The sequence below is a fragment of the Jaculus jaculus genome, chromosome 6 (genome assembly GCF_020740685.1).
Source record: "Jaculus jaculus isolate mJacJac1 chromosome 6, mJacJac1.mat.Y.cur, whole genome shotgun sequence".
Lineage (NCBI taxonomy): Eukaryota > Metazoa > Chordata > Mammalia > Rodentia > Dipodidae > Jaculus > Jaculus jaculus.
The window spans coordinates 141,679,571-142,197,070 of NC_059107.1; the positions used below are offsets into that span (position 1 = coordinate 141,679,571).

The following is a 517,500-nucleotide window of genomic DNA, read 5'->3' on the forward strand; positions in this document are numbered from 1 at the left end:
TCCTTCCATTAATCTGCTTCTGGTCAAGTATCTTGTTCAGCAAGAAAAAGTAACTGCTACGGGACCCTTATAGCCACATGCTACCAGCTTTTTAAGAGTTGTATTATTAGTGTAAAGGGGTTTCTGCATGCAATCTCTGTATGACTGGGCTTGGAATTCCTTGAGGGAGACTATGATTAGTCCAGCTGACAATAAGACACAGTTGTCACAGTCTTATTTATGAATGTAGTTTCCAAGCAGGGAAGAATAGGCAAACTTGAAGCTACTGTGTCTTGGACAGGGTGGTAGACAGCCAGCCATCAGTTACCGCCCAGTGTCCTCAGTGCTGTGCTGGGTGAGGCACAGAGCTATGTGGGGTACATAAGGCCTATCTGGAACTTCTTTTTTTATTTTTTATTTTTATGTTTTTGGTCTTTAGAGGTATCGTCTCCCTCTAGCTCAGGCTAACCTATGTAGTCTCAGGGTGGCCCCAAACTCACAGTGATCTTCCTACCTCTGCCTCCTGAGGGCTGGGATTAAAGGCGTGCACCACTATGCCCGGCTACTTCTTCTTCTTTAAAAAAAAAAATACATATATATATATGGCAGAGAAAGAGAGAGGGAGAGACAGAGAGAGAGAGAGAGAGAGAGAGAGCGAGCACAAGTGAGCGAACGCCAGGGCCTCCAGCCACTGCAAATGAACTCCAGATGCATGCGCCCCCTTGTGCATCTGGCTAACATGGGTCCTGGGGAATCAAACCTGGGTCCTTTGGCTTTGCAGGCAAATGCCTTAACAGCTAAGCCATGCTTCCAGTCCTAGTAATTTCTTTTTTAATTAAAAAAATTAAATACTTTATTTTTTATTTATTTATTTGAGTGAAAGATGTTGGGAGTGGTGGGGAGAACATTAGAGAATGGGTGTGCCAGGGTCTCTAGACATGGCAAACTCTAGATGCATGTGCCACCTTATACATGTGGCTTACATGGGTCATGGGGAATTGAGCCTAGGTCCTTAGACTTTGCGGACAAGCGCTTTAACTGCTAAGCCATCTATCTAGCCCAACTTCTTTTTTTTTTTTTTAATTATTTATTTGTGAGGAGAGATAGGGTTAGAAAGGGAGGGAGAGAGATAAGGAGAGAGGGATGGAGAGAACGGGTGCACCAGAGCCTCTTGCCATTGCAAATGAAGTCTAGACCCATGTGCCCCTTGGCGCATCTAGCTTTACATGGGTAATGGGGAATTGAACCTGGTCCAGCAGGCTTTTGCAAACAAGCACCTTTAACTGCTAAGCCATCTCCCCAGCCCCTAACAACTTCTTTCATGTTTCTTTTTTTCTCAGTGTTTCCACTCCGCTTGTGTGTTGCAGAATCTTTTTCTTAGAGAAGGAAACAATGTGGCCCCTGGTGACACACCTCCTGGTGTTGCCACCAAAGAATGAATCTTTGCCCAGCTTTAGTTACGGAAATCTCAAGGAATGATCCTAATTGCTTGATTTTAGGTCTGAGTCCATCCCTCAACCAACACTATTTGCAGAGGTAGGACAGCATAGAAATGAATTCCACACTAAAGCTGCATGATAGTTAAATGACATATGAAAATGACCATCAAGGGCTTCAGATCAGCAGGTCTGTACTAGTTACCTATTGCTGCATAGTTAATCCCCACATTTAATGGCTCAAACAGTAATAAACAGTTATGACCTCACATCATTTCTGTGGTTTGACTTAGATGGGTAATTCAAATTCTGAATGTGTCATGAAGTCACAGCCCAAGATGTTCAATGGGCTTGCACTCATGCCAAGGCCTGACTGGAGCTGAAGGGTCTGATCCCAGCAGGGCGCATTCTCCTAAGTGCACTCACTCTGGGTCTCTCTATGGGCAGCTTGTGTCCTCATGACAGCTTGTGGCTGCCTTTTCCAAGAGTCATCAACCCAAGGGAGTACAAGATGGAACCTCTAGTGTCTTTAAAATAGCTTTGCCACAAAAAGTCACACACTATCGTTCCTGCCATAGCCTTTTCCATATGCATATCCACCTTATTAAATCCGGGAGGGGTTGGTGCAAGGATGTGTCCATCCTGGAGGCTAGCTATCATATCCCTCAAAACATGCCACGTAGAAATGGAATGTTCAAAGTTGTTGCATTATTATTATTATTATTTTAAAATACTTATTTATTTATTGAATCATGAGAGAAAAAGAGGGAGAGAGAGAGAGAATGGGCGCACCAGGGCCTCCAGCCACTGCAAACGAACTCCAGACGCATGTGCCCCCTTGTGCATCTGGCTTATGTGGGTCCTGGGGAATCGAACCGAGGTCCTCTGGCTTTGCAGGCAAACACCTTAATCGCTAAGCCATCTCTCCAGTCCTGTTGTTGCATTATTAAGGGGCTTCACCATCAGGCCAGTTTGAGAAATGATGTGTTAAACAGGTTCTTTTTCTTCACTCTTTCCCTAGGGTTTGGAACACTGAAATCGACTTGAACTACTGAAAGAGGGAAAATGTAAATAGGTGCAGCAGAATCTCTTTCTCACTCTCCATCATTCCCACTAGTGGACCCTTCTCTCCCACCCATCTTCACCTTTTCCTCTCTAAAACATATCAGAGGTCAGCGTGTCCCCTGTTAAACGTGCAAGTTTCTGGCACAACAATCCATTTTCATTTGGAGTTGGTTCTGTTGATTTTGGGCCCTGCATATCATGGCATTGTAGACGTGATTAAAAAGTGAAGAACATGTTTTCTCATGAAGTGCCTGCCTGAATCTGAGAGGTCTGTGAGAGTTTTACTAAGCTCTCTATGTTTGCAATGGTGTCTGATGATGGCCCATGAAGTGTTCCATCTTGTTTGAAGTAGGAAACCATTCATTCATAAACGTTCAGGTGGTCCATCCTGTTTGAAGTCAGATTTCATTCATTCATGAATGGTCAGGTGGTCCATCCTGTTTGAAGTCAGGAATCATTCATTCATGAACATTCAGGTGGTCCATCCTGTTTGAATTCAGAAATCACTCAACCATGAACGTTCAGGTGGCTCCTTTAGGATATATTTGTGGATGGAAACATGAGGTACAGGCTAGTAACATCTTGTACTTTGAGTTTTTGCCAACAAATATTGAATTTTCCACTTTGGGCTCCTTGCCATTCTTCTCTTATCTTGGAGCTTTTTTTGGTTATTAATGCTTCAGTTATTTTCTATGGCAACAGCTCAATTTATTTGAAGTGTTTTATTACAATTCTGTGAGCTGCTAGCACATCTTGAATTATTTGACTTGTGTAAACACTGAGGAGGTATGCATGTGAAAGATCCTACACCATATGTGCTTATGGAAATGTGCTGACTGATGGGTCTTTTGCAAGTACAGCATCTGTTCTTATGAATCTTTTATAATATTTTGTATGAAGCCTCTGTAATAATTGCTCTCCATTTGCTGATGAGTTTTTTCATTAAAGGTGGTTTCTCCTATATGGAAATCCATAAGAAAATTAAAATAATGTAAAAAAAAAAAAAACAAAATAAAGGTGTTGGAGAGATAGCTTAGTGGTTAATGCACTTGCCTATGAAGACTAAGGACCCATGTTCAGCTCTCCAGATCCCACATAAGCCAGAAGCACAAGGTGGTGAATGTGTCTGGAGTTTGATTGGAGGCCCTGGCATGCCAATTCTCTCTCTCTCTCTCATAAAAAATTATTTAAAAAAAATAAAATACTGTAAAAATATAAAAAGTAATCGTATGCTTGGAAATGCCCCACGCAGATGATTGATGGCGCTCCTAGTAGTCACGAGTTATCAAACAATAAAGTTAGTGTCAGGTGTGAGATAGCCCCATGTGAGTTACTATGGATATGGTGGGGTATTTCCCTGTAGTCAGGGAAGCCTCCAAGGACTCCAAAACTGACTCTTGGTTGCCCACCAGAACTGAATGGTAAGACCCTAGTGTAGTTACTTTCATGTTTCTGGGATGAACAGATAAACCAGGTACAGTTTAGAGGAGGCAGAGATTTATTTCAAGCTTACCGATATGGGGGAAGTTCCATAGATGGCAGAAGAAGCTGACTCCCTTTCAGAGAGCCAAGCAAAGAGAAAAACTGAAGCAAGCAAAACACTACCACCACCACCACCCCACACACACCTCCCCAAAAAGCAGCAAGCACAAACTGGCAGCAAACAGCAGGGACCCCACCAGAGCTCAGACTGTCCTACATAACTTTGGGCTACAAATCAGAACAACCCCAAGCACATCTTAGGGTTGGACCCCAAGAACCAGCCCCCAGTGACACCTCCTCCAGCCAGGTGTCTGGAGACCCAAGTTATAAGTTTAATCTTAATAAAACAACAGAGTCTATGGGGGGGCATGCATTCCAACTGCTGCAGAACTTATTGCTGAAGACACTGTACCTCTTGTTGCAGGATATGGAGAAATCAAGCTGGAACTAAGGCAGAATATTCCTTTCTACTGGCTAGTTTTCCTTGTGCTGGAAGGTGCTAGTCAGGCTGCTGGCAGAGAAAAATCATCAACAGTATCACCCAGCTATAAATCCTGCATGCTACAGTTCTGATCCACCAAGCAAGATGTGCCACACATCATGGGGCCAGTTAACGTTCTGTTATGGACAGGGGAGGGGCTTGAGAGGAGCTAAGGACAGTTGATAGTTGCTGAGGAGGGGGAGTCCCTCTCTTCTGGGGAGAAGCCAATAGTAAGTGGTAGGAAGAAGAAGGGGTTCAGCGCGACTGAGGGGATAAAGGAGTGAAATGTGGTATGGCTGGATCAAAACGCGTGTGTGTGTGTGTGTGTGTGTGTGTGTGTGTGTGTGTGTAAATATAAAAAACCAATTTTAAAAGATAGTTTCAGGCTGGAGAGATGGCTTAGTGGTTAAGCGCTTGCCTGTGAAGACTAAGGACCCCGGTTCAAGGCTCGGTTCTCCAGGTCCCACGTTAGCCAGATGCACAAGGGGGCGCACGCGTCTGGAGTTCGTTTGCAGAGGCTGGAAGCCCTGGCGCGCCCATTCTCTCTCTCTCCCCCTCCATCTGTCTTTCTCTCTGTGTCTGTCGCTCTCAAATAAATAAATTAAAAAATTAAAAAAAAAAAAGATAGTTTCTCTAATATTTTTGATAAATGATAATGTTTAATATTGGATAGCAAATAAGCACCTAAATTACAATAGAAATGACCACTACAATCAATAAGAATATCAGCCCTGAGTTCTTTAGTTTTCATTAGAGAGCTGGGAGTGTAGGCTACTGATGACCTCTGCCCTAGCGTGTATGAGTCCTTGGGTTCCATCCAGGGAAAAAGGAGAAAAAGCTGAAGTGGGTGCTTTTCTTCAGAGTTAGACTTACTAAATATTATCTCAAGGGCTGGGGGATGGTCCTTAGCAAAGCCAAAGGACCCCGGTTCGATTCCCCAGGACCCATGTTACCCAGATGCACAAGGGGGCACACGCATCTGGAGTTCGTTTGCAGAGGCTGGAGGCCCTGGTGTGCCCATTCTCTCCCACCCTCTCTCCCTCCCTCTCTCTCTCTCTCTCTCTCTCTGCCTTTCTCTTTCTGTCCGTCACTCTCAAATAAATGAATAAAAATTTAAAAGAAAAACAACTTTTTTAAAAAGTGGAGAACAATAGAGCAAGACACACATGCACACACAAACACAAATGTGTAGCACCAAAAAAGTTTCAACTTAATAAAAAAAATTAATTTAAATTTTTTAGGGTTATTAGTTGTGAGCAGCATTGTGACTGGGGTAGGGGTGGGGGGTAACAATGCCTTTGAATAATCCCTCCCAATCTGTGGCTCTTACATTCTTTCTGCCCCCTCATCAAGCTTTCCTGAGGTGTGTTTTAATTCTACTTTAGTGTTGAGCTCTCAGCAGCTTCTGAATTTCTGCTTTGGTGCGTGTTGAGTATCCTCAGTGTCTGTCTCCGTCACCCTGGCGCAGGTTGTCAGTCTCAGAGTGGAAGCAGCGCTCTTGCTCATCTCATCACTTCCCCTGTGGTTTCAGCTGGGCCCTGGCTGCTGTGCAAAGGGTGGTTCACCTGCTGACAGGGAGTCAGCAGTCCTTGTCCTCGTGATAGATTTTTGGTTGTCCTTGGTTCTTGCTGCTTTCTAAAAAAGAAAAACATTCTCAGATGGAGAGTGAAATTTTTAAAAAGCCAAAACAAAAGATAGGCAAGAGACAGAAAACAGTATGTTGACACAAGACTGTAACCCAGCATTTGGGAGGTGGAAGCAGGAGAATCAGGAATTCAAAGTCATAGCATGCTACTCAGTGAGTTCCAGGCTAGCCAGGGCTACATAGCAAGATCCTACCTCAAAAAACTAAAAATAAGAGCTGGGCAAGATGGCACAAGCCTTTAATCCCAGCACTGGGGAGACTGAGGCAAGAGACTCACAGTAAGTTCGAGGCCACCCTGAGACTACATAGTAAATTCCAGGTTAGCCTGGAATAGAGAAAGATGCTACCTCAAAAAATCAAAACAAAAACTAAAAACAAAAAATAATAATTAATCATTTCAGTCTTAGATATTTCACTTTATTGTATTAAGGTTGTAGACTTCTATATAAATTCAGAAAAATTATTCAAAATACTTCATTATTGATACAACAAAGATTAAAAGATTATATTTTCAGGGATAGAGAGATGGCCTAGTAGTTAAGCCTGAACACCCACCTTAGGAAAAGAAATGTTGCTTTTTTTTTTTTTTTTGAGACAAGGTCTTGCTATGTATCCCAGGCTGACCTCAAACTTGCAATCCTCCTGCCTTAGCCTCCTTCCTGAGTGCTAGAATCGCAGGCCTGTGTCATGATGCCTGGCTATTAAAATTTTGCTTACACATGTGCGTCTGAAATTTAAGGGGGAAAATGTCCTGAATCAACAGGTCTGTTTAAGAAAAAAACATCACCTTCTAACCCCATCTGGATGACTTCCACAGCTTAAATCCTAGTTTCAGACATTTTGAAACTTCCTCTCACTCTCCTTTTACATAAGCTCCTTTGAGCCCTCTTCAGTTTATAAAATGGTTTAAAACACAAAATCAAAACCACAAGTAATCTCTTTCTCCTCTCTTTCTCCTCCCTCCCTCTCTCTCTCTCTCTCTCTCTCTCCTTTTCCCCAGGGCCCTTCTAATAATCTGATTTATCTTCAAGAACTTTGGCACCTGCTAGGGGATCCCCCTTCTCTCTGGGCTTGCTTGTCAAGAAACACCAAGCACTCCCTCCTAAGTTACTCTAGGCAGGGACGCCATCCAGGCAGCAGGAGCACACTCTGGACCAAAGCCACCGCGGAAGGCTGCCAGCAGTACCGCTCCCCTCCTCGCCCCTCCCACACGGACTATGTGAACCTAGACCACATCTCTAATCTGGACTGGGAGCCAACTCTCCAGCCCAGAGCACACCAACACTCCAGACTACACACCCAGGCTCTTCCAACCTAAGATGCCCTACCAAACCTGAGAGTTAAAGTCTCTAAGGCAGCAGTAAGAAGGTAAGAGCCAAAGGAAGGGTAGGACTCCTTACAGTGTGCTCCTTCAGACACAAAATGGCCTGCACGACCTCGCAGTGCCTGACACTACCTACACAAGACCATCATAACAGGAGGAAAAGATGACGACATCAAAATAAAAGAGAGACTGGCAGGGGAGGATATGATGGAGAGTGGAGTTGTGAAGGGGAAAGAGGAGAGGGGAAGGAATTACCACATCTACAATTATGGAAATTGTCAATAAAAAAAAAGATATTTTTTAAAAAAGCCTCTAAGGCTAAGTGAGACGGTGCACACCTATAATCCCAGCACTCAGGAAGCAGAGGTAGGAGGATCGCAGTGAGTTTGAGGCCACCCTGAGACTACAGAGTGAATTCTAGATCAGCATGGGCTAGAGGAAGACCCTAACATGAAAAAAAAAAAAAAATAACAACTCTGAGATAACTGCATGGACTCTTTCTCCAATGTGCACATACAAAAAATATGTTTTCTTTTTATTTCTTTATTTAAGAGAAAGAGAAAGAGGCAGACAGAAAGAGAGAATGGGTGTGCCAGGGCCTCGAGCCACTGCAAATGAACTCCACACTCATGCACCCCCTTGTGCCTCTAGCTTACATGGGTCCTGGAGAATCAAACCAGAGTCCTTAGGCTTTGCAGGCAAATGCCTTAACTGCTAAGCCATTTCCCCAGCAATTTTTTTTTTCTTGTTTTGGTTTTTTTGAGGTAGGGTCTCGCTCTAGCCCAGACTGATCTGGAATTCACTATGTAGTCTCAGGGTGGCCTTGAGCTCACAGTATATGTGTTTTTAAAGACAAGATCTCACACTGTAGCCCAGTCTTACCTGGAACTCACTATGAAATACAGTCTGACTTCAAACCCATGGCCACCCTCCTGACTTGGCTTCCCAAGAGCTGGGATTCTAGGCATGTGCCACCACAGTCTGTTTAACTATTTCACTTTGTTCCTTCTCTAGCAAGGAAACAATTCTGGGCTATTGAGATTTAAAATAATTGAAGCTGGGGAGATAGCTCAGTTGGTAAGGTGCTTGCCTTTCAAGCATGAGGACATGAGTTCAATACCCAGAACCCTTAATTTGACGTAGAAACCATTGAGGTATGTTCTCCTCATCTTCTATAACCAAAACAAAGGACAGACGATGGACTGAAGAAGCAGGAATATGGTAACAGAATTCACAAGCTGAGTTTAAGAAAAAAAGAGTTAGGGGCTGGAGAGATGGGTTAGTGGTTAAGCGCTTGCCTGTGAAGCCTAATGACCCCAGTTCAAGGCTCGATTCCCCAGGACCCACGTTAGCCAGTGCACAAGGGGTCACATGCATCTGGAGTTCGTTGGCAGTGGCTGGAGGCCCTGACGCACCCATTCTCTCTCTCTCTCCCTTTCTCTCTCTCTCTCTCTTCCTCTTTCTCTGTCTGTCACTCTTAAATAAAAATAAACAAAAAAAATTTTTAAGAATTAGGTTAGATCTAGCATTCCTAATTTTGTGTCATTGATATATCATATCCACTATCTGTACATAGGTACACATGAATACTCACACCTAGCATAGATTTTGCATATCTGTAAACAAAAACAGAATCATGCACACTGTGCATTAGCTTGCTTTTCTTCCTGATCTTATTTTCATTTCTGGCAATTTCATGTATGCACATAGCATGTCAATCTTACTTGCCTCCCATTACTCTCTTTTATCCCTCCTCTCCAACTCAAGCCCTTCTTCCTAAACAAGCTTGTTCCCACTTTCATGACTTTGTTGTTTTGTTTTGTGTTTTATGGCACTGAATTAAAGTTGCTTGCCTGGGACCGGAGAGATGGCTCAACAGTTAAGGCACTTGCCTTCAGAGCCTAACAATCCAAGTTCAATTCCCCAGTTCCCAAATAAAGTCAGAAGCACAAGAGTGGTGCATGTATCTGGAGTCTGTTTGCAGTGGCTGTAGGCCCTGGAGTGCCCATTGTCTCTGGCTGTCTCTCTTCTATCTTTCTTTCTCTGCTTACAAGTAAATAAATTATATAGAGAGATATACAGATATAGATATATAGATATAGATATTTTTTTTAAGTTGCTTGCCTGGCCATGGCTGAGAAGTTATTTACTGGAATGTGGGCAAATTACCAGTGACTATAGCCTGCTTTTCTTATTTACATCTATATCTGGAATATCATTCATTTACATGGACCATAATTTCAATAGCAGGCTGGCATTTGTTCAGCCCACCTTACTCTACCATCTGAAGACAGACTGCATTTTCCAGAGGCCTCCAAAATATGTTCTGGGGCTGAAGCGATGACTCAGTTGGTAACGCACTTGCCACATAAGCATAGGGAGCTGAGTTTGGATCCCCAGCACCCACATAAATGCCTGGTGGGCATGGTGGCCTGCCTATAATCCTAGTGCTTGGGAGGCAGATCCTCAGGACAAGCTGACTAGCTACAACAGCCACATCAGCAAGTTCTGAGTTCAAATGAGAAAACCTGCCTCAATAAATAAGGTGGAGAGTGGATGAGGAAAGCACCCAATGTCAACATCTACTCTCCATGTGCCTGAGGATCCACATACATGTGCATCTACACTTATGTAAACATGCGTACACATACATGCACATCATGTACACATACTCATGCAAAAAAAGTATTTCCTATGCTATAAATTCTTCTGCAATGTGACCTTCCATCAAGAAGTAAAGGGTCGGGAGCGGAGCGGGGACCTGGGCCGCGCCGTCGGTCCTCGCGGGGTGTCTGCGAGCCGGGCCGGGGCGGGGGCGGCGGCGGGAAGCCCCCTCCCCGGGTCCGGGGGGAGCGCTCCCGGGCGGGGAACCATGCATCAGAAGCTGCTCAAGAGCGCGCACTACATCGAGCTGGGCAGCTACCAGGACTGGCCGGTGCTGGTGCCCCGCGGCATCCGCCTCTACACCTACGAGCAGATTCCCGTGTCCCTCAAAGACAACCCGTACATCACGGACGGCTACCGGGCCTACCTGCCTTCCAGGCTCTGCATCAAAAGCTTGTTTATTTTATCTAACGAGACAGTAAACATCTGGAGTCATTTGCTGGGTTTCTTTCTCTTCTTCACCCTGGGAATCTATGACATGACCTCCGTGTTACCCTCAGCAAGTGCATCCAGAGAAGATTTTGTAATTTGTTCTATTTGTCTTTTCTGCTTCCAGGTCTGTACGCTCTGTTCAGTGGGTTATCACCTTTTTTCCTGCCACCGGTCAGAAAAAACGTGTCGAAGATGGATGGCATTAGATTATGCAGGAATTTCTATTGGAATTTTGGGCTGCTATGTCTCAGGAGTATTTTATGCATTTTATTGTAATAATTATTGGCACCAGGTGTACTTGATCACCGTGCTGGCTATGATCTTGGCGGTGTTCTTTGCGCAGATTCATCCCAGTTACCTCACACAGCAGTGGCAGAGGCTCCCTTCAGTCATCTTCTGTTCTGTTTCGGGATATGGTGTCATCCCTACTCTACACTGGGTCTGGCTCAATGGGGGAATCAGTGCTCCTATTGTACAGGATTTTGCACCACGTGTAGTTGTGATGTATGTGATCGCTCTTCTTGCTTTCCTGTTCTACATTTCCAAAGTTCCAGAACGGTACTTCCCAGGACAGCTAAACTACCTCGGATCAAGCCACCAGATATGGCACATCCTTGCAGTGGTGATGTTGTATTGGTGGCATCAGTCAACTGTGTATGTTATGCAGTACAGGCACAGCAAGCCTTGTCCTGACTATGTTTCACATTTGTGAGTTCAGGTATGGCCACCTGGTGAAGTCAGTTGTTAAGCAATATACAATGGGGAATTGTAGACCCTACTATTTTCAAGGTTCCCATTATTTTCTCCTTTTTCCTCTTGTTTAATGTATAATAATGCTTTATAAGAGTGGAAAAATATACTTGGGGATCTGCAGTCATAACTGCTGTACAACCCTTAAAACTGAGCTGTCTATACAGAGAGCTGAAATTAGATGGTGATCATAAAAGCATGTAGATGGCAACAAGGACTGTGGCCAGTGTAGAAGAAGGATTGATTTTGCTTAACACCAGCTTCATTTTCTTAGGAAGGGCTGGAGTCATCCTGTATGATTACTTCAATAGAAGATATTTTCATTGTCATAAATTTAAGTGTCTAATAAAGGCAAGGGTAGTTTACAAGATAATGAGAAACTGGCACTTAAATTATTTCCTTTAGCTACAGGTTCCCTTTTCCTTAGCAACATTGCTTTTTTTTTTTTTTTTTTTTTTGCCAGGACAAAACTTAAGTCTTTTAAGAGTATTGAGAAGAGGAAAGAAACATACATTGATGTTTTATAATAGATAATTGAGTGAGAAACTAAGGATGTGACTAAGCAACAAATTCTGTGCTCTAATAACCAAGCACCAGCCACCTAAGCCTTCCAGATATTTAATTCCATATTATAACTGAATTCCTGAGAATGGATTTTGATCCCAAAATTCCAGAATTACTTTCATGTCTAATTTGTAGTCCTACATTTCTTGATGATGGGGTCCCAACTGTATGGGTGCTACTCTCAAGGCCACAGGATCAGATGGACCTGTTCTTGAACCGGAACTGAACCTTACGCCTTAGATCTCATGCATTATCCCACTGATGGTGATATGATTCACCTGTGCTCCAGTCCTGTTTATACGTGTATTAGCATTTCCATACATATAGTATGTATCAACACTATAAAATTCAGATCTGAAACATTAAGCTTGTGTTTATAGTAATAGATCTCACTGCCCTATCACAATGTAACTTTCTTCTTTGGTCTCTTCATGTGCATAAATAAAACCTTTTACAGCATTCATAAAAAAAAAAAAGAAGTAAAGGGTCGGGCTGGAGAGATGGCTTAGCGGTTAAGTGCTTGCCTGTGAAGCCTAAGGACCCCAGTTTGAGGCTTGATTCCCCAGGACCCACGTTAACCAGATGCACAAGGGGGCGCACGCATCTGGAGTTCGTTTGCAGTGGCTGGAGGCCCTGGCACGCCCATTCTCTCTCTCTCTCTCTCTCTCTCTCTCTCTCTCTGTTCCTCTCAAATAAATAAATAAAAATAAACAGAAAAAATTGAAAAAAAAAAAAAGTAAAGGGTCAGAAGAGATGGCTCATCAGTTAAGGCACTTGGCTGCAAAGTCTAACAACCCAAGTTTGATTCCCTAGTACCCACATGAAGCCAGATGCACATGCACAAAGAGTGACGCATGCATCTGGAATGCAGTTCCTGTGACTGGAGGCCCTGGCGCGCCAATCTCCCTGTAGCCAGGCATGGTGGCACACACCTTTAATCCCTGCACTTGGGAGACAGAAGTGGGAGGCTCTCTGTGAGTTCAAGGCCACCCTAAGACTACATAGTGAATTCCAGGTCACCCTGGGCTAAAGCAAGACCCTACCTTGAAAAAACAAAATTTTTAAAAAGTAAATAAATTTGCATATATATGCAAAAGATTCAGGTGCTTAAGTGAGTCCATGAAAAGGTGTTCAACGTGAAAGAATTGCCAGGTGTAGTGGTGGGTGCAACCTTTTAATCCCAGCACTCAGGAGGCAGAGGTCAGAGGATCACAGTGAGTTTGAGGCCACCCTGAGACTACAGACTGAGTTCCAGGTCCAGGTCAGCCTGTGTTAGAGTGAAACCCTCCCTTAGGGGAAACAAAAAACCAGGCATGATGGTGCACGCCTTTAATCCCAGCACTAGGGAGACAGAGGTAGGAGGATCACCATGAGTTCAAGGCCACTCTGAGACTACATAGAGAATACCATGTCAGACTGGTGACCTGATCATATTACTATGCTATGCCCAAAGTGCCCATTTCATAATTTCTGAGGCTAGGTTGGAAAAGGCCACACAGCTTCCTGTCTGGTACACATGAATTATTGGCTGCCTGGATACTTTCCTTAGAATCCATTTGCCATGCTATAAAAAAACAAAACAAAACCTCAAAGCCAGGCGTGGTGGGGCACGCCTTTAATCCCAGCACTCAGGAGGTAGAGGTAGGAGAATCTCCATGAGTTCAAGGCCACCCTGAGACTCCGTAGTGAATTCCAGGTCAGCCTGGGCTAGAGTGAAACCTTGAAAAAAAAAAACAATCACACATATAGATGCCTTAGGTGACACCCAGTGAACCTAGACCTCAAATCTAGCCAGCCCAGACGTCTTACACGGAGGTACAGAAGTGACTCCAGTTCCTTCCTTTGAGTCACCCATAGCTACTTATTTCCCCCAGCTAGGACCCCACATATCATAGAATAAAAACCAGCCATTGGCCCATCAGATTCCTTGCCCACAGAATCTGAGAACAAAATAAACCTGTTGCTATTTTTACCCCACAGGGTTTATGGTGATTTATTCAACAGCAACTGGAAACCAAACCACATGACCAAGAGCTTCCAGGGAAAACTCAAATACTATTGTGACCAGAATGAATTAGCAAAGTAAATCCTCTACAAGCAACTGATGCAGTACAATTAATGTCAGGCTTCAATTTATTCTTTTAATTATCTGCACCCCTTCATCCTTTTTTTAATATATATATTTTTTATTGGCAAGTTCTATACTTACAGACAACAAACCAAGGCATTTCTCTCCCCTTTTTCCTTCATAAGTCTGCTCTCCATCATATCCCCTCCCTCTCTCCATTATTCTCTGTTTTAATTTGATGTCATCATCTTTTTCTCCTATTTTGAGGGTCTTGTGTAGGTATTGCTAGGCACTGTGAGGTCTTGGATATTGAGGCCAAATTCTGTCTGGACAGCTGTATGCAGTGAGTGGCACCCTTCCTTTGGCTCTTACATTCTTTCCGCCACCTCTTCCATAATGGACCCTGAGCCTTGGAGGGTGTGGGATGTTTCAGTGCTGGCCACTCCTCCATCCCTTCTTCTCAACACTATGTTGCCTTTTGGAACATCCCAGTGGTCATTGCCATCTGAAAAGAGAAGCTTCTCTAACCAGAACTGAGAGTAGCATTAATATATGAGTATGAAGTATAGTGCTTTCAGGGCAATTTGGTGAGAGTAATATCTCCTTCATCCTTTTCATCAACGTATGGCTTCCCCATGTGTAACCAGTGTATATTACAGATTAGACATGTTACTACCCACTGACACACTAAACACTTCACTTAATGTATAAACTCTGCAAGAATGTGAAAAAAAAACAGGTATTTGTAGTTCTGATTAAAATGTTACATCCTGAGTTCTATGGGGACTGTACCACTTGAGTTTTTAGTCTCACATTAACAGAACTGTTAGCTAGTTTAAAAAGAAACAAAATGTATTAAGGTCTGCTAGCTCAGGAAAATTCTGGGAGGGTTAGCTATAAGCTTAATGGCTTAACAACCAGAAACATGTGACATGAGGACCACAGTGAAGACTCCAGAGTGACAGCTGCTGAGGACCTTGCTGGAGTGTCCGTGATCACCACATCCTAGTGAGACCCAGGCTTGGGCTGGAGAGATCCCTTAGCGGTAAGGTGCTTGACTGTGAAGCCTAAGAGCCCAGGTTTGACTCCCCAGAACCCACATAAGCCAGATGCACAAGACGGTGCACGCACCTGCAGTTTGACTGCAGTGGCTAGAGGCCCTGTGCATGTGTCTTTGTGTGCACATTTATGTGGGTGGGTGTATGTGTGTTTATGTGTATGATAGCAGCCCACAGCAGACATATAGAAGTCAGGGAATAATCTCCAATGTCAGCCCTTATCTCCCACCTTGTATGAAGCAAGGTCTCTTGCTGTTCAGTGCCACGTATGCCAAGCTTCCAGGGATCCTCCTGTCCCTACCACCCATGTACCTATAAGTGGGCTGAGATTACATTCATGCTACCACATGCAGACATACATGGGTTCTGAGAATCCAAACTCAGGTCACCATGCTTGTGCAACAAGCTATGTTTCCCCCTGAGCTATTGCCCTAACCCAGAGGGGCCAGACGTGATTTGACTTCAGTTTTGTTCTGCTTAAAAGAATAAAGTGTAAGGCTAGAGAGATAGTTTGGTGGCCAAGGAACTTGCTTGCACAACCTAACAACCTGAGTTCAGTTCCGCAGTACCCATGTAAAGCCAGATACACAAAGTGGATCATGCATCTGGAGTCTGTTTACAGATGCATCTGGAGTCTGTTTACAGCAGCTGGAGTCTGTGGTGTGCCCATTCTCTCTGTCTCCTCTCTCTCTCTCTCTCTCTCTCTCTCTCCTCTCTCTCTCTGCTTGCAAATAAATAAAATTGTTTTGTTTTGTTTTGTTTTGTTTTGTTTTGTTTTGTTTTGTTTTGTTTTGTTTTGTTTTGTTTTGAGGTAGGGTCTCAATCTAGAACAGGCTGGCTTTGAATTCACTCTGTAGTCTCATGGCAATCTTCCTACCTCTGCCTTCAGAGTGCTGGGATTAGAGTGTGAGCCACCACGCCCGGCTCAATAATTTTTTTTTTAAGTGAATAAAGTTTATTTCAAAATAAGAGGAAAAGAAAGCAGAGAGAACAGACTTCCCTGGGAGGAGGGGATTCCAATGCTGAAAAATCTACCTGCCCCAGTGGGACGTGGACTTTTATTGGGTCGGGGGGAAGCCAGCACATCCAGTGACTCCAGCCTTTTACCCTCATTTTTTTTTTCAATTTGGTGTGCGTCCTCTTCACACTGCCAGCATCTTCTGTACATAATTACCACATTCGGAGAACTCGCCACATTATGGGACTCACCCTCAAATCAGAGAGAATTCCTCAGCCTTTCTTGCAGCCAACTGTCAACATGGGACATAGGCTCCCCTGGTAGGTCACACGCACATGAAAATCCAATCTGCAAAGACCACAGAGAAACAGGCCACTGGTCTGCAGAGGCGCTGTTCTAGCCCGGGTCTTAAGAGAACAGGGTAGTCAAGGACTCTCCAGCAAGGTCCTCAGCAGCTGTCACTCTGGAGTCTTCACTGTGGTCCTCATGTCACATGTTTCTGGTTGTCAAGCCATCAAGCCTGTCTCTGACCCTCCAAAAGTTTTCCTGAGCTTTTAGACTGTGGTGGTTTGATTCAGATGTCCCCCATAAACTTGGGTGTTCTGGGCTGGAGAGATGGCTTAGCGGTTAAGCGCTTGCCTGTGAAGCCTAAGGACCCCGGTTCGAGGCTCGGTTCCCCAGGTCCCACGTTAGCCAGATGCACAAGGGGGCGCACGCGTCTGGAGTTCGTTTGCAGAGGCTGGAAGCCCTGGCGCGCCCATTCTCTCTCTCTCCCTCTATCTGTCTTTCTCTCTGTGTCTGTCTCTCTCTCAAATTAATTAATTAATTAATTAATTTTTTAAAAAAAAAACTTGGGTGTCCTGAATGCTAAATTTCCCAACTGATGGAGATTTAGGAATCAACGCCTCCTGGAGGCAGTGTATTGTTCGGGGCAGGCTTATGGGTGTCATAGTCAGATGCCCCTTGCTAGTGCTTGGCACACTCTCCTGCTGCTATTGTCCACCTTATGCTGGCCAGAGGGTGATGTCCGCCCTCTGTGTCTTTGTTTTTCCTGTCATCAGGGAGCTTCCCCCAAAACCTGTAAGCCAAAAAACCTCTTTCCCTGCCCCCCGACAAGCTGCTCTTTCTGCCAGCAATGTGAACCTGACTGCTACACAGACTTTAATAAATTTTGTTTCTACATAAACTAGCTAAAAGTTCTGTTATGTAAGACTCAGAGCTTGAGGGTCACAGTCCCTACAGAACGGCGGACGCCGCGTTTCAAACAGAACTACAAATACCCGTTTCTTCTTCACAAGCCACAGTCAATTTTATTATTAATGATTTATTTTAAAATGAACACAGCTTTTTCTGAGTCTTCTAATAATTTATCAAAGGCATCAGGACAAGCCATCCTCAGCTGTGTAGAAAAATCCAGTTTTTCACCAGCTGAGTTCTTTCATAAGTAGAAATCCTAAAAAACCTTCGAATACATTTTCCCCTTTGTGTATTCTTTCTCTGCCCCTTTTGTGATTAATATTAATGTGACATAGCTGGTTCTCACTATGAACTTCATCAAATTCTTATTCATTATCTTTATTCCTAAATCCAAGCCCTGATACTATTGCAAATTCTGGTCATTTATTTTATTCTAACAAAATATCCTTGTTTCCTACCTCTGTTCTATTGAAAGACTGACCACTGTGCCTTCTGTGACATAATGTAATTGTAGGATGTTGAGAATACTTGTCTTTTTAATGTGAGAGAGAGAGAGAATTGGCATGCCAGGGCCTCCAGCCACTGCAAACTCCAGATGTGTGCACCCCTTGTACATATGAGCAACCTCGTACGCTGGGTCACTATGCATTTGGCTTAGGTGGAACCTGGAGAGTCACACATGAGTCCTTAGGCTTCGCAGGTAAGTGCCCTAACCACTAAGCAATCTCTCCATCCCCAAACATTTTATCTTCCCGTTAAGGGATACTTTATCAGATTCCTGATTTTTTTTTTTAAAAAAAAAGTTTATTTGTTTTCAAGGAGAGGGTGAGGAAGAGAAAATGGGCATGTCAGGGCCTCTAGCAGCTGCATATGTGCCACTTTATGCACCTGGCTTTACATGGGTACTGGGGAATCAAACCCAGGTTTTTAGGCTTTGCAGGCAAATGCCTTAACTGCTGAGCCATCTCTCTAGTCAAAATTCCTGATATTTCAAAGACTGTTTACCATGAAATTTTTTGTTTGTTTGTTTTTGAGGTAGGGTCTTACTTCAGACAATGTTGACCTGAATTTGCTTTCTAGTCCCAGGTTGGCCTTGAACTTACAGCAGTCCTCCTACCTCAGTCTCCCTAATGCAGGGATTAAAGGTGTGTATCACCATGCTCGGCTATTTTATTTTTATTATTATTATTCTTGCAAGGAGAGAGACAGAGAGAATGGGCATGCCAGGCCCTCTTGCCACTATAAACAAACTCCAGATGCCTCATGACTTTGTGCATCTGGCTTCATATGAGTATTGGAGAATTATTGAACCTAGGCCATCAGGTTTTGCATGCAAGCACTTTTAACCACTGAGCAATCTCTCCAACCCATACATTGTTTATTTTTGACAAGTGAGTGGTCAGCCCAACTACTTTTGAGCATCAGGCTCTCAAAAGATAAGTTGAGCAGACGGGTGTGGTGGTGCATGCCATATATATATATATATCCTATCTATATATATGGCCTAGCTGGAGTTGAACTTGTGATCCTCCTGCTACAGCCTCCAGAGTGCTTGGATTACAAGTGCATCACCATGGCCAACAAGGCATCTCTTTTTTCCTTCTGCTTGTTTGGTTTCTAGTATTTATGCTACAGACTCTTCTCTCATGACTGAGAATTCTTAATTCTTGGTTGTCTGGTTTTTGTTTTGTTTTGTTTTGTTGTTTGTTTGTTTGAGGTAGGGTCTTACTGTAGCCCAGGCTGACCTGGAATAATTCACTGTGTAGTCTCAGGGTGGCCACTCACAGTGATCCTCCTACCCTCTCCCTCCCTAGTGCTGGGATTAAACGTGTGCACCACCATGCCCAGCTGGTTGTCTGTTCTTGATTAAGGCTGGGAACCTAAGAGACAGTGTCCAGTTCTGATTATATAAAGCTTATTTACAATGGGAACCTTGCGGGGTGTGCTGTGAACGAGTAACCCTTATCTCCATGTCAGTATCTTCAGTTCTTTCTTCGTAAGCTGTTTAGAGGACGAGGGAAGTGTCCCAATTTCCTGTGTGGAGCATGTAGGTACAATTGCCAGTATTTTGAAGTCAAGTGAGGAAACAGGTTTCAGTGAATATGAAGTTATTTAAGACTTCTGATTTCAATATAGTATCTATGACCTCAACTGTCCTCCAGTTCAGTGAATAAACTGACTAAACCCTCAGTGTTAAAGACACTCCCTTACAAAGCCTTATGGCCCTGGGTTTGATTCACCAGTACCCACATAAAGCCAGATACGTAAAGTAACACACGCATCTGGAGTTCTTTGGAATGGCAAGAGATCCTGGCACGCCCATTCTCTCTCCCTCCCTCCCTCTCTCTCTTTCTCTCTCTCCTTGAAAATTAACTAATTTTAAAAATCAAGGAGGGGCTGGAGAGATGGCTTAGTGGTTAAGTGCTTGCCTGTGAAGCCTAAGGACGCCAGTTCGAGGCTCGATTCCCCAGGACCCACATTAGCCAGATGCACATGCATTTGCAGTGGCTGGAGGCCCTGGCATGCCCATTCTCTCTCTCTCTCTCTGCTTGTCACTCTCAAATAAATAAAATAACAAAAAAATTTAAAAAAAAAAGAGTGAGGCTAGAGAGGTGATGGTCAGTGGTTCAAGATGCTTGTTTGCAAAGCCTGACAGCCTGGGTTCAAGTCCCCAGTACCCAGATGCACAGAGTGGCGCATAAATCTAGAGTTCCATTGCAGTGGCATGAATCCCTGGCATGCCCATTCTCTCCCTATTTCTGCTTACAAATCAAAAAATAATTTTTGTTTTGTTTTGTTTTTTGGTTTTTCAAGGTCGGGTCTCACTCTAGCCCAGGCTGACCTCGAATTAACTATGTAGTCTCAGGGTAGCTTCAAACTCATGGCAATCCTCCTACCTCTGCCTCCCAAGTACTAGGATTAAAGGCGTTTGCACCACACCTGGCACAAGTAAAAATATTTTTTAATAAAAAAATATTTTAATAAATAAAAATATTTTTAAAGAGCTAGGCATGGTGACACATGCCTTTAAGCCCAGCACTCGGTAGGCAGAGGTAGGAGGATCACCATGATTTCAAGGCCAACGTGAGACTACATAGTTAATTCCAGGTCAGCCTGGGCCAGAGTGAGACCCGACCTCAAAAAAACAAAAAAACATAACCAAAAATTTTTTAGAACAGAAGCACAGATGTTCTTCTTCATGTCTAGTTATTTGTTTATTTATTTTTTTTTTTTTTAGAGAGAGTGAGAGAGAGAGAGTTGGTGCACCAGGGCCTCAACCACCACAATCGAACCCGATGCTTGCGCCACCTAGTGGCCATTTGCCACCTTGTGCTTGCCTTATCTTTGTGCATCTGACTTACATGGGATCTGGAGAGTCTAACATGGGTTTTAAAAAAAAGTTTCCCTATACCCAGATTTCAATTCTTTCATTGATTCTTCTTTTACTTTCAAGTTCCCAGTTTCCCATATAAATCTTGGTCTGTATGAAATTTATGTATTTATTTACTTACACATTTATTTTCAGTGGTAGGTATTCAACCCAGACCCTTGTGCGCACCAAAGTGGTCTACTACTGTGCTACATCCCTAGCCTTCTATCATGAACTTATTTTGGCACAATGCTTTAAATTTGTTTATGAAACATTTTATATATATATATATATATATATATATATATATATATATATACACTTTTTTTGAGGCAAAGCCAATGGATTACCTTTTCTTATGCAAGAGTGAGAGAGTAAGAGAGACACGGAGAGTAAGAGAGAGAGAATTGGCACGCCAGGGCCTCCAGCCACTGCAAACGAGTTCCAGATGCATGAGCCACTTTGTGCATCTGGCTTTATGTGGGTCCTGTCAATCAAACTCTGGCTGTTAGCCTTTGTAGGTAAGCCTTCTCTCGAGGCCAGGAAAACATTTTTTTTATATTTTTTTATTTAAGAAAGAGAGCCACTGCAAATGAACTCCAGACATATGCGCCACCTTGTGCATCTGGCTTGTGTGGGTCCTGGGAGAGTTGAACCTGGGTCCTTTGGCTTTGCAGGCAAGTGCCTTAAGCCATGTCTCCAGCCCCAGGGAAAGCTTTTTTTTTTTTTTTTTTTTTTCGGTTTTTCAAGGTACAGTCTCACTCTAGCCCAGGCTGACCTGGAATTCACTATGGAGTCTCAGGGTGGCCTTGAACTCACGGCAATCCTCCTACCTCTGCCTCCCAAGTGCTGGGATTAAAGATGTGTGCACCACACCTGGCAGAGAAAGCGTTTTTTTTTTTTTAATTAATTTATTTATTTATTTATTTGAGAGCAACAGACACAGAGAGAAAGACAGATAGAGGGAGAGAGAGAGAATGGGCACACCAGGGCTTCCAGCCTCTGCAAACGAACTCCAGACGCATGCGCCCCCTTGTGCTTCTGGCTAACATGGGACCTGGGGAACCGAGCCTCGAACCAGGGTCCTTAGGCTTCACAGGCAAGCGCTTAACTGCTAAGCCATCTCTCCAGCCCAGGGAAAGCATTTTTAAGCATGATATAAAATATGTTTTTTTTAAATTCTGCTTAATAACGACACCATAAGCAAACCCAAATGACACAAAAAAACTGGGAACAGCTATTTGAATGTCTACAAATTGATAAGAAAAAAAAAAAACAATAATTCACTCCAAAAAAAATAGGCAAAGAATATAAATAGTTCTCAAGATAAATTCCCAATGACTTTTAAACATACGAAAATATGTTCACTGTTCTGCACAATAAGGGCAATGCAAATGAAGCTACCATACTGGCACAGATAAAAAAAATTAGATAACACCATGTGGCTGAAGGTTAGAGAAACAGATGCTTACACATATTGCTGGTGGGAGTGGAAGCTGGCTGAGTCCCGGGGAGAATGACGGGATTCATCAGGGTCTCAAGGGCGAGTGTTGGCAGGCACCATGAGTCGCAAACCCCAAATCCTTCCTTCATGTTGGTTGCTAACAGAATCCAGTTGCTCAGGCGGCAGTGAGCCAAGTCTCAAGCAATGAATTTACATATTGGTTTTATTAATACCTATTAAGCACTTACTGTGTGCGAGGCACTGTTCCAACTCTGAGAATGTACCAGTGAAGGACACCAATCCTCCAGCCTTCCACGACAGTGCAGCACCTCCTGGCTGAGGTGCCAGAGCTAAAGGGCAACAGTGGTGTTTTGATGTATACCTCAGACAACAAGGGGCAACATATTTTCAACCCAACTTGAGACACTTTTTCAAAATTTTTATTTATAAATTTATGAGAAAGAGAAACAGAACGCAGACAGAGAGAGAAAGAATGGGCATGCCACAGCCTCAGACCATTGCAAATGAACCCTAGACACATCTGCCACCTTGTGCATCTGGCTCTAAGTGGGTACTGGGGAATCGAACCTGGGTCCTTATGCTTTATAAACAAGCACCTTAACCACTGAGCCATCTCTCCAGCCCCAAATTGAGACACTTTTTAAATTTATATATTTATGTGGGTTTAGGGGCTTGCCACTGCAAACAAACATCGGACACATGTGCCACTTTGCGTCCTGCTTTACATGGATGCTTGGGACTTGGACCCTGGCCCAGGAGATTTTATACACAAGTGCCATTCTCCCCAGTCCCCAGTTTGAGAAGTTTTTGTTTATTTGTTTCAGGTAGAACCTCACTCTAGTCCAGGCCAACCTTGAATTCATTATGTAATCCAGGGCTGGCCTTGATCCCACAACAATCCTCCTACCTCTGCCTCCCAAGTGCTAGGACTAAAGGTATTTGCCACTACTCCTTGCTTGAAATACTTGTGAGAGTGAATTGAATGCTGCTGTATTACACACTGGCACAGCAGAGACAAACTAGGATGAGTGCAGACACACTGGAAAATAAGGCCACCCTTTATAACCCTAAAATTATGATCATGTTAACGTATCTTTGTTGCTATTCTAAGCAACACCTTTCCATTTTAACCCTACCCCACCAGGAAACCCTGAAAGAAAACCAGGACCTAAACTAGATCTGGAGAAAATATATATGACAGACAAACATGGAAAGATGTTCAACCTTTTTTAAAATGAGTGAAATTTGTGGCACACGCCTTTAATCCCAGCACTCAGGAGGCAGAGATAGGAAGATAGTCATGAGTTCAAGGCCACCCTGAGACTACATAGTGACTTCCAGGTCAGCCTGGGCTAGAGCAAGACCCTACCATGAAATCCCGCCACCCCTCCCCCCCAAAAAAATGAGGAAAATTGGAATGAGGGCAATAATAAAATCCAAATCCTTGGAAGGATTTGAAAGACAGGAAGGATGCGGTCAGAACGCTTTTCAAAGCATGTGCAAGTTTGATTTGAAATTGTAATTCAGTAGACAATTCTCTGGGTATACCTCCTAACATAAAATTATTAAAACAAGGGAAAAACAGATTATACTATTAGATTTCAGTTCTTTAAAACAGACAATACACAATTTTAAAAAGCATGAAAAAATATTACAGTCATTATCCACTGACTTTTGCTTAATTATCACATTCTCAGTCTCCTTATAATCAAATAGCAGGCTAATGAAGCAGGGATACTCCCTCCAGAATTTTTCTGGAAAGGCTTTCTTCCTAAAGAGAGAAATTCAGAGGGAAAGTTTGCTGGAGATGTCTTCTCACTCTCGCTCCGGGCAGTGGCTATGATGCCTGTGACAGATAACTTACAGCCAGAAAGCCACACTCATGGAAAGGAAAAATCAACGGGCTGAAGGTTGAAAAGAAGAAAGAGAAGAACCCAGATGGATCCTTGAAGACCTTGTTGAGCTACCAGGCCAACACTGACTTCGCTTGAGAGAGCTGTTGGCTATGAGTCAGGAATGGGAGCACCTATAAACTTTTAAAATCTCATTTCTATATACATAAGTCATTTACTAAAATAAAATTACAGCACCAAGATATTATCGTCAAACACAAAAGATTTTGCCTGTATTTTTCAGTAGAAATATAATTTTTCAAAAATATAGTTTAATGAGGGCTGGAGAGATGGCTTAGCGGTTAAGCGCTTGCCTGTGAACCCTAAGGACCTCGGTTGGAGGTTCGATTCCCCAGGACCCACATTAGCCAGATGCACAAGGGGGCGCACGCTTCTGGAGTTCGTTTGTGGTGGCTGGACGCCCTGGCGCGCCCACTCTCTCTCCTTCCTTCTCTCTGTCTCTCTCAAATAAATAAAAATAAACAAGCAAAAATATATATACAGTTTAATGAAACCAGGCATGGTGGCACACGCCTTTAATCCCAGCACTCAGGAGGCAGAGGTAGGAAGATTGCCAAAAGTTCAAGGCCACCCAGAAACTACATAGTAAATTCCAGGTCAGCCTGGGGTAGAGTTAGACCCTGCGAGACCCTGCCTTGAAAAAACAAACAAACAAACAAAAAAGACAACGAAGTATGCATTGTAGGCAAAAAAAGGGGCTTTCAGTAGATCACCTCTCAAATTATATTGGCAAAACTCAGTTACAGAAATCATCGGCAATCAAGCGAAACCTAGCTTGACTCAGTTCACCTAATTAATTCGCAAATAATCCAAAACATTGCTTTTGTATTTACAGAACAAATCTTGACTTTCTTAGTTCAAGAATCTAGAAACCTTTGCCAAGTTTTTTGAGAAATGACGATTTATTTACTATTTGACTTTTTTCCCATCGCTGAGAATAAAGGCTACAGCGATGGACACGCCAGGCCAACCGCGCCACCACCGTCCAGCACGCTCGACGCCTGGAATTATTTGAAATATTTGCAGCCCGGGTGCTGATTTTAATTCTGCTTTAAATAGGTCTCTATACTTGTAAGTTCTGAGTAGGTTTGCCTGTTGGTGAGTGGGTTCTCCCTCTGAGATTGCAGAGGTTCTCTTCCCCGGGGGTCCCTGGGGGAGCACGGTGTGAAGACTGTGATCGCCCTCGCTCTTTGTCTGGTAATTCTTGGGTGGGACACCAGAGGGCGCAAGGAAGGCCGGCTCTTGTTTTTCTTTAAATCTCAAATCCCAGGCCGCGCGGAGAACAAAAGACCCGGGGACACAGGAGCTCTGAGACAAAGGGACACGGAAAAAGGCTGCGGTCTCTCCCGGAGTCCCCACTCCCTCCTCTAGTTCCTGCTGGAAGGAACTAGAAAACAACAGCCTAAACTGCGAAATAAGGAAATCTTCCCTTGACAAGGAAAACCAGAGCACAACGAAATAAGTCAGCCTAGGGCTAAGAAAGTGCATTTGAGCTATTTGCTCTGTCTAATACTAGCAGGTTTCATGTAATTTATGTTGTTTCCTGATTTCAGTAACGATACATGCATGTGTTAGAAAACTTAGAAGTTAAGAGAAAATTTTAAAGACTAAAGATCAACACGTTAGGACTTGCATATTTTTACCTATTATTTCCCAGCCTCCGTATTTTTATGCATGCTAGGTCGGGACGGCGTGCAAAGTGCAGTTGCATGCTATGTTTTGCTAGGGCGTTTTTCTCAATTAGTACATCATCGGCTTCATTTTACTGATAAATTCTCTCTCCTTTTCTCCCTCTCTCCCTCTTTCCCTCTCTCCCTCCCCCCCCCCCTTTCTCTCTCTTAACTATAAAGCTGGATTTTTTGTTTGTGTTTCTTTAGGTTTCCCAGGCAAGTGCCTTAGCGCCTAAGCCATCTCTCCGGCCCCTGATAACTTCTGATATCTGCACTTCGCTACGAGTCACTCTTGCTGCCTGTGGCTTTATTCCCCAGCCAGCAGCAACTTGCAGGCTTTATCTAATGTGTGCATCGGAGGCAGCATTAGAAGCAGGGCTTTGTACCTTGCTTTGCTTTCGGAAGAGGAAACGAGGTAAAGAGCAAAGAAAAGAAGTGGAAATTATTCCACCCCGCCATCCCAAAGAACCAGGATGAACTTGTCCTTGGGAGCAGCCTGACAGCTCCCCGCTCTGGTGTGCTTGCCTCGGGACTGGGACTGAGCGCATCAGCACAACTACTAGGCCAAACTGGTAAGCATGCAATCCGCAAGATGAAGATTAAAAAAATAAAATAACTTTTAAAAACCAAGTGGCCAGAGAGATGACTTAGTGAGTAAGGCACTTGCCTGCAAAAGCCTAAGGACCCAGGTTTGATTCCCTAATACCCAAGGAAGACAGATGCACAAAGTGGCACATGTGTCTGGAGTTTGTTTGCAGTGGCCGGGGCCCTGGGGGGCGGAGGGAGGGCATTCTCTCTATCTGCCTGTTTCTCTCTCCCTCCCTCCCTCTCTCAAATAATAAATAAATAATCAAAATCAAAGACCTTGAGGTGTGGGCCAAAGACCAGTGGGAACCTTAACTCAAGGAACCCTAGCCTAGCCTAGAGGCTGACCACCACAAAATGATTCTAATCTGTAATGCACCTACATCTTCTCCCTCCTTCCCCCCTCCCCCACATACCCACATTATTACAGCCACAGATGCGGTAAATGTGGTAATTTTCTCTGACGGAAGGATTTAGTTAAATCACTGGGTTTGTCCAGGGTTCTGTTTTGTTTTAGGCAGGGTCTCGCCCTAGCCCAGGCTGCTCTGGAACGCTGTAGCCCTGGCTGGCCTCAAACGCGTGGTGATCCTCCTACCTCTGCCTCCCAAATGCTGGGATTAAAGCCCTGCACCACCCCAACCTGGCTTTCAGATTTTTAGCAGCGCGGGATGAGGAAACGTGAGAAGCTTCCTGGATGGCCTGGGCTCCTTTACTTGCCATTTCCAAATCCCCACGTGCTCTTTCACAAGCTCTAAGCCTTTGCGTTAGTGCTTCCCTTGTCTCTGAACACTGAAAAACAACAACAAAAAGTGTTTCCCCTTTCTCCTTCAATGTTTGATAGCCTTTGGAGGCCCAGCTGGAAACCACCCCAGTACTTCCTCGTCTGTGAATCCAGATGATGCACAAACTTGCACCTGTTCATTCCTGCGCCTCATTATCCCTGTGTCAAAGGGAGAGAATTAGAAAACCAAATTCGTAGTACTGTACTAAGGTTTACATCGTTAATATTATGTAAAGCACTTAAAACACAGACTTGCATGTAACAGGCTGTCAATAGCGTGAGCAATGCCTCCCTCATAGACCTTAGCAAATGTGCTGTTACTACCAGTTAAACAGGCCCTCTCCCAGCTGGGCGTGGTGGTGCACACCTTTAATCCCAGCCCAGGCAGAGGTGGGAGGATCACCGAGAGTTCGAGGCCACCCTGAGACTACATAGTAAATTCCAGGTCAGCCTGAGATAGAGTGAGACCACACCTCAAAGAAAAAAAAAAGATGTTATCTCCCCCATGAAACTTGAAGGCAAGAAGTGAGTTTTTTTCTTTTTCTTTCTTTTTTTTTTTTTTTGCTTGCAAGGAGGTGGGAGGGGAATGGGCACATCAGAGTCTCTTGTCACTGAAAACAAACTCCAGACACATGTGCCACTTTATGCATCTGGCTTTATGGGTACTAGAGAATCAAACCCAAGCCATCAGGCTTTGCAAGCAAGCGCCTTGAACCACTGAGCCACCTCTCCAGCCCCTTAATCTTTTTTGGGGGGGCAGCCAACGCATAGCTTCATGACTGGCACAAATGATTATCAATAAATTTGGGGGCTGGGGAGATGGCGGCTCAGCGTTTCAAGGTTCTTGGCAAAGCCTGCGGCCCAGGTTTCAATTCCCTGGTAACCATATAAAGCTGAGGGAGAAATAGGTGAAAGCTAGTTTCTTTCAGGCAGGCACTACGGGGCAGAAACCCAAAGAGTGAAAAGGAGAGGCTCCTCTGTCCCTCTGCACAAAACTGAGACTTGGATTTGAGGCTCTTTCCAAGGTGACTGCCAGGGACACACGAACCAGGACCGTCCCTCTTCTTCAGCTCTGCCTCTCTGGACAGCCCCCTCCTCTGAACCCACAAACCAACCACACCTTGAAGCCCCTTGAGTCCACCAATCAGGTCTCTGCTTACACACCTGAGGCTGAAGACAAGGATCGCCCTGATTGGGCGTTTATAAAAGAGGTCACCCTCCTAGCCCAACTCTCTCTTTTCCTCCATAGCTCATCCACTGTCTTCTCTTCCTTTTGCCACGTGATCTGGCCTGAATATCCACTGGCGTCTGTCCCTTTCTCGCACTATGGCTGGAAAGTGGAGGAGGGAGGATACTTAACTAAACTTGGATATTTTTCTTCCCTCCTATCTATGTCATGCTTTGGGAGGGTACCATCTCTCACTTGATCATATGCAACATTTTAATCTTCGACCTCTGAGTTCACCACTATTTCTTAATCCTTTCTGGTCTGTTATTGGAAAGGGCACCTATGTTCTACCTCCCACATGTGTGTGGAACTGCCCCAACTTTTCTAGAAATCAATTTCCCCTAAATAAACCTCAAAAATTATGATTTTTTCCCTAAATAAATTCAATAATTACTAATTTATCCTTTTCAAGTCCATATTTGTCAATAAAGACCCCAAATTGGGGGTTTACAAGTTTGCAAGAACCCCCTCCTGAACCCCAAAAATCCTGCATCGAAGGCAGATGCAGCTTGTGTCTTGAGTTTGCTTGCAGCAGTAAGAGGCCCTGATATTGTCCATTTATTTTCTCTGTCTCTCCTCCCCCTCCAGTAAATAAATGAATTTAAAAAAATTATTAGCCAGACATGATGGGACATGCCTTTAATCCCAACACTAAGGAGACAGATGTCGAAGGAATGGGGTGAGTTAGAGGCCAACCTGAGACTACATGGTTAGCCTGGACTAGAGTGAGACTGTACCTTAAAAGAAAAAAACAAAATGAGGGGTTTGAGAGATGGCTCAGTGGTTAGGCACTTGCTTGCAAAGCCCAATGACCTAAGTTGAATCCCCCAATACCCATGTAAAGCCAGACACACAAAGTGGCACATATATCTGGTATCTGGAGTTCATCAGCAGTGGCTAAAGGTACTAGTGTGCTCTCTCGCTCTCTCTGTCTCTCTCTCTCTCTCTTTCTCCACTTGTGAATAAATTTTTAAAGAGGAGGAGGGCTGGAGAGTTGGGTTCATTTCCCCAGTACCCATTTAAAGGCAGATGCACAAAATGGTGCGTCCAGCTAGAGCTCATTTGCAGTGGCAAGAGGCCCCAGTGTGCCCATTCCCTCTTCTGTCTCATTCATTCTGTCTTTCTTTGCTTTCAAATAAGTAAGTAAAGGAAAGGGAGAATTCTGGCTGAGTACCAGCAATCATCACATGTGCTGAATGTGACCGGCTACTTCCACCAAGCCTTCCCCACAATGATAGACTGTTAGCTGGAACCATAAGCTGAAATAAGCCCCTTTCTCCTTTAAACTGAAGTGTCAGGCATTTTTTTCCCCCAAAAAGGTGACAATGACTAATGCACTTCCCACAGTCTATGTAGCCTGGCTGGTCTCGAACATAAAATCCTTCTGCTTCAGCCTCCCCAAGTGTTAGGATGGCAGGCATGCACCATCCTACCCAGCTCAATGATGATTTTTTTAAAAAAGTGGAAGCTGCGGAGATGGCTCAGTGGTTAAAGGTGCTTGCTTGCAAAACCTACTGGCCCTGGTTCAGTTCCCCAGCACCCATATAAAGCCAGGTGCACAAAGTGGAACATGGACGTGAAGCTCGTTTATAGCAGCAAAAGACCCTGATGCACCCACACTCATTCTCTTGCTCTCTTGCCTTTCTCTTTCTCTCTCAAGTAAATAAACACAGGTTTTTTTTAATATTTATTTATTCATTTGTAAGCAGAGAGAGAAGAGAGACAGACAGAATGGGCAGAGCAGGGCCTCCAGCCAGTGAGAAGGAACTGTAGATGCATGTGCCACCTTGTGCATGTGTCTATATGTGGATGCTGGGGAATCAAACCTGGATCCTTTGGCTTTGCAGCCATCCTCTATTTGCCCTACCTCGAAAAACCAAAAAAAAAAAAGAAAGAAAGAAAAGAAAAAGAAACGTGAAGCTGGGCATGGTGGTGCAGGACTTTAATCCCAGTACTAGCACTCGGGAGACAGAGATAGGGCGATCATTGTGAGTTCAAGGTCAGCCTGGGCTAAAATGAGAGTGTACCTCAAAATAAACAACAAAAAAAAATTAAAAATCACCTTGAAATAAAACAGTGACCCTATCACCTGGCTGTCTGTTGAGAAGATGAAACGTGAACCGTTTTGCAAGCTGTAATAAGCTATGCAAACAGTGGCCTAGGCAGAGCAAGAGGCTTCCAGTAACATCGATGGGCTGTTTCCCTCTGCAGAGTGAGTTCAGTTCCTTCTGGCTTATTCGCAACCTTAACTTTCTCCCAGTGCTGACAGTGAGGAATCTCTGAACTCCCTCACCCTGTTCAAGTTAATAACCCTCTCTTCTCCTTTCCATTTTAGGACGGTGGACAGCAGGTGCTGAGTTCTCTGCTCCCTCATCTCCGCTGACTCAGGCTGTGGCTTAGTTTCCTCAGGGTGTGTGTATGTGTTTGAAAGATAAGGAGAGAGAATATGAATACTGATTACTGAGTCAGCTAGAGCAGAAATCTCCATCTCTCTCTCAATCTCTCTCTCTCTCTCTCTCTCTCTCTCTCTCTCTCTCTGTGTGTGTGTGTGTGTGTGTGTGTGTGTGTGTGTGTGTGTGTGTTTGAAAGATAGAGAGACTATGAATACTGATTAAACTGAGTCAGCTTTGCCTGAACTCGGGAAAGTTCTTTATATGGAACCGGGCAAACAGGTGATTCAGGAGACTGGGTTCCTGCTTGCCTGCTAGCTGGGGGAGCAAGTCCTTCAATCTTACCCAGAAAGGACACACTTACCCTAGTTACCACAGGACCCTTTAGGCCCCACAAGAGTTATTAAAGAGTGAGAAGTGGAACAATGTGTGTGTGTGGAGGGGAGTGTATGTATGTTTTGTATTTTTGTTCATTTAGGTGGTTTATTTTTTCAATCTTGTTTTGTGGCGGGCTTTGGGGGATTTTTGTTTGTTTTTGAGCTTTTTGGTATAGCGAGAGGTAAAAGAAAAAGACCAAAACAATGCCAAAGTTGCCATTTGTTTCTGTTTGCATTTCATCGGATGAAAAATACCATGTATGGAGCCTGGCGTGGTGGCGCACGCCTTTAATCCCAGCAGTCGCAAAACAGAGTTAGGAGTATCGCGGTGAGTTCGAGGCCACCTTGAGACTACATGGTGAATTCCAGGTCATCCTGGGCCAGAGTGAGACCCTACCTGCGGGGGGAGGGGACATGTATGGCCTGGTCTTCGCAAAGCCTTTTGGCCTGAATTCAATTTCCCAGTACCATGGTAAAGCCAGGTGCGTAAAAGTGGCGCATGTGTCTGGAGTTTGCAGTGACAAGAGGGCCTGGTGCGCCCATAGTCATTCTCTCTCTCATGTTTTCTCAAATAAATAAATTACAAAACTAAAAATATATATACTTAAAAGAAAAAATAACGTAATCTATGATGCATTAAAAAGACATCAACTCTTAGCACACTGCAAGAAAGACCTTTAAGACACGCACTTAGCGTTCTGTGACGCATCGTTTCACCCAGCTCACCTGTGGCTGAACAAATGCACTTAAGAGTTACACGTGTGCACGGGCGCGGGGGGCTCGCTGCCTTCGAGAAGGGCCTGATGCTGCTGGCGAAAGGCCCAGCGTGACCCCAGTGCTCCCCGTCGCTTGCACGTTCAGGACCCGCCGTCGCCAGGGCCATCGCTGACTCGCGCTGTTTGAATGGAGTGCAAGTGGATCGTGAGGAAGGTCAACGCAGCTCGAGCCCGCCCGTGCCCCGAGGCGCGAGTCCGCCGCGGGAAACGGCGGCGGCCACGGCCCGCCGGGTGCGGGGCTGCAACCTGGTCACGCCGCAGTCGTCGGGACTTCACTCGCGCCAGCCGCCCAAGTCACCGGCGAGGCGTCGAGGGCCCCGGGGAGCTGCTTGCACTCGAGTCCCCGGTGCTAAAATGGGAGGCGAATCCCCAGATAGATTAACAAGAAGGCAGCCATTCCAAGACACCCATCCCCCCACCCACCCAGGCGGATGGCTGCTGGACATTGGAAGAATCATATGACATCCTTTAAGAGACACCTGGGAACAGAAGGAGGCACAGCTCCTCGTTAGTATAGTGGTTAGTATCCCCGCCTGTCACGCGGGAGACCGGGGTTCAATTCCCCGACGGGGAGGTTGGAGTTTTTATTACCCTGGCACTGATATTAAGCTTGTGTAGCTCGTGGGTTTCCCTTCACAATCCTGCCGGGGAACGTTTTGCAAGCGCGCAAGCACGTTTTCTCTAAGCGCTCGCTTTCACGCGTGCGCTCGCCCGGCGGGAGCAGCCGCCTGGGGGAAACGCTGTATCTCGTGGGCGGCGCGCATTGGACAGCGGCCTGCGCGTGCGCAGAGGCGCCCCGCCAGCCCGAGCGGGGTCAGGGGCTGGGCGCGCAGCCCGTTTGGGCGGGGAGAGCGCGGGAGACTCCGCCCCCTAACGGCGGGGCGGGGCGAGAGCGGAAACGGCTCGGGTACAACGAGGAAGGAGCGGTTTCCTGCCACCCTGGGGACCCATCGGGTGGGAAGGCGTCGTCTCCCGCCTCCGGGCCAGCGGAGAGCTGGCTGTCAGAAGCTGAGTCCCGGAGGAAGCAGTCTCCGCCTCTGCCAGACACTGAGCGAGGAGCCGTGAGCGGAGCAAGGGGGCGGGTGTGGCCGCCATGTTATCGGAGTCCTAAGAAACCGCGAGAGCCACAGCCCAGCAGGACCTCGTGGCGCAACGGTAGCGCGTCTGACTCCAGATCAGAAGGCTGCGTGTTCGAATCACGTCGGGGTCATGTCTCTTTTGCTTCCACTTCAACTGTCGCTGTACACCTAACCTCGATGTGTTCCCGCCATTTTTTTCCTAAAATGATTTTTGTCTTTAAAACAAAACAAAAGTCCTCATTCTAAAGCTGTACTCCCTGAAAAATGAGGTTTACCGTATATGAAGGCGCACTAAGGCTGTTTGTGGACTTACAAAGTCAGAGTTTTGGTCATTAATACGCATAGTGCATTGAGAGTGGACAGTGCCGTGCGTTAGACTTATGAACCCACTGTGTCGCTGCAGTTACACAGTATATAATGGTTTTAGGCTGTTTGCCCTTTGAAAAAACGTATAATAGAGTACAAAATTCATAAAGTTAAATGAATTATTTTGAGCAGAAGGAAACGGTTTTATTTTAACCCACCAAATGCCAACTGTTGGATTAAGTGCACACAAGTAGCATCAACAGTTTGGAGTGAAAACGTAAACTCTGCCTTGGGTCATGTGAGCACATTACAAATTGATACTAACAGTTCTGTCTACATCACAAAAATAAGAAGTCAAATGATCTCATGCTTGGTCCGAGCTAAAATCAAAGAACTACTGTGACAGATGCATTACCATCCAAAGGCAAGGAAGGCAGGTAGCTTCCATTAGAGATTGAATTATCTCTGAAATTTGGCCACTTAAACCTTAGCACGCCAAACCCCCAGTACCTGTGACTATTGGAGACTGGACATTTAAAGAGATGATTAAGGAAAAACAAGGCCAATAGGTTAAATCCTAATCCAATCTGACTGGTGTGCCATATTTAAAAGAGAAAATTTGGTCACACATCAAGGATGTGTGCCCATAGAGGAAAGGTCATGCGAATCAATATGCAACAAGAAAGGTAAGGTTTCAAAAGCATCCAATGCTAGTATGATGAAAATGAAAAGAAAGGTTAACAAGAGGCAGATCGTAAGGAACCTGTTGTACCTTCTCACTAATTGATTCTGGAAGTAACACGGAAGTGTAACTCATGACTTTGACAAGATTATAACATAGAAAAACAAAGAGAAAAAAAAGAGAACTATTTACTAATGATTTTGACAAGATTACAACATAAAAAAAATAGTGGCCTAGAATTTTCCTGTACTGAACCCTGAGAACAAGTTAAGAGTACACATTTTGAGGCCCACCCCAGACTTAACACAGACTCAGGAACTTCTGGGGTGAGAAACAAGCCACCAGCTTTTCAACACATTGTTATGTAAAGGATGTAAAGTTTAAGAACCTCTCTCTGTATCAGAGGAGACTGAAGGGCCTACTTACTTCACAGGTTAAGAGGATCAAATCAAATATGCTGCTGCCTGTGGCTGTTTGACCTAGGTGTCCCCCATATACTTAGGTGCTCTGAATATAAGTAGGTCCCCAGCTGGTGGCCATCTGGAAATTGGAGCCTCCTGGAGGAAGGAGGTGTGGTGTTGTAGGTGGGTTGATGGGTGTTATAGCCATCTTCTGCTTGCCAGTGTTTGGCACACAGCTGCTATTTTCTACCTGATATTAGTCAGGAGATGGATGCCCAGCCTCTGCTCATGCCACATTTTCCCCTGCCATCATGGACGTTTCCCCTCAAGTCTGTAAGCCAAAATTAACCCTTTCCTCCCTGTGGTCGTTTGAAGTTCCCCAGTAGAATCAAAAAGCTTGTCCGTAGCCTGGCAGGAGAAGGTATCACTGGGGAGGCTCTGATTCCCAGCCCACAGTATGAGGAGTCAGTTTTGCCAGAGTCCCTGCTGCTTGCTGGGCTCCCTGCTGTTTGGCTGACGATTTTGCTGTAGCGTGTGGTGCTGGCTGCATGGTGGTGTATCTCAGCTTGGATCTGTGAAAGGGGCCAGCTTCCACCATCAACAGAACTTCCACTGTATCTGTAAGCTTCAAATAAATCCCCTCTGCCCATAAACTGCCTGGTTTGGAAGTTCATCCCAGCAACGTGGATCTGACTACAACACTCACCTAAGCTGTTTCTGCTTGGATGTTTGTCCCAGTAACGAGGAGCTGACTGCGACCCTACCTAAGCTGTAAAGCAGTATGTCTGTCTACAAGGAGCTGACTGCAACCCTACCTAAGCTGTAAAGCAGTATGTGTGTCTCCATTAACACTGTCACTGACCTTCCATAAGTCTCAAGCTCCTTTCCCAAAGATGTACCTGTGTCATCTCTTAGAATGGCCAATCTGATGACTGTCTAGACTCTGAAACAATCTAAAGTCCAACATTTCATTTTGAATAATTTTTAGTTATTTATTTGCAAGCAGGAAGACAGAATGGACATGCCAAGACCTTCAGCCACTGCAAATAACTCCAGATGCATGTACCACTTTACACATCTGGCTTTACCTGGGTACTGGGGAATTGAATGCAGGTTGTTACGTTTTGCAGGCAAATGCCTTAACTGCTGAGCCATCTCTTCAGGCCCCAACACTTCATTTCAACCTAATCTGTGTTCATTATATAGGGATGATGTGTGGAAAGAAAGTGGAGTAGACATGCCCATGCATGAATCTTCAACTCTTGGCACTTAATAGCTTTATGTCTTTGCTCTATTTTACTAAAAATGTTCTGATTTTTACCAGAATATTTGTCAACTAATACAGAATACTTTGAGCATGTATTTGAGATTATTTTATTTGTTTGTTTGTTTATTTATTATCTAAGAGAGATAGAGAGAGGCAGACAGAGAGATGGAAAGAGAGAGAATGGGTGCGCCAGTGCCTCCAGCCACTGCAAATGAATTCCAGATGTGTGTGTCTCCTTGTGCATCTGGCTTATGTGGGTCCTGGGGAATCAAACCTGGATCCTTTGGTTTTTCTTTTTTAAGTTTACTTACCTATTTGCAAGCAGAGACAGAGATAGAGAAGAGAGACAGAAAGAATGGGTACGCCAGGGCCTCCGGCCACTGCAAACCAACTGCACATGCATGTGCCACTTTATGCATCTGGTTTCATGTGGGGACTGTAGAATCAAATCCTGGTCGCTAGGCTTTGCAGGCCAACCTAGGATGTCAAGAATGTGGCTTTTCCATTCTGCATGCAGTTCAATGGAAGAAACAGAAGTCACCAGTGAAGATACTCAACAGTGGACACTGCAAGCCTTATATTTGGCCAAATGAGCCAACGGGTGCAATAGTGGCATGTCTGTCATGGTGGAAATCAACTGCCCTCTAATTGGACGGGAGGCCTGCTCCATAGGAGGAAATACATCCCTGATACTGAAAACTTAAAACAGGGGTAGTCATGAGCCCTAGGGGTGTAACATCTGCTGATGTCTGGATAAATGTATATACTATGCTTATCAAACTGCCCAGTAAGCACTTCTTTTAACGTTCATATATAATGCTACTCTCACTTTTGGTAGAGAACCTTCTCTTTTCAGATGGCAGTGACCTTGGGATGACTCAGAAGGTATCATGGTGCTGGAAAGAAGTGACAGGAGTGCTCAGTACAGCAATATCTCTATCACACCTTCCAAGGTTCAGGGTCCATTGCGGAAGAGATGGCAGAAAGAATGTAAGAGCCAAAGCTCCCCTCAGACACAAAATGGCCTGGATATCCATGGCCTCACAGTGCCTGACACTACCTACACAAGACCATCATAATAGGAAGAAAAGCTCATGACATCAAAATAAAAAAGAGGCTGATTGAGAGGGGAAGGGGATAAGATGGAGTTTCAAAGAGGAAAGTGGGGGAAGGGAGGGCATTACCATGGGATATTTTTTATAATCATGGAAGTTGTTAATTTAAAAAAATTGAAAAGAAAAAAGAACAAACAAATAAATAATAAAACATATAACCACAGTTTTTAAAAAATGTGGCTTTTGGGCTGGAGAGATGGCTTAGCAGTTAAGGTGCTTGCCTGAGAAGCCCAAGGACCCATGAAAGCCAGATGCACAAAGTAGCACATGCATCTGAATTCTTTTGCAGTGGCTGAAGGCCCTGGTGCACCCATTCTCTTCTCTTGCTCTCTCTCAATAAATAAATAATTTAAGAAAAATAATATGGCTTCTTTTGTTTGTTTTGTTTTTTGGAGATAGGTTCACTCTATCCTGGCTGACCTGGAATTCACTATGTAGTCTCAGGGTGGCTTTGAACTCATGGTAAGCCTTCTACCTCTGCCTCCCAAGTGCCGGGATTAAAGGCATGCACCACCATGCCCAGCTTGAATATGGCTTTTATGACAATGTAGTTTTTTTTTAAATATTTTTTTGGTTTGTTTATTTATTTGAGAGTGACAGAGAGAGAGGCAAAGAGAGAGGCAGAGAGAGAGAGAGGAGAGAGAGAGAATGGGCTCGCTAGAGCTTCCAGCCACTTCAAATGAACTCCAGATGCGTGCGCCCCCTTGTGCATCTGGCTAACATGGGTCCTGGGGAATTGAGCCTCGAACCGGGGTCTTTAAGCTTCACAGGCAAGCGCTTAACCGCTAAGCCATCTCTCCAGCTCAGACAATGTAGGTTTTTAAAATATTATTTATTTGACAGACAGAAAGAGGCAGAAAGAATGGGCACACCAGGGCCTCCAGCCATTGCAAAGGAACTCCAGAAGCATACACCACCTGTGCAGCTGGCATACAGGACTCCTGGGGAATTGAACCTGAATCCTTAGACTTCACAGGCAAGTACCTAAACTGCTGTGGTGGTTTGGTTCAGGTGTCCCCCATAAACTTAGGTGTTCTGAATGCTAGGTTCCCAGCCAATGGAGATTTGAGAATTAACACCTCCTGGAAGGAGTGTATTGCTGTGGGTGGGCTTATGGGTGTTATAGCCAGTTTCCCTAAGTCAGTATTTGGCACACTCTCCTGTTGCTATAGTCCACCTTATGTTGGCCAGGGGGTGATGTCCACCCTCTGCTTATGCCATCATTTTTTCTGCCATCATGGAGCTTCCCCCTTGAGCCTATAAGCCAAAATAAACCTCTTTTTTTTCCAACAAGTTGCTCTTGGTTGGGTGATTTCTACCAGTATTGTGAACCTAACTGCAACAACCACTAAACCATCTCTCAAGCCCATGGTGTGGTGTTTTAACATATAACTATCATAAGGAATTTGTTATGATTTGAATCTGGAACTCCCCACCCACCCCCCTCCCACACACAGGATCATATTTTGAGCACTTAGTTCCTAGCTTGTGATTTTTTTTTTTTTTCTTTTTGGATTTTCGAGGGTAGGGTTTCACTCTAGCCCAGGCTGACCTGGAATTGGTCTCAGGCTTTCCTTTAAATTCATTGAAATCCTCCTACCTCTGCCTCCCAATTGCTGGGAATAAGGCATGCCCTACCACTGGCTTTTTTTGGGGTGCTTTTTAAGGTAGGGTCTCTCTCTAGCCCAGGTTGACCTGGAATTCACTATGTACTCTCAGCCTAGCCTCTAACTCACAGACATCCTCCTGCCTCTGCCTCCCAAGTGCTGGAATTAAAGTCATGCACCACCATGCCTGGCTTGTGGTGATGTTTGAAGGCTGTGGAGTCTCTCTCTGATAGCTGGTCTGCTACCATGTGAGAGGAGCCTCTGCCACATGCACCTGCCACCATGAACTGTGCAATGCCCTTCTCTGCCTTGATGGGCTGAAATCCCTCTGAAACTGAGCCAAATAAAACTTTCCTCCTTTGTTCTGTCAGGTATTTGGTCACAGAAGTGCAAAAGTAAATAATAGGGCACTTAACCAGTTCCTTTTTATATATTTATAAGCAGAGAGAGAGAGATAATGGGCACAACAGAGCATCCTGCTGCAAACAAACTCCAGATGCATGTTCCACTGTGAATTGATTCTGGGTCTTTAGACGTCGCAGGCAAGTGTCTTAACCACTGGGTCTTTAGGCTTTGCAGGTGTCTTAACCACTGAATAATCTCTCCAGCCTTTCCCAGTTTTTTTTTTTTAATTTTTTATTTATTTATTTGAGAGCGACAGACACAGAGAGAAAGACAGATAGAGGGGGAGAGAGAGAATGGGCGCGCCAGGGCTTCCAGCCTCTGCAAACAAACTCCAGACGTGTGCGCCCCCTTGTGCATCTGGCTAACGTGGGACCTGGGGAACCGAGCCTTGAACCGGGGTCCTTAGGCTTCACAGGCAAGCGCTTAACCGCTAAGCCATCTCTCCAGCCCCCCAGTTTTTTTTTTAAATGTCTTTATTTGACAGAGAGAGGGAGAGAGAGAGAGAGAGAGAAGGAGAATATGAATGCACCAGGGCCTCTTATTGTTACAAATGAACTCCAGAGACATGTACCACTTTGTGCATCTGGTTTTACATGGGTACTGAGGAATTAAATCCCCTCTAGTAGGCTTTGCAAACAAGCATTTTTAACCACTGAGCAATCTCCCTAGCCCTGTTTTTTTTTTTAATTAATTTATTTATTTGAGAGCAACAGACACAGAGAGAAAGACAGATAGAGGGAGAGAGAGAGAGAATGGGCACGCCAGGGCTTCCAGCCACTGCAAACGAACTCCAGACGCGTGCGCCCCCTTGTGCATCTGGCTAACGTGGGACCTGGGGAACCGAGCCTCGAACCGGGGTCCTTAGGCTTCATAGGCAAGCACTTAACCGCTAAGCCATCTCTCCAGCCCTCCCTAGCCCTGTTTTTAAGATTTTCATTAAATGTCAGCTTGACGAGACCTAGAATGACCTGTAAAGAATTATCGGGATTTGGTAAGCCTCTGGGCTTGTCTGTGATTGATTAGGTTATGAGGTGGGAAGACTCAACAGTGAGCAGCACCCTTCTATAGGCTGGGGTCCTGGACTAGATAAAAGGAGAGAGCTGGCTGAGCAGCAGCATTCATTGCTCTCTGTTTCCTCACTGTGGACTGAATGTGACTAGCCGCCTCAAGCTTCTGCTACCATGACTTCCCCACCATGATGGACTGTGACCTCAAATGTAAGCTAAAATAAACCTTTTCTCCCTTGAACTGATTTTGGCAGGTATTTTGTCCCAGCAATGAGAAGATAACTAATACAATTTTTAATATCAGACTGTCATGATTTTTAAAAATTTTTCAACTTTATTTTTATTTATTTATTTGAGAGAGAGAGAGAAAGAGGCAGAGAGAGGGAGAGAGGATGGGCGCACCAGGGCCTTCAGCCCCTGCAAACAAACTCCAGACACATATACCACCTTGTGCATCTGGCTTACGTGGGTCCTGGGGAATCAAACCAAGGTCCTTTGGTTCTGCAGGCAAATGCCTTAACTGCTAAGCCATCTCTCTAACCCCACACTGTCGTCATTTTAATGTAACTTATTTTATGTGATATCTTTTTAAGATTTTTAAATTTTTCTTTATTTTATTTATGAGAGAGAGAAAATGGGCAAGGCAGGGCCTTCAACCACTGCAAATGAACTCGTGACGCATGTGCCACCTTGTGCATCTGTCTTATGTGGGTCCTCAGGAATCCAACCTGGGTCCTCTGGCTTCATAGGCAAGTGCCTAAGCCATTTTTCCAGCCCTTATTTATTTATTTATGGTTTTTCTTTCTTTCTTTTTTTTTTTTTTTTTTTGGTTTTTCAAGGTATGGTCTCACTTTAGCCCAGGCTGATCTGGAATTCACTATGGAGTCTCAGGGTGGCTTTGAACTCCTACCTCTGCCTCCTGAGTGCTGGGATTAAAGGTGTGCGCCACCACATCGGGCTTTATTTATGGTTTTTCAAGGTAGGGTCTTACTCCAGCCCAGGCTGACCTGGAATTCACTACATAGTCTCAGGATGTCCTCGAACACACAGTGATTCTCCTACCTCTGTGCTGGGATTAAAGGTGTGTGCCACCACACCTGGCCCAATTGTATCTTTAAATTTACAACTAGATTCATGGAAAACAGTTAAAAGGGTGTTTTTGTTTGTTTGTTTTTAATCAGTTGCATGTTACTATCACAGGAAAGGTAGCAAGTTATTCAAGTTCTTTAAAACAAGCTGAGCATGTTGTCACACGCCTTTAATCCCAACACTAAGGAGGCAAGGTAAGAGGAACTCTGTGAGTTGGAGGCCAGCCTGAGACTACATAGTGAATTCTAGGTCAGCCTGGGCTAGAGTGACACTATACTTAAAAAAAAAAAAACCAGAGCACTCAGGAGGCAGAGATAGGAGGATTGCCAAGTTCAAGGCCACCCTGAGACTACATAGTGAATTACAGGGCCAGAGTGAAACAAGCAAGCAAGCTAGCTAGGGCTGGGCAGATGGCTCAGTGGCTAACCAGCTTGACTCAGCCATAAATTCATATCACCAGTGCCCACATTAAATCCATCTGTGCTGGTTCCCACCTGTTCTCCCAGCACAGGAGAGGTGGAGACAGGAATAATCCCTTGGACTGGCTGCTAGTCTACCAAAATTTGTGAATTCCAGGTTCAATGAAACCCTGCCTCAAAACTGAGAAGATGGTTCAGTGGTTAAAGGCATTTGTTTGCAAAGCCTGCTGGCCTGGGTTCAATTCCCTGCACAAAATGGCACAAGCGCCTGGAGTTCACTTGCAGTTACAAAAAGCCCTGGTACACCCAACTCATTCTTCCTCTGTTGTGCATTCTCTCTCTCTCTCTGCTTGTAAATAAATGAAATTTATTTTATTTTATTTTTTGTGGTTTTCACAGGTAGGGTCTCACTCTGGCCCAGGCTGACCTAGAATTTGTTTTGTAATCTGAGGATGGCCTTGAACCCATAGTAATCCTCCTACCTCTGCCTCCCAAGTGCTGGGAATGTGCCACCACACCTGGCCTTTTAATTAACTAATTGATTTATTTACTGAAGAGAGAGGGGCACAGGCATATAGAGAAAATGGGCACACCAGAGCCTCCAGCCACTGCAAACAAATTCCACACACGTGCTCCACGTTGTGCATCTAGCTTATTTGGATTATGGAGAACTGAACCTGGGTCCTTAGGTTTTCCAAATGCCATAACCACTAAGCAATCTCTCTAGCCTGAAGATAATTTTTTTGGACTTTTTTAGGTTGGGTTTCACTGTAGCCCAGGTTGACCCAGAAATCTCTGTGTAGTCTCAGGATGGCCTTAAACTCACAGCAATCCTCCTACCTCTGCCTCCCAAGTGCTGGGATTAAAGGCATGTGTTACCACACCCAGCTAAATAAAATTATTTTTTACAAATAATGGGGTGCAGTGGCACACATTTTCTAAGTCTAGTACTTTTTTCAATTTACAATATAAATTTTTTTTAAGGTTCTAAACAAAAATAAAATACCAAGTCTTTTTGTAGTTGTTCAGTCTTGCTGTGTAGCTCAGACTGGCCTCAAATTTGCTGTTCTTCTGCCTCACTCTTGAATGCTGGGGTTTCAGATTCTGTGTGAATTCACTTGTTGAATGTTGGACATAGCGCTGTTATTGTTGTTTTGTTTTGTTTTTCGAGGTAGGGAATTCCAGGACAGCCTGGGCTAGAGCAAGACCATACATCAAAAGAAACAAAAACGCTTCTTAGTTTGCATAACTGAGCTTGATGCTGTTGCTTTAATATATGTAAACTCTGAGATTTTTAGAAAATAAATACAATAAAATTGTTTCTAGGGCTGGAGAGATGGTTTAGCGGTTAAGGCGCTTACCTGGAAAGCCAAAGGACCCAAGTTTGATACCCCAGAACCCACTTAAAGCCAGATGCATGAGGTGGCACATGTGTCTGTTTAAAATTTAAAAAAAAAAAAAAAACCGCTTCTAGGAGCCGATTGTGGTGGTGCATGTCTTTAATCCTACCACTTGATATAGAATGATCAGTGAGTTCGAGGCCACCCAGACGACATAGTGAATTTCAGGTCAGCCTGAGCTAGGAGACCCTACCTCCAACTACTCCCCCACACAGCAAAAAAGTCTCTAGGAAAATTATTTCTTTTATTTATTTGAGAGTGACAGAGAAAGAGGCAGAGAGAGAGAGAGAATGGGCGCGCCAGGGCCTCCGGCCACTGCAAACCGAACTCCAGACGCGTGCGCCCTCTTGTGCATCTGGCTAATGTGGGTTCTGGGGAATCGAGCCTCGAACCCGGGTCCTTAGTCTTCACAGGTAAGCGCTTAACCGCTAAGCCATCTCTCCAGCCCGGAAAATTATTTTTATTTAGTTTTTTGGTTTTTCTCAAGGTAGGGTCTTCACTGTAGCCTAGGCTGACCTGGCACTCATTCTGTAGTCCCAGGCTGCCCTCAAACTCACAGCGATCCTTCTACCTTTGCTTCCTGAGTGCTGGAATTAAAGGTGTGCACCACCAGGCCATACTTGTTTGCATATATTGTGTATGAAATAACGTGGGTTTTTTTGATGATTTTTATCTATTTTGTTCTTTTGTCTTTGTTTTGTTTTTTTGTTTCTCGAGGTAGGCTTTCACTCTACTCCAGGCTGACCTAGAATTCACTCTGTAGTCTCAGGGTGGCCTCTTAACTCATAGCAATCTTCCTACCTCTGCCTCCAGAGTGCTGGGATTACAGGCATGTGCCACCACACTCGGCTGTTTTTCTTTTTACGTGATCATACTTTACATATATGTACATGTGTGAAATGTACTTTGTGTCAATGACATTTGTGTCAGGACAGTGTTTCCAGGAAGGCATCTTAATTGTAGCGTATTCCTGAGGCTCTACCAGGTTCTCTGACTTGAGTCAGTATACATGACTTTGATGAGGGTTCCCGGCCACATGACGTTCTCCGAAATTAAAAACCTAGCATGCACCCCCTTTTCACTCATTTTAGTTGAACATGAAAAGTTTCTTTAAAAAAAAAAAATTGCATTTCGTTTTGTTCTATCACCAAACACTAGGTTTGACTTCCGTGGAGCTCTAAGCCAGAGATGGCTCTCAACCAAAAAAAAAAAAAGCACGGATTTAAGCCCCAAGAACACTGTTCACAGTAAAACGCAATCCACGGATTTATTTTAATCCCCAAGTAAAAACAACTATGCCCACGCTTGGAAACGTCCCAGCCTGTGGGGTGGACTAAGAACGGGGATGGGAGACGTTAAGGCGGCGGGTAGGCCACAAATTCAAACACGTCCGGTGGCCGCGGGTCGGGCTTCTCCTCCTGCGACTCAGAACAAAAGACGCGCAGGCGGGCCGAGGCGGGAGAGCGGGCTTCCCGCGCTCCGCACGGGGCCGGCCGCCCGGCCGAGCAGCACGCCCGCCCCTCCGAGGCGAGCCCCGCGGCGGCAGTGTGGGGGAAAAGAAGGCAGCGGGCCCTTTCCGAGGGGCCTCTGCCGGCCGGGGATGGACGGGGAAGGAAACGTGGAAGCCGCCGGTCCCGCGGGCCGAGGGCGGAGGGACAGGACGCAGGCCCGGCGGCGCGGCTCCCGCCCGAGCGCCTTTTAAACTGCGCTTCGACCACCTCCCGCTCGGCGCCGCGGCTAATGGAACCCGCGCGAGCCGGGCGGCCAATCAGCGCCGCGCTTCCTCCCGCCGCCCACCAATGGCGGCGCGCGTCCTTGGGGCGTGAGCGACCCAGGCTGCTGGGGCCCCCCCCCCACCAGCCCGTGTGTAAGTGTGTGTATGTGTGTGCGCGCGCACGCGTGTGTGTGTGTGCGTGTGTGTCGGGGCTGGTCGCGGGCGCCCCGCTCGGCCGCACTTGCTCGGGTCGTCCCGCTCCCGGGGCTTTGTGTGCGCGTGCGGACGAGTCCCCCGCGCGGGGCCCGCGGCAGGCAGGCAGGCAGGCGCGCGGCGGGCTTCGCGTCTCCTCCTCCTCCTCTCTTCCCCCGGAGCTAACGTCGGCGGCGAGAGCCGGGGCGCTCGGCCGAGAAGATGCCGGAGTTCCTGGAAGACCCCTCGGTGCTGACGAAAGACAAGTTGAAGAGTGAGTTGGTGGCCAACAATGTGACGCTGCCGGCCGGCGAGCAGCGCAAGGACGTGTACGTGCAGCTCTACCTGCAGCACCTGACGGCGCGCAACCGGCCGCCGCTCGCCGCCGGCGCCGCCACCAACAACAACAGCAAGGGGCCGCCCGACTTCTCGAGCGACGAGGAGCGCGAGCCCACGCCGGTGCTCGGCTCCGGGGCCGCCGCGGGCCGCGGACGCGCCTCGGCCGGCAGGGTAAGCTCGCTCCGAGGGCCCGCACGCACGCAAGCACGCACACACGCACGCACGCACGCCCGCCCGGGGGACACCCCGCCGCCGCCGCCACCGTCGACCGCGGGACGGTCCCCGCGGAGGGCGGCCGCGCGCGGCTGAAGTTACGGCGTCGCGCTCACGGGCCGCCGGGGGCGCGGGCGGGCGGACGGGCGGCCATCCCGGGGGTCCCGAGTCGGGGGACTCGCGGGCCCGGACGGTGGCCGGGAGGGCCGAGCAGGCCTCCCCGAGGGTCTCCTGCCCACCCCCTCCCCCAAAAAACGCCATCGGTTAAGTTGGAGAGCTTTCCCGCTTTACTCCCCGAAACCACTTGGGTCCTAGAGCGCTCCCTGGAGGGCGATTTGTGACGTACCGAATTTCCAGCCAAAATTTGAAATGAAGCGGTTCCCGCCTTTTCATATACGCATACATATTTTTTCTCTCCCCCTCCCCCGTAGGGAGGGCTTTCTGAACCGTTAACCTCCTCCTGTGTTCTACTCCTTTTCCACCAACGAGCTACCCCCTCCTTTTTTTTTTTTTTTATTTAGCTCTATTGTATATGGAAACGGATGATTTAAATACACATTCGAAAATGTTAGTTAAGGATTTGGGTTGGTGGATTTTTTTGTTGTTGTTGTTGTTCCTGTTTTGGGGGTCTCATCCCCCCCGTTTTAAATTTTGCTCGAGGAAGGAAAGATTTGGAAACAAGAAAAGTGTTTCACGATTCTGATGAATCAGTATTACAATTTGAAATGCCTGATATGCCTTTCAGTCTGAGATTGGCCCCTGCAAATGCTTATTGGGTTGCTTTTTCTGTGGGTAAATTTAAAATGTGATTTTGTTCTTTTGCTTTTAATTACCAGATTTCAAAATAGAATATACTTAAAACTATTAACTGGTGTAACGTAAGATTTTTGCATGTGAGAGACAGTGTAGTCATTGGGGTTGTTACTACATGCTACTAGAATTGAAAATTGCTTCTTTTCTGTTTTGGAGCTGGGAGTTTAAGCCAGGGCCTCCCTTATGCTAAGTATGCACTACCACTAGGTCACAAGTCCAGCGTTGCATCTTTGTGGAAGTTTTACAACTCTTCAGTTACTTATCTTTACATTTTCTTGGCGGGAGAGAGGGGAGAACTACACCGGGTTTGGTACATGTCTTCAATTCCAGCACTCAGGAGGCTGACGCGTTAGGATCTATGTGAGTTTAAGGCATTTAGGTCTAAGACTGGGCTAGAGTGAAAACTTGTCTTGGGTTAACCAAAAAAAATAAAAAACTAATGTGCTTCCCTGGTTGCCCTAATGGAGATGAAAAAAAAAGGTGTAATAGACACTTGTGCATTCATTGAGAAACTTAGCCTGGGATTTAGGGAGATTGAACATGTCTTAAGTTTGGTACATGGGAGAATCTAATATTTGTCCAATAAGTAAAAGATAGTGGTGCACATCTGTAACTGAGGTGGAGGCAGGAGGATCAGGAGTTCAAAACCATCTTTTTTTTTTTTTTTTTTTAAGTTTTTCGAGGTAGGGTCTTGCTCTAGCCCAGGCTGACCTGGAATTCACTATGGAGTCTCAGGCTGGCCTCAACTCATGGCAGTCCTACCTCTGCCTGCTGAGTGCTGGGGTTAAAAGCTGCACCACCACACCTGGCTCAAAACCATCTTTAAGGTACATGAGACCCTATCTTAAAAATCATAAATAAGCCAGGCGTGGTGGTGTATGCCTTTAATGCCAGCACTCTACAGTCTGGAGGCAGAGGTACAAGGATCACTATGAGTTTGAGGCCAGCCTGGGACTGCAGGTTAGTCTGGGCTAGATGAAGTCTCTACCTCGTAAAGGAAAAACAAAAACAAATAAATAACTAGTCACACTATAGTTTGTAATTTCTCCCTTTTGTGATTCTTTTTAATAACATGCCATTTTTAATTATACAAAGCAGTGGATTTCATTGGGACTTTTTTTTTTTTCTGAGGTAGAGTCTCACTCTAGCAAACTGTCTTGATTCATGTACCACTTTGCATCTGGCAGGATGCTGGGTACCAAATCCCAGGCTGGCAAGCCTTGCAAGCAGCGTCTTTAATCACTGAGCCATCTTCCCCAGCTCTCATTAGGACCTTTTGTGGTTGTTTTTTAGTATTTTATTTATTTATTTATTTATTTATTAGAGAAAGAGGCATATAGAGAGAATGGGTGCATCTGAGCCTCCAGCTACTACAAATGAACTCCAGACACCTGCAGCACCTTATGCATCTGGCTTGTATGAGTACTGGGTACTTAGGCTTTGCAGGCAAGTGCCTTGACCACTAAGCCATCTCTCTAGCACCCTTGTTTTACTTTTTAAGGAAGGGTCTCCCTTTAGCACAGGCTGACCTTGAACTCAGTGATCCTCGTACCTCTGCCTCCCTAGTGCTGGAATTAAAGGTGTGCGCTGCCATGCTTGGCTTTAAATTCTTTATTTGAGAGAGAGACTGGGTGCCCCAGGGCCTCCCACTCACCACTTGGTACATTTGGCTTCACATAGGTACTGAGGAATTGAACTCAGGCCATCAGGCTTTGCAAGGAAGTCTCTTTAACCACTTAGCCATCTCCATCCCAAAATAAAGATGAAGTGCTGGGTGTTGTGGCATGTGTTTTTAATCCCAGCATTCAGGATGTTAAAGTAGGATTGCTGTGAGTTTGAGGCCAGCCTGAGACTGTGTAGTGAATTCCAGGTCAGCCTGGGCTAGATCAAGACCCTACCTTGAAAAACCAAAAATAAAAATGAAGTCCTTAAACAGCTGGAGACGTGCTTCATGGAGGTAGAAGGTTCAAGAGTTCTAGGCCCAGGCTGGGCACACAGCTTTAATCTCAGGCCATGGTAGAAGGATCACTGAGTTTAAGCCCATCCCTCATGAGACTACATAATGAGAATTGCAGGTCAGCCTGGGCTAGAGCAAGACCCTACCTCAAAAGAGAGAGAGAGAGAGAGAGTTCTAGGCCCATCTGAGACCCTCTCTTGAAAATGGAAGACCTTGAACAGTGAAGATTGATTGTCCGTGTCATGGTCAGCTTTACGTCACTGGGATGAACCTCCAGACCAGGCACGGTTTATGGGAGGAAAGGATTTATTGGAGCTACAGATCAGAGGAAGTTCCATACCGGTGGAAAAAGCTGGCCCCCTTTCACCAATCCATGGAGAGAGAAACCAGCACCACAAGCAAGCACACTGTGGGAACCCCAGGCAGAAATAACTTGAAAATCCAAGTTACAACTTCAATAAAACATTTGCATTTTAGGGGGACATAAAGTCAAAGTCCCTGTTACCACTGCCCAGCTTTTTAATAGAAAATTCAGGAATAATCTAATAACCATTTGATCAGATTCAGAATTGATTGCATGAGTTTTCATGAAATGCAAGGCCTCAGTAATTGACAGCTGTTACTTCGTGTGGCTTCTGACTGCCGGCCATCAGAAAGGGTCTTAGGTGAAAGTGATATGTATGTTCAGAAGTTACAGCACACTATGCAGACTTACCAGTTAGCCTTGGACCTCATTTTCCATAGTATATTGTATCTTACAGGATTTTTAGAATTTTTTAATGTTTTATTTTTATTTATGAGAGAGACGCATGTCTCCCACCTTGTGCATCTGGCTTACATGGGTCCTGGGGAATCGAACCATGGTCCTTTGACTTTGCAGGCAGTGCCTTAACTGCTAAGCCATTTCTCCAGCCCTAGAATTCTTTTTATTTATTTATTTATTTTTATCTTTTTGGATTTTTGAGGTAGGGTCTCACTCTGGTCCAGGCTGACCTGGAATTAACTCTGTCATCTCAGGGTGGCCTTGAACTCATGGCAATCCTCCTACCTCTGCCTCCCAAGTGCTGGGATTAAAGGCGTGTGCCACCATGCCTGGCAGCCCTAGAATTCTTTTTATGTGTTTGCAAGCTGAGGAGGGAGAATAAGAATGGGTGCTCCAGGGCCCTTGCTGCTGAAAATGCACTCTAGACATATGCACTACTTTGTACATCTGGCTTTACTTGGGTGTTCGGGAACAAATCCGGGCTGACAGGCTTTGCAAAGCAGGTGGCTTTAACTGCTGAACCATCTCCCCAACCCAAAGTTTCAGAATTCTTTTTTGTTTTTGTTTGCCTCATTCTAGCCCAGATTGATTTGGAACTCACTCTGTAGTCCTAGGCTCGCCTCGAACTCAGTGATCCTCCTACCTCTTGGATTAAAGGTGTGGACCACCATGTCCAGCTAAATTTGTAGAATTCTTTTTTAAAATTTTTGTTTATTTATTTATTTGAGAGTGACAGAGAAAGAGGGAGAGTGAGAGAGAGAATGGGCGCACTAGGACTTCCAGTCACTGCAAACGAACTCTAGATGTGTGCATCCCCTTGTGCATCTGGCTAACGTGGGTCCTGGGGAATCAAGCCTGGAACCGGGGTCCTTAGGCTTCACAGGCAAGCGCTTAACCGCTAAGCAATCTCTCCAGCCCTAAATTTGTAGAATTCTTTATGATTTTATTTATTTATTTGAGAAAGAGAAGGAAGTAGAGAGAATGGGCATACCAGGCCTCTAGCTACTGCTAATGAACTCTGCACCCATGAGTATCTTGTGCATTGAGCTTTATATAGGTACTGGGAAATGGAAGCTGGGTCCTTTGGCTTTGCCAGCAAGCATATTAACTGCTAGGCCATCTCTCTACCCCCTAGAGTTCTTAAGTTAATACAAATCATACATCTAGAATGTGCATGGGTGCCCAGCAGAATCTGTTTTACAATAGTAGTATCTGGATGGAGTAGATCATGCCTCTCATACCAGTACTCAGGAGGCTGAAGCAGGGGGATTATTAAAGAGTTTAAGGCCAACTTGTGAGACCGTGTCTCAAAAAGAGAAGAAGGGCTGGAGAGATGGCTTAGCGGTTGAGGCACTTGCCTGCAAAGCCAAATGAAGTTGGGTTAAATTGATAAATATTATGAGTAACTTCTTTTTTGTTGTTGTTACTGTTTTTTTTGAGGCAGGGTCTCACTCTAGCCCAAGATGACCTGGAATTCACAGTATAGTTTCAGGGTGGCCTTGAACTTGTGGCAATTCTCCTAGCTCTCTGCTTCCCAAGTACTAGGATTGAAGGTGTATACCACCATACCCCGCTGGGCTTCTTTTTTGTTTCATGTTGATATTTGTGATAAAAATATGATAGTGCTCTTGCTTTTTCTGGTATTAACTTACATGTGATATCCAAATTCCCTTAGTTTCAGGTTAAAAATGAAGTTGTGGGGGGGTGGGGGGAGCCTGGAGAGAGGGCTTAGCAGTTAAGGCACTAAAATCCGAGGTTCAATTCCCCAGTACCTTTGTAAACCAGATGCACAAGGTGGTACATGCATTTGGGTTTTGTTTGCAATGGCTGGAGACCCTGATGTACTCATTCTTTCTTTCTGTCTCCCTCCCTCCCTCCCTTCTTCCCTCTTTCTTTCTCAAATAAGTTAAAAAAAAAAAAAGTTAAAACAAAAAAAGGGTTGGGGGCTGGAAAGATGGCTTAGGAGTTAAGGTGCTTGCCTGCAAAGCCTAAGAACCTAGGTTTGATTTCCCAGGACCCACGTAAGCCAGATGCACAAGGTGGCACTTGTATCTAAACTTCGTTTGCAGTGGCTGGAGGCCCTGAAGCACCCATTCTATCTCTCTCTTCCTCTTCCTTTCTCTCTCCCTCCTCCTCTGACAAATAAATAAATAAAATAAAACATTTTTTAAGAATACAGGGCTGGGGCTGGAGAGATGGCCTAGTGGTTAAGTGCTTGCCTGTGAAGCCTAAGGACCCGGGTTCGAGGCTCGGTTCCCCAGGTCCCACATTAGCCAGATGCACAAGGGGGCGCACGCATCTGGAGTTTGTTTGCAGAGGCTGGAAGCCCTGACGCTCCCATTCTCTCTCTTTCTCTATCTGTCTTTCTCTCTGTGTCTGTCGCTCTCAAATAAATAAATAAATAAAAATGAACAAAAAATATTAAAAAAAAAATACAGGGCTGGAAAGATGGCTTAGTGGTTAAGGTACATGTCTATGAAGCCTAAGGGCCCAGGTACTATTCCCCAGGACCCACGTAAGCCAGTGGTATGCAGTGGCACATGCGTCTGGAGTTCCTTTACAGCAGCTGAAGGCCCTGGTATGGTCATTCTTTATCTGTGCCTCTCTCTCAGGCCCAGGGCTGGAAAGATGAGTCAACAGTTACAGCAATTGCCTACAAAGCTTATATCTGGGTTTGGTTCCTCAGTACCCACATAAAGCCAGATGCACAGAGTGGCGCATATGTCTAAAGTTCATTTGCAATGATTAGAGGCTCTGGTGCACCCATTCTTTGTTGCTCTTCTCTCCTCCTTGTGAATAAAAAAGTCTAAAAAAAACTAGGGTTTGAGCCGGACGTGGTGGCATACGCTTTTAATTCCAGCACTCGGGAGGTAGAGATAGGAGGATTGCCATGAGTTTCGAAGCCACCCTGAGACTACATAGTGAATTCCAGATCAGCCTGGGCTGGAGAGAGAGCTCAATGGTTAAGGCTCTTGCCAGCAAAGCCAAAGGACCCATGTTCAGTTACCTAGTACTCACATAAAGCCAGATGCTGCCGGATGTTGTGGGTTACACCTTTAATCCCAGCACCCGGAAGGCAGAGATAGAAGGATTGCCGAGGGTTCAAGGCCACCCTGAGACCATAGTGAATTCCAGGTCAGCCTGAGCTAGAGTGAGACCCTACCTCGAAAAATCAAAAAAGAAAAATAATTACAAGGGCTGGAGAGATGGTTTCATGATTAAGCCACTTGCCTGCGAAGCCTAAGGAGCCATGTTTCACTCTCCAGGTTCCATATAAGCCAGACACACATGGTGATGCAAGCACTCAAAATGGGGCACACATCTGGAGTTCAGTTGCAGTGGCTGGAGGCCCTGGTGCACCATTTCTCTCACTCATTTAAAAAAAAAAAAGTAGTTACAAAGGGCTGGAAAGGTGGCTCAACAGGTAAAGGCACATGCTTGAAAAGCCTGATGGCCTGGGTTCAAGTCCCCAATGCCCATGTTAAAGGCAGATGAACAAGGTGGCCCATGCATCTGCAGTTTGTTTGCAGTGGCAGGAGGCCCTGGTGCACCTATTCTTTCTCTCTTTCTGTCCCTCTCTGTGTCTGCAAATAAATAAGAATAGTTTTTTAGGGCTGGAGAGATGGTTTAGCAGTTAACATGCTTGCCTGCAAAGCCAAAGGACCCAGTTTCAGTTTCCCACTACCCACATAAAGCCAGATGTACAAGGTGGCACATGAGTTTGGAGTTAGTTTGCAGTGGCTGGAGGCTCTGGCATGCCCATTCTCTCTCTCTCTCTCTGTCAAATGAATAAATAAAATATTTTTTAAAATTACTTATTGATTGATTTATATGAGAGAGGGAGAGTGAACTGGCATGCCAGGGCCTCCAGCCACTGCAAACCAACTTCAGATGCATGTGCCCCCTTCTGCATCTAGCTAATGTGGGTACTGGGGAATCGAACCTGGGTTCTTTGTCTTTGCAGACAAATGCCCTTAACCCTAAGCCATCCCTCCAGCCCAATAAATAATTTTTTTGTTTTGTTTTGTTTTTGTTTTTCGAGGTAGGGTCTCACTCTGGCTCAGGCTGACCTGGAATTCACTATGTAGTCTCAGGGTGGCTCAAACTCAAGGCAATTCTCCTATCTCTGCCTCCCAAGTGCTGGGATTAAAGGCGTGCGCCACCACACCCGGCTCCAATAAATAATTTTTTTAAAAAGAGTATTTTTTTTTATAAAAGTAACAAGGGAGGCTAGAGAGTTGGTTCAGCAATTAAAGTAGTTTGCTTGCAAAGTTTGACAGCCTGGGTACCACCCACCAAAAGCCAGATGCACAAAGTGATGCATGCATTCAGAGCTTATTTATAGTGGCAGGAGGCACTGGGGTACTCATTATAAATAATAAATATATTAATTTTTTTTGAGGTAGGGTCTCACTCTAGCCCAGACTGACCTGGAATTCACTATGGAGTCTCAGGGTGGCCTTGAACTCATGGCAGTCCTCCTACCTCTGCCTCCTGAGTGCTGAGATTAAATAAAGATATGCAACCTGCTCGGTTTAAAAATATATATATATTTTAGGGCTAGAGGGATGGCTTAGTGGTTAAGGCGCATGCTTTTATTCCCAGCACTAGGGAGGCAGAGGTATTCACAATGAGTTTGAGGCTACTCTGAGGCTACATAGTGAATTCCAGGTCAGCCTGATTAGAGTGAAACCTTACAGCAAAAAAACAACAACAGAAAAAAACAACCTGTGGGTGCAGAGATGGTTTAGAGATTAAAGTACTTGCCTTCAAAGCCTGCAGCAACCGAAGGCCCTGGCATGTCCATATTTGCTTTTGTGTTCTTTTTTAATTTGGTGGGGGAGGGATTTCCAAGGTAAAGTCTCACTCTAGCCCAGGCTGGCCTCAAACTCACAGAAATATTCCCGTGCTGGGATTAAACATGCCTGTCTGCCCACCCACCCTTCCTCCTTCCCTATGAGGAGAGAGAGAGAGAGAGAGAGAGAGAGAGAGAGAGAGAGTGTGTGTGTCAGTGTAACAGGGCTCTTGACACTGCAAACAGACCCCAGACGCATGTAACCTCTTGTGTATCTGGTTTACGTGGGTCCTAGGGAATCAAACCTGGGTCTTTTGGCTTTGCAGGCAAATGCCTTAACTGCTAAGCCATCTCTCCAGCCCACTTCAGCATCTTTTTTTGTTGTTGTTGTTTTGTTTTGTTTTTTTGAGGTAGGGTTTCACTCTAGCCCAGGCTGACCTGGAATTCACTGTGTAGTCTCAGGGTGGCCTCGAACTCATGGCAATCCTCCTACCTCCACCTCCCGAGTGCTGGGATTAAAGGCGTGCGCCACCACACCTGGCTCCACTTCTACATTCTTGATGCTAATCACTAACTGCTTAGATGAACAATTAAATGACTTCTTGCTTATAGTTTTAGGATCAAACCCAAGCAAGGCCTTACACATACTAGGCAAATACTCTGCCACTAACCTACATTTCACAGCCCCTCAATAGACTATTTTTACAGCAATGCTGTTAACATTAAATTACTTGTATTATGTTTGCACAGTCTGATTACAGTTAAATGTAGAAATAACTTCAAATGAGTTTTAATCAAGTTGCTGTGCCCTAGTGTAACTATAAATCAATTTTTAGGTATATTTGCATGTTTATATAGAATCAGTGTCATGTGAATGAAGATTTTGTAATTTGTATAGAGATGATAACTGGACTTTATTTACAGAAAGCCACAAAGAAAACTGATAAGCCCAGACTAGAAGATAAAGATGATCTAGATGTAACAGAACTCTCAAATGAAGACCTTCTGGATCAGCTTGTGAAATATGGAGTGAATCCTGGTCCTATTGTGGGTAGGTTGATAAATATCAAATACCTTCTCTTTTGGGAGGGAGGGGAGCTAATTTTTGAGGTAGGTCTTGCTCTACCTCAGGCTGGCCTCTTAACTCAGTGATCCTCCTACCTCTGCCTCCAGTGCTAGGATTAAAGATACATGGCACACCCAGCTTCAAATACCCTTTCTGTGGTGGTGGGGAGGAGACTTAAATTATTTTCTCCTCTTGCCTAATAATTAGAATTTGTTTTGTTTGTTTTGTTTTTTCAAGGTCAGGTCTTGTTCTAGCCCAAAGTGACCTGGAATTCACTATGTAGTCTCAGGCTGGCCTTGAACTGAATGTGATCCTCCCACCTCTCCCTCCCAAGTACTGGGATTAAAGAGGTGTGCCACCATGTCCCACAGAATTTGGGTTTTAAGGGGCTAGTCTGTTATTAGTCATTTATGACTAACCAAAACTTTAGTTTCTTTGACTCTAAGTGAAGGAGATAATTTAAAATTAGATGATTATAGTAAATGGTCTATTAAAATAGCAACCTATTATTGATGCATTTTTATCTGGTGCTCAGATCATATAGTACAATTATATGGGTCTTATGGCCTCTTGCCACTACATACAAACTCCATCCATATACACGTGCCACTTTGTGTGTATGGTTTTATGTGGGTACTGGGGAATGGGACCTGCCTTACAAGCAAGAGCCTTCAACCGCGGAGCCACCTCACTAGCCCAAGAGCACTATGTATTTTTTAAAATTGTTTATTTATCTATTAGAGAGAGGAAGAGGCAGAAAAAGAATGGTCATGCTGAGGCCTGCAGCCACTGCAAATAAACTCCAGATGCATGACCTTGTGCATCTGACTTACATGGGTCCCTAGACTTCGCAAGCAAGCACCTCAACCACTAAGCCATATCTCTAGCCCCATTATGGTTTTGTTTGTTTTTTGTTTTTGTGTTTTTGTATGTGGATGTGTTCACATGGTCAATGTCTTCCTTAGTTGCTCTCCACTCAGTTTTTTAAAATTTTTTTTGTTCATTTTTATTTATTTATTTATTTGAGAGCAACAGACAGACACAGAGAGAGAATGGCATGCCAAGGCCTCCAGCCACTGCAAATGAACTCCAGACGCATGTGCCCCCTTGTGCTTCTGGCTAACATGGGTCCCGGGGTATCGAGCCTTGAACCGGGGTCCTTAGGCTTCCCAGGCAAGTGCTCATTCTTTGACACAGGCTCTTGCTGAACCAAGAGCTCACTGATAGGCTAGACTAGCTAACCAGTAAGCTCTAGGGGTCCTCCTGTCTCTAGGCTTCCTGTCTCTGGAATTATAGATGTACAATGCTGTGCCCAACATGTTACGTGGGTGCTGGGAATCTGAATTCCAGTCCTAATGCTTTAGTGGTAGGCACTTTTACACACTAAGCCCTGTCCTCAGCCCTATACTATGTATTATTTTGTAAGCACTTTAGGAAAGGAAAAGGTGCAAGTAAAGTAAGCTTATAATGTTGCTTGAAGTAGTTTCATGCTGGTACTAAGGGAAGTTTTCTTAATACAGGCACAACCAGGAAGCTCTATGAGAAAAAGCTGTTGAAGCTGAGGGAACAAGGAACAGACTCACGGTCTTCTACTCCTCTACCAACAATTTCTTCTTCAGCAGAAAATACAAGGCACAATGGAAGTAATGACTCTGACAGATACAGTGACAATGAAGAAGGTAAAATTTTAGAGTGATGTTAATCAAATAAGTCATTCTGATTTTTTTCCAGACTCTTAAGATATAATGACCATGAAGAAGGTAAATTTTAAAACAATATTGGCAAGATATATATTCTGTTACCTAAAATTGCCATTTAACTCTTTGGTTTCAAATCTCAGTTTTATAAAGATAAAGTTCCTTCTATTGTTCTGTTCTGTTCCCATTATCACATCCAAAAGAGATCACATTCATTTGATGTTTATCTTCTTAATTCATTCATCCAATGCATGCCATTGTTTAGTACTTTTAAAAATTCTATAGAAATGATATCCCAGGCCAGGCATGGTGGCGCATGCCTTTAATCCCAGCACTCTGGGAAGTAGAGGTAGGAGGATTGCCATGAGTTTGAGGCCACCCTGAGACTACATAGTGAATTCCAGGTCAGCCTGGGCTAGAGTGAGACCCCTACCTCAAAAAATTAAAAAAAAAAAAAAAAAAAATCCCAAGTCTTATTTGTGTCTTTTTATTCCATGTTATATTTTTTTAGATCTAATTCTGTCCTGTGTGTATGTTTGTTCCTTGTAATTAATGCAGCATGTTGGCATTTGAATATGATGATTTTTTTGTGTTTTCTATTGATAGGCATATAAATTGTTTGTACTTTTTGCTAGATAAACTTTAAAACAAGTATTTTGATAATATTTATATGTATTTGAGAACATTTGACTATGATTTTAACTTTTTGAGAGTAGGATATCTTTTTCTAATTATTATTAATGCAAGTTGATATTTATAAACTTATAATTTATGATTTGTTAAGTTTATGAATATTTAATTTGAACAAAATTGCTTATATCACTATATAAGCTGCCTTCCAAGGCACAGTCTACCAGATTGGTTGCTGAGACTATGAACTGTAGAGTCCTTTCCTTCAACAGCACTATTTTAGCAAGGAGGCAAAGAATAAATTAAGCTCAACACAAGTAATACTTAAACTTCCTGCCTCTTTTGCCTCTACAGGAAAGAAGAAAGAACACAAGAAAGTGAAGTCCACTAGGGATTTTGTTCCTTTTTCTGGACTTCCAGCTACTCCCTCTGGTGGATTTTTTCAGGGTATTTCTTTTCCTGAAATCTCCACCCGTCCTCCTCTGGGCAGGACTGAACTACAGGCAGCTAAGAAAGCTCATTCTTCTAAGGGAGACCCACCTAGGGAGCCTCTTGTTGGCACAACCTTGCCTGGCAAGGGACAGATGCGGAAGTTAGCCTCTTCCAAGTGTAGCCATGATAGATGCTTAGAGAAAAGTTCTTCGTCATCTCAGCATGAACTCACTGCTATGTTGGTCTCTGCTGCAGCTTCTCCTTCACTGATTAAAGAAACCACTACTACTTACTGTAAAGATGTAGTAGAAAATATTTACCGTGGAGGGAAAGGTAGAATTCAACCATCATCTGCTGAGGGGTCCAATATTTCAGGTGAATCAGTTCTCTCAACTGAAAGAGAAGTACTAGAAGAGTCAAAGAGATCACATGTAATTTCTCCACCACTTGCTCAGGCCATCAGAGATTATGTCAATTCTCTGTTAGTCCAGGGTGGGGTAGGAAGTTTGCCGGGGACTTCTAATTCTCTGCCCACACTGGATATAGAAAACATATGCAAGAGAATTGACCACTCCAGTTTTCAAGAATCTGAATCCCTATCTCCTTCCCAGAAAATCCCTAAACTCTGTGAGAAGTCAGTAAAGAAAAGGGATTCAGGTTCCTCTGTGGCATTCCAGGATATACCTGGATCTGAGCAAATGTCTTCTCTTGCTAAAGCTGTTGTCTCTCAGTCACTCAGTACCTTAGGGATAGAAATGTTTAAGCAGTCACCGCATGGTAAAACAGATGCTTCAGAATTATCTTTTCCCTTCCATGAATCTATTTTAAAAGTGGTTGAAGAGGAGTGGCAGCAGATTGACGGGCAGCTGCCTTCATTGGCATGCAAGTATCCAGTTTCTTCCAGAGAGGCAGCACGGATATTACCAGTTCCCAAAGTAGATGATGAAATCCTAGGGCTGATTTCGGAAGCCACTACTGCTGGTGCCTCTGCTGATTCTTGTGATCAGCACTTGGACTTAGCTCTCTGTAGATCTTATGAAGCTGCAGCATCAGCGTTGCAGATTGCAACCCACACTGCCTTTGTAGCTAAGGCTATGCAGGCCAACATTAGTCAGGCTGCACAAATTCTTAGCTCAGATCCTAGTCATGCACACCAGGCACTTGAGATTCTGAGCAAAACATATGATGCAGCTTCCTATCTTTGTGATGCTGCATTTGATGAAGTGAAGACGGCTGCCCATACCATGAGATCTTCAACTCTCGGTCGCCGTTACCTCTGGTTGAAGGGTTGCAAAATTAATCCCACTTCTAAGAATAAGCTGACTGTTGCTCCCTTTAAAGGTGGAACATTATTTGGAGGAGAAGTAGCTAAAGTCATTAAAAAGCGTGGAAATAAACACTAATAAAGCTAAGAATAAAGACATGCTTTTGAGATCTTTTTAGTCTTCAGAATGGACTGATTTCAAGGCATACACTTCCACTCATCAAGTTATAACATAAAAGGAGTTTCCTATATAGAGCCTAGGGTTTTGTTTTTTTAAGCTTTCCACAGAGAAAGCTTAGTGCAATTTACACTCAATAGATCACATATTTGTTGCATGGAGAGTATGCTGCTTTCTATTTTACTTGCACTTTTGCAACTCTTCAAAATTAAAAATTCCAGCAATTAAAATATAGGCCTAGAATAGAATCAAACATTATTCAGAATAACTGCCTTAATTATTTTTTATATTCATAGCTAAGTATCTTTACTTTCTAGACATGTCTACACTTTTGTTCTTCCTTTTGTTTGTTTAATTTGGTCTTCAACATCCTTCATAATACTCTAGATCAATATAATTCAAGTGCCAGTCCACAAACTGTTACTGACAAGATAAGCATGCCCAGGAGTTTCTAGCCTAGGGGAATGGGACTGCAGCTCAGTTAAAAAAGCATGTGCTCACAGTATATCATGACCTCGCTTTAGTTCCCAGCACCAAAAAAAGAGAGAGAGCTGGAGAGAGAGCTTAGTAGTTTAGGCATTTGCCTATGAAGCCAAAGGGCCTGGGTTCAGTTCCCCAGGACCCATATAAGCACAAGGGGCACATGTGTCTGGAGTTCATTTGCATTGGCTAGAGGCCCTAGTATGCCCATGGGGGGATTTTTTTTTTAAAAAAAAAAAAAGAAAGATATAAACATAGAGGTATATTTTAGACAAGATTTGTTTTTAAACTTTTATTGCTAGAAAAAGCAATGTATAGTTCATTATAGTGGAAGTGCCTTGTCCCTGCAGCCAAGTGGACCACACTCAGAACACTGTCCTGGTATAGTGCAATCTCACTCACCACCACTATTTTGTCATTTGAATAAGACATTAAAGATTGGGCTTATTTTTCCTTTTAAATTTATCTAAAGTGTGTTGTGTATTCCATGGGTGATTAAACTTAAGAGTCTGGATGCTGAAAGTAAATTTAAGTTACCTTTTTAAAGCCTTAAGAAATCTTATTACATCCCAGTGTCTGTATAAAGTAATGTATAATCCTGTTTATTTGTATGACTGTAAGGTAAGATAGCCTGACTATAGAGGCATCGTGGAAGACAGTAGTCTTAAGAATAACAAGATACGGTCCCTGAGTATATGTCTACCATTACCATGTTCTTAGACTACACATTCCATCTTTGCAACTTTCTGGGAATAATTTGTTATTTGTCTTTTCCATTGTACATGTATACATGTACCTACTAAGTGCTATGTGACTTTTAAAAATGTATTCCTGTAGAATGCATCTACAAAATCAATAAAGTTGTTAAATTTGAACAGTTTTGTGTGGTCTCCAGAAACATGTTGTATGTGTGCGTTATTCTTGGAGTTTCAACAAGTTGAATATTTGTGGATGAACATCCCTATTCCATTTCATCATTGAAACTCACTTGACATTCCAGTGATAGTATTGAAAAATATTTTCATTGTTGAATGGCTTTTCCACTGTTTGAAGACTGTTTTTAATTGGTTGTTGGAATCTGCTTTGTGAATAGGTTCTTTATAATTCAGATTTGGAATTAACAAAGAATAAAAGCATATTTTATAATTCTAAAGGTTGTATTAAACAGATACTGATAGATGCAGATCCATTCATAGAAGTGTTGGGAGATGGGCATAGAATTGATGGCTAAGGCTTTAAGATTCAAGACACATTTGAATTAGTTTTGTAAAAATCACGCTCTGTGGGGGGAAACTCGGGAGTACTTTTTTTGTTTGTTTTTCGAGGTAGGGTCTCACTCTAGCTCAAGCTGACCTGGAATTCACTATATAGTCTCAGGGTAGCCTCAAACTCATTATCATCATCCTACTTCTGCCTCCCAAGTGCTGGGATTAAAGGCATGCGCCACCACATCCCACTTGGAAGTACGTTCTTCACTGACAAGCAGTATTAGCTGGAAAGTTGGCAAGACACAACTATCTTCACAACTAGCTTGAGCACTTTATAGCATAGCTACATTGAGGTTATGGAAAATTAAGCTTTAAGAATTAACTATATTCTCAGTTCTTTGGTAGTAAATTTTTAGCAGTAAAAATTTTAGCATTAACAGCGACTTGGTAGTTTTACTTCACTTTGGTAAGTGGCCACAAAAATGAGGATGTTAATTTTTGTTTTGTTTTGAGGCAGGGTCTTAACTATGTGGTCCAGACTGGCCTTGAGCTCAAGATGTTCCTGACTTGGTCTCCCAGGTGCTGGCATTGCAGTTGTACATCACCAGCACAGCTGGCAGGAAGTTAATTTTTGTACCTATTTTTAAAATTCTATGTCTTTTAAGTTGTGATAAAATTAAGACTGGATAAGAATTGAAATACTGCTTTCTCTAAAAAGAAATATGTATCTTTGTGTGGTTGGGTCAGTGACTCACAGTGATGTGAAGTCATAGTAGTGGTCCTTTTCAAAGAAGTAGTACTGCTGTGAGGAAAGAGAAGTGACTTATGAGAGGTTGTGGGCATTTTTGTTTTGAGGTGGTTTTTTTGTTTGTTTTGTGAATGAGAGTCTCACCTCAGTTGTTTTTACACTTTTTTTTGTAACTACATTAAAAAAAGAGTTTTTATAATTATTTATTTTGGTGCTAAGGATTAAACTCGGGGCCTCTATTACCAGCTACCTCCCCTAGTCAAGGAGAGACTTAACCTTGATGTGTTACATGAACATTGCTAGTTAATATTTATTGTTGTTAGAGAAGTAATGCCATATAGGCTTTTCACTTGCAAAATTCTCTAGCTTTTCTCCTTCCATGAGCTAGATTTTAATAAGCCAATCTTGCTATATAGCAGTAATGTACTGTGTGGATAAGGCAGTAGCTGGCAGTAGCCACTTCTCTCGTTGAAGGTGGTTTTATAGAGCAGACTGACTTCACTTTCATGTAAAAAGTTATTAGTCTGGAGCTTAGGGGAAAAAAAGGAAAGAAAAGGAGTAGTCAGATTAAACAATGGAGAAATTGAAATGAGGTTGTCTCTTTTTTTATGAAAACAGTTCTGTTCTGTTGAGGTTATATTAATAATAAACATCTGTGTATTCTTGTACCTAAAACCAGGGTTCCAAAATAATGTCAGGAAGACACAGTTTATATGTTTGAGAGAATAATGGTTTGTCCAATGTTATTTCCAGACTCCAAAATTGAGCTCAAGCTTGAGAAGAGAGAACCACTCAAGGGCAGAGCAAAGACACCAGTAACACTCAAGCAAAGAAGAAGTGAGCACAATCAGGTACCTTGACTTTTATGATCATTTTACAGGCATAAGGCATCTGATCACACTCATCTGTCTTGTGTTTTGACCTTTGGTTAACAGTTGGTACCCAGATTCCAATCCAGTAAACTTAATTTCATTGTTAAATGGCACTGGACATCGATACTTTGTGGAATCTGTCAGTAGCATAGACTGCTTTCTATTTTACTTGCAAGTGTTTGAGAAACATGTCATTTATGTTTATTCTGTGTTAAGTGTGGTTCAAGTTTTCGTCATACTGCCTCATGCCCTTTTTATTTTGGTTTCAGGTTTTCCTGGGTAGGGTCTCACTTTAGCTCAGGGTGGCCTCAAACGCAAAGGTGATCCTCCTACCTCTGCCTCCTGAGTGCTGGGATTAAAGGTGTGTGCCACCATAATCGGCTTCCCTTTTTGTTTTTTTGGTAGGATCTCACTCTACCCCAGGCTGATCTTACTGTGTAGTCTCAGGGTGGCCTTGAACTCATGGCGATCCTCCTACCTCTGCCTCCCAGTGCTGGGTGAAAGACCACTACACCCAGCTTTACTCCCTGGATTGAACCCAGTGTTTCATGTGTTCTAGGCAAGTGCTCTACTGCTATACTTCCTTTTTAGAGAAGTAGTTCAAAAGGTAGAAATGCACTTTTTTTTCATTTATTAAGAAAAATTTTAACGTATTGATTTTTGAAGAAATACATTCACATACAATATATACACACACATATATGTTGATCATATTCACCCCATTACCTTCCTTGTCCCTTACCATTCTTTTCTTCTGACTAGTCCTCCTACTTTAATGTCTCTTTTATGACTGAGTTTAATCAGGGTGTGTGCATAAGCATAGGTGTAGGATTATTTAATGGACAATTTACCAGTGACTATTCCACTGAAGAAAATCTCACCCCTCTTCCACTCCTGTTCTATCTTCTGTCACTATTCTCTTTCTTTCTTCATGACAAAATGTCTGAGTTAAACAATTTAAAAGAGAAAATGAGCCAGGCGTGGTGGTGCACGCCTTTAATCCCAGCACTTGGGAGGTAGAGGTAGGAGGATTGCCATGAGTTTGAGGCCACCCTGAGACTCCATAGTGAATTCCAGGTCAGCCTGGGCTAGAGTGAGACCCTGCCTTGAAAAATCAAGAAACCAAAAAAAAAAAAAGAGAGAGAGAGAGAGAGAGAGAAAATAACTCCTTTGCCCCACAGTCTTACAGATTTCAGTCCAGGGACACTTGGCTCCACCACTGTGGGCCTGCAGTGAGGCAGGAAGCTGAGGTGCAGGCACAAAGAAGAGCAAAGCTGCTGGCCTCACAGCAGTCGGGGAGGAGGCCAGGAAGACATCAAGAGCATGTGCCAATGATCCTCTTGAGAAATGCACTTTTTAAAAATATTTTTATTAGAGAGCAAGAGAGAATGGGCACACCAGAGCCTTGAGCCACTGTAAATGAACTCCAGATGGATGCGCCACCATTTGCATCTAGGTTACATGGGTTCTGGGGAGTTAAACCTGGTCCTTATGTTTTGCAGGCAAGCGCCTTAACCAGTAAGCCATCTCTCAGCCCAACAATGTACTTTTTATTTATTTATTTGTTTGAGAGAGAAAATGGGCATGCCAGGACCTTCATTCAGCTGCTGCAAACACTCCAGATGCATGTGTCCCCTTGTCAAAGGAGAGTGTAAATACAGGAGTTGGCAAACAGAATTGTACAATACTGACTAGTTACCGATTTTACCAGTTTCATTTCATCTTCACCCATATCCTCTACCTTTTTACTTTTTTTAAAAATTTTTTTGTTTATTTTATTTATTTGAGAGTGACAGAGAGAGAGAGAGAGAGGGAGAGAGAGAGAGAAAGAATGGGCGTGCCAGGGCCTCCAGCCGCTGAAAATGAACTCCAGACGTGTGTGCCCCCTTGTGCCTCTGGCTAATGTGGGTCCTGGGGAATCAAGCCTCGAACCGGGGTCCTTAGGTTTCACAGGCAAGTGCTTAACCACTAAGCCATTTCTCCAGCCCCCTTTTTACTTTTTTGATGCATGGTCTCACTCTAGCCCAGGCTGGCTTCATATTCATGGCAGTCTTACTTCAACTTCCCAAGTGTTGGAATTCTAGGCATGAGCTTACCGTGCCAGGCTTTTTCCAATTTATTAAACTGCTTTTGATTTTGTTATTTTGCCTTTGCTAGAGTTCATTAAAACATCTCGATAGGGCTGGAGAGATGGCTTAGCGGTTAAGCGCTTGCCTGTGAAGCCTAAGGACCCCGGTTCGAGGCTCGGTTCTCCAGGTCCCACGTTAGCCAGATGCACAAGGGGCGCACGCGTCTGGAGTTCGTTTGCAGAGGCTGGAAGCCCTGGCGCGCCCATTCTCTCTCTCTCCCTCTATCTGTCTTTCTCTCTGTGTCTGTCACTCTCAGATAAATAAATAAATAAATGAACAAAAAAAATAAAAAAATAAAAAAAAATAAAAAGCATCTCGATATATTTCGGTTGTTCATATGTCAGTATCTTAGCATTTATCTGTATTAATGTTTAATATCATTTGAATGTGCTATTTAAGTTGCAATGTTTGTCCCACCCAATAAAAGTAAGTAATTATTTCAAATCTGGATTTAAATTCCCCCAGTCTTACAAATGTCTATTTTATGATTACACTGTATGAATCATAGTCCACATACCATGTTTAATTCTCCATCTACTTGGTGAGAAAACCATCACGACAGTACTTTCTGTCATTCAGTCTGCCCTTCTATACCCTGTACATCTTGTAAATGGGGCTAAATCTGTAGCATGCCAGTGCTGTAAGACTTTCAATGATGATAGAAATGTCTTATGTCTGCTATTAGAATAGCCTCTGGCTATTGAGCAGTGAGAATGTGGCTGGTGGCTACCCTTGATCAGCACAGATCTAAGGGGTTGGTTTGGATTTGGACCCAGTGATTTTGGTGATAAATGACCCCATAGCCTTCAGGCAGCACCTGAATGTCTTCAGTGATGCTTAATTAGCAAAAGTTCAAATGTGGAAAGATCCATCCTTCTGCTTAAAAATTTCCTGCTGCCTTTTTTTAAATGAATTTATTTATTTGAGAGAGAATGGGCGTGCTAGGTTCTCTAGCCACTGCAAACAAATCCCAGATGCATCCCATGCACCACCTTGTGCATCTGGCTTTACATGGATACTGGGGAATTGAACTTCCATAGTTAAGCGTTGCAGGCAAGTACCTGAAGTGCAAAGCCATCTCTCCAGCCCGATGCATTTTGTTTCATATTGTGGTTTTTACATATTAGATTTATGGCCAATTGCATCCTCCCATTGTCCCTCTGAAGATCAAGCCCAGGGCTCCATGGAACATGCTAGATAAACACTCTACCACTGAATTTACATGGAGATAAGATCTCTCTTACTTCTCTCTCCCTCCTGAAAGAAGAGTATGTCATGAATACATGATATTTATAAATGCAAGATGTGTAACTTCTGTGCATTATGTTTGAATCTCTTAGATTGAGAGATTATGTCCTTTTAGTTCTTTCAGTGATATATATATTTTTTTTTATTTTATTTTATTTATTTATTTATTTTGAGGTAGGGTCTCACTGTAGCCTAGGCTGACCTGGAATTCACTGTGTAGTCTCACTCTACCCCAGGCTGATCTTACTGTGTAGGGTGGCCTCAAACTCCTGGCGATCCTCCTACCTCTGTCTCCTGAGTGCTAGGATTAAAGGCGTGTGCCACCACACCTGGCTTGTCCTTCAATGATACTTATTTAAGTAGCACATTGTATATGTTTCACAACAGTACTCATAAAGCTGCTACATGCAGTTGGGTTTTGTGTCGTATTATGCTATACAGTTACAATATTATGTTTAAAGTCGTGAATGAATATTTGCTTCTTGTCTTGGGCAATAATGTTCTGCTAGAGTTTTTTGTTGTTGTTTTTTCAAGGTGGTTCTCACTGTAGCTCAGGCTGACCTGGAATTCACTCAGTAGTCTCAGGGTGGCCTTGAACTAACTCATGACAATCCTCCTACCTCTGCCTCCCAAGTGTTGGGATTAAAGGTGTTTTGTTTCTTTATAGGATTGATTTTTTTTTTTCTGTTATGTTTTCTTTTTTCTAAATTTATATTTATTTTGCAGGTGGTAGTGCCAGGCTCTCTTGCTGTTGCAAATTCCAGCTGCTTGCATCACTTTTTGCTTCTGACTTTATGTGGGTGGCTAGGGAATTGAACTCAGGCTGGCAAGCTTTGCAAGCAAGCACCTTTAATCACTGAGCCATCTCCCTAGCCCCTAATTTTTTGTTTTGTTCTGTTTTTGTTTTTGCAGATAGTCTATCACTAGCCCAGGCTGACCTGGAACTCACTCTGTAGTTCAAGGCTGGCCTCACACTCACACTGATCCCCTACTTCTGGGATTAGTGGCGTGTACCACTACTCCCGGCTATATTTCATTTATTCGTTTATTTACTAGCAGAGAGAGTGAAAGAATGAGGGGAATGGTCACACCAGGGCCTCTTGCTACTACAAACCAACTTCATCACATGCACCGCTTTGTGCATCTGGCTTTAGGTGGGTACTGGGGAATCAAATCCAGGCCATCAGGCTTTGTAAGCAAGTGCCTTTAACCACTGACCTATCTCCATCCAGCTCTTGGTTTGTCTCTTACTCTTGGGGCAAATCAGAAATATCTTTAGAGTATCTTAATGAGATTGGGTAAGGTGGCATACACCTTTAATCCCAGCACTCAGGAGGCAGAGGTAGGAGGATTGCTGTGAGTTCAAAGCCAACCTGGGATTACAGAGTAAGTGCCAGGTCAGCCTGGACTATAGTGAAACCCTACCTTGGGAAAAAAGATCTAAATCTGGATGAACAGTATTGTTTCCGAATTCTTATTTTGGCCTCAAAGCATAATAATCACATTAATTTTGCAAAACCAGTGAGGTAATCTTTTTAAATAATTGTTTGGCTCAGCTTACTAAATAAGTGTGCCATTGTCAATTTTTATTTATATTATCAAAATCAGTTGCTGGATGAGGTGTTTATCTGCATTTGCAGCCACATCCCAGTAGGCAGAGGCAGGAGAATTGTGAGTTCAAGGTCAGAGCTGGGGTTACAGATAGGTGATAACATGCCTGGCACATATTTTCTAAAGCTCCTAGTGGATGATTCTGTCACCAGAATTGAGAACCATAGACAGAAATTGCTGTTTTCTTCCATTCGCATAACCAGGAATTGGGTGGTTAATAAGTACTTGTTATATTAGGTAGATTGTTCACATTAATTTTACATTCAGTAGACTCTTCCCAATTAATAGCAGAATAGTGAACCCTGAAGATCAGATTGTGAGTTAAAGCAAAACTCTTAATAATGTCTTTGCAAATGTAGATAAACAAAATCAGATTCAGGAGACTCGGTACAGCCATGGAGTTTCCATAGTAGTGCCTCAAGCCAAATGGGCTTGTCATCACTGGATAAGAGAAAAGTATGTCTTCAAATTTTAAAGCCACTGACTTGGACATAAACTGTCATTCATCTAGATAAACTATTAACTTAAAACCAAGTGCAGTGTAAGCCATTGAGGAATGACTGGATTGAAGGAGGTTAGCTTCGGTGCTGGTGATTGAAGGTAGCACATTGTATTGGCCAGATTAGCATCCTACCCAAGCCATGTCCACAGTCCTAAAACACTGTTTGGGGTTTTTTATTTTTATTTTTCTATTTATTTATTTGAGAGTGAAAGAGAGAGAGAGGGAGGGAGAATGGGAGTGCCAGGGCCTCTGGAAATGAACTCTAGATGCATGCGCCACCTTGTGCATCTGGCTACGTGGGTCCTGGGGAATCAAACCTTGAACCAGGGTCCTTAGGCTTCACAGGCAAGTGCTTAATCGCTAAGCCATCTCTCCAGCCTGAATTTTTGTTTTGTTTTGTTTGAGCTTTAGGGTTTTTTTGTTTCTTTTTGTTTGTTTGGTTTGGTTTTTTCCAGGTAGGGTCTCATTCTAGTCCAGGCTGACCTGGAATTCAATATTTAGTCTCAGGGTGGCCTTGAACTCACAGTGATCTTAGAGACTTGTGCCACCAGCCACCATGTATGAACTTCTGTCATCTTTTTTGTTGGTTTGGTTTTTTGTTTTTGTTTTTTGAGGTAAGGTTTCACTCTAGCTCAGGCTGGCCTGGCATTCACGCTAGTCTCAGGGTGGCCTGGAACTCAAGGCAATCCTCCTACCTCTGCCCGGCTGTTTGTTTCTTTATGGGGGGAGGTTTTCATTTCATAGTCCATGTCCTCAAATTTGTGGCAATCCTACCTCACTCAACCTCCTGTGTTAACGTGGGTTTAATAGGTGTGAGCTGCTGTGTTTACCCACTAAAGAATTTTTTAAATGAGAATAATTCAGTTGATTTTTTTTTCCCCCTGGGAAAAATTAACCTGGGACTGGAAAGCAACAGTTGTCTGTCATGGTTACATTTCTCTTTCTTCAGTGAGGCAAGAATAGAACTATATAGCTTGGTGGTGGTATATTAAGAGGCTCACATATTTATGAAATGATGGTCACTAGGTTTTTCTTGATGCCTTATTTTGGTTCAGTTTAGAAAGAAGAGACAACTAAGAAGTTGCAAGTTGGGAACAGATGAATTGATTTACAATTCAAACTGATAAAGAGGAGGTGCAGATGCAGTTCTAGGGCCAGATAGCAGTGAGAGTCACGGGAGGAGCAGGAATAATGGAGCTCCTTTCTCTTTCACTTTATTAATTTGTGCCCTACTGTTGGATTCTTTATTTATCTATACCTGTTATAAATTAGAGAGAGAGAAAGGCGGGGGGGAGGGAGAGAGAGAATGTATTTGCTACCTAGTACATCTGGCTTATATGAGTCCTGGGGAATGGAACCGAGGTCCTTTGGCTTTGCAGGCAAATGCCTTAACCACTAAGCCATCTCTCCAGCCCTACTGTTGGATTCTTTAGTGTAATTTACTATCTTGCTTTCTGGCGATTACAAGTCAGTACACTTAGAACTATTTTGGAGGGCATAGCCCTGTTTCTAAATGTTGGCTTTAGAGAGTTTTGGACTTGGCATGCTAATATGGTCACTGTGAAGGTGTTGGATGTTAGAAGATGACTTTTTAACATGTCGATGCTTGATTAGAGCTATTCTCAAGCTGGAGTGACTGAGACTGAGTGGACAAGTGGATCTTCAAAAGGCGGACCTCTGCAGGCATTGACTAGGGAATCCACCAGAGGGTCGAGAAGAACTCCCAGGAAAAGGGTGATGCAAGGCTTACTGCTTAGAACTGGGTTTTCAGCTTGGTAGGGTTTTAGTGATTATTTTACATTTATTGTTTTCATTTTGTTTTCAAACTAACAGGTGGACACTTCACAACAGTTTCGTATAGATGGTGCAGTAATTTCAGAGAGTACTCCCATAGCTGAAACTATAATGGCTTCAAGCAACAAATCCTTAGTAAATATGTTTCATAAATTATACAAGTGGTATTATTTGTAATTTACCCATTAATTAGAAATGGGGAGGTGGTAAACTTTGACAAATCTCATGTTTACATTATATTTTTAACTGATTTTTTCCAAATAATTCTGGATTTTGGAATTTTTCATTGTAGCTACTTTATAAAATAAGCTTAATTCATTTCACAAGAATTCTAAGTACTATAAAAATAATGCTTACCAAATACTTGGATTATAAGGCTTCACATATGAAGCACTGAATGTGTTTCTGGGCTCTGTTGCCTAAATTTTATTAAGGGAAAGTCAACTGTTACAGAGATGGATTATCTTTTTCTTTTCTTTGCATTTTAAGTGTTTTGCTATGTTTGGATAATTCTGAGTCTGAATAATTTGAATCTTGGCAGGTTGTCAATAGGTTGACTGGAAATTTCAAGCATGCAGCTCCCATTCTGCCAATCTCTGAATTCTCAGACATACCCAGAAGAACACCAAAGAAACCATTGACCAGAGCTGAAGTAAATGAATACAATTTAGAGCAATGCTATCATGATCTTTCAGACTTTTTTATTTTTAAGTGGGAGGGAACAGAACTTTCTTTATTGGGTGATGTGCGTGTTTTTTTTATATATGCATATGAGTTTAAAGACAAGTTTATTAGTGAAAATGGAAATTAAAATAGCATGACATGCTAACAATGCTATCCACTTGCTGCTGTGTTCCACTCAAGTTCCAGTTTTCAAGAGACTGATCACTTGTGTGCTGTTTATAATGCGCTCTGTCGTGGATCAGAAAAAAATGCTCCCTGGGGAGGGAGGCTCCACTTCCTTTGGTGGAAGGTCGAATGATAAAGTAGCTTTGTATGATGCTTGAATCCACTAACTCCTATAACTGAGCTTGAAGTACTGACTGCATGGTGCAGGGAATCTTACGAGTCTTTATCAAAGGGTATGAAATACTGTTTTGATCTCAGCATAAAAACAAACTGAAAATTCTTTTATGGGAAGGAGTAAGTTGTCTAGTTTAAAATACATACTAAAATTTGTTAAGATCCATGTTAATTAGTTACCTTATTTTTAATCATTTATTTTACCAAAGAGTACATAATAGGAAGAAATAGTTCACTCAGTGTTTTATTAATGAAAATCATGGAAACGGGGAATTTACATTGCTGTACAATATTGCTGGGTTTTCCCTGCTACTTATTTGAATGTCTGGCAGTGTTCCTCTGAATAACTACATCAAGATACCCTCAATGACAAAATTTGAAGAGAGTCTTGGAAAGTCACGACTACAAATTTAGAAACAACAGTCATAAAAGCTAGAATAGATTAGAGGGCATTTATTTGGTTTATAAAATGTCTATTTTTAAATGTTTTTATTTAGTACTAAGTTTTAACTTGGGCTTGTTTCTTTCTTTGTATTTTATTAGGTGGGAGAAAAAATAGAGGAAAGAAGAGTGGAAAGGGACATTCTTAAGGAAATGTTCCCCTACGAAGCATCTACACCAACAGGAATTAGGTACTGGGATACACTGGACCAAATACAGTTCGTCACAAAGTTGTGCTCTGTTCTTAGAACTATACAGACTATCCCTCTCACCCCCTGCAGTCTCCAGTTCATGTTTTTGAAAACCGAACCATTCAAAATAATTGTGCCAGGCTGAAGTGTTATATAAATTAACATTTTGCCTATTTTCTTTTGTGGGGAAGGTGTTTTAGTGGTACCCGGGAACAAACCCAGGACCTCATGCAATGTAAGCTAGCTCTCTCCTACTGAGCTACATTTATAGTTCCCCTGCCCCCCAGGGTTTTCGAGACGTGTAGGATCTCACTCTAGCTGAGGCTGACCTGGAATTCACTATGTATTCTCAGGGTGACCTCGAACTCTCAGTGATCCTCCTACCTTTGCCTCCCAAGTGCTGGGATTAAAGGTGTGCACCACCACGCCCAGCTCATGTCCCAGTATTTTTAAATCAAAATAAATCTAGTAAGAAATGAATCAGAGCCGGGCGTGGTGGCGCATGCCTTTAATCCCAGCACTCGGGAGGCAGAGGTAGGAGGATTGCCATGAGTTCGAGGCCACCCTGAGACTCCATAGTGAATTCCAGGTCAGCCTGGGCTATAGTGAGACCCTACCTCGAAAAATCAAAAAAAAAAAAAAATGAATCAGTTTTTGCAAATTATTTGTTTATGGTTCTAGGAATAGAGCCAAAGGCCTGTGCATGCATGTGCATCTAGTTGACAAGATTCTGTTTAAAAAAACTGTTACTGGTTTTGTTTTGAGACAGTCCTCAATAGCCCAGGATGACCTTGAGCTCCACCCCTCCCCCAGGGTAGGGTCTCTCTCTGGTCCAGGCTGACCTGGAACTAACTATATAGTTTCAGGGTGATCTCGAACTCTTGGAGAGCCTCTTACCTCTGCCTCCTGAGTGCTGGGATTAAAGGCATGTGCCAGCATGCCCAGCTGACCTTGAACCCTTCTTTTTTTTTTTTTTTTTTTTAAATGAGTGTGCCAGGGTCTCTAGCCAATGCATCTGGCTTATGTGGGTACTGGAGAATTGAACCTGAGTCCTTTGGCTTTGCAGGCAGGCGCCTTAACCACTAAGCCATCTCTCTTGCCCTTGAACTCCTTTTTTAAAAAATATTTTACTTCTATTTATTAGAGAGAATGGGCACACCAAGGCTTCTAGCCACTGCAAATGAACTCCAGATGTATGCACATCCCTTGTGCATCTGGCTTACATGGGTCCTGGGGAATTGAACTGAGGTCCTTTGGCTTTGCAGGCAAACGCCTGAAGCACTAAGCCCTCTCTCCAGCCCACACCTTGAACTCTTGATCCTTGTTGTTCCACTTCCCACCTGCTGGGCTTATAATTCTATGCCACAATACTTGGCTTGAATTCTTCCTTAGCTGAAAAATTCACAACCAAAACTATCTTGTTTTTCTTCTTTCCTCTTGAATTTATTGCCTTTGAAAGCCTTTAAGGCTTATCTATAAACTTTTAAGATACCAGTGTAGCTGGTTTGTATTATGCATGGTGTGGAATTTAATCCCAGCATTTGGGAGGCTGAGGTATAAGGAGCACTATTTGAGCCCAGCCTGGGCTAGATTAAGAAGACCCTGCCTCAAAAAAAGAAAAAAAAAAAGTAGTAGGCCAGATGGGGTGGCTCATACCTTTAATCCCAGCGTTTTGAAGGAAGAGGAGGAGGATCACTGTGAGTTCAAGGTCAGCCTGGGCTAGAGTGAGGAAATCCAGGGAAGGTGGCTCACACCTATAATCCTAGCATACTCCAGAAGCTGAGGTAGGAGCTGGCCATGATTCATTCCCAACCTGGGCTAATGAGTAAGTTCTGGGTCAGCCTGCATTAAAGTGAGACCCTGTCTCAAAAAAAAAGAAAAGGAAGGGGGGGGGAGGGTATTACCATGGGATTTTTTTTTTATAATCATGGAAGTTCTTAATAAAAAAAATTTTTTTGAAAAAAATTAAAAATAAATAAACCCCACAAAAAAAAAAAAAAGAAGAAAAGGAAGGAGGAGGAGATATAGTCAGGGGTGTAGCTCAGTGCTGTTGAGAGACTATTAATCTAGCATGCTAAGGCATTGGGTTCAATCCTCAACACCACCAAAGGGAGGAAAATATAGAAAAAAATATAAAGGTTAACTGACCCCCACTGCTTTATGTGTCTGCCATTTTCTACTGCTACCTCATGCTTAGAATTAGAAGTAGCATTGACATGTTACCTAGGTCATGATTTTTCTCTAAACAGATTTTTCTCTTTCATTTTCAATAGCGCTAGCTGCCGCAGACCAATCAAAGGTGCCGCGGGCCGGCCGTTAGAACTCAGTGATTTCAGGATGGAGGAATCTTTCTCATCAAAATACGTTCCTAAGTATGTTCCCTTGGCAGATGTGAAATCAGAAAAGACAAAAAAGGGACGGTCCATTCCCATGTGGATCAAAGTTTTGCTATTTGTTGTGGTAGCAGTTTTTTTGTTTTTGGTCTATCAAGCTATGGAAACCAACCAAGGAAATCCCTTCTCTAATTTTCTTCGTGATGACTCTAAAATATCCAACTGAGTGATAGCACTGGCACATTCAACTCGATCTCCTGTCTTTAATAACTGTATAGAAAACGTTTGTGTCCTTGTTGACTGAAGAAGTAAAAATGTGGTTTCACCTCAATAAAACTAGTGTTTCATTGCAAAGCAGAAAAGATACATAAGTGTTTTGTGTAAGCATTTGGACTTTGGACTAGTGGGAGATCACGCTGGGCCGTGTCAATCATCTTTTTTAGCTCTGGAACTTTTTGTAGGCTTTATTTTTTTAATGTGGGCATCTTATTTCACTTTTGGGGAAAATATATTGTTTTGTGTATTTGGAAAACAAGGGCAAAACATGATAGTATAATGTGAAGCTATACATTTAAATACTTGGAATTCTTACAAAGAAGATTTTAAGACTAATTCTCTGCTGAATAAAAATGTTAACAGATGTGAACAGTGGAAGTCAGTAAGAGAAGGTTACTTAGTGTACCTTCGTAACTGCCCCAGAATTTGATGGCATGTATATGAGACATACAGCAATAATAATTCTTCTGTAACTTTTATTAATAGTAATATTGCTCTAAGCTGTCCTACTTATTTTCTAAAAGGTCTTTCATGTCATGAAACTCCTACTTCATGAGACCCATCTAAATACAGTTGGTTTTTAGCAGGGGTCATTTAGGGCAACATAGATGCTTGTTTTAGAGAGCAGTTCACAGGCTGCACATGCTTTCAAAAGCTGTTAGCTATAAGACTATATTTGGAATTTTATACTTTTTATTTACAGCAAAACATTTATTTTGTCAATCCCGTTTATTACCAAAATATTTTTTTAGATTAAGTGTTGATTGTATTTGTTTAGAAGCTTTAAACTGCTCTTGCGACCCATTTAGATCCATTGTTCTACTTACTGTCTCCTATCCTTCTATTACCAAAAGCTGATTTTGCCAAGTTCTTTGTTTTTTTTAACCTTTATTTCCTGATATAATCTGATTTAAAAGTACATAAATATTTGCTTTCAAATTATATCTAAGAAGCAATTAATACTTCACGTTGTAATCATTGAATATGAGGTGGGCATTATGATTTTTGTATACTCTTAAAATAATTAACTCTGTTCTTATAGCTGTCTTTTGTTTTTTTAAACTGAAATTTACCTCATGTACGACTTGGCTAGGTAAAGTTGTAGTTATTTGAGATTTCACTAGAATCAAGTAAAACATAAAAATCTTTAACTTAATCCCCCAAAAAGCAAACAAAGCAGCCAGGAATGATGGCACATGCCTTTAATCCCTGCACTTGGAAGGCAGAGGTAGGAGGATCTCTGTGAATTTGAAGCCAGTTTGGGACTACAGAGGGAGTTGCAGGTCAGCCTGGACTATAGTGAGTGAGACCCTACCTTGAGGGAAAAAAAAAACAAACTGAATCATTAAATTGCAACTTTACAGTCAGTCACTGGCCATAAAACACACTAAAAAACCTAAATTATTTTTAATAACACCCAAAATGAAAGGGTAATTTTTTTAAAAAGGAGGCTGAAGGTATATATTTAAACCAGCAACAATTTTTATTTGAATTAATTATATTCTACTGTTTAGCTTTCAGATATTTTGTAGACATTTTAAATTAATTGTTGCTATTGAGACCAGGAACACATGTTGTTCTGGTCTCCCGGGGCACATGGGAAACTCTGATCGAGATTTGCAGCACTTGCCTGTCTGAGTAGACGTGTCTCTTGGAAATGAGCCACAAGGGCCATGCTTGACTCAGTTTTCCCACCATAAGGTAATAGCTATTTTATCTTACTTCCTTTGTTTTCAAACTTCTCATATGCTTTCAGTCCTTTGTTTATGACTAGAATTTGTGAAGAGCCCCATTTACTGTTTAAAAATATGGGGCAATAAATCAGACTTACGGTGTATGTAAGGGCAGTTCAAGTATGGTCCAGAGTAGCAAACACAGGGCCAGGTAAAACATGTAAGAATTTTTGAAAAACATGTACTTGGTCTTTGTCTGTGTCTGTTTTATTTCACTAGAGTAAATGTGTCCTTGATGTAAATGTAAGCATTTCTTCCTGATTAAGTCGTAGATGTAGTCTTTACAGTATAACTCAACAATAAAGTCATTAACCTAGTTTTGTTGTTGCAATAAATGATTTTCAGATTGTACACATTTTAAGCTCTCTGACATTTCTCGTGTGATATTTATTTATGATTGAGCTTTAGCTCCCATTTTAGTCTTTGCTGTTTGACTTCATTTCACTGGTCATCAGGTCTTCATTTGTCCCTTAAAAATAAGCAGTATCTAGTCATGATTAGAGATGGCATTAGGCAGCCCTCACGGGTTCCTCCCACTCCCTTCTCTATACACAGTGACTTTTTCCTAGTTGCATGTCCTTCCACTTCCACCCTTAGGTAGAGTCATTAGTACTTAGATGTACCACTGAGGATTGGTACAGTCCAGTCTTGCTTTGAGACTAAGCCAAGGTATCATTGTGGTATACGTCGGGAGCTGTGTTCATGAGTGTGCTGTCAAGTCTTCGTCACCTGTGTGTCCCTCAGTGGTGCTTTTATCTAAATTGGTTATTCTCAGTCCATACATTGTAATTATTAGAAAGCACACATGAGGGTTGCTGCAAACAAATTCCAGACACATACAACACTTTTTGTATATGTGGGTGCTAGCGAATCAAATCTGGGCTGACAGGCTATACAAGCAAGTGCCTGCCATCTCCCTAACCCACACTTGTAGTTTTAATCTTTTCTCTATGATCATTTGTCTTAAGCCTTTCTTAATTTTGTTAATTCATTTTTCTATTTATGGTTTCCATCTTTTTGCAAAGTCTTGTCTTTTGGTCTCATTCTTTGTCATCTTGTAAAACATATTCTTTTTCCTTTATTAGCAATATAATCTTAGCAGGATAAAGATGTGGTCTGTCCGGCAACTTAAAATTAGCCATCACTGAAAGCTTTTCTATGTTAAGAAATCATTATGGTTTGTTGCTACTGTTTTGTTACTTAATTTTGCTGTGCTGGGGATCAAACTCAGGCCTCTTGCATGCCTGTAAGGCAGGTGCTGTACTCCTGAGCACAGCCCCAGCTGTACACACGGGAGCTTTGAGTGTAGAGGTCCTCATGTGATTCTATTAGATTCTCATTGAATCATGCTTACAACAAAATTTTGCCATTTTCATGAAATACTTAATTTAGGCCAGTCGTGGTAGTGCACGTCTTTAATCCCAGCACTCAGGAGGCAGAGGTAGGAGGATTGCTATGAGTCAGAGGCCACTCTGAGACTACAGAGTGAATTCCAGGTCAGCCTGGGCTAGAAAGCAAGACCCTACCTTGGATTGGGGGGCAGAAAGAAATGTTTAATTTAGGAGCTGGGGAGATGGCTCAGTGGTAAGAACAGGAGGACCTGAGTGAGATTCCCCAGCCCTAATATAAACCTCTGGGCAATTCACATATTCCTATAACCTGAGTATGGAAGTATGTGAGGACAGGAATGCTGGCCTCCCTGATTAACCTGTACGTCTGAAAAACATGGAGCTCCAGGCCCAGTGAGAGACTGTCTCAGGAAATCAAGGCATAAGAGTGATATAAGAGGCCACCTGATGCCTTCCTCTAGCCTCCACGTGACGCACATGTATCTGCACACACACCAACAGATTACATCATGCTCCTCTATACTAAGTGTAATTGACAGGGTATAGTGGGTTTTTCACATGTGGAGGCCTGAGGTCTATGTCCAGTGTCTTCCACAGTTCTACACTGCTTTGAAATAGGGTTTTGCACTGAACCTAGAGCCCAGGATTTGGCTAGATCAGCTAACGAGCAAATCCTGGGGATCCAAAGCAAGTCTTCATGCTTGCATGGCAAGTATTTACCCACTAAGCCCTCATCCCCCATCCCTTTAAGTGCAGCTTTAGAAATAGTCTTGAGTTTGTGTTGAGGCATTCTTTAGGGAAGTTTTTTTTTTTTTAATGGACTGATACACAGGTTTATTATCAGTCTATTCTTGCTAGTTGTTCCTTATATTGACGAGTTAGTAATGACCCTGTAATAAAACCCAGTGTGTCAAAATAATGTGGAACAGGGCTGGAGAGATGGCTCAATGGTTAAGGTGCTTGCCTGCAAAGCCTAAAAACCTGAGTTCCCCAACACCCACCCACCCACATAAAACCAGATGTACAGAGAGGCATCTGGAGTTTGGAGCATGTGGGGACCCTGGAGTACCCATTCTCTCTGTCTCTTTTACCTCTCTCTACTTGCAAATAAGTTTAAAAAAAAATTATTATTATTTTTTTTTTTTTTTTTTGATTTTTCGAGGTAAGGTCTCACTCCAGCTCAGGCTGACCTGGAATTCACTATGTAGTTTCAGGGCGGCCTCAAACTCTCAGCAATCCTCCTACCTCTGCCTCCGGAGTGCTGGGATTAAAGACATGTGCCACCATGCCCGGCTTAAGTAAAATATATTTTAAAAGAGCTGGAGAGATGGCTTAGCAGTTAAGACACTTGCCAGCAAAACCAAAGAACCCAGGTTTGATTCCCCAGTACCCATGTAAATCCAGAGGCACAAGATGGTACACACATCTGGAGTTCATTTACAGTGGCTAGATATTCTGGCATGCCTATTTTCTTTTCTTCCCCCCTTCTCTTGCAGCTAAAATATTTAAAACAACAATGTGGTGGTGTTGCATGCATCTGGAGTTCCTTTGCAGTGGCTAGAGGCCCTATCACACCCATTCTCTCTTTCAAATAAAACAATTAAAACTTAAAAATAAAACAATGTGGAATAAACCAGAGCTTGTTAAGAAAAATCAGTTCTAGCCAAATGGTTTTGTACTAGACCACTGTTAACTTACTGTCCAAAAGTTAAGACATTTGTCTTGTACCTGAATAACTTGGGAAAGAAAGGCATACCTGTTTTATTCAGTCTGATAACAAGTGCCATTTGTTAGTTTATGGGACACTGTTATTTCTTTTGGGGGGGGGTTGATTTTTTTGAGGTAAGGTCTCACTCTAGTTCAGGCTGTCCTGGAATTCTCTCTGTAGTCTCAGGGTGGCCTGGAACTCATGGTAATTCTACTTCTGCCTCCCGAGTGCTGGGATTAAAGGCATGCGCCACCACGCCTGGCAACACTGTTGTTTCTTGATCAAGATGTCTTGATAGGTAGGTGTTACTTAATGGCCATGAATCATGTGCTGCCTGGGCTTTTTGTTAAATACAGCTCAAAAAATTTTTCATAAATCCGAACCGGGCGTGGTGGCACACGCCTTTAATCCCAGTACTCGGGAGGCAGAGGTAGGAGGATCGCCAAGAGTTCGAGGCCACCCTGAGATTACATAGTAAATTCCAGGTCAGCCTGAGCCAGAGTGAGACCCTACCTCGAAAAACCAAAAAAAAAAAAAAAAAAAAAATTTTCATAAATCCTAAAAGGATTCTCAAGTAGTTAAAAAAATAAGTGACATAAACTTGAGAGACTTCTTTTTTTTTTTTTTTTTTTTTTTGAGGTAGGGTTTCACTCTAGCTCAGGGTGACCTGGAATCCAAAGTCACTGTGTAGTGTCAGGGTGGCCTCAAACTCATGGTGATCCTCCTACCTCTGCCTCCCAAGTGCTGGGATTGAAGGTGTGTGCCACTGTCCAGCTAAACTTGAGAGACTTCATTTGTGTTTGGTATGGTGGGGCACACTGGCAACCAGTGCTCAGGAAACTGAGGCAGGAGTACCACAACTTCCAGGCCTGCCTGAACCATAAAGAGAAACCCTACCTCCTCCAAAAGAAAAAAGTCATGTATAACCTTAGTAGGTAAAACTAATCTTGAAAAAGAACAAAGATGGAGGTGTCATCATCTTTTATTTTAAAGCATTACAAATCAATGGCAATAAAAACTGGGACTATCATAACAATAGATAAATCCCCAAATAAGCCCTCATGTGTAGTCAAATGATTTTTTGGTTTGTTTTTTGAGGTAGGGTCTCACTCTATCTAGCTCAGGCTGACCTGGAATTCACTATGTAGTCTCAGGGTAGCCTCAAACTTACTGTGATCCCCCTACCTCTGCCTTCCAAGTGCTGAGATTAAATGTGTGTGCCACCATGCCCAGTGCTCTCTCTCTTTTATGAGATGGAATTGGCATACCAGGGCCTCCAGCCACTGCAGTTGAATGCCAGACATGTGTACTGCCTCGTGCACATGTGTAACCTTGCACGCTTGCATCACCTTGTGCATCTGGCTTACGTGAGATCTAGAGAGTTGAACATGGGTCCTTAGGCTTTGCAGGCAAGCACCTTAACTGCTGTGGCATCTCTCTAACCCTCAAATGATGTTTTTTTGTTTGTTTTTGAGGTAGAGTTTCACTAGTCCAGGCTGGGCTGGAATTCACTGGTTCACATTGCTGGTAGAAATCACCCAACCAAGAACAGCTTGTGGGAAAAAGGTTTATCTTGGCATACAGGCTCAAGGGGAAGCTCAATGATGGCAGGGAAAACGATGGCATGAACAGAGGGTGGATATCACTCCCTGGCCCACATAAGGTGGACAATAGCACCAGGAGAGTGTGCCAAACACTGGCCTGGGGAAACTGGCTATAATACCCTTAAGTCTGCCCCCAACAACAATACACTGCCTCCTGGAGGTGTTAATTCACAAATCTCCATCAGCTGGGAACCTAGCATTCACAACATCTAAATTTATGGGAGTCATCTGAATCAAACCACCACCTTCTGCCCTTGGCCCCCATAAACTGATAACTATATATGATACAAAATGCAATACATTCATCCAACTTTAAAAGTCCGGGCTGGAGAGATGGCTTAGCGGTTAAGCGCTTGCCTGTGAAGCCTAAGGACCTCAGTTCGAGGCTCGGTTCCCCAGGTCCCACGTTAGCCAGATGCACAAGGGGGCACACGCGTCTGGAGTTCGTTTGCAGAGGCTGGAAGCCCTGGCGCGCCCATTCTCTCTCTCTCCCTCTATCTGTCTTTCTCTCTGTGTCTGTCGCTCTCAAATAAATAAATAAATAATTTTTTTAAAAAAGTCCCCATAGTTTTTATCAATTCCAATGATGTTCATACATGCACATAATCCAAGATCTCTTAACTGAAGCATAATACTAAGAGAAAAGCCATAATGGTACAGAATACATATTCACACTGCAAAAGACGGCATTGGGCATAGCAAAGAAGTATTCAGCAAATACAAGATTTATCAAGCAACTAGGGCAAACATCAAGCTCTGTAGCTTCAAGTTCAACAACTCTAGTCAGTGACAAATCTCCAAGTCTGATAATTCTAACCAGCATCAAGTCTGGTATTCCAATTCCACCCCTCCAGCTAGGCTACTCACAGTCCTGGAAAACCTCATCCAGGCTGGCAGCTTTCCTTAGCAGCCATCTTGTGGTTCCAGCATCTCCACTGCAATCCACAGTTCATCCTCAAGGCTCCATCGGTTCTCTATGCAGGCGTTCAGCAAACCTGCTTCACACTGCCCATGGTCATTTCCAAAACACAAGACCATGGTGCAAATTCAATGACCCTCTCTCCTGCATTTCTATACTCCACAATACTAGGTAGGATCCCAATTTGTTAATCCAGGGGGAATAAAGCAGACTTTGAAGAACATGACATGCAAAACTACATTCTTCCTGTTGCCCCAGTGCAAGTCCGCTGGCCCAATCTCAAATTTGTAATCTCAATTGCAGCTGAACAGGCAGCAGTTCACCCTGAGATTTTTCTTTCTGTGCCATATTCCCCTGCTCACACAAATTCATTTCTACACAAAGCAACTCTGCACAACTCAGGACATGGGCATAATAGCAAGCTTCTCACACAAACTGCTAGCCCAGTCCAAGCAAAGCTCTTTCTCACATAAGCCAAACCTCACAGTCCATAGTTTTTACTACATTCAGGTCTTTCAACTCTGATCAGAATAGTCCATCAAGCTGTACTTGTAGCATTGCAAGGCATCTGTTAGGCCAAGTTTCTAAATCCTTCCACATTCCTCTTGAAAATCATCTCCAAAAGGCCAAAGCCAGACAGCAACCCTACTCCTCAGTACCACTTTACATGGTGATCCTCCTACCTCCCCCTCCCAAGTGCTAGGATCAAAGGCTTACACCACCACACCCAGCCCTCAAATAATTAAAAATTTTCTTTTTCGAGGTAGGGTCTCACTCTAGCCCAGGCTGACCTGGAATTCACTATGGAGTCTCAGGGTGGCCTCGAACTCACGACAGACTTACCTCTACCTCCCAAGTGCTGGGATTAAAGGAATGTGCCACCACACCCGGCTTATTTATTCATTTTTGACAGAGGGAGAGTGAGAGAACAGCACGCCAGGTCATCCAGGCCCTGCAAACAAACTCCAGATGCATGCGTTCCCTTGTGCATCTGGCTAACGTAGGTCCTGGGGAATTGAACCAGGGTCTGTTGGCTTTGCAGGCAAACAGTGCCTTAACTGCTAAACCATGCCTCCAGCCCTTGTTTTTCTTTCTTTTTTTTTTTAATTTATTTGAGAGTGACAGAGAGAATGGGTGCATTAGAGCTTCCAGCCACTGCAAACGAACTCCAGATGCATAAACCACCTTGTGCATCTGGCTTACGTGGGTCCTGGGGAATCAAGCCTCAAACCAGGGTTCCTAGGCTTCACAGGCAAGCGTTTAACTGCTAAGCCCTCTCTCTAGCCCTCAAATAACTTTTAAAAAAAATTTTTTTTTTATTTATTTATTTGAGAGCGACAGACACAGAGAGAAAGACAGATAGAGGGAGAGAGAGAGAGAATGGGCACGCTAGGGCTTCCAGCCTCTGCAAACGAACTCCAGACGCCTGCGCCCCCTTGTGCACCTGGCTAACGTGGGACCTGGGGAACCGAGCCTCGAACAGGGGTCCTTAGGCTTCACAGGCAAGCGCTTAACCGCTAAGCCATCTCTCCAGCTCCCCAAATAACTTTTAACAAGGTGATCAAGCCCAGCCAATAGAGGGAGGATAATCTCTACAAAAGGTATTGGGAAATTGAATATCCACATGAAAAAGAATGAAATTGAGGGCAGGGGATGTAGCGCAGTGGTAAAAAAAAAAATCACTAGGGAGCTGGGCGTGGTGGCGCACGCCTTTAATCCCAGCACTCGGGAGGCAGAGGTAGGAGGATCACCATGAGTTCGAGGCCACCCTGAGACTACATAGTGAATTCCAGGTCAGCCTAGGCCAGAGTGAGACCCTACCTTCAAAAACAAAACACAAAAAAAACAAACACTAGGGAGCTGGGCATAATGGTGCACACTTTTAATTGGGAGGCAGAGATAAGAGAATCTCTGAGAGTTTGAGGCCACCCTGAAATTACATAGTGAATTCCAGGTCAGCCTGAGCTAGAGTGAGACTCTACCTCAGAGGAAAAAAAAAAAACAAAACGCTAGGTGTGGTGGCACACACCTACAATCCCAGCAATTGGGACCCAGAAACAGGAGGATCATCAGTTCCAAGTCATCTTGGGCTATGTAGCAAGTCTGAGGCCAGCCTAAGCTACATGAGCCTCTGATTCAAAAAACAGTTACAAAAGGGGTGTGCATGAAATTAGACTCCTACACCATAAACAAGAAATTCACCCAAAATAGGTTGAGGACCTAAATGTATGACCTAAAGCTAGAAAAAAAAAAAAAAATGTTGGGCTGGAGAGATGGCTTAGTGGTTAAGCGCTTGCCTGTGAAGCCTAAGGACCCCGGTTCGAGGCTCGGTTCCCCAGGTCCCACGTTAGCCAGATGCACAAGGGGGCGCACACGTCTGGAATTCGTTTGCAGTGGCTGGAGGCTCTGGTGCGCCCAATCTCTCTCCCTCCATCTGTCTTTCTCTCTCTGTCTGTCGCTCTCAAATAAATAAACAAAAAAAAAAAAAATTTAAAAAAAAATGTTGAGGAGTGGGAGAGGAAGCTGCATGATATTAAATTTAGCAATAATTTCTGTGTGCTGATCAAGTAGGATTAAGTTAAACTTAACATATGCTTTAGGGGCTGGAGAGATGGCTTAGTGGTTAAGGCATTTGCTTGCAAAGCCGAAGGACCCAGGTTCAATTCCTCAGGACCCACATAAGCCAGATGCACAAGGGGCACATGTGTCTGGAGTTTTTAGTGGCTACAGGCCCTAGCAGGTCCATCCTCTCTCTCTCTCTCTGCATCTCTCTCGCTCTCTGCTTGCAAATAAATAAAATTATTTTTTTAAAAAACACATGCTTTAGCTGGGCATGGTGGCACATGCCTTTAATCCCAGCACTTGGGAGGCAGAGGTAGGAGGATAGCCAGAGTTCAAAGCCACCCTGAGACTGCATAGTTAATTCCAGGTCAGCCTGGACCAGAGTGAGACCCTGCCTCAAAAAAAAAAAAAAAAAAATCTGGATTAAAGGATGTCATCAATAGAGTAAAAAGATTAATTTACGGGCTAGAGAGATGGGCTAGTGGTTAAAGACATTTCCTTGCAAAGCCTGCTAGATGCAGGTTCAAATCCCCAGTACCCACGTAAAGCCAGATGCACAAAATGGCGCCTGCATCTGGAATTTGCAGCAACAGGAGAGGAAACCTAGTTCCCATATCCTCCCCCGTCTCATTACAAATAAGTAAAAATATTTTTTTTAAACTGATTAACCTTTTTTGCTTTTTGTTTGTTTGTTTGTTTTGTTTTCTTTTGTTTGTTTTTTTGAGGTAGGGTCTCACTGTAGCCCAAGATGACCTGGAATTCACTAAGGAGTCAGAGTGGCCTCGAACTCACAGCGATCCTCCTACCTCTGCCTCCCGAGTGCTGGGATTAAAGGCGTGTACCACCATGCCTGGCTTTGCTTTTGTTTTTGAGTTGGTTTTTGTTTTGTTTGTTTTTCAAGCTAGGGTCTCACTCTCGCTTTGTTTTTCAAAGTAGGGTCTCACTCTAGCTCAGGCTGACCTGGAATTCACTACGTAGTCTCAAGGTGGCCTCGAACTCTTTGTTATCCTCCTACCTCTGCCTTCCAAGAGGTGGGATCAAAGGCGTGCACCACCATGCACGGCTTGTTTTTTGAGGTAGGGTCTCGCTCTAGCTCAGGCTAAGATTCACCTTTTTCACAAATGGATCTGGAAAGGATTATACTGAGGTAACCCAGACCCAAAAAGCCAAATGCCACATATTCTCTCTTATATGTGGATCCTAGCTACTAATATTTAGATTTGTATGTTAGTTGGGGTAAACATCCTTAGCAGAGGCCTGTAAGCTCAACAGGAGCTATAAGGGAGGGAGGAGAGGAGAGGACTTAAAGGGATAGTTCTGGATATATGTAAATAGATGAACAGAATGGCCTAAGTGAGGTTAGGCAAAGAGACTGTGTAAAGGAATAGTGGAAGGAGGATTAATCAAAATTTATGAGGGTAGTTGGGCATGGTGGTGCATGCCTTTAATCCCAGAAGATGGGAAGCAGAGGCAGGAGGATCGTTGTGAGTTCGAGGCCACTCCAAGAGTACATAATGAGCCCAGGTCAGCCTGGGCTACAGTGAGACCCTACCTCAAAAAAAAAAAAAAATTAAGAGGGTATGAATAAGCTGTATGGAAACCTACTGTTTTGGACAATGGTGCACCCAGAAGTTATAGATTGTTAATAGAAAATTTTCACTGTCAAGAATAGGATACCTTCCAGTGAGTTGTTAGCCAGGGAGGTCCCTGATGTCCCCAAAATATTACAGGCCATTGCAAAAGCTCTTGGTTTCCCACAAGGAATGGATGGTGTTGCAGTCAGGTTTGCATTGCTGGCAGAAATCACCTGACCAAGAGCAGCTTGTGAGGAAAAAATACTTATTTTGGCTACAGACCCAAGGGGAAACTCGATGATGTCAGGGGAAAATGATAGCATGAGCAGAGGGTGGACATCACCCCTTCACAAACATCAGGTGGACAACAGCAATAGGAGAGTGTGCCAAACACTGGCAAGGGGAAACTGCCTATATTACCCATAAGCCTGCTCCCAACTATACACTGCCTCCAGGATGCATTACTTCCAAAATCTCCATCAGCTGGGAATCTAGCATTCAGAACACCTGAGTTTATGGGGGACACCTGAAGTAAACCACTACAGATGGTAATACCCTGTTGCTGAAGACTTGAAGCCCACATGCTTGGGCTTCAAGATCACTGAGAAATCCTGCTGGAGCTGAGCTGAAAACCTCCCTGTAGACCAGCTGACAGAAAGCTGGAGGAAGCTATGCTAATTGCAGCCCTATGGGAGAGAGAGAAGTCATCAGTGAAGATAAACAACAGTGGACATGTAAGGTGTGGCACAGGCCTTAAATCCCAGCACTTGGAGGCAGATTGCTGTGAGTTCAAGGCTACCTTGAAACTACATAGTGAATTTCAGATTATCCTGGGCTAGAGTGAGATCCTGCCTTTGGGTGGGGGGGTGGCTCACACCTTTTTTTTTTTGAGGTAGGGTCTCACTGTAGCCCAGGCTGGCACACACCTTTAATCCCAGCACTGGGGAGGCAGAGGTAAGAGGATCCTTGTGAGTTCAAGACCACCCTGAGAATACAGAGTGAATTCCAGAGTGAGACCCTACCTTGGAAAAAAACCAAAAAGGACACTATCATTATAAGCCTTAAGTTTGGCTTGCCAGGCCAAATGAGCCAACAGGTGCAATAGTGGCATGTCTGTTATGGGGGAAACTAACTGCTCACTAACTGGATTGGAGGCATGCTCCATGGGAGGGAATATATGCCTGCTAGTGAAAACCTGTAACAGGGACTTCATGAGCACTAGGGGTGTAATGTTACTGGTGTCTATATATTATGTATGTATGCATGTATGTATGTATATTGTGCTCACCAAACTGCCCAGTAAGCAGTTCTGATAATGTTCACACCCATATATTAATGCTACTCTCACTTTTGGTTAGAGAACCTTCTCTTGGCAATGACCTCTGGGATGACTCAAAAGGCAAATGAGTGCTAAGAAGGGATGGAGGAGTGCTCAGCACTGAAACATCTCTTATCATACTGTTCAATGCTCAGTGTCCCATTGCAGAAGAGGTGATGGAAAGAATGTAAGAACCAAAGGAAGGATAGGACTCTTTACATTGTGTAGCAGACAGCTTCAGGTTCGCTGAGATGAACTTCCAGACCAGGCACAGTTATGGAGGAAGGAATATTTATTGAAGCTTACAGATCCAGGAGAAGTTCCATAATGGCAGAAGAAGCTGGTCTGCCTTCACAGGCCCAAACAGAGAGAGAGAAGCACAAGCCTAAAAAAAGCCAAAAAGCCACACAGCATAGCACACTTCAGGAACTCCTGCTAGGCACACTTTGTGTATCTTTAGATTTAAATCTGAAACCCACCACCACACCTTAAGATCCACCCAGTGACATTGTCTCCAGCCAGGTGGCTGCAGATGCAAACTACAAATAAACAACTGAATATATTGGGGGCCATCTATTCTATTCAAACACCACACAGTGCAATCTTTCAGATACAAAATGGCGTGGATACTGATGACCTTGCAATGCCTGGTACTACTGAAAACTTAAAATGGGTAGTCATGAGCCCTAAGTGGTGTAGCATCTGCTGCTGTCTGGCTAAATTTATATACTGTGCTCATTAAACTGCCCAGTAAGCACTTCTTACCCATATATTAATGCTCTCACTTTTGGTAGAGAATCTTCTTTTTTCAGATGGCAGTGACCTTGGGATGACTCAGAAGGCACCATGGTGCTGGGAAGAAGCGACAGGAGTGCTCAGCACTGCAATATCTATCACACCTTCCAAGGCTCAGGGTCTGTTGCAAAAGAGGTGGTGGAAAGAATGTAAGAGCCAGCCAGGTGTGGTGGTGCACGCCTTTAATCCCAGCACTCAGGAGGCAGAGGTAGGAGGATTGCTGTGAGTTCAAGGCCATCCTGAGACAACAGTGAATTCCAGGTCAGCCTGAGCTAGAGTGAAACCTCAAAAGACCACAAAAAAAAAAAAAAAAAAAAAAAGTAAGAGCCAAAGGAAGGGTAGCACTCCTTACAACGTGCTCTCCCCAGACACAAAAATGGCCTGGATATCCATGACCTCACAGTGCCTGACACTACCTACACAAGATACATAATAGGAGAAAAAGATGATGACATCAAAATGAAAGAGAGACTGATTGAGAGGGGAACGGGATATGATGGAGAATGGAGTTTCAAAGGGGAAAATGTGGGGAGAGAGGGCATTACCATGGGATATTGTTTACAATCATAGAAATTGTTAATTAAAAAAAATTAAAATGAGCAAAGGGGCCAGAAGTGATAGCACACATCTTTAATTCCAACACTCAGGAGGCTGAGACAGGAGAATCTCCATGAGTTTGAGTCCAGTCTGGGCTACAGTGAGTACCAGATCAGCCTAGGCTAAAGTGATAACCTACTTCAAAATAAAAATAAAAATATTTTTTTTAAGTGACACATGCCTTTAATCCCAGAACTTGACTTTACCTCGAAACACACACACACACACACACACACACACACACACACACACACACACACAAACTATAAAACCAAGTCTAAAGGATTTTAGTAGACTCCAGAATCTGCCCGGCTGGATGCCCTCAACAACACCAGCTAGCCGGACAGAACCTTCTCTAGCCTGGGTTTAGGTCCATAAGGCAACCCTACTCACCCTTGCTAAATTTTAGGAAGCCCAGCTGTATGGTTCAGGAGTGACCAAGACCATGCAAACCACTCTGAGGCAAAGATGAAAGCTTTTGTTCAGGAAAAGCACCAGCTGCCAGGACTGACTCTCAAGAGTGAAGCACAGCCAACCTACGATTCCAGGTAGTGGGCTTTACAGGGCTCTTCAGAAAGTGAGGAAGGGAAAAGTTGAATTAAAAAAAGATTTCTTAAGAGAGCCGGGGTGTGACACCAGAACAGTGACCAGGTGCCTTATAACATAGATAAGGGGCAGGAAGTCATGACCTGGGGGGCATTGTTAGGCAAGGAAGGGATAATGGCTGGGAGCTTTCTTTCTTTCTTTCTTTCTTTTTTTTTAACTTTTTATTTATTTATTTATTTATTTGAGAGCGACAGACACAGAGAGAAAGACAGATAGAGGGAGAGAAAGAGAATGGGCGTGCCAGGGCTTCCAGCCTCTGCAAACGAACTCCAGACGCGTGCGCCCCCTTGTGCATCTGGCTAACGTGGGACCTGGGGAACCGAGCCTCGAACAGGGGTCCTTAGGCTTCACAGGCAAGCGCTTAACCGCTAAGCCATCTCTCCAGCCCCTGGGAGGTTTCTTGAGGAATGTGGATGACCCATTTCCTTGTGTCTGTTGCCATCCTGCTGTCCTTGGTGACTCCGTTTTGGGGAACCCATCCTGAGCTAACATCAGCCTCTTCCCCGAAGGTCTCCAGCACCAGTGGTAGTTGCTGGCCTGTTTTTGTCTGTGTGCCTCTGTCTTCTCTTTGTGCCTTTTCTATTCTCCATATCTGCTTATCCAACTCCCATAGGAAACATTCTACTGAAACACCTACAACCAGGCGTGGTGGCGCACGCCTTTAATCCCAGCACTGGGGAGGCAGAGGTAGGAGGATCATTGTGAGTTTGAGGCCACCCTGAAACTACATAGTGAATTCCAGGTCAGCCTGGGCTAGAGTGCTACAATGACACCCTATCTCAGAAAACAACAAAAAAAAAGAAAGAAACAAAGAAAAGAAAAAAGAAACCCCTACTGTGATTTCTGTTTTCCTGACAGGGTTGTTTTTATTTTTTTGGTTTTTCAAAGAAGCTGACCTGGAATTCACTATGCAGTCTAAGGCTGGCCTCAAACTCATGGCAATCTTCCTAGCTCTGCCTCCCAAGTACTGCATGGGATTAAAGGTGTGTGCCACCACACCCAGCTCCCAGGTCTTATAAAACAAAATAAGGGCTGGAGAGATGGCTTAGCAGTTAAAGGGGCTTGCCTGCAAAGCCAAAGGACCCAGGTTTGATTTCTCAGGACCCAGGTAAAGCCAGAGACACATAGTGGTGCATGTGTCTGGAGTTCATTTGCAGTGGCAAGAAGCCCTGGCATCTGTCTCTTATCTCTCGCTGTAGGGTCTCATTCTAGCCCAGGCTAACCTAGAATTCATTCAGTAGTCTCAAGGTGGCCTTGAACTCATGCTAATCCTCCTACCTCTGCCTCCCAAGTGCTGGGATTAAAGGTGTGCACCACCAAGCCTGGCTGTAGGTGTTTCAGTAGAATGTTTCCTATGGGAGTTGGATGAACAGATATGGTGCCTTTTAGGTCATCCCAATTACCACCATCTGAAAAGAGAAGCTTCTCTGGAGTTGGAGAGATGGCTTAGAAGTTAAAGCGCTTGTGTGCAAAGCCAAGGGTCCCAGGTTTGATTCCCCAGGGCCCATGTAAAGCCAGATGCACAAAGTGGCACATGCATCTGGGGTTCAATTGCAATGGTTAGAGATCCTGGCATTAAAAAAAAGAGAATCTTGGGCTGGAGAGATGGCTTAGTGGTTAAGCACTTGCCTGTGAAGCCTAAGGACCCCGGTTCGAGGCTCAGTTCCCCAGGTCCCACGTTAGCCAGATGCACAAGGGGGCGCACACGTCTGGAGTTCTTTTGCAGAGGCTGGAAGCCCTGGCGCACCCATTCTCTCTCTCTCCCTCTATCTGTCTTTCTCTCTGTGTCTGTCGCTCTCAAATAAATAAATAAATAAAAATTAAAAAAAAAAGAGAGAATCTTCCATAAGGATATGGAAGCTAAATGGCGTGCTTACAGGCACTTTGGTGAGCATAATATATATGTATTTAGCCAGACAAGAGCAGGCATTACACTCCTAAGGCTCATGACCTCCCCACCATAGGGCTTTTTTTTTTTTTTTTTTTTTTGGTTAGGTTTTCAGTATCACGCATGTATTCCCTCCCATGAGCCAGCCTCCAGTCTGGTTAGAGAGCAATTGGATTCCCCTAGAACAGACATGCCACTGTTGCAGCTGTTCAGTCATTTTATCTGGTAAAATGCTGTTTTTAATTATGCATTTTAGATTAGCACTTCAGACTTTATAAAGGTCAGTACTGTCATGATCTCAGTAAAAGTAGCTGTCTTTTACTTTTACTAAATTCTCTTCCTGAAATGTAGAAAATTGCCAGGTGTGGTGGCACATACCTTTAACCCAGCATTTGGGAGGCAGAGGTAGGAGGATTACCTGAGTTACAGGCCACCCTGACACTACATAATGAATTCCAGGTCAGCATGGGCTAGAATGAAATCCTACCTGAAGCAAAACAAAACAAAAACAACAACCAAAAAAGGTAGAAAATGGCACATTTTGAAAAAGGGACACTGGAAAATAATTATAGACTGAACTTTTGTCTTTTTTTTTTTTTTTTTTTTTCAAGGTAGGGTCTCATTCTAGCCCAGGCTGACCTGGAATCCACTATGTAGTCTCAGGGTGGCCTCAAACTCACAGCGATCCTCCTACCTCTGCTTCCCAAATGCTGGGATTAAAGGCATGCACCACCACGCCTGGCTTGAACTGTTGACTTTTACATATCCTAATGCAATATAAACAGCAAGATCACTGTAGGGCACAGAATTTTTTTTTTTTTTTTTTTTTGAGCTAGGGTTTCACTCTAGTCAAGGCTGACCTGGAATTCACTCTGTATTCTCAGGGTGGAATCAAACTCATGGCGATCCTCCTACCTCTGCCTCCTTAGTGCAGGGATTAAAGGCATGCGCCACCACACCCACACCGGGCTAGAGAAATCTATTTTAAACTCAGTCTGTAATGTGATAAGCAGCTATAACAAATGAAGGTAGCCAATATAACTGCAGTGTGACCTTTGAACTTCAGACTGGAACAGTCCAGTTCTCTAAGGCAGGCTTGGCAGTGTGTTAGTCATTCAGGGAGAATTTGTGGAATTCTTTCTGGACATGGCTGGCTGTCTAGGTGCTTGGAATCCACTAAAGAGCAAACCTGCTCCTTGTGGAGAAAATGACCCTACACAGTGTCCAAAGGAGTGACCTTCCCAGCCTGAGCAGATTGGCTGCCATTCAAGCTTTGCAATGTGAACTGCCAGAGTTGAGTAATTTCAATAATGTGAGTCCTAACCAGGCATGGTGGTTCTGTCTGTAATCCTTAGCACTCCAGAGGCTGAAACAGGAGGATTGCTTTGAGTTCAAGGACAACCTGAGCTATATATAGTAAGTATTAGGCCAGCTAGGGATGTATGGCAAGACTTTGTCAAATCAAGGGTATAATATTGACAGTCTCAATATTTTTTTTTTTTTTTGAGGTAGGGTCTCACTCTAGCCCAGGCTGTCCTGGAATTCACTATGTAGTCTCAGGGTGGCCTCGAACTCATGGCTATCTTCCTACTTCTGCCTCCTAAGTGCTGGGACTGAAGGTGTGTGCCACCAAGCCTAGCTTCTTTTTTTTTTTTTTTCCCCCAAGGTTTAACAGTTGTATTTCAAATATATATATAGTGGTGAGGTCTAAAATATTTATTTATTTAAGAGAAAGAGAGAGAGTGAGTATGGACGTGCCAGAACCTCCTGCCACTGCAAATGAACTCCAGGTGCAGGTACCACTTTGGGCCTCTGGCTTTATGTGGGTCAAGGGGAATCTAACCCAGACCAGCAGGCTTTGCAAACAAGTGCCTTTAACCACTTATCCATGTCTCTAGCCCTCAAATACATTTTTTTAAGGTTGTTTGAGGTAGGGTCTTTTTTTTTTTTTTTTGTACTCAGCAGCAGCTCTTTTAATCTGAACACTTTCTTGAGAACATGTCTTCATTACAGTTAACAAATGGTTACACCTGAGCAGAGCTCAAGATTTACAATTGCAAAGCCCACTGCCGGCTCATGTCTTCATGAGTTTGGCTGTGCTCTAGGACTACTGAGTGGGTTTGAGGTGCAAGTTTTAGCACCTTAGAGGGAAAAGGAAATATTGTGATATGCAGTATATAAACCTCCACTTTAAGTTATCTTTTTTTTTTTTAATTTTTTATTTATTTATTTGAGAGTGACAGACACAGAGAGAAAGACAGATAGAGGGAGAGAGAGAATGGGCGCGCCAGGGCTTCCAGCCTCTGCAAACGAACTCCAGACGCGTGCGCCCCCTTGTGCATCTGGCTAACGTGGGACCTGGGGAACCGAGCCTCGAACCTGGGTCCTTAGGCTTCACAGGCAAGCGCTTAACCGCTAAGCCATCTCTCCAGTCCCACTTTAAGTTATCTTTTTTATACCTGACAATTAGAGTTCTGAAAGGTAGTATTGTACCTGCCTAGAATGATTGGATGATTGCCAATTAAAAGCCACATTGTAAGGTATGTTACAGTTAAGAGGTAAAACCAGGTTAGACATGCGAGAGAATGGGTGTATATACTGAACACAGCACAGGAACACTTGTGAAACCAACTGATCTTTCATCTAACAAAAATAAATCCCATCTTCTAAATAAGGTCCAATTTATGCAGAAAACCAAGTTTAAAGAACTGCTTACTACCTGGTAGTGTTGCTGTAGCTTATTTCACAGCAGAAACAGGTTGCTGAACCTTAGCTTGTTTGTTTTTCTAGGTTATGTTTCTCAACTGAATGGAATCTAATACAGTACAGACTAAACAGTTCCCCTAATTATGATGCTTTTCTTACCTCTGCGCTGCCTTCTGGAGAAAAGTGTCTGTAAGATGCTCAGTCTTGGCATACCAGTTCACTGAATAATTCAGAAAGATCAGGAATTACTCATCCTAAGTGACAGTGATTTGAAACAAATTATATAGGACCTCCCCAAGAACTAAACCTAATCACATTTAATAATTAATAGGTACATGTTTCCTGTGAACCAAGTAGTACTACATACAAGAGGGCTAAACCAAACCAATTTATGGTTCATGCATGTCAAGCCTTTAGCGCACTATTTTCATAATTACTAGACTACAAAAATAACCCATAGGATGAGGTAATATAGTCCTTTATTATTTATTCTATGGAAGAAAGTAGCAAAGATATTTAGGATAAATTCATGATGACTCATTTATGACAAGGTCAGTCTACTTAAACTTTAAGTTGATGGTGGCTTTAAGTGAACCAAGAGTCTACTTAGCTCACTAATCCACTTAAAAGTTCCTTTGGGTACTGGCTGTTAGACAACACCTATCACAAAAATTACTTGAAAACATTTTTTTGTTGTTTTTTACTTTGAAACCACACACACACACACACACACATATATATATATAGTGAATTTAAACAGTATGGCTGTCCTGTGGCTGCTCTCAGAATAGTCTGCAGTAGGCAAAACAATCCATTCTCTGTGCTTTCTGTTCTACTTCATAAAGCTGTGGGAAAGAAACTGTTCTGATGTTTTCTCCACATAGGAAAGGAATCTCACCTTTTAGAAAAGAACAAAGCAAGCTGACAATACACTGACTGGTTTTCCCAACTTCACTGTAAGCATGGGAGGTAGAGTCTTTTTTGCTGTAGCTCAGACTGACCTGGAAGTGGTCTCAAACTCCCAGTGATCCTCCTACTTTGGCCTCCTGGTGCTGGAATTAAAGACATGGGCCCCCACACCCAGCCATAATGGAATTTTTAATTCTTTTCCCTTTGGTTTTTCAAGGTAGGGTCTCCCTCTAGCCCAGGCTGACCTAGAATTCACTATGTAGTCTCAGGCTGTCCCTGAACTCATAGTGATTCTCCTACCTCAGCCTCCCGAGTGCTGGGATTGAAGGCGTGTGCACCGTTCATTCCTATATTTTAGCTGTACTACTTAAATAATATAATTAATAATCTTGTCCACTTAATTCAGATAGCAAGTCTGTCTGATCATTCTGACACCAAAGAACAAATTATTCCAATCCACTAGCTTCCCTGATTAAGTAAATTGGATACTTGGTATACTTTGATCTCTCTATTTTCCTATTCTGTAATTTAAATGAGCAATGATCTTTTTAAAATTTGAAAATATTGAAATCAAAAGAGAAAATACAATATTTTTCTATGATGTTTCAAAGCAGTACAAATTATGGAAAATTTAGATAATTGCTGGTGTTATGTAGGTTAATCATAATTGTGTAAGAGTCAGCTATATTTAGTTTCTTTCAGAAGAAGCCAGTCAGTTCACTCAAGCATTCCAATATCTGAAGGTTCTAACCTCTAAAGAATATTTTGTTTCCCTAAAGTTATTACTTCCCAATTGACTATCCCCAATCGTAGAGATAAAAGAGTCGACTGAGCTGATTTTTCTTGGGATTTCCTTAAATTGCAAATTTAAAGGTTGTCTATAACTTCATTGCACCCATTTGTGAGCAGATCCCTTAATGTCCACAGCAAAAATATATCATAAGTGGTAGGAGGTTTGAATTATGGCAAAATTTGAATACATTTCAATTTATTATAGACCAAAACATAACCTTAAAGAAGATGTTAGATATGCTGTGTCCCATTCACCTAAAGATGAACAGAACCATCTCTACTCTGGTTTTGTTTTTTGTTTTCAAGGCAGGGTCTCCCTCTAGCCCAGGCTGACCTGAAACTCACTCTCTTCCCAGGCTGGCCTTGAACTCAAAGTAGTCCCTTTACCTCAGCCTTCAGAGTGCTTGTTTTTTTTTTATGATTATTATTTTAAAAAGCTTCATATTTATTTAGCTTTCTGACTCTGTGCTTGTGCCTTCAACACCTTCACAACGATTTTCTGCTCCTCAATAAGGAAAGCTCGCTTGATCCTGTCACGGACACATTTAGCACACATGGAACCACCATAGGCCCAGCTGACATGTTTTTTTGTTTTGGACAATCTCATAAGGACTTTAGGTCTCACAGCATGAACCCCTCAAAGTCAGCCTGGACACACGCCGCAAGTTGACTTTGGTGCTTTCCCGACCTTCTTGGTGTACAGGTAAGCAATTCTATTACCAGGGGCTCGGGACAGCCTAGTTTTATTAGTGGCTGTGTTGTAGGAAAGCCTACGACGGTATGTCAAACGCTGGACCATTCTGAGTGCCTCTAAACACTGGCCCCAGAAGAGCAGAGTGCTTGGATTAAAGGTGTGCACCATCATGCCTGGCTCTTGTATGTCCATCTTTTTTTTTTTTTTTTTTTCAAGGTAGGGTCTCACTCTAGCCCAGGCTGACCTGGAATTCACTATGGAGTCTCAGAGTGGCCTCGAATTCACGGCGATCCTCTTACCTCTTCCTCCCAAGTGCTGGGATTAAAGGTGTGCACCACCATGCCCGGCTTATATGTCCATCTTTGAACAGTTTATTTAAATTTATTCTTCTTTTTAAGTTAAAGTTTTTTGTATCTTATTTTTATTTATTTGAGAGAAAAGAGAGAGAAAATATGGATGTTCCAGGGCCTCTAGCAGCTACAAATGAACTCCAGATACATACTGTTCCTTGTGCATCTGGCTTACATGGGTCCTGGGGAATTGAACCTGGGTCCTTTGGCTTTGCAAGCAAATGCCTTAACTGCTAAGCCATCTCTCCAGCCCATTTAATTTATTCTTGCTTTTAATTTTTTTTTCAAGGTATGGTCTCACTGTAGCTCAGGCTGACCTGGAATTCACTATGTAGTCTCCGGGTGGCCTCAAACTCATGGTGATCCTCCTACTCTGCCTCCTGAGTGCTGGGATTAAAGGTGTGAGCCACCACGCCTGGCCCTTGAGCAATTTATGTGCCCTGTTCCCTTTACTCCTCACTTACACATCACACATCAAGAAGTTATCTCATTTTGGTAACCCAGGCTGAGAAAGCCAAGCGCCACATGTTCTCTCTCATATGTGGACCCTAGCTACAGATGATTGGGCTTCTGCGTGAGAAGGAAAATACTTAGTAGCAGAGGCCAGTAAGTTAAAAAGGAGACATAAAGGGAAGAGAAAGGAAGGGAGGAGGGTACTTAATAGGTTGATATTGTATATATGTAAGTACAATGATTGTGATGGGGAGGTAATAAGATGGAGAATGGAATTTCAAAGGAGAAAATGTGGGGGGGGGGGATTACCATGGGATATATTTTGTAATCATGGAAAAGGTTAATAAAAATTTAAAAAATTTTAAAAAATTACCTCCCCATCACAATCATTGTACTTACATATATACAATATCAACCTATTAAGTACCCTCCTCCCTTCCTTTCTCTTCCCTTTATGTCTCCTTTTTAACTTACTGGCCTCTGCTACTAAGTATTTTCCTTCTCACGCAGAAGCCCAGTCCATGGGATATTTTTTTATAATCATGGAAAATGTTAATAAAAATTTTTTAAAAATTTAAAAAAGAAGTTATCTCATTTTATGTGGTGTTCTGATGGTGCTTACCATGGTGCTGGTCTTTACACACAAGGGAACAAACTGGGCGCACTCATTCTGAATGGACCAATTCAGCACAGGTGGATATTAAATAAATATTTTTCCTCCTTCTCCCTCTTGTCTTCTTCCTCCTGCTCTTCCTCTTTCTTCTCCTTTGTTGTGCTGGGGATGGAACCTAGGGCTATGCACATGTAGGACAAATGCTGTACTTACTACCTGTGCTGCATTTTCCATTCTAGGGACTTGTAATTTGGTAAATGAGAATTTTCTTTGGCAAACTGAGCAATTTAGGATGCGGTCTCATTTATCAAATAGGAAACTCTGTGTGTATGTGTAAACATGTATATGTATTTGTAAAAATGTGTATACACACATGTGGTGGTTTGAATCAGATACTCCCCATAAACTCATGTGTTCTGAATACTTGGTCTTCAGCTGGTGGCAATCTGAGAGGTGGAGCCTTGTTGGAGGAGGTGTGCTGTTGGGGGTGGGCTTATGGGTGTTATAACCAGTGCCTCCTAGCTATTTTCCATCTACTGTTGCATAGATGCTGTCTACCCTCTGCTCATACCTGCTGTTCCCTGCCATCATGAGGCTTCCCCTGAAGACCATAAGGCCGGGCAAAAATAAATCCCTTCCTCCCATCAGCTGCTTTTGGCCCAGGGTTTCATCTCAGCAACGCAAAGGTAACTACAGCAATACACATATATTTATTGTTTTGGTTAATTTTTCACTGGTGGGACAAACTACCTGACAAAAATCAGTTTAATGGGGCTGAGAGATGGCTTAGTGGTTAAGACACTTGCCTGTGAAACCTAAGAATGCTTGTTCAACTCTCTAGGTCCCACATAGCCTGACACACAATGATGCAAGTGTGCAATGTCACACATGTACACAAAGGGTGCATGCATCTAGAGTTCGTTCACAGTGGCTGAAAGGCCCTGGTGTGCCCATTCTCTCTATCTTTCTGTCTCTCTCTCAAAAGTAAGATAGTAAGGGCTGGAAAGATGGCTTAGCAGTTAAGGCATTTGCCTGAAAAGCCAAAGGACCTCAGTTCCATTCCCCAGGACCCACATAAGCCAGATGCACAAGGTGGCACATGTGTCTGGAGTCCATTTGCAGTGACTGGAGGCTCTGGCGCACTCATTCTCTCTCTCTCTCTCCCTCTTTCCCTCTCTCACCCTCTCAAATAAACAAACAAAATTTACAAAACAAAAAATCAGTTTAAGGGAAGAAGAGTTTATTTCAGGCTACAGTTCCAGGTTCCAGTCTGTCATGGAGGGAAGACATGGCAGCAAGAGCTTGAAACAGAGTTAGTCACTAACCCACAGTGAGGAAGCAGACAGCCATGAACGCTGGTGCTCTGCCAGCTCTCTCCTCATTTATACAGCCCAGGGCCCATGAAATGGTGTTGCCCACAGTTAAGGTGGGCATGGTGGTTTTCAAGCTCCTTATAACCTCAGATGTTTGTTATTGAGTTTCCTACTTAGTCCCCACCTAGTAGAGTGTTTGGGAGGTGGAGTCTGGATTGAGGAACTGTGTCACTAGGGGCAGATTTTGGGATTGAGTCCAGCCTTATGTGTTCAGAAGTCAGCTTGTCTTTCTCTGTGCTGTGGATATATAATGAAGAGCTAGTTTCCTCTGCTATAAGGAAGTTTCCCCTGGAATCTGTAAGCCTGAAATAAACCCTTTACTCCCATAAACTGCTTCTGGTCAGGTGTTTGTTCCAGCAATGAGAAGTTAACTACAGTCGTGGGTCGACCTGGAATTCACTATGTAGTCTCAGGCTGGCCTCAGATTCACAGTAATCCTCCTACCTCTGCCTCCCAAGTGCTGGGATTAAAGGTGTGCACCACTATGCCTGGCTGTATGTGATTTTAAATATAGATTCCACTTATGAGAGCAAACATGTAATACTTGTCTGAGTCTGGCTTACTGCACTTAATATCTCCAGTTCTATCCAGTTTCATGCAAATGATGTAAAATCATTCTTTATTGATCCATGATGTATATATACCACATTATTCCATCTATTAATCTGGTAAGGAGCCCAGTATTCCTGAAGAACTAAATAGTGGCCATCTTTGAAATCCAGAGTTGAACTGTGATCAAACTGAGGCTTCCAAAATTTAGTGGGGCTCTGGGGTCGAGGGGCCATGTGTCATCACATAATCACCAGACCAGGCAGCCATTCTCTCTCTCTCTCCTTCTGCCTCTTTCTTTCTCTCAAATAAATAAATAAATATTAACTGTGCAGCATGAACAATAATCACAGTGGCTTGATCTGCCAATGTTTTTGGCATTGGCTGATTGATCATGGTATCCTAAAATAGATGAGCATCCTACTGAAATTAGTTATTTGTATTGGAGAAAAAATTACAGATCTGGTAGAGAAAAATCTGATTTCAATCTCCACTGTGGAAAATCATGATTGTTCAAGCAATTACTGTACTTGTTCCAGGAGAGAAACCCAGGGCCCTTTGAATGCCAAGGAGGCTACTGTCCTTGTCTTAATCTGTAGCTGATACTATTACACAATACCCCAGACTGAGTAATTCTAGTGCACCAGGGCCTCCAGCCATTGCAAATGAACTCCAGACTCATGTGCCCCCTTGTGCATCTGGTTTACGTGGGTCCTGGGGAATTGAACCACGGTCAGTTGGCTTTGTACTGCTAAGCCATTTCCCCAGCACCCTCCCTCCCCCTTTTTTTTTGAGGTAAGGTCTTCCTCTAGCCCAGGATGACTTGGAATTCACTATGTAGTTTAAGGCTGGCCTTAAACTCACAGCAGTCTTCCTTCCTTTGCCTCCCAAGTGCTGGAATTAAAAGTATGTGCCATCATGCTCAGCTCATCTCAGATATATTTAATGCTTCATCCCTCATCATGGACCTCAAGGACAGTACCTCTGTGTGGTGACTGGTACTGGTGTTGCGTAAACATTTTCTGGGGAAACAGGAGATCTAAACAAACGTGCTCATTCCAGATAGGGTATTTTAGCAGACAACTTCAGGTCCCTAAGGTTTACTTCCAGACCAGGCACAGCTATGGAAGAAGGAATTTATTAAAGCTTACAGATCCAACAAAAGAGAGAGAGAGAGACAGAGAGAGAGAGAGAGAGAGAGAGACCACAAGCCAAAATCCACACCACACACCACTCTTCAGGAACCCCAGAAAGAACTAGGCACTTTGCATATCTTTAGATTGGAATGTCAAATCCACCACCACACCCTAGGGCTGGGCCACTCAGTGACACCTCCTCTAGCCAGGAGGCTAGAAGTCCAAAAAAGTTTTTTTTTCTTTTCAAATTTTTATTAACAACTTCCATGACCAAGAAGTTTTAATAAATTCCTGAATCTACTGGAGGGCATGGGCATGTATTCAAACTACCACAGGTATCGAGAACAGACCAAAACATTTACCCAAGCCAAGGTTACTGAACCAATGACTTTATTGGGCTTACTCACAGAAGTGAGGATGAGGGCTGACTTACAGAGTGTCACTGACATGTCTTCCCATAGCTGTATGAAAGGAGTTCTCCCCACCCCCCCACTTCAGTTGACCTTCCACCCCTGTATACTCTAGCACCTTCTGAGATCCCATGCCACTGAAGCAGAAGGCATACAGCTGGGAGGTAAGGCCAGGAAGGAGTGGCTCAATCTCAGGTGAGGCTCTGGTGGCTTTCCCACTTGGTCCTTCTATGAGAGAACATCAACAGACCCAAACTGAGGGTCTCATGCCACTAGTCGTGATGTTGGAGAGAGCTCTCTGGGATTAGAATGACCACATCAGCAGCTCTCATGTCTTGGATTCTTACCCATATTAACAAAGAATTGAGAACGTAAACTCAAAGGAGGGTAAATTATGAAATATGAGGTTTAGTTTTGGAAGAGTTAAGTGGAAAAGCAACACAGGAAATTATCCAAGGAAAAGAAATTTCTCTCCTCTCCAGAAAAGCTGGAAAAAGGGAGGGGAGACCTTGAAGATTCCCCCTGACACAGGGAAAGAACAAAGAAAAGGCTGGGAAGGAAAGAAAGAGCGATCATTCACACTCATGGCTCAGGGTCCAATTATATGAACCAGGTGTCCATTTAGAATGAGCCTCATCACCAGATTTGGGTGTGTAAGGGAGAGAGCTGATTGGTTGGGGGGCTCCAGAAGCTGACTCAGGAAGGGCCAGCCCACAAAAGTTGAGAAAACAAGAAAAGTTGAGAAAGAAGCAGGAAGCTGACCATGGAGTTGATTTCAGTCAAGTTCACATTGCTGTCAGAAAACATGGAAACAAAGGGGGAGGGAGAGAATTTCCGTGGGATATTTTTTTATAATCATGGAAAATGCTAATAAAAATTAAAAAAAAATAGGGATAATCTCTGAAAATAATAAAGGGGATGTGTATAATGAAAGGCCCAAGAATTCAGAAGCCCAGAAATACTATCACGCTCCAAAAGGAGCTTAAGCGGGCCCCTGCATACCTCAAACTCCAGGCTTTACTCTCTGTTGGAAGCAAGTAAAGAATCCCTCTTCTCATTATATCAGAGCCCGCTCCTAATATAAAACTAGGTAAAAAGGGCATGAGATAGCCCTCAAGGATGGGAAATGAGTAATGAAGTGAACCACTTATTTGGTTTCTGTAAATAGCCTGCACCATAAGCCTTAATAGCCCACACTGTAAGCCTTAGTAGCTCGCACCATAAGCTGTAGCAGCCTGCCTCAGACCACCAAGGTCATAGGAGGCTGATACCATACTCTGCTACCCCCACCTAAGGACCTGCGCAAATGCTGACCTCCAAGGTCATAGGAGACTGATACCACACTCTGCTACTCCTACCCAAGGACCTGCGCAAATGCTGACCACCAAGGTCATAAGAGAATGATTGGTCCACGAGGGGCTTGAACAAATTAAACTAATTGGCTTAGAAACTATGGGGTGGCACAAACTGACTGGCTCGCACCCTGCGGGCTCCTGATATTAAAAAAATGATTGGTCTAATGCACAGGCTTTGTTAGAAACCCTGTAAAAACTGTCCCGTTCCTGCATTCGGGGCTCTGCAGTCCTCTACCCCTGTGCGGTGTACGACTGTGGGCCCCAGCGCGCTTGGAATAAAATCCTCTTGCAGTTTGCATCAAGACCGCTTCTCGTGAGTGATTTGGGGTGTCGCCATATCCGGGCAGAGCGTGGGGTCCCCCTCCTGGGGTTCCTTCAATACCATGGCCATGAGAGTATTTCTCAGATTTGTTGAGTCATCAACATAAAAGGCCCTTGATGGTAAAAAAAGAAAAGAAAACACCGAAACAAAAGCAGCTTGTGGGGGGAAAAGGAAGGGGCGGGGGTATTTTGCCTTACAGACTCGAGAGAAAGCTCCATGATGGCAGGAAAAACGATGGCATGAACAGAGGTTGGACACTACCTCCTGGCCAACATCAGGTGGACAACAGCAACAGGATAGTGTGCCAAACACTGGCAAGGGGAAGCTGGTTATAACACCTATAAGCCCACCCCCCCAAAATACATTGATTCCAGGAGGCTTTAATTCCAAAATTACCATCAGCTGGGGGTCCTAGCATTTGGAAGACCTAAGTTTATGAGGGACACCTGAATCAAATCTCCACCTAGTTGTTGCTTGCAGCCATCTTGGATAAGACAGGATGAGACCAGGGTTCTAGTCCTGTAAGGGCTGGCAAGGTGTTTCCCTGAACCAGTGCCTAGCTACCTCCTAATCTATATCTGTCACAACTGCCCTCATTGAACCAGTACATAGTGAATTCCAGACCAGCCTGGGCTAGAGCAAAATCCTACCTCAAAACAAAAGAGAGACTGATCAAAAGGGGGATGGGATATGATGGAGAGTGGAGTTTTAAAGGGGAAAGTGGGGGGAGGGAGGGAATTACTATGGGCTATTGTTTACAATCATGGAAGTTGTCAATAAAAATAAAAAAAATTTTAAAAAGTGGCAATGGCAGGCTAGAGAGAAGGCTCAGCAGTTAAGATGCTTGCCAGCACAGTCTAAGGACCTGAGTTCGATTCCCCAGTACCCACATAAAGCCAGATGCACAAGGTGGCACATGAGTCTGGAGTTCCTTTGCAGTGGCTAAGAGCCCCAGTGTGCCAATTCTCTCTCACTGTCTATCTGCCTCTTTCTCTCACTCGCTCTCTCAAATAAATCAATAATAAGATATTTATTTATTTGGGAGAAGGAAAGAAGCAGAGAGAGAGGAGAGAGAATGGGTGCACCAGAGCCTCTGGTCACTGCAAAGGAACTCCAGATGCATGCACCACCTTGTGCATCTTGCTTACATGGGTCCTGGGAAATTGAACCTGGGTTCTTAGGTTTTGCAGGCAAGTGCCCTAGCAGCTAAGCCATTCAGCTCTCCTGTATTATTATTTATTTATTTATTATTATTATTTTTTTTTGAGGTAGGGTCTCACTCTAGCCCAGGCTGACTTGGAATTCACTATGGAGTCTCAGGGTGACCTCAAATTCACAGCGATCCTCCTACCTCTGCCTCCCGAGTGCTAAGATTAAAGGCGTGCGCCACCACGCCCGGCTTTATTATTTTTTTTAATGTATGGTTTTGGGTTGAGGTTAGCTACAAGACAAATTTGTGTAGCTTTGGGAAAGTGGGAATGAAAGAGCAGCCTTTACAAATGTGAAGGTGACCTTGTTGTCATGGCTGGACACACAGCTCTTTCCCCTGCACTGGAGCTCCTCTATCAACTTCTCCAAGTCCTGGGCCTGGTGCCCCTTCAGCTCCAAGGTGAAGGGCATCTATTTTATCCAACTACAACAGGATTATCTTGTGCTGGGGGAGGGCAGGGAGAGCAAGGGTGGAAGTAAAAGTCTCTACTATATCTTGGGAATCACTTCAATATAAACCTTCAATGACTTCCTCTGTCTACATAAGGTCACATTCTATGTAGTCAGCCTTGTATGTAGGGACCCAGGCAATCAGACAAGTATATACTTTTTCATCTTTATCTGCCACTGTATCTACTCCAACTTTCTTTTTTCTTTTTTTTTTAATTTTTATTTATTTATTTATTTATTTGAGAGCGACAGACAGAGAGAAAGACAGATAGAGGGAGAGAGAGAATGGGCTCGCCAGGGCTTCCAGCCTCTGCAAATGAACTCCAGACGCGTGCACCCCCTTGTGCATCTGGCTAACGTGGGACCTGGGGAACCGAGCCTCGAACCGAGGTCCTTAGGCTTCACAGGCAAGCGCTTAACCGCTAAGCCATCTCTCCAGTCCTCTGCTCCAACTTTCTTCCTGAGACTTTTGCCAAGCTGGAAGGACAGGATGCAGGCAAGCTCAAGAGGGTTAGGAGACGCAGATGCCCCTACTACCTACCAGAACTTTTCTCTACCAGTGGGTGATTCATGCGTATAAATTATCGCCACCATCTTCACGCGCCAGCCCTCACCGTGCCCACATTTTCTAAATGTCCAATCCCTGCATGTGTGTTTCAGAACTCAGGTCAGTTTGCTGCCACCTCTGTGGAGGGCCTAAAAACATACACCAATTTGGTATGCTGGTTGAAAACCAGTCCAGCTTACTTGAAATGAGTTCTTTCAATGTTCCTTTCAGAACATTGTAAATGAAAATTTGATCTGTACTACCTTAAGTATATTAGCTTACTCGTTGTATTTTGTGTATGACATTGGGGCTTACTTAAGGACTCCTACATGCACATCTTCCTATGCTATTTTGAGAGGTAGTCTGTAGTCTTAAATCATGTTAAATGGAGGAAGTTTCAAATTCTTGCCTGAAAAATAATTTTTTTTCTTTTATTTGGTTTTTCAAGGTAGGGTGTCACTCTAGCCCAGGCTGACCTGGAATTCACTATGTAGTCTCAGGGTGGCCTCAAGCTCACAGTAATCCTTTTACCTCTCTCTGCCTCCTGAGTGCTGGCTTGAATAATAATTTTTTACCCCCTTTGGTGGGTGCAGAGCTATTAATCTCTGGTGCTTGCTGACTTTCAGCAGCCTGGGGCTGAAAGAGACCCTGTCTCAAGGAGATACACAGATGACCTCTGAGAGTGCACGTGTATGGCGCAGGCGTCAGCACACACCCATCCATATCACACACTCGCAGAAAAAAGGTATGATAATAGCAGAACTTGTGATGTTCTAACCTCAACAGCTGGAGAAATAATCTCAGTGACTAAGGATGCTAGATGATGGACAGAGTTTGAGTCCATAGTACCCATGTAAAGTGGCATATGCTTCTGGAGTTCTGTTGCAGCGGTGGGAGGCCCTAAAATGTCCATTTCTCTCTCTCTCTCTGCTTGCAAATAAGTAAGAAATAAATATAAACATATATGTTCTTTGGGTTTTTGAGGTAGGGTGTCACTCTAGCCCAGGTTGACCTGGATTTCACTATGTAGACTCAGGATGGCATCGAACTTACAGTGATTTTCCTACCTCTGCCTCTCAACTGCTGGGATTAAAGGCGTGCACCACCACGCCCCGCAATAAAAATATTTTAAAATTATGCAAACAACAAATCGTCCAGTATTCGTGGGTTTTGCTTTCTTTTTTGGTGACTACTAAATACTGGGAGCCATGAGGTATGAACAAAGGGCTCTGGCGTCAAGGTGAGACACCTGAAGGTGAATGGACACAGAGAGTAAGGTCGGGAGCCCAAGTCCAATAACACTCTTTAAAAAAAAGAAAAAAAAAAAACTCAATTAACCCGCGCGCGCCTGCGCAGGAAGAACCCTCCTGCGCACTTGCTGGGCCGGAAGGGCTGGGTGCCGGCGGGGGCGGGGACACGGTTGCTAGGAGAACGCGATGACGTCATACCCTCGGCGCTCTTCTCCACCAATGGGCGGCGCGCGCCGCGGGGACGCTGCGCGCGCGTCACGCTGACGCCGCGCGAAGGGCACGGATCTGCGGGCGGGGAGGACATTCGGCCTCTGTGCGCCGCAGCCTGTCCCGGGGAGCGGTTGTGCGTTCGCCATCTTAGGGAGTGAGTGGCTCGGCCTGCCCCGCCTTGGGTGCGGGGAGCGGGGCCTGCGGCTCCCTCGGGGCCTGCGCGTTGGCCGGTGGCCCGGGAGGGCACGGCATCCCGCTGTGACCTCGTCAAGGGCGCGCCGAGGCCGGCCGGCAGGTCGGGGGTTGCAGGGAGCATGGCCGTGTCTGCTCTGACCCCCGCTCGCTCTGCTCTCTCTCCTCCCCCAGGACGATGTTCTCGTCCGTGGCGCACCTGGCGCGCGCGAACCCCTTCCACGCGCCGCACCTGCAGCTGCTGCACGATGGCCTCGCGGGCCCCGACAGCACCCCCAAGGGAGCCCCGGGAGCGCCCCGACGTTCCCGCCGCCTGGCAGCCGCCGCCGTGGAAGGTGAGGTCACACCGGTGGCGGGATGCGGTCCCTTAAGGTCCGTGGTTGTCCTGCTGTGCCTTGGGAGACCCGGGCCGGGGCCTGGAGGACAGGGAAGGACGCGCCGGCCCTTCTCTCCAGGACCGTTCCCAGCCACTTGTCCTGGGGTGTCACCTCGTAGCCACCCTAGGCCGCCTTCTCGGGTCCTTGGCCCGCCCTCAAGGGCGTGGAAGGGCCCTGGCCAAGCGCCACTGACCTTTATGTCCCCGAGGGAATAGAGGCAGAGAGGCCTTGACTAATGTTCAGCACGCCCGCTTTTCTTCCCTCGCTCTCTTAGTTTCCAAGTGTTCATCTTAGCTGGTGTAACGTAGATCATCTTCCCAATTCATTGTATAGCACGTGAATAACGGATTGTCTTGGTTTTGGTACTGCTATTGCAGAAGGGCACTTGTGGCCCCACATAGATTATAGAAAAGAGATGATTGGTGGACATCACCCTGAGTGGCATCTCCTTTGAGAATTCAAGATAGAACGACTAACTTGTGTGTCTTTTTTTTTTTTTTTAATTATTTACTTGAGAGAATGGACGAGCTAGGGCCTGTTGCTGCTGCAGGTAAATTCTCAACGTATGTGTCACTTTGTGCGTCCTGCTTCCCGTGGGTACTGGGCCCTGTGTCACCAGTTCTGGAAGCAGGCGTCCTCAACTGTAGAACCATCTCCCCAGCCCCAACTGAGTGTGTTTTAAGTCCCACTAGAGCATATATACAGTGAAAACGGACTGGTATAGTGGTGGTGACAGTGCGTTGCACTTGTAAAATGGAAAGGATTTTTCAGTCATAGATGTGCTTGTGTTTTCAGGGTGGACTAAAGCCCTTATCCTTTTCTTTCAATTTAAAAAGTTAAAGCAAACATTGTATGTTAACATTCTTGGCTGTAAGAGTTACACATATCTAGTTATATGTTGTAGTTATGTTGTTGTTCGTAATTGGTCATAGTATTTAGTTAATGGCTGGGGCAACCTTTGAAACTGTTTTTACATGCTTTTACATGTTTAATGCTCTTTGAGCATTTGTGCTTAGAAGGTGTCCTTATCAACTTAATTTGCTACTCGATTTTGGTTAAAGCCAAATACAGATAATACAGAGAATTTTAGAAAGCATCAAAATTACAGTTAACTAGTATCTCACCAATAAGATCCCTAATTTTTAAGTGATTTGACAGTGACCAGTGACTTTCGGTTTTTCTATGTAGAGTCTCACTTTAGCTGACCTGGAATTCACTGTGTGGTCTCAGGGTGGCCTTGAACTCACAGTGATCTTACTACCTCTGCCTCCAAGTTCTGGGATTAAAGGTGTGCACCACCACGCCTGGCTGACAGTGACTTTTTTTTTCTCCCAAGCTAGGGTCTCACTGTAGCCCAGGCTGACCTGGAATTCACTATGGAGTCTCAGGGTGGCCTCGAACTTGCAGCAATCCTACCTCTGTCCTCTGAGTGCTGGGATTAAAGGTGTGCGGCACCACCCCTGGCTGGTAGTGACTTTCTTGCATTTCACACTAGATGTAATTCTTAGAAATTGTCAGTGGTGGTCAGAGCTGGTCTACTGTAATAGTTCTACTCATAGAGAAATAGAAGTCTTCTCTTATTTCCTTAGCCATCCTCATAACTGAAGAACTGCTTAATTGTTTTTTTTTTTTTTCTTCTTCAATCAAACAGAGGAGTATAGCTGTGAATATGGATCTGGCAGATTCTTTATCCTTTGTGGAGTTGGAGGAATTATTAGCTGTGGCACAACACATACAGCATTGGTTCCTCTAGATCTGGTTAAATGCAGAATGCAGGTTTGTTTTGCATGCTGGACTGAAGCATACTGTTGAGTTACAAATAAGTTGTAAGACTAGACATCTACTAACAAGTTTTGTGAAAACCTAACTATCCTGGAGGTAAGTTGATGAGTGTAACATGACTTATCTACTAAAATGCATGGTGTATCTTGTCTTATTACAGAGGACAGTTGTGAATTTGGCTCCATGAAGTATTATGCACTGTGTGGCCTTGGTGGGGTCTTAAGTTGTGGGCTGACACATACTGCTGTTGTTCCCCTGGACTTAGTAAAATGCCGTATGCAGGTTTGTACTGGAACAATAACACTGATCGTGTTTTTCATGTGATGTACTTCTTAATGTTTTTAATAGTGTTGGAGATGGAGGTTAGGGTTGTGGAATGTGTATGTTAGGCAAGCTCACCACTGAGGTGCATTCCCAGCTCTTAAGTTACAAATACATTTTTTTTTCCGGGTGTGGTAGCACATGCCTTTATGAGAGAGAGAAAATTGGTGTACCAGTGCCTCCAGCCACTGCAGTTGAACTCCAGATGTGTGTGTGTCGCCTTGTGCGCCCGTGTGACCTTGCGTACTTGTGTCACCTTGCGCGTCTCTCATAAGGGATCTGGAGAGTCACACATGGGTCCTTTAGGATTTGCAGGCAAGCATCTTAACTGCTAAGCCATCTCTCCAGCCCTAATTCTAAATCTTTTCTTTCTTTCTTTCTTTTTTTTTTTTTTTTTTGAGGTAGGGTTCTGGAATTCACTAGTCTCAGGGTGGCCTTGAACTCACAATTTTTTCTTTTTTTTTTTTTTTAACCTTTCTCTTTATTGAGGTAGGGTCTTACTCTAGCCCAGGCTGACCTGGAATTCACTCTGTATTCTCAGGGTGGTCTTGAACTCAAGGGGATTCTCCTACCTCTGCCTCCGATAGTGCTGTGATTAAAGGCATGTGCCACTGCACCCACCTCTTTTTTAAGTTTTTTATTCATTAGGGAGAGGAAGAGAATGGGCACACCAGTGTCACTATGTGTTCCTGGTTTTATATAGGTACTAGGAAATAGACTCTGGGCTGTCAGGCTTACAAACAAGCCCTTCTAACTACTGGGCCATTTCTGCAGCCTCCATACCCATATTTCTTTAACTCTGGTCTTTGATTTTTTTTTCTTTTTTGTTTTTCTTTCTTTTTTTGGTTTTCCAAGGTAGGGTCTCACCTTGGCTCAGGCTGACCTGGAATTCACTATGTAGTCTCAGGGTGGCCTTGAACTCACAGTGATCCTCCTACCTCTGCCTCTAGAGTGCTGGGATTAAAGCTGTGTGCCACCACACTTGGCTTGGTCGTTGATGTTTTAAATTTAAGAAATGCCTCTTTCTTATAAGTCGATTATCCACTCTCAGACTCTTACTGTAAATGGATTTTTGTTGTTTTCTTATGATTTTGACTATCTTTTAATTAGGATTTCATTGAAACAAAAATAAACGTGAAAATTTATTTATCCCAAACAGGATTAGAAGTCTTCTTACCTAAATGAGAAAGGAAGGTGAGATATTAGGAGGGAGAGAGAGGAAGGTGATGTATACCAGCCCTTCTAGTACTGGCAGAAATAGTAGTGAGATAAGCTATTCCTGTCCACATTGGTTAATAGAATAGACAGAAGATGTGCCTTCATTGAAGTTTATGCATGCCTCCTAAAGTACATTTAATTTCTTAAATAAAATATTCTCAAGTTGTTGTACCTCTCAAAGTTACATTTGTCTAACACTTATGAAATTGATTTTAGTAGAAATTAAGAATCAATTTTATATTTCTTGTAATTTTACTTTTGACTACCTCCAAGACTTAAATATGATTCAAAGAAAGCTATAACTTAATGTATAAGTCAGATGTTGTGGCTTATTCCTGTAACCCCAACAGCATGAGCTTGAGGCCAGTCTGGGGTATAGATTTGAGATCCTGTCTGAATACTCAAAACAAAGAAAATCATAAATATCTCAGTTTACATTGTGCCAAGTATTCATATTTATCTTTTGTTTAGTAATTGAAATTTATTTTAGAACCAAATGGAAAAATAATGAAGTTAAATATTTATGAAAAGTATTAGATACCTCCATTTAATCATTTTTTTTTCTTGCTCTAAAGGTGGACCCTCAAAAGTACAAGGGCATATTTAATGGATTCTCAGTAACACTGAAAGAGGATGGTGTTCGTGGTTTGGCTAAAGGATGGGCTCCAACTTTTATCGGCTACTCTATGCAAGGGCTCTGCAAGTTTGGCTTTTATGAAGTTTTCAAAGTCTTTTATAGCAACATTCTTGGTGAGGTATGTGATTTAACATTGAAATTGAAAATCCTGAGTGCTTAAGAAATAAAAGGCTCTTGTGTGTTTTGTTTGACATACCTTGTTATACAACTGAAGAAATGACCCCAGAAAGTGTTCAACATTCCTCAAACCCTAAGGGTATTTTAACAGAGATAGTTGAGAAACTTAAGTGCATTTTTTAAAATTTCTGTGTCCTTTTTTAACATACTTTGTTAATTTCTAAATAAGTTGGGCTTTGAGGCAAGCTTTTTCGTCTTCTTTCCTAAAAGATTGTGGGATTCCTTTGTGTGTTTCCTTTTAGGGCTAGCTAACTATACACGACTCCTAGATATCAAAGCATGTTTATAATGTACCATAGTTGAAATTTTGATTCATGAGGATATGAGAGATGATACATAGTCTGATACTGTGTTATTTATGGACTATGTGGTACTTAAAAAATCAGGCCTTCAGGTTTTGTGTGGCAATCACTGAACCATACCCTAGTGCCCATGTAAAAGCCAAGTGTGGTAGCTACCACAGCTGTAATCCTAGTGCTGGGGCAACAAAGATAAGATGATCAAGTTGACTCAAAAAGGTGAAGAGAGGGCTGGAGAGATGGCTTCGTGGTTAAGGTGCTTGCCTGCGAAGTCAAGGGACCCAGGTTACATTATCCAGGTCCCACATAAGCCAGATGCACATGGTGGTTCATGCTTCTGGAGTTTGTTTGCAATGTCTACAGGCTCTGGTGTGCCCATTCTCACTTTGTCTCTTCTCTCTCTCTCCCCCTCTAATAAATAAATAAGTCTTCAAAAAAAAAAAAAAGTAAAGAGGAAGAGGGGAGTGGGGAAAGGAGAAAATGCCTAGTGTAGCAGTAATTCCCATCTTATATTGTGGTTTTTAGGAGAACACTTACCTCTGGCGTACTTCCCTCTATTTGGCTGCTTCTGCCAGTGCTGAATTCTTTGCTGACATTGCCCTGGCTCCTATGGAAGCTGCCAAGGTTCGAATTCAAACCCAACCAGGGTATGCCAACACATTGAGGGAGGCGGTTCCCAAAATGCATAAGGAAGAAGGCTTAAATGCGTAAGTGAGCATTTTCCTAACTCATTTTGGGAGACTGATTTCTTAGCCTAACTTTTTTTAAAAACTCATATTTAGAACCTTGACTCTAGAGTCAGATAAATTGCTTTGAGCCCTGAAACATGCTTTTGTCTTTAAGACCAATCTATTTGTCAGTCTGAAAAGAACTTGATAAATTTATTACTTGCTTAGGTGGTAGTTGGGGGGTGGCAGGCTTTTTAGAACTCTTGTGATCTTATTCACAGTTGAGAATTTACATTGTTCATATGACAACATGCTTCCTTAGATCCACCTTTGTGGATGACTCTTGATTGAGTTCTACTTGTAAATTTCTTGTTTCTTGTAGTTCCAATCAAAGAATCATCCAGCAACTTTTTCGGTTGTATAGTCAAAGGTGCTTGAGTCATTGGCATGTGAGATGAATCCACCTGCATATTAGTCTCAGGTTCTGATAGAAATGACAGGCAGTGATGCTGTCATTGTTTGCTGTCAGGACTTGACTGGTGTGCGGACAGTTGTATTAATGATGAAACTTTCTGTGAGACTAATACGTACAACTGAGTGAATAGCTGTCCTCCTTTCCTAGATTCTACAAGGGGGTTGCTCCTCTGTGGATGAGACAGATACCATACACCATGATGAAGTTTGCCTGCTTTGAACGCACTGTGGAAGCATTGTACAAGTTTGTGGTTCCTAAGCCGCGAAGTGAATGTACAAAGGCAGAGCAGCTTGTTGTGACCTTTGTGGCAGGTTATATAGGTATGAGCTTTTTAGAGCATGCTTGTCTGGAAGTGTAAATGCTTGTTTCCATTATTTGCCTCTTTGTGAGGAACAGTATTCCAAATATTACAACTTAGAGCAACTTTGGATATCCTACTGCTCAGTTTTTGTGGTTTTTGAGGTAGGGTTTCACACTAGCTAATCTAGAATTCACCATGTAATCTCTTGCTTGCCTCCTACCTCAGCCTCCAGATTGCTGGGATTAAAGGTGTGCTCCACCATTCCTGGCTTCTGCTCATTCTTTTTTTTTTTTTTCTTTTTTGAAGTAGGGTTTCACTTTTAAGTCGAGGCTGACCTGGAATTCACTAAGTAGTCTCAGGGTGGCTTTGAACTAATGGTGATCCACCTACCTTTGCCTCCCAAGTGCTGGGATTGAAGACATGCACCACCACGCCCGACTCTGCTCATTCTTATTTGAGTTGGGATCTCTTACTGAAGATCCCAGAATGTCCTGGGTCTCTGCTACCCTGCAGGACTGGGTTTACAGATATGTGTGGCCACACCCAGCTTTTTATTTGGGTCCTGGCCTCTTTGGGCCATTGCACAAGGAGTGCTTTTAACTGCCAAGCCATCTTTCTAGTCCCCAAATCTGGTTTTTAAATAGTAAAACTAAAGCTGACCACAGAGGTTTACACCTATAATCCATGCACTTGGGAGGCTGTAGGAGGAGGATTGCCATGAGTTCAAGGCTTGCCTGGGCTACACAGGGAATTGAATTAGGTCAATCTGGGCTAGAGTAAGACCCTGCCTCTAGATGTGTAGATGGATGGCAGATAGAAAGGTAGAAAAACTGGAAACAAGAGCCAGGCATAGTGCATGCCATTAACTCCAGCACTTGGGAGGCAGAGGTAGGACCTGAGAGTATACGGTGAGTTCCAGGTCAGCTTGGGCTAAAGTGAAACCCTACCTAGAAAAACCAAATAATAAATAAATATAAAAGCTGATAGTGGCAGTATCTGTTATCCCAGCATTTGGGAAGCTGAGTGAAGAAGATTATTGTGAGATCAAGCCTATCCTGGGCTATTAAATAGGATTCACTACAAAAGAAAAGACTTGTAAAAAAAGGATTGTTGCCTGTGGTGTGTTGTTTGTCCACCCATGTCCTCCATTGACCCTGTACCTTGTATTTTTTTCAGCTGGAGTCTTCTGTGCAATCGTTTCTCACCCCGCTGATTCCGTAGTGTCTGTGCTGAATAAAGAGAAAGGTAGCAGTGCTATGCAGGTTCTCCAGAGACTTGGCTTTAAAGGTAGAGTGCGCCTTTTCCAAACCCTTTTCTAGAAAGGTCACTTGGGTGTATGGCGTTATTCCATTCCTGTTTCCTCTTTGAACCAGGTGTCTGGAAGGGACTGTTTGCCCGCATCATCATGATTGGCACCCTGACTGCTCTGCAGTGGTTCATCTATGACTCCGTGAAGGTCTACTTCAGGCTCCCTCGCCCTCCTCCCCCTGAGATGCCAGAGTCTCTGAAGAAGAAGCTTGGGCTTACTCAGTAGATCTGTCACAGCAAACACAGACTGAATCTGCTTGTTGATCAGTGTTGAAAGTGCAAAAGAACTTTTCTATATTTGAAGTGTAGGGAATTGTCTATTCCTGATATGTAATTACTGTAGTACCCTTGCTTTAAGGCAAGAGTTTCAAACTTATTGCTGAAATAAACCCATATGTTCACGAAACGATGTTTCTGATGTTATTTTTAAAAAATAGTTTATTTAATTGAGAGAGAAAGAGGCAGACAGAGGATGGGCATGCCAGAGTTTCTAGCCAGTATAAAACTACAGAAGCACAGGGAATTGAACCTGGGTTCTTACGTTTCGCAGGCAAGCATGCCGTAACTGCTAAGCTATCTCTCCAGGCCCTAATGTTATTTTTTAGACTTAGTTTTTAACTGGGCATGGTGGCACACACCCTTAATCCCAGCACTCTGGAGACAGAGGTAGGAGGATCGCCGAGAGTTCGAGGCCATCCTGAGACTATAGTGAATTACAGGTCAGAGAGAGCTAGAGCAAGACCCTACCTCAAATTGTCCCCCCCCCCCCGAAAAACCCTCCAAAAAACAAAGGGCTAGAGAGATGACTTAGTGGTTAAGGCATTTGCCTGTAAAGCTAAGGACTCGGGTTCAATTCTTTGTGGTTGTTAAGAGTGTAGTCTACAGACTCAGGACTAGGTGTTCCACTAGGTAGGAAGATCCAGGGTTGGAGGATAGAATCTAAGTTTATCTTCTAGTACAATGCCATTTTATTCTTCTATTAAGCATATATTCTGGGCTGGAGAGTTGGTCTAGTAAGGCGCTTGCCAGCAAAGCCAAAAGACCCAGGTTTGATTCCCCAGTACCCATGTAAAGCCAGATGCACAAGGTGTCACATGCACCTGGAGTTCTTTTGCACTGCCTAGAGGCCCTTTCTCTTGGTATCTGCTTCTCTCAAATGACTGAAATAATTTGAAAATAAAACATATTCTGGGCCAGAGAAATGGCTCAGTGGGTAAAGGCACTTGCTTGCAAAGCCTGACAATCTACGTTCTATTCCCCAGTGCTCATGTAAAGCTAGATACACATAGTGGCACATGTGCCTGGACTTTGTTTACAGTGGCAGGAGGCCCTGGCACCCCCATACTCAGTCTCAGTCATTCTCTCTCAGCTAAATGAAATATTTTTTAACTTTAAACTTCATTTTTAAATTTTTAAATTATTTTTTTCTTTTCACAATTTTTATTAATATTTTCCATGATTATAAAAAATATCCCATGGTAATACCCTCCCCATCTTTTTTTTTTTTTTAAATTTTGTTTATTTGAAAGAGAGAGAGGGAGGGAGGGAATGGGCATGCCAGGGCCTCCAGCCACTGTAAACGAACTCTAGACAAGTGTGGCCCCTTGTGCATTTGGCTAATGTGGGTCCTGGGGAATGGAGCCTTGAACCGGGGTCCTTAGGCTTCACAGGCAAGTGCTTAACCACTGAGCCATCTTTCCAGCCCTCATTTTTTATAATTACCAATTTCTATGATTGTAAGAAATATCCCATGGTAATTCCCTCCCTACCCCCACTTTCCCCTTTGAAACTCCATTCCCCATCATATCCCCTCCTTCTCTCAATCAATCTCTTAATTTGATGTCATCATCTTTTCTTCCTATTATGATGGTCTTGTGTAGGTAGTGTCAGGCACTGTGAGGTCATGGGTATCCAGGCCATTTTGTGTCTGAAGGAGCATGTTGTAAGGAGTCCTACCCTTCCTTCCACCACCTTTTCCTCAATGGACCCTGAGCCTTAGAGGGTATGATAGAGACAGTGCAGTACTGAGCATTCTTCTGTCACTTTTTAATTTAATTTAATTTAATTAATTAATTTATTTGAGAGCAACAGACACAGAGAGAAAGACAGGTAGAGGGAATGGGCGCGCCAGGGCTTCTAGCCTCTGCAAACGAACTCCAGACGCGTGCGCCCCCTTGTGCATCTGGCTAACGTGGGACCTGGGGAACCCGAGCCTTGAACCAGGGTCCTTAGGCTTCACAGGCAAGTGCTTAACTGCTAAGCCATCTCTCCAGCCCCTTCTGTCACTTCTTCCCAGCACCATGATGCCTTCTGAGTCATCCCAAGGTCACTGTCTGAAAAGAGAAAGTTCTCTAGCGAAAAAATGAGAATAGCATTACATGGGTATGAACATTAAGAGAAGTGCTTACTAGGCAGTTTGATGAGCATAGTATACACATTTAGCCAGACAGCAGCAGACATTATACCCTGCCAGATTCCCCGGCAGGTAGGGCTGTAGGAAAGCTGGTCCCACCAGTCTCCTTGGGACTGAGCAGGATGGAGAGTGTTGACGACCCAGGCCCTCTCGTAGGCACCGGAGAGAAACACTGAGTAGGGAGGCTTGTCGAAGCAGGATCTCATTTTATTGCATCAAGCAGGCACTTAATATAGCATCAAGGTAGGGGGTGGGAGTCTTAGGATGGGGTAAGAACTAAGGGCCAATAATACTTCACCACATTAGTAGTAGGTCAGGCCTTGCTGAGTCACTCCTACGTGGAAGTCATAGGCCAAAGACAGGTCGCCAAACTCTAGCCAGGCTCAGGAAGCTTCACTGGGCCTCACGTCCGGGCTTCTTTAGGCCCAACAATACCCCTAGGGCTCAGTATCAGGGATATATTCCCTCCATGGAGCAGGCCTCCATTCAAATTAGAAGACAATTGGTTTCTCCCATCACAGATGTGCCAGTATTGTACCCATTGGCACATTTGGCCTGGTTGGCCAAATACAAGGCTTGCAGTGTCCACTGAAGAGTATCTTTACTGGTAATTTTTCTCTCTTCCATTGAGCTGCATGCAGTGTGGCTTTTTCCAGCTTTCTTGTCAGCTGGTCTATATAGAAGTTTTCAGCTCAGCTCCACCAGGATTTCTCAGTGACCTGGCAGCCCAAGTATATGGAGTCTTCAGCAATAGGGTCTTACCATCTATTCCTGATGGGAAACCACGGGCCTTGGCAATGGCCTGTAATTTGGGGGGCATCAGGGACCTCCCTGGTCAACAACACACTGGAAGGTATCCCATCTCTAACACTGAAAATTTTCTAGTGAAGCCACCCCCAAACTTTTCCATTTGAAATTCCATTCTCCATCATATTACCTCCCCATTACAATCATTGTAATTACATATATACAATATCAACCTATTAAGTATCCTCCTCCCTTCCTTTCTCTTCCCTTTATGTCTCCTTTTCAACTTACTGGCCTCTGCTACTAAGTATTTTCATTCTCACACAGAGGCCCAATCATCTGTAGCTAGGATCCACATATAAGGGAGAACATGTGGCGCTTGGCTTTCTGGGCCTGGGTTACCTCACTTAGTATAATCCATTCCAGGTCCATCCATTTTTCTGCAAATTTCATAACTTCATTTTTCTTTACCACTGAGTAGAACTCCATTGTATAAATGTGACACATCTTCATTATCCACTCATCAGTTGAGGGACATCTAGGCTGGTTCCATTTCCCGTATAGCCCATTTTTTAATTGGATTTAAAAAAATTTTTTTTTGTTTTATATTTATTTATTCATTTGAAAGTGAGAGACAGAGAAAGAGGCAGGGAGAGACTGAGCATGCCAGGGCCTCCAGCCACTGTAAATGAACTCCAGACGCATGTGCCCCCTTGTGCATCTGGCTAACGTGGGTCCTGGGGAATTGAGCCTCGAACCGGGGTCCTTAGGCTTCACAGGGGCAAGCGCTTAACCACTAAGCCATCTCCCCAGCCCTGTTTTGTTTTTTATTATTTAGTTTTTTGAGTTCTTTGTATATCCTTGATATTAATTCTCTGTCAGATGTATAGCTGGCAAAGATTTTCTCCCATTCTGTAGGTTGCCTCTTTGCTCTATTCACAGTGTCCTTTGCTATACAAAAGCTTTGTAATTTCATGTGGTCCCAGTGGTTAATCTGTGGTTTTATTGCCTGAGCAATTGGGGTTATAGTCAGAAAGTCTTTGCCAAGACCAATGTTTTGAAAGGTTTCCCCTACTTTTTCCTCTAGCAGTTTTAGAGTTTCAGGTCTGTTATTAAGGTCTTTGATCCATTTGGACTTAATTCTTGTGCATGGAGAGAGATAAGGGTCTATTTTCATCCTTCTACAGATACATATCCAGTTTTCCCAGCACCATTTGCTGAAGAGGCTGTCTTTTCTCCAATGAGTATTTTTGGCATTTTAATCAAATACCAGGTGACTATACCTGGGCTTCCATCTGGGTCCTCTATTCTGTTCCATTGATCTACATGTCTGCTTTTGTGGCAGTACCATGCTGTTTTTGTTACTATGGCTCTGTAGTAGGTTAAAATCAGGTATGGTGATACCACCAGCCTTATTTTTGTTGCTCAGTATTGTTTGAGATGCTTGAGATTTTTTGTGCTTCCAAATGAATTTTTGGGTCATTTTTTTCTATTTCCATGAAGAATGCCATTGGAATTGTGAGGGGGATTGCATTAAATGTATAGATTGCTTTTGGTAAGATTGCCACTTTTAAAAAAATTTGTTTTCTTTATTTAAGCGTGACAGAGAGAGGATGGGCGCACCAGGGCTTCTAGCCACTGCAAACAAACTCCAGACATGTGCGCCCCCTTGTGCATCTGGCTAACGTGGGTCCTGGGGAATTGAGTCTTGAACCAGGGTTCTTAGGCTTCATAGGCAAGTGTTTAACCTCTAAGCCATTTCTCCAGCCCGAGATTGCCATTTTCACAATATTGATTCTTCCAATCCAAGAACAAGGGGTGTCTTTCCATTTCTTAGTATCTTCTGCAATTTCTCACTTGAGTGTTTTCTTTTTTTTTAAATATTTTATTTATTTATTTATTTGAGAGCAACAGACACAGAGAGAAAGACAGATAGAGGAAGAGAGAAAGAATGGGCGCGCCAGGGCTTCCAGCCTCTGCAAACGAACTCCATACGCGTGCGCCCCCTTGTGCATCTGGCTAACGTGGGACCTGGGGAACCGAGCCTCAAACCGGGGTCCTTAGGCTTCACAGGCAAGCGCTTAACCGCTAAGCCATCTCTCCAGCCCTTGAGTGTTTTCTTGTAGAGATCCTTCACTTCCTTGGTTAGGCTTATTCCAAGGTACTTTATTTATTTATTGATATAATTGTGAATGAGAATGATTTTCTGATTTCATTCTCTGTATGTTTGTTAGCATATAGGAAGGCTACTGATTTCTGTGTGTTTATTTTATATCCTGCTACATGGCCGTAAGTGTGTTTATCAGCTCTAACAGTTGACTGGTAGAGTCTTTAAGTTCCTTTATGTACAGAATCATGTCATCTGTGAATAATTTGATCTCTTCCTTTTCAATTTCTATCCCTTTTATGTGTGTCTCTTGCCATTATTGCTATGGCTAACACTTCCAGTACTCTATTCAATAAAAGTGGGGACAATGGACACTCTTGTTTTGTTTGATTTTAGTGGAAAAGCTTCAAGTTTTTCTCCATTTAGTAATATGTTGGCTGTAGGCTTGTCATAGATAGCCTTTATTATATTGAGATATGTTCCTTCTATTCCCCGTCTCTGTAGGACTTTTATCATGAAGGGATGTTGGATTTTGTTAAATGCTTTCTCTACATCTAATGAGTTGACCATGTGATTTTTGCCCTTCAGTCCATTTGTATATTGTGTTATATTTATTGATTTGCATATGTTGAACCATCCCTGCATCTCTGGGATAAAGCCTACTTGGTTGTGGTGAATGATCTTTCTGATACATTCTTGTATTCTGTTTGACAACATTTTGTTGAGAATTTTTGCATCTATGTTCATGAGGGAAATTGGCCTGTAATTTTCTTTTTTTATTCTATTTTTGCCTGGTTTTGTTATCAGGGTGATGCTGGCTTTGGAGAAGGAGTTTGGTAGGATTCCTTCTTTTTCTATATTTGGAAAAGTTTAAGAAGCATTGGTGCTAGTTCTTCCATGAAGGCCTGGTAAAATTCACCATTAAATCTATCTGGGCCTGGACTTTTTTTAGTTGGGAGATTTTTGATAACTGCTTGGATCTCTATACTTGTTATAGCTCTACTTAAGTGGTTAATCTCATCTTGATTTAATTTAGGTAAGTCATATAAATCAATGAAATTGTCCATTTCTTTCAGATTTTCAAGCTTAATGCTGAGTATATGTTGTTATAGTAACTCCCTATGATTTTTTGAATTTCCCTGGTATCTTTTGTGATGCTGCCTTTTTCATCTCTAATTTTATTTTATTTATTTTTTTGTTTTCTAAGGTAGGGTCTCACTCTAGCTCAGGCTAACCTGGGATTCACTATGTATTCTCAGGATGGTCTCGAACTCTCGGTGATCCTCCTACGTCTGCCTCCCAAGTGCTAAGATTAAAGGTGTGCGCCAACACGCCCGGCTTCTAATTTTATTAATTTGTGTCTCTTCTCTTTTGGTCTGATTTGCTAAGGGTTTATCAATCTTTAATCTTATTTATCCTTTCAAAGTACCAACTCTTTGTTTTATTGATTCTTTGGATTTTTTTTTTTTTTTTGTTTCTATTTCATTAGTTTCTGCCCTAATCTTTATTATTTCTTCCCATCTACTGATTTTTGGTCTGCTTTGTTCTTCTTTTCCCAAGGCTTTAAGATGAAGTGTTGTTTACTTGTGACCTTTGTAATTACTTAATATAGGCACTTAAAGCTATAAATTTTCCTCTTAGGACTGCCTTCATTGTGTCCCAAAGGTTTTGGTATGTTGTGTTCTCATTATCATTTGACTCTATGAACTTTTTTGATTTCCTTCTTGATTTCTTCATTGACCCACTCATAATTTAGTACTGTATTGTTTAGGAGAGATAGAAGATCACTATGAGTTCAAGGTCACCTTGAGACTACATAGTGAATTCCAGGTCAGCCTGAGCTAGAGTAAGACCCTGCCTCAAAAAAACAAAAGAAAAAAGCCAAATATAGGACTGGAGAGATGATTTAGTGGTTTAGGCACTTGCCTGCAAAGCCAAAGGACCCAGGTTTGATTCTCTATGACCCACGTAAGCCAGATGCACAAGATGACATGTGTCTGGAGTTTGCTTGCAGTGGCTGGAGGTCCTGGCACACACACCCTTTCTCTCTGCCTCTTTCTCTAAAAAAATGCTCTATCATGCCCAACAAAGTTTAATATTTTATTTATTTATTTGAGAAAGAGTGGTAGATAAGAGATAATATGGGTGTGCCAGGGCCTCTAGCCACAGCAAACAAGTTACAGACACAAGCGCCACCTTGTGCATCTGGCTTACATGGTTCCTGGGTGGTTGAACCTGGGTCCTTTGGCTTTGCAGGCAAGCGCCTTAACCACTAAGCCATCTCTCCAGCCCGCTAATGCTATTTTCAATGTTAAAATCTTCTCTGGTTGCCTTGGCTGTTTCTGTTGGTGTCACCATGGCACATGCATTATATTGCCTTGAGGCAGAGCCTCTGTCTGCCCCATTATTTCCACTCCTTCTTTCCCCACCAACACTGCTCTAGATGTCACTCTCTTATCCCATTTTTGGTAACCTACTTGCTTTGAATGTTTATATCTCCTCTAAACCCATATGTTGAAATCTGATAACTAGTGAGACATGTTTGGGAGATGACAGGGTCGTGAAGGCAGAGCCTTTGTAAAAGGGGGTCCAGAGAGCTGTTGTGTGAGGCTATAGTGGTCTACCACCTATGAACCAGAAAGCCCCTACCAGTCCCCAGTTCTGCCAAGACTTGTTTCTGAACTTCCCAGCCTCTAGCAGGGAATTCCTCTAGTGAGGAATAAATTTCTGTTGTTTGACATTTCACCTTGGGTGTTCAGCTCAAACTAAGACCATTTATGTTTCCTGTTTCTGAAAACTAGGAAGACTTTCTTGACTCTTATTTTGTAGTTCCCTGGCTATAACCATTCTAGATTCTTTCTTTAATGAATGCCAGAGCAGTGAACAGTGATTCCTGAGGGAAAAGTTCTTTAGAGGAAGTTCTGTCTACACTCCCCAGTGCTACCTGGGTGGCATATTGCTTCTCCCATTACTGTGACAAAATACCTTGCAGACAACTGAAGGGAGGAAGGCTTTATTTTTTGGCTCATGGTTTGAGGGTACCGCCCATCATGGTGGGGAAGGCATGGTGGCAGAGATGTGAGACAGCTGGTCACATTGTGTCTGCAGTCGGGAGGCAGAGATGAATGCTGGTGCTCCCACACCTTTCCCTTTTTGTTCAGTCCAGGACTACAGCCTGTGGACTGGTGCCACCTGCAGTTCTGGTAGGTGTTCCCTCAATCCAATCTAGAAACTCAGTGAAACATGCCTGGAGGTTTGCCTCCTAGCTGATCCTAAATTTGTATAAAATATTATCAAATACAAAATGGTATTCATTCCAAAATACAAGTATTTCTGATTTTCAGTCTTTTCAAAACTCATTGAAAAGGTCTCATTTAAAACAAGCTACGTTGGCCAGTTGTGGTGGCTCAGGCCTTTAATCTCAGCACTCAGGAGGCAGAGGTAGAAGGATCGGCCTGAGTTTAAGGCCATCCTGAGACTACATAGTGAATTCCAGGTCAGCCTGGGCTACAGTCAGATCCTACCTCAAAATAAACAACAAAAAACTACTTCTAATATAAATGTAATATTAATCAACATTTGAAAAATGTGTTATTTCATCTTTAATATCCTTAATCTCAGCTTGAACTATTGTTAAATTAGATATTTTTTCACTTAAGAATGCAATGTCTTTCTCTCTTTGTAGTAAGTCAGTACCCAACCTCCCAATGCGCAGTGTTAAATCGTTTACCAATGGTTCCAAGCGGGAGAAGTCCTTCTTTAGATTGTACACCTTTGGTTTTAGATCATTTGCAAAAGTCACTGTCTTCAGAACTTTAGCTCTGTCGCTTTCTAAGCTTAAAAACCTGTCTGTGTGCTTGTCAAAGTCACTCTTGAGCTCAGTTAGGGTCTTCATGACAGAGTTGATTCTTTGTGAATTTTCAGATGCTGTCTTTCGGAGTGCTGTTGTTCGGTCAATGCTACTTGAGAGAAGCTCGCCTATATTTTTCACTGTATTTTTTTCTACTTTTTCTATTTTATTTTCTAATTTTTGTACTGACTCTGTTAAGGTTGCTACATCCGTCACTAACCCTGAAATACGTCGGATATCTGTTTTCACGGTGGTAATCTTGAGACCTACATCTTTTGCCATGGAAGTGGTACTCTGGTCTATATCTGTAATGTCTTGAGAAAGAGCTGTCAAATTGTTATTCAACACATCTTGTGTTCCAGTGATTCTGTTAGACTGCATCTTCATCTCATAAATGTCTTCCTGTAGATGCTTTAAATGAGCAATCATCTGAAAAGACTTCAGTTGTTCCACAAGAGCTTCACATTTCTGATACTGTAAGAAAACAGAATACCACGATGATTAACTCTGTCAAAAGCTTAACAGTTAGGCCAGGTATGGTGGCACACACCTTTAGTCCCAGTACTAGGGAGGCAGATGTGGTAGGACTGCCATGAATTCAAGATTACCCTGAGACTATATAGTGAATTCCAGGTCAGCCTGGGCTATATACAGCAAAACCCTGCCTTGAGAACCCTCCCCCCAAAAAGCTTTAAAAATTCAACTTAAATTTTATTTGTTAACAATAAACTTATATTGTTCTAAAGGCTCTTTCCCCTTTAAAGGAAACTGCTTGTAAAGCCTGCTGATCCAGTTTAATTCCCCATCTTTACATGTAAAACCTGACAAAACCAGGTGTGTTGGCGCATGCCTTTAATCCCAGCACTCGGGAGGCAGAGGTAGGAGGAGCACCATGAGTTTGAAGCCACCCTGAGACTACACAGTGAATTCCAGGTCTGAGGTGGAGTGAGACCCTATCTTGAAAAACAAACAACAAAAAAAGTGTTGCATGTGTCTGGCATTCATTGGCATCAGCAGGAGACCCTGGCACATGTATATACATGTGCATGCATGAATGTACACAAGGAAAAAAAAAAACAAAGTAAAATTGTTTAGGAAAACAAAGAGGATTAATGGGAAGGGTGAGAAGTGAAAAAGGGAGGATCGGGGAAATAGGGTATGCTCAACATTCTATTTATCTATGAAACATTTAAAAAAGTTGTAATTGTCAAATAAAAGATGTTTATTGGAAGCTGGGCATGATGGTGGCACTCCTTTAATCCCAGCACTTGGGAGGCACAGGTAGGAGGATTACCCTGAATTCGAGGCCACCCTGAGACTACAGAGTGAACTCCAGGTCAGCCTAGGCCAGAGTGAGACCCTACCTTGAAAAACCAAAAAAAGAAAGAAAAATGTTTATTGGGCTGGAGAGATGCCTTAGCAGCTAAGGCACTTGCTGGCAAAGCCCAAGGGCCCAGGTTTGATATCTCAGAACCCACATAGGCCAGATGCACAAGGTGGTACATGAATCTGGATTTCATTTGTAGTGGCTGGAGGCCCGGATGTGCCCATTCTCTCTCTCAAATAGTTAAAAAAAATTTAAAAAAGTTTAATTATTTTAAACACATCTTTATTTATTTATTTGTAAGCAGAGAGAAATAGAGGAAAGAAACAGTGGCCTCCAGCCACTCCAAGTGAACTCCAGACATGTGCACCACTTTGTGCATCTGGCTTTTACGTGGGTGCTGGGGAATTAAACCTGGGTTGTTAGGCTTGCTTTTTTTTTTTTTTTTTTATGTAGGGTCTCACTCTAGCTCAGGCTGTCCTGGAACTCTCTTGTTAGTCTCAGGCTGGCCTTGAACTCAGAGATCATCCTATCTCTGTCTCTTGAGTGCTGGGATTAAAGGCATGTGCCACCATACCTGGCTTTATTTTCTAAATATTTTTCTTTACATGCGAGAGAGAGAGAGAGAGAGAGAGAGAGAGAGAGAGAGAGAGAAGAGGGAGGGAGGGAGAAAGGAAGAGAATGGATGCCAGGGTCTTTTGGCATTGCAAACAGATTGCAGATGCCATGTTCCACTTTGTGTGAGTACTGGGGATTCAACCATGGTTCTTCAGCAAACACCTATAAGTGCTGAGCCATCTCTCCAGCCCTAAAAGATGTTTATAGTTATGGTGTTCAATGTGATATTTTGATACATGTATACATGTGATTATTAAATCAAACTTAGCTTAGGGGCTGGAGAGATAGCTCAGCAGCTAATGCACTTGCCTGCAAAACCTGATTCCTCAGTACCCATGTAAAGCCAGATGCACAAAGTGGTGCATGCATCTGGAGTTTATTTGCAGTGGCTGGAGGTCCTGGTACATCTATTTTTTTTCTCTTTCTGTTTGCAAATAAATATTTCAAAATTTATCAGTTTATTAATATATCACTTTACAACTACTTTATTAGCAATTTTCAGGTATATCATGCATTATTATTAACTATAAGGCACAATACAATAAATAGATCTCCAGATACCCATCCTATATAACTGAAATTTTGTACTTTGACCAGTATATATTTATATCCCACATATTGAGATCACTCAGTATGTCTTTATGTGTTTCCCTTATTTAACTTAATTTATGTTGTTGAACATGACAAAAATCTAAATAGCTTTCCATTGTGAATACACACCAAGTTTTGTCATTCATCCATTAGTGATACTTTCCCTCTGTATCTTGGCTACTGAGGAAAATGCTGAAAACATGAAAATTTATAGGGATTGTTTTTCAGTACTGGCTTAATTTTCTCTTAGCACATACCTATAAGTGAAGTCGTTACATCTTATGATAGCTCTACTTTTAACTTTCCTTTGAGAAATGTCATACAATTTTCCATAATGGATATACTAATTTACATTCTAACAATGTACAAATGTTACTTTTCTTCCATATCCTCATGAACTTGGTATGTACGTATATATGTATATATCTTCCTATCTGAGAGACAGAAAGAGGCAGACAAATTAAGAGTGGATATGGAGCCGGGCGTGGTGGTGCACGCCTTTAATCCCAGCACTCGGGAGGCAGAGGTAGGAGGATTGCCATGAGTTCGAGGCCACCTTGAGACTCCATGGTGAATTCCAGGTCAGCCTGGGCTAGAGTGAGACCCTACCTCGAAAAACCAAAAAAAAAAAAAAAAAAGAGTGGATATGGGTGTGTGAGGGCCTCCTGCCATTGCAAACAAACATCAGAAGCATGTGTCACTTTGTGCATGTGGCTTTATGTGATTATTGAGGAACTGCGTATGAGCCATCAGGCTTTGCAAACAAACACCTTTAACCACTGGGCCATCTCTCTAGCCCTATGGCTGCTTCAAGAATCTTCTTGTTTCTGTCCAGGCGCATGGAGACCCCAGAGCAGCACTTCAGTGGGGCTATGTCGGGATTACCCTCTTGGATGCTCCTCCCTCAACTTCTGGGGGAAGGCTTACAGAGCACAGACACCTCAAAGCAGCCACTTCAGTGAGACTCATTGTTCCTTGATCTTTTACTCTCTATGTACTAAACTTCCCCTTGAGGTCAAGAGACATGGATCATAGCATATAGCTGGCATAGGGGGCGCCTGAGTCTTGGGGGGAGGTTGTCTATGACCCTCCTCATGCCTTCTTTAATGAGTTGTCCCAGCTCCTTTTTTTTGGGGGAGGTTTTCAAGGTAGGGTCTCACTCTGGTCCAGGCTGACCTAGAATTAACTATGTAGTCTCAGGGTGGCCTTCAACTCATGCACTACCATGCCTGGCCTCCAGCTCCTTTTGCTAAAGCCAATAGTTGTTCACCGCTTTCAATGAAGAATTTGCCACACAACAAAAGCAAATATACAGGCTGAAAAATATGTTCACAAAACAAGATAGGCAGTTTAGTTTACAGACACCAAATTCTTCTAAAATAAAGCTGGGCGTGGTGGCACATGCCTTTAATCCCAGCACTGGGGAGGCAGAGGTGAGGCCACCCTGAGACTATATAGTGAATTCCAGGTCAGCCTCAGCTAGAGTGAGACCCTACCTCAAAAAACAAAAACAGGGCTGGAGAGATGGCTTAGCGGTTAAGCGCTTGCCTGTGAAGCCTAAGGACCCTGGTTCGAGGCTTGGTTCCCCAGGTCCCACGTTAGCCAGATGCACAAGGGGGCGCACGCGTCTGGAGTTCGTTTGCAGAGGCTGGAAGCCCTGGCGCGCCCATTCTCTCTCTCTTCCTCTATCTGTCTTTCTCTCTGTGTCTGTCGCTCTCAAATAAATAATTAAAAAAAAACAAAATAAAACAAAAAAAGGGCTGGAGAGATGGCTTAGTGGTTAAAGTGCTTGCCTGTGAAGCCTAAGGACCCCGGTTCGAGGCTCGATTCCCCAGGACCCACATTAGCCTGATGCACAAGGGGGTGCACGTGTCTGGAGTTCGTTTGTAGTGGCTGGAAGCTTTGGCGTGCCCATTCTCTCTCTCTCTCTCTCTCTGTGCTCTCAAATAAATAAATAAAATAAGCAAAAAGAAAAATTAAAAACAAAAAAAAGCCGGGCGTGGTGGTGCGCGCCTTTAATCCCAGCACTGGAGAGGCAGAGGTAGGAGAATTGCTGTGAGTTCAAGGCCACCCTGAAACTACATAGTGAATTCCAGGTCAGCCTGGGCTAGAGCAAAACCCTACCTCGAAAAACCAAAACAAACAAACAAACAAAAAGATAACAAAAAAAATTCTTCTAAAACAATTGCACATTTCTTGTATGTGTTTTTATGGGCTATACCTCTTAGGCTGTAGTTGGCTTAGCTAACCTTTTTTTTGAGGTTATTTTGACTATCATAAAAATGTTTTATTTGCCGGGCATGATGGCGCATGCCTTTAATCCCAGCGCTCAGGAGGCAGGGTTAGGATTATCACCGTGAGTTCGAGGCCATCCTGAGTCTACACAGTGAATTCCAGGTCAGCCTGAGCCAGAGTGAGACCCTACCTCGAAAAACCAAAAAAAAAAAAAAAAAAAAAAAAAAAGTTTTATATAATGAACATAAAATATAATAGGCTCAGAATAGCATTTTGATGGCAAATTTAACAAGGAACAGTGATATAGTTGTAAAAGAATTACAATGATCTGCTGAAATGGGGCAGCAGAACAATAGCAATTTCCCCTCCTTACCCCATCACACATTTGGTATCAAAGTACATTTAAGCTTTCTCTCAATAGCTTTATGCTACATTAAATGCTGGTGGAGTAGGTGACCCCCAAATCCCAAAACGTGTTTTTGGTAGAGGCTGTCCTCTCAAGAGGTTCTTCAGAGAACAGCAAGGGATCTACAAATAGAAAGTAATGTAGCAACTGTAAACTTGAGTTTATTTTTGAAGAGAAAATTTTGCATTGTACTGTTATTTTTTGAAACAGAGATTCCCAAGGGTGAAAGGACTAGATGCAGGTTGCCAAGGACAAAAATAGGAAAACTTAGTAAAGGAATACACAGACACACACATTTCAATTGTTTTCTCATGTGCTTGTATCATTACAGAGCATAGTGGGCAATACCTTTTTTTTCTTTTTTCTTTCTTCTTTTTTCTTTCCCCTTCCCTTTTCCCTTTCCCTTTTCCCTTTCCCTTTTCCCTTTCCCTTTTCCCTTTCCCTTTTCCCTTCCCCTTCCCTTCCCTTCCCCTTCCCTTCCCTTTCCTTTCCTTTTCTTTCTTTTTTACAGTGGCAGGAGGCCCTGGTATAACCATTCTCTCTCACTCCATTTCTCTCTCAAATACATGCATACATAATACTAAAAAATATTTTAAAAATAATTTTTATGGAGATAAGCCTGGGGACATAGGTGATGTGTTTGAGGGTGTCTTGCAAATAAGAGGACAGCAGGTATAACTAATGATGAATTCCAAGAAAAAATGTTCAGAATAACCAGGTGTGGTAGCACACATCTTTAATCCCAGCACTTGGGAGGCAGAGAGGTAGGAGGAGTGCTGTGAATTCAAGGCCAGCCTGAGACTACATAGTGAATTCCAGGTCAGCCCGGGCTAGAGTGAGACCCTACCTCAAAAACAAATCAAAACAAAAGTAGTAGAAGACAAGAGAGGCACAGGATAGAAGTTGTAATGATGGCTCAGCTAACTTTATAACCTTTTCTCCGGGCAATTTAAATTTAAAACAAAAACATTTTTATACAAACTTTTAGTCCTAGCACTTGGGGAGCCAGAGGGTAGGGAGGACTGCTATGAATTTGTGGCCACCCTGAGAGTACATAGTAAGTTCTAGGTCGGTCTGGACTAGAGCAAGATTCTACTTCAAAAAACCAAAAACATTTTTTAGCTGGGGAGATAGCTCAGCAGTTAAGAGAGGTTGTTGCACAAACTTGAGGACCTTAGTCTGATCTCTAGCACACACATGAAAAGCTGGGCATGGCCATACATATGTATAACCCCAGTGTTGAGGGGGCCAGAGTCAAGATTGTTGGGGCTCATGGGTTAGCCAGTCTAACTAGGAGACAAGCAGGGAGCTCTAGGTTTGGTGAGAAACTTTGTCTCAGAGAAATAAGGCAATAAAGTGATAGAGGAGGACACCTGGCATCTACATGTGTGATTACGAGACACACACATCTGTGCACATACCACATATACACACACTAAAAAATTTTTTGTCAGTGCACATAGATAAGAACAACCAAAATTCAAGAACTTTAATGTTAAGGAGTACTCTTCCACACTTATTTTTATTGCCCATAGCTGTCTATTACAGGTCTTCCTACTTCCTAGAATTAGTGATTTCCAAAAACCTTGCAGGCTATACAATAAAACAACTACCTTACCACAATCAATTTCTTTGTGCTTAATTCCACTAAAACGTCATTATAAAACTGTGATGAGCCGGGTAGGGTGGTGCATGCCTTCAATCCCAGCAATTGGGAGGCAGGGGTAGGAGGATTGCTGTGAATTCCAGGCCAGCCTGGTACTACTGAGTGAGTTCCAGGTCAGCCTGGGAGTGAACCTATCTCAAAAAAACAAAAACAAACAAAACAAACAAAACTGTGATGGTTGCTAAAAAAAAAAGCAAAATTTCTATACTCATATAATGTGGTTGGCTACATTCTCTATTTTTTTTTTTTTTTTTAATTTGGACAAGAGAGACATAACGAGGCAGTGTGAGCATGGGCAAGCCAGGGCTTTTTGCCTCTATAAATGAACTCCAGATGTACGTACCACTTTGTGCATCTGGCTTTATGTGGATAGTGGAGAACTGAACCTGGGCTGATAGGGTTTGTGCCTTTAACTGCTGAGCCATCTCTCCAGCCCCACATTATCTTATTTTGAATAAAATGAAATCCTAAATATGCAAACAAGTTTAGCTTTTTAAGTTTGGGGAAGTCTTTAAAATAATAACATACACTTAATTGCCACAATTATCAGTATTTATAATTATGTTGTTTTCTCTTTTTTAAAATTTTTTTTCTCTCTTTAAAATGGGTTCTAGGTTTCTTGCCCATATGTATACACACACACACATACACACACACATTTTTAAACTTTTTTTAGTGTTTTTGTTTATTTATTTATTTTTGAGGTAGGGTCTCATTCTAGTCCAGGCTGACCTGGATTTCACTATGTAGTCTCAGGGTGGCCTTGAACTCACAGTGATCCTCCTACATCTGCCTCCTAAGTGCTGGGATTAAAGGTGTGCGCCACCATGCCCAGTTCTCTTGCTATTTTACTATAAGTAGATAAATTTATTTACAGGTCACATATGTGTCTAGTAAACTTGAACTTTTTAGAACCTTAACAGAGTAAACTATTTTCCAGGTTTCATAGTTTTCAGAAAGCACACTCACAGGACAGCCCTCAGGATCTACCTCAAGCACATTATGTTTTTTTTTTTTTTTTTTTTAATTTTTATTAACATTTTCCATGATTATAAAATATATCCCATGGTAATTCCCTCCCCACATTATGTTTTATATAACATTCCTATGAACTTGGTAGACTGAATGGGAAAAACTGGCTGAGGCAGGCATATTACTGAATAACTTGGCAAGGTCAGGTAAAAGAAAAGGTATAAGAAAGAGACACAGATTTGAAAAACAAGTGAAGGTCATTTAGTGAAATTGTAAACACTTCAATATTTGCTAGATATTGCAATATATCTGAGCCCAATAGAATAGGTGTTAATTATTGGAAAAACATGAAAAATAATAACTATATTGCCTCCAAAGTAGAAATTATATTTTAGAACTATTTCTATTTTAAAAGGTTAAACTAATTTTGAGATAGAGAAAATATTTTTTTTTTTTTAAATTATTTATTTATTTATTTGAGAGCGACAGACACAGAGAGAAAGGCAGATAGAGGGAGAGAGAGAGAGAATGGGCGTGCCAGGGCTTCCAGCCTCTGCAAACGAACTCCAGACGCGTGCGCCCCCTTGTGCATCTGGCTAACGTGGGACCTGGGGAACCGAGCCTTGAACCGGGGTCCTTAGGCTTCACAGGCAAGCGCGTAACCGCTAAGCTATCTCTCCAGCCCAGAGAAAATATTTTGATTATGTAGATAATAATCCATTTGTGTGAACATCTTGCTCATTCTCCAAAAAAATGAGGTCTACTAAGATAACTCAAAAACAGGAACTGATTTTAGTGGTTTAGTAGTTAGTGGTTCATCAGAGATATTATAGTGAATTTAAAAGTCATCACCGAGTCCTTTGTTTTCTAGATTATATTCTTCCCAAGTTTCCTTTTCTCTTGTACTTGAATATGCTATAAAATCACGAACTTGTCCTTTTAGAACTGCCAGTTCATTTTGCATCTTTAATATGCTGTTATCATACTGAATCCCTTCAAGGGTTTTCTGCATCTCCATTATTTCAGATATTGTCTTCAGCATATCATCTTCCAAATTAAACATCTGCATAGTCAGGTCTTCCATTTTCTTTTCTGTTCCCATCAGATCCTGAGAGACTCTGAGGACAGAGCGAACAGCGTCCTCGATGGCTGGCAGATGTGCCTTACACTCTTCCACTCGGGGCTCATAGCTGGAAAGTTTGTTGGTCATCTCTTCATCTCTGGCGTGGAGAGCATGCTGCTCCTCTTCTAGCTTCTCCACGGCTTTTGTGTCAGAGCCAAGCCGCTCCTCTACTCGCAGAAGGTCGTCTTCTTCCTGTCTTTTCACGGTCCGAATATTTCGTAGTGTGCTGTCTTCTAAATCTTTTAGCCGCTCGGTGAGTGATTTTATCCCTCGCTCAGCTGAGTTAATTTGGACAGTGACTTCAGAATGTATATGTTTTGCTTCTGACTTGAACATGTCTGCATTAGCATTCATTTCTGTCAGGGTTCTCGTCCAGAAATCCGTAACATTCTGGAATTTTGCATTAAGGTTTTGTGTCTTTTGAGTGAGTATCTTTTCACTATTCTGAATGTCATGTATGAATCTTTGTAGACCAGATACTTCCTGTTCAAATTGGGTCATCAAAGACATGGATGATGTAGCTTCCTGCAGGATACTTTCAGTAGACTCAAGCTGCATTTATAACACAAAACAATTCCCAAGTCTACTTTAATAATTTTTATATTATGGAAATAAATTTTAACAATCAAGAATAACACACTAAGTTCACATTCTGAAAATATCAAAAATCTCAGTACATCAGAATCATGCTGACAAAATGCTACTTTAATAACTGTTTTAACAAATTTGAGAGATTAACTATATTAGAGAGATATGAATGTGGGCTAGGTATGGTAGCACATGCCTTTAGTCACCATAAGTTTGAGGCTAGTCTGGGACTACAGATTGAGTTCCAGGTCAGCCTGGGCTAGAATGAGACCCTACCTTGAAAAAAGGGAGAAATAAATAAATAAATATAAATAAATAAATTTAAAATCCTACTTTTTTTTTGCTTTGTTTTTCGAGGCAGGGTCTCCCTCTAGCCAAAGCTGACCTGGAATTCACTATGTAGTCTCAGGGTGGCCTCAAACTCATGGCAATCCTCCTACCTCTGCCTCCCAAGTGCTGGGATTAAAGGTATGTGCCACCATGCCCAGCAAAATCCTAGATATTTTAATGTCATTTTCATGAAGGTATATTCAGAGAAACATCTGAAAGAAATCTGAGGTATATATTACATTTTCTATTTCGTTCCAATGGAAAGTAATTTACATGTTAGGTTTTTTTTGGTTGTTGTTTTTATTTTTGTTTTTCAAGGTAGGGTCTCCCTCTAGCCCAGGCTGACCTGGAATTCACTATGTAGTCTCAGGCTGGCCTCGAACTCATGGGGATCCTCCTACCTCTTCCTCCTGAGTGCTGGGATTAAAAGTGTGCGCCACCACGCCTGGCTACATGTTATATTTTTTTTTAAAGATAATTTGCTGCCAATGCTTTATGTGTGTTCCCAGAAATAACTAGGTAAGTTTTTTAAAAAAAATTATTTTTGTTTATTTTTATTTATTTATTTGAGAGACAGAGAGAAAGAGGCAGATAGAGAATGGGCGCACCAGGGCCTCCAGCCACTGCAAACGAACTCCAGCCGTGTGCGCGCCCCCTTGTGTATCTGGCTTATATGGGTCCTGGGGAATCGAGCCTCGAACTGGGGTCCTTAGGCTTCACAGGCAGGCTCTTAACCGCTAAGCCATCTCTCCAGCCCCTTACATGTTATTTTTATGGATACTTGTCCTTTAAGGAACTCCAACAGGGAGTGGAGATAGAGCAACAATGGTAATGGGCTTGGACTAGCAAGCCCTGGATTGAATTTACAGTACCATAAACTGAACATGGTGACTGTATTACTGTAACCGTGGCACTTGGGAGGTAGAGGCAGAAAAATCAGAAGTTCAAGGTCATCCTTAGTTATATAGCAGAGATGAGGCCAAGAGTGGACTACATAAGATCCTCTTTTATTTTATTTTGTTTTTATCTTCATTTTTATTTTCTGTTGTTTTAAGGTGAAGATCTGAAAATTTCTAAATTCTAAGAAACCATGTGATGAGTTTTTTATAGTTCCCTTATCTTATAGTACAAAGAACATGTGTCTTAATGCTTAGGAAGAATGACTGTAACAGCCTTTTGGCCCATTTGAACGAAGACCTACGTTCCATGTGACTGATGGAATAATGAGCACCAGAGTGAACTAATAAGACCAGACCATTCTAAAACATTTAACAATCATTTTAATACATACCTATGTCATAATTAGCAGTTCCTTTAAACACAAGTTCGAAGAAATAGTTGCATACTGGCAATACTTTTAGTTTTTTTTTTTTAAAGGTTTGTTGTTTTATTAGTGGTTTTGATGAGGCAAGAATATCTCACTTAACACAATTTCTAAGTTGCTCAGCGGAGCATCATTGTAATATGAAGGCAATATACACTGAGAATAAAGTATACTTTTGTTACTGTTTTTTTTTTCAAGGTAGGGTCTCACTATAGCCCAGGCTGATGTGGAACTCACTCTGTAGTCCCAGGCTGGCCTTGAACTCACAGCAATCCTCCTACCATTGTCTCCCAGGGTGTTGGGATTAAAGGCGTGTACTACCATGTCTGGCTTCAAAATCCACGTTAAAAAATTATTTATAAACCGGGTGTGGTGGCGCACACCTTTAATCCCAGCACTTGGGAGGCAGAGGTAGGAGGATTGCTGTGAGTTCAAGGCCACCCTGAGACTCCATAGTGAATTCCAGGTCAGCCTGGGCTAGAGTGAGACCCTACCTCAACAAACAAAAACAAACAAAATTATTTACTTGCAAGGAGAGAGAGAAAGAGAATGGGCACATCAGGGCTTCTAGCCACTGCAAACAAACTTCATGTGCCACTTGGTGCATCTGGCTTTACATGGGTACTGGGGAATCAACCCTGGGTCCTTAGGCCTGGAAGGCAAGCACCTTAACCACTGAGCAACCTCTCCAGCTCCCATAATTCACTTTTTTTCTTCATTTTTCAATGTAGGGTCTCACTCTAGCTCAGGCTAATCTTAATTCATTTTTTAAGACTGTAAAAGTTTCAAGCTTTACTCTTCAAATATTTAGTGGATTACCACAGTATCTAGTATTTATGAGCTGCCAAGGCTTCAAACTTATGCCTCCCAAATGCTGGGATTAAAGGCATGTGCCACCATGCCCGACTTAGTTTTGCAGTTTTATAAAAAGATCTGAGGCCAGGGAGATGGTTCAGTGGCTAAAGGCACTTGATTGCTCAAGCTTGCTGGCCCAGGTTCAATTCCCCAGGGTCATGTAAAGGCAGATGCACAAAGTGGCAATTGCATCTGGAGTTTATATGAAGTGGCAAGAGGCCCTGTTGTTCCTATAGTTAGTCTTTTTGTCTCATAAAAATATTATTTAAGAAATAAAATGAGGCTGGGTGTGGTGGCACATGCCTTAAATCCAGTACTTGGGAGACAGAAGTAGGTGGATTGCTGTGAGTTCCAGGCCATCCTGAGACTACATGGTGAATTTCAGGTCAGCGTGGACTAAAACAAGACTCTACCTTAAAAAACAAAAAGAAGGGCTGGAAAGATGGCTTAGTGGTTAAGCGCTTGCCTGTGAAGCCTAAGGACCCTGGTTCAAGGCTCGATTCCCCAGGACCCATGTTAGCCAGGTGTACAAGGGGGCGCACGCCATCTGGAGTTTGTTTGCAGTGGCTGGAGGCCCTGGAGCGCCCATTCTCTCCCTCCCTCCCTCCCTCTTTCTCTCTCTGTCTGTTGCTCTCAAATAAATAAATTAAACAACAAAAAAAAAAAACTTAAAAAAATAAGGACAGGCATGGTGGCACACACCTTTAGTCCCAGTACTGAGGAAGGAGGCAGAGGTGGGTAGATTGCCATGAGTTTGAGGCCACCCTGAGAATACATAGTGGCTTCCAGGTCAGTCTTGGCTAGAGTGAGACCCTACCTTAAAAAAAAAAAAAAAAATCAATAAAAAATAAAATTAAAAAAACCAAACATTTCCATCTTGAGTGCTGAAAAAAAAAAATCATCTATCTAATGCCTTCAAGTTTTTTTGGTTTTTGTTTTTCAAGGTAGGGTCTCACTCTAGCTCAGGCTGATCTGGAATTCACTCTGCAGGCTCAGGGTGGCCTTGAACTCACAGTGATCCTCCTACCTCTGCCTCCCTCTGCTGGGATTAAAGGCATGTGCCACCATGCCTAGCTGCCTTCAAGTTTTTAGTGCTTAAAAGCTTCATATTACCAGTATGTTAAAAGTGTCCCCAGGGCTGGAGAGATGGTTTAGCGGTTAAGCGCTTGCCTGTGAAGCCTAAGGACCCTGGTTCGAGGCTCAATTCCCCAGGACTCACGTTAGCCAGATGCACAAAAGGGGGCGCACGTATCTGGAATTTGTCTTCAGTGGTTGGAGGCCCTAGTGTGCCCATTCTCTCTCGCTCTCTTTGCCTCTTTCTCTGTCTGTCGCTCTCAAATAAATAAATAAAAATAAACCAAAAAAAAAAAATTTAAAAAAAAAGTGTCCCCAAGATTCAAGCCCTAAGTCAAAACACTAACTCCTTTCTAGCCGCTTTCCAGAAACTCCTGAGCTCATCTTTCACATTATCATCTGGCATGAAGAAGGGATGCTTACCTCTCACCCATGACTTGCCTCTTCTGCGGGTGGAGATAATATACTCATCTTGCAATGATCTCACACCTATTTCTGTAATGTACTTGCTCATTATTGCTGTCTGGATCTAAGCGTAACCCTAATTGTTCATGTATTAAAGGCACAATTGTCAGCTGATGGCTCTGGGGAAGTGATTGGATCCCAAGGGGCCTGACTTAATGAACGATCCTGATGGCATTATTGGGAGGCAGGGCCTAGTTGGGGGAAGTTGGCCATTGGTGCCACGCTCTTGGAACGTTTACCTGTCCTCAGCCTCCTTTTACTACGCTTCCTGGCCACTAGGAGGTAAGCTGCTTTTGCCACTTACTCCCTCTGCCACGTACTATGCCTTGTCTCAGTCCCAAAGCAATGGATTTAGGTGACTTTGGATTGAAACGACTAAATTGTTCGTTCTCTCTCTCTCTCTCTCTACATATATATATGTGTGTGTATGTATGCATGTATGTATATATGTACGTTTGTTTTTTTTTGAGGTAAGGTCTTGCTGTACCCCAGGCTGACCTGGAATTCATTATGTAGTCTCAGGGTGGCCTCAAATTTACAGTGATCCTCCTACCTCTGCTCCTGAGTGCTTGGATTAAAGGTGTGTACCACCACATCCAGTTTTTAAAAAAATATTTATTTATTTATTTGCAAGTAGAGAGAAAGAGAGAGACAGACAGACAAACAGACCGAGAAAGAATGAGCATGCCAGGACCTCTTAACCCTGCAAACAAACTCCAGATACATGAACTACTTTGTGAATTTGGCTTTATGTGGATGCTAGGGAATCAAACCGGCTGTCAGGCTTTGCAAGGAAGCACCTTAACCACTGAGCTATCCGTTCACCTGTTTTTTAAAAAATATTTATTTATTTGTAAGAAGAGAGAGAGGGAGAGGGAGAGGGAGAAAGGGAGGGAGGAAGAGAGCATGAATGAGTACACCAGGGCCTCTTATTGCTATAAATGAACTCCAATGGGCCACTTTGGACATTTGTCTTTATTTGAGTACTGGGGAATCAAACCCAGGCCATCAGGCTTTGTAAGCAGCATCTTTGACCACTGAACCATCTTTCCAGCCCCATGAACTGTTGATTTAACATTTTTCTTTCTTTAAATTGATTCTCTGAGGCCAGGTATGGTGGTGCACGCCTTTAATCCCAGCACTCAGGAGGCTGAGGTAGGTGCATTGCCATGAGTTTGAAGACACCCTGAGACTACATAGTGAATTCCAGGTCAGCCTGAGCTAGAGTGAGACCCTACCTTGAGAAAACAAGATTCTCAGGCTTGATGTATGGTGCACACTTTTAAAAAATTTATTTTATTTTATTTGCAAGCAGAAAGAGAGAATGGGCATGCCAGGGCCTCTAGCCACTGCAAACGAACTCCAGATGCATACGCCCCCTTGTGCGTCTAGCTTACATGGGTACTGGGGAATTGAACCTGGATCCTGAAGCTTCACAGGAAAGTGTCTTAACTGCTAAGCCATCTCTTCAGCCTGGTGCATGCTTTTAATTCCAGCACTCAGGATGCTGAAGTTGGAGGATCGCCAAGAGTTTGAAGCCACCTTGAGGCTACATAATGAATTTCAGTTCAGCTTGTGCTACAGTGAGTCTGTACCTCAAAAAAACCAAATATGTATATTGTTTCTCAGATATTTGTCACAGTGATGAAAATCTGACTAACAAATCTATCCTGGTGTCAAGGGCAGCATCTTGTCTACCTTATGACATGAGTAAATGTTTAGTGCTAAATAAATTAACAAGGAACAAGGCATATTTCCTAGTGATCCCTTGGTCCCTCGTTGTTAGATAAGGGTCACATGATGCCTAATGTCCACAGCTGGGTTACTACAATGATTGTTTCATATTTCCAAGAATTACTGCAATAGTATATCTAGTGGAAAGAAACATTTGCAATCTCAGACATGACTCAGACATGGTGCTGTTTTTTTTTTTTTTTTCCCAAGGTAGGGTATTACCCTAGCCCAGGCTGACCTGGAATTCACTATGTAGACTCAGGGTGGCCTCCAACTCATAGTGATCTTCCCACCTCTGCCTCCCAAGTGCTGGGATTAAAGTCGTGCACCACAACACCTGGCTTAATTTTCATTAGAAGTCTTATTTGGCTATACAGTCAATACTTATTTTTAGGATAGGTATATATGTTTACTAGGTAGGAAGTATGAAAAACTACATAATTATTTTTCTCAACAAGTGTTATTCATATTCCAATTTTATACCTCATGATCTCTCATACCATACTCTATGCTCTATGTACTAACTAGAATCAGAAGGAAAATGTCAAGAAGTAGGAAAGCCAGTCAGACTTAGAATAGTGACTGTCTACAAGGCAGGAAAACAGACATTGTGACCTGGAGTAGAAGAATAGTAGGGAAAAAGAAGATGGGGAAGTCTCCCCAGTAAGTTAGTTAATGACTTACCTTTTCTGAAATCAAGCTGATTTTACTTTGAAGTTCTTGGAACTTACTGCTTTCTATTTTCATTAATTGGTATTGGTTTTCCACCTTTGCAAACTTTTCTGACTGTTGAAATACAAGCCTGTAAAAGAAAAAAACCACTAATGTCCATTTCATACCATTTTATGTTTTTTTAAAAGATATATATATATATATATGTATATATATATATATATTAATTTTTTGTTTTTATTTTTATTTATTTGAGAGCAACAGAGAGTGGGGGGGGAATGGGCGCAGCCGCACCAGGGCTTCCACCCACTGCAAACGAACTCCAGACACGTGAACCCCCTTGTGCATCTGGCTAACATGGGTCCTGGGGAATCGAGGTCCATAGACTTCACAGGTAAGCACTTAACCACTAATCCATCTCTCCAGCCCTATTTTAATTTTCTTATTCATTTATTTGAGAGGTGGGAGAGGAAGGAAAAGAGGCAGATAGAGAATGGGTGCACCAGGGCCTCCAGTCACTGCAAATGAACTCCAGATGCATGTGCCACCTTGTGCATCTGGCTTACGTGGATCCTGGAGAATCGAACCTGAGTCCTTTGGCTTTCCAGGCAAGTGCCTTAACTGCTGTCATCTCTCCAGCCCTTTTAAAGATCTTTTAATTTGTTTGCAAGCAGAGGTAGAGAAATAGATATAGATACATGGACAGATAGACAGGAAATAGGTGTGCCAGGACCTCCTGCCACTGCTAATGAACTCTAGATGCAAGTGCCTCTTTGTGCATCTGGCTTTACATGGTAACTGGGGAATTGAACTAAGGCCATCAGGATTTACAAGCAAGTGCCTTAACTGCTGAGCATGTCTCCAGCCCATTTAAAAAAAAATTATTTTTATTTATTTATTTGACAGAGAGGGAGAGGAGTGAGGGGGGGGGAGAGAGAGCCCAAGAGAGAATGGGCGTGCCAGAGTTCCAGGCACTACAAACTCCAGACGCATGTGCCCCTTGTGCATCTGGCTTATGTGGGTCCTGGGGAATTGAACATGGGTCCTTTGGCTTTGCAGACAAACACCTTAACTGGTAAGCCATCCCCCCAGCCCCCATTATTATTATTTTTTTGAGGTAGGGTTTCATTCTAGTCCAGGCTACCCTGGAATTCACTATGTAGTCTAAGGGTGGCCTTGAAATCATGGTGATCCTCCTACCTCTGGGATTAAAGGTGTGTACCAACACGCCTGGCTCTAAAGGCCAATTTTTAAATGATATTTATATGCAAGCAGATCTCTCTCTCTATATATATGTATATATAGATATATACGTATGTATGTATATATCTATATCTATATATATATAGAGAGAGAATGAGAAATAGGTGTGCCAGGGCCTATAGACTCTGCAAACAAACTCCATATGCATGTGGCACTTTGTTCATCTGGCTTCGTGTGGGTACTGGGGGAATCAAACCCAGGTTATTAGACTTTGAAGGCAAGTGCTACGTAACTGCTAGGCCATCTCTGTAACACTCTATCCCAACACTGCACTGAATTTTGGTTTTTTTTGGTTGTTTCAGGTAGAATCTCACTGTAGCCCAGGCTGGCCTCAAATTCACAAAATTCTTTCTTCCTCTGCATTCCCAGTGCTGGGATTAAAAGTATGTGCCATCACACCCCGCCATGTTGAAATTTTTAAAGCTTCCCAGGTAATGAGTTGCAGTCAAGCAGAGACCCACTAATTGACCATGTTTGGTACATCCACTTCCAGAAAGGCATGTTCTAGATCTTAATGGGAAGGTGGAAGACGGCTTGAGGTTTTGCATAGGTGCTGCTGCTCTGCACTTATAAATGGCTTTTTTTTTTTTTTTTTTTTTTTTTGAGTTAGGGTTTCACTCTAGCCCAGTCTGACCTGGAATTCACTATGTAGTCTTAGGGTGGCCTCGAACTCATGGCTATTCTACCTCTACCTCCAGAGTGCTAGGATTAAAGGCGTGTGCCACCATGCCTGGCTCATAAATGGCTTTAATATGTTAGCTGCTGTAAAACTGTGTAAGGCTAACATGGACTGTTCTTTTATTTGTTTTGGTTTTTCAAGGTAGGGTTTCACTTTAGTTCAGACTGACCTGTAATTTAGTATGTAGTCTCAGGGTGGCCTTGAACTCAAGGCAATCCTCCTACCTCTGCCTCCCAAGTGCCGGGATTAAAGGTATGTGCCACTACCCCGGCTTTAAATGGGCATATGAGGGCCTGTAGCCACTGCAAATCAGCTCCATATGCATACGGCATTTTGTGCATCTGGCTTTATGTCGGTAGTGGAGAATCCAACCCGGGCTGTCAGACTTTGCAAGCAAGCTCTTGCTGAGGCATCTACTTAGCCCCCACTGTTTTTTAATTTTTGTTTTTTCGAGATAGGGTCTCAGTCTAGCCCAGGCTGGCCTAGAATTCACTCTGTATTCTCAGGGTGGCCTCGAACTCACGGTAATTCTCTTACCTCTGTCTCCCGAGTGCTGGGATTAGAGGGTGCACCATCATGCCCAGCTTTTTTTTTTCTTTTAATTTAATGTTTTGTTTTTGTGGAAGCTGGGTTTCATTCTAACCTAGGTTGACCAGAAACTTACTCTGTAGCCTGCAGCCTAGCTGGCTTTGAATTCACGGCAATCATCCTACCTCTGCCATCCAAGTGCTGGGACTAAAGGAGTGTGCCACCACACCTAGCTTACCCCTAATTATGGTCTCACTCTAGCCCAGGCTGACTTGGAATTCAATGTAGTTTCAGGGTGGCTTTGAATTCATCATGGTGATCCTCCTACCTGTGCCTCCCAAGGTCCCAAGTGATGGGATTAAAGGCATGTGTCACCACGGTCGGCAATAAGATATTTGAATATATTTACTTATTTGAAAAGGAGAACGGGTGTGCCAGGGCCTCTAGCCACTGCAAACAAACTGCAGATACAGGTGCTATCTTTTGTATCTGCCTTGCATGGGCCCTGGGGAACTGAACCTGGGTCCTTAGGCTTTGCAAGCAAGTGCCTTAACTGCTAAACTATCTCTCCAGGCCAGTCCTATTCGCATCTGTTGCTTTGCAACAATTAAGCTCTTTCAAGTTTGCAAACCTTTCCGTCAGGCATTTTTGGGCAGGGTGGGGCCCAACTTGTCCGGACAACTGCCCAATGGAAAGGAAGTAGCGGATTTTTTTTTTTTTTTTAACCTAGCGGAACCTTGTGCGGGGGTAGTTGGGCGTTTCTCCAAGTGTGACAAGACTCGGGTGACTTACTTGTTGGGACTCCAGCGGAGCCCTGGAGGCCCGCTACCAGAACGGCTGAGAGCTACGAGCGGAGCAGAGGAAAAGCGGGCGGTGCAGGCCGTTCCTGGGGATGCGCACAGAGGACCGGAGCCGCCGGCCTGGGCGCGGGAGGTTGGCTAGAAGGGATGCCGAGACCCGAGGCCCCACGGCCCCGCGCGCACTTACCAGGCCAGGCCCAGGCACGTCCCCAGCGACAGCAGACTCAGGCCGGTGCGGGGGTCCGCCCAGCCCGCGCCGTCGCGCCCCTCGCGGCTCTTTCTGCCCTCGCTCCGCTTCTCGGGCTCCGCAGGGACTCCCTTCGACCCGGGCTTCCTTCGGCTTTTCACCTCCGACATGTCTGGAGGCCCAGAGGACCACAAGATGGGGGCTAGCTTTTCACCGGGCCGGCGGGACGTGGCCGCCGCTGGCTCCTCGGGAAGCCTCGCCCCCACTCACGAACTTGGCGCCGCCCCGAAACCGGCCTCTGGGCTCTAGCATCCATGCTCGGGTCTCGCGCCTGCCGGCTTTTTCCAAGAGCTGTGGCGCGCGCCCGCGAGCAAAGCGGCTGGCAACGTGAGGGGCCCCACGCACGCACGCACGGGGGCGGGCGCGCGCGCGCAGGCGGCCAAGAGACGCGAGCGGGCGGGGCCGAGCGCGCCGCCGCCTGGATTTCAGCTTCGCCGCCCCTCAGCAACCAATGGGAGCACGGCGCTCGCCCTGCGTGCGGGTAGCCGCGGGGCCGGGTGCGCGCGCGAGCGGCTGCCGAGCTGTGTGGGGTGTGTGTGTTACTTGCGCGCGCGCGCGCCCGGTCCCGACTGGGCGGGCCCGGCGGTTGTTTGAGTGCACGGCGGTCCTGAGGCCGAGAGAAGGGAAAGGAACCTGGGGACGCGCAGGCTTTTTATCTACGCGCGGAAGCCGAGCCGTGGCCGGAGGCGAGGGGTGTGTGGACCGGCCGAGACCTGCGAGGATTTGAAGTAGCCGCGCCGGCCGTTCTCGGCGGCGCCCAGCTCCTGTGTTCTGGGGTGGGGTCCACCCGAGGGCCGCCGTAGGCCAGGCCTGGGGCGGGGGGCGGGCCGCGGAGTCAGCCTGCGTTGCAGGCTGCAAGAGGCCCGGGGCAGGCACCCGATTGCCCCGGACCTTGCCGGGGGGCCCGGGCCGGGGGAACCCACGTCCGCGCCCCGCGATCCCTGTTGGAAACCTGTGTTGCCATCTCCCCCCGACCCCCGCCTGCCCGGATGCTCCGGTTCTGACCCCCCAAGGGGCTGCTCTCCTAGCACAGCTCCGGTGCCCACGCTGGGGTGAGTTGACGCTTCTATCCGCGAGCCAGGCAGGTCCTTAGCGGGTTTCTGTGACACATTTCAGGGACCGAAGAGTCCGTGACATGGACATTTTTTTTGATCGTGTCCTGCTTCTACTGTGCCAGGAAGAGAAATTCAGGAAGTACGAGTGCACTTAAAGCTTTCCTGGATGAACTTAACCCATAACTTTGTGTTTTAAGATATTTCAAGAGTTTTGGCTTTCCACTTTGTTGTGGTCACAAGAGATGGGACACTGTGAGAATTTGCTCATCGTATTTCAACTTGTATAAAAATTAGAAAAAAAAAACTTTAAAGTTTACATATTTAAGATTAACAGTGCTAGGGCAAACTGGAATTTTCATATCGCCAGAGTGTTGGCTCAGCTATTAGACATAACCCCTTTGTTTTGTACCTATCGGTTAAGTTTGCATTTATTTATCATTGTTATTACTTTTTGGTTTTGTTGAGGTAAGGTCTCACTCTAGCTCAGGCTGACCTGGAACTCTCTTTAGTCTGAGGCTGGTCTCAAATTCACAGGGATGCCTCTACCTTAGCCTCCCCAGTGCTGGGACTAAAGGTGTGTGTGTCACCAGGCCTGGCAAAGTTTATGTTTAGAAGACTAAAAGCATTAACATTTTGAAAATATGACAGTCCTAATTTTGTTTTTTTTGAGGTAGGGTCTCACTCTAACCCAGGTTGACCTGGAATTCACTATGGAGTCTCAGGGTGGCCTCGAACTCATAGTGATCCTCCTACTGCTGCCTCCCGAGTGCTGGGGTTAAAGGCGTGTGCCAGCACGCCCGACTTAAAAAATTTTTTTTTGTTGACAACTTCCATAATTACAGACAGTAAACCATGAGACTTCCTGCCTACTCATTTTCCCTTTCACAACCCCACTCTCCATCATATCCCCCTCTCAATTAGTCTGTCTTTTAGAAAATATGACAATCTTGAGTCTGATCATAACTTTAGAAAATTAGTTTCCTAGCCGGGCGTGGTGGCGCACCCCTTTAATCCCAGCATTTGGGAGGCAGAGGTAGGAGGATCGCCGAGTTCAAGGCCACCCTGAGACTACAGAGTTAATTCCAGGTCAGCCTGGACCAGAGTGAGACCCTACCTCAAAAAACCAAAAAAAAAAAAAAAAAAAGAAAAAAAAAGAAAATGAGTTTCCTGCCAGTCCCCTTTTGTGAACCTTGATAAGCATAGACAAATGTCATACTTCCTTATTGGTGACTTTTCAAAAATAATGCTCTCCTCCCCAAAGTGTGATGGTAATGTCCCTTTTAAGTGTTCTCCAAATTATTTTGCTGTCTGGTTTTGCATTTCAGAGAGTCAAATTCTTTTTTAAATTCCTTGAGGAATATGATTTAATTTTCTAGTTTTAGGAAGGGCTGTCATTATGTATTGAATGAGGGCCAGTTATATCTCAGTGGTTGAATGTTTGATTAACAGCTATGAGGCCTGAGGTTCAGTCTCCATTATCAATACAAAAATTATGTAATGAGGGATGGAGAGATGGCTCAACAGTTAAGGCACTTTCCTGCAAAGCCTAATGGCCCTAGTTTGATTCCCCAGTACTCATGTAAAGCCAAATGTAGAAAGTGATGCATGCATCTGGAGTTTGTTTGCAGCGGCTGGAGGCTTTGGCATACCCATATTCTCTCTTCCCTCTCTGCTTGCAAATAAATAAACATAGTAAAAATTATATAATGAATGATTAAATCCATCTAGACACAGTAGCACATTGGATGGAGTCCTGTTAATGTTTTTTTTTAAAATCTTTTCATTTTATTTGAGGTATTGTTGGTAGAAACTTAAATTATTTTACAACAGGAATGTTATTCTGGTGCTGGAGAGATGTCTGAGTGGTTAAAGGTGCTCATTTGTGGGTTTAGTTCCCCAGTACCTATGTAAAGCCAGATACACAAAGTGACGTGTGTGTCTGGAGTTCATTTGCAGTGGAAGGAGGCCTTGGTGTGCCTGTATATATTCTATCCCTTCTCTCTCAAATAAATAAGGAAATACTTCTTGTTTTTTCAAGGTAGGGTCTTGCTCTAGCTCAGGCTGACCTGAAATTCACTATGTAGTCTCAGGGTGGCCTTGAACTCAAGGTGATCCTTCTACCGCTGTCTCCCAAGTGCTGGGATTAAAGGCATGCACCACCATGTCCAGCTATTTTTTTCACTTTTGTATTTTATTTTATTTTTAATTTTTAAATTTTTATTAACATTTTCCATGATTATAACAAAATATCCCATGGTAATTCCCTCTCTCCCCACCCCCATACTTTCCCCTTTGAAATTCCATTCTCCATCATATTACCTCCCCATTACAATCATTGTACTTACATATATACAATATCAACCTATTAAGTATCCTCCTCCCTTCCTTTCTCTTCCCTTTATGTCTCCTTTTTTTTTTTAAAAAAATTATTTATTTATTTATTTGAGAGCGACAGACAACAGAGAGAAAGACAGATAGAGGGAGAGAGAGAGAATGGGCGCGCCAGGGCTTCCAGCCTCTGCAAACGAACTCCAGACTCGTGCGCCCCCTTGTGCATCTGGCTAACGTGGGACCTGGGGAACCGAGCCTTGAACTGGGGTCCTTAGGCTTCATAGGTAAGCGCTTAACTGCTAAGCCATCTCTCCAGCCCTTATGTCTCCTTTTTAACTTACTGGCCTCTGCTACCAAGTATTTTCCTTCTCACGCAGAAGCCCAATCATCTGTAGCTAGGATCCACATATGAGAGAGAACATGTGGCGCTTGGCTTTCTGGGCCTGGGTTACCTCACTTAGTATAATCCTTTCCAGGTCCATCCATTTTTCTGCAAATTTCATAACTTCAGTTTTCTTTACTGCTGAGTAGAACTCCATTGTATAAATGTGCCACATCTTCATTATCCACTCATCAGTTGAGGGACATGTAGGCTGGTTCCATTTCCCAGCTATTTTTTATTTTATTTTATAGAGAGCTAGACAGACAGAGAGGAAAGATAGAGAATTGGTGCACCAGGACCTCAGCCACTGCAATAGAATTCCAGATGCTTGTGCTACCTAGTAGGCATTGCTTCACCTGTGTGCATCTGGCCAACATGGGACCTGGGAGGAGAACATGGGTTCTTAGGCTTTGTAGGCAAGGGCCTTAACCTCTAAGCCATCTCTGCAACCCTAAACTTTTTTTTTTAAAGAACGTTAGTCTTTGTTGCTTTTTTTAAAAATTTATTTTTATTTATTTATTTGAGAGACAGATTCAGAGGGAAAGAGTAGGAGAGAGAGAGAGAATGGGCATGCCAGGGCATCTAGCCTCTGCAAACAAACTCCAGATGCATGTGCCATCTTGTGCATCTGGCTTATGTAGGTCCTGGGGAATTGAACCTAGGTCCTTTGGCTTTGCAGGCAAATGCCTTAACTGCTAAGCCATCTCTCCAGCCCTATTTGTTACCGTATTTTTTTATTTTTTATTTTTATTTTTTTGCTTTTTTTCAAGGTAAGGTCTCACTCTAGCCCAGGCTGACCTGGATTTCACTGTGTAGTCTCAGGGTAGCCTCGAACTCACAGCAATCCTCCTCCCTCAGCCTCCCGAGTACTGGGATTAAAGGCATGTGCCACCATGCCCGGCTCTTTGTTGCATCTTAATCCAATAAATGATGCCATAGGGAGTTTGCTGTTTGTGAGAAATGTGCTTAGTAATGAATACCTACAACTGACATCCATTTTAACACTCAGTACCACCAATGTTCTTCAGTTTTATGCTGAATAGCCATTACGCCTTATGTCTGATAACTGTTTTTTGTTTGTTTTTTTTTCATGTAGGATCTTGCTCTAGCCCAGGCTGACCTGGAACTTACTTTGTAGTCTCAGGCTGGCCTTGACCTCACAGCCATTCTCCTACCTTAGCCTCCCACGTGCTGGGATTAAAGATGTGTGCCACCATGCTTGGCATGATAGCTATTTTTATAAAATCTAAATCTAAGAAAAGGATAAAAGTGATGTGTATTGAAAAATCAAAACTATTTAGAAAAGTACATAAAAGGAAAATCCCACATCTTGCTACTTAGTATCCTAAATATTTTGATGAACAAACTTTTAAACTTCTACCTGTATGTTTATATATTAGCTATGTCTTGTGTTAGATATGGGATTCTATTTCTATTTTTTCAAGAAGCAATGTGTCATGAGCATTTTTTCATATGAATACATTAGACATACATGTCATATTTTAAGTGGCTATATAATCCATTTATGTAGACACCTTCATTTTTGGTGTATGTAGTTTGAGTGGTGTATATGTGCACTCAGAACTGTGGTTATAGGCATGTGTGGCCATGCCTAGCTTTTCATGTGGGTGCTAGGGGTCAAACTCAGATTCTCATGCTTGCATGGCACGTACTCTTACCCACTGAGCCATCTCCCACTCTAAATTCACATTCAAAGTGATGGACATTTTGGTTATGATTACTGTTTTTCTAACCTAAATGTTCTAGTAAGTCTTTCTGTGTGGTTTTTGCATACATATGTAACTTTTTTCCCAGTACATTGCTAGAAGCAGAATTTCTGGGTTAAAGAGGATGCTTATGGGCTGGAGAGATGGCTTAGCGGTTAGGCGCTTGCCTATGAAGCTTAAGGACCCCGGTTCGAGGCTCGATTCCCCAGGACCCACGTTAGCCAGATGCACAAGGGGGCGCACGCGTCCGGAGTTCGTTTGCAGTGGCTGGAAGCCCTGGTGCGCCCTTTCTCAATCTCTCTCTCTCTGTCTCTTTCTCTCTCTCTGCCACTGTCAAATAAAAATTAATAAAAATTGAACAAAAAAAATTTTGAAAAGAGGATGCTTATTTTAAACACTTCTATATCCACACTTGATCTTAGCCTTATGGACCAGAAGCAGTTAAACATATCTATATCTTACACTGCTTTCCAGAATGGTTGCTTCCACTTTGTGCTCTTCCCAGGTAGGGCGTAAAAATGCTTGTATTTTCTCACATTTTCAAAGCAGTGGCTTTTGTGCATTTTAAAAGTTTTTTTTTGTGGGCTGGGGGGGTTGAGGTAGGGTCTTACTCTAGCCCAGGCTGACCTAGAATTTATTATGTAGTCTCAGGCTGGCCTCAAACTCATAGCAATCCTTCTACCTCTGCCTCCCCAGTGCTGGGATTAAAGGCAGGCGCCACCATGCCTTGCTCTTTTTTTGAGGTAGGGTCTCACTCTAGCCTAAGCTGACCTGGAATTCACTATGTAGTCTCAGGTGGCCTCGAACTCATGGCATTCCTCCTACCTCTGCCTCCTAAGTGCTGGGATTAAAGGTTTTTTTTTTTTTTTTTTTTTTTTATATTTTGAGGTAGGGTTTCACTCTAGCCCAGACTGACCTGGAATTTACCCTCAAACTTGATTCTCTGACCCCAACCTTCTGAGTTCTGGGATTAAAGGCTTGAGCCAAATACACTGGTCTCTAAAAAGTTTTAATAAAAAAAAAAACTTGCCAGGCGTGGTGGCGCACGCCTTTAATCTCAGCACTCGGGAGGCAGAGGTGGGAGGATTGTGAGTTCGAGGCCACCCTGAGACTCCATAGTGAATTCCAGGTCAGCCTGGGCTACAGTGAGACCCTACCTTGAAAAACCAAAAAAAAAAACCTCTTGGGATCTGGGGAGATGGCTCAGGGATTAAAAGGGAGCTTGATTAGAAAGCTTGCCAGCCTGGAATCAATTCACCAGTCATGTATGTAAAGCCAGATACCACAATGGTACATGTATCTGATGTTCTATTTGCAGTGCCAAGAAACCCTGGCACACACACACACATACGTAAAAATAAATTAAGTTTTTTAAAACAAGTACTGTTTTCTGTGCATTTTGTGTGGGGGGAGGGGTGGGGCATGCATGTGAATGCATGCATGTGGAAGCCCGAGGAGATCCTGGGTGTCTTCCTCCATCATCTCCATGATATTTTACTGAGGCAGGTCTCTCTCTCGAGCCCAGAGCTCACTGATTCAGCTAGCCTTTTTTTTGAGGTAGGGTCTCACTGTAGTCCAGGCTGACCTATGTAGTTGCAGACTGGTCTGGAACTCAAACTGATCCTCCTACTTCTGCTGGAATTAAAGGCGTGCTCAACCATGCCAGGTTTCATTCAACTAGTCTTGTTAGCCAGTTTACCCTGGGGATTTCCTGGCCTTTGTGTTGTGATTAATTACAGGCAGCCACTGCACTGCCATACCCACTTGGCAAATACTTTGGTACAGGTATCTGAACTCTGACCCTGATGCTTGTGCAGCAAGTACTTTTATCAACGGTCTCCCTAGCCCCTTTCTGTAAAAAAAAAAAAAAAATTTGGGGGGGTTTCAAGGTAGGGTCTCATTATAGCCCAGGCTGACCTGGAATTCACTATGTAGTCTCAAGCTGGCCTGAAACTCACAGCAGTTATCCTACCTCTGTCTCCCAAGTGTTGGGATTAAAGGCATGTGCCACCACGTTCAGCTTTTTTTTAATTTCTCTCCCTCCCTCCCCCCTTCCTCTCTCTCCCTCCCCCCTCCCCCCTCTCTCTATATATATATACACACACACACTCTCTCTCTCTCTCTCTCTCTCTCTCTCTCTCTCTCCCCCCCTCCCCTCTCTCCTCTAGCGCCTCCTGCCACCGCAAATGAACTCCAGACACATGTGTCACTTTGTGCATCTGGCTTTGTGTGAGTACTGGAGAAGTGAACCAGGGCTGTCAGGCTTTGCAAGCAAGTGCTTTAACTGTTGAGCCTTCTCTCTGGTCCTGTACATTCCTTTATTTCCACTGAGGTACACCTTTTTTCCTGTTTATTATCCTGACAAATATCTTGGTGTTTTGTTTATAGCCCATGTTCAACAGCTCAGAGAGAAAGCAACTTGAGGGAGAATGGATGCAAAAGCTCGAAATTGTTTGCTTCAACATAGAGAAGCCCTGGAAAGGGACATCAAAACATCCTACATCATGGATCACATGATTAGTGATGGAGTTTTAACAACATTAGAGGAGGAAGAAGTGAAAAATCAGGTAAAGCTGAATGTATACTGTCTTAAGTTTTCAGACTGTCAGGACTTGCACTGCTGTCCATTAGTTTATCTTGCAAACACTCACTGCCATATACTAAACTATTTATTTATGTTTTTAGCCCAGCCAGCATCAACGAGCAGCTATTCTAATTAAAATGATACTGAGAAAAGATAATTATGCCTACATATCATTCTACAATGCTCTGCTCCATGAAGGGTATAAAGACCTGGCTGCCCTTCTCCATAGTGGCATTCCTGTTGTTTCTTCTTCCATTGTCAAAGACTCAGATGGTGGAATAACTTCCTATGGTTTGTACCCTTGATATCTTCTGTCACATGGCTGTCACGAAGGGCAGTGGCTACACTGCTGCAGCTTTGTCTGATTGCAGAGGGAATATTCTGAAGAGTATGTTATCAATTCATTGAAGAATGCATGTAAAAGAATATTTAAATTTGGCTATTTCTTTTAAAAATATTTTATAAAGCTGGGCGTGGTGGCATACGCCTTTTATCCCAGCACTTTGGAGGCAGAGGTAGGAGGATTGCCATAAGTTTGAGGCCACCCTGCCAATATATAGTGAATTACAGGTCAGCCTGAGCTAGAGTGAGAAAAGCAAAAAAAAAAAAAAAAAATTGCAAGCAGAGAGAGACAGAGGGAGGAGAAAGAGAGAGAGAAAGAGGGGCAGATGGAATTCCATGTACACCAGGGTCTCTAGGCACTGCAAATGAGCTTCAGACACATAAACCACCTTGTGCATCTGGCTTTATGTGGGTACTAGGGAATCAAACCTGAGTCCTTTGGCTTTGCTGCAAGCACCTTAACTGCTAAGCTATCTCTCTAGCCCTAAATTTGAGTATTGCTTCTAGACATCCATGCTGGCATATTTTCATCTTGCCAAGTGAACTACTTATTGATGAGATGATAGCATGCGCACCCAAATTTTTAGAGATAAGACCATTTTTGTAGGCCATTGTTTATTTTCTTGTCTGTATATTTATAAAGCTGATAGGAGAGGGTAACAATTTTTAGAAGTATATATTCCTTTTTTCCTCCTTTCCTTTATTTATTTATTTATTTGAGAGAGAAATTATGGGCTTGTGATGGCCTCTCACCATTAGAAATGAACTTCATATGCATGCAACACTGTGTGTTTGCCTTTGAGGCAAGCACCTTTAACTGTAGGACAGCTCCCCAGCCCAGAAGTCTATATTCTTTTTTTTTTTTTTTTTTGGATTTTTGTTTTCTTTATCTTTTTCGAGGTAAGGTCTCACTGTATCCCAGGCTGACCTGGAATTCATTATATAATCTTAGGATAGCCTTGAGCTCATCATGATCCTTCTACCTCTGCCTTCCCAGTGCTGGGATTAAAGGCGTACACCGCCATACCTAGCCCTCTTTTTTTGGTTTTCTGAGGTAGTGTCTCTCTCTAGTTCAAGCTGACCTGGAAATCACTATGTTGTCTCAGGGTGGCCTTGAACTTGTGGTGACCTTCCTACCTCTGCCTCCTGAGTGCTGGGATTAAAGGCATGTACCACCATGCCCAGCTGATACTTTAAATGATGTCATAGGGAATTTGCTGTTTGTGAGAAATGTGCTTAGTAATGAATACCTAGAACTGAAATCCACTTTGACACTCAGTACCACCAGTGTTATTCAGTCTTACATTGTATAACCATTACGCCTTACGTTTGATAGCTTTTTTTTATTTTCAAGGGCCTTGTTCTAGCCTGGGCTGATCAGGAACTCACTATGTGGTCTGAGGCTGGCCTTGAACTCATAGCTATCTTCCTGCCTCAGCTTCCCAAGTGCTCAGATTAAAGGCATGTACCACCACACCTGGCCTAAGTCTTATATTAGAGGAATTCCCTGCACATTTTCTCTTGACATTCTCCTTCCCAGTCTTTTTTTTTTTTTTTTTTTTTTTTTTTTTTTTTTTTTTTTTGTGGTGCTGGGGGGATCAAATCAGAGTCTTGTGCATATTAAGCAAGTTCTATCTCTGGGCCACCCTTCCAGCCCTTTCCTAGTCCTCAATATAAAAGAAAAGGGCTGAAGAGCCAAGGAATACTATGTAAGATAGGTATATGTGGAGACTTCCATAGTCTGTAGCCATCTTTATTTATTTATTTGAGAGAGAGAAAGAGATAGATAGAGAGATAATGGGTGTGCCAGAGCCTCCATTCACTGTAGATGAGCTCCAGACATATGCACTACTTTGTGCATCTGGCTTATGTGTGTCCTGGGAAATTGAACCTTGGTCCTTTGGCTTTGCAGGCAAATGCTTTAACCGCTTAGCCATCTCTCCAGCCCTGTAGCCGTCTTTTAAAAAATTTATTTTTATTTTTATTTACTTGAGAGTGAGAGAAAGAATATGGGCACACTAGGGCCTCTAGCCGCTGCAAAATGAACTCCCAGACAGATGTGCCACCTTGTACATCTGGCTTATGTGGATCTTGGGGAACTGAACTTTGGCTTTGCAGTCAAGTGCCTTAACCATTAAGTCATGTCTTCAGCCCCCATCTTTTTTTTTTTAAATTTTTTGTGTTTATTTATTTATTTGAGAGCAACAGACAGAGAGAGAGAAAGAGGCAGAGAGAGAGAGAGAATGGGCACACCAGGGCTTCCAGCCACTGCAAACTAACTCCAGATGCAAGTGCCTCCTTGTGCATCTGGCTAACGTGGATCCTGGGGAATTGAGCCTTGAACCAGGGTCCTTAGGCACAGGTAAGCACTTAACTGCTAAGCCATCTCTCCAGCCCTCCCATCTTTTTTTTTTTCCAGGGAGAGAGAAAATGGGTGTGCCAGGGCTTCTAGTTGCTGCAAATGAGGTCCAGATGCATGTGCCATTTTGTATATCTCGCTTAACATGTGTACTGGGGAATTGAACCTGGGTTGTTAGGCTTTGTAGGCAAGTACCATAACTGCTGAGTCATCTCTTCAGCCCATCTGTAGCTGTTAATGGATATATGTTTGCTTTGTTCTTTGTGTTCTGAGGAATCAGAAATTGAAGTTAATATGCTAACCACATTTTGTTATTTTTCTTAAATTTTTTTTTTTTTTTTTTTCTGAGGTAGGGTCTACTCTAGCTCAGGTTGACCTGGAATTCACTGTGTAGTCTCAGGGTGGCCTTGAACTCATGGTGATCCTCCTACCTCTGCCTCCTGAGTGCTGGGATTAAAGGTGTGCGCCACCACTCTCAGCTTTCTTAGCAATTTTAATTTTGAGGCTAAAAGCTCAACCTTACTTGCATCTTTTTGTTTTTTTTGTTCTTTCGAGGTAGGGTCTCACTCTAGCCCAGGCTGGCCTGGAATTTACTATGTAGTCTCAGGGTGGCCTTGAACTCATGGCGATCCTCCTACTTCTGCCTCCCAAGCTGGGATTCAAGGCGTGCGCCACCACACACAGCTACTTGCTTGATTTTTATGGGAGTCACTTCCATATGGCACTTGGCGTTCATTTGTACCTGTTTTGGATTTCAGTGAAGACAGTGCTGTGTGAAGGTGGAGTACCGCAGAGGCCAGTTGTTTTTGTCACTAGGAAGAAGCTGGTGAATGCAGTTCAGCAGAAGCTCTGGAAGCTGAACGGTGACCCAGGATGGGTGACCATATATGGAATGGCTGGCTGTGGGAAGTCTGTGTTAGCTGCAGAAGCTGTTCGAGATCACTGCCTCTTGGAAGGTAAGTTTTCTTTTCTTTTTTTACTTCTTTTATTTACTTGAGAGAGAGAGAGAGAGAGAGCGTGCGTGAGTGAGCATGTGTGTGCACCAGGGCTTCCCACTACCACAGACGAACTCCAGATGCATGTACCCCCTGTACCTCTGACTTAGGTGGGTCCTGAAGAGTTGAACCCAGATCCTTTGGCTTTGCAGGCAAATGCCTTAACCACTAAGCCATCTCTCCAGCCCAGAAGGTAAGTTTTAATCACTGGATTAGAAGATAATTTTTGGGCTGGGGAGATGGCTTAATGGTTAAAGGTTCTTGCTTGCAAAGCCTGAGACTACATAGTGAATTAGCCTGTGACCACCTCAGCCATAGGCTTTTGACTAGATATTTAGTACTTGATATGAATTCCCTCCCATGGAGCTTGTCTGAAATCTAATCAGAGAGCAGTTGGTTTCCTCCCAAATAGACATGTCACCATTGTACCACTTGGTGTATTTGGCCTGGTTAGCCAGATATAAAGCCTGCTGGATCCACTGCTTGTTAAGACTGTTGAAGGTTTTTCTCCCCCAGTAGGCCACATAGCTCTTCTAGCATCCTGTCAGCTAGTAAACAGGGAGGAGGCTTCCGGCTTGTTTTCTCAGTGACCTGCGTCTCAAGCATGTGGTATCTTTAGCAATACTGTCTTACCATCTAGTTCTGGTGAGCATCCAAGAGCCATGGCAAAACCCTCTAATGTCTTTGGAGTACCAGGGGTCTCCCTGGCCAAGAACTTACTGGAAGGTGAAAAGATGATAATTTTCTTTTTTGATTTTTATTTTTTAAAAATTATTTATTTTTTATTAGCAACTTCCATGATTATAAACAATATCCCATGGTAATTCCCTCCCTCCCCCCACTTTCCCCTTTGAAACTCCATTCTCCATCATATCCCCTCCTCCTCAATAAGTCTCTCTTTTATTTTGAGGTCATGATCTTTTCGTCCTGTTATGATGGTCCTGTGTAGTAGTGTCAGGCACTGCGAGGTCATAAATATCCAGGCCATTTTGTATCTGGAGGAGCACATTGTAAGGAGTCCTACCCTTCCTTTGCCTCTTACATTCTCTTCTGCAATGGACCCTGAGCCTTGGAAGGTGTGATTAAGATAATACAGTGCTGAGCACTCCTGTCACTTCTCAGCACCATGATGCCTTTTGAGTCAAGGATGATAGTCCTTTAGGCACATTAGACTCTTATTGATGCTCTTTTTTTTTTTTTTTTAAAAGTTTAGAGAGACTTTATTAGTGTAAGAGAAGAAAAGAGGAGAGGAGATAGTATGAAGAGCTCCTGCCATGAGAAGGCAGGAGGGAATAAAGCCCCAAACAATACTTGTTTCTTGTTTTATAATTCTGAAGGTTTCTTTCTTTTTTCTTCTTCTTCTTTTTTTGGCGTTTCAAGGTAGAGTCTCACTCTAGCTCAGGCTCATCTGGATTTTACTATGTCATCTCAGGCTGGCCTTACAGCAGTCCTTCTACCTCTGCCTCCTGAGTGCTGGGATTAAAGGTGTGCACCACCATGCCTGCTCATAAGTGATTTTTGTCAGGTATTTTGTCCCAGCAATGAGAAGGTAACAATACTAGTTTAAAATCAAATAAATGGTCAACAGGCCTAAATTCCTCTGGAAGCTCTTGGGAAAAATCTTGTCCTTGTTTTCTCTACTTCCTTGTAGAAGGAGTCTTCAAGTCCTTGTCTTTAGGCTGGCCTCATCTTCATGAACTTCCTGTTTCTGCTTTCCAAGCAAGTGGTTTGCACCGGGATTGTGGGCATGCCAGCAGCCTGGTTTACTAGAGTATTTGTTGAGTACATGTAGCTAGGATTGTAAGATATACAAATACTGAGTTTGATTTTGTTTCAGTCCATATGTTTATACATCAGGGTATAAGGGTTCCTGTGTCTTTACTTTCTCAGTGACAAATGAGACAGCTTTAAAACTTGTTTTTTTTTCTAAAGTAGTTATTACTTTAGCCTAGGCTGACTTGGAATTCACTATGTACTTTCAGGGTGGGTGGCCTTGGACTCACAGTGATCCTCCTACCTCTGCCCCCTGAGGTGTGTAATAGCTTAAAGTTCTATTAAAGGCATGTACCACCATGGCCAGCCGAATTTTTATTTTATTTATTTATTTATTTTGGAGATAGGGTCTTATTCTAGCACAAACTGACCTGGTACTCACGCTGTAGGTCAAGACTGTCCTCTAATTCACTGTGATCCTCTTACCTCAGCTGGGATAGAAATGTGAGCCATCATACCTGACTTAACCTCTTTGTAATTTTTTGTAAGGCTAGCTGTGTAAAGTGCTTTTTTTCAAGGTAGAGTCTCACTCTAGCTTAGGCTGACCTGGGACTCACTATGTAGTCTCAGGGTGGTCTCGAACTCACAGTGATCCTCCTACCTCTGCCTCCCAAGGGCTGGGATTAAAGGTGTGCCCTTCCACGCCCAGCTTAAAGTGCTATCTTTTTTTAAAAAAAATATTTATTTATTTGAGCGGGAAAGAGAAAGAGAGAAAGGGGTGGGGGAGAGAATGGGCACCAGTCACTGCAAACAAACTCCAGATGCATGTGCCAACCTTGTGCACCTACGTTTATGTGGGTGGTAAGGAATTGAACCTGGGTCCTTTCGCTTTGAAGGCAAGTGTTTTAACTACTAAACCATCTTTCCAACCCAGTGCTATCTTCTAATTAGCACTGCTCTAGTAAATCAAGTTCTTAGCCTTTTAGGTTTCCTTGTATAGATTTTGTTTATATATAGTGATTGGTTTCATATGTGATTTCCATCTCTTTCTTGTTTCCTAGGAATCTCTTGTGTTATATAGATGTTAGATTTCTGTTATTTTAGAATTGATACCTTATTCTGACTTATCCTCTGTATTGACTTTGTCCTAGATGTTCTTAAGGAGGAAAAGGTTCTAAGCCAAGTGTGGTGGCACTGCCTTTAGTTCCACCACTGGGGAGGCTGAGGTAGGAGATCAGTGCTGAGGATTGAACCAACCCATGACTTCACTCACACTGGCAAGTGCTTTCTACTGAGCTACATTTCTACTCTCATGTTTAACTCTTAATCTCTTTGGAGTGAGTCATTTTATGTCTGTTAATGTATCTTTTTCTGGGACAAGAGTGTACCTCAGTGAAGAGTGCTTAACCTGGCTTGTATGGAAAGTCCCTAGGTTGGATTCCTGAAACTGCAAACATATAGTCCTAAAGACTCATTCATTTGTTTATTTAATTTATTAGAGAGAGAGAGAGAGAGAGAGAGAGAGAGGTGGCAGGGGAGAGGGAGAGAGAGACAGGCAGATAGAAAGAATGGGCATATCAGAACTCCAGACCCATGTGCCACCTTCAGCATCTGGCTTTCTTGGGTACAGGGAAATCAAACTTGGGTCCTTAGGCTTCGCAGGCAAGCACTTTAACCACCAAGCCATTTCTCCAGCCCCCATTTGTTTATTTTTGGTACTGGATCTTGTTATGTAGCCTGCCCAGTCTGGAACTCACTATATAAACTAAACCAGCTTAAAATAAGTAGTGATCCTCCTGCTGCCGCCTCCTGAGATCTAGGGTTACAGGCATGTACCACTGTGCCCAGTCCCAAAGATGGCTTTTATTTATTTATTTTATTTATTTATTTGAGAAAGAGAGGGAGAGAATAGGTAGGTGGTGGGGGGGGGGGCGGAGAGAATGGGCATGCCAGGGCCTCCAGCCACTGCAAATGAACCCCAGATGCATGTGCCTCCTTGTGCTTATGTGGGTCCTGGAGAATTGAACCAGGATCCTTTGGCTTTGCAGGCAAGTGCCTTAATGGCTAAGCTGTCTCTCCAGCCCTTCTTTTTATTTTTTAAAGGTGTGTACCACCACCCCTGGTTCTGATATATTTTTATTTATTTATTTGGAGGGGAGGAGAGAATGGAAGTGCCAAGGCCTCCAACCACTGCAGATGAACTCCAGATTCATGTTCCACCTTGTACATCTGGCTTACGTGTGTCCTGGGGAATCAGATCTGGGTTCTTTGGCTTTTCAGGTAAACACCTTAACCACTAAGCCATCCATCCAGCCCCAAAGATATCTTTTTTTTTTAAATTTTTTATTAGTATTATTTATTTATTTGAGAGTGACAGACACAGAGAGAAAGACAGATAGAGGGAGAGAGAGAGAATGGGCACGGCAGGGCTTCCAGCCTCTGCAAACGAACTCCAGACGCGTGCGCCCCCTTGTGCATGTGGCTAACGTGGGACCTGGGGAACCGAGCCTCGAACTGGGGTCCTTTGGCTTCACAGGCAAGTGCTTAACCACTTAGCCATCTCTCCAGCCCCAAAGATATCTTTTGATACTTGAAGTTCACTAGCTTTCTTCTAAAATGTAGGCATACTGGATTTGCCATTAATTATATATAGTACAAAACCTCTGTGTGAAAAAAGTACTGATAGGAGTGTTTGAGTTTTTTTGATGAGAGTGCTGGAGCCTATATCAGCTTCCTGGTTGGGCTTTAACCCAGGGGTTCAGGTGCTGGGATGTCACTAATCACACAAAGCTTCCACTGAGTCAGTAAACTCCAGGTTTACTAGGGAGGTAGAGGTAAGAGGATCACTGTGAGTTCGAGGCCATCCTGGGACCACATAAAGGAGTTCATCCTTAGCTAGAGTGAGACCCTAACCTCAATAAAATGAAACCTGCCAGGCCTGGTGGTGCACCTTTAATCCCAGTGCTCGGGAGGCAGAGGTATGAGGATAGCAATGAGTTCGAGGCCATCCTGAGACTACATAGTGAATTCCAGGTCAGCCTGAGCTAGAGTGAGACCTTAACTCAAAAAACCAAAACCAGGGCTGGAGAAATGGCTTAGCGGTTAAGCGCTTGCCTGTGAAGCTGATGGACCCTGGTTCAAGGCTCGATTCCCCAGGACCCACGTTAGCTAGAAGCACAAGGGGGTGCATGCACGCGTCTGGAGTTGGTTTGTAGTGGCTGGAGGCCCTGGCTCACCCATTATCTCCCTCTCTCTCGCTGTCTCCCTCTCTCTGTCTGTAGCTCCCAAATAAATAAATAAACAAAAAAAATTAAAAAAAATAAAACCAGGGGGGAGGGAGGGTGTTACCATGTGGTATTTTTTATAATCATGGATGTTGTTAATAAAAAAATTAAAAACCAAAACCAAAACCAAACAAACAAACAAAAGAATTCAAAGAATTGAAATCCGCAGACCAGAGGGTAAAGTTTAGTAAGACTTTACTATATTATGGATAGAATGTACAGGAAGAGGGTTTTTTTTTGGAAATTGAAAAGGTCTCCTAGAGACCTTGACTAAGGTCTGACCTAGGTTCTGGAGGAAAGTGGAACTGACCAGCTAGGTTTCTACATACAGGATGAGGTTTAATCCTTCCAGGAATTTTATTTATTTATTTATTTTTTCCTTCCAGGAATCATTTAAAAATATTTTATTTTTATTTAAAATAAAGAAAGAGAGTAAATGGGCACACCAGGGTCTCCAACCACTGCATAAAAAACTCTAGACGCATGCGCCACCTTGTGCATCTGGCTTGCTTGGGTCTTGGGGGAATCAAACCTGGGTCTTCTGGCTTCGCAGGAAGGGCCTAAACCACTAAGCCATCTCTCTAGCCCCAGGAATCTCAATCCTGCAGGAAAGGGAACTCCTTCCTAGGGATAGAGTCAGGTTGAGTTTAAGAAAATAAAGCTCTAAGGAGAGAACTACTTTATGTAGAAAGAGATAAGGAGAAGCCAGCTCCTTCTCAGACCTAGCAAAGTAAAGACTTTTAAGGGCAGGCCTGAGAACATTCCTTACTTTTACTTTTGGGGTCCTGTCACTCCTAGCATGTCTTAGCACATATAGTAGAAGAGTTACAAACTTGGTTAAAGCTGTGATTCCTATAGAAAGTTACTATCTTAAAAAAATATAAAGTTCTTATTTATTTATGTCTACACTTTTCTGGTGGGGGAGGGAAGGCTTTCAGAATTTTAGCAGAGCTTGTAGTCAAACTTACAATTTTCTTGCGTCAGCTTCCCAAGTACTGGGGCTACCACTACCCAGCCTGCCTGTACATCTTTTTCTTTTTTAATATTTTAATTTTATTTTTATTTATTTGAGAGAGAGAGAGAGAGAGAATGAGCATGCCAGGGTCTCCAACTGCTACCAATGAACTCCACATGCATGCGCCACCTTCTGCATCTATGGGTCCTGGGGTATCAAACCCAAGTCCTTTGGCTTTGCAGGAAAGCACCCCAACCACTAAGCCATCTCCCCAGCCCCTGCCTACACATTTTAAGGTACCTGGTTTTTTTTTTGAAAGTTAGTGGTTCCATGGTATAATGATGAGTTCTAGATTCTGAAAGTTCAACTGTAACAGGAGTTTTGGGGTTTCTTGCCAATACAACAGTTGGCCAATGCACTGTAAATTTTGGGTATCCCCAGATCCTTATGACTTTACAGAATTAAGTCCGTAGATCAGAGGGTAAGTTTTATTTAAACTGTATTGTATTCAGAGAAGGTAAGAACAAGTGCAGAGAGCTTCTGCTATGTGGCGGGCAGGAGGGTAGGGAGCCCACGTAGGAGTAGGGGTTCTCCCATCCCAATCCGACTACAGCCGGGATTTGGATGTTCAGGAGAGATGAACTGCCAAGAGAGGGCTGTGCTCACCTGGTGAAAATCTATGTATAATCTTACTGTGATGGGGCTTATCCTCAGGCTCAGGTGAGGCTGTGAGAGGGCTGGTTAGTCTGGACTCTGGAGGCTGACTCAGAAGAGGTCAGCACACCTGAGGAGGGGGTGAGAGCGGGCTGACTGGATAGGTTAGTTCAGCTACCAAACTCCTGTTCTGCCCTGGAAGGTGGTAACATAACATCTCTTTTGGTTCCCTCTTTTGGACTCTCTGACTGACTACTTTAAAATAAAGCTACCTGACTAATTCCCACTCACAGCCCTTTATTTTTTTTCTTATTGGTAGTGAAATTATTGAAATATCTATAAACTACTTATGGTATCATTTATGCATGTAGTTTTTTAAAACATAGAAGCTTTCTCCATAGGCTGCCTCTCTGTTTCTATCTTCAGGATTTCCTTGAGATGCACATGGTGGCATACACCTTTAATCCCAGCACTTGGGAAATGGACCCTGGGAATTAGAGGCTAGCCCGAGTTACAGGTCAGCCTGGGCTAGAGTGAGACACTACCTCGAAAAAACAAAACAAAAAACCTCATATAAAAATATGCTGGATTTCTTTTCTCTGAATAAAGATACTTTTCTTGAATAACTCTCTGAAGGAATAGTAACTACAAAACTTATCCAGAGCTAAATTGCTCCCTCTTGTGCCCATAGTCAAGATAGTTAGGTTGTTCATAAAAGGCAGAAATACTACTTCAGTACATAATGAAATGTTACCTTGTGGTGGTAGAAGTTTTTTTTTTTTTTTTCAAGGTAGGGTTTGGCTGTAGTCCAGGCTAACCTGGAATTCACTATGTAGTCTCAGGGTGGCCTCGAACTCATGGTGATCCTCCTACCTTTGCCTCCTGAGTGCTGGGATTAAAGGTGTGCACCACTATACCTGGTTGATAATAGGAAGTTTGTAGATGAGTTGGTAACAGCCTGTCTGCTCTTTTCTTTTATCCTGCTATTCCTTTTTAAAAAATTTATTTATTTATTTAAAATTTTTTTTAAATTAAAAAAAAAAATTATTTATTTATTTATTTGAGAGGGACAGACACAGAGAGAAAGACAGAGGCAGAGAGAGAGAATGGGCGCGCCAGGGCTTCCAGCCTCTGCAAACGAACTCCAGACGCGTGCGCCCCCTTGTGCATCTGGCTAACGTGGGACCTGGGGAACCGAGCCTCGAACCGGGGTCCTTAGGCTTCACAGGCAAGCGCTTAACCGCTAAGCCATCTCTCCAGCCCAAAATTTTTTAAATTTTTATTAACATTTTCCATGATTATAAAATATATCCCATGGTAATTCCCTCCCTCCCCCCACTTTCCCCTTTGAAACTCTACTCTCCATCATATCCCCTCCCCTTCTCAATCATTCTCTCCTTTATTTTGATGTCATGATCATTTCCTCCTGTTATGATGGTCTTGTGTAGGTAGTGTCAGGTACTGTGAGGTCATGGATATCCAGGCCGTTTTGTGTCTGGAGGAGCACATTGTGAGGAGTCTTACTCTTCCTTTGGCCCTTACATTCTTTTTTTTTTTTTTTTTTTTGAGGTAGGGTCTCATTCTAGGACAAGCTGACCTGGAATTTACTATGTAGTCTCAGGGTGGCCTTGAACTCACGGTGATCCTCCTACCTCTGCCTCTCGAGTGCTGGGATTAAAGGCATGTGCCACCATGCCTGGCTTGGCCATTACATTTTTTTTTTTTTTGAGGTAGGGTCTCACTGTAGCCCAGGCTGACCTGGAATTCAGTTGGTAATCCCAGGGTGGCCTTGAACTCACGGCGATCCTCCTACCACTGCCTTCTGAGTGCTTGGATTAAAGGAGTGCACCACCATGCCCAGCTTGGCCCTTACATTCTTACTGCCACCTTTTCCACAATGGACCTGGAGCCTTGGAAAGTGTGACAGAGATATTTCAGTGCTGAACACTCTTCTGTCACTTCTTCTCAGCACCATGGTGCCTTCTGAGTCAATCCCAAAGGCACTGATATCTGAAAAGAGAAGCTTCTCTAACCAAAAGTGAGAGTAGCATTTAATATATGGGTATGAACATTAAGAGAAGCGCTTAGTGGACAATTTGGTGAGTATAATATATACAGACAGCAGCAGATGTTACACCCCTAGGGCTTATGATGTAGGCTTTTAGTAGCAGGGATGTATTCTCTCCCATGGAGCGGGCCTGTAGTCAAATTAGAGGGCAGTTGGTTTTCCCCATAACAGATGTGGCACTATTGCACCTGTTGACTCCTTTGGCCTGGTTGGCCAAATATAAGGCTTTCAGTGTCCACTGTAGAGGATCTTCTCTGGTGATTTCTCTCTCTCCCATTGAACTGCATGCAGCATAGCTTTTTCCAGCTTTTTGTCAGCTGATCTACATGGAGTCGGTTTTCAGCTCAGCTCCAGCAGGATTTCTCTGTGGCCTTGCAGCCCAAGTATGTGGAGTCTTTAGCAATAGGGTCTTATTATCTACTTCTGGTGGGAAACCAAGGGCCTTGGCAATGGCCTGTAATGTTTTAGGGGCATTAGTGACCTCCCTGGCTAACAACTCAGTGAAAGGTATCCCATCCTGGGCACTGAAAATTTTCTAGTAACAATCTTTGGCTCCTCTGTGTTCCACTGTCCAAAAAAGTAGGTTTCCATATGACTTATTTATCTCCTCTTAGATTTTGATTAGCCCTCCTTCCATCTTTACTCAGTTTCTTCCCCTGACCTCTCGTAGACCTTTTCACCCCCATTAATCTGTTCTTCATTCTTTTTTAAGCTGACATATTTTTTTCTTATGTACATTTATAATACCCCAAATTTTTCAGTTTTAAATTTAGGATAGAAAAAAAAAATTTAGGATAGAGCCAGGTGTGGTGATACATGCCTTTAATCCCAGCACTCTGGAGGTAGAGGTAGGAGGATCACTGTGAGTTCCCAGCGAGCCTGAGATTGCATACTGAATTCCAGGTCAGCGTGGGCTAGAGTGAGACCCTACCTCGTAAAACAAAAACAACAACAAAACAGTAGTATACAAAGGCCTTTAATTTAGGAACATACACTTAAAATGTGACAGGGTTTAGTAGGTAACTGCATCAGATACATTCTTCTTTTTTTTTTTATTTTTTTTATTTTTTTTATTTTTTTTATTTTTTGAGGTAGGGTTTCACTGTAGTTCAGGCTGACCTGGAATTCACTATGTAGTCTCAGGGTGGCTTTGAACTCACAGTGATCCTACCTCTGCCTCCCGAGTGCTGGGATTAAAGTTGTGCACCACCATGCCCGGCTACATTCTTTATCTTTTTCTTAATCCTGGCAGAATTTTAAAACTGTAATAGCACATGTTTTTGCAAACTGGCCCTGTAACTGCTAAGCCATCTCTCCAGCCTCTACCTGTCAAGGATTAGAAAGAAAGAAAAACACAAGTAACAGAGTAAGGTTGAGATTAGGTGGTCTGCAGGCTCTGCTGGAGACACTGAACACCATCTAACTAGTGTTGGGTTTTGTTGTTTTTTTAATACATGAGCAGGAAATGCTGTCTGTATAAGGCACCTATGGTCACCTCACCATCTGGCTTCCATTTAAGCTCACTCAACCCTACCTACTGTAGTTGTTGCTGACTACCTGTGCATTCTATTCAGCAGTGACTGTCTCTGCTCCTCTCACCAGTCCCTCCTTTGATCCACAAGACTGTACTTTATGTTCCCACTACTACAGTTCAGCAGTCAGCCACAGCCCTTCACTTCTGTCTTCCCATTAGCTGGCCTGGCCACTAAAAGGGACTTGCCCTTTACCAGCCTGTGCCTAGCTCCTTGGCTGGAGCCATGGGTGTCTGTTTAAGGATCTTACCTCCTGTCCCCTGCATTCTTGCATAATATGTGGTACATACGTGGGGTAACCACTTACCTCCCATACCCACCAGCTGCCCTAGCCATCAGAGAGCAGAATAGTGTTAGCTGTTTACTGTAGCTCCATGATAGGTTCTGTAGCTGTATCCCATGCTACCTTGCTTGGATATACAGAAGACTTTATTTTTTTTATTTTATTTTATGAGGTAGTATCTTGCTCTAGCCCAGGGTGATCTATGTACTCTCAGGTTGACCTCAAACTCACAATGATCCTCCTACCTCTGGCTCCCAAGTGCTGAGATTAAAGGCATGCTCTATCATGCCTGCCTTTATTTTTTATTTTTTTTTATTATTTACTTAATTTTGTTTTCCGAGGTAAGATCTCGCTCTACCCCAGGCTGACCTGGAATTCACTACGGTGGCCTCAAACTCACAGCAATCCTCCTACCTCTGCCTCCTGAGTGCTGGGATTAAAGGTGTATGTCACCACGCCTGGCTTATTTTTTTATTTTTGAGATTTTGAGAGAGAGAGAGAGAGAAAGAGAAAGAGGGAGGGAGAGAATGGGTGAGCCAGGGATTTTCAGCCGCTGTGAATGTACTTCAGATGTGTGCGCCCCCTTGTGTGCATGTGTGACATTGCCTTCTGGCGTCACTTGCATCTGGCTACGCGGGACCTGGAGATTTGAACATTCATTCTTAGGCTTCATAGGCAAGCACCTTAACTGCCAAGCCATCTCTCCAGCCTATGCCCAGTTTAAAAAAGAATTTTTTTTTAGCTGGGTGTGGTGGCGTTTGCCTTTAATCCCAGCATTTGGGAGGCAGAGGTAGGAGGGATCACCATGAGTTCAAGGCCACTCTGAGATTATATAGTGAATTCCAGGTCAGCCTGGGCTAGAGCGAGACCCTACCTCGAAAAACCAAAATTAAAAAAAAATTTTTTCTCCGTTTATTTGCAAAGAGAGGGTGAGAGAGAATGGGTACATCAGGACCTTTAGCCACTACAAACGAACTCCAGATGCATGTGCCACTTTGTACATCTGGCATTACGTGGGTACTGGGGAATCAATTCTGGGTTCTTAGGCTTTAGAGGCAAATACATTAACCACTAAGGCATCTCTCCAACCTGGGAATCGAACCTGGGTTGTTGGCTTTGCAGGCAAGTGATTTAACTGCTGAGCCAGCTTTCCTTTACTGCCTTTTTTGTTTTGATGTCATTTTTTTTCTTTTCTATTATGCAAGTCTTATGTAGGTAGTGTCAAGCTAATGTGAGGTCATGATTACCATGACTACTTTGTATTTGGAAGACAGTATTGAAAAGCACTTCTTCCCTTCCTTTGGCTCTTACATTTCTTCTGCCACCTCATTCACAATGGTCCCTGAAGGATGTAATAGAGATAGATGTCTTAGTGCTGAACACACCATTGTCACTTCTGAGCACTATGACAACTTTTGAGTCACCCTAGTGGTCATTGCCATCTGAAAAGAGAAGCTTCTATAACCAGAAATGAGAGTAACATTAATATGTGGGCATAAGTATTTAGAGGAGGGTACTTAGCCAGATAATAGTAGTGATTTCCTCCTGTAGCTGTTAACCTTCTTGTTGGCACTGAACACTTGACCAAAGGTAGCTTGTAAGAGGAAGGAATTTATTTTGGCTTATAATCTTCATAGGAAACTCCATGATGACAGGGGAAAACATGGCATGAGCAGAGGCTGGACATCACTTTTGCTATAACAGGTAGAAGCAGCAGCAGGCGAGTATCCCAAACTCTGGCAAGGGGAAACTGGCTACACCACCATAATGCCTGCCTCCTCCCCCACAACAGATTTCTTCTAGAAAGACTCCAGTTCCCAAATTATCATCAAGCATTCAAAACACACAGGTTTATTAGGGACACCCAATTCAAACCACCACATCCTACTTCTGGCCCCTGTAAACTGATAACCATCCATGATGTACAATGCAATGCATTCAGGCCAACTTTAAGTTCTGCAATTTTTTACCAATCCCAGTATCATTCAAACATCCCTGTAGTCAAAAATTTCTGAAGTGTTAGCTGTAAAACTAAAAGAACATAATGGTGCATAATAAACATTCACACTGCAAAAGATGGCATTGGGCATAGCCAAGAAAGATTGAACTAATACCAGATCTAAAGCAGGGCAAACATCAAATCTTGTTGGTCCAACATCTCTAATAATGAAGTGTCTGCAGTTCCAATTCCATTTCTCCAGCTGGGCTACTTATAACATGAGGCAAACATCATCCCGAGCTAGCTGCTCTCATTGGCAGCTGTCCCGCAGTCCACTGCAATTCATGGTTCATCCTCATGGTTCCACTGGGCCTTCACACAGACACTTTCCACAAACTTTGACTCACATTGCCTATGGCCATTTCCAAAAAAAAAAAAAAAAAAAAAAAAAACCACATTACAAATCCAATGACTCTTTCCTGCATTTGTTATACTCCCATAGTACCAGGTGGGCTACCAAATTTATTACTCTGGGGGTGGGGTGGGGTGGGGTGGGGAATAAAGCTGACTTTAAAGAGAACACTCCTTCAGCATTCAGGACCCTTCATTTCAAGGGTCAGTCAGCTTTCTTTCTGTTATCCTGATGTAGCACAATTGGCTCAATCTCAGTGGTAGTAATCTCTGAAACAATTGCAGTTGCATGGGTTCTGTCTCCAGCTGGAAACATTAATTTCTTTCTGTGCCATATCCTTGTGCTCATACCAGTTCATTTATATATAATGCAACCCTCTGCCAGTTCCTCATAATGCAGACAGGCAGAACACAGCAGGTCTCTACACAAACTGCTTTTAGCCTAGTCCAGACAAAGTTCTTTCTTCTCCTCATAAGCCAAATCTCACAGTCTATAGTTCTTTCTACATTTAGATCTTTCAACTCTGACCATAATGGTCCTTCAAATTCTGCCTTAAGCACTGCAAGGCGTCTCTTAGGCCAAGGTTTCACATCCTTCAGCATTCCTCCCACAAATCATTTCCAAAAGGGCAATGTCACTCAGTCAGATTTCTAGTGCCAGTGACCCTACTCCTGGTACTAAACTTTCTGTTACTGTTTACCTCCTTATTGCTGGTAGAATGCACCAGGCTAGAACTGCCTTTTGGGAGAAAAGTTGTTTGCTTTGGCTTACAGTGTCAAGGGGATGTTCCACAGTTGCAGAGGAAAGGTGGCATGAGCAGAAGATGGACATCTCTTCCGCCACAGCACGTGGAAACAAGCAAGAGAGTGAGCCAAACTCTGGCAAGGGGAACTTGGTTCTAACACCCATCCACATCACCTTCATCAAGACTCCAATTCCCAGATTGCCATCAGCTGGGAACCAAGCATTCAAAATATAGGAGTTTATGGGAGATACCTATTTCAAACCATCAGACCTGCTAAAGCTTAGGACCTCTCAAGCTATAGCTTTTTGGTTAGGTTTTCAGTACCAGGCATGAATTTCCTCCTGTGGAGTGGTCCTCAATTCCAATCAGAGATCAGTTGGTTGTCCCCTCACCCCCATAACAGATGCAAACATCTTAATAGATGCAAACATCTTAACAGTTGGTACTTGTGGCCTGGCTGGCCAGCCATAAAGCTTACAGGGTTCACTGCTGGTTAAAACTGTTGATGACTTTTCTCCCTCAACAGCCTGCATGTCTCTTTCCAGCATCATGATAGCTAGTCAGTAGGGAGGTTCCAAATCTTGATTTCTCAGTGTCCTGTAGCCCATGTTTATGTGGTGTTTTCAGCAATAGGGTTTTACCATGTATTCCTAGTAGGTAACCAGGAGGCTTGGCAATAACCTGTAATGTTTTGGGGCATCAGGGACCTCCCTGACTAACAACTTGCTGAATGATATCCTAACCCTCTCATTATAATTTTTTAATAACAGTCTATGGCTTCTGTGCACAGCATTATCTACTCTCACAGGGCACTTCTGCCCAAATTCCTTCTCTCTCTCTTTCTTAAAGTTATACATTATTTAGCAAGTGAAGACTTAGTGGGTTTCTATATGGCTTATTTATAACATCTTTAATTTTAATTAACTCTCCTTCCACCCCTCTTCTCCTCCATCCCCTTTCTTGGCCCTCTACTTTTTCTTTTTTTTTTTTTTTTTGGTTTTTTGAGGTAGGGTCTCACTGTAGCCCAGGCTGACCTGGAATTCACTATGGAGTCTCAGGGTGGCCTTGAACTCACAATCCTCCCACCTCTGCCTCCCGAGTGCTGGGATTAAAGGCGTGCGCCACCACGCCCGGCTACTTTTTCTTTCTTTATTTGAGAGAGTTAGACTGAGTATAACAGAGCCTCCTGCTGTTGCAAATGAACTCTATATGTAGGTGTCACTTTGTGCTACTGGCTTTCTATGTGTCTTGGAAATTGAATAGAGGCATTTGGCTTTATAAACAAGTGTCTTTAACTGCTAATCCATCTCCCCTGCCTCTCTAGCTATGACTGTAAGCACCATGTTGGATAAAAGCAGAGAGAGTGGGCACCCTTGTGTCATTTCTGATTTTAGAGGACATAAATTTTTAGAGGAAATGTTTTTGTTTTTCCCCATTGTAGCAGTTACCTTCTTGTTGCTGGGAGAAAACGTACGTCCAGAAAGAGCTTATGAGGGGAAAAGCTTTATTTCAGGCTTACAGCTTCTAGGGGAAGTTGTATCATGACAGAGAAAAGCATGGCAGTACAGACAACCAGCCTTCATCTTCATCTATCAGCGGTGGGGGCAGCGGTGGTGAGAAGTCTTAAGTGGGCCAGCTCTGAACATACTGTGTGGTCTGGACTAATAAATCTCAAAGTCTACCACCAGTGACACCTCCTCCAGCCAGGCTCCACCTCCCAAAGCTGTACCAGCTTGGGACTGAACTAGAGCCTTAATCAGGAACATTGGAAGCTTTGAGTGACATTTTACATTCAAATCACCACACCCATTTAGTATGATGTTGGGTATAGATAGATATGTCATGTTTACACTCTTTATCACGCTCAAGCATGTTTCAAGGGATGTTGAAAAAGAGGCCTTTTCTTTATTGAGATGATCATAATTTTTTTCACTTATTTATTAGAGAGAATGTGTACTCCAGGGTCTCCAGCCACTATGAACAAATTACAGATGCATGTGCCGCCATGTGTATCTGGCTTATGTGGGCTCTAGGGAGGAATTGAATCTGGGTTCTTAGACTTCACAGGCAAGCACCTTAACCACTAAACCATCTCTCCAGTCCTGATCTTGTAATTTCTGTCCTTAAGACTGTATATGTGTATAAATACATTTATTGATTTGTATATGTTGAACCATACTTGTATCCTGGATTAAAACCATCTAGGGGCTAGAAAGATGGCTCAATCAGTTAAATGCACTTGTTTGCAAAGTCTGATAGCCACGTAAATCCAGATGCACAAAGTCCCACATTCATCTGGAATTTGCAGTGGCAGGAGGTCCTCGTGTGCCCATCTCTCCCCTCTGCTTGTAAATAAATAAAAACATAGAAATCTATTTATGAGTGTGTGTGTTTATAATGAATGTGTATGGGTATGCAAGGGCTTCAGTGCACATATGGAGGTCAGAGGATAATCTCAGAGTGTTCTCTTCTCCTTCCACCTTCATTAATTTTTTTCCCTGCCATGTGTGGTAGTACATGCCTTTAATCCCAGCAGAGGCAGAGGTACGAAGATTAATGTGAGTTTGGGGCCAGCCTGGGACTACAGAGTGAGTTTCAGGTCAACAGGGCTAGAGTGAGACTCTTAACTCAAAAAGAAATAAATAAAGAATAGTATTTCTCCATATGAGACTAAGTAATTTGCTTCATAGTTATTAAGCAGTAGAGCTGCCCTTGAATTTAACAATATTTATTTTATTTTAATTTTTATTTATTTGAGAGAAAGAGAGCGAGAGAGAGAGAGAAGCAGAGATGGAGAGAGAATGGGCATGCCAGGGCCTCCAGCCAGTGCAAACAGACTCCAAATGCGTTTGCCTTTTTGTGCATCTGGCGTATGTGGGTCCTGAGAAATCAAACCTAGGTCCTTTGGCTTTACAGACAAGTGCCTTAACTGCTAAGCCATTTCCCCAGCCCCTTGAACTTAAACTTTAAAAGACTAGAAGAGAATGATGATGAATGAGTTTTATGTTCTGGACATCAGTTGTTCTTAACTGGATGATTTAGTACTTCAAGAATATTTAAGAATTTTATTTATTGAGGAGGTAGGGTTTCACTCTAGTTCAGGCTGTTCTGGAATTCATTATGTTGTCTCAGGGTGGCCTGGATCTCATGGTGATCCTCCTACCTCTGTCTCTCCAGTACTCAGATTAAAGTCATGTGCCACCACACTCAGCTTTTTTGGGGGGAGGAGAGGTTTGTCATAATTGTTTTGGTGGCCAGTGCTGGTAGGAGGAATATTAGTAGCACCCTAGGGGACAGAGGCAAGGGAGGGTGGTAATTATCCTGTAACACATAAGAAAATTCTTCACAGTAAAGAACTACTCAGCCCAAAATATCAAGAATACTGATATGGAGATGGTCCTATATAGTAATCACTGATAACACGTATTAGAAAAATTTGTTTGAAGCTGGGTGTGGTGGTGCACACCTTTAATTTCAACACTGAGGTGGCTGGGAGTATCACCATGAATTTGAGGCTAACCTGGGACCTAGTGTGAGTTCAAAGACAGCCTGGGTTACACTGAGACCCTACCTTGAAAAACTAGAAACTGCCGGGCGTGGTGGTACACGCCTTTAATCCCAGCACTCGGAAGGCAGAGGTAGGAAGATTGCGTGAGTTCAAGGCTACCCAGAGACTTCATAGTGAATCCCAGGTCAGCCTGGGCTAGAGTGAGACCCTACCTTGAAAAAACAAAAACAAACAAACAAACAACCCCCCCCCCCAGAAACTAAATATAATATTAAAAAAAAAAAGGCCAGGTGTGGTGGCACACACTTAATCCCACCATTTGGGAGGCTGAGAAGTAGGAGGATCATTGTGAATTTGAGACCAGCCTGAGACTATATAGTGAAGTCCAGGGTAGCCTGGGCTAGAGTGAGAAGACCCTAACTTGAAAAGCCAAAATAAATATATAATTGAGCCAGAGTTGGCATAGTGGTTCATACCTTTAATCTCAGCACTTAGGAGGCAGAGATAGGAGGGTTGCCATGAGTTCAAAGCCATCCTGAGACTATATAGTGAATTCCAAGTCAGCCTGGGCTAGAGTGAGACCCTACCTGGAAAAATCAAAACCAAAATGAAAAAAAATCTGGGCATGGTGATACACACTTTTTTTTTTTTTTTGTTTTCGAGGTAGGGTCTCACTCTAGCCCAGGCTGACCTGGAATTCACTATGGAGTCTCAGGGTGGCCTCGAACTCACAGCAATCCTCCTACCTTTGCCTCCCGAGTGCTGGGATTAAAGGCATGCGCCACCACGCCCGGCCAATGCACACTTTTAATCCCAGCAATTGGGAGGCTAAGGTAGGAGAATCCCTGTGAGTTCAAGGCCAACCTGAGACTACATAGTACATTTTTGGATCAGCCTGGGCTAGAGAGAGATCCTACCTTGAAAAACAAAAACAAAAAGAAAACAAAAACCACAAAAAAAAGCTAAAAGAAAAAAAGACTAGGTAAAGATATGAAATTACAAACTGATGAACATCTAAATTTTTTTTTAAATTTTTATTAACATTTTCCATGATTACAAAATATATCCCATGGTAATTCCCTCCCTCCCCACCCCCACACTTTCCCATTTGAAATTCCATTCTCCATCATATTGCCTCCCCATTACAATCATTGTAATTCTAAATATTTTTTATGTTTAATTTAATTAATTAATTTATTTGAGAGAGAGAGAATGGGCACGCCAGAGCCTCTAGCCACTGCAGACAAACTCAAGATGCATGAGCCTCCTTGTGCATTTGGTTTATGAGGGTCCTGGGGAATCAAACCTGGCTTTGCAGGCAAACGCCTTAACCATTAAGTCATCTCTCTAGTCCACATCTAAATATTTTCATTTATTTGGGAGCAGAGAGGGAAAGAAAAAGAATAGAATAAAGATATATCTGATATTTAGCAGTAGAACTGCTCAGGAGGGGACTTGTGTTCACAGTCTCAAGTTTATTCTTTTCCTTGTTAGGTTGTTTCCCAGGGGGTGTGCATTGGGTTTCAATTGGAAAACAAGACAAATCTGGGCTTCTGATGAAACTGCAGAATCTTTGTACGAGGTTGGATCAGGATGAGAGTTTCTCAAAGAGGCTTCCACTTAACATTGAAGAGGCCAAAGACCGTCTCCGCATGCTTATGGTGCGCAAACACCCAAGGTATGGATGATCTAATGTACTTGGTAAATGAGACTTCTCTGAAGTCTTGAACATCAAGTACCTTTTACAATTAGCATACAAGGTAACTGGTTCTTCTGTCTCCCTGCATCCCTTCTCTACTTGAATCCTTCCACTCCCAGAATTTTTGTTTTTCCTTTAAAAAAAAATTTATTGACTTAGATAGAGGGAGAGAGAGAATGGGTGTGCCAGGGCCTCTAGCCACTGCAAACAGACTCCAGATGCACGCACCACCTTGTGTCTCTGGTTTATGTGGGGACTAGGAAATTGAACCTGAGTCCTCAGGCTTTGCAGGCAAGCGCCTTAAGCACTAAGCCATCTCTCTAGCACCTCCTTTCCTTTTTTTGTGTCACATGAAAACATCATGAATAAAAAGTAAAAACCTGGGCATGATGGTGCATGCTTTTAATCCCAGCACTTTTTAGTGTCTATCTACTGTTTGGCCTAAAAGTTATACTTCAGTTCTTATGTCCTTCTACCACATTCTCCCCTGGGTACCATTAGAGGTTTTGAGGACCAGAACATGAAGTTTAACTGGTGGGTGAACTCTTCACCAAAATGTGCAAACTTCTTTAGTTAATCACTGTTTCTAAGGGACGGACATAAAACAGTAAAGAAAATGAATGTAGATAACTGGTAAAAGACTGAGGAAGGGATTTTTTTTTTTCCCCTTGTGAGGCTGCAGATCAAATCCAGGGCCTCATGAATACTTGGTAAGTGCTCTACCACTGAATTGTATCCCTAGTTGGAAGGGTTTTGCATGGACCTTTCTTTTTGTTGTTGGTTTTTCGAGGTAGGGGTTCACTCTAGTCCAGAATGACCTGGAATTCATTATGTAGTCTCAGGGTGGCCTTGAACTCACAGTGATCCACCTACCTCTGCCTCCCAAGTGCTGGGATTAAAGTTGTGCACCTCCACACCTGGCTATGGACCCATTTTGTTGGGTTGCTTTTTAAAAAATAATTTATTTGTAAGCAGGGACAGACACACAGAGACAGAGAGAATGGGTACACTAGGGCCTTTAGCCAGTGCAAATGAACTCCTGATGCATGCGCCACTGTGCATCTGGATTTACATGGGGACTGGGGAATGGAACTCTGGTCATTGGGTTTTGCAGACAGGTGTCCTAACCACTAAGCCACCAAGCCATCTCTCTAGTCTGGTTGCTTAGTTGCCCCCCACCCCAAGGTGGGTTCTTGCTCTAGCTCATGCTGACCTGGAATTCACTATGTAGTTCCAGGTTGGCCTTGAACTCATGGTGATCCTCCTACCTCTGCCTCCCAAGTGCTGGGGTTAAATGTGTGCATTTCCATGGACCAGCTGACTTTGCTTAGTTTTCAAAGGAGCATATATTGCTCTTTTACATTTATGTATTTTAAGAATTTGTTGCTCTTTTAATAGTTTAGGGCCTAAGGAGATGGTTCAGTTGGTAAAATGCTTGCCACATAGGCCTCAGTACCTGAGGTTAAATTCCCAGCACCCATGTAAATGCTGGGCATATGGTGTGTGTCTGTATTCCCAGTGCTCAGCAAGTGGGGACAGGATCTCTGGGGCAAGCTGGCTAGCTAGACTAGCTGAATCTGTGAGACCTGAGTTCAGTGAGAGATCCTGTCTCAATAAATAAGGTGGAAAGTGACCCAGGAGACACCCAGTGATGACTTCTGTTCTCCATGAACTTTCCCACGTGTACAACTACACATAGGAACACACATACCACACATGTGCAAAAAATAATTAATTTTATAATTAGTATAATTATGTCCCAGGCACTATTAACAACCATGATATGATTTTCATTAACTTAAATGGAGATAATCGCTTAGTTGCTGCTTATGTTGTAAATATATAGCTGGGTGTTGTGGCACGTGCCTTTAATCCCAGGTAGGAGGGTTGCCGTGAGTTCGAGGCCACCCTGAGACTACATAATGAATTCCAGGTCGGCCTGGGCTAGAGTGAGACCCTACCACAAAAAAGCATACAAACAAAAAAAGAATATAAGTGTATATGTTATATATTTTTTGGTTTTTCAAGGTAGGGTTCGCTGTAGCCCAAGCTGACCTGGAATTCTGAGGCTGGCCTTTAACTCACAGCTGTCCTCCTACCTCTGCCTCCCAAGTGCGAGGATTAAAGGTGTGCACCGCCATGCCCAGCAAGAATATATTTTGACCCACAACTCTGAGAAGTTGATCAGTCTGTCTTGAGTTATTAAGCTTTCTGAAACCCCAGCAAATAGCTGGGTGCCTGCCCTGAGCATGTCAACCTTTCAAGACCACAGCAAGGCAAGTCCTAAGATACTAATGAAATCCTCATCTGCATTTGCTGCTATGGCCTGGTCCTTATGTAGCCATCAGATATTGATAAGTGTCCTGTTCTGCTACTGGCTCTCCAGAGTCTTGCTAACCTGGGCCTGCTGTAGTAGGTCTGTCCCATACAGTGCTCAGAGACTGGGTGCCTGTCCTCTGCTGCTGTGCCATCTGTGTGTCCCTGAACCTGCAGAGCAGCCCCACCCCATGTGACCCATGGAAATTGATGAGTTCCCAGACTCACAGCTTGGCACCTAGAGAGCTTCCTAGCTGTTGGAACAGTTTACAATCCCCTGTAGCCTACATCATTAAGATACCCGCAGGCATCACATATACTCATTAGAGCTGAGGCAATCACATTGGTTCTGATGTGGAACCAAAGTCCGTTTAGACTCAGTCACACTGGACAGCACACGACCAGGAGAATGTCTTCTACTACTAAAGCTACTAGAGGCTTTAAAAAAATGTTTAAAAAATATTTCATGAGAGAGAGAGAGAGAGAGAGAGAGAGAGGAGGAAAGAAAGAGAGAGCGAAATAAAGACAATGCTTTCCCCCTCCCAGGCCTCTAGCCACTTAGCCACTGCAAACAAAGTCCCGATGCATGCATCACTTTGTGCATCTGGCTTTACTTGGGTACTGGGGAATCAAACTTGGGTCGTCCTTTGGTTTTGCTGGCAAGTGCCTTAACCACTAAGCCATCTCTTCAGCCCTACTAGAGGCTTTTGTACTGAATGTACAAATTCAACTTAGGGATATAAAAATAACATGAAAAAGAGCCAGGTATGGTGGCACATGCTTTTAATATCAGCATTTGGGAGGCTGAGGTAGGAAGATCATTGTGAGTTGAAGGCCAATCTGGGGCTGCAAAGTGAATTCCAGGTAAGTCTGGACTAGAGTGAGACCTTACCTTGAAAAAACAGCAACAGGCCTAGAGAGATGGCTTAGCAGTTATGGAGCTTGCCTGTGAAGCCTAAGAACTCATGTTTGAATCTCCAGGTCCCTATAGCCAGACACACAGTGACACAAGCGCACCACAAGGGGGCGCACATGTCCGGAGTTTGTTTGCAGGGGCTGAAGTCCCTGAGGCACCCTTTCGCTCCCTCTTTCTCACTCTCAAAATAAAAAAAAGATAAAAACAAGAACAAAAAACATGAGACAGCAAGTTAAGATGATTCCTCTAAAAGGACATAACTCTTTCACAACAACTCAAAAGAAAGAGAAATTGACAAATTGCCTGAAAATGAATTAAAAATAATGATTCTTTTTGGTTTTTTGCAAGATAGGGTCTTATTTGTAGCCATGCTGACCTGGAATTCACTCTGTAGTCTCAGACTGTCCTCGAACTCATAATGTTCCTACTTCAGCCTTCCAAGTGCTAGCATTAAAAGCTTGTACCACCATGCCCAGTTAAAATAATGATTGAAAAAAATTCTTTTTGAGGTAAGTTCAACAGACTGGCCTTTAAATTTTTTTTTTTTTAAATTTTATTTATTTATTTGAGGAAGAGAGAGGCAGATAGAAAGAGGGAGAGTGAATGGGCATACCATGGCCTTCAGCCATTGCAAACGAACTCTAGATACATTCTCCACCTTGTGTATCTGGCTTACATGGGTCCTTTGGCTTAGCAGGCAAGTACTGTAGCTGTTAAACCATTTCCACAGCCCCTGGCCTTTTTTTTTATGGGGGGGGGAAAGAGAAAGTATTTATAAACCAGGGCCCCCAATCACTGTAATTGAACTCCAGATGTGTGTGCCACATTGTGCATATGTGTGACCAATTTGTGCCTGTGACTTACATGGGATCTGGGGAGTTGAACATGGGTCTTTAGGCTTTGCAGGCAAGCACCTTAATCACTAAGCCATCTCTCCAGCCCTAAAATAATGAATTTTGGGCTAGAGAGATGGCTTAGCAATTAAGGCTCATGCCTGTAAAGCCTAAGGACCCAAGTTCGATTTGCCAGGTCTCACATAAGCCAGATGCACATGGTGGTGCATGTGTCTGGAGTTTGTTTGTAGTGGCTAGAGACCCTGGCGTGCTCCTTCTCTCTATCTCCCCCCCCCCCTGTCTCTAATAAACAAATAAATGAAAATATATCTTTAAAAAATGGCTCTTTAAGGACACTCAATGAGCTGCGAGAGACTACAGACAGATAATTTGGTCAAATTAACACAAGTGTATGACCTGAATGAAGAAGCAGAGTAGGTCATAATACAGGTCCAAACAGAAATCTTAGAATTAAAGAACTTAAAAAACAAAATAAAAAATGCAGTTGAGCCGGGCGTGGTGGCACATGCCTTTAATCCCAGCACTCGGGAGGCTGAGGTAGGAGGATTGCTGAGGCTACCCTGAGACTACATAGTAAATTCCAGGTCAGCCTGAGCCAGAGTGAGAACCTACCTCAAAAAACCAAAAAAAGGGCTGGAGAGATGGCTTAGCGGTTAAGCGCTCGCCTGTGAAGCCTAAGAACCCTGGTTCGAGGCTCGGTTCCCCAGGTCCCACGTTAGCCAGATGCACAAGGGGGCGCACGTGTCTGGAGTTCATTGGCAGAGTCTGGAAGCCCTGGCGCGCCCATTCTCTCTCTCTCCCTCTATCTGTTTTTCTCTCTGTGTCTGTCGCTCTCAAATAAATAAATAAATAATTAAAAAAATCAAAAAAAAAAAAAAGCATTTGCAGGTGGGTGTAGTAATGTATCTCAGCAGAGATGTGACTATATCGACTGTAGTGTAAGTTCCTGATCAGTCTGGGCTAGAGTGAGACCCTACCTCAAAAAAATCTGGCGCTGGAGAGATGGCTTAGTGGTTACAGGGTAGGGACAGAAAAAAAATACTGTGCAAAGAGAAAGCAGAAGTGACTAGGAGTACTTTAAAATCAGATATAAAATGAAATTTGTGGCAAAATGTAGAAAGTTACGAAGAAGGTGGTTGTATAATGATCGCGAGATTAACTCAACAAGAGGAAATAATTTTACTTGTATCACCCAATACTGTAGAGCCCAATTATATAACACAACAACAGATCTAAAGGTAGAAACTCTAATCCAATAACAAGTGGAGACATCAGCACTTCACTTTCATCATTGGACTGATCATCCAAAGAAATGAATCAATATCAGAAGTAAATAATACATAGACCAAATGGACCCTTAGAGAATCCTAGCAAGTGCTTGATGCATTTTCTTTTCATAGCCACAAAGAACTTTCTTCAGGGTATTCCATGTGTTAGGTCTCAAAATAATCAAATTAAAAATGAAATTGGAAGCTGGGCGTGGTGGAGCAGGCCTTTAATCCCAGCACTCGGGAGGTAGAGGTAGGAGGATTGCGTGAGTTTGAGGCCACCCTGAGACTCCATAGTGAATTCCAGGTCAGCCTGGGCTAGCATGAGACCCTACCTCGAAAAAAAAAAAGCGCACACACACACAAAAAAAATGAAATTGGAAGCCAGGCATGGTGGCACACACTTTTAACACCAGCTCTTGGGAGGCAGAAGTAGGAGGATTGCTTTGAGTTCACCCTGAGACCACATAGTGAATTCCAGGTCAGCCTGGGCTAGAGTGAGACCCTACCTCAAAAAACTAACCAAATAAATAAATATTTAAAAAAGGAATTGAAGCTGGGTGTGATAGCATGTATCTTTAACTCCTGCTCTTGGAAGGCAGAAGTAGGAGGATTGCTTTTGAGTTCACCCTGAGACCAAATAGTGAATTCCAGGTCAGCCTGGGCTAGAGTGAGACTGTACCTTGAAAAACTAAATAAAAAAAAGAAATTGAAATCCTGGGAGTTAAGGCACGGATGAACCCATGTGCCATCTCACCCAGCTCTTTTTTATTTTATTTTTTTAATCCAAAGCAGGGTCTCATGCTAGACCAGGCTGATCTGGTACTCTGTAGCCCAGTCTTGAACTCATGGCCATCCTACCTCAGCCTCCCAAGTGTTAAATTAAAGGTGTGCTACCATGCCCAGCTGAAACTTTTTTGTTACTAAAAGTTTTATTTACTTGTGTGTCTGTGTGTGGTAGGGAAGTAGTAGTACATATGCCATGGCGCACGTATGAAGGTCAGAGGACAAGGCAGAGGTGTCTTGTCTGTCTACCTTCTTTTGAGGCAGTATCTCTTGCTACTGCAAAGGAACATCAGACGAATTGGTCCACAAACTTCTCCTGGCTCTGCCTCTCACTGTAGGCTATTGGGATCACACAGACACTTTGCCACATTTTTTTTCTGGTGTTATGTAGATACTGGGGTGTATAAGACAGCTTCAGGTTCACTGAGATGAACTTTCAGACCAGACACAGTTGTGGAGGAAGGGATATTTATTGAAGCTTATAGATCCAGGGGAAGTTCCATAATGGCAGAAGAAGCTGGCCTGCCTTCACAGGCCCAAGCAGAGAGAGAGAAGCATAAGCCTAAAAGCCAAAAAGCTACACAGCACAGCACACTTCAGGAACTCCAGCTGGGCACACTTTGCATATCTTTAGATTGAAATCTGAAACCCACCACCATACCTTAAGATCATCCAGTGACACTGCCTCCAGCCAGGTGGCTAAAGATGCAAACTACAAACAAATAAACAACTAAATATATTGGGGGCCATCTATATTATTCAAACCACCACATGGGGTATTGAATCTGGGCTAATAGGCTTTATAAGCAAGTGCTTTTGACCACAGAGCCATTTCCCCAGCCTTTTTGTTTTGTTTTGTGTTTATTTTTGAGTTTGGGTCTCATTCTAGCCCTGGCTGACCTGGAACTCACTCGGTAGCCCCAGGTAGGCCTTGAACTCATGGTGATCTTCCTACCTCAGCCTCCTGAGTGCTGAGATTAAAGACACATGCCACCATGCCTGGCCTGCATTTTTCTTAATTTTTTGGACACAGTATTTTCTTATGTGGCCTAACTTGTCTCAAACTTGCTAAGTAGATAATGTTGGCTCTGAACTCAAAATCTTCTGACCTTAGTTTTCTGAGTATTGATAGTATAGGTGTGTGCTACCATGCCTTTGACCTTAACGGATGAGCAACAACAAGAGAATTTGTTGAAACTGAACAAATACACGAATTAAAGGCATGAGCCACCATAGCTGGCTCTAACTTCTAAATTTTTTTTTTTAATAATTTACACCAAGGAAAAACTTTATTAAAGTACAGATTACTAGTTATTTAAAAATACATGAGAAAGACAAACATACAAAGGCAGTATGTATTATACAACTAATTTCTAAACTCAATACTTCTGAAATACAAAACAATGATCACTACTACTAAAAGCTTCCATTTGTTTTTAAAAATATTTTTATTTATTTATTTGACAGAGAAAGGGGAGAGAGAGAGAGAGAATGGGCACTCCAGGGCCTCCAGCCACTGAAAATGAACTCCAGATGTGTGTGTCCCTTGTGCATCTGGCTAATGTGGGTCCTTGGGAATCGAACCTAGGTCCTTTGGCTTTGCAGGCAAATGCCGTAACCACTAAGCCATCCTTCCAGCCCTAGCTTCCAATTTTTGTATGTGTGTGTTTATGTGGGAGTGAGTATGTGTAGACGCCGGGAAACTAGCAAGGGGCCCATGAGAGGGCAAAAAAGCGGCTTTAAAGTTATTGTTACCCTGTTACCAAGACTAGATAAGGACACAAGGACAAGTGAGTGAGAAAGAGAACACTACATGCTAGATTTCTGACAAACGTAGATGAAGAAATTCTCAAAATGCTAACAAACCATATCTAACAATGCATCAAAAAATGACACAGAGGGCTGGAAATAGGGCTTAGTCATTAAGGCACTTGCCTGCAAAGCCTAAAGACCCAGGCTTGACTCCCCAGTACCCACATAAGCCAGATGCTCAAGGCGATGCGTGTCTCTGGAATTTGCAGTGGCTGGAGACCCTGGTGTACCGATTCTCTCTCTCTGCCCCTTTCTCTCTCTCATGAATAAATAAAGCATTTTTTAAATAAATGATACAGAGTTGGACATGGTGGTGCACATCTTTAGTCCCAGCACTCAGGAGGCTGAGGTAAGAGGATCATCATGAGTTTGAGGCCATCATGGGCTACACAGTGAGTTCCAGGTCAGCCTGGGCTAGTGTGAAACCCTGCCTCAGTGAAACAAACAAATTTATATATCAAGATCAAGTGGAATTTATCCTAGAAATGTAAGGATGATCTAACATTCACAAGTCAATAAATGCAATCATATTACATCAACAGAACAAATGACAAAAGTGATATAATCATCTCAATGAATGCTTCTATTCAATATTTTTCTAAATATTTTATTCATTCATTCATTCATTCATTCACTTAAGAGAAACAGAAAGAGGCAGATACAGAGAGGAAGGATGAGTGTGCCAGGGCCTCTAGCCACTGCAAATGAACTCTAGATGTATGTGCCAACTTGTGCATCTGGCTTACTTGGGTCCTGGAGAATTGAACTTGGGTCCTTAGGCTTTGTAGGCAAGCACTTTAACTGCTATGTCATCTCTCTAGTCCTTATTCAACATTTTCATGCATTTATTTGCAGGCAGGGAGAGTGGGGTGGGAAGAGGGAAAGTGTGTGTGTGTGTGTGTGTGTGTGTGTGTGCATGCTGGGGCCTCTTGCCAATAGAAATGAACTCCAGATTCATGGGCCACCTCCTTGTGCATCTGACTTTGTATGGGTACTGGGGAACCAAACCCAGTGGGTTAGACTTTGCAAACAAGTACCTTTTTTTTTTTTTTAATTTAATTTTTTTTTAAATTTTTCAAGGTAGGGTCTCACTCTAGACCAGGGTGACCTGGAATTTACTGTGTGGTCTCAGGCTGGCCTTGAACTCACAGCAATTCTCCTACCTCAGCCTCCTAAATGCTGGGATTAAAGGCGTGTGACACCATGCCTGGCAAAGCTATGAGCCCCCTCCTCCTAGCCCCTCAATGGATTCTTTTAAACTATTAGATAAAACTCCTCAGCATCCTTTCATTATAAAAACTCAAAAAGTTAAATATAGAAGGATTGTCTACAGTTAATGTCATGTTGAATATGGGAAAGCTCAAGTTGTTTCTTCTAAGATCAGGAACAGAGAATGACATAAAATTATTATTATTGGTCTTTATGTGTATTTTTTTAATTTTTTTAAAATTTTATTTATTTATTTATTTGAGAGCAACAGACACAGAGAGAAAGACAGATAGAGGGAGAGAGAGAGAATGGGCGCGCCAGGGCTTCCAGCCACTGTAAACGAACTCCAGACGCGTGTGCCCCCTTGTGCATCTGGCTAACGTGGGACCTGGGGAACCAAGCCTCTAACCGGGGTCCTTAGGCTTCACAGGCAAGCGCTTAACCGCTAGGCCATCTCTCCAGCCCTTTATGTGTATTTTTTATGAGAGGTAAAGAGAGAATTGGCATACCAGAGTCTCCAGCCACTGCAACCAAACTCCAGACGTGTTGTACCATTTTGTGTGTGTGAGAGACTTTGTACACTTCCGTCACCTTGTGTGTCTGGCTTACGTGGTATCTGGAGAGTTGAACATGGGTCTTTTGGCTTCTCAGGCAAGTACCTTAACTGCTAAGCCATCTCTCTAGCCCTATTTTTGGTCTTTTGAAATGATCTCACTATGTAGCCCCTCTGGCTTGGAGCTAGTAATCCTCCTGCTTCAACCTTCCCACTGCTCAGCTTATAGACATATGCCCCATGGCCATTCACCATTTGTAGTCCCATAGTGCTGGAAATCTTAGCCAGATTGGTAAGATGGGAAAAAGAAAGGGCATTCAAACAGAAAGGAAGAAACCATAGTGTCCCTGTTTTATAGACAACATGATTTACTAATAAAAAATATTAAGGACTCCACCAGAAACAGTGGGTAATGAATACATTTAGATTGCAGGGTTAAACCTTCAATGAATACAAATCAGTAGCTGTTGTTTTTTTTCTTTTTGAGACATGATTTCACTGTATAGCCTAAGCTGCCCTCAAACTTAACTGTGTATCTCAATTGGCCCGTCAACATTTTTTTTTTTTTTTTTTTTTGTCGAGGTAGGGTCTTACTCTACCCCAGGCTGACCTGGAATTCACTATGTAGTCTCAGAGTGGCCTCAAAGTCACAGCGATCCTTCTGCCTCTGCCTCCTGAGTGCTGGGATTGAAGGTGTGTGCCACCACGCCTGGCTGCCCTCCAATTTTTGATCATCTTGCCCTCACCCTCCTTTGTGCTGGGAATACAAGAGTGCTAGTACTCTTAGATAAGCAGCAGTATTTTTATTTATCAATTATGAAATACTAAAAAATTGAAAACAAGCTCAATCGCAGTAGTTATAATAAAACCGAGGAATAAATAAAACCAAGGTAGTGAATGACTTCTACAATGAAGATGAAAACACACAAATTAAAGAAATTAAAAAGAAACAAAAATGGAAAACATCCCATGATTAGGAATTGTTAAACTGTGTACTCTAAAGTCCCCAGATTCATTGTAATTCCTATCAAAACATCAGTGACATTCGTCAGAGATTTGGATTCACAATGTATCTTCAAGCAATCCTGAGCAAAAGTAACAAAGCTTGGAGGTATTACAGTGTTTGGCCTCAAAATGTATATAAAGCTGTAATAACCAAAGTGGTATAATACTGCCACCAAAACACAGAGACCAATGGGACAGAATAGAGAACTCAAACCCATTTATAGCCAGTTGATTTTCAACAAAGGAAACATGAGCATGTACGGGGGTAAGGGAAGTCTCTTTAATAATTAGATACCATATGCAGAAAAAGTAGACCCTGCTCTTAACATACTAAAAAACTCAAAATGGATCAAAGACATGATACTATTAAAAGGAAACATAGGGAAATGCTTCAGGATATTGATTGAGGCAAAGATTTCTATTGAATATGACCCTGAAACACAGGCAACAAAAGCAAGCTTAAACAGATGGGCTACACGTGACCAAACAGCTATATGGCAAAGCGAACAATCAGCAAGGTGAAGAGACAACCTGCAGAAAAAGAAAAGTATCTGCAAACTATTCACTTGACAGTGGCTTAATATCTAGAATGTATAAGGAGCTCAAACAGTAGCAAAAAGCCAGTTGAGACTCGGTGTCACAGGCTTATTACTCCAGCTACATGGAAAGCTAAGGCAGGAAGATTGCAAGTTCAAGGCTCTCAGTCTCCTTAGTAATCCACATTGATGGGGCCTCTGTCTCCATAGATGGCAGAGCTACAGTCCCCAAGTTCTCCACAGTCAGAGCTCCCTGCTGCTTAAACTTCTCAATGGGTTCATGTTCAGCTTTCCACTTCTCCATGACTTCCTCTCATGGTCATCTACCCAGGTACTGTTGCGTGGTGACCATAGGCTCCCTCACTTATGAGCATTTCTTGTTTTCAAGTCCCCAGAATAACTCACTGTCAAACGGTAGGCCCCAAGATATGGGGTGTCAGCCTGGCGTGGTGGCGCGTGCCTTTAATCCCAGCACTTGGGAGGCAGAGGTAGGAGGATCACCGTGAGTTTGAGGCCACCCTGAGACTCCATAGTGAATTTCAGGTCAGCCTGAGCTACAGTGAGACCCTACCTTGAAAAAAAAAAAAAGAGGAAAAAAAAAAGATATGGGGCATAATACTGTTAATTTTACTTTAATCCCTACAGGAGTCCCTGGCCCACCACATTCCTATGCCTCTCCTGTGGGTAGGACTTTTGTTTTTGTTTGTCGAGTTAGTGTCTTACTCTTGCCCAGGCTGACCTGGAATTCACTGTGTAGTCTTAGGGTGGCCTCAAACTCGCAGAGATTCTCCTACCTCTCCCTCCAAGTGCTGGGATTAAAGGTGTGTGCCACCAGCCCGGCAGGACTTTTAATTGTTGTCACCAGGGCTGTGCAGTGTACCCTGTGGTTATGGCTCTCTCCTAGCCTTGGGAAATGTGATTGGAACTGTGAACTAACTGTTCCTTCTTTTCTCTGCATCCACTCTGTTTCTCCATGCTTTTGTGCCTTCTTATTATCATCTCTGCCTTGATTCCTAGTGTTTTTCCTGCTTTTTCTCTTTGGGACAGTCCTTGCAGTTTTAACTCTTCTCATTCATGGGAGAAACTGCTAGGCTGCTGTCTTATACCTTGGCTCAGGATTTCTTTTAAAAGGAAGCTTAAAATGACTCAGTGTTTTTTGTGTTTTTTTTTTTAATTTAGGTCTCTCTTGATCTTGGATGATGTTTGGGACCCTTGGGTATTAAAAGCTTTTGACAATCAGTGTCAGATTCTCCTTACTACCAGGGATAGGAGTGTTACAGACTCAGTGATGGGTAAGGATTACTAATTTACTTTATAATACTCTTACTAATAAAGACACTAAGTTAAAATATTTCATTCAGTTCTATCTAAATATGTAGCGCATTAAATTGTTAGGTCTTGTGATTTTTGTTTCAGGTCCTAAATATGTTGTCCCTGTGGAGAGTGGCCTAGGAAAAGAAAAAGGACTTGAAATTTTGTCTCTTTTTGTTAATATGAAGAAAGCAGATTTGCCAGAATATGCTCATGGTATTATCAAAGAGTGCAAAGGTAGGGTTATTAACTGTGTGTGAGGGGACGAGGGGGGTACTGATGCCCCTTGTAAATTAACTGATGAATATAATTTAGTGCATGAACATCCATAAATTTTCCAGGTTATTTAATATTGTTATTTTGAAGCAGAGTGTTACTCTAGCTCAGGTTGACGTAGCTCAGGCTGACCTCAGATTGAAGGTAATCCTCCTACTTCAGCCTCCTAAGTGCTGGGATTGAAGGCATGTGCCACTACACCTGTTGATATTTAGTATTTTAGGTTCTTTCCTGGTACCTTAAGTGAATAAGTAAATACATAATATTATGATATTAGCACATTCTTTAGACTAATATGTGACTTGTGCCCACTATATGTTAAAAGAATGTCTCAGGGAGAAGGGTGAAATGAAGTTATCACCTTTACTGTCAAACTGAAATATGTCCTGAATGTCAGTAGTAATTTTTTTCAAGATTTCATAAAACTAATGTTCTAATTTAATAAGAAAATGCTATTATCCTCCAAATTTGTATTTTTATTTTATTTCTTTTTAAAATTTATTTTTAACTTTATTGACAGCTTCCAAAAGTATAGACAATAAATCATAATTCCCTTCTCTACCCCATTGAACCCTTCTCAAATCCACCCTCCATTGAATCTCTTCTCTCCAATTAGTCTCTCTTCTATATTGATGTTGTCATCCTTCCCTCCTATTATGAAAGTCTTGTGTGGGTCGTGTCAGGCACTGTGAGGTCATGAATATCAAGGCCATTTTGTGTCTGGAAGATTATATTGTAATCAGTCTTACCCTTCCTTTGGTTTTAAAATTCTTTCTGCCACCTCTTCCACAATGAAACTTGAACCTTGGAGGTTCTAATAGAGATGTCTTACTTAGTGCTGAACACTCCATTGTCACTTCTTTTTCCTTTTTTTAAGATATATATATATATATATGTATATATATACGTATATATGTGTGTGTGTATGTGTATATATGTATGTATGTATGTATGTATGTATGTATATATATTTGAGAGACAGAAAGAGGCAAAGAGAGAGAGAGAATAGGCATACCACAGCCTCTAGCCATTGCAAACAAACTCCAGATGCCTGTGACCCCTTGTGCATCTGGCTTACGTGGGTCCTAGAGAATTGAATTGGTATCCTTTGGCTTTGCAGGCAAATGCCTTAACTGCTAAGCCATCTCTCCTTTCCTCTCCTCTCCTCTCCCCTCCCCTCCCCTCCCCTCCCCTCCCCTCCCCTCCCCCCCCTCCCCCTCCCCTCCCCTCCCCTCCCCGCCCCCGCCCCGCCCCGCCCCGCCCCACCCTCCCCTGCCCTCCCCTGCCCTCCCCTGTTCGAGGGTGGCCTCGAACTCAAGGCAATCCTCCTACCTCTGCCTCCCGAGTGCTGGGATTAAAGGCGTGCGCCACCACATCTGGCTTTATTTTTTAGTTTTTCAAGGTAGGGTCTCACTCTAGCTCAGGCTGACCTGGAATTCCCCTTGTGGTCTCAGGCTAGCCTCAAACTCATGGTGATCCTCCTATCTCTACCTTCCAAGCGCTGGGATTAAAGGCTTGCACCACCATCCCCGATCTTTTTTTTTTCTTTTCAATTTTTTTTTTATTAACAACTTCCATGATTATAAAAAATATCCCATGGTAATACCCTTCCTCCCCCCACTTTCCCCTTTGAAACACCATTCTCCATCATATCCCCTCCCCATCTCAATCATTCTCTCTTTTATTTTGATGTCATGATCTTTTCCTCTTATGATGATGGTCTTGTGTAGGTAGTGTCAGGCACTGTGAGGTCATAGATATCCGGGCCATTTTGTGTCTGGGGGAGCACATTGTAAGGAGTCCTACCCTTCCTTTGGCTCTTACATTCCTTCCGCCACCTCTTCCGCAATAGACCCTGAGCCTTGGAAGGTGGGATAGATATTGCAGTACTGAGCACTCCTGTCACGTCTTTCCAGCACTGTGATGCCTTGTTAGTCATCTCAAGGTCACTGCCATCTGTAAAGAGAAGATTCTCTGCCAAAAGTGAGAGTAGCATTAATATAAGGATATGAACATTAAGAGAAGTGCTTACTGATGCCCGATCTTTTATTTATAGATCTTTTATTTTGATGTCATCATCTTTTCTTCCTATTCTACTAGTCTTATGTAGGTAGTACCAGGCACTGTGAGGTCATGGATATCCAAGCCATTTTGTGTCTGGATGAGTGCCTTGTAAGGAGTCCTACCCTTCCTTTGGCTCTTATAGTCTTCCCTCCACATCTTCTGCAATAGACTCTGAGCCTTGGAAGGTATGATAGGGATGCTTTAGTGCTGAGCACTTTGTCACTTTTTCTCAGCACTGTGATGCCTTTGAGTCATCCCATAGGTCACTGCCATCTAAAAAGAGAAGCTTCTCTAACCAAAAGTGAGAGTAGCATTAATATATTGGTATGAACCAATATACTACCAGGTAGTTTGGTGAGCGTAATATATGTATTTAGTCAGACACCAACAGGCGTTACACTCCTAGGGCTCATGATTTCCCCTGTCATAGGTTTTCAGTATCAGGTATGTGTTCCCTCTGTGGAGTGGGCTCCCAGTTTATGTAGAGAGTGTTTGGTTTCCCCCATAATAGACATGGTACTATTGTACCCATTGGCTCATTTGACCTGGCAGGCACAACTTAAGGTTTGCAGTGTCCACTGTTGTTTATCTCCACTGATGACTTCTCTCTGTTCCATGGAACTGCATGCAGTTTAGCTTTTACCAGCTTTCCTTCAGCTGGCCTACAGGGAGGAGGTTTTTAGCTCAGCTCCAGCAAGATTTCTCAGTGACCAAGCATGTGGAGTCTTCAGCAATAAATAAATAAAGATATTTATTTATTTTAGAGAGAGAGAGAGAGAGAGAGAGAGAGAGAGAGAAAGAAAGAAAGAATATGAATGAGTACACCAGGAACTCTAGCCACTGTAAATGAACTCCAGACATATGCATCACCTTGTGCATCTGTCTTACATGGGTACTGGGGAATTGAACCTGGGTGCTTAGGCTTCACAGGCAAGCTCCTTAACAGCCAAACCATCCCTCAAAATATTTTTTTAAATTTATTTTGTTTATTTATTTGAGAGTGACAGAGAGAGAGAGAGAGAGAGAGAGAGGGAGAGAGAGGGAGGGAGAGGGGGAGAGAATGGGTGCGCCAGGGCTTCCAGCCACTGCAAACAAACTCCAGATGTGTGCGCCCCCTTGTGCATCTGGCTAACTTGGGTTCTGGGGAATCGAGCCTCGAACCGGGGTCCTTAGGCTTCACAGGCAAGCGCTTAACCGCTAAGCCATCTCTCCAGCCCCTTCAAAATATTTTTTATTTTATTTTATTTATTTGAGAGAAAGAGGCAGATAGAGGGAATGGGCATGCTTTTCAAGGTAGGGTCTTGCTCTAGCTCAAGCTGATATAGAATTTACTCTGTAGTCTCAGGGTGGCTTTTAACTCAAGGTAATCCTCCTAATTGTACCTCTCCAGTGCTGGGATTTAAGGTGTGCACCACCATGCCTGGCTCCCCTTGTATTTTATTTATTTATTTGAGAGAGAATGAGGCAGAGGAAGAGAGAGAGAAAGAGAGAGAGAGAGAGAGAGAGAGAGGGAGAGAGGGAGGGAGGGAGGGAGGGAGGGAGGGAGGGAGGGAGGGAGGGAGGGAGAATGGGCATGCCAGGGCTTCCAGCCACTGCAAATGAACTACAGATTCATGCACCACCTTGTACATCTGACTTACGTGGATCCTAGGGAATTGAACTGAGGTCTTTGGCTTTACAGGCATATGCCTTAACCACTATGCTATATTCCAGTCCCCTTTGTAGTTTTTTTTTTTTTTTTTTCTTGTTTTAAGGTAGGGTCTCACTCTAGCTCAGGCTGACCTGGAATTCACTATGTAGTCTCATGGTGGCTTCAAACTCATGGCGATCCTCCTACCTCTGCCTCCCGAGTGCAGGGCATAAAGGCATGTGCCACTACACCCGACTTACCCTTGTATTTTTTAAAAAAATACTTATTTTCAAGTGGGGGGGGGGGGGAGCGTGTGTGTGTGTGTGTGAGAGAGAGGGGGGGGGGGGAGGGGGGGAGAGAGGGGAGAATGGGTGCACTAGGATCTCTAGCTGCCACAAACAAACTCCAGATGCATGTACTACTTTGTGCATCAGGCTTTATGTGGGTACTGAGGACTCAAACTTGGATTGTTAGATTTTGTGGGCAAGCCCCTTAACCTCTGAGCCATTTCTGCAGACCCAAATTTGTTGTTTTTATTGGTGAATTTAACCTTTTTACTTGTTTTGAAGATTGAAGAACAAGCACAATTTCATACTGTTTCTCTAATTGTACTCTGCCAACACAGATTACTCCTGGCACCAAATGTGTAGGTGTTTACCCACACAGCAAACAATTAATTCTGCAGTGTTCACTAGCTGAATGTCTCCTTATTTAATTCTGACACTGACTACCTGGAAAGAATGTCAGTCCTACAGGTGGAAGCCTCAGTCCCCAAGACTGCCTCCTACCCCTAACTTCAGATGCCTGTTGCAAGCCAGAGGTTGTTTTGCCTGTTCTCTGGCTAACCAGCTATAAAGCTGGTATGGTAGTTTTTTTTTTTTTAACGTTTTTATTTATTAGGGAGAGAGAGAATATGAGAATTGGCGCATCAGTGCCTCTTGCCACTGCACATTAATTCTAGCTACATGAACCAGCTTGTGAGTCTGGTTTTATGTGGGTATGGGGTTGGGTACTGGGGAATTGAACCTTTAACTGATGAGCAATCTCCCAGCCTTTGGGTATGGCAGTTTAAAAGTAAAATATCTCACACTGAAGAGATAGCCTAGTGGTTAAGGTACTCGCCTGTGAAGCCCAAGAGCCCGTGTTCTACTCCCCAGAGCCACATAAGCCAGATGCACAGCATGATGCATGTGCAAGGTCATACATGTGCGCAAGGTGGCTCATGCGTTTGGAGTTCAGTTGCAGTGGTTGGAGGCCCTGGTGCGCCAGTTCTCCTTTTCTTTTTTTTATATTTAATTAATTAATTTATTTGAGAAAGAAGGAGGCAGAGAGATGGAGAGGGAAGTAGAGAGAGAGAGAGAAAGAATGAGTGTGCCAGGACCTCTAGCCATTGCAAACAAATTCCAAACATAAGCCTCTGGCTTCTGTGGGTATTGGGGAATTGAACCTGGGTCCTTAGGCTTCACAGGCAGGTGCCTTAACCGCTATGGAATTCCTCCAGCCTCTAATTCTCTCTGTCATAAAACAAAGCAAAACAAAATGTAAAATGTCTCCCATAGACATATGTGTTTGAATACTTAATTCTTGTGTGTGGCACTCTTCAAGAAGGCTGTATAATCTAGGACGCAGTGCCTTGCTGGAGGAACTGTGTCACTAGTAGCTAACCTTAAGGTGTTGCAGCCTGGCTCCACCTGCTCTCCCTACTTTCTTCCTATTTATATGGCATGTGATGCCAGCTGTCTATCCTGCCATGTTTTTTCTCCCATAGTAAACTTCTCAAACCTATAAGCTGCTTCTTGTTGGGTATTTTGTCCCAAGAGTGAGAAAGTAACTGATACCATAAGGTTTCCACAAAGCCCTTCTCAGATTTTATTAATTTGCTTCATCAATTTGTAGAAATCAGGGAAACATATTTACTTGTTTATTAAAAAGGATATTAACAGGGTTGGAGAGATGGCTTAATGGTTAAGGCGCTTGTCTGCAAAGCCAAAGGACCTGGATTTGGGTCCCCAAGACCCATGTAAGCCTGATGCACAAGGTGGCACATGCGACTGGAATTCATTTGCAGTGGCTGGAGTCCCTAGTATGCCCATTTTCTCCTTCTCCCTCTTTCTCTCATAAATAAATAAAATAGTAAAAAAAGAAAAAAAAAACTAGAAAGGATATTACAAAGATATAGATGAAGAGATCCATAGGGCAAGAATTGGGGAAGGAGTAAAGAATTTCCAGTGCCTTGTTCAATATGTCACCCTTCAGGAACTTCATGTATTCAGCCACCTAGAATCTCTGAACTGTGGCCTTGTGAGTTATTATTTATTCATTTTGAGGTAGGGTCTCACTTTTAGCCCAGGCTGACCTGGAACTCACTCTGTAGTTCAAGGCTGGCCTACTTTTGCCTCCCGAGTAATGGGATTATAGGTGTGTGTCACCATGCCCAGCGTGCATATGTGTGTGTGTGTATATATTTATGTATTTGTTTGTTTTGAGGTATGGTCTCATTAGCCAAGGCTAACCTGGAACTCACTGTATAGTCCCAGACTGGCTTCAAGCTCACAGTGATCCTTCTACCTCTGCCTCCTGAGTATTGGGATTAAAGGCATGGGCCACTATGCCAGGTTTGTTTGTTTGTTTGTTTATTTGAGAGAGAAAGAGAGAGAAAGAGGCAGATAGAGAGAGAATGGGCGCACCAGGGTTCCAGCCACTGCAAATGAACTCCAGCTGCGTGTGCCCCCTTGTGCATCTGGCTAATGTGGGTCCTGGGGAATTGAACCTCGAACCGGGGTCCTTATGCTTCACAGGCAAACGCTTAACCGCTAAGCCATCTCTCCAGCCCACAATGCCAGGTTTAACAAATATTTTATTTATGTATTTTCAAGGAGAGAGAGAATAAGAATGAGAGTGCCAAGGCCTCCTGCCAATGCAAATGAACTCCAGATGTATGCACCACATTGTGCATCTGGCTTTACATGGGTACTGGGGACTTGAACCTGGACAAACAGGCTTTGCAGTGAGCACCCTTAATTGATCAACTATCTTCTCAGTTCTTCTTTGAGTTTGTGTGTGTGTGTGTGGGGGGGGGGCAGGGTCTCACTCTAGCTCAGGATGCCCTGAAATTCACTATGTAGTCTCTGGGTGGCCTTGAACTCACAGCTGTCTCCTTTTGTCTCCTGAGGGCTGGGATTAAAGGTGTATGCCACCATGCCCAGCTTTTCTTTTTCTCTTTCTTTCTTTCTTTCTTTCTTTTTTTTTTTTGAGGTAGGGTCTCACTCTAGCTCAAGCTGACCTAGAATTCAGTATGTAGTCTCAAGGTGGCCTTGAACTCACACAGCAATCCTCCTTCCTCTGCCTCCTGAGTGCTGGGATTAAAGGCGTGCGCCACCATGCCAGTCTTCTTTGAGTTTTTAATGGAAACTAAATTGCATAGGCATGGTTAAAGCATGGTCAGCCATTTAGTGAGGGGTTTCGACAAAGAATATGACCTATTTCAATAAAGTAAGCAAATATGCTGCCAGAGTGGGAAGATATTTGTGTTTTTCCCTAGGCCCATGGACTTTTGCATGGACCCTTAGACCATATGGACGTCTCCACTCCTCACCCTTTGTTTGGTTCTCAGACCTTTCCCTTCCCCGCCCAACCTCCCCAGAAATGGAATAAATGTAATGCTTTACCAAAAAAAAAATAAATAAATAAAAATAAAAAATAAACTAAGCAAATAATTTTATGAATTTCCTTAAGTGAAGTCTTCATTTTTAATGATTTTCCTTGGAAGAAATACCTAGAAGCAAATCCAAGAGTTAGGAATATTTCAAGGCTTTGGATACATCAATTGGAAGTTGTGTTTTCTTTTTTAAAAAGTTGTTTGTGTGTATGTGTGTGGTGTGTGCATGTGTGTCGATGTATGAGCCAGTTGTGTGCAGAGGTTAGAGGAAGACACTAGGTGTCCTCCTCTATCTCTCTTCCACCTTGTTTTTCTAGGACAGAATCTCTCACTGAACCTAGAACTCCCCATTTTCAGACTGCTGAGCAGGGTACCCCAGAGATTCTCTTGTCTTTGTCCCGCTCAGAGCTGGGGTTATAGGTATGCCTAAGCATACCTGCCTTTTTATGTGGGTACTGGGGATCCTATTCTGCTCCTCATGTTTTCACGAAGCCATCTCTCCAGCCCTGAGGAAATTGTTTCTTAAAACTAACTAAGGGCTGGAGAGATGTTTCAGCAGTTAAGGTGCTTGCTTACAAAGCCTAACAACCTGGGTTCTATTCCCCAGTATCCACATAAAGTCAGATGCACAGTGGCCTATGCATCTGGAGTTTGTTTGCAGTGGCTGAAGGCCCTGTGCATCCATTCTCTCTCTCCCTCTCTGTATCCCTGCTTGCAAAATCAATCAATAAATAAAATTTCTTAGCAGTGATTTAAAAATAATAGTAGTACAATTACTACTCTTTTTTTTTCAGGCTCTCCTCTTGTAGTGTCTTTAATTGGTGCACTTTTACGTGATTTTCCTGACCGTTGGAAGTACTACCTCAGACAACTTCAGAATAAACAGTTTAAGAGAATAAGGAAATCTTCATCTTATGATTATGAGGCTCTAGATGAAGCTATGTCTATAAGTGTGGAAATGCTCAGAGAAGATATAAAAAATTATTACACAGATCTTTCCATCCTTCCAAAGGACGTTAAGGTGCCTACAAAGGTAATGGATGGCCAGCATTCCTTGTCATTTAAAAATTTTTAAATAATATTGGTTTTTCTTTTTTCATTTTATTAAATAGAGTAGAGAGAGAGAGAGAGAGAGAGGAGGAAGAGAGGGAGAGAGAGAGAGGGAGGGAGGGAGGGAAAGAGAGACAGAGAGAGAGAGAGGGAGGGAGGGAGAGAACGGGCATGCCAGGGCCTGAAGGTAGTGCAAATGAACTTCAGACATATGTGCCACCTTGTGCATCTGGCTTAGGTAGGTCCTAGGGAATTGAATTGAGTGAGGTCTTTTGACTTTGCAGGCAAGTTCCTTAACCTCTAAGCTATCTCTAGCCCAGCATTGGGTATTTGTAGCTTTAACCTTTGATAAGAGTGCTGAGGACATTGGTGTTGGACAGTAGAAAGTCACTGAACTTGGGTGGTAGGTAGAGAGTGCAGTCCCTCTGCTCTTAGCTCCCACAAAGGACTCACTGATGAAGTTGAGTCATTTAATTCTCTGCTTCTAGGGAAGCTGGAGAAGCATTCAGTTTCTATTTTCTGAGGAATAGTTGAGCTTCTTTTAAATGGGGACATTGATTTTTTTTTTATTTTGAAATATTTTTATTTATTTCTTTGCAAGCAGAGAGAGATAGCAGAGAGACAGGCAGAGAAAATGGGCATGCCAGGGTCTCCAGCTGCTGCAGTTGAACTCCAGATGCATGTGCCACTTTGTGCCTCTGGCTTTATGTGGGTACTGGGCAATGGAACCAGGGTTGTTAGGCTTTGTAGGCAAGTGACTTAACTGCTGAGTCATCTCTCCATCTCACATGGGGACATTCTTTTTTTTTTTTGAGGTAGGGTCATACTCTAGCCCAGGCTGACCTGGAATTCACTATGTTGTCTCAGGGTGGCTTCGAACTCACAGTGATCCTCCTAACTCTGCCTACCACGTACTGGGATTAAAGGCATGTGCCACCACACCTGGCTACATGGGGACATTCTTATTTAGGCCTCTGGTTTGCTGAGATGAACTTCCAGACTAGGCACAGTTATGGAGGAAGGGATATTTATTGAAGCTTACAGATCCAGGGGAAGTTCCTTAATGGCAGAAGTTGGCCCCCTCTTTCAGTACTAGGCAGAGATAGAGAAGCACAAGCCAAAAGCCAAGAGCCACACTGGCATGCGTACTTTAGGAACTCCAGCTAGGCACACTTTGCTTATCTTTAGTTGAAATGTTAAACCCACCAGCACACCTTAAGATTCCAGTGACACTACCTCCAGCCAGGTAGCTGCAGATGCAAACTACAAAGTAATAAAACACTGAATATATTGGGGGCCCATCTATTCAAAATACCACAGGCATTAAGATAATGTTTTGATCAAAATTCTTTGTCTCTAGTGCTATTTATTGTACTTTTTTTTGATTTATTCATGCACTTAAAATGATCCCTAGGTCTTATGTATTCTCTGGGATATGGAAACTGAGGAAGTTGAAGACATACTGCAGGAATTTGTTAATAAGTCTCTCTTATTCTGTGATCGCAATGGAAAATCATTTTGTTATTATTTACATGATCTTCAAGTAGATTTTCTTACAGAGAAGAATCGTGGTCAGCTTCAGGTACTTTTATCTCAGTACTTCTTACAAATATTTTTATTTTGAAATAATTTTAGACTGGCATAGAAGTTACAGAGTAAGAGTTTCTTTGCATAAACGTTTCTCTAGCTTCCTATAGTTTAACATCTTAACATACCTATAACACAACTATCAAAGCCAGAAAATTACTATTAACATTCTGTTATTAACTGATTCCCAGACTTGATTTGAATTTGCTTTCCTTTCCACTATTACTCATTCTGTGGTCTAGATCAATTTTAGATCCTCTGCAGCTTCTGATAACTGCAGCAGTTAGGCCACCTCTCAGCTGTCACCTCTTGGGCTCCTCAGTCTTTGTCTCTCATGGCTTTGTTCTCCCTCCTGTGTTTTATGCAAGTGCTGGAAATTGAACCCAGGGTTTCATTAATACTAGACAAACACTCTAGCATTAAGCTTTTATCTCCAGCCCAGCCCTGTCACTTTTTTTTTTTTTTCCCTGAGGCAGGGTCTCACTGTAGCCCAGGCTCACCTGGAATTCACTATGGAGTCTCAGGGTAGCCTTGAACTTACAGCAATCTTCCTACCTCTCCCTCGTGAGTGCTGAGATTAAAGGCATGTGCCACCACGCCCTGCTGAATCCCTGTCACTTTTGAAGACTAGTTAGCTTGTGCAGTGTCCTGTAATGTTAATGTGTTTTTTGGTTTGTTCTCCTGACTACATTGAGTTTCTGCCTATTTGTTATGAATGCCACAAAAATTATGCTGTGTCCTTATTGCATTATACCAGGGAGTGCTTGGGTTGATGTGTCTTATGGAGAGTGTAAATGTGGCTGAAGTGCTATAATTTGCCCGGTTTTTCCAGTGTAGTTATTGTGCTTTTCCTTTTATTACCAATACATAGCTTGTGGGAATTCCTTGGTTCACTTAATTGATTTGGATACTGCAGGTCCTGAGCTGCTCAGGTTATGAAATTGTTTCTGTTCTCTGAAGTATTTAATTTGGGTTTCAGGATCTTCATAAGAAGATGGTCACTCAGTTCCAGCGGTATCACCAGCCGCATGCTCTTTCTCCAGATCAGGAGGACAGCATGTATTGGTACAACTTTCTGGCCTATCACATGGCTAGTGCCAATATGCACAAAGTAAGATGACAGATTTCAATTTTTTTTTTATTTCACTTTCTTTTATTCCACAGATGTTGCAAATATTTTGTTTGGTATAAGAAGACTTGAATTTTTCTATTTCAAGGTAGGTTCTTACTGTAGCCCAGGCTGACCTGGAATTGACTACGTAGTAGTGTCTCAGTCTTAGGATGGCCTCATACTCCTACCTATACCTGGGATAAAAGGCATGTGCCACCACACCTGGCTAAAGATTTGAACTTTTTTCCCCCAAGGTAGGGTTTCATGCTAGCTCAGATTGACCTGGAATTCACTACGTAGTTTTAGGCTGGCCTTGAACTCTTGGTGATCCTCCTACCTCTGCCTCCTGAGTGCTGGAATTATAGGCGTGCACCACCACACCCAGCTTGAACTTTTTTTTTTAAATTTGAGAGAGGGAGAGAGACAGTGGGAGTGCCAGGGACTTCAGCCACTGCGAATGAACACCAGATGTGTGTGCCCCCTTGTGTGCATGTGCGACATTGCACACTTGTTTCTGTGCATCTGGCTATGTGGGACCTGGAGAGATTTGAGTATGAGATCTTAGGCTTTGCAGGTAAGCGCCTTAACTGCTAAACTGTCTCTCCAGCTCAAGACTTGAACTTTTATTGGTATTTGATAGAGAAAGAGCCAGAGAGAGACCGGGTGCACCAGGGATTCCAACTGCTGCAAATTAACTCCAGATACATGTGCCTATCTGGCTTATGTGGGTCCTGGGAAATTAAACCTCGGTCCTTTAGCTTTGCAGGAAAGCATCTTAACTGCTAAGCCATCTCTCCAGCCTGTTTGTTTCTTAAAATACTGTATTTTCATTTATTTGACAGAAAGAGGCAGAGAGAGAATAAATAGGCATGCCAGGGCCTCCAGCCACTGCACACGAATTCCAGACACATGCATACCATTGTGCATCTGGCTAATGTGGGTCCTGGGGAATCAAACCTGGTTCCTTTGGCTTTGCAGGCAAATATCTTAACTGCTAAGCCATTCATCCAATCCTGTTTTTTGTTTTTTTGAGGTAGGGTCTCACCTTGGTCCAGACTGACTTGAAACTCATTCTGTAGTCCTAGGCTGTCCTCAAACTCAAAGCAATCTTCCTACCTCAGCTTCCTGAATGCTAGTTTTAAAGGTATGTATTACCATGCCTGGTTTTTGAATTTTTATATAGTTAAATGTGCTGTTTAGATTTTTAAAAAAAGATTATTTATTTACTTGAGACAGAGAGAAGGGGAGAGAGAGAGAGAGAAAGAGTGAGATTGGCTGTGCCAGGGCCTCTAGCCACTGAAAACAAACTCCAGATGCATATTCCACCATGTGCATCTGCCTTATGTGGGGCCTAGAGAATCGAACCAGGGTCCTTAGGCTTTACAGGCATGTGCCTTAACTGCTAAGCTATCTCTTCAGCCCTGCTGTTTAGATTTTAGTGTCATGTTTTATCCAGTTACTCAGCATTCCTTTCATTAGTAAAACTATGATCATAGTTTATATAATTTTTTTAAATTTTTACCTGATTAAAAAAGATATCTTAAGCTGGGTATGGTGGTGCACAGCTTTAATCTCAGCACTTGGGTGGCAGAGGTAGGAGGATTGCAGTGAGTTCAAGGCTACCTTGAGACTACGTAGTGAATTCCAGGTTAGCCTGGGCTAGAGTGAGACTCTACCTTGAAAAACAAAACAAACAAACATACACACACACACACACACACACACACACACATACATATCCATATTAGCAACCATAGCTAATGAATAATCTTGATTCTCTTCTTACCTATGACTTCATGGGCATTATGGATTTGTTGATAAGCTTTAAGTGGAAATGGAGGGTGGGCAAGTATAGTCATTTATTCCCTGAGTACCTATTGAGCACTTGTTAATAGAACCGTATTCTTCATTATGAGGCAAAATGTCTCTGCTGTCTTGAGGTTGTATCTTTGGGGAAGACAGACAATAATTTATTTTATTTTATTTTTGTTTTTTTTTGAGGTAGAGTCTCGACTGTAGCCCAGGTGGAATTTACTGTGCTGTTTCAGGGTAGCCTTGAACTCATGGCAATCTCCCTCAGCCTCCCAAGTTCTGGGATTAAAGGCGTGCACCACTACACTTGGCTTTATTATTTTATTTTTAAATATTTTATTTTACTTACTTATGGGGGGGCCGGAGAATGGATGTGCCAGGGCCTCCAGCCACTGCAAATGAACTCCAGACACACGAGCCACCGTGTATATCTGGCTTATGTGGGTACTTGGGACTCTAACCTGGGTCCTTAGGCTTCAGACAAGTGCCTTAACTGCTAAGTCATCTCTCTAGCCCAAGACAAGAAATTTATAATAAAGTGTTTAGAAGGAGAGCAGAATATAGAAGGAGAGGAAAGACCTATCCTGATTTTCTGATGGATTCGATATGTATTAGAACAGACATAAAGGAATCTGATGACTGTAAGCTTGTTTAGTGCGTAGTTGCCATGGAGTGAAATAGGCCAGTCTGGGAGAGCAAGATCTCCTGTGCTCTAGGGAAAGGGGAATATATCTACCCACCTATTAAGATATCTACTTGTGCTGGGCATGGTGGCGCACGCCTTTAATCCCAGTACTCAGGAGGCAGAGGTAGGAGGATTGCCATGAGTTTGAGGCCACCCTGAGACTACATAGTAAATTCTAGGTCAGCCTGGGCTAGAATGAGACCCTACCTCAAAAAAAAAAAAAAAAAGATAACTACTTGTAAGTAGCAAATAGGCAGTTAGATATATGATGTGGAATTCTGAGAATTGTGGCCAAAAGATAAAAATTAGGAATCAGTACATAACATGGCTACCAACTAATCAAAATGTAAATGTTTTGGAAAACCACATATATTTTCAATAATTTTTCTATGCTCAGCTATGTTATTTTAGTTATGAAAATGTATTGTTATGGCTCAGTTTTCTTTTCTTTTTTCTCTCTCTCTCTCTTTTTTTTTTTTTTTTTTTGGTTTTTCGAGGTAGGGTCTCACTCTGGTCCAGGCTGACCTGGAATTAACTCTGTAGTCTCAGGGTGGCCTTGAACTCACGGCGATCCTCCTACCTCTGCCTCCCGAGTGCTGGGATTAAAGGCGTGCGCCACCACGCCCGGCCTCTTTTTATTTTTTTTGAGGCAGGGTCTCACTCTAGCCCAGGCTGACTTGGAATTCACTCTGTAGTCTCAGGGTAGCCTTGAACTTAAGGTAGTCCTCCTACTTCAGCCTCCCAAGTGCCTTGTGCTTGGCTCACCTTTGTGTGCCTGGCTTACTTGGGATCTGGAGAGTTGAACATAGGTCCTTAGGTTTCTCAGGGAAGCACCATAACTGCTAAGCTATTTCTCTAGCCCCTGTTTGTTTGTTTTTGAGGTAGGGTCTCACTCTAGGCTGGGCTGACCTGGAATTCACTGTGTAGTCTCAGAGTGGCCTCTAACTCATGGGAATTCACCTACCTCTGACTCCCAAGTACTGGGATTAAAGGCATGTGTATATTTCATATTTTTTTGTTTGTATTATTATTATTATTATTATTGTGTGTGTGTGTGTGTGTGTGTGTTCCTCAAACATACTCAAGTGTCTGCTTTCCACAGGACTGGAGTTACAGACATGTGTGTCAACTCTCAGCTGTTTTATCTAGGTTTTGGGACTCCAACTCAAGTGGATCCTTCTCAGGCCCTCATACTAGCACATATTCTTAACTGCTGAGCCATCTCTTCAGCCCCTCATTCCAGTGTTGTTTTTTTTTTTTTGTAAATAATAGTAAGTTCTGTTGTATTATGAATTGCAAGTAAAATTTTAACCTGTTTTATTTATTTATTTATTTATGTATGTATGTATGTGTGTGTGTGTGTGTGTGTGTGTGTGTGTGTGCACGTGCACTGGTGCCTCAGTGCATGTGTGGAGGTCAGGGGACAACTTTTGGGTCAGTCCTCTGCCTTTGCATCTCATTTAGAACAGGGTCTCTCTCTTTGCTGTTCTTTCCTGTGCTTGCCACAAATTTCCAGGAAACTGTTGTGTTGTCTCCCATCTCAGCATCAACATCAGCATGCTGCGTTTACAGAAGCTTTCCATGGTGTCTGGCTTTAATAAAAATTTATTTTGTGTGTGTGTGTGTGTGTGTGTGTGTGTGTGTGTGTGTGTAATACAGGAATATATGTTTCCTGTTGTTGCAAATAAATGCCAGACATACCTACCACTTTGGGTCTGGCTTTACATGGGTACTGGGGAATTGAACCCCCAGGCCTGTAGGTGTTATAAGTCATTTCCTTTAATCACTGAGCAATCTCCCCAGCCCTGACTTTTACATCTGTCTGACGATTAAACTCAGATATTCTAGCCTGAGCTGCAAGCATCTCATCCATTGAGTCATCTCCCTAGCTTTGTATTTATTTATTTGTCCTAAAGTTTTGTTTATATTGCTTTCTACTCTATAGAATAGTTGAATCTTTATCCAATTAGAGTCATTGTTGTTTCCTTTGTATTTAGTTTTGGTGTCCTGAGCACAACTATCTTCATCCCTGGGGTTACAAAATATTTACCTTAAAAAAATTTTTTTTTCTTTTCAAAATTTTTTTATTAACAACTTCCATGATTGTAAACAATATTCCATAGTAATGCCCTCCCTCCCCCCACTTTCCCCTTTGAAACTCCATTCTCCATCATATCCCCTCCTCCATCTCAATCAGTGTCTCTTTTATTTTGATGTCATGATCTTTTTCTCCTATTATGATGGTCTTGTGTAGGTAGTGTCAGGCACTGTAAGGTCATAGCTATACAGGCCATTTTGTGTCTGGAGGAGCACATTGTAAGGAGTCCTACCCTTCTTTTGGCTCTTACATTCTTTTTGCCACTTCTTCCTCAATAGACCCTGAACCTTGGAAGGTGTGATAGAGATATTGCAGTGCTGAGCACTCCTGTCACTTCTTTCCAGCACCATGATGCCTTCTGAGTCATCCCAAGGTCACTGCCATCTGAAAAGAGAAGATTCTCTAACAAAAGTGAGAGTAGCATTAATATATGGTTATGAACATTAAGAGAAGCGCTTACTAGGCAGTTTGATAAGCATAGTATCTACATTTATCCAGACATCAGCAGATGTTACACCCTTAGGACCCATGACTACCTCTGTTTTGTTTTCAGTATCAGGGATGCATTTTCTCCCATGGAGCAGGCCTCTAGTCCAATTTGAGGGCAGTTGGTTTCCACCATGACCGATGTGCCACTATAGCACCCATCGGCTCATTTGGCCTGGCTGGACAAATATAAGGCTTGCAGTGTCCACTGTTGAGCATCTTTACTGGTGATTTCTCTTTTTCCCATTGAACTGCATGCAGAATGGCTTTTTCCAGCTTTCTGTCAGCTGGTCTACATGGAGGAGGTTATCAGCTCCATTCCAGCCAGATTTCTCAGTGGCCTTGCAGCCCAAGTATGTGGAGTCTTCAGCAATAGGGTCTTACCATCTATTCCTGGTGGGAAACTAAGGGCCTTGGCAATGGCCTGTAATGTTTTGGGGGCATCAGGGACCTCCCTGGCCAACAACTCACTGGAAGGTATTCCATCCCTGGCACTGCAAACAAACTCCAAATGCATGCCACTCTGTGCATCTGGCTCAAAATGTTTATCTTTATTTCCTAGTTTTTTTTTTTTTTTTTTTTTTGCGGCTTATTGTCTTCCTGTATACAGTTGAAATTTATTTTGAGTTATGGTACAGTACCCTAAATTTTGCAAGTTTTTGGAATTAATGATATATTCTTTTTCACTGGTTCCCTTGTGGTCCTAAATTCTAGATACCTGGAAAGTGTCTCTCAGTACTGTTAAGATAATGATATGCTTGTTAAAATTCTTTGGTCTTTTTAATAGTGTTTCTCTCTCTTTTTTTCCTTTTTTTTTAAGGAACTTTGTGCTTTACTGTTTTCCTTGGATTGGATTAAAGCAAAAACTGAACTTGTAGGCCCTGCTCATTTGATTCATGAATTCATGGAATACAGGGATATATTGGATGAAAAGGTATATTAATATGAAAACTTAGTGTTTAAAGGATGTCTCATTTGGCATTTAATTCTTGGTTTAATGATGGGACTAAGCAAGCGAGAAGGGCAGAATAGAGATCATTTTCCTACTGTGACCTTTAATTCTAATTCATTTCCTTCCTAGCCTGCTAGGAATATAGGTAGGATTGAAGTTTGAATGATGGGAAAGGTTGACTTTTAGTGCCTTTTTTTGGTGTTTTGAAGCAGGGTCTCACTCATAATGACCCTCCTACTTCAGCCTCCTGAGTACTATAATTAGAGGTGTGCACAACCACACTTGGCACTTTTTTTTTTAAGTGTTGAGAAATGTGTTTAATAATGAGATTTTTTTTTACCCTGTGCTTAAAAGTCTGTAGAGTTTGTTACCTAGTGGTTGCCTATTAAAGTTTGGTTCATATAGAGAAATTAGATGTAAGTTTTAAAATGGCAAGATCACAGAAACAGAAAAATGTCAGGTCCTGGTCTTGTTATGTGTCTAACAGATTTCAGTTTATTCATAGGACTGTGTAGCCTGTGAGAATTTTCAGGAGTTCTTATGTTTAAATGGACACCTTCTTGGACGACAGCCATTTCCTAATATTGTACAGCTGGGTCTGTGTGCACCAGAAACTTCAGAAGTCTATCAGCAAGCAAAGCTGCAGGCCAAGCAGGAGGTCGACAACGGGAAGCTTTACGTCGAGTGGCTGTAAGTATGTTGGGAGAGAAACCAAAGGAACTAGATTGCTAACTATGTCATTACTTTTCAGGTAGTGAATATGTTCACTCCAGGAAGATTTAACCCACTTTGAAAAGGGCTGAAACTTTATATTTTTAAAAATTAATTTATTATTATCATTATTATTATTGAGGCAAGGTCTTACTCCAGTGTAGATTTACTTGGAATTCCTTTAGTCCAGGCTGGCCTTGAACTCAGGATAATACATGTTGGGCTGGGTAGAAACTTAAAAAAAAAAAATTTATTTGTACGGAAAGGGCAAGAGAAATGGAACAGAGAGAGAGGGAATTGTTATGCCAGGGTCTCCTGCCACTGCAAATGAACCTCAGATGCATGTGTCACATTGTGCATCTGGGATTATGTGGGTGCTAGGGAATTGAACCTGGGATGGCAGGCTTTGCAAGCAAGCATCTTTAATCTTTGAGCCACCTCTTCAGCTCCCTGAGATGATACATTTTTTTTTAAATTTAACCATTCATTAAGTAGCAAATGACAGTCATATTTTCCTGCAGTGTCTACACATTCTTTTTTGTTTTTTTGAGGTAGGGTCTCATTCTGGCCCAGGCTGACCTGGAATTCACTTTGTCATTTTAGGGTAGCCTCGAACTCCTGGCGATCCTTTTACCTCTGCCTCCTGAGTGCTGGGATTAAAGCATGTGCCACCACACCTAGCTCTATACAAAACAAAAAAAAAAAAAAACAAAACAAAAAAAAAAAAAAAAAAAAAAAAAGAGAGAAAGAAATTTAAATAAATTCCTGATTAATTAATGATGGAAATGGATTTTTTTTTTTTTTTTTTGGTTTTGAGTTAGGGTCTCTCTAGCCCAGGCTGACTTGGAATACACTGTGTAGTCTCAGGTTGGTCTTAAATTCACAGTAATCTTTCTATCTCTGCCTCCCAAGTACTGAGATTAAAGGCATGTGCCACCACTCCCAGCTGTGGCTCTTACTTTTCTTCTGCCACCTCTTCCACAATGGTTCCTGAGACTTGGAAGGTGTGATAGAGTTGTCTCCTTTAGTGTTGAACACTCCATTGTCACTTCTCAGCACTTTGGTAAGTTTTGCATCATTCCAATGGTCACTACCATCTGAAAAGAAAAACTTCTGTAACCAAAAGTGAGAGTAACATTAATATGTAGGCATAAACATATTAGAGGGCAGTTTGGTGGGCATCATATATCTGTTTAGCCAGACATCGGTAGTAGTTTCTCTACTAGGCCTTGCGATCTCCCTGGCCATAGGCTTTTGATTAGATTTTCAGTACCGGGGCTTCAAGTCTACTAAGAGAAAATTGGTTTCCCCTATAACAGATATACCACCATTGTACCAGTTGGTATTTTTGGCCTTGCTGGCCTGCAACTTTTCACTCCCAGTAGGCTGCATACTTCTTTCCAGTATCCTGACAGCTAGTCAACAGGGAGGAGGCTTCCAGCTCATTTTGAAGTCGAATCTTAAAAAAAAAAAATTTTTTTTAAATTTATTTGCAAGTAGAGAGAGGTAGAAGAGAGATAGAATGAGTGCACCAGGGCCTCCATCCAGATACATGCTCTACTTTGTGCATCTGGCTGTATGTGGGTACTGGAGAATTGAACATGGGCCATTAGGCTTTGCAGGGAGGTGCCTTAACTACTGAGCCATCTCTTTAGCCCTGAAATAGAATCTTAATACTCAGGAAAAACAGAGATTTAGTTCTTGGTCCCTTATGAATGTTGAGTTTATTATTTTTAATGTGTTTTCCTGCTTATTTTCTTCCATTGCACCAATTGCATTTCATCCTGTGACGTTCTCTCATAAAATAGGCTAGCCATTCAGAGCTGTAACTTTTACTGGGTTTACCAGGCTATATTCAAAGAATGTTTTGTTTTTCTTCAGTAGTAGAAATTCTTTCTCTTTTAGTTATTGGAAGGTTTACATTGGCATAAACTTAAATTTGAGTTTATACTTTCGATGTCATTTGTTTTCTCATCCATTTGTTGTTTTCCTAAGTTTTGTTTGTTTGTTTCTCTGCTATATGAGTCAACTTATTGTTGGGACAAAATACCTGAGAAAAGTCAGTTTCAGGGAGACAGGATTTACTTCAACCCCAGCTCCAGGGTGGAATCCAGCTTGGCAGGACAGCATGGCAGAAGCAGGAAGCCCGCCGTACATCCTCCCATCAGTAGGGAAGAAGCAGAGAGTAGCTTTGCTTCTGGTGTCCAACATCCCGGGGTCGCCACTGTGACTTGCGGTTCAACTTTGTAGCTTTATGCTGTTGCCTTGCATGGGCTTGGTTGCAGTCAGGTTTGCATTGCAGAAATCACTTGATCAAGAGCAGCTTTTGGGAAAAAAGTTTTATTTTGGCTTACAGACTCGAGGGGAAGCTCCACAATGGCAGGGAAAATGATGACATGAGCAGAGGGCAAATATTACTCCCTCACCAACATAAGGGGGACAACAGCCATAGGAGAGTATGCTAAACCCTGGCAAGGGGAGACTGATTATAACACCTATAAGCCTGCCCCCAACAGTACACTGCCCCCAGGAGGCTTTAATTCCCAATTTCCATCATCTGGGGAGACTAGCATTCAGAACACCTACATTTATGGGGGACACCTGAATCAAATCACCACAGACTCCAACCCTGATACATATTGCAATTCTCCAGGATCCCCTAATTTTTTTTATTAACAACTTTCATGGTTGTAAACAATATCCTATGGTAATGCCCACCCTCCCTCCACTCTCCCCATGGATCCCCTAATTTTGAATCTGTCATGCTTCCAAAGCCATGTGGACAACAGTGCTTCCAGCTTTGGATGAAGCCTTCAACCCTTGGACAATAGCTGTAGAATCTCTGAATGACTTCCAGGTTGGCCTTGGTGAAACAGTTCCTTAGGTAGTGATGTATGAGTAGGGAAGCCCCCTGACTTTAGGATTTCTTTCTGCAAGTACATTTGGAATTTCACCCTTCATGGGTGAGTGGAGTTTTGTGCTAAGGACATTCTTCCTGTTGTCCCAGTGTGGCACAAGAGATTTCTTTTCAGTGGTGGTAATCTCTAATAACAACATCTGCTTTTCAGCACTAGCATGACTGTTAGTCTTGTCTTGAGATTTTTTCCTTCTAACAAATTAGTCCAATATGGTTAAGTTTTTTAAAGATACTTTTATTTATTTGAGAGAGAGAGAGAGAGAAGAAGAAGGAGGAGGAGGAGAGAGGAAGAGAGAGAGAGAGAGAATAGGCACTCCAGGGCATCCAACACTGAAAATGAACTCCAGATGCATGTGCCCCTTTGTGCATTTGACTTATATGGGTCCTGGGGAATCAAACCTGTGCCCTTTGGCTTTGCAGGCAAGCACCTTAACTGCTAAGCCATTTCTCCAGCCCCAGTATGGTTAAATTTAATGTCATTCAACTTCGCAGGACGTGGACAGAATGCAGTCAGTTTCTTTAATAGCATATGGGATGAACTGCCTGTTGCCTACTTTATGATAGAACCCTTGTTCTCCTCTGAGATCTCATGAACTTGACCTTCACTATTTGTGTTTATCCAAGCATACTTGTCTTCTAAACTTCCACCAGAACGATCCATTAATTTCTGCTTATAGCTTTTTAAGCCCCAAATCCCAAATTTCACCTTTTTTTCTGAACACCAGTTCAAAAGATATGAACCACATGGTCAGGGTTATCACAGCAGTAGCCTTACTTCTTGGTACCAATTTTCTGTATTCCTTAACTTCTCATTGCTGGTACAAAATACCTAATCAGAAGCAACTTAGGGAAGGAAAAGGTTTATTTGAGCTTTACGGAGGGTAGCCTATCATGGTAGGAGTGGGAAACCAGTCTCATTTCTTCACATCAGTAGGGTGGAAATGGAGAGTGGTGAATTCTGCTCAGTCAGCTTTCTTTTTATACAACCCAAGATCCTGACCTCAGTTAAGGATCTTCCCATCTGTTAACCTAAGCAACATAATATCCCTTATAGATGATTCTAGCTTCTGTGAAATTGAAAGTCAGTATAAAACATCCCATCTGCTATATGCCTATCATTATGAAGGTCACTTTCTGAGCTCTGAGGGATTGTGTAGCCAGATCAAACAGAAAGATTAGGCTTGCTTATTATTTTTTTTTAATTTATTTATCAAGACAGGGACTTGCTGTGTACCTCAGTTGGCTCGAACACATGGGTCTTCTACTTTAGGCTCCCAGGTATCTGGGATCATAGGTGTGTGCCACTGTACCTTGCTGAAAAGAGCATATTATTAATCAATCCTATTTTTTTTTCAAGGTAGAGTCTTACTCTAGGTCAGGCTGACCTGGAACTTACACTGCAGCTCCAGGCTGGCTTCAAACTCATGGTGATCTTCCTACCTCAGCCTCCCAAGTACTAGAATTAAAGTTGTGAGCCACCATGCCTGGCTCAATCCTTAAATTTTACTCAGTAGTCTGAATCCAATTAACTTTGCAAGAATTTAGCCTGTTTGTATGGATTCGAATAATTTTAATTGTTATACTTGTTTATAATATCTAATAAGGTATAATACTTTCTACACAGGACCTTAGTCTGACTTACTCTATGTTCTCTTTTATCATTGAATCTGTATCATATGTGTTTTTAAAGATTTTATTTTATTTTTTGTTTTTTTGAGGTAGGATCTCACTGTAGCCCAGGCTGACCTGGAATTCACTGTGTAGTCTCAGGGTGAGCTCGAACTCATGGTGATCTTCCTAGCTCTGTCTCCCGAGTGCTGGGATTAAAGGCGTGTGCCACCACGCCCGGCTTATTTTTTTATTTATTTTTTGCTGTGAGTGTAGTATGTTGTGTATGTGTGTATATAATGCCCCATGCACACATGTGTGAAGGTCAGAGGAGGACATGGTATGTCCTCTTTTATTCCTCTCCTGCTTTATTTTCCTGAGACATAGTCTCTCACTGAACCTGGAGCTCCCCATTTTTCACTTAGGCTGGCATAATACTTGTTTGTTTTTTGAGGAAGTGTCTCACTCTAGTCCAGGCTGATCTGGAGTTCACTGTGTAGTCTCAGACTGGTCTTGAACTCGCAGCTATCCTCCTACTTCAGCCTCCTCAGTGTTGGGATTAAAGGTGTGTACCACCATATCCAGCTGGCATAATACCTTTAAAAGTACATACATTTTTAATATGCTGGGCTTGTGTGTGGATGAAATATTATACTACTGTAATACTTGCTCTTATTTTAATGTATTTTATTTATGTATTTATTTGAGAAAGAGAATGGGCACTCCACGGCCTCCAGCCACTGCAAACGAGCTCCAGATGCGTGCACCCCCTTGTGCATCTGGCTAACATGGGTCCTGGGGAATTGATCCGGGATCCTTTGGCTTTGCAGGCAACTGCCTTAACCACTAAGCCATTTCGCCATCCCACTTGCTGTTACTTTAAATACATACACATTCCTTTTACTCTTTAGCCCATGAACAATAATATAATATCCATAGTGGAATATTTGGCATTCTTAGGTTAAGATAGAAAATAACATTGTTTATCTTTTTATAGAAATCTGTTCTGAATGATTGGCATTACATTAGCGGAAAGCTGTTTTAAAGCAAACTCTTTTGATGGTAGGGCGTGTTGTACTTTGAGCTTTATTTTGCAATTTTCTAAAAAGAGATGGAGTGTTTTTTGAAAGTATGTTTACTGTATGAATTTAATTAACTAGATTTTTAAAATGATATTAATAAATATATATGATAGTATTTCTCTTAAAATTTTACTTTTGCTGTATTTTATTTTCCTTTAGTAGATCTATATTGTTGTTTTATGTTTTGGAGAATATTTATTACTGAAAGAAAAGTTGCCTTACCTTTACTTATTGGCCTTCTGTTCATGTTTTCATTGTATTTAGAAATAAAAAACACATCAAGAATCTCTCCCGCTTAGTTGTCCGCCCCCATACAGATGCTGTTTACCATGCATGTTTTTCTGAGGATGGTCAGAGAATAGCTTCTTGTGGAGCTGATAAAACCTTGCAGGTAAAACATACCTTTTGAGAAAACGGGAAGAGGCATGACCCCAGTCTTGTGGAGGTTTGAATATGGTTGAATCCTAAGATAAATAAAATTGCAGTCTTGAAACAGAGAAATCCAAATCTCTTGAACATTGAACAAAAGCTATTTCTGGAGATTTTAAAGATAGTCATATGTTTTTGCATTCTAAATTTACCAGGTGACAAAGAAGAAATATCTTGTCAGTTTCTTACCATCCATGTGCCAGCTAGGGGTAATGAGAAAATATTTCTTGCAAGACATAAAAACATTGGTTAAAATAACTATCAAAGTCTAAGACAGATTTCTGACTATAATAGGTCTTGGACTAGATTATCTCCAAAGGTATTTTTAAGTTTTCAGAAAATAGGAATAAATGCTTTTTTTTTTTTTTTTTTACATATGTTATCTACCTTTTGGTTTTAAGCATTTAACATTTATTTATGTGAGAGAGAGAGGGAGGGGAAGGGGAAACGGAGTGAAAGAGAGGGTGGGGGGAGATATTAAGTATGGTTTTGCCAGGGCCACCTGTCCCTGCAGAGAAACGCTAGATACATGTACTACTTTGTGCATCTGGCTTTTTGTGGGTACTAGGGAATTGAATCTAGGCAGTCATGCTTTTGCAAGCAAGGTCTTTAACTGCTGAGCCATCACTCCAGACCCCTACCTTTTGATTTTAAAGGAAATAGAATTACATTAAAACTCATTTATGGTCAAGTATGGTGGTACACACCTTTAATCCCAGTATTTGGGAGGCAGAGGTAGGAGGATTGCTGTGAGTTCAAGGCTACCTGAGACTACATAGTGAATTCCAGGTCAGCCTGGGCTAAAGTAAGACCCAACCTTGAAAAATCCAAAAAAAGAAAAAAGAATCAGCCGCATGTGGTGGCGCATGCCTTTAATCTCAGCACTCAGGAGGCAGAGGTGGGAGAATTGCTGTGAGTTCGAGGCCACCCTGAGATTACATAGTGAATTCCAGGTTAGCCTGGGCTAGAGTGAAACCCTACCTGGAAAAAAGTATCAAAAATTAAAAAAAATCATATTTACAACAGTTAGTCTAAAGCTATAATGGTATTCCTCCTTTTTACAAATACTTGATCACTAATTCAAAAAATTTTGTTCATTTTTATTTATTTATTTGAGAGCGACAAAGAGAGAAAGAGGCAGAGAGAGAGAGAGAGAGAGAGAGAGAGAGAGAGAGAGAGAGGGAGAGAATGGGCATGCCAAGGCTTTTAGCCACTGCAAACGAACTCCAGACGTGTGCGCCCCCTTGTGCATCTGGCTAATGTGGGTCCTGGAGAATCGAGCCTCGAACCTGGGTCCTTAGGCTTCACAGGCAAGTGCTTAACCACTAAGCCATCTTTCCAGCCCTTGATCACTAATTTTATTAATTTTAACCCCCGGCCCCCCAGTGCTAGGGATTGAACCAGGGTCCTTGTGTATTCTAGGCAGGTGCTATACCACTGAGTTATATATTGCCTTAATTTCATTAAAAATTTTTCTTTTAGTTATTTATTCGAGAGAGAGAGAAGTAGTTAGAGAGAATGGGTGCACCTGAGCCTCTAGCCTCTGCAAACGAACTCCAGGTGAATGTACCACCTTGTGCATCTGGCTGACGTGGGGTCCTATGGAATCGAACCTGGGTCCTTTGGCTTTGTAGGCAAGCATCTTAACCACAAATCCATCTCTTCAGCCTAAATTAAATCATGTTAAAAATTATTTATTTGACAGAGAGAGAGGGAGAGAGAGAGAGGAAGAGAGGCAGATAGAGAGAGAATGGACACGCTAGGACCTCTAGCCACTGCAAATGAACTCCAGATGCTTATGCTCCCTTGTGCATCTGGCTTACATGGGTACTGGGAAATTGAACCTGGGTCCTTACACTTTGCCGGCAAGCACCTTAACTGCTAAGCCATCTCTCCAGCCCAATTAAATCATTTTTATTTGATTGTTAAGAATTTGTCAATATGATCTTAACACTGAAGCTATATTCTGCTACTTCTTTTTAGTGATATATGTATGTATGTGTGTGTGTGTGTGTGTGTGTATAATTTTTTTTTTTTTTTTTGAGGTAGGGTCTCCCTTTAGCCCAAGCTGGCCTGGAATTTACTCTGTAATCTCAGGCTGTCCTCAAACTCACAAGGATCTTCCTACCTTTCATATGCCTCCCGAGTGCTAGGATTAAAGGTATATACCACCACACCTGGCTCTTGTGATATTTACCAATATTTAACAATGTGTAATTTTTTATGCTAATACTTAGAAATTCTGATTTGGGGTGTCATTTTGCCAAGGTTGTTTCTGTTTCTAAAACAGCAATACCTAAGAACTTGAAAAGAAGTGTTTTTATTGAGTGATGGCCCATAGATGTAATAAAAGGATATTATTGTTGCTTATGCAGGTATTCAAAGCTGAAACAGGAGAGAAACTTCTAGAAATCATGGCCCATGAGGACGAGGTACTTTGCTGTGCATTCTCTACAGATGGCAGATTTATAGCAACCTGCTCAGTGGATGGAAAAGTGAAGGTAGGAGTTGCAGTCATCAGTTTTCACCTTCTCTTCCAGGATACAGAGCCTAGAGTATGTAGGGCTAAAGGACTCTTGCTGGCTGGTCGACTAACTTGATTCACTGTAAACTAACACTGTCTGAATATTCTGTATTTGTTTTTGGTTTTTCGAGATAGGGTCTCACTTTAGCCCAGGCTGACCTGGAATTTATTATGTAGTTTCAGGCTGGCCTAGAACTCACAGCAATCCTCCTACTTCTGTCTCCCAAGTGCTGGGATTAAAGCCATTGCCACCACATCTGGCTTAGAATTTGTATTTCTAAGCATCAGGAAAAATTGGTTGATTAGCAGTGGGGAAAATAATTAGAAATTTATGAAGTTACTTGCCATTAATAGATAAATATATGGACTAAATATTAGTTGGCATGTTTTATTACATGTTACTTGACATCTTTGCTTTACAAAATGGTTGGGATTCATTTCCTGTTTTAAAATATATAATTGAGTGTGAAACAAGATAGGAGTACACATTAGCATGTTATTGGCGTATTAATTCAAAAGAACCCCACAAGCTGGGCATGGTGGCGCACACCTTGAATCTCAGCACTTGAGAGGCTGAGGTAGGAGGATCACTTTGAGTTTGAGGGCAGCCTGAACTACAGAGTGAGTTCCAGGCAACCTGGGCTTGAGCGAAACCCTACCAAAGATTGAGTGTGGTACATACCTTTAATCTCAGTACTTGGGAGGCAGAGATAGGAGGATTGGGATGAGTTCAAGACCAGCCTGAGACTATAGAGTGAGACTCAAGTCAGCTTGGGCTAAACTGAGACCCTACCTGAAAAGAACTCAAAAAAACAAAAACAAAAAACACAAGAGCATTGGAGAGATGGCTCAGCAGGTGAAAGGTGCTTGTTTGCAAAGCTTGCTGGTCCAGACTTGATTCCCCAGTTGTGTAAGGCCAGACACACAAAGTGCCTCAAGAGTCTGGAATTTGTTTGCAGGCAGGTTGTTCTGGAGTGCCCATTACCCCCCTCCCACTTGTTCATTCACTGTCTCTTAAATAACTAACTAAATAAGTAAATATTAAGAAAAACACAAGACAGTCACAAGAGGCAATTTGTGTGCATGTGTGTGTGGTGTATGGCATATGCATGCATGTATGAAGATGTGCAGTTGTGTGGAGGTCATTGGAGTTCTGCACATTCTCCTTCATTGTTTTTCTGGTTTGTTTGATATCAGGTCTCTCGTGAGCCTGGAGCTGCCATGTTTTTCAGTCCAACTGGCTGACAGCAAGCGTAGGCAATTCTCCTGTTTTAACTCCCTACAGCACTTTTTGTTTTCATTCTCCTTAATTGAATATTATACCTAACTATTTAAATACTCTATGCTAGAAAAGTTAATTAATTAAAGACAGAGTTTTGCTACATAGTCTAGGCTGGTCTTGAACTTAAAGTTTTCCTGCCTCGGTCTCCTGGGTGCTGTAGGTATGTACCACTGAGAGCAGCTGAGAGTTCTTTTTTAAACACCTGTTAATTATTCTCAGGAGTGGAAAGAATGCTGGTCCTCCGTGATAAAAAGGGTCAGGTAAAAAGGATATCAATAGTACTAACATATCCTTGAGAAAAGGATTGACCTATCGTACTTGACCTGGGGAAAAAGACAGAGCTGAGATAGTGATATGGTATACAAGAAGCAGTAGCACAAAGATGAAAGAGAAAAAGGTGCAAGTGGATTAGAAGCTGCTCTGTGTATCCAAAAGCTTCAAGTGTTATCACTACCATGCAGTGTTATCTACCCCTACCTACAGTATTCCTTTGCTGCTGTCATTCATACGAACATGAGACTCCATTTAGTGTTGTAGAAAAACATGTTTAAAACACATTGAGGCAGAATATTATTATACTTTAGAGACGAGGGAGTGTTCATGAGTGCCATATCCAATGGGAGTCTGCTATGACAGGGTAGCTAGCACCTGCGAAGGGATTCACACTTGTTTTTTCTCTCTGTTTCCCCTTTGAAAATAATGGATATTTAGAGATTTTATTTCTCTTCTTTCTTTAGATTTGGGATTCTGAGACTGGGAAATTAGTACACACCTATGATGAGCACTCGGAGCAAGTCAACTGCTGTCATTTCACCAACAGCAGTGAGCACCTTCTCTTGGCCACTGGGTCAAGTGATATCTTCCTCAAAGTAAGTATGAGTATTGAAAACTACATGAATGAATTTCATAGGTACCAGAATGTCTCTTTCAATGTCATGGATTATCGTGGGCTTACTCCATCCTCTCCCTCCCCTGGTCTGGGGGTTGGACCCAGGGGCCTCACATAGGTTTGTTTGGCAGGCGCTTCTTCACTGGGCTTCATCCCCCAGCTCCTGTCTGAGATTTCTGACGTTATACTAATAGAAATTTCCCTATTAGCTGAAACAACAAGAAAAAGAAAGGAAAGATGTTATTAGTGGATGTAATTGAAATTCTCCAAGAAGCGTAGATTCAGGCACTGCTGACTTCAGATGCTTCAGCTCTGTTCTCAGCTTCTGACTTCCTCCCCGTGTCCTGTCTCAGCTTCTGACTTCCTCCCCATGCCTAGTCTTAGCTTCTGACTTCCTCCCCGTGTCCTGTCTCAGCTTCTGACTTCCTCTCCATGTCTAGGCTCTGCCTTCTGTTTTGGATATTCAGCTGTGATGCCTTTGTGATAGGAAGTGAAGCCACCCTCAGCTACATGCTTTTTCTAGTTGGTCTTGGAGCTACTAATCACAGAGAAAAAGAAACTTGTCTTTTTCCAGATCCCATATGACTAATTGTATAGTAACGTTTAATTTGCCACATTTAGTTCATGCTTATTGTTATAAGTACAGTCAGCAGGATGGCGTCCTTTGATTGTCTAGGGGTCACAAAGTCTAACCATGTAAAAGTGGGAAAATTAAGGTGAGCTTGGTTGTATTTGAATTGTAACTGGAGTTTGCTTCAAAAGAAAGATTCTTATCAGAAGATGAGGGGAAAGGTGTTGGTTAAAGAAAGCAAACACGATGTAAAAAACAGAAATATTCACTCCTTATGTAATTACTAATATTGTAATCTTTATCTTCTTTTTTTCTTTAAGTAGATGAAGAGAGCTACATTAAGCTTTTTGGGAACCTGCAAAGATCTGGGAACTTCTTTTGGATTATTTAAAAAAATTAGTTTCTAACTTTCTGTCCACATTGTGAATTTTTTTTTTTTAATGTTTAATTTCCTCCATTAGCCTGTTGCTGTTATCCTCTTGTTGCTGAGGTAAAGCACCCAACCCAAATAAACAGATGGGAGGAAAGTATTTATTCTGGCTTAAGTCCAGAGAGGAAGCTTCACGATGGCTGGGTAAAGATGGTAGAGCAAAGGATTGACATTACTTCCTTGTCAACATCAGGTGGGCAACAGCAGCAGGACAGTGAGCCAACTAACACTGGCAAAGTGGGAGCTAATAAACCTCAAAGTCCACCCTCAGTGACACATATCTAGCAAGGCTCCACCTTCCAAATTGCCATTAGCTGGGAACCAAACATTATGATTTTATGGGGAACATGTAATCCAAACCACATAGGGATATATACATACATACATATGTAATTTCTCTACCCCATCTACCTCATTAATTAGTCATTTTAAAAATCCTACACAGGGGGTTGGAGAAATGGCTTAGCAGTTAAGGTGTTTGCCTGCAACCGCTAAGCCTTAACTGCTAAGCCAAAGCTTGGTTCAATTCCCAGGAACCACATAAGCCAGATGCTCAAGGGGGGCGGGGTGCGTGCATCTGGAGTTTGTCTGCAGTGGCTGGAGGCCCTGGCACACTCATACTCTCTCTCTCTCTCCCTTCCCTTTCTCAAATAAATAAAATATATAAAAAAATCTTAAAAAAAAATCTTATGCAGCTATTCATTTCTTTTTTCATGTTTTTCTTTTTTAAATGTTTATTGTATTTAGCAACATATTTTGTATGAATACATCATGTATAGATACCCTCTTCCCTCATCCCTGCCCCTATCCTATTGGGGATGATCCTCAGTGGGGTTGCAGGTATTCCCCATGGGGTTGTGGGAGCAGTAGTAACTTATTTTGTGGGGAGGGAATGCCTCTGGGCATGATGTCTTAACCTGTGGCTCTTTAAACATTTCCACCCACTCTTCTGCAAAAATTCCTTGGGCTGTGGTGGGTGAGTTTTTTTATTTTATTTTGATTTTTGGTTTTTCGAGGTAGGGTTTCACTCTAGCTCAGGCTCTCCTGGAATTCACTATGCAGTCGCAGGGTGGCCTCGAACTCCTGGAGATCCTCCTACCTCTGCCTCCCGAGTGCTGGGATTAAAGGCGTGCGCCACCACGCCCGGCTGTGGTGGGTGAGTTTTAAGTCTACTTCAGTGATGAGCTCTTAAGAGCTTCTGGATCTCTGCTTTGGTAGGTGTTGAGTGTCCTCAGGGTCTGTCTCCTGTAGCCTGGCGTTGATTGTTAGGTTTAGCATGGAAGCAGTACTCTTGCTCATCTCCCCATTCCTCTGTGGTTTCAGCTGTGGTTTGGCTGAAGTGCCAAACCTTCTCCAGTCTTGCTACCTTGTGAAAAAGAACAGATTCTCCGATGGACACTGAAGACAGCATAGTTTAAATGGGATAAGCATCTTTAATTTAGGGAAAATTTGATGCATGTAACCCCTCTTTTAGCCAAAGACTAGTGGGAGCTTTACACTAGAGAGCATAATCTTTGTCTCCAAGGATTCTGATCTGGTTCCCAATTCCAGGTATGGGTTCCTTTACACTGAGTGGATCTCTTAGCCAATCAGAAAGCTATTGCTTACTCACCAAGGCTGTGTGCCACCATTACACTGGCATGAATATCCTATCAGGGCGTTTGCTTCTGAGTAGCTTAGACCTCTGGGTACTCAGACCACTGTTGGCTACTTTGCCCCAGTAACTCATGTAGTGCCTTCCAGCACTAGACAGGCTGACTGTTTGGGGACTGGCTTTCTTTTGCATTCCAGCCAAGCCTTTCCATGGTTTGTGTCAGCAGCACGTGATATCTTCAGCAGTAGGGTCTTAGCTTTTGCCTCAGGTGGGTAATCAAGTGCTTTGACAGAAAGCTGTCTTGAGGGCTGGAGAGATGGCTTAGCGGTTAAGCGCTTGCCTGGGAAGCCTAAGGACCCTGGTTCGAGGCTCGGTTCCCTAGGTCCCACGTTAGCCAGATGCACAAGGGGGCGCCCGCGTCTGGAGTTCGTTTGCAGAGGCTGGAAGCCCTGGCGCGCCCATTCTCTCTCTCTCCCTCTATCTGTCTTTCTCTCTGACTGTCACTCTCAAATAAATAAATAAAAAATGAACAAAAAATACTAAAAAAAAAAAAAAAAGAAAGCTGTCTTGATTTGAGGACCTCATAGACCTCTCGAGCAAATAGCTCAGTGTGGGTAGCAGCCAGTCTCTGGCACTGGGAGTTACAGGCCAGAGACAGAAAAAAATTTTCTTTTAAGCTTACGCTTCATTCCACCCTCTCCAGGGCCCTGGTTTTCAGGTGCTTCCCCCTTTCTCCTTTTGAGGGTTATATCTTTTAGGCTATCTCCAAGGATAAAAGTTTCTGTGATACCAGCTCAGTTTGGATTTAGTTCTGTTTGTTTTCTCTCCTCCTCATCTCCTCCCCCCAAGCCCTTCCATCCCTATTGTCTGGGCCTTGAGTTGACTGTCAGGTATGACAGCAACTCGAGCAGGTCCAGGTTAGGAACTGCAGAGTAACACCATGCAGCGTTTGTCTTTCTGCGATTGTATGAGTTCACTGAGTATGATCTATGCCAACTCTGTCCATTTTTCTACAAATTTCATTGTATCATTTTTTTCTTACTGCTGAATGGAATTCTATTGTGTAAATCTACCACAACATTATTATCTAATCACCTAATGATAGGCATCTGGGTTGATTCCAGTTCTTAGTTATAATGAATTGAGTAGTGTGGTGTTTTGATTCAGGTGTCCCCCATAAACTTAGGTGTTCTGAATGCTAGGTTCCCAGCTGATGGATATTTGGGAATTAATGCCTCCTGGAGAGAGTGTCTTGTTGGGGGCGGGCTTATGGGTATTACAGCCAGTTTCTCCATGTCAGTGTTTGGCACACTCTCCTGTTGCTATTGTCCACCTTATGTTGGCCAGGGGGTGATGTTCACCCTCTGCTCACACCCTGCCATTGTAGAGCTTCCCCTCGAGCCTGTAAGCCAAAATAAATCTCTTTTTCCCAGAAGCTGCTTTTGGTTGGGTGATTTCTACCAGCAATGTGAACCTGCCTGCAACAAGTAACTATAAATATTTAGGATAAATGCCCAGTTTGGAAATTATTGGGTCTGTTTGTAGCTCTGTATTCATCTTTTTCAGGAATCTTCATATTGATTTCCATAGTGGCTGTACAAGTTTACATTCCCACCAACAGTGGATGAAGTTCCTCTTTCCCCACATCCTTGCCAACATTTGTTGTTGTTAGATTTTTTTTAATGATTGCCATCCTTACTGGAGTAAGGTGGAATCTCATGGTTGTTTTAATTTGCATTTTCCTAGTGGTTAGGGATGTTGAACATTTTCTTTAAGTGTGTGTTAGACATTTGTAATTCTTCCTCTGACAATTCCCTATTCAGTTCTCTGCCCCATTTTTGGAGTAGGTTGTTTGACTTTTTACTGTTTAGGTTTTTGAATTCTTTATAGATTCTAGATATTAGCCTCTGTCAGTGGCATAGCTGGTGAATATTTTCTCATTCAGTGTGTAATCTGTTGGCTCTGCTTATGGTATGTTTGTGCAAAGCTTTTTAGCTTAATGAGATCCATTGATTGTGTAATTTCCAGGGCTATTAGGGTTTTGTTCAGGAAGTCTTTCCTCACTCCTATATCGTGGAGAGTGCCTCCTATTTTTTTCTTTCAGTAGAAGAGGTGAAACCATCTTTACAATGAAACATCATATTATTATTATTTTTGGTTTTTCAAGGTAGGATTTTGTTCTAGCCCAGGCTGACTTGTAATTCACTATGTAGTCTCAAGGTGGCCTCAAACTTCTGGCAGTTCTCCTACTATCTCTGCCTCCCGACTTTTGGGATGAAAGATGTGTACCACCATGTCCAGCTGAAAAGTCATATTTTCAGGAGGGATAGGTAAAGCATTTTTTTCTGGAAAACCTCATAAATGTAATGTCTTGACATTCAGTTGAGCTTTTAAGTGTGGTGACACACACGTGTAGCCCTTGCTCTTGGGAGGGTGGGCAGTGGGCCCACTAGCTCAAGGCCAGCCTGGCCTACGGAGTGAGGCCTTGTCATAAACATACAAACAAAGGAAAACTATTTGGAAAATTTTCAGAATAAAGGGGATGTAGCTAAATGATAGAATATTAGCCTGGCCTTGGATTCTATCCTCATCTCCATGGGATCCCCCCCCCCCAAAGGAGGAAATAGTGAAGTACTTAAAATTGGCTTCCCACTTTTCAGGAAGCTATACCCTTATTTTATTTTTCCAACAAAATGTTACATATAATATCAGTGTATAAAACAGATAAATTGGGGCTGGGGAGATGGCTTGGTAGTTAAGGTGCTTGTTTACAAAGCATGCTGGCCAAGCCATCCCACATAAGCCAGATGCAAACAGTGACACAAATATCTAGTGCTCATATGCAGTGGCAAGAGGCCCTGGTGCACCTATACACACAATGCATATGCACACAATGTGCAAATAAATAAATAAATATAAAAAAACCCACTAAGTAGGAGGTTCAGTGGTTAATGGCACCAGCCACTTCAGCAGGAAGGCGTGGGAGGGCCTGAGCCCTCCTGAGTTCAGCTCCCCAGAATACTGGTTTATAAAATGGTTGGATGTGGCCACTCATGTCTGTTACCCCAGCCCATAACAGGGGCAGTAAAGACTGGGAATCTAGGGGACACACTGACTGGAAAAATGTCTTAAGACAGCTCTGGGTTGAAGGAGAAACCCTGCCTAAGGGAAGTACAATGATGAGCAATAGAGAAAGGCACCTAAAGTTTTCCTCTGGTATTAGGCTGCACACACAGCGTACACACATCTCCACACATACTCTACACATATGCCCACACACACATGTGCCAGTGTCTGCAGGTGTAAAAAAACCACAAAAAGTCCCAAGTAGAAAAAGTTCTGTTGTTCTGGTTGAAGTGGCAACATGGGCCTCTATTATCTTCTCTATCCCTCTCCACAGTGGCTTGCAGGTGTATTTATGGAATCCCCAGGGTACTAGATTGAACCAAAATTATAGACTCATTGTAGTAAAGTAAAATATTTCAGTTACAGTTCACTTTTACTCAGAAAAGCTATGCTTTTTGTAGTATTAATAACTTTTTTCTGTTAAGAATGTTTTATTGTTAAATATTTCTACTCACCCAAATGATGTTTGTCTGTGTAGATAGGTATGGAACAGAGAAAAGAAAACAAATGGAAATTAGTAAGTGATCATTCTTTTCAGAATATTTTCTTCAATAGAAGGTTTTTATTTTGATTTTTTTATTAGATATGGACATGTTTAGTAAGTAAACTACATGTTGATACCATCCTTTCCCTCATCCCTGCCCCTTTTCTGAAGAAGCCTTCCTCGTTGGGGATGCAGGTGAACCCCATGGGGATTGTGGGTCATGTATTGTGGGGGGTGGGGCTGTAAAGGCAATGTCTCTGTGCAAAATGTCCCAATTTGTGGCTCTAACAATCTTTCTGTCCACAAAATTCCCTGAGTCATGCTGGGAGCATTTCAAGTCTACTTCTGTGTTGGGCACTTAGGAACCTCTGGATCTCTGGTTTGGTAGGTGTTAAACCATCCCTGCATCCCTGGAATGAAGCCTGCTTGATCAAGGTGGATAATGCTTTTCATGTGTTGTTGAATTCGGTTTGCAAAGATTTTGTTCAGGATCTTTGTATGTAAGTTCATTAGGGATATAGGCCTGTGGTTTTCTTTCCTTGTTGCATCTCGGTCTGGTTTTGATATTAAGGTAATGGTAGCTTCATAAAAGGAGTCAGGGAGGATTCCCTGGTCTCTGATTATGTGGAACAGTTTGAGAAAAAATGTTTTCAGTTCTTCAGTGAAGGTTGGATAGAATTCAGCTGAGAAGCCATCTGGTCCTGGACTTTTCTTTTTGGGGAGGTTTTTGATTGCCTTTTCAGTCTACATGGATGTGATAGGCTTGTTTAGGAGATTAGTCTGCTCTGAGTTTAGTTTTGGTGGTGATATGTGTCTAGGAATTCATCCATTTCTTCCAGATTGTTTAATTTTGTGGAGTAGTTGGAAGTATGCTGTGATGATTCTTCCAATTTTGTTGATGTCTGTTGTGATCACTCCTTTTTCATTTCTGATTTTGTTAATTATCAACATCTGTTTTTTTTTTGCTTGATCAATTTGGCCAGGGGTTTGTCAATCTTGTTTATTTTTTCAAAGAACCAGCTCTTTGATTCATTGATTTTTATTTTCTTAGTTTCCAGTTCATTAATTTCTGCTCTAATCTTGATTCATTCTTTCTATCTAGAGATCTTTGGGTTGGATTCTTCTTGTTTTTCCAGCACCTTTAGGTGGACAATCAGGTTATTGATTTTGGATCTCTCTGACTTTGTAATGAAGGCATTTAGGGCTATGAATTTTCGCCTTAGGACTGCCTTCATTGTGTCCCATGGAGTTCTTTATGTGTCTTTTGTTAATTTCTAGCTTTAAAGTATTATGATCTGACATGATGTAGGAAGGTACTTCATTTTTCCTGACTTTATGAAGGCATGATTTGTAGCCTAATATAAGGTCAATTTGGAGAAGGTTCCGTGGGCTGCTGAGAAGAATGTGTATTTGTTAGAGTTGGGGTCAAAGTTCTGTAGATGTCTGTTAGGTCTAGTTGTTCTATGATATTGTTGAGCTCTATTATTTCCATGTTGATTTTCTGCTTGGATGATCTGTCTATTGATGGTAGTGGAGTATTGATGTCTCCAACTGATGATGTTGGTGCTTATTTCTGTTTTATTGTTGAGTAGATTTTGTTTTATAAACTATGGTGCCCCTGTGTTTGACACACACACACACACACACACACACACACACACACACACACATATAATTGTAATGTGCTCATGTTGGATCATTCCTTTGATGTGTAAGAAGTGTCCTTCTTTGTCCTTTTTGATTACTTTTTGATCCATCCTGATAACCTGTGTCTTTTGATGGGTAGTTAAGACCATTAATATTTAAGGTTACTATGGTGATGAGGTACTTTATGGGCTTTGGTGCTTTCTTGTGTTTTGTACTTTTTTTTGTTGAGGTAGGGTTTCACTCTAGCCCAGGCTGGCCTGGAAATCACTATGTAGTCTAAGGGTGGCCTCGAACTCTCAGCAATCCTCCTACCTCTGCCTCCTGAGTGCTGGGATTAAAGGTGTATGCCACCACGCCCAGCTTTTTTTGTACTATTTTAAGCCTGGTCAATTTTGGTTATTGTGTTTTTCTTGTTGGCTCTTAATATTAGTTGTTTGACTGTTTTGTGTGGAGTATTCCCTCAAGTATTCTCTGTAGGTTTGGTTTTGTGTTCATATAGTCATAGAGTTGACTTTTTCCATGGAAAGTTTTTCTTTCGTCATTTATTATGAGGGATACTTTTGCTAGGTAGAGTAGCTTGGGTTGGAAGCCATAGTTTTTCAGACTAATTTGAGCATTTTACAGCAAATCTTACATAGGTTATTTTACCAAAAATGTTTCAGCTTGCGTTAAGGACATAGTTCCATGCCTTGATAACACCTAGCAGAAAATACTGTAGCTATGTGATATACTTGGTTTGTGTTCACTGTCCCAGTAATCTCCAAACATGTCTTTATCATAGGTTCACGACAATCAGCATCTAAACAAATTTGGCATTTGGTGGTTTTGTCCCTTAAATCACTTTTATTCTATAAAAAATCTCCCCCCCCTGCTATTGTCCCTTTCTTATGCTATTGGTTTTGATAGAGAAATTGAATTATTTGTCTTGTGAAATATATTACATGCTGGATTTGGTTGATGGCTTTCTGAAACTTGTTTAACTTGATCTTCTAATTCTATGTTTATTCTTAAATGTTATCTTTGAAGGTTTTGAATACTATTTTTAGAACATTAATAGGTTTTAGTTAGGTAGTAGTCTCAAAACTTGGGAAATGTTAGAAATAACTATTTTTTGTTACCTCATATTTAGAAAAATGGAGTAACACACATATTACTTATACATAGCTTTTTGGAACTAGGTAAAAATAATAATAATTCTAAACCACTTAGTTAGAAGTAAGCAGTAGTTGTTTATTGATAGTCTAGTGAGTCCTCTGAGTCCGTTAGAGTTAGATATTTAGCTAAAGGTTGCCCATGTATTAATCACAAGTGTGTCTTTGTCTTTGACACTTTCGTGAGTGCTGAGATTAAAGGTATGTAACACCATGCTTGGCTTAATTTTTTATTTATTTATCTTTCCCAAATAGCTCTGGGATTTGAATCAAAAAGAATGTCGAAATACTATGTTTGGTCATACAAATTCTGTTACCCACTGCCGATTTTCACCAGATGATGAGCTTCTGGCTAGTTGTTCAGCTGATGGAACATTAAAGGTAAGCTTTTTATATCATTAACTTTTTTTTTTTTTGAGGTAGGATCTCAGCTCAGGCTGACTTGGAATTCACTATGTAGTATCAGGGTGGCCTCACAATGATCCTCCTACCTCTTTACCTACCTTTATTTATGAAGTCTTACCATTTGGGAGTGGACATAGATTTAGTTTGTGTTAGTAAATGTCCTTCCCTGTGGCAGGATAGCTATATAAACAGAATACCCAAGATAAGCAGAATTCCAGAGATAAACTGAATCTCTGAGATAAGATAAAGAGAATATCTATCTGAGATAGATGAGTAGAGTACCGGGGATGCAGAAGAGATAAGCAGAAGAGCTGAGATACACAGAATACCTGGGATAAGCAGCTGTCAAGGAGGAAAAGCTCTTGCTTGGCTGACTGTCTTGGAGGTCTCAGCCTGACCTTGCTGCCTCTGTGCCTACAGCTTGGCAGGGAGTGTGTAGCAATGTGACTGTTTTTGCCATGGCGTTTGGGGTGATAAGAAGGAAACTGGAAGGGGCTGGGGTCCCACTAGTCCCTTCAAGGGTGTGTGACACAACTCACTTCCACTAGGCCCCTTCCTGTGATCCCACCACCTCCCAGTGGTGCCTCAGGCTAGGATCAAGCTGCCAGCTCTGTGCCTCGCGGGCAGTCAGCGTCTGTACTGGCACTCTTTCTCACATTTCTGTAGAACAGTGCTTCTTACTTCAAGTTTGAGGAACTTTTTGTCATAATGATTGTTTATAGTTTATAACCTAATGTTCAACTTCTTAACTTTTAAGCATGTTTTCCATTTCAGGCTTATTTTCTTAAAATATTTTGAGCTTTAGAGTCAGAAGTCTAGTTAACCTACTTTTGTCTTCCCTATATTCTCTTTGAAGAGTATAACATTCAGTTATATTTTTAGTTGCCATTTTTTTGTTGAAGAGTTAAAAGAAATCTGGCATTTGCAAATGTGGAAACTCTTATCTTTCAGTTCTGGGACTTTAATTATTGGATATTCTGTATTTCCTTTTTCTTAAATATTTGTTTAAGTTTAATTTTTCTTTCCTTTGCCCATTTGCCCAACTTTGTAGAAGGTTGCTTTCTAGTCCTTCTATTGTGTTTTTCCCCTTTGCCCAACTTTGTAGGTTACTTTCTAGTCCTTCTATTGTGTTTTACACTTTTGCTCTCCTATTTTAAGTGTACATTCTTAGAATCAGTTTCTTTTTAAAAAAATATTTAATTATTTGCAAGGAGAGAGAGAGAAAAAAGGAGAGAGAGAGAGAGAATGTGTGTATGTGTGTCAGGGCCTCTGGCCACTGCAAACAAACTCCAGATGAATGCGCCCCTTTGTGCATTTGGCTTTATGTGGGTACTGGGGAATTGATCCCAGGTTGTTAGGCTTTGCAGGCAAGTACCTTAACCTCCAGCCCTAGAATCAGTTTCTTTTTAAATATTACCTTGTAGTCATTTCATGGTTGCAATATATTTAATCTTTAATCTTTTAATCTTTTTTTCAGTATCATTACTTTTAAGTACATTCAAATACAATGGCCATTTTTCTGTTTCTTGGTTCTGGTATCTGTCTACATCTTAGAAATCTATCTTAGTGGTCAGATCCCTGGCTATCTGCTGATGTGTAAGAGCACAGTAGCACCAAGAAGCTGATTAGGAACTGGGTCTTCTGTCAGAGTTCCTTAGCTTTCATGTCTTGATGACAGATGATCTCCCGATGTCAGTCTTCTGCCTTGATCTGGCTGAGTGCTGTGAGAGAAATCATCTGTCTCCTCCTTGTAAGGTACTCAACTGGAATGCACTGAGCTGATGTCTGGACAGATTTCAGCATTCAGAGTTTATATATACCTTTACCTCTAGATTCAGTTTAGTGACCCTGCTGCAACTGTGTTGGGTGTAGAGAATCCCTCTACTCTTTGGGCAGAGTGTGGGTAGAGCCCACTCAGATTGCAGAATGGGAGCTCAGATCTTACTGAATTAAAACAAATGTTTTTTATGTGTCTTTTTTTTTTTTTTTTTGAGGTCTTGCTGTAGCCTAGGCTGATTTAGATTAGTCTCAGGCTGGCCTAGAATTCACAGTGATCCTTATCTCAGCCTCCCAGTGCTGGGTTTAAAGGCGTGAGCCACCATGCCTGGTTCATTTGTTATTTTTTTTTTTTTAATAGAGGAATTGGTTGTCTTTATTTATTTATTTTATTTATTTGCAAAGGGGGTGAGGGGAAGAGGCAGATAGAGACAGAGAGAATGGGTGCACAAGGGCCTTCAGTTGCTGCAAATGAACTCCAGATGCACGTACCACCTTGTGTATCTGGCTTACGTGGGTCCTGAGGAATGGAACCTGGGTCCTTAGGCCTTGCAGGCAAGCACTTTAACCACCAAGCCATCCCTCCAGCCCATTATTTGTTATTTAAAAAAAAATACTTTTATTTGTTTATTTGAGAGAAAGAAAGAGGCAGACAGGGTGAGTATGAGGATAACAAACTCCACCTTGTGCATCTGGCTGTGCAGGAGCACTGGGGAGTCAGTCCTAGGGCCTCAGGCTTTGCAAGCAAGTTCCTTTGACCACTGAGCCGTCTCTCCAGCCTGCCCACTGGATTTAAAAACCCTTTTATTGATAATGTTCACACATACACACAATGTACCCTGATCATAATCCTCCCCCTTCACCCTCCTTTGTCCCCTTTTCCTTAGCCCACTTCTGAACCCTTCTTCTTTCCAAATAGTTTCTCTTCTTATTTTGAGATCATCTTGTTTTTTCTATTTATACAGGTCTTATATAGATAGTCAGCCACTCTGAAGTCATGAATGCTACTTTGTGTCTGGAAGGCAGTATCTCAAAGCACTTCTCCCCTTCCTTTGGCTCTGACATTCTTTCTGTCCCCTCATCTGCAATGGTCCCTGAGTGACTTTTAAAGAGTTTTCCTGACTAAGCCTCTGTTTTCCCAAAAAGCACGAGGTCAACTTGCTGAGCCTTAGAGATTTGTGCTGTGGCCACATCATTCCCTCCCTGCAGTTTGGGTTTAGCACTTATGCCTCACTTGTTTTTCTGCTTTCTTCCTGTGCAGTCTTGTTATCCTTCCTTCTCTTTCACCTTGTGCATTAGTCTTACAAAAATCACCCTTACTGTTGTTTTATATTAGTTTTGCTCTTTTTTTTTGTTTTTTTGAGGTGGGGTTTCACTCTAGCTCAGGCTGACCTAGAATTCACTGTGTAGTCTTAGGGTGGCCTTGAACTCACAGTGATCCTCCTACCTCTGCCTGTAGTAAGCAAAGGTCCTACCAAATGATGTTAGGGACAGCATGTCAAGGTTAAAGTCTTGAAAAGTTTTTACTGTCTGAGAGGTAAGAACTGTAAAACTACAAGACAAGAGTTTGTAATTTTATGTTTTTTTTTTTTTTTTGGTAAGGCATCACATTGATAAGCTTGTGTTTTGGGGGGTTTTGATGATAAACATCTTAAGATCTGAGTTTTATTTAAAGATCATGATTTCAAGTGTGCAGGACACAGGGACCTAGCTCAAGATGAAACTGTAGTTTATATCTTCCCTTGATGGTTGAAATTTTTGTTACTGCATGGTTAGAGCCTGAAGTTAGATCCAGAAGCAGATGTGCTTTAGGCAGCTGTGATGGAGTTAGATTATGATAGATTTCATTTTCTTTATTAAACATTATTTTCCTATTACTAGAGCAATTGAGGATGATTTTTCATATATCCTGGATGTTGTGACTGAAGCATCAAGCATTTATTTTTATTTATTTATTTTTTTAAATATTTTATTCATTCATTTATTTGAGAGAGATAGAGAAAGGTAGACATAGGGAGAATGGGGGGGGGTAGAGAGAGAGAGAGAGAGAGGGAGAGAATGAATGGGCATGCTAGGGCTTCCCGATGAATGTACCACCTTGTGCATCTGGCTTTACATGGGTCCCAGGGAATTGAACCTAAGGTCCTTTGGCTTTGCAGGCAAGCACCTTAACCAGTAAATCATTTCTCCAGCCCTTTATTTTTATCTAATTTTTAGTATTAGGGAATGTTAACCAACATTTTAGTCCTGTCATTTTTTTTTTTTTTTTTTTTTTTTTTTTGCTTTGTAGTTTATCTAGTTGGAAGGTAAAGGTTTTGGGTTAGGCTAGTCCTGGTCAGCAAATCAGGAACTAGACGCTGAGTTAAAAGCCTGAGAAGCTGCTGCTGCTTCTTTCTTCCTCCTCCTTCCTCCCTCCTTTTCCTCTTTCTTCCCTCCTTCTCCTCTTCCCTCCTTCTCCTTTTTCCTCTTTCTTCCCTCTTCCTCCCTCCCTTCTCTTCTTTCCTCCCTCTCTTCCTTCTTTTTTTTTTATTTCTTGCATTTTTCTTTCTTTCTCAGTGGCTGGCCCTTGGTCTGCCTGTGGTAGCCATCTTCATGTGGAGCTGGGAACTGGACAGTGCAGATGGATCTTTTCAGAGGTGTTGTTTTTACGCTGTTGAGGTGGCTTTAGAGCAAGTCTTACAGTAGTAGTACTTCGTTGCTCAGGAACCAGTTGGTTCCACAGCCCTGCCTAGCCCCACTAAGTCCAAAGGAGTCTTGCTGCCTTTCAGTAGAACTCTGTTTTCTCTTTCCAGGCACTTAGGGCTCATATGCTTGGCTGGGTCTGGGCCAGGTGTGGTCCTGCTGTGTGTGTGGTAGCTGTGAGGCACACTTCACGCATGTCACACAGGGTAGCAATCGCGAGTTGTGAGTCTCTCCATCCCTCCACACTTGTTCTTACTGTCAGCATCTAATCCTTAGCCTCCTCCACACCTGGCAAGGCTCTGTTAACTTTTATTTTTGAAATAAGGTTTCATGTATCTCAGGCTGGTCTAATACTCACGATTCTCCTGCCTCAGCCTTTGGAGTACTGGGATTACAGGTGTACATCATCACATGCACTTCTCTTCACTTTTTATCTAATTTCACATTCTGCATTTTGGGCAGTACTTCTGATTCTGCCCCCTCCCATTACTGTTGAGTGAAACTGGAGTATTTAATTTAAAGGTTCATTAAAATCATTCATAGGTAAAAATTTATTAGGTACAGTAAGCTTTCATGACATTTAATCTAGGTGGGACCCTAAGAGAGTAAGTTGACAATAAAGCAATTTTTTTTTTTAAAGCTTTGGGATGTGAGATCAGCAAATGAGCAGAAAAGTATTAACGTGAAGCAGTTCTTCCTGAATTCAGAGGACTCTCAAGAGGATATGGAGGTGATAGTGAAATGTTGTTCGTGGTCTTCTGAGGGCACAAAGATAATGGTGGCAGCAAAAAATAAAATCTTCGTAAGTACTACTTTAAATACCAGATATAGTCTGATAAAAAAAATAAAACTTCCATTAACTTTTGTATTTCCTGATGTCAAGTCCCAGCTGTATAATCTGGGGTAGGCTTTATAATGTTTGTGATTCTTTGAAAACATGCTCTCTGGGGAATGTGGAAGGTTGTATGAGAAAAGTCCTTCATAATCACAAATTTGGAAAATGTTGTGTTGCTTTCTCAAAGTACACTGTGAGAAGTACACAGTGTGAAGTAATGCATTTAAGACCCTAGGTATTCCTGTAATACAGAAACAGTTTATAATGTTGAGTCCGGTGTTCATCCAATTTAGTGAAAACACAGACTTCTTCACCACTTAAAAAATTTTTGGGGGCGCCTGGAGAGATTGCTCAGTGGTTTAAGGCACTTGCTTGCAAAGCCTGACAGCCTGAGTTTGATTCCTCAGTACCCACATAAAGCCAGGCTCACAAGATGGCACATATATCTGGAGTTCATTTGTAGTGGCTGGAGACACTGACACGCCCATTCTCTGTCTTTGCTTGAAAATAAATAAATAGTTTTTAAATTGATTTAGGTCATTTTCAAAGTTCCCTTTCTCCCTAAGATTTTATGATTTGGTGACCTGGTTAGAGAGCATTACTCATTGACTACTGAATAGAGGTTGTGATATTTTCTTGAAGTAAATGAGGAATATATGGAAAACAATAATGATAAGAAAATACCTTTGGGAGCTGGGCGTGGTGTTGCATGCCTTTAATCCCAGCACTTGGAAGGCAGAGGTAGGTGGATCATGGTGAGTTCGAGGCCACCCTGAGATTACATAGTGAATTCTAGGTCAGATGGCTCAGTGGTTAAGGTGCTTACCTGCATCTAATGACCCCAGATAAATTCCCTAGTACCTACATAAAGCAAGATACACAAAGTGGTCCATTCATTTGGAGTTTGCAGTGGCTATAGGCCTTGACACACCCATTCTCTCTTCCTTTCTCTGCTTGCAAATAGTAAAAAGAAGAAAAGTTTAAAAAAGAAAATATGCCAGGTGTGGTAGCACATACCTTTAATCTCAGCACTTGGGAGGCAGAGGTAGGAGGATTGCTGTGAGTTTGAGGACAGCCTGAGACTACATAGTAAATTCCAGGTCAGCCTGGACTAGAGTGAGACCCTATCTTGAAAAACCAAAGAAAAAAAAGAAAAACCTTTCTTTTTCATATCTAATGATATCATATATGATTCATGTTCAGAGAACTCATATATATACTTTTTTTTTTTTGGTGTTTTTATCCAAGAGACACAGTAGATTGCAGCAGTCCTATCATAATAATGGGGCAGCTCAGGTTCAGAGTAGCCACAAAATTTGTCCACAGTTGTGTTGTGAATAGGATTCTCTGATTTGTGGTTAACTGACATTCTGTCATAGTAGCAATTTGAAAGATTTGACTAATAGATATTACTGGTTTAAATAACATAGTTCAACTATACTCTATAGTTTTATAAAAACTCACTGAAGGACTGTGGATATGATTGTTACTGATCTAGTAGCTATGAACCTGGGTCCTTGGCTACTTATATATTTATATTCCAACTAGCTGAAAATGAGAGGGAAAACATGCCTCACACAAGTGCATTAAAGCAGAAAAGAACTATTGTTTTTGTCATTTTTGTTGTTGTTGTTGAGGTAAGGTCTTACTCTAGCCCAGGCTGATAAGGAACTCACTCTGTATCCCAGGCTGGATCAAACTTATGGCAGTCCTCCTACCTCATCCTCTGAAGTGTTGGAATTAAAGCCACCTGGAATTTGCAAAATTTGAAGATTAAAATTAATTTTTGTTGTGCTAAAATTTGAACCCAGCCCCTTACAGATGCTAGACAAGTACTGTACCATTGAGCTACAACTCTGGCTCTTTTATTATTGTTGTGACAGCATCTTTCTAAATTGCCGAGACTGGCACGCGTGCATGCATGCACACACACACACACACACACACACACACACACACACAAATAAATAAATAAATAAAAATATATATTCAAAAATATTCAAAGAAAAAAAAGAAAAAGATTTTTGAAGAACTTTAAACTTTTTTATGTGAGGGGGGTGGAGGGAGAGGGAGAGAGGGAGGGAGAAATGGCACGCCAGGGCCTTCCATCATTGCAGCTGGACTCCAGGTGTGTGCATTCCTTGTGCACATGGGCAGCCTTGTGTGCTCGTGGCACTGCACATCTGGCTTACGTGGGACCTGGAGAGTAGAACATGAGTCCTTAAGCTTCACAGGCAAGTGCCTTAACCACTAAGCCATCTCTTCAGCCCACTTTAAACTTCTTTACAAGTTATAGTCATCCTGGTAGGTGTGAAGTAGTGCTTTGATTTACATTTTTCTGATAATCGTGAGTTAAGGGAAAGATTTTTTTTTTTCTTTCTGGCACAGTGGGTTGAACTCAAAGCCTTGTACTTGCTTGGCCAGCACTCTTCACACTGAGCTAAATCCCCAGCCACAGGAAAAGATTATTTTAAAGAGATCCCAATGGGCATGGCTATGTGTGCCTATAACCTCAGTCCCACAAAAACAGCAACAGCAAAGTAAATAAATAAATAAAACCAGAGAGCACTGTAAGCACAAAAGCTCTGGTTCAGTAAAGAGACTCCAGCCCAAAGCAAAGACCAGGGTGGAAGAGCAGGACACGTGTTCCATTCTAGCCACGTAGGCAAGTGCTCCTTGCCACAAGTGAGTGTATGCAGATGCACGTGTGCACAAACACACACACACACACACACACACACACACACACACACACACACGGCAAGACAACAAAAAGATTTCAGAATGTCTATTGTAGTGTAAAAGAAAAATTTATCCTTTGTGAAATTTCTTCTTATAACAACTTGTAGACCAGCTCTCTGCTTTTACCATGCTGAAATAATGCTACTCAAGATTGCATTTAGCTATATGGATGTCCCAGTTTTACTCTTTGTTTACTTGTTCCACTCCTTGTATTGTTACACACTCCTTTTGGTAGGTCTTCTCTCTTTTACTATTGCATGATTGGGACAGTTTTCTGTTTCACATTTACTAAGTTTCCTTGATCGCTCTTAGCCACTGATTTTTAAGAATGACCTGCCCTGGGAAGCACTTAACTATGTTTCCTTTCCTTTGGTTTTGGCCTCCACTGCTGTGTTTCTTACCATCTATACATGTTCCCAGTGCTCTCTAGTTACTTGACCTCTTCATGGCTCCCACTGCAGGCCTTTATTTTCTTCCTGAGCACTATGCCTTTGTCTTAAATGACTAGACTTATCAACATGCTGTCTATATATATATATTAAGTGTACACATTTTTACCATTTGACAAAAAATTTTGGAAGAATGTTCAGCATTTAAAAATTTTTAAAAATTGAAATGAAAACAATAGCCTTTTCTGGTTCAAAATGGGAAAATGATTAATGATAATGGAGTAATTTAGTAGCTCTGGAGATGAATAGGAATGATTGAGCTAATTTTATTTTAGCAAGCCTCTGCTATACGTTATTTTGATCATCTTTATTTCTGAGTGTATATTTTCTATTAAGTAAATAAGCATTAGGGAGAACTGCTCTGTATGTTAATTTGAATAGTCCATTCATGTATTCACAGCGGTTTCATTTCTCTCTAGGCCAGCTTGAACTCATCTGTGATGAATTTTTCTTTACAGAAGAGAGTTTTCAGATGAGTAATACTTGAAAAGTCTATATACTGATCTTATTTATGACTTATCCCAGTTATAAGAATTATAGGGTTTCAGAACTTACATTTTATATTTGAAGTGGGAGGAGAGTCTCTTAAAAATAAATTTAGATTCAGTTTGGGTATAACCTATCTTAAAATATTTTATCTTCATAGATATCTCTATTTATATTGACAGCTTTTTGACATTCATACCAGTGGCCTCTTGGCAGAAATCCACATAGGCCATCATAGTACCATCCAGTATTGTGACTTTTCTCCCCAAAACCATTTGGTAGTGGTGGCCCTGCCCCAGTACTGCGTGGAGGTGAGTATTTGAATTTATTCAGTGGAGTCTGGGTCTCAAGATACAAGGATGACAAAGAATGGGCTCTGTAACCCATGAACTGCTGTGAAGACTTGCTTGAAAAATTCCATTTTCATAGCTTTGGGACAAGCAATTATATAACCAGCTTTATTATTTTCATATGATTGAAGTCTTTATTTTATAATATGACAGGAAATGCCATATTTATTCAATGTCTAGGGTGAACTGAGGTCTGGGGAAACAGTAGGGATGAACATTGGTTCCATAGACTGAAATAATGACATTTCTTTTTCATTATGCTATTTTCACATATGTATATAATGTTCTTTGGTCATAGGCATGTCTTTTTAAAAATTTTAACCTGTGTATTGACAAGTTCTATACTTACAGACAGCAAACCATGGTATTTCCCTCCCCTCCCCTCCCCTCCCCTCCCCCACTTCATAACTTCTGCTCACTGTCACAGCCCCTCCCTCTCTCCATTAGTCTCTCTTTTATTTTGATGTCATCATCTTTTTCTCCTATTATGGGGGTCTTGTGTGAGTGTTGATAGGCACTGTGAGGTCCTGGATATCGAGGCCAAATTCTGTTCAGACAGTTGCATGTAAGGAGTAGTACCCTTCCTTTGGCTCTTACATTCTTCCTGCCATCTCTTCCGCAATGGACCCTGAGCCTTGGAGGGTGTAAGATGTTTCAGTGCTGGACACTCCTCTGCCCTTCTCAGCACTATGTTGCCTTTTGGGTCATCCCCATGGTCATTGCCATCTTAAAAAAGAAGCTTCTCTAACCAGAAGTGAGAGTTGCATTAATTTATATAGCAGGCTTCATTATGCTACTTTCACATATGTATATAATGTTCTTTGGTCATAGGCATGTCTTTTTAAAATTTTTAAAAAGTATTTTATTTATTTGAGAAAGTTAACTCCTAATTCTTATTAAAATTTTTTTAATTAATTAATTTATTTATTTGACAGAGAAAGAGGGAGAGAGAGAGAGTGAGAGAATAGGTGCTTTGGGGCCTCCAGCCACTGCAAACGAACTCTAGACACATGCGCCCCCTTGTGCATCTGGCTAATGTGGGTCCTGTGGAATTGAACCTGTGTCCTTTGGCTTTGCAGGCAAATGCCTTAACCACTATGCCATCCTCCCAGCCCTAATTCTTTTTTAAGTTAATTAACTAATTAATTTGAGAGAGAGAAAGAGACAGGACAGAGGCAGAGAGAATTGGTATGCCAGGGCCTCTAGGCACTGCAGACAAACTCCAAATGCATGCGCCACTTTGTGCATCTGGCTTACATGGGTCCTAGGGAATTGAACCTGGATAATTTGGCTTTGCAGGCAAGCAACTTAACCACTAAGCCATCCCTCCAGCCTGTTCCTTCTAATTCTTTTTTTTTTTTTTAAGATTTTTTTTGTTTATTTTTACTTATTTGAGAGTGACAGAGAGAGGAAAAGGAAGGGAGGGAGAGAGGGAAAGAGGGAGGGAGGGAGGGAGGGGGAGAAAAAGAGAGAGAGAGAGAGAGAGAGAGAGAGAATGGGCATGCCAGGGCCTCCAGCCACTGCAAATGAACTCCAGATGTGTGTGTCCCCTTGTGCATCTGGCTAATGTGGGTCTTGGGGAACTGAGCCTTGAACCGGAGTCCTTAGGCTTCATAGGCCAGCGCTTAACTGTTAAGCTATCTCTCTAGCCCTGTTCCTTCTAATTCTTAAGAACAGCAGTACAAGTAATGCTAGACATCCCTGCTGAGAACCTTCCTGTGGCAAGCAGAGGCAGTGAGTGACAGACCACCAGTGGGCAGAAGTAGAGTGCTATTTTTAGTATTCTGTTGAGCAGTAGCCTTGCATTGGAAGATTCAGATCTTCCAGGAGATCTTGAACATTACCTATAGAGTAGATGTGGCTGGAATTTTCCCCTCAGTCTTAACCCTTTCTTGTCACTTCTAAGAGCTTTAGGAAGCTCCAGGAACAATGTCTTTCTTCTTGAAATATAGGGACTTGGCTATAGAGCTCTGAGTTGCAGAGAAATGATGGAGGAGAGAAAGGGAGAATAAGAAAAGAAAAGTAGAAAGGTGCTTAAGAGGGATTTTCAGTTGTGGAGCCACTTGAATTTCTGGCCTTTAGTGCTCTATTTCCCAGTTGGGACTCTAGAGATAAGGCAGAGGAAATTTCATGTAATTATTTTTTGTAACCATAGAACTTACTTGAATGAAAATCATTGGGCATGTGATGAAGTACTTGTTTTGTCCATGCTAATTCTGAAATCATAAAGTGGGTCTGTAATTCAAAGTGTAATGAGAGGAATGCAGGCACATATGGTACTTCATTAGACTGGAATATATTTGAGTAATTTACAGCATAACCCAGGACAAATACAGCCGAGCTGGTGGCAGACATTGACAGTTTGTAATAATCATGAATAACAAGAGAAATGTGTACATGCTACAGTTAGTGCATGCATTTTATTTTTGGTATTGTGGCTTGAACTAGCTTAATATATTGAGCACCTCCAACTGAGCTATACACACACAGTCATTTGGATTATTTCCATTTATTGCTATCAAAAGTAATCATATAATAAATACTCTTCTGCATAGGCCATTTTGTATTTTTTTTTAAATTTTATTTATTTATTTGAGAGCGACAGACACAGAGAGAAAGACAGGTAGAGGGAGAGAGAGAGAATGGGCGCGCCAGCCTTCCAGCTTCTGCAAACGAACTCCAGACGCGTGCGCCCCCTTGTGCATCTGGTTAACGTGGGACCTGGGGAACTGAGCCTCGAACCGGGGTCCTTAGGCTTCACAGGCAAGCGCTTAACCGCTACGCCATCTCTCCAGCCCGATTTTGTATTTTTTGATAGTGTGTTTTGCTGCTGTGTTTCAGAAGCAGTATTACTGGGTCATTCCTGCTATTTTCAGCATTCTTACTATATTTAAATATGCATGAGTGTGATTTTCTGCATTCTTTGTTTATGCTGTAGCTGTGGAACATAGACTCATGTGTGAAGGTGGCTGATTGCCGAGGACATTTAAGTTGGGTTCATGGTGTGATGTTTTCTCCTGACGGATCATCATTTTTGACATCTTCTGATGACCAAACAGTAAGGGTGAGAAATACTGAGATTTGCACTTTAAACGTTTTACTGATGATAAGCAAAACCTTCTAGAAACAAAGAATACTGGTGGTCAGTATTAGAATAAATAAAACTGGCCACCAAATTCATACTTGTCCTGAAAGAGTGCTACTGTGTGAGTTATAACAATCTCATTAATTCATACGTGTTCATTAAATTTTACCATGGCCAGCTACTATGGGAAGTCCAGTGAGTCAACCTATTGACACATTTGATTTCTGAGAGTAAGCTTTGATTTTTTTCCTCCACCTTGAATTCTTACATCGAATTACTTAGTAATTGTCTTAGTTTCTGCCTTTTCTCTTAATTTTTTTTTTTGTTTTTTTTTTGGTTTTTCGAGGTAGGGTCTCACTCTAGCCCAGGCTGACCTGGAATTTACTATGGAGTCTCAGGGTGGCCTCGAACTCACAGCGATCCTCCTACCTCTGCCTCCCGAGTGCTGGGATTAAAGGCGTGCGCCACCACGCCCGGCTCTCTTAATTTTTTTTGTGTAAATATGAGAGAGAGCGAAAGAAAGAGAGAACTTACATATTAGGGCCTCCAGCCATTGCAAATGAACTCCAGATGCATGTGCCACTTGTGAATCTGGCTTACGTGAGTTCTGAGGAAGTGAACCTGGGTCCTTAGGGTTCACAGGCAAGCGCCTTAACTGCTAAGCCATATCTCCAGCTCCTCGTTTTTGCCTTTTCATTGTTTCCATAATTTATCTCTACTTTGCTGTTTCTACTGCCCATGTTTGATCATTACCTGTTGCTTCTCTGTTATCATACTCTGCCATATTTTCTTTCTTGTTTTTCTACATGGTGCTTCCAAGATATTTTCTTTATGTAAAACAAAGTCATGCTGTTACTATTTTTTAATTTTGGTGTTGGAATCTGAACCTATAGCCTCATGTTTGCTCTGCCCTTGAGCTACACCTACATGCCTGGTCATATCACTTTTGCTTAAAAACATTAGGTTCCTTTTTTTTTTGGTTTTTCCAGGTAGGGTCTCACTCTAGTCCAGGCTAACCTGGAATTCACTATGAAGTCTCGGGGTGGCTTCGAACTCACGGCAATCCTCCTACTTCTGCTTCTCCCCAGTACTGGGATTAAAGGCATGCACCACCACATCCAGCTAGGTTCCTTATTTATCCAAGTAAGTAGGCACTTCTCAGACTCCTTCTAAGCTTCTTCACCCTTTTCACCCTTTGGCCTCATTGATTGTATTTCAGTTTTTTCCTACAGCCACCTACACTGGACTGCTCACGCTTTACCAGATTCACTGCTGCTTCTGTTCTTTCCTTCAGTGGCTACTCTTGCTTGGAATGCCTTACTTCCCTGACTTTGCTTTTAACATCTTTGCTTCTAAGGTCCTTCCATCCTTCTTCTGAGGGAATGTCTGTCTGCTTTAGTGTTGTATAATTCTGTCACTTTCTAATGGTGCTTTTTAAATTCTGACTTCAAGTACAGGTTTGGGTTACTTCCTCCCTCCAGTGCTCCCCAGATTTATTCACAGATTTTAGACTTATGTGTGACTTTTGAGTCCAAGAACCCTATTTGGTGCTGGTAGTATCCAGTACAGTATTTTACAAAAATTATGACTAAAATTTATTTAATGCTATTGTTCAGAGTGTGATACGTATATATTGATTTAGTAATTCTTACGGTGGTACTTTTTTTGTAGCTCAGGAAGCAGGCATATGCATGTTAGGACCAGAGAAGCTCAGAAAAGCCAGTGTTATTTAGTATGCCAATCTCATTAAGCTTGATAAATCAACTCACTGCTTCCATCATCAAGAAGTTCTTGTATTTTTTTTTTTTTTTTGATAAAAAGCAAGCATAGTCTTACAGATTTAGTGACATACTTGATTTGCATTCTGGTACAAGTTCTATATTTCACAGGTGGGTATCAAACAGTTTGAGAGCCAGCAGGTGGTTCTTAACTGTGAAGACCACTGGATTAAGTTATCTGCCCAATGCCCCAGCTTAATACAAAGGTAGAATTCATAGAGACATGTGGACCACAGAGCCTACAACTTAGAATTTTTGCTTTATAATCCAACAGTTGAAACACTTTTAGTATTGTAAGCATTGTGAGTCATAGTGTGTTACTTTGCTTTAAGACTTAGATGTGCCTTTCTTACAGGGTAGATGAGCAGCATGCAGTCACTTCAGCGTATTTATTTATTTTTGGTTTTGTGAGGTAGGGTCTCGCTGTAGCCCAGGTTGACCTGGAATTCATTATGTAGTCTCAGGCTGCCTTGAACTCACGGCAATCCTCCTACCTCTCTCTGCCTCCCTAGTGCTCGGATTAAAGGCGTGCACCTTTATTTTTTAATCAGGTCTGGGAGACAAAGAAGGTATGTAAGAACTATGCTACAGTGTTAAAGCAAGAAATAGATGTTGCGTTTCAAGAAAATGAAGTGATGGTCCTTGCAGTTGATAACGTAAGACATCTACAAGTGAGTATATTTTAGAAAATAATTGGAAAAATTGTTTTAGTTGAACTCATCATCATTTTTTCTTGTTTGTGTTTGGGATCAAGCATAATTGTGTAGTTTTTTTAAATATTTTTTTTTTCTTAGAGAGAGAGAGAGAGAGAGAGAGAGAGAGGGAGGGAGGGAGGGAGGGAGGGAGAATTGGCACTCCAGGGCCTTAGCCACTGCAATTGAACTCCAGGTGCACACACCATCTAGTGGTCATGTGCAAACTTACACTTCCCTCACCTTTGTGTCTGGCTTACGCTGGATCTGGAGAGTTGAACATGGGTCCTTAGGCTTTGCTGGCAGGTGCCTTGACTATTAAGCCATCTTTCCAGCCCCAATAGTTTTTAACAGGTGCCCAGTAAGGCATTAGTTGAACAAATGTATGGTCTTTGAGCTGAGATTTAGATAGGCCGCTAGTTAGAATTAAATTAAGTGCTTCTTCATTTTACCTTGTTTCTTTAATGTTGATATCTGTGATCACATTTCTTGATCTGCTTGGGGTCTTTCTTGCAAGGACAAACTTGAACTTGTTCACCGTAGTGATTTGGATGTGTCTGATGGGGGGTGTACACAGATTAAAACCAGGGCCTTGCACATGTGAGGCAAACATACTAATACTGAACAGCATCCCTAACCTTAGAAGTACCGATTAATTTTTAGAGGAAGGTTTTTAGCATTAATAATATAATTTTTTTTAATATATTTTTTTAAAATTTTATTTATTTATTTATTTATTTGAGAGCGACAGACACAGAGAGAAAGGCAGATAGAGGGAGAGAGAGAGAATGGGCGCGCCAGGGCTTCCAGCCTCTGCAAATGAACTCCAGATGCGTGCGCCCCCTTGTGCATCTGGCTAACGTGGGACCTGGGGAACCGAGCCTCGAACCGGGGTCCTTAGGCTTCACAGGCAAGCGCTTAACCGCTACGCCATCTCTCCAGCCCAATAATATAATTTTTTAAAGGTGTGTATCACGCCTGGCTTAAAAATTTTTTTATTTTACTATTTATTTGAGAGAAAGAGAAGCACATCTAGAGAGAATGGATTTATAGGGCTTCTAGCCATTGCATACGAACTCCAGACACATGTGCCACCTCGTGCATCTGGCTTGCCTGGGTCCTAGGGAATCGAACCTGGGTCCTTAGGCTTCTCAGGCAAGTACCTTAACCACTAAGCAATCTCTCCAGTCCCCAGCTTTTAAAAAGTATTTTAATTTAATTTATTTGTTTGAGAGAGACAGAGAAAGAAAGAGGCAGATAGAGAATGGGTGTGGCAGGGCGTCTAGCCACTGCAAATGGAACTTCAGACACATGCAACACCATGTGCATCTGGCTTATGTGGGTATTAGGGAATTGAAACTGGGCCCATAGGCTTAACAAAGCACTTTAACCATTAAGCCATATCTGTAGCCCCAAATAATAAGATCTTAACCCACTGTTGCATTTAAAAAGTTTTGAGGCAGGCTGACCTGGAACATACTCTGGTCTCATGCTGGCCTCCAACCCACAGCTATCCTCCTACCTCTGCCTCCTGAGTGCTGGGATTAAAGGCGTATGCCACCATACCTGGCTCCACTGCTGCATTTTAACTTTTTTAATAATATGTTTTATTTATTTATGTGAGACACAAAGAGAGGCAGACAGAGAGAATGAGTGTGGGCGCACCAGGGCTTCTTGCTACTGTAAATGAACTCCAGATGCATGCAGCACGTTGCACCTGGCTTTACCTGGGTGCTAGGGAAGCACACTTGGGCCATGAGGCTTTGCAAACAAGCACCTCTAATGACGAAGCTATCTTTCCAGCCCGTATTTTAATTTTCTTGGTTACTGAAACACAGAGAGCATGAATATGTGTGAGAGGACGAGGTGAGAGAGCTAGGTAAAGCTGAGAGGAGGGGACAGACAGCAGCAGCAAAGAAGTAGAACATTCATGGGAACAGCTGGAGACAACCAGCGAGAAGGCGGGCCGAGCGCTGCTGGTTTGGCAGCTGCAGCACTCGGCTTGGCATAGTGGGAGAATAGTAACTTTCACTCAGGAAACCTGGTGGAAGTTCACACTGTTACCAAGTGGTTCTGCGAGGCTGAGTAAAGTGCGTTACTTTCTTCATTGGTAAGGCCCTTTGCATTTTCAACAGTCTGTGAGTTGGTTACGAGGCTAAGGTGGAATCTAAACTCAGGGGATCCATACGTGGGAATAAGTTGTCCGTGGCATGGGGTACTTGTCCTCAGCTACTGTCCTATTAGGATAAAGTTGTGAGACATCTCCTAAATGAGGTGGGCTTTTATATTTTATAAATCCAACTTTCATCCTCAGTATGTTGATTACTATCTTATATCTTTGGGATGAGTTTGGTTATGAAATTGAATGTAAATTCTTAATTTTTTAAAATAACCTGGTTCTTCTGCTTGGGATATTTTCATTTTAGTTTCTTACCAAGTTCATTGTCCCCATGCTTATATTTGTTTATATTTCCTTTAATAAATTTCTGCAACCTTTCATGAACAGTTGTTATAAGTAGGTGTTATACAAAATTACTGACTATAAAAATATAATTTTATTGTACATCATAGGTTGTGGGAGAGTTTTAGAAGATAGTTTAGCTGACAAGTCATTGTCCCATTAAAGTGAACACAATATTTTAAATTACTACTTGGGAAACTCTTTAAATTAATTTTTAAGAAAGGAAGATACTCAGCTTATTCTTTTTTTTTTCTTTGTTTTTTTTTTTTTGAGGTAAGATCTCACTGTAGCCCAGGCTGCCCTGGAATTCATTATGTAGTCTCAGGGTGGCCTTGAACTCATGGAAATCCTCTGCCTCCCAAGTGCTGGGGATTAAAGGCGTGCACTACCATGCCTGGCAAGTTTGTCCTTGATTTTTAAATATCTGGTAGATAGAGCTTGCCAGATAAAAATGGTGTAGAAGAAAAACTCCCTATGACTGATTAACCCTCTCTAGCCTCTAGCCACTGTACCTGAAACACATGTCAGTGCTCAGGCCATGTTGAGAAATAACTCAGGTTTTATAGTCATGACACTGAATGAGAAAGAATTAGCTTATAATTGATTTTAATTTTTTAAAATTTATTTGCAAGCAGAGAGAGATAGAAGAGACACAGACAGGGTGATTGGGCATGCCAGAGCCTCTAGCTATTGCAAAGTCCACATACATACAGTCCTTTGTGCATTTGGCTTTACATAGGTACTACGGAATCAAACCCTGGGCTGTCAGGCTTTGTAGGCAAGGCCTTAACCACTGAGCCATCTTTCCAGTCCTCTTGTAACTGATTTAAGCCTGAGAAATATTTCTCAGATCACATGTCTTTATTTGGTAATAAAGCATCTTTTTGTTGAATTTCAAAAATTATTAGTATTGGGTATAGATTATGAAACTGGATAATTTTAGTTTAAGTATTGTAAGTGTAGTCAAACAAAATACAACCAAGAGGTCCTTCTTAATGTTACCCACACTCCCAAAAGAAGAAAATAAAATTTACCCAGCTTTGTGAGTCATTTAGAGAATATCACAACTCATTTTTAATTTAGATTTATAATAATTTTTAATTCTTTTTATTTTTAAAATTCTTTTCTATTTCTGAGAGAGAGGGAGAATGGGCACACTGGGGCCTTTCAGCCACTGTGAACGAACTCCAGATGCATGTGTCCCCTTGTGTGCATGTGCGACATTGCACACTTGCATCACTGTACGTTTGGCTATGTGGGACCTGGAGATTTGAACATGTGTTCCTAGGCTTCATAGGCAAGTGCCTTAACTGCTAAGCCATCTCTCCAGCCCTAGATTTATCATTTTATATAAGGTCTGTCTCATTCCTATTTCAGCTGCTTTGAAAAATTTCAGAAAAGTGAATTTTAACAGTAATAACCCTATTAAAAATGGACTTTGTGAAGAAATAGAAACAGGATGTGGAGCTAGCTGTGAGACTGCAAATCATACAGATGTATCGCAAGTGGTGGGCACAGCAGCTGCTTTTCAGACCTGCTTTATTTTGTGAAAAAGTATTTGAGCCACAGAAGTGAAATCAAATGAAAGAGTAAAGTACTAAATACAGCTATGAAGTATGGGGCAGGCCTTTGTTGTTCCTCTGGGAACTCTTGTTGGTTATTTTCTGTCTTTTTCTTTTTCACTCTGGCCCAAGCTGACCTGGAATTCACTATGTAGTCTTAGGGTGGCCTTGAACTCTTGGCAATAGTTTTACTTCTGTCTTCCGAGTGTTGGGATTAAAAGCGTGCACCACTACGCCCACCTTATTTTCTGTCTTTAATTTTATTTTTTTCAACTGAAGTTTTTGTTCTAAAGAACAGAAAAGAGTAATTACCAATTTTTTTTCAGTTTTATTTATTTATTTGAGAGTATCAGAGAGAGAAAGAGGCAGAGAGAGAGAGAGAGAGGATATGAATGGACGCGCCAGGGCTTCCAGCCACTGCAAATGAACTCCAGACATGGGCGCCCCCTTATGTATCTGGCTAACGTGGGTCCTGGAGAACCAAGCCTCGAACTGGGGTCCTTAGGCTTCACAGGCAAGCACTTAACCACTAAGCCATCTCTCCAGCCCATAATTACCAATTACCTGCTTGTGCCTTATTTTTTCATCAGCTTATTACTGGAAAAACAGGTCGGATTGAGTATCTGACTGAAGCTCAAGTTAGTTGCTGTTGCTTAAGTCCACAACTTCAGTATGCTGGATTTGGAGATGAAGATGGAGCCCTTCAGGTATGCAGTTCTTGTCTTCAGATTTGTGTTCAGATTTACTTCTTTAATGTTAAAACCGCATCACCTGCATTGTGTATCGACATGCTAAACACGTCTTGTGATCTGCTGGTCACTGTTCATTAGACTGCATGCCATCTTGTTTGGCTGATTGTTTCTGAGTCTCACTTTCCCTTCCCTACTGTTTCACATGCCTTTTGTGTTCCTCCTGCTCTACCAAGTTGTTTGACTATTTTCTTTTTCTTTCTTTCTTTTTTTTTCTTCCAAGGTAGGGTCTCACTCTAGTCCAGGCTGAGCTGGAATTCACTAGGTAGTCTTAGGATGGCTTCAAATTCACGGCGATCCTCCTACCTCTGCCTCTGAAGTGCTGGGATTAAAGGTGTGTGCCACCACACCTGCCTGTTTTGCTATTTTCTATGTATATAAAACACTTTCAGAGTTTTAGCTAGCTATAAAAAGCATTTTCTGCTTCTTAGAAACTCAGCCACGTGGGTGTTATTTCCAATTTGTTGAGAATGTCAGCACAGGGCCATCTGTGCTTGCCTCTTCCACCACTCTTGCTTTCCTACCTTCGGTTTTAGGAGTAAAACCATTCACCACCCAACACTCTGACCCACCCAAAATCAAATAAGTACAAAGAATCAGGTTCTAAGACAAAAGAAATAATAAAATTATTTTGGATAAAAATATTGTCACTTTTATCACATATGAAATTCATTACAAAAGCATATTTTATCTAGCTACACCATTTTCAGAGAACAATGGTTCTTATTTTTTTTTCTCACCTAAGCCTTTGGGAGTTATTATGTAATTTATTTATTGTGGCACTAGCCACATTTATTTTACTATGGATTAATTTTCATGAAGAATTGCACAGATATTCTCCATGTTACCCTAAGAGAGGAGACTGAATGCTTATGCACAGAGAAGAAGGAAGTGAGGTCAGTGCTATCATCTATTGCCCAAGGCCACTGTGGAATGTGTTCACAGTGCAGACTTAATTGTGTTTTGTCATTGTGAAACCTTCATCAGTTGTTAAGGAGAACGCTGTTCTGAGAAAGTACCTACTGGTGGTTGGGTGAACAGGGATTCCTTTATACTCACAGGTCAGCTTGTCTTCCCTTTCAATCTCAAAGTGTTGTGCATTGTTAATTATTCTGAAAAGGTTCTTGGTTCCCCTTTTCCTTTTACTTTGTTGGTAACTTAGCACCAAGTAATAATTCTTCCTTTTCCTCCTCCTCCTCTTCCTTTTTTCCTTTTGGTGGTTTTGAGGCAGGGTCTCACTGTAGCCCAGGCTAACCTAGAACTCATTCTGTAGTTCCAGGCTGGCCTCAAATTTATGGCAGTCCTCCTACCTCAGTCTCCTGAGTTCTGGAACTCAAGGCATGTGGCCACCATGCCCAGCTAATCATATTCATTAAAAAACCTTTTTATTGACAGGCTTTAAATATATATATAATATTTTGATTATAAACCCCTCCCATTGCACTCTTTTCTGTCCTCCCCCAGACCCCTTCCACAGTGGATCTCCTTCTCCCTCTAACTAAGTCCCTCTAGTATTTTTATGTCTTTTTCCCCTCTTTCACCATCCTTGATGACATATTGATGGGTCCAGTATAGTACAAGTAATGACAGCTACTATGAGGTACCTCATGCTAGGAACACAGCATTCCAAAGCACTCCTCCCCATCCTCTGGCTCTTACATTCTTTCTGCCTGTCTTCCATAATGTTCCCAGAGCTTGAGCAGTGTGATAGAGATGCTTCATTGGATGTCGCATGTACCTGTTGTCTCTTCTCAGCACTTTGATGAGTTTTGAGTGTTTTTAATAGTCACTGCTTCTTTGAGGGAAAGTGAGAGCAGCAACACTGTGTAAGCGTAAGCTTCAGTGTGCAGAGGGAAATGGCTGGACAGAACAGTAGTAGCTCTGACTATCTAAGTACCAACAATGAAATCCCTTCCGAAGAGTGGGTCTTCAATCCAAGAGAGCAATTGGTTGCCCCTATAACACGTATGCTATTATTACACCCGGGGGTACATCTTGCCTGGCTGGTCAGTTATGTATCTAGCAGAGTCCACTGCTGGTTAAAACTGTTGGTAACTTTTCTCCCGAGGCATCATGTGTAGCACTTGCCAGAACGATGACAGCTAGCCAGCAGTGAGGAGGCTGCCACCTCAGTTCCAACTGGATTTCTCAGTGTCCTACAACTGAAGCATGTGATATCTTCAGAAGTAGGGTCTTACTATCTAGTTAAGGTGGGCAACCAAGAGTACTGGCAAAGGACTGTATTGTTTTGGTGGCTTCAGGGACCTCCCTAGCCGACAACTCACTGGAAAAGTATCTTACTCCTGGCACTGTGATCTTCCTGTAACAACCTATGGATCTTAGAACCTTGAATCAGCCTTCAGTTTAAACAAAACAGAACTTCACAATACTTTGTCTATAACCTTAACTTTCTCAGAGTAATCAAATAATATGGAGGTATAATGAATATCAAAATCCAAACATTTTAAATTGAATTTTAACTTTTAAAATGGCAATTTCCAATGGTTCATCCTAGCAGCTACATTTATTATGCTAGAAGCTCTTGTTAGATTCTTGTAATATCTCAGGTATTGGATATTCTTCTTTTGTTTTACAGATGTCTAAGCTTGCAGCTTCTACAGATTTCTTAAGTAGCAGAGCTGGCATTCAAATTCAGGTCTCTGAGCCCTTTTTCTCAGCCTTTATGCTATCCTGTCTTCCCCCACAGGAGGAATGATTGTTCTGCTCATGTGAGAAGGCTCCAATCCCACCATTTTAAAAAATATTTATTTATTTGCAAGCACACACACACACACGCACACACACACACACACACACAGAGAGAGAGAGAGAGAGAGAGAGAGAGAGAGAGAGAGAGAGAGAGGATAGACAAGAAGAGTGGGTGCACCAGGGACTCTACCCACTGCAGGTGAACTCTACATGCTTGCACCACCTTGTGCATCTGACTTACGTGGGTCCTGGGGAATCAAACCTGAGTCCTTAGTCTTCACAGGAATAGCCCCTTAACCGCTATGCCTTCTCTCCAACCTTGCTTATTTATTTATTTATTTATTTTTATTTGAGAGAGAGAGAGAGAGAATGGGCATGCCAGGGCCTCCAGCCACTGCAAATGAACTCCAGATTCACGCGCCACCTTGTGCATCTGGCTTACATGGGTCCTAGGGAATTGAGCCTCGAATCAGGGTCCTTAGGCTTCATAGGCAAGCACTTAACCGCTAAGCCATCTCTCCAGCCCCCTTTTAATTATTATTATTTTTTTGTGTTATGAATTACTTGAAAGCATTTGGTGCAGTTATTTTTTGAGTGTGTTACTTCTTCCTTCTTCCCTTCCTCTTTTCTTCTTCTTCTTTTTTTTGGGGGGGGGTTTCAAGGTAGGGACTCACTGTGGCCCAGGCTGACCTGGAATTCACTATGTAGCTCAGGGTAGCCTCAAACTCATGGCGATCTTCCTACCTCTGCCTCCCAAGTGCTGGGATTAAAGGTGTGCATCACCATGCCAGGAATTTTTTTTTTTTCCCAGTGGTTTTTCAAGGTAGGGTTTTTCTCTAGCCCAGGCTGACCTGGAATTCACTATGTAATCTCAGGGTGGCATCAAACTCATGGCACTTCTACTGTTACCTCCTGAGTACTGGGATTAAAGGCATGCGCCACCACGCTCTGCTGTTGCGGCTTTCTTAATTTCTGCATTTAGCATATTAATCTGTCGTCTTGTTAGGTTTTTCACCCTTCTGTCCTTTCCTTCACCCATCTCTTTTTTTCTTCCTGAGCCTTTCCTCATATCTGTGTTGTTTATGAAGAGCTTACCTTGTCACATTCACAATTTTTTCTTTTCTTCTTGCTTATACATCATGTCATTCTCATTTTGGAGGCTGAGCCTAGACTGCCATTTATTTGATAGTTGAGCACTCAGAAGGACCGGTGGCTCCAGCTAGCATCTTCCCTTTCCAGTGAATGCTTGCTGGGGGGACAGGTATGCTTGGCATGTAATATTTGCATATAGGTGTACTATTCCTTTGTGTGCTTTCAGTTAAGTCAAAGGCATTATAACATGAACATTTTGTATTCTTCTACAGTTCCATTTTAGTCTAATACTCGTGAAATATAATGCCTAGGTATTATTCAGTCTTTTGTATTAATTTTCTATGGCTTTCTACTTTGAAGGTGTTAGAACTTCTGAACAACAGAGTCTTCCAATCCAGAATCAGGCATAGGAAAGCTGTACGGCACGTCCAGTTCACACCTGATGGGAAGACTCTCATTTCAAGTTCTGATGATTCTGTAATTCAGGTGAGATGGTGAATGAACTATCACATGTATTGTTGGGGAGAAGGAGGAAAACACTTCTGCAGCAAAAGAACACTTTGGTTGTGACCAGAACGTGGCTACATAAATGTACTACTTTAGGTGTGCATTTGTATCATACACACGAGCTTAAATGAAATCCACTCATGTTTCATTTACTTCTGTGGCTGTTGCATGGCAGGCGTTTGGGCTTAGGAGTTGTTTATTTTAAATTAAGAATTCATTTGAATTCTCCTGCCTGTCTTGGCATTGGTATGTAAAAATATATCTTTGCCACACTTTGCTCTTTATTTTCTTTAATAAGTCCAACTTTATTGTATTGTTTTTAATTTGGTTTAAATATATGTGTGTGTGTGTGTGTGTTTTATCTATTTATTTGTTTAATTTTAGAGACAGTTTTGCTACATACTCCTGGTTAGCCTGAAATTCACTGTGTAGACTAAGATGGCTTTGAACTTGTGATATTTTTTCTTGTCTCTGCCACCTGAGTGCTGGGAATAAAGGCATGTGCCACCACACCTGGCTGTTACATATATATTTTTTTCTTTCCTTTTCAGAAATTTATTACAAGGATGACCTATGATGAAAAAAGAATAATTTACCATAATGATTATGGATATGAAGGGCTTCAACCTCATTCTACATTCCTTTTATTTTTATTTTTTTGTTTTATTGAGGTAGGGTCTTGCTTCAGCCCAGGCTGACCTGGAATTCACTATGTAGTCTGAGGCTGGTCTCAAACTCACAGTGATCCTTGTACTTCGGCCTCCATAGTGCTGGGATTAAAGGCATGCACTCTGTATTCTTTTTAAACTCACATGATTTTATTGAAATTCTGCTGTCCATACTTAAATATTAGAAGGCTTACCATGCAAAATAGACCTGCCTCCATTTTCCATTTTTCAGAAATACCACTGGTACATTGTCAGTATTTTAGACCTTTTCTTTCTGTACTCACCTTCATGCCTCTATCTGGCATGCTGGTCATGTTGATTTTCCCACCTGAGGGTGGTCTACTGATAGGTGTTTATTTTCCCCCCATGTTTTGTGTATTTAGTAGTTACAGGCTTAGATTGAGAGACTTTTTTGGGGGAGGGGATACATCCATAAATTTTGTTAGGAATAGTCACAACGTGTAGAGAAATATCCTCCCAGCCTCCTCCCTCAGCCAGCCCAGCTCTCCCAAGCACCAGGGTCCCTCCCTCTTTCCCATCCTGCTGGAGCCCAGGCTTCCCCACAGGGCTTGGGACCGGGCAGACCACCACTCACATCCAGTCCGTCTGGAGTCTGGGTTCCTCAGGAACAAGCTTGGCCAGGGCCTCAGATGCAATTGACTTAAAGGAGTTTTATTTGAATTATGTCTCTCCCCTTTTTCTAGTCTAGTCTGCTTACTCTTTGTGTAAAATCCATTATTTATGTGTGGCTTCTGAACTGGAAAAAAAATTTTTTTTTGTGATAAAATCTCTTGAGGCTGGTCTTGAACTTACTTTGTACCTTAGAGAACTTTAAACTCCTCCATGAGCCGCCTCCTTCTACCTCCCAGTGTTAGTTTTTACCCCACTACATTTTAGATTTTTATACTGTGCTTCCACTTTTCATTTTGCAACTTTTTTGTTGAAATTTTCATTTTTGTTACATTAAATTTTTTTTTTTTTTTTTTGAGATAGGGTCTCACTCTAGCCCAGGCTGACCTGGAACTCACTATGTAGTCTCAGGGTGGTCTCTAACTCACAGGGATCCTCTTACTTCTGTCTCCTAAGTGCTGGGATTAAAGGCATGCGTCACCATGCTCGGTTATTGTTGTTACATTTTTACTGTCTGAGAGTCCATTCTTAATTCTATTCCTTTATTCCTTTTTTTTTTTTTTTTGAGATAGTATCTTACTACATAGCCTGAGCTTACTTCATACTTGTTATGTAGCCCAGGTTGGCTTTGAACTCCTGATTCTCTGGCTCAACTTTAAAAAAAAAATTTTTAGTTATTTGAGAGGGGAGGCAGAGAGGGAGAGGAGAGAGGGAAAAGGGGAGAAGGGGAAATGGGCATGCCAGGGTTTCTAGCCAGAGACATGTGCATCTGGTTTATGTGGGTACTGGGGAATCGAACCGGTGTCCTTAGGCTTTGCAGGCAGGTGCTTTAACTGCTAAGCCATCTCTCTATCCCTGTCTCAGCTTATTGAATGCTATGATTTGAGGTGTGTGTCATCATATCCATCTTAAGAAATAAATTCCTGGACTGGAGAGATGGCTTAGTTAGATTCACAGGTGGTGCATGCATCTAGAATTTGTTTGCAGTGGCTAAAGGCCCTGGCACACCCATTCTGTCTCTCTCTGTATCTCTCTCTCTCAAATGAATAAACCATTTAAAAAATTCCTCTGATAAGGTATATGCATATATACACACATATATATAAATTGTAAATGTTATATAAATGCATAGTTTAAATTTAAATGTGTATAATTTACACACACATTTTCCACCTTCAAGATTTTTTAAATGTTCTGTTCGGTTGTTTTGACCTTGTGCTTCAAAGATCCCTTGAGCTGTGTAGTAATTGTTAGCTAGCTATGTGGAGATGGGTAGGAAAAGTTGCTTGAAGCTCTGTATTGACTGGGACATTTTCTGAAGGGAGAACCATTGTCAGGATCATAGGTGTTTGTCTTGTACTCATGGTCCTAGAACAGAGACTTCTCGTTTCCTGCCTGGCAGATGAACCTAGCTGCTGGGCTACCAGCATGAGGAGGGGAAGACAATGGACTAGGTGCTAGATCTCAGCATGTGCCTTGCCCTGCTGCTACCTTCTCAGAATTCCTCTACCACTGCTCGTAGCCCCACCCTCACTGCCACCTGAGGAGACACTGAGTGCCTCCAACTTCTGAACATCTGGGAAATGCGGAGTCTCTATTGTGTTACATTTGGCTTTCTCTAAGGCTTTCAGGATTCTGCCTTCTTGGTTCTGCTAAGTATGTTACATTTCTCTGGTTTTCCAGTTTTCAACTTTTTGTTGTTACCTTCTTTCCCATTCATTCTTTTTCTTTCCTCCTTTCTCCCTCCTTTTCCTCTCCTTCTCTCTAGGTGTTGAGGACTGAAATATGGTCCATTTCTACCATATTTAAAAGAAATATTTTAGCCGGGTGTGGTGGTGCACGCCTTTAATCCCAGCACTTGGGAGGCAGAGGTAGGAGGATTGCTGTGAGTTCGAGGCTACCCTGAGACTCCATAGTGAATTCCAGGTCAGTCTGGGCTAAAGTGAGACCCTATCTTGAAAAACCAAAAAAATATATATATATATATATATATATATATATATTTTAAATTTTTATTTATTTGAGAGAGAATGGGAGAGATAGATAGACAACAGGTGTGCCAGGGCTTCCAGCCACTACAAATGAAGTCCAGACACTTGTGCCACCTTGTGCATCTGGCTTACATGGATCCTGGGGAATTGAACCTGGGTCCTTTGGCTTTGTAGGCAAGTGCCTTAACCACTAAGCTATCTCTCCAGCCCAACTTTACCATCTTTTAGTAGGGTCTCTTCTCTTTTTTCCCCTTCCCTCCCCTCCCCTTCCCCTTCTCCTTCCCCTTCCCCTTCCCTCTCTTTTCTTTTTTCTCCCCCCCTTCTTGAATGCCTGTTTACTTGCCTCCATTCCCTCTTTCTGCCTTCCCCTTCTGCTTTCCTTCTTTCCTTCTGTGCTGGAGATAGTACCCAGGGCCTGTAAGTACTAGGTAAGTGTTCTACCACCGTGTTACAGCTCCGACCTCTCTTTTCGTTTAGTTTATGTTTCTTATGGTTGCAACATTTAATTAGCTATACTATTAAAAACTGTTTTGAAGATAAGTTCATGCTATGCTGTCTGAGTCCTGTGAAGACATAGGACTAGAAAGAAATTTGGCTTCAGTACAGAAACTTTTATTATAGACTCGCATGCTGCTCCTTGTTCACTGTGAACCTCAGTGTGGCAGTCACGTTTCCTCCTTTCCAGACACTGTTGTGATGGGGGGGATTAAATCACATCTGATGAACTCTGTTGAGACACACTGTATGAACTTAAATGCATACAGTTTTATGACCTGTTTGGAGATATTCTCAGCCAGAGGGAGAAATAATTTTGGAAATACTTTTAGAATAGGAATTATTTTTAGAAATATGAGTTGTATTTCATCTTTACTTTTCTGTTCTGTTGAGAATACTTTTTACATTTTCATTTTTAAATCTTTTGCACTGGGTCTCATGTAAAGCCAAGGCTGGCTTGAACTCACAATGTAGCTAAGCCTGGCCTTGAGATGGTCCTCCTTTTCCACCTCTCAAATGCTGGGATTACAGGTATGTGCTGCTGTCTCTAACTTTGTTTCTTTTTTCCCTTCCTTCCTTCCTTCCTTCCTTCCTTCCTTCCTTCCTTCCTTCCTTCCTTCCTTCCTTCCTTCCTTCCTTCCTTCCTTCCTTCCTTCCTCCCTCCCTCCCTCCCTCCCTCCCTCCCTCCCTCCCTCCCTCCCTCCCTCCCTCCCTTCCTCCCCCCTCTCTTTCTTTCCTTCCTTCTCTCTCTCTCTCTCTCTCTCTCTCTCTCTCTCTTTTTCTTCTTCCTTTTTTTGGGGAGGTAGGGTCTCACTCTAGCCTAGGCTGACCTAGAATTCACTATGTAGTCTCAGGCTGACCTTAAACTCAAACTATGGTGACTTTTTCATTTTTGGGTTTTCGAGGTAGGATCTCTCTCTAGCTCAGGCTGACCTGGAATTCACTCTGTAGTCTCAGAGTGGCCTTGAATTCACAATGATCCTTCTACCTCTGCCTCCTGAGTGCTGGGATTAAAGGTGTGTGCCACCACACCCAGATACACTGTGGTGACTTTTGAGTCATCCAGGTAATCACTGCCATCTGAAAAGAGAAGCTTCTCTAACCAGAACTGAGAGTAGCATTAATATATGGGTATAAACATTTTTTAAAAAGATTTTATTTTTATTTATTAGAGATGGGGGGGAGAGAGGGAGGGAGGGAGGGAGGGAGGGAGGGAGGGAGGGAGGGAGGGAGGAAGGAAGGAAGGAAGGAAGGAAGGAAGGAAGGAAGGAAGGAAAGAACGAACAAACGAATATGGGTGTGCCAGAGCCTCCAGCCACTGCAAATGAACTCCAGACACATGCACCACCATGTGCATCTGGCTTATGTGGGACCTAAAGAATCAAACCTGGGACCTTAGGCTTTGTAGGTCTGTGCTTTAAACACTAAGCCATCTTTCTATCTTGGTATAAACTTTTTTTTTTGAGGTAGGGTCTCACTCTAGCCTAGGCTGACCTGGAATTCACTATGAAGTCTCAGGGTGGCCTCAAACTCACGGTGATCCTCCTGCCTCTGCCTCCTGAGTGCTGGGATTAAAGGCATGTGCCACCATGCCCGGCTGGTATAAACATTTTTAAAAAGTGCTTACAGGACTGTTTGGTGGGCATACTATATGCATTTAGCCAGACAGCAGCAGGCATTACTCCCCTAGGGATCTTCTCAGTCATAGACTTTGGTTAAGTTTTCAGTACCAGGCATGTATTCCCTCATGTGGAGTGGGCTCCAGTCAAAGTAGAGAGCAGTTGGTTTCCCTATAACAGACATGCCACTATTGTACCAGCTAGCACATTTGGCCTGGATGACTTAATGCTTGCAGGGTCCACTGCTTTTCAACACCATTGATAAAGACTTCTCTCTCCCAACGGGCTGCATGCAGCATAGCTTTTCCTGCTTTCTGTCAACTGGTCCACGGGGAGGAAGTTTTCAGCTCAGCTCCAGCTTGATTTCTCAGTTACCTGCAACCCAAGCATGTGGAGTCTTCAGAAATAGGGTCTGGTGGGCAACCAAGAGCCTTGACAATAGCTTATAATGTTTTGGGCAACAACTCATTGGAAGGTATCCCATCTCTGGCACTGAAATTTTTCCAGTAACAATCAATGGCTTGTTGCCATTATCCAAAGAAGTAGGTCTATATCTGACTTATTAAATTATGATTAACCTTTCCTCCACCCTTCCTTAACTCAGTTCCTTCCCCACCTTGAGTAATCTGTTAATCTACTTACATGTATACAATATCCTCCCTTTAAGTCCTCCCCTCTCCTCCCTCCCTTATAGCCCCTTTCTAGCTTTCTGGCCTTTGCTACTGAATTTTATTCCAACTCACATACAAATCTAAACATTTGTAGCTAGGATCTACATGAGAGAGAACATGCAGCATTTGGTTTTCTGGGCTTGTGTTACTTTACTTAGTATAATTATAATCTTTCCCATATCTATCCATTTCCCTGCAAATTTCTTAATTTCATTTTTCTTTACCTCTGAGTAGAACTCTGTTGTATAAATGCACCACATCTTCATTATCCATTCATCAGTTGAGGGGCATCTAGGCTGGTTTCATTTCCTAGCTATTGTGAATAGAGCGGCAATAAACATGGATGAGCACGTGTGGTGGTTTGATTCAGGAGTCCCCCATAAACTTAGGTGTCCTGAATGCTAGGTTCCCAGCTGATGGACATTTGGGAACTAATGCCTCCTGGAGGCAGTATATTGTTGTGGGTGGCCTTATGGGTATTATAGCCAGTTTCCCCTTGCCAGTGTTTGGCACACTCTCCTGTTCCTGTTGTCTACCTGATGTTGGCTAGGGATTGATGTTCAGCCTCTGCTCTTGCCATTTTTTCCCCCTGCCATCATGGAGCTTCCCCCTCAAGCCTGTAAGCCAAAATAAACCTCTTTTTCCCCACAAGCTGCTCTTAGTTGGGTGATTTCTGCCAGCAATGCAAACCTGACTGCAACAGCAAATATCTCTAAGGTAGTGAGAAGACTCCTTAAGATATATGCCTAGGAGTGGTATAGTTGGATTATGTGATAAATCTATTTTTATCTGTCTCAAACCTCTACACTGATTTCCTCAATGGCTATACCAGTTTACATTCCCACCAATAATGTAGAGGGTTCCTCTTTTTCCATATCCTCGCCAGAGAAAGCTGTTTTTAATCTCCTTTCAGTAATTGTCAAGTTCTTGGTGACATCTGCTCAGGAAGGTATTCTGATTTCCTGATATGGAGGGCAACTATAAGAACCTTAGTCAGAAGCTGGGTGTGGTAGCACACCCCTTTGATCCTCTTCTTTCTCAGGATGATAAGGTAGGAGGATCACCATGAGTTAGAAGCTGGCTTAGGGATACTGAGTGAGTTTCAGGTCGGCCTGGGCTAGAATGAGACTCTGTCTTGAAAAAAATCAAACCAAACCAAACCAAAAACCTTAGGAGTGGACATTGAGTCAGGCACAACTAAGACTGCTAAGTAGCCACAAATATTTTACTTCAGTAAAGCCTGGAATGGGGTAGGAGGGACCCAGGGCATTGCTGATGGAAATGGTCTAGGTTGTCCTATGCTTATTCACACAAGGTGCTTTTCTTTCTGGTGTGATAGGAGGAGCCAGCCAGGAAAGCCTGTTTGCCATACCATGGCCCAACTGAGTTCTTAAAATGCTGAGATTTCTAACCCATTCTCGTTAGGATATGTTTGGGTACAGGTTTCCTTCCACAGTTACCTTGCTTTTCTGCTGTTCCCCTGCTCCTGGCAAAGCCGCTTCTGTGAATGAGTGCCTTCATGAAGGTCTGTAGTCATGTCGGGCACTGTGGGTCATGGATATCAAGAGCATTTTACACCTGGAAAATAGTGTTTGTAAGCAACTCTACCTTTCTTTTGGCTCTTGCATTCTTTCTACTACCTCTTCTGCTATAGACCCTGAGCCTTGCAGGTTTTGCTAGAGATGTCTCACTAAGTGGTGAGCATTTCACTGTCACTTCTTCTCACACTTTGGCCATTTTTGTGTCACCCCAGTGGTCACTACCATCTCTAAAAAGAAGTTTCTCCAACCAAAAGTGAGAGTAGCATTAATATATGGACATAAACATAAGTGCTTAGAGGGCAATTTGATGGGCATAATAAGCACACTTAGTCAGATAGCAGTAGTTGTTACTCCCTTTAGGGTTTATGACCTCCAAGCCTAAGCTCTTTTTGTTTTCTTTTGTTTTGTTTCAAGGTAGGGTCTTACTGTAGCTTAGGCTGGTCTTGAATTCACTCTGCTGTCTCAGGCAAGCATTGAACTCATAGTAATCCTTCTACCTCTGCCTCCTGAGTGCTGGGACTAAAGGCATACACCACCACACCAGACAGCGATAAGCTTTTGGCTAAGTTTTCAGTACCAGGCCTGTACTCCCTCCAGTGGAGTGGGCCTCTAAGTCCAATCAGAACAGTTGGTTTCCCCCATAACAAACATGCCACTCTTGCACCAGTTGGCACATTTGCCCTGGCTGGCCAGCCATGAGGCTTGCAAGGTCCACTGCTGTTTACCACCATTAATGACTTCTCTCTCCCAAAGGTTGCATGCTGCATAGCTCTTTCCAGTATTCTGTCTGTCTACTTCTTGTTTGAAGTCTGCCATTGGCTTGGAATATGCTAAACAGGCTGATTAGCCAGTGAGCTCTAGGGATCCACCTGGAGCTGCCTACCCAGCTGTTAAGTTACAGGCACATGGCACCATGCCTGCCTTTTTAAAATGTAGGTTCTGGGCTGGAGAGATGGCTTAGCGGTTAAGCGCTTGCCTGTGAAGCCTAAGGACCCTGGTTCGAGGCTCGGTTCCCCAGGTCCCACGTTAGCCAGATGCACAAGGGGGCGCACGCGTCTGGAGTTCGTTTGCAGTGGCTGGTAGCCCTGGCGCGCCCATTCTCTCTCTCTCTCTCTGCCTCGTTCTCTGTCTGTTGCTCTCAAATAAATAAAAATAAACCAAAAAAAAAAATTTAAAATGTAGGTTCTAGGGATTGAGCTTGGGTCCTCATGCTTGCAAGGCAATCACTTTACCCACTGATATTGCAAACCCCTCAATAATCTCTTTTTTTTGTAGGATTTTTTTTGTTTGCCTCCTTTCTTTCAAATGTTTGATTCACATTTGCCTTACATACAGGTGCTAAGTAAACATTTGTTTAGTAAGCTGATTTGAAACCAAGAATTAATAAAGCTCTAAGTACAGCTGTTTTGATTTATTAAGGGATGTTCTGTATGTAGACATGGCATAGAGATTTCTTCTCTGTTCACTACCATGCCTCAAGTCTTCTTGTGGGCTTATTGCATGCCAGCTTTGGCATAACTTCAATGCTCCCTTCTGTCATTGTAGCTGAGGACTCCTGAAGCTCACTGTGAAGAACAGTGCTCTCTTGCTTCTCTTGTTATTGTGAAGATCGCATTAGGACATTGCTAGGACTTCTGAAGCTTGGAAATCCCATGCCGTCTTTAAGCTCCTCTTGGGCAGCTTCAGTGGAGCCAGCATCTGCAGCCTGGTCCACGTTTAGGTCCCCAAGCCTGTGACCATGTAATTGGGGTAATTTTCTCTGGAAAACTTAATCAGATGATGAGCTCACTGCATACTGTAGCTTTTCTCTGTTGCTTGGCTTAATTAACTATTCACCAAGCAACTGAAGCAAACAAATTTTATTTAGGAGGAAAAGTATTTTATTTTGCCCCTCACCAAGCTAACTAATCCCAGTTTTTCTCTTTGTAAAATGCAGACACAGTATTCATTGTTACTCTTCCCTGTTTGAAGTACCATGAGGACAAAACACTTTAGACCATTATATATATTGTCTATCCCCCCCCCCCCCATGGATACTATTAGGTAAGGGTTATAGCAGACTTATTTATTTATTTTATTTTTTTATATTCAGGTATGGAATTGGCAGTCACAGGAATACATTTCTCTGGAAGCCCATCAGGAAACAGTGAAAGACTTCAGGCTCCTAAAAAATTCAAGATTACTTTCTTGGTCATTTGATGGAACAGTAAAGGTAATTTCAATCCTAGGTTACTGTTTTTTTTTTTGAGGTAGAGTCTCACTCTAGCCCAGGCTGACCTAGAATTCACTATGGAGTCTCAGGGTGGCCTCGAACTCATGGCAATCCTTCTACCTCTATCTTCCGAGTGCTGGGATTAAAGGTGTGCGCTACCACGCCCGGCTTTTTTAAAGAAAATAGTCTAATATTTCAATGATTATATTGTTACAGGTAAAAGCACATGAATATTAAGTAACTAAATGTTTAAAAATTTCATCATCTTATGCCAGCTTTCTCTTCACTGCAGTTGCCTACATCTACTATGTGTTTATGAGCATTTATACTAAAGGGTACTTGGGAGGTCAGAGCAGCCAGTGTTTCTAAACTCATAGACATGTTCTCCTGTCTCTTACCCTTCCTCCCTCTCCCTCTTTCTTCCTTTCTTTTTTCTTTGTGATGCTATGGGTCAAACCCAGGACCTAGCCAAGTTCTCTGCCCTTGAGCTACATCTCCAGCCTGTGATTTTCGAGACTGGGTCTCCTTGTGTAACCCAGGTTGGCCTCAAACTTGCATTACTGTATGTGTATTCCACCATGCCTGGCCAAAATGTTCTTAAAAGTGTCACTTTCCCCCCCTTAAGATATGGAATATTGTGACTGGAAGAATAGAAAAAGACTTTGTCTGTCACCAGGGTACAGTACTTTCTTGTGACATTTCTTCTGATGCCACGAAGTTTTCATCTACCTCTGCTGACAAGACTGCAAAGGTAGGTCAGTCAGTCAGTTGAAGTGTCCATATGTGTAACTTTATTTATTTATTTTTTAAAATATTTTTTAATTTTTTAAAATTTTTATTAACATTTTCCATGATTATAAAAAAATCCCATGGTAATTCCCTCCTAACTTTAGTTTAATATTGATTGTGTATTAGAAGTCCAAATAATGTGTAAAACAGGATAGTATCAGTTTCTGTCATATTTAAGACATAGTGACTATTAAAGAACACTTGGCACGTGCTAGGCCCTGTGCGAGGAAACTCACTCCCTATAATCTCATTTAATCTTTACATCATAGGTCTTTGTCTATATTTTACATATATTGTAACATAAACTAGAGAAGCTTTTGTGAGCTGTCCTGAGTCACAGGCTTTTAGAGTATGCCATTGGTAGATTCAATGTATAACATCAAGGAATTCTGATTTCTCCTTTATGGATTACTGTGTGTGTGTGGTGAGGGGGTGTCGTGCATTCATGTGTGGCATGCTTGTATGTGCATGTGTGTGCATATATGTGTACGGGACAGAGGTTGATTTCAGGTGTCTACCTTAATTGCTCTCCACCTTATTTTCTGAAACAGTGTTTCCTCCTGAACCCAGATTTTACCGATTTGTGTAGACAAGCTAGCTAGCAAGCCCAAGGAGTCTCCTGTCTCTGCATCCCCTGCACTGTGGTGATAGGCACACCACTATGCTCGGTACATATGTGGCTGTCTAAACTCACATCTTCATGATTTCGCAGTTTGCTACCTAATTTACCCACCGTCTCCACAGCCTCTGGATTACTTTATGCTTATAATTAATCAGGTGGAATTTCTGCTACATACTATATGTAATAAACATTACTTAAAGGAATGTAAATTAAGTTACATAAACTTTTTGTTTGACTAATATAAGTTGTTACACCTGAGGATCTCTGAATGATGCTTCTTGGTTGGGGATTTAAGAATCGAAGTTTCTTCTTTTCAGTAGGCCCTTGTTAAGTGGTAATGACAGAACCCTTTGGTGGAAGCAAAAGGGTAGCAATTTGGCCATCAAAATAGGTCTGTACAATAACTAACCTTTTAATAAGCACTGATCCAGCGTGTGCTAGGCCTTTGTTCCCAGTAATCTTATTTGGTCTTCACACTATAGGTACCATTATCTTCATGTTATACATACAGGATTGAAGCTTCTGAGAATTGTCCTGGGTCATAAGAAGCTAGTAGGGGTAGACTTGTGTTCTGGTCTACCTCACTGTGTCGATTGTTCTGAACTGACTCTGTGTTCTCCCTTGTAAGTACAAACATAAGGAAGCTGTGATTTTTGGTCTCCAGCTACATTAATTTGAGTAGAGGGAAACCAAAAATATGACAAGGTAGCAGGTTAGAACTTGGGTATCTCATGAAAGTGTATGCACCACTGATGTTAGAACATGCACGTGATCGACTGTAGTGGACTAGCACTCAAGCAGGATTTGTAGGTGTTTATTTTCAGTGTATTAACTAGTACTGAACAGTTCTACTTGTCTTCTAGATTTGGAGTTTTGAACTCCTTTCCCCTCTTCACGAGTTGAAGGGCCACAATGGCTGTGTACGCTGCTCGGCCTTCTCTGTGGATGGTGCTTTGCTGGCCACTGGGGATGACGATGGAGAAATCAGGGTAGGATGTGTGCTCTTGGGCAGTAGCACTCTCTCCTCCCACAACCTGGGCTGGCTCTCTTCACCACACTCTTTCCTTTTTTCCCTCCCCTCCCCTCCCCTCCCCCTCCCCTCTCCCCTCCCCCTCCCCTTCCCCCTCCCCCCCCTCCCCCTCCCCTTCCCCTCCCCTCCCTTCCCCTCCCCTCCCCTCCCCTCCCCTCTCTTCATTCATTTGTTTTTCTCCCCAGGGCATTGGCCATATTAGGAACACACTCTTAGCACTAAGCTACATCTTAAACCCTTCTTGTTTTTGCTTTTTATTTTTTGAGACAGAGTCTCACTGTAGCTAGTGACCTGGAATTCACTAATTTAGGGTAGCCTTGACTTCATGGTAATCCTCCTACCTCAGCCTCCTGAATACAGAGATTACAAGCATGAGCCACTACATCTGACTTTAATTTTCTCTTTTTAAAAAAAATTATTTCATTTACTTATTTTTTGGAGGGGGGAGGTCGATGTAGGGTTTCACTCCAGCTCAGGCTGACCTGGAATTTACTATGAAGTCTGAGGGTGGCCTCGAACTCATGGTGATCCTCCTACCTCTGCCTCCTGAGTGCTGGGATTAAAGTTGTGTGCCACTGCACCTAGCTTTAAATTAACTTCTTCAGGGCACCGTGAAAAGTAATGGTTCTCATCAAGGCATCTTCATACATATGTGTCATATATTTTTTTCTTTTTCAAAAATAATATGGCTGGGCATGGTACACATGCCTGTGATCCCAGCACTCGGGAGGCAGAGGTAGGAGGATCGCCCTGAATTCAAGGCCACCCTGAGACTACAGAGTGGATTCCAGGTCAGCCTGGGCTAGAGTGAGACCCTACCTTGAAAAAACAAACAAATCTATATGCGTATATATCTGCAAAGAGAGAGAGAGAATATAGTGAGTAAGAATGAATGAGAATGGGTACACCAGGGTCTCTTGCTGCTGCAAATGTTCTACCTTCTGAATATGGCTTTATGTGGATACTGGGGAATTGAACTCAGTCCATCGGGCTTTGCAAGCAAGTGCCTTAACTGCTGAGCCATCTCTCCAGCCCTGTCATTATCTTTTTACTCTTGTTCGTTTCTGTCCCCAATTCCTTTTCCCTAGTACTCCTTCCACCCTTCTAGCTTATTCCTTTTCTCTTTCCAGTGACCCTTCCTTCTGCTTTCTTGTTACTGTATTCCTCTACCTGTTCTATATCCTACCTCCCTCAAAGTCTCTTTCTCCCTTCTCATCATTCCCCATGTGTATAATTATTCATACACACATATAATTGAAATATAGGTTCTGAGTATGAGGAAGAAGCATGAGCTATTTGTCTTTCTGTGTTTAGCTTACTTTACTTAATATAATGATCTCCAGTTGCATCCATTTTCCTGCAGATGTCATGATTTCATTTTTCTATAGGGCTACTACAATTCTATTGTATGTAACATTTACTTGTTGGCTGTTGTGCATAGCAATACAGATAGATTTTTATATTGTGCAGCAATAAACATGATGTGCAAGTATCTCTGTGATCACTAGTGTCTGTGTTGCCTTTGAGTACTTCGGGTGTATAATACCTAAGAGTGGTACACCTGAGTCACACGGTAGTTCTGTTCCAGTGATTATGGAACAGCCATGCCAATCCCCATAGTAGCTCTGCTAGTTTACATTTCTACCAGTGGGGAATAGATTCCTCTTTCCCCACGCCTTCACCAGTATTTCTTTTTCTGATGATATCCATTCTGACTTATGTGAGATAGAATCTCAAAGCAGTTTTGATTTGCATTTTCTTGATGGCTAAAGATGTGCAATGCTTTTTCAAGTATTTATTGGCCATTTGTGTTTCTTCTTTTGAGAATTATCTCTTCAGTTCATTAGCCCATTTATTGACTAAATGATATGAGGCTTTGGTATTTAATTTTTAGGTTCTCTGTATATCCTAGATATTAACTCTCTGTCCAATATGTAGAGGCCAAAGACTTTTGCTAATTCTTGAGATTTTCTTCATTCTGGTGGTCATTTACTTTGTTGTGCAGAAACTTTTTAATTTCATGTAATTCTTTCTGTAATTTTTTTGGGGTTTTCCTGTGCTATTAGAATCCTTTTCAGAAAGTTTTTGCCTCTGCCTGTATCCTGATGTGCTTTCTCCAGGTTTTTCTCTAGTTATTTCAAAGTTTCAAGTCTAACATTAAAATCTGTGATCCATTTTGAATTGATTTTTGTGTAAGGTGAGAGATTTGGATCTAGTTTTATTCTTCTATATGTGGAAATCCAGTTTTCTCAACACCATTTTTAAAGGAGGCTTTTATCCATTTCTGATAGCCTTGCCAAAAATGTGGTTGTTACTGTGTGGTTTATTTCAGTGTCCTCAGTTTTTTTTTTTTAAATTATTTATTTATTTATTTGAGAGCGACAGACACAGAGAGAAAGACAGATAGAGGGAGAGAGAGAGAATGGGTGCGCCAGGGCTTCCAGCCTCTGCAAACGAACTCCAGACGCGTGCGCCCCCTTGTGCATCTGGCTAACGTGAGACCTGGGGAACCGAGCCTCGAACCGGGGTTCTTAGGCTTCACAGGCAAGCGCTTAACCGCTAAGCCATCTCTCCAGCCCAGTGTCCTCAGTTTTATTCCATTGGTCTACAGTCTCTCTGTGCCGGTACCATACTGTTTTGTTACTATGGGCCTGTAATGTAACGTGAGATCAGGTATTGCAAAGCCTCTACCATTGCTCTTTCTGTTAAGGATTGCCTTCTCTGTTTGGGGTCTTTTGTACTTCCATATGACTTATTGGGTTGTTTTTTCTACTTCTGTGAAGACATCATTTGAATTTCGATGATAAACCTCTGTTTTATCTTACTTTAATGACAGAGTCTTACTTTGCTTCTCAGGCCGGCCTTGGACTCATGATCCTACTGCCTCAGCTGTCTGAGTAGCTGGTATTAGAAGAGTGTACCACTATGCCTGGCTTCTATCTTTTAATTAAATGGAAAGTGCCAGCATTCTGATAAAGTACGGCTTTTGTTTTTAAAGAAAGATTTCCAGATATATCTCAGAAGATAAGTGTACGTATAGTTAAAACTAGAAAATGTTCTGGTAACCCTGTTCATGAGTTGTGAACTGTCTCCTTAGGTATGGAGTGTGGCACACGGTGAGCTTCTTCATCTGTGTGCCCAGATTTCAGCAGCAGAAGGAGCTGCTACCCACGGAGGCTGGGTCACGGACCTTTGCTTTTCTCCAGACAGCAGAATGCTGGTCTCTGCTGGGGGGTATCTTAAGGTAAGAGTTCCTTTAGGACGGTGAAAGACTATGTGGAAAAACAGCCTAGCTGTGCTTATCAAGCCACTTTCTGTTTCTCTGTTGGGCTTCCTGAACCTACAGAGTAAAAGGGCAGTTTATCCCCACTTTGCAGTGACGGGACTGACACCTGCTTTCCTCGGTCACTCGGAAGACTTGGTGGCGGTGTTAGGGATGTTTCAGTCCTATGCAAACCTCTCATACTGCCTCACACAAACCAGATGATCAGAATGACTAGCTATTGGCATATTTAGCTTCATTTCATGTTCCACATCACTCCTGAATTGTTTTAGTTGGATTTCTTAAAAAATATATTTGTGATATTTCCTTTCTTCAATAGTATTAATGACCACAGCATATTGATTTATAGTTTTTAGAGTGCTTTACTTCTGCCATCTCACTCTTAATCATAGATGAACAAAACTGATTTTCATGGGTGTTATCACTTTCTGAAATGATAAATCACTAAGCAGAAGGGCCAGGATTTCACACTTTCTTCACTTCCTGCAAACACACCAGTGATTTCTGAGGCCAAGACTGGAATGTCCTCTATTGGTGCTTACATCTGTTCATCCATCCAGTCAGTACGACTACATTCAGTACCCACTGGCAAGTATTTAAGGCTTGTTCCTGCCTGGTGCAGCTAATAATCTCTAGGAGAAGCAGATAACAAAATAAAGTCTGTAAAATGTAGGAGGAGCCTGGGGCCCATTTGCATGGAGGAGGTACAGGCACAAAGGAGAGGAGGCGTCAGTTTTGCCTTGACATGAGTTTTTGATTCGCTTGTGAAAAGGGCAGAAGATGGGCTGGAGAGGTGGCTTAGCTGTTAAGCACTTGTCTGTGAAGTCTAAGGACCTCAGTTCGAGGCTCATTTCCCCAGGACCCACATCACCAGATGTAGAAGGGGTTGCATGCATCTGGAGTTCTTTTGCAGTGGCTGGTGGCCCCGGCGTGCCCATTTTCTCTCTCTCTGTCGTTCTCAAATAAATAAATAAAAATAAACAAAAAATATTTTAAAAAAGAAAAGGGCAGAAGATGACATTGTATGTTATGCTGACCACTTGTACAGTCTATAAACTTTCTCCTTTCAAGTAGGTCCTGTAAGATCTTGTGCAGCTGCATTCTCACTGAAAACAGTCAAGTATAGATGATTCTAATCACACACAGCACAGGTGTTCAGAAGTATTTCAAATATTTTGGCTATTTGGGTCCCACATTATTGCACTTCCACTCAACATAAATATCTCATCTATGACACAAGCAGAGGGCAGTACTAGCTTTAGGAAGGATCTATGTTATAACCCTTTTCAGGGCTGTACTGGAGAGGATTCTCATACCATAGACCTTTTTGGGCACACTTTTATTTAGTTGTGGGGATCCTGAGCCACCACTGCCACTTGTGTAGTATAAAGATAAACTGTAACAGCTCACAGGAGGATGCTTGGGGAGAGACAGTGCTGTCTTTGTGTTGGAAGCTGTTATATTAGCTGTTAAAAAACATAAGTGCTCAGTTCTGACACCAGGGCCCCATAGAATGGTATCCTACAACTGTGAGTCTGGCTGTTAGAATATTTTAAAGATCAATGGATAGATTTGCAGAGCTCTTGGAGACTCTTGAAGTAAAGAAGCAAAAGAGATCTGCTACTGTGTTATAGAGACTGTATCTTTAGGCTGAAAGAAGCTGTAGTCTGTACATGTAGTCACTGTATTGAAGTGGCAACTGCCTTTGCCTTCTGGTTTGATTACTAGCATGGTTAAGCTAATTATGTTATAACCCAGCCTGCATCTACCCAGCATGCTAATGAGACCATCCAAAGGCACAGAACACAGTCGAACTAAAAAGAAACAGCTGTTATAGTGGCCAAGAAATTAGGTCTCTTCAGTCTCTTTATTCTAGAATCCAAACAGCATACATTGAGTGTTGTAAGATAAACTAACTTTCAAAATTTTTATTAACAAAACAATAATGTCACTTAGCTTTTATATGAGTTATATCACTGAGAAAATATTTGTTAGAATGATAAAAAGAATTCACATTCCTGAAGGCAAAAGCTGATTTAAAATGTGGAATACAATCTGCCTCCTTAGCACAGTAGGTAGTGTGTCATTTTCATAAAATGTGGAATATACAGGGCTTAAAAGGTGTGCTTTGAGGGGCTGGGGGGAAGGTTTAGCGGTTAAGGCGTTTGCCTGCAAAGCCAAAGGACCCAGGTTTGAGTCCCCAGGACCCATGTTAGCCAGATGCACAAAGGGGCACAAGTGTCTGGAGTTTGTTTGCAGTGGCAGGAGGACCTGGTGTGCCTATTCTCTCTCTCTCTCCCCCCCTCTTTCTCTGTCAAATAAATAAATAAAAATGAAATATTAAAAAAAGAGGTGTGCTTTGACTTAGGGGCAGAAAGAAGAGTGTTAAGGTTAGGAGAGAGGGCCTGAGGGCGGACTTCCCGAGTTCAGAGCATGGCTTTGTCTCTCAGTTTTGTAAGCTTGCACAAGATTCTTTTACCCCAATGTCTCTCAGTTGTCTTATCTATAAAATAGACATGATAATAACATGTACATCATTATACAGATTTGTCATGATCCATTGCTTCACATACACACAAGCTTCAACCACTGTAAATATCAAAGACATATTTGTTAGCACTGGGGAACCTCCCTGATACACCATTATCCTCTAAAGCCCATAGTTAGCATAAGGGTTCATCCTTGCTGTTGTACATTCTGTGGGTTTGAACAACTCTCCAGTGACATGTATCTACTATTAAGACATCATACAGTGAAGCCTGCTGCCCTAAAGTCCTCTGTATTAGCCATTATGAAATGGTTCTTTTAGTTCATATTGAGCAAATGGCTAGTATAAATGTCAAATGAGGTAGCTGGACTTGGGTGATGAGGTCTAAGAGCCCCAGTCACTGAAAACTAGTAAGTGTCTTCTCAGGGAGTGGAATGTGCTCCTTGCACTCATTATTTTATAATGTGAAACCTTGACAGTTCTGAAAAGAACTCATCAGTACATGTTACTTCAGTGAGATTTACCAAACTCCAAGGTGTATATGGTGTGTACTTCTTGTTGTTGTTTACTTTTTTTTTTGGTAGGGTCTCATTGTATCCCAGGCTGACCTGGAACTCACAGTAATCCTCCTACCTCTGCTTCCCGAGTGTTGTCATTAAAGGTATATGTTACCACATCTGCAGGACTTAAAATTTTTATTTATTTGTTTATTTGGGGGGGTCAGATAGAGAGAATGGGCAACACTAGGTCCTCCAGCTACTGCAAATGAACCCTAGATGCAAGTGCTACCTTATGCATCTGGCTTACATGGTTCCTAGAGAATTGAACCTGGGTCCTTTGGCTTTGCAGGCAAGTGACTTAACTGCTAAGCCATCTCTCCAGCCCAACTTTTTGTTGTTGTTGTTTTTATTTTTAATGATATTCTTTATATATATATATTGTTTATTTATTTGAGAGCTACAGACACAGAGAGAAAGACACATAGAGGGAGAGAGAGAAAATGGGCGCGCCAGGGCTTCCAACCACTGCAAACGAACTCCAGATGCGTGCACCCCCTTGTGCATCTGGCTAACGTGGGTCCTGGGGAATCGAGCCTCGAACCGGGGTCCTTAGGCTTCACAGGCAAGCGCTTAACCGCTAAGCCATCTCTCCAGCCCTGTTTTTATTTTTAAAATACCACATTTTATTCAGATTTTACAAAGGTGTGGGGAAGGGGAAGGCTGGGAGGTAAGGGGAGATGAAGTGGGGAGCAGTACTCCACATGGAGTTCAAAAGCACTTGTGGGCCACGAATAGCTCAGGAGTCCATGTGATCAGATACAGATCTGGAGAAAAATGTGTAGAAAGAAAAGAGAAAAGACAGTTCATGGAGCTCCTGCCATGGGGAGTTGGAGGGGATAAAGAACCCATGTGGGGAGTAAGGGCTAGGGGCCCCTCCGGGCTGGGCATGGGTTAGGGGCTAGGCCAAGCCTCTGCCAGCTGGGCCTGGGCCTGGGCCTGGGCCTAGGCCAAGCCAGCCCAGGGCCAACTGAGGGAAAAACTCACCCATAGCTGGAAGTTCCCATGTGATCAGAGAGCACCTGCCCTCCCCTTGCAAAGGTAATTTATAACCTTAGGGTGGTGGGCTGTCTTTGGCCCAAGTGAACCAGAGGGCCAGCTGGTTGGTTAGGGCTGGGGGCTGTCTCAGAAAGAGATTAGCTGTGGCACCAAGTTCCAAGGGCTGAACTTGACCAACCACAATATTTAAATCCTATGAAAGACTTCCCTCCCAGGAGGGGTTCTGACTGTTTGTGGGAAAAACTGGGCAAGAGAGATAAAAGTCAGATCATCTTGGATTTCTAACAACTGCAAGTTTTCCTTCCATTTTTACCTTCAGGGGTCCAGTCACCCAAATTCTACCCTCTCCCCCACCCTTATTCTCCCCTCTCATGAGAAGATACTCTTGACTTTTGTTAGAGGACAAGGGGTAATGATGTCATATTGTTAAGTATTTCCTGCTAAATGGGGCACGAAGTTGTGGCAGTTAGAGTTTCTCCCAGAGAGGGGAACTATTCTAAGGGACCCCAGAAGTGTGTTGATGCAGTGTAGGAAGATAGTCTTGGAAGGGAATGTTGGGGAGAAAGAATAAAAGTAAGGACTTAATGAGAAGTAAGCACACAGCAGTCTGGTCTCCTTCAGGGTTGTCCTTCTTGTGGACTTCTAGGCCTTGGGGAGCATTTGAGGGAACCCAGGTAGACAGGGTTGGATTGTCTGGGGACCATTGGGCATGAGGGGGCTGAGATTTTCTTCCAGAACTGTGCATTGAATGGCACAGTAATGTCCGACATAGGCTGAATCTGTTTCTGTATGGCTTGTAAAACAAATGAGATATTAGCAGAGTTATTAGACACATATACACAACATTTAACCTTGATAATAACGTTCCAGAGTGTACCTTTGTATATTTGTCCTGGAGCTAGCCAGGGCCAAAAGTCAGTATTATAGAGCCATTGGGTGCCATAATTTTGGATTCAGGACTTTTTAAAGGATGTCCTGGCACAAGCTAGAAGAGATTCACTGTTTTTCCCAGTATAAGGAAGTCTTTTGAATTAAGCGACCTTTCGTCAGTCATCTATATATATTCTAGATTTGAAAATAACCCCAAAAGTTTTTATTTATTTATTTATTTTTGATGGTGTATACTTTCATCAGTTTCTATTGCTAAGTGAAAAGGAATTATCAACCCAACCAGCATGTACAAGGCAAAATGCTAGGCTCTGACCTGAGCACAAAGGTGAGTGACATGGTTGCTGTGTTCATAATACTCAGACTTTTGGTGTTCCTCAGGCCTTTCTGAAATGTGTTCACGTGCATTATTTCTTGTCCTCATATTAGCTCTGAGGTACAGGTGTAAGCTTTATGACTGACTGCATTTTGGAAGGTGGATATAAACATTGCTGAGGGAACACCTGCTTCATTTGAAATCATCAGTACTGAGTAATAAGTGCATAGATGACTGCAAAAACAAACTAGATTGGGAGCTCTTGGTTTGCTCCTGGTAAAAAGGAAGATTCAGTAGAGAGAATATTTTATCCCTTGTACAAGTATCCTGGGAATCTGTCAGAATGAGACCACAAGGGGGTGTTGTAGTGAAGAGAAGCAGCCATCTGTCCATCCCACAGAGAAGACATGGAAATAGGAGTGAGTGTTCAGCCCAGCTCTTGCACAGCACTGTCACCTGGTATCTGCAACTCTGAAGCAGCTGTGTGTTTCTCCAGCACACCTTCCAGTGGGGTAGTGTGCAGGCCTGGCTGCGAAGCCGTCACCAGGCCTGGTCAACGGAGGAGGACCAGGCTGATGATCTTTGGTAGTCAACCTTCAGCGTCATTCCTGCTGCTTGCTTGCTTGGGAGTGAGGCGGTAACAGGACAGGTCTGCCGGGTCTACAGGTTGTCACGCACTGTAATCACCAGTCTAATGCGCGTTTTACTTTCCTCTGCACAGTGGTGGAATGTTGTCACTGGGGAGTCCTTACAGACCTTCTACACGAATGGAACCAATCTTAAGAAAATACATGTGTCTTCTGACTTCAAAACATATGTGACTGTTGATAATCTTGGTATTTTGTATATTTTACAGATTTTAGAGTAAAGTGGCTAAGCATTAAGTAGTTCAGCTGTTTCATTTTGAATTTGAAAAAAAATGAAACTGTATATCAACTTTATAAAGCTGTGAATTGTTTCTCAGTATTACATTCATTTAAAGAGTGTTTATGGTTGGATGAATGTTGATACAGCCTTTTGCCAAATGAACATGTCTTTAATCCTGCTTTTCATAATCACCATCATTGTTAACTATTTTTCCTTAATGTGCAAATGAAAATGTAAAGATATACTTTGTTATACTGTTGGTCAAATTCTCTCTTGATGCATTCAAATTGGATGACATAATTAATGAGAATAATGTGAAGGAATTCTTTATTTGATGCTGTAATTATGCAAGCTGTGCTTCAAGGTAATGGTGGCCTGTTTTCTGAACCCCATGTGCCCCAAGGGGGTACAGTTTTCCCAAATACAATTTTGTTGCTTATTTGCACTTTAAATTAGCTTTAAAAATACTGTGTCTGCATGCACACTTTGCAACATATCTTTTAATTAATGCAGTAAATGAGTGGATTTCAATAGTTCTCTCTGTGAAGCAGACTTGTGTTAGAGTAGATTTCTCCCTGTAGCCGATCAAGTGGTCAGTATTGGAGCTGAGCGTTGTCTTGCTGTTTGGATTTTTTTTACTACCTGATGAATCTTGACCTTTCTGAATCTTTACTTTTTCTTTCTTAAAGCAATTCCTCCATAGTTAAATGTCAGTCAAAGTAGTTGAGGGACCAGTTTTTTCCTTTTTAGAGGTAGGGTCTCTATAACCCAAGCTATCCTTGAACTCAATATGAGCCACGGATGACCCTGAATTTCTTGTCTACCTGCCTCCACCTCCCAAGTGCTGGGATTATAAACACACTCTGCCATGCCCAGTTTATATAGTGCTGAGGATTGAACTAAGCAAGAACTCACCGTCTACCAGGGCCAGCTTTGATACTTTCCTGAGAAATGTGAAACAGTAAAGCATGGTTTTCTTCTTACTCCATTTCCTTATAGGTAAGTCAAGGTCAGTGCTACTCTCTTTGTAAATTTTAAGAGAATTGTCTATGATTTTCTTAATTCAGAGAAACCATTGTCACTCTGGAAGATAACTTTCACTTTCCAAACAATCTGTCTTCCTTCCTTTCTCTTACTATATTTCCTTCCTCTTCTGTTCTCTTTGGTCTTTCTTGTTTTCTTCTTCTTTGTCTTCTTCTTTCTCCTCTTCCTCCTTTTCTCCTTCTTCTTCTTCTCCTCCTCCTCCTCCTCCTTCTTCTTCTATTTCTTCCTTCAAAGGTTAGCCAGGAGAGATGGCATTTCTTCCCTCCCCCCTGGAAAATGTTACCCAAGCTAGCCTTGAACTCCTGGACCCTAGTGGTCCTTTGCCTCAGATTCCTAAGTAGCTAAGTAAGTTGTTTCTTCTTCATTTTTACTTCCTGATTAGAATCTTTAGTTGAAAACAAAATTTAAAAATTTTCTCTGAAATACTGTAGAGGGCTAGAGAGAAATTAATTACAATCATCAAAATTCAAATATTTTTGAAACAAATTAATAAATGAGTATTAGTATTCATAGTAAGTAAGTGGTGATCCTATGTTTATAGTTGGTATGTGTTAGTAGATGTGGTATGGGTAGAGTGAATAAACCACTAGCATATATTTTACATGGTGCTGAAGATCGAGCTTTGCACATTGCTAGGCAAACATTCTCCCACTGAACCAAACCCCCAGCCCTCAGATATTTTTAGATTCGATATTCCTATGTGGCATTTGCAGGAACTGTTAAGTATAGTAAATAAAATCTTTTACATTGAAGTTTTTTGACTTGTTTTGGGTTTGGTAGGTTAAGGAAGTATTTTATAGACTTTTAACTGTGATTCAAGAAAATGTGATAGGTGAAAAATCTTAATTTTATAAAAATAAGTTTCTGTAAATAGGTTGTCTTACTTAGAACATCCAAATCATGATTTGATTTTCATATAATATTAGAGGTGTCCCATCTGTGGCTCAGAATAAAAACGTTTACTTTTAGAATTAAAAGCCTCTTGATTATTAAAATAACAAACATAGTGTTTACAAATTCTTGACTGGCCTTTATTTTAAAAAGAATAAATAAGCCGGGTGTGGTGGTGCACACCTTTAATCCCAGGCAGAGGTAAGAGGATTACCATGAGACTGCCAAGTGAATTGCAGGTTAGCCTGGGCTGCAGTGAGACCCTACCTCGAAAAACCAAAAAAAAAAAAAAAAAAAAAAAACCAAAAAAAAACCCCAAAAAACAAAAGCGCGGAGGAGATGACTCTTGTTTAAGTACTTGCTGCACAAGCATGAGAATCTGTGTTCAAATCCCTCATGCCCACGTAAAAGCCTGTAATCCCAGTGTGGGGGAGGCAGAGGCTAGAGGATCTTTGGGACTTGGCTAGCTTGTGTAGCCAAGTTGGTGCGTTCCAGGTTTAGTGATAGACTGTGCCTCCAAAGTAAATAGGGTGCGAAGCAATTGAAGAAGAAACCCAGCAAAACTTGTCACGTCTACATGCACACAAACGGGTGTGCACCAGATCGCATATGTGCACAAACATGTGCACACACATACAAAAACACTTGAATGAAAACTAGGAAGAAAGATGAGGTATCATGAGGAAAGAAGACATCTTACATTGCAGCTTATGGGTGCTCAAGAGGAAGGTTGTGCTTGCAGCTTACAGATGGACATTTTAAAACATTTTCCTTGCTGTATCTTTCTGTATGAGAAATGATATTGGACTTTGTATATGTAAATATGTTTGTGCATTTATATGTGTCTTGTGTTTTGAAAATTGTTCTGTATTTATAATTTACATGACTTTTTAAATCTTGGAATACAGTTTTAAACATGAATTTTAAAAATTGTAACAATAAAATTCCTAGAATTTTTTGAAAACAAAATAATGTTTCTGGATTTTAGACTCCTGGCCTGTCTTTTATCAACCTTGTTGTAAGAAGGTACATTAGGTCTGTCTCCATGTGACATGGTGAATGAGAAGAGTCAAGATAACAAAGATAATTCCAAAGAAAGTTTAGAAGAACAGTGGGAATCATGAGGGAGGTGTTAAGATAAAGAACACAGACATACAGGACAATGCAGGAGAAAGGAATAGGCAGCGAATGGCCCATCCCAAAGGCCAGCCAGGTGGTCCTGGTGAGAAGAGACTTAGTTCCACCCATGAGACAAGCCCACAGTTTTGTTGGGATTTGGTAAGACAGTGACTTCTATGTAATAGGTCAGCATTCAAGATAAAGTTCGTTTTGGTGCTTCACATGTCCCTGGTGGCTATAGCTGGATGCCATCTTTTTGAGAGAGACTCTGTGTAAGATTGTGCTACTCTGAGGCCTGAAAACAAGGAACAAATGAGGAAGGCTGAGGAAACCCTGCCACAGTCCCTGGGTTGGAGATGGCCCCAAGAAGCAGTTGTGGAGAGGGAAGGGCTGCATGCAGACATGCCAGTAGTTGAGATGGCAGAAGGCCAGGGCAATAAAGGCATGGTGGGCAGTAGCTCCACCCTCTGTGGCTAATTGCATACTTGGTATATTACTTTTGTTATTTCAGGACAAAAGAATCTTTGGGAAGGAAGGGTTCGTTTGGCTCACAGCTTGAGGTTAGTCTGGCATGGTGGAGCAGAAGCGTGCACCTGGTCACAGTGCGTCCACAGTCAGGAAGTAGAGTGACGCATGCAGGTGGTCAGCTTTCCTTCTCCTTTTCTTCAGCCTGGGACCCCCACCCTATGCAGTGACACTGTCCACAGTTAGAGCAGGTCTTCTCATTTCAGTGAACCTAATCTGGAAACTTCCTCAGAGGTTTGTCTCTGAGGTGATTCTAGATCCTGTCAAGATGACAATATTAACCATCATCCCTAGTGAGGAGAACTGTGGAATCTTATTGTCTGAGCCAGAAGTCAGCAGGAGGCCCAACTTATCAGTCTCCTGCCCCGAGTTGACCACCACTGTACTGAGAACTCAAGCTGCCACGGAGTACTCCAATAGCCATTTCCTCCCAGAGGGTGCTGAATGTGGAGCTGGAGTTGAAAGCATGGAGTCTGGTCCCCCAGTCGTGATCTCAGCGCTCTGTTCTGCCCATTTCCTAACACACTCAAGAGATACTTTTGGCTGGAACATCAGCCACCCCATGGTATGCCAAGTGGGGAGTCTGGAGAGAAAGAACCTGTCTGGCCCATCGGCTGCAAAAGTTAGTGGCCAGCAGGGGCTCTGAAATGTGAAGAAGAGAAGCTTTTATTTATTTATTAAAAATTATTTTTTAATCTTTGAAAGTCAAACCGAGCAAAAATGCATATGACTTAAGAGAAGGGAAGATGGCAGATGGCTCCTGCAAGCCAGAAGAGCCACCAAGCAGGTAGATCCGCCTGGTGACTGATCCAGCGTTTTCATGGAAAGGGAAGTTTTGGGGAGGAAGAGACTTAGGGAGGGAGTAAGGTTTACGGAAAAAGAAATCCAGGGAGGGAACTCCTTTAGGAAAAAAGAGATAAAAGTCAAGGGTCCCCTTCTAGGTTCAAAGACATGTCTTGCTTTCAGCCATTTTTAGTTTCATTTTGGGTACCCCAAAATTTGGCTTTGTTAACCCTAAACTGCTTCATTACTCCTCTCTGAAGAAGTAGCCGTAATTGCCATTAGGGAATTAGGGTAATAACCGCATTGGCTTGTTTTGAGCTGAGTAGCGTTATCGAGTGTGGCAGTAGAGCTAACTCTCCAGTGGGCCTAAGGGACTCAGAAGGTGCATTTGATATAGTGTGGGAAGAAAGTTCTGGATGTAGATAGATAATGGGGAGAAAGAATAAAAGGGAGAGGAGTCAAGAGCATTGGGCACCGAGTAATTTAAGTCTGAGGGAGGTCTTTAGGGTTCTCATTCTCATAAACACTCAGGTTTTGGAGGGCAGTTGAAGAGGCCCAGGCAGATGGAGTAATGTCATAGGACCATCTGAATGTAGGCTGACGGTAGATGAATCTGAGTCCATGGTCTTTAGAGAGGGGGCGGGGGGGGGGGGGAGTCCCAGAGGACCTCCACCAAAATGTTACCATCTGGGGGGTTGGGTTTGGTTTTTCCTTTTCTTTTTTTCGTTTTTCTTCTTTTTTGCTTTCCGAGGTAGGCTTTTATTCTAGCCCAGGCTGACCTAGAATTCACTATGTAGTCTCAGCCTGGCCTTGAACTCACAGCATTCTTATCTCTGCCTCCCAAGTGCTGGGATTAAAGACGTGTGCCACCACACCCAGGTTGGGTTTGTTTTTTTCCCCCTGATGATTAAAGAATTAAAAGGCCCTGGGCATGGTGGTGCATAGCTTTGATCCCATCACTAGGGAGGCAGAGGTAGGAGAATCACTGTTTTGAGGCCAGCCTGGAGCTACAGAGTTGAGTTCTAGGTCAGCCTGGGCTACAGTGAGACCCTACCTCAAAACAAAAAACAAAACAAAACAAAAAAACCAAACCAAACCAAACAAAAAACAAAACAAGGGCTGGAGATATTGCTTAGTGGTTAAGGCACTTGCCTGTGAAGCTTAAGGACCCAGGTTTGATTCTCTGGTGCCCACATCAGCCTGGGCTACAGTGAGACCCTACGACCAGACCAGACCAGACCAGACCAGACCAGACCAGACCAGGAATTAACTATGTAGTCTCAGGGTGGCCTCGAACTCACAGTGATCCTAACTCTGCCTCCCGAATGCTGGGATCAAAGGCACATACCACAACACCTGGCTAATAAATCTATTCTTTTGTATGTTCTCTTGGTTGAGATTATAGTTCTTCCTGTGCAATACTGGTTTGATGGCCATGAGTTGCCGTAATTTGTGCTTTCCTTGAAATGTTCTTTCATTTTCCATCAATTTAAAAAGATATCTTTTGCTGGCTACAACAAATTTAATCAACAGCTATTTATTTTCGTGGGCTCAAATATATCATTCCAGGTTTTCCTGGCTTTTTTTTTTTTCTTTTCTGTTGAGGAGTCTGGGTATGGATGAAAAAGCAACTTGATAGAGAGATTGGGATTCACCTGGTCTGATGTGTTTATGTTTGTGACATGACATTTTAGAGCAAGAAAAGCTTTTATGATTGTTCCTTTGTTTTGTATTTTTAAAAATATTTTTAATTTTTATTTATTTACTAGAGAGAGAGAAAGAGGCAGAGAGAGGGAGAGAGGAAGAGAGGTAACCCAACAACTCCGTCCTATCAAGTCAACTAATGCATTTGCAGTGTCTTTTCTCCTGTTCAGTAGAATTAGCCCCTGCGAACCATTCTGTCACCTTGAACTCTGTCTTCTTTTCATTTCCTGGTACTTTTTGTTCCTCTCTCCTGTTGGCCAATCACTCCATTTGGATTTTCCTTGCTAAGCCTTCCCATAAGCAGTAATACTGTTAAGACCTTTCCCCTTCTGTGTATTATGTTTTGGTATCTCCACATGACATCTAAAATTTCAAGTGCATACCGTAAAGCTACAGGAAACAGTATTGACAATATTATCGATTGTCAACTATCTTAGATTTTGTTGTTGTTGCTTTTTGTTTTTCAAGGCAGGGCTTCACTGTAGCTCAGGCTGACATGGAATTCACTATGTAGTCTCAGGATGGCCTCGAACTCACGATGTTTCTCCTACCTCTGCCTCCTGAGTGCTGGGATTAAAGGCATGCGCCACCACGCCCGGCTATCTTAGATTTTTTTAAGACTAAGATTGCATGATTAGGGGAAGGTGTATGTATTATCTTGGTATTCCCATTGCCTGACACCTAGATGGTAAACAGAAATACATTTTTTAAAAATTAATTTATTTGAGAGAGAAAGAGAGGGGAGAGAGAGAGAGCGAGAGAGGGAGGGAGGGAGGGAGGGAGGGAGGGAGGGAGATATTGAGAGAGAGAGGGAGAGTTTGAGCATATCAGGGTCTTCAGCCACTGTAACCGCACTCCAGATGCATGTGCCACCTTGTACATATGGCTTAACTGGGTCCTGGGGATTCAAACCTGGGTCTTTTGGCTTTGTAGGCAAGTGCCTTAACTGCTAAGCCATCTCTCCAGCCCCAGAAATAGATTTTTAAATAAGTAACATGTACAATAAAAATTAGTTCACACTTTTGGAGAAAGATTTAAAATTCAGATTTTAAACAATCCCAGAAGAAAAGACATTATCTTTGCTTAGTCATATAAATGAATTATGAAACCATTTTCTGAATTAATTAAAATATTGTTATCTAATACTTCATGAGCTATATAAACCAACAAAATGAACTTAGTAAGAATAGAATGCAGCTTTGGGAACAATTATAATTTTCCACTTATGCTTGGTTAAGTTTGCCTCACAAAGGTGGCTATAGTTACTCTCCTTCCCCCTACCAAGAAAGTCAAATCAGTAGAGAAGTTGAAAAAAGTCCCAATTTACCAAAATACTGTGTTCCATTTAAGGCATTTTAGAGGATCAGATATTCTGTCTTTCACAGTAGACAAATAAGAACAAACTTGCTTAAAAAATGAAATAAAAGGGTAAATGTATCTCTAAGGAAATTGGACCTAAGAATTTGAAAGCTGAGAAATTTCTATTGTTTTCTAAAAATTCAGTAAAGACAATTATGCACGTGTTACATTATATTCTTAAGAGCTGACTTTAACCAGTTAGTACCATGCTATATAGAACTGTAGACTCTGGACTATTTAAACATCGGAAGTTTGTCTTTGAACAAAATTATACACTATATGCATCTTCTTTAATACTCAGACTTAATATTTTATATGTCTGTACCCTCTTTCTCTCTCGTCTTAGTTTCTATGACAAGTCATGAACCCCAGCTGCTAACCTGCTAAGTTGTCCTTCAGCACTTCCAGACCCATCAGTCAGCTTTATAACCTGGTAACTATTCTGCCCACCAGCTGCATGCATTGCCCACCCTGTGTTGGTGCAAGCTTTATCCTGAGATCTCACCCTGGAAAAGGTCTTTTATTTTGTCTGGAGTTAACTCCTTTCTTCATAAATCCAGCTCTTTCCTGGTTAACTGCCCTATTTTGGTGGGGTCCATCACTCACAGCTTCCTAAGAAATGACACATGATGATGTGGTCAGGTTCACAGTGCTGACAGAAATCACCTGACCAAGAGCAGCTTGTGGGGGAAAAAAGGATTATTTTGGCTTACAGGCTCAAGGGGTAGCTCCATGATGGCAGGGGAAAATGAAGGTGTGAACAGAAGGTGGACATCAACTCCTGGCCAACATCAGGTGGACAACAGGAAGAGGAGAGTGTGCCAAACACTGGCATGGGGAAACTGGCTATAACACCCATAAGCCCACACCCAACAATACACTGCTTCCAGAAGCATTAATTCCCAAATCTCCTTCAACTGGGAGCCTAGAATTCAGAACATCTAAGTTTATGGGGGACACCTGAATCAAGCCACCACACATGAGAACTTGCATGTATGGAATGGGTTTAGTTCCAAGCTTCTTACATGGTGGATGATGAGCCCATATGGGGCTATGTGTCTAACTACCCGGATGTGGAGTTGTGAAAAATTTGGCAACAGTAGAAGGGTTGTAAACTCACAGTGAGACTTCTGGTTAAGATGGCAGCATAGGCACCACGCTAAAGCAGCCTAGGGGGGAAAAGACCAAAAAAACTCAGCAAAATACATGCTTTTACTAAAAAAAAGCGAGGTGTTTAGGAAATTGGAACAGCAGCAGAGAAGTAGAAGAGATCCAGAGCATCCAGAGCCCGCACAGGCCGGCAAAAGTGGCCCCTGCAGATCCGCAAACCGTGGTGGTGGCGGCGCACCAGAAAGCCACCAGGATTGGCTTGAGCTGCAGGAAAAGCCAGGTGAGGGGAGCTTCCACTCACACCAGAGCTCCCCGCAACTCAAGAAATGTGAAGGGAGAGTGGCAGTGAACAATGGAGGAGCAGATCACAACATAGAAGAAGACGTGGAACAGCAAGAGAACTAGAGTAGCATTGGCTCCCTCCCTTCCCCCACTGCCTGTGCCCAGCTCCAGAAAACAGAGCAGCGGTCCTGGGACCTGGCCACATCAACCTGAGCCAACAGCGGGACCCAAGTAGGAGCAGAGTCCGGCAGCAACAACAGCGGCTCCAGCAATGGCAGATCCAGCAAGCAGCTTCAGCAGCAGCAGCAGTGGTTACAACGGCAGCTTCAGAGGCAGCAGCAGGGGATCCAGCAGTGGCAGCTAAAGCAGCAGCAGCAGCAGTGGTGGTGGATCCAGCAACGGCAGCTTTAGCAGCAGCAGAAATGGATCCAGCAGCGGCAGCTTCAGCAGCAGCAGTAGCGGTTCCAGCAGCCGGGGTGCCGATCTGCATGCCCACAGTTGCTAGGCTAAGTTTGCCCCACTGGAGAAGCCAGTGCCCAGCTCCAGAAATCAGAACAGCAGCCCAACAACCCAGCCAGCAACTTGGCTGAGACCAAATTCATCCAAAAAGGTAACTGGGATTGCACCAGGGAAGGGTCTCACTTGGTCACAAGCTGACTTAGATCCCTCAACAGACCAGAAATCTTAACCTCTTTGTTGATAGAGGATCTGGTTGTTATAATACCTACTCTTACATAAATACTTGGTGCTGTTTTTGATTGAATGTATACAGTGTTTAGTTCAATTTTAGTATCTACCTGTATTTTATTCCACTCAGCCTACTTGAATACTCCCTTAGCAGGCAAACTCAACCCCTAGGAACACCTTTGTAGATACTATGAAAGTCTTAAGAGCCACACCTAACACCTTAAGCTCCTACCCTGAAGATATATAACATCAGATCAATTGATACAGCTAAGACTACCCAGATAGCTAGAAAATATAAGCATTAACTTAATCTAAGATGCAAAAATATATACATTATAACACAAGAAACACTAAAAAACAAGACAATATAAATCCACCTAAAAGTATTATTTCTTCAGAAATGACCTTCAGTGAGAACGAGTTAGAGGAAATGCCTGAGAAAGATGTCAAAAGAATGATTGTAAATATGTTCAAAGAAGTCACAGAACAAATTAAAGGAGTCAAAGAGGAAATCAAAGGAATCAAAGAAGATGCAGGACACCAATTTAATTAAATAAAAAGGGCAATATAAGACATAAATAAGGAAATAGATATAATAAAGAAAAACCAGTCAGAATTACTAGCAATGAAGAACACAGTCAATGAAATAAAAAACTCTGTAGAAAATCTCACCAGTAGAATGGATGAAGGAGAGGACAGAATATCTAAGCTAGAAGACCAGGTGGCAGGTCTAATACAGTCCAACAAAGAGAAAGACAAACTTATAGAAAAATATGAGTGGGAATTTCAAGATATTTGGGACACTATGAAAAGATCAAAATAAGAATTCAGGGCATAGTAGAAGGAGAAGAATTCCATGCCAAAGGCGTAGTAGGCGTTTTCAACAAAATCATAGAAGAAAACTTCCCTCAAATTGGGAAAGAGGTGCCAATGCAGATACAGGAAGCCTTTAGAACCCCAGCCAGACAAAACCTCGAAAGAACCTCTCTTCGCTATATTATAATCAAACTACCGAACACACAAACCAAAGAAAAAATATTGAAAGCAGTTAGAGAGAAAAATCAAGTTACCTACAAAGGCAAGCCCATCAGGATTACAGCAGATTATTCAACACAAATTTTAAAAGCCAGAAGGGCTTGGAGTGATGTATTCCAAATGCTAAAAGATAACAACTGTCAACCAAGGTTACTTTATCCTGCAAAGCTATCCATTCAAATAGATGGGGAAATAAGGTCATTCCATGACAAAAGCAGGTTAAAGGAGCATTTGAAGACAAAACTAGCTCTACAGAAAATACTTGAAAGAATACTCCATGCTGAAGAAAAGGAAAAGCACATATATAAGGAACCTAGAAAAAACAAGCAATACTCCAATACTAGTTAACACAAGAGAGCAAAGGAAGAACCGGAACCACAAAAAAAAAAAAAAAAAAAAAGGCAAACATAAATACACACCTTTCAATAATATCTCTTAATATCTATGGCCTCAATGCCCCAACCAAAAGACAGAGGTTTGCAGACTGGGTTAAAAAGCAGGATCCTACAATTTGTTGTCTCCAAGAAACTCACCTTTCTACAAAGGATAGGCATTATCTGAGGGTGAAAGGTTGGAAAACGGTGTTTCAAGCAAATGGGCCTAGAAAACAAGCAGGGGTTGCTATCCTAATATCTGACAAGGTAGACTTCAGTCCAACGTTAGTCAAGAAAGATAAGGACAGACACTTTATATTGATTAAGGGCACACTCCAACAGGAGGACATTACAATCCTAAACATATATGCACCTAACATGGGGGCTCCCAAATTCGTCAAACAAACACTATTAGAACTAAGGTCACAGAATACCAAACACAGTGGTGGTGGGTGACTTTAATAACCCACTCTCATCAATTGACAGGTCATCCCGGGAAAGAATAAACAGAGAGGCATCTGGACTAAATAAGGTCATAGAAGGAATGGACCTAACAGATATATACAGGACATTTCATCCAAATGCTGCAGAATATACATTCTTTTCAGCAGCACATGGAACATTCTCTGAAATAGATCATATATTAGGACACAAACCAAATCTTAACAAATTCAGGAAAATTGAAATAATTTCTTGCATTCTATCTGACCACAATGGAATTAAACTGCAAATCAATAGCAAGAAAGGCTATAGAGCATACACAAAATCATGGAAACTAAACAATACACTACTAAATGATGAATGGGTCAATGAAGAAATCAAGAAGAAAATCAAAAAATTTATACAGTCAAATGATAATGAGAACACAACATACCAAAATCTCTGGGACACAATGAAGGCAGTTCTAAGAGGTAAATTTATAGCTTTAAGTGCCTATATTAAGAAATTAGAAAAGTCACAAGTAAATGACCTAATACTTCACTTAAAGCCTTGGAAAAAGAAGAACAAGGCAAACCAAAAATGAGTAGATGGGAAGAAATAATAAAGATTAGGGCACAAATTAATGAAATAGAAACAAAAAAAAATCCAAAAAATTAATGAAACAAAGAGTTGGTTCTTTGAAAGGATAAACAAGATTGATAAACCCTTAGCAAATCTGACCCAAAGAAAGAAAGAGACACAAGTTAATAAAATCAGAGATGAAAAAGGTAACATCACAACAGATTTCAGAGAAATTGAAAAAATCATAGGGACATACTATAAAATCATATACTCCACAAAGTATGAAAATCTGAAAGAAATGGATGATTTTCTTGATTTATATGACCTACCTAAATTAAATCAAGATGAGATTAATCACTTAAACAGACCTATAACAAGCATGGAGATCCAAACAGTCTCCCAACTAAAAACAGTCCAGGCCCAGATGGATTCACTGCTGAATTTTACCAGACCTTCAAGGAAGAGCTAACACCATTGCTTCTTAAGCTTTTGCAGGAAATAGCAAAAGAAGGGATTCTACCAAATTCCTTCTATGAAGCCAGTATCACCCTGATATCAAAACCAGGCAAAGATAGAACAAAAAAAGAAAATTACAGACCAATCTCCCTCATGAACATAGATGCAAAAATTCTCAACAAAATACTGGCAAACAGAATACAAGAATATATCAGAAAAATAATTCATCCTGACCAAGTAGGCTTTATCCCAGAGATGAAGGGATGGTTCAATATACACAAATCTATAAATGTAATACATTATATAAATGGATTGAAGGACAAAAATCACATGATCATCTCATTAGATGCAGAGAAAGCATTTGACAAAATCCAACATCCCTTCATGATAAGAGTCCTACAGAGACTGGGAATAGAAGGAACATATCTCAGTATAATAAGAGCTATTTATGACAAGCCTACAGCCAACATATTACTAAATGGGGAAAAACTGGAAGCTTTTCCACTAAAATCAGGAACAAGACAAGGGTGTCCACTGTCCCCACTTTTATTTAATATAGTTCTGGAAGTCTTAGCCAAAGCAATAAGGCAAGAGACACACATAAAAGGGATACAAATTGGAAAGGAAGACATCAAGTTATCATTATTTGCAGATGACATGATTCTATAAATAAAGGACCCAAAAGACTCTACTAGCAAACTGTTAGAGCTGATCAAAACCTACAGCCATGTAGCAGGATACAAACTAAATACACAGAAATCAGTAGCCTTCATATATGCTAACAACAAACACACAGAGGATGAAATCAGAGAATCACTCCAATTCACAACTGCATCCAAAAAAAAAAATAAATAAATAAATAAAGTACCTTGGAATAAACCTAACCAAGGAAGTAAAGAATCTCCACAATGAGAACTTTAAAACTCTCCAGCGAGAAATTGCAGAAGACACTAGAAAGTGGAAAAACATCCCTTGTTCCTGGATTGGAAAAAATCAATATTGTGAAAATGGCAATCTTACCAAAAGCAATCTACACATTTAGTGCTATCCCTATCAAAATTCCAAAGACATTCTTCATGGAAATAGAAAAAAGAATCCAAAAATTCATTTGGAATCACAAAAAACCTTGAATATCTAAAATAATACTGAGCAACAAAAATAAGGCTGGTGGTATCACCATACCTGATTTTAACCTATACTACAGAGCCATAGTAACAAAAAACAGTGTGGTACTGGCACAAAAACAGACATGTAGATCAGCGGAATAGAATAGAGGACCCAGATGTAAGTTCAGGTAGCTATAGCCACCTGATATTCAATAAAAATGCCAAAAACACTCATTGGAGAAAAGACAGCCTCTTCAGCAAATGGTGTTTTGAAAACTGGATATATATCTGCAGAAGGATGAAAATAGATTCTTCTCTTTCTCCACACAGAAGAAGTAAGTCCAAATAGATAAAAGACCTTAACATCAGACCCGAAACTGCTAGAGGAAAAAGTAGGGGAAACCCTTCAACATATTGGTCTTGGCAAAGACTTTCTGAATACAACCCCAATTGCTCAGGCAATAAAACCACAGATTAATCACTGGGAACTCATGAAATTACAAAGATTTTGCACTGCAAAGGACACAGTGAATAAAGCAAAGAGGAACCTACAGAATGGGAAAAAATCTTTGCCAGCTATATATCTGATAGAGGATTAATATCTAGGATATACAAAGAACTCAAAAAGTTAAATAATAAGGAATCAAACAAGCTAATAAAAAGAAGGGCTATGGAGCTAAATAGAGCATTCTCAAAGGAAGAAATACGAATGGCACATAAGCATCTAAAAAAATGTTCTACGTCATCAGGGAAATGCAGATTAAAACTATATTGAGATCCCATCTCACTCCTGTCAGATTGGCTACCATCATGAAAACAAATGATCATAAATGTTGGTGGGGATGTGGAAAAAGAGGAACCCTTCTACACTGCTGGTGGGAATGCAATCTGGTCCAGCCATTGTGGAAATCAGTGTGGAGGTTCCTAAAACAGCTAAAGATTGATCTACCATATGACCCAGCTATAGCACTTCTAGGCCTATATCCTAAGGACTCATCTTATTTTCTTAGAAGTACATGCTCAACCATGTTTATTGCTGGGAAATGGAACCAGCCTAGATGTCCCTCAACTGATGAGTGGATAATGAAGATGTGGCACATTTATACAATGGAGTTCTACTCAGCGGTAAAAAAAATGAAGTTATGAAATTTGCAGAAAAATGGATGGGGGCTGGAGAGATGGCTTAGCGGTTAAGCGCTTGCCTGTGAAGCCTAAGGACCCCGGTTCAAGGCTCGGTTCCCCATGTCCCACGTTAGCCAGATGCACAAGGGGGCACACGCGTCTGGAGTTCGTTTGCAGAGGCTGGAAGCCCTGGCGCGCCCATTCTCTCTCTCTCTCCCTTTATCTCTTTCTCTCTGTGTCTGTTGCTCTCAAATAAATAAAAAAATTAAAAAAAAAAAAAGAAAAATGGATGGATCTGGAAAGGATTATACTAAGTGAGGTAACCCAGGCCCAGAAAGCCAAGCACCACATGTTCTCTCTCATATGTGGATCCTAGCTACAGATGATTGGGCTTCTGCGTGAGAAGGAAAATACTTAGTATCAGAGGCCAGTAAGTTAAAAAGGAGATAAAAAGGGAAGAGAAAGGAAGGGAGAAGGGTACTTAATAGGTTGATATTGTATATATGTAAGTATAATGATTGAGATGGGGAGGTAATATGATGGAGAATTGAATTTCAAAAGGGAAAGTGTGTCGGGGGGAGGGTATTACCATGGGATAACTGTTTATAATCATGGGAAATGTTAATAAAAATTGTGAAAAGATAATAAATAAATAAATAAGCTCACAGTGACTAAAAATCAAATTTAGATGTGTTGAATCCACAGTATTTCTGATGGTGCTCCACTATGCAGTGTTTGCAGCCTCGCTGTCATCTTGATTCTGAACACCTTGAATGTCCTTCAACACTGATAAATCCTGCCTAAAACACCTCGGCTTATATTGAAGACTATTTTTGGTTATGAATTGCAATGTTTTTATTCTAAAGACAAACTTTTCTGCTCTTACAGTGACATAATGGTTGAATGTGAGAAAACTTTATTTTCCTCTTATCATTGTTGAGCTCATAAGTATCAGATCAATAATTTTTTTCTTCTTGGTTTTTCAAGATAGGGTCTCACTCTAGCCCAGGCTGACCTGGAATTCATTATGTAGTCTCAGGGTGGCCTCGAACTCACAGTGATCCTCTTACCTCTGCCTCCCAGGTGCTGGGATTAAAGGTGTGTGCTACCATGTCTGGCTCAGATCATTAGTCTTTAGATTGTATTGTATTGTGTTAGAATATTTGATTTAAAAAATTTCTGCCTCTGCCGGGAATGGTGCCACATGCTTTTAATCCCACTTGAGAGGCAGAGATAGCAGGGCTGCTGTGAGTTCGAGGTCAGACTGAGACTACATAGTGAGTTCCAGGTCAACCTGAGCTAGAGTGAGACCCTATCTCGAAAAACCAAAAAAAAAAAAAAAAAAAAAATCTGTTTCTGTTACTGTACTTAAGTTTCACTAAGTGAATTTTGGCTTGTGGACAGGATGCACTTTCCAACAGTTTCTGAGATGTGTCTGGATTAGCGACTTCTCTCACTGCTGTGGCAAATGCCTGACACTGCAACGCAAGGGTTTGCTGTCTGTGGTGGGGAAGGCACGGCGGCAGGGGCACCAGCGACCCTGTGCGCTGCCCCCACAGACTGGAAGCAGAAAGAGGAGCGCTGATCCCAGGGCTGGGTCTTCCAGTGTCGATTGACATCATTTAGGAAGCCAGTTACAGACATGCCCAGAGATTTCCATGGTGATTCTAGATCCTGTCAAGTATAAACCAAGATTAACCACAGTCTCCATCTACCATTTTGTACTTTTTTTTTTTTTTTTTTTTTGAGGTAGGGTCTCACTGAATTCAGGCTGACCTGGAATTCACTCCGCATTCTCAGGATGTCCTTGAACTCATGGTGATCCTCCTACCTCTGCCTCCCAAGTGCTGGCATTAAAGGCGTGCGCCACCACGCCTGGCTTGTACTTTGTATTTATTTAATGTAGCATTCTCAGCATTGATTATAAAATCAAAATATCAGTACGAAAAACATTGGCGATGCTGTGTGTCCCACAATAGCAAATATTCAGCCAAGATTGAATTCTTTATGAACAAATAAACAAGCATATCCATTTTATTAGTATACAAATTTGCTTTCATCTTCAGTAAGTGGTAAAACTATATATATATTTTTTAAATTTTTCTTTATGATTTATTATGAATAAGTGTTTGATTTGTACATCTATTTTATTTTGGGGGGAGGGGTCTGGCTTTAGTCCAGGCTGACCTGTAATTCATGATATAGTCTCAGGATGGTCTCGAACTCATGATGATCTTTCTACCTCTACCTCCTGAATTCCGGGATTAAAGGTGTGCACCACCATGCCTGGCCTTGTACACCTATTTTATCTACCTATATACCTAGTACTGAAACAGATTAGGAGCATGATAGACTTTCCTGATAGGCAGTCAGCTAGGGACAGGCTCAAAGAAACAGATGCCACTCTTCTGTGGGGAGACTAGGACTGGAGTGTGATCCTGTCTTGCCCAAGATGCCTGTCAGCAGTGGGAGGAGCAGTTTCCTGGTAATTCCTCAGGCTTAGCCCCCATGAGTATGCCCTTCCTGAGTCAGTGTTCCTTGCCTATCAGCTTGCCTACTCACCTGAGCTTGGCCATGAAGCTCATCCTAAATGGATGCCTGCTTTTAAAAATATTTTATACTTGTTCATTTATTTATTTGACAGAGAAAGAGGGAGGAGAGAGAGAGAGGGAGGGAGGGAGGGAGAGAGACAGACAATGGGCATGCCAGGACCTCCAGCCACATGAGCCTCCTTGTGCATCTGGCTAATGTGGGTCCTGGGGAATCGAACCTGGGTCCTTTGGCTTTGCAGGCAAATGCTTTAACTGCTAAGTCATCACTCCAGCCCTGGATGCCTCATTTTTAAAAGATCCAAGCCTCCACATGAAATTATTATGGTTTCCTTTCTTTCCCAGCAGGGCCAGGAAGGGGAGAATTTCTCTTGGTTTCTGCACTTTTTCTTCTATTTCAACTCCCCCTGCAATAAATCTCATGAATTACTCTTCTTTGAGTCTATATTTTTCAGTTCTTTGATAACTTGAACAAGGACCCAAAATTTGGGTTCCAAGAGCGTGCATCATTATAGAAATGAATTCCTTTAAAAGCTCTAATCCTGCAATAGAATTGTATACAAATTCCCTTAGCAAACAGGGGTTGCAAGTGGAAAAAGTTTAGGATACCCTGCTTGGGGTTCTGGAGATACCTGTATGGTATCTGGAGTTAATGGGATTAGGGCCTGTGTTTACACAGCCCTAACAAGCGAGGGTTGGCCACCTGTTCTCAGAGATCCAACTAAAAGAGACAAATTAATGGTGAAAAGTGGAATAAAGATTCAATGTGGTTACACTGAGAAGAATGAAGGAGTTACGTGACATCCCTCCCTCATCTGTCTTTGGTGTCCTGACATGAGGTTTGGGTTTAATTGGAAGGCAAAAGGCATAGCTAAGCAATAGTAGCCAAGGTGTGGTTCTCCCCATCCAGCTTCCCCTGCGAGGTTGCAGAATGCCTCTTTGGCTGGCACCAACCTCTCTTCTCAGCTTGAGATGCCTTGGGGTCCACTGATTCGATACTGTAATAAAGGGATAGGCATAAAGGTCTCTTTAGAGTATGTTTTTTCCTGCTAGGCTAGTTACATTTCCCCCACTTTTTATTTTAACACCTGTATCTTGAGGTGAAATCTATGTGTCTTAAGCAAATACTATAAACAGGATATTATTAAGTAGGAAGCCAGGCAGGGTGGCTATAATCCCAGCACTTGGGAAGCACTTAGGAAGATGGCTGTGAGTTCAAGGCTATCCTGGGCTAGAGTGAGACCCTGCCTCAAAACAACAACAAGGTAGGGACTGAAGTTAGAATACATTTAATTAGTGTCAGGTAATTGTGTATAAGAACCATTTCTTCGTAACCTGTTGGCTTTAGTTATTTTGGGGGTGGGGGGGGCGGCTAGCACAAGCAGCTGCATCTCAGTAGATTGATTCAAGATCTCACCAAGAAATCTAGGCTGGCCTCAAATTTATAATTCTCCTGCTTCAGTTCCCCAAGTGCTGAGATTACAGGCAAGCAATACCTTGCCCAGCGCGACTTCATTTTCTTGAAATGTTTTTATTTACTTGTGAGGAGAGAGAGGGGGAGGGGATGACTGGGAACTCAGGACCTCTTGTCATTGAAAATGAACTCCAGACGTGTGCATCAGTTTGCATCTGGCTTCACATGGGTACTGGGGAATCGAATTAGGACAAACCAGCTTTGCAAGCATTTCTAACCTCTGAGCCATCTCCCCAGCCCCTGACTTCATTTTGATTTTGACCACTTAGCCCCTTGCCTTTAACAATATTTTCTGAAGACATCTTTGATTAGCCATATAATGGTTTGAGCTCTACTGTCCCTAGTGGAACTGACATGGCAGAAAGGAAGACATTCTAAAGAGACACCTGTGCCATTCCCTTTGGCCTTCAGACTATGGAAACAGTGAAACCCAAGAAACTGGAATGTCTTCAGGAATTTCATGCTGTGAGAAAGAAAAGGCCAAAAACGGGCACCAAGGACAAATTTGTCTCCCCCAGAGAGGACTGTCAGGCAATGCTGGCAACCTGTCAGATCACATTACAGGAGAGACTGATAGGAAGGACCCCACCTTGATCAGAACTCCTGAGCTCTGAATGCTTCTGGCCGTCTCTCCTTAAACCCAAACTGTATGTCCGGACTCGGGGGAAAGCCACTGTGTTGCTTTGTCTCTCAAATGTGAAAACATTGAGGAAATCTCCTTTTTCTGCTTCTCATGATTCTTTGGCTGTTTTGGTTGGTTTGTTGAGAACAGGTGGCTGAGCCTAGATGCTAGGGCTGCCCAAGAACAGGCTCTGGTAACACAGTTCTCTGGTAACAGAGAATTGGCTTTGGTAACACTAGTTGAGGGTCTAGTCCTGGTTGGCCTGTTTTGATCCCACATCGGAGAGAAGATGACAGAGGATGGAGTTAGTACCAGTAAACCATTTGTGGCCAATTTTAAGCAATTCAGAGGTGTACAGGAGGAGTAGCTCTGCAGCAGCAAGGTGCAGCATGGAAATTCCACTCCTGGTTCCTCCCAGCCTTAACCCGTACATCCCTCTATCGAAACCTTGGGAAATTCTTTGGCACTGCCCTCTACTCAGATGAAATCCCAGGGTCTGTGACTTCAGCATGGGATCCGATTCCAGAAGAGCCAGTATAAGGCAGAGTTGGGGAGTTTTCTTTCTTTTTTCATCCTTCATTCCTTTTTTTTAAAAAATATTTTATTTATTTATTTGCAGAGATGGAGGGAGAGAGAGAGGAGATGGGGGAGAGAAGGGCTGGAGAGATGGCTTAGCAGTTAAGACACATGCCTGCAAAAGCCTAAGGATCCAGGTTCAATTCTCTAGGTCCCACATAAGCCAGATGCACATGGTGGTGGTGCATACATCTGGAGTTTGTTTGCAGTGGCTAGAGACCCTAGCATGCCCATTCTCACTTTCTCTCTCCCTCACCACTCTTTCTGTCTCTAATAAATAAATAAATCTTAAAAAAAACAGAGAGAGTTAAAATAGAGATAGACAGAGAAAATGGGTGCTCCAGGGCCCCCAGCTACTGCAAATGAAATCCAGATGCATGTGCCACTTTGTACATCTGGCTTTATGTGGGTACTGGGGAATCAAACTCAGATCCTTAGGCTTTGCAGGCAAACACCTTAACTGCCAAGTCACTTCTCCAGTCCTCCTTTATTTATTTATTTTTTTTCTGAATCAGGATCTCACTTTAGTTCAGGTTGGCCTGGAACTCACAGCGACCCTCTTACCTCAACAACCTCCTGAGTGCTGGAATCAAAGACGCGTGTCACCATGCCAGGTTCAGAGTTGGAGATTTTTTTTTTTTTTCGAGGTAGGGTCTCACTCTGGCCCAGGCTGACCTGGAATTCACTATGTAGTCTAAGGGTGGCCCCAAACTCACAGCAATCCTCCTACCTCTGCCTCCCAAGTGCTGGGATTAAAGGCGTGAGCCACCATGCCCAGCTGAGAGTTGGAGATCTTAATAGAGTTTTTTAATGAGAGAGAGGACCTCTAGCTACTGCAATCGAGTTCCAGATGCCTGCACCACCTTGTGCGCATGCGTCACCTTGTGCATCTGGCTTATATGGGTTCTGGGGAGTTGAACCTGGGTCTTTAGGCATCTTATCTGCTAAGCTATCTCTCTAGCCCCTTATTAGACATTTTAATACAGGCTTAAGCATGAGGGTTAGGAGAAAGAAAGGCATTTAGAAATAAAGAAGCACACCCAAGGCCACTCTAAGAGGGAGCCACCTATGGAAAGGAGAAGAGGACTTGAGTGTGCATGGGCACCTCGAGAGAGAGTGTTGCCTAGGTGCCAATACAGTGCAAATATATATAATTTGGTGCTAGGACACTACCCATCCCTTCTCTCTAGCATTGTTTAAAGAATGTAATTTGTAGCTGGGTTAAAGTTAAAGGAGGGCTGGAGAGTTGGCTCAGTGGATAAGATGCTTGCCAGCAAAGCCAAAGGACTCAGGTTCGATTCCCCAGTACCCACATAAAGTCAGATGTACAAGGTGGCGCATGCATCTGGAATTTGCAGTGGTTGTAGACCCTGCTATGCCCATTCTCTCTCTCTCTCCCTCTCAAATAAATAAAAAAAAAAAAACCCTATTTTTAAAAGTTAAAGGTTTTCTCTTAGTAAACCAAGTTGATGGGTGGTAGTGTGGGATGGGGTGAGAGTGAGGGTGGTGTGACTGTCCCACACCTCATAATGAGAGACGGGTGCTGGAGGGTCAAGGCATTATCTTGGTCGGCCATGTGTTAGTTACTTTTTCATTTCTGGGACAAAATTCTGGACAAGAATTAGTTTATGGAGGAAAAGGGTTTATTTTGGCTTGCAGTTTTGAGGGTAAGTTATGTCGTAGCCAAGAAAACGGGGCAGGAGCAGACAGCTGGGGTCACATCAACAGGGACGACTAGAGAGGGGCTGGATGCGCAAGCAGGGCTGGACTCTTAACACCTCCAGGCCCACCCCCAGGCACACGCCTCCTGCAGCAAGGCTCTACCTCCTGAAGGTTCCACAACCTTCCTGACTAATGCAGCCAGCTGGGGATTAAGTATTCAAACCCATGAGGCCGTGGGGGACATTTTACACTCAAACCACTGCAGGGCGTTTGGCCTTTCTCAGTGGAGTTTTGAGTTTGAAGTAGTTTGAAGTCTGATGGAGAGTTTTAAGATGGCTGGGCCTTTCTTAGCCCAGGTGGGCTTGAGTAGCTAAGGTGTTGGACAGCTCAGCAGACCACAACCGCAACAAGAGAGTGACTCTTAAATTAGTTAGAAAGTAAGGAATGCAGGCAATAGATGAGCAGGGGAAAAGTAGATTTTATTAAGGAAATAGAGGGAAGACTCCTTAGAGAGTGGGAGGGGGTCCTTGACAGAGAGAGGGGGACAATGCCAGGGACTTTAATCAACTGTAAGTATACTTCTGATTATTGTTTAGTCTGGTGGATATGGTGGTTTGATTCAGGTGTTCCCCATACATTTATGTGTTCTGAATGCTAGGTTCCAAGCTGGTGGCAATTTGGGAATTGGATCTTCCTGGAGGCAGTGTATTGTTGGGGGCGGGTTTATGGGTATTACACCTAGCTTCCCTTGCCAGTGTTTGGCACACTTTCCTGCTGCTATTCTCCACCTGATGTTGGCCAGGAGGTGATGTCCACCCTGTGCTCATGCCATCGTTTTCCCCTGCCGTCATGGAGCTTCCCCTTGCCTCTAAGCCATCTCCAGCCCTTGAGTCTGTAAGCCAAAATAAACCCTTTCCTCCCACAAGCTTCTCTTGGTCAGATGTTTTCTGCCAGAAATGTGAAGCTGACTCCAACAAGCATCCACTTATCTTATTTATTTATTTATATTTATTTATTTGAGAGCGGTGAAGAGCATGGGCACACCAGGACCGTGAGAGCCACTGCTGCAAAGGAGCTCCAGATGCATGTGACACTTTGTGCATCTGGCTTTACATGGGTACTGGAAAATCAAACCAGGTCGACAGGCGTTGTAAGCAAGTGCCTTCAACCACTGGGCCATCTCCTCAGCCCCTCCTATCTTTGAAATCTTACAAGGCTGTGATTCACAATCACATGGTAAGTTACTGCAAGTAGAGATCAAATGTTTTAGAAGGCTTACATAATACATTGATAAAAAAAGTCAGCAACAGTTAGCATCATTACTGAGAACTACATAGACATTCTTTATACATTAGGTTAGCTGCTACTTATTTATTATTATTATTATTATTTTTGTTTTTCAAGGTAGGGTCTCACTCTGGCTCAGACTGACCTGGAATTCACTATGTAGTCTCAGGGTGGCCTCGAACTCACAAGGATCCTCCTACCTCTGCCTCCTGAGTGCTGGGATTAAAGGCATGAACCACGATACGTGGCTAGCTTCTTCTATTCAAGTTAAAGTTTAGAAGATTGGCTCAGTAGGCTAATTAATTGACACAAAAAAAGTTAGATCTTGTACAGATTTTATAATAACTGTGCTAGTTATTATTAGCAGACTTATATTTTGATATGCAAGTATATATACATATATGTATATATGTGTCTATGTATATACACACACATAACATGACGACAAATTATTATTTAGGATTAAAGGTGTGTGCCACCATGCCTGGTGAGAACACATCTTTTTTTTTTTTTTTTTTTTTTTGAGGTCTCCTTTTTTTTTTTTTTCTTTCTTTCTGTTGCAGTCTGGGTCGCATTGCTGGTAGAAATCACCCAACCAAGAGCAGCTTCTGGGAAAAAGAGGTTTATTTGGCTTACAGGCTCGAGGGGAAGCTCCACGATGGCAGGGGAAAACGATGGCATGAGCAGAGGGTGGACATCACCCCCTGGCCAACAGAAGATGGACACAGCAACAGGAGGGTGTGCCAAACACTGGCATGGGGAAACTGGCTATAAAGCCCATAAGCCCGCCCAACAATACACTCCCTCCAGGAGGCATTAATTCCCAAATATCCATCAGCTGGGAACCTAGCATTCAGAACACCTAAGTTTATGGGGGACACCTGAATCAAACCACCACACTTTCTTTCTTTTTTTTTTTTTTATTAGTTTTCTATTCTGCAAGTACAGGCAGTTTGGTACCATAATTAGGCTCATCCATGAACTACCCCCTCCCCATTGGCTCCTCCTTGTTGAGGTATATGGGTCGTGCATTGTGGAGTTAGCCCACAGTTATTGGTACAATAAATGTCTCTGCATATCTTGACCCAACATGTGGCTCTTGACATTCTTTCCGCTCCCTCTTCTGCAAAATTTCCCTGAGCCATGTTGGGTTCACTTTTGGTCTGCTTCAGTGATGAGGTGTTGGGGGCCCCTGGGGCTCTGGCTCTCTGATATGGTAGGAGTTGGTTTTTCTCTGTGTTGGTCTCCTTCCCCCTTGTGCTGGTATCCAGTTCATCAGGAAAACAGCACCCTTGCTTGTTTTGCCAATTTTCCTTAGTTTCAGCCGGGGCTCTTTTAAGGTATGATGGGGTGGCTCTCTCCTTAGGATCTGCATCTATCTGAAAAAGAGAAGCAGATTCTCCAACGGAGAGAAAGTTAGCACCAGGACAAATGAGATAACCCTTACTTTTTTTTTTATAGAGAATTTAATAGGTGTAGGCTCTCTTGTACCCCATGATTGATGATAGCTTGATATTGGAGAGTGGTCTTATGTTTGGATATGGTTCTGACTTGTTTCCCAGCTCCAGCTATGGGTCTCGTACCTCTGAGGGGATCAGTTAGCTGAATCAAGAGCAGATGGTTTCCCACCATGGCTGTGTGCCACTATTGTACTTGTGTGGGCATCACAACAGGTTATTTGCTGCTAAGTAGGTTGGACCATGAGTTGCTTGGACAGATATTGGTCATTTCCCCCAGTCGCCCATGTAGCACCTTCTGGCACTAGACACGCTGACTGTCTGGGGACTGACTCTCTCCTGGCTTCCAGCTATGCCAGAGAACACATCTTTTAACAAAACATAAAATCTTGTTTTACTAAGTCAGTTACAAAATAGTAATAGAGCAGAACAGTATTCTCATTTAAGTTTTAAAAATGTCAGAAGATGGCAGGCAACCACTTATGGGAGAAGATTGCACTATATTTTTCCCCAGACTCCAACTACAAATAGTATTCAAAGCACAAATTATTTCTCAAACAACCCATATCCTCCCATTTTACACTTTAAGAGACAAGTAGCTTTCTCAGCGTCTTTACAATTCTCTACTGCTGATGAAATAGTGGAAACTGGGAAAGAAAACCCAAATTTAAAATCATTGTGTCCATAACTTATATTTTGAATTAAAAATACTTTATTATATTTATTTATTTATTAGAAACAGAGAGAGAGAGGGAGGGAAAGGGAGAGAATAGGCATGCCAGGGCCTCTAGCCACTGCAAACTCCAGACGCATGCACCACCATGTGCATCTGGTTTACATGGGTTCTGGGGAATCGAACCTGGGTCCTTAGGCTTCTCAGGCAAGCATCTTAACCACTAAGCCATCTCTGCAGCCCCATTTTGAATTTTTGAAAAATTGAATTTTTAAATTTTTTTTATGTTCAGTTTTAAACCCAAAAGTATTTTAAAACTTTTACAAAGGCCAAAAGTTAAAAAACAACAACAACAACAAAAAAACCACTACTGCATTTCCTCTCTAACAACAGCCAGAAAAAGTTCATTAAGTGATAATATTTACATAGTTTTGGCAAAATGAAAACATATGAAATTGGCCTGTTGCCATGTAATCTGCACCTCGTCACATACTGAAGGGGACTCAGGAGAAAGCACGCTTCCTTTGGCAGTGCCAGTTAGGGACAGGAGCCCAAAGGGAAAGCCAGATGTCACCTCACTGTGTCAGGAATGGAACTCATATCTAATCCAGTTTCACCCACAATGGCTGCCATGCCTCCTGTGGTCTCTGTAGTCTAGAACACTACCTAGGTAGGCTAGCCTTTGGGTCAGCCCCTTGAATCTTCAAACCAATCAGGTCTTCCCATTACATACCTGAGTGTCACCAAAGAATCCATTTGTAATTGGCTATAAAGCCTTGTTTATGCTGATCTCTGTCTGGACCCATGTAGGTTTGGCTTTCCCCTATCCAACCTGGCTGAGTACAGATCAATCATTGAAGACCCCACATTAGCCACCATTTGCCACATCCATAACAAAACATGACGTCTATCGTGAGATGGACAAATAGCAACGCAAAACAAACAAGCAAAAAACAACCAACAGGGCTGGAGAGATGGCTTAGTGGTTAAGGTGCTTGTGTGTGAAGCCTAAGGACTCAAGTTCCATTCTCCAGGTCCTACGTAAGCCAGACGCACATAAGGTGGTGCATGTGTCTGGAGTTCATTTGCAGTGTGTTGGAGGCCCTGGTGTGCCCATTTCTCTCAAACTGCCTCTTTCTCTCAAATAAATAAACATCCTCAGTAAAATCCTCACAAAACCAATTCAAGACCACATCAAAAGCATTTTCTGCCTCGATCAAGCAGGTTTGTGCCAGAGATGCAGGGAGGGTTCAACATATGGAAATCTGTAAGTGTTGTACACTCCGTAAATAAGCTTAAACACAAGAACCTCATGATCATTTCAATAGATACAGAGAAGGCTTTTGACAAAATGCAGCGTGACTTCATGATCATGATGTACTAGAGAGACTAGAGATGGAAGGACCATATCTCAACACAACAAAGGCAGTTTATAAATCACTTAATGCCCAAAGCATACTAAATGGTGAGATTGAGATTGCGAACAAGACAGGGTGCCCACTCTCACCACTGCTCTTCAACATAGTACTAGAAGTTCTAGCCAAAGCAATAAGAGGAGAAAGAAATAAAAGGGGTACAAATTGGAAAGGAAGAAGTTAAACTAGCCCTATTCACAGATGACATGATGCTATACGTTAGTGACCCCTAAAAATCCTTTTACAGTGATAAATTCCTTCAGCATAGTGGCAGGATACAAAATTAACACACAAAAATCAGTAGCTTTCCTATGTGCCAAAAACAAACACATGGAGAAAAAGATGAGTAAGGCTGTCCCATTTTCAATAGCTACAAAAAAATTAAATATCTTGGAATATCACTAACCAAGGAAGCAAAAGTCCTATTCGATAAAAACTCTGAAGAAGGAAATTGAGGAAGACACGAGAAGATGGAAAGACATTCTTTGCTCATGGACTGGTAGAATTAATATTGTAAAAATGGCCATTCTATAAACAGCAGTATACAGATTCAGTGAAATACCAATAAAAATTCCAGCATCATATTTCAAAGAGATAGAAAAAACAGTCTCAAAATTTAAAGATTTTATTTTTATTTATTCATTTATGAGAGAGAGAGAGACAGAGAGAAAGACAGAGAGAACAAAGAATGGGCATGTCAGGGCCTCCAGCCACTGCAAACAAACTCCAGATGCATGTGCCACCATGTGCATCTGGCTTACGTGGGACCTGGAGAATTGAACCTTCGTCCTTAGGCTTCGCAGGCAAGTGCCTTAACTGCTAAGCCATCTCTCCAGCCCAGTCTCAAAATTTATATGGAGCCACAGAAGGCCTCATATATCTAAAAGTGTCCTCACCAAAAGAAACACTGCTGGAGGTTATCACTATACCCAATATCAAGTTATATTACAAAGCCATAGTAATAAAAACAGCATGGGACTGGCACAAAAGCCAGCATATAGCTCAATGGAACAGAATGGAAGATCCACACATTGGTTTAAGCAAATAAAGTTATCTGATCTTTGACAAAGGAGCCATCAGTGCACACTGGAATAAAGACAGCATTTTCAACCAATGGTGCTGGAGAACTTGGGCAGACATCGTATGTGGAAAAATGAATCTACATCCACTTCCTTCACCCTGCGCAAAAATCAACTCCAGCTTCTTCCTTGGGAAAACACCCAATGGTGGATGACAGTAGCGCAGAGGGAGGGGGCAGGGCAGGCCCGGGAGGCCGCAGTGGCTTCTGCAGAGGACTCGTGGACGCAAAGCCAAAGACAGTGAGTGGATCCTTGTCACCAAGCTGGGCCGCCTGGTCAAGGGCATGAAGATCAAGTCCCTGCAGGAGATCTATGTTCTCCCTGCCATTCCAGGAGTCTGAGATTATTGACTTCTTCTTGGGGGTGTCCCTTGAGGATGAGGTTCTGAAGATCATGCCAGTGCAGAAGCAGACAGGAGCTGGCCAGTGGACCAGGTTCAAGGCTTTTGTTACCACTGGGGACTACAACAGTTATGTCGGTGGGGATGTTAAGTACTCCAAAGAGGTAGCTACTGCCATCCGAGGGGCCATCATTTTGGACAAATTCTCCATTGTGCCTGTCTAGAGAGGCTCCTGGGGGAACAAGATGGGCAAGCCCCACACAGTCCCCTGTAAAGTGACAGGCCGCTGTGGCTCTGTGCTGGTGTGCCTTATCCCTGCCCCCAGGGCCACTGGCATTGTCTCTGCCCCCCGTGCCCAAGAAGCTGCTGCTGATGGCTGGTATTGATGCCTGCTACACTTCAGCCAGGGGCTGCACTGCCACCCTGGGCAACTTTGCTAAGGCCACCTTTAAAAAAAAATTTATTGTTGTTTATTTTATTTATTTATTTGAGAGCGAGCAAGAGAGAGAGAGAGAGAGAGAGAGAGAGAGAGAGAGAGACAGAATGGGCACGCCAGGGCCTCCAGCCACTGCAAACGAACTCCAGACGCGTGCGCCCCCTTGTGCATCTGGCTAACATGGGTCCTGGGGAATCGAGCCTAGAACTGGGGTCCTTAGGCGTCACAGGCAAGCGCTTAACCACTAAGTAAGGCCACCATTTTTTGAAGAGCACCAATGCCTCTCATATTGTCCCATAAAATATTAAAAGCCAGGCGTGGTGGTGCATGCCTTTAATCCCAACACTTGGGAGGCAGAGGCAGGCGGAGTGCCGTGAGTTCAGTGCTGCCTTGAGACTACATAGTGAATTCCAGGTCAGCCTGGACTAGAATGAAACCATACTTTGCAAAAACAAACAAACAAGCAAACACAAACGAAAAATCAGATAAAGACCCAAGAAACAAAGAAAATGATAGTTCAATCTCCCCGATGAACATACATGTAAAAATTCTGAATAAGGGCTGGAGAGATGGCTTAGCAGTTAAGCGCTTGCCTGTGAAGCCTAAGGACCCCGATTTGAGGCTTGATTCCCCAGGACCCACGTTAGCCAGATGCACAAGGGGGTGCACGCATCTGGAGTTCATTTGCAGTGGCTGGAGGCCCTGGCGTGCCCATTCTCTCTCTCTCTCTGCCTTTCTCTATCTGTTGCTCTCAAATAAATTAAAAAAAATTCTGAATAAGATATTTGCAAACTGAATTGAAAAACGCATCAAAAAGATGATTTACTGTGATCAAGTAGGCTTCATTCCAGTGATGTCAGAAGGGTTCAATATATGCACATCAATTTCTGCAGGGAATCACAGGGATGCACTCAAGGATAGGAACCACATAGTCTTCCGACAGATGAAGAAAAGGCTTTTTGACAAAATCCAACATCTATTTATGATAAAAACCTGAAGGGACTAGGGATAGAAGGAACATCTCTCAACAAAAATAAAAGTTATATCAAACCATGTCACAGAAGATGGTGAAAAAGGTCAAAGCATTTCCACTAAAACCAGGAACAAGACAAGGATGCCTGCTTTCTTCACTCATTCAGTATAATGGTTGAAGTCTTAGCTATAGCCATAAAAGACAAGAGGAGGAAATAAAAGGGTTACATCCTGGTCAGCATGGCAGTCACCAAGAAAACATAAATACTAGGAAGGTGGACAGAGGGTAGTGGTTGCTTTCTCACAGCTGGGACAAACACCCTATCAGAAGCAGCTTACGGAAGGAAAGGGCTTGTATGGGCTTGCACTTACAAGTTTCATCATGGTAGGGGAAACGCAGAAGGTCAGGAAGCTGGGGCACATGGTCACGTATCACCAGGGAAGAAGCAGCAGGAGCGGGCTGACTGTCACTGGCCGGTGGGGCTGGGCTATAACATTCCAGGGCTGCACCCTCTCCAGTGACACACCTCCTCCCGCAAGGCTGTGCCTCCCAAAGCTTCACCAGGTGGGGATTAAGTAGGAGGCTTAATCACAAACATATGAGGCTATGGGGCCACTCCACATGGGAACCACCACTCAAGGGAACTCCGATGCTGGTGTGAATGCACACTAGCCCAGGCACTACAGAAGTCAGTAAAAAGGGTTTTCAAGAAACATCTACCAGATGACCCGACTCTACCACTTCTGGGTTTCTACCCAAAGGAGTCCAAGTCAAGATATCACAGACATACTTGCATGATAATGTTTACTGTCATGTTTATTGTTCACAATTGCTAAGTTATGGAATCAACCTGGGTGACCATCAGCAGAGGAATGGTCAAAGAGAATGTGGTATATATACATACTAGAATATTTTCAGCCATAAAAAAAGAATAAAATTATTTTTTTTTGCAGGAAAATGCATGCAACTGGACATGATCATATTAAACACATTAAGCCACTATTCAAAAAAAATACCAAATATTATATCTTCTTTCTCATTTGTGGTTCTTAGATTTTACCTACGCACATAAAATTATGTATGTACATATGCCATGTCTAGAGGAATAAAGGGGTCTAAAAGGAGTGGGGTGGGTGAAATGGGGGGTAAGGAAAGGTGGCGTGTGTGGACTCTGGGGAGTATTGTTAACATACAAAATGTCCTGTGTGACACAATACTCAGTTTAATGAATATACACAATGAAAATCATTTTAGAACTTAATAGGAATTACTGGAGGGTGGCATAAGGGCTGTGAGAAAGATGATTTGTCATGTTTTTGAAGTGTCCCTCAAAGGCCCATGTGTCAAAGGCTTGGTCTCTAGCCTGTGGCATGAATGGGAGGTGGTCTCATGTAGGAAAATTATGTCATTGAATGCATGACCTTGGAGGAGGCCTGGTCCCCTTCTGATATGTTTTTTTTTTTTTTTTTTGCTGTGACATATGTGAGATGCTAAGCATCCCTGTCATGATGGGCGGTGTTGCCTCAGGCTCAAAGCTACGTGGCCAAGCAGCCATGGACTGGGCCTGTAAGCCAAGACACTTTCCTACTTCACGTTAACTCAGGTTTTGCGTCCTTCCCCCCCCCCCCAACATTACAATTTATTCTGTTTTCATGATTACAGATCTCACAGGGCCGAAGAGATAAACAAAAATAAGCAAGCACCTTTCCCCCACGTAACTGGCATTTTGCTGTTAACGATGATAGGCACGTTGACTTCATTCATTAACGTGCATTAAAAGCTGACAAGATCAAGTCATTATAATTAATGTAGCTGCTTCTTCCACAGCCACGCCAAGTATCAGAACTATGAACCATGCGGTGAGCTCTGAAGTGGTGTTCATGTCAATTTTTATTTTGAAGCTTTCACGTGTTAATCAGACTCCTCTTGTCAAGGCAGGAACCGTTGTTAAAAGCTTCCTTCCTGTTTGTTAACCTAAGCCTCTAGTAATCACAACTATTAGCTACAATAGGAAAATAAAACCGCACTCCCAACTGGGTGAAACTGTAGTGCCTGGCTCTCTTTTTAGAGCATTAGCTTCCTGGAAGGGAAGAGGGCTGTTAACCTAGTGGTGTCGTAAACTATGATACCCACACAGTGTGCCTAATGTCCTTTGCAGCAAAAACCAAGATGTCAGGCAACTTTGATCATCTTGACTACTTTATCATTCTCAACATACAAGACATATTTCTTATATATTTAAATATTTTATTTATTTATGAGAGAGGAGAGAGAGAGAGAGAGAGAGAGAGAGAGAGAGAGAGAGAGAGAGAGAGAATGGGCATGACAGAACCTCCAGCCACTGCAAACAAACTCCAGACAGACAATACCACCTTGTGCATCTGGCTTATGTGGGTACTGTGGAATCAAGCCTGGGTTCTTAGGCTTCACAAGCAAGCCCCTTAACCACTAAGCCATCTTTCCAGCACCACAAGGTATATTTACAAGCTCATTATAGACAGCCCGAGAAATTGTTCATTTTAGCATACTGAGTTCCTGCAAGTTGCCAGAGCAAGTGAGAAATCACCTCAGAGCAAGCATTATGGTCCATCAGCTTTTAGAAGCAAGAAGGAAACACCTTGAAGGCAGAAACAAAACTCTCCTGAGCTCATCACATCCCATGGCTACCTTCACAACCTTAGTTGACAAGATCCGGAGTCCTTCCTATTCCTGATAGGAGGAATCCATCCTCAAGGTGACCAGAAAGGTCAAGTTTTAGGGGCTGGAGAGATGGCACTTGCTTGCAAAACCTAACCCTGTTGAACTCCTCTGTCTAACTTTTACTCTCATTTCAGCTTCTCGGCATCACACCTCGAGCAGCATGCCGTCAGCTCCCTGCTTCTGTGGCCTGGTATGAGCTGCTCACTTGCCTGAGGCCCCATTGGGAAGCCGTAGAACCTTTAGTAGGCGAGGCCTAATGGAGGAGAGGTATTGAAAGAATGACTGTGAAGGGGCCCCAGATCTTTTCTACCTTTTTCTTTTTTCCTTTTTTATTCTGGTTGCCATGAGGTGAATATTTCTCTTCTGCTACATGGTCCACAGTACTATCTCAGGCTCCAGCAATAAATAGTTCCAGAAGCCAGAGGCCAGGAAGGCCTGGCAGGAGCTGGAAATCAGTGTCACATCATTGCCCTGTACATCTAACGCTTGTGTGTATATGTGTGAGTGCAGGTGCACGTGCACATGTGTGTGTGGAGGCCAGAGGACAACCTTGGGTATCATTCATTAGGAAATCAGTCTCTCTCTCTCTTTTTTTTTCTCCCTGAGGGAGGGTCTCATTCTAGCCCAGGCTGACCTGGAATTCACTATGTAGTCTGAGGGTGGCCTCGAACTCATGACAATCTTCTTACGGCTGCCTCCCGAGTGCTGGGATTAAAGGCGTGTGCCACCACGCCTGGTGTAGCAGATAGCTTCAGGGTCACTGAGATGAACTTCCAGACAAGGAACAGTTATGGAGGAAGGGATTTATTGATGCTTACAGATACAGGGGAAGTTCCATAATGGCAGAAGAAGCTGGCCTGCTTTCCCAGGACCGAACACAGAGAGACATGCACAAGCCAAAAGTCAAAAGCACACTTCAAGAACTCCACACAGCACAATTCAAGAACTCCAGCTAGGCACACTTTGCATATCTTTTGATTAAAATCTCAAACCCACCACCACACCTTAAGATTCGCCCAGTGACACTGCCTCCAGCCAGGTAGCTGCAGATGCAAACTATAAACTAATAAAGCACTGAATATATTGGGGGCCCATCTATTCAAAGTACCACACCCAGCTAGTCTACCTATTTTTTTTTTTTTTTGGTGGGGGGAGGTAGTATTGGGAGTCTCTCATTGGTCTGAAGTTTACCAAGTACCAATTAGGCTAGATCAGATTGGCAGAGAGATCCTCCTATCTCTGCCCAACTCTTCATCCCCAGTGGGGATTACAGTCACATGCTGCCAGAATTTTTACATGGATACTAGGCATTGAATTTAGGTCCTCATGCTTTGGAGGCAAACACTTTATTTATTGAGCTATCTTCTTAACCTCTTTCCTAATTTTTTACTTTTTTGGGGAGAGGAGGTTTTCAGGTAGGGTCCCATTCTATCCCAGGCTGACCTGGAATTCATTCTGTGGTCTCAGGGTGGTCTTGAACTCACAGCGATACATCTACCTCAGTCTCCCGAGAGCTGGGACTAAAGGCGTGTGCCACCACGCCTGGCTCTGCCCTAACTTCTTATCTTCCATACATTCTTTCAAACAACTCTCACCGGTAGGAGAGGTTTGCTTTGTTTCTCATAACAGCCTCTTTTCTCTGTTATGGCTTCTGTCACCCTGTGGTGAGATTGCTGCTTCTTCTTCTCTCTCTCTCTTTTTTCTTTTTCTTGTTTTTTTGAGGTAGGGTCTCACTCTGGCTGACCTGGAATTCACTATGTAGTCTCAGGATGGCCTTGAACTCACAGTGATCCTCCTACCTCTGCCTCCCAAGTGCTGGGATTAAAAGTTTGCGCCACCACACCTGGCCTTCTTCTTCTTTTTAGTATTTATTTATTTGACAGAGAAAGAGAGAGAGAGATAGATAAAGAGAGAAGCAGATAGAAAGAATGGCTGTGCCAGGGCCTCCAGCTGCTGCAAATGAATTCTGGATGCATGTGCCACCTTATGCATCTTCCTTGCATTGGTCCTGGCAAATTGATCCTGGATCCTTTGGCTTTGCAGGCAAGCACCTTCACTGCTAAGCCATCTCTCCAGCCTGAGATTGTTTCTTTCTTTTTCTTCAATATTTTATTTATTTATTTGCAAGCAGAGAGGACGAGAGAGAGAGAGAGAGAGAGAGAGAGAGAGAGAGAGAGAGAATGAATGGATGGGTACCAGTACCTCTTGCCACTGCAAACAAACTCAATTGCATGTGCCACTTTCTGTGTCTGGTTTATGTGGGCACAGGGGAGTTGAACCTAGGTTGTCAGGCTTTACAAGCAAGCACCTTTAACCTCTAAGCCATCTCTCCAGCACCTGAAATTGCTTCATTACCTATTAGATTGGAAGCTCTTGCAATTAGAGCTCAATTTCTGGGTGGATGTATGCATATTGGGCAGTTTGTGTTCACCACCTCCCGCATGAGGCTGCCAAAAAACTGCCAAGTTGATTTGTAATGTATCACTACTATTTTCTTTATCTTCCTGTTTTAAACTTTGCCATTTTCCTATGAAACATCATTAGAGAAACACAAAACTTTTCTTGAATAAAAGAGATTTGCTACTAGATTACAGGAAATGACTAAAGGTATCCCTGGAGTGTTTACATCAGCAAGAGTGGCCATCTATTATTCAACAAATGTTTGATATTATAATTTACTTAGTGACCTTCAGAGAAGGAGCAATGATTTTTTAATAATTCGTAGTCTCTGAAGATCCTCATTGGAATAGATTCCTTGCTCCTAGGCCCTCCCCACAGGACTTTGGATTCGCTAAGCAGTTATTGAGATGCCCGAGTTTTAATATGGGCTACTCTTCGGCTATGAGCTTAACCAGAGGATGTTCTTCCAGGTGTCTGCACACTTGGAAGGGGCTGAAGCACTGACTCAAATGCAAGACCCATTAGAGACCAGACCTTTGAAGTCATTGGACATTATGACAACCTGCTCCTGAGTCACCTGACAGTGTGAGAAGAATAAAACTTGGGTAGTTTTCATTTTAGTCATGATTTGAGAAAATGAGTTGCCAGTGTTCACTGTAAAATCATTTATGAGGTCAGGGCTTTAGGACTGGGAATACTGCCTGCCACACGAAGTGAATAGAAAATATGCCTCTGTCATTTTCCAGCACTCAGGCTTGGAGAGCGCATCTGAGGCCCGAGTTTGGATGTGCAGTCTGAGCCACTGAGCAGACTGGAGGCCCTCAGCTGCTGAGGTGATCTCTGGACTGTTCTGAGGAGACAGAGACCTTCACATTCGCTCGTCTCCCAGTGTCACTGCCTGCCCACTGCTGCCATGCCCCGCTTGCATTTCATTTCCCCAGCTCCTTTCCTACTGTCATGCCTTTTCTTTATTTTTTTTGCCATCCACCGAGTTTAATTAGGGCTTCATGCAGGAGCACAGGTAGAGAATGGGAGCTACTATATTTTTCTCATGATAGTGTTGCAATGTACTAATTAGCTGAACGCTTTTTAATTTTTGCTCATTTTAAAAATATTTTAAATTTATCTCATTTTTATTTGAGAGTGAGAGTGAGAGAAAGAGGCAGATGAAGGGGGAAAGAGAGAGAGAGAGAAAGAGATAGAGAGAGAGAGAATGGGCATGCCAGAGCCTTCAGCTTCTGCAAATAAACTCCAGATGCATGCATCACCTTGTGCATCTGGCTTACGTGGGTCCTGGGGAATTGAACCTTAGTCCTTTGGCTTTGCAGGCAAATGTCTTAACTGCTAAGCCATCTCTCCAGCCCATTTTTTATTATTTCTATTTATTTATTTGATGGATAGACACAGAGAGAGAGAGAGAGAGTATAGGCATGCCAGATTGTCTTGCCACTGAAAATGAACTCCAGATGTATGCACCACTTTTTGTATCTGGCTTTATGTTGGTACCGGGGAATAAAACCTGTAGCAACAGGCTTTGTAAGCAAGCCTTTAACTGCTGAGCCAGCCATCTCTCCAGTTCTGGTTACCTCTTTTTTTCTTTTCTTTTCTTTTTTGCTCTTTTTTTGGCATGTGTGGAGACAGACTGAAAGATGTTAAGCCGGTAGGCCACAGCCAAGTGGGGAGTAGGGAATGGGCCCTTGGCCATCTGCACCCTCCAGTAACACACGTAGCCTGACTCTCCACATTGAAGCCCGGGGTTTGAGGATCCCAGGACAGCGTTTCAGCTTTGCTCTTGGCCCATCATGATGGATGCGCTGGCATCTATGTCTCAGAGATGAGCAGGTACTATTCCCTGCTCCAGGGCAGCACCTGCCTTCGGTTGTGTATTTCTCCCATTGTAGGAAGATGCCCACTCCTCTTTGAGGAAAGCAAAGGCTGGCCACTGCCCAGCCTGCTCTGGGTTTTCAGAGCCTGAGGACAGAGGCGACACTTGTAACCCTGCCTCCGCTTTGGAGAAAGGATTTGTTTCCAGCTGATGACATGCCCAAAGCAGCCAGTGGCTGTGCATGCTTTCTCCTGCCCTGTTGATCCCATCCTCTCTGTTCTCTCTCTCTCTTGTAAGTGGGGCCTCACGCTAGCCCAGGCAGACCTGGAATTCACTATGTCATCTAACGCTGGCGTTGAACTCACAGCGCGCCTCCTACCTCTGCCTCCTGAGTGCTGGGATTAAAGATGTGTACCACCAAGCCCAGCTTCCTTAGTGTTTTTCTTTCCATTTAAAAATATGCAGCCTCTCAGGGCCTCATTTTTTCCCCCCCATGTCAGATAGAGAATACTACACCATGTACACAAGGCTTGTCTGAGACATGGAAGAATATGTCAAGTTAAGGTAAATGGCATGATAATTCTCCTTTGCCCCAGTTGTAAACCACATTCCTGCTCTTCCCAGGATTCCCAGTCTACAACTGGAGCCCTGATACTTCTGCTCCAGGAAGCATACCTCACCTCCCTCTAGGCAGATCACTCTTCATCTTCTTTCCTACTGTTGTGGGCTTTCAGGGGACAGCTGTTCCTTATCAGGAAAGCTGTCAGCTGCTTCTTTCCTAACTGTCCCAAACTTCATTCTGTTTGAATTGTGTGTGTGTACACACTGAGTGCTTGTCAAGTGGCTCTGAGCACAAGCGCTGGCTGCAGTAATTTTCTAGCAGCATGACCTCAGCAAATGGTTTTAACCTTTAAAATAATTTATTTATTTGCATGTGTGTGTGTGTGTGTGTGTGTGTGTGTGCACGTACGTATGCACGCCAGGGCCTTTTGCCACTGCATTGATTTGTGTCCAGATTATGTAGGTAGCTTGGGAATTGAACTTGGGCCAGCAGGCTTTGCAAACCAGGTCCCTGAACTGCTGAGCCATCTTCCCATCCCTTCTTAAGGCTCTGCTTCATGGGAAACCTGGGGTGTGGGGAGCCCAGGGGTAGCCCAGCTTCTCAATGACTCTGAAGGAACAGTGCTTTCCACACTGTCATGACTAGAATTATCCGGAAAACTTCAAAACCTCCCACAAGCCAGGCCTCACTCCTATCTCTGGATGGAGATCGGACCCAGGCAGCAGTTTTTAAAGTTCCTTGGTGATACTGGTTTGCAGTGGCGATTGAAAGCAGAGGCCCTTAGCTCTTGCCCTTGAACCTGACCAAGCCATCGATAGTCTCTTCCACTGAATGCACCTGCCGTCTATGCTGTTCCCCAGCTTGCTTTGCTGCCAACTTCTCAGGGGCTGGCACACATGTTAACACAGCTATGGGGCATCTTTCCTGGCTGAATTTGGTGGCCAATTTATAGAATTACTCTGTCAGCCTCTCACCAGCCCCTCCTGCAGTCTTGGTGTTCTCTGTCCAAATCTCTCACCTGTGCATGACGGCGTTTGCCTCTTACCTCTTTCTGTGGTGATCTCCCGCATCAGTAGCCGCTGCTCCTGACCACTCCGACACCAGTCTCTCCTTTTCCCTCACTGACAGCCTTGGTCTTGTTGGGAGCGGCAGTGTACTCTAACAAGAGCCACATCGTTCAACCTCTTAGCAGGGGATGCGGGTGAATTTTACAGAGAAGCTGTGGGATGGAGCTTCCAGGAAGGGTCTTGCATGCTTACTCATTTGGGCAGCCTCTTTGAAAAGAGGAGGTGACCTTCAGGACAGAAGCCCACATGCTAAGGTTGGCGCTGTAGAAATAAGGGAACTATTTTGGGATTTTGAGGATATCATAGAGCTACCATGCCTAGACCTATACTGACTATCTGTGAGTCGGTGCTATACGAGGGAAGATTCAACTGTTCCCTTGGTGAAGGCACTGTTATTTCTGGCCTTTGTACTAGTTCCTGAATTCAATTATAACTATAGAGCAGTCTGATATAAAATAGTTCAGCAAATGTTAGTATCCCTGAATCTCTGCCTCCTCCACCCACTCACCCCAGCTACAAACAGTCAGAAAGACACTAAAAGTTTCCAAATAAGATGCACGGACCACACTAAGCCCACAGATGAGGCCTTGAGGCCCATACTTAATTTTTTTTTTAAACAATGAACTTGTTGTCAACTTTTCAAAACTCATTGCTTTCACACAAAAATCCAGCTTTCTTAGAAAAAAAAATTTTTTTTTTTAATGTTTAATTGTAAAACTAATTTGAAAGAGAGAGGACGAGGTGTCAGGGCAGGAACCTGATTCTTCAAAGTGGCTCTTTCCTGGGCCACCCCTCAAGACAGGGATCATCTGTCTCTAGGTCAGGGAGGACTAGTGTTATAAAATGACAATATATAAATAGACTTCTAGAAAACGGAGGCTGTCCAGGTGCAGTAGTCATTTGTTACAGAGGCTGGGGTTCAGGAAAATTCTACCCTGTCCCTTCTAGCCACAGGTAGGGTATGTGGGGCTCCAGAAAAAGGCCACTCTTCATTCAGACATTCATGATTGACCCCACAATGGCTCAGGGGGGGGAAAGGCTGGGTGCCAGGCAATGACTGACACTCCCATTTGTAGGCTGAGGACAGAGTAGCTGGACTTTTAAGGCACGCGCACACGCGCACACACACACACACACACACACACACACACACACTTGCACATACACACATGCATACACTCTTGCACATACACACATGCACACAGTGCATCTTCCTCATAGTGTCACTTCTGCCCCAGTGGGTCCTGCTGCAGAGTTCCAGTGATGGGTGGCCATCCTCCTTCCTGTGGACCGAGCACAGGGGAGGGGAGGGAGTCTGCCCTAGAGGGTGGGGGACCTTGGGAACCTCACTCCCACATTACCCTGCATTGCTTTAAAGTCACGAAATCTACAACAGAGTTTAGTAGTAGGGTCCCACAAAGTTCCCAACACTATGGATGATGGTGCATGTGGAGTGTCTCTTGGGCTGGGGGAGTGGGCCAGCCTCCTACTGGCTTCTGCAGGGCAGGCAACCCCAGGATCTTTGGTTCAGGACCAGGTACCGGCCTCATCTGGTACGGTGCTGGCGCATGAGAGGCACAATGCTGGCTGGTGGCCCTGCCTTGGTCAGGAATGGGTGCTTCAGCAGCTCAGCAGCTGTGGCCCGCTGGGTTGGGTCACGCACTAGCAGGCGGTCCAGGAAACCCTTCAGGGATGGCGAAGCCTTGTGCAGGTTCTTTAATCGGGGTGGCAGGTTGTCCCGAATCATCTTCATGGCTTTGAGGGGTGGCTCATTGAAGTAGGGGGGCTCTCCATCCACCATCTCAATCACCATTACCCCTAGTGACCAAATGTCCACCTCTGGCCCATAGGGAAGCCGGGAGATGAGCTCTGGGGCCATCCAGTAGGGTGTGCCAACCAGTGACTTCCTCCGTGGGACTTCCTTGCTGACCTGGGCACAGAATCCGAAGTCGGAGAGCTTCACCCTGCCATCATGGGTCAATTTTGTCAAGGCAGGGTCTTCTTTCTGTCTGGTGACAATCAGTTGGAATGGAGGGTCACCTCCATTCCTGTGGCTGTGAAGTCATTTGAGTTTGCAGCATCTCTACCCCACACCTCAGAAAGGCCACACCTGAAGTCTTGGTCATCCCTGAATTAACACTTAGCACACTGGGATTTTTTTTCTCTAAAAAAACTGAGCATGGGAGCTTAGTGGTTAAGATGCTTGCCTGTGAAGCCTGAGGACACATGTTCAATTCCCCAGGACTCACGTAAGGTAGATGCACAAGGTGGACGATGCACTTGGAGTTTGTTTGCAGTGGCTAGAGGCTCTGGCCTGCCCATTCTCTCTCTATCTGCTTCTCCCTCTTTCTTAAATAAATAAATAAAATATTTAAAAAAACCCTGATTATACATTTTTTAAATATTTATTTTTTGTTCATTTTTTATTTATCTATTTGAGAGTGACAGACACAGAGAGAAAGAGAGAGAGAGAGAGAGAGAGAGGGGTAGGGAGGGAATATGAATGGGCGTGCCAGGGCCTCCAGCCATTGCAAACGAACTCCAGATGCATGTGCCCCATGTGGATCTGGGTAATGTGGGTGCTGGGGAATCGAGCCTCCAACCGGGGTCCTTAGGCTTCACAGGCAAGCGCTTAACTGCTAAGCCATCTTTCCCGCCCCTGAGCATGCATTTTTGAGATCTGGAGAGAAACCAGCCCCTCAAGTGTCAGAAAACAGCTGATGTTGCTTCTTCCTGGGGTGTTTCAACGTCCCTCAACACTACCATGTGGACGCCTGAGAGGGAGAGAGAGTTGTAGGCTCCCTAGGGAGCAGCTGTGTGGACCCCATTAAGTCAAGGGAACACTCAGTGGATATAATACTGGGTATTGACTATGGTTTTTATTAATTACTATGCTGTGAGCAGACTGGTTGTTAAGTGCCAACTCTTTCACTAAGGCAGAGAGGCAGTGTGGAGGTTTCCTTTTTTAAAAACATTTTTATTTATGAGAGAGAGAGAGAGAGAGAGAGAGAGAGAGAGAGAGAGAGAGAGGGAGGGGAGGGGCGGGGGGAAAGAGGGAGAGAGGGAGAAATGGGTGCACCAGGGCCTTTAGCCACTGCAAACAAATTCCAGATGCATGAGACACTTTGTGCATCTGGTTTATGTGGGTACTGGGGAATTGAACCTGGGTCCTCAGTCTTTGTAAGCAAACACTTTGACTGCTAAACCATCTCTCCAATCCAAGGTTTCCTTTTGACCTGCCCTCTGTTCTGCGGTGAACCAAATAAGATCCCTGGTGAGCCCTCCAGGGTGGCTGCCCTGGAGCAATGAGCTCAGGATCTCTCTTCCCCTGACGTAAGTGCCTTTGCTCCCATCACTGCTCATCAGCTACTTCTGGGAAGTCAAAGGTCCAGGCAGCTTTTACAAACATGTCTTGAGTCTTGGAAAGGAAAAACAAAAACTGTTTATTTTTAAATGTTTTTTATTTATTTATGGGGAGGCCACTCTAGGGTCTCCTCCTCCCTTAAATAAACTGCAAATAAAAAAGCACCACTTTGTGCATCTAGCTTTAAGTGGGTACTGGGAAATCACACCTAGGCCATCAAGCTTTGCAAGCAAGTGCCTTGAACCACTGGACCATATCTCCAGCCCCCAAACTGTTTTGACAGTAATTTGCAGCTGTGAATCTCTATGAATTATGCACTGAGTGCAATTGTTGGGCTTGGAAGGATTTTCTACAGAAGGTCCTGGAAGGAAAAAGGTTGGCTAAGAACTAATGGCAAAACCAAGTTTGGGCTGTGGGTGTTAATAGAATCTCCTGTAGGCAGGCCCTTGATAATGCCACGGCCCTAAGCATTCTCACAGGTTGGATTTTACCTCCTTTGGAACTGGTTTCTGAGGCAGGTAGCAGTGTGGGGCTGGTTGAGCAGGGACGAGACAGGGATGGAGTATGCCGTGGGCAGGCTGGTGGAGGTCTGCTGCAGGACCGACTGTGCTGGCTGACCATCCACTTTCATTTATTTATTTATGTTGGTTTTGGTTTTTCAAGGTAGGGTCTCACTTTAGCTCAGCTGACCTGGAATTCACTATGTAGTCTCAGGGTGGACTCAAGCTCACAGTGATCCTTCTACCTCTGCTTCCTGAATGATGGGATTAAAGGCATGTGCCACCATGCCCAGCCCATCTTTATTTTTAGTGTTTATTTATTTATTGAGAGAGAAAGAGGGTGGGGGTTGAGGGAGGGAAGGAGGGAGGGAATATGAGTGTATTAATGCCTCCTGCCACTGCAAACAAACTCCAGACCACTTTGTGCATCTGGCTTTATGTGGGTACTGGAGAATTGAACCTGGGCTTTCAAGCTTTGCAAGCAAGTGCCTTTTACCACCGAGCCATATCTCCAGTCTCCCATCTTCCTTTTTAAAAAAATGTGTGGGATGGAGAGATGGCTTGGTGGTTAAGCACTTGCCTGTGAAGCCTAAAGACCCCGGTTCGAGGCTCGATTTCCCAGGACCCACATTAGCCAGATGCTCAAGGGGGCGCACACATCTGGAGTTCGTTTGCAGTGGCTGGAGGCCCTCGTGTGCCCATTCTCTCTCTCTCTGCCTCGTTCTCTGTCACTTTAAAATAAACAAAAAAAATTTTTTTTAAAGTTATTAAAAATGTGTGTAAAACCATCAGTTTGTTTTTTAGATGAAACACAGTCACTGAATAACCCCATATAGAAAAGAAAACTTAAAAATATAATATCTTAAACAAGAGGCTTTATTCCATATAGATTCTTGAACACAGTCATATTCTCGTTCTCTGGAAGGTAGATCACTTATCAGAGTTTCATTTCGTTTTAGAAATAAGAACAGTGTTGCTTGGAGTCCAAGTGTGAATTTTTATTGATCTTTGAGAATGTGGCCACATGTCCTTTATTTAAGCCCAACTTCTAGTCCATTTTATCCAAACATTAGATGTGCCAACAGTATTTCCAGCTTGTGATAATCTGGTGTGTCTTAAGAAAAATCACTTCCATGACTTATTAATGACCTGACTAGGCATAATTTTCACTGAGTCCACTTGCCCAGATTTATCACAGAACACAATTTAATAAGAAAAAATGGAGTAACTGAACTAAAGTCCTTCTGTAAAAGATGATTCAAATCCTTTGATGAATAATGTTAGCATTCGAGGACCCTCACCTTTTACCTCTCATCAAACTGACAGATTTTTTTCCCTTTGAAGAAATCAGCTGTGAATCCCTTCTCCAATGCATGGGGCTGGTTCCCTTGTACACTCTTCAACTCCATGCCCTGTCCTGGCATGGTGCAGCTCCCGTGGACTTGCCGTGAAGGCAAGCCAAGAGGGAGGTCAGGTTCTTGTAAGCCATAGCTTCCTCTCCGAGGGCCACTGGGGCTTGGGCTAACTTTGGAGGAGGGCAGCCCTGGCACAGAGCTTTGTCTTATTCCTCCTCAAGCTGGTGCCAGCACAAGGAGACTGCCACACAAGTAGTCTATTAATTAAATTCTTAAATTCCCCAAATTGGAGTGCGTGCCATGTGCTTCAAGCTGAGACCATTATGGATATAAATGTGTATTTGACAAAGATAATGAGGATTGATGACTTTGTGGTAAGTGAAGATAAAAAAAAAGGGGGGCCAAACTAGCTCAGGGGAAACATGACAGTCTAAAACTCCAGCCCACAGCCTCTGTCAGGAAAGAGCTTCTTGGCCCATGTCAACACAGCTCCTTGGGATTCAAAGCCTCGGTTTTCTGCGTGCCCGGGAAAGAGCACCCCAAGATTGCTTTGGGTTTCTGAGAGTACCAGTCATGGACTGGGTAGCAATCTGAGTGGGGAGGGGTGGTTGGCAAGATAACAGCATGCCCATCGTGCACCCCAGAGTCAGGGTGGCTCTGAAGTGGCCCATTACTCACAGCTGGCACACGTTATAGGAAAAAAGAATGAAAAGACTGATGAATATGTAGATGACACTTTTTGTTTTCTAAGCATAGTATCTATGTTGTACTATAAAAACAATCCAGTTTCCAGTCCTTTCTCTTCTAGAAATTTCTTTTTCCAGTTCCTCCTTACAAGTCACTTTAACATTTAGGCAAAGTCAGTGGAGGCTTGCAGCTGAAAGTCAAGCTGCAGAGGCCACTGTTTCTCCATCAGACTGTCTGGACTTGGGAAGGAGCAGTTTTCTCAATGGTTTGGCCAATTAAAAAACAATCCCTGTATCTGTGGATGCCCAGAGGCCTGTGGTTCTGCTCTTCCGTAGAAGTGGGAGGTGCTTACAGAACAATGCCAAGCACCAGTCACTGTACAACTTATGTTTTATTTTGTGTGCTTTTTTAATAGGATATAAATAATGACAAAAATTACAAAATTTATAACTGGAAGCCCAAGCTTATTTACACATATGCTTTCCATTTCAGCAAAGCTGTTTTGCGCTTTGCTCCTATACAATTTTCCTTTTGGTATTTTATATTTTAGTGTTATTTTATTCTCAGTTTACTACATACATATCAACAGTGAATAGGCAAAATATATACAAGGAACTGTTCAGTTCAAGTAATTTAATAGTGTATTAAAATTTTTCAACACTGAACTAAAACCATATACATTTGTTAGTTTGAAATAAAATTTAGCTTTTCTTCAAAATTCACCAACTGATGAATGTGATAATCTCAGGTTTAAAATAATATCAGTTAATAAAAAAACATTAAGACAATTTCACAATTTATCAATATCGCTATAATGAACTTCAAAATGATTCACAATATGATTGGTTAGAACCATATACGTTAAAATGTTATTCTTCTATAATGATATTGATATTGTTTATATATTTTGATTCTACATAAATATACATTATGGTATCATACAAATACTCCACAGAGACATTAAAAAAATTAAAATACCTTAAAGAAATGTAAGTAAATTTTTATTTAATCAAATAGTAAGCAAACTTTTTTTTGTGTTTCAAGAAAAGTTTTTATTACTTTGGAATTTCTTATTTTTTTGTGTATTTATCTTTTTCTAGAAAAACATTTTTGCAATAGAATTTTATTAACACCTTTCTCAAACAAGGTTTCCATGACAGAAATCTTGATAGCAGGAGCCCTAGATTATTATTATTATTTTTTTTGTTAAACATGTTCTTTAAAAAAAAACAAAACACCCACCTTTGCAGGTATATGGCTGCGTGAGCCAGCACTTCTCTTCCGTTCACCCTAGTCTGGGCGCCCGCATCTCCTGCTCTGTGGACCGCATCAGCATCAAATTCTCAACTGAGCCAGTCCTCTTGGTAGAAATTTCGTTATTTGAAATGAAACCAGAAACATCTCGCACAACTAACCTAGTTTTCTTATCAATGCATTAATGAAACATTCTTTTAATAAAAATATTTAATACAAGACACATTTTGTTTCTGTGCATAATAAACTTCTGTTTTAAATCATTTTTAAATTTTGAATTAACCATGAAAGGTTTCCTTTATCCGACAGAGTTGATTACATAGAAAATCCACAAATATAGAAATTGGGAAACAGAATTTCCTGGCAATCATGTTTGTTTTTTTTGTGTTTTTTTTTTTTTTTTTCATTAACCGTACTCAGTGACACAATGATTTTACAGATGCTCTATGGGAACAGCCCTGCTCTGATTTTCTTTTTCTTTTCCCTTTTTACCTTTCAAACCCTCTGACAGTGAAAACTACACCCAAGATGTTTATGCTTTTAGGCAGTATTAGAGATCCCCATCACTTTTTATTTATTTATTTTTATATTTTTTTCAAGGTGTTCTTCCCCCATCGAAAGCAAAGCAAGTGCTGAGGGGCCCGAGTCACTAGCGGTACCTAGGGAGGCGGTGGGAGCAGAAGTGGGGCGTCCCGGACGCCTCCAGGGGTGCGGCTGCAAAAGTCCGGCTGGCGCCCTCCATCCCGGGTCCGTCGGTCAGTCGATGCGCGTGCGCGGAGGACTCCCGGGGGTGGGCGGGGCCACGAGGGCTGAGCCGAGCCGAGCCGAGCCGAGCCGAGCCGAGCCGAGCCGAGCCGAGCCGAGCCGAGCCGAGCCGAGCGGTCTTCGTCCCGGGGCGGGCGGACGGGTGACACGGAGGCGCGAAGGGGAGCCTGCTGCGGGGACCGCTTGGCGAGCCAGGCGCCGCGAGGAGGACGGGGAGTGTGGGGGGCGTGGGGGGTGGGGACGGCGACTATCAGAAAATCGTGGTTTCATACTTGGTATTAATGCCCCTCTTGGTCTCTTGCCCCGGCTCCACAATCCACGGCAGATTGGCCAGAGTCTTTTGCTCAGAAGGGTCGATCTGCTTGAAAACAGAAAGGCTGATGCCCGTTATCCGGCAGCCGGGCGGCGGCGCGTGCGCGCGGGCGCCGCTGGACCCCGACCTCGGGACCCGGCGTCCGCGCTTGGGGACCTGAACTGCACAGCGACTCTGCGGGGGCCTGCAAGGGTGACGCGAGTGAGACCCGGCCTCGCCCCCACCCCCAACCCGGGGACTCACGGGCAGGCAGGCAGGCGGGCAGCAGGGGGGCGCTCGGGCACCCGGCCCCATCCGCGGGAGGCGAGGCGGGCCAGTCCTCCCGGTCCCCACGCTCCATCACCACCACCACCATCATCATCACTCCCCTCCCCCCCCCCCCAGCCGTGACCTGCGGTGTTGGGGGAGGTGGACACAACTTCGTGCTGCGCCTTTCTGTGCACCAATCCACGCCCAGGCCCCCTGCCCACATCATGGGCGCTGACAGCCCAGGGTCTTGGCCCCAACACTTCGTCTCCTAGAAAGCTGCATCTGACACACCACACCTTTTCTGCTCCCCTCTTCTGCTCTATTCCTAATACTTAGACCACCTCTTGCTCACACCCACCAACTATAGATGCCCACGAAGCTGAGTGGGAGATGGAGGAGGCTTGGCCAAGGCTGAAGCGGTTTAGCAGGAGCCTTTCAGGTTGGACCTGGGCAGATCCTGCCTTGCTCTCAAATGGATGAGTTTCTGTGCGTACAAAGCCACTTAGGTCATTCCCTGGGCAGCAGCTGAACCCTGAGCTCTGAAGGAGTGTGTGCCCGCAGGACAGGATCTGCCCCTGACACTGCCTCATCCACGGCTTGCCAGTCCAGCCCTGTGTGCTTGCTGCTCCAGTGCCTGGGGCAGGTAGCTTCCAGAGGCTTCCCTAGTCTGGAGGCATTAGCCGCCCAGCCTGCTGGAAGGCTGCAGGAACTGGGCCTTTTAGTTTCCTTCTGTTTGTGTTTCCACAAGGTTGGGGGGGGGGCTCCACACAATCTTAAGGTACCTGTGTAATTCCTAACAATAAACAACCAGAGCTGAGCGGAAAGGGAACACTGATGCCGGTTGAGGAGGCCTGATCCTGAGGCAGGTAAAAAACATCAGTATTATTCACTGTCTATTTTCCTGTTTCCCAGTGAAGGAGTCTAGATGAATATTCTATGAGCCCATATGGCACCCAACCCTTTGTACTCTTCTGGAAGAAGTCTACTGGGACCACGGTAAAGTTGGACGGAGGCACCTGCGGTGAACAGACTATGCAGCCCACACAGGAGGGAATATAGTAGTCTAAGGGACGATCCCCCAAACAGGCTGTGCATTCCCGGACACCGTAACAGCCTAATTGTTCTCAAAGACACATTTGTTAAATCCACCCTCACCCCCTTATTCCTTCAACCACAGATACTTGCTGAATGCCTGCTATGGGCTTGGCTCACGGGTGATATCACAGCAGGTTCCTGTATACAGAAAGCTTGTACTTTTGTGGAGACAGGCAGTAACAAGTGGTGAGCAAAATAAAAAAAAAAAAAAACTACACAGAATTAAAAGTGTGTGTGTGTGTGGGGGGGGAGGAATATGCTAATGGAACTTGGTATATCTACCCTGGTATGGAAAAGACTCCGTACAGCTGAGGCCTGAGCCATACCAGGGTGTGAGCCATGCAGAATTCAGGGAAACAGCATTCCATGTGGAGGGGAGAGATGGTATAACAGCTTCACGTTGGAGTGATCATTGCATATTCAAGGAATGGTGAGGCCTGGGCACCAAGAAATGTGGTAAGAAATTAGGTTTGGGTGTTATGAAGAAATTAGGATGGGGTGTTATGATTTGATCTCTCCCGCGTGGAAAAAGGAAATCACCGGGAGGTGTGTGCTACGTGCACATGAACTAGGAAAGGAATGGAGAGCAGTGAGCAGAAGTGTGTTTTGGGGGAGCACAGGGAAGGGGCTTTGCTCATTGGTTGGATACAGAGGTGTGGACAAGACAGGACTCAAACTGACTTGTAGGGTTTTGGGTTGAGCAGCATGGTGGCCGGTGGTGTTTACTGAGCTGAGAAGATGGAGAGAAAAGCAGGTTTCAGTGGTCCGCTAACCGTGAAGGTGGAAAAGTGTGAGGACAAACGGCACGTGGGCCTCACCTCTTGAGTTCTGGGGCTGGAGAGAGAACTGGGGGCCATGGGCTGGGCAAGTACTGAGGGGCTGAGTGTGGGGTCTGACGTAAAGATTCTCAGAGGTGGTGGAGCCACTGGTGACAACCAGTCAGGGCAGAGAAGTTCCCTCCTGGGATATAGGAGCAAACTGTAGGGATAAAGAGGCCAGTGTACAAGGGTTCATTTCTGTGGGAGCTGAAGTCACCAAGAATGGAGACAGGAGTTGGGCCAAAACAAAAGTTAAAAGTAAGAAGCCATGAAGTCACCAAGTCACCAAGGGAAGTGTACTTTTCTGCAGAGGTAAAAAATGTCTAGTCCCTCAAGACACTGGGCCCGGGGGCCGCTGAGAGGAGCAGAGAATGGCAGATGGAAGGGATGAGGGGGTGAGAGGGCAATGCATCCTGGGGCCCACCCGGTGCCAGTCTTGGGGTTTCTAGGATGCAGGATGGCAGCTGGAGCAGAAAGCAGATGGGAGGCTGGTTGGGAACCTTCCAGCTTTGGGTGTTGCTACTACCAGAGGAGGCCGCTTTGAAGTCATAGGAGCCTGTTGGGACAGGATGTCAGAGCCTGTGGGAGGGAGGGAACGGAGGAAGTTCCTGGAGGAAGGCAGATGACAAGGAGGAGGGGTGCCACCTTCTGACAGTCACCAGGCTGCAGGAAGCCTCAGATGCCCAAAGGGAGGGCACCAAGATGTGGCCCAGGCCTTGCACAAGGCAAAGCAGCCCGGGGATCCAGTGTCTGCCAGCAGGGGTACCAGAGCATCCTCACCTTTGCACCTCCACAAATCTCTGGAGGCCAGGGTCTTTTGAGAGCTTGGGATGGAAGCGGAGGCCTCAAAGAGGGCAGCCCCCAGGCTTTCCTGGACCTTCTGGTACGATGTGCTAAGGCCAGCAGCAGCCAGAACCCCTCCCTCACAAGACCACTGCGGCGGGTGGCAGAGAAAGTGGGGGATTCTCTGGCACCTCTGGGTTCAGGGAGAGAGTTCTTAGCCTACAAGAACTAAGCTGAGGGTGACGGTCACATGCCAGGAGGAGGCTGAGGGAGAGGTCAAGCAAGGGGAGGCTGGATTCGGAAGGGTCCTCAGACCACACAGGGCCCTGTTTGCAGCACCCCACTCCCCTCTCCCTGTGGTTCCAGGTTTGTAGACCGTCCCTCTCTTCTACTTACCACTGACTTGCGGATGCTAACGCGGGGCTTGGGGATAGGTTTGGAGGGCTTGTTTTCAAAGCTTTCTGGAAGCGTGGAGGAGTGTCCTCCTTTCCTTGCTTGTAGTGCTAGCTGGTAAGCGACCTCAAATGCCTGTCCCAGTGTTAGGATGATTTCATAGGCTAAATTCTGCAAGAAAAATGAGGAAGCATTTACTATGGGTACATACGCGAGTCAGAATGAGTGGCTGGCTGAGGAACACCGTAGGAGGCGAGCTAATGAGGACCTTGAATTACTCCACCTGAGGCTGTGGTGACTCAGGAGAACTGTGTGGGGAACAGGACACTCCAGGTGCCGCTCGGCGTCTACATAAAGCATTAGTCACTGATGTAACACACTGGTATACAGCCACAGTGAGGGGCCTCCTTCATTAACCTGCCACAAACAAGGTCTTCACCCAGCCCACCAGCCCCAGACACAGCTTCCCTGTGTGCAGCTACCCGACTCATGAGGACCTGGGAGACAAGAGGTTACTGGTGGTGTCGGCCCACAGCTGGCAGCAGCTCTGCCATGCTTGTGAGGATGATCCTACATACTCCATGGGGGGGTGTTCCTGAGAAGTTTGGGTCTTTTTACCTCAAACATCTGTGATCCTGTGAACATCTATGAAACACAATCAAAATCTAATTTAGGCTGAGGGGAGAGGCATTAGTCATGCCTGGCGTGGAGTCTCACAGTGGCAGCAGTGAGCGTGCAAACAGTGCTCAAGCAGAGCCAATTACCCGTCTATTTCTTGAAGCTTTTGCTCTCCCTGTGGGTCCACTCTACATTTCATCACCAAATCAGCAAGAAGCAGGAGATCCTGTCAGTCCAGGATGCCAGGCCAAGCCATGCCTGGGAGGAAAGTTCTTCTCTTTGGACCTTCCACCAGCCCATCAGCCCTTCTTTCAGAATCACTCCTTTACCTCTTCAAATGGGCTTCTCTCATTTCTATCCCAATTGCGCCTTCCACTGTGTCTTGTATCACAGGGACAACATGACATTGGCCCCTACCAGACAGGGTCCCCACGACACCCCGCAGTCACCAGTGCACTAAGTAGATGTCTACTGGTCATGCAGAATGTGAGCCTATGGCCTCATGCATGTGAAGCAAGCACTTTATGAGTAAGCCACACCCCCATGGTGGTTCAATCCCTTGACAGGACCAGGAATCGAGTAAGAGACATGCATCTTGGGCATGCCTGTGTCTGTGAGGACCTTTCCGGGAAGGATTAACTGACGGGGAAGACTTTCCTCCAGAGCGGGCAGTCCTTCTGGTGGCAGCCTCTACATAAAGAAGTTTCTGGAACAAGGAGGCCCTTTCTTGCCTGTTTGCCCTTAATCCTTGCTGGTGAGTCCGTCTATCCATCATTGTCATATTTTGGTGACATCGAAGCCAACTTTTTTGCAGCTTTCCAATGTAGACTTCAGACCAGCAGCCCAGCAGGCCTTCAGTACCAGGTTGGGATTGCTGAGATGTCAGCCTTATGCGCTGAGTACTCGGCCTGTCCGGCATACAGACAAGACAGCCCTTGTCGGACTTCCCAGCCCATATCATGTAAGCCAGGCTAATAAATGCTCTCTGTAACATATGTTCATTCTGTCTTGTTCCTCTAGAGAACCCTGACGAATATACTTCTTGTCTGAGAATGTTCTCACAGCTACTGCACCAGCTGAGAGCAGGCATCATCTCTCCCAAATCTTCATCTCTGAACGTGTGCCCCTACCATATCTCTGTGGTTCCTCAAAATCACAGAGACGGCATTCTTTGGCAGAGATTTACTGTGCCCTTACCCACCTCTACCCAACCCAAGCATTCCGGGAGCTCTCTTCCCAGGTTTCTGGCAGTGTCTGGGATTGCTACTGTCCTCAGCCTTGGTAAGGATGGACAAGGAGACAAAGGCATGGCTTTCTGAGGCCACATGGAAGAGCCCCACTGGCTCTGGACTGACTAGATTTTAAGTCAAGGCCAGATGAACTATCATGTTCGAACCAAGTGGGGAAAATGTCCTTTGAAGTTCAAGAGCTGGGTTGACAGAGGATGAGTTAGTCTCTTTTGAGCTACCTGTGAGGAAACAGAGATCTTATAAGACAGCTGTGTGGAGCTGAGACACTGAACTGTGTGCAGCTGGCTGAGCTCCTCCCCGCAGTGAGCACCGAGCTGGGCTGTGTTTGCCTCCAGTGATGAGTCAGACTCGTAAATTAGTAACACACCAAGAACCGATCGTGGAGGAGGACTGGGAGACAGCTCTGACCATCACTGCACGAAGAGGGCTGAGCCCTTCCCACGGCCTACACTCAGCACTCACGTCACTGCCAGCTTTGGCGCAGTGCTCGCGTGGGTCTCTGGAAGGCGGATAGGGTTTCTGACTTTCCTGGTGTCAGGAGGAGGTCAAAGCTCCTGGTGTTGTTCACCGCTACTGTGGAAGGTGGCTGGTGTCCACCTGCCAGGGACTCGTGGCAGATACTTATATCGTGGATGGGAAAGTGGCCTCCAGGCCGGGTGTGTGTGTGTGTGTGTGTGTGTAGGGCTGTAACAGACAGGTTTCACACACCCGAGCCGTGGAGCTTAGACTGTGACTTCTTTTGTCATTAGCCTCAGACAAGTTCCTGAAAGTGAGAGCTGCTTAAGGCTAACATGGTCTCCAAATGGAAGTCAAAGCTGCTCATTTCAGTGAGTGAGACTTTCCACATGACTGTTATGGGAAGCTGGGAAAAGTTTTGCAGGATAATCGGTCAGAGGCCTTTTTATTTTACATGAGCCTTAGGTATTAGGAAACTGTTCAAGGAAGACACAGAGAGCAGACTGCTGAAGGTTTGGCCTGCCTTCTCCTTTACAGTTTTTTTTTTTTTTTTTTTGGTCTAAGTTGGCTTTGAACTTGTGGCAATCCTCCTTTCTCGGCCTCCCAAGGGCTGAGATGAGAGGTATGAGCCACCGTGCCCAGCAGACATCTTTCTTTTTCAGAGTCTTACTCTAGCCTAGGATCTCTAGCACCAGAGATCCTCCTACCCCACTCCAGTCTTCCAAGTATATTATATGTCCAGCCTGACATCTTGCTGCTTTTAAAAAATATTTTTATTTTTAGTCAGCCTGAGCTAGAGTGAGACCCTACCTCAGAAAACCAGAAAAAAATTTTTTTTTTTAAATTAGTACACCAAGTATTAGGTTTCATTATGACATTTTTAAACGAAATATCTCTTGATTCTCCTCCCCACTTCATCCTCCTCACTCTCCTCTCTGGTGCCCTTATACGCCCCCGCCCAGTGGCCTCCTTTCTGCTTTTATTTCCTGCATGACCTGTTGCCACCTGCCTTCTGCAACACCTCTTTCCCCCCTTCTCATGGTCTTTTTTTTTTCTTTGCTGGGCATGGTGGCACATGCCTTTATGAGAGAGAGAGGGAGAGAGGAGAGAGAGAAGGAGAGAGAATTGGCACGCCAGGGCCTCCAGCCACTGCAACTGAACTCCAGATGCATGCGCCACCTTGTGCACTTGCCTCGCTTTGTGTGTGTCTGGCTTATGTGGGATCTGGAGTGTCAAACATGGGTCTTCAGGCTTTGCAGGCCAGCGCCTTAACTGCTAAGCCATCTCTCTAGCCCTTGTGGTCTCTTTTCTACTTTCATAGCCCATGCCCACATACCCACATTAGACAGTGACTTCTTTTGTCGTTAGCCTCAGACAAGTTTCTGAAAGTGAGAGCCGCTTAAGGCTACACGGTCTCCAACAACACACACTTATATTAATGCTCATATCCACATGAGAGAACATGTCATTTTTGCCTTTCTGAGTTAAAGAATGCTACTGGGGGTGGGCAGCTGGAAAGATGGCTTAATGGTTAAGGCAATTGCCTGTGAAATCAAAGGACTCAGGTTTGATTCCCCAGGACCCACATAGGCCAGATGCACAAGGTGGTGCATGCATCTGGAGTTCATTTACAGTGGCTGAAGGCCCTGGTGCATCCATTCTGTCTCATCTCTCTCTCTCTTTTTCTGAAATAAAGTTAATAAAAAATAAAAAAAAGAATGCTACCAAGTATGTCCAGCCTCACAAGGCAGAGGAAAGCTATGAGTGCTGCCCAACACAAAATCTTAAACTTATTGAAAGCACAAGATTTTTTTCCCCACAAGTTTTGAGTATGAACTTTGTAGATGACAATGTCCTGTTGCAATGTCAAAAGGTTGAACATGCCTGCAAGTTCGTGTTCTTTGTGACTTGGAATGATAAAGTGTTAGATGTTGTTATTTTTTCTGTTTTTTTTTTCTTTCATAGCCTTAATGTTTAAAATATGGATGCTGAATGTCAGGAGGCCCATGGGCATCGAGACCTGCCTGCTGAGAGCTGTGCTGTCTGTCTCAATGCACAAGGGCCCTTGAAGCTCATCACTTCCTCACATGGGACCTAGGGACCACTTTTCTTTTCTCTGTCTCTTCCCCTTTCTCCTTCCTTCCCTCTCAGCCACCTGTATTTTGAAGTTCTGGGGATAGAACCCAGGGCCCTGTGCATGCTGTGTGTGTTCTACCACTAATCTGCCCCCCAACCTGAGGACATCCATTCTAACGGGGAGGAAGCCCCCTTTGCAGGGTCATTCTTCCTGCCTCTCCTGTGACATCTATGTGTAATAAAGGAGAATTGCTTATTCTGAGAGCTTGACACTGGAGGGAAAAGGCTGAAAATCATATTGTAATAGGACTTAATTATACATTAAGAATATAATATTCACTATACTCATGTTAACTATCATTTGTAATACGTGACGGCTTTATTGCTGTGTAGAGCGTGAGGAGTCGTGCAGCCTCTGCTGGGTTCCTTGAGGCGGTTGCTCTGGGAATCAGTTCTGTGTGAAGCCGGACCACCCTGAGGGCACTGTGCTTAGATAGTGAGAAGACTATTCCTGAAGAGGAATGGACAGGCTGGCCACCCTCCTATTCTCAGCCTAGGTCCCAGATGTGGGAGGGAAGGTGCTACCCAGCAGACAGTCTGTGGAGGTGATTCAAGGCTCAGGCAGACCACAAACCAAGCTCCTTGGCATCTACGAACCTGCGAGCTGGCCCAGCCAAGGCCCTAGTTATTATAGAGTGAGGAGCAGAACCTTGGTGCCCAGCCTGCATTCTGGGCTGTTTTATGTCCCTACAATTTTGGAGTGTCCATTACACAGTCCAAACTGAACTCCATGAGCTTGCAGGAAACACTGGGATGTCCCTTCACATACACGAGTTCAAACCACAAGCTACGATGTGCTTTGAAGTCAGCACAGCCTTGCTCTCATCTCTGGTTACTGCTCCCCTTGGGTGTAAACTAAATACATTTAGCTCTACATTCCAGAAATGCATCCAGGAAGTGCTCATCAAGTGATGTGGGAGCTAAAGGACCCACCAAGCCCCAACTCATTCCAAAAAGGCTGATGCTGACAAGAGAATTGACACACATTGTCCTGAACCTTACTTAAGGTTGTGCCTGTCACATTCTCCAGTTTGATCTTAGAAAAATTGTATCCTGGGCTGTGGGCACTCTGTCTTCTAGAAAAAGCTCTGGCCTCCAGGAAATTAATTTATGTCAATTGGTGTGTCATTAGGATCCTCTGAGTTTGAAAACTTCTTGGGCCCACGTGCTAAGTGGAATTACCTAAAAATACCCATTACAATGTGTAGAATGTTTATCAACAGGGGATTATGTAAATCGTTCTATGAGGTGGAATTCCATGTAGACATTTAAAATGATAATTGAGGGGGCTGAGTAGGTGGCTCAGTGGTTAAAGGCACTTGCTTGCAAAGCCTGCTGGTCCAGGGTTTGATTTTTCAGTTCCCACATAAAGCCATAAGGTGCATGCATCTGGAGTTCTTTTGCAATGGTACAAGGCCCTGGTGTGCCCAAACTCTCTCTTTCTCTAGCCCCTCTTTCTTTCAAATAAATAAAATGCTTAAAAACTAAAATGATAGTTTAGTAATCTAAAAAAATTGATTAAGGGAGTAGGATGGCTTGTTGCCTACATGTGAGGACCTGAGTTTGACACTCAGTACTCACTTAAGAGGCTGTGCATGGCTGGGCATGCTGTTTAACCCCAGTGCTGAGAGGATCGGAAGCAGAGGATTGTTGGGGCTTCTTGGTCAGTCAAATTAGGAAAACAGGGAACTGCAGGTTCAGAGAGATCCTGCCTCAGGGAAATAAGATGGAAGAGGACACCTGACATCCTCCTCTGGCCTCTACATACATGTGCACAGCAGGTACACACATCTACACACATATGTGCAAAACACACACAGATATACACACACACAGTTTTGAAGACTGTCAAAGCTGGGCATGCTGGTAACCATCTTTAATCCCAGCACTCAGGAGGCAGAGGAAGGAAGACTGTGAGATCCAGGCCAGCCTGGGCTACATAAAGAGATACTGTCTTTAAAAAGAGACTATAGGGCTGGAGTTATGGGTTAGCGGTTAAGGTGCTTGCCTGGGAAGCCTAAGGACCCAGGTTTGATTCCCTGGTACCTACATAAGCCAGATGCACAAGGTGGCACATGTGTCTGGCATTCATTTGCAGTACCTGCAGGCCCTGGGGTGCTTATTCCCTATCTGCCTCTCTCTCTCCCTCAAATAAATAAAAATATTACAGAAAGAGACTATGGAGAAATATATGCATAGCAAACAAAGCTATAACTTGAAGTGCTAATCGTAGTTATCAACTAATGAGGTTGTGGGTGGCTATTCTCTCTCTCCCCCCACCCCCTTTATTTTTAGGCAGGTGTTCTACCACTGGGCCATACTTCCACAGTGGGCGACTTTTCTTCATGCTTCTTTGTGTGCTTTGAACTTTATTCAAATGAAGATGAATAATTTTTGCATTCATTATGAGTAGTTTTCTGTTTTGTTTTCATTTGAGGGCAAAATGGTCTTATTCATTCTTCATGCTTCGCCTTGGGGCTGCGCAGCGCTTCCGTCTTTGGCTGAGAGGCCTGGGAGCTGTCTGCTGCGTGCAGGTGTGAGCCTGGCCCTCCTCCGCACGCCAGCAGGCTGGCCATCTACTTGGCCGTGGATCTTCTTAGGCTCTTCAGTTTCACTCTGGGTTTCAGTCCTAACATCTGCTCAGCTGAATTTTAAAATACCCAGCCCTTCCATTAGTCAGAAGCTTCCAAGCCTCTTCCCCAAGTACAGAGGGAGAAGTCAAACCTTCTACACTCTAACCTCTGCCAAGTCAAACAATGTGCTGCGTGGATATGCACTTGCGGTCATGCAATCAACCTAGTATTGTAGCCATGCCAGGATGGGTCTCTGCGCCAGGTCTGATCGCCTTTGACCTTGGATGTCCTTCCTCCTTACTGATGTGGCAGCAGTACCCAGCTGCTATGACAGGACCTTACTTAAGGTGTCCCAGCGACCAGATTCCCTGTCTTTTGTGGACTAGCAGCCTTAGAGAGGAGGAATTACCATTTCCCACTCATATACAAGAAACTCAGGCTCAGTGACACTGATAACTTGGCTAAGTGCACAAAGCTTCCAAGTGGTAGAGTCAGTTCAGATCAGGGTTTCCTTCATACCAAGCAGTGCTTTGTTCAATTCAGCTGCCTGGCCTTCACTGCTCCTACAAATCTACTGGTATCCTACCCACGGATTCATTGAGGGCTCCTAAGAAACCATCTTGGAGGATTAATTATGTGAATATTGAGAAAGTCCTTCCAGACTCAAGTCTCACCAAAGGTGATTTGTTTTCTGTGAGGAAGGAGTGTACCTTTCTCTCAGAGAAAAGCCAGGCATGGTGGCACACGCCTTTAATCCCAGCACTCGGGAGGCAGAGGTAGGAGGATCGCCGTGAGTTTGAGGCCACCCTGAGACTACATAGTGGATTCTAGGTCAGCCTGGGCCAGGATGAGACCCTGCCTTGAAAAAAAAAAAAAGAAAAAGAGAAGTATAGAGCATGTAATCACTGCTTTCTGTATTCACGTTAACCTCTAGGAAGTTCAGAGGTAAATTTGTGGCTCAGCTCTAATACCCATGTGGAGCTCTGTGGTCTGTCTAGTGGGGCTAGATGTATTCTGGAACCTTAGCGTGGATCTTCCTTCTAGACTGTCTTTTCCTGAATTCACATTTGTGTGTGACTGTAGTTTCAGGCTTATTGCACCTGCTCATGGTGGCTGCCTTAAAGCCTGTATGGAATGAGGCATGTAGAGAGTCCATGCACTCTCTTAATCATCTACCAAAGGCTTAGTTTAGCCCTTTACTGACAAAATATGTCAGATACAGACACTGGGTTCCACATCACCAGGCGAGAATGACAAGAGGAGGTGAGTCTAGAGGAGGGGGCCCCACAGGGAGGGTCACCTGGCCCAGGCTGTAGGCTGCTCTTTAAGAGAAGATTGCTGGAAACCTGTCCATCTGTACCACCACCCATTAGTAGCAGAAAAACAATATTTCATTGTTTTTTTTTTTAATGACTGGAACTGAGGAACAAATGTGTTGTTGGTTCCATAGTTCTGGAAGCTAGGCCTAGACATGGCTATTGCTTGGGCAGGGGCATTTCATGAGAGCAGCACAGGTTCCCCTAGACCAGAGAGATGCGGACAAGGAAAGGGCTGCATCTGTATCTGGGAGGCCTCATGAGCGGCCTCAGGAGGACTTCTGTCCCAGTGTCTATCGAAGAAATTAAATGAACAAAGCCCCTCGATCATGTGCGTAGGCTAAATGCACCAGGCATGACCTCCCTGTTGTGGTTAGAGTGTAAAATATTCCCTATGGATTCATGTGTTCGAGCACTTGGTACCCAGCTGGTGGCACTGTTTGGGAAGGTTGTGGAATCTTTAGGAGTTGAAGCCTTGCCGTAGGAAGTGAGTCACTCAGAGGAGGCCTTAAGATTTTCTAGCTGAACCCTGTCACCTCCTGTTCCCTCTCTGCTTCCTGACCCTGCTGTGACGTGACCTGCTATTTCACGCTCCTGCTGCCATGCCTTCCTCTTCAGGAAAGTCCCCCTCGAAACTGCCAGCTAAAGATAATCTTTCCCATAAGTTCACGGCCATTATTTGTATTTGCTCATGGCAATGGGAAAGTGTCTGGCACACATCACTCCCGTGGCAGAGAAAGCGCCGAGAAGTGGGTCTGACCTACATGACGTTTGGTCTCCTCTCATGCCGGGGGGTCCTGCATTCTCTGAGGAGAGGCTGTTGCCAGACTCCCACCCAGCCAGCTGCTGATATGGTTCGTGAGTAAAGGACAGACAACAGCTGTCCAGAGAGGCACATGCAGTTGAAGCAGATCCCATGAACAAATGTTAAACAAATGCCAGCCACGTGATGGCAGGCGAGAAGACAGAGCAAAGTGTCTTCACACTGGGTCTTCCGTGTGGCCTTCAGAAAGGAGCCATGTTTCTCTCTGGGCCATAGTTTGCTTGTATTTCTTGCTTTTTTGTTTTAAGAGCTGGGGTAAGTCTCATCTACAACTTGCTTCACCCACGTCTTAAGACAAAAATAACTGTGAGAACATTTTGGGCATATTCACAGATACCATTGACATCTCTTTAGTTTTACCTATAGTTAGTTCTTCCAAGCACAACCCAGAATATAATCTAGGTAGATTATAGAAATAAATGTTGCCCAATCACGTCTTCAGCTCTTAGAAATAATTATGAGGAATTCTGCTGAGAGGATTATCTGGGCCAGGAATGGCACATCAACTGCCCAACATGTCATTTCTTCTTCAGGGCTCATTTCAACTAAGAGTCATGAAATTATTTTCTCACACTAATTATAACAGCAGTAGATGTAGATAATCTTGGAAATAGAAGCAATAAAGAAGAAAATTTAATTCACCTGCAATATTCCATTGTTGACATGAGGCTAGGGCTTTTTGTTGTGCTTTCTTTTTATATTTGTATATACACACATGTATTTTATATACCACATGAATATTTATATATGTGAATCTAAATACCAAATTAGACTCATATTTTATGTGCATTTTCATAAGTGCATTTCTACATAATGTTATATCATGAACAGCTTTCATATGCCATTGTAATTCTCCAAAGACAATTCTTTGGAAGGCAGCTGCATCTATTAAGGTTTAATGTCTTGTCTCACCCCAAGTATGGGAAGCTGGGCTCACACTTGCTAAGTCATGACTTGCTTTCTCTTAGCAGTCAAGGCTTGTCTTGGAGGCTTCAGACTGTGACCCTGGGTCACCTGTCCTCATGGGTCTATTCCCTAAGGTGACTGATCAGTATCTCTCACATTCATCCTGGAGAGAATGGTCCCCCAGGACAGAAGGGCACAATCCTGAATTACTTGGCAATGATCTGCAGAATGGGGAAATAGGAGAGAGAATTTTCAGAGCTCACCCTTTCCCTGCTCTTCTTTAACATTCTGAATGGAAGCTGTGGTCGGCTCTTTACTGACTTGTGAGGTGTTAGAAATGGGTGCTCACCGAAATTAAGTCCCCCTCTTTTCACAAAAACCTCACTGTGAAAATCTTTCTCAAATGGAAGTACCTATTTTCTATAGTTAGTAAACACAGCACACTCATCCGTGAGTAGCAGAGGGGGACTGGTTCTAGGACCCCAACCTGCAGATGCTCTTAACATGAAATAGTGTCATATCTGTCTACAACCTGTGGAGTCTTCCTGTTTGCTTTACATTACCTCTAGATTACTTACAACATCAACCAAAATGTAAACTATATGTAAATACTTGCCACACTATATCGGTTAGGGGAATAATGTGCTCAGAACAGAGTCAACTTTTTTTTTTTTTTCTGAATATTTTCCATCTGTGACTAGTTGAATCCACGGTGCGGAGCCCGTGGCTGTGGAGGGGCCTGCTGTAAACAGAAGTGACTTTTTCTTTGCCTGTTGCAGATGCCTGCTTAATGCTCCAGGCTCATCCTTCTGAAGTGAATTAATGAGTTGACGTGCCTCCAAACTTACCACATGTTCACACAAAGCAAATGCTCAGCTTCAAGCCGAGCATCCCTCCTTGGGGAGACCCTGTCCTGCAGGGTGCTGGCACAACCCAGGATGAAACAGATATGATTTCTGTGTAATTATTTGTTTATAACCCAAGTGGACTTTGAGCTCCTAGAGAGCAGGGACTTGTGTCTGACTCACGACAGACACATGATAAATATAGGACTGCATTTATACACAATTTCATGATTCCCCCTCAGGTGAGGGATACTGTAGCCACAAACTTATGTCATAAGCCAAAGCCTGTGATATAAATCTTCACCCGGGGTTTGACGACACGGAATCAGCATCACAGCTGTCCCCTCCCCACACCGTCCTTTTCATCCTCAGTAGCTAAGATTTACTGAAAACCATGTGTTGGAAAATGGGTGTGTGGCACTTTTCCTACCCCTTACAACTACTGTAGGAGCCCATCGTCACCTCTACTTTGTGAGCAAGAAAACACTTGAGGATTAGAGGCATCTTTACTGGACCTATGAAGCTAAGAGCCAAGCTGGGGGTCAAAACTAGGCTGATTCCAAAGACTGCAACCCTAACTGTGACACTTGTCTCTCAGCTGTGTTGGAGGGTGTCAGGAACACCAGCAGCTGTCTATGTCAGTGATTCTGCGTCTGCAGAAAAAAAAAAAAGATCTGTATAGAACATGTAGGGCTATTTTTTGTCATTGTTTCCTGAACAATTCAGTAGAGTATCTGCATGGCACTGACACTGATGAGACATTGACATTATCTAGAGAAGATGTAACAGGATCTGTATATGCAAATACTATGTCATTTTTAAAAAGGGACTTGAGCACTTATGGATTTTGGAATCCACAGGGTCCTTGGAACCAACACCCCCTTCAGATACCAATGGATGATTGTAGGTATATAAATACTGCCATGCAATCTATGAAAAAACAAACAAACAGAAAGCCTATTGTTTTTTTTTGTTGTTGTTTTTTTCAAAGTAGGATTTCACTCCAGCCCAGACTGAATTCAGTCTGTGGTCTCAGGCTGGCCTTAAGCTCATGGCAATCCTCCTAAGTGATGGGATTAACGGTGTGTGCCACCACACCCGGCTTATTTATTTTCTTTAAGAGCAACATACAGAAAGAGAAAGAGGGAGGGAAGGAAGGGGGGGGGAGAGAGAGAGAGAGAGAGAAAGAAAATGGGTGCGCCAGGGCCTTTAGTCATGGCAAATGAATTCCAGACATATGTGCCCCCTTGTGCATCTGGCTTACGTGGGTCCTATGGAATTGAGCCTCGAGCTGGAGTCCTTAGGCTTCACAGGCAAGCACTTAACCACTAAGCCATCTCTCCAGCCCTGAATGTGCTTTTTAAAATTAAAAATATTTTTATTTTTTGTGGTTTTTTGAGGTAGGTCTTGCTTTAGCTCAGGCTGACCTGGAATTCACTATGTAGTCTCAGGGTGGACTCTAACTCACTGTGATCCTCCTACTTCTGCCTCCTGAGTGCTGGAATTAAAGGCTATTTATTTATTTTTAAACAGATTATTTTTATATTTCTTTTTATTTATTTGAGAGAGGCAGAGAGAGAAAGAGGCAGAGAGAGAGGGAGAGAGAGAATGGGTGCACCAGGGTCTCCAGCCACTGCAAACAAACTCCAGATGCGTTCGTCCCCTTGTGCATCTGGCTTATGTGGGTCCTGGGGAATTGAGTCTTGAACCAGGGTCCTTAGGCTTCATAGGCAATTGCTTAACCACTAAGCCATCTCTCCAGCCCTGTTTATTTATTTTATGAGGGAGAGAGAGAGAGAAGAGACAGACAGACAGACAGAATGGGCACACCATGGCCTCTAGCCACTGCAAATGAACTCCAGAAGCATGTGCCACCTTGTGCATCTGGCTTATGTGGGTACTGAGGAATTGAACTTGGGTCCTTAGGCATTGAAGGCAAGCACCTTAACCACTAAGCCATTTCTCCAGCCTCCCACTTTAAAAAAAAAATGACTCAGGGCCATTTGCTGCACTTGGGTCCTTGCTTACTTGATGTGAAGATCAGGCTGGCTGGACAGGTCAGGAAGAGCTTCTGCTCTTCCTGTAGGTGGTTGCCTGGTCTGCAAGACTAGCCAGGGAGAATGTCAGGGTTCAATTTGATGGGCTCTGTGCACATTTATATTTTCTCAGATTGCCATTTGTTTTCAGTTTCAGAATCAAATAGATTGAGGCTATTTTCTGTTGAAGAAAAAGAGAAACAAATTGAGAAGAACACCTGCCTCTATGAGCAATATTAATCTAGTAGTCAGGGGTCAATTAACAAGATCAATATTTCTTTTGTAAAGTTCTTACTTTACAATGTAGGGGCATTGTAACCCATTTACACTTGTCTTTGGGAACCCCAACACTCCTCTGAACACATCTCAGAGTTTAAGAAAGGGCTTAGGAAATTAAATTTCATTAAAATGACAAGGAATCAAGCATAAACTCACAGCCGGCCCCAGAGTCACATACAGGTGGAGGCCTCACTCATTAGAGGTTAAGAGTGGAAACTGTTGAATCTGTTTTCAAACATCCCGGCCTCGGGTCCCTTAACACATCCTTGTTTTCTACCCATCCCTGGTGTGCCCTCTTCCTGGAAGATGTAACAGTGTGGTTCACTCCAGCGTGTTAGTTCCCTGTGCTTCTGTTTGCTTGGTCCCTACCGATACACAGAGCACTACTGTGTGCGCATCCCTGCGCTGGCTGACTGCGTCTGCCTGCACGTTGTCATTTCTGTCTTTCCAGTTTGGTTCCTTTCATAGCTTACCCTCCGCCAAGAAAGCACAGGGAAGACAGTGGCCTAGCTCCCACATGTGCTGACCTTCGGCACCACGGTTTCAACATTCCCCACACGTCCCTGAGGCAGTCTCAGCCCCACCACGTGTCATACATGGCATATGACATAATTGCAGAGTTACAAGTAAGAGACACATGTGCATGGTTAAAAATACCTGAGGTTGCAAACATGTTGAGAAGTGAGAATTCACAAGGGTTTAGCCAGCAAGGTCTTTGATGTTATTATATTTTTTATTTATTTATTTATTTATTTATTTATTTATTTATTTATTTATGTGTAAGGGGAGAGAGAGAGAGAGAGAGAGAGAGAGAGAGAGAGAATGGGCATGCCACAGCCTCTAGACCCTGGAAATGAAATCCAGATACATCTGGTTTTATGTAGGTACTGGGGAATTGAACCTGGGTCATTAGGCTTTGCAGGCAAGTGCCTTAACTGCTGAACATCTCTCCAGCCAAGCTGCATTTTTAACCTTTTTAAAAGTTATTTATTTATTTATATTTTCAAGCAGAGAGAGAAAGAGAGAATGAGAAAGAGAGAGAGAGAGAGAGAGAGGGCATGCCACAGCCTCTAAACCCTGGAAATGAAATCCAGATACATCTGGTTTTATGTAGGTACTGGGGAATTGAACCTGGGTCATTAGGCTTTGCAGGCAAGTGCCTTAACTGCTGAACATCTCTCCAGCCTAGCTGTATTTTTAACCTTTTTAAAAGTTATTTATTTATTTATATTTTCAAGTAGAGAGAGAAAGAGAGAATGAGAAAGAGTGCCCCATGCCCTCTTACTGCTGCAAATAGACTCCAGATACCCAGATACATGCACCACTTTGTGCACCTGGCTTTATGTGGGTCCTGGAGAATTGAACCTGAGCCTTTAGGCTTTGCAAGCAAGTATCTTTAACTGCTGAGCCATTTCCCCAGCCCACTATTTTTTTCAAGGTAGGGTTTCATTTTAGCCCAAGTTTTTTTTTTTTTGGTTGTGCATGCCTTTAATATCAGCACTCAAGAGGCAGGGATAAGGAAGATGGCTGTGCGTTTGAGGCCAGCTGGGGCTACAGAGTGAATTCCAGGTCAGCCTGGGCTGGAGCAAGACCCTATCTCAAAAACAACAACAACAACAACAACAACAACAACAACAACAACAACAAAAACCCACCAAACAAACAACCAAGAGCAAGTGGAAGAAGGAGGAAACTGAGTTTCACAGCTTTTAAAGTCACAAAGCCAGGGAGATGCAGTGGAGAAGGGGTTCAAGGTCCAGCTGGTCTGGTTCCAAGACAGGCTCTGTCCGCCATCCTAAAAACTAAGGAATCCCCAAGGAGGAGGGGAGCCCATACTTGGGGCAGCACCCAGGGGGGATGTTGGCTTGTGGGCAGGAATAGGGCATTAGGCCTTCCCAGGCTTCTAGGGAGTGGGGGCGGGCAGCGGAGAGCGTCTACACAAGGGGCTATTGTCCTCACCTCCGAGGAACTGTCTAGTCTCCAGCAAGTTGCAGAAGGCCTGGGGATGTAGCTCAGTGGCAAAATGCTTGCCTCGTATACGTAAGGTGCTGGGTTTGACACCCAACGCTGCAGAAACCAAAGCCAAGAAAAGCAGCAGCAGCATGTGGGGAGAGGTGGCAGAAGGGACAATACTCAAGGGGAGTATGGTGGCTGCTCCTGCACCGTAACAGTTGGCTGTGAAGCTCATTGCAGAGGAGCTGACAAGAAAAGCCCAGACAGGGTGGGGCTGCTCTGGAGCCGTCTCCTTCTTTCCCCAACTCCTTTTTTTGTTAAAACTAACTTAAATTTTTTTTTAAACTTTAGAGAGAGAATTGGCCTGCCAGGGTCCTCAGCCACCACAATCGCACTCCAGACACTTGCACCACTTAGTGGGCATGTGCCATCTCGCACTTGGGACCTGGAGAGGAGAACGTGGATCCTTATAGTCTGGACTTTTTGAGGTAGGGTCTCGCTCTATCCCAAGCTGACCTGGAATTCACTATGTAGTCTCAGTCTGGCATTGAGCTGATAGTGATCCTCCTACCTCTGTCTCCCCAAGTGAGTGCTGGGATTGGAGGCATGCACCACCAAGCCTGGCTGCTTTTTTTTTTTTTTTTTAAGGGCAGAGGATCTAGCTTAAAGGTAGAGTCCCTACTTAGCATGCATGAAAGTCTGGGTTCAATCTCTAGTATGTCCCTCCTTCTTCAAAGAAGAACTATTTCAATGTTTAAAACTATTGGGCTAAGCCTTTTCTACTTTCTTTTTAAGATTTTATTTTTATTTATTTATTTATGAGAGAGAGAGACTGAGAGAGAGAGAGAGAGGAAGAATGGGTGCGCCAGGGCCTCCACCCACTGCAAACGAACTCCAGATGCATGTGCCATGCATCTGGCTTATGTGGGACCTGGAGAATCAAACCTGGGTCCTTTGCAGGCATGCGCCTTAACCACTAAGCCCCTTTTCTAGTTTCTTAAAGCATGTCTGAGACTCCCACAGAGAATGCATCAACACCTTTCTGATGTACCTATGTCAACTATACTACCAACATTGAACCACTAGACGGCAGCAGTTTTCAAATAACCTCACCAATATCTGCTGCCTACCCTCCGTGGCCCTGTCAGAAGGATGATGGCAGTTTGGAAGTTGGTGGCCACAGAAATTCTTGTCCCCCACCTTGCAAACCCAGCTGGGTGGAATTTCCTGCCACTCACTTGAGGGAAACATGGAGGAGCACAAAACTGAATCTGTTTCCAAGCTTTGAGCCTCCCAGTCTCATAAAATACATCCTTCTTTCCTGCCCATCCCTGATGCTTCCTCTTTTCTGAAGGTTGGGTTGGGAACCCTTCTGTTCCACAGAAGGTGGGATGTGTTCCAAGCCTCACCCTCAGCGTCGCAACAGGAAATCAGCTCCCACAGAACCGCAGATACAGATTCTAGAACACTGAGCAGGTTTGGTGCTGGCCTGTAGGAACAAACTGGCTCCCCACCCCCAACAGTTTGTGAAGGTTAATCTTCACTGTCAACCTGACTGTATTTAGAATCACCTAGGAGATACATCTTTGGGTGTGTCTGTGAGGGTGTTTCCAGACACGTTTCACTGAGGAGGAGGCAAGACTCTGAATGAAGGTAATGCTATCCCATGGACCATGTTCCGGACTAAATGAAAAGGGGAAAAGGAGGAAGCCAGCTAAGCACAGACATTTCTCTCTCTGTTTTCTGAGTAGGCATTTGTTGCAACTGATAGCTTCATGTTCCTGTGCCATGCCTTCCTACCATGTTGGATGGCAGCCTCTCAAATTCTGAGTCACTTAAGCCAGTCCTTCCTTAAGTTGCTTCTGCCAGGTACTTTATCATAGCCATGAGAAAAGTAACTAGTACACAATCCTAATTTTGTTTCACTCTACCTTTTTTATTTTTTAAATGTCATCTATACCTGCAAATATTACAAGGTGAATTTACTGTATATGGAAACAGGTTAGAGTTCACCTAGTGTAACATTCCTGAAGCCAGAAACACCATTCCTGTGAAGTGCTCTCCACACTTAGCAAACAGCACAACTGCTCCTTCCTTGAACTGGCACATAGTCAGTGCTCCCAGTGTCCCCTAGGACATGAAGCATGCAAATTTTAGCCTTTGTAGAGGCGATTTATGCTCTATCCCTAGGTCACAGGATTTCTGGGAAAATGCTCTGAATTTCAGTTCTAATTGTCCATAAACTGAAAACTTCTCATGTATCACTGAATTTGCTTCATAATAAAAGATAAAAATGTGATATCTGATAATAGCACATAAATATGCTTCTCTCTCTGATTGCAAATAAATTAATAAAAATATATTTAAAAAGTTTTATAAAACAAAGTGGTACTGATGAGGTCTCAGTGGTTAAGCTGCTTGCCTGCAAAGCCTAACAACCTAACTTTGATTCTCAGTACCCACAGTTAGAAGTTAGAAGTTGGATGCACAGTGGCATATGCACATAAAGTTTGCCTGCAATGGTTGGAGGCTCTCCTGCACCTATTCTCTCCCTCTCCCTCCTAGCTCTCTTTGCTTGCAAATAAATAAATAAAAATTAACAAACAAACAAAAAAACTCCAAAGTGGTGCATATATCTGGAATTTGATTACAGTGGCTATAGGTCCTAGTGTGCTCATTCTCTCTCTCTCTCTCTTCCTTTCTCTCTCTTTGCTTGCAAATAAGTAAATAACAATATATTTAAAAATATTCTGCCCATGAAAGGTCTACAAGGTGAAGGAAGGAATAACTTCACAACTTAAAATACATGTATGCTTATCCATAGTGGCTCAAAAGTTAAATGTGCGCTGGAAATATCTGAATTGGTTATGTTTTTGCCATTTAGGGTACTCCTGAGGACTAACTCACATCAAAAGAATTTTCAGGCTTTAGGATTGGGCTGAAATCCTGAACTGTTCTATATAAAGACAGAAAATCCATGCTCAAGGTGTGTGTGTGTGTGTGTGTGCGCGCGCGCGCATGCACGTGCACGTGCGCGTGCATGTGCATAAGCAGTGCCTGCTGCATCTCAGAGTTGTTCAAAGGCCCAGGTCAAGACTTGATGATGGGCTTTGTTACTATTTTTGAAGTCAGACAAACTGCTTTCACCTAGAGAGGATTAAAATGGCAGCTGTGTGTAAGATGAGAACGCTTCAGAGCAGAGATGAGACTCCTAAGCTAGTGTCTACATGAAATCAAACATCTGGAGGAAAAGATAAGAGCTGTAGTGATTTGCCACACATTTTCCACATGTATTAGGGGCATCATGTGATCATAAAACTAAACGGTTTTAGTTTGACTCTTCCCCTATTCGCATTTCCTCTCTGCATTCTGGTGTCATCACCAAGGGGGACGGCTGGTCCACAGTATCATTTTTTGTTTGACTATAGAACAATACTTTTGGTAGTCTCATGACAGCAAATTATATATTGCCTTCAAAACCAATTTTACTGAAAGAACAGCTGCCATTACTTAGGGAAAGGCTAGAATCACCCGGCAAAGCCTTGGCAAATTATCAGTGATGTCTGAGGAAAATGCTGTTCAGAGGCCGTGAGGACCAGCACACCAGCACTTTCTTCCTGTTGTTTCTACCTGCCTTTTATCTATCGCACCTACTTTTTTCCCTCTCAGTTTTTACAATGGCAGTAGGGAAAATATTTTTCTAGTAGGCCTATCTGATGTTTTCTCAAAATAAAGGGACAAGCTGTCAGCTGATATCAGTCAGCAAGGAGATGGAAAAGGTGGGGAAGGAGCCAGTCCTGAACCCCTATTATTACGAGGCATTTTACACATGTTCTTTCATTTCAACACTGGGGAAAGCCCATGAGATACAAATCCTTGTCTCTGTTCTTTACATCAGGAAATTGGGACTCAGAGAAGTTCCCAAACTTGTCTAAAGCCAGGGAGTAAGAAGGGCTATGAACTTAGGTCTATCTACATGTTGTTTCTATGGCACCAGTCTAGTTCTTCTTCTCCTTCTCCTCCTCCTCCTCCTCCTCCTCTTCCTCCTCCTCTTCCTCCTCCTCCTCCTCCTCCTCCTTCTTCTTCTTCTTCTTTTTTTTCCAGTCTAATCCTTTTTTATTTTATTTTTTTTTAACCAGTTCAATTCTTGGAGAGAAAGGTGTGTCACACAAATCTGACTGTTTAAAGAAATAACTGAATTTCACAAGAATAGTAGGTTATACCCAAGGCATTGGAAACCTAAAACTGCAGGTCTCATAGAGCCTGAATGGATGACTTTAATCAATAATTTAATCTTCTGCAAAGTCATATCCAGATACTAAGGACAGCTTTGGAGGGTTTTCCTTACTGTCACCATACTGTTTGCACATTATTCTCCCTATGCTTCCCAAAACAGGGATTTTTTTTTTTTTTTTCGAGATAAGGTCTTACTCTAGGTCAGCCTGACCTGTAATTCACTGTGAAGTCGCAGGACGGCCTTGAACTCTTGGTGATCCTCCTGCCTCTGCCTCCTGAGTGATGGGTTAAAGGCGTGTGCCACCACACTTGGTCAGAAGGGATTTTTTTAAAGGTCTTTCTGTCTTTCTCTCTCTCTATTTTTCCTTTATTTCTTTTTTTTTAAATTTTCTGTTCATTTTTATTTATTTATTTGAGAGTGACAGAGAGAGAGAGAGAGAGAGAGAGAGAGAGTGAGAGAGAGGACAGAGAGACAGAGAGAGAGAGAGAGACAGACAGACAGACACGGAATGGGCGCGCCAGGGCTTCCACCCACTGCAAACTCCAGATGTGTGCACCCCCTGTGCATCTGGCTAACGTGGGTCCTGAGGAATCGAGCCTCAAACCGGGGTTCTTAGGCTTCACAGGCAAGTGCTTAACCATTAAGCCATCTCTCCAGCCCTCTTATTTTTTAAATTTATTTTTTATTTTTATTTGTGAGTGACAGAGAGAGAAAGAGGCAGATAGAGAAGGGGCGCGCCAGGTCCTCAAGCCACTGCAAATGAACTCCAGATGCGTGCGCCCCCTTGTGCATCTGGCTAACGTGGTCCTGGGGAATTGAGCCTCGAACTGGGGTCCTTAGGTTTCACAAGCAAGTGCTTAACTGCTAAGCCATCTCTCCAGCCCTCCTTTCTTTCTTTTAAAAAATATTTTATTATTTATTTATTTGCAATCAGAGAGAGATAGAGAGAAAAGAGACAGAGAGAATGGGCATGCCAGAGCCTCCAGCTGCTGCAAACATACTCCAGATGCATGCACTACTTTGTGTATCTGGCTGTATGTGGGTCCTGGGGAATTGAACCTGGGCCATGAGGCCTTGAGAGCAAGTGCCTTAACCACTGAGCCATTCCTCCAGCCCTTCCTTCCTCTCTTCCTTTCTTCCTTTCTTCCTTCCTTCTTCTCTTCTCGTTTTCTCTCTTTTATTTCCCCTTCTTTCCTTCCTTCCTTCCTTCCTTCCTTCCTTCCTTCCTTCCTTCCTTCCTTCCTTCCTCCCTCTCTCTCTCTCTCTTTTATTTCTCCTTCCTTCCTTCTCTCTCTCTCTTTCTCTTTGCTCCTCTCTTATTCTCTTTCTGTTTGAGGCAGGGTCTCACTCTAACCTGCCTTCTATGTGCTGGAATTAAAGGTGCTAGCTACCACATAGGTTTCCTGTCCATTTCCAGTCTTCAAACACGTGAAGGAGTGAGCATCTGTGTAGCAGGATTTAAAGGTTATGAGCACGAACCTGAATGACACAGGCCATAGCATGTTGTAAATTTGGGATATAGCCCTGGTCTATGGAGTTTGTTAGAACTGGAATAAATTGCTTCAAACAGTACCCATTATAGCTGGACTCCTCAAAATATATTACACTGTGATTCTTGTCTAATTTCCTAAATCTCTTTATTTCAAATCCACTGAGCAGAACAGAAAAAAAATCAAGCTAAAGTGGCATGTTTAGATTCTTCTGATTATAAATTATTTCAGGCTCACAGTCACATCTGTTCTGTCTGTTTCCACCGCAGAATGCCTGATGTAGAGATCCCCTCTGGGAATTTGTGCTATCTTGAGGGCATATCTATATCTTGAAGGAACATTTGCTGTTTTCTTAAATTGTTTTCACTTTCTAAGCTTGTAACATATAAACCAATTTTTAGGCTTAATGACAAGTATGGATATAAGTGGTGTCATGCCATAGAGAAGTCCATCTAAGACTCACTTCTGAATGAACATATGGGCCACAACATGGATGTCCCCATGATCATGTAGGTGTGTAATCTGACTGCTAATCAGTGTGAAAAGCCACAGACATAGTAGTAAACACATCTTTTATGACTAGTACTTAGACATGGCTACAAGAGAAACTGATAGGCATTGGGAAGGAGTAAGGGAAGCTAGGAGATCTTTACTGCATTTTTGGTACCAGAGAAAGAAAGGAATTTCCGAGATCTGAGAAGTGAAGTTGGTGGTTGAATAATAACAGCTGAGATACCAGATTAAGTGTAGAGTTCTAACTTGAGTGGAAGATGGAAAATATAGAAAACCCAAGAAAAGCTAAGTCTGCCAAGATAGATGTATTTGGCTTTATGGGCTAACTTTCAACCTCTTAAAAAATCCCATGTTGAGGTGCTTCACCTTAGTACCTCAGAGTGTGATGGCATTTGAAGGGGGTGGCTTTTAATAAGGTCACTGGGTTACAATAAGGTCATTAGCGTGAGCAGTATTGCAATCTGATGAGTGTCCTCACAAGGAGAAAAACTTTGGACATCTATGTGCAGAGGAAAGACCACTTGAGGACCCAGTGAGAAGGTCATTATTTGCAAGTGAGTGAGCGAGCCAGCGAGAGAGAGAGAAAAAGAGGCCTCAGAAGAAACCAAACCTGTCCATACCTTGGTCTTTTGGCCTCCAGAAATGTGAGAAGAATAATTTCTGTTGTTTCGGCCACCCAGCTTGGGCTGTTTTGTTATGGGAACACGAGCAAACAAACACCCTTACTATATCTTAATATGTGGCAAATGAGTCAAGCCAATATGTTAATTGCAAGCTGAGACTTCAGTGAAATGTGAGCACATTTTAGGAACTGTTTTATCTGTCCAAAGAGAGCAGGGACTCACCACATCGAAGGCAGTAAACACATGACAGTAGTGGTGATTGGACTTCAGATCTTTTGTGATATAAGCAAACGTCGAGAGGTCTTCTGGGTCTTGGGCAGCGCAGGAGATGTTACGGATTTCATGCTCAGCAATTATATTCTGGAAGAAATGACGGAAATGACCATTGTTTTCCTTTGTGAATCACCCGTATCTTTTTAGAGTCAAGACAAATAATCTGGGAATCAGCTTCTTTCCTTCTTTCTAGAATATTCTAGACCAGTGTCACTCAAAGTGATTCAGTGCATTAACCATGGACCAAAGTATACTAGGTCTGGAAGGAATGTTTTCATTTAGTGAAAAACAACCTAAAAGCGTCACATCCTGGAATAGCTGCTCTTGCCAGGTGTTGTGCGTGGAGGCACGCTGGCTGGCAGACGCTTTTTTTAAAAAAACAGTAATTACTAAGCGCTTTACCATTTCCATTTCCCAAGTCCAGCTGTAGGGAGGCAGTCTTGCTTCCTGCTAATCTACTGTCTGGAAATGATCATCTGTCACTTTGTATGTCCAAGGGGAGTTGTGACTGCGGGAGGCTGTCCAAATCCCTGCCATGGTTCTAGCCCTCTGCTCTTTTCTTTGCATTTTTAGGTGATGGGATGGAACCCAGGGCCTTGCTCATGCTACAGAAGTGCTCTGTCGCTAAGTGACACCTCAGCTTCCCACCCTCCGTCTTGTACTCCTATATCCCCGGAGCAAAGGCATGTGTGGAACGTAGCAGGCAGGGGATGCCTCAGGAGTTCTCTTCAAGGTGCTGTGTGGCTAACTGGGGAGGACAAAGCAAACACCATGCTGCAGTGTTCAGGCCTCAGACGCCTTGGCCGATGCAGGGCCCTGCGGATGGGATGGGACAACTGAATGATGGTGTGGGTGTGGCTGTTACTGCCATTATCCTACAGGTGAGGAAACTGGGCTTGAGAGTTTCAAGGCCTCCCTACCCTCACAGGGAGGAGATCTGAAGTTGTTTGGAAAGCTATGGCTCCTTCAAGGGCACTGTATCTTCATACTCCCCCCCACCCCGCCCGCACTTCGTTTGCATTTTTCTCTCTTTCCATCATCAGTGTTTGTCTTTCCCCTTTTTCCCCATCCCCCTGCCTCTCATAATAACAAGTGGGGAGGAGGAGTGGCTTAGTACCATTGTCCTGAAGCACAACCAGGGAGTGACATCTCCCCTGCAAAATCTGCTAGGAACATCTTTTGATACACAGATGTATTTTAAAAAGAGAAAAAAAAAGTCTCATAGTAGTAAAATCATTTTTTTAAAATCTCGTAATATCTCACTTATGTCTTTTGCAGTCGTCATAGATCTAAAACCCCTCAATGCTTTAGAAACTCTAATTACTTTTTAATTGCATGCCTTAAAGACCCATTGGTGATATAGTGTTCCATTTCTGCCCATCAATGCCTAAACCACTTACAAAAGGTCTTTCCCTGCCAGCACCCCCAGACAGTGCTTCATGCCCCTCACCCCGTGGTGGGGGCGCAATTACAGAATTAACACATAAAAGAAAATTCAATGAAGACATCCTTCATTGTGGCCTTGAATGCTGACACTACATGCAAGTACTGTCAAAAATAACTCAACTTGAAATTGGAACCCCCTAAACCAGGACCATTTTAGTGCGAAAAAGCTTCCAAATGGAAGGTGGTGGACTTCTGCAGCCATTCAGGTAGCAGTTCTTCGAAACAGAAAACCGAATTTGGAAGCTGTGAATCTTTGCAAAGGATTTTAAGACATGCATAGTCTTTAAGGGTGCTGTGTTATCAGGTGTACCGAGTCTCCATCCTTGCTGAGTTGGGGCTGTTGCTGTGACCCTGGGAGTCTGGGTGGAGCTGGCTTTTCCCACGCAGGACCCACATCCAGCCAGCAAACACTGACTCCAGCTTCATCTCAGCTCAATTTTGTGTTTTTGAAAACCTTTGTCAGTCATAAGGTGGCTCATCTCCTTGGGGAGGTGTTATGGTGACAAGTACCCTGGGAGGGTGACAGCTTGAATCCCACAGGTCTTGTCAATCCACTCCATGCCACTTGGTAGTTTTCACTGGTGTGTGGCAATGCTGTGTCCCTGGGCAAAACTGCAAAGCAGATCAAAGGGCTCTTTGGTAACTTCTCGTGTGCTGTCTTCCTGACCCTTTTCAGGACTTTCTGGAGGTTTCCCTCAGCCTAGTGCTGGCTTAGGGAACGAAACTCAGGGTCTCTCCTATGCTAGGCAAACACTTCATTACTGAGCCGCAACCCTAGTCCAAGGAGGGCTTGGTCTGGCATCTGTGATACTTGCATTCCAAAATCAGCCTCCTTTCCTACTACCAAAACTGTCTCAGCTGGGAGGAATGCGGTCTACTAAAATGTTCTGTTCTCAGGTAGGAATATCTTCATAGAACTTAGTGATATATCCTTGGGTCTAGCCTATGGTGAGAACTGGGATCTCTGAGTGGAGCCGCTGCTCTCCACCGCCAGCATGTTCCACCACTGTGGGACGATGAAGACAGGTCTCCATCTGCAGGATGGATCCAAGTTCCAGGACTCCACAGCTGCGAGCTGTACTGCTAGATGGCTGACTTCCGTCTTGGAGAAGAGTCAAGGAGGACACCATTCTGTCCAGCTCCGGTCATGAATCAGCGTGGCTGCTCCACATGTGAAAAGGTGACATCATCATGAAGTAGTGTTTAGACCTCGGTTTATAATCAGATTCCTGCTATGTTATTAGTTTCCCTTTCTAAGCATGTCCTAAGGAGGCAGAGCCTTCTGAAGTCTCAGGAGAAGGGTAGGGGAGTGATCTCACCCCATTTTTTGGGATATACAATGTGGCAGCTTGGTGCCTTTCAACAGGGAGGGATTTTTGCCTGACCATTACCTTTCTTCATGATGAGAAACATCTGGAGAGGTGTCTGGCCAGCAAGTGTGGAACAGAATGATTTTGTGCAGCCAGGTAACATGGCAATTGTGAGAAAGGTGTGAGATTTCAAAGAGATTCAGCCCAGGGCACATCCTGCAATCAACACTCTTCCTCAGGCCAGGCTCTACCCTGGTAATTGACTGCAGTGGTCCCTCTAAAGAGGGACCAGGATGAAGGCGGCCACCCTGGCTGAGGGAGAACCGGAGAAGCCCTGTGGAGGTTCCAGTGCTGAAGACCATCAGATACACCCAGTGTGGTATCACTGGACTCCAAACTGCTTAGGAGAATTATGTGCATTTGTTAAGGAAAATGTTCTGATTTATTTTGTGCCTAAAAATTAGCATAATCAATGTTTGAAGTTGGTATTCAAATCGCTTCAGCCCTCAAAACAACTCAAGCAAAAGACAAACCTTGGCCCTGCACTATTTCCAATTCACTCAGAAGGAAGGCAGGGAGCGGGGGAGGGGTGGAGTTAGGCACAAGAAATCAAATGTGACCCAAATCTCAGTCATTCCTTGATGTGGGAAATGCATCACTTTTGGGAAGACCTGATGATCTGAAGAAAGGTCTGTCATCAGCCTGTACAGTCTTGAGGGCTAATCCCCCTGCCCCTGTCCCCCTCCGGAGCTGACTACTTTGTGTATTTATTAAAAGCTGAGTGAATCCTATAAGCATTTAGGACTAGATACATTTCAAGATCCATTTTAGATTCACGATCACTTTCTGCCTCTTCCTTCTTAAATCAGGATTAGTGACCTGTTTCCCAAGTTGCTAGGCAATCCACTTCCACTTTTATCACTAGGTGCCCCACCCTTGCCCATGAACCCAGCCAAAGCAATTTGTTTATTAGAATGAAATGAAAGGAATGCTTTACTAGCGGGTTCATCTTTCACATACTCTAATGGGGGCTAATAGGAAGGGAAGGGCAATTAACATAGCATTAATTATCCATTGTCCTTTACCTGTGGAGTAATAGAAAAGGCACTGTGTTAGGGAGTGGGAACATGAAGTCCTTCTCCACGACCAGCAGGCCATGAGACTGTGGTCAGTGCTCAGTGAAGGCATGGAGGCCTGTAGGTCTTCTAGCTGTCCATGTGGACCGGACAACCCCACCTGCTTCATTTTATCAGAAACAGGCAAGGTGACACAGGGCCAAGAAAAAAGTAATGGAATCACATTGAGGTGTGCCCTAGCCCAGGCTTGGTGGCCACTACTGTCTGGAGTGATGAGATCTTTAGCCATGCTTCCATTTCACAAATCCCTCACCAAAGCGACCCACCAAAGCAACACTTGCCTGTGGGGGAAATCCAAGGTGACGACGGAAAGCAAGACTCTGGTGTTTCCTAAAAGGTCTTTCCTAAAGACTCTGCGCACCTTCTGCAGGCTGGAGCAGCCCTGCTTCTGACACTCGGCCCTCTCCAGTCTAGCCTCACCTGCTCAGCCTCATGCTAGTGTCGCTGTTGCCCTCTAAATAGAGCCTCTCTACTCGACTTTACACACAACAAACACAACACCATCTCTCTGAGTCACCCACTCTCTCTGTATCCCCTGTCATCTAGGGGGAGATCAGTTACATAGCCAGTTGAAATGAATGTCCTCCAATTACTTAAAGAGCCAGGAATGTGACTCTATAGTCACAGAGAGCTTGCCGACACCTGCTAGCATGTGTACTTTGCACTAGATGATGAAAACATGCCTGGGACTGTACTGTGAGAACTTGAGAAATATTCTTTATTAGGATTTTTGTTTATGTATAAAATTATTATTTGCATATCTGCCTGTGCTGATTCTTCCAAAAAGTGCTGACTGGTGAGCGGAGGTCTATGGATATTCATGTCATCATTGGAGGTTACATCAGAAATGTCTCCTAGAGGTACAAGAGCATCAATGGGTGCATGTCTCCATGTATCTGTATGCAAAACGCAGCAGAGCCACAGAGGTCTCTCTTGCTGCACTGATGGTGGACAGTAGGTCAGAGAGGATGTTATGAATATAGCGGCGGCCAGCTGTACCATCACCAGATGATGGAAATGACCTTTCAGACTGTGGCATCTTCCCTAAACTCATAGCCCACGTTCAGATATTGTCAGAATCCACCCACACAATATTGGGCCCATCAATGTCCCATCGTGGATGATGGAGGAGATCCCATTCCTCCCTGAGGAGTTACTGGCAGTTAATGTTTGTTAGGGGGGAATGGGAGACAGTGTATAGTCACTGGTAGGACACACATGCTCTGGTAAATAGTTCCCTACCTGTGCCTAAGCAGGCAACTCAAATTAAACTTACTGGGTTATACCCACACATAAGAAAAAAAAAAAAGACATCGAAATGGAAGAGGGACTAGTTAGAAGAAGAAGAAGTGGTTCACTGGAAGGGGACTGGATGGGGCATCAACAGAAGATAATGCGGGCTGGAGAGATGGCTTAGTGGTTAAGGCATTCATCTGCAAAGCCAAAGGACCCTGGTTCGATTCCCCAGGACCAACGTAGGCCAGAAGCTCAAGGGGACATATGCTTCTGGAGTTTGTTTGCAGTGGCTAGAGGCCGGGGCGCACCCATTCTCTCTCTGCCTTTCTCTCTCTCACTCAAATAAGCAAATAAATAAAGCATATTAAAAAACAGAAGATAACGGGGGCCGCCGAGATGATTAGCAATTAAGGCCTTTGCCTGCAAAGACTAAGGACCCATGTTCTCTCCAGGTCCCATGTACACCACATACACAGTGACGCAAGCACACAATGTCGTGCATGTGCACAAGAAGGCACATGGAGTCTAACTGCAGTGCCTGGTGGCCCTGGTGTGCCAATTCTCTCTCTCTCCCCTGTTAAAGAAAGGCCAGTCTGTTGGGCTTGCCTGAAAGGGGGGGGGGGGAAGGGCAGGCAATGGGAGGGGAATAAGATCAAAATACATTATATACATGTTTAAAAATTGTCAGTCTCTTCCACTGAAGCAAATGGGGTACAGGCAGTTGCTCTGGGTGAGGGGGCACAATTTAAATGCCGAAGCTTTTCTTTCAATTTAGATAACAGAGGATAGCAATGGTTTCTGTGATGAATGTTCCACAAAGTTTTAGAATCTTTTAAATGACTTAGTCTGATTTAAGGATAAGGTAATTTTATGTACCAGGAACTAAAGTCTCCAAGAAAGAAAAACAAATCATCCGGGAATGTTCTGATTTGAGTTGCTGCAATTGTAATTTGACAACAATAGTCATCAGCACAGCACAGCACTGCTGAAACCGTCATTACAGATACGGCATCTTAACAGACTTGGGCGATCCTCAGCCAGCATGACAGATAATGCCCTGCCACAGGTTTTCTGCCTGGCTGTCAGAATTTTTCTGAAAACTGGGAAGTTCCTTTTCAAAGTAATTTTGGGGGAGCCTGAACTTGTCCAACTGTTGCTGCAACAGTTTTCTTACAGAAAACCAATTAGAAGGAGGTTTAACAGGTTGGCTTAGAAGCTTTGGTTTATCGTAGGTACCAAAGAGTCGCTGCCCACGAGACTTCTCCCTGGCATTGCAATTCGGTTGCTTTGGGCCTATGTTCCTGTGGCCGAAATTCATCTGTTTCATGACTTTCCAGGCTTTTTCTCCAAAATGGAGTGGTTCTAAGGGCAGGTTTCTATGGGCCAATGCAGAAAACAAATGCTGTTGTTAACAAGTGGTGATCATCTCACTTCTCTTCTTTCTACACTGAAACGATGAGGGAATAAAACACATAGGCCTTTATGCTTTTGTGAGGAAGAGCCAGCCATTGGGTTTTGAGATTTATGGAGAGTGAGAGCTGCCACACCTAAGCTTTCATTGTCAGCACCAAGATTCTGTGGTCTTGGTCTAGAAAGGAACCCTAGCAGGCTTTTCAAGTAAAACATAACCCACTTGGCCACACTTGTCCTCAGAGCTGCCAACAGAGCCCATGGTGAGGACAGAGACAAAGGACAGCCTGAGCTACTTTTCTGATCATGTCTCTCAAGAAAACAACCAGCTGAGACTCTCTTGCAGCCCAGTGGCTGGGGAAGAAAGGCAGTTATTGAATATGACAAGTCATAGAGCGTTCCTTACATTGGGTATCTGTGACATGTATCAAGGCAGAGGACAATCGCTTCCTGCCTGGCCTTCTGGCTATGATCAAGTGCAAGGTGAGGGTGTCTATGTCTCTGGAGACATAAAGACAGATGTCCCAGACCTTCTTCTTCATCCTCTGGTGAAGGGATGATGGTATTATTGCCTTTTCATTCTATGATTGTTTTTTTTCCCCCCAGGAAGTTAAAAGCTTTATTTGGCTTGTAAAACCCTATGTTACAAAAGCATGCTTGGAGCAGTGTGGGAAGACAGGATGCTGTCCCTGGACAGGAATCAGCAAGGACCACCTCTGGAACTGATGGTGACCCCCTCCCCCGGGCCAAGATCCAGGTGGACCAGCAAGCCTGGTGATCATGCAAGTGTGATAGCTACCACCACCCATGGTGCCTGGCCTGGCGATGCTGCAGTCCTTGGCAGCCTGGTGTCCTCACTCTGGAGGCTGCTGGCCCCCGGGCCAACCATGGTTATAGTGCCAAACATAGTAGTTGAGCATGGTGGCAAAGGCCAGCCAGAGGCAGAGCAGGCAGGCAGCTGGTGGACTCGCTTGATGTCAGGCCATGGTCGTGGTGGCTGCTGCCCTACAGATGAGCCAGAGGTCTGCCAAGGCCTGACTCATCTGCCGGCCCCAAAGAAGATGGGGGGCCACGTTCAGTTCAGGACAAGCTGGCCAGTGCAGTGACACAGGGACCCAGCCTCCTATATGGACACCTTGCAGCTCTTTGTAGACCATGTAGGAGCCGTAGCCCATGACTGAGTACAGCATGCCCCAGACAGGAGCCAGGGCCCAGTGGGGCAGGTGCCAAGAGGGTTTCTTCAGCCATGCACAAAATAGGCACCCACAAAGCCACCCCACCGCCATGATGGCCGCTAAGCCTGCTGTTCCAGAAAGTCAGACTCAAGAGGAGGCTCCATGACACCAGGGGAAAACAATGGCATGAGGAGAGGGTGGACATCGCCTCCTGGCTAACATCAGCTGGACAACAGCAGCAGAAGAGTGTGCCCAAGTAATTTTTTTTTTTTTTTGCCTCAATGTTGTTTAGGTCCAAAGGGATATGCCAGTTAAGTGAACCCAGTCTATTACCAAAGACATCATCAAAAAGTAAGAGCGAAATATGTATAGAAATTACAGATCACGACCCCCAAATAAAATGTGCCTTTGTGTGCATGCGTGCGTGTGTGCACGCGCACCATTTACAGTTATAGGTATGAGTAGGTAGCCTGACAGTGAGTGGTGAAGGTGAGGTGCGATGCAATGGGGAATACTGGGATTTTAGATCACAGACTGAGGACTACTTGGTGCTTAAACCAAAGAGAGGTGTGGCACCCACCTTATTTGTTGCATCAATAAATTTGACTCCTTTATATGAGACGGAAAGAATAATAGTAGGGACTTTCTTCATTTGCTCTGTAGACTTCTGAAATTAAAATTAGAAAGCTGTTAGAGCAGTGTGTGTTGCATGGCAACTGAAGCACATAATTTTTCTTCCTGAAAGATAAAAATGAACTCAATCTGAAACACACACACACACACACACACACACACACACACACACACACACCCCTCAAATCAAATATAATCAACTATAAATGGCCATCTCTTTCATCTTGTCATTGGCTATACTTTCGGTTTATAAGGTCTGCCTTGTTCTTGAGGTCCCAGAAACACTGGCCCTATTGATTCCCATGGGTGCAAGAGCACTCTTTGTCCCCAACACCAGTGGGAAGATGATGGGCTATGTGGCCGTTCCTTTGGCAAGAGTTAAATCATGTCACCTTTAACTCCCAGAGATGCATTTGGCATCAACAAAATATATGCCATCACTGCCCCTCTTTCCTAGTCATCTTTATTCTTCAAGGCATGGGGAATGTTTGGGTATGAACTTTAAAACAAGGAATATAATACATAACTGTGGAGCTGGGTAGATTGCTCAGTGGTTAAAGGTAAAGCCTCCTGGCCCAGGTTTGATTCTCCCATGTACAAACCAGATGCACAAAATGGTGCATGCATATAGAGTCCATTTGCAGTGGAAAGAGGCCATGGCACATCCATACTTTCTCGTAAATAAATAAAATACAAAATAAAGTTAAATTAAAAAACACATCACTGTAATTTTTTTCTTAAACTCTTCCCTATCCGCAGAAGTTGATAGAATATTTTATAGCAGAATCACATGTGACTGCATAGGATTTCACACTGCTCTATGACAACCAAGCCCTCCAGGAGCAGTGCGTACTTGAAGCCATAGCAACATGCCAGGCAGAACAGGCAGCCTGCTTTACCGTGTAGAACTGCTGTACCCCGCAGGCTAGCTCTCACAATAGACGCTCGCGTTGGCTTAGCACACACGGTATGCAGCTTCTTTGGTTTTATTCAGCTGCAAGAAGTTTCTCTGTAATTTGGTATGCGCCTTCTCTGTTTAGTCTCCTCATCTATCACCAGTTACCAACAGCCTTGCTCACTTCATTTTCTCCCATGAATACTCTCAGTCATCCTTCAAACATCAAGGAGAACTTACCTGACAGTTAGCCTGATGGATTTTCCAGAGAAGACAGGTGGGAACATAATGGGAGAGAAAATGCATGAGAAGGTGTGAGAGAGGAAACCATTTCACATTCACCAACAGTACACTGTCATTAAAAAGTAAAGGATGTCACAAAAGAGAACAGATGTTACAGACAGAAGCAGATGTGGTGGGACTGTTATTTTAGAAAGCTCTGTGGGCTTTCACGGTTCTGCCTCTGTTTCTCTTTCCTAGTTTTCAGTCTGTTTACTGCACTGTACAGTCTCAGGACTGACATGCAGGGAACTTCCGCTCTGAGCTTTTGACAACCAGCTGTCTTGTGTATATTTAGGGGAGATAGGAAAAAGATAGGAATTTTCTTGATTTATTTATATTCCTTAATGTTCCATTCTAAAAGTTTGAAATGTGACCAAAATTAAAGAAGGCTTTTTATTGGATGAGGAATGAAACTCATTAAACTCAATTGTGGTGTAATTATATTACATCTTTGGTGTGACCATTGAAAAAGACCTTATCTGCTGTCCTCATTTTTGTATTGACACATCTTTCTGAGAACTATTATACCTGTTTCAGAGACAAAAGAATGTCCAGACCATTATTTAATATTTATTGTTCCATAGATTTTGTAAAAAGAAGCTCTCTTAAAGTGTGTTTTTAAAAACACTTTATTTATTTATTTGAGACAGAGAGAGGGAGAGATAGAGAGAAAGAGAGAGAGAGTGGCTTCTAGCCACTACAAATGAACTCCAGACACATGTGCCACCATGTGTACCTGGCTTATGTGGGACCTGGAGAATCGAACCTGGGTCCTTAGGCTTCACAGGCAAGTGCCTTAACCTCTGAGCCATCTCTCCAGCCCTCTTAAAGTGTTTTAACTAGCTTTTAAATTACTTAGATTTGTCAATCTTCTTTTGCAGTTGCCAAAAAGAGATGTTATGAAAAGAATGTAATGTTACATACTTTCATGTTCTTAATGCTTCTCCCAATCTCTTCATAATCATGTGTGGGGCAAAGGCAGGACTAGAAGAAAGGGCGTGCTGTGTGCTGGGTTTAAGGCAAAGTGTGTCTAAATTCTGTGACTAGAAAGGGCTGGGCAGCACAGGCAGTCTTTGGGTTGACTGAGCTGTGTGTGAATAACTCTTTGCAAAGCATAACAATGGGTCTCAGCAAGTCCCTTTGCTCATCTCTTGCCATAAACACTCTCCCAGGCAGACCTATTTGCAACCTGAAACAACATATAGCTACATGAAGATGAAAACACCAATAATTTATTTCGTATTAAGAAAAACCTATTTGTCATTTGTTCAGCAGTTGAGAGGGTCTTTTTTGTTTTCCAGGCAACCTACTGGAAAAGCTAGGTGTATATAAAGCTGTGTGCCCATGCAATGGTTGAAAGTAGCCTCCTTGGTGTTGAGAATGTTTCTGGTTCTGCAACTGGGTTCAGTGGAGAAGAGCGCTGGGTGGACGTCTATCATGGGGGAAGGAGGGGGAGGGGCAGCAAGGGAGCCATGTGGGGCCCTTCTCGGCCTGGCTGAGTATAAACAGCCACAGTGCTGTGCTGGCCCACGCAACAGCAGAGAGATGCAGAGTGCTTTCTGGAGTAGTGAGCAAGGAAAGTTCTACTTTGTATGAGAGAGCAAAGCAAGTATCATCCATCCATCCATTCATTCATTCATCTTCATTGTTATCAAGCCTGAATGCCTGCTGGGGGAGAATGAGCTGCCTTTGAAAGGATGAGTAGCCACTCAAGGGGCAAAAGAGAGATAGAAGAAAGGCTGTGTTAGCAGTGGCGTCAACACATGCATGCACTCATGCACCTACACATGAGAAATACTGAGGTAAATTTAGGTATAGGAGGGAAGTACAGTAGGTTTGGAAGGAGGATCCACTGGAAGCTTTTAAAGCTTTTCTTTCTCTCTTCTTTTTATTTTTTTATTTTTGGTTTTTCAAGGTAGGGTCTCACTCTAGCCTAGGCTGAGTGAATTCACAATGGAGTCTCAGGGTGGCCTCGAACTCACAGCAATCCTCCTACCTCTGCCTTCCGAGTGTTGGGATTAAAGGTGTGCGCCGTCACCACTCTCGGCAGTTTTAAATTTTTTTTTGTTCATTATTTATTTATTTATTTGAGAGCAACAGACACAGAGAGAAAGGTAGATAGATAGCTAGATAAACAGATAGATAGATAGATAGATAGATAGATAGATAGATAGATAGGTAGGTAGATAGATAGATAGATAGATAGATAGATAGATAGATAGATAGATAGAGAGGGAAAGAGAGAATGGGCATGCCAGGGTCTCCAGCCACTGCAAATGAATTCCAGACGTGTGCGCCCCCTTGTGCATCTGGCTAATGTGAGTCCTGAGGAATCGAGCCTCGAACTGGGGTCCTTAGGTTTCACAGGCAAGTGCTTAACTGCTAAGCCATCTTTCCAGCCCCGGCAGCTTTTTAAAGCTTTTAAGCAAGGGGCTGACAAAATAGAGTGCCTTCTGGAGGTCATATGGAAGACCAGGCTGGATGAGGGAAAGAGGAAGCTATTCTGCAAATCCAAAGGATTTTATTAGACTCACAGTGTGAAATCCCTGGCTGTAGTGACATCCAGAAAGATGTGTTGCCAGCTATATTAAGGGGAGCTTTGGGAGTTCGAGGGAAGCAGGCAGAGAAGAGGAGTCTGTGGCTGTGCTTTGCACAGTGAGAAGGAATGAGAGCTGGGACAAGGGACAAGTCAGGACAACTTTTCTTAGATAAACCCCAGGGCCTCAGTGGTCATTTCTGTCATGATTCAAAGATTACACATTACGTGCTCATCCGCGCTCAACATAACAAAGGAAAAGAAAAGGGCTCTAAGAATTCCTGTCCTTCTAATTGAGGTTGCACTGGGGTGTCAGACTCATCCCAGGTCTCTATGGTAGCAGACCTAAGGCCAGATGGTCCAATCTGGAGTCCAAAATGGTCTTCTTGTTGGCGTGTGTATATGCACGTGTGCATCTGTGGGTGTGCGTGCGTCATGGTGAGTGTGAAGAGGTCAAAGGACAACCTCTGGGTGTTGGTCACTGCTTTCTACCATGCTTGAGACACGGTGTTTGTTGTTTGTTGCTGTAAATGCCAGACAATCTGACCTGAGAGCTTTGGGATTCTGGCTCTGCCTCCCACTGCCATAGATGTCTTAGGACCACAGACTTGCAGGCCACTGTGCATCCAGCTTTGCCTGGGTTTCAGGCCTCTGAACTCTGGTTGCCAGTCTTACACTGCAAATACTTTTAGCAGCTGAACCATCTCCCTGGTCCTTCACAACGTTCATCATTCCTTGCTGAGTTTCTTTACAAGAACATGATGGACCATGGCCAGAATACCATGGAGAGTCTTCAAGGTCAAGGTCATGGTACTCCATTAAGGCAATTATCCTTTCTATAAGAGCTACTAGTCCACCTCTCTTTAGAGGACTTTCTGACAGTACACTTTGATGTAGTTTACAAAGAAGCCTTTTTGTACATAACTTTATTATTATTATTATTATTTGGTTTTCTGAGGCAGGGTCTCCCTCTAGCCCAGGCTGACCTGGAACTCACTATGTAGTTTCAGAGTGGCCTCGAACTCACGGCGATCCTCCTACCTCTGCCTCCTGAGTGCTGGGATTAAAGGCGTGCGCCACCACGCCTGGCTTGCACATAATTTTAGAGGAAGATGAGCACACATACAAAGATGGCAAGAGTCTTCAGGGAGTCAAATCAGGGAGGCAAGAAAGCCAATCAGCACTCGCTTTGTTTTATGCAAGCTTTAGGTATAGAAAAGGGAGCAGAGAGCTTCAGTCAGATCCCAGGCAGGTGTAAGCCCTGCCTTCCCCATTTGTTCTCTAGTATTGCAATCACTGTGTTCCGCTTAGGGCTAAGGACACCGCTGCTCAAGTTGTAAAGGTCACATTCAGGTGACTTGACTTTCAGAACCCATGTGCATACTTTGCAGGGTATCTGTGAGGTTCCTACATTCATGCGTTCATATGAAAGTTCAAGCCTTGTGAATTTGTACGAAAAGAATTCCCCACAGAGATGCTCAGAACAACCCTTACCTTCCAGCTCACCTTGGATCCTAATTGCTTCTCCCTGTCCCATGCTCCTTGGGGAATCTGTGATGTTTCCCTCCCTCTCAGTAGTACCCAGACAGCTGAATACTCATGGGTAAGGCTAAAAATTAATGTAAACTTTACGACATCTTGCTGTCCTGTACAAAGCATGCTAGTAATAGTCAGTTATATTCTGTTTATACTTTCTCAAGTTAAGAGCATTATCTTTTTATTATTCCAAGAGAAATGATATTTAGTTATACAGAGATGTTACATTTCTGAAAATCATACTGAGTTCTTGGGTTTAGATTGCCTGTAACCATCAAGCAGTACTAAGTCATAATATCTATCTGGTATATTGTTCTTATTGGACAGGAAGGATTTTATACTCATTAAGAAAAAGAAATAATGATTTTTTTTCATTTATTTATTTGAGAGACAGAGGTAGATAGACAGGCATAGATAGAGAGAGAGAAAATGGGTGCTCCAGGGCCTCCTGTCACTGAAATTGAACCCCAGATGCATGTGCCACTTTGCGCATCTGGGTTTACGTGGGTACTGGGGAATCAAACCTATATCATAAGGCTTTGCAAGCAAGTACTTTAACCACTGAGTGATGTCTCCAGCCCCTTTCTTTTCTTCTTCTTTTTGTTTATTTTTATTTATTTGAGAGAGACAAGGAGAGAAAGAGGCAAATAGAGAGAAATAGAGAGAATGGGCGCACCAGGGCTTCCAGCCACTGCAAATGAACTCCAGATGCGTGCGCCCCCTTGTGCATCTGGCTAACATGGGTCCTGGGGAATTGAGCCTTGAACCAGGGTCCTTAGGCTTCACAGGCAAGCTCTTAACAACTAAGCCATCTCTCCAGCCCTCTTTCTTCTTTTTTTGTTGCATGCGTATGTGTGTGTATTTGTGTTTGTATGTGTGTGGGTACATGTATGTAGAGGCTAGAGGCTGACGTTGGGTGTCTTACTTGATCACTCTCTATGTTGCTTTTTTTTTTCACTCTACCCCGGGGTGACCTCAAACTCACAGTGATCCTCCTATGTGTGCCTCCCAAGTTCTAAGATCAAAGGCATGCACCACCACACGTGGCTCCATGTTGCTTGTTGAGACAAGGTCTCTTGTGGAGCCCAGAGCTGACCAAGTGGGCTAGATGAACTAGCCAGTAAGCCCCTGGGCCCTCTTGTCTCTGCCTCTTCTAGAGGTGGGATCACAGAAAAGTGCTACTATTCCCAGTGTTTTACACAGGTGACGGGATCCAAACTCAGATCCTCTTGCTTGCCCAGTAAGCACTTTACCACTGAGCCATCTCCCCAGCCCCTATTTTTCCTCCTCCCCCCATTTTTATTGTTTTTTCAAGGTAGGGTCTCACTCTGGCCCAGGCTGACCTGGAATTCACTATGGAGTCTCAGGGTGGCCTCGAACTCATGGAGATCCTCCTACCTCTGCCTCCCGAGTGCTGGGATTAAAGACGTGTACCACCATGCCCGGCCACTTCCTCCCTTTTTTATTAAATGGTTTCATGTAGCCCAGGGTGGGCTGGAACTCTGTTGCTGAGGGCATCCTTAAACTCCTGATCTTGCTCCCACCTCCCAAGTGCTGAGATTATAGATGTGAACCACCATGCCTGGCTCCTTTTTGTTTTTCATTACAAATTAGGTAGTTTTGTAGAACATCAGAAGTCATCACTGGCACTTTTATTTTAGCCTGCAAGCTTGTTCTGAAAAACAGCACAGTTTCCCTCAGCTTCATGGCTTGAGGACACTCCCATACGATGATCTGTGGATGCTCAACTTTCATACAAAATAGAACACTAATTGCATGTAATTCATTCATGTGCTTTCATATATTTTAAATTGTTTTACTTATGATATACAGTACAATGTAAATCTTATGTAAGGAGGTGTTATTTCATACTGTTTATGGAATAGTGACCAGAGAAAAGGTGCATGGTCCAGGTGTAATACTCTTTCTTTTTTCCCTCCAAAATATATTTTCACTGCAGTTAGTAGAACCTGAGTATAAAAACCTATACAGATGGAAAGGTCTACTAGCGTCTCTCTCTCAACAGGCTTGTACTATCTTAATATGTAGCCTGGGATGGTGTCTACTTCACAATTGTCCTCCCTCAGCCTCCTGAGGGCTCACTCAGCATGCAGTCTCTCATTCCCCCTCCCCCCCTCCAGGGTCTCACTATGGCCCAGGCTAACCTGGAATTCACTATGTAGTCTCAGGGTGGCCTCAAACTCATGGTGATTCTCCTACCTCTATCTCCTTAGTGCTGGGATTAAAGTCATTGCCACCACACCCAGCTTTTTTTTTTTTTTTTTTTTTTTTTGAGGTAGGGTCTTGCTGTATCCCAGGCCAACCTGGAATTCACTATGTACTTTCAGGATGGCCTTGAATACTGCCTCTGGAGTGCCTTTAATCAGGCATGTGCCACCACACCTGGCTACTCATTTTTTGACTTTAGAATTAACAGTACTGTAAGTTCTTCCCTCCCTCCCTTCTTTCCTTCCTCCCCCCTCCCCTCTCACTCCCTCTCTCCTCCCCTCTCTCTAGAGGTCCCATGGTGGAATGGTTAGTACTGTGTGGACTCTGGAAGGTCCTTTCTGAGTGTGTATGCTCACTAATGCCAAAGCTCAGTTTTCCAGAGTGTGGAGAGAGCGGAGAGAGGCTAACGGCGGGAGAGCGGCTCAGCTGTGAGCCGCTGTGTTGTGCGGAGGCCACTTGGGCAGGGAGCACTTGTGCTCTGGCAGCGGGGGGAGGGGAGGCAGTGTGGGGGCAGGGCTTTGTAGGCAGACCTTTAGTGCGGAGTCACAGCTTTTTTTTTTTTTTTTTAAATATTTCCTTAGTTGGTTACAAAACTTAATTATAACATTCATTCTCATCAAGTAAATTAAAGCAAGATCAAATAATTACATTCCGTATCCCTCAGTGACTTTCAAATGCTTGAAGAGCACAGAAAGGCAGGATAGTGGGGAGCCCGTGTGCAGTGAAAGTAGCTAGGTTGTGGGGGTTGTGAGGCGCACAAAGTGGGGCGCAGCGCGGCTGCTCGGAATGAACTCTTTCTTACCCACTGGAACTCAGCGTCACGACTGCTTTCTGGTGAGATTCTGCCTGGGCCTCCCAGGCTGATAGACAGCTTCCTCCTTGTTTCCTCATCTCATGTCCACCGCCTTAGGTCTTGGGGGCTCTGCTTCCCTCACGACATGAGGGAGAGCCTAGAGGGTCACTCGCTGTGTTGACTGTATACTCCACAATCACTATTGCCCAATCCTATGCTGTCAAAAGTCACAAGTGGCTATATAGGGCTGGAGAGATTTCTCAATGGTTAAGGTGCTGAAAGTATAATGACCAGGGTTCAATACCCCAGGACCCTTGGAAAGCCATTTAGATGCACAAAATGCCCCATGCATCTAAAGTTCATTTGTAGTGGCTGGAGGCCCTGGCACACCCATTCTCTTTGTGTGTTTATTTTCTCTCAATCTCTGCTTGCAAGTAAGTAAGATAAAAAAATTTAAAAGAGGCTAGATACAGTTATTTCACAGGATTCCATTCTCATGGCTGCTGAAACCCAGGCTTATCGCAGGAGCAAGCCAAGGACACGAGTGATCAGCATGAAACATTCTAAAGAATGCTTCAGCAAGGTTTTTCAAAAACTCATGGTGCCCTAAGAGAGAAGGGGGCAGTTGGGAGGCTCACAGGAGAAGACACATATAAATGCAGGGCTACTGAGGGACTCCCGTCGTGGGAGAAAGAGAAGGAAGATATAACTACAGAGATGCTAAGAGGCTCTGAGCGGGTGGGGCGAGCTGCCAAGGACCCACATCTTCTCAGCCTCATGGAGAGAAAGGCTGGGTCTCCACAGCTACAGTCAGGCACGGAGTCCCGCTGCAGGCACAGGGAGAAGCAGCAAGGGCGTCTTAGGAAGACAGAAAGGTTACCAGTGGCAGCTGAGAAGTTTATCCCCCTGGATGTCTTTAAACATAGTTTGGGGCTGGGGAGTAGGGCCCAGTGGATGAAGCTCTTGGCATGCAAGCATACCTGAGTTTGGATCCCCAGAACGCAAAGATGTGATGCTGGGCATCTGCAATCCCAGTATGCTGATGGCCAGCAGGGAAGCAAGATGGGAGAATCTCATTGAAGCTTATGTGTCAGCTTGGCGAATGGAAAGAGGAACAAGAGACCCCACCTCAGACAAGGAAGAAGGTGAGGACCGACACCCGAAGGCTTCCTTTGACCTAAATACATGTGTGCCCATTCTCAGATATGTCTCTCACACACATACACATGGTTTGTATTCTCATCTTTCACTAATGACTGACTGATGGGGTGGAAAGTTTATTTGGCTGGGAAATAAGGCTAAATGACCTTTCAAGGGCTTTTTGTGGGTCCTAAAAAAAGGAGGTAACACAAAACTATGTGACAAGGACAGTGGGCAAGAAGGCATTTCCTTGTTGGGAGGGTATACCAGTGTATAATTCCTAAATTCTGGCTGAAGTCTAGCCCCACTCAAAGAGAGGTCTCTAGTTTTATTTCTTCAGAGCTGGCCGGTCTCCAGGCATAGTAGCTCACCTACACAGTCACCTCAGTGGGATGCTCAGATGGCTTTCCACCTTCTGAGTACATCTGAATTCCACAAAGGGCTTGGTACATAACAGATTACTGGGCCTCCTCTCAGAGGTATAGGAAACTGAGATGGGGCCCAAGAATTTGTAATTCTAACACGTTTCCAGATGTTGCTGAGGTTGCATGTGTGGGGCCCATGCTCTGAGAACTGCTGCTTTAAAAATACAGTTGATCAGTTTGATTGAAAGCCACTGTCAGGGCTGTTCTCTGCTGCTCTGCATGTAAACTTGGTTGCACGGCATCCTCTATGAACATGGTTTAGAAGTTAGTTTATCAAAGCACACTTTCTTCACTTGACAAGTGATTTCTAAAAATCCAGCGTTAGCATTTCACTACAGCTCTTGGTCTTGAGAGCAATTAGCAAGAATTATTTAATACTTTCATGGGTTCTCAGGGACTGTGAGAGCTGAAAACATTCTTCACATAAAAAAGAGATGTCCTAAAGGCAGATTCTAGAGTCACATTCAGAATAGATGTTGCTAAGACAGAGTTAATAAGACCTGGGGAAGATGGATGATTTCTCATAAAGTCCCCCAGGCCTCTCTCAACTAGGAAAGGAGCAGATCCAAGATAATCAGCACATGTCACCAGAAGATGTGACAGGCAAATGGTAACAGGTGCTCATTTACTGCTTCTGAGATTGTAAACTAGAACAAGCTTTATAGAAGGCAATTTCACAATAGTTATCTACAGTTTCAAGATGTATATTTCCACTGGCCCAGATGTTCTACGTTTAGTGGCTTCCTCTATAGAAATATAGAAAGCAGTTCTAACACGTATGGAAAGAGATGTCACCCAGAGTGTAAAACAAACAAACAAAAAACAAACAAACAAAAAAAGCAAAAGGCAAATGACCCAATAATCAACCAGGGAAATTGGTTAAACAACCCACTTTACAGATTATAATATTGTAATGAACCACCACAAATAATATCGAGTTGCTGAAGTAAAACATTTTCAAAATATACTGTGGGTAAAAATAGATCACAAAACAACAAGTACAGAACATTTGTGCTTTATAGTGGAACAGTCATACCCATGGCTGCATAAGTAATCAGTCTGAAGGCTCACACCTGAACAAGGTGTCAAGTCAGAGATGTTCACCACTTCTGGGTGGTAAAATTAGTTGTTCCTGTTTCTTCCTGTCAGTCTCTTTTCTAGTGGTGGATTAACAAGGAATGCATATTGCTTTTGTAATTAAAAAACAAAATAAAGTTTCAAAGAATTTGTTTAGTTAAAAAGCCATTGATGAGCATATGAAAAATGTATTGAGTCTTAAAATCCATCACTTGTAAATATAATTTCAGCAGTGTGTGTGTGTGTGTGTGTGTGTGTGTGTGTGTGTGTTTGTGTGTGTGTGTGCGTGCGCACGTGTTTGGCCATTGTGAAGTCATGAAAAGACACACTGATGAGCTCCTCCCTCCAGAGGCTATTGGGATACAGTGAATAAGAATACAGAAAGTCAGGCTGGGAATGGTGGTGCACGCCTTTCTAATCCCAGCACTCGGGAGGCAGAGGTAGGAGGATCTCCGGGAGTTCAAGGCCACCCTGAGACTACATAGTGAATTCCAGGTCAGTCTGGGCTACAGTGTGACCCCCTGCCTTGAAAAACAAACAACACACACACACACACACACACACACACACACACACACACACACACAATACAGAAAGTGGGCTAGGGAGATGACCAAGTGATTAAAGACTTTCTTGGAAAGCCTAATGGTCCAGGTTTGATCCCCTAGCACCCAAGTAAATCCAGAAAGTCATATGCACAAAATAGAGCATACACCTGGAGTTTGCAGTGGCAAGAGGCCCTGGCATGCTCATTTTCTCCTCTGTTTCCTTCCTTCCTTTCTTTTTTCCTTCCTTCCTCTCTTCCTTCCCATCTTTTCTTTTTCTTGGTCTCTTCTAGCAAATCAAAATATGACATTCTTAAAAGAACACCGCCTGTTCTATCTGTCTGCCTTTCTGTGTACTTACAAATTAAAAAAAAAATTTTTATAAAAAGGGCTGGAGAGATGGCTAAGAAGTTAAGGCATTTGTCTGCAAAGCCTAATGACCAAGTTTGATTCCCCAGTACCCACATAAAGCCAGATGCACAGTGGTACATGCATCTGGAGTTTGTTTGCAGCAGCTGGAGGCCCTGGCATGCCAGTTCTGTCTCTCTTCTCAGTATCTCTCTGTACTTGCAAATAAATTAAAAAGAAAAAAAGAACACAAATAGAATGTTGGATTTAGGGGTATATGTTTATATTCTAGTATCCAAGAAGCTGATACAGGATATTCAGGAGTTCATTGCAAGCCTGAGCTACATAATGAGACCCTGTCTCAAGAAAAGTACAGGGCTGGGGAGATGGTTCAGTCACTGAAGTGTCTGCTGTGCAAGCATGACAACCTGAGCTTGGATCCCTTGCACCCACATAAAATCTGTGCATCATGGCATAATTCCAGTGCTGAAGAGTCAGAGATTGGAGGCCTCCTGAGACCCAGTGAGCTCTGGGTTCAGTGAGAGATGGTGTCTCAAAAAGTAAAGGCCAGTTGTGATGGCACATGCCTTTAATCCCAGCACTTGGGGGGAGAGGTAGGATGATCACCATGTGTTTGGGTTACTCTGAGACTATATAGTGAGTTCCAGGTCAGCCTGGGCTAGGGTGAGACCCTATCTCAGAAACAAACAAACCATAAAAACTAAAAAATAAAAGCAAAACCAAAAAAGTAAAGGGAGATTGAGAAAGATATTCAGTATTGATCTCTGGCCTCCACATGCACATATACACATAAACATGTTACCACATATATCTGAATACATATACATGCCACACACACACAATGTACACAAAAAATAAAAAAAATTAAATCAAAAAGAAAGCAGCACAGGATGCCATGTTTAGATTCTTGGTTTTACTCTCATCTCTCCCTAGCTGTGTGGCTAGCAAGCTTCCTTGTTTAGGCACCACATGTGTACATGTGTAAAACTCTTTGTAGTTTCGAAGATTCTACAATTTGGTGTCTGGAATGCAGTAGACATTGACGGATTTCAGCCACTACTGATCTTCCATGGTCTTCACTCACTTGAAGTTCATTGCGGTCCAAAACACGGTGAATCACTCTTAGCTGCATGGGGTGATGTCTGGGAAATGGTGGTGAAACAATGAATATTCAACAGAACAATGTATCTGGGACATTGACAGCTTTTTAGTAATGAATTAATTGTTTTCATTCAGGGTCTTGAATTTGCTATGTAGCCACAGATGGCTTTGAATGTTTGATCCTCCTTCCTCAGCCTCCTGAGGGCAGAAATTATAGTCATGGACCATCATGCCTGGTCAGTGAGACTTTAAGACAAGAGGAGATTAAAGGTAAAAGAAACCCCAAAATCTTTCAGGGTGCTGGGGTGGTGGCTCAGTGGGAGGGCATTATCATGTGAGAGGCTTTTGGCTCAGATCCTGGTATCAAAAAACAAACAAAAAAATGGTGCTGTTCAGGAATGTGCCAAGGTGATCTCCATGCTTCAAAATTGTCTCAGATGTAAACCAAGTATATGGGACAACTGGGTTCAATACCTGAACCAGGGATGGAGAGATGGCTCAACAGTTAAGGCACTTGCCTGCAAAACCTAATGATTGGAGTTTGAGTCTCCAGTACCCACATAAATCCAGATGTACAAAGTGGCACATGCATCTGGAGTTTGTATGCAGTGGTTAGAGGCCCTGGCATGCTCATTCTCTCTGACTTTCTCTCTTTGATCTATCTCTCTGTGCTTGAAAATAAATAAATAAAAAAATATTAAAAAATAAGGAACTGGAGAGATGGCTTAGCAGTTAAGGCACTTGCCTGTGAAAACTAAGGACCCATGTTTGACTCCCCAGATCCCACATAAACCAGATGCACAAGGTGGCACACATGTCTGGAGTTTGATTACAGTGGCTCTAGGCTGTGGTGTGCCAATTTTCTTTTCTTTTCTTCTTTTTTTTTTTATTTATTCATTTGACAGAAAAAGAGGGGGAGAGAGAGAGAATGGGAGCGCACAGGAACTCCAGATGCGTGCGCCCCCTTGTGCATCTGGCTAACGTGGGACCTGGGGAACCAAGCCTCGAACTGGGGTCCTTAGGCTTCACAGGCAAGCGCTTAATCGCTAAGCCATCTCTCCAGCCCCCAATTTTCTCTCTCTCATAAATGCCAGTCTGTTGGGCTTGCCTAAAAAAAAAAAAAGCTAGAACCAAAAAAATTTAAATAAAATGGAAAAAATCAATCCTTCCCTGAAACTTGGGCAACAGAGACTTAAAAAAAATTTTTTTTTCCCCTAGCCTGGTTCCTAAGAAGTATTCCTGAAGGTGCTTCTCAAATGACAATTTCTCCCAGAAGGAATCTGCATAGAGACAGAAAGGACTAAATGTGAATCTAGTCTGTGTCTCTTTTAAGAAAAGTGGCATTCAAACTTTTAAAAAATGTCTTTCAACCTATTTCCACTATTGTTTCTTTGAAAGCATAGAAAAGAGAAAAGATAGTCTTCACGCTTGAACCAAGTATAGGTTATGTTCAGAAATCTACATATTTGAAAATTCATACTACAGAAGTACTTTCAGCTTGAAAGTTTAGAAATGATACAAATTAAGCAGAATAGAATAAATGAGACCTAATGTGAAACTACAAAAGCTTTGAGAAAGAAAAGATTCTAAAATTTTAATATGCTAGAAGATTTTGCTTATTTTTGACTTTAAAAATAATCTTAAAATACTTCTTATTTCATGAATGAAGATTTCTTATTCTTTTTTTTAAAAAAGACAAACTTTTCTTTTTTTTTTTTGGTTTATTTTTATTTATTTATTTGAAAGTGACAGAGAGAGAGAGAGAATGGGTGCTCCAGGGCTTCCAGCCACTGCAAACGAACTCCAGATGCATGCGCCCCCTTGTGCATCTGGTTAACGTGGGTCCTAGGGAATCGAGCCTCGAACCGGGGTCCTTAGGCTTCACAGGCAAGCGCTTAACCACTAGGCCATCTCTCCAGCCCTCATTTCATTTTTTTTTTTAAGAGGAATTTTGGTGGCCACAAAATCCTGTGAACAGTGCTGTCAATGATGGGCTTAAAGCATTAGGTCAAATATAATGGCTTACCTTTCATAATAGTAGATATCTCCTAACATTATCTTTAACTTTATTAAGGAAGTGATGGAATTCTGTATTTTCTTTTTTTTGTTTTAGAGAGACAGAGATAGAGACAGAGAGAATTGGTACACCAAGGCCTCAGCCACTGCAATCAAACTCCAGATGCTTGCACCACCTAGTGGGCATGTGCAACCTTGTACTTGCCTCACCTTTGTGCGTCTGGCTTACATGGGCGCTGGAGAGTAGAAGATGGGTCCCTAGCTTTGCAGGCAAGCACCTTAACTGATATGCCATCTCTCCAGCCCTGAGTTATGTATTTTCATGATAATTAAACCCTGGGGCATAATTCAGAGATGGGGTAAGGTATGTATAAGCCTAGAGAGGTAAAATAAAATGGAACTTCACCTGACTAAGAGCAAAGCCCTACTTCACTAAACATTGCCCTGGAATCTTCAGAGTGTGAGTTACTCAAAAAAACACATTCACACCATGGGATGGCCTAAGTAGTATACTTATTGCTATGTAAAAATTAGTCACATAAACACATTATTAAAAAAAACAAAAGCAACTTGCTGGGTGTGGTGGTGCATGCCTTTAATCTCAGCACTCAGGAGGCAGAAGTAGGAGGATCACCATGAGTTCGAGGCTGCCCTGAGACTACATAGTGAATTCCAGGAATTCCAGGTCAGCCTGAGCTAGAGTGAGACCATACCTCAAACCCCCCCACCAAAAAAAAAGAACAACACCAAACCAAAACCAAAAAAGAAAAAAAAAAACCCAAAAACCAAAAAACACAAAAAAACCAAACCAAAACAACAACAACAAACCAAAAAACACTTCCCAGTTGAGTTGAGGACAAATTACCCAAATAAAATACAAAATTGCATGTATCATCATATCAACAGCTTTCCTTTTTCATTTTTTCCCTTCCTTTTGGAAATGCCTTTTCCCCAGTAGAAATAGAAGTATGGGATTCCTGGGTTAGGGGAATGGCTCAATCAGTAAAGAACTTGCTCAGTAAATATAACTGATGAGGACCCAAGTTCAGTTCTCCAGCACAGAAATAACCAGGCATGGTGGTTCATGCCTGGAATCCCCATGCTGGTAAGGCAGAGACAGGAGGATCCCTGGGTTTTGTTGGTTACTGAAACTAGCCAAATCAATGACCTCTGCATTCAGTGAGAAACACTGTCTCAAAAAACAAGATAGAGAAATATACCAGAGGTTGACAGACATGTGGTATCCACAGCTCATAAACACATATGCATGCTCACCTATGCATGTATGTATGCCCACACATCTACAAAGATGCATGTTCACATGCATGTAGACCAGACACATATACAGACAAGAAGGTATGGGACTCTAAGATTTGGGATACTCTTTTACATACTGTGTACATGAAAACCCAGAGGCATGAGGAAGTTGGGTAAGAACAAATGCAAAAATCCACAGTTAACCCATTCATGATTATTCATGATTGCACACTCATTTCTTTCAATCATTTGTAGGAAAAAAAATCCAACATATTTTGAGAGGTGACTGAAGTGGACACGTAACATATATCATTGTATTCAATCATCACAGCACCTTGTAAGTAAGGTAGCTATGACAAAATAGGTGCTGAGAAGATGCACGTGGTCCTTGCTTTCAAGGGAATTTTTTTTTAAACTCTAAGCCACCAGGCATTTCCAGTGTGATGTGAGGTATGATAGGAGCAGGTTCCATTTTCTACAGGGAATACGGCAGTAGTGTCATCACACTCAGCATCTGAGAGCTAATATTTTACCCCCCGAAACTGTTTTAGAAATGAAGACTACCTGGGGCTGAGGAGATGGCTCAGTGGGTAAGAGCACTTTCTGTGCAAACATGAGGGCTTAAGAGGTCCTGATTTACCCTTAGTTCAATTCCCCAGCATCTACATAAACTTCTGGATATGGTTACCCAAGCCTGTGACCCCAGTTCTGTGAAGAAAGGAAGCTGGAGAACCACTAGGGCTAAAATGGCAGCTCCAGGTTCAGTGAGAGACTGCATCACAAGGAAACGTGAAGATGAATGGTTTCCACATATGTGTGCATGGGGTACATAAATCTTCACACATACATGCATGCACCACATGCACTCCATACCACACATATTATACACACACTAAGATGAAAAGCAACAACAAAAGAAATTAGGTCTCTTTCTGAGCATGGATTCAGCTTGAAGATCCAACCAATAACAGAAGGCAGCACTGAATGTGTTCAGATTAAACAGAAATCTTTTACAGTCCATCACACATCAGTAATATATGTTTTAAGATTTTAATCTTAAATAGATGTGTCTGTAAAACAACCAAGGTAAAGGAAATGAGCAGTCTGGCTATATATGAGGGAGCAAAACAGTTCACAAAAGTTATCCTATCTACAGTATGCTTCATGAATAAAACCTAGCTAAGTTCAGGTTTTTAGTAAAGAAAACTTCAAACTATAAACCAGAAATGACAATTTTGCTCAATAAAAAACATCAGGGGGCTGGAGAGATGGCTTAGCAGTTAAGGCACTTCCCTGTGAAGCCTAAAGACCCAGGTTCAATGCCCCAGGACCCACATAAGCCAGATGCACAATGTGGCAGGCACATGCATCTGAAGTTCATTTGCAGTGGCTGGAGGTTCTGGGGCACCCATTCTTTCTCTCTGTCTCTCTCTCTCTTGAATAGGTAAATAAGTAAATAAATAAACAAATAAATGAAGTAAAAATATAAAAAAGTATCAGGGCTTAATGCTAGCTTCTGTTGACTCATCTTCACCATCACCATTACAAGAGAAGATGACGAGGGGCATTGAGAAGAATGCATCCAGGGGAAGAAATCTTAAAGTGAGGACATGCATACAGATGTTTAAATTTAAAGCATCTCGATTATAATTTCCAATACTTGGAAGCAACCAAGATGTAGCGACAGGGCTCAGAAGATGGCTCCATGGATATAGGCACTTCCTTGTGAAGCCTGCCGACCTCTGTTCAATTCCCCAGCACCCACATGAACCCAGTTGCAAGGGGTGGTACAAATGTCTGGTATTCCTTTGTAGTAGTGTCAGACTGTGGTGTGTAGGTACAAATGCACACACACACACACACACACACACACACACACACACACACAAATAAAAAAGAAATAATGGTAGATACATGACTATATTATTTGTCAAATCCCAACACTATGAATAACTTAAAGAGTGAACTCTAAGGTAAGCCATGAACTTCAGTTAGTAATTACACATCAATAGTGTTCCTAATTGTGATGGATGTACAACACTAATGTTAGATGCTAATAAAAAGGGAACCTGAAAGCAGTACCTGTGGGATAAATATATAGGTACATTAATTTGTGCTCCACTTTACTATAAACTTGAGACAAATCTAAGTTTCAAGGGAAACCACTATGTATGATATGATCAGATTCACGTGCAACACACATAAGAAATAAGAACCTACGGGCTCAGATGTTTGTCAGTCATAACAAGTGGACCACCTGGGTGTTGACTGTGGAGGAGGATTTACATGTGTGAGGTTAGAGAGTATAAAGAAATCTCTGTGCCTTCCTTGTAATTTTTCTGTAAGCCTAAAAATGCTTTATGAATAAAGTATTAAAAAGTAAAGTCTAATAATTTAAAAAGTCTTAAGGCTGCTGGAAGGAGAAAGAGTGGTTCATTGATCAGAGAGAAATTATCCCATATTGTAGAGTGATGTGAATTAAACTACCATCTTAGTTTGTGATGATATATTTTAATTGAATAAAAACACCAGTAAGTAAGTGAAAATTATCTCTGTTTCAGAACTGAAGGAGAACTTAGAGATGAATGAATAGGTTTAGATAAGCTTAGGAATCAACCAGTTGTGAATATCAAACACTTTCAATGTTCTTGAAAAGAGGAAATGGTGTTTGGATGCTGCTTGAATGAAAAGAATGTGTTAAAGTAAGTGTTATGGGTTAAAAAAAAAAGCAATTTACAATTAGGAAAGATACAAGAACTCTTTTGAAAACTTATGCATGTTAACGCATTTGAATATACTCCAAATTATTAGATATGCCTGTCACCAAAATGATTTAATTTGGCCAGCACTAGTATCATGGACTCTTTGAAGGCTCCTAAAGCTACTTTTCAAGATCACAAATGACCCCTTTCCAGTTGTTGGAAAACATGGGACACTATATTCTGGTGCACAGTAAGAGAGATGGTCTGTCTTGCAGATTCGTGTAGATAGTGGAGTTACATTCTGGGTTCAAATCTTGACTCTACTAGTTGGTAGTAAGATGACACTGGGCACATTGCTAACCTTCTTGCTTTTGATTTACTTTTTGTGTTATGTGTGGTGTGCATGCATGTGTATATGTGTGTGTCGGTGCACGTGTGTGTGGAGGCCAGAAGTTGATGTTGGGTATCTTCCTCAGTTGCTCTCCACATTATTTACTGAAGCAGGATCTCTCACAGAGCTCTAGATCTGCCTGTCTCCACCTCCCGAACACTGTAATTACAGGCAGCTACATGGGTGCTGAGGATCCGAACTCAGGTCCTCACGCTTGTGCCACTAGCACTTTACTGACTGAGCCATCTTACCAGCTCCTCCCTTGGATTTTGTATATTCCCATATGTAAGGTGAGGATAACAGTGATACAGGTTGATATCACCAAACTGGAAAGTTAAATTCCCAAGTGTCCCAATCCTGAAAATTTCTGAGTGCCAACGTGATACAAGTGGAAAATTCTACACTTGATTTTGTTCAAAGAGTCACAATCAAAATGTAGGTGCATAAAAAAACTGTTTAAGGGGATGGAGAGGTGGCTTAGCAGTTCAAAGCACTTGCTTGCAAAGCGTGATGGCCCAGGTTCTATCCTCCAGTACCCACGTATTGAGCTAGGTGCACAAAGTGGCACATGCATTGGGGAGTTTGTTTGCAGTAGCTGGAGGCCTGGCATGCCCATTCTCTCTCTTTCTCAAATGAACAAATAAATAAAGTATTAAAATTGTTCATAATTAACTTTAGGTTTCTACATATAAAGTATGAATGAAATAAAAATGTCATTATGTATATGTATGCAAACATTCTAAAATCTGAAAAAAAAACAACACTAGGCACCTGGGGTACTTCTGGCCCTAAGCATGTTGGATAAGGAGTTCACTGAAATAATGTGCACAATTTCCTTGGGTGGGGCACACAGGTGTTAGCTGGGCTGATTTTGGGAGACTGTGACAGGCTGATGGCATATTCCTTTTAACTGGGCAGGAAATTTTACTTTCAGCTAAAGTGTATACATGATTGAAATGACAATTTCTCTCTCTCTCTCTCTCTTTTTTCAATTAAAAGAGTAAACCAGGTAAAATTTCAATCTACACCACTCTAGCCTACTACTATTACTGTACATTAACTTATAAGAACACCTGTGTCCTGAAGCATTTCCTATGGGGAAGAACTTGATTATCCTGGAATTTGAGGCTAGAAGGCTACAGTGTTAAAAGCCAAGTCTATCTTTGTGTTCAAACTTAAAATGAACTTCAAGTCGCAATCCACACTATTTTTAGTTGGTGAAAGTTCTAATTCATGATATAGTAGTCCCAGGTAACAGATCAAATCAGTGCTTTTGGCTTTGAAGTGCTCCAGTAAATGCAACTTTAGTTACTCCATCATGACCTAAGATTTATTCGCTGTGGGAAATAAGGTTTTATGATATTGTGAGGAGCAATAAAGGTTCAATTTTTTATGCAGACTACTTAAAATAGACATGAAGGGCAGGGTGGTGGGTTGAATCAGGTGCCCCAGCCCCATAAACTCCTGTGTTTTGTATGCTTGGTCCCCAGCTGGTGTCAGTTTGGGAGGTGGAGCCTTGTTAGAGTAAGTGTCGTTTGGAGGTCTTAGCTCCCCCTGGCCAGAGCTCAGCTCACTCTCCTCCTGCTGTTTTCCATCTGGTGTGGCAGAAGAGATGTGCAGCCTCTGCTCTACCATCTTTTTCCTGCCATCATGAAGCTTCCCCTTAAGACTACAAGCCAAAATAAATCCTTTCCTTCCATCAGCTGCTTTTGGTCAGATGTTTTGTCCCAGCAACATGACGGTAACTACAACAGGTAGCAAACAAAAAACAAAAATGCTCCAAGGAACAGAAGAATGGTTTCTAAATACACAGCTTTTTCTAAGTTTCATTTTAGGCAATAGACAAGTATTTAACTCAATTATTCTCTGCTGAGACTATTAAAGTGGCTTTCCTGTTGCTATCAGGATGTAATTTCAGAGCCACTCAATTTTGAGAAATGGACTGAAATTCACATCACATATCTGGAGCATTTTAAATGATACTACATGCACAATACAATATTTATGCTGATGAGAACACTGAGGTAGCTGGATTCAGGTAATTTAGTTGATGGTATTAAATCACAGATGCTAAAGCAATTTCTTGGACATGTTCTTACATATCTCTGAAATCATTATGAGGCTTGATGATTGGGAAATAATTCTTTTTTTCTCATTGTTCAGTGGTAACACAATTTAGGTCAGATATGTATATATTTAGAATACGAGATTCCCAGAATTGTAAGCCATGGAAAATTTCTCAAGGTCAGTAAACTTGCCATCCTTTTCTAAGTCTAAAAATAGGCTCAGGAGAATCTGGGGGATATAGAGGTTACCATCTTATGTTCTAGAGGCACACAGACCTAGATGCCAAGTCCACATTGGCAAATGAGTGCCTGAGTGAACTCAGGAGAATTATTTAACCTCTCTAAGCCTTAGTTCCTTCTTCCGTAAGTGGGGGAAATAATTAAAATAGGACACGTTGTATTCAGTAAACATCAGCAGCTATCGTCACTTTGCTGTGCATAAGCAGATGTCATATTATTGTGTGGCACAAGGGACCCCCGAGGCCAGGATCTCAGCAGTGTAACTTAGAGCAGTAAAATCCACCAACACTACATCAAAGAGATGGGGATGTTAGTTCAGTCTTCTAGTAGCTGGTCAAGATATTATGTTAGTTATTCCAAGGCCTCAATTTCATGAATATTCCCGCACTGTTGGGTTCCAGTGAACAGTGGACACCTCTGGACATTTATCTTCAAAACTGTCTTTAGCTCAATTACATCTTTTACATCTTTCAACCAAAAATTGCTCATAAGGAATCAATGACAAGATGTAATGGCCACAAGTAAAAGTTAGGGTTCTTTCCCTAATGATTAGAAATTTGGCTGTGGTTGCCTGTTATATTAAACAGATCCAGTATTTTTAATTTGTTAGCACCAGTCTGACATTGCCGTACCATGTACACATCAGCTCTGGAGGCTGCAAGAATAAGGGGCACAGAAAAGACCATACAGGTGAAATGTACTTTGCTTGAAATAAATTCATAGGGATCTAATATCCACGTACCACAGACATTCGGTGTTACTGTTTTTGTCAATATTTACTGCTTTTAAATATTTTGTAACATTCAGAGTTGAATATTTTTCTTATATTAAAACAAAAAGCAACCAAAAGTCATATTAGAGCTGTGAGTGGCTGCACATGCCTTTAGTCCCAGCATACTTGGGAGGCTGAGGTTGGTGGAATGCCATGAGTTCAAGACTAGTGGGGAATACAAAGTGAGTTCCAGTCAGCCTGGGTTAGAGTGAGACCCTACCTCAAAACAAAGCAAAACTAAACAAGTCACTTAAAAACCATTAGCTTTATATAGAATGGCCTCCATACTTGTGCTTCTGAAAATTTTTAGTTAATTGGCAGTCTTGGTGGTACTTATTCTCAGACTGTAAAGCTGCTGGTTACAACATCTTGAAATAGACTAAAGATTATTTTATTATTATTTTTTGCTTTGTTTTGATTTTCTATGGTATGGAGTTTGCTCTAGCCCAGGCTGGCCTATGTAGTCTCAGGGTGACCCTGAACTCACTTTGATCCTCCTACCTCAGCCTCCTGAGTGCTGGAATTAAAGTCGTGCACCTCCACGCTCAGATAAAGATCATATTTTTTTTTTTTTGAGGCAAAGATGAAAGTTTTTATTCAGTGTGTGGGAGAACACGAGCTGCTAGGACTGACTCTCAAGAGTGGAACAGTCAATTTGGGATTACAGATAGTGGGTTGTATCAGTTGGGGGAAGATTAGGAAAGGGGAAGTAAAAAAAAAAAAGATCATATATTTTTTTCTAATTTGGAGAATGACCAATGCATATACTGTTAACTGTAATTCTTGAAAAAGTTTGAGCAAACATAATATGGTCTAAATATATCAGAAACATTATCTGAAACCACAGTGAGATAAGCCCAAGTCTAAACATGAACAAAGCCCAAACACCTTTTTATGTAACACCCATGTGATTCATCAGACCAACAGATAAACAGTAATTTGAAAGGTGGCAATTTGTATCCATACCCAGCATTTAGGATTTCAGCTACTAGAAATAAATAAGTTTGGCAAACTTACCCGCATTTTTGCACAAGCATCTTGGGTAGATTCTGTCCCCCTGAGCTCTTTTATCAGCATAGAACCTAAATACTAAAACACACACACACACACACACACACACACACACACAAAAGGAAAAAAAAGGGGAATGATTAAAAGGAGAAAACAACTATGAGTAATGATTTAAAAACCATACTGGAAGGATCACTGGCAAGGTTTCCTGGCTCTGAGTTACTGATAACTTTAAACAAGTATTAGTTACCAACCCTAACAAATGCATCCGTAGAGAGACTACAGGAGAATTAATCCATAAATTCTTAGGGCTGTAAATCGCTCTTCATAATGAAATTGCAGCATTTTCTAAAGATGTCATCTTTCAGATCATATTTAACTACAAAATGGGGGCATCTAAAAATGCTTTTCCATTTTTTTTTTTTTTGAGGCAGCAGCAATGTCTGCAAAAATAAACCATACTACTATCAGTGTAATTACAGGGCTGAATGAGACAGCTGAGAGCCAAGCGGCATGGCCCCCACTTGGGCTTATTTGGTGGCATAGGTAATTAAAGTTGGGCTGTAAGTCTTAGGCAAGAAGCCGTTTTGGACCCTTTTCCTTCACAGCTGTGTGCCCTGCTCCAGCCACGCAAGGAAGGGATGGAAAGGGTCAGAGAGGAAGCTGCCATTCTCGGCTCCCCTGGAGAAGCCACTTTGTCATAATGTGACTGGACCATGGGCAGCACCCCCTCTGCTCTTCTGGCTGGGGGCGGGGAGTTTTGAGCAAAATGTCTGAACTTTTCTATAAATCATTGACCTTTTGAAATTTCAACTGGGTTCTTTTGTAATTTACTCCCTTCTCAGTGCAGAGTGGGGGTGGTGACGGGGGCAAAGGTGGCAGAGTGGGTGGGAGAACACTAACTTTAGGGAAATAACCAGAACATCCAAAATCTTCATAAAAAATGACCTTGGTGATATCCTTATTTTTAAAGTTCTCAGCAAAGTTTTCCCTAATGGAAACATTTCTCTTAAACAGGGTCATTTTCAATGTGCTGCCTAGGGTTCAGCCTTTTTTTTTTCCTGCTGTAGTCATGACGATCAGCACTTGACCAAAGCTTACAGGACCCTTTGAACATTCATTCACCTGTTCTCTATAGCTATAAATAACTATGAATAACTATAAATTCTCAGCTAAGCACGGCTACTCCCTTCACTCTATGAGACCAAAAAAAAGAGCCCAACATTTAAAAAAAATTATTTTTATTAGTTATGCACATACTTTACTTAGTATGGAAACAACACATGTTAGTAGCATCCTTTCCCTTATCCCTGCCCCTTTTCTGAAGAGGCCCTCCTTGTTGGGGCTGCAGGTTATCCCCATGGGATTGCAAAGACCCAACATTTTGAGAGCACTAGTGAGTGAAGATGTACCTATGTCTACATTTATTCTCTTTTCTTTTCATGTTACTTATTTTTTGTGGTGCTGGGGACCAAACCTGGGGCTTTATACACACTCAACAAGCTATTGCTGAGGTATATCGCCATCTCCTCATTCAATTTAAAATTGTGCTTTTTAGCATTAAAAATATTTATACAACTCTGTAATGGCAGGAAGCAGAACTTCACTTAAACAGGATTTAAAGGGTTCCAAAGCTCTTGTCATCTGGACTTTCTCTTTGGATAGAATGCTGCTGTCAGGAAAACCCCAAGGGAAACCTTTCGGGAATTTCAGTACGGAGCATGTTGGTCTGTTTTCAGTATAACGTCAGTGAGCCAGGAACCCACACCCTCTATCCCCACGGACCCAAATACTGAATTGTAGGTAACTTACAAAAGCTTTGTAGTCACAGGACTGAAAGATGAGCTTCTCCGGGTGGTGTTGCCAGTACTGTACCGGAGTTGAGGCTGTGGCTTCATTGGGAGGTCGCAAGGTAATGGAAGGTTCTCCCCAGTCTCCTGTCTGAAAATGACATTTATTCTAGAGGCAGTATGAGCAATCATCGAGGCCCACCCTCTCTAGCTAGCTTAGGTCTACCTTCTTATGGGTATATTATATGTATATAAATGATAGTTATTGTGTTTTTTTATATCAGTTAGCATTGTATTTCCTGAAGGTGAGCTCATTTTTTGAAGAGTGAGGAAATCAAATTATTCTCTGACTTATATCAAGTAATTTTAAAGCAAAATGTGAAGATATTAATAAACTACTTACTAAATCATAATTTTCTGTTACAATGGAAAAAATTACATTTTGAAAGAATTTCCTGTTTTCAAGCATGACTGAAAAGTTTTGGTTTGAATGGATTTTATATTAGGATAGACAATTTCATTAATTTCAGTTTCTAAATATGACATGTACAAATATGACGTGTACCATGAACTTTGAATAATTTTATAACTCTGGGGCAAAGAGTTTGTAAGTAGGATACTAAACACAATGTTGAAAGAAAAACTTATTAATGGTCAACAATTAATTTCCCTCATCAGAATTCAACTGTATTGATGTGGCGTCACTGTGACTGCCTTGGATGTATTCGGTTCCCTTCCTGAGAAAACCTAAACACTGCAGCAGCCTAAAGCCTGGAGTGCAAGTCTGCTCCTATGTGCATGTGTGTGTCTATGAGAATCCTGATTCCGAGATACAGCATATCACATATGATGATGTATCATACAATACTCATACCAAAACAGACTGTCACTTCATTTGCTATTTTCATCAGGTCAGCCTTCTCATAAAGGTTTAATGTGAGTGTTTATAAGGTCAAAGGTTGTCTTCAGCAGGTCTTTTCCAGACTCTCATCAGATGGACATATCACAGATAAGAATATTTCTCACTTTTTTCCCTCCTGATAAATATTTTGGTTTTTCAAAAGCCAGTTCTTTATTCTCAAAGGGACAAAGGTAAAACTATAGACTGACCTCCAAAACTACAGTTGTCTAAGTAGATCTGACTGGCTTTATAGAATTAAGAGAAATTATATATTTTTTTCTCAGGCATTGGACAATATAACAAGATCTTATGAACTCCAAAACTAAATAAACCTTGGCCACGGACCAGGTTTTCTTAAAGTAGGAGCAAATGGATTGACTTATTGTGGGATTCCTGGAGGGGGATTTTCAAGGTGTCTGGAAAAGAATACACACATTCAGATGCATCTTTTGCAAGTATAAGGAAGTCTGTAGCTTTCATTAAGTCCTTTGACAGAATGTAGACATCCCAAAGAACCACAGGCGTCCAGGAATGGCTCAAATTAGGTGTGTGTTTTGGACAAGAGCGCTAGCCCTCTAAGTCTCTCTGTGAAGTTTAGAGTTACATTGGGTAAAATACGAGGCACTTGCCAATGACAGAAAGCGGGAGGCAAAGGTCTTGCCTTCTAGACAATTCTAAGTGGCTTTGGAAAATGGGAAGAAAAATTCTAGGGTCCTGTGGGAATGCAAGTTTTCCCATAGCTCTAGAGAGGCTGAGGCCTTTCTGGGTAGGTGAGTTCATTCCTGTAACAGGAAGAGCCGAGTCAGGGCCATGCTTTTTCTCTGGCTCTCCCCGGAGCACCAGCCAGAGAAAACTCCTGCTGTTTTACTCTGCCCTGGGCCATTTCCATGCTTGTTGGGTTCTAGTTGCTGGTTTACTTGTGCACAGTCTCTACTCCCTATGTGCTGAGAGCTATAAAGCTGGAATATTAACATTTTTGTCTATTTTTTAATCTGATTCTTTCTTGAATTTTCTCTTTAATAGGCATCACTTTTAAAAGGTAATAACTAATTGGAACTGATTTCAGGATTGCATCTTTCCCTGACTTTATTTTGATATTTCCTTTTCTCTCAAATGTCTTTATCATTTCTCTAGTTTATTTATTTCAGCTGGATAGGATTTGATCTTAAAAAAATACTAGTATCCACTTCAAAATAAAGGCTGTGTCGAATTCATCCATTTTGAAGCTGAGTGAATAACTTTCATAACAGCTTACAGCTCTGGAAACATCACAGCTGAGTTCTTAACTACTAGCTCATCCCAAATCTAGATAACTACCCTCTGATATCCCCCATAAAACTCCCCCCTTCAAGAAAGCAGCAACACAGCAAACAGGATTGTACATTCAAGTCACAGATGACACCGATAACGCAACAACAGAAGTCTGCACGCCACGCTGTGGAATGATACAAAAGGAGGATTTGGGTGATATCAAAAGATCCTTTGAACCAGTGTCCGCTGAGGTGGCAACTTAACCACGCCACAGGTCACAGATCTGCACATTTAGCCCCGCGATCGGGTAGCTGAGGTATACCTTGGCAGAACTTAACAGGCAGGTTTTAGAACAAGCCTGAAGAGACACGGCAGGAGCTGGAGGTATCAAGGGGCTGCAGTGAAAGGTCTGGGAACAGGGCTGGGGGGTGGGGGCAGGCATGTGTGCAGTGAGGCTGGGATATGGGCATGTTTCATAGGTGAGTGCATTAAGCATGCAAATCATATGCAAATACATTCTCTAATTGTTCCATTAGGCCACTCACTTTTATAATCAAATTTTAATGTGCATTCTATACACTTAAAGCAGGACTACAAGCCAAGTACTGATCCAAATATTTACATGATCTGCAGAAGTTGTAACAGCCATACTGGGAACAATAGGTCTCAGGATACAGCCCTCTGTTTAGAAACCACTGGGATCTCTTATTTGAGAACTAGTTGAAATGGCGCATCCATTTAGCTATTTAGACAGATCCATCTCCTGCTCTCCTATGACTCCATTTTATCCAAAAGTCACAAACCACCTGCTTTGAATCCAGTAATCTGATAAGACTTCCCCCAGAAGCATGGGGAAAGATAATTACACGAGACAAATATAATCCTTACTTTATTTTCTTTGTAGCCTTGAAATGTTGCTCCAGTCCAAATATTTTAAAATTCCCTACAGGGAATTGAATTGACCATTCTGGAAATAGAGTCTGTTTTGTCATACTTAGTACTATTTCCAGAAACTTATTTTCAGAAGAAAATATGTGCTTAGAATTGAATTTATCAGAAAATAAATTTCTTTTCTTTTTGGAAATTCATCAATTTCCTTTTTATTTCTCTCTTTTTAAAAATCTTAGGTCTATAAATATTTAGCACAATTAATATGTAGATGCTGTATTTTCCCCCCTTTGGAGACAACTTAATGGGAATGGAAGGACTCCACCTGTACTTCATATCAGACATGATGAAGGGCAGTAATGACCTTGGCCTTTGGCTATGATTCATCTTTGCTGGCTGACTGCCAGGAAAGACACAAGTGTTCAGAGAACAAGGGTACCTTCAGGCTCAATACTCTTAGAGGTAGAATTACAATGGAAATGAGCGATGGGAGAGCTGGTAGTTACTACATGTAGTGGTAAAAGAGACAGAAAAACAAATAAGGATTTTTTTTTTTGCCTCAAATATAAAATAATTTTCAACTGTGATGCCCAGGGGTAGCTCTTGACAGAGCTATGTATTCATGTCTACACAATATCTGTATTTTCCAAGGCAAAAAGTTTAAATCTAATCATTTCTTACTTTAAAATGCTTATTAAAAATTAATAAAAATCAAACTGAGCTAAGAAGTCTTTTGCCGCAAATAATGGCTTATAGTCAAAACTTTTCTTCAATAAGAAACACTTCAAACCCTAGAAAAAGATTTTGCAATAATATTTAATTAAAATAACAAAATGAAGTAGGAGAAGTTTGGTGCAAAACTTCAACACAGTTTAAATTATTATAAACACGGTGCTCTTTAGATGGCTTTAGGTAATTACAGAAGAGAAATAAACAAAAATGAGTTAAAAACCTTTAAGTAAATGCCTTCAGGCTCTTTCTTTAGAGTTTAAAATATTTAGAGAAAATCCTTTAGGTTAATGTATGTAAATGATTTAATATTCCAAGAATTTGATCATGGCTTAAAACTTTACTTATTTGGTACTTGTAATATTTTATTGATGCCTTAAGGTGTTTTCATTTTTTAAAATAAATACATGGAAGGGCATTGAACAAAAGGAGATGTGCATCATTACCTATCACTTCAAATTTAAATAAGCCTTCTAATATTAAGGAAGAACATAATTTGATATTAGAGTTTTAAGTGGAGAGTTGGTTCTGTCTAACAAGTATTTGCCAATTGCCAATTACAAGTTAATAGTCTGACTGATTCTGAAGAACTTATAATTGATTGGGCCACACTGAAAAGAACACAACCACATTTAACATGCTCTTACACTACTGGCTGAAAGAATATAAAATCACTAAGTGAATTTAGTTATTAAAAAACTCACAGAAGTCTACAGGTGGATTTTTACTGAATCACATATTTAAAAATGCAACTTTTGACCTATGAACTACTTCTAAAGGTACTAAATAGCTCCATGTTTTCAGTTCATGTGCAAAAGACATCTGAGGTAATTCTAAAACAGACTATATGTAGCTCTCTGCAAAAAGGGAAACCAAATGCTACATATTCTTAATGTTCTTAGAATATGAAGAAAACATACTTTTATTTTTTTCTAAGCAAAAAGGTTTTCTAAGGATATCAGTAAATAATTAAAGCCATGATTAAAGCTTAGCTTTCTTTTTGTTTTTGTTTATTGGAGGTAGGGTCTCAGCCTAACCCAAGATGATCTGAAACTCACTCTGTAGTCCAGATTGGCTTTGAACTCATAGTTCTCCTACCTCAGCCTCCCAAGTGCTGGAATTATAGGCATATATTACCATACCCAGCTTATAATTTGGTTTCCTACCATGTGGAAAGGTATGATATTTTCCAAGCCTTATACTACTCTTTTCAAAAAAAAAAAATTCAAAGTAAGACTTAATTGATTTTTTTTAAAAATAGAAACTTTAAAATCTTTTCTATTAGGAACAGTTCCTACCTACCTTCTTGTAAATTTAGATCTCAATATAAACAAACATTATTCTTTATGCCTTCAGAACACTTTTGAAAAACTAAAATGATTTTAAATGCCAATTATTGCTGTAAGGTTTTTCTTTAATTATTCTTTTTTGTTTGTTTGCTTTTCAAGGTAGGGTCTCACTCTAGCTCAGGATGACCTGGAATTCCTGGAATTCAGGTGGCCTCAAACTCATGGCAATCCTCCTACCTCTGCCTCCCGAGTGCTGGGATTAAAGGCGTGCGCCACCATGCCCGGCTTCTTTAATTATTCTGACAAACTGCAGAGATAGGCTACTTGTCTATACATAAGATATAAGTGAATACATTTACTCTCTGTAATTACTCAGGCTTTCCAGAATGCTATGTAGAATCTTATGTCTGTGAAAATACACACGTATTTGAATGTAAATGTAAGGGAAGATCTACAAACATTCAGGTACGTGTAACTCCCTGGTGCTGCACTGGCTTGTTGTTTGTCAAATGAAGAATGGTGGTTTGGACAAGTGCAGGTGCTTTGGTTGAATCTGTTCTATTGAGGAAGAGCAGAGATGGCCACTTCTGAACACATAAAGGCTGGCATTAGAATTTACATGTTCAGGAGGAATGGTTAGGTCACAGAGCATCAGTACCAGGCAATGTACAGACACCACAGTCCTCAAGAACCAAAAGCCCCATGCACAGGAGGACGATGTACCTGATGCTGCACCCCAAAAGAGGCTCTTCGCATGCCACCCCAAGAACTCTGTTCAGTGATTCTCAACCAAATGGCTCAACCTCTCAGACAGCAGGCTATCCAATGGGAAAAATTTCACTGGGTGTGAAAATAGTATTGTATTTTAAAATACCAAACTTAAAATCTACATTAATATATTCACTTTCCAAGCAAAAAGAATTTTTCTAAAGTATGTGATGGTGATATATGAATATTTGAATATTAAGAAGTTCAGAATAAAATAGGTCACAATTTCACACACATTCCAAAGATCAGTTCAACACTGTCACATGGTAAGAGGCTGAGAACCACCTTGTAGCTGTCAAAGCACCTCTCCCAGCTCCCCCCCCCATATGTGGATCAAATAACACAGAATCTCATGCAAATAATAGTCAAGTATTTCTCACAAGTAAAACACATGAATCTTTGAGAATCATTGGACACAAAGGGTGGAATAGCCCATGGACATGGGGAAGTACAAAATGAGGAAGAATAACACTGATATATATATCAGTAATATATATATAGAAACATACATATATATATCAATTTACCCTTTTTCTTTTTCCTGTAAAAGCAAGTTAACACAGACACCCAGGATGAAAGCCAAAACTCACGTGGGACAGATCTGAACTGTAGACTTCAAAACCAAGTATGTTTCTCCTTTCAGGACAATGTTCAAACATCAGGTAGTCACAAGGCACAGTAAATGAAGTATAAAAGACATGGAATCTGAGGAGTCACTAGACATTACACATTTTCTGCATTACCAGGACAAAGTGCCTCTGGCTGGTGACAACATTGCAACACACCACAGAGTGCAAGTTCAGGAAGAGAAAATAACTGTTTGTAACCTTACATTATGAACCTGATGGAGCGCTGAGAAAGGAAATCCTGCGTTCTGATTCGTCCATATTTCACAGACAGACGACTGCTGATATAAACAGAAAACTATCTCATCTTGTCAATATTTAAAACATGACAGCTACCAAGGTACATCCAGGAAGAGAAGGAGGAAAACGGTAACATACAAGAATCACAGTTTTTCAAAACTAAATAAAAACAGCAAAAAGTTTCAAAGAATGTTTTAGGATATCCAATGTTTAAATTGATTTCCAAGTCATTCTTTTTTTTGCTGAAAAATTATTTTGCATTGGCTAGGGGAGGGGAAACATTTATGTTAGTTTTATATCAAGGGTGATTACCAATAAATTCACACCTTCAAAAAGTTATTTTTACATTTGCCAAAAATGAAAGGCAATATATTCCTTCTTCATATCATCACTTTCAGAGGATAAGTATTTTCATTGAATTCAATGAAGATGGGCGTGAAATCATTAAAACAGGTCAAACACCTTAATTTTCAATGACCAAGCACATACAATAAATGATGACTCTGCTTTCTCAAGGGCAGAACTCTGTAGTTAACAAGGTTGTCATGGTGCCATGTAGTAGTGGGTGTGGTAGAGGTGGCAGGATGGAGCCTGAGAGACCCAGGGTCAGGGAGGCTCCATTCTACTATTCCAGAAGAAACTTCTGGTAGCAGCATTTGAATGCAATGAATCAGCACCTTCATTGGACTCTCCACCACACTACTACTAACTTAAAGTGATGGGTGTGCTCAGAACCAAAGGCCAAACTAACCCACATCCCTTTCTGGGTGCGACCACAGACAAGAGCTGTGGCTCTTGGCTTGACCTTCCCAGACTCCTTTTTCTGAATATCACCATTCCAAAAGATCCAGTGGCAAGGTGAGGTGGCCCATGCCTGTAACCCCAGCATTTGGGAGGCAGAGGCAGGAAGATTGCTATAAACTGAAGGCCAACCTAGGCTACAATAAGGAGTTCCAGGCCAATGTTGGCTACAGAGTGAAACTTTGCTTCAAAAAACCTACACAAAACCAAAAACAACAGCAGAAACCCAAACAAACAAACAAACAAACAAAAAAAACCCCAAAACAACAAAACAAAACAAAACGAAATGAAACAAAACAACCGCCCTCCAAGCACTGTGAAGTTGATTAACGGAAAATGGCAGAGTCCCTACACTTACTCAGCAAGCGCTACGAGTGTTCCAAGAATTCCCAGCGGACCGAACACAGACCGTTACAGGAGGGAGATTATGTGCACCCCACATCGTGAATTAGAGACTCGGTAAAGAAGGGTATAAGCAGTAAATAGACTGCGGACAAGTAGGCTTGGCCCCTGGTTAGACGTTTCCCCCTCTGCCACCTTCCCAGGAGCACTCACCAGAAGTTCAGCATCGCTCTCCAGGAGGACAGCTTCTCCACTCACACCCGCACCTTAGCTCTGCAGCCCTGTGCTGTCTGACACTGGCAGCAGCCTGACCCTCTAGGAGGAGCTTGATCCCAGGCTCTGGCTGCTCCCCACTTACCAGCTCTGCTGTTCTTGGTGTCCTTTCTAAACCCCATGCCATTTTCTCCTCGGGGGGGGGGGGGTGGGGCGGGGTGGGGAGTTTTCCTCCTCCTCCCTTTCAAACATCCCTTCTCTAGCAAGTCGAGTCTTGGGACTATTAATCCCACCTGCTCTGTCTCTGATAGTTGTCATCTCACCATAAATGCACAGCTGTCCCTCAGTATCAGTGGGGGATTCATTCCAGGACTCCTTGCTGATACCAAAATCTGCAATGCTTCAGTATCTTATATATATAAAAACAAAACAAAACAAAAACGGGGAAGTATTTGCTGTAACCTACACACATCTTCCTGTATACTTTAAATTCTCTTCATTGGCCTATAATACCTAGCACAGTACATAGTGTTATACTGCATCACGTAGGGAAGAATGACAAAACAGTGTGGATGAGTTCAGAACAGATGCATTTGTTTTTCAAATATCATGAATCTGTAATTAGTTGAAACTGCAGATATAAAACACGAGGCCATGGTGGGCCACTTCCACCAATTGTAGGCTTAGTTGGGTAACCACCTGTACTGGCTCCAAGCGTATTGGTCTGATACCTTTGATCCTTTCAACTCTCTCACCCACATCCCTGAGCAAATTTTTTCACAGTGAGTCCTGGCTTCTACCACAGACACACACTTCTAGTGCCTGTGCTAACACACACGCCACCTGTCATCTGACAGATGAAGACCTCTACATTAAAAAAGATCAAATGGGGCTGGAGAGATGGCTTAGCGGTTAAGCGCTTGCCTGTGAAGCCTAAGGACCCCGGTTAGAGGCTCGATTCCCCAGGACCGACGTTAGCCAGATGCACAAGGGGGCGCACGCATCTGGAGTTCGTTTGCAGTGGCTGGAAGCCCTGGCGCGCCCATTCTCTCTATTTCTCTCTATCTGCCTTTTTCGCTGTCTGTTGCTGTCATAAAAAAAAAAAAAAAAAAAAAGGTCAAATGGCTTGCTGAGGGCACACGGGCGTGGCTTCTGGGTGACTAGGAAGTAGTGCACCTTGGTAAGAACTTCAGGAAGCAGAGAGAAGCTGCTATGACAGGTCGCTTGTGTTTCTAAGCCCCAAACAAGTGTAAGCAAATGTAGCCACACATACCCAAACACCTAAAAGTTTCATTGCTGCCCGGACTGTATTCCTAAAGGAACAGGCCCCATCTGTCTTTCCACTCTGGCGGGCACCAGGCTACTTAATATTTTGGGCAGACTGCGTAGCCTCCTGGTCACTTTGAGTCACAAAGAATCCATTTTGTAAAAATCCCCTATCTGGGACCGAACTCTAACTCTCTCCTTCCTCATGTAAGACACTCATTCTGTTCTCCCCCAGGAGAGGCGGGAGAGGCGGCATGGTCTTTGTTGGGCGATTCCTGTCCTGGGCTCTACTCCCTTCCTGGGTTGAGTTGGGAGGAAGACATGGGAGAAGGATATGGTTTTTTTCTTGTCTTACTTTGGTTGAGTCCTCTTCGACAGCGTCATAATGCCCAGCAAATACTACTGTGGCATGCAAGGGAGGGGTTCCGCCACCCTTGGCTTCCACTGCACACCCACACGATCCACATGACACGTGCACAACTGTCACACAGAACATTAGAAGGCAGGCTGTCTTACCGTGGCCCTCTGCCTGCGCCAGACATGTCTGCCTCCCTCCTTATATTGGGTAGGCGCTGCATGCATCTGCCTCCCAGGTCTAACCACAGAAAGAGATGCCGGTTTCCCCTCCTGGCCAGCACCCCCAATCCAGATGCACCTTTCCCCTGGGTCCCTTCTCACCGCTAGGCTGGGAGAGAGTAGGGCCATATAGCCCTCTCTTTCCCATGGGAAGGGAGGAAAGGTCTCAGCCCCTTTCCCTGGAGACTCATTTCTCTGCCCTTCCCCAGCACCACCTGATGCTCTGGGCCTGAGGACATGGGCTAACCGTGGCAGGGCAGGACTCACCGACTCTCGGGAAACCGTGAACAGGTCAGGCTCTGTGTCAGCAGCTTTCTCTGTGCAGTGTGCGGTACTGAGTGCCTGTAGGACAATGCCCACTTAGCGTGCTGTGGCACGAAGGTATCTTCCAACAGTCACCTTACCGGAGTTAAGGGCACAGAGGATCCAGCGCCATACTTGTTTCATTTTACAAACTTCATTACCTCAGTGAAGGAGAAAAGCCTTGCCTCTAGTCATACACACCTAAGAGCACAATAGCCATTCTTCAGCTATAAGCTGTATCTTAAATACAGAAAGAGCAAAACCTTTATACCTCCTAATCACTGTGTGAGTCAGTATAAATGGCAAAAGTCAGATTCTAAAACAGAATTAAGAACTTAACATAAAGGTAATCAATTAACTTTCTTAGTTAAGAAGACTTTTTTTTTTCTATATGTGTATGTATGTATATATGCACGTGGAGCCCAGAGGTCAATGCTGGCATTACAGGCATATGCTTCTATGCCAGGCTTTTATATAGCTTTGGGGGATATGCTTATACAGCAAGCACCTTACCTGTGGAGCCATTGCCCTAGCTCTATTTTTTGTTTTGTTTGATGTAGAGTCTCGCTCGAGCCCAGGCTGACCTGAAATTCACTATATAGTCTCAAGCTGGCCTCAAACTCACAGCAATCTTCCTACCTCAGCCTCCTGAGTGCTGGGATTAAAGGTGTGTGGCATCATGCCCCTCTAGCTCCAGTAATTTTGTAAGTAGATATATTCCAGATACCCTAGTCATTTTTTTGACAGTAACTGGTTTACCAGGTCTCCGGAGCAGTCAGTTCAGGTGGGTAAGCTTTAACTCCTAATCAGAAATGGCCCTTCTCTTAGACACAGGACTATGAGGCTAAATGCCAGACAGTTTCCATTGCAGAGACATTCCCTTTATGAATAAACCATTGTAGAATCCAACATGTGCTGGGGCTTGAAAAGGAGAAAGAAAATAGAATGCCAGTGATAAAACTTCACTGGGGGTGGGGTCCAAAATTTGGAAAGGCAATGATTCATAGCTAAGTCTTCTTTTTATTTACTAGAAAGAGGGAGAGAGACAATGGGCACACCAGGGTCTCCAGCCACTGCAAATGAACTCCAGACAAATCCTGGGTCCTTAGACTTTGCAGGCGAGTATCTTAACCACTAAGCCATCACTCCAGCCCGATATAGCTAAGTCTTAATTAAGCACTAGAATATCTTCATCTTCAAAGAGGCATAGATCTTGACTTACTTGTTTCATCAGGTGGTCACATTAAGCATGAGGACAGAGGGAAGTTTTTTTTTTTTTTTTTTCACAGTTAGATTTCTAGGGCCTGGAACACAGAAACCCCCAAACATTGACTGCATGATGAGCAGAGCCCAGTGGTCCATTTGAGAGTCCTGGGTAACTAATAGTCAAGCCACCTAGAAATAGCCACCATTGTTATGTGTTAACATTTGTAATTGGTCAACCTTCATTGTTGCCCCTTATGCCTATAGAACAACATGTCGCAGCACCAGACATGTACCTTTGGAAAGATGCGCCAGAGATTAACCTTACAGATCTTGTTAGGATAGCCCTCACTTTTCCTGATAAAGGCTGGCAAGTGGCAGCCAACTTTGCTGAAGAGAGAAAGAACATTTGTCATTGCACCTCCATGTCACAGGGCTGCTTGCACAAAGCATGGAGACAATTCTGCAAGAGAATGCTAATCATCCCTTGGCAATTTCGTCCACTTATAGGTATTCTCTCAGTCTCCTCTTCCACATACCCTGCCAAGGCTAATTTAGTTCACCAGCTTACCTGACCTGGAATGATTATGAAATCCAAAATATGGGGGTTAACAAAGATATTCAATGCTTACTTCTCTGATGATGCAGTTGACATCCATTAGAGGGTGTATCACATTCTCTTTAGTTCGGAACTATCCCTTGACTCTGGAATATTTTCTTGTTGTTTTGCTTGTGTGTACATGTGCATACAATGTATGGTGTATGCAAGTGTATGTGCCCTTGATGCATCCCATGTGGTGGGGTTGGGGAGGGGATGCCTATGGCATCCAGAGCAAAATGTCAGGTGTCCCACTCCATCACCCTTTCACCCATTCTCCGTCTCTCTTCCTCTCTTCCTCCCTCTCTCTTTTTGAGGTGGGGTCTCACTCCAGCCCAGGCTAACCTAGAACTCATTATATAGCTCCAGGCTGGCCTCAAACTCATGGTGATCTTTCTATCTCAGCCTCCTGAGTGCTGAGATTACAGGTGTGCACCACCATGCCCAGACCATTCTCATTTTCAATGGGAGTCTCTTACTGATACCAGAGCTTGCTGTTTTTCATGAGCCTGATCCCCTGGTCTCTGCTCCCCTTTGTGGGACTGGGGCATGTGTGGTCATGTTCAGCTATTAATATGGGTTTTGAAGATTCAAACGTGGGTGATTTCAGGCCCCTCTCAGGCCACAAGGATGCTTGTGCACGAAGCACACTTAATCTCCGAGCCATCTCTCCAGCCCTGGAATGTTTTCTAAAAATACCATGTACATCTCATGCTTGCCATCATTTTGTACCTTGGGTTACCATGACATCAGTTCAGAAAATACAAGAATAAATCCAGTCAAAATAAAAATTATATTACCAATCTCCAAAGTTTTCTTCTTAGAGAGTCTTGTTTTGTACTTAATTGGTAGCAATCCAATCTAGTAGTTCATGGCAAATTATCTTTCCATTTCCTAGTTTTCTATCCGTACTGGAATATTCTCAAAAAATGCACATCATCATCTACTAAAGAGAGCAAACAAATCGCTTGCCTCTTCCAGCATCTTTCTCATTTTTCTGGTCTCTTGTTCTTTAAGCAAAACTTCCTAATCAGTGTCTCCACGGTCCACACTTTCTCCTTTCCTGTCTCTACCTGAGGTCATTCTATGAAAATGGAAAGGACTTTTCATTTTCCTGACCTACTTGACATACTTCATCACCTTTCTTCACTTCTTAGTCCATTCCCAGAGCATCAGAAACCTGCCGTGTCCTTTTTGGCTTTAGCAGATGGCCTCTCCTGGTTCTAACTTCCAAGTTCATGTATCTCCAATCCAGTCCTCTTCCCCAAGCTCCAAATTGGATGTCCAGTTTATTTGACATTTCTACTTTGACACTTTATGGGGCATCTCACCCTGAAATGCCCCAAACCAATCTCTTGATTTCCTTACCTTCCCTAACATCATTCCTTTCAAGCCAAGGGCAGCTCTGGCTTCCAGCTGCTCAGCCTTTTTCTCACATTTCACATTCTGTCCAGAATCCAATCCTACTGTACCTACTTACCCACCTATCACTACCCGGGCTAAGCCCTCCTTCTCACTTGGATTATCCCATCTGCTTTCTAACTGGGCTCATTACTTCCATTCTTGCACTCTGAAGTATGCATTTTCAATATAAAAGCCAACGTGAAAAATTTCAAATAAGAGTCAGACCATGCCACTCAACTCCCGTTATGTGAAAAGAAAACTCAAAGTCCTCATGGTGGCTTGCAGTGTTCTCTGTCGTATGTTCTCACACTGTCATGCCTCTCTCCTTTATTGGCCCACAGTTCACTCGGCTTGACAGCCGCATGCAGGACTTGCTTTAAAGTGTCTGTTTTTGTGCTTCCATCTGCTAGAGATGCTCTTTTTCCAGACAGGGCAGAGCCTGCTCCCTCATGCCTTGCTGTCTACCCCAGTAACCTTGGCTAGTAGAAGCCTTCTCTGAGCAGTCCAGCATCTTAGATCCAAATCATGGTCCTGCTTTCCACACTGTTGAGGGACTGTTCTTCCAAGCAGAAGTTTAAGGTCTGGGAAAATTTTAGAGCATGAGAACCTCTTTCCCTGGCCACAGTGACATTAATAAAAACATAGTCATGGGTCACCTGTGCCATGCAAGGCATGGTTAGCATGGGTCAATGAGTGGAGATCAGCCTTGCTTTCAATCAGTGTTGATATAAGGGGAATTGACTACAGGCACACTTCTTTCTCGTCTGTCAGAGGGATAGTCACCTGGAGTGGAGAGTCTGATGGTGGCTCTCCAAACGGAGCAGGTTGTTGACAGCTCCATCTATCCAGCCACACCAATTAGGCTCTGGAAACCTTCCGGGAGTCTGTTGATGTGTTGTAGCTAGTTTAATAAGGAAACTTCTATGAATATAGCCCTCCAGTCAGCTTCTATCACAGATGAAATTTTCTGCCTTATTCTAGTCTTGAAAAATAAAATGACATTTCTTCTGTTTCTCTGTTGTTTGTCATAATACTTTCACACTTCAGGGTGTTCAGAGATTGACCACAAAGAATTCCACAAGAAATATGAAAGGTTCAGAGTGAAAGCTAAAGGAATAATGAAGTCCATTTCTTCTCTTGGATGACAGCACTTCTAAAGTAAAACAAAAACAAACTGGGAAAGTGAACAAACAGCTTCAAAGGCAGCCAGCCAGGGAGGGTCGCCCCACTAGAGGAAGCCTCAGCTTTAGCCAGCCAACTCAGCGGCTCCTCCAGCGCAGGCTCCATGAGCTGTGTCAGATGACAGAGTCGAGCAGGCCCAGTGCAGCCAAGCCTCAGATGCAGACTTCCCTCCAGCAACCACGGCCTTGTAGCAATTTCTTGGCAGACACTACCTTGACCCTGCCTGGAGACCAGAACCTGAGTTCCCATTACCTGGAGGTTGCAGACCAGCCTCAGATCACTTCCTCTGCCCCTCTGCTGTACACAGAAGCCCGATACTCCTCTCCCCTCATGTGAGCTCTGAGATAAGCACTGTGTGATCTAGCTTCTTCTCAATTCCTCAAGCTCAGCGTTGGCTTCTACTCACTTCCAGTTTTAAAGAGGGACGTGAGTGTACTGCCGACCCCCGGCGTAGAAGGTTGCAGATGAGCGAGTTTCTCTGCAGGGAATACTAGACTCAAGGAAACAACTCTTCTTGTCCCTCCCTGGCCTTTATGAGAACCTGTGCTTTCAAAACTCGAGGATCCTGGGGGAAGATTCTTCGACAGTCTGGTAATACCTACAGGAAGGGAGAAGCCAGGCCATTGCTTCCCTAACACATGCATGCATATTGCCGGTGTCACCACGGACAACTTTTCAAGTTGGGGGGTGAAGCAAGCAGTATGTTCGGTCCCATCATAAAGCCACTGAAACGATATGCATTCTGATCCTGCTGGCTCTAGTCCCTCTACACTCCTCTCCATTCCCTTCTCCTTCTCTCCTCTTCCTTATTGACTCCAATTCTTGTTCTGATAGCACATAAAATAAACCTTTCAAGTGCCAAAGCAGGAGAGAACTATAAGCATATGGTATTCCTGTTACCCATTTCTAGAGAAATCTATAACCTACATTTCTCAATATGACACTTGTAGCCCTCAGTGGCATTACACGATTATTGATGAAGTCTCTGCAGGAAAAAGAGCCAAAAGGAACAACAGAGAGCTGTCTGCACACTCCAGATCTTGCCGTACGGCTTTCGAGGTGTGCAGTTCTCTGTGAGCTGCAGGGAATTCAAGACGACCGGGATCACGGCGTGTGTAGCAATGGGGCCACTGTACTTGCTCTAACTCAAAGTTTGATGCCATCACTACTGACACAAACAAGGCCAGTAAAGAGCATAAATATCAATAACTTGTTTAGAAAAGCAGCAATCAGTTTTCTCATAACACGAATTGCTGAAAAGAAAGTAAATTTTTTCAAAGTAATAGTTTCTGCATATACCACCTCTCTAAAATATACATTATGTTTCTTTCTTCCAAACCAAGGCTGTCATTTTCCTTACTTCAACTCATTTATGAACTACACGTTCAACACTTGTCTCTTGCTTCTGGTTAAAAAGAGGTGTATTGGGCAAAGCTATTCATTCAGTAGTGTTTTCTGAAATCCAGCTGTTTCCTCATTCTATCCTTATGGAAAAGATGGAAAACCAAGCAATCATCTTGCATGATGCCAACCCAAGTGGTCTCCTATAGAAAGTTATGATTTCCCTTCAGTTGTACTATGTTGAGCTTTACTTAACACACTGGAGAACAACCTGAGAGACAGGCTTCTCGAGGAAACTTTTAAAACTTATTACAGTTCACGTTAAGTATCATTGATATAATGAGTGATGATGAAGTCCTACAAAGGAGGCTCATGGTCTAGGATTACTGGTGTACAGCTTGATAAACTGTCTCCTTGAGAGGAATAATGTCAGCATAAAATCTAGCACTGCTGTGGGCTGAGAGGGAGGCATGATTCATGGCTATTGCTAAAGGCTGGGAAGCTTTCAAAAAAGAAAAGCTCATGTTATATGCTAATGTTACTCAGCATGAACACAGACCAAGTAGGCGTGACCAGAGGTGGGGAACCAGGCTGATGTGTACCTCACAACCTGCTTGCCAACAGGATAGTGGCAAGGAACTAGACAGGTTTGATATGGGGGTGGGATTAACTTTTCTTTAAAGAACTATTGTTGTTTTAAATATTTATTTACCAGAGAGAGAGAAAAAGATGCAGGTAAATGATAGATAAATGTGTGTGTATGAGGGAGAGGGTGTGTGTGTGTGTGTGTGTGTGTGTGTGTGTGTGTGTGTGTGAGAGAGAGAGAGAGAGAGAGACAGAGACAGAGACAGAGAGACAGAGAGAGACAGACAGAGAGAGACAGAGAGAGAATGGGTGTGCCAGGGCCTCAAGACACTGCAAATGAACTCCAGAAGCATGTGCTCCCTTGTGCATCTGGCTTTACATGGCTACTGGGGAATTGAACCTGGGTTCTTACACTTTGCAGGCAAGCACCTTAGACACTGAGAAATCTATTTAGCCCAAGAACTATTCTTTTTTTCAATAATCTTTTGTTTATTTTTATTTATTTATTTGAGAATGACCGAGAGAGAGAGAGAAGCAGAGAGACAGAGAGACAGATAGAGAGAGAGAATGGGCACGCCAGGGCCTCCAGCTACTGCAAACGAACTCCAGATGTGTGCGCCCCCTTATGCATCTGGCTAACGGGGTTCCTGGGGAATCGAGCCTCGAAACAGGGTCCTGAAGCTTCACAGGCAAGCACTTAGCTGCTAAGCCATCTCTCCAGCCCTTCTGTTTTAAATTAAAGAAATTTACCTATTTATGTGTGTATGCGTGTATGTACAGACATGCACATGGAAGTCAGCAGAGTTGTCTGTCTGTGCTCCATCATCTTTGACACAGTCTCTTGCCACTGTCAATGAGTCCAGCCACAAGTGGCATTATGTGGGTGCTGGGGAATTGAACCTCTGGCCAGCAGGCTTTGCCAACAAGCACCTTTAACTGCCGAGCTATCTCCCCAGCCCCATAAGGAACTCTTCTCAGCCAGAAGGAACGGATTTGTTCTTTGTGGTTTCAGAAGATTATAGTAATCCTGTGGGGGTTTTAGGAAGGCTTATTTCAATTCAGTTGCAGGCATATTGATTAGAACATTTTCCAAAGATAGGGCTGCCTTACAAAGAGGGAGCCAGCGTTCACTGATAGATTTTAGCAGAAACTTATGGCTGCCATTGAGGATGATTCAGAAAGGTGCTAACATCAATTCAGGGACAGGACTTTGTGCATTTTCTGGCCTCTTCCTACCCTAAAATTTTCTACTTTGACAGAAGTATGTAAGAATCTTCTTAGCCATTTTGGCTGAGAAATATAAAGAAATGCAGGTTACTGCAAACTTTGTGATTCTACCTACAAACAGCATTAAAAGAGAAACCTAAACATATGGAGAACAGAGGCCAGATTATTTCTCTGTGGTTTACAGGAAGGAATTGTTTGCTATGACTGACTTTTAAAGAATGAGATGCTAGATGTTACATGTAGAAGCTTTTTTTCCCCCCAAATATAGTATCTGTCCATGTAGCTATAGAGTTCAGTTCTCTGATACCTTTATATTCACATGAGCTATTGGAAGATATTAGAAAAAAATTTAAAAGATTCAAAACATTGCATTAGAATTAACTGGGGTTTTAGAACTTCTAGAGTGTGTAATGTCTGATGGTTTCCAGTCTGTAGAGACTGTGGCACTCTTTAATACAGTGGTTCAAGTGCAGGTTGACAAGCTAGAATGCCTGGGTTTGAATCTTGACCTCAAATCCTGTGACCTTGCCTTGGTCAAGCCACACAGACTCTCCACTTTACTCTTCTTCACTTTACTCATCACAAAGTTATTTTACTGGGTGCTGGGTCTGGAATGATGAGCCACCAGGGGAATATAGGCAGGTGACGTGCTATTGTCCCATGTAGTTTATTTGTGACCATCTCAGTTTTTGCTTAATTTGATGTATCCTAGATCCCTGTGGTTTTATGGTTTCCATAACCTTATGAAGAATAATTTGGTCAAGAGATATTTACAGGGTACTTAATACAGAGGGATAGAAGAATGGCTAAGAAGTTGTTAGGCCTTGCCTATTGTAGGCCAATATATGTTATAACAGAAGAGAATGCAAAGCGTGTGTGTTTTGTGGTGCTGGAGATGAAAACCAGTGGTCACAACATGGTATGTAAGCACTCCACCATTCAGGTACATCCCCAGGCTCACAGATATTTTATAAATGAAATAATATTCTACATTTTGAAATGTCCTGATCCATAAAGATACCTGACATGTCAAAAAATATTTAAGTATGGATATGAGCCATATATCTTTTCCCAAAAAGCCCTTATTATGTGGATAAGAACTTCTTGGACAGTTTTTGCACTCATAAGGACTAGCATTTCCACATTATAACAGATATTACCTGGGAAAATAGAAATCATTTTGTAAAACAACCATATTCTATTGCTGATGAAAAGCATAATGAAGAAAATTAGAAATTATCTCCAAGTAATAACAACTATAATTTCTAAAGACATATAAACATATAGCTTCAGTTTCTAAAATGCTTTGACAAGTGCTACTTTCTTTGTGCCTCACAATAATGATGTGAGGTGGGACACTCACTGCACTAGGAAGAGAGAGTTAAGGTTGGGAGTAGCTGAGAGGTTTCTTTAAGGTTACAGAGGCAGACCTTAAAAAATTTTATTTATTTATTTATCAGGGATATAGAGAGGAGAGAGAGAGAGAGAGAGAGAGAGAGAGAGAGAGAGAGAGAGAGAGAGAAGAAGAAGAAGAAGAAGAAGAAGAAGAAGAAGAAGAAGAAGAAGAAGAAGAAGGAGGGAGGGAGGGAAAGGGAGAGGGAGATAGTGAGTGCACCAGGGCCTCTAGCTACTGCAAACAAAACTCCAGATGCATGCACCACCACGTGCATCTGGCTTATGTGTATTCTGGGGAATCAAACCTGGGTCCTTAGGCTTCACATGCAAGCACCTTAACTGCTCAGTCATCTCTCCAGCCTCAGAAGTGGGATTCTTAAGCCTGATTTCATGACTTCAAATCTGGCATTCTAAAAGGCTCATCAAATTAGGTATGAAAAAAATGAAATCAATACTCATGCAATAAAGCAACTTTCTATCAGACATTATTAAAATTGGAAAAATCAAGTGAGTTTATTCAGTCGCCCACTATTTCTATTTTTATCTGCCTAGAAACAAGTCCTACTTCTGGTAGCAGCAATTTTACTGCCCATAAGAAGAGCTTCCTCCCTAGCACATCATGTATACATGCATGTGTGCATGCATGCAAACACACCCCCACACACATCTTTGTGATTAGCTCAGGGATGGACAATTGAGCAAAATCAGGCCAATTTGAACTGACAGGACTCAATGCCACACATTTTAGGAGATGTCTTTGAAGGATAAGCTCTCTTTCAAATAGGTTCAGACTTGAAGAACTGGACTTGAAGTTCCCCACATGTAGAGAAAGCCTAACAGGGAAAAGAGCCAACCCAGAGGAACACAAAGCTGAGCCATGGAGAGCCGCAGAGCAAAGCAGTGTGGGGGCACCTGGCTCCAAGACCACCTTGACTTTGCAGCCAAGTGACTCCATACATGCCCCTTCTGCTTAAGCCATCTCACGGTGGATTTTCGTTACATGCCTTCAAAAGAGTCCTTTTTGACATATTACGTTAGTCATATATCAACAAAATTAACTTACAGAGATGAGCACAATCAGCCTGGTTTCCTCTAGACATTAAAAACCCTTTATTTTTATCACTGGAGAAAGAAAAGGGAGAGGGAGAGAAGGATAAGAGAATTCATCTATCCTTTAAAATTTAGCAAGGTCAGATTTTAACAGCCAAAACTCTGACCTGTGGACTCAAGCACTGGACTGAATATAATGAGAAACATTCCAAAAATTTAACAAGTGGAAAAATAGCCTGGTGTGCCTCTTTGAGAACCAGTGGCTTGATGTCAGCAAGCCCAAGGCACTATTAAAACCACAAGGTCAGTTCCACTGAAACACACTTTTCATACATTGTCCTATTTCTTTATCCAGTTGAAAATAGAATCTTTTCGAATGATTAAAAAAAAAAAACAAAAAACACCTTATGGTATTGCTTTAATTGGCAACAATCCTACTGGTTAAGCACCAGAATGTGGAGAGAGGGTGGAGACATCAGAGCTTCTCTAGCAGAAAGATGAGGTGTTTGGGTCTGACCAGGGTCTGTCAGGACAAACTTCCTTGGCTTCCTTGATGGACTTGACAGAGAACAAAATAATCCAGATGTGTAAGATGAGTATCAAAACCTACAAGGAATACATCTGGGGGAGTCTCCATTGGCTTCTGATTATTTTAAGACAGATGTTACATAATACACAAGACACTAATCATACTGACATTTCTAACCTCAAAGTTGTCACCACTAAAGTAGGGCATATTTTGAACAGAGGCAATTAAGTGACTACATTAATAAACCAGGTACACAGTAGTTCAGGTTAAAATGCTAAAGCATGAAAGCAAGGATTTTCACTTTTTCTTGGTGTGTGTGATGCCTATGGGAATAGGTAGCTGTTAGTCTGGAGTGCTTGGCTTGAAACAGGGCATAGGAAGCACTGATGTCTTAAATGATCTCTGAAGCCAAGGTGTCAGTTTATCATCTTGACAAGCTGTCAAGCTGGAAACTTCTGATGGAAGAGCTTACTGAGTTTATTCTTAACAGTCTTTTTTGGGTTATATATTATCTGCCTGTGCTCATATATTAGGAGTTGCTCTTTAGACCTTCATGAAGAAAATTTTGACAACATGGATAGGCTGAGTCTTTGGAAGGACTATGTGATGAAAATCTAAATTAAAAGGAGTTACTAATTTATGAACATTAAAAATACCTGATGTAATACAGTAATAAGAAATCTTGTTCCTTCCAACATTGTTGTTATTTTCTGAAGGTTTGCTCTGTAAGTTCCTATAATGCCAAAATGATAGCAGAATTTTCAAGCAAAACAGGTCTTCTTTCTCAGGAGCAATAGAATAGGATCAACTATAAGTTTTCTGTTTTCCCAGAGAGGGCTACATGTTTGTCTCATGGTTTCTAGGATATCTATACTTCTCTAGATAAAAATTTTACATTTCACATATTAAAAAAACATTAGAAATTTAAAAAAACAAGTCTTCTCCTCAGTCTCACTTAATGTTTTATGTAATATTACAATAACAATATGTTGCTATCATAGAATACCTATCATAGAATACCCTTGCTCACATACTTTTGTAGTTTGAATTAGCAGAGAAGGAGTCTGTCTCTCCTCTTGCTTTATGATTATTGCATGCAGATCCCTCTGCACAATGATATGCTCCTCTGTATGCTTTTCATTCATGCAATTAAAATAACAATGAAGGATATCTCACTTCTATTCTCAATATACACTCAAGGAATGGACAACACTGGAACAAAGAGATAGCCTTTGCCGAATGCTGCAAGGAGTTAAGTGAAGCTCAAATATACTCCATGACATGGTTCAGGTTGCACAGCCAGAAAGAAATCAACTCAGAACTGCAATTAAAGAAACCACCAAGGAAACAGTTTCTACTATTTGGAGAAACATTCCAGTCAAGACTTGTTCTGTGTACTGAGTAAATTCCACACCTATGCACAAGGCTTTGTGAGGAAGGAAAGCATCTCTCCTAGGAGGATCAACAAATGACCCTGATGATTTTACATTTAATGGACTTCCTGGTAGCAACCATGGGCTGATTCATTAAGTTTCCATTAAGCTATTAGTGATTTTTCTCTTTTGCTCACTGTGCCTTTGGGGGTTTGAATGAAATGTCCCCCATAGGTTCATGCATTTTCAATACTTGGTCCCCAGCTGGTGGCAATTTAGGAGAGTTGTGGGCCTTTGAGAAGTGAAGCCTTGCTGAAGGAGGTATGCTGCTGGAGTTTGGCTTTAGGGTAATGTAGCTCAATTCTAAGCCCAGTACTTAGACTACTGCCTTCATGCTGCTGTGCAGATGTGATGCCTGCCTGGCTGTCTGCTCCTGCCATGCTTTCCCACTGTCATAAAGCTTCCTCTTGAGACTGTGAGCTGAAATAAACCTTTTCCTTCCATAAGTTGCTTTTGGCTGGGTGTTGTTATAGCAATGGGAAGGTAACTGACACAGTGCCTATTAAAATACATGGAAAATTTGCTACTGCTTGAACTGCTATAGAAACACTGGGTAGCATTTTAATACAGGAGGAGCCCATGGGGACCGAGGAGGCATAAAGGACCAAGGCTGTGCAGCTAGGCAGTAGAAAGCTTGCCACTTACCAGGAGTGAGGCAAAGCACTCCCCACCTTGGCTTCTCCACAGGTAGATGGCCTGATGTGGAATCCCAGGCATGTAACTGGCCATACCAGGGCTTACACAGGGCTATTTCTCTTTCCCTTTCTTTAGTCATATCAAGACTGAGGATCTATGGAGCTAATATATGTAAAGTGTTTTCAAATAAGGAGGTAATTGATCTAGTCATACTTATTAAGTAATTCTGCGTAGATCAAGAAGTATTAGATTTTCAACTGAATTGACTTTTAATGATTTAGAAACAATTTAGAAAAAGCCTCAGAGTGTCTAACACAATGCTTCTGGCAATATTGTGGGGCTTGGTTTTGTTTTTATTTCAATGACAGCATTCAAAAGACCAGGATTTCCATACTAGGGATGGATTTTCCTGACTAATATGTTAATAGAAATTAATGCAAATGTATGTATTTTTCATTGTTTAGGAGTCTTTTTTTTTTTTTTTTTTTTTTTTTTTTTAGTTTTTTGAGATAGGGTCTCACTCTGGCCCAGGCTGACCTGGAATTAACTATGTAGTCTCAGGGTGGCCTCGAACTCACGGTGATCCTCCTACCTCTGCCTCCCAAGTGCTGGGATTAAAGGCATGCGCCACCACGCCCGGTGAGGAGTCATTTTTTTTTTTATTTTGTGTGAACATACATAGTTGAAGCCTGCTCCATGGGAGAGAATTCCCGCCTAGTACTAAAAACCTAGCCAAAAGCCTACGACTGAAGGATCATAAGCCCTAGGTGGGAAGTTACTAGTGTTGTCTGGCTAAATGGATACTATTATGTCCACTAAATTACCCTCTAAATATTTGCATTTATGGCCATATATTAATGCTGCTCTCACTTTTGTTTAGAGAAGCTTCCTCTTTCAGATGGAGGTGATCACTGGGGAGACTCAAAACTCATCAAAGTGCTGAGAAGAAGTGACAGTGGAGTGTTCAGCACTGGGTAAGAGATCTCTATCACATCCTCCGAGACTCAGGTACTACTGTGGAAGAGGTGGCCGGAAAGAATGTAAGAACCAAAGGATGGGAAGGAGTGCTTTGTAATGCTGCTTCCAGACACAAAGCGATTGTGGCATTCATGTCCTCAGAGTGGCAATCATTACCTACACAAGACCTGAATAATATGAGGATTAAAAATGTTAATGGCATCAAAATAGAAGAAAGACTAGTTGGAAAGGAGAGGCTCAGTGGGAAAGGGTGACAGGAAAGTGGGAACAAAGGGTGGTGGAGGGGATTATGATCAGGGCACATGATGCACATGTGTGGAGGTTGTCAATAAAAAGTAAAAAACGAACAAACCAAAGCATACCAAGTATTTCATGTTTTCTATATTTATGTCTGCAAATGGAAGCCTTCTATAAATTGCCATTAAGTTTCTGCATTTGGAAACTCTTTTTTTTTTTTCTAAGTCTAGAAAATGTGGCTCCTAAATTCTATTAATTCCAGCACTCTTTATCCATTTCAAGAACACTCTGATGTCTTCTAAATATCATTTGTGAAAGCTCTACAGATAGCAACCGGGACCTAAATTGTGGGAATATTTTCTTCCTTCTGGTATGTTCTCCATATTTACATTTACTATCTCATCTCCACAGAAGACTAGAATTAAATGCTGATCTGCCATGTGCTGTGTGCATATCAATAGCATACAGGGCCCCCTGTTTGTGCTAAAAGGAGATAAAACAGATGTCAAAATACTTTGGAAATTTAAATGCACCATGCACATAAAGATATAATTACATCACTAAGATTGCAACTTTTATTTATTAGGGAGAGGGAAATGGAAAAGCACGTTAGAACTTTTGGACTAATGAGCCCAAATTGGAATTATAGGCCAGATAAACTGTTTTCAGCATGGCAGGAAACTCACTGTCTAGATGGGTTTACATGATTATATTCAGGGGCTTCAATATTTCCATTACTGTTGAAGTCAATTTTGTTTCTCACATACTTATTTCAGAGAATCTGATGCCAGCATGTTATTTATACAAGAATAAAAGCAGACAATAGTTACCATATTTGCAAAGGTCCTGTATTCAAGACAGGTGCTTTTAATATGGCTTCAAATAAAAAACAAGCAATAAATGCCATCCTACATTTTAAACATCTGCTAGTAAATTCAATAGGTAGATGGGATATTACATTTATCGCAATTTAACTTTCAACCTTGGTTATTTCACTTACACAAACCCAGATTTCAAGAGGAAAATAGCCTGGGAGTTATTGCAGCCATCTAGCATGCAAGGTTTCTGGCCTATGGGCAGTTATCCCAAGCACGCCAGATGGGACTAAAATCAATAGGGAGGGGAGGGGATTCTAAGCACAGGAACTGTTCTGGTGACCATTCTCCCAACTGTAGTCTTCTTTTAGCAGGTAACAGCAAGCCTGAAGATAGATTTCTGCATTTTAGTAGGACACAGAGACAGGATAGGCAAGCATCAACCCACCTTTCAGCAAGCCTCTTGGAGAAGGAGCCATACTGCTTCTCTATAGGAATTTTGACTGCTAATTCAAGTCTTCTGAAAGACCCAACTTTATTGGCTCAACATACAAGTTCAGGGGAAAATATGGTCTGTGGGAGTATTTTAGGTTGTTAAGAAAGCAAATGGATTTTAAAAGCTAATACAACAAATGACCCAAAACAGAAGAAAAAGAGAAGAAGTAAACAATTGAGTGGCTGAATAGAATAAAAGTCACATAAATTGAACTGTTCAACAACAAAATCATCAAGTATTTCATCATTTGAAAGGTTGAAATTTTGGTGTGGCGCTTTTTCTTTTAAGAAATATGCACTCGTTTCACCATGATATTTGGCCTTGAGAGAGAACATTCCCCAAACAAATTTTAGAACTGCAATTAATAGCATCTAAAGAGTTGTAATCCCAGAATCTCTTTTTTTTATTGATCTGATTCCTGTAGTGCTATCTCCTATTTTCTCTGCCGCGAAAGTGCTGTATTGAACCACAGGATTTTCGAAAGCTTCTAATAAGCTGCTGGTTGCTGATGGAGCCTACGTCTCTATCAGTCATTCCATCATTGTTAGTTGGACCCAGGAGGTAAATATGCACACTGGGCAGCCTATCAGTAGCTCACCACAGACTATCAACCTGCTTATCTCACTCTGATTTCAGCTTCTAGGCTTTTCTCACCTGGTCAGATAAAGGTTCGTTCAATTTTCTCAAAGCAAAACAAAAAGGAATGCATTTCAGGTTGGAGTGACAGGAAAAAGATATGCCTGACCCCAAATTACCCCGGCTCCTGCTTGGGATTCTGGAGAAGAAAATAAGGGACTAATTGTGCTAGATTGCTTCTGAGTGTTCTGACATAAGCAGGAGGCTAATAATTCCTTTAAAAAAATATCAACTCTCTTTGCAAAGAAAAAAAAATATCAACTCTTGCCTTGTGTGAAGAAACTTCATAAATTAGATGAGCATCAGAGACAGGTAATTGCATTACTGAAGTTGGCACAGTACCCATCTGGCCTTACCCAGGGAAGACAAGGGTTCATAATAATTGAGCAAAGTAATATATAAAGACCATGTGATTCAAGGTTAAACTAAACCACTATCTGAAATGTTGCCATTAGATAAATTGAACAAATATGTGATCTACAAATACAAGAAGCAGGAAGTGAGTAGCTTGGGAAAAGAAGGTTTTGTACTCACACTCCTTATTTAAAAGGACTTCAGCGAGAATGATAGGGAAGTTTTATAGACAATACCTAACAGGAGAACAAGATTTTTTTTTTCTTAGCTCTCCTACATTTTCCATTTCCCTTCAGCAAAAATCCATAATCCCAACCCTACCACTCCCTGAGAACAATTCAGTATTGAGTCGAGAGACATATAGTATCCCAGGCAATTGCCTCCAGGACATTTGTGGGCAGAACAGCCATGGTTTCTAGAACCTTCTCTTCACACTTTTTTTTCTTCCTTGAGCTGCAGCATAGAATGTTTACTGAAAACTTTTAAAAACACAATCTCCCCAAGTGACTGAGAAAAATAATTAACAACCAAGGCAAAGCAATTGCAGTCAAATTTTCACCTTGAAATTCTCATCTTAGGGTGTGGGCGGCAGAGAAAAGGCTCTTAGCACATCAGTCTGAACCTAGAATGAGGATCAAGAGCAGATTCTGCCAATAACTGTCAGTATGTCTGTATCTTTGAATCTGGAGCAAAGGTGCAGGGCTAGCTGCCCATCAGAGTGCCTTAGGACACGGAGATGTTTTGCTGCTTCGCTGGGGCTGACTCAAATGTCTAAAAGGAGACCCAAGGACAGGCTACAGTGAACATTCACATCAAAGAGGACAGGTTCATTGATAGAGCTCTCTCGTCAATTGTCTGCATCAGGCAGCATTATTATTTCCAACTGTTCCAGGTGGCAATATGGCATGATGCAGCTAATCCTAGTAGTTCAGTCTATGTAAGCACAGAAGCTTGGGAGGAAATGCCACTACATAAATTAATCATTTTCCCTAAACCTCTGCCCTATTATTCAACCAACTTATATTAAAACCTAGAGTTTGATTGTTAATTTTCATCATGACTTGATTCTGACCCAGTTTTATTCCCTTTCAAGTAAAGTCTGGGTGGGTACAATAAGACCAGACACAATATAATTTCTATAGTAAGAATGAGTAATAATGACATATATATATATATATATATATATATATATATATATATATATATATATATATATATTCATTTTCCAGAAAGGTCTGGTCCAGGCTACTTCTAGAAAGTAGAGAATGAAAAGATACTTTATATAATGGTAAAATGCAATTTAGGTCTGGACATTGAGCATCTGCTGTGAGTTGTCATTCAATATCGGAATGCATTACCCAATAGGGCTGAAAGGCAAACACATCACAGAGGCTTCGAACACCTTACCTGGGCCATCTGCCTCTCCAGTTTTGATCGGGGAATATCATCAAAGTAGTTGTCATTTCTTCTCCTCCTGGCATCGCCCTGCATGATAATGTGAGGGACGTCTAGGGAGCCACCAGTGGTGTAAGTGCTTTGGCTAAGTGATGGAGACAACTGAGGAGGAGTGTGATTACCACTGGGTTCCTGAATGGAAATACATCATGAAATAAATACCATGTTCTTGTGGCTAACCTTTGGTTTCAAAATTTGCGATACGCTAACACAACAAACTGTAGGGGGTGGGGAGTCATTTTCGGATTGACTACAAGGGAATGGGCGACGTTTCACTGTTTGTGGTCAAGTCAATAGTCCCATCTCCCAAAGAGTTCAGGTCAAAGGTTGAGAGCATAAAGAATCGGGCGCTGTTGTCTTAAATCCACACCCTGGATGACCTCAGCAAGTAGGCACACCTCTGCTGTGCATCCTGGACGCTAGCATGCCTGGAGGGATCTGTGGACAGCGCATCCTCGCCACTGCGGGTGCCAAGGAGCTAAAATGGGGCCGGAGGGGTCTTGCTCCTCCATCAAAGAGTGTTCTGACAAGAGGGCTGGGGAGAGGACACAGCATGAAACACAGCATGTCACACGACGTACAGACTGCAGAGCAATGCATACAGGGACAGAGGGTGCTTTTCAACGGCAAAGACAACTCCAGCAGGAAGCTGGCCTGGAGTGAGATAGGGGATAGCAGTGACCCGAGCTCTGAGGTTTGCATTTGCAAGTATGAAGAGGACCACGGAGCCTTTGATTCTCCAGGCCACTTTTCCTCCAGATGTTCCCCAAAGCCTTTGGTAGAGTTAGGTACACTTTTTTTCTGGGGACTCTGTTTTTGATCAATCTGCTATTTCCTTTTTTTTTTGTTGTTGTTGTTTTGTTTTTGGTGGAAAGTCACAGTGAGAGGCTCAGAATGGAGCAGTCAGCCCCTGAGCAGTGCCCCAAGAGCCAGCGAGCTCAGACGGCGCTGTCTCCCCTCATCCAAGCAAGAGGAAAGAAAGGCCAGAGCCCTTTCCAGCCTCACCATTTTCTAATTTCTTGAGGTTCTCCTCTCTTCTGGAGGCAGAAATAAGAGCCTTATCTCTGCTTTTACTATTCCCAATCCTCTTAAGTTGCTCGCAAGTATCCCAGCTCTCCCAGTCAACAGTTTTCCTCCAGGACTCCTCCTGGAGCCAAGACTCTCAAATCCCATTAACTATTTTCTTCTTGAAAGCTAGGTCAGACTTCACATTCTGGGAAACTCTGTCCTGCTCAGCCCCCTGCCTTCCTGATGGCGTTCTGCTATTGGCTGAGGTCACTGATAGAGTTGGGTCCCCAAGGGCAGGGATGTCTGAGAGCCATGCTACTGTTCATCACTGGCTGTCATGGCCTCTTCCGACACTTGTAGGATGGGAATCAGGTGCGTGCAAGAGCAGGACCAAACAGAAAGCGGAGTGAGCGTTCTCCAGCTTGCCAAGGAGGCCTTGGCTTTCTGAGGAATGTTAGAAAAGACCTCGTAGACTTCATGAAAACCACAGGCTACCAGTTATTCCCTGTTTGTCGTCGTCATTTCTGCCAGAAATCACCTTTTGATTTCTTTTCTGTCCCTTCCTCCCCATGCTTGATCTTCTGCGGTTTCTTTCTAGCTTTCCTACCCTGTGATTCTAAAATGTGGTGGAAAGAAATATAATACACTAAATAAAGTTTTCGAGTCTGTACTTTTAATTTTTGAGATGGGCAAAAATAGTCAGTTTTCACTTCTTGAAAAACAGAAGACCCTGAGGTTAATTTTAAATTGATTTTTACTTAACTGTGGTCTTTGATCGATTTCTTATCCATGGGTCTGTGGAGCCTGACAGGAGACTCATTTCCTCTCTTTAGGTGTAGACGGGAGTGTGCGGCTGGGGGTGAGGGAGGTGGCTCTTTAACAGTGAAGTTTGATCAGACTGGATTCTATTACCAAGACATTTCTAGATCTCCAGAATACACCCTGAGGAAGCCAAATCTTATTTTATAAGACATCCTCGACAGGGAGGTGGGCTTTTTATGCGAATAAGGCAAGCTAAGTGGAAAACAGCCTGTGTTTCCTTGTCCATTGCTCTAGTTATTTTACAGTATGACTTACTTTTTGAGGAGAAGGGCAGAGGACACAATGGACGTGGTGGCGCTTACCCTGAGGGTGATGGATCGAGGGGGCTTCTGTGGAGGGTCGTCGTGCAGTCTGTCTCCCAGTGATGCCAAAATGCGTTTCCTGTGGCCAATCAAATTGATTTTTAAAACCTGAAACAACATGCATTTGAGTTAACTATTTCATTAGAGAAAAAATATTAATACGTATATGTCCTAAAAACATGAGGATTACAAAGAGGTTTATGTGAAGTTAGCCCTGCCCAGGGAGAAACAGGGTGTGAAATCAGAGGCACACCCAGACCCCATAGGAGGCAGCGGTGGCCAGCACACCTGGGTGTGGAAAGAGAAAGTAGAGGGCTCTCCTTGCCCTCAAAGACACAATCCAGCTCTTATCTCTGATCAGTGCACTGGCTTCCTGTTGCTGTCAGAGTAAAAGCCGAGTTTCCTTCTGGTCTTGCAGCCAACAGGCCTGATTGACCTTGGCCCTCTCAATCCATGACCTTACCTCCCTCCTCTACACACCAAGCGCTTAAGTCACATGTGCCTTGAACATCTTGCATCTGCCTGGAATACCTGCCAGGCTGTCTAGTGGCCAGAGACCACCTGTCCCTCTGTTACTCAAATGTCTCTCCAGAAAGCCCTTTCCCTGTCCTCTCTCTGCAAGAGCACCCTGGGGCCCCATCAGCCCTACACTGTGATCTCCTCGCCATTCTCTGGAATAATGTGGTTGAAGAGTAAGTGTTTGTGCTCCAGCCCTCCCCAGGCGAACTTCCGGAGAGCACGGCTCTGGGCTTGACCACTGTTACTTCCCCAGCGTCTAAGAGGATGCTCGAGACCACAGGGGCTCAGTGAAGGAGAAAGGTGAGCAGAGTCAGGGCGAAGGGGCACAGCGAGGGTCAGATTCAAGTGCTGCCCTCTTGGGGTAGAGAGTCTCTCTGAGCACTGTGTTTACAATATGATGGGGCCGCACGTGGTACCTGGGAGGAGATGTCAAAGGAACTAAGAGCCTCACAGAGCCTCAATCCCTCGCCCAGTTCCTGGTGCTTTACAGACATTACCTTTTCAACCTTCCCAGTATCCCTCTCTGTAAGGGCTTCTCGTTTTTCTCAGACAACAAATCAGAGCAGTTAAGTCATTTACCCAAGAGCCACTACTATTGACTCTGGGATGTGATTCGAGTGGTCTGACTCCAAAGCTTGTTTTCCTCAATGGTAAACATGGTGAAGTTTGGGGTGCATCTCCAAATATTACATTTTAAAATAATGTGTCATAAATCCATTCATAAAAATATATTTACCCATGTGAGCCCCATCACATAACAATTCCTGATGGAAAACTAGTTTCCAAAACAGTTACTAATTGTGCAAATTTCCCCCCATTCTTTGCAAGTTTTACAGCAGAAGGGTAGGCATTTCTTTGGAAATATAAATTACACAACCTTGATTTTTTTTTTTTTTTTTGGTCTACTTGCCATCCTATTGGGATGTCTGCTCAGGTTAATTTAGTTTTTTCTCTATTTTTTAATAAATTTATTTATTTATTTAGAGAATGGGCACTCCAGGGCCTTCAACCATAGCAAATGAACTCCAGATACTTAAGGGCCCTGAAGAACCACAGTACTTCCTGATTTAGTTATTTATTTTTATTTATTTATTAGAGACAGAGAGAAGGAGAGAGAGAGAATGAATGGGTACACCAGAGCCTTCAGCAAACTAACTCCAGATACATGCGCCACCATGTGCATCTAGCTTACATAGGACCTGGAGAATTGAACCTGGGTCCTTAGGCTTCAAAGGCAAGTGCCTTAACCACTAAGTCATCTCTCCATCTGATTTAGGTTTTAAATAGCACTATGCACTGTTCCTTTTATAGCCACACCTTACTCCATGCTTTGTGATATGATGGGATGGTAAAGGCTAATCTGTCCCCTATTCCTATGATTTTATAACCTTTTTTTTTTTTTTTTTGAGGTAGGGTCTCCCTCTAGACCAGGCTGACCTGGAATGCACTCTGTAGTCTCAGGGTGGCCCTGAAGGAATGCACACTGATCCTCCTACCTCAGCCTCACAAGTGCTGGAATTAAAGGCATGCACCACCACGCCTGGCTTTTTGTAAGCTTTTATCTCCCCCAGCACATGTCTCACGCCTACTGATCATTGCAGTTGTCTTTCTCTGGTCATTCTCCTACTCAATTACAGTTGCTTAAGATTTTCTTTCTTAAACATGGCTCACAATATTCTAGCAGTAAACACACAAACAGAAAGCAAACCTTCTATTTGGGCAGGATACTCTTTTTAATGCCCCCCTTTAAGATTTTTCTCCAGTACATCTGACTCCTAGCTGACCTTTTAGCTGCAGTAGGGATACAAACAGACACAGGAGGCAAAGGCACACACTGACTAGAAAATGGTTTAATTTTGCCTTAGCTCATACTTCAAAGCCCTTTTGTCTTGGGCGACTGTTTGGATCATTTCTTCCTAAATTCCTTATCTTCTAGTTTTCGGTGCAGAAGCCCATCTGCTATTCTTCTGGCCCGTTCACGTAGCCCTGAGCTGTCTTTCTGCATTTCTATTAGCCAGTTTGGCATTTCACATGGAACAGCACAGTAGGTTTTTGCAAATCTGGAAACTTCACTGTGCACAGACGACTTTTAAATTCACGAAGCATGGGTGGCCCCTGTGCTGAAGGGGCCATTATTTTATGTGGTCCACAGAAAAGCCCTTAGGCCCTCACATTGTTTCATTTCTCCATGCCTCAAGATCAAAGAATTCCCCCATCTAAAAAAATAAATAAATAAATAAAACACTAACCTTTCCAAAGGTAGTTTGCAAGTCAAAACACGCCACAGTTTTCTTATTCCCTTTATTCTCATTCTCAATTACTTTGTCAAAGGGTTCCAGTGCATACAAATCCCTCTCATAAAATTCCCACTGCTTTTCTCCCAGTAGGTAATTGGACCTGATGCTGATGGTGCTACTTTGGGCCCCTGATCCTACTAAGATTTTTTTTTTTTTTAAAAAAGGTAATGAAGATGTTCAAGGTTGTTCTGACAAACAAGTGACGTGACATAAAATTAGCACACCCGTGATCTGTGGTAGACTAGAGCTGACTTGACTGTACTGTTGTGCATGTTTCTTCTCTTACACTCAGCTTGGGCAAGGGACCTGACTCCTGTGATCTCATTTATTATCAATAACATGAGGAATGTTGTGATACTAGGTGTCATGGTGGTACACACTTATAATTCCAGCACTCAGGAGGATTGCTCCACATTTGAGGCTAGCTTGATCTATTTAGCAAGTTTCAGCCTAGTTAGGGCTATACAGCAAGATGCTTTTGTGCACTCTTTCTCTCCTTCTCTCAAAAAAAAAAAAAAAAAAAGGAAAGTTGTGAGAAGAGCCAGCATTGTGACTGGCACAAAAATTATGTCACCTTCCAACTGGGCATGGTGGCACAGACCTTTAATCCTAGCACTTGGGAGGCAGAGATAGGAGGATTGCTGTGAGTTTGAAGCTACCCTGAGACTGCAGAGTGCGTTCCAGGTCACCCTGGCCTAGAGCAAGACTCTATCTCAAAAGACAAAAAAACAAACAAACAAAAAACCCAAAACAACCTTCACTGTGTGCTCATCCCATTGACCGGGCGCCAAGGAGGCACAGAGAAAATGAGGACTTGATCATTTTCACAAAGTTAATCATATCAAACAAATTGGTTGGACTTTGAATAAAGAGCTTTGGCTGACTTTGGGAAAGCACTTATTGAAGTGACTTATCCTGGAAGGAATGTGTTAATTAATTAATTAATTGATTGATTAACTTACTAGGTTTTCAAGGTAAGGTCTTGCTCTAGCCAAGGCTGACCTGGAATTCACTATGTAGTCTCAGGGCAGCCTTGAACTCTCAACGATCCTTCTACCTCTGCCTCCCAAGTGCTGGGTTTAAAGGCGTAAGCCACCACGCCCAGCTTTATTTCTCAACATTGACGCTGGATCTGCTTTGAAAGAACACGTGCTCTGGTCTCTCCGTGGCCTCGCTCTAGCAGGAGGCAATCTGAGCTGCTCCTCCACATTGGAGGCTTTGCTGCCTTCTCCATCGGACAGCCAAGAAGAGAGTGTGTAGGCAACTGGATAACAAATGAGCACATAATGGTGATTATCACCAAATCACATAACTCCCTACTTATTAGAATGGCCTCCCATCACAGGAGATACTGACAACAACTACCACTTACTGAATGTTTCCTGTATTTTAGTTCCATATATTTGTGCTAGAAACTGTACCGTGTGCATTACTAGTATGTATAAAGAACTCTTTTTTAATCCTTAAAGTAATCCTACCATTCCCATTTTCAAGATGCAAAGCTGAAGACTCAGAAATGCTGATTAATTTGTGTAAGGTCGTATTGCCCACTGGTGTCTCACAGGCTGGGATGCGCCCCTCACCACTGACCCACTCACTACTCTCCACAGTGCTCCCCTCTCCTTTACTATCACCTCTGTACCTTCCGACCCTAGCCACACCACTGGTCATGCCGTTATTCTGCTTCTTAAAGTGGTACTTCTCATTTGGAGTTATCATGGTTAAAACATTCATATCAACCATCTGAAACCATCAGAACAGTTCTTTTTATATATATATATATATATATATATATATATATATATATATATATATATGATTGAAGCAGTGTTAAAGTCTCACAGCAAAAGATCAGGGAACTTTTAGACTTCCCTGTGAAATATATATACCACGGACAGGAAGCCCTCATTTCTATTCAACCCAAACTAGCTAATATCAGAGTGGTAAAAAGGGTAGGTAAATTTTGGCTTCAAAGCTTCCAAGTCAACCATAAGAAACACAATTGGCAAGGCAATAACAACATATTCTCAAGAACAGTCTCTGTCTGGAAACATCGAGTTCAAAGGCAATCTACTTTTCCCTGAGTGAGAACAGCTCTGACCATATTTCTAATAAGGGCTTTGAAGGAGTGGAATCCCAGGCACCAAGCACAAGTGACATGCAAAGCAGTAGTTACTGTGGAAAACAAGGATTCTGCAGTCTTGGTTACTGCTTGGGTGAAAGTTTTCTCCAATTCAATGGGAGCAAAAGATAAAGTAAGGAAATATGTTGGGCCTTTAGTTATTTTAAGATATGGCTGGGAAGTTAGCTCAGTGGTTAAAAGAAAGTGCTTGCAAGACTGCTAGCTCGAGTTTGATTCCCGGCACTCATGGAAAGCCAAGCGCAAAGTGGCAGACGTGGGGATCTGTGATGCGTAATGGGAGGTGGAGCCAGGAGACTCTAGACTCATGCAGGCCATCTGGATTGGCAAAACCCCGTGAGACCCTGTCTCAGAAAGGAAGATGGAAGGAGAGGACAAATACCCTGGGATTGTCATCAGACTTCCACACGTGTATACCTATATACACACATACCACATGATCATACACATCTGCGCACACATACACACACACACACACACACACACACACACACACAGGCCTGGCATGGTGGCTCATGCCTTTAATCTCAGCACTGGGGAGGATGAGGTAGGAGGATCATGGTGAGTTGGAGATCAGCCTGGGACTACAGAGTGATTTCCAGGTCAGCCTGAACTAGAGTGAGACCCTACCACAAACAAACAATCAAAAAGATATTAAAGTGGTTTGGTTCAACTCAAAAACAAATGTATTGAGTTTGTGACACAAATTATTTGGAGGATTCCAAGGGGAAACTCAACCAACAGAGCTTTCAAGATTGTAGAAACAAGGTGCAGCAGTTACGATGTCAAAGCATGAATGAAGAAAACAATTACTATATATGACTGTAAGAAAGTGGTTCTGACTACACACTTCCCACAGATAAGGATTTAAAGGTAGTGCCTGTTTCAAAAATGATTTTCGCTGCAACTGTCATGTGTGTCTAAGGCAAGGAGTATTGTTGAGACAACATGGGCCTCCAGGAATTTTCTCCAGTGTCAATTAAAGAGGGCAACCTTGGAAATTCTGTTCAAGTCTAGGCAACAGGAGAATGAATATCTGTTCTGAGTGACAGTGTGATAATATGATGTCACTGTCACTTATATGTCTGGGCTTAGCTATGGGAATTCTGCCAGACAGGATCATGACATTACCTTGCAGTGAACAACTCACTTCAGAAAATGTGTCATGGTAAAGTTAGATGGGAGTGTGTTGAGATTTTTTCTTTTTAAATTTAATGTGATGTAAATCAAACATGATACTTAATGTGATGTGAACTAAACATTTTTGTTTATTTTCATTTAAAAAATTAAACAATGTTTTAAGTGCAATAACGATGCTTTGGATAGTTTATGATACTGTATGGTTTCTAAAATACACAAACACAAGTGTAAGGCACCTACAAGTTGTTATTAAGATTTTTTTCATCTCCTCCATGATTATGTTTTGTGGTAGTCATATGACAAGTGCAACTTTCACCTTGACATTTTCCCAATGCTAAAGCTAAGGCATGTTTCTCCATATACAACTCTGAATAGAGATTGTAAGCAACTCGATAGATTACTTCAGAGAAGTATTTCATAATTCATTAGCCATTTCCCTTATTATTGGAAATATAGTTTGTGCTTCTTTTCTGTACATTGAATATTCCAAATGCTTCAAATCATGTTATCATCCTGCAGTCTGCATTTTCATTAGACACAATGGGAAACACACCAATAAAACTGCAAGAGTGCACATGAGTCACAAAGAAAATTCACGTAGTGACCGTCTGTCTCCATGTTCTGCATGAAATCTCAATCCATTTATTGCTGGTTGGACCAAGTCCTCTGGGGGGAAAAAACACAAATCCACATAATGTTCCTCAGTGTCACCGACTGCATTTGCTGTTTTGGAGTTCAGATTTAGCTGATAGACGTGACAAAGAACGTGCGGCTGAATCCCGTGGCGAATGCGTGGGCAGCGCTGCTGATTACGATAGTGGTCCTAGTTACCCGGGAATGCCTCCTTCTTGTTTCTGGATTTTTATTTAGGGAGGGGAGGAAAGAGCTTCATCCTGCATTTGGAACCTTCTTGCATTCTGTTTGAGTAGATGTCCTTCCTTTCCTGTCTAGGTATTTGCTAACTGAAGGGAGCAGCTCTCATATACACCCGTAGAACTCATCTGGCTACTTCTAACCAAACCACAGGCATGCTGAGGAGGGCTACTATTCTAAATGGTGAGGATGGAAATTCATCCTTTTTCTTTTCTTTCTTTCTTTCTTTCTTTCTTTCTTTCTTTCTTTCTTTCTTTCTTTCTTTCTTTCCTTCTTTCCTTCTTTCCTTCCTTCCTTCCTTCCTTCCTTCCTTCCTTCCTTCCTTCCTTCCTTCCTTCCTTCCTTCCTCCTTCCTTCCTTCCTTTCTTTCTTTCTTTCTTTCTTTCTTTCTTTCTTTCTTTCTTTCTTTCTTTCTTTCTCATCCACAGAACTAAAATTGTAATTTAATGTGAACATGATCCACTGCCACTGGTAATAACTTCTGAACACCTCCTGTCTGAACATCAAGGCATTATGTGCCTGGAGGTTGTCCTACCCAAACACCCATTGGTCCAAAGATTCTCATTTGAATGTGGATGCAATTGTTGACTTTGATACTTTCTCCCTCATTACTTGGCCTACAATAATTCACCTCTGGGATGATATAGGGGAGTACAAGGACCTCTGCAGCAGAACGTGATGACATTTGGTTCTGATTTTTCTCTAGCGATGTGATCTTTTCATACCCAGAAGTTGTGATATAGTTGTGAAAGGGGAGAATAATAACAATCTTATTCAACAGACATTGATTGGATGTCCTTCAGACATAATCACCATGTATATAAAATATAAAATTTGTGATCCACAAAGAAAAGTTATTGTTTTTAGAAATCTCAGTATATGAAATTAAAAAAAAAATAAAATATATGTGTATATCTACTCCCCATCTGTTTCTCTCACAATGATTCATCCCTCCATCTAAACATTTCTGTCTCTACAGCTTTCCCAGCCAAAAAGGATTACAGACGATTAAATGAGAACGACTAGGAAGCTACCCTTGAAATTATAAAACATTGTACTACAATATTATTTTTCTTTAAGTATAATCAAAACTTACAAACTTTCTTTTTTTTTTTTTTTAAATTTTTATTTATTTATTTGAGAGCGACAGACACAGAGAGAAAGACAGATAGAGGGAGAGAGAGAGAATGGGCACGCCAGGGCTTCCAGCCTCTGCAAACGAACTCCAGACGCGTGCGCCCCCTTGTGCATCTGGCTAACGTGGGTCCTGGGGAATCGAGCCTCGAACCGGGGTCCTTAGGCTTCACAGGCAAGCGCTTAACCGCTAAGCCATCTCTCCAGCCCAAAACTTACAAACTTTCTATCTTTGAACAGATATAATAGCAATATTTTGGGCACTACTTTTGATACTTCATGTACTGTTCTGGATCTTTCTGGGTAGACTTTAGAGCAAGACCTATGTCTTTCATGTCTCCAGTGCTCTTTTATCTCCTTATCTTCTCCCCTCCTCATATGTGCACTTCTGCATATTTGAAGGTGCTTGCTTTCTTTTCTTATGAGAATCTTGCAAGGATGAATAAAGTCTTTCTTCCTCACCTTGGCTTATATCTACCTGTGTCTTGAAGTTTTTTTTGTGGGCCATTGTTGACAGCTGATATGCCCTGGCATTTCTCTTTCTGTGTATGTGTCTTACGTGACCAACTGCACTATAAATTCTTGAAAACCAGAGTATCCTTACACCCGAGGGTCCCTCACAGTATCTAGCTCAAAAAAATACTTCAAAGATGCACCCTAAGGTCTCAACTCTGAATTCTTTCAAGGTGGACAAGTAAAACTGGTGAGATGAGATCAAAAGCCAAAAGGGAAGGAAGAAAACACTCATTATCTCATTTCTTTCCCTTTGTACTCAACAGTTTTCTACTCCTGAGTTTTGGTCCTTAATTTCTACAGGCAAGGTAAAATTACCTTGTCTTTCACCATTCTAACCCTTCTTTGCTTCCACTCTTTTATTTAACCAAAATTTCTCTGATCAGATTTTCCACATTTTATTTTCCTTCTGTTATTACTTTTAAAGGTAATTGTTACTAAGTAGCCAGCAAATAACAGTTTGCATGGCAGACACCATCAGCATGCATGTCTATTAGCCTGTGGGAAGGAAAAGAGGTTCTGAACTCTATGGCTTTACAGAGCACAGGGACAATGAGAAAGAATGAGGAGGGGGAGTCGTGTTTCTGAATATAGACTGTCAATAAGCAGGAAATACTAACTACGAAGTAATGAGATCATCTTTTCGTGGAAAGAGAAATCTTAATGGTCTAATTGCCTCTGAGTATTCAATGGTGCTGGAGGTACAAAGCCTTCTTTGTAATTAATGAGAATCTTAGGTTTATTTGCAAAGCTCCCTGAATTACCTCTTGATGAAGGTACTAATTTTCTGATTATATTTTCCCATAAACATTGCTCTAGAAATTTAAAAAAAAAACCCTCAACAAGCCAACCAATCAGTTCCTAATTTCTCTGTAAGTTACTTCTAAATACAGCTTGCTGGAAGTAAGGTTTTTGTAGGAAAAAATTGGATTGCCACATTCAATAACCCAACCATTGGGATTATCAAAGGAAAAAATAAACTCATTACAAAAGAAAATGGGAAGTGTGTGTAATACTGCACACCTGGAGTTGTTTTTGGAGATGTAGTGATGTGTTAATAGCATTGGAAAACTTTAAATCTCTCTGCAGTTTTATTAATGCATAAAAGTGCTCTGCATCTTAAGAGGCAGAGAGGCCTCTGTTTTGGTTAAACGTGCTAACTGCACAGGATTTTCACAGCTGTTGAGGGCATTTTCTAGCTTACTTTTCCAACTTGTGGTGCTCATAAAGTATCATAAAGTTTATGATCAATTATATTGCATGACTGATGACCTCAGTGTTGAAAATAAAACTATGGTCATCAAAGTTTGTTAGCATATGTTCTTCAGTATAAAGTGAAGTGAAATATGTAAAATGGGCAAATACATCCATATCAGCAAAGACAGGCTTTTAAGACAGTGACTCTCAAGAGATGGTCCTTGGTAAGTGAGGGGCAGATGAATATGCATGGTTTCTTCTGCTCTGTTGCGGCACTGTCTCTCTTCTTGCTATTCAGCTACTTTTCTGGCATAGAATACCATCAGAGGAGCTGGAGAGATGGCTCAGCAGGAGCTTGCTAAAAAAGGTTGGGGGCTCTGGTTCAATTCCACAGTACCCACGTAGAGCCAAATGTTCAATGTGGCACATGAATCTGGAGTTTGCAGTGGCAAGAGGCCCAGGCACACCCATACACACACATAGACACACAAAGACACACACATTCTCTCTAGTTAATAAATAAAAACATTTAACACAGAATACCATCAGGGGACAGAACAGTGGAAGGGGCATTAAATTCCATCCTGTCAATTCTGTATCTTGTCAGCAGCTCTGATAAAAAGAATCCGATGTAGGTGGAGATGAAAATTTATCTAACGCTAGCTAAAATTAAAGTTTTAAAAAGGTATCCATGGAGAGATGACTCAGTGAATAAGGCTTTCACAGTTTAAGCCTGAATACCCAAGCTTGATCTTCAGACCTTACATTCAAAAGCCTGGGGTGGTGGCGGGCTTCTGTAATTCCAGCACTCTGATGGAGGTGGAGACCAGAGATTTTCCTGGCAGCTCAAGGCAAGAGCAGCAAAGTACATAGAGAAGTAAGATCCATAGATACCCTGCTTCAGATGAGGTAGAATGGTGAGGATGGATGGAAATAGTTGTCCTCAACCTCCACAGGAGCTATGATATGCCTGTCTGCATTTATACATATGAACACACACATACACACACACCCAAAACATACATACACATACCTAATAAATAAAAGGGAAGCCATGAATTTTACTTGGCCCAGCACATTAGGATCGAATGCTCACCATATTTCAGCTTATGTACATTAGAAAAAAAGGATGTGAAATGTGTAAAAAAAAAGAAAAAGTACTTCTAAGAAAAGTAGATATTGCTAGATGAGAAAGAACAAGATAAGAGCAGTGAGGGATTTCTTTTTTAATTTAATGTTTTTAGCACATAGACATACAGATAATTATGTTTTATTTTGGTATTTTTATACAATTATTTTGTTTCCCTTTGCTCCTCTTCTTTCCCCTATTCTCCTTCTAATATCTCCCCATTAATCTCTCTTGTCATGCGTGACCTTTTGTTTTCTCTGATCCTGTTTGTGCATCATCCCCAGTACCATGTTGCTATCATCTTCTTTCTCTTCTAGAGAGTTAGAGTAGCTAAAATCTGGTAGTCACCACGTAGCCATTCAAATAACTAAAATAAAGAACATGGACAGCCCCAAGTGCCAGTAAAGATAGGGAGTCCTCATCATTGCCAGTTGAAATAGAAAATGGTTCAGTCACTTTTGGAAAACTGCCAGTCTCTTGAAAATATTACTCAGTTTCTGAAAAACAACCCAGCAGGTCCGCTCCTTCTATCCACCCAAGAGAAATGAAAATGCCTGACTACACACCGATTTGTATATGAATGTCTAGGCTGCGTTATTCATAAAAGCTGAGAAGCAGAAGCAATCCCAGTGTCCCCTAAACTGGCGAATGAATCGGTAAAACACGGTAACTTATACAATATTTCATAGCCATAAAAGGGAATAGGCTACAGGTACACGGACCTCAAAAACTTTGAGCTACGTGAAAAAAGCCAGAAACATAGGACTGCATATTGTGTGATTCCACTTACATGATGTTTTTATTTAGAAAGTATGGAACTTGGGGAACTGGAGAGATGGCTAAGTAGTTAAAGACACTTGCTTGAAAATATGGAACTGTATATAGAGAAAGCAGACCAGTAGCTGCCTAGGATAGAAATGAGTGCAAGTGGGCATCAGGAATTTTAGGGAGCGATGAAACTTATTATAAAAATAGACCATCGGATGGTTGGTCAGCTGTGTAAGTTTACTAAAACACACTGAACTAAACACTTAAGACGGGTGGTTTTTATGACCTGCAAATATGTTGTAATAAAACTGCCAGGATGAAAAAAAAGAAGACTGCTGGGAGAATGCATACAGCATTTAGAAGGTCCGGTGTAAATAAGGCTGCTCCTGCAGATAGAATCCAGGCTGCTGCAGGGTACTACTATAATCCCAGAATATGCCATTTCTCATCTGGACAGCACACAGCTGCAGCAGGTCCAGTGCGTCTCAAGGGAAATGTGACCTGGGGGGGAGGGGGCTTTGTTCTGGAAACCTAGGTGCTGTTTGCTACGGGCTCATGGCTGACTAGCATAGCTTTGTTACACATGCACACAAAATCAGGACTGACTTCTGTGTGGGCATGTTTTGGAGCCTCTTCCTCCGCCAAGCCCCTAATTTTCTAATGTTGCTCATGTGGCTGTGGGTATCTGAAGTGTGCGGCCATCACTGGGATCCTGCGTGGGTCCTTGCTGGAGGTTAACAGATGAAGACGAGACGAACCCTGAGAGCTAGAATAATGTTTCAATTAAAGCACTAAGTCACCGAGCAAATGGAGTCATCATGAGTTCCCATCCCAAGAAAGAGCCAATGGAAGAAAAAAAAAAAAATTAATGCAGCTAAACAAGGAAGGTACGTATCATGGCAGGGAGGAGAAGCAAGGATGGAGGGGAGATTAAAGCAAGGAGACAAGACAGAAAGAATGAGAACAGGTGGCTTTAGGTGGATGGTGGGCAGAGAAGAGCCAGACCTTAAGAATGCAAGCTCACTGACCCCTTCAGAACTCCTCTCTATCATGAAGCAAGGTGATTTTTATCAGGGTTTGCATTGATCCAAACACAACATCTCTTAAAATTCTCTTTCCTACTGTGCCTGCCACAAGAGGAAGCAGCGCTCACCAAATCAGTTTCTTTGGTGCCCAGAACTAGACGAGGACACACTGAAGAGGGAATGGTGGCAGGGCATTGGGTCACAGTGAATTCTTCCTATCATATATTAATAGACCGGAAATCTTTATATACTGTCCTCTCTTCACTTAAATTAAACCAACAGCCGTGAGGCAGCAGAACCTGCTCGGGAGGACACAGTGATTAAGACAGGGAGACTTGGGTGGGAGTCACGCCTCTGTCACTGACTATACATGGGTTTGGGTCCATTATTTAACCACTTTCGATATCATTTAAACTCATCCAAAATAATAGTGCTAAAAAGTAGCACTTGTTTCTTAGTGGTACCAGGATTGAATGGGACATATGCAAAACACTTTGCACAGTGCCTGGAAAGTGTAGCCTCGTTCATCGCTTTGAATAAGCTCAGTTGCTGAGCCAGAGGAGCAGAGCTCATCCATAGGACATCACAGTTGACCCAAAGCAGCTCAGTGGCTGCCCAGAAGCCTGTCACCTGGCAGCAAGCCTGTGCTGCCCTTCTTACCAAATTTCAATGGTCTCATTAAAAATGAATTTTTGTTGAACTATATTAATTTCCTTTTTTTTTTTTGGACAGGGTTATTAGCATGGGGTTGACAGATCAAGAGAATGCATAGATATAGTGTCTTTGATTCCAATAAAGCGCTTGAAGTCTTTCATTATCTATAAGACAGTGGGCTCTCTGAGTGAAAAGTTAAATGGATTCACAGCTGGGTGTACATCTACACCCAAGACATTTGATAGGTGGCTCTGGCATGACATGGAGGGGAGCACTGATTGAATGCCACAGGCTTGTGCCCTTGGATTCTTCTCCATTCAATATTTTTATCCGTGACATCCAAGTAGACACAAGAGGAACACTTATCAGATTTTTCAATGACATAAAACTGTGAAGGATGTTTAATACAATAATAGGCCAGTGTAAAAATTCAAAATTTCCTCAACAAGAAACAAGAGGACGCGGTTGAAGAGAGACAAAAGTAATGTTAGGGCTGGAGAGATGGCTTAGCGGTTAAGGCACTTGCCTACAAAGTCAAAGTCAATTCTCCAGGACCCACGTAAGCCAGATGCACAAGGGGACACATGTGTCTGGAGTTTGTTTGCAGTGGCTGGAAGCCCTGGCACACCCATATTCTCTTTCTCTCTCTCCTTCTGACTCTGTCTCTCTCAAATAAATAAATAAAAATTACACACACACACACACACACACACACACACACACACACACAATGTCAGATGTTAGGGTTTCAGAAGGAATCATTTGTGCAAGATGGAGATGGGGAAGATACAGCTTTTCCAACTACTGGAGGAAGGATTTGGAATTTTGGCTTAGCACAGGAAGGTATTTAGTGGAAAGAATGTAGAACTAAGGGTGATATGGGAAGGGACACAGAGATGTTTTTTATAAAACATAATCTCATTTACCTTACTACTTCAATCTGACCAGGCTGGTAATTATGTGATACTTTAGAAATGAGTAAATCAATGCCCAGGAATTTAAGGACATTATCAGAGTGATGACAAAGTCAGGACATGAATCTGTTTTGACTTCCAAGATTAACATTCTTTATACTCACTGCACTATAGGTTTGAGGGAGGAAAGGAACTAACCAGCTCACTGTCTGCCCCTCCCACCCCGCAGTCTGCTCAAAGGTTGTTAATTTCTCCTCCAGAGACTCATTTAGATGTAAACTGGGTGCTTAACCATATCACTGGAGCTTTGTCTATCATCATATGAACACTGCAGCCTGAGTCTTTTCAAGTTTATCCATGAATATAATCACTACAGAAATGACTCTGTCAGCCTTTCCAAGGCCTTACTGCCATAATAGGAAGTCCTGGCCAGGAAAAGGTAGTGGGGGACTTGAGAGCAATCTGAATCTCTGTCAGTTAGTAATGAGACCCAGACAGATAATCAAAAAAATTTTAAAAATCAAGGTAATCTTCAAGGGCTGCGTTAATGGTCCAGTGTTCATATTTATGTAAAAAAAAAAAAAACCCACATCTCAATTACCTTTAGATAATTAGGTAGTGTGTTAAGTAACCTTACTATAATGACATGCACATGGAAAGCATGAAATTTTCACCTAATTCAATTATTTAATTAGTTTATATTATGGTTAAAATGATACTCATTATTGGAGTCCTTGTCCTTCTGAAAAGGTATGCGTAATTTCTCCCCTTCTGGTGTGGCGCAGTGTATTGAGCATCCTTACTTATCCTGGGTACCTGCAGTAGCGCACTGCATCCAAGTCGCGCTCTGGGAAGGTCATTTGTCACAATGGTGCTGTCGAGGAAGGCTCCTGAGGGCTTCACACAGGACCCAGCAGTAGCCAGAAGATTGTGTTGCTTTAATATGTTCACTCTCAGGAGCTGTTGGTGGTCATTATCTTGCACACAGCCAAGAGCTGACATTACCTAAAAGTTCCAGTTCGTGGAGATTTCTTGGGTTGGGGAAGGTGTTAGCCCTTCTTTTCTCTCCCTTTTTCTTGGCCTAGGTCACTCACACAAAGCTGGAGAATGGAGAGTGACCAGCTGCTGGTCTTCTCCTGGTGAAGGTGCTGGCCTGCAGTGGTGAGTGAACAGGTCAACCTGTGCAGTGGGTGGGCCAAGAACCTCTGGTGTTGGCTGTCTTAGACAGAGAGAGGAAAATGATGGTTGGGTTACAGGGGTGGAGGCTGCTTGAAGGTCAGAACACTTCATGTGCAATCAGGTGGGTCATCTCTTGATTCTTCATGTTCATAAGCTCCAATGTGCACATCCCAGGGAGCTTTCGCAAGAGCTGGGCCTTCTTCCTTTTCTCCATCCTGTGAACCTTACTCATCTTTCAACATTCCCACACCACGTTCAAATATGACTTTTGTGAAAAGTGAAACCTCTACCCATACCCTTTGCTATCCGTCCTCTGCCACCTACCACAGGTGGCACCACTAGGTGTTTGTTTCTTTTTCTATGCCCAAATCATTCTCATCATCTTCTCTTCCTCTGATTCTTCAATGTGTGTGTATGTGTGTGTGTACATGCATGTGGAAGCCAGATGAGAACCCAGATATCATGGTAAGGAACACTGTCTACCTCCTTTGAGACAGGGTCTCCCATTGGCCTTGGAGCTCACCAATAATGGTAGACTAACTAGCCAGTGTGTCCCAGGGATCCACCCATCTTTATCTCCCCAGCACCAGGAACACAGGTGTGCACCATTGCATCTGGAACTTTCCATGTGGGTTCTGGAGATTGAGCTCAGGTCCTAATGTTTGTGAGGAAGCCCTTTACTAACTGAGCTCTCTTTCTAGGTTGCCCCAAATCTTCTTGACTTATTATCATTGCATTCCTAGTCTGTAGCATAGTGGGAAGCTGCTCAAAACTAAACCAAATTATACCTAAACAATGAAATTTCAAAATAGCAACAGAGCTTTTGAATGACTTGATCAAATTAGCCATATTTCATGAAAACCTACCAAGAACACTGCATGGAAAAAGAAGTACATATTTGTTTTTTAAACCACCATATTGTGATATTATTGACATGTAAACAGCTATACATATTTAATATATACAATTTGATAAATTTGGATAAATATATAAATAAAAAATATATAAATCTATCTATCTATCTATCTATCTATCTATCTATCTATCTATCTATCTATCTATATTTACCACCACCACCCAGGCCATAAATGTATTTTCCACCTCTCAAATTTCCCCCCTGTTCCTTTCACTATTATCGATATCTAACATAAGATCTACTCCTTTGGGGCTGGGGAGATAAGATTGCTCAGTGGTTAAAGGAGCTTGCTTGAAAAGCCTGCTGGCCTGGGTTCAATTCCCCAGGACTCACATATAGCCAGATAGTCATTCATTTACAGTGTCAAGAGACCCTTATGTGTATGTGTGTGTGTGTGTGTGTGTGTGTGTGTGTGTGTGTGTGTGTGTAGATATATATATACATATGTATATATATATGTGTGTGTGTGTATGTGTATATATATATGTGTGTGTGTATGTATATATATGTGTATATATATAGACATATATATATATATACACACACACACACACACACACACACACACACACACACACACACATCAGAAAAGGTATACCTTCTTAGCAAAGTATAATATAGTACTGTTAGCTACTAGCACTGTTCTGATCTCCAGAGCTTTTTATTTGTGTGTGTGTGTAAGTGACCTTTTATAGCTTTGACCATCACATTCCCATTTCTCCCTCTCCACCAGCCCCTAGCAATCTGTACTTCTATGAACTAGAATGCTTCAGATCCCACATGTAAGTGAGATGATACAGTGATTGATGAATGTGCCTTACTTACTTCATTAACCATACTACCCTCTATATCCACTCACATTGTTGTACATGGCAGCATTCTCCCTGTTTCAAGGCTGAATAATAGTCTGTTGTATATACACACATTTTCTTGATCAATTTACCCATAGTTTGGCATAGAGTTAGGAGTGCAGGGATCTCTTCAAGAGTCTCTGTATAAATACCCAGAAGATTTCTGGACCATAGGGTTTTCCTGTTTTCAATACATGTTTATTTTGTGTCAGGCTGCAAGCTTTTTGATCAGACTTATGAGATAAGCCCAGCAGGGATAAGTGAGGGAAAAAGCAGCCATTTCTAAGAAGTAGGTGCTGAGATATCAAATGGAAACTTAATATCCCACCTGCCAATATAATGTATCATAACTTAGAAGTTTCCAGTGCAAACAACGTGACCCAGATTGACTTAGTGTTTAATACAAAATGAAGTCTAATCTCTAGTCATCACTAAACTCATTACCTGCATATGTCTGTCACACAGTAGAGTATTATTCATTTTTCATTTCAAGACAATTGTTAAATTAAGCTGGACAGAATAACAATACATGATGGAAAAATGGTACAATTTATTCTTATGTCACCTTAAGATAATGGTAATATGGAATATATCACTAATTAATTAATATAATGCCATGCACACAGTAAGTACTTAACATCTATGGAATGTGCAATCAATGGTAAAAATGCCATGGTGTTAATACCACACTTACTGATCACATTAAGTTTTTTCAACCTATGCTTAAATTAAAATTTCCTGCAATTCAAGTAATTTGTGACTTGTTTTATTTATGTGTGTGTGAGAGAGAGAGGGAGGGAGGGAGGGAGGGAGGGAGGGAGGGAGGGAGAACCGGTTTGCCAGGGCCTTTGCACTGGAAATGAACTCCAGACGCATGTACCACTATGTGCATCTGGCTTATGTGAGTCTTGGGGAATTGAACCTGGGTCCTTAGGCTTTGCAGGCAAGCACCTTAACTGTTAACCCATCTCTCTAGCCCTAATTTGTGACTTTTGATGAAGGATTTCAATGCCAAACTTCACCTTCAGCATATGAAATTTTTCTTTTTACTATGTTCTAACCTTAACTATTTTAAGGAATTTACTAACATTATTCTAAGCTAAATGCTTGCAATAAAATCCTATATTTTAATTCTTTGAAATGAAAGTGGCTTCCTTTCAACAGCATTTATTTGTTTTTATTTATATTTAGTTTTTTTTGTCATCAGAGTTCATTAAAAATGATATTTCTATCTCATGAACATGAGAGGATGTGTTGAAGTCTCCATGTGGGAAAACCACAGGATGAGGCAGATATCCTTGCAGGATTCTGGGCTGGATCAGTATCTAGTGAAATGTCGCATATAGCAAATGCTAATTAAGGAGGCTGTGAGAAGAAGGCGCTACCTTTGCAAATAGCATTTAAGCCACAAGTATTACTAACATGTGGTTGCTGGTTTTATGAAATGCTGGAATCTTACGTAAGTATGACTGTGTTTTTTTTTCTCCTAAAAAAAGATTGCATTTGGGCAAACCAAGAATTGAAAATTTCAAATCACAAATTTGAGATGAAAAAACTCTGCATCTAGCTAGGAATTTAACAACATGCAATGTTCAAACACTATTCTATTTTGTAGTCATGTACATGGCTACCTGTACAACCTGCGGTCATATAGAAGCTGTAAAAGGTCATCTAACCTTTAGAGTAGTATCACGACATTCATGGATGAGAATTTTTACAGGGAAACAATTTTTAAAGTCACTGTTCTATTCATTTCAATCTAAAATGGCTCAAAATTATGACTGACTTTTAGAATCAGAACCCATTCTTTTGTCTGGCTCAATGGCTCACCTATATACAAGGTCAAACAGATGTATATTTCTGGTTAATTTGGACTATCTGACAAGCAATTTATTAGGGAGCTGGAGGAGCCAAATTAACTGGTTAGACAACAAGACAATGGGGTTATCTGATTGTTTGTGTTTACTTGGTGATTAAGTCATGATGCTTGCAGAAAATTTACTTGACTTCTGAATTAGAAAAACACTCCATGACATGATTACTTAGAGCCCTGCCTTCCTTAAGCAGGGAGAAAGAAACCTGAATGTTCGTAAGTTCCACATCAAGCATCTTTTGCTTCACAGGTTTCTGTGGAACTATGTCTCAGAAAGCAGAACACCTTCATTGGGGCATACTTCTCCATCTACTGTCATATTACCCACAACCAGAGATCTCTGCAAATTAGATCGTTTGGGTTTCAACTAGCAGAAATTTATCCCCTCCAAGAAAGACACCAGGAGCGCTGTGGAAGAGGGGACAGAAAGCATGGAGAAGAGCCAGAGAATGGAGAAGAGCGCTGTGGAACGCTGCCTTCCAGATCCGGCACCACCACGGCACGCATGAACTCCCAGCAGCTGTGGTTACTAGTATAGGAGCTGCATGAGACCCGGCCCATCAACACTCTCTCTTGGATGGAGGAGGATGTCATGAGGCCTCCATCACTCCCTGAGGAGTTCTTGGTAGTTAATAGTTGCTGGGAGGAGTCATTATTTTTCAGTAATGTAGCAAGTGGTATGTTGCCTATGCTCTGGTAAATCCTCCACCTAGACTCATGCTCGTAATCCTAATTAAACTTGGTGGGCTGCAAAAAAAAAAAAAAAAAAAAAAGACATGAAAGTAGCAGTGGGACTAGTTGCAAAGAAGAGGCTCCTAAGGAGGGGAGGGAGAAAAGAGGTAATGGGGTGAATACAATCAAAATGTATATTAAATTATTAATAAAGTAAATTAAAAAAACAGTATCAAATTATATGTGCCGTGCCTACCTTTAGTAGACACTTCTTTTCCAGGTATTCATCATGGACTAAGATATAGGCAGTGTTTTTCTTGAGGTTTATAAATCATTTTTCCATATAATGCCAGTGATAGAAACCAGAGAGACAATATTTAACTGGGGAGAATTCTCTCTACTTCCTTTGCTTAGCCTGCCAACATGCTTACCTTCACAACACCCAGGCTGGCTAAGATCTAACCTCACAAGAGTCAAGTTCTATCATCCTTGTTACTTATAGTGCAGAACACTAAAGGAAGAGAGCCTATTATTAAAGAGCCATGGCATGTTGTGTAAAAGTTAGTCAGTGTGTCCTTGACAGAACATTATCATCCTATATCTCTAAGTTCCACTGACACCTTCTCTTCTGAGGGTCATGCCTTGGTGGGAACAAATAATATATTTAACATTCAGACATTCATGAAGCACACCCAGAGAGAGGAGTACAATGGGCAATCCTAGGTTGCTTAGGAGCATTGAGAAATCAATGGGACATAATGATCGTCTCAAGGAGCAGTCAGCTTGGGAGGGGGAAGATGAGGTGACAGCTGCTTGAAGGGAACAGGTGTGAGTATATGAAGGCACCAGGTAGGAAGAGGCACCACACCACCTGGTGGAGCTGAAGATGGGCTTGTGGAGGAGAAGACAGCTTTCAGGGATAGGTGGGAGTTTGCCAGGTGAAGAACTGTGGGAAGGAGCTTACAGGCAGGAGACACTGCATGGAAACGCAGAAGTGTGCAAGAGCACAAGGACACAGCACGTCGGTTCTTGCTTCCAAAGTTCACTTCTGGTAGAGTGATGTGGGCGCAAGTGGCAGCCCAGGGGTCTGTGAAGCGGGTCGTGGCCAGGTGAAGGGTCTTGTAAGGCGATTCGGTCTTCCGTTTAAGACAACATGTGTACAGTACCTTGTCCCTAACAACAAGCAGTGTTTGTTACACCCCAGGGGATGGGAAGTGAAAGGATGTGGTCAGGGTCGGTTCATGACAATGACTAGGGGTAAATACTGAGAGTGGTTTGGAGACAATGTGCACAGGCTGGAGAGTGGGAAGTTTGGAGGAGGGTCAGGAACAGGCCGTCCTCTCGCTGGCCAGCATAGTGGCTGTGCAATAGGCAGTTGTTGAATGAATAAATGAATGGCAATGCGAAGAGGCAGCAGATCTGAGAAGAATGTAGGCAGCAGAAATAGCAGGGATGGTGAGTATGGGATGTAGGAGGGAAAAGAGGAGGAGTTCTGTTTAAGGATGATTCTAGAAAATTGGGCTTGAAGGATGGTGTTGCCAAATACTGCAACTGAGGAGGAAGGGGGAAGGACAGGGCCGCAGGGAAGAGGGAGCTCTGAGTAGTACTCGCTACACATCTGCTGGGCTCAATCCTTCCGCGTGTTGGAGAAAGGAAATTGCCAAAGGAAGACAGAGGGCCCCTCCCGGAAGCACTCCTCCAGTCACTGTAGGTTCTAGCCCAGACGCCTTTCTTGTTAACTTTCTCGGAGTTTGGTATTGTCAACCGCATGTATAGGGAGAACAACTGAGGCTCCAGATGACATATTAACTAGGCAGCAGAGTCTATATTAAAAACACACCTTTGGACTGGGGATATAGTTCAGTTATTAGAGTGCTTGCCTACCATGGACAAAGGTCCTTGCTTTGATTCTTAGCAGTCCTGCTGCAAATCCTCCCCTGACCCCAAAATACTCACCTGCCTTTCTGCCACAAGCCTGGGCTTTTAAAATTCCATATTGCCTCCCCCATCAAAATCAACATTTTGAGGCTGGAGAGATGGCTTAGCAGCTAAGCGCTTGCCTGTGAAGCATAAGGACCCCTGTTTGAGGCTCAACTCCCCAGCACCCACATGAGCTAGATGCACAAGGGGGTGCGTGCAACTGGAGTTTGTTTGCAGTGGCTAGAGGCCCTGGTGTGCCCATTCTCTCTCTCTCTCTCTCTCTGCCTCTTTCTCTGTCTGTTGCTCTCAAATAAAATAAAACAAAATAATCTTTAAAAAAGATTGGTGTTAATTAAAAAAAATGAACATTTGGAATACTGAAAGCCTGGGGATGGGTACATTACAAAGAAACCCGAACCTGACTTTTAACCTTGCTAATTTTGTTTCAATAATATTCCAAGCCTGTCTTCCTTACTGATATCTACGAAGAACTAAAAACTATGAAAATCTTTTGGAAAATATGATGCACTCTATAAAAGAAAGGTGAGACAAAATGAGAAGCAACTATATTCAGGGTAGGGTTAATGAGTTCTAGAAGAGTATCAAAGTTGCCAGGAACAGGATGCTCTTAGGACCACTGAACAGCAAATACATCTTCCTAACCATGGCTCAGCATCTGTTGCACTTTAAAAAAAGTTTTTAAAAAATTTTTTTATTTGTTTATTTGAGAGCGACAGACAGAGAGAGAAAGAGGGAGGGAGAGAGAGAGAGAAAAAAAAATGGGTGCGCCAGGGCTTCCAGCCACTGCAAATGAACTCCAGATGCATGCGCCCCCTTGTGCAACTGGCTAAGGTGGGTCCTGGGGAATCGAGCCTCATATGGGGGTCCTTAGGCTTCACAGGCAAGCGCTTAAACGCTAAGCCATCTCTGCAGCCCATCTGTTGCACTTTTAATGGGTCACTGTTTCTGACACATGAAAAACTGAATCACGGGGATGAGTGAGGGATCATTCTACCTTCCAAAGTCAGAGGGTTTCCATTACTGCTTTCATCCCTATCCTAAAAGTAAACCTAGATCCCCTATTGCTTGTGTCCGCAGAGTTCTGCTGGGGACCATGAGGAGTGGCCGCTGGAGAGGGAGCGAGGATACATGCTGTATCTTCCTGCTGGGCCAAGCCCCTGAGCACTGCCGAGGACCTGTGGACAGCGCTGGTCACAAAACGAGCACACTGGGTGGGGGCTGAGCGCATGTTCCCGCGGCAGATGCACTGCCTGGCAGCAAGGGCGTCGCTGCAGCTGACAGAGCTGTGGGTGTTCAGTCTCTTTTCTTCGCTCTTCAAATCACTGGCTCCTCCCCACTCAGGCCTCCACTTAGATGGCTATGTACTAGGAGGAGAGGTCTCGGACAGTCACTCTGTTTAAGTAGCTCTCTCCTGCTCCTGTTTAATACCTCATCCCATCCACTTCTCATATAGCTCTGGGTAAAATTTATAATCAGCTGGGTGTGGTGGCACCCACCTTTATCCCCAGCACTCGGGAGGCAGAGGGAGGAGGATCGCTATGAGTCTGAGGCCAGCTTGAGAATAGATAGTGAATTCCAAGTCAGCCTGGGCTCGAGTGAAACCCTACCTCGAAAAACAACAGCAGCAGCAACAAAAAAAATTTCTGATCATACATTAGCTGGCTTGCTTATCTGTACCTCCCACCTAAGCCAGACTGTGGACCCCATGAAGGCAGGGAGCATGTCTCCTGGATTCAGTCCGGCATTTAGTACAGGCCCCTGATATAGACTATTTTCAAGACCTGGCTGCTTTAATGAGTTGTTGATGCTAAATCTGACACAATGAGACAGGTGACCAGAAGGGAGAATATCTACTGAGCACTTGTTCTGGTGGTCAGGCTTATGATGTGGGCCAGAGATGAAGATGTGGGCTGGCTCACATGCGCACTGAGGAGGACATCACTCCTGGATCATGAGCAAGACAATGCTGACCAAGTGAGCCAACTGGCCCACACAGCCCAGAGGAGAACAGAGACATCACTACTCCTCAACCCTGGAGTAGGTGCCTGTTTTCCTAGTTAAATATGCATGGGTACATAAAAATAATTGTGCAGACAGAAGGATTCGCAGTTGCTCAAAGTAGACCAGGGGAGTGTTTGAACCATTTGGTGGGTGGCGCAACTGCTAGGGGAAACCAGGAATGTTCCAGGGGTGGGAATAGAAACTACTCCAGGAAACAGTACTGTATGAAACAATTTACATTTCTGAGGGCATGGGAGGTTCTGGAACTGAATTTGTTCCACTCTACTTCCACCACTGAAATAAACTGGTGAGAACTAAAATGAGTGGATGATATGTAGTCATATGGATGAAAAGTCATATACAACTAGCTTACAGGCCAGGTTTCATGCATAATTCATGACACTGGATTCTTCAGTTTGTACAGAAAATGATACCATCCCTTGTGCAAATGAGGAAACAGGTTCAGGGAGGTTATGCAAGCGACTGAATCTGTATTTAACACTCATACCTTCTTCATCATGGAACCAGGAAAACTTGAGGATATCATTCTAAATCGCTTTTTGCAATGTCATTTCTTATACACCTTTTAGAGACCAGACCTTTTAGAGACCAACTGGCGAACATCGTAAGGGCAGTAGCTTCCTAAGAGATAGGTACATGTTTCATATGGAAACCAAATTCTGGAAAGAAAGGTTAAATTTCCTCAGTGTTGACTACAATGTAGCCATTCACACTTTTATCCAATTCCACTGAACAATCTTAATCCAAAAAGTGGTTTTTTTTTTTTTGTCTCTTTAAAAACTATCGCCTTATTCTCTTTCCTTGCAAAATACTTGTTCAACAGTAAACATCTCAGTTGACAGTTCTAAAGGTACTTGAGTTTGACACTCTGGTTATAGATGTTGAGAGCTGAAATATGCAGTAGCCATATTTATAGCTCCAAAGCCTCTCTGGTGATGGATTTTGCTGATTTGTTCATTCTAAGGAGCTTCAGCTTTAAATATGCCCACACATCACTAACTGCTGCTTAGCATGCTTATTCACCAAGTTTTGAAAATGGAAGCACATTCTAGAACCTACTTAATCTTCTGATGGTGAAAATGATCACTTGTGGTTCTTCACCAAAATCCTATGGAGCAGCAGTCATATAATAAGTACCAACTAAGGGCAGAGCTCCCAAATGAAAAAGAAATGCAGACTAAAACAAAATGTTCTTTTTGTGATTTTTCCCAAGTCTCACTTGTAGCACTGCACCAGTTTTAAATCTGGCATGGCTGATAAAAGTAAATCATCAGTGTGAAAAGTTGAGGAAATGGGAATGCAATAATTCAAAGCTGGCTCTTGGGCCAGTGATTTTTTTTAAGGCAAAATCTTCAAATATTTGTGAAAAATGCTTTTACTGCCTTTCCCATGCTCTCCCTTCCCTCACTTTAAAAAAAAAAAATTTGACACTGTCATGTTAACTTGATATCCCCTCTAACTTACTGGTTTGGGATTCTTAATTATGAAGGATGTCGACTTTGCCCCCACAAGACGAACTGGTTGGCACACCATCTTTCTCACAAAGCACCAACATCCAGGCTTAAACTCCACAGTCCACAACGGGGTTGTGCTCACTCTCAATCTACAGACGTGTGTGTGCTTCTCTGTGGTCCTTGATTTTTCTCCTTTTAGCCATGGGGTGCCTTCGATCTCAGGGGGAAGAGTGCAATTATAAACTAAATTAATTCCTGGAGGTGCTCTGTGATGTGCTTATTTCGGTGTAACTTAGGAACAACTGGAACCTTCATAAATCCTGGCTTAGTAAAGACATGCAATTTTCTGAAGTATACGCAGTGAGGCGATGAATAATCCACAAGTTATATTTGTAAGCCACACAATCAGCAATGCTAATCGATTCTATTTTGAAGCCATATGAGTAATAGAAGGTGCATTGCCTCTGATGTGACGTAGATGCGTTTGAATCCTGGCAGTACTTCTTGGAGGCTAAATCTCATGGAAGGCAGTCATCTTTCTCCGCTTTAGTTTCTTCATCTGTGAAACGGTGATGAAGAAATCTCACAGATCTATAAAAAGCCCTTAATACATAGACTGTGCCTGCTAGGCTTTGAGTGTGTCTTTTAAATTCATATGTTGGAAACTTGGTCTCTTAATTCACATATTATTGGTGTTTGGAGGTAGACTGTTTGAGGGTGATTGGGCCATAGCTGCTCTCCCATCATGCATGGATTAACCTAGTCATGGATTACTGGGTTATCTCATGAGAGCTGGTTTGTGCTCAAGGTGATCTTTTCTGGTTAAGTCTTATGTCTTAGTGTTTAATGTGAGCCATGGAGAGAGTGGTCAGTGCTCTTACTGGCTTTTTAGGGTGATACAAGATAACGACTGTTGGGAGAGGATAGCCATGGACAGCTACTAAACAATCTCTGTGCACTTAGGAGGACGGGTGAACTCAGGAGGACAGGAGAGCACAAGTATCTAGGGACAACAGAGGAAAAGCTGAAGCAGTTTTAGAAGCGTCTTTTCTACTATGACAAGAAGAACCCACGGGAAAGCGAATCATTAAGAGAAAGTTTCTGTTAGAGAACAGAAATAACTGGAGATGACATGATGGTTGGCTTTTATTATGTCCTAGTTGGTGAGAAGGAATAAAGCAGAATTATGGCATAAGCACTTGTTAAAGTATCCACAACAGAGAGAGAATGATTTCTAAGACATGCTCCCCACACAATGAGTTCTCAGCCTAATGATGAGGCACGGCTACACGTAAGAAACTACCCTGTTGTGCTCTAAGCCTGCGTGGGAAGATGGTACACTATGGAGTCACAGAGGAGGAAGAACTTTCTTGTTTTAAACTTCATGTGTACAAGGAGGCCTATGTGCTGTGGAGGGCTGAGCACATCCTTGAGGCGTTCGCTCCTTCCTTCTCGGAGTGAGGATGTGTAGTTTTGCCGGCCCATTGGCTCGTCTACCTGGCTGAGGAGCTCTTGTATCCTCCTGGCTCTGCCTCCCATCGTGGTAGGTGCACATTGGTATTACAGACACATGCATCACTTTGTGTCTGGCTTTACATGGGTGCTGGGGGTGAACTAGGGCCGTCAGACGTCCAAGCAAGTTCCTTTAACTGCTGAGCCATCTCTCCTGCCTAGAAAGCAATTTCTAAAGAGGGCAGATTTTTTTTTTCTTTTCCCAAGGAGGTTTTGAATAAGATCAAGGTATTTTCAGGAAATGAGAGGAAATAAAGCATCAGAGGTCAGGGTACCTATATGGATGGGATGCTATGAGTAATTCTTGGAAAAAAATCACAGTATGCTTCTATTGCTGGGTGTGGGGAAATCTCAAAAGCCAGGGTAGAAGTTACACTATAGAGTCTTGAGACTGAAAGAAAGAGAACTCATTTCACTTGGAGAGAGTGGATGGGAATGAAGCCAAATCACAGAGTCATATATTCAGAGAGAAGGAAAGATGCACGTTTTTCTGAGCACATGAGGCCAGAAAGTACTTGGGTTAATTTAGAGTAGAGACAATACGTTCTAGGAGAACAGGCCTGGTTATCTTCATGCTCTTGTTGTGCTGAGAGTAAATTTTATTGGTTGAATCAGTGAATGAAGCTGGCTACAGAGGAGATGTAAGAACAGAGGTTTCAAGAACTATTCATGGAGTTTAGGGAACATGAAATGTAAGTATGGCTTCTGAACTCAAGGTATTTCCAAGTTACTTGAAGGATATCACACATCATCTCAGTAGAGAAAGTTAAATGAATGATTCATTAAAAAAGAGTATGGGGAGGGGAAAGTATGGTTAGGTGCTATTTGAGATGTTTGTAGCCACCCTTTGTGTAATATCCTATGGAGTATCCTCATATGTTTTAGATGATGTGTTCCTTTCTTAATATTAACAATTTCATTGCTGGCTCATGTAATATAGGCTGTGTTTCTTGTTTCATTAAAGTTTCTGACAATATTTGGTGTGCAAGAATTTTATAATCCTAAGTACTTGCTAGATCTTGCCTCTTCCATCCCCAAGTTCTTCAGGTCATAGTTGAGATCAATGACACCAGAGTCCTCATGAACAAATGGGATGATTTTAGTAGTCAGAAGCTGAATGCAGCCCTGAATAGGAAAGCATATTTTTTTATTTTTATTTATTTATTTATTTCACAATTTTATTAACATTTTCCATGATTATAAAAATATCCCATGGTAATACCCTTCCTCCCCCGCACTTTCTCCTTTGAAATTCCATTCTCCATCATATTACCTCCCCATCTCAATCATTGTAGTTACATATATACAATACCAACCTATTAAGTACCCTTGTCCCTTCCTTTCTCTTCCCTTTATATCTCCTTTTTAACTCACTGGCCTCTGCTACTAAGTATTTTCCTTCTCACATGGAAGCCCAATCATCTGTAGCTAGGAGGAAAGCATATTTTTTAAAATTTATTTATTTGACAGAGCAAAAGATGGTGAGAGAGAAAGAGAGAGAGAGAGAGAGAGAGAGAGAGAGAGAGAGAGAGAGGGAGAGAGAGAATGAATGCCAGGGCCTCCAGCCATTGCAAATGAACTCCAGACTCATGCACCACCTTGTGCATCTGGCTAACGAGGATCCTGGGGAATAGAACTTGTTTCCTTTGGCTTTTCAGGCAAATGCCTTAACCACTAAGCCATCCCTCCAGCCCTAGGAAAGCATTAGCCATGTTAATTACCCAAAGGAGTTTTATTATGACATTTCCATACATGCATATAATGTAATTTAAACAGGTTTATCTCTTAAAAGAAAGTTCCTAACAGGCATGGTGGCACACTACTTTAATCCCAGCACTTGAGGGGGGGCAAAGGTAAGAGAACTGCTATGAGCTCAAGGCCACCCTGAGACTACATAGTTAATTCCAGGTCAGCCTGGGCCAGAGTGAGACCCTACCTCAAAACAAAACAAAACAAAACAAAACAAAACAAAACAAAACAAAACAAAACAAAACAAAACAAAACAAAACAAAATAAAAACAGAAAGTTCTTGCATAAAAGAAAAAGTATAGCTCAGAGAGCCAGAGAGAAGCTGAAATATGACCATGGGCAACAAGCAATGGAGCAGGGATGGGATCCTTACTTGCACTGCTAGAAACTGTGATGTCTGATCCAGGCCCTTACGTTGAGTTGCTCAATACAACACTACCACTTATCCCAATTTTCCTTGAGGACAAGTCTCGTGAGCCATCTGCTTTCTGTGAGATGAGTTAGAAACATGTATTATACATTCATATGAAGAAGACTTAATTTCTCTAAGGTGGGTACCTCTTTCTGAAAGCTCAAGTAGGTGACATTCTACAGAAGACTTGCATTGCTGGGAACTCATTTGGCTCTTCAATAAAACAAGGGCTGGGTTCTTTAAGAGCCTTTGGGTCTAACACCAGGACTTCTGACCCTTCCTCTAAGAATAGACAGTCCATGGAAACTCACTCCAAAAAAAGACTTCAAAAGAACATTCATGTATGTGGTGGTATCAGAGCTCCAGTCTTCAAAGAGAAATATTTTGAAAATTCTTACTGGTTTTTGGCAAGAACAGCAAATCTTGATATTTAGTTCTTTATAAAAACAAACAAAAAAGACTAATAATTTTAAACCTGGGCATTAATCAAGTATTGAATAATGCCAACAAATGAGTTGAGTTCCACTGTAATTCAATGTGGGGAGATTAAAGAAAACCTAAGAGCTACAAATAAGCCATTATGAACAGTTTATAGTGCTTGAACACATGAGCTGTGATTAATAATGAATCACAAGTAAGGCTGTGAATGGCAACTAGCAGAAAAGACTTGTTAGATGAAGGATTTCTTCAGAAAAGTAGAATTTGGATGTTGACTCAGTGTTTTCAATGCTAACATTAGGCAAACAAATTATCTCTTTTTTTAAAAAAAATTTTTTGTGTTTATTTTTATTTTATTTATTTAAGAGTGACAGACAGAGAGAAAGAGACAGAGAGAGAATGGGCATGCCAGGGCCACCAGCCACTGCAAACAAACTCCAGATGTGTGCACCCCCTTGTGCATCTGTCTAATGTGGGTCCTGGGGAATTGAGCCTTGAACCAGGGTCCTTAGGCTTCACAGGCAAGCACTTAACTGCTAAGCCACCTCTCCAGCCCCAAATTATCCTCTATACAATACATTTTACCTGATCAAATTCAAGTCAATAATTTTGAAACATTTAGATCAAGTCAAGCCCAGCAGAGGTCTTTTAAACAACTGACACACATGTTTGATAGAACATATATGTGTGTGTGTGTGTGTGTGTGTGTGTGTGTATATATATATACACACACATATATATATGTATGTATATATGTGTATGTGTACATTTATTATTTATTTGCATATGTGTAGGTATGGGGTAGTAGGATCTCCTGTCATCAGAAATGAATGCCCATGTTATTTATGTGGGTGGCTGGGGAATTGAACCCAGGTTGGAAGGCTTTGTAAGTAAAGAACTTTAACTGCTGAGCCATTTCCACAGCCCCTATATATTCTATTTTTCAAGGCCACTATAAGCAAAATAGAAAATGATTCCTTAAATTATGTGTTCTTCTTGTAGAGGCTCCACATACTGGACTCAAATTTCGATTTGCAACAAATTTTCACATCTGTATTTTGGCCTTCTATTTTCATTACATATATGCTTTATTGTTTTATTGCCAGAAAAACGGAAGATGAACTGAATTGATTTTATAAGCGGCAATAAGAACAGCTCCCAGAAACAAATGCAAACGAAATGAACAGCTCTTACCATATGTTTCATGTAGCTATTCACATATTTGCTCAACCTAAGATGATTTAGAAAACCTGTTCTGGTAATGTATGTATGTAATTCTGCAATCTTAAAGACTTGAAACCCTGTGCATCTCTACAGTTCTGAATAACCTAATATATGTGCCATTTTCATACCTGAATGTTGAACATAGACACTAAAATATTTTCCATGAGCAATGGAATTTGAGAGGGACCATGCATTTCTTGTCATAGATGAAAGTTTCCTGTGTCAGCTGTTCACAGAAAAGGCCAAGTGGAGGAAACTCTGGGCCTCTGACATTTTATACTTATAAATACTTACTATACTTATAAATCACGATAATTCCATCCCCGCCCCTACTTTCCCCTTCACAATGCCACTCTCCATCATATCCCCTCCCTTTCTTTGTTAGTCTCTCTTTTACTTTTTAAAAATTATTTATTTATTTGACAGAGAGAGAGAGAATGGGCACACCAGGGCCTTCAGCCACTGCAAACGAACTCCAGACGCGTGCGCCCCCTTGTGCATCTGGCTAACGTGGGTCCTTTGGCTTTGCAGGCAAATGCCTTAACCACTAAGCAATCCCTCCAGCCCAGTCTCTCTTTTATTTTGATATCATCATCATCTTCTCCTATTATGAGGGTCTTGTGAAGATATTTCTAATGGGCCTCTGACTTTTAAGAAAAGATGCTATACTTTTGTTTCAGAAATCTTTACCCTTTGCTGTTTAACTCTGTACCTTATAGGTACAAGCACACCTTGTATTTACTGAATGAATACTAAGGTCATAATTAAATCTTGAGAGAGGGCCGGGTGTGGTGGCACACACCTTTAATTCCAGCACTTGGGAGGCAGAGGTAGGAGGATCACTGTGAGTTCAAGGCCACCCTGAGACTACATAGTGAGTCCCAGGTCAGCCTGGGCTAGAATTAGAACCTAACTCAAACTCCCTCTCCCACAAAAGAGGCTATTGACAGGCTTGTGGCAACCTTAAAGGCTCACTTTAGACTCACCTCTTTCCAACTTCACTTTCTTCCTAGAGTCTGGGATGTGGGAAGGAGCCCCCCCCCCCCAATTTTCATAATAGATTTTCTTCATGTAATTAAGAAAGCTTCTACTTTGGTGTTCATACTCCATTTAAATTACTTCCTGGTGTCATGAGGGGGTGGTTACTATAGGTGCATCAGGCTCCTAGCTTGATCTTAACACTTGTATCAAGCTTCTGGAAGGATTTCTTTGGAGTCCAGTTTCTGACATAAGGAGCAAATCAACCCAGTGTCTCTGAGAACAAAAGAGGAGGCGACAGGAAGGAAGAGTGCATTTTACTTGGTATCCTTGTTGCTTCCACACCCTTCACCATTCCATACCATACTGTGTGGGTGAGACGTGCCTGTGTCTCCACGGGAGACCCAGTCTTCAGCAGGCTCAGCAAATGACCAAAGAACCACTGCCATGGAGAAGTTGATGGGATCAATTACCAACACTTGAAGAGAAATCATGTTTGCCAAGCTGTTGCCCAGCTTGAACAAACAAAAAAACCTCACCATAATCATCTTAGAAAAGGGCCTAATTACCTTTGAGTCCAAGATAGCATGTAAAAGTTCCACACTAATTTCTACTCTGAAGATATTCATAAAATATTAGGGCTGGCGAGAACTTTGCCACTTGGGTAATCATTTCTAGCAAAAAGTTTGAAGTATTTTGAAACAGAATCAGAGAGCAATGTGTTCAAGGTCACTTGGAGTTATCAGAAAAATTGGGACTAAACTCTGGGACTTCTGAGTTCTGATAGCTGAGTTTTTTTTATTTTATTTATTTATTTTTTAGTTTTTCTTCATTGCAAATCACAGTTTTTGAGATTCATACTTTGAACACTTTTCCTCTTATGATATGATTTTCTTCTTTTTTTTTTTTTTTGGAAGAAAAATCGTGACCTTCTTGTTCCTACATGTATAAAATGCTATTAACATTTTAAATCCCATTTTCTTTTTTATATTCCATAATGGTTTCTGAGAGACTAACTTGCGATATCAATTTCTAATGGTAGGAGTTTAGGTCAGGTCTCTTTTTATCTAAATTGTTTTAGCCATCCTTTAGTGTAATAAGATTTTGGTCTGGTTATGCTGACACTGATGTTTCCTTTCCTTAAAGTAAAACTAATGACTTGACCTGGACCAAGTAGAAGAGTACAGGCCGTGAGGCAGGTCAGCCCGAGCTAAGAAGCCATCCTACCTGTTCCCAGCAGCTTTCTCATTTATAAAACGAGAACAATAAGTCCTTTCTCACATATTGTCTTGGTGGGAATTAGAAAAACTGGTATGTGCAAAGGATTTAACACAGCAAGAGGCACACAAGGCAGTTAGCAGCCAGCACTGTTATTATATGAAAAAAATGGAAAGTAATTTTATATAATGTTTATTTATTCAAATAATGGGAGCTTTACAACACATTGAACATATGAAATCACATCATTAAATCTGAATAGACCTTCTCACACAAAATCCTGTACTCAAATAATATAAATAAGCAATGACCATATTTTAGATATTGGGAGATGTATCAACTAGACTTATTGAGAAAAAAAATAATCCAAACATACTACTAGGCTTTCATTCTCAAGAACGGATCAAGGATGCACACCTTCTCTGAGCCCCATACCTCAAATAGCTAATTGCTGTGCAAAACAATCTTGTCTGACATATTACACACACTTGTACACACGCAGGACATAGAATCCTCAGAAATGTGGTGCATGAAGTGAGCATTTCTAGAAGGAATATTGCCCAGGGAATATTTTCCATGTAAAATAATAAGTACCTTCTACAGACTCTTGTATGTAGTGGTCCAACTGAGTCACTGCATGAAACCCAACAGACCATTCAACATGATGTTCAGGACACTTCCCTTTATGCTCTGTCTGAAATTCAGTCATGTCACTGCAGTCCTCACTAACGCTTAGGTCCTGGGCTTCTCTGTGACTAGTGTACACAGACTTTCTCAGGGACTTTTAGGAGTACCAGCAGCTCTAGTCTTTCCCTGCAGAACAGAGTTTCTAAACCTAGAGAGTGGACGCCACCCTCTCATCTTAGTAGTACATGTATACGAACCATAATGAGCAGCCACAATGAGGTTCTGGCCTTTTTCACCTGAGTGCAACAAAACAGCGGGGGCTTTGTGCAGCTCTGCTGGACCTGGGCTTGGGTGACCTCTGCTGCTAACAGACAACGGATCAGGAGACACCAGCTATGCAAATTAGAACACTGATGGTCCTTGTCAGCGCAAAACTCACACGACCATGAATGTGACCCATGGGAGGCTCTGTGCTCCTTTCCTGGTTAGGTGGAGACCTCAATCATGGGTAATTACTCTATGGGGTGCATGAAAATCATTTACTCTCTAAAGGAGGCATTAAGTATATTGTTTGTATATGTTCAACATTGTATACAACAATACATTTGTAACTAGTTTTAAAATTTTTTATTTTTATTTATTTGAGAGAGAGAGAGAGAGAGAGAGAGAGAGAGAGAGAGAGAGAGAGAGAGGGAGAGAGAGATATTAGGTGCTCCAGTGCCTCCAGCCATTGCAAATGAACTCCAGACACATGCACCCACTTGTGCATCTGGCTAACATGGGTCCTTTGGCATAGCAGGCAAACGCTTTAACTGCTAAGCCATCTCTGCCACCTTATTTTTTTTCTTTTCTAATATTTATTATTATCAAGATGTTTTGTATGGATACATCACGTGTTGGTACCCTCTTTTCCCTCGTCCCTGCCCCCATTCCATTGGGGATGTTCCTCAGTGGGATTGCAGGTATTCCCCACGGGGTTGTGGTTTATGTGTTGTGGGAGCTGTAGTCAGTTATTTCTCGGGGGAGGGAATGCCTCTGTGCATGATGTCTCAACCTGTGGCTCTTACAATATTTACGCCCCTTCTTCCGCAAAATTCCTTGAGCCATGGTGGGTGAGTTTTCAGTCTACTTCAGTGATGAGCTCTTAGGACCCTCTGGATCTCTGCTTTGGTAGGTGTTGAGTGTCCTCAGGGTCGGTCTCCTACACTCTGGAATTTGTAACTCTTTATGTTAGTTTGGTTGATAGGTACTAGGCAAAACATGCCATTTTCTCATGCCAGTACAGACCACTGAAAACCAACTGAAACAGCAAACATACTAGCAGAGGGGAGCAGAATGCCAAAGACGTAACGGGGAAGTGCAGAGGCAGCGAAGCAGTCCACCAGTGTTCGTGCACTCTTGTCTCGACAGAGACACAACTGTAGTGTGGATGACGCCATGGCGTGCACACTCGGGAATGATTATGTTTCTCATCCGTGCATCCAGGGTCTCAGATTTATTCTGAACATAAAAATGAGTGTATGTTTTTAGAGATGGCCTAAAAGCATTCTGATCACGATGTCATTAGAGTTATTTAGTTCAATGTCAACAAGAGCTGGGATCTTCCCCTAGTTTCTATGGCCCTCTATGGGAGGAAATAGCCTGCCGCTACTGTTCCCCCTAGTTACAACTGACACTCTACATAGATGTCTATGATGATTAATTTTATTACGTTAATTTAGCTGGGCCATGATGTCCAGGCAGGTGGTAACAAAAAATACTAAGAGTGCTTCTGTGAGGGTTTTTTTTTTTTTGGATGACATTGATATTTAGATCAGGGGATTTTCAGTAAAGACCTTCCTAATGTGGGTAGGCTTTGTCCAATCAGCTGAAGATGGGAAGAGAACAAAAGACTGACCACCTTTGAGTAAAAGAAATTCTGCCAACAGTTTTTGCAAATGAACTGTAGATTTTAGATTTGCCAGTCTTCATAACAACATGGGCTGATTCTTTAAAACAAATCTCCTTGTATATATAGTCAGAGCCTGTTAGTCTGGTTCTCTGGAACTAATATAGTGATCAATAAAAAATCGTTGGGCTGGGGAGATGGCTTAGCGGTTAAGTACTTGCCTGTGAAACCTAAGGACCATGGTTCAAGGCTTGATTCCCCAGGACCCACGATAGCCAGATGCACGTGGGGCGCATGCGTCTGGAGTTCATTTGCAGTGGCTGGAGGCCCTGGTGTGCCCATTCTCCCTCTCTCTCTGTTGCTCTCAACTAAATAAATAAAAAAATGAACAAAAAAAGTTAAAAAAAAAAACTTGTTGACTAATGCCTCAAACATGACTGCTTGCTTCCTTCTATTCTTCCAAAGCTCATGCAGATCCTCAATAACATCTGCTTTAAAAAATAATTTATTTTTATTTATTTATTTGATAGAGAAAGAGGGAGAAGATGGGTGCACCAGGGCCTCCAGCCACTGAAAACAAATTCCAGTTGCATGCACCTTCTTGTGCATCTGGCTAACTTGGGTCCTGGGGAATTAAACCAGGGTTCTTTGGCTTTGCAGGCAAATGCCTTAACTGCTAAGCTTCCAGCCCAACATCTGCTTAAAAAAATATTTTTGTTTATTTATTTTCAAGCGGAAGGATATGGAGAGGAGAGGGAGAAAGAGAGAGAGAGGGAGGGAGGGAGTGGGTGTACCAGGGCCTCTAGCCACTGCAAGTGAACTCAAGATGAATGTACCACATTGTGCATCCGGCTTTATGTGGGTACTGGGGAATCGAGTCACAGTCATTAGGATTTGCAGGCAAGTGCCTTAACCACTGAGCAATCTCTCCAGCCCATGTCTGCATTTTATCTTACCCAGACCTCCATGTGTTTCTCCTTTACCTCCCTGTCATTCCCTTGTCCGCGATTTCCTTCTTTCCACATTCACGACAAGCTGTAGGGACTGCTTATGTCGTCAGCACACTACCTCCCTTGTCGTTCCCCTGCTTGCCTTACCTCCTCTGGCTCCAGTCAGAACGCACATCCTGCTATCCTGACTGCTCTTTCCTGCCACCACTTGTTACAGGTGAGCTGTTGCTAGGCCTTCGGACCACCCAGAACAACTTTCCAAGGTGCTTCAGGACAAGACTGCTCCTGCCCTCTAGGAGCTTATATTTGAGAAATGAGAAACAAAATAATTGAGAAACATTAATACACCAAGGAATGACAACTAGAGAAGTGAAGCGTGCGGAGCAGAGTTTCTTGTGGAGGCTCACACAGGGCACTCAGGGTAGGCTTCGGTGGAAAGCGGCTTTAGAGCCAGGATTTGAAATGAAGGTGTGACCACAGAGGTAGCTGGGGGAGAGAGTCATTTCAGACTGAAGAACAGCAGTGTGAAGGTCCATATGGGCTGCTGTAACAAAATGTTGTTGACTGGGTGGCTTACTAACCAACTTTTGTTTCCCAGCCATTCTGGAAGGTTCAACATCAAGGGGCCAGAAGATGAGGTGCCTGGTTCGGGCCAGCTTCCTCACAGATGGCCATCTTCTCACTGTGCCCCCATGTGGTGGAGGGGACAAGGACATCTCTGGATGGCTTGTTCTAATGGACTAGTTACTTCGGCTCCTCCTAACAGGAGACCACTTTACAATTTGGAAATCAGGATTTCAACATATGAATTATGTGAAGGGGCCACAGCAGGCCCTCAGGCAGGAGTCGTTGCTGGTATGTTTATGGAACAAAGAGTTAGTTGGAGCACAAGCCACTGTGTCCTTCAGGCATGGCATGGCACTCATGTGAATCCCAGTCTTCCCAGTTCCACTATCACTGTCTCCATTGAGTCCCTGATCCTTTCTCACCCCTAAGAATATTCTGATTTCCTTTTTCTTTTCATCTCTCTGTGGGTGGCGTGTTTGTGTGTGGTGTATGAATATGTATGCAGATGCATGTACCCCATGTGCATATGGGAGCCTGAGGAGACCACTGGGGGTCTTCCTTTATCATTCATCCATATGTTTGGTTTCCTTGTCACTGAGTATCTCACTGATCCTGGAGCTTGCCATTTTGGTGAGTCCCAGTGATGCTCTGGTCTCTGTTCTACAAGACTGGAGTTACAATGCATGTGGCCACGTGGGTCCGGGCAAATGGAGCTCAGCAAATCTCAGGTCCTCTGAGGCCCTCACATTTGCTGGCATGCCCTATTACATGTTGAGCCATCTCCCCAGCCCAGGATAAGCTGATTGTCTGGTTTTGTCCTGCCCCACCCTGTACAGGGTATTTATTTCCTACACTTAGGCAGACTAAGTTTTCAGAAATGCAGATCTCACCAGGCAAGCACTCTTCCAAGGCTTTCCCTGCTTGTGGGCAGATGTGTGCATATAAGCAGGGCTTAGCTCTCTCCTACCCAGAGTCCTTTGTTCTAACACCTTCTTACCATTGTTGGTATATGTCATCGTTGTAGTTAGCCTTGCATTGCTGGGGCAAGCACCCAACCCAAGCAACTTATGAGAGGGAAGGGTTTATTTTGGCTCGCATTCTCAATGGGAAGCTTCATGATGGCAGGCGAAAGATAGTATGGCAGAGGCTGGACATCACTTCCTTGCTGACATCTGGTGGACAACAACAGCAGTAGGAGAATGAGCTGGATTGTGGCAAAGGGGAACTGACTGTAACACCTCTGAGCCTGCCCCCAGCAACACACCTCGTCCAGCAAGGTACTACCACCCAAGCTGCCACCAGCTGGGGAGCAAGCATTCACAGCACATGAATTTATGGGGGACACCTAATTCAAATCACCACATTCTTGGAACCTATGGGAGACTCCTTGACCTCACAAAGTTCTCTCTGATCCCTGTGCTTTTGTGGGCATCAATTCCTTCGTGAAGCACCTCCAGTTCTGCTTCTTCGTACTCTGATCTCCTCATACTCCAAGGCCTTGGCCAGCTCAGGCCACACCTCCCTTCCTTGTCTAATGTCATTTCCCGCAGGAAGGTTTTCCTGACTTCCCTTCTTTGGGTTTGGTTTCTTCAGCATGCTTTCCCCCAGCTGCAGAAAATCTCTACACTCTCTGCCTTCCTGTATCTTCAGATCTTAATTGCTGGGTCTCTCCTGCTGAGTTGTACACAAGAATGAGGATTTTTTTTCCCCAAATCTTCCAGCATCTAGCACCTCTCTTGATATATAGAAGGTGCTACTGTAAATACTAGCTGAACAAATGAATGAATGAATACACATTTTTATCTATCATTTATAAGTTTCCCTGTGGAAAGTGATCAATTATAGAGGTGAGGAAAATAGGGGGAATACATACAGAAGCTGCATAACCCCCTTTAAAGAGTTTCTTACAGCAGGCAGCAGAATCTAACCCTGAGGCAGCCATTCAGAGTACTGTGACGATTTGTGCCGTTCTGTCACTGTGGGTTAGGATGACTTTTTGGGTCAACTGGATTACCCTAATCCCTCTTCAGAGCCATTACAATGAATCTCATCTCAAGGATAGTCTATTCTGCCACCTGATGTCTTTTGTATTCTCTGGTCCACACAGCGTGAGACCATCTCCAAACAAAACAATCTCTCTGGTTTCACAGACAAGAAGTATGGAATCCATTTCCTACACAGAACAACAAAAGAAGCTCTAACATGGCATGAAAATGTAATGGTGATATTAAAACACAAGGGAAAGAGCAGGATCAAGATGAAATATGACCAAATGCAACCCATGGATCACAGTAGGAAAAAGGCAACTGGCACCTTCCTTTTCCCTCCTGTATTTCTTACAGAAAATTATGTCTTGCAGAATACAAGTCAGTTTTCTCTCTAGATATTACCTTTTCTTCTTTTGTGTTTTTGAGGTAGGGTCTCACTCCAGCCCAGACTGACCTGGGATTCACTATGTAGTCTCAGGGTGGCCTCGGCCTCGCGAGTGTAAATATTACTTCTTAATGCTTCTACCATGTATGAGGGTAAAGAACTCTCTGTCTCCCAAGTTTGAAGCTGTTTCTGGATTATTCATCAGATCCCACCCCCTCTTAGGAGAGCAGATTCCCCCTCCCCACCTCCATCTGACACTTTTCTCTTTTTGTCTCCTCTCATTACCCCCTCTCCCCGATTAAAAACATACTGCACTGATAGATTAATAAACATGTCTCAGCAGCTCCGGGTGCTGAGTGTCTAGAGGGGAAATGGCTAGACTCAGATTCAGGAGACTGCGATTCAAGGCAGAGCGCACCCGGCCTGAGGGGGCTGCAGGAGAGGCACCAAGTGTGGGCTGCGCACGGAACGGGAACACTGGTGTTAGGTGTGGGCTGCTGGGAACGTCCCAGGAGCGGCTTGCCTCATGTTACAGACGAGGAATCCAGCTGTCCGGAGGTGGAAGAATTCATGGATGGTGCATATTGCACAGACACGGTTTCAAAATTGTCAGCAGGATTGCATACGTTAGGCAAGAAACTTCAAAACAGAAACCCAGTAATGACTTCACAGAGCCTTCAGATATCAATCTGTGCCTTTCTGGATGAGGTGTCTGCCAAACCATTTTTTTTTTAATGTGCAGCATGAATGCATGTTCGTATGTGTGAGCATACAGATGTGTGGGTGTCAATGAATGTGTGTGCATGTGGAGGCCAGAGGATAAACTCAGGCCTTATATTTAGGTATGCCACCCACCTCTTTAGAGCTCACCAAGTAGGCTAGACTGGCTGGCTAGGGACTTCCAGGTATCCTCCTGTCTCCATATCCCTAGTGTTGGTAATTGGCACACACCACCATGTCTGGCATTTATGTGGGCACTGAGGATTGGGCTCAGGTCCTCATGGTTGTGAGGCAAGCACTTGACAGAGTTATTGACTCAGCTCCCGAATCATCTTAAATACCGATGAAATGACTGCCCCTTTAACACCAAACCATGAGAATACAAACACATAAGCTGATTCTCTTGGAATGGAAGACTGGACTCTGGGCAGAGCTGAAACCACTGACACACATACAATGAACATGCCATTTATGAGGCCTGGGACACATTTTATACACATTTGGTGGAAGAAAGCCCCAAAGGCTCCAGGAATGTTAAAGGTGCCCAAGGGCACAAAGATGCGAGAGAAAGCAGCCGCCCGGCAGCAAGGCCCATCAACAGGGTCCCAGAAGCCAACTTGATGGGTCCTGGAATAGCTTGTTCTCCCATAGAGCATCCCTCACACCTGTCTTATCTCTGATAGTGTGTCCCTAAAGATGCTCCATCTGCGAGTCCTACCAGGAGAGACATTTTCAAGTCTTTGTCATAATGAATTATGTTCCAGCGCCTTCCACAAGGCTTCATGGATGCTTGGTGCTCAGCTTTGCTTAAGAAGAGAGACTTAGGAGCTGGGAGGAGATCCTGCATCCAGCGCCACTCCCGACACTGGCAAGGATCATCCCTCGGGAGGGCCGGGTGTGAGCCACAATCCATTCCCCCGGGAAAGAGGAAGTCATCTGGACTGGTCAAGATCTGTGCTATCCTAGGTAGCAAAGAAACTGTGAGGTCCTAGATGTAGTTGCGGCCTGAAGACATGGTGGCTGGGTGTGTGTGACAGGTGACTATCTTTTAGTTCTGATGAAAATAAAAATAGCCAAATTCCTTGAATTCTAGGGGTTTCCAAACTTGTGACAATCATCAATTGTCATTTTTTAAAAAAAATTAAATATTTGCAATTTCATAATTTTGAGCCACAAAGGTATAACTCACACAAAATTATCTGGGTGAGCGTGCACGTGAACACACACAATTTTTTTTTTTTTCCAATCCTTGACTTGTAGGGCAAGTTCAGTTTCAAAACAAAATGAAATCAATGTCTTTCATTCTTCTGAGTCTCACTATCCTATAATATGGGGATGCTGAAACCTTCCACTTCACATGAAGAGCATGTGATAGAATATGCTAGAATCCCCAAAACAATGACCCTATAGATAACAAGGCCTTGCCAGCTGCTGTTTTTGCCTTGGGCATGGTAACTAAGGGGGATGCTGCATCCCAGCCCTGGTACAGCCACGGGGGAGTTTAAGAATCCTGTGGTTCAGTTTTCCTGGAACAGAGGGCAGAAATGTGCTCTGATTCTGTAATTATTAGGAAGATTCCATTAGGAGATGGAAATATCATGCCCAGAGGCACTGCCTCCCCCCATAACCGACTGCTGCTCCCAAGCGCATAACCCACAACTCCACAGGGAATACCTGCAACCCCACTGAGGAGGGCCCGCGGTGGAATGGGGACAGGGATGAGGGAAAGGATGGTACCCACACATGATGTATCCATACAGTGTCTGTAATAAATAAAATAAAGTAAATAAAATAAAAATTCAGTGATTTTATTCATTAAAAGCACTTAAAAGAGGCTTGGTACATGGGCAATTCTAGTTTTCTGTGACTGTTGCTCTGCTTGTGGGGTCATTTCTAGTCAGCTGAATGTTTCTAGAGCAGAATGGTCTCTTAGCAGCTGTCTTCGTACTGTACTGGGTGTGTGGAGTTTGCAGATCTGGGCCAGTGTAGGTGTCGATGGAGAGAACTTTGGAATGTGTATGTCTCTTTTGTTTATTTGTTTTTAATTTTATTTTGTATTTATTTGAGAGTGACAAAAAGAGACGGGGGGGGGGGAGAGAGAGAGAGAGAAGAGAGAGGGAGGGAAAGAGACAGAGAATGAGCGTGCCAGGGCCTCCAGCCACTGCAAATGAACTCCAGATGCGTGTGCCCCCTTGTGCATCTGGCTAACGTAGGTCCTGGGGAATTGAGCCTTGAACCGGGGTCCTTAGGCTTCATAGGCAAGCACTTAACCACTAAGCCATCTCTCCAGCCCCTGTTTGTTTGTTTTTGATGTAGGGGCTCACTCTATCCCAGGCTGACCTGGAATTCACTACGTAGTCTCAGGGTTGCCTGGAACTCACGGTGATCCTCCTACCTCTCTGCCTCCTAAGTGCTGGGATTAAAGGCATGCACCACCAGGCCCTGCAAGTATATATTTCTGATTTCCATTTCATTTCCTTGGTCCCTCATTCTTCCATTTATTTATTTATTTCCTGTTGAAATAAGTCACAGAATTCAGGACTGCCTGCCTGAGAGAAAATGTGAGGGCTGCTGGGAGTCCAGCTGGAAGCTGAGGAGGCAACAGGCGCAGCTCCTGCTATTCCACAGCTCTCCCCTCAATCCTCCCCAATTATCTGTAAGTGCAGTGGTGCGATCACAGGCCACATTTCTCTTTCAGCCTCTGAACTCCTTAAATGCAGATACCCACTCGGTGGCACCCATCTCCTACCTTACCCTTCTGCATCTGTGTTCACACCCAGGAAGCAGGACCATGGGGGAAGTGCTACACTTAATGCTGTGCCAGGCTCTGACAGTGCCTACAAAGTGCGTTTACATGGCAATAACAAAAGAAGTCTCCGGTGGGTGATTTTGCAAGACAAGACATTCAGTGCAGGCCTGTGTCTGTTCCTTTGATTATTCAGACTTGGGGCAGGGACAGCGGCAGGAAGGTGTCACTGTTTATTCTGCCTTTCTCATCTGATAACATTTCCTCACACCTCTTTCAACTGGGTCTAGGCCTTTCTCCTTTTTTAAAAAACTTGCCTCAAAGACACCTTTTCCATTTTACTTTTAGAATGATTTTAACAGCTGATATTTTAGTCTCATCCTTGTGTAATGTAAGTGATATGCAAGGTTTCTTATGCCTGACATCTTTTGAATTTCAAATTTCTCTCTTTTATCCTAAATCAATTCCATCCTGGCAAGACATTTTCTTTCTGCCCAAATAAATACTATTATCCATGGTTTTCTCCTTTCATCATAAAGTATGGTGTATATTGATATTTAAAAATAAATTCAGATATTTAAAATGCCTTGCATATATTAATTCAGTAAAATGACTCCTACAATGGCAAAAATGAACAGGAATATAAGAGGGAAATAAGCCTGACAGATACAATCATCTGCATGTAGCCAGTGAGAAACAAAAGCTCAAGGAAATTAAAAGCCTTGTATAAATCACAAGGAAGTATAGACCAGTTGAGGTTAGAATTGACATCTGTTCACGTCACAAGTTTCCAGTCGGACCCCTGAAGGCCACACAAGAAAAATCATGAATTAACTGAGCACATAGACATTTCAAAGATTCATATTTAGTACTAAAAAAGTTTTCCATATATGACAGCCAAGGAGCACTTACACATTTTAAGGAACTAGTTTATTTTGCTTTGTTTGTAGTGCTGGAGTTCAAACACAGAGCTTCATGCAGGCAGGCAGGCACTCTATTGCTGAGCTACATTCCAGATCCAGAAAGTGGGTTTCCAAAAAAAAAACCAATATTCATCATCTATACTTAAACTTCAGTATGGGGGGCTAGAGAGACGGCTTTGTGGTTAAGGTGCTTGCCTTTGAAGCCTAAGAACCCAGGTTCCATTTCCTGGAACCCATGTAAGCCAGATGCACATGGTGACTCATGTGTCTGGAGTTTGTTTGCAGTGGCTAGATGCCCTGGTGCATCTATTCTTTCTGCTTGCCTCTCTCAAGTAAAATAAAAAAAAAATTAAATTCACTAAAGGGCTGGGGAGATGGTTTGTTGGTTAAAGGTGCTCACTTGCAAAGCCCATCAGCCCAGGGTTCAATTCCCCAGCACTCATGTAGAGGGATGCAAAGTCGCTTATGCATCTATGATCCCAGCCTGCCTGGGACAATGAGAGGAGGAGCCAAGAGAATTCCAGCTGAGGGGCCAGTCAAGCTGATGTTTGTCTGCAGTCTGGCAGTTTGTGTGCAACAGCCAAAGACCTCAAAGTTGTCCTCTGACTTCAACACATATGCCATGGCATGCATATTCTCTGCCATAAATAAATAAATAAGAATAAAAATTTAAAAAACTGTACAATGATCAATTTACATTAGGATAAGTGAATTTATCTCCTGAGTAGGAATAAATTCATAGAATCCAGGCAATTTAAAGCCTAATCATTGAGAGAAGGGGGATATAAGAGTATAACTCTACAGGAATATGACCAACATGTAATTTGTTCATACAGTAAAGTTCATAATTAATAAAAATTTTAAAAAAGTTTAAAAAATCACGTACAATATAATGAAACTCAATTCTTCCTATGCAAATAAAATAAATTAATTAAAAAATTCCCACAAATACCTTATCATTTTATTAATAATAATGAATGTAAGGTAGTTTTCACTGCAGTGCTGAAATCATTCATATGTTATCATATGTGCCGGGCCTTTAGGAACAAAGTTTAGTATTTAATGAGTGATGAGATCTGTAATACTTTAATTCTAAATAGAGCCACACAGGAAATCTTGGCTTTTCATAGTAACATTTAGTCAGTGTGAAGAACCAATGAGGACATAACAGCTTACCATGTATCTTTTAGTTAAGCCTAATGACATCAAGTCCACTTATGCCATGAGTTCAAGTACTTCCAAAACTGAACATAAACCTTATGGATTAAACTATTTCCCTAAAACCTGCATGTTGAAGCCCTGACTCCTATTTCCTCTGAGTAGACTGTATTCGGAGATGGAGTCTTAAAAGAGGTTAAGTTACAATGAGGTCACTAGGGTAAGCTTGACTCCATTATGAATGGTGTCCTTATAAGAACTTGAAGTGAAGCCGGGCGTGGTGGTGCACGCCTTTAATCCCAGCACTCGTGAGGCAGAGGTAGGAGGATCGCCATGAGTTCGATGCCACCCTGAGACTCCAGGTCAGCCTGGGCTAGAGTGAGACCCTACCTCGAAAAACCAAAAAAAAAAAAAAAAAAAAAAAAAAAAAAAGAACTTGAAGTGAGAGAAGATACCAGAGACCTGGGGTTGATTCTGTGAGGACACTGAAAAGGTGGGCATCTGCAAGCCAAAGAAGAAGCTTCAAGAGACCACAGGCTAAGGCCTTGACTTGAACCTCCAGCTTCCAGAACAGTGAGAACACCCCCAGGCTAAGGTACTTCATTATGATGGTTCCAGCAAACTAACACTTGACCTGACAATTGGTTTCTTCCTCCAATCTCTCTGCCTGTGTTTCCAAGACTTAGTTTCTCCTTTATCTGCCAGCACTACAAGAACAAACAGATATGGAAGGGGTTCTCAGGCTAAGAGTGCGTTTTGTAAGGCTACGCTTTCCCATGCATTGTAATTCCATCTCACTTGCAGGACAAGTTCATCCTCATTCCTCTAGATTTACAGCTGGATTCTTCTTTAGAGCTTCCGTGTATCGGTGCTCCTTTGAAATCACTCCTGTCACACCCTGCCAAGTCAAAGCTTTCCATTCCCCACTTCTTCCCAGTGCTGTGGATGCTTAGGAAGGAAAAACTCGTCACTATAGTCCAGAATTTGATACCTGGAGGCGACTTATTAAATGGTTGAGTGAATCAATAAATAACTTAGCCCCCCAACAGTTTAAGAATAGTCATATACATTTTAAGGAAGAAACATATTAAGTGATATAAAGCTATTAAATATGTGGGAAGAAACTAATGCTATAGAGTTTATTAGCAGGGAAGAAAGTAAATGGAGGCAGGAAAACAAATAGAAAAAGCAGAAGCAGAACCTTTCTAATTAGAAAGTACCGGACTCTGGCATAGACTCCGTTAGACAAATGCTCGCTTGGGGAAAGGAATCATGAGTAGTAGCTCTGAATTAAGCCCTAAACTGTCCAACTTAAAAACAATACCCTCACATGAAGTTCAAAAGTCAAGTATTCAAGGAAAAGTACATGTGTGGTTAACAGTGTCGTCATTGTCCTGGGGGCAGATATAACTTCCCAGCAGCAAACAGAAGCATGAGAGAATGGGGAACAAGCAAATAAAAAATGAGTTGCATGCTCACTGTCTCCTAAAGGGCAGCAAAGCCAGTGTGTGAATATGAATTGATCACTGGAGGGGAAGGGACATTAGAAATCACATAGCCGTGGAAGGCAAAGGCAGCAGGGGCCCTCTGACTAGTAAGAAGGCGAGGATGAACTCGGGATGGCTTGGCAATGATGTATCTGAGGAAGACACCATGTGCCTATCACATTATTTGGGATTTACCCTATCATCCTCTAGAAATGACTACTGGCTAATATAAGACACAGGAACGCAAACCAGGGGAAAGAAGGGAGGAGTCTCAACGTTCAAAGAATGAAAATGGCCCTGGCAATCGCAATTTGGCAAGTTTGCAATATTGTAAGTAATAAAAATCGGTTAACATCTAGAGGGAATAAACCCAAAAGTAATAAGAAGCTGAGCTTTATGAAGGAAAAAAAAAAAAAAGGCACACCAAATTTGATTGCTTTTGTGATAGAATTATGAGATTGCTAGTTTAGGGGAGGAGAGCAGATGTGATATATTTGAATTTTATTAGAGCATTTGGAAGAGCATCTCACACAATTTCCTTCACAAACTCAGTGACTCTGGCTTGAACATGGATGAAGGAGACAATAAATGAAGGGAAACAATCAGGTACAATCTTGTTGGGAGGAAGGTGCTTAAGAGGTGACACCAGGGCTCTTGCAGTTTGGATTGGATAGGACACTCTTTTCTTAATGACCTGTAAAAAAGGAAGAAGAGTGGCAGGCAGGAAATATGAAGATTTATTGAACAAGGAGTAGAAACTTGGGTTTAAAAAAAATCTAGGGCTAGGGCTGGAGAGATGGCTTAGCAGTTAAGCGCTTGCCTGTGAAGCCTAAGGACGCCGGTTCGAGGCTCGGTTCCCCAGGTCCCACATTAGCCAGATGCACAAGGGGGCGCACGCGTCTGGAGTTTGTTTGCAGTGGCTGGAGGCCCTGGCGCGCCCATTCCCTCTCTCTCCCTCTATCTGTCTTTCTCCCTGTGTCTGTCGCTCTCAAATAAATAAATAAATAATGAACAAAAATATTAAAAAAAAAATCTAGGGCTAGAGGGATGGCTTAGCGGTTAAGGTGTTTGCCTGCAAAGCCAAAGGACCCAACTTCAATCCCCTAGGACTGACGTTAGCCAGATGCACAAGGGGGTGCACACATCTGGAGTTCATTTGCAGTGGCTGGAGGCCTTCGCATGCCCATTCTCTCTCTCTTTCTCCCTCTTTCTCTGTCACATAAATAAATTAATTAAAAACAATCTAAATTTGGTAAAAAAAAAAAAGTTAGCAGATATATTTAAGCACTTAGGAAAGTAAATATTTTTGGAAAGACATCTGTAAAAATGAGCATGTAAAAAAGAGAAACTAGAAATAAATAACACTGGAAAGGACCCAGGAGCAGCAATTTTCTGTAAGTTTAAACTGGAGCTTTAATAACTGATAATGCATCCTAATGAAGACACAGTACATATCTTACCCTGAAGTGATTTTTTTCAGTTCAAAAGGGATGGATTTTACTTATGTTTAGATTTCATCATTATAAATTTTAACCTTTAAGTTTAGCAACGAAACTATTCAAACTTAAATGAACTACCCTGGGGCACAGACAAGCCATTCATCGCTCCTCTGAGATGTTGGTTTGCTATTTCATCTGGTTCCCAGGGAGACATGGCTCTGCCACATGATTTCTCAGGTACAGAGATGGAGAAGGATTCTAGCACACCACTGTGGAGTTCTGGCTACTGTCCTATCTTTGGAAACCTCTTTTTCAAGGTTAAAGAAGTACAAAGAAAATCCCATAAACAAATGCTTCTGGTTTTCCACATTCTGAAAAATAACAGTGATGTCCAGATTTGTCCACTCATAAGTCTACAGACCTGTAATAAAGCTGTAACCATTCTTATCAAAGTGATGGGACGGGACAATTTAGGAGCCACAACCTGGGGATCCACCCTGGGTGAACGCACTCCAGTTACTTCACAATTTTGGTGCTGTTGTTTCCTCATGTAAAAGGGGGATGAAGACGAGGGCCTACTTTATAGGACTCAATGGATTAATATTATGTAAAGCACCCAGTGAGTCTTCTATAAATGCTGTCTATTCAAAATAGACTCGCAGTGTGCAGCCAACAATCTGAGTGAGAAATTTCAGAGAAAAACTTTATATATAGCTCTGGTTGCTCATCAATGACTCTGTGCTGAAAACCAAAACATGGACTCCATTCCACTGGGATTACGCAAGCTAAGGATGTGTCTTTACAACAGGCCCTATAGTGTAGCTGCTCGAGATGGGGAAAGGATTCTGACTCTACTTCACCTCCTTAGCTGGATGCTCTGTAGCTACAAGGTAGGGATATTATACTTAAGCAACCTCACAGGACTTGAAGGAAAAGTGGTATGAGAGAGATGAAACTATTTTTCAAGGCTGTACAGGGCTTAAAAAGGAAAAAAAAAAGAGTTCAGGAGGACACACACACCCTCCTATGACTGTGGCATGGCACTCAAACAAAGAGTATAACTCCGTGTGACAGCAGTGGTTCCTGGAAGAGCTGTATGATCAGTGAATGGTGGACCACCTGTCTTCATCCTACACTTCACCCTTGTTCGCCTCCAGCTCCGTGGAGTCACCAATCTGGAGATTTTTGCCTCCGCACCTCTCTTTGTGACAATCTTTGTGGCTCCCGCCACGTAGGTTAACTTGGGTACAGCCCTCACTGGTATTGTGTCCAACCCCAGTATCAGAGGGAATGGGTTGTTTCCTTGTCTCTACCCTGTACCTTTTCTATCTTCTCCGCTGCTGTCACAATAATCTTCCTGCAAAGCTGACTACATCAATTCTCCCTGTGGCGTTTCCTGTGTCTTTCAGAACAGGCCAAGGCACAGGTATAAGCCTTTGAAGGTTGGGTCCCTTCTGATCTCTACCATTCCTTCCCTTACCACTTCCCACTTCCTTTTCCACACTGTGCGCTGAAGCCCTTCAGGGCTCCCAGTAGCTCTCCTGTCTGGATGCACTTTGACACCTCCTCGTCAGCTCTTCCTTGCTTCCCCCCAGGACTCTATGCAGCTGCATCTCATGAAGGAAGCTTTCCTGGTCCCCGCCCTTCCCTCCTTTCTGCTTCATTAGTTTCTCTACCTTGGCCTTTACCGTATTCTAACAAAGTTGTTTACATGTCTGTACATCGTGGAAGGCGGGGGACTGTTTCATCTCTATGTTGCAGCTTGGGGCATGCAGTAAGCCTTTGGGTATATGTTGACTCAATGGCTGGACCCAGACACCAACACAATCAACGACTGCATCCACTCTCAAGGCAAGCCTGGACCTAGGATCAGAAGTGCACTGGCTTTGTGACCAGCACAAAGGAGGTGGAAACAGCCTGCCAAAGGACTACAGTGGTAACATAACAACATCTTGCTACAATAGGCTAGGTGATTACTGTCATGTAGTAGACAAACTATTAGCCTGTGGTTCTTAAATTTTGCCTTTTTATGCGAGAGTGAAAGAGAGAGAGAGAGAGAGAGAAGTGGTGTGAAGGCTTCTAGCCACTGCAATCAAACTCCAGACATGTGGGCACCCTTGTGCGCATGTGTGACCTTGTGTGCTTGTGTCATTGTGTGTCTGACTTACGTGGGACCTGGAGAGTTGAACATGAGTCTTTAGGCTTCACAGGCAAGCACCTTAACTACTAAGCAATCTCTCCAGCCAGCCCTGAATTTTGTCTTTTATAGTTTATCTGACCAAGAAAATACCATCATGCTTTATAGGGATTATAATTAAAAAACGGAAGAGTCGGTATTGAAAACAAAGAATTTAGCAGAGGATGAAGGAAATGCAATGGAAGTGACTCTCATGGGATGCTCTTTCTTCCACTCAGACCCACACCACCACCAGTGGTTCTCACTGATGCCACTTGGCACAGGCTTCCATGCCTTTGGCACAAACCATTTTTCCCAACCATTCTTCCTCCATCCTTTTCTCAGGTTTTCCCATTGAACTCTTGATCATTCTTGACAACATATCTCCGCTGTCACCTCCTCTTGTACAGGGAAGATTCCTGCTTGCTGCCACCAATGTACTCTGTGAACTATTTGGTCACATGGTGGATCACAATGGTTGCTTTTCTGTTTTTGATCCTTCCCCCTATAACAGGCCTCATACATCTCTTTGCATCTTGGGATTCTAGCATCATGCTAGCCTATTAAAAATTCAAATTATGTGCTGAAATTGTTGAATTCACATAGAAGAGACCACTTATCCAAAGCCTGACAGGCTAAATTGGTTAATCTTTTTTTTTTTTTTTTTTGACAACTGGATGTCTAATTGGAATGGACTAAAATGTTTGCGAGTATACTGAAATTCCTTCAGAATCACTATTGGTATATCAAACTTTTTGTTAAGATAACAGTAACTTATGATTGGGGGATATAGGTAGAAATCAGGGGACATTTTTAGGTTGCTTCCTTTCTTTTATTAAATTTTTAAAAATTTATTTGCATGCAGAGAAAGAGAGAGGGAAAGCTACAGAGGATGAGCACATCAGAGTGTCTAGCCACTGCAAACCAACTTCAGACGCATGCGCCACTTTGTGCTTCTGGCTTTACATGGGTACTGGGCCAGGTCATCAGGCTTTGCAGGCAAGCACCTTAACCACTAAGCCATCTCTCCAGCCCTAGATGCTTTCTTTAAAAAATATATCAAAGCATTATAAAAAGCCAAAAGCAAGCTTTTGGAAGTGGCATTTATACCAGGTATTTAAATTTTACTTTCAGTCTGAGTTTATTGAGAGTAATTGTACAATAAAGAAAAGCACTTGGCTTTAGGTCACTATGCATATATAGCTGAATTATGCAATTAGATGACATGCAATTAACCAGAATGGCAACACAGGCAATCTAAGGGGGGCAGTTTCGGTGCAAGTGACTCATAAAAACATTCTGTAGTTAAGTGATGGGCTAAATACAAGGACACTGAATTACAGGTGACCCACAGTCTAATGAGTCTCTCCTGAGACTAAACAGATAACGGAAAGCAGTCTCAGAGATGGGGCAAGGTCAATGGCAATTCTGCCCAAGAAGGAACTGAGGTGTCATCTTGGTTCTGATTATCTAAAACTTCTAATAAGACTGGAAGTCTCCTCTGGCACATTATCAGGTTGACCCTTTCAACACCAGAAGAGGGAAACGTCAGTCACAGCTTATTTTAAATCAATATGAAGAAGGTGATGACTCAGTTCTTATAGCAGGTTGCATATTCAGTGAGTATTAGTGGCATAGATTGGTAAAATTAGCATTTTCCTTCAATGATACATATGTGGCAAGCAGAAATTAATAAAGTCATAGACAAGACATTTTTTTAATTTTTATTTATTTTTTTAAATTTATTTTTTATTAGCATTTTCCATGATTATAAAAAAATCCCATGTTAATTGACAAGACATTTTATAAGAATCACTTATGGTAGTGGTTATGTTTTGTTTTGGGGATGTGTCTGATTTTGTTTGCTAGAATAACTCCAGTTTTGAAAAGATTTGAGATATGGATAAGAAAACGTTCTTCCAGAATTGGTCCAGTTATCCTGTGGTTTATCATGAGGAGTCTCCTAATGGTGCCAAAGTATTGGGTTTCATACAGGCAATATATTTTAGGTATAGCGTGTACTCTGACCATATCCACTCCTTCCTTTTCTCTCTCTTGAGTCCTCCCGCACCTCTCCCCTTCCAGCTGGTCTCCCTTCTGCGAGTCTCCCTCCTGTTGCTTTCATCACATCCCATACACAAACACACACAATGCTTCTCTAATGAATCAATTTTAGGGCCCTGCACATGAGAAGACATGATATTTGTCTGAGTATGACTTACTAAGCTTAGTATGAAGAATTCCAGTTGCACCCATTTTCCATACAACAGAATTTCATTCTTCTTTACGGAAGAATAAAATCCATTACACACACACACACACACACACACACACACACACATGACAAGGGACAGGAGTGGAGGAAGAGGGGAAGAAAAGCTGGAGGAATAGGCCTTTTTGAGACCTTTTATTAAAAATTAGAAGTTAGGGCTGGAGAAATGGATCAATGGCTAAGGCCTTTGCCTATGAAGCCTGATGACCCAAGTTTGATTCCCCAGTACCTACGTAAAGCTAGATGCACAGTGGCATATGCACCTGGAGTTTGTCTGCAATGACTGGAGGCCCTGGCAAGCCCATTTTATCTCTCTGTCTCTCTATTATGTCTCTCTGTTTGCAAATAAATAAAAACAAGGAGTGAATGTAATCATGTTGATGAAACAAAGTTACAGAGGCTAGAGGTATAAAGATGACACAATTGGTATGATAACCCATAATATAACTCCTCAACTAACTGTTATCCAGAATGTCCTTTTCGAGACAAGATGGTTTATACAAATGTCCAAGTCAATGAATCTACAAGCAATTTGCCAGCTCTTCCTCTACTATGTGCATTTTCTATAAGAGGACTTTCAAAATTTAAGTTTTAGAATGAAACAAAAGTTTCAATATTTTCATTTAATTTTTTTATTATTTGAATTTTTTAAATACAAAGGCTGTACTCCTAGAGCCCCTTACCCCTGCTCCAATTCTCCAGTCTTTTTTGGTGAGGTTATTCATATTCCTTGTGGGGACCAGAGGTCTTAATCAGTGGGAGACACAGTGCCTCAGGCTGTTCCCACTCACACTGCCCTGAGGCTCTTAACAGTCTTTCCACCTCCTCTTTCACAATGTTCCCTGTGCCTTGGCAGGCAAGATAGGGATCTGATTTAGTGTTACTTTCTCTGTAGCTTCAGGGTTTCTGTTGATGAGGTTTGCCATTTTTAATCTCTTTCAATGAAGAGACCAACAAGGCAGTTTGTTTATTTATTTAAATTGATTTATTTGAGAGAGAGAGAGACATGCCAGGCCTCTAGGCACTACAGATGAACTCCAGATGCATGTGCCACCTTGTGAATCTGGCTTACATAGGCACTGTTATTACACAGAGGGCAACCTGGGGAGTAATAGTCAGCCACCCTGGCCTTGTGTCAGGTATCAGGCTCTAGTCCTTGCTATGGATTTTTGGATCCCTATGGTTTGCATAGTCCTGCTCATGGTCTTATCTTTGGGGGTGCAATGTGATAGGTACAGGAACCTTCCTAATGGCTGGGGAAATTGCTCAGCAGTTAAAATCACTGTCTTGCAAAGCCTGAAGGTCTTGGTTCAATTCCTCAGTACCCGTGTTAAGCCAGATGGACAAAGTGCTGTAATATATCTGGAATCTGTTTGCAGTGGCAAGAAGCCCTGCAACACCCATAGTCTTTCTTAAATAAATAACTTTTTTAAAGGAGCCTTCTTAAAGTAATAGTGTTTACTGCATACCTACTGCATATCAGAGAGCTACCTGCCCACCTATCATGTCATCAGTTTTCAGCATAACTATAAGGTAGACACTATCAGCATCTTACAGATAAGTCTTGGAAAGGTTTAGTTCAGTAATTTTCCAATAGGAGACATACAGCTAATCGGGAGTGGAGTGAAGACACAATTATAAGACCTGATAAGTGATCCCAACCTCATTCTTTTTCATTTTTCCTCTTAAGAACTGCAACTTGTACCAAGTAGTCAGTTGATAGGCTATCAAAACTTAACCTTTTGGCTTGTTCTTTATTTTACTTTATGTATTTCTCTTGCTTCTTGCATTTTATCCCTCCTCCAATTTCAATTCATATTCCTCTGATGTTTTGTGGCATTTGAGACATTTTTTTATGGAAGACTCCTTAGCAGTATCTATCTGCAAGTCTTCTTGTATAAATGCCATACAGATAATATTTAAATAGAATATCACATAGTATGAAAAATGATATTCAGGCTTTCAAGTATCCTAAATACTGAATAAATAAATGTAGAATCTTATTAAAATACATATACACATGGCTAGAATCATTTTTCCAATCTGAATTATCATTTGCTCTTGTGATCATTATTTAATATTTAATATTACTCTCACCCATCAGCCAAGATTTTCACAATGCCTGAATGAACAAAAAAGAGTGTTGAATATTGATATTCACTGTGTTTCTCTCTTTTTTTTTTGTGCTCTGTGAAAAACAGTGGTTAAAAATACATGTTAATAATACAAACAGAACTATCTATCTTCAATGTACTGCAGAAGGCAGCCTTCGTATCCCTGGGATGCTGATCTTCTGACATCTATAAATCAAACCTAGAAGTTTTATTTTCTAAGGCCACAGAGCTCTCTTTAAGTATGAAGAGCCTGAAAGCGAGACAATAGCAGCTCATATTTTAAATTATTTGCTTTCTCTGTGGGAGACAGGCTAAGCGATCAAGAGAGGAAAGAAAGACCATGGTTTAAATTATTTAGAAATATATGAGAAGGATGACAGAAAGGGATATGCATGATGATGAAAGTCTAGTCAAATAAAGCGCTCCTAAAATAAGAGTGCTGATCAATACAAAGGAAGTTAGCAGTCACATGGAGCTAGCTTTTGATACCGTATGCCCAAACTGGAAATAAAAATATAAACCCATCTTGATAGGGAGGCACAAGTATACCAGCTTCAGCAAATGGCCAGGTTCCTACAAAGTTCTAAGTAAGTTTGTTTCTACAGAATTACTAAGGGGAAAAAACAAACAGTGAAATCTTATAGTAAATTCTAAATTGCAATAAGATAAAAAATTAAAATAGAGAATAAATATTTGCTTCTAATACATACCTGAAAAGATTTAATTTTTTAATAATAAATGATTTGAGTGTCAGCTTATTTTATAAAACAAGGAAAGACTCCATGTTACTGCAAATCACATGGAAAGTGGAGAAAGTCAAAGGGCTGATTTCCATTTTATCTAAATGCCACATTGATAACTAAACATGGTGGCACAACAAGCACATAAATTACTGTGAAATTGTCTTGTAAATTGCTCAGTCCTTCAGTCCATATTTAATAAAATACATGCCTTGCCTGTGTTCTGCTCAAGACTACAGAAATGCAGAGCAATCAATCATTCCAGGTGGCATTTACAGCTTCCCAGGCAGCAAGAGCTGTATTTTATTGACTGTAGACATTTAATTAGTAAGTATTATTAAAGTGCAATTTCCCATATTAAACTGTTTTCTACACAAACTAGCTTTCTGGTATGCTGACTTGTATTGACTGGGTTATCTTGAGTTCACCCAATAGACAAGTAATAACTCATTTCTGTCTTGGATTCATTCTCCAAGATGCATTCTTTCTGCTGTCATCAGAAAATAGCTACCGAACAGATAAATATTCTCCAAGATTTTGCTAAGCGATTGTCCCTTATAAAGTAAATCTTAGAAGACTAACCTGGAGGCTATTAGATACTGTGATAATTCTTACAGTTAAAAGGAAATCATACCATAATATAGTTATCTCATGGTTGATATACTGGTTGTAACCATGTTGCAAAAGTACAAAGTTCAATGCATACTAAGGCCCTAAACACCATACATTTGTTGGTTGTAATGTTTAAGTGGCAGATCTGTTCTTCAATGGTGACTTTTGTTAAAAGATCTCTAATGAGACACTACTGCTGATTATGTAACCAGTGCAGTGCTGCTGTGACTTCTCAACCCTGTACCAAAAGAGGAGTGAGCCAATGAATTCCGTCAGTGTCTTCTAACAAGGTTATTGTCTAAACCAACGGCAACTTCCAGGGGTGTAGTTACAGTTCCTGAGCAATTACAGAATTAGAAATGAAAAGTGATACAAGGAATAATGTCAATTCTGTAAACATCCAACTTTGTGACATCTGAATGGGCAGTACAGTGAATAGAACCTCTCTCCAGATGATGTGCCATTCACTTAGCTGCAAAGGGATGGTGGTGCTTTTGACTATGGTCAGCCAGTTGGAAGGATTATCAAACAATCTCACAATTGCTTCTTGGCTCTAAAAGATGATTATGTTAGTGGCAAAGATTAATAATGACTTTTTATGAAAATCAGAACAAAAGTAGTTTTGTGGCTTGCTTTGCATGTCCTCATGAATGTTCAGCAAGTACATCCAGTCCGTGTAATCATGATCAATATGGCATACTCTAATATGTTGGATATAAATAATTGCCAGTGAGAAATCATCTGCTGCATGTTCAGATAAAGCTATAGAGATCTGCCTGGTTACCTAGCAACTGGGCAAGTAACTGCCATACTGCAAAAAAAAAAAAAAAAAAAAAAGCCACCTATTTTTCAGGTACAACGATCATAAAGCTGTACATTAAGATGTTAATTAAGTCAAACTATACATTTAGTGCAATCGCTAACAAGTTTAGATGCATCCAGGATTTATGTCTTGAAATACCATGCAGTGACAAAAACAGTCAATATTGAGATTTAGTATTTGAACTGGTCACGAACAAAGCATTCTGTACACTTCTTTTGGTAAGTGAATCACACTTATTGTTAATTTTCTATTTGCATTGGTTAATAGACAATTCTGACAAGTCCTTCGATACTGACTTCTATTTATTGAAAACACAAAGCTTTCTTGTCTAAAACAATGTAATTGTTCTGAGTAATTAGTTCACTGTGAGGGATCTGAAATTCTTACACATCACATAACAACATAATGCATCATATTGATAACATCTAGGGAAACATGAAAACAATAGCTAGTCTAGGTTCTGTTTCCACTGTGCTGAAATCTGGATTCAATGGGCATAGAATTTCTCCGAAAGAGTACAAGGTGATGGGCTCTGGCCCACTACATGATTCGACTTCTGGGAGTCAAAATTCATACATGGCCAGTCTCAGCATCCCATCTACATGCCATTCCTCCTGGAGTGTGATGCAGACTCACTGGCCACAGCCCTCATGATGATGGTCACGGGGGAGTCAGGAAGCCATTCCTTGCTCTGCGACAAGCAGACACTGCTGTGGTTGACAAGGTCTTCATTGAAATCTACACCACCACTTACACAGTCCTGTGTTTGCATAATTCATGAGGCTTTATGCACATTTTTAGTGTAGAGACACTATTGTGAAAAGCTCCTCAAATTACTGTATGTAATTAATAAAAAAAGCCTAATTAAGGGAGAACTGAGAGAAATGAACCTGAATCTACCATACTGTTTTCATTTGTTTTAAAGCCATTCTCACATTACTAACACACCCTGTGACTTGACAGTAATATGTATTAAATGTGGTCAAATAAATCAGATTTATTCTAACTCTGTAGGAGGATTAAAAACAATCTGTTTGAATTGGGTAAGGAATGGGCTTTCAGAGAAGCAGAAGTTGATAAACCTGTGTTTTTTATTTAACTGAAGATAATTGGTCAAATGCCCATTTCTTACTTAAGATGAATGGAAATCATTTCTATGGTTTGCTTTTATAATTATTTACTTATATGTTTTTATTTTGGAGACAAGAATGTCACTAGGCTGACCTGGAACTCGCTAAGAACCCCATGCTGGTCTTGAACTTGTGATCATCCTACCTCTTCCTACAAAACACTGGTATTACAGGCTTATGTCACCTTAACTGGCTTCTAGTGTTTTCTTTTTAAACAGGGAGTCTGCATGCCTTATCTCATTAGCTTTAGCTCTGCCACTGCCATTTGGCTGACAGGAGACTCTAGGCCCTCCATAGCCCTCCTGAAGGCCACACCAGCTGGTAAATGGCCACGCTGGGAATGAAGTCTTGATTTTCAGTTCAACTTGCAACATACTATGCTTTAAAGTTCTGAACAAAATTATCTCATTCAACATAGGAAGGTCTGGATTTCACTTTCCAGAATGTGCCCCCCCTACATAAATACAACTGAAGTTAAAGCGAATGACAACATGCCGCCTATGTGCCAAGCAACTCTCAGAGTGCAATGCGGTCGTGAAACGCATAGCACCTGCCATCCAGTAGCTGGCAGCCTCACAGAGAAACAAGTGGGTATGCAAACACCAGAAACCAAGACATGAAGAAGCTGTAGGTAGCCAGGGAAGGGCCGGAATACTTTCACAGTTACTTGGAAGTGCTAGAAGAAAGGAGAGATTTTGCAATGGTATAAGTAAAAGTGTAAGGGAAGACACAGGGGGGTAGCCCAGAATTTCCATTATTCCCTATGTCTAGCTGCCCTTATCTAGTGGTTCAACCTCCCCCAACTATAGAAGGTTTTATTTTCATTTGCTTTAGTAAGATCATTAAGACACTTTAAGCTTCTTGGTAAAATTATGCAGTTTAAGATAAATTACATTGAATTTTAAAGCTAGAGGGAAAATTGGCTAATTCACAGTAACCATTATCTCAATTCATTTATATTAAAAGATTTCGGACATTTGTTGGACTAAGAATAGTTTAGGGCCAAAAATTTCATAAAAATATGTCTATTTTTGTGAAGGTAAACTGGCCATGCCCTGCCCTATATTTATTCATCTTTCCCTAGACAAATGGCTTTAGCTTAGATGTGCATCTAGCATCCTGAACTTTTCTGAGTTTCCAGAATGAGAGATCCAACCACCTGTTTGTCATCTCCACACTGATGAAAAGTTTCCCAAACTTAATATGCTCAAATCAGAGCTCTTGGGTTCTCTTCCCCCAGGGGTCCAGTTTGCCCATTGCCCACTCAGTCACTTAGACACAAGACCAAAGACTCATCTGGAGCTCCAGCCTTTCTCTCATTTTTTAAATTAATTCACTAGCAAGATGTCTAAGTCGATCTCTAAAACACACCCTAGAGTCTCAATTAAGATGATAAACTCCAACTATGCCACAGAACCTTCCTTCCTACATATTGCACAAAATAAGAAAAGCTAATGGGGGCAGGGAGAGGAGGAAAAGGAAGGAAGAAGGTTAACAGTAAGCACTCAAGGGGAATTGGAACATGAACAGACATAGTGAGCATCCTAACTTGCAGCCAAGAAAAGACAGAAAGTTCTGGAGCAGAGTAAAGAGGCACAGTGCTGCTTCTTTCTTCACCCTGTTCTGACTCCCTGGAGAGATGAATCAACAAAGTTTTGAGAATTGTCATTGATAATCCTAAATTTAGAGAAAAGCACTCACAGTGAATATTTGTTTCCTCTCTCTACCAAGGAGTGATGGAGGCATAAAGTTCCAGAAAAGGAGTGAAGAAGGGCTAACTCAGTGTCACCAAAGATTTCATGATTGCCCACTGTGCTGGGGAAACCCATGAAGTTCAAAGTTATCTTAACGGTAGTGGCTAGATCCTAGGGAATCTTTGGTTAAGCCTAAAAAGGCTACCTTTGCTATCTCTTGCACTCTCAATGTAAAGAAATGAATGTTGTCTGATGAAGGAGGCATTTAACAAAATATCAAAAAAGCATGGCCCAGAACATCTAACCAGGACTGAATACAGCTTGAGCTGAGCTCCCTCTGCAATTTCTGTAGCCTGAGAAAAAAGAGGATAGATCCAGGGAATAAACCATAATGCAAAGATGCACACGGACTCCCCAAGAAAAGCAGGAAGATATTAGTTACTTATACCATGTGTGGGCAAAGCTGACTGGAACCACAAGAGCAAGCGAAACAGCAGAGCAGATATGCAAGCCCTTGACAGAGGAGGAGGAGAGACAGAGGAGGGGAAAGAGGAGTGAAGGGCTGAGGAAGGAAGCAAGGGAGGGAGGGAAGGAAGGGGGAAATGCACAAACTGTAAAGGTCACAGTATAAAGGAACTACATCTAGAAGAACTCTATGCAGCTGAGAAGAAGAAAGTCCTTACTCAAACTTCCTACTACAGAAGAATTTTTAGTTTGGGGAGATGGCTCAGTCAGTGAAGTGCTTGCCTTGCAAGCATGGTAACCTAGCTAGATCCCTAGAACCCATGTTAAAATGCTGGGTGTTGGGGGGTATGCTTGTAATTCCAGAGCTGGGGAGATCCCCGGAAGATCCCTGGGGCTCTCTGGCCAGTCAGTATAGCCTAATTGGTGACTTCTAGGCCAGTGAGGGACTCTGTCTCAAAAAAAGTGCTTAGGGCCTGAGGCATAACACCCAAGATTGTCCTCTGGCCTCTACTGCACATGAACACACACACACTGGGGGGGGGGGGGGGGGGAGGAAGGGAGGGAAGGAGGGAGAAATCCTTCTCTTTTTCCCTAAGGAGAAATCCTTAAATTGAACCTTGAATATAGAATGATGAAACAATTGGAATGAGATAAAAAGGATTGCTAGAACTAAGGATACAAATTAATGCACCAAGAATACCAATAAACCAACTAAAAACATCAAGAAACAGAATAGACATTTCTGAAAACCAAATTACCAATGCGAGAAAGGACTAACATACTGTGAACCGAGATAATGGCCAAGTATTAAATGATAAAGAAACTAACCACTGAGGAAGAGATACAAATATGATCCAAAAGGAGGATACCAATGTCCCCACGGGTGGTAACAATAAAAATCATAACATATGTTTAAGATATGATGGCAGTATCATTGAATTTAAAGAGCACACTGTATAATAGATGGTGACACAGAATTTTCAACATATAGACATCTCCTAGGCATGTTACTGAGCTATGTGGTTTTGGGTCTCAGGCAAGATAAGAGTGAATCACTTACAAAGGGTGTCTTTTGACTACAGAACAATAATAAATGTGATTAAATAATGGTGTGATGGCTGCAAAACCACAAGGGAAAGCAAACATGGCAGAATAATATTATACTCAGGGCTGGAGTAATGGCTCAGAATTTAAGGCACTTGCCTGCAAAGCCTAAGAACCCAGATTTGATTGCCCAACACCCACAGTAAAGCCAGATGCACAAAGTGGTGCATGCATCTGGAGTCCATTTGCGGTGGCTGGAGGCCCTCTATGTATCTGTATCTCTCTCTCTCATAAGTAAAATATTTTTTATAAAGAATATTATACTCAACCATGATGCTGATCAATTATAAAAGCAGTTGGAAGACATCATCACATCTTGAGGAACAGAACAAATATATGCAGTATCCATAAGTATAATTTGAAATTAGAACAAAAACCATTTGATAATGAAATTTAGGCAATTCGAACTCAAAAATGGAGAAGGCCTCCTAAGGGAATGGACACAATGGATCTTTGTAGGTAGAAGGATGTCTGTATCAGTTATCCTTCTTTTGGTTAAATTTGCATCTCTTCCATTTCTATTAGCTTGTTGTCCAATCCTTTGTCATTTTTACTCTGCTACCATTGCAGTGATGATTATAGACTAGAAAGGTAGCTGAGGAGAAGAGATGGAAAACAGCAAACCATTCATAGCAAGGAATCAATCTAATATGTCTAAAATTGGGATATGTAAAAAATGCAACAATTCCACCCTAAAGTAGATTTACTATAAGCTAACAGAACTTAGGTAATGAGGCTCTTTACCTACATGCAGGCTCTGGAAGAGATTACAATACATTCATACTGTATGCCTCTGTAAAATTGTAGAAAGTACTCCATTTCCTTAAAGAGGGCTCTCCAATAACCCTTTTACAACAGTCTTAAATCCTCTCTTGCTTAACCTAATTTTATTTTCTTAACCATAAGGGTAAATATTTTCAGAAATAACAGCTCTTCCAGTAAAGAAACATTTATACAAAGTCTAGTAATCATTTGCTTTTCTTCTATCCATTTTTGCTGTTAAATACAAGAAATCTTTAGTTTTTATTTATAAGTAGTATCTGCAGTATAAATTCACTATTATGATGTATATCTATCCATGAGTCTGTTTAGAAATGTATATCTCTATCTTTCTATCTATACATACACACACACACATACACATATGCATGTGCTACATGATAGCTTAACGCTAAAGATTAGTTCTAGCTGGTGAGATTTGGACTTTTTAAAAAAATGAATGCTTTGTGTTGCATTGCTTGGGTTGTGGTCATATATCAAATATCTCAAAAATAAATAGTGACTTTCTTTAAAATGCCAATACACTAGATATTAATAGGGAATTGTTATTTTCCTCATTACATTTTGTAGCATTTAAAATTTTAAGAAAATTCTCCAAACTTTGGTATACTGGGGTTCCCACATCTCTTCCCTCCCCCCTATTTGACACCATTAACTTTAGTTGAATCACCATGGTTTGTCACCTGGACTGTTTTCTACAGTCTTCTGCATGGTAGACTGAGTCCCTTCATTTTCTTTGAGTCTTCATAAAGCAGCAAGTGCATTATTTTCAAAGGTAAAGCTATCATACCTCTTGCTTTCAAATCTCTACTTGCCTCATACTCCTTTAAGAATAAAGAACAAACTCTTTGCCATAACCTGCAAGGCTGTCTTGAGTTGGCCAGGAGCCAGCCACACTAGACTACTCTCTCTTCCCCAAACACACTGTGCTTGTTATCCACAGGAGAACTTTCCCTTGGTCTGGAGTGCTCTTCCAAGGTGTCTTGGTAGGGCTGGTTCCTCATCACTGTCCAGGTCTCTGTTTAAGAGACCTTCTTTCTGGCTGAAACTCTGAACAGCTTTCTAAGTGCAGTGCTTATTCCCTCCACATGACTCTAGAGCACTTCATGAGGCTGTCTGGCCTTCACAGCACTTAGGATAATCTCAAATCATCATCTCCATCTATTTCCTTGTTTTGTAACATCCTTTCACCACTAACCTCCTGCTGCAAAAAACAAAAACAAACAACAAAAAGACCAAAACCAAACCAAACCAAAACAAACCCCCCAAACAGGGACCTTCATGTTGTTCACCTGTTTAAAGGTGTCTTCTTGTGGAACAGTGCCTAGATCCCAGCAATATTCAATAAATATTTCCCAGTGAATGCATGCTCACAGAGATTATGTCCTGCTTGAGAAGGAAGACTATGTTTGCTCAACTCTCTTTTAAGCTAGTTATTTAGGGTTTGGAATGCACATTCTTTTTAAATAAAGCCCTGGAATAAATAATAACCATCAAGACTAGCTCACAACAGTCTACCAGATGCACAACAGGCTACAATTCTGCATATCTGTAACAAAATACTAGAAAATCACCATGATGAATTATTACTAGGAAGAAAGAATTAAAAAGAAGTATATCCATTTATATGGATATGAACAAATTATGATCATTCTTCATCTTTGATACAAGTGGTTTTATAGGTTCTGGGGGAGATTTCAGAGCATTTTTTTCAGGGCTGTAGACGTTTCTGTTTTTTCCTTTTTTTCCCTGAGATAAGGTATCACTCCAACCGAGGCTGACCTTGAACTCACTCCAGACTGGCCTCGAACTCACAGTGATCCTCCTATCTCTGCCTCCCAAATGCTGGAATTAAAGGCGTGCATCACCATGTCCAGCTCTGATTCTGTTTTATTGCTGAGTGCAATTTCTCTTGAAAATTTGTGTTTGGCCCCTTCATCACAGACGCATCACTATCACCACGGTGAGCATCTGTCAATCATGACCTCACTCACAGTTTGCATCAAGAGGGCAGAAGAGGAAAGGGAAGAGAGGGGCTGGTATGAAGATACTGGGAGAGAATAAAGCAAAAGAAAAGGATTAGAAGATGTGCAACTTAAAAGCCACATGAGCTGGGCCAGTGAATGGCAGGAAAGAAGTCATAATGAGTGGTCAAGGGAAGATGGGGAGGAAAAACTCTTCCTGACAGCTGTGGGAAAATTTTATCTTCTCAGACAGCCTAGTTCTTGTCTGGAGTAGTTGTGAGTGGATATAAGGAGGAGAGCCAGTTTGTAAATAATGTTGGAACTTGGGAGGGACAATGTATTTTTAATTTGAGGCTTTGTCCCAAATTTGGTTTGGCATGAGTTTTTATGACTAATCTACCAGTAGGGAGAAATAAATAGCATCATTCATATCAAGAGTCCCAACCAACCTCTAGGAGACAATGAGGAGACAATGCCAGGCCTTCCATTCTGGAAGAAATGCTACAGCATAAGAAAAAATTTCAACCAATCATTTTTATATTAAGTTTGACAGTTATGATACAAAAATAAAATGTATCAAGAGTCAAAAGATACTGCATATGGTCCACAAGTCTTTTCTGGAGAAATGAAGCATGAGAATGAAGACAAACAACTTAGGTTTTATAGTTATATTTTTTATTGCCAGAAAAATAAATACAATGTGGTATTGATTTCTAAAGATAGGAAAATGAAGATTTAATGGTATACCACACAAAAGATACCACCTGTTGCAGTGACAACTACATGCAAAACATTTTTAATCCTACGGCCAGTTATATGCCTTCATACTCCCAGACACATATGTGTGCATGCACAAAGGCACACACAGACACACAGACATACACACAGACACACACACAGACACACACACACACTTCTTAGAGCTCCAGCTAGTATGCTCATCACTTTTCCATTTTCAATCCTTAAAAATCAAAATCAGATTATAAAATTTAAGGTTATGAGGGAAATTATTTTAATGGAAACATGCTTTTAAAATGAGATGATGCTCAGATATTCATGAAACACATCATTCTGTTCCCAAGAAAACGCCTTAATTTTTAAGTGGAAAAAAAACCTAGTCTCAGAATTTTAGTAGAGCTATGGAAGTGAGTATCGCCCAACCATATTGTCAAGTAGTGGTGGGGCATGCAATGTCCCATATTATCTCACTACCTGCTGTTCACCGTGACTGAGGCATCAGAACGTGGCTAACTTGGGTATCCCGGAAAATCTCAGTGTGGTCATGGGATTTTTCCAGACCATGTTCTTATAGTTCACCTTCTGGTGTTGGCATCTTCAGGTTAGTTACACTATTTCTTCTCTCATTGTCTATAATATGTGTCCATAATAGCCATTAACAGAACAGCTGTTTTGAAATTCACCTGAAGTGAGAACATACTATAAAGGATTTTGTACCACAAGAGACCAGATCCTGCACTTTTGCTTCTTCTACTTTAAGTTTGTTTGTTTATTTATGAGAGAAAGAGAAAAAGAGAGACAGATATACAGAGAATAAGGATGGGCATGCCAGGGCCTCCTGCCACTGCAAATATTCGCACTCTAGATGAATGCACCACTCTTTGCATCTGTATTAATGTAGATATTGGGGAATTGAACCCAGGCCAATAGGCTTTGCAAAAAACAAACAAACAAAAAAAAAACCTTTAGCTGCTGAGCCATCTCTCCAGCTAGTACTTTGTTTTCTTAATATTCTTTGCATTTCCTCTGATTTCCATGTGAGAAAGCTACCAATTGTCTTTGCCCAGTAAATATAAGAACTGAGAGATTTGTCAAACATAAAGATTTTCTTATAGAACTAATTTTGGATTTTCATCTAAAAAAGCCAATACACTCTCACCATTTTTTAGAAGAAAAGAAATGACTCAGCTTAATCCTGTTTTGACTTCTAAAAAACCACCTCACGATTCCACAAGGAGAAAGCAAGTCAGACGATCAGGGATGGCTTTCGACTTACACTAGAATTATAAAAACAGGTTAATTTTTACATGAAAAGTCCATCTGCATAAAAATAGATCTCTGGAACAGTATGTTATTGACAGTTTCATGGGAGGATAAATTCACTCATGTAAATGTTCTTTCTCAAGCAAGTTATTAAATATATTGATAATACTGCACTTTTGAAAACAATAATTTTAGCCAGGCGTGTTGGCACATGCCTTTAATCCCAGCACTCAGGAGGCAGAGGTAGGAGGATTGCTGAGAGTTAGAGGCCACCCTGAGACTCCATAGTGAATTCCAGGTCAGCCTGGGCAAGAGTGAAACCCTACCTCAAAAAAAAAACCAAAAAAAAGAAAAAGAAAAACGAAAACAATAATTTTATAATAACTAAATATTAACACCAGAGTAAAGATATTATAACTAATTCATTCTTTCACTGAAAGAAATAGCATGCAATAATTTTTTCAAAGTGTATTGATATATGCTATTAAATTCAACAGCAAACATTTATGCTTTTCTATGGAATACTGCCCACAGAAAGAAAAAAAACAAACAAACAAACAGGTACCCAACTGATACATTTAGATTCTGTGCACATGTCTGTTAATTACTGATGGCATAGAAGAGATCTTAGACTTTGATTACTGGTTTTGGCACCTGGAAATACTAACCAAGTCTCAGTTGCTGCTGCTAAGCCCAATGTATGTAAAAACAAGCACATTCATGGAAACACAAATAAATGCTTTGCTCATGTTCATTAATTTTTTTAACCAAGCAGCTCTACTATTTAATTTTGCTAATTGTCCATTCCTCCCAGGACATTTGCTGGCATGATGTATCTCACTACAATGCTAATTTACTACAACATACGTTAATACCAGCATCTGGTCAGAGATGAGGACAACAATAAACGGTACCTGGTGTGTCTACAGACTGTGCCACGGCATTTCAGTGCGGTCTTTGGAGAACATGCTCACCTTTTCATTTAGAAAAGGATAAACCTCATTCCAAACACACAGTGTTAAAAACCAGATTCAATAAATAGTGCGATGAGAAAGGGCTGATAATAAGCTGAAGAGTGTGTCAACATTTAAAACAGGACGGGAGCAATCACAGCTGACCACTGGAAACGCCTTTCATGAACAGTGCTGATCATTTGCTTCCTACTCAGAAGGCATACAGTAACTTTCAACAAACACTGCTATTTTAAAGAAAGCAATTCCTTAACGTTTCTGACCAATGGCACCATATACAGCAAATTCATTGACAAGAGATATTATCAGAATTTGACTCATGGCTAAGCCTCCAAACTTTTATATTATTAAAAAAAATCACTTAGAGATTATTTTCCATTGCTGACAAATACATGCACAAGCTTTTTCAAATGAAAAAGTTACCCTAAATATCTTATTGCATATCTATATTGTAAAAATATCTCAATGTCGATTTCACCTCCCGGGAGAGGAAAGTCCCTCCCCCCCCCCTCCCCCCCCCGGGGGAAGTGCAGCACTATTGCCTCCTCCCACCACTGCTGAGTGAAATGTGTGATCATTGTGCTGTTGCTGATTAAGGGGAAAAATATTGCTTCTATTAAAAATAAAAAAAGTACAGCAACAAAGGAAGTCCTGTGCAATACAATTCATTTTGGCAAACGGGTAACATCCTTGGAGGGGGAGTGGCTGCCTTCCTTACTTCTTCCCTGGTTACGTTCCCCTCCCCCACCCCGGGAAGTTTTTTCTTTTTAAATCTGCCAGAATATTTCTGTATGGCAGTACCACCAAGAGTGCCAGGTAGTATACATTTGCGTTGATTTCATTTGTACTCCTCACTCCCTTCTCGGGCACTGCCAGCACACCCAGCTCCGGCTGACTTCTGAGGATGCTCCTGCAGTGGCATGATGCCAGCGTTAGTCATTACAACCCATCCTGTCACAGAACCGTCAACACTACGGACTCCGATGACCGAGACACCACTGGCATCTCCTCTTACAGTCACAGCATCTCTGTGGACCCAGAACGCAGGCTTGGAAAGAAGCCCCCCCCCCCCTTCAGGCTGGGAACTTTAAGGGAAACCTGCCCTATTTTAAAGACTCCCGGAGAGGAGAATCTGACTCCCTTGCTAACTCATGCAACATTCGGGTATCTTTTACCCTGGACCCAAATTTCTCATGCTGCCATTCCATCACTGTATCCCACAGTTCTGTCTTCCCAGAAACAGACGCTGTGGAGCTAGCATCCCTGTGTTTCAGAATGCTTCAAAGTTCACAAGCCTCCAGTCTACGGAAGACACGACGTTCCCTGCATCGACGACACAGCCTGGGCAACTGGAATTTCGCACCTCACAACTAAACAATTCAGTCACTCTGAGAGAAGTGACTGCAGGAAGGACTAGGTGTCCTGGACTTTCGCGGCAGATTAAAAGCATTCCTCAGCTGCCGGCCGGTTTCAGGGGCTGGTGTTGATAACTGCTGGTTTTCTCTGGGAAATAAACAAAGCATCGCTGGCAGCATCCTTGTTTAAAACAAAACAAAACAAAACAAAAAACCCAAACGAGACCTTACTGGGCTTTGATAAGTTTTAGCCTGGAGTAACATGTCATGCGAGTTACACTCATAGAAATTGGGGGCTGAATGGAAATGCTGAATTAAACCCCCAGAAAACAAGCAAACTGCAGCTGCGCTCTATGACTGCTGCTCCCCATGCTGTGGCCTTGGAAAGTCCTGCCCACCACCCTCTCTGCTTGGCCAGTGCCCTGAAAATACACGAGTGGCCGGAGCACACTCAGCACTGACCCTTCCGGAGGGCCGCTCTTCCAGCCACCCCTCAACGGGATTCAAAGCGCACCTAGAAATTGCACGGGGCTGGCACGGCTTTTTAATATTGGGCAAGCATGCAGACCCGTGAAAGTCAAATCACTGGGCAAGACACACTGCACTTGATCTCTTCAAACTCCTCTGAACCTCAAAGCTGAAAATAAATAAATAAATAAAATGGAAAATGTGCCCAGGTCGGAGTGGTGGAGTCATTAACCAAAGCCAGGTTAAAAAAAAAAAAAAGCCCAAAGCCCAAAGCCCACGCGGTGGTGGAGACCGCTAGCCAAGGCTGCAACAATTGCCCCGCAAACCGTTTCCGCAGCCTGCCTTCGCGGGTTTTCGGATCCGGCTTCGTCCGCTTGTGGTGGCCCGGGCTGCAGCATCACTTCTCCAAGCCGCATCTTGGCCGCGCACCGAGGTGGAGGTGGAGGTGAGGAGGGTTGGAGGGGGGGAGATGCCAAGCCCCGCGGCTGCCCGCTACTCACCCGAGCCGCGCGGTACCGGAGACGGCCGCGGCCGGGGGCTGGCCACGAGCCAGGATTCGCGTGCAGGGCAGGCGGGCTCCGGCCGGGGACGCTTGGGACATGTGGCTCGAACCTGTGTGGGCTCCCCTACCCTTGGCCTGTGAGCATCTTTCTGGGCGGCGAGAGGCGAAAAGGAGGAGGAGAAGGAGGAGGAGGAGGAGGAGGAGAGGAGGGCGGGAGATGCGCCGAGCCCTTGGCCGCGCCGCCGAGCGAGCGAGCGAGCACCGGGTCCCCGCGAGCTCCCCGGGCCCGCGCGTGCGCCTCCCCGCCTCCCGCGCCCGCCGCCCCGCCGCGCGCCCTCCCTCCCTGCCCGCGTCCCCGCGTCCCCGCCCGCGCCCGGCCCCTCGCGGCGGGCGTCCTCCCCCGGCGGGCGGCCCTCTCCATTGTTCTGCGGCCGGCCGGCCCCGGTGGGTGGCAGGTGTCGTCGTCGGCGTGGTGCCCGCCCGCCCGCCCCGGGGCTTACCGCGCAGTGGGACCCGAACCTCCGCGCCGCGCACGGCTTCCTCCTCCTCCTCCTCCTCCGAGCGCGCCGGCTCGCGCTCGCATCCTCCGTTACTATGGATATGGCGCTCCCCTGCCGCCCCCTCCTCGCTCGCAGGGACCAGGCGGCAAGGCGGGCGCCCCGGTGACCAGCTTCGCCGGTGGCGGTGGCGGTGGCGGTGGCGGTGGCGGTGGCGGTGGCGGTGGCGGTGGCGGTGGCGGTGACGGGAGCGGCTGGCACTGTGTCACCGGGCTCCGCCACTGGGAAAGGAGCTGGGTGACCGGGTCCTGCTGTGCCCCAGAGCTCCCCCCCCCCCCGCCCCTGGGGATTTTCTCCCCCTCGCCCGGGCGCTTTGTGTCCGCGAGGCAGTAGCCACCGCAGTCCTGGGCTCCTGCGCAGGGGTGGCCATCCCGTGGGGGGTCTTGGCGTTCCAGCGGCTTGCAGAGGGGTGCCCTCAGCCCGTGGGACTTGAAAGAAGGGGCTCAGCTGAGGGTCCCCGGTTCCCACCAAAGTTACGTTTTGCGCTACCACCCACGGTTGTAGAGATTTACTTTGCAGAGGCTTCTTTTCAAAATTATGCCAATTAAATGAAGCGCATCTGATCCTAAACCACAGGGATTTTTCTCCCATTAAAAAAAAAATTCCAGTGTGTATTCCTTGACATAAATACGTAGAATTTGTGTCTTAGCACAATGCCACAACCTCTTCATGAGCACATTTGGCAACAACCCACACGCCACCGTTCTTAGGGACTTCAGCATTGAGTCCCCAAACGTGAGCTGCCCGCTTAGTCTTCAATGGGAGCCACGCATTCCGTAGAGCACCCGGGCTCTGAAAGCCCGGTCTGTGGACAGGTTGGAATGAAGAGACTGCAAATAAAAGTAATTGATGAAACGCCCAACTCTGCGTTGGACTCCGAACTCTGCTTGGGTAGGGCACATTCACTTTCTGAACTTTAAGAACATGCATTTTTATTGCTTTAAAACCAAGGCAAGCAAAGGTTCTGATCAGCTGCAGAACCTCAGAGACTAAAATAGAAATGTGAATCTTTTTTTTTTTTTTCTAAGAAGTAGCATTTACTGAGCACTCATGACTTGCAAGGATCTGCATTATCTCATTTCGTTCTTGAAGCTCTGCGGCTGATTACCCCCACTTTGCAGACGAAGAAAGGAAAAGGCTTAAAAGAGAGTGAGAGCAACTAGTGGTCCTTCCCTCAAGAAGAAACTCTAAATGTCTGTTTCTTTGGTTCACTCTTCTGCCAAGTTCTACGGACCACCTTGTTAACAAGAGGCAAAGTCCTAGGATATAACACCAGGCCTGTGCTGAAGAGATGGCCCAGCGGCTAAAGATGCTTGCTTGCGAAGCTTGCGAGCCCAGGGTTCGATTCCCCAGTACCCATGTAAAACCAGATGCACAAGGTGGCACATATATCTGGACTTCATTTGCAATGGCAGGAGATGCTGGTGCTCCTATTCTTTCTCCCTCTCTCCCTCCCTCTCTCCGTGAATATGAGCATTTAGCCATTCTGCCTTTACATCATGAGCTTTCTCACCCCGTCCCTCGTGCTGGGATGGAACCAGGACCTTGCATGTGCTAGGTCAGTACTCTGCCACCGAGCTACATCCCAGCACGGGACTATTTCATTCTACAGCTTATGCAGATACAAAAACAGTGTGGATATAATCTGCCTTCCTGTTGACTGATGTACTGGAATGAGTGTACCCCTGCTTCTTGGTAGAGACATGCTCTGTGTTTCATTTTGGGGGGCTCAAACATCTTTGACTTGAGGTAAAGATAGGTGTTTTCGTGGTTGGCTCTGCAATCACGAAAATGACTGGAGAATAGCATTTTCCAGAGTTTTGTTCTCTTGTGGATATAGTTTTCGGGTAACAATATCAGGCAATCTCAGAGACATGATGGTTAGCCACGAACTGCAGGCTGTTAGGAAAGGAGATGAACTGTCATTTTCCCCCCTTGTATGGAGCCCTCTGCACTCTGGAGGGTTTGGGATCTGTTGTTGCTGGTGTGGGCACCACCTCTACAGAATGATGGGAACCTAATGCTGTGCCAGACCTAGTGCTGGCAAGTCAGGATCAACTCTGAGGAGGCCATGAGGAGAAGTCTCTGTCCATGGTAGCTGCACCATGCCCCATTCAGTACAACCAGTCCACAAGCTTTATACTAGACTGGTGAGAATTAGCTTCAACAAGGCAGTAATGAAATTTGTCAGCAACTAGCAGGAATGAATATCAAGACAAAAGTCTTCTCAGTGTAGTGTCCTGATAGTTGGTGTAGAAATACAGGAGAAAGACTTTATACTCTTTTCACTAAAATAGTCCCTATTTGTTGAAATTTTAGACTCCTTTCTATTCCAGAACAGCTAAAAGATATGAGACTATCTCCTGAAACCCTCAGTTATAGAAAAGAAACTTGATGCCTGGAGAGACTGAGACAATTGACTAAGGACTCATCCTCATTGGAGGCAGGAAAAAGTCTCAGGGTGGCCTTGAACTCAGATGATCCTCCTACCTCTGCCTCCCAAGTGCTGGGATTAAAGGCATGTGTCACCATGCCCAGCTTGAAAGTACCATTTTGATGTGGTAACATGCTTGGTTTAGAGTTGCCAATTATTCTGTACATGTTTCTGTGAAGGTATTTTGTAGATGTAATTAAAGTCCATAATCAGGTGGCATTAACTAGGAAGATTATCTTAGATAATTTGATTCAATTAGTTTAAAGACTTTAAGACAAAAGTGAAGAGTTCCCAAAGAAGAAATGGTCCCTGTACACAGCTTTTTCAACCATTCCCAAGAATTTAATCCACCCTTTCTCATGACCCACCAGGCCTGTCTGGTAAGCTCCTAGCACACAAAAGCCAATTCCTTGCAACAAATCTCTTAGAACGTGTCTCTTGTAGGATCAGTTTCTCTAGTTGAACTCTAATTCAGATACCATGTACAGTGAATCATTAACTCTAGTTTCTGCTATCAAATAACTCAAAAGCATAGCTAAGTTAAAAAATAACAAAAACCCTTATAGAATATCTTTCACATCCATAGTTGAGGTATGCCCTCTGATGTAACAGCTTGGAAGTAGAATAGGAGGAGCTACCTATCGGTGTCACTGACAGTTGCCCCAATCAGAAGAGGGTTGAATGTTTTAGTAAAATTTCCAGAACATGGGAAAGTGCCAATAGGGTTGATTATCCCCTCCGGAGTTATGTAGGGGAATTATGCAAGTCTAGTGTGAGGACATTTTCCTGAGTTAGGAAGACAATGGACACAAAAGCAGTCACTTCTCTTTCAACAGGCCCACATAGATTTAGCCCTTGGAACTTGGAGGATTGGCTTTCAAGCACTAGTCATGAAATTCTGTGATATAACACAAACTCATTCATGATTTGTTTTTTAGCCAACTAGAATTACATACCTAAGAGAATTGCTTAGAGGATGAAATACCCATATTTTAGGATTATAGTAAAAATATTTCCATCTTTAAAAAATATATTTATTTAGTTGAGAGAGAGAGTGAGAGAGGGAGGGAGAAACAGAGAGAGAGAATGAGTGCACCAGGGCCTCTAGCCACTGCAAATGGACTCCAGACACATGCATTACCATGTGCATCTGGCTTATGTGGGTTCTGGGGAATTGAACATGGGTCCTTAGGCTTTGCAGGTAAGCACCTTAACCACTAAGCCATCTCTTTAGCCCTATTTTGATCATTTTTAAGTAGGGGAAAATGCTTAAAAATCCCTAAAAAGCATGTGTGGCACAAATGTACTTATTAATGCCTGTATGTGTCATAAATTATAATGCCAAATTTACAAAACTTAAGTCTGGAAATGCATCAGATTAAAAAAAAAAACTTCAGGAAGATAGTCTCATATTCAATGAGGATTAAAAAGTGAGAAGAGGGCTGGAGAGATAGCCCAGCAGTTTAGGCACTTGCCTTCAAAGTCTGACAACCCAAGTTTGGTTCCCCACTACCCATGTAAAGCTAGATGAACAAAGCATCTGGAGTCCATTTACAGCAGCTGGAGGCCCTGGCATGGTCATTCTTTTTGTCTGTCTTCTGTATCTCTCCACTTGTAAATAAATACATGAATAAATAAAAGGTGAAAAGGCATAAGAGACATAAGGGAGAGAGAGCATTTGGCTTTATTGTAAAGCTCTGATAATTTAGAGTAGATCTTACAAATGCATGTCTCCAGCTGTGAGTCTGCATGTATCTGTGTGGGTATAAAATTCATAGTGCTAGTCCAGGATTCTTTATACTGCATGTGCTTGTGATTTAGCTTCATATGGAATCCCCAGTTAGTGGAGCTCTTAGGAGGTGGAGATTTGATGGAGAATGTGTGTCACTGTGGCGGGGGGGTGGGGGCGGACCTTGAGGTTTATTAGTCCAGACCTGCTGGGTGCTCATAGCTCACTCTCTTTCCTTCCTCTCTGGTGATATGTGGAGTTGAGACACTCAGTTTTCTGCTCTGCCATTCTTTCCCTGACATGATGAAACTTCCCCTTAAAACTGTAATCTAAAACAAACCCTTTCCTTCCATAACCTGCTTCTGGATGGGTCTTTGGTCCCAGAAATGAGAAGTTAACTGCTATGCTTATTATACAGAGATCCACTAAATGCCTATGATGGTGTGTTGAGCTGGCTGTTCAGGGATAGGAAGGTAAAATGGACTCTAATCTTATAGTGTTCTTTCTCTTAATGATTATAATTTATATTTATATATTTCATATAATAAACAGCTTACTTTAGTAATTTTCTTAAGTATTTACTTATTTATTTATTTGACAGGCAAAGAGAGACAGAGAGAGAGAGAGAGGGAGGGAGGGAGAGAGAGAGAGAGAGAGAGAGAGAGAGAGAGAGAGAATGGGTATACCAGGGCCTCCAGCCACTACAAACCAACACCAAATGTGTGTGTCCCCTTGTGCATCTGGCTAACATGGGTTCTGGGGAATTGAACTTGGATCCTTTGGCTTTGCTGGTAAATGCCTTAACTGCTCAGCCATCCCTCCAGCCCTAGGAATATTTTTTATACTTCTCTGTCTCTGAATTGCCCAAGCAGTACTATTTTGCTATCATAGTAATGATGGTTCCACTAATGCCACATTTATCATTTTAAAATTGTTGGTTTAGTTATAAATATCCCTGTAAGAATGCATGAGGTCCAGGACCTTGTCGGTGTGAGTCTCTGTTTATGTTCAGCTTCTGACCCTAAGTAAGCATGAGGTGATTTACTGAACAAGTGAAAGCAAGCTTTGGACATGTTGCTCTCCAGATAGAACAAGGAGAAATCAGACAGAACATAAACCTGGAACTCTGAAGAGAGGCTGAAGCAAGAGATACAAACTTGCTTTCAGCTGATTCCTGGTATCTAGAAAGCCCGAGAATGGAGGATTACCAACTAAGGTCTCAAGTAGAATGAAATCAGGGAAGATATGAAGTCAGGACTCTGGACAGTGACCAGTTTCCATTTCATGCATTAGGATGGAATGTTGATGGTTAGAAAAGCTGTGGGAGCAGAGGAATTTGGGAAATGAGCAAGAGTGCTGCTTTCTTGGTGAATCTGATATCAGCACAAGGGTGAAGGAGATAGATACTGAAGACACTCAAAACCTACCAAATCAGAGAACCAAAGGCTCCTAAGTGCCCATCACCGAAGTAGACTTAAAATGTTCCCAGAATGGCTTAGGGAATTTTGCAGAGGGGGCAAAAAGATTGTTAGAACCACAAGTTGGGACATTTTGCACACATACATTACCTTCTCCCCTATAATGCATGACCCACAATCCCCATGGGGTTGACTTGCATCCCCAACAAGGAAGGCCTCTTCAGAAAAGGGGCAGGGAGACGGGAAAGGATGGTACCCACATTTGTTGTTTACATACCAAATATGTCTATATATAATAAAAATATAAAGCCTATCTTATGAAGTCTAAAAAAAAAAAGAAAGAAAAGTTGTGGGAGACCCCAACCCCAAAGGAATCTTCTCAACTGTGTGACTAAGTTTTCAACAGAAGGTCATTTCCGAAGTAAGCTACTGTAGCAGTAGGGGTGTACTCAGTACGGATTTTCAATCACGGCACTGTGGTGCTTCACCTCCCAAAGTGTAGAAAGCAGTGTTTTGAATTTTGAAAGAAAAAGATTATATATATATATATATATATATGTATGTATGTATATATTTAGGGGAGGGAGTTTCGAGGTAGGGTCTCACTCTTCTTAGAATTCACTATGTAGTCTCAGGGTTGTCCGGAATTCACAGCGATCCTCCTTCCTCTGCCTCCCAAGTACTGGGATTAAAGGCATGTACCAACATACCTGGCAGAAGATGGTATATTTTGATATAAGGAATGAGAGAGAGAGAGAGAGAGAGAGAGAGAGAGAGAGAGAGAGAGAGAGAGACTGACTGCTGTGTAACATGGAAGCAATGGAAACAAGGAGTTTCAGGAAAGTTGGGCATTGAGTGCTGAATGGACTGGCATAGCTCTTAGTGGAGTTTGCCTGCCACAGAAGCAGAATTCTTGTCCCTTGAGGTCAGTGCTTGCTTGGCTTGTTACTTATGAGACAAATAAGGGATAAACTAACTTCTAGCACTCATAGATTTGATTATTTTTATTGCCTTATTATGCTTTCACTGTGAAAAGATTCCCTCCTTTTTTTTTTTTTTTTTTTTGGAAGGCAAATTTCAAACAACTCACAGGCTGCTTATTAACCATGGGCATATTTACAGATCTGACTACCAAGCCAGAGAGCGACCAAGAGTGAGCAGAAGGGACTAACGCTTTTTCCTGAAGGCAAGCAGGCTTGGAATCCAGAGGGAATGAATGTAAACACAGAAGCCCATCTGCCAGAAATGTTCTGCTCTGGTCTTCTGAATTAAGATCTATCTAGGGAGTTTTTTTTTTTTTTTTTTTTTTTTGGGACATTAATTATATCCAGGGCCCAAGCCACATGCAGTCCCACTGAGCCATAGCTAAGCCCTTTGCTTGCTGCCTTTGCTTGCAATCAACCCCTGAGAGTTAGTTTCAGCTGCAAAGTACAGGTGGTAAGTACCTCATCCTTTTAACACCTTTAACCAACAGCACAGCTGTGCTCAATACTCCCCACAGCTTTCAGGGCTAGCAACAAGGGGACAAGGCTTTAGTAATTTGTTTCACTAAGTTACTTTATGCCACAATTTCCTCAGGATAACCTTCTTTAAGGAGTAAGAACATAAACCTGATTTTTTTTTTTTTTTTTTTTAAGCTCAGGAAAACACTGTGTAAGGGATACTGGAGATTTATAACTTGGAGTTCTCAAGGGTGGAACATAATATAGAAAAAGCTCATGGTCCCAGTTCTAGGTTTCAGCCCAGCTCTATCATTCACTTATATTTTACATCTTTAGTAAACTGCTCAATCTTTCTGTATCTCACCCCAACCCACAACACACCATTCATACTACTGCACATGCAAAAAAACAAAAAAAAAGTTTAGCAATCTAGTTGAGTATGAGAAAGTTATCAAGAGTAGGACTGGATGTGCAACAAAGCATTTTGAAAGGACCCATGTTTTTTGCTGATTTCTATACAAATGCAGGTCAGAATAATGTGCTTCTGGTCAACCTTCCAGCTGGATTCCCCTTCTCACCTCCTGCCACTGTCTTGGCAGAATAGAGCAGCAGAGAATCCAGCATGAGCATACAGCGAGGCACAGTGATGGGAGTCTATGCTGGAGGACCAGTAACCAAAAGGAAGTGTGTACTGGTGCAAGGTGTTTCTGGGGGTGGAAAGAGAAGGCATGTATTTATTGCATACTTGCTATGGACCAACCCTTTTATATGCCTCCCTTCAATAACCCTATAGCCATTATCATTATTTTACTGTTTTTTTTTCCAGATGAGGTAATTGTGGAGGATCTGTGAAGTAATTTCCTAAGATCAAACTGCACTCATTTCCTCATAAATAACTAGCGTCTATGGTGCCTCTTCCCCTTTATCTGCTGGGGTGTGTTCTAAGACCCCCAGTGGATGCTATAATCACAGACAGTACCAGCCCTTTATGTACTATTTTCTCCTCTTCATATGTAACTATGCTAAGTTTGATTTATAAATCATACATGATAAGATTAACAACATTAAGAAGCTACAGCAATTACAACTATGTGCTATAATAAAAGTTGTTAAAAACTTACTGATTATTTCTGGAAGTTTGTATTTATTTGGATCAGAGTTGACTGGGGGTACTTGAAACTGAGGAAAGTGAAATCATGAAGTGAGAACTACTATATGAGATGTTTTCTGATGGACAACATAGAAGCACACATGTATATCTCTGAAATGCTCTAGGAGGCTGGAATTATTAATATTGGTCTTATTTTATAAGTGAAGAAATTGAGTCCCTAAAAAATTCATTGACTGAGTCAAGGCCACACAGCTGGTCAGCAGAACTGGAGCTAGAACTGAAAATTCCGAACTCCAGGTGTCCCGTGTTCTCCCTGTTACATGTGGCTTCCTCTCCAGGCCTGCTGCTGGGGCTGTCAGAACAATGGCGACTGTGTAACGGGTTGGGTCGCCAACATTCCTTCTCTTGAAGTAAGGGCCAGACTGATGTCTGAGGGAATAGCTGCTTTCTTCCTCACTTGTTCATAGCACAAAGGTTCCAGGGACAAAAGAAGTAAATGTCCCTGAAGCTTATGGCTGTAGTTGGAGGGGATAATCCTCAGGGATGTGAGAATCCACACTAGATCCATACATTGTCGGGTCCTGGGATAAAATTAGCCAGAGGCCCCATAGGACAGGAATGACTATCTTGATGAAAGTAATGAAGGAAGCCCACTTACCTCAGACTACCAGGCTATCATTTAGTAAGTTCAGACTTCCCTCTAGATGTATTTTTAGTGGGCATGGAAGATAAGAGTGTCCTAATTTGCCATTTCTACCCTTTCTCTCAGCTGCTTTCTCCAAGTATGATGAATATGAGGAAGATATTTAATAACTGTTTTATGTTGAGTCCCAGAACACGCTTATAGATTATATCAAAAAATGCTCCTGCAGATCTGCCATATCAAAAAAAAAAAAAAATCCTGGTATCAAATCTGCATGTAAGGAGGGAGGGGCTGGGGACTGCAGTCCCCTGACAAGTTACCAGAACATCCCTTATAACCAAGTACTAAGCTAATAGGTGCACGTGACAGAGAACCCCACACTCCTGAGGTGGGTGGAAGGTAGAGGTGCTGCTAGAAGGTCCAGGACGAAAGTTTTTTTTTCTACCACTTAGAAGGGAATAGCCACAGTTCTGACCTGAGGCATCCATGTCTATTCCCTGCCATGCATGTTGCACTGGAGGTACATTTGAAGGGCAGGATGTTCCCTTGAGGCTGGCTTCACCCTGTCACTCAGGATGCACAACCACAGTCAGTGCACAGAGCTGAGAATATTCCTCCTCCCTGTGGGGAAACAAAAGCATCAGAGCACTCCTTTGCTCTTATAAATTCAGGGCTATTAAATAAAAACCCCATAAAATTGATAGGGCCCAATATTGTTGATTAATGATGATTCTAACAGTAGTGATTTGCATTTATGTAACATTAAAATTTTTGAAGCTCTTGTATCGTGGCTACTGTTTTAAGATTTTTTCCAACTTTATTAAATCTAATTGTCAAATAAATCTCCTATATAGTCAAGGTGTGTATTGTGAAATGACTTCCACAGTCAAGATCACTAATATGTCTATCACTTTACATTCTCTCTCTTTCTCTCTGTGTGTTAAGAATATTTAAGATGATCTCCCAGTGGACTTCAAGTATACAATACATTATTATCAGCCAGTGTTACTATGCTTTATGGTAGGTCTTCAAAACTTACTCATAACTGCAAGTTTATACCCTAGATCAATATATATTTGCATATTCATTGTTGGTCAGACTGGCTTTGTGGCCATGCTCCAGGGTTACCTCACAGGGCTTAGCTCTCAGAGAGCCTGTGATGGTTGGTCTTGATCATCAACTTGACGAGATTGAGAATGACTCAGGGGACACAACTTTGGGAATGTCCTTAAGACTCTTTCCAGAAGATCAACTGGGAAGGCTGGCCCTCAAAGTGAGCACCTTCCAGTGGCAGCCCCAGATACGAAAAGGTCCAAGGAACCAGTGTTGCCTGCCTGCCTTTGCTCCTCCCTCCTGAGCAAGCATGCTGCCATCACCAGCCTCTGACAACAGCAGACTCCACTTTCTTTGACCTTCCGATGTGCACTTAATACCTGCCACTGTCCAGGAACATTTCAGGCTTTTGGTGCTGTATTAGGATTGCTGGAGTACCCAGCTGTGATAACAGAGCAGCAACCTGGCTTTCTGCTTCTGCAGTATGTGAGGGATGCTGTTGGACTACCCACCCTATCATATACACATTCTGGGGGTTTTGTTTCTTTATAGAACCCTGCCTAACACAGAGCCTCATACTTGGTTTGGTGCTCTATAGCCACAGATCTTTATTTCTGAATGGTTTTGACCATGAACTTGGGTTTCCTAAGTAAAGTCTGATGGGACTGTGGTGCATGTAGCAGTGCTTGGAGCCTTAGAGCATATGTAGTCCTGGCTTCCTGAGATGAGGTTTTTGGCTAGTTCATGCTTTCTTCCTGTCCTCCCTGTTCCAGAACCACTGCTGCTCTTTGCTTTGACAGCATTCCGGTGACATTGGCAGGAGTTGGGGAGAGACTGGCCTGCATTTAGTCCTTTTCCTGCCTCCTCCTCTGGCGGTAGGGATCTTTTGTAAGGAGGCTGCCCATCCTGTGGCTTCTTGGAATCGGGAAGGCAGTGGCCATCTTGGTCCTACCTGTATCATGTGGACAACATGGTTGGTGGCTCAGAGGGGCCTATTATTTACTATTTTTAATTTTTTTTATTTGCAAGGAGAGAGAGAGAGAGAGAGAGAGAGAGAAGCCCACTGACTGTTGCCACAGCAAACTCCAAATGCATATACCACTTTGTTCATTTGGATTTATGTGGTACTGAGGAATTGAACTTGGGCTGCCATTCTTTGCAAGCAAGCATCTCTCACAGCTGAGCAATTTCTCGAGGACACCATATCACCTACTCTTTACTAAAGTACCATACACATACAGTCTAGAGATTAGAGTCCCATGGGCCTTTTGTCTGCCAGAATAAAAGGTTAGACTAGGAAGCTTACAGGCAGGGGAAACTAATTCTCCTGTCCCTGGACTGGCTTCATGTTTCATTGTATGCTGAGTCTTGCAAATTATATAGTAAGCCCTGTGATTTCTATTGATCGTGCTGTCCATGTAAGCCAGACAGGACAAGGATGTTGCCAGTATGCTTATATCTGTTATTGCCCCTGCTAGAGGAAGCTGCCATTGCCTTCTCTGTGATTTGTTTTAGGGCAAATGCTAACAATATGGCATATTATTTAATCTTTACAACAAGTATTCAAGTTGGGCTTATGTTTTGGCCCTAACATCTCTGAGTTTTAGTTTCTTCATCTGTAAAACTGGTATAATAGCACCTACCTTATTAAAATATTGTGATAATGAATTATGATGGTGTGTCCATGACAAGGTGGAGAGAGTTTTACCTGCCTGCATTACTCCCATCCTGTACTTGTTTGGAAGAAATGTCTTGAGACCCCTTACCCTTCGCATGGTGACACAAGAGGACTGTTTATCTCTTACATTTTTGACATAAAGTTTGTATTGTTCCCAAAAGGGAGAAAGAACTAAAAGAGGAATTGGTGATGGCAAAGTCTTTGTGAGGGAAGAGATGTTAATGACATTATGGTCTTTGGAAAATGGAATAAATATTGAGCGGGGATTTAAATAGTTTGTGTGGGCTTTATGTTTTGAGCACCCCACCTGTCTACCTTCATGAAGCCCTTGGTCTAGACAAAGTTTCTGATCACTGCTCTTGTGTGTGATTAGATTAACACAGGGGAGGGAAGTCGGTGTCTCAGAGAGACACTGAGGTTGGCACAAATAAAAACAGACAGCATGAGCCAGAAGATGTGCTCAGAGCTGACGCTGAGCTATCACCTTGCTCTTGGATCATTTCCTCTCAGTGGTGTCTGGTCCATGTGTCTGGGTGGGGGTGCAGTGGTTTAACAGCACCTCTACATACTTTATTTAATTTATATTCGCCCTTAAGTCCCACCATCAGGCTCAGCACTCAGCAGACCCTCCAATATTGACTGCAGATCAATGTGAGTTGTTCGTACTAGTGGAAGAAAACTGGTATGTTTTTATATGATCATTTCAATAACCCTATGATTTCAGAATTAATCTCTTCAGGTTACTGATGAGAAAATAGCAGGCTTAGCGAGGCTATGGAACTTACCCTAGGGCATACTACCATGACATCAAGCTAATGATATAAATCCATGTCCAACAACCCTGGGTCCCTTGGGGTCATATAAACTAGGCATTACCCATACATGTGTATCTTAAAACTTTGCTGAAATAAGAAGAGTAAAACAAACTGAATTTAAGAATGAACAAAAAGTGCAAAAGGGGAGGAAGAACAAAAACAGAAGAAAAGATACATAACAAAACTCAGTTACTTATCCCTTGGATAATTGTAGGGTGGTGTTGATATTAGACACTGTGCTATGATGACAGCAGGAAAGGGAACGTGTGCCAGGTAGTTGCGACCCATTGCACAAGAAAAAGCTGCCTCCAATGTGTCTAAAGCATGGTTCTCTCTTCACCGAAGCCAAGTTCAAAGCAGCACATGAATAATTGGCTACAGCTACCCTTTAAGCAAGTGCCAGCTTTCTCTGCTCAGGTGGATACATCTCCAAACCTCAGGGAGCCGTGAATCAGCTGCCAGCAGCCAATGGGCTTCCGAGCATTCATAACCAGACCAGGTGCTGATCCATCAAACTAATTAGCAGCCTGTGGGCCAGTTAGCTGGAAAGGGAGAGAGAGTTTTTTTTTTTTTTTTTTACTCTTTTCCTGACAGACTGTGCACATTCTGAATAATGTTCTATCAGTAGACCTGCAAAGAAAAGCACTTAGAATTCAGGAGGAGGGAGGCCAAAAGGAAATATGGGTTTTCTTTAAATAAGATGAGGAAGACTGCCCAAGAAGCGAGCTGTGACTTGCAAAAATACATTCACATGAAGAGCAGAATACCATCAGACCTAGGGGCATAAGGGACAGTAATGTGGGGTACATATGATCAAAATGTAATAGGTAAGTATGAAAATGGGATGGGAAGATGGCTGAGGTTCAAAGCATTTGCAACCTGGGTTCAATTACCCAGTTCCCATGTAAAGCCAGATGCACAAAGTGGCACATGCATCTGGAGTTCATTCACAGTGGCAAGAGGCCCTGGCATGCCCATATTCTTTCTTTCTTTCTCCCTCCCTCTCTCTTCTCACAAATAAAGAAAAATATAAGAAAAATAAGTATGAAATTGTAAAAAAAAATCATATATATGTATATATATGAAGTCTGAAAGGTCATTCTAAAAGAATATATCTTTTCATGTTACTTTGAATCATATAGCTGCCGAATGGGCAGACAATAACTATCTGCTCTTATTGATAATGAGCTAATGATTAAAAAAAACAGAAATACTAAACATGCGGAGCAAATAGAATACGATTATCAAGGAACAAGATATATAGCTTGTCATCACATAAAATGTATTTAATCACCAAGTTCCCCAAAGAGCAGAGGAAACAGAATTGGCTTCAACTGAAAATACAGAGGACATATTGCAAGTTCAGAAAAATGTAAGAGTTACATAAACTAGGAGAGGGAGGGTATGGAATATGTCAGATAGTGTCACCAAAAATTACCAGACTTACAATGCAGTCTGTAAACCAGCAGAGGAAAGAATCCAGTAAATCTCTAGAAACATAAATAGTGCATTTAAAATTAGTTTTACTGTGTTGATCAAATAGTAAAATAGGAGTCACAGTCAAGCCAACAGCATCCCAAATGTCTTCGTGAAGACAGGAGCAGCATTTCACAGCCAATTTGTTCAATATTTATGACTTTGATGAAGTTTTGTTTATCAAAGATCCAAATAATCTCCTACGGAGTGCTAATGCATATTCTGGAGAAAAGAGGTAATAAAGAATCCTCGTCCTTGAGGTCGCCAAAGAGGAACATCTGAGAGGATGGAAGCAGGATGTTGGCAGAGGCCTTCAGGCAGGTGACGTTTATGAAGATGTCTGCATGGGCTCTCAGTCCACATATGGAGAACCGAGGAAGGGATTCAACTGCAGGGGGATTTCAATGACCACCCTGTCACCACCATCTGGAGGTAAAATTCGGTGGTAGATATTTTAAAACTGTGCTATCTTACTGATGAACTTTATAGTAATCACAAGACCCTAGCCAAGGTTCTCTTGCACTGCATACTGTAAAACAGTTTACTGCTTGATTTTAAGGTTAAAAGTGGATTTATGCTTCAAGGTGGAATATCTGTTATTGTATTTGTAAAACCAAAGACTCAAGATAAAGAAACCAAGATGATTCTAGCATCTTCTAGGATCTAAAGAGTTTTATAACTGGAGCAGGTTTTGACGTACTGGCCACATTGTACATTTTGCTGCCCCAAGAAACTAATCTACATGTGCAGATTGCAAACACAAATCTTTCCCCAAATTATTTACTGAGCAAAAACATAGTGAGTGGTTCCTTAGGGATAGCAGGGCCGTGTGTAGTACTTTCACGATGAGAAATGAATGCACTACCCTTGCGCTATAATCAATTTAAGGATCGTGTTCTTTTAAACAGACTATGGCAGGTGATTCAGTGTCAATGAGCCATTGGATACATGCCCAGGGATAATTCTCTGCAGTGTTTCCTACCGCATCGTGTGTGCGGGTGTGTGTGCGTGAGGCAGACGAGGCACAAGTCTGTCCTGGGGCCTACCAGGCATTCTGCCTGTCCTATAACTGCTGTATCAAAGTGACGTCTCTATCTCTTTCCAGCCCTTCAGCCTCCCTGTGCTCTGCCCAGAGCTAGCTCCTCAAGTGTATGCTAAGTCATTTCCTGTTAGCAAAGGAAGGGATATGCGCATCACATGATCCTTCCCATATCTGCTCTCTGGCCTCAAGTCTGTGCCTGTGCCTTCCTGTGCTGAGCCCCTTGCTATACCTGGAATCCCTCAGCTGGGTACTTTTGCCTGTGGGACTCTCTGCCTTTAACATCCTCTAATTAGTTCTCTACCTAGAAACTGTTTTTCTTTCATGTGTTACCTCCTCCCAAAGATGTTCCTTGACAATAACAAACACCTGGCACTTGTTTGGTGCCAGGTAAACATTTCATTAAATGAGCTCAATTCTCACTGGAGCCCTACAAAGTTAAGTACTGTTAGAGTCTCCATTTTAGAAGTAGACTTAAAGACCAAGTTGATAAATTGACTCAGGGTCACTGGTAAGTGGCAGAGCTGGGGCTATGCACCAAGACAGTCTGGCTCCAGCTTGTCTGTTCTCTCCCACTGCTGGGAGCATAGGGAGCCCTAGATCATTCCACAGTGACCAAGCTATCCCATGCCGTGGTCTTATTGTACCCTTCCTCTTCCTGTGCTCTAACTGCCATAAATCCTTCAGCATGCCTCTCAGACCTCATTGTGCTCCCGTTAAGCCTGGATGATCTCTCCCCTCCTCCACCACCAATCCCAGCCTAAGGGAGCTGAATCCCTCACTGCCCACTCCACACTCCTCTGTGCTCGAATACTTACTACACCATGAGCTCGTTCACCTGTCTGTCTGCCTCATTGACCTCGGAGCCCTCTGAAAACTTGAAGTCAGGGAGGTCATTCATAAGTTACGGAGCATAACACAGTGCCTGACACATGGAGCTGTTGCTCAATGGAATTGCCTGGTCAGTAGATGGATGCTGGTACTAAGACACCTTCATTCTGCATCTCTGCCTCTAGCTTTTACAAGCAGATGAAGCACAAAAGGGATCCCATCACGCGTCTCTAGAGAATCATGACAAATGCTCAGCTCCAATTCAGAAAGAAGCAAGACTATTTATAGCTCAGGGGCATAACATGAAATGACCTGGACTTGATTTGTCCTCATGGCCCAGATTTGTAGACCTGTAGGCTGGAAGTACCCTTGGAGATCACTTACTCCAAGTACTGAAGACTGGTGACCTTATAGATATATATATATATTTTGTTTCATACAGTTATCATTTGCTTCTATTTTTTTATTTGAAGACCTTTAGGCAGGACATATTTATTATTTATCATTCTTTTTCTTTTGTTTTCACATATATCTGTGTATGATATGTGTATATGTGTTCATACACGTGTGGTTGTACGTGTGACTGTAGATATGCAAGCACGTGTATGTGCATGGCTGTGGAGGTCAGAGGACAACCTTGGCTGTCATTTTCAGGGACACCATATACCTCTTTTTGAGATAGGGTCTCTCATTGACCTGGAGCTCACCAATTATTCTACACTGCATGCCTAACTCTGCCTGTCTCCAACTTCCCAGTGCTGGGATCCCAGGTACATGCCACCAAGCCTAGCACTTACATGGGCACTGGGGATTGAACTCATGTCCTCATCCTTACAAGGCAAGCAAGCACTTTATGAGCTGAGTCATCTCTTCAGCCCTGACCTATTTGTTATTTATGTCTCACACATCCCATCATGATACATAGCTTCAGACATTCAAGGCATTTGAACATCAGATGTCTAATTTAGTCCAAACCCCATGTTCCCTTCTGACAGCAAAGCTCCTTGAGTGTATACTGAGGTTCTCTACCTTCCTCACTAACTCACTGTAATTAGTCATCCAACGCTCTGATGTGGACCAGTGATATTCATCTTGCTAAATTTAGTTCCTAGTTCGACCCAAGACCCTTAATGCTCCAGGTTTTATGAGGCCATGTTGAAGTGTGTTGGGCCTCTAATCCAATGTGATCAGCAGCCTTGTGTAGAGAACAAGATTGTGAAGACAAAGGGACACACAGAAGGAAAAGATATGAAGAGACACCGAAAGAACTCAACCACTCACAAGTCCAGGAGAGAGGCCTGGAGTGTATCTCTGCCTCAGTTCCAGAAGTCTTGGAAGGAACCAATCTTCTCAGCACTTTGATCTTAGACTTCTAGTTTCTGGAACTGTGACAGCACAAATTTTGGCTGTTTGGGGCACCAGTTTGTAACATTTTGTTTTGATAGCCTTAGCAAATATTAATACAGCACTCAAAAATATTCTTACTTTAAAAAATAGCCAAGCATGGTGGCACACACCTTTAATTCCAGCACTCAGGAGGCAGAGGTAGGAGGATTGCCTTGAGTTTGAGGCAACCCTGAGACTCCATGGTGAATTCTAGGTCAGCCTGGGCTAGAGCAAGACCCTACCTCACAAAACCAAAATATGTATATATGCTTTTTTATTTTGCATTTTTAAATTAAAAAATTTATTGGAGAGACAGAGAGAAAAGGAGGCAGATAGAAAGAAAGAATGGGCGCACCAGGGCCTTCAGCTGATGCAGTGAACTCCAGGGGCTTGCACCATCTTGTGTATCTGGGGTTCTGGGGAATTGAACCTGGGTCCTTTGGCTTTGTAGGCAAGTGCTTTAACTGCTAAGCCATCTCTCCATCCCTATTCTTACTTTTTTAGAAAAAACTTATTTGTAAGGAGGGGGGCGGGGAACCAGGGCCTCCAGCTGCTGCAGATGAACTCCAGATGCATACCCCATTCTGTGCATCTGGCTTTTTGTGGGTACTGAGGAGTAGAACTCAGGTTGTTAGACTTTGCAGGCAAGCACCTTAAACTGCTGAGCCATCTCTCCAGTCCTATTCTTGCTTTTTATAGTTATATAGTGTGTGTGGTGTATGTCCATGTATGTGGATGTGGTGATATGGCACCCTGTGGGCTCACCTGTGGAAGCTGGAAGAAAGCATCCACTGTCCTCCTCCATCAGTCACCCACCTGCTTCTTTCTTGAGCCAGAATCTCACTGATTCTGGAGCCTGTCATTAGTGAGCCCCAATAATTCTCCAGCCTCTGTTCCCCACAGGACTGGGTCACAGAGGAGCATGGTTATGACTGGTTGTTTACATGGCTTCCTGAGATTCATACTTGGGTGGTCTCAGGTCCCTTCAGCTCCTCACACTGGTGCAGGAAGCATACAACCACTGAACTATTTTACCAGCCCGCAAAATAGTTTTAATATCTTATTTATTTATTTATGACAGGCAAGAGTTAGAAAGAGGGCGAGAGAGAGAGAGGGAAAGAGAGAGAGGGAGAGAGAGAGAGAGAGAGAGAGAGGGAGAAAGGGCAGACCAGGGCCTCTGGTCACTGCAAATGAGCTCCAGATGCATACACTACCATGTGTATCTGGCTTTACGTGGGTCCTGGGGAATTGAATCTGGGTACTTTGGCTTTGCAGGCAAGCCTCTTATGTGGTAAGCCATCTCTCCAGCCCCTCGAAAATATTTTAAAGAGAAATGTCTGGATGAATAAATGAGGATTAGCTTTTCCAATGAAGCCCAGGGGAACTGAGCAACTTGTCAGAAACATACATTGGTGAACCGGCAGAGCAAATACCAAAATCCCCCCCACCCCCACCCCGCAGCTCTCAGTCATCACAGTACACAGCAGCACCCAGCTGGCTTGCATGCATGGAAGTCCCTGGAGGCTTTCCTTTGCTGCCTTCCTACCAAACACCCTCCCACAGCCACACACCCCAGACATTATTGGCATTTCTCATGTGTATTTGCTGATGTCCTGATCTCTTAGAGGAAAGCCCTGTGTATGACTCTTCCCTTATTCTGGAAATAATAAAAGCTGTAGTCATAATATATAGGAAAAGGAAGAATGATTCACTACTGAGCCGTGGGGAGCAATGCAAAGTTTAGAGTAGACAATCAGCTAAGATAAGTCACGATGATGTCACAGTGGAATAGACAAATGCCTCAGTGGGCTGAGCCAACAGAGCAACACAATTAAACCAGCTCACTGCTGAACATCTCCCACATCTGTGAGGAACTGCTCCCTACTCTGACAGCCACACTGGGGAGAGGTGATAAAAGGAGGTGGCAGGAAGCAGCAGATTACCAACAAGCTCCACGTAGGAAGAAGTGATTTCAAATCACTACTAAGTCAATGAACATTATCTATGAGGAAATGCTGTAGAAAAGATCATTCATGACCAAAGAGTGATGAACGTATGAATGACTGACAAGAGCCACAAAGGGTGAGACTCAAGATATTTAAAAAGGGGGCTGGAAAGATGGCTCAGTATCTAAAGGTGATTGCTTAAAAAGCCTGAGGGCCCTGGTTCGATTTCCCAGTGCCCACATAAAGCCAGCTGCACAAAGTGGCACATGTAGTTTGTTTGCAGTGGCTGGATGCTCTGGGGCACTGTCCTCACTCTATCTGTGTCTCTCTATATCTTAAATAAATAAATGAAGATATTTAAAAATACTTAACAAGGGCTTAAGAGATGGCTTTGTGGTTAAGGTGCTTCCCTACAAAGCCTAAGGACCCATGTTTGGCTCTCCAGATCTCACATAAGCCAGACGCTCAAGGTGATGCAAGTGCACAAGGTTGTACAAGTGCGCAAGATGGCACACGTGTCTGGAGTTCGATTGCAGTGGCTGCAGGCCCTGGCGAATCAATTATCCCTCATCTCTGTCACATAAAAAAAGTACTTAACAAAATGCTGTCAGCAGAGGCCACCAACTCCCAACACAGCCTTCGTAGTGCATGCATATGGCTGTGGTAAAACTCTCTTGACTGGAGTCACAGAGACTCTTGGACTCTCTGACCCTTGGTTTAATTTCAAATTCTTGGTTCACCAGAAGGTGATACATTACCATTTGTCTAAGTGTTACAAAGATCTGTAAATATTTGTGTATGAGTGTGACAATTCCTGATACATATCAGGTTATTAATGATAATATAACTAATAATGATAATATAAATGACATTTCATGTCATTATTATGTAGCTGGTATCAGTAAATGCTAACTTATTAAGCCCTTGAAACTCTAAAGTTTAAGTACTGCTACTATTTTATTGATGGGTAACATGTAATGCAGAGAGGCTAAGCAGCTTTCTTGATGTCACATAGCTGGCAAAGGGCATGACTGAGACATAGGAAGCAGAAATCTGGGTTCCAGGGCCTCAGTCCTCGCTCTAGGCTACCCTCAGGACATGCGAGTCCTTCTCGCAGCTGCCACTGAGCCGGTGTCCCAGCAAGCCTGACCTTTCGCTGCCTCACAGTTGTAGGTAAAGGACAGAGGAGAGGATCCCATGGTCTGGTACTCAGTGACTTGGTGTTTGGTGATTAAGCCCTGCTTTCTATGTCAGCTCAATTATCACTTGCATGAAGAGAGGGGAAAACTAATACAAAAGGTAACATTCATGTTCAGAAAACTCTCTTTGATTTTTGTCAGTTTTCTCATTAATTAACATATAACAACTGTACACATTTCTGAACTTTCATGTAATGTTTCAACATTTGCATTCCATGGACACTGACCAAATCGGGATAATTAGGATTTTCATCTCATTATTTCTTTGTGTTTAAAATCTTCACAATCCCTTTCTGTTTCTTTATGACATATTTGACAGCTTGCGGTGAACTACAGTCACCTCTCATTGCTATGAAACATCAAAACTTATTCCTCATATAGAATTGTAGCTTTATCAAAAAACAACTTCGTATTAGCTGAACTACTGTAAGCATTCAGGGTAAGTCCCAGTTAATGAACTTCTGGATGACAAAATATAGTAAATCTTTCAGATTAGAGAGTAGCCCTTGTTTGGGGACCACAGAGTGAAACAAATCGTGCTTGAACAAAGGGGGAATGGTATTTGAGAATGAGGCGGGAGGGAGAAGCATAGTCAACAGTTCTTTAGTGGCTACCTCATGCCTGAACATGAGGTGCCTGAACTTCGTTATTTCTTTTCATTCTTGTAACAGCTAAATTATTCAACACTGCATGGCTAGGTGTGGTGGTGAATGCTTCTAATCCCAGCATGTAGGAGGGTTGAGACAGTAGGATTACCATGAGTTTGAGGCCAGCCTGGGTTATATAGTGAGTTCTAAGCCAGCCTGAACATAGTTAAACTCTACCCACCCACAAAACAAAAACACATCCAAAATAAAAAGCCTTTGTGGTGCCAGGCACTACGAGAAATATTGAGGTTATAAAATGAAATATACCATGGTCCCTGCTCATCTAAGCAAAATGAATCCAGAGGAGTGATGTGAGTTCTAGTGACATTTTAAGGTGAGACTGTGAAGGTAGGGGAGCCATGCTATTGGGGTTCTTGCAAGGTGTGTAGCCCCTGTGTACAGGACTACTTCCTTCCTGGGCAGCTCTGCTCAGAGTTCAGGATATTACGACTGCCCCCACCCAGAGTCTCCCTTCACAGAGATGGCTAGTTGAACAGTCTCTACCTTTGGAGTTGACATTGTAAATAGGAAGAAAATTGTACAATTAGTTATGGGGACAGAAACTGAGAAGGTGATGGAAAAGGAGAGATGAAGTGACAGAGGGTACTAGCAGATGGTACAATGAAGCAGGAGCTATGAGCAAACCTGGTCTGTAAGGCACAGGAAACACTGATGTGTGAAGAAGCTAGTTGGTAGCAGGAAGGGAAGTGTAGAGTCAGAGGATATTTTGATGTATGCAACACAATTTATTTTATCATCCATCTTCCCCAGTTAGAACAGTTAATTTTTTTCTGTATTACAATGACTATTATGACAAATATCCTTACATATCAATGTTTGTGGCATTTTTGGGTTAGTTTTTGAATATATTCTTGGATTAAAGGAAATTTCACATTTTAAGGTTCTTGAGACATGTATGCATCTTTATATTTCTAGATAGATGTGCTGATTTTCTACCCTTTTCAGTATTATATGTATTAAGTGTCTGTTTCAGGGCTGGAGGGATGTTTCAGTGGTCAAGGTGCTTGCAGCAGAGCCTAAGGACCTGGGTTTGATTCCCAAGTACCCCTGTAAAGCCAGATGCACAAGGTGGCACATGTGTCTGGGGTTCATTTGTAGTGGCTGGAGGCCCTGGAGTGCTCATTTATCTCTCCTTCTATCTGCCTCTTTCTTTCTTTCTTTCTTTCTTTCTTTATTTATCCCTTAAATAAATAAATAAGCAAATAAATAAAATAATTAAAAAAGAGAAAATGGGCTGGAGAAGATGGCTTAGAGGTTAAGGCATTGGCCTGCAAAGCCAAAGGACTCTGGTTCAATTCCCCAGGACTCATGTAAGCCAGATGCACAAGGGGGTGCATATGTCTGGAGTTCATTTGTAGTGCCTGGAGACCCTGGCGTGCTCATTCTCTCTCTCTCTCTCTCTCTCTCTCTACCTCTTTCTCTCTCTCTCTCAAATAAATAAATAAATATGTATATTTAAAAATGTTTCTGCTCAACATGTTACAACAACACTTAGTCTTTGTCACTTACAAAGAGAAAGGCAGTACGTACAATTTTAGTTGCATGCATGCTTTCCATGTTATGGGACATCTGTGTTTCTCTTTTTAATGAATTGAGCTTGCTCTTGCTTTTGTCTGTTGGTCTATTGGAACCTATATATATATATTTATATTTACCTGATTTGTAAGTACTATTTATATAACAAGCCCACTGTTCACTTTTCAATATATTGATCCTTTCCTTTGTGATGTACATCAAAGTATCCCCCTACCCCAGGGGAAAACTTCCTGTTTTCTAGATCAGAAAGATACTTGTTACCTTATTTTCCCAGTTTCAGTATTTTTTAAATAATTTTTCACATTTAACTCCTCTGTTCATTTAGAATTTATTTTGATCTATTTTAATCATTAGTAAAGAAGATTTGTACAAAACAAAAATAATAGTGTTATACAATCATATTCCAGAAACATCCAATGTGTGTTGAAGCTTGTTCCCAATAGAACCAACCATTAACGGCTTCCACTAAGCAGTGCAATGAGCTGAGCAGACATAGATCCACTTGAGCACATAATGAGGGAGAGCATGTGACCCAGGGCAGGGACGCCTTCATTTCTGTGCTCTGACCAGAACATACTCTTACTAAATGGAAATTCTCATTGCTGAATAATCCAATCTCCCTAGACTCTTACACAGAGTCAGAAACCTTTGGTTCTTGGCTGGGTCTGTACTAATTTATAATGGGACTCTTAACATGCCTTGCCTCCTGGACTCCAACACCCACTTTCCAATTGCATGTCTTTCCAAACTAAGTGCATTTCTTTAAAAAGAGAACACATTGTTATTAAAGAGAACTTTTCTGTTTTGGTTTGTACTTATTTAATATCCAAGAAAATTTCAAGTTCACTTTTTTTTTTTGCAGAATCTCTTTCAAAGTGCAATAATTGAATGGAAACTGTGTGGCTGTGACTGGTGAGCTGCTTGGCTATACTTGGCTACACACACACACACACACATACACACTCTATGTGCTTGTGGGTAGATAATGCAACAAGTAGCCACACTTAGGCCTGTCCATATGGCAACTTCGAGAATTTGGAAAAGCCTTTTAGCTCAATACCCGACCATCTGAAGAAGATGGAGCAGTCATTTGTGAGGGCTCTCAGCACTGAATACTGCAAACGTGGTGTCGTAAGTGGCAGAAATATTTCACAATTCTGGGAGCTAGACATTCAAGGTGAGTGGATGTCAGAAGGTTTAGGAAGAAAATATGATCTAGACCTCTTGCCAGCTCCTGGTGGTTTCCTGGCAGTGTCTGCATTCCTTGTCTTATGGAAAAAACCTGGCCCCTGCTTTTGTCACCACATGGCATTCTCTCTCTCTGTCTCTCTTTCTCTCTGTGTGTGTGTGTGCGCGCGCATGAGCATGCATGTGTACAAATTCCCTCTTTTTTTCTTAATAAAAACTCTAGTCAGATCACAGTAGAGCCTATACTAATGACTGCATTTTAATTTGCTGACCTCTGTAAAGACACTCCATCTTCAAATAAGGTCAAATGCTGAGGCAAACAATGGGGTTAGGACTTCAGAGCATGAATTTTGTGGTGACACAACTCAACCCAAAACAGATGGGTTTTATAGTGATTAATTATTGGGCCAATACTGTGACATACTGGATAGAGAATATGGGTATCTTATTAGGACACACAGTGATTTGATTCTGGTTTTTTATTAGATCTGGAACAGTGGGAAGCCTTCTTCAACCTCAAAAAAGGGTGGTTATGGTGATTCAACAAATGACTGCTCATGAAGTTGTCAGCTACTATCATAAGAATATTCGTGGGGATATTAATGTATTAATGTATTGCTGACCTAAGTATTACTTAATGAAATAAAAATGTAGTAGGAGAATTTTACTTAAATGCTTTTTATTCATATAACAGGCTTTGGGAACATTCATAATTGGTACCATATTTGTGTGTTATAGAGAGATAGGGGTTGAAACTACTGGCTTATTTCACCACTTCATGATTCTTCAAACTTAAAAGATAGTAAAAAACAGGAACATGATTACAAATAGAATAGAATCACTGGCTTTATTCACAGGGTTTTTTTTTTTTTCTTCTTAACATAAATGCAACTGTAACTCTAATCTGTTTATGTGAAACTATGTTTATTCTTTGGGAGATGTAACCCAATTTAGAATCCAGTTTAAAAAAAACACACAAATCAATACTTCAAGGGGATTAGTAATATTTCTGTTCACTAAATTTGATGTTTTATCCGCTAGACCATGTTCCCTGTGATATTGCATTAAAAAGAAATATCTTGCTTCACTGTCCATGGTAGGCCGGGAGATGTGCCAAGGAGGTGACTCCCTGCTTAGATGCCTCTCAGAGTCTCCTCTTGCCAGACATTTGACTCTCCTAAGAGCGGGGAGTCATGGCCTCGCTGCTGAAAGACACTTCTTCGAATTATACAGGTAGCGAATTCAAGACTTTCCACAATGCTGCTGCCTCTCACAGAGGTGTATTCATTCCTAATCATGCATACTTCCCATTCCTTCTGGTTTGTGCAGGATGGAGGTTCCCTAGAGACTTTCTTAGTCCAGTGTCCCTAGTTGCTTATAGCAAGGATACACCCAAGGAATGCCTGAAGAACCCCAGAGCTCCTTGGAATGCGGTATGAAAGCCACTGTGCTAGAGACTGGGTTCCAGAGGCAGCTTTCTCTGAGAGTCTTTTCATACTACTGGACAGTGTACAGTAAGAACTGCAGGAAGCATTCCTCAAAGGAGAGAAAGGGAAGCATATTGGTACATGCGTCTTGTGATTCTTCTGTTAGTTCTAGCATTGGTTTCTCTTTTTAAAATTTAATCTATTTGCACATGTGCATGTATGGGTGCTCCGAGGCCTCTTGTGGCTGCAAACAAAATGTCAGAAAACGTCTGGCTTTACCTGGGTGGCTTGGGGACTAGCAGGCTTTGCAAACCAGCACTTTTAACTGCTGAGCCGTTTTCCCAGTCCCAGCCAGTCATGATTTCTAATGATCACACGCAGGCTTCTTTGATACTAGGGATGAAGGAGTTCGTTTTTCGAACTGACTTTGGATCACCTGTGCCATTCCTTTAGGGAGCACTCACTGGCCACCCAACCTGTGTTCTACAGCACCTGCTTTCATTCCCTTGTCGCCAATCATGGCACCAATATTGCATTTGTACTGTTTCCAGTACTGCTTGCCAACTGGCCTCTGGTAAGAAACTGGCTGTGACTGTTTTCCCTCTATTTTTTAAAAAAATATTTATTTATTCACAGTTAGAGAGACATAGATAAGAGGTAGAGAGAATGGGTGTGCCAGGACCTCCAGCCACTGCAAATGGACTCCAGATGCGTGCAACACTTTGTGCATCTGGCTTTATGTGGATACTGGGAAGTCAAGTCCAGGTCACTAGGCTTTGCAGGCAAGAACCTTAACTGCCGAGACATCTCTTGAGCCCCCTCATTTCCTTTTTATATCCCAGTGCTTTATCCCGAGGCTTACTACCACAATCACTATTGCCACTATCGCCTTTTAAGCAACCAGCATTTGCTAAGCACTTACAATTCTGAGCAGTCCAAAGGCAGCCGAACCTTATGCATTCACACAACCCAATGTAGGAGATTCTGTTAGCAGCGTCCCGGTTCACAGAGAAGAAATCTGGCACAGAAAGAGCAGGACCTCACCTTCAGGTCACGTGGCTCAGAAGTGGATGGCTGAGGTTTCAAATCCAGATAGTCTGTTTTCCTGTTACACTACATAACTTCACTTAGCCATTTTTTTTTTCTAAAAGTATCAAATGGGTATCTTTTTAAAAATTTTAACAACTTTATTTATTGAGTGCTTCTTATGTGTCTGTGCTATGGGCGCATGCAGCACAACACATATGTGGAAGTGAGAGGGCGACTTTACGGCGTCTGTGCCCGCTGTCTTTGAGACAGTGTCTCTTGCCACTGCACAGGAACTGCAAGGCTGCACATGATAGCCCGAGATGTGAATTCCCCTGGCGCTCCAACCCATTGTGTTAGCTGTGTTGGGGGTCACAGATACAAGTGCCACTTTGCCTCTGGCTTTACATGGGTGATAAGGGATTGAACCCAGAATGGCAGGTTTTGAAAGCAAGCCCCTTTAACTGCTGAGCTATCTCTCCAGCCTCTACTTAGTAACGTTTTTTAAAACTTTATTTTTTAAAAATTTATTTATTAAAGAGAGAGAGAGAGAGAAAGAGGCAGAGAGAGGGAGAGAGAGAGAAAGAGAGACAGAGAGAGGGAGAATGGGTGTGACAGGATCTTTAGCCATGGCAAATGAACTCCAGACACATGAGCTCCCTTGTGCATCTGGCTTAGGTGTGTCCTGGGGAATTTAACCAAGGTCTTTTGGCTTTGCAGGCAAATGCCTTAACCACTAAGTCATCCCTCCGAGTCCCTTAGTAGTGTTTTTGAAGGACCCTCCTAGTGCCAGGACTGTTCTGGATGCTATGGATACATGCTTATTAACACACGTGCCTTATGTCATGGAGTTTATCTAGAGAATTACATGAAACATGTGCCTGACAAGTACTTATTAAGTGAATTAAAAGATGATATTTCTCTATTTATTCTCATTTTCAGATGACGCGACAGTCTTGGGGAGCCAAGGAACTCTCCCGAGGTGATCTGTAGTAGATCTGTATTACAGCTGATCTGTATAAGCATTAGGGTCTGATTCAAACTCAGTCCTGGCATCTCTGATTCCCCCTTGCCTTTGAATCTATCAGTCTAATTCCACAGAGTACTCTGTGTTTGTGGGAGGGTTTATATTTTCTAAGCTCCCAGGTATAGAGATTTCAGAGACTCTGCTTTGCTCCTAGCCAAAAGTTTGCTTCCATTATTTTTTTTCCTGCTTCCTGCTGTGTGGTCCACGAGTTTTAATATTTGTACTAACTTGGCCCAAGCACCAGACAGCTAAGTGAAAGTTGTATTATGATGCATTACCAGGACATGCTTGTGTCTACCTACTCTCTTTTAGCTTTGCTGCAATTTCACATCTTATAGAGGAATAAAGCCATAATGGTTACTCAGGTTATTTCAAGCAAACCCTTGCAGATGTATCTCGAAGGCAAGGCATCTGGGGCCGCATGTGACCCTACTAGTTGTTGACGGGAGGGGAGTGTGGGTTCACCTACTGCACAAGCCAGGTGGATCACTAGGCACACACATCCTCAACACGTCCTGCTCCACTCACCTCATCAGCCGCTTACAGCCAGACACAGCTGATGGATTTGCAACTAACTCTCCTTAGGAGTATGGTTTCAACCACTGATGTCAATGCATATCTCATGGCTGAAACTTTGCTGAGTCTACAAGAATTAGACAACAATGCCACCAGGATGGAAGAAGCAAATGAATGCAAACTTCAATTTTCAAACAAGATCCAAGAGCTTGACAGTTTCAGAAGGAGGAAAAATAATTTCTAGGTTTTGTTAAAAGTATTTCTATCTTTTATTTCTTCTTTTTTTTGAAATTTACTTTATTTTTCTCTATTCCTTTCTTCTCTCCCACTGTTTTACACTTACTTAACAAACATTTAGGGAGCACTTGCCAGTGTCATATACCATATACTAAGCACACAACCAAAATACAAAAATAATAATCAACAGTCCCTGCCCTCAACAAACTCAGAACTGAAAAGTGACTTGAGGGCTGGAGAGATGGCTCAGTGGTCAAGGCCCTTGCCAGCAAAGCCCTTATGAGCCATGGTTGATTTCCCAGAACCCACGTAAAGCCAGATGCACAAAGTACCACATGCATCTGGAATTCGTTTGCAGTGGCTGGGAGGCACTGGCATGCCCATTTTCCCTCTCTCTGCTTGCAAATAAATAAGTAAAATATTTAATATTTTTTTAAAAAGTTCCTTGAAGGGGGAGACCTATTAGTACACACTCTATGATAAGTGGATTAAAAGAGTCAATTTAGATGTCTTACATATGTTCCATCATTCTTTTTCTTTTGTCATCCTTTCCCCAGTTGGGATTCATCTTAACTGCCACAATGTTACACTAATTCAAATAGTTCAGTGTGTTTTCTATAGATACTATCAATTTTTGGCATGTTCTAATGAGGTTTTAAAAAAAATTTGACCCTTTGGGGAGCCACTTAATTACACGAGAGATCGCTCCACTCATGTGCCCACCTTCTATCCTCTCCATGAAGAACATAGGGGATGAAGAGTGAGCCAAAGGGGTCCCTAAATGGCAGCTGCTGTGATTTGTTTGCCTGCATTGGTATGCTTTGACTATACTGCATATGTTATTTGAGGAAATCATTTTGAAGAAAGTGATTGTAAAAGAAGATGGAAATTCATCTCTAAAGATGGCAACAATCAGGATTAACTTGAAGGGATTTGGGGACATTTAGAATAGAATCTCTCGTCCAGAGAGTTTCAAGGCTTAACTTTTAATAAATTCCACAGTCTGAACTACATTTTTTTTTTTTTTTTTAGTAAAAGGCGAAAGATTTATTCGATCTGAAGAGAAACCAGAGTATTAAATTTCTGTATCTTCCAAAATGGATCTTAAAGGAAAAAAAAATCTACAGCACAAAAAATATTTCCCTCCTATAACCTCCAGCAATGTGAGGGCTACCTGTGCTTGCAATTTTTATTACTCTATGACAGCAGCAGGAGAGTATGACTCAGTTAGCCTTCCCCTTCTCACATGCTGAATTACTCTGCGACTGCTCAATGCTCCTGTCTTCTACTCTCAAGTGGCAGCTCTGCTTGAGAGAGCTATTTTTCATTATTTAGAGTTTTCTGTAATTTTATTGTGTGATGTTAATATTTAATAATATCAGAGCCCCAGAGGCATCTTCGTGAAATTTTTAAATGCACACATTTTTGTCCCCTGTTTTTACAACTTTAACCCTTTATTCCTCCAGCACTTGGCGTGTAACAGAATCCCTGCTATTTCAGTCAGTGCTTTTGATCCCTGGTGCATAACTGGCACTTGTGGCAGGCTTTCCTTTGAGGATTTATGTTCCTGCTCCCCGTACACCATCCCTAATGGCTGTCTGATAAAGAGAAACTAAGTTATTGTACAGAAAAGGAATTAATGAGATATAACTCTCTCTTTAGATCTTAACATGAGTATCATAGACACACTTAAGTTCTGATTTACTTATGGACTTTTATGTGAAAATAAGATTTTCAAAAAAGATTTCAGAGACAAACATGACAGTTGTTATTATATACAGTTGGTTCCTACAGCGTTCTCTTCCTCAGAGCCTAGTTGTAGGATTTTGTGAAGGGAGGTTTTGATATGTCTGATGTAAAACAATTATAGGAGATAAGCCTAGTTTCCTGAATGCAGTAGACACTCCATGAACACAGAGTGACTTTTTAGAGAGCATTTTTTGAATAGCTGACAAACCTCTGGTGGCTGATGTCAATTGTTGCCCCCAGACACCAACAGATATTTTATTTTATTTTGAGAGAGTGAGAAACACAGAGGGGGGGGGGTGGAGAAAATTGGTGTGCCAAGGCTTAAGCCACTGAAATTGAACTCCAGATGCTTGCACCACCTACTGGATATATGTGCAACCTTGTGCTTCCATCACCTTTGTGTGTCTGGCTTACGTGGGATCTGGGTCTTTAGGCTTCACAGGCAAATGCCTTAACTGCTAAGCAATCTCTCCAGCTCAGATATTTTATTAAAAATATTTTAATTTATTTATTTGATAGAGAGAGAGAGAGAGAAAGGCAGATAGAAAGAGAGTGAGTTTGGTCATGTCAGGGCTTCTGCCACTGCAAACAAACTCCATACACATGTACCATTTTGTGCATCTGGCTTTATGTGGGTACTGGGGAATTGAGCCCAGGCCAGCAGGCTTTCAAGCTTTGCAAGCAAGTGCCTTTAACTACGTAGCCCTCTTTCCAGCCCCCACAGATATTTTAAAAAACAACAACAACAAAATCCCATTTACTTTGACAACAGGGGACAAAGCATGAAGTTACTTTAGCAACAAGAGAAAAGAAGAACAGTCTATTAGACTTATGATTTAGTCCTTTAAATCACAGTAATTTCTCACATTTTGTCTTTCCTACTTTTCTCGGAGCCATTTATTTTCCTCTAATACTTCCCTTTTCCTTGTCCTGTTTCACTCTGAATATCATATCCCTGGGGGACACCAAGGAAGTCATTTCTTTCTGCATTCATTAAAAATGGGTTTATGGTTTGTCTTCTCATTCCATTCCCACTGGGGCTGCAAGCAGGCAACAAGTGTTAAAGTGAAGGGAGAGTGGGGAATAATGAACCCAAGACATCAATGCTTATGCCCCAGACACTTGCTGTTCCTCCAGTTCTTCCCTCAAGAAAGGAAAAAAAAAAAAAAAAAAAAAGGTGACAGAGTCTAATTAAAACATAAATGAGCCACTAAGCCACCACTGCAGAGCCAAGATTGCATGCAATCCTCAAGATCACAGAGAGGCCTACAGCATCATCTCAAGCTTAATTGTGCCCATATTCCCTTCCGGCTTCCACTGCACACACTACCGGAGAGTAACCTCGCACTGTCTCAAAGAAGCGCTGTTTTTCACTGTCATTGTCATTATCTGCTCAACAAGGCAGATAACACACACGCAAACCTTTCCTCGTGGAGCGTGGAGCTCTATTTCTTTTTCCCCCTTGTACTACTTGCACTTCTTGTTGCTCTGACCAAATGCCTGACAGGAAGCAGCTGCAGGGAGACAGGATTCATTTCAGCTCATGGTTGGAAGGCACAGTCCATCGTGGATGAGGAGGGCATAGGACAGGAGTGGCACGCGGCTATGGCAGAGGAACCCGAGTCTGCTGGCTGACATGTGGGTGGGTCAGGAAGCACAGACGGTTTTTCCTTTTTATTCACTCTGGAACCCTAGCCCTTAGGATGGATGATACCATTCACATTCAGAGTAGGGCTTTCCCCCCTTGGCTTATCCTCTATGGAAATGACCTCATACACACACTCAAAGGTGTGCCTCAGCAATGCCCGTAGGTGGTGTTACTTAATCCAGTCAAGCTAACAATCAAAATCATCACAGCTTTCTATCACTTCTGTACAGAAAAGTCTGTATTTACTCTTCAAAATACATATTAACTCCAAGTGATTTTGTGTATCTGACTTTAAGAAACCAAGTAGCTTGGATTCTTTTTTAAAAATTTTTAATTATTTATTTATTTGGAAGAGGGAGAGAGAGAGAAAGAATGGGCACACCAGGGTCTCCAGCCACTGCAAACGAACTCCAGACATATGCACCCTCTTGTGCATCTGGCTAATGTGGGTCCTGGGGAATCGAACCAAGGTCCTTTGGCTTTGCAGTCAAATGCCTTAACTGCTAAGCCATCCCTCTAGCCCTAGCTTGGATTCTTAAGCCATCCTCTGTCTTCCCTTTCTATTTTGTTCCCCATGGCCAGTTTTACCTGTTCATGTATGCCACCAGTGCAAAAATGCACCGTACGAGGGTCACACAAATGGGACTGTGTGGCTGCTACTAGGTTTACACTGAGGCCATGCAGTCCCTCTGTTGATTATTGTACCATGTTATGGTGTCAGAAGAAAATTCCCTTTTTGAATAAGGCTTTAAGGACTTTTGGAAAGAAGTAAGTCCAGCACCTTTTGTTTCTTAATCAATTCTCTAAATAGTCTCCATCACATAGGGAAATTACTCTCCCTGACTTTAACTGAAACATCGTTTTGAAGATTATCAGATAATACAGTGGACTGATTTCTGTAGTCCCCTGAGTAGGGAGACAATGTACATTACTTGCTAATGCAAATGATGAGCCTGCTTCAAAAATTTCAATACTCAAATTCCAGATAGGAGGAGTCAACAAAAAAAAATGCCTGCTTAATAATTTTCAAACTAAAGTGCCAAAATATGGTTCTATTATGTACCATGGCACTTTGTTTATGGAGAATCATGAACTATACCAGCATGGAATGATGTAGAGCCCCATAGCTGATAAGCTTTCTGCCTAAGAATAGACAGAGGACATTTCTGTGTCCACTGCTTGCCTTAATGGCTAATACTACTAATGGTGACCCTATGAATTGAGTTGCTTTATAATGAATTTATAGAAAATTCTGATAGTGAGATTGGGGTACATTAAAGGGAAGACAAAAATCTGAACCCAGGCTTCACCAAAATAGAGCTTAAAAATAAAGCTTAGTCTTGAGTTTCTGTCCCTATGGACATATTTGTTCATCACACTTATCCCCCAGGTAATGCGGAAATCCCACTCCTCAACTTGTGACTCACATTTTTTGCAGCCAGTTCTGAGTTGACCCAGACATTAACCTTCCCACTTAACAACTGCATCTGTGGCGCTAGTAGACCTTTCAAATTCAGTGTGCCTGGGGTCTAATTCTTGGCCTCACCCTGTCTTTCCTTCTCCTGTCTCCTCCTTTGCCATTATTGGTACTGCCATTCACTTGGTTGCCCAAGTTCAGAACCTAGGAATCAGTCTTTTTTCTTTCTTTCTCCTACAGTCCTCCAGTAGGTTCTGTTGCTTTGCCTTCAAATCTGTATCTTTAGTGGAAGCACATATCCCAGCTCCTTGAACCCATCTCATCTAGGCCACCTTAATATCTCCAGCTGGTCCCTTCTTCCACTCTTGTCCCTCTACTTCCCATGCATGCAGGCAATTAGTGACTTTCTCTGCATGGAAATGAGATAATGTCCCTTCCCCATAAAATTTTCCAGTGACTTCCCTGTCCCAACTCTTTTTCCTTTTTTGAAAAAAAATTAATTTATTTATTTGAGAGTGTCAGACAGAGAGAGAAAGAGAGGGAGAGAGAGAGAGTGGGGACACCAGGGCCTCCAGCCACTGCAAACAAACTCCAGATGCATGTGCCCCCTTGTGTATCTGGCTTTCGTGGGTCCTGGGGACTGGGGTTCTTAGGCTTCACAGGCAAGTGCATAACTGCGAAGCCATGTCTCCAGAACCCTTTCTTAAAAAATCATTTTATTTACTTATTTATTTATTAGACACAGAAGGACAGAGGGAAAGAGGGGTGGGGGAGAGAGAGAGTGGGCATGCCAGGGGCTCCAGTCACTGCAAACGAACTCCAAACGCATGTGCCACGATGTGAATCTGGCTAACGTGGGACCTGGTGAATTGAACCTGGGTCCTTAGGCTTCGCAGGCAAGTGCCTTAACCGCTAAGCCATCTCTCCAGCCCCCTGTTTTGGTTTTTTGAATAAGGGTCTTGCTCTATCACAGGCTGACCTAGAATGTAGTGTCAGGGTGGCCTTGAACTCAGTGATCCTCTTACCTCTGCCTTCCATGTGCTGGGATTAGAGGCGTGCACCACCACACTGGGTTCCCTGTCCTAACTCTTTACTCTGTTCTACAAGGCCATGTTATGACCATGCTTCTTTGTCAGACTCCATAACTCAACCTTTCCCCTGAAGGAGTTATGGGATGCTTTGAGCCCTCTTCCATCCCATCATTCCCTAGGGCCATCCAAACTTGCTGTTGCTCCTCCAGTCTATGATGACTTGCTCTGTCACTGTGGCATCTTTCTCCTTCTGACTGTTCCAGCCTCCTCCACCACTGGCTCCAAAGCATTCTCATGCCTTCCTCCACTTTACTTCATAGTGTTCATCCCAACCTACATCTATATTGTAATATTAATATTTTTTCTCATTGTGTCTACCCCCCCCCCACTGAAGCATATAAATTATTGAAAAATAACTTATTTTTATTTATTTGTTTGAGAGAGAAAGAAGGAGAGAGAGGGGGGAAAGACAAAGAAAGAGAGAGAGGCATCAGGGCCTCTAGCTACTGCAAACATGGTAAATCAGGCTTTGGGTACTGGGGAATTGAATTTGGGTCCGTAGGATTTGCAGACAAGCGCCTCAAGTGCTAAGCCATCTCTCCAGCCCAAGAACATAAGTTCTGTGAAGACAGAGCTGCTAGACTACTCGCTGCTGCATTCTTAGTGGCTAGATGCTTAATACACAATAACTATTTACTGAATATTTTAGCAAATGAATGATTTTTCTGTTTTGTCATTTTTCTGCCTAAAAACTTTCTGTGACTTTCTATTATCTAACAAGTTTAAACTCCCTTAGCCAAGGACTCTGTCAAGGTCCCTCACATTCCCACTTTTTTCTGTCTTCCCAATCACAGCTTCCTTTCAGGCTTTAGTCATTTTATACTAGTAGGTCTCAACAATGTAGGTGCTACAGGGATGCCTCCTCCTCTCTCTGAATGTCTGCCTCTCTTTTCTGGCACATCATAACTTATCAGTCATGTCCTGTTCTTCCATTACCTCCTCTTCAGACTCCTCACACTGAATTAATGTCTCCCATCAAAAGTTGTCATTATATCTATTATAATAAAAGCCACCTAGTATTACATTTTCTTTGGAAGGATGTAGGTCCCTGTAGAGTATCACACCTGTTTCATTTTCTGTAGCTAGCACCTATGGCAGTGATGGGAAAACAGCACTGTATTAACATTTCATAAATGAACAGGCTTGTTTCAAGTCATAATTCTCACCCTTCCTCCATTATGCCCTCTGTACACATTACATGTAATAGTTCATATCCCCCCCAAGCATTTTCAAAGCACTTAAACATCAAAAACAATGTGGTTATGAGAAGCACTATTAGAATGGCTGGGTATGGACCTCCCAAAACTCACTCCTCCCTATAAAGCAAGAGCACTGGCAATACTGGTCAGAATTCTCTTTCTCAGAACTTTGGAAATTATTCAAGAGCTTGCCATTATAAAAAAAGTATTTGGGCTAAAGAGATGGCTTAGCAGTTAAGGCACTTACCTACAAAGCCTAAGTACTCAAGTTTGACTCTCCAGGCTCCATATAAGCTGGATGCACAGTAATGCAACTGCACAAGGTTGCACATGTGCACAAAGGGGCGCATGCATCTGGAGTTCGATTGCAGTGGATAGAGGCTCTGGTGCACCAATTCTCTCTCTCTCTCTCTCTCTCTTTCTCTCTCACATTAAAAAGAGGCAGTCTGTTGGGCTTGCCTCAAAAAATAAATAAAATAAAAATGTATTTATCTGCAAAATAGCTAACCATCCAAACAGTGAGGGTTGCCTCATTGCCATCTGTCCTGCCACAGCTCCATGGTATCCTTGAAAACGAAAAGCTTTGCAGCCATGGCAGCTGTAAAAAACCAGCAGCCACAGAAGGTACAGAACTGGCTTGGAGCTCCCACAAGAGCCTCATGCCCAGAGAATTCTGACTATATTACCAGTAGGGAAGCTCCTTGAAAGTGTCACTCTCAGGGTTTGCTTTTATTTGCTTCTGCTCAGAGATTATTTGGTGGGACCAGCTTTACCTGGAGGGTATTTGTGGAAATATCAGCAGCAAATGCTTCATATCAAAGCTCTCCAAAGCAGTGACAATGATGAAGGCTAAAATGAGGACAACCAGCCACTTCACGGGGACAAAACTAGAGGACTAGGTGTTCACAGAAAGCCTTAAGAAAGCTCAGGCATATTTCTTGTACTCTTGATGGCCATGCACATGTGCAGGCTGAGCACATGTGGAGGAAGAACAAGCCCTAACCACTCACCTCTGATAGTCACTGCAAGCTTTATGCAAAAGCTGAGCTGTAAATAGTCTACTGGAACACTGAAGATCTACTCCAATGCACAGAGCAATGGCTGCAATGGTTCAGACAAGTTGGCTCAAGACATTTAAGAAAATCTGTCAATGAGGATGTAGCTAGCAGTAGAACTAACCCTCACATGTTTTTTCATCTACTCATTACTATGACCAAATACCTGTCCAAAAGCCACTTAAGGAAGGAAAAGGGTTTATTTTGGCTTATAGTTCTAGGCTACAGTCATCTGGGCACAAAAGACCTGGTGGCAGGAGCAGTAGGCCTAGCTGGTCACATTGCAACCACGATCAGGAAGCAGAGCGGGAATGGGAAGTGGAGCCAGGCTATAAAACCCCAAGCCCACCCCTAGTAACTCACTTTCTCCAGCAAGTCCTTACTTCCTAAAGGAGGGAATGCTGACAGTTGAACTACAGAAATTGTAAGAGAACATCATGATCCATTAATTATATGCCATCCAATTAGTTAATCTTGATGAAATGAAAAAAAAATGACTATTGAAACTGACCTAAGAATGAATTATGATACTATTAATGCTACTATCCCAAGAAAAAGGCAAAAAATCTTAACATATAGTTTAGAGATTAGATTAATAATTGTGGTAGTCTGAATGCATGTGTCCCAATAGACTCAGGTGTTTTATTAAAGCTTGCTTCCAGCTGCCTGGCTAGAGGAGGTGTCACTGGGGGAGGATCCTGGGGTCCAGCTCTAAGGTGTTACTAAGGGCAGATCTGATTTCCAGGCCCAAACTATGCAGATTAGTTTGATCTCTGGCTGGCTCCCTGCTGTTTGCTGCCCATTTGTGCTTGTTTGTGGTGCTGCCTGTTTGGTGGCGTCTCTTTGCTTGGGTTTATAAATCCAGCTTCTTCTGCCATCAATATAACTTCCCATTGAATCTGTAAGCTGAATTAAACCTATCCTTCTGTAAATTGTGTCTGATTTGGATGGTCATCCCAGCAACATGAAGCTGACTGCAACAGTAATTGAACAACTTCCCATAAAGAAAAGCCCTGGCCCCAAATGGCTTTCCCGGTAAATTCTATCAAATTCTTAAAGAATTAATGCCAACCAATCTTCATAAGCAAAGAATGGACACTTAAAAATTGATTGCATGAGGCCAGTATTATCCTGATAGCAAGAAGACATAGGCATCACAAGAAAATTACAGATCAATATTTCTCAATGTAGGTGCAAAAATTATCAAAAAATATTAGCAAGCTGAATCCAACATAGTGAAAGGAAGATACTAACGATCAGGTGAGGGGGTATACTCCTAAAATACAAGGTTTGTTCAACATATAGATCAATCTAACACATTCTATCAATAGATGACAGAATAAAAATAGATTCAGGAAAAAAAAAATTGACATACTCCTGCACTCTTTCATGATAAAAGCCATTCATCAAACCAGGGCAAAAAAGGTCTTCCTCAATCTAAAGCATTCCTGTAAAGGCCAGCTGTATGGCTTAAGTAGCACTTAATGGTGAGGAACTGGATACTTTACTCATGTGATCAGGAACAAGATGGGAATACCTGTTCTTACCACTTCTATTTAACACTATGTTAGAAATGTTAACCATGATAGTGAGTCAAGAAAATGAAATAAAGGCATTAAAGTTAACAGTGAGAACTAGGTCTGATGAAAGAACTCAGCAGTACATGTGCACCAAGCAGGTGTAAGGCCCTGGGTTTGACCCCTAGCACCACACACAAAAATTAAAAGAAAAAAAGAACAAAAGAAAGAAGTAATATTTTCTCTCTTTGCAGATTGTATGATATTAAACATAGAAAACATAAGCAATCCATAGGCACAAGTCTTGTAGTCTGAGATGTTCATATATCAAAGGACTAAATATTGTTAGGAAGGCAATGATCTCCAAATTGATCTGCAGATTAAATACAGTCCCTGTTAAAATCCCAGCTGCCTTTATTTGCATGAATTAATGAATTGATCCTAAAATTCATATGGAAATTAAAAAAAAAAAACTTAGAAGAACAAAGATGGAAAACTCACGCTTTCTGCTTTAATGCTCTCTACAGCCAGACGTGGTGGCGGACACCTTTAATCCTAGCACTTTGTGGCCAAAGTAGAAGAATTACTATGAGCTCAAAATAAGCCTGGGACAGCATAGTGAGTTCCAGGTCAGCCTGGGCTAGAGTGAGAACCTACCTGAAAAAATCCCAAAATCAATCAATAAATGCTCTCTACAAAGGTATATTACTTAAGACAGTGTGGTACTAAAATAAGAATAGGTATCTAGGTTAATGGACTACAGTTTCAGGTTCAGAAATTGAACCCTTTGGCCAACTACTTTTCAGCAAGGTTGCCAAGACAGTCTAATGGACGAAATAAATGGTCATCAAAAAAATTCTGGATAAAAAAATTAAACTGAAAAAATAAGAGCTAATAGTGTAATCAGTAAATAGCATAATCAGACAATGGAGATGAGCTGATACTTCAAATGACCAAGTACAGATGGCCTATAAGCATATAGACAAAATGTTAAACATCTTTAGCCATTAGGCAAATACAAATCAAACTGCACTTATTGGCTATCTTCAATTAAAAAAAAATTGCCCATGCTGGCAAGGAAATAAATGGTGGTGGGGAAGGGACCCTTATTCATTGCTACTGGGAATATAAAATAGTTCAACATAGGTGGAGTCTTCTCAAGAAAATTTAAAAATAGAGCTTCTATATGATCTAGCTATAATGTCTCTTGAGGTATATATTCAAAGAATCACATCCAACTTACTATAGAGACACCTACAGGCTCATATTTATTGCATAAAAACAACATTACAGAATCAATCCAGATGCTCATCAGTAGATGATTGGATAAATGAAAATAAGTAATTTTCAGGAAAATGGTTGGAACTGGAGATCATCATGTAAAGTGAAGTACAACAAACTAAGAAAGGTAAATATCACGTGTTTTCTCCCATATGTAAAACGTGTGTGTGTGTGCGCACGTGTGTGCCCAGGGAGAGGACATGAAGCTGAAGAGGAAACCCTTGGTATTTAGAAAAGGAAGGGAAGAGAAGAAGGGGGCAATTCAGGGTAATAAAGGGGATGAAGGGCTGGAGAGATGGTTTAGTGGTTAAGGCACTTTTCTGCAAAGCCAAAGGACCCAGGTTTGATTCCAGGACCCACGTAAGCCAGACGCACAAAGTGATGCATACCACTGGATTTCATTTTCAGTGGCTTGAAGCTCTGGTGTGCCCATTTTCTTTCTCTCTCTCTCTCTGCCTCTCTGCCTCTTTCTCTCTGTCAAATAAATAAATAAAAATAAAATTTTTAAAAATACAGGGGGTGAATAAGGTCAAATGCCATTATATACATGTATGGAAAAGTCACAATGGAACCCCTTACTTTACATACTTAATCTACTCTAATTTTTTAAAAAAGATTCTGGGACAACTGGCCAGCCAGTTCAAAGGAATGGAGTGGATTCTCACCTCATAAAATAAATAACATTAACTCACAATGAATCATAAACCAAAATAAAAAAGCTAATGCTGTTAAAACTCTTAGAAGAAAACACAGAAGTAAATCACTAAGATACTGGTAAGGAAAAGGCTTCTTTGGAGCAACACATAAAAGTACAAGTGACAAAAAGAAAAGTACACAACCAGACCTGGATCAAAAACTTGTGTTTCAAAGGACAAGAAAGTGAAAAGAATGGGAAAAAATAAGAAGAAAAAGGAAGGAAGGAAAGGGAAAACCAAAGAAAGTGTAGAGACTGCAGAAATAAAGAAAATATTCATAAATCATATATCTGGTAAGGGATTTCTATCAAAAGTACAAAAATTGTTATTACCCAATAATAAAAAAAATCCAATTTGAAAATGGGCAAAGGAGTTGGATAGACATTTCTACAATTTCTTATGTGGGCACATAAGAAGATGATCAATTCATATCTGTTAATAGAAAGCCATAAAGAAATACCACTTGATTTCCACCAAGATGGCTAAAATAAAAATGATAGTAACAAGCATTGACCAAAGATGTAGAGAAATTTCAACCCTAAGAGATTAATGTAGGGTTGTGACAAAGTGAAGCCACTTTGGAGAAGAGTTCAGTGGTATCTCAAAAAGTTAAATTCAGTATTACCATATAAACCAGGCTGTCTGCTTATAGGCATACAACCAAGAGAATTGAAACCTATGTCCCTACAAATAGTTTGCATGTAAATGTTTATAGCACCATGTAAAAACATTTTATTTATTTACTTGAGAGAGAAAGAGTGAGTGAGAAAGATGGAGAGAGAGAGAGAGAGAGAGAGAGGGAGGGAGGGAGAGAGAGAGAATGGGTGTGCCAAGGCCTCAAACAACTGCAGACACGTGTGCCACCTTCTGCATCTAACTTTACCTGGGTATTGGGGAATCAAACCTGGATCCTTAGGCTTTGCAGGCAAGTGCCTTAATTGCTGAGCCATCTCTTCAGCCCCCTATAAGCACCATTTTTAATAGTCGAATAATGCAAATAATCCAGATGTCCTTCAACTGATGAACGGATAAATAAATCATTGAAGAGATAAAAGCTTACCAACGAAATTAAATATACTGCTTAAAATATAGATGCATCTTCAAAAAAAAAAAAAAGGGAAAGAAAACAAAAAGTGACCAGCTGTCATATGAAATAGTCAGGGTAGGGGGTAGGGAGCAGGCAGTGATGGTTCATGGGGTCCTAGGGCTCCTTTTTAGGATGGTGAAAGTGGTCTAAAATTAGGTGACAATACGTGCATGCAGTAAATATAAAGCAGTCTTAAAAATGGGGATTTAATGGCTCGTGGGTTATATGTCATTAAAGGTTTTATTGGCAACGATGTGATGCACTTTGGGTGCTCATGTTTCTCACCTCCCCCCACTTCTGCCTATTTGACAATTCATGAGGTACCAGAGCTGGCAGTCCTGGCAGGAAACGACGGTGACAGCAAGTGATGTTTCAGGAATGGCTTTTAAGGCGCCAGCAGCAGTAGCCTGAGGACAATGGGGGCTGTTAGGCTACTCATCTACCCCAGAAAGGGAAATCAACCTGATTCTGTCCATCCTGGGCCATAGTGGATGGAGTTGTTGATGGATGCCCTTTAAGTTAACATTCCCTGTTGTGCTTGAAATTCTGAGTCCAATCAATAGCAGTTTCCAAACTCGGGCAAATTTGAACATAAATAAAGCAGAACTTTAAAATTAAAAGAATTTGAGCCAGGCATGGTGGCACACACCATTAATCTCAGCATTCAGGAGGCAGAGGTAAGAGAATCACCACAAGTTCTAGGCCACCCTGAGACTACATAGTGAATTCCAGGTCAGCCTGGGCCAAACAGAGACCCTACCTTGAAAAAAACAAAAACAAAAATAATTTGAGGCCTTCTGGTCACTAGCTAGAAGGGAAAAACCAAGTTGGTGTATGTGGTCTAGAATTTTTTTTTAGTATTAGAAGAAAACGATTTATTGAGCTTTGCCTGAGAATAAGGGAAGGCAAAAGAACCAAATATGATGAACTTGAAAATATAAACAGCAACTGCTAGACATCCCCTTGTCCCATTTTTTGGTTATACTTGAGGACTGATCTCCATCTATTTATAGCTCTGCAAACTTCATAGATTAGCTCTTTATTTTTTAAATATTTGACAGAGAGAAAGAAAAAGAGAGAGAGAGAGAGAAAGAGAGAGAACCAAGACTTCTTGTCACTGCTAATTAACTCCAAATGCATGTTCCACTTTGTGCATCTGGCTTTATAAGGGTACTGGGGACCCGAATTTAGGCATGTAGGCTTTGCAAGCAAGCCCATTTACTCACTGAGCAATCTTCTCCAGCCCTAAGATAATTTTTAAATTTGAGCTAGAACACTCTGTAAAACTATCTTTAATATTGATGGCCTGGTACAACCTTTTTTTTTTTTTTTCTTAGTTTCACAGAGGAAAAAAAAAAGATTCAAATACCTATTATGTTGTCATATATTTGATGGACATCTTTGTATCTGATGGAAAGGAAAACCTAGGAGTACTGCTTGCTTGATTGATACTGCCTTCATTGCTGCATTGACCCCTCTTCTAGCTTCATTTCCCTGTTAACATTCCCAACCACAATCACGTTTCTTTATGAGAATAAAGACACACTTTGCTCAGGAAGAGATTGGAACTTCTGATTAGACTTTCTCAAAGAATTCTTTAGACTCTTGGGAAGAGACACGCATGTGCATTTCATCTTAGTAAATTCTAAGTCTAGGTTGTATTGACCGTGGCTCAATCTACCAGTGTAACTAAACCCACCCACCTCAGCCTTCCTGGCTCTTATTGGCTACAACCCCTTCTGCCTCTGGCCTGGCTCCTCTGTGCTCCCTTCTCCAGCTGCCAGCAGGGGACCAGGGCCATCACAGAGATGCACCCTGGGCTCATCCAGGTTTTGTAGGCAGCTCTGTTTTGCAGTTTTCCTACAGCACACCCCAGTTGGCCTGTGCTCCACCACTGAGTGTGCGCTCTGAGGGGCACTGAGCAAGCTTTCCTGGGTCCTAGCCGCCTGGGTAAGGAGTTGTTTTCCCTTAGGAGGTGTTTGGTATGCAGTGCAGTCACTCCTTTCGTTCGGAAGCGCTCTAAACAACTAAATGGAACCATTTAATTCTCGGATGCTCAGAACCACTTAATAATACCTTTCGTGTTGTCTTTCCAAAACAAATTTTGTATTTGTGAAAAGGACCAAGTCCGATGAGTGGCAAATGATGAAGACTAAAGATGCACCTATGTCGAATTACTGCCATAGAAAGAGGCCTCATAATATTTTCTGTTCTGTTCTGTGCCTGCTAAATCTTACAAAGGGTTAGGAGACACTATTTTATCTGTCTTCAGCTTTTTGATAACACCAAATAATATGTCAAATGGAAATCATCTTATGATTTCTTAGATAAGCATTTGCCAAGCTAGTTTTTACTGAATACATATTCCTCTGTGATGTTGATATGCATTCTGTAAACCAGAAAGGTTTGCATGGCTAAATAAACTTGAGAAATTGGTGTTAAGTCAAAACAAATTGATTTCTTCCTGCAGGTCTTTGCAGAATCTTCAATATACTAACATGGTTTGTGAATCTCTGTTATATATATATATATATATATATATATGTGTGTGTGTGTGTGTGTGTGTGTGTGTGTGTGTGTGTGTGTGTTTATTTATTTGCAAGTAGAGAGAGAGAGAAAGAAAGACAGAGAGAATGGGCTTGCCAGGGCCTCTAGCCACTGCAAATGAACTCTAGATGCGTGTGCCACTTTGTGCGTCTGGCTTTATGTGGAATCAAACTCAAGTTGTTAGGTTTTGCAGGCAATCACCTTAACCTCTGAGCCATCTCTCTCCAGCCTGGATCTTTTTTAATACACACGTGTATGTGTATGCCTGTGGTGCATGTGAATGTGCATATGTGTGTGTGTATACATGCAGAGGCCAGAGGACAACCTCAGGAGTCTTCATAAACATCTCACTTCTCACTGGCCTGATGCCCACCAATCGGGCTATACTGGCTGGCCAACGAGCTCCATAGCGCCTCCTGTCTGTCTCCCCAGCACTGAGATTGCAGGCAAGTGCTACTGCATCCAGCATTTTATGTGAGTACTGGGAGTCAGCCAACTTTATGTTTGTGAGTCAAGCACTTTACTGACTGAACTATCTTCCCACCCTTCATGAACCTCTTAAATACAATTATGCGAGGTGGCCTTTTTAAAAGTTGTCATTGCTGAGCTGGGCGTGGTGGCACACACCTTTAATCTCAGCACTTGGGAGGCAGAGGTAGGCGGATTGCCGTGAGTTCAAGGCTACCCTGAGACTGCATAGTGAAATCTAGATCAGCCTGAGCTAGAGTGAAACCCTGCCTTGAAAAAATGAAAAAACGAAACAAAACAAAACAAAACAAAAAGTGATTGTTTTATTTATTGCCACTGTTCTGAAAAAATTCACTTTATTTTAACACTTTTTGTGCATATACGCAATGTATTTTTCATTGAGTTACATTTTTATCTTTAAATCTTTAAATCCCATTTTACTGTGGCAATAGCATAAGATCTACCCGCTTTAAGGGTGAAACACATTATTGTTGCCCAAAGGCAAAATGTGATACAGCAGCTCATGAGCTTGTTCATCTTGTTTAGCTGAAATCCTTGCTTGTTGATCAGCAGCTCCTTGTTTCCCTTCCCCCCACCCTGGTAACCACCATCCACTCTCTGTTTCTATGAATCTGTGTTTGGAATCATGCAATGTTTGTCTCTCTGTAACTGCTTTCTTTCACACAGTATGATGTCCTTAAGATTCATCTGTTTTGTTTCACGCCGCAGAATTTCTTTCTGTGTATACAGTTGTATGGGCATACATTGTTTTTTTACCCATTCATTTAGTGATGAGACATTTACATTTATACATTTTGGCTGCTGTTAATACTGCTACCACCAACACAGAAATGATGATATCTCTTTTAGGT

The 517,500-nt window shown here is 42.6% G+C and overlaps 6 protein-coding genes, 1 long non-coding RNA gene, 3 other non-coding genes and 2 pseudogenes across 53 annotated transcripts in view; 8 read left to right on the forward strand and 4 right to left on the reverse strand.

The window, feature by feature from the left end:
* Positions 1 to 5,869: 5,869 nt before the first annotated feature.
* Positions 5,870 to 31,803, reverse strand: LOC123461605. The gene is made up of 3 exons (XR_006637739.1): positions 31,609 to 31,803; positions 16,158 to 16,254; positions 5,870 to 6,078 (listed from the first exon to the last, which is right to left on the reverse strand). It is a non-coding gene; the product is annotated as an uncharacterized LOC123461605 (long non-coding RNA).
* LOC123461604 (progestin and adipoQ receptor family member 3-like) lies at positions 10,285 to 12,274 on the forward strand. Its single transcript, XM_045152846.1, has one exon. It carries the CDS (start codon positions 10,285 to 10,287, stop codon positions 11,218 to 11,220), a length of 936 nt encoding a protein of 311 aa, XP_045008781.1. The 3' UTR covers positions 11,221 to 12,274.
* Positions 31,804 to 32,160: 357 nt separating the features above from the next.
* On the forward strand, positions 32,161 to 32,232 carry Trnad-guc. The gene has a single exon. It is a non-coding gene; the product is annotated as a tRNA-Asp (tRNA).
* Positions 32,233 to 32,796: 564 nt separating this feature from the next.
* On the forward strand, positions 32,797 to 32,868 carry Trnaw-cca. Its single transcript has one exon. It is a non-coding gene; the product is annotated as a tRNA-Trp (tRNA).
* Positions 32,869 to 44,334: 11,466 nt separating this feature from the next.
* Tmpo (thymopoietin) lies at positions 44,335 to 75,428 on the forward strand. Of its 5 annotated transcripts, XM_045151788.1 has the most exons (9): positions 44,354 to 44,851; positions 54,146 to 54,272; positions 55,808 to 55,966; positions 61,678 to 61,775; positions 68,901 to 69,020; positions 69,120 to 69,215; positions 69,622 to 69,732; positions 70,647 to 70,735; positions 73,009 to 75,428. In XM_045151788.1, the coding sequence occupies exons 1-9, from the start codon at positions 44,564 to 44,566 to the stop codon at positions 73,292 to 73,294; spliced, it is 1,374 nt and encodes a 457-aa protein (XP_045007723.1). In that variant the 5' UTR covers positions 44,354 to 44,563; the 3' UTR covers positions 73,295 to 75,428. The 5 variants fall into 5 exon arrangements, with proteins under 5 accessions (XP_045007722.1, XP_045007724.1, XP_045007726.1 ...); XM_045151789.1 differs by lacking the exon at positions 68,901 to 69,020 and having other exon boundaries at positions 44,352 to 44,851; XM_045151790.1 differs by lacking the exons at positions 68,901 to 69,020; positions 69,120 to 69,215.
* A 19,421-nt stretch (positions 75,429 to 94,849) lies between these two features.
* Positions 94,850 to 95,203, reverse strand: LOC105944340 (annotated as a pseudogene).
* Positions 95,204 to 105,375: 10,172 nt separating this feature from the next.
* Slc25a3 (solute carrier family 25 member 3) lies at positions 105,376 to 113,486 on the forward strand. Its single transcript, XM_045153508.1, has 8 exons — positions 105,376 to 105,479; positions 105,692 to 105,852; positions 107,837 to 107,958; positions 109,791 to 109,970; positions 110,854 to 111,035; positions 111,619 to 111,791; positions 112,949 to 113,059; positions 113,146 to 113,486. The coding sequence occupies exons 2-8, from the start codon at positions 105,696 to 105,698 to the stop codon at positions 113,304 to 113,306; spliced, it is 1,086 nt and encodes a 361-aa protein (XP_045009443.1). The 5' UTR covers positions 105,376 to 105,479; positions 105,692 to 105,695; the 3' UTR covers positions 113,307 to 113,486.
* Positions 111,304 to 111,548, forward strand: LOC123461974. Its single transcript, XR_006638016.1, has one exon. It is a non-coding gene; the product is annotated as a small nucleolar RNA SNORA53 (small nucleolar RNA).
* Positions 113,487 to 120,579: 7,093 nt separating the features above from the next.
* LOC101616567 (IKBKB interacting protein) lies at positions 120,580 to 141,960 on the reverse strand. Of its 3 annotated transcripts, XM_045152556.1 has the most exons (4): positions 141,632 to 141,960; positions 138,187 to 138,304; positions 130,862 to 131,684; positions 122,527 to 122,671 (listed from the first exon to the last, which is right to left on the reverse strand). In XM_045152556.1, exons 1-4 carry the CDS (start codon positions 141,799 to 141,801, stop codon positions 122,658 to 122,660), a joined length of 1,125 nt encoding a protein of 374 aa, XP_045008491.1. In that variant the 5' UTR covers positions 141,802 to 141,960; the 3' UTR covers positions 122,527 to 122,657. The 3 variants fall into 3 exon arrangements, with proteins under 3 accessions (XP_004650258.2, XP_045008491.1, XP_004650257.2); XM_004650201.3 differs by lacking the exon at positions 130,862 to 131,684 and having other exon boundaries at positions 120,580 to 122,671; positions 141,632 to 141,959; XM_004650200.2 differs by lacking the exon at positions 122,527 to 122,671 and having other exon boundaries at positions 130,783 to 131,684.
* Positions 141,961 to 142,522: 562 nt separating this feature from the next.
* Positions 142,523 to 270,900, forward strand: Apaf1 (apoptotic peptidase activating factor 1). Of its 3 annotated transcripts, none has more exons than XM_004650202.2 (27): positions 142,523 to 142,743; positions 149,575 to 149,753; positions 149,872 to 150,061; positions 153,230 to 153,427; positions 172,054 to 172,237; positions 184,693 to 184,805; positions 184,930 to 185,061; positions 193,247 to 193,485; positions 194,917 to 195,084; positions 196,069 to 196,200; positions 202,102 to 202,215; positions 202,739 to 202,923; positions 208,816 to 208,942; positions 211,356 to 211,481; positions 213,524 to 213,655; positions 222,934 to 223,059; positions 228,182 to 228,343; positions 232,236 to 232,364; positions 235,342 to 235,467; positions 237,818 to 237,937; positions 242,572 to 242,688; positions 246,892 to 247,017; positions 256,746 to 256,865; positions 257,491 to 257,616; positions 259,140 to 259,265; positions 262,404 to 262,550; positions 268,559 to 270,900. In XM_004650202.2, exons 2-27 carry the CDS (start codon positions 149,616 to 149,618, stop codon positions 268,703 to 268,705), a joined length of 3,750 nt encoding a protein of 1,249 aa, XP_004650259.1. In that variant the 5' UTR covers positions 142,523 to 142,743; positions 149,575 to 149,615; the 3' UTR covers positions 268,706 to 270,900. The 3 variants fall into 3 exon arrangements, with proteins under 3 accessions (XP_004650259.1, XP_045007990.1, XP_004650261.1); XM_045152055.1 differs by having other exon boundaries at positions 235,342 to 235,461; XM_004650204.2 differs by lacking the exon at positions 232,236 to 232,364.
* A 1,651-nt stretch (positions 270,901 to 272,551) lies between these two features.
* Positions 272,552 to 300,803, forward strand: LOC101613484 (annotated as a pseudogene).
* A 13,656-nt stretch (positions 300,804 to 314,459) lies between these two features.
* Anks1b (ankyrin repeat and sterile alpha motif domain containing 1B) overlaps positions 314,460 to 517,500 on the reverse strand; it is a 1,062,135-nt gene continuing 859,094 nt past the window's right edge. For 4 of the 36 annotated variants that reach the window (XM_045152346.1, XM_045152359.1, XM_045152344.1 and 1 more), the window contains 11 exons: positions 403,702 to 403,809; positions 401,522 to 401,701; positions 383,980 to 384,054; positions 380,481 to 380,555; positions 373,845 to 373,973; positions 372,039 to 372,110; positions 349,785 to 349,796; positions 348,597 to 348,683; positions 340,253 to 340,390; positions 317,980 to 318,147; positions 314,460 to 314,686 (listed from right to left, as the gene is read on the reverse strand). In XM_045152346.1, coding sequence (XP_045008281.1) covers positions 314,576 to 314,686; positions 317,980 to 318,147; positions 340,253 to 340,390; positions 348,597 to 348,683; positions 349,785 to 349,796; positions 372,039 to 372,110; positions 373,845 to 373,973; positions 380,481 to 380,555; positions 383,980 to 384,054; positions 401,522 to 401,701; positions 403,702 to 403,809 — 1,155 coding nt within the window. In that variant the 3' untranslated portion in view covers positions 314,460 to 314,575. Of the gene's footprint in view, positions 314,703 to 315,047; positions 317,380 to 317,979; positions 318,148 to 340,252; positions 340,391 to 348,596; positions 348,684 to 349,784; positions 349,797 to 372,038; positions 372,111 to 373,844; positions 373,974 to 380,480; positions 380,556 to 382,193; positions 382,251 to 383,979; positions 384,055 to 401,521; positions 401,702 to 403,701; positions 403,810 to 472,490; positions 472,725 to 472,992; positions 473,072 to 517,500 lie in introns of those variants that run through there. The other 32 variants (XM_045152363.1, XM_045152362.1, XM_045152371.1 and 29 more) reach the window with 23 other exon arrangements.

Coding starts and splice junctions, on each gene's coding strand:
- Tmpo (XM_045151787.1), top strand. CDS start 44,564: ATGCCGGAGTTCCTGGAAGACCCCTCGGTGCTGACGAAAGACAAGTTG. Junction 44,852..54,145: donor GACGCGCCTCGGCCGGCAGG/GTAAGCTCGCTC, acceptor CTTTATTTACAG/AAAGCCACAAAGAAAACTGA. Junction 54,273..55,807: donor GAATCCTGGTCCTATTGTGG/GTAGGTTGATAA, acceptor TTCTTAATACAG/GCACAACCAGGAAGCTCTAT.
- LOC123461604 (XM_045152846.1), top strand. CDS start 10,285: ATGCATCAGAAGCTGCTCAAGAGCGCGCACTACATCGAGCTGGGCAGC.
- LOC101616567 (XM_045152556.1), bottom strand. CDS start 141,801: ATGTCGGAGGTGAAAAGCCGAAGGAAGCCCGGGTCGAAGGGAGTCCCT. Junction 138,305..141,631: donor ACGTGCCTGGGCCTGGCCTG/GTAAGTGCGCGC, acceptor TTTCTTTTACAG/GCTTGTATTTCAACAGTCAG. Junction 131,685..138,186: donor TCAGCTTGATTTCAGAAAAG/GTAAGTCATTAA, acceptor TTATAAATGCAG/CTTGAGTCTACTGAAAGTAT.
- Slc25a3 (XM_045153508.1), top strand. CDS start 105,696: ATGTTCTCGTCCGTGGCGCACCTGGCGCGCGCGAACCCCTTCCACGCG. Junction 109,971..110,853: donor ATAGCAACATTCTTGGTGAG/GTATGTGATTTA, acceptor TGTGGTTTTTAG/GAGAACACTTACCTCTGGCG. Junction 113,060..113,145: donor CCAGAGACTTGGCTTTAAAG/GTAGAGTGCGCC, acceptor TCTTTGAACCAG/GTGTCTGGAAGGGACTGTTT.
- Apaf1 (XM_004650202.2), top strand. CDS start 149,616: ATGGATGCAAAAGCTCGAAATTGTTTGCTTCAACATAGAGAAGCCCTG. Junction 153,428..172,053: donor AGATCACTGCCTCTTGGAAG/GTAAGTTTTCTT, acceptor TTTCCTTGTTAG/GTTGTTTCCCAGGGGGTGTG. Junction 196,201..202,101: donor CTAGTGCCAATATGCACAAA/GTAAGATGACAG, acceptor TTTTTTTTTAAG/GAACTTTGTGCTTTACTGTT.